Here is a 490314-nt window from a genome sequence, read left to right on the forward strand (position 1 = left end):
AAAGAGTATTTTCTCTAGTCCAATCTCATGCTGACAACCACTGGCTCCAAGAGCCAGACCTCCCGGAAGGCATCAGAGCAGTTCCCTGAGAAGTTCCCCAGTGGAACTACCAGGCAGATTCCCCAGGTATAGCTAGGCGAGATTACATGGTTTCCTGCCTAGTTGAAGGGCTTAAAAAGGCAGCTTACAAAACTGTTAATTATGACAAACTTAAAGAAACTACCCAAGGTAAAGACGAAAACCCAGCCCAGTTCATGGCCCGCTTGGCAGTAACCCTTAGACGCTTTACCACCCTAGACCCAGAGGGGCCAGAGGGACGCCTTATTCTTAATATGCATTGTATCACCCAGTCAGCTCCTGACATTAGAAAAAAGCTTCAAAAATTGGAATCCGGCCCTCAAACCCCACAACAGGAATTAATCAACCTCACCTTCAAGGTGTACAATAATAGAGAGGAGGCAGCCAGACAGCAACGCATTTCTGAGTTACAGCTACTCGCCTCCGATGTAAGACAACCCACAACCACGTCTCCAGCATCCAAGAACTTCAGGACATCCAAGCCACAGCTCCCAGGGGCTCCTTCAAAACATCCTCGTGGATCTTGCTTCAAAGGCCGAAAGCCTGGCCACTGGGCCTCAGAATGCCTGCAGCCCGGGATTCCTCCTAAGCCGTGCCCTGTCTGTGCGGGCCCCCACTGGAGGTTGCATTGTCCCCCAGGATTCCTCCTAAGCCGTGCCCTGTCTGTGCGGGCCCCCACTGGAGGTTGCATTGTCCCCCAGGATTCCTCCTAAGCCGTGCCCTGTCTGTGCGGGCCCCCACTGGAGGTTGCATTGTCCCCCAGGATTCCTCCTAAGCCGTGCCCTGTCTGTGCGGGCCCCCACTGGAGGTTGCATTGTCCCCCAGGATTCCTCCTAAGCCGTGCCCTGTCTGTGCGGGCCCCCACTGGAGGTTGCATTGTCCCCCAGGATTCCTCCTAAGCCGTGCCCTGTCTGTGCGGGCCCCCACTGGAGGTTGCATTGTCCCCCAGGATTCCTCCTAAGCCGTGCCCTGTCTGTGCGCGCCCCCACTGGAGGTTGCATTGTCCCCCAGGATTCCTCCTAAGCCGTGCCCTGTCTGTGCGCGCCCCCACTGGAGGTTGCATTGTCCCCCAGGATTCCTCCTAAGCCGTGCCCTGTCTGTGCGCGCCCCCACTGGAGGTTGCATTGTCCCCCAGGATTCCTCCTAAGCCGTGCCCTGTCTGTGCGCGCCCCCACTGGAGGTTGCATTGTCCCCCAGGATTCCTCCTAAGCCGTGCCCTGTCTGTGCGCGCCCCCACTGGAGGTTGCATTGTCCCCCAGGATTCCTCCTAAGCCGTGCCCTGTCTGTGCGCGCCCCCACTGGAGGTTGCATTGTCCCCCAGGATTCCTCCTAAGCCGTGCCCTGTCTGTGCGCGCCCCCACTGGAGGTTGCATTGTCCCCCAGGATTCCTCCTAAGCCGTGCCCTGTCTGTGCGCGCCCCCACTGGAGGTTGCATTGTCCCCCAGGATTCCTCCTAAGCCGTGCCCTGTCTGTGCGCGCCCCCACTGGAGGTTGCATTGTCCCCCAGGATTCCTCCTAAGCCGTGCCCTGTCTGTGCGCGCCCCCACTGGAGGTTGCATTGTCCCCCAGGATTCCTCCTAAGCCTCCTAAGCCGTGCCCTGTCTGTGCGCGCCCCCACTGGAGGTTGCATTGTCCCCCAGGATTCCTCCTAAGCCGTGCCCTGTCTGTGCGCGCCCCCACTGGAGGTTGCATTGTCCCCCAGGATTCCTCCTAAGCCGTGCCCTGTCTGTGCGCGCCCCCACTGGAGGTTGCATTGTCCCCCAGGATTCCTCCTAAGCCGTGCCCTGTCTGTGCGCGCCCCCACTGGAGGTTGCATTGTCCCCCAGGATTCCTCCTAAGCCGTGCCCTGTCTGTGCGCGCCCCCACTGGAGGTTGCATTGTCCCCCAGGATTCCTCCTAAGCCGTGCCCTGTCTGTGCGCGCACCCACTGGAGGTTGCATTGTCCCCCAGGAATCCTCCTAAGCCGTGCCCTGTCTGTGCGCGCCCCCACTGGAGGTTGCATTGTCCGACTCACATCGTCGCGGCTCCTAAAGCCCCTGGAGCCCAAACCCAACGTTCTTTGGCCGACTCCCTCCCAGATCTCCTCGGCTTAGCAGCTGAAGACTGACGCTGCCTGATCGCATCCCCTAGGAAGCCCCCTGGATCATCACGGACGCCGAGCTTCGGGTAACTCTTATGGTGGAGGGTAAGTCCATCCCCTGTTTAATTGATACGGGGCCTACCCACTCCACATTACCTTCTTCTCAAGGGCCTGTTTCTTTGCCCCATAACTGTTGTGGGTATTGACGGCCAGGCTTCTAAACCCCTTAAAACTCCCCCACTCTGATGCCAACTTGGACAACATTCTTTTATGCACTCTGTTTTAGTTATCCCCACCTGCCCAGTTCACTTATTAGGCTGAGACATTTTAACTAAATTATCCGCTTCCCTGACTATTCCTGGACTACAGCCACATCTCATTGCCACCCGTCTTCTCAACTCAAAGCCTCCTTCATGTCTTCCTCTCGTATCCCCCCAACTTAACCCACAAGTATGGGACATCTCTACTCCCTCCCTGGCAATCGATCACATGCCCATTACTATCCTATTAAAACCTAATCACCCGTACCCTGCTCAACGCCAGTTCCCATCCCACAACAGGCTTTAAGGGGATTTAAGGGGATTATCACTCACCTGCTACAGCATAGGCTTCTAAAACCTATAAACTCTCCTTACAATTCTCCCATTTTACCTGTTCAAAAACCGGGTAAGTCTTACAGGTTAGTTCAGGATCTGCGCCTTATCAACCAAATTGTTTTGCCTAGTCACCACGTGGTGCCCCACCGTACACTCTATTGTCCTCAATACCTTCCTCCACAACTCACTATTCCGTTCTCGATCTTAAAGATGCTTTTTTCACTATTCCGCTGCACCCCTCGTCCCAGCCTCTCTTTGCTTTTACCTGGACTGACCCTGACACCCATCGGTCCCAGCAGCTTACCTGGGCTGTGCTGCCGCAAGGTTTCGGGGACAGCCCTCATTACTTCAGCCAAGCTCTTTCTCATGATTTACTTTCTTTCCACCCCTCTGCTTCTCACCTTATTCAATATATTGATGACCTTCTTCTTTGTAGCCCCTCCTTTGAATCTTCTCAATGAGACACCCTCCTGCTCCTTCAACATTTATTCTCCAAGGGATATCGGGTATCCCCCTCCAAAGCTCAAATTTCTTCTCCATCCATTACCTACCTTGGCATAATTCTTCATAAAAACACACGTGCTCTCCCTGCCGATAGTGTCCGACTGATCTCTCAAACCCCAACCCCTTCTACAAAACAACAACTCCCTTCCTTCCTGGGCATGGTTGGATGCTTTCACCTTTGGAAACCTGGTTTTGCCACCCTAACAAAACCATTATATAAAGTCACAAAAGGAAACCTAGCTGACCCCATAGATCCTAAATCCTTTCCCCACTCCTCTTTCCATTCCTTGAAGACAGCTTTAGAGACTGCCCTCACACTAGCCCTCCCTGACTCATCCCAACCCTTTTCATTACACATGGCTGAAGTGCAGGGCTGTGCAGTCGGAATTCTCACACAAGGACCGGGATGATGCCCTGTAGCCTTTTTGTCCAAACAATTTGACCTCACTGTTTTAGGCTGGCCATCATGTCTCCATGCAGCGGCTGCTGCCGCCCTAATACTTTTAGAGGCCCTCAAAATCACAAACTATGCTCAACTCACTCTCTACGGCTCTCATAACTTCCAAAATCTATTTTCTCCCTCACACCCGTCACATATACTTTCTGCTCCCCGGCTCCTTCACTCTTTGTCGAGTCTCCCACAGTTACCATTGTTCCTGGCCCGCACTTCAATCCGGCCTGCCATGTTATTCCTGATACCACACTTGACCCCCATGACTGTTTCTCTCTGATACACCTGACATTCACTCCATTTCCCCATATTTCCTTCTTTCCTGTTCCTCACCCTGATCACACTTGGTTTACTGATGGCAGTTCCACCAGGCCTAATTGCCACTCACCAGCAAAGGCAGGCTATGCTATAGTATCTTCCACATCTATCATTGAGGCTATCGCTCTACCCCCCAACTACCTCTCAGCAAGCCAAACTCGTTGCCTTAACTCAAGCCCTCACTTTTGCAAAGGAATTATGCGTCAATATTTATACTGACTCTAAATATGCCTTCCATATCCTGCACCACCATGCTGTTACATGGGCTGAAAGAGGTTTCCTCACTATGTAAGGGTCCTCCATCATTAATGCCTCTTAAATAAAAACTCTGCTCAAGGCCGCTTTACTTCCAAAGGAAGCTGGAGTCCTTCACTGCAAGGGCCACCAAAAGGCATCAGATCCCATCGCTCAGGGCAACGCTTACACTGATAAGGTAGCTAAAGAAGCAGCTAGCGTTCCAACTTCTGTCCCTCACATCCAGTTTTTCTCCTTCACATCGGTCACTCCCACCTACTCTCCCACTGAAACTTCCACCTATCAGTCTCTTCCCACACAAGGCCAATGGTTCTTAGACCAAGGAAAATATCTCCTTCCAGCCTCACAGGCCCATTCTATTCTATCGTCATTTTATAACCTCTTCCATGTAGGTTACAAGCCACTAGCCCGTCTCTTAGAACCTCTCATTTCCTTTCCATCATGGAAATCTATCCTCAAGGAAATCACTTCTCAGTGTTGCATCTGCTATTCTACTACTCCTCAGGGATTATTCAGGGCCCCTCCCTTCCCTACACATCAAGCTCAGGGATTTGGCCCTGCCCAGGACTGGCAAATTGACTTTACTCACATGCCTCAACTCAGGAAAATAAAATACCTCTTGGTCTGGGTAGACACTTTCACTGGATAGGTAGAGGCCTTTCCCGCAGGGTCTGAGAAGGCCACCGCGGTCATTTCTTCCCTTCTGTCAGATATAATTCCTCAGTTTGGCCTTCCCACCTCTATACAGTCCAATAACAGACCAGCCTTTATTAGTCGAATCACCCAAGCTGTTTCTCAGGCTCTTGGTCTTCAGTGGAACTTTCATACCCCTTACCGTCCTCAATCTTCAGGAAAGGTAGAATGGATTAATGGTCTTTTAAAAACACACCTCACCAAGCTCAGCCTCCAACTTAAAAAAGAGGACTCTGTCAAGGATAGAGCCCAAAAACTCACCAACCAAGCTGAACCCCCTTGGACACTCTCTAATTAGACGTCCTGGGTTCTCCCAATTCTTAGTCCTTTAACACCTATTTTTCTCCTTTTATTCAGACCTTGTGTCTTTTGTTTAGTTTCTCAATTCATACAAAACCACATCCAGGCCATCACCAATAATTCTATACAGCAAATGCTCCTTCTAACAACCCCACAATATCACCCCTTACCATAAAATCTTTCTTCAGCTTCATCTCTCCCACTCTAGGTTCCCACGCTGCCCCTAATCCCGCTCGAAGCAGCCCTGAGAAACATCGCCCGTTATCTCTCAATACCACTCCCAAAAAATTTCACTGCCCCAACACTTCAATACTATTTTATGTTATTTGTCTTATTAATATAAGAAGGCAGGAATGTCAGGCCTCTGAGCCCAAGCTAAGCCATCGTATCCCCTGTGACCTGCACGTATACATCCAGATGGCCTGAAGCAACTGAAGATCCAATTGAAGAAGTGAAAATAGCCTTAACTGATGACATTCCACCATTGTGATTTGTTTCTGCCCCACCCTAACTGATCAATGTACTTTGTAATCTCCCGCACCCTTAAGAAGGTTCTTTGTAATTCTCCCCACCCTTGAGAATGTACTTTGTGAGATCCACCCACTGCCTGCAAAACATTGCTCCTAACTCCACCGCCTATCCCAAAACCTATGAGAACTAATGATAATCCACCACTCTTTGCTGACACTCTTTTCGGACTCAGCCCACCTGCACCCAGGTGACATAAACAGCCTTGTTGCTCACACAAAGCCTGTTTGGTGGTCTCTGCACACAGACACGTGAGACAAGTTCCCGATGGAGGAGTACTGAAGTCTCCTGGGATAATAGTTGGTGTGTCTGTTTCTCCTTACAGCTCTATCAGCTTCTTCTTCACATATTTCGACATGTTGGTGTTAGGCACACACATGTGCAGGATTGTTATGTCTTCTTTGAGAATTTACCCTGTGATCATTATGTAATGTCCTTCTCTATTCCTGATCACTTTTTCCTTCTGAGGTCTGTCTTCTCTGAAATCAACATATCTCCTCCAACTTTCTTTCGATTAGTGTTAGCATGGTACGTCTTTCTCTATAGGTTTAGTTTTTAAATTACCTGTGTCTTTATATATTTAAAATGGATTTCTTATAGACAACATGTGGTATGCTTTTTTTTTTTTTCGTAGTCTCGCTCTGTCTCCCAGGCTGGAGTACAGTGGTGTGATCTTGGCTCACTGCAACCTCAGCCTCCTGGCTTCAAGCAATTCTCCTGCCTCAGCCTCCTGAGTTGCTGGGATGACAGGCACGAGCCACCACACTTGGCTAATTTTTGTATTTTTAGTAGAGACGGGGTTTCACCCTGTTGGCCAGGCTGGTCTCGAACTCCTGACTTTGTGATCCACCCGCCTTGGCCTCCCAAAGTGCTGGGATTACAGGCGTGAGCTACCATGCCCGGCCAGTATGGTCTTTATTTATTTATTATTATATTTTTTAAGACAGTGTCTCACTCTGTTGCTCAGGATGGAGTGCAGTGGCATGATCTTGGCTCACTGCAACCTCTGCCTCCCAGGCTCAAGCAATCCTCCTGCCTCAACCTCCCCAGTAGCTGGGACTACAGGCACGTGCCACCACACCCACCTAATTTTTTGTATTTTTAGTAGAGACAGGTTTTCACCCTGTTAGCCAGGATGGTCTTGGTCTCCTGACCTTGTGATCCGCCCGCCTCAGCCTCCCAAAGTGCTGGGTATGGTCTTTTTAAAAATCCATTTTGACAATCTCTGTCTTTTGATTGGTCTGTTTAGACTTTTCCCATTTGAAGTGATTATCGATATGATTGGATTGATACCTACTATGTTTCTATGTTTGTAACTCTTTCTATTTATTGTAGTTGTCCTTTGTATTGTCCCCCTTTTTCTGCCTTTCTGGGTGTTGTTGCCGTTGTTTTAGACACAGGCTCTTGCTGTGTTGCTCAGGCTGTTCTCAAACGTCTGGGATCAAGTGATGCTCCCGCCCTGGCTTGCTTTGTCTCCTCTGGCTATGTTTTTCTCTTATCTTTTATCATGCCTTGTATCTTTTTGTTGAAAGCCCCACATGAGGTATTGGGTAATAGGAATTGAGGTCAACTGGCCTTTAGCATGAGATTTTATGTTAATCTGGGTAGTAACTGGGCTGTGTTTAAGGTTGACTGTAGCTATATGTGTCAGGGACTTCAATTTCCTTTAGTATTTTTGTTTTTATCCCCTGTTGTCTCTTGGTTTCCTTAAAATCTTCTTAAATAGAATCTTCACTTTGTAGCTGTTTCAGCTGTAATCCACAGATATCACACTGGAGCCCTGCTGATATAGTGATAACGTATAGGGAAAGGGGAAGCATTATGTAATCCTGTGATTAAATCTCTGTCTTTCTGTGTCTCTGTGTTCCAGGGCTGTGAACTTCAAAGTGTTTGTCAGCTTTTTCTCCCCCTTAGGTGAGACAGGAAGACTAACGGGGAATAGAGTTGTGTAATTCCTTTCTCCCAGATAGATAAGGCTCTGATAAAATCTTTTTCCCTGCTGAATAGGGCTTTGGTATGAAAAACATTCTGGACATATTCCATGTGCTGATGAGAAGAATGTGTATTCTCTCCCTGTTGGATGAGTTCTTCTAGAATTGTCTATTAGGTCCATTTGGTCTGTAGTGCTGTTTACTTATTTATTTATTTTTTTTTTTGAGACAGAGTCTCACTCTGTCACCCAGGCTGGAGTGCAGTGATGTGATCTCGGCTCACTGCAAATTCTACCTCCTGGGTTCAAATGTTTCTCCTGCCTCAGCCTCCTGAATAGCTGGGATTACAGGCGTGCGCCACCACACCCGGCTAGTTTTTGTATTTTTAGTAGAGATGGGGTTTGACCATATGGGTCAGGCTGGTTTCGAACTCCTGCCCTCAACTGATTCACCCACCTCGTCCTCCCAAAGTGCTGGGATTACAGGCATGAGCCACCACGCACCTAGCCTGTAGTGCTGTTTAAATACAATGTTTCTTTGTTGATTTTCTGTCTAATTGATCTGTCCAGAGCTGAGAGTGGGATGTTGAAGTCCTAACTGTTATTGTTGGAGTTTATCTCTCCCTTTATACTATTAATAATAATAATGTTTGCTTTATATACCTGGGTGCTCTGGTGTTGGGTGTGTATATATTTACAATTGTTATATCCTCTCGCTGAACTGATCCCTTATCATCAGCTAATGACCTTCTTTGCCTCTTTCTTCAGTTTTTGACTTAAAGTCTATTTTATCTGATGTAAGTATAGCACTCCCACTCACTTTTGGATTCTATTTGCATGGAAGATCTTTTTCCAATCCTTCACTTCTAGTGTATGTATGTCTTTACAGGTTACTTGAGTTTCTTAAAGGCAGCATATAGTTAAAAAAATTTTTTTTTGGCCAGGCACGGTGGCTCACGCCTGTAATCCCAGCACTTTGGGAGGCTGAGGTGGGTGGATCATGAGGTCAGGAGATCAAGACCATCCTGGCTAACAGGGTGAAACCCCGTCTCTACTAAAAATACAAAAAAATTAGCTGGGCGTGGTGGCGGGCGCCTCTAGTCCCAGCTACTCAGGAGGCTGAGGCATGAGAATGGCGTGAACCCAGGAGGTGGAGCTTGCAGTGAGTCAAGATCGCGCCACTGCACTCCAGCCTGGGTGACAGAGTGAGACTCCGTCTCAAAAAAAAAAAAAATTTAATCCATTCAACCAGTCTATACCATTTAATTGGGGGAACTTAATCTGTTAGCATTCAAGGTTATTATTGACAGGTGAGCACTTACTTCTGTCATTTTGTTAATTGTTTTCTGGTTGTTTTGTATATCCTTTGTTCTTTTCTTATTGTTTTTCTTTGTGGTTTGGTGGTTTTCTGTAGTACTGTTTTGATTCCTTTCTCTTTCTCATTGTGTATCTGCTGTACTGTAGTACTGTTTTGATTCCTTTCTCTTTCTCATTGTGTATCTGCTGTACCAGTAAATTTTATACTTTTACATGTTTTCATGATGGTCATTATTGTCCTAGGACTCCCATAAGCAATTCTTGCAAGGCTGGTGTAGTGGTAACAAATTCCCTCAGTTTTTGCTTATCTAGGAAAGACTATTTCTCCTTCATTTCTGAAGGATAACTTTGCTGAGTATAGAATTCTTGGCTGGCAGGTTTTTTTTTTTTCTTTTAGCCCTTTGATTATGTCATCCCATTCTCTCTTGGCCTATAAATTTCTGCTGAGAAATCCGCTGTTAGTTGAATAGGGATTCTCTTATGTGTGACTTTATACTTTTCCTTTGCTGTTTTTTATAATTCTTTCTCTTCCACTTTTTCTTTTTTTAAACAGGTTCTTTCTCTGTCACCCAGGCTGGAGTGCAGTGGTGTGATCATAGCTCAGTGCAGCCCTGAAATCCTGGGCTCAAGCAACCCTCCCACCTCAGCCTCCCTGGGACTATGGGTATGCACCTGCTAATTATTATTATTATTTTTTAGAGATGAGATCTCACTATGTTGCCCATACTGGTCTTGAACTCCTGGCCTTAAGCAATCCTCCCACCTTGGCTTCCCAAAGCACTGGGATTGTAGGTGTGAGTCACTGTTCCTGGCCTTCTCTTCCACTTTTGACAGTTAGAGTATAATGTGCCACTGGGAGTACCTTCTTGGGTTGACTACATTTGAGAACTCTTGAACTTTCCGGTTCTGGATGTCCATATCCTTCTTTTCAGCTATTATTTCATTAAATAGGTTTTCTATGCCTCTTCCAATCTCTTCTCCTTCTGAAATTTCTATAATGTGAATATTTCTTTGCTTGATGGTATTGCATTGGTCCCACAGACTTTCTTTATGCTTTTTCCATTTTCTTCTTCTTCTTTTTCTTCTTTTTCTTTTTTAATGGAGTTTTGCCCTTGTTGTCCAGGCTGGAGTGCAATGGCATGATCTCAGTTCACTGCAACATCTGCCTCCTGGGTTCAAGTGATTCTCCTGCCTCAGCCTCCCGAGTAGCTGGGATTACAGGCATGCACCAACACGCCTGGCTAATTTTGTATTTTTAGTAGATAACGGGGTTTCTCCATGTTGATTAGGCTGGTCTCGAACTCCTGACCTCAGGTGATCCACCCACCTCAGCCTCCCTAAATGCCGGGATTACTGGCGTGAGCCACCGCGCCCGGCCTGCTTGCTTTCTCGGTTTCACTTTTTCTTTCTCTCTCTTTCTCCCTCTCTCCCTCCCCCCTCCCTCTTTCTTTCTTTCTTTCTTTCTTTCTTTCTTTCTTTCTTTCTTTCTTTCTTTCTTTTCTTTCTTTCTGTCTCTCTCTCTTTCTTTCTTTCTTTCTTTTTCTTTTCTTTCCTTTTTGTCTCACTGGGTAATTTTATAAGATTGAAGATTTTAAAAAATCGAAACAGGTCAGGCGTGGTGGCTCATGCCTCTAATCCCAGCACTTTGGGAGGCCGAGGCAGGAGGATCACAAGGTCAGGAGTTCGAGACCAGCCTGGCCAACATAGAGAAACCCCATCTGTACTAAAAATACAAAAATTAGCCCAGCGTGGTGGCAGGCGCCTATAATCCCAGCTACTTGGGAGGCTGAGGCAGGAGAATCACTTAAACCCAGGAGGCAGAGGTTGCAGTGAGCCAAGATCGTGCCAATGCATTCCAGCCTGGGCAATAAGAGCAAGACTCCATCTGAAAAAAATAAATTAATTAATTAAAACAAAATTTTTTTGAGACAGGGTCTCATTCTGTTGCCCAGGCTGGGGAACAGTGGCATGATCACAGCTCACTGCAGCCTCAACCTCCGCAGGCTTAGATGACCCTCCCACCTCAGCCTCCCGAGTAGCTGAGACCACAGGTGTGCACCATCATGCCTGGCTAATTTTTGTATTTTTTGCAGAGATGGGGTTTTGCCATGTTGCCCAAGCTGGTCTCAAATTCCTGGGCCCAAGTGATTCACCTGCCTTGGCCTCCCAAAGTACTGGGATTACAGGCATGAGCCACCACACCCAGCCCCAAGAAAACTTTTTTGAGATGGAATTTCTCCATGTTGCCTAGGCTGGTCTTGAACTTCTGTGCTCAGCCTCCTAAGCAGCTGGGTTTACAGGAACACAACACTGTGCCTGGCTCACTGGGTTATTTCACAAGGCCTAGCTTCAAGTTCAGAAATTATTTCTTCTGCTTGTCTAATCTGTTGTCAAAGCTCTTGATTATATTTTTTATTTTATACACTGAATTCTTTAGCTTCAAGATTTCTGTTTGGTTCTTTTTTATGATATCTATTTTTTTGTTACATTTCTCATTCAGATTTGATTTTGTTGAATTGTCTATCTGTATTCTCCTGTATCTCACTGAGTTTTCTTAAGATCATTATTTTGGATTCCTTTTCAGGCACTTCATAGATTTCCTTTTCTTTCAGGTCTATTTGTAGAGAACTATTGCGTTCCTTTAGAGGTGTCATGTTTCCTTGCTTTTTCATGTTTCTTGTGTCCCTATATTGACATCTCTATGTCTAGTGGAAGAATTGCCTCTTCCAGTCTTATGGAGTAGCATTCATAGGGAAACTGTTTTCTGTAGATGTGTCCTATAGTGTCAGTTAGGTGGGATGCTTTGGCTTTGGCTCTGGGCAGTAGTGTAGTCTCCATGTGATTTCTTTAACTGTAATCAACACCCATAGTGTCTGCAAATGCCTCAGTGGCATAGACTGCAGCTCTATGTGGAGAGAGGGCATGGCTTTTGTGGAGAGAGGACATGGCTTTTCTAGGGATGGAAGTCACTGGGCAGGCTGGATTTTAGGCCCTAGAGGAGCACATGCAGGGCACAGCAGGCCCATTGGTCATGGAAGTGGGGTTCCTGGTGGTGGTGGCAGGTGCAGGCAGGCTGATCCTCAGACTATGGGGGTGCATGCAACACATGGCAGCTCTGCCATTCAAAGGGGTGGGGTTTCCAGTGGCAGTGGGCACTGATTGGCCAGTCCTCAAACCCTCTGGGGTGTGTGCATCAGTTCTCCCAGTCTTTGGGGCAGCCTTCCTGCTGTGCTGGACTGCTGGTTCCTTGGGGGTGCAGGGTGCTGTGTGGGCTCAGGAGCTGCGTGATGGTTATACCACTGAGTCTAGCTGGGGTCCTGGCATTGCAGCCTTGTATGAGGGTATGATGGGATGGAAGTGGGGCCTCATGGATGTGGAGATGCAGGGGCTATTGGCCCTTAGGGCAGAAGGCACTCCAGCAGTGGCTGTCTTCTCAAAATGGCAATGTGCCATAGCAGCTTGGGTCCCTGGGAGTGCAAGGGGCATTGTGTGTTGGTTCTCCAGAGCAATGCAACTATGTGGACTCCTGGCAGCTCCCTCTACTGGGCTCAGGGCCTGTGAGGACTATGGGGCTCTCCTGTAGCTAGCATTGTAGACATCCACCTTGGTAATGGGGACTGCTGGGGATCTACCACTTACCTTTTCCCCATAATGGGGAGTCTGTTGTGGGTCTAAGCTAATCCTGGACAGATGCTTTGCTTCCCTATGTTGCCATCTGGAATTTACAGGGGGGTTTTGTTTTTTCCTTGCTGTATTTCAGTGTCCTCCCTTAGATATCCCACTCAAAGTGTAGTTATTTATTTGATGTTTTGGCTCTTCTTTGTGGAGGAGATGAGCATTGAGTACCTCTAGTCAGCTATCTTCCAGATCACTCTAGGAGTATCTCAAAATGGTTACTTCTACCCTCCCCCCTCCCCCACCCTTGTTAGAAACATGAGGAGTTTCTCTTGGCTCTTTACTGTCGGAATCTGGTGAGACTCCAGGAGGTAAAAGCCACAGAAGTATAGAGGGGGTGTCCTAAGACTGAAACCCCTAGAAGTTTCTCACTCTTGTGCTAGTCTACATGCTGCAATTTTTCAACATGTAGCAATTTTTCAAAGTTACTATTAAGTGTTCGTACCAGTTTATGGCTCCAGCAGCTTCTGATCCAGGTAAGCTGATCTCAACAGTGATTCTTTGTACTTGCCTGTACTTCCAGATTTCATGGTGGCAGTTTGTCCTGTGACCTTAATTCTCTGATAAGTTCAAGAAAAGTAATTTATTTTAAGTTTGTTCAGCTTTTTAAATTATCGTACTAAAGAGAGAGATGACAGCTGGGCGTGGTGGCTTACGCCTGTAATCCTAGCACTTTGGGAAGCTGAGGCGGGCGGATCATGAGGTCAGGAGATAGAGACCATCCTGGCTAACATGGTGAAACCCCGTCTCTACTAAAAATACAAAAAATTAGCCAGGCCTGGTGGCAGGCGCCTGTAGTCCCAGCTACTTGGGAGGCTGAGGCAGGAGAATGGCATGAACTTGGGAGGCGGAGCTTGCAGTGAGCCGACATTGCGCCACTGCACTCCAGCCTGGGCGACAGAGCGAGACTCCGTCTCAAAAAAAAAAAAAAAGAGAGAGAGAAAGATGACTTCTCAATATCAATAAATTTGAGAATAAGAAAACAGGTATTTTCTATTTATACACAAATTTACAATTTCTGGTGCTCCTTTATTCCTTTTTGTGGATCCATATTTTCAACTTGTGTCATTTTTCTTTAGCTCAAAGAACTTTTGAAAATATCTCTTTTAGCATAGATTTTCTGGCAGTAAATTATCTTACCTTTTGTTTGTTCAAAAGTATCTTTGTTTTGCCTTTGTTTTTAAGGTTACCTCTGTGGGTCTAGAATTCTAAGTTGGCTGATTATTTCCCCTTTTCAGCACTTGAAAGATGTAGTTCCACTGCCTTTTGGATGAGAAATCAATGAATGTTCTGCAGTGTCACATTTTCTTTTTCTTTTTTTTTTTTTTTTTTGAGACTGAGTCTTGCTCTGTCACCCAGGCTGGAGTCCAGTGGCGCAATCTCAGCTCACTTCAAGCTCTGCCTCCCAGGTTCACGCCATTCTCCTGCCTCAGCCTCCCGAGTAGCTGGGACTACAGGCACCTGCCACCACACCCGGCTAATTTTTTGTATTTTTAGTAGAGACGGGGTTTCATTGTGTTAGCCAGGATGGTCTCAATCTCCTGACCTCGTGATCCGCCCACCTTGGCCTCCCAAAGTGCTGGGATTACAGGCGTGAGCCACCGCGCCCGACTTTTTTTTTTTTTTTTTGAGATAGAGTCTTGCTCTGTCGCCCAGGCTGGAGTGCAGTGGTGTGATCTTGGCTCACTGCAACCTCCACCTCCTGGGTTCAAGTGATTCTCTTGCCTCAGCCTCTCAAGTAGCTGGAATTACAGGTGCGCACCACCACGCCTGGCTAATTTTTGTATTTTTAGTAGACACGGGTTTCGCCATGTTGGCCAGGCTGGTCTTGAATTCCTGACCTCAGGTGATCTACCCACGTCGGCCTCCCCAAATCACATTTTCTGTTAAACCTATCCAGTGAAGTTTTTATTTTAGAAATAATAACTTTCAGCTCTAGACATTCCATTTGCTTATATTTTATAGCTTCAACTTCTCTTTTGAGATTCAGTCTCTGTAACCTCTTCATGTTTATGTTTTCCTTTAAAATCTTTTTTTTTTTTTTGAGACGGAGTTTCGCTCTGTCACCCAGGCTGGAGTGCAGTGGCACTATCTTGGCTCACTGCAACCTCCACCTCCTGGGTTCACACCATTCTCCTGCCTCAGCCTCCCGAGTAGCTGGGACTACAGGCGCCCACTACCATGCCTGGCAAATTTTTTTTGTATTTTTAGTAGAGACAGGGTTTCACCGTGTTAGCCAGTATGGTCTGGATCTCCTGACCTCGTGATCTGCCTGCCTCGGCCTCCCAAAGTGCTGGGATTACAGGCGTGAGCCACTGTGCCCAGCCCCTTTTTTTTTTTTTTTTTGAGACGGAGTCTTGCTCTTTCGCCCAGGCCATGGTGCAGTGGCACTATCTCGGCTTACTGCAAGCTCCGCCTCCTGGGTTCACGCCATTCTCCTGCCTCAGCCTCCCGAGTAGCTGGGACTACAGGCACCCGCCACCGCACCTGGCTAATTTTTTGTATTTTTAGTAGCGAAGGGGTTTCACCGTGTTCGCCAGGATGGTCTCGATCTCCTGACCTCGTGGTCTGCCTGCCTCGGCCTCCCAAAGTGCTGGGATTACAGGCGTGAGCCACCGCACCTGGCCCTTTTTTTTTTTTTTTTTTTTTTTTTGACAGAGTCTCACTCTATCCCCCAGGCTGGAATGCAATGGTGGAATCTTGGCTCACTGCAACCTCTGCCTCTTGGGTTCAAGTGATTCTCGTGCCTCAGCCTCCCAAATAGCTGGGATTACAAGTGCATGCCACCATGCCCAGCTAGTTTTTCATATTTTTAATAGAGATGGGGTTTCCCCATGTTGGCCAGGCTGGGCTTGAACTCTTGGCCTCAAGTGATATACCTGCCTCAGCCTCCCAAATTGCTGGGATTACAGGCATGAGTCACTCTGCCTGATCTCTTTTAGAATCTTTAAACATATTTGTAATAGCTCTTTTTATTCTCTCTCCTTTTTTTTTTTCTTTGAGATAGAGCCTCACTCTGTCACCTCGGCTGGAGTACAGCAGTGCAATCATAGCTCACTATAACCTTGAACTCCTGGGCTCAAGTAATCCTCCCACCTCAGCCTCCTGAGTAGCTGGGACTACAGGCATGCATCACTACACCTTGCTCATTTTAACGTTTTTTATAGAGACATGGCCTCACTTTGTTGCCCAGGCTGGTCTCAAACTCCTGCCTCTAATGATCCTCCTGCCTCAGCCTCCCAAAGTTCTGGGATTATAAGCACAAGCCACTATGCCCAACCCCTCCTTTTATTCTCTATATTGTAATTCTGTCATCTCTGTCATACCTGGTTTCATATATGTTTACTAATTTATCTTCATTTATGTCATGTTTCTCCACCTCTTTGCATGTCTAGTAATTTTTGATTGAGTGTTGGACAGTATGAATGCTATGTTACTAAGTGTTTGGATTTGTCATCTTCCTTTTATTGAGTTTTGTTTGTTAAGTAGTTAATTTACTTGTAGATCAACTTGACCCTCAAGTCTTCTCTAAAAGTTTTGTTAGAGAAGGTCTCAAGTAGGCTTTATTCTATGGATAACTTAGGTCTACACTTGAGGCATGGCCTTTCTGAGTTTTCCGCTGAATGGCCAGAGTTTTCAGCAATTTTTCTCCACCCTGACTCGTCCTGCGTGAGCTGAGGTGACTGTTCAGGTCAGAGCTCCTCTGCAGATTTTCTTTGCCCCACTTTGTGGAGTCTCACTCTACACATGCCCAGCTTCATATTCAGCCAAAGACTCAAGGGGACACCTATGCAGATTTCTGAAGCTCTTTTGCTGTGTGGCTCCTTCTTTTTTGGCAGTCTGCCCTTCAAATTCTGCCTCCTTTGTTGCCCCACCTTCCACCCTCTGTCCTGTAATCTCAATAGGAGGATTGGACTTCCTTTGGTATCCTCCTCCTCAGGCTGTGGTTAGAAAATTGTTCCTAGAGAGCCAGGCAAGGCAATTGTGAACAAAAAAATGACATTTTAAGAGAAAAAAAAGGAAAAAACAAAACAAAAAGACTTGTTTTTCTTTCTTCAGGGATCAGTGTCATGTACTTTCTGTTTCCAATATCTGCAAACAGTTTTATATATTTTTATCCAGTTTTATGGTTTATGGCAGGAAGATTATCTAATAGTAGTTACTACATCATGGCCAGAAGCAAATACATATAAAAATTCCCTCCCTCTTCTTTCTCTTTCTTTCTTTTTTCTTTCTTTCTTTCTTTCTTTCTTTCTTTCTTTCTTTCTTTCTTTCTTTCTTTCTTTCTTTCTGTCTTTCTTTCTTTCTTTTCTTTCTTTTCTTTCTTCTTCTTTCTTCTTTCTTTCTCTTTCTTTCTTTATTTTCTTTTTCTTTCTTTCTTTGTTTCTTTACCTTTCTTCCTTTCTCTCATTCTCTCTCTCTCTCTTTTCTTTTTCTTTTTTTTTTTTTTTTTTGAGACAGAGTCTTGCTCTGTCACCCAGGCTGGAGTGCAGTGGCACAATCTCAGCTCACTGCAAGCTCCACCTCCCAGGTTCAAACCATTCTCCTGCCTCTGCCTCCCAAGTAGCTGGGACTACAGGCACCCACCACCACACCCAGCTAATTTTTTGTATTTTTAGTAGAGACAGGTTTCACCATGTTAGCCAGGATGGTCTCAATCTCTTGACCTCATGATCTGCCTGCCTCGACCTCCCAAAGTGCTGGGATTATAGGCATGAGCCACTGTGCCTGGCCTCCTTTTTTCTTTTCTTTTCTTTTCTTTCTTTCTTTCTTTCTTTCTTTCTTTCTTTCTTTCTTTCTTTCTTTCTTTCTTTCTTCCTTTCTTTCTTTCTTCTTTCTTTCTTTCTCTCTCTTTCTTTCTTCTTTCCTTTTTCTTTCTTCTTTCTTCCTTTCTCTCTTTCTCTTTCTCTCTTTCTTTCTTTCTTTTTTGAGACAGGGTCTCTCTCTGTTACCTAGGATGGAGTGCAGTGAAGCAATCACAGCTCACTGCAGCCTCAACCTCCTGGTCTCAAGCAATTCTTCCCATTTTAGCCTCCTGAGTAGCTTGGACTATAGATGCGCACCACCATGACCAGCTAATTTTTGTATTTTTAGTATAGATGGGGTCTTGCCGTGTTGCTCAGGCTGGTCTCGAACTTCTGGGCCCAAGTGATCCACCCACCTCAGCCTCTCAAAGGGTTGGGATTACAGATGTGAGGCACCATATCTGGTCCATTTTCTTTTAAATTGAATGCCAATACTAACTTGTTGAATACCAATTCCAACAACATTTGTTGAATAATCTTTCCTTTCCTCACAAATTTTAAGTCTCATCTACTAAATTTGTGTACACACACACCCGTTTTCTTCTATGGCACTATTCTATTAGTTTTTTCTCTTCATACATGTATCCTAGTTCTTTATGATTTTATGTTTTAAATATTAAATAGAAAAAGTTTATTGTAAATATGATACAGAAAGAAAGAGTTAAAATTCCATTATTTCCAATGTCTTCCTTAGGTTAATCACTGTAACAGTTTCATGAATATGCTCCCAAACATTTTATATAAAAATATATCGACAAAAAGAACAATACCTAACACTTATTAAGCTTTTACTGTTTTTTGGTTTTAGGTTTTTTTTGAGACAGTCTCGCACTGTCACCCGGGCTGGAGTGCAATGGTGCAATCTCGGCTGACTGCAACCTCCGCCTCCTAGGTTCAAGTGATCCTTCTGCCTCAGTCTCCCGAGTTGCTGGATTACAGATGTGTGCCTAGCTTTTTTTTTTTTTTTTTTTTTTTGAGATGGAGTCTCGCTCTGTCGCCCAGGCTGGAGTGCAGTGGTGTGATCTCGGCTCACTGCAACCTCTGCCTCCCGGGTTCAAGTGATTCTCCTGCCTCAGTCTCCTGAGTAGCTGGGATTACAGGTGTGCGCCACCACGCCCAGCTAATTTTTTGTATTTTTAGTAGAGACGGGGTTTCACTATGTTGGCCAGGCTGGTCTCTAACTCCTGACCTCGGCATCTGCCTGCCTTGGCCTCCCAAAGTGCTGGGATTACTGGCGTGAGGCCCCGCGCCTGGCCAAGCTTTTACTGTTTAACATAGTTTCTAGGCACTGTTCTAAGTGCTTTACAAATATGGACTCCTTTACTTCTCATAATAACCCTATATGGTGGGGATTACCCTCTCCTTAACAGATGTGGAAACAGACATCGAGGATCATGCCCCGGGTCATACAGCTAGTCAATGGCAAAGCCATGATGTGACGACGTGGCAACCTGGCTCCAGAGCCCAAACCTCCTGTTGCTTCTTCATTCCCACAGATGGTCTCACTGGGCACCATAAAGCTTCTAAGCCTTTGGCTGCCTAAAACGTCCCATTGCTGTGTCATTGCAAGTTCTTTCATGACTGCGTATGTCTTTCCCAGTGAGGCAATTTGTCACCTTCTTTGCCTGTTTTTGGTTGAATCATCTTTTTATTGTTCATCTTAAGCAGCTCTGTGGATGTCAAGAAAATCCACTCTTAGTCGCATGGATTGCTAATATTTCAAAGGTGTTTATTTACTTTGCTTATGATTTTTTTTTTAATTAGCCTTTGAGTGCTTTTTTTGCTTCTGTCTTACAAGAATTTCAAATTTTTCTAGAATCCAACTTACCAGTGTTTTCCTTTAATGTGGTGGTTCTTAGCCCTGGCTATGCACTATACACAGGCTTTTATGTTTACAAAGCTCCCAAGTGATTCTCCTGTGCCACTGCCCTGAGGCTTCCTCTACTTTAGGATTACAAAATTCTTAGCTCTTTTTGTTCTCCTTGGTAATTTTACTTTGTATTTGCATCAACCTATCTAGAATTTGTGGTCTTTTTTGATTGTTTATTTGTCTGTTTTTAGACAGAGTCTTGCTCTGTCGCCAGGCTGGAGTGCGCTGGCACCATCTCGGCTCACCACAACCTCCAATTCCCTGGTTCAAGTGATTCTCCTGCCTCAGCCTCCCAAGTAGCTGGGATTATAGGCATGCACCACCACGCCCAGCTAATTTTTGCATTTTTAGTAGATACGGGGTTTCACTATGTTGGCCAGGATGGTTTCGATTTCCTGACCTCGTGTTTTTTTGAGATGAAGTTTTGCTCTTGTTGCCCAGGCTGGAGTGCAATGGCACGATCTTGGCTCACTGCAACCTCTGCCTCCTGGGTTCAAGCGATTCTCCTGCCTCAGCCTCCCAAGTAGCTGGGATTATAGGCATGTGCCACCACGCCCAGCTAATTTTGTATTTTTAGTAGAGACAGGATTTCTCCATGTTGGTCAGGCTGGTCTTGAACTCCCGACCTCAGGTGACCAGCCCACCTCGGCCTCCCAAAGTGCTGGGATTACAGGTGTGAGCCACTGTGCCCAGGCTATATACCATATGGTTTAATTATTGTCACTTTATCATACATTTTTATATGGTCGGAAAAGTCCCTCTTGATTTTTTTCTATGCTGTACTCAGCATTTCATTTATCTGTTCTTTCAGATTAGCTTTGTTATGAATATTTCTATTTCCTTGCACCCATCTTTTTACACTCCCATTTCTCCAGGGGAAAACGTCCAGAAACAAATGAATCCTCAGGTCTGGAACTCAGGAGAAGACTCTGGACTGAGCTATGGATCTGGAAACTCCTGAACAGAGCAGTGGTTCCAAGCTGGAGACGATTTTGCACCTGGGGGACGTCTGCAAGGTCTGGAGACAGTTTGGGTTGTCACAACCGAAGGAGTGCTATGGCACTTAGTGGGATCAGGCAGGGATGTTGTTAAACACTGTACAGTGCACAGGACAGCCCTCCCCAACAGAGTTCCTGGACCGTACATGTTAATGGTGCTGGGGCTGAGAGGCCACTGATGGACTCGTGGAGCTGGCGAGGCGGCCCTGGAGTCTGTGGCCTGTGAGGGAAGCGGGAACCTCTGAGGGAGTGCAGCGTTCAGCAGCATCCACCCATCCAGCCACGAGGCCTGGCAGAGGGGTGGGAGAGGAGGTGGACCTGCCGTAGACCCCACAAGCCTGTCAAGGAGCTGGGACTTGGAGTGAAAAGGAGAGCGACGTGGTCAGAACTGTGCCTTAGAAAGACCACTCTGGACACAGAGAGGGGGCTGGGGAGAGGCGAGGGCTGCATGGTGCTGTGGCTGCCTGCTGGAATGGCAGGCTAGGCCATTGTGGGCAGCAGTGAGGGAAGGGGTGATTCGGGAGCTGGAAGAGGCAGGACAGGGCAACGGGCTGGACTTGATGGGTGAGAGAAGCTAGTGACCTTTGGCATGTAGCAAACAGTTCTCATGCCCTGCCACCAGCATCATGCCAGGGCAGGCTGGGCTCTCACCCTCACAGAATGTCCCATGAATAATTATGTAACTAAAAGTGCTGTGTGTTGCAGGTAGCAACTAACCGGGGCTGGTGGCGTGGGCAGTAAAAAGAATTTACCAAGACTGTTGTAGGTAAAGAAAGGCAGATTTATGAGAGAAAGTAGGAAAATACGTTGCAAGAAAGCAATGGGCAATCACCAAGAGAGGCGCTGGCAGCAAGAGCTGAAGGCGTGCTGGGGATTTTATAGGATGGGGCTTGTGCCGGAGAGGGCCATGTGCAGTGCTGATAACGCCCAGGTTGCAGGGAGCTAACGCGTTTTTCTATCAGCCGAGGATCTGGTGATAACTGGGCGTAGGAAGATTGTGATTTGTCTGCACGGGAGGGCCGTGTGTCCTGGACCATGAAGAAAGGCAGACTCACAGCTTCTCCGCTCTCTCTGTTGCTTTCCCCTGGTCCCACCAGTCTGACTCCTTTCCCTCATTAGGACTCCGCAGCATGGACACCATGAAGGGAGGCAGAGCCTGTGACAGGAACGCTCAGCCAGGGAGGCTTCTCTGATGAGGGCCAGAGCTGTCCAGGCCAGGCCTGGGGGGACAGACGCACATTCACGTTCAAGGTTTTATTTGAACATGGTTTCAATGAATCCTCTCAATGTTTTGAAATTGCAACTTAGTTTCAGTCGTCTACAAAACCTTTGCTCCCCCGTAGCAGCACCCCCTTTATGTTGTTATTATCACAAATTACATCTTGACACACTGGGCCACCAGCAGGACTTATAATTATTGTAATAGGCAGTTGTCTCTTTAAATTGCAAGGCACTTACAGCGAAGGTGCCTGCATGCTCCCTCTAGTCCCCCAGGGAAGCAGCCCGAGCCCCTGGGAAGGGCCAGGTATTAACTTGCCAGACATCGCAGCTCATTCCAGGCTCCCAGCCACTCTTCCGTCAGTGGATTCCAATTCTGAAAATCGGCTCATGTCCAGAAACAGCACGGGAGTGTGACTTCCTGCTGGGGCAGCCCCTCAGCCCCTGCCCTCTGTTGACTCTTACATGTGAAGCTTCCCCCTTGTTGGCCACTGGTTTCACCCCTCAGGGCACCGTGCTCTGTTACCACCCCCTGTTACTGCCCCCAAGCCCCTCGGTGGCCGCCTGCCTCATCTTCCCCACGGGGATTAGGGAGCCCGGCTCTGTAGCTGCGTCTCCCATCATCAGCACAGGCTGCAGAGGGGGAACCCCTCGACTCTCCCACCCTCAGCACAGGCTGCAGATGGGGAACCCCTCAACTCTCCCACCCTCAGCACAGGCTGCAGACGGGGAACCCCTCGACTCTCCCACCCTCAGCACAGGCTGCAGAGGGGGAACCCCTCGACTCTCCCACCCTCAGCACAGGCTGCAGACGGGGAACCCCTCGACTCTCCCACCCTCAGCACAGGCTGCAGACGGGGAACCTCTTGACTCTCCCACCCTCAGCACAGGCTGCAGACGGGGAATGCCTCGACTTCCTGGTGATGCTGGTGTTCTCCCTAGGGCTTCCTGCACACCCACCTCCCTCCACCCCATTCCTTCCTCTACCAGCTGTCAGAGAACTTGAGGGTTTCTGCTTCACTGTGAGCTGGCTACCACTTTTTTCAAGGCTTTTAAGAGCCATTCCAAGTTTTCCCCACCTCCTGGGTCCTGAGAAAGTGCCCCACTGCAGCAAATGCTTCCAGACCCTTGGTCAAGCTCCTCACTCTCCCATCCCGGGACTTCTCTTCTGCCCCAGCTGAGGCCATCAACCAGTTCTTGCAATTACTTAGCTGTGCAGCCCCTTTCTCCCTTTTTAGGCTTAGCACCCTGCCCCTTCCCGTTGGTCTGTGCTGGGATTTAGCCCTCGCAATTGGCCTGGCAGGCAGGTGGGACAGCTCCTGAGGCGAGCACTTGCTTCCTGGTGAGACAGGTGATTCCGTAACATCTCCAGCACAGTAGATGTGCTCACCTTTATGGGGCAGGAGGACCTGTGCACTTCCAGAGGTTCCAGAGGACTGGAGGGTCCTCATCGTTACATCTTTGGGACCCAGATTTTCCCCAGGGGACCCTTACTTTCTACCTTTGCAGAGCTGACCCACCGGTGGCCCTTCACTCTGGTTAAGTGCCTGTTTACCTCTGTGGTAGAGGCACTCCAGTCTCACACCGAGCTTGGTAACAGTTCTCAGGATGTCGGTATGGGGAACCAGCCCGCTGTCCTGTCTTTGTTGGTTTGGTTGCTCCCCACTCCCAGTTTTTCAGGGGCCTGCATCATCCCACCAGCCACAGCGCTGTGCTCCACCGAGATATTTTCCCAGGTCATCACTCATGAAGCTCCCACCGTGTGCCAGGGACCACCGGACCTCCCAGCCAACCAGGACAGCAGCCTCTGCACCCTTTGGGTGGTGGGCAGGACAGTCCCAGATCCTCTCCTGATGCCACTTATGTTAGTCCAGGTCTTCCAAGATGCAGATGGGATAAAGGTATAAGGATTTGGTTAGATTTTATTAGATGATGAAGGCTGAGTGTGGTGGCTCGTGCCTGTAATCCCAGCACTTTGAGAGGCCAAGGTGGGCAGATCACTTGAACTCAGGAGTTCGAGGCCAGCCTGGGCAACATGGTGAAACACCGTCTCAACAAAAACAAACAAACAAAAATTAGCCTGGCATGGTGGTGTGTGCCTGTAGTCCTTGCTACCTGGGAGGCTGGAATGGGAGGGTTGCTTGAGTCCAGGAGGTGGAGGTTGCAGTGAGCCGAGATCATGCCCCTGTACTGCAGCCTAGGTGATGGGAATGAAGCCCTTTCAAAAAAAGAGAGAAGATTTTATTAGATGATGAAGATTAGATATTGTTGTTATTATTAGAGATGAAGCATGGAGGTAGCTAAGAAACTTGGAAGAGCTTCAGAATGTGAGTAGCTCTAACTTCCAGAGAGGAAGAGAGGGAACGAAGGTTGACTGGGAGTGACCTAGATCACTAAACAACCTAAGGAAGGTTCAGGAAAGCTGCCAGGGAGTTCTTGAGCCAAAGAAGTGTGGCCTCAGCACAAATGCAGAGACAGATTCTGAGCACAAGAGCTGAGGCCATTGGTCATGACATTCCCATAGTTGGAGGCCTATGAAGCACACTTTCAAGGAAACTGCAACTGTTTAAAATAACAGTAATGTCCTATGTGTGTTTTTTTTAAAAGAAAGGCTGAAAGTTAATTAGCTCATCATCCACCCGAAGAAGCAAAATCAACCTAAAACAAGAGGTATAAAGAGAAGCACTAATTAGATAGAAACTAACATGCACTGGAGACAATCAAACCAAAACTGGTTCTTTGGCAACACTAATCAGAATGGCAACCCTCTGGGCAGGTGGGGAAGGGGGAGCATAAATAAACAATTTAAAGGTAGGCCAGGTGCAGTGGCTGACACCTGTAATCCCAGCACTTTGGGAGGCTGAGGTGGGAGGATCACTTGAGCCCAGGAGTTGGAGACCAGCCTGGGCAACATAGCAAGACCCTGTCTCTGGAAAAAATTTAAAAACTAGCTGGACATGGTGGCATGCACCTGTGATCCCAGCTACTCGGGAGGCTGAGGTGGGAGGCTGGCTTGAGCCTGGGAGGTTGAGGCTGCAGTGAGCTGAGATTCTACCACTGCAGTCCAGTCTGGGTGACAGAGCAAGACCATGTCTCAATAAATAAATAAATAAATAAATAAATAAATAAAGTGGACACAGCCATAGATATAACATAGATTTAAAAGATAATATGAACAATTTTAGGCCAATACATTTCTAGAAAAATATAACTGCACTAACACTGACTCAAGAGGAAATAGAGAACCCGAATAGTCTTATAACTCTTAAAGAGATAGAATCAGTAATTAAAATCACAAACAAAACATCAGGCCCAGTCAGTGAGTTCCACTGAACTTTCAAAATATAAATTCCCTATAGAAATGCTCTCTAACTCATTTACAAGGCTAGCATAACCTGGATATCCAAACCTGATGAGAATAGTGCAGTGCACAGCTGCAAAAAGTCTAGACAAGTTATTGGTAAACCAGATCTGAATTGTACGCAAAGATGATTATGTTTGATTTACCCCAGGAATGACAGGTTGGTTTAACTTTAGGAAATCAGTTTATGTAAGCCATTCCCTTAACACATAGAAGGAGAAAAATTAGGTCATTTCAATGCAGAAAAAGCATTTGACAGAATTTATCACCTATTCGTGAGAAAAACTCCTAGAAATTAAGACTAGAGGGGAACTTTGTGACCTGATGAACGGTATCTTTTGAACAAAAAAAAAAAGAACAGGCCTGGCGCAGTGGCTCATGCCTGTAATCCCAGCACTGTGGGAGGCCAAGGTGGGCAGATCACCCTGAGGTCAGTAGTTCAAGACCAACATGGCAAAACCCCATCTCTACTAAAAATACAAAAATTAGCCAGGTGTGGTGGCACGCGCCTATAATCCCAGCTACTCAGGAGGCTGAGACAGGAGAATTGCTTGAACCTGGGAGGTGGTGGAGGTTGCAGTGAGCTGAGATAGTGCCACTGCACTTCAGCCTGGGCAACAGATCGAGATTTCGTCTAAAAAAAAAAAAAAAAAAAAAGAACATAACAGGCCGAGTGTGGTGGCTCATGCCTGTAATCCCAGCTCTTTGGGAGGTCGAGGCAGGTGGATTACTTGAGGTCAGGAGTTCGAGATCAGCCTGGCCAACATGGTGAAACCCCATCTCTACTAAAAATACAAAAAAAAAAAAAAAAGATAAGCCAGGCATGGTGGCACACACCTATAATCCCAGCTACTTGAGAGGCTGAGGCAGGAGAATTGCTTGAACTCTGGAGGTTGAGGTTGCAGTGAGCCAAGATCATGCCACTGCACTACAGCCCGGGCAACAGAGTGAGACTCTGTCTCAAAACATGAAAATAAAAATAAACAAAAGAATATAATAAACATCATATGTAAGTATGAAAGGTTGAATGTATTTTATTTAAGATGAGGAACAGGACAGGTTCCCACTATCACATTTCAGTACATCTTTGTACTTACTTGCATTGTGAGTCTCAGCTAGCACAGAAAGATAAGAAAAAGAAATAAAAGCTATAAGAATTGAAAAAGAAAAAAAGTATTGTTTTTGTATATCTATATAGAAAACAGAAATCTAACAATAAGTTATTAGACTCAATCAGGAAATTCAGAAATGTTGCTCTACATAAAATCAATTTACAAAATAACTGGGTTTCTCTTTCTTCCTCCCCTCCCCTCCCCTCCCCTCCCTCCCTTCCTTCCTTCTTTTTCTTTTTTGAGATGGAGTTTCGCTCTTGTTGCCCAGGCTGCAGTGCAGTGGCACGATCTCAGCTCACTGCAACCTCTGCCTCCCAGGTTCAAGCGATTCTCCTGCCTCAGACTCTCGAGTAGCTGGGACTACAGGCACATGCCACCATGCCTGGCTAATTTTGTATTTTTTGTAGAGATGGGGCTTCTCCATGTTGGCCAGGCTAGTCTCGAACTCCTGACCTCAGGTGATCCTCCCGCCTTGGCCTCCCAAAGTGCTGGGATTACAGGCGTGAGCCACCGCGCCCGGCCCAAAATAACTGGGTTTCTAAACGAGTGACAGAAAATGCAACTTTAAAAATGGAATCCTTCACAGTAGTGTGAAAAACATGAAACACTTAGAAATAAATAGAGTATAAATGTTCAGGACCTTGTTGGAGAATATTATAAAAGTTTATAGGATAAACTAACGATGACCCTAATAATTAATACATATGTATTGCATAAGGATTGAAAGCCTCAATACCAAAAATGTATATTTCCCCCAAATTTATCTATTGATTCTATATAATTCCTGTCAAAAGTCCACTGTGTGCATGTATATAACCTGACAAGTCGATCCTAAAAATTATAAGGGCAAATAAAGGGTCAAGAATAGCAAAAATTTGTCCAGGCGCAGTCGCTCACACCTATAATCCCAGCACTTTCGGAGGCTGAGGTGGGCGGATCACCTGAGCTCAGGAGTTCCAGACCAGCCTGGGCAACATAGCCAAGCCTTGGCTCTATAAAAAATACAAAAATTAGCTGGGCATGGTGGTGCACACCTGTGGTCCCAGCTACTCGGGAAGCTGAGGTAGGAGGATTGCTTGAGCCCGGGAGGTGGAGGCTGCAGTGAGCTGAGATTGTGCTATTGCACTCCAGCCATTGCACTCCAGCCTGGGCGACAGAGTGAGAGCCTGTCTGAAAAAAAAAAAAAAATTCAAAGAAGAACCCAGGTAGAGGCATTAACCTTTTAATAAGACTTTTGTAATCAGTGCAGGGAGTATTGGCCCAGAGCAGGTGAAGAGTTCGTCTGAGCAGAGCAGAGAGCAGACAGTTGGGGCCCTTCTGTGAATGGTGTCATGACAATTTAATTATATTAAGATGATGAAAATGGCGCCTGCCTCACATCATACAGAAAAATCATTTGCAAGTGGTTTAAAATAGAAAAAGCAAAACTGCACAAATTTTAGAAGAGAATATAGGAGAATCTATTCTCAAATCTCCCAAAGAATCTCTCACAACAATGAACAAAGGAAGAATTTCCTAGGATTCAAAAAGCACAAAACATAGGGAAAAGCTGGATATATTTCGGTTACAGTATAATGAGGAACTTCTACATATCAAAAGAATCATGAAATAAGCAAAAGACAAATCACAGAGTGAGAGAAGATACTGCAACTATACACATCTGATGGAGGATTTGTGCCCAGAACATGTAAGGACTTCGACAAGTCAATCAGAAGGAGAGACAGAATCCAGTTGAAAAGTGGGTGGAAGATTTGAACAGGCGTTTTGGCAAAGGGGAAGACGTGAATGGGCAAGGAATGTGAGAAAATGCCCTACTCCATTAGTGAGCAGGAAAAAGCAGATTAAAACAGAGTGAGGGACCTGAAATGCCTACCAGACTGACAAAAACATGAAGGCTGATAACACTAGAGTGTTGGAGACAATGCCAAGCGAGCTAGGGTCTGTGTGGTGCTGCGGGACGGTCATCGCTGCACTTCGGGCCCTAAGTTAGCAGCATCCAGTGAGGTCGAGAGGCACGTCCCATGGCCCAGCAATTTCTCTCCTCGGGTTAGACCTGCAGGCTCTTGTCCAAGCACCAGGAGAATGACATTAAATGTTCATTGGAGAATTGAAATGGCAGGAATTGGACAGCAGCACAAATCTCCGTCAAAGTAGAATGGATCAATAAATTGTCACACGACAGACTAACATATGTGGTGAAAACAAGTGATTCACAGCTACACCCAACAACACAGTGCGCTGCAGCACCACAGGACGACAGCTTAGCTCTCTTGTGTGAATTTCAAAAGCATGGGACTGGGCGAGGTGGCTCACACCTGTAATCCCCGCACTTTGGGAAGCCCAGGTGGGCGGATTGCCTAAGCTCAGGAGTTCGAGACCAGCCTGGACAACATGGTAAAACCCTGTCTTCTATGAAAATACAAAAAATTAGCCAGTTGTGGTGGCGCACTCCTATAGTCCCAGCTACTCAGAGACTGAGGCACAAGAATTGCTTACACCCAGGAGGTAGAGGTTGTAGCAAGCTGAGATGGCACCACTGCACTCCAGCATGGGCAACAGATCGAGACTTTTTATTTTTTTTAAAAAGAAATGAATTTCAAAAGCATGTACAACTGCACAATAAATTGCACGTAGATGTACAGAGAGAAAGGGAACGGTGAACACAAAATTCTGGACAGTGATGACCTCTGAGATGCGGAAGTCCGGGAGGGGCTGCACCGTGCTTGGATGCTGGGATCCTCTGTGTCTTCCACAGAGCCCTAGTGCCTGTTATTATTTGTAGAATTAAATGTTAATTATATAAAAAGAAAAAAACCCTCCTAGTTCTCCTCCCCGCTTCCCCATAAGGGGACCCAGCACACAGTGACAGAGTTGAGATCTACAGGGGACATCGCAGGAACAACTGAAGAGGTGCTGGGCTTGCAGGTGCTGTGCTGGGAGGGTGGGGTGCAGGAGCCTAGTGTGGAGGGCGGCCGGGGTGTGGCTACAACCACCACCTCCCACCGCAAGGGCTGTGACCAACTTTGGGACCCCTGGAGGAGTTTCTGGGGAACCAGAGTGACACCAGTCTGTCCAATTTGTGACCTTCCCCAGTGGCGGGAGCCTGGGTGGGTGTCTCTGGAGGTTCCAGATGGGAATTCTGCCAGGTGAGAAAGAGGGTGAGGGAGTGAGGGATGGGGGTGGGGGACAGGGGGCAGCAGAAGGACTCTGAGGTTGGAGAGGGATGGGGGAGGGGCTGTGAGCAAGTGTGCTGGAGGGTCCGGAGGAAGATGGGACCCTCGAGGGGTGACAAGCTCGCTGGTCGTTGGCTTAGACACTGCAGCAGTGCCCACCACGCAGCCTGTCCTGGACTTAGTCACCCCCAGCTCCAGACTTGTCAACTCTACACATTTCTCTTGTGGATTCTCTTCCCTATAGCCCTGGATGAGCATTTCAAACCCTCTCCTCCCTCGCCAACCTGCAAATGCCCCCTTCTCACTCTCAGTTGCTTGTTTTGTTTCTTGTTTCACTGAGAAAGTAGAATAATCACAATAAAACCCTCATCCTCCCCCAAATGAATCCTCCAGCCCACCTGTGCCTGCAATCGTGCGACCCGCTTTTCTTTCCCTGCCTCGAGTGAGCTGTCCCAAGTCTGATGCCCTCTTGCCTGGACGAGGCAAGACACTCTTTTTCTTGCATCAGCAATTTTTCTTTCTGTTGAGTCATTGCCATCACATACGAAGTCCAATAATATCCCCTACCTTAAAAAACAAACAAACAAAAAACTCCTTAATGCTGCATCTGTGTTGTTCCCTGTCTCACTGGACAAGCTGTCTACACCTGCTGTAGGGACTTCCTCACCGAACGAGCTGTCTACACCTGCTGTAGGGATTTCCTCACCAACCGAGCTGTCTACACCTCCTGTAGGGACTTCCTCACCGACCGAGCTGTCTACACCTGCTGTAGGGACTTCCTCACCGACCGAGCTGTCTACACCTGCTGTAGGGACTTCCTCACCGACCGAGCTGTCTACACCTGCTGTAGGGACTTCCTCACCGACCGAGCTGTCTACACCTGCTGTAGGGACTTCCTCACCGACCGAGCTGTCTACACCTGCTGTAGGGACTTCCTCACCGACCGAGCTGTCTACACCTGCTGTAGGGACTTCCTCACCGACCGAGCTGTCTACACCTGCTGTAGGGACTTCCTCACCGACCGAGCTGTCTACACCTGCTGTAGGCACTTCCTCACCGACCGAGCTGTCTACACCTGCTGTAGGCACTTCCTCACTGGACGAGCTGTCTACACCTGCTGTAGGCACTTCCTCACTGGACGAGCTGTCTACACCTGCTGTAGGCACTTCCTCACTGAACGAGCTGTCTACACCTGCTGTAGGGACTTCCTCACCGACCGAGCTGTCTACACCTGCTGTAGGGACTTCCTCACCGACCAAGCTGTCTACACCTGCTGTAGGGACTTCCTAACTGAACAAGCTGTCTACACCCGCAGTAGGCACTGCCTCACTGACCGAGCTGTCTACACCCGCTATAGGGACTTCCTAACTGAACAAGCTGTCTACACCCACAGTAGGCACTGCCTCACTGACCGAGCTGTCTACACCCGCTATAGACACTTCCTCACTGACCGAGCTGTCTATACCTGCTGTAGGGACTTCCTCACTGAACGAGCTGTCTACACCTGCTGTAGGCACTTCCTCACTGAATGAGCTGTCTATACCTGCTGTAGGGACTTCCTCACTGAACGAGCTGTCTACACCCGCTGTAGGGACTTCCTCACAACTCATTCTCTTCAATCCGCCCCACTCGGGCTGCTCCTCTGTGGAAACTGCTGTCCGGGTGATGGGCACCTCTGTCTTTCCACTCTGATGGCTGAATGTCGGTCCTCATCTCTATGGACTACACGCACTCCTCCCTCAGCTCCGGGACAGGGCACTCCCCCGACCCCCCACAGCCCTGGCTGCTCCTCCTCACCGGCTTCATTCTTGGGGAGTGGCAGCATCCTCTGTCTCTGACTTCGGTCGCTTCCTCGGTGGTGATGCATCAGGCAGGATGACACTTGCAAGGGACCATCTACCACAATCTGTGCGATCTGTGCAAGGCGCAGGGAAGTCCCAAGGGCCAGGATTCACCATGCCTGCGTGATGCCATCCCCCGCTGGCAGGAACAAGGGGAGGACGCAGGAACTGGAACTGGAGAGAGAGAAAGGAGAGTGGTGGGTGCCTGACAGGGCCGGAGCTTCAATTGAGGTGCACAGCCAACCCTCGGTGACCTGGCAGGAGGAAGTCAGGGGAATAGTAGACACCTTGGCCTTGCTCTTTCCTTCCCTCAAGGGCCTTTGGTGCTCCTGTTGGGCTAGCATAACCAGAAACCACAGGTCAAGGAACAGGCTGATGTGGCTTTCAAAGGCCAGCTCCAGCGTCACGCAGCACGGAGGGAAGGGCAGAGCAGATGTGGCGAGCCCAGCCTCCAGGCGCAGGGCTGCAGCAGTGGCCTCTCGTCTTGGCATCCCTCGAGAAACTCCACCCCTGCATAGCATCTCCACTTCTGTCCCCAGTAGGCAATTCTTAATTTCCACCCTGTGACTAACAAGCTCTTCCCTCTGTCTTCCCCATCTCGGCAAAGGGCATCCCCCTCGACTCAGTCACTCAGACCAAAAATGAAGAGCCTGTGTTTCTATCTCTCCTTCACATTTACACTGGACGCACTCTCTCTAAGAGAAAGAGGCACTGCTCATGGCCCCCATGTTCAAACCACATCATCTCTCTCTGTGCTGCTGTCAAAACCCCTCCCTGGGCTCTGATTTTTCTCTGTGACAGGCCAGTTGGCAGCCTCCCCGACAGCCTTAGCACCTGCTTCCCAGCTAAGCGAACCCTGATTTTGTTTGGGGCAACTATGTGCTCGCCTAGTGGGGGCTGGCCATCCTGGTCCACTTTGACACATGTTCACTTTCCCACCCTGTTAAAGTCAGGGCCGGCCACATGGCCCATGGCCTAACGGGGTTAAAGAGACACTTGCAGGGGGAGCCTCTGAGAAGCTTTTCCTTTGTTAGAAAAGAAAATCGTAACCTGATTCACAAAGTGGTCATCCTTTGTACACCTGCCACTTCCTTCCCGTTTGAGATGCTGGTGTAGCGGTGTGATGCCCTGTGCTATGACAGCCACCCTGGGGCATGAGGCAACAGGCAGGAAGGCAGAAAGTGTATGTGGGGATTTTGGAGGGAGGAGAGATGGTGGCTTCGTATTCAGTGAGATCACAATGGCATCGTGCAAGCTGCTGCTAGCTGGGAAGCGGGTTGTTCGCCTCTGAATGCATCCTAAGTGATTCAGCACCCCAGCCTCCTGCAGTCCACACTCCACACGGCAGCCCGAGGGACCCTTCAGAGGCCTACGCGCCTCTGCTCGGAACTGTGCGGACTGCCTCCCTCTCAGAAGGCGCAGCCCGCACCCGGCCTCACTCTGCACTCAGCGCCTTGCGAGCGAGCTTCAGGTCCGAGAGGGTCCCTTGTTCCCGAAGGTCTCCCCGACCCCGGGGCCGCCTTTTTGGAGGTTGTGAGGACCCACGGGCCTGCACGAAGTGAGCGCTGTGTAAATGGTTGCTGTGCTTTGTACAAAACGGTCAGCTCCGTGAGGGCAGAGCTGGGAGCCCAGGACAGGCCCGGCCCGCGGTGGGCGCTCAAGGAGGCCTGGGGAATGGCAGTGACCGTGACAGGTTCCCTAACGGGGCGTGGCCTGCAAGGCGGTCAGAGGCTTCTCTGAGCTGAGATCCCGGAGCCAGCCCCGTGCGTGGAAACAGCAGGTCCCGCACCCGGGCTGGGGGCCCCCGACAGAAGCGTCCGCGTGGCACCAAGGCCGCGAGCCGAGCGCACCCGGAGGGTTGGGAAGGCCGGGGACCCGGCGGGGACGGGGCGGGCCGGCCCAGGCCTGGCGCCCAGCTCTGGGCTGCAGCCCCAGGGCTGGTGGCGCCTCCGGGCGGAGCGAGGGGTCCGTCTGGGCCGAGTTTGAGGAGCCGAGGGCACCCAGGGGCGGTGCGGCCGGCAGAGTGGGCTCCGGGGACGGCCCGGGCTGGCGCTGAGCGGCCGTCGAGGACCCACAGGCTCGTCCGCTCCTGGGCCCGGCCCAGCCCCGGGGTGGGAGGCGCGGGGCGAGGGAGGCGCAGCCGGAGGGGCCGGGGCGGGGCGGGGGCGGCCGCGGGGCGGGGCCGGCGCGGCAGGGTGGGCGGGGCCGGCGCGGATTGGCCGGGCCCCGCCACGTGACCGGCCCCTTATAGGGCGTGGCGCGGGGCCGCGGAGTCGGGTGAGGCGGCGGCGGCTGCGGCGGTGGGGCCGGGCGAGGTCCGCTGCGGTCCCGGCGGCTCCGTGGCTGCTCCGCTCTGAGCGCCTGGCGCGCCCCGCGCCCTCCCTGCCGGGGCCGCTGGGCCGGGGATGCACGCGGGGCCCGGGAGCCATGGTCCGCTTCGGGGACGAGCTGGGCGGCCGCTATGGGGGCCCCGGCGGCGGAGAGCGGGCCCGGGGCGGCGGGGCCGGCGGGGCGGGGGGCCCGGGTCCCGGGGGGCTGCAGCCCGGCCAGCGGGTCCTCTACAAGCAATCGATCGCGCAGCGCGCGCGGACCATGGCGCTGTACAACCCCATCCCGGTCAAGCAGAACTGCTTCACCGTCAACCGCTCGCTCTTCGTCTTCAGCGAGGACAACGTCGTCCGCAAATACGCGAAGCGCATCACCGAGTGGCCATATCCTGCCGGGCGGGGCCGGGCGGGGCCGGGCGGGGACCGGGGTGGGGGCCGGGGCCGGGGCCATCTTCCCGGTGGCCGGGAGGGCGCGACCTGGGGAGGCGTCGGGAGACGGGCGAGGGGGGTACGGAGCGCCCCAGGGCCCCTCGGAGCGGCGGGTGCGGGAGCATTTCCGTGAGTGCGGCGGGCGCGGGGCGGAGCCCCTCTGCTCCGGACTCGTCCCTCCGCACGCCGGGTCCTGGGGATCCTGGTCGGTGCACAGTGCGCGGCTAGCCTGGAGGGCACCGAGGGCGAAGCCGCGTCCGTGCAGGTGCGAGCGCTGTGGGGACGCGGCCGTGCGCGCGCCTGGCTGCAGGTGCCTGCGTGTGCGGGCTGAGCTGGAGCCTGGCGCTGCGCGTGCGTGCGCTCGCGATGCGGGCTACATGCATGTTCACGTGCCTGTGTAGGTACATGTGGCTGCGTGTCTGGAGGGAGCAGCGTGCGCCTGCGCGGGGTCTCCCTCCAGCCTCGCCTGGGGGCGCTCGGCCCCCTCCCCTCGGGGCCCTGGAGTCGGGCGGAGCCGGGCCGGAGGCGCTGTCCGCGGTGCTGACGGCCGCCCGGGTGTGCCGAGGGGCTGGCGGCCCAGACTGCGGAGGCCCCGCCTCGCGGCCGCCCCTAGGGATGGGGGCAGGGAGTGAGGGAGACCAGGCCGCTTCCGCCAGGAGAGGGGCTCCGGACCCAGTTGTCTCAGCCCCTCCGGAGACGGCCTAGCGGTGGCTGCTGCACTGGGCTCTGCTGGCGTCGGCCTCGTGTTTCCCTCCGTGCGGCGTCTGCCGGCCAGTCCTTAACTCACGCACTCCATTCGAGTATATGATCCTGGCCACCATCATCGCCAACTGCATCGTGCTGGCCCTGGAGCAGCACCTCCCTGATGGGGACAAAACGCCCATGTCCGAGCGGCTGGTGAGTGCCCGGCTGGGCCTGAGGGCAGGGTGGTGGGGAGGCCGCGACTCCACTTTCCTTTATGGTCTGTGCCTGAGAACAGCTTCCTCGGGCAGGGTCGTCTGGGCAGTGCCCCTCGCGTCTGAAGGAAAAGGTAGGCCTGGCAGATAACACCTTCCTCGAGGGCCAGGGCAGCTGGGGTCACCGGCTTAGCCCTGGGCGTGGCCACGTTAGCCCTGGGCCAGTCTGCCCTGTGCCACGAGCTACTCCTGCACCTCAATGGCTGTCCTGGCTTTCGGCGCTAGACTTTGATCCAGAAAACCATGTTCTAAACTTGGGGTGGGGAAGGGGCATTCATGTCTTCGGGAAGGTCAGCTCTGAATGCCATGTGTGCCCTGCTGGGCTGAGATGGGCTTTGGCCTGGATGTGGGAACCCTGAGCCTCATCCTCCAAGTTGTCTTGTGCGGGCCTGCTTGGAACCTCTTCTCCAGTGGGCCTCACCATCCTGTGGGAAGCATTCCTTCTCAAACATTCTGAATCATTTTTACCTGTCCCCAGATTCCAGCCAAGAGGCCCCCGTGGTAGCCCCCATTGGAGCATAGAGTCTGTGTGAGTCAGGGTGCCAGGGCAAGGTCTCCGTGGCTCAACAGGAGGCAAGGTGGAAGGCCAGCCCTGTGGGGTCTCTGGAGGGGCTGGGTCAGAGGAAGGGCAGCATTTTGGAGGTGAGCAGTTTCTGAGGTCAGAGCATGTCCCCCAGCCCCCACTCTTCCCTGATGCCTGGCCCCATGTCTGGGTTCCGAGTGTGCCTAAAGACTGGAGCCTCCAGGTGAGCAGAAGGCAGAGCAAGTGGGGGCCCAGGGGGTGCGGGGCCAGAGGCGTCCAGGAGACGGCCTCTCTGGGGTGTCAGGAGCTGCTCCCTCTTCCCTTAAGCCTGGCTTCCGCCCCCACTAGCATCCTGAGACAAGAGCTATTCAGACTTTAGCCCTGAAACTGAACTCCCTTTGAACCTGGGCCACCGCAGGCCCAGGAGTGCAGAAGGGGAGACAGGGAGCCTGTCCTGGAGGTGAGGCACCAGGAGGTGAGTTATGGGTGGCCGAGGTGAGGAGGTCTTAATGGAGCACAGTCTGGAATGCCCAGTGGTCTGGGTTACGGCCGGGTGAGGAGGAGGAGCATGGACAGCCCAGCCACACCATGAGGCAGGCGTGAGTCATGGTCCCTGTGGGGGACTTGGGCAGGACCCTGGTGGGGCCCATTGCTTTCTGGAGGCTGGAGAAGAGGGTGAGCTTGAGAGGAAACAGGCAGAGAGCCTTGAATGCCAAGTCACAGGAAGGAGGGCAGGGCCAGGGTCAGAGGGACGCAGGCCCAGGAGCCAGGCCGGGGCGGGGGCAGGGAGGATCAAGCTGTCTTGCCCTGCCAGGCAGTGGGTGTCCAGCCTTGCAAGTTCCTGCCTCGCAGGTGTGGGAGGGTTTACTTTGTGGTCATAGGTTGGGGAGGACACTTCTAGGAGTGGCGAGCTAACCTGTTGGGAAAACTGCAGAACATGCCCGCCCTGAGCCAGCCTAGAGGTCTGGGGAGCTCTTGACCAGTCCCAGTCCCATGTGCAGGCCCAGCCATTGATGTCCCCTGGGATGGAGGGGAGGCTGTGCTGCTGCCCACAGAGCAGGCCGAGGCTGGGTGGTGCAGGGGCAGCCCCTCAGTTGTCTCCCAGCCTGGCCCTGGGCGAGGCCTCCCTGGTTCCCTGCCTCTCGGGGCTGTTTCCCACCTCCCCGTCGACTCTGGAGCTACCTCGAGCCAGGCCCCAGCTTGCAGTGCAACACCAAGCTGCCTGCACACCCATCCCTCCCACCTAAGCCAGCCTTCAGCCATGGGCTGGGCAGGGCAGAGCTGTGAGGAGAGGGCTCGGGCTGGGGGCTCCTTCCCAGCTGAGGGTGCTGGCTGGTCCTTCCTAGGCGTCGGGCCTGTTCTCTTTTTCACCAGGAAGTTTCCTGTGAAGATCTCTGTCTGCTGCGGCCCCACTGTTCCCCTGGGGCAGATGGTCAGCAACCCCACCCCTTGGGAAAAGGGGTCCCTCCTAAACAAATCAGACCAGAAGGCTCGAGGCCAGGAAGAGCATGGGCGAGTCAGCACGGGTCATGATGGACCCTTGGGTGCTGGTAGCTTCTACCAGGTACTGCCAGCCAAGCCTTGGGCCAGCTCCACCACAGGACAGGAGGAGCCCAGGCTGAGTAAGGTGGGAGTCAGATGCGGAGAGCCCTCGAGAGCCTGGCTTCCTGGGGAGGAAGGCACAGGCTGTGGAACTGGTGGCACTCACCTCACCTGGCAGCTCTGTGGCAGCCCAGCAGCTGCTTCTTCCTGTGACTTCCACAGTCCTGAAGACGAACCCTCAGGGGAGGCCCTTGAAGCTGGTCTCCTCTCCCCACCCCTTCACCTGCTTCCTAAGGCAGCAGCCCTGGAGTGCAGGTGTCCGACACCCCCATGCCAACCCTGCACATGCAGCTCCCTCAGCCCAGCTTCCCGGGCTTGCCTTGCACAGGGCCTTTCCCTGCCAGCCCCACGCGTGTGCTCACGAGGAGTCTTTGGGGTCTCCCTAAGCTCCACACAGCCCCATCTCCACCCTGTTTGCTGCTTCCAGCTCGGCACTGGTAGGGCCTGGCTCTGCTCTCTCATGTCCAGTAACTGTTGGCTGGAGCTCAGCCTGGGGTGCAGGAAAGGGATCTTTTTAGGATCAGCTGTCTTCATTCCTTTGGCTGCTCTGTTCCCTCCACCTGGATCCCTTTCTCAAAATCGAGCTGTGGAAGCCTTGCCTGCAGGCGCCACGCCCTCTGGGAGGCTCCCTGCGGTCTGAGCCCAGGGTGGCTCCCAGCTTCAGGCTCAGACTGTGGCTGGCTGCCTCCAGGGTCCTCACAGATGTGGCGGTCGTCGCTCAGCACACTCAGGGCTGAGGTTGTGCTTCTCATTTCTGTTGTTTTCTGCCGAGATGTGCATGTTCTGGTTACCCGGGTGCATGTTGAATGCATAAACGGGGCCTGGACTGAGTTCAAGAAAGCCTGAGCTGTATCCAGGCAACCTTGTGCAGGTTCCCACCCAGAGGCTGCTGTGGCCTCTGCCTGGCTCCTGGGCATCTCTGTGCCTCTGTCTCCCACATGTTAGAATGGGGATGACCTCATGGGGTATTAAAGGGCCACCCTAGTTGATAAAGGAAAAACTACCTGATAAGCACCCACAACTAGTACTGTTACATCACTGTCTTCCCCGAAGCAAGGCCCACTGCATGGTGCTAGCAGGGAGATTGGGGCCCCACTGTGACGTGGGCAGAAGCTGAGATGCCAGGGTGGGAGGCACGAGGGGCCTGCAGGCATGACTGGGATGTTGCTGCTGTAAACAGTGGTGTCCCCATTAGGGGACATGTGCAGACAGCAAGCAGGCTCAGTGATGGGAATGGCTCCTTGGAGAATCTGCAGGGTGTTGGGGGCAAGGTGAGGAGGGTCAGACCCTCACGATAGCTGTGGCCTGCACATGGTGGGGTGGGGTCCTCACCAACCGTCTCTGCCCGCTACTACACCGGGTAGGGGCCAGGGGTGACCACTGTTCTGCGCTTCTCCTAGGACGACACGGAGCCCTATTTCATCGGGATCTTTTGCTTCGAGGCAGGGATCAAAATCATCGCTCTGGGCTTTGTCTTCCACAAGGGCTCTTACCTGCGGAACGGCTGGAACGTCATGGACTTCGTGGTCGTCCTCACAGGGTAGGCAAGCTGAGGCCAGGAGGCCCAGCGTGTGAGGCCCGGGCGTGTGCTCTCTGAAGCTCAGTTGCGCCGTGGAGCTGGGGCAGCTGCAGTCCCCTCACTGGGGTCCCCTCACAGCCCTGCTGGAGATGAACGAATGTGAGACAGTCTGTTTGCCACCCTGTGTGCTATGGGGGTGCTTCTCCCAGGGGTGCCAGTGCTGTATTTCTCGCTGACGGATCACAGTGACCTGTCCCCAGGAGGCGCTGGCTTGCAGAGCGCACAGGCCAGGGGCCACCAGCTTCCATGGCTGGCCTGAGCCAGCATGGTGCCTGTTGGAGGTGGCTTTGCTGCCCAGGTGAGGGGCTTCCTAGCGAGGAGGAGGGCTGGACTTCTGGCCTCACCCAAGCCTGTGGTCTGGGAGGGGCACTTGGCGGTTTGAATTCTGTGCCTGCCTGAGACGCTCACCTGTGGTGTCCACCTCGCTCAGAGCCCTTGTGCTGCCTGGGATGAGGCTGTGTGTGTCGAGTGCTTTCACAGTTCCTAGTGCCAGGAAGGTGCTTCGGCAGTTTCTCCTCAACCACTTACCCTAACAACAGCTTGTGATTGCCAAAGTAACCAGCACATCTAGAAGATGGACCCAAGGGGCCTGGATGGGAGCTCAGGTCCAGTGCTCTGCACCCCACCCTCCAGGGTGTTAACTCCCCAACCTGTGCAGTGGGCACTGTGAGGTCCCCTTTCCTGCTTCCCTGACTGGCAGGCGGAAGGCTGGGCTGGGCTGCTGTGGCTCTGGTGTGGAGAGTGGTGGCTGGGGAGTGAGTGCTTGGGGAGTTGCCCCCACAGAGCCTGTTAGCACTTCAGTGTCAGAGGCCCTGTGCTGGGCCAGGGACCACTGTCTGCTCTTTCCTGAGCCTTATGGTTCCGAGGCTCAGAGCCCAGATGGAAGAGGAGGGAGCAGGCCCCACAGCAGGCGAGAGCTCTCCTTCCAGAGCCCCATCCTCACCCAGTGACTGCCCCAAGATGCCTGGTGCACAGGAGGGTATATGGAGGGGTGTTTGGGCTGGTGGCAGAGGAGGAAGGAGATGGCTGTGGAGTCCTCGAGTCTGGGGCTCATGCCTTCAAGGTTCTGTGTGTGTGAGGAAGAAGCAGTCGGCTACATGGCCTCTGGTCTCTTGGGTGAGGCCCTCAGAGGGAGCCTCGCATTGCCTGCCTGGATCCCGGGGTGCTGCCCCCATCTGCTCTGCCTGCTCCTGAGCCTGGGGCTGGCCCCTGCTGGGTGAGAGCAGCATGTACAGAACTGGGCTTGGGGGTGTCGCATGGAAGGCTCAGCCCCCAGAGCTGTCTGGGCTTGGGAGTGTCACACAGAAGGCTCAGCCCCCAGAGCTGTCTGTGATGTGCTGGGCACAGCAGCATTGAGGTGGATTCTGTGCCTTTCTGCAGCACGGCCCTGGGGTAGAATTTATGGAAGGCCCTGTGGGGGTCTGTGGCTCCACGGCCCTGGGGTAGAATTTATGGAAGGCCCTGTGGGGGTCTGTGGTTCCGCTAGCAATGCCCGTTGGGGGCTGGGGTGGGAGGTGGCTGGTGGAGAGTGTGGCCTCTCAGAGGACTGGGCGCTCCCACATCCAGTGGGCACTCCCAGAAGCAGCCCAGGAGTCATGGTAGCTGTTTACCCCTCTCTCTCCCTGTGGACCCAAGTCCCTGAGGACAACGGTGCCTTATTTTTTTCAGGAGGTCCCTAGAGCCTCACTTGGAGTGGGCACCCAGGAGGGGCAGTGTGCCTCTGCTGAAGTAATGAATTGTTGGGGTGTAAGCAGTGCTGGGGGGTGCGGGCCAGCGGGCAGCTGGGTAGAGGTGGCAGCACCCGGCCTCATGGGGCGCTGTCCATGGTGCTGAGTGTGTCGGCCCTTGAGGGCCAGGAGAGGAGGCAGGAGGAGTTGCACCAAGCCATGGGCAGGACCCCTGGATCTCCCAGCACACATAGACTGGGTCCAGGGCTGCTCCTCCTTCCCCTCCCCTTCTTCCCCCTCCCCCTCCTCTTCCCGCCTCCCTCTTCTGTTTCTCTTCATCTCTCTCCCTCTCCCTCCTCTCCCCTCTTCCCCCCCCCCCTCCTCCCACTTTGCCTGTCTAGCCCTTTGTCTCCTCTCCACGCTCTCTGTCTCTGGCCCTCTTGGTGTCTTGGTGTCTCTCTGCCTCTCCCTCTTTTCTTCTGCCCCTCTTTCCCTTGGCTTGGGCACGTCTCTGCTCGCCTGTGTCTGCAGCAGGGCCTGGGCGTTGCTGGGGTGGCTCCCAGGTTCCTCTGCCTCCACACGTCTTCCCTCCAGGCAGCCTGGGTTGTGCAGGGAACCCCGGGTTGGAGGTGATCTGTGTCCCACGGGGCCACATGCTGGCTCCAAGTCACGGGAGGGAGCCGCTTTGCTGCTCTCGTGTGGGGCACCTGGGGACACGTGAACCCCTGTGTGCGTATCTGTGTGTGGAGGGGGCTGGGTCTGCTGTGCGGCGAGTGCTGGTCCATGGGGAGCCCAGGGAGGAACCCTCACCTCACCCCTGTGAGCCAAGGGCCTGTGGGTAGTGGGCGGTATTTCTCATTAGTTTGTTGTTTTTAATTAGAGTTGATTTAATTGGTGCTCAGAGGGTTGGAGGGAGAGGCAGACACCCTGGCCTGTTGCTTGGCAAAGCCTTGAGCACCCTCAGAGGCCAGCTGGGGCCGCTCTGCTCCTGAGGCTGGTGTGGAGCTATGGAGGAGGCCCTGGGTCCATGCCTCCTGCTGCCTGGAGAGGCTCTGAGCCTCCGTGTTCTCACCTGGGAGGGAAGGCGGGCGCTCTGTCCCCTTGTCTCCGCTTTGCTTCTCTCCCAGGACTTTGGGGCACCCTTTGTTAGCCTGCGTGAGTGCGTCTGGGCTGTGGGGGGGCTGTAGTCGGCTGTAATGCTGCCGAGCTCCTGCTGCCCTGGGGAGCAGCTGTGGGGCCTGGGCTGGGGTACTGTGAGGATCATCAGAGTGTGCTTCTGAGAAACCCTAGGCCTGTGAGGGCTGCTGGCAGCTTCCTGCTCTTGTGTGTGCCCAGGGCCTCCAGGCCCTCAGTTCCCAGCCATGCTCTTGACTGGGTCAGCCCATGTGTGGCCACCTGGAACTCCTCTGACTCGCTTGGGCCGGGGTGAGGTCACAGTGGCTGGGTCCCTGCCACAGGACTCTGCCTCCTTTCCAGGAGGGCTCCTGGCGCCTGGCCGTCTCCTGTGGTCGTCTGAGTGGATCATTTGCCAAGAGAGATTCTGGGCCCAGGAGTGAGGCTTCCCTTCCCCGGCTTCCAATAACACCGTGCTACCAGGGTGGGGTCGGGGCTGAGCCGGCTCCCCACACAGAGTGGGCCTGGGGTGAGGACAGGGGTCCGGTTGTGTCTGACATGGGGGCCTCCAGCAGTTCACTCCAGCAAGAGCCCCACTGAGTGCTAGGGCGCAGCTCTTAAGGACCTCAGGCCACGGGGAGGAGGTGGGAGGAGGCGGGAAGGCCACCACTTCCCTGCCTTCGTCTGCCTTCCCGTCCATGCCCCATCCACCATCCTGCCCTCTGCTCAGCTCTCTGGCCCTGTGTCTGTCCAGCCAGGTGGGCAGCCCTGCTGCCAGCCCTCCCTCCACCTGTTCATCATTCATTCATTCAGTGTTCATGGAGCCTCTGCCAGGTGCTGAGGACTCAGGAGTGAAGGAAGACAGCTGAACCTCTGCCCGGTGGCCCATGTTCTGGGGACAAGACACCTCCCGGGCCTGGTCTCTTTGCAGCCTGGTGTGGTGCACAGCGGCATAGGCGTGCCCCAGAGAGCAGTCGGCGGGTGGACGGATGACCAGAGAGCAGTCGGCGGGTGGACGGATGAGTGGATGGTGATGAGTTGCGGCATGGGCGTGCCCCAGAGAGCAGTCGGCAGGTGGACGGATGAGTGGATGGTGATGAGTGGCGGGCTTTTTTTCCCCACATATGAAATGAGATAAAGCATGCAGGGTGCAGGCCTGGAGGTGCCACTTTGCATAGGGTCATCAGAGGAAGGACTGGAGAGCGTGAGGGGTGAGCCATCTAGCAGCCTGGGAAGAGGTATGGCTGGAGGTGGTGATTCGAGGGACATGGGTGTCCCAGTCATCTTCAGAGCTTGAGACCACCCAGGATCCCCAGGGAATGGGAAGTGTGGAGGAAGAGCTGCCCTGTGATGGAGACCAGGGCACCTGGACTTACAAGTGGCAGCTGGCGGTGAGGTTGGCGGAGCAGCGGAGGTGTGCCTGGCGTAGACGGTGTTCTAGGAAGGAAGAGCATGCAGAGGCCTCTGCAGAGGCCACGAGAGGACCCAAGGCTGTGCACTGCGCCCCGTGGGTCTGAGGCAGGAGCTGGTCCAGCCATGTGGTGGGGGTGAGGGCTTGCTGGGAATGGGAGGAGAGGGGTTGTGGTGGGCACCTGTAGGCAATGCTTGTCTTTTAGAGAGTTTTGCAGCAAAGTGAGGCAGAGTGACAGGGGCAGGGGCAGGAGGGAGATGGAGGCCAGGAGAGTTTTATGAAGTTGGGGGTTTGCAGCCCGTCCATGCCACGTGCATAGTCCAGGAGGGAAGGACAAGTGGACAGTGTGGACAGAAAGGGGACAGCCCTGGAGCCGTGAGGGAAGCAGAGTCCAGGACCTCCGGGAGTGCGGGCCTGTGCATCTGCATAGACCAGCAGATGCAGGAAGGGTGGCGTGGAAGTCCTCTAACTGTGTCCAAGTTTCCACTGAATTTGGAAGCACGTCCATCAGCCAAGGTGGGGTGCGAAGTGAGACAGAGGGAGAGGGAGCGAGTGAGTGAGTGCGTGGACTAGAAGCCCCTCCATCCGCTGCCCCAGCCTCTCACTCCCCCTGCCCCACCCTCCATCCACCCCTTCTTTGTCCCCTTGTCATCCATTCACTCATTCCTTAGGAAGGGGCTCGTCGAGCGCAGCTACTACCTCCTCGTCCCTGTTCCAGTTGCTGGGGACACAGTAGTGCACAACACAGGCCGTTCCTGCCCTCTCAGAGGCTGCGTCCTCCTGGGCGAGGCAGGCAGTGAGTGTTGCAGGGCAGTCGGGGTGTAGTGTGTCCTTCCACTGGGGTGGGGTGGCCCCTGGGGAGCAGCTCCAGCAGGGGAGAGGCTGGGAGGGTGGCGGGGGCAGGGGGGCCTTGGCTCGGGCGTTGGAGGGCTCTGAGCACAGGTGTGGCCCAATTGACTCGTGATGGGTGCTGGGGGCACAGTGTAGACGGTAGGGAAGGAGAGTGGGAGCCGGAAGCAGTGATCCAGGTGGGAGTGGTGAGGGTTTGTACCAGGGAGTGGCGCTGGAGAACGGGGCAGGTGGGCTCTGACACCCAGAAAAGGTAGAGCCCACGGGAAGCCCCGTGGTGCCTCCGGAGTCTGTCACCCATCGGCGCAGGTGCCTTTCCCCTTCCGTGCCCCAGCCAGTCTCACGTGCATCCACGCTCCCAGTCCTGTCCCCACGTCACTGCCTCTGCCCTCCCGGGCCCCTCAGGAAGCCCCTGTCAAGCCTCTGGCCCTGTGGGGCTGGTTGCACCTGGGGGTCAGGGACATGGGCAGGGCCCCCAGAACCCCAAAGCCCTGCGCGTCCCCACCCCTGTTGTGGCTCCAGCCTGGTGCTACCCTCCATGGCCCTTGGGGACATCAGAGAAACACATCCTGGCTCAGGCAGGTGGCTCTCCGGGGGAGCTTTCCAACCACGGCTTCTTGTTTTAGTCTAAATTAAACTGGGATTTCTTTCCAGGACATGTAATTAGAGCCCAGCTTTCTCCCTGGACCCGGCCTCCTGTGGGTTGAAGAGAGGGTGTGTGGGTGTGTGGCCGCTGCACCAGGAGGGAGTCTGGTCAGCGGAGCTCAGGGGCCGAGGCACTGCTGACCCTGAGCTTCCTGGGCAACCACTGTGGCCTCCTGTTCTTTTGGGCTTTGTGGACGCAGGCCGATTCAGATGGTGGCAGGCACTTCTCAGGGAGAAGCCAGGCCCAGCTCAGGGCCCCACAGAGGGTCCCCATGGGCAAGGAGGGTCCACCCAGGGGAGCAGCAGCCCATGTGCAAGTGTGCGGCTCAGGGATGACCTGACGCTGTGTCTGAAAACAGGTGACAGCCCAGAGACGCTGCCTTCCCGCAAGGCGACCTGACGCTGTGTCTGAACACAGGTGACAGCCCAGAGACGCTGCCTTCCCGCAAGGCGACCTGACGCTGTGTCTGAACACAGGTGACAGCCCAGAGACGCTGCCTTCCCACAAGGCGACCTGACACTGTGTCTGAACACAGGTGACAAGAGACACTGTGCCCGAGGGGCCAGGACACGTTGGAGCATGGACCGAGCTGGGTGTGTCCGTGCTGTGACGGAACTCTTCTGCCACAGGCTCTGCTTCAGCCTGGGGTCCTTGGACTGCAGCCCTGCGGGAGGTGCAGCACCCCGACCTCCAGTGCCGGGTCGGGCTGGGGTTTGCCAGACATTCTCTCCCTTTCCCTACCAGAGTCTGGAAATGGCCTTTGTAGGCCCTGACCCTCCCTCCCTCACCCCTAGTGTGGCTGGAACCGGTGGAGCGGGGGCTGAGTTCTGACAAGTCCCTGGAAAGCAGGGAGAGCCCCCGTGTTCTGGGGCTGGGGCTGGGATCACTCCAGGCATTGCCTGACTGGGGGCTCCACAGCCCCCCTCGTGTCAGTGAGAACCCACCAACTCCACCCCACAATGCAGGGCCCTGGCCCACGTGCAGTCCATGTGGTGTGGCTGTGAGGACCAGGTGGGGCGGTGGCGGGTGGCTGCTGATCTAGGACCCTGTGACCAAGCTCTGGTGCCCCTTCCTGACAGTGGCCTCCCATCGGGCCTCCATGTCCGTGGGGACAGGCCTGGCAGCCATGCTGGGGATGTAACAGCCTGAGAAGGTGCTGCTCTGATAGGGTGGGATCCTGGCCCCCTCTTCAGCACACGCCCCTGGCTGGGTCCTTATGGAGGGCCTGGCCCATGCCCCCGCTCTCTTTCTCTGTGTCTCCCCCCTCCCTCTCTGCCTCCTTCCTGCATTTCAGGGTTCTTAACACTCTCCTGGACTGGGGGGCAGAACTGGGCCCACTGAGAGCCCCCAGGGTCCCCTGATTCTGTGCGGGGTGAGGGTCCACACTGCCCGGGCATGAGACCTGGGGCTTGGCTGTGCTGTGCTTGGGAGGCTGACCCTGGCCTTGGGCTCCAGTCCTGTGGGGTCTTCTCTGGGGTCTCCGCGTCTCCATGTGTGCTCTGCTGCCTGAGGAGCCCAAATCCAGAGACTCCCTGGATAGAAGCAGCGCGGGGCTGGCTCACTGGATGGGCATCGGGCCAGCGTTGCAGACGTCTGGGGCCTCTCATATGCCCGCCTGGCATAGCCGACCCAAGGGAGGGTTGGCCTCTCTGCGGATCTTTCACCATGGGGACTGGAGAGCTGAAGGAGCCCAGGGCTGCCCTTGGATACCGCAGACTTTCCCAGGGGGACGGGGGACATGGGTGGGAGATAAGGAAGGGAGGTTTCAGCTCAACCCAGAGAAGGACTTTCATCATTCATGGGGGTCTGGGCTGCTGTCCTCAGGCAAGTGGGGACTGGACCAGGTGGTCTGTCCTTTACTCATATGTCCCTGATATGGGCCAGGTACTTGCTGGGCACGATGGAGCCAGGGCCCTTCCCCCCAGGGTGCGTGTTCTGCCAACGGCAAAGTCCCCATGCCACAGGATCCACTCTGTGCTCCAGGCCTCTCCTCTCGACGGTGACTGCAGGCCGGGCTCCAGGGATGGGCGGTTCTGCAGGTGTGCAGAGTCCCCCTTACGCAGGTGTGCACAGAGTCCCCCTTACACGCCTTTCTCTTCAGGGGTCCCACCAGGAGGGTCAGTCGGAGGCTTGATTTCCTGCCCCAGCAGCTGGAGGGGTGGGGGTCCAGGGAGAGTGTGGTGGGGACAGTGAGCGGCAGAGCTGGAGGCCGTGAGGCTGGGGTGAGCTGTGTGAGAAGCCTTGAAGGTCACAGTTTGGGGAGTCTCAGCCCAGGACCCAGCTCTGAGGGGACAGTTCGGGAGGGATGGGGCAGGTGGGCAGGGCGGCCTGGGGGCCTGGGACTGGCCATGCTCGTCTCTCTCCGTGGTGCTGATCTTTCCAGCTCTGCCTGTGGGTGGGGGATGGAAGGGAGGGACACAGCTGTGTGGTGTCGGGGGCACACGCCCACTCCTGGGACCATGGCTGGCCTGTGCGTGGCCAGGCAGGTTGGGCTCTCAGGGCGCATGGCTACTTTAAATTTTGGGTCTGTGGCTGTTGGGCTGATGGAGCACAGCCAGGGATCTGAGATGGGCTCTAAACTTGCTGTCAGTATTTAAGAAGGAACTTTCACGCAAAAACCTGTGTTTTCATCTTGCTTGGGAGAAGTCCCTGGAGCCCCCACTCTCTCTGGAGCAGCTGCCTCTGGATCTGGGAGGCTGGGCGGGCAGTGCCGGGCTGGCTGTAGAAGAGCCGCCCCTCCTGGGGGCTGGCCTGTTCGAAGCCGTCCGTGGCCTCCGGTCCAGGCTCGGGCTCCAGGTGCTCACTGGGGCTGCTGTGTTCCAGTGCCCTGGGGGGTCCCAGGCCTGTGGCGGCTCGCGAGGATGGCTAGGCTGGTGTGGTGCGGTGGCTGGGGGACAGGGGACCTGCATTCTGTGCAGATGCACCCACAGAGGTCACAGGGGTTCAAGTTCATACCCCGGGAGGGTGGGAGCCTTGCTCCTGTGGGCACGTGGTGGTGGACACCCCTTCCTGCTCTCCTTCTCCTCCTTCACACTGGAGCGGCAGAGTTGCAGATTCACACTGAGGTGAGGATGGTTGCTAATGGCTTCTCGGGCCCTGGACTAGAAGAGGTGAGAAGGCAGGTGCTGGCTGTGGGGCTGTAGAGTGGAGGGGCCTCCACCCTGCGTGCCTGTGTGCAGCCCCACACGTGCTGAAGCATCTCTACTCCAGCCAGACGGACGCTAACGCAGATTCATTCCTAGCAGGTCACATGGTAGCACCCCCCACCCAGTCCCTGCCCTCTTCACGACCCTGCTGTGAGCTCCTTTCTCCAGGGCTGGGCAGGCCCTTCTAGCCAATGCCACCCTCCCTGTCTCCCCTGAGAGCACAGGAGCCTGGTGAAAAGGGCCTTGCGCCTTGGTCCTCCTCACTCAGTGTGCGGCCTCTGTGTCTTCTCCACTCCCACCCCTTCTTCCCCACCAGGCTGGCCTCTCTTTGCCCTCCTCCCTCCCCGAGAAGTTTCCCTGCTGGCTCACCACAAAGCCCAGCCTCTACTGACAGGCTCATTCCCTTGAACGACTGGACACTGGTCTGCTGGGGAGGCTGGAGCAAAGCAGCACAGCCGGGCGCTGCAACAGCAGACATTTCCTTCTCAGTCCTGGAGGCTGGAGGTCCAAGATCAGGGTGTTGGCAGGATTGGTTTCTGGCGAGGCCTCTCCTCCTGGCTGGCAGATGACTGCCTTCTTGTGGTGGGCGGTGCTGATCCGATGGACCCCAGACCCTGGGGCAGGCGGGATGCAGGGCCAGGCCTGCGGGGTCCACTGTGGCCATGTGGCTGTTGCTGGTGCATCATTGCATCGTGAAATGGTTAGATGGTTTGATGTCTGCAGAATCCGCCATAGTTCTCCCCCTTTCCTCTGACTGTGGGTCCTTTCTCACGCTTCTCTGTCATCAGCCTCTGGGCCTGACAACACAGCTGCACTGGAGCCACAGGCACCCCGAAGGGGCCAAGGGTGGGACCAGGTGAGGAGGAGGGGCACTGTGAGACTGCAGGCAGGAGGGACGTCCCCCAGCACAGGGCAGCCTCCCGTCCAAGGGTGGGGGCTCCTGAGCACCACCTCCTGCTCTGCCTGCCGGTCCCACCCCAGCACCTGCTGTCTTAAAGCCTTGCTCTGGGAGTACAGCGTGTGGGGAGGGAATGGTGTCCCTGTTCCCATCACGGGCCTACTCAGCACTGGGTGGAATTCGACACTGCAGGCAGACAGGCAGAGACTAGAGACCAGGAGCAGCAGGTGGGGTGGCCGCCGTGTTTCCATTGGCATGCATCAGAGGTGCGTGGGCTCCCAGAGCCCGACAGGCCTGAAACGCCCAGACACACAGATACAGGGACACACGGGAGGGGGGCCGCCATGGCACTCCGTGTCTCGCCTGGTGCTGGGCTCTGTGCCATCTCCAGTGAGGGGCTCTCTCCAGGAGGGCAAAGGCCCCCCACCCTCCCAGGAGGTGCCTTTACTCCACGGACTTGCCAGGATCCACAGCCTGGGACCGTGGGCATGTGGGTGAAGGCCCGGTGCACAGCTGCTAGAAGTGAGCAGCACAGCTCCTGAGACATGAAAAGGTAAAAGAAAAAATAAAAGCTGGCCCTTTTTTTTTTTTTTTTTTAAAGCTGACTCTTTTGTGAGGTTTATTATGTGCTGGCTGCTGTTTTAATAACAATAATTTTATAAATCCAAGAACTAGACGCTGATATTAACAACTCCCCCCTTTAAAAAAAAAAAAAACACTGGGTGCGGTGGCTCATGCCTGTAATCCCAGCACTTTGGGAGGCTGAGGTGGGCAGATCACGAGGTCAGGAGTTCGAGACCAGCCTGACCAACATGGTGAAACCCCATCTCTACTAAAAATACAAAAGAATGAGCCGGGCAAGGTGGCACGCGCCTGTAATCCCACTTACTCAGGGGGCTGAGGCAGGAGGATCGCTTGAACCCAGGAGGCGAAGCTTGCAGTGAGCTGAGATCGCGCCATTGCACTCCAGCCTGGGCGACAGAGTGAGACTCTGTCTCAAAAAAAAAAAAATGAAACAAAATAAAATAAAATAAAATAAAGGTTTTATTTTGAGCTAATTATAGATTCATAATAGGCAGTTGTAATAAATGGTATAGAGAGAGCAGTGTACTCTTTACCCAGTTCCCCCAAAGGAAACCTCTTAGGAAACTGTAATAGCAGGGCCACGGTCTCATGACTAGGTGCTGAGATTGACACAGGGCCCAGAACAGCCCGTCCCGGGAGGGCCCCTCATGCTGCCCTTCTATGGCTGCACCCACCTTCCTCCTACTTACCTCACCCACCTTCCCTTTACTCGCTGGCAACCACTCATCTGTGCATTTGTATAATTTTGTCATTTCGATGATCTTAGATAAATGAAGTCATACCTTTGGATTTGCCTTTTTCACCCATTTGCTTCATGAAATACTATGAACAAAGCTGTATACACATTCATGTACAGGTTTTTGTGTAAATATAAGTTCTCACTTCTCTGGGATAAATGACCAAGAGTACAAAGAGTACAATCATTAGGCCATGCTGTAGTCACATTTTTAGTTTTTTAAGAAACTGCCAAACTCTCAGCCAGAGTGGATGTCCCGTTTCACATTTCCAGCAGCACAGGAGCCGTCCCTTCTCCACAGCCTCGCCGGCACGGGGGTTGTCTCTGTATTTTTTTTTTTTTTTTTTTTTTGATTCTGATAGATATGTCGTGATCGTTGTGGCTTTGATCTGCATTTCCATGATATTGGACGTCTTTTCATGTGGTTCTCTGCCATCTGCATATCCTTTTATTTTTTTTCAGATGGAGTCTCGCTCTGTCATCCAGGCTGGAGTGCAGTGGCTCTATCTCAGGTCACTGCAAGCCCCTGGGTTCACGCCATTCTCCTGCCTCAGCCTCCCGAGTAGCTGGGACTGCAGGCGCCCGCCACCACGCCCGGCTCATTTTTTGTATTTTTAGTAGAGACGGGGTTTCACCGTGTGAGCCAGGATGATCTCGATCTCCTGACCTCGTGATCCGCCCACCTCGGCCTCCCAAAGTGCTGGGATTACAGGCATGAGCCACCGTGCCTGGCCCTACATATCCTTTTAGTTGAAATGTGTCTTCATATATTTTGCTCATATTCCAGTTGGATTGTTTGATATTAGTCTATTGCTTGATATGTGGTTTTTCAGATATTTTTTCCTACTCTGTAGCTTTTTTCTCCCATTTTCGTAACAGAGACTTTGCGCAGCAAAACTTTTAAATTTTGATGAAGTCCAATTTGTCCGTTTTTCCTTTTGTGGATAAGGCTTGTGGTGCGAACTCTTTGCCAGCCCTAGAGCGTGAAGATTTTTCCCGTGATTCTCTTTTTCTAAAAGTTTTGTTATTTTACATTTTACACATATCAGCTGTGAGGTTTAGGTTGAGGAGTTTGTTTTGTTTTTTGCCTGTGGGTGTCCAGTGGCACCAGCACCATTTGTTGAAAGGGCTGCATTTCTTCCATTGAATTGCTTTTGTGCTTTATCAAAAACCAACTGGGCGTGCTTGTCTGGACCTATTTCTGGGTTCTTTATTCCGTTCCATTGATCTGTGTGTGTCCCTCGTACCACACAGTCCTGATCACGGTAGTTATGTAATAAGGCTTGAAACTGGGTAGTACTTACTCCTCCCAATTTATTCTTTTTCTTTCAAATTATTTTAGCTATTCTAGGTACTTTGCCTTTCATATACATTTTAGAATAATCTTGTCAATATATACAAAAAATCTTGATATATAAAAAAAATCAGTTTCAAGCCAGAATTATATAAAACCTGTATGTTAGTTTATGAACATTTTTACTATGTTAAGTCTTCCAATCTAGGAACATGGTATATTTCTCCATTTATGTAGATCTTTGATTGCTTTCATCGGCATTTTGCAGTTTTAGGGATACAAGTCCTGTACATGTTTTGTTACATTTACATCTAAGTATTTCTTTTATTTTGTGTGATTATAGATGGTATTGCATTTTAAATTTTGGTATCTGTATGTCCATTGCTAGTATATAGAAAAACCATAGATTTCTATATGTTTATCATGCTAAACTAACTTAGTAGTAGTTCTAGGACAATTTCTTTGGAGATTCTCTGGAATTTCCTATGTTGACAAACACGTCATCTGCAAAGAGGAACAGCTTTGTTTCTTCTCTTAAAACCTGAATGCCTTTTCTTTTCTTACCTTATTGCATTTACTAGAACTTCTAGTACTGTGTTGAAGAGTGGTGTGGCGAGAGAGGCATTGTTACTTTGTTCCAAATTTCAGGAGGAAAACATTCTGACTTTAACCATTAAGAATAATGTTAGTGGCTGGGCGTAGTGGCTCACGCCTGTAATCCCAGCACTTTGGGAGGCCAAGACAGGCAGATCACGAGGTCAGGAGATCGAGACCATCCTGGCTAACACGGTGAAACCCTGTCTCTACTAAAAATACAAAAAGTTAGCCGGGTGTGGTGGCAGGCGCCTGTAGTCCCACCTACTCGGGAGGCTGAGGCAGGAGAATGGCGTGAACCTGGGTGGCGGAGCTTGCAGTGAGCCGAGATTGCACCACTGCAGTCCAGCCTGGGGGACAGAGCGAGACTCTGTCTCAAAAAAAAAAAAAAAAAAAAAAGTTAGCTGTAGGGTTTTGTAGTTGCTCTTTATTAAGTTGAGGCAGTTTCCCTCTGTTCCAGTTTTCCAGGCACTATTATAGTAAATGACTGTTAGATTTTATCAAATGCTTTTTTTGCATTGGTATGATCATGTGATGTTTCTTCTTTAGGATGTTAATACAGTGGATTACAGTGGTTGATTTTTTGAGTCTTGAACTAGGGATACATCCCTGGAATAGACATGGTTGTGGTATATAATTCTTTTGATATTGCTGAAGTCTATTTGCCAATATCTTGTTAAGGATTTTTACATATGTATTCATGAAGGCTATTGGTCTGTAGTGTTTTTTGGTACCGTCTTTGTCTTGTTTTGATGTCAGTGTGATACAAGCTTCATAAAATGAATTTAGAAATGCTCTCCCTCTTCTATTTTCTAAAAGCCGTTGTGTGAAAACGGAATTAGTTCTTTAATGTTTGTTAGAAAAATCTACAGTGAATCCAACTGGCCCTGGAGATTTCCTTTTTGGGAGCTTTCAAGTTACGCATTCACTTTCCTTACGAGTTATGTGGATGTTCAAATGATCTGTGTCATGTTGGGTCCGTCGTGTGAGTTTGCATTTTCTGAGGAAGTGGTCCATTTAGTCCAACTCGTTGAATTTATGTGTGTAGAGTTGTTCACAGTGTTCCCTCATTGTCCTTTTGATGTCTGTAGGGTTTGTAATAGCTCGTTTCATTTCTTATATTAGTAATTTTTGTCTTCTCTTTTTGTTCCTGTGTGTGTGGGGCTTTTTCTTTCCGGTCAGTCTTGCTGGAAATTTGTCAATTATGTCAGTTTTTTTTCCCAGAGAGCCAGCTCTCTGTTTGTATGGTTGATTTTCTCTTTTTTGCTTACTATTTCATTTATTTCTGCCCTTATTTTATTACTTCCTTCATTCTGTTTGATTTGAGTTTATTTTACTCTTCATTTTCTCTGTTCTTGTGGCAAGAGCTTAGACTAGTGATTGCAGTTTTTGTTTTTTTCTAACATATACATATAATACTATAAATTTGCTTCTTAGGTTGGGTGCGGTGGCTCATGGTTGTAATCCCAGCACTTTGGGAGGCCAAGGCAGGTGGATCACCTGAGGTCAGGAGTTCAAGACCAGCCTGGCTAACATGGTGAAACCCCATCTCTACTAAAAATACAAAAATTAGCCAGGCGTGGTGACGGGCGCCTGTACTCCCAGCTACTCAGGAGGCTGAGGCAGGAGAATCACTTGAACCCGGAAGGTAGAGGTTGCGATGAGCCGAGATCGTGCCACTGCACTTCAACCTGGGCAACAGAGCAAGACTCCGTCTCAAAAAATAAAAGGAAAAACAAAAAGTTTGCTTCTTAGCACTACTTTAACTGTATACTACACATTTTAATATGTTGTATTTTCGATTTAATTCAATTCCGTGTATTTTATTTTGTGTTTTTATCATTTTAATCATTATTATTATTATTATTATATTTTTGCAGCGATCTCAGCTCACTGCAACCTCTGCCTCCTGGGTTCACACCATTCTCCTGCCTCAGCCTCCCGAGTAGCTGGGACTATAGGCACCCACCACCATGGCCAGCTAATTTTTGTATTTTTAGTAGAGATGGGGTTTCAAATGAAATTTTATTTACCCACATTTTTACTCTTTCCATTTTTCTATCTTCCTAATGGCCAACAATTAAAATAAAAATAATATTCTTTCTGTTTAGATAAATTTCTTTAATTATTCTTTCAGGATAGGTCTGCTGGTGACAAATTCTCTTAATATTTATTCACCTGAGAATGACCTGATTTCCCCTCCATTCCCCAAAGATATTTTGCTGGATATAGACATCTGGGTTGACAATTCTTTTCTTTCAGCATGTGAAAATACTGTGCAACTGCCTTCTGACCTTCATGGTTTATGATGAGAAATCTTCTGTCAGCTGAGTTGTTTTTCCAAATAGAAAAGGTATTATGTTTCTCTGATGCTTTCAATAATTTTTGTTTTTAGTTTTTGGAAATTTGACTGTGATGCATCTTGTTTTGATTATCTTTGAGTTGATCCTGTTTGGGGTCCCCTCAGCTTCTTGAATCTGTAGGTTTATTTCTCTTACCAAATTTGGCAAGTTCTCAGCCATTATATCTTTGAGTACTTTTTCAGTCCTGCCTTCATTCTCCTTTTTTTCTGGAACTCTGATGATACTAATATTATGGTTCCATAGTTCCTTGAGGCTCTGTTGTTCTTCTTCTTCTTGTTTTTTCTTTCTTTTTATTTTTTGAGACAGGGTCTTAATCTGTTGCTCAGGCTGGAGTGCAGTAGCATGATCATGGCTTGCTGCAGCCTCCACCTTCCAGGCTAAAGCAATCCTCCCACCTCAGCCTCCCGAGTAGCTGGGACTACAGGCACATGCCACCAAGCCTGAATACTTAAAAAAAATTTTTTTTTTTTTTTTTGAGATGGAGTCTCCCTCTGTCACCCAGGCTGGAGTGCAGTGGCACGATCTCAGCTCACTACAAGCTCCACCTCCTGGGTTCACGCCATTCTCCTGCCTCAGTCTCCCAAGTAGCTGGGACTATAGGCACCCGTCCCCATGCCCACTTAATTTTTTGTATTTTTAGTAGAGACGGGGTTTCACCATGTTAGCCAGGATGTCTCGATCTCCTGACCTCATGATCCGCCTGCCTCAGCCTCCCTAAAAATTTTTTTGTTGAGATGGAGTCTAACTATGTTGCCCAGGCTGGTTTAAAACTCCTGGACTCAAGCAGTCCTCCCGCCTCAGCTTTCCAAAGTGCTGGGATTGTAGGTGTGAGCCACCCTGCCTGGCCTTCTTTTTTCTCTCTTTCTTTCTTTTTTTTTTGTCAGTTGGAGTCTCTCTCTGTTGCCCAGGGTGGAGTGCAGTGCTGCAATCTCAGCTCACTGCAACCTCCGCCTCCTAGGTTCAAGCAATTGTCCTGCCTTAGCTTCTTGGGTAGCGGGATTACAGGCGCGCTCCACCATGCCAGGCTAATTTTTGTATTTTTTTTTTTAGTAGAGGTGGGGTTTCACCATGTTGGCCAGGCTGGTCTCGAACTCCTGATCTCAGATGATCCACCTGTCTTGGCCTCCCAAAGCGCTGGGATTGGGATATGCTTTCTTAACCTCAGTTTCCTTCTCTTACAAAGAACTGTGTAGTCTGCCAACTCCTGAGGGTGTCATGAGAGTCCCTGGCTTGTAGTAATGGCTCACCGCTGTCGTGTGTGTGCTTGGGGTTGGGGTTCCCCGCATGCCATGCCTAGCTCTTCTTCTCCCCTGTCCTTGCTTTGGAGCAGGCTAGGTGGCTCCCACTTCTTGGCCTGTTAGAGCAGGGACTGGGGTGGGGAGGCCGAGGGGATGCTGTGGCGTCTTTGGCCGAGAACTGCCGGCTCTCTCCATGGCAACTGCAAGCAGGCTTCTGGGTGAGAACCAGTGCCTGGAAGGTCAGTGACAAAGCAGATCCTGGAGATGGTGCCTCCCCTGCCAGCTTGGCTCCCATGTAGAACCAGCCTGAGAGTAGTAAGCAGTCTCCCTGGACTGGGCCTGACTGGCACCTGACCCACCTGCCCCGGCCCAGGGACCCCCGCACCTGTGCAGGATTTGTGGTCTCCCCTGGCTCAGCGCAGACCCTCTGAGGGGCTGGTCCAGGTTGATGGGGCGTGGGTAGGGCTCTGTGCCACAGGGACGGGGTACAGGGGCTGGCCAGCGTGGGCCAGATGCATGGGGACAAGGGAGCATCCATAGTTTCTCATAGAACATAACAGCTCTGAGTCCCCAGTCACCTCTGCCAGCTCTTGGCATTTTCAGAACTGGGGGGTCCTGTGGGGTATGGCTGGGCTGTGAAGTGTGGAGGTGGCTAGACCAGGCCTGACTGGGGTGTGCCCCAGAAGCTCCTCACAGACGGCTGTGGAAAGGCAGGGTGCCCCCCTGGCCCACGCGGAGGGTGTGTGAGGTGCCCCCCTGGTCCAGGTGGAGGGCGTGTGGCTGGGACCTAGAGTCTGGGGGATGTGAGGTGAGTTTTGGGTTAGGGTTAGGGGGCCCAGAAGAAGCCTGCAGCAGTGTGGTTCCAGCCTTCCTCCCCTCTGTGGGGCTGGGAGCACTCCCCGACCTTGGGTGCCAGAGTGAGGGCGGGTCTTTACATGTGTGACTGCTGTTGTGTCTCTGCTGTGTGTGTCTGCGCCGTGTGTCTCTGTGTCTGTGTATGTGTGTCTCTGTGTCCGTGTCTGTACTGTGTGTCTCTGTGTCTGTGTCTGTGTGTCTCTGTGTCCGTGTGTCCATGTCTGTGCTGTGTGTCTCTGTGTCTGTCTATGTGTGTCTCTGTGTCCGTGTGTCCATGTCTGTGCCGTGTGTCTCTGTGTCTGTGTATGTGTGTCTCTGTGTCTGTGTGTCTGTGCTGTGTGTCCCTGTGTTTGTGTATGTGTGTCTCTGTGTTCGTGTCTGTGCTGTGTGTCCCTGTGTCTGTGCCGTGTGTCTCTGTGTCTGTGCTGTGTGTCTCTCTGTCCCTGTGTCTGTGTGTCCCTGTGTCCTTGTGTCTGTGTGTGTACCGTGTGTCCCTGTGTCTGTGTGTCCTTGTGTCTGTGCTGTGTGTCCCTGTGTCTGTGTCTGTGTGTCCTTGTGTCCGTGTGTCTGTGTGTGTACCGTGTGTCCGTGTGTCTGTGTCTGTGCCATGGTGTGTCTCTGTCTGTGCCTTGTGTCTGTGTGTCTGTGCTGTGTGTCTCTGTGTCTGTGTCCCTGTGTCCGTGTCTGTGCTGTGTGTCTCTGTGTCCGTGTGTCCGTGTCTGTGCTGTGTGTCCGTGTGTCTGTGCTGTGTGTCTCTCTGTCCCTGTGTCTGTGTCTGTGTGTCCTTGTGTCTGTGTGTCTGTGTCTGTGCTGTGTGTCTCTGTGTCCCTGTGACTGTGTTTGTGTCTGTGTGTCTCTGTGTCCCTGTGTCAGTGTCTGTACTGTGTGTCTCTGTGTCTGTGTCCCTGTGTCTGTGTCTGTTCTGTGTGTCTCTGTGTTCCTGTGTCTGTGTCTCTGTGTCTGTGTGTCCGTGTCTGTGCCATGTGTCCCATCCCTATGTCTGTGCCGTGTGTCTCTGTGTTCCTGTGTCCGTGTGTCTGTGTCTATGCCTGCGTGTCTGTGTGTCCCTGTGTCCATGTCTGCAACCTCCACCGCCCTCCCGGGTTCAAGTGATTTTCCTGCCTCAGCCTCCTAAGTAGCTGGGATTACAGGCGCATACCACCAAGCCCAGCTGATTTTTGTATTTTTAGTAGCGATGGGGTTATTATTATTTTGCATTATTTTGGTGATACAGATTGTCAGAGTGGACTGGGTACAAGTGTTTAAACATTTCATGGCTCCTGAGACATTTTGCCAATTTGTTTTCCAAATGGGATATATAAGTTTGTATTCCACCAGTTCTGTGTACATCATTAGGGTTTTTTTGTGATTTTTTTTTTTTTTTTTTTTTGAGACTGAGTCTAGATCTGTTGCCCAGGCTAGAGTGCAGTGGTGCGATCTCAGCTCACTGCAACCTCAACCTCCAGGGTTCACATGATTCTCCTGCCTCAGCCTCTTGAGTAGCTGGGACTACAGGCACCCACGACTACACCTGGGTGATTTTTTGTATTTTTAATAGAGACGGGGTTTCACCATGTTGGTCAGGCTGGCGTGGAACTCTTGACCTCAAGTGATCCACCCGCCTCGACCTCCCAAAGTGCTGGGATTACAGGCGTGAGCCACTGCATCTGGCCTAAATCATTAGTTTTAATGTCAGCTTTGCCACCACTGGATATATTTTCTTGTTATATCCAGTGTTTTATATCCAGCTCTTGTTAATTTATTCAATATAAATCTGTACCTTGTTGTCCTTTTCCATTACTGATGAGTTTGAGCATGTTCACACATTACTAAATGGTGTTTACTTTTGTGAGTTGTCTCTGGGGTTCTTTGCCATTTCATTTTGGAAATTTCTCCATTAACGTTTATTGAGTGCACACTGCCTACCAGGTACTGTGCCTGGCCTGGAGCTAAGAAGGAAAACACTGCTTCCTCCTGGAGAAGGAGAAACTAGGGGTGGAGTGAGAGGTCCCACTGGCTCCTAGCCCCTCCCCAACACCCCTCCTCTCCAAGGCAGCTGTTGCCTCCTTGCTTTTCAGTAGGATTTTTCTAGAGCCTAAGGCTTCAGGGCGTAGAAAGTACCCAATACTTGTGTTGGTATTTAATACTTGTTAAGTTCGCATGTGTGTGTTGTAATTTCCTTTTTTCTATTGTTGTTAATATAACATCTTTAATTTAAATACCTCAAAGTTGTTTTATTTAGTATTTGTTTACATGTCAGCAGAGGATAAACATTTTTCTTTTCTGTTTACAAAAAGTAACTGATTTTCTTACTTTATGACACACACTGCCACCATCCTGTGATATCCACTGTTAATATTTTGAGCTATTTCCTTCCTTCCAAGCTTTTTCGGTGTGTAGGTTTTTAAATACACAATTGATATCACCCTCCAGGGCTACTGCGGGCACCCCCCTCCTGTCGTGGGCAGGCCACCTGGTGCAGCTGTGCCGGCTGGTACAAGATGCAGGGTGAGGGCCCCACGAGTGCTCACTGCACACAGATGTCTCAGCATCTGATGTCCCGGCAACCCCCACTGCCGAGTGTCCTCTGAGGAGACGATTCTGCCTTGTGGGCAGAACTCTGTCAGATTCCTCTTGTCAAGCATTTGGGTTATTTCCTATTTTGCTTTTGTAGATAAACCAAAACGCATACCTATATCTTTAGACATCTCTGATTATTTCCTTGGGACAAATGCCTAAAAGTTGGATGAGCTTTGTTTTTCCTGTAAATTATACTATTAAAAAACTCTTCACCGGTGGCTCACGCCTGTAATTCCAGCACTTTGGGAGGCTGAGGCGGGCGGATCACGGGGTCAAGAGATCGAGACCATTATGGTCAACACGGTGAAACCCCGTCTCTACTAAAAATACAAAAAAAAATTAGCCAGGCATGGTGGTGCGCGCCTGTAGTCCCAGCTACTCGGGAGCCTGAGGCAGGAGAATCACTTGAACCCAGGAGGTGGAGGTTGCAGTGAGCCGAGATTGAGCCACTGCACTCCAGCCTGGCGAGAGAGCGAGACTCCATCTCAAACAAACAAAAACCCTTCACCTTCTCATCACTTGGTCGTGCTCTGCTTCGACTCATACGCATCAGTGGTCTCTCTCTGTCCGTGCCTGTGGTCTCGTTGTGTAGCTCAGAGGAGGGGTTTAATGTCTCATGAAGCCAGTCCCGTTCTCCTTGCTTTTCTTCTTTGAATCATTTTTTAACGTTTTGCCTACTTAGTTTTCCAGATAGATTTTGAGATCATTTTGTTGTAGTCCCAATAACCCCGCTGGGATTTTGATTTATCAGAATCTATAAATTGATTTCAGGGGAATCAAGTTTAGAAATAAATATATATTCTGTCTGTCCATCCAGGAATGTAGTATGTATGAAAATTTATTCAGCTCTCCTTTTTTTTTTGTAAATAGATTTTGTAGTTTCTTTATAAAAGTCACCTGCACTGTTAAAGCTATTCCTAAGTGGTTTGTATTGATTGGCGGCATTTCGATTGAGGCATTTATTTTGTTGCATTTCCTGGCTGTCCCTGTCTGGTGTCACTGCTGGCTTCTGGTGTTTGTCCATCCATCAGGCTGCTGGTTCTGGGTGCCAGTGCACACCCCTTCTGGGTAGAGCTGGGCAGCGCTTTGTTTGCTGATGGGCTTGGACCGAAGTTTTGGTTGTGATTACGGTACCTGGAGGTTGCTTTTCCTGCCAGTTTTTTCCTTTCTCTCATTGGTTTGATCTCATCATCCTGTGCTTTTGGGTTTTGTGCTGCTTTCTGTCTTTTTTGGAAGTCGGGAGGGGCACACAAACCAGAAGGAAGCTTTTCAAGCTGATGCTCTGGACCACTGGGGCTCACAACTTGGGTGAACATCAGAATCATCCTGTAAGGCATGTAAAACCCAGAGTGCTGGGCCCTGCCCTCTGATTTCTGAGTTCTTTCTGGGAAAGAATTAGCATTTCTTTCTTTCAAAATATGTATATATATTTTACTATTTCTCTCTCTCTCTCTCTTTTTTTTTTTTTTTTTTTTTTGAGAGGCAGGGTCTTGCTCTATCACTCTGTTGCCCAGGCTGGAGTGCAGTGGTGTGATCATGGCTCACTGCAGCCTCAACCTCCTGGGCTCAAGCCATCCTCCCACCTTAGCCTCCTGAGGGTGGAACTACAGGTGTGTGCCACCATGCCTGGCTAATTAAAAAAATTTTTTTTTTGTAGAGATGGGTCTCATATGTTGTCCAGGCTAATCTTTAACTCCTGGGCTCAGGCGATCCTCCCACCTCTGCCTCTCAAAGGGCTACGATTACAGGTGTGAGCCACTGCACTGCCTCCGCCTCCCCCCTCCTCCTGCTGTCCCCTCAAGAATTTGCTAATGGTCTGCCAGGTGATGCTGAGGCTGCTGGGAGATCCTGGGTTGGTTCTTAACCAAGTTCCTGGGAGTTTTATCACTGTCTGCCATCGGTGATCATTTTATCTATTTTTTTCCTTATTTCCTATTCATGTCCTACTATGTTGGTGAGAACTCTTAAAACAACATTAAATGAGAATTATGGTGATACTTCTTATTTTGTTATCTGACTTGAAGAAAATCCTTCATGATAAATGTGGGTTTGTTAGTACTCTTGAGAATGGATTTTGTGCGTAGAAAATATTTTTCAGAAACTAGTTTCTAAATGTCAACATTCAATTTTTAAAGTTAGAAATCCAAAAACGTTGGGTTTTTAAAAGCTTTTAGGGGCCAGGCGTGGTGGCTTATACCTGTAATCCCAGCACTTTGGGAGGCCGAGGCGGGTGGATCACGAGGTCAGGAGTTTGAAACCAGCCTAACCAGCATGGTGAAACCCCGTCTCTACTAAAAATACAAAAATTAGCCAGGTGTGGTGGCACGTGCCTGTAGTCCCAGCTACTTGGGAGGCTGAAGCAGGAGAATCGCTTGAACCCAGGAGGCGGAGCTTGCAGTGAGCCGAGATTGTGCCACTGCACTCCAGCCTGGGTGACAGAGTGAGACTCTGTCTCAAAAAAAAAAAAAAAACTTTTAGATTCAACTTATGAAAAATTATATTTGTAAATTTAGCAATTTTTAACATTCATTTTCAAGAAGATTTTAAGTAATGTTTTATCCTATTTTATAAACTTAAGTTAGACATTTAAAATTTTGTTTATAAATTTACTGTAACTAGACCTTCCTAAGTACTTAAGTATTGTATGTTGAATAAATTAAAGTGTAAATATGGTGAGTCATAAATTTGCTTCAATGGTTCAATACTTTCTATAAATTTATTAGGTTTTCAACTTAAAATTACAAGTCTCAATCAGTTCCATTGTATATTTTAAATTCAAATCACAGGGCCAATGTAATGCTAAATACAGCTTCATATGGTCTGATAAATTCTTCATCATAACTCAAAAAATATTAATTCGGAAAATCTGATTTCCACAAACATTGCTACATTTAATTCTCAGCCTTCCTGGGGTTAAATATGCTGGTTCGCTGAAGACACTGTCACCTCCCGACAAGTGAATGGAGGTGTCCTGCCCTTGTCCTAAGACACTGTCACCTCGGACCTGCCCTTGTGCCCTCTGGGCTGCCTCATCACATTTGCTGGCTGGAATGGCTGGAATGTAGACCAGATTTTTTCCTGAAAAATACTAGTGGACTATGGCAAGGGCCTCTCCACTCAAATGCTGGAGGCCTCAGAGGCCCAGTGGGCTGCAGTTAGGTTGTAATTTATTCCAGAGGCTGCTTACACCACTGGAGCGGATTTTGTGTTTTTATGGCTCTCAAGATTATAGAAATGTCCAGCCTGGGTCTACACAACTTTGAATTCTTCGTCAAAAAAGAAGAGATGTTTTCCGGCCCCAGAGGATTATAGCAACTCCTCCTTGTTAAAATGCGTTTCTGTCTTTCATGTCTTTGGCTTGCCAGGGTGACTCCTAAGGCCGCTTTGCTGACATTTCAGGATTTGTCAGAGAGCGTCCTGGTGCCTGGGAGACAGAAAAGCTATAAGGTGAAGGGAGGGAGAAACTTTTCCTCCTATGTAATTTGTCTTACTTGGGAATGGAATTGGAGCTTTGCAGGAGCTGTTCACTGTCTGGGTCATCTGTGTTTCCAGTCTCGGTCTTGCTGACTCCATGCCCGTGTGTTGTGTTATTGAACATACGTGTTCCCCTGCATGTCCATGTGTTGTCTTATTTAACATACGTCTTTCTCTGCATCCCCGTGTGATGCCTTATTTAACATATGTGTGTCTCTGCATCCCTGTGTGATGTCTTAACATACATGTTCCCCTGTATGCCCATGTGATGTCTTATTTAACATACGTGTTCCCCTGCATGCCCATGTGATGTCTTATTTAACATATGTGTTTCTCTTCATCCCCATGTGATGCATTATTTAACATACATGTTTCTCTGCATCCCTGTGTGATGTCTTTTTTAACATATGTATTCCTCTGCATGCCATGTGATGTATTATTTAACATATGTGTTCCCCTGCATGCCTGTGTCTAGTCTTATTTAACATACGTGTTCCTCTGCACTCTCCCCTGGTCTGCATTTCTCTGTACATTGGGAGTTAGCTTGGGAGATTTTTCTTAGAGAACTAAAATATTACAGATGTGGTTGAAGTCTTCTGAATACAGTCCCCCAGTCAGATTCTCTTCTCTTTCTCTTTTTCTCCCTGTGGGAGCAGGTGTCCTGATTTGTGTTTATCCTGCCAGGGCACGTGGGTGTGTGGGCATTCCACCTTTCGCTGTGTGTGTATCCATAAATGATGTAGCGTGTGAGTGTGTCTGTGTATTCACACACAGATATATGATTATTTCACAGCTCTCCTCTACCCCTTAACATTATTTTAAACATTTTTCCATGTTAACGTGCATAGGCTTATTTAGTTTTACATGCTCATTCATTTTTAACTGTGGAATAATATTCCATTGTGTGCATTTGCCACAGTTAATTTTTCTGTCTTCTTGTGAAAGGCATTTTTATTTTCCTTTCTTACTATTACAAACAGGGCTACCCCAGAATGTGCCTGGGGTGTGGTTAGAAGTGGTTTCCTGAATCCTGGGGATGCTCATTTAAAACTTTCCTAGAAGTGGCCAAATACTCTCCAAAACGATTCTACAGTTCTCTCTTCCAACACATCACCAGGCTTTAACACTGTGTGCTAAATGTAGGATGTCAAGTGGCAGCTCTTCGTTATTTTAATCTGGATTTCCCTGATTGCCAATCGTTTTGAGCATCTTCTTCCCTCTTGTAATTTGTTGATTTTTCTGATTAGTTATTTGTATTTTTCATATGAATTTGTAGAAATTTTTTCTACATTCAGAAAACCAATTCTTTTTCATTTTCTTTATGCTGTCTTTTATGGTGTGGTGTTATTTTATCGTAGTCACATTTATTAATCTATTACTTTAGTCTTAAGTCATCCTTCCTTACCTCACCATCACTGAGCTGTTCTCTTGTATTTTTTTGCAGCTTTAGAGTTTGCTTTCCATGCTTAGGTCTTTGATACACCTGGAATTTATGTGTGAGTGATGCTTCCTCTTTCTGCCGACGGGTGACCTGGTTTTCCAACATCATTTGGCGGCTGCTCCACCCTTTTTCCATGATTTGGAACGGCGCCACCGCCTTTGTCAAACACCCGGTTTCATACGTCAGGCCTGTTTCTGGCTCTCGTTCTGCCCCATGCCTTCCCTGTCCAATCCACAGAGTATTAATTATTTTAGCTTAACAGTAAGTCTTGGGGAGTGAAGCAAGAGCTAATTTCCTGGTTTGTTCTTCAGCATCGCTTGACTGTTCATGGCCCATTGCTTGTCCATGTGGATGTAAAGATGAGCTTGTTAAGTTCTACCAGGGTTCTGCTGAGGTCTTTTATTAAAAACAACTTTACTGAGGCTGGGCGCGGTGGCTCACGCCTGTAATCCCAGTACTTTGGGAGGCTGAGGCGGGCGGATCACCTGAGGTCAGGAGTTCGAGACCAGCCTGGCCAACATGGTGGAACCCCGTCTCTAATAAAAATACAAAAATTAGCCAGGTATGGTGGCGAGTGCCTGTAATCCCAGCTACTCGGGAGGCTGAGGCAGGAGAATCGCTTGAACCCAGGAGGCGGAGGTTACAGTGAGCCAAGATCACGCCATTGCATTCCAGCCTGGGCGACAGAGTGAGACTCCGTCTCAAAAGAAAAACAAACAAACAAACAAAAAAAACCTTTAAGATATAACTTAACACACCATATAATTTTCCCATTTAAAGTGTACAAGTCAGTGGTTTTGGCATATTAAATTTTTAATTATTATTATTATTTTTTTGAGAGGGAGTCTTGCTCTGTCGCCCAGGCTTGACTGCAGTGGTGCGATCTTGGCTCACTGCAAGCTCCGCCTCCTGGGTTCACGCCATTCTCCTGCCTCAGCCTTCCGAGTAGCTGGGACTACAGGCACCTGCCACCATGCCTGGCTAATTTTTTTGTATTTTTAGTACAGTCGGGGTTTCACCATGTTAGCCAGGATGGTCTCGATCTCCTGACCTCGTGATCCGTCCGCCTCGGCCTCCCAAAGTGCTGGGATTATGGGCGTGAGCCACCACACCTGGCTAAATTTTTAATTTTTAAAAATTGTGGTAAAATATGTATAACATGAAGTTTTCTGTTTTAACCTTTTTTTTTTTTTTTGAGACAGAATTTCGCTCTTGTTGCCCAGGCTGGAGTGCAATGGTGCAATCTCGGCTCACTGCAACCTCCGCCTCCTGGGTTCCAGCGATTCTCCCACCTCAGCCTCCCGAGTAGCTGGGATTACACGCATGCACCACCACGCCTGGCTAATTTTGTATTTTTAGTAGAGACGGGGTTTCTCCATGTTGGTCAGGCTTGTCTCAAACTCCTGACCTTAGGTGATCCACCTGCCTCAGCCTCTCAAAGTGCTGGGATGACAGGCGTGAGCCACTGCGCCCGGCTTTGCAATTTCCAATTTTTTTATTGCCCCAAACAGAAACTTAGTGCCTATTAAGCAAGAACTCCCCACTTCCCTTCCTTCAGCCTTGGCTTAGCGCTAATTTACTTACTGTCTCTATGAATTTGCCTCTTCCAGGTACCTCATGTAAGTGGGAGCGTATGTTATTTGCCCTTTTGTGTCTGGATTATTTCACTTAGAATAATGTTACCCAAGTTCATCCATGCTGGAGCAAATGCAGCATTAGAGCGTCGTTCCTTTTGTGGAGGAAGAACAGTTATTCATGTGCATGCCCCACATTGTGCGCACACATTCATCAGGTGATAGACATTTGTGTTCCTCCCCTCTTCCGGTTATTGTGAGTGACGCTGCTATGAGCGTTGCTGTCTAAGTATCTGATTGAGTCCTGCTTTCAATTCTTTTGGATATATAGCTAGAAGGGGAATTGCTGGATCTTATGTTAATTCTATGTTTAACTTTTTTTTTTCATTTTTAGTTTTTTTTGAGATGGAGTCTCACTCTATCACCCAGGCTGGAGTGCAGTGGCATGATCTCAGCTCACTGCAACCTCCACCTCTCGGGTTCAAGTGATTCTTGTGCCTCAGCCTCCCAAGTGGTTGGGATTACAGGCCCCCATCACCATGCCTGGCTAATTTTTGTATTTTTAGTAGAGACAGCATTTCACCATGTTGGCCAGGCTGGTTTTGAACTTCTGACCTCAGGTGATCTGCCTGCTTCGGCCTCCCAAAGTGTTGGGATTACAGGTGTGAGCCACCGCGCCTGGCCAATAATAGCTATCTTAGTGAGTATGAAGTGGTATTTCATTGTGGTTTTGATGTTTACTTCCCTAATGATTAGTGATGTTGAGCATCTTTTCGTGCACCTATCGGCCATTTGTGTATCTTCTTTGGAAGAATGTTCATTCAAGTCCGTTGCCCATTTTAAAATTGAGTTGTTTTTATTGTTGTTGAGTTGTAAGAGTATTTATATTTTCTGGATATTAATCCCTTATTAGAGATATGATTTGCAGATATTTTCTCCCTTTCTGTAGGTTTCTTTTCACTTTTTGATAGTGCCCTCTGGTGCAGCAGCCCCCAACCTTTATGACACCAGGCACTGGGCTCATGGAAGACAATTTTTCCACAGACCAGAGGTCGGGGGATGGTTTTGGGACGATTCAAGTGCGTTATTACATTTATTGTGCACTTTGTTTCTATTATTGTTACATTGTGATATATAATGAAATAATTATACAACTCACCATAATATAGAGTCAGTGGGAGCCCTGAGATTGTTGTCCTGCAACTAGACGGTCCCATCTGGGGGTGATGGGTCAGTGACAGATCATCAGGCATAAGATTCTCATAAGGAGCGTGCAACCTAGATCCCTCACATGTGCAGTTCACAGTAGGATTCATGCTCCTATGAGAATCTAATACCACCGCCGATCTGACAGGAGGCGGAGCTCAGGCAGTAATGCTCGTTCGCCTGCCGCCACCTCCTGCAGAGTGGCCTGATTCCTAACAGGCCACAGAACAGTACTGGTCTGTGGCCTGAGGGTTGGGGACCCTTGCTCTGATGCACGGAACTTTTTACTTTTGATGAAGTTCAATCTAATCTATTTTTTCTTTTATTGCCTGTGCTCTTGGTGTCATATCCGAGAAATTATTGCCAAATCCAATGTTATGAATATTTTCCCCTATGTTTCTTCTAAGAGTTTTCTAGTCTTAGCTCTTATATTTAGATCTTTGATCCATTTTGAGTTACTTTCTGTATTTGGTGTAAGGTAAGGGTCCAACTTTATTCTGCTTGGTTGTTGAAAAGATCATTCTTTCTCCACTTAATGGTCTTGGTACCTTTGTTGAAAACCAGTTGACATATATGTGGGGGTTTATTTCTGGGTTATTATTCTATTCCGTTGATCTAGCTAGTTTTAAATTTTCTACCTTTTCTACCTGTTTTTGTTTAATAGTTTACTGTTTTTATCTGAACAAAATTCCTCTTTCAATAGTTGATCCTGCTGAATGTCTTCCCGTAGCATTGGGCTTCCTCAGGTAACCTGGCATTTTGGTTTGAATAGAAGGGTTTTTATTGTCCTTTTTTTCTTTTTTTATTTTGAGATATTTATCTTTTCTTTATTTATTTATTCGAGTCGGAGTCTCGCTCTGTAGCCCAGACTGGAGTGCAATGGCGCAATCTCGGCTCACTGCAACCTCTGCCTCCTGGGCTCAAGCAGTTCTCCTGCCTCAGCCTCCCGAGTAGCTGGAATTACAGGCATGCGCTACTGCGCCCAGCTAGTTTTTGTATTTTTTTTTGTAGAGACGGGGTTTCACCATGTTGGTCAGGCTGGTCTCGAACTCCTGACCTCAGGGGATCCACCTGCCTTGGCCTCCCAAAGTACTGGGATTACAGGCGTGAACCACTGTGCCCGGCCGATATTTATCCTATTTTTGACCCCCAGTTCTGTCTCAGATTTTGTCTGTTACGGCTATGTGTTTGGAGCGGGTGATCACAAAGCCTTCGCCAAGAACCCTGGATGCGCGTTAGAGGCAGAGCCAGCAGGATTGTTGGTGACCCGGACGTGGCATATGAGAGAAGGACCGGAGTCAGGGATGAAGTTTCAGGTTTGGTTTAAACAATAGGTGACTGGTGCGATCCGCTGAGGGGAACAAAGGGGGAAGGAGCAGGACTGGAAGTAAGAATAGAAAGTTTCTTAGTCACTGTGATGTAACAACTCTGAACTTTAGAAAAAAGGTACATCTTTTATACTTGTGTTAAAGTGAAAAAAATAATTCTTTAGTTGTGTAATGTTTCATATGCTTTTTAAAATACCCATATGGAACTGTTAAAAAGGCAGTTGTATATATGAGCCTAGAGCTCCAGGTCTGGATTAAAGATACACACTTGGGAATAACGGACATGCGTGATACTCAAAGCTATTGGGTAGCTCCTACATGGAATGAGCCTTGGGGCACCCTCGTTTTGAATCTCTGGCAGAGAAGGCAAAGCTGGCAAAAGAAACTAAGAAGGAGCCCCCAGGGAGTGGGAGGAAAACAGGAGAGAGTTGGCCTAAGGCAAGAGACCACACCCTTTAAAGGAGACTTGACCGTTAGAATTGGCAAGAGGAAGGCTTGAGGTAGCATTTCAGTGGAGAGGTGGGTGAGAACCTGGCTGGAGAAAGCTAATGAGAGAGCTCAAGATAAGGAAGTGGTGAGACCGAGGATTGACACCATCCGTGAGTTCTGATGGGAAGGGAACAGAGAAATGCTCTGTGGTAGAAGGCAGATATGGGATCTTTAGTTTTGTTCTTAAGATGGGAGATACTGGGATATGTTTTTTTGCTAATAGAACTGACCACAGTGTCTTCCTCATTCCACCTTTCCAATACCCCACTTCCCTGTCTTCCTGAGATAAGGGAAAGAATGGTGGTATATGGGGGTCGGTTCAGGAGTCCCTCAGGCTCCATCCTGCTCCTGCTCTCAGTCTCCACTCCTCTCAGAAGGCAGCTTGAAGTGCAGCTGGGGTTGGTTAGGGGATATGGGTCAGCCTTAAACTCAATTGGTAGACAGATTTCCTGCCATGCCAGGGGCCAAGTGTCTATTCAGAGATGGTGCCTTTGAACTGGAGGTTTGGTCATGTGGGTGATTGTGAACATTCCTGTGAGCGCTTCTGGATTCAGTTCCTGCCTCCTCTCACCTGGCAAGCCGCTCTGTGCTGGCCCTGTGGTTGGACAGTGGGGGGACACAGGTGCTGGCCCTGTGGTTGGACAGTGGGGACACAGGAATGAAGGTGTCACTGCTCTTGGGAGACATGACCCTGGTGGTGGGAGGAGTGTGTCCTCTTCCAGGCTCAATGTGGAAACCTTTACTTCCCTTCTTCTCCTTGTTTCTGCCAGGATCCTTGCCACGGCTGGAACTGACTTCGACCTGCGAACACTGAGGGCTGTGCGTGTGCTGAGGCCCCTGAAGCTGGTGTCTGGGATTCCAAGTGAGTCCAGCGAAGACAGGCCCAAGCCGGCTTGGAGTAACAACCTCCTCTCCTACCCTCACCACGGACATGGCCATGGCCATGGTTTGGCTTTGGTGACTCTGAGCTTGCCACTTTTGACCCCAGGGAACCAGGCAGGAGGAAGGGAGGAGCAGGCCTTTTTTGGCCTGTCACACCCTCCATGAAAGCCCACAGGGTGATGCTGTTATTTTACCCTGACCTGGCTTCCCTAGATGGAAGCTTTGTTCCTCCTCACATACTCTGTCACATTTCAGCATTTTGCTTCTTTTTCTGAGGGTAAAGAATGGATGAGAGGTTGACCAAGGTGGTGGGGAAGGATGCCTGAGAAAATGTGCAAAAGCTGCAAAGGGCCACTTGTCTCTTGGCTCAGTCTTGTCAGGGCCACTGGGGACTGAGGCCAGCCTTAAGACATGCTCCTGAAGTGGGCTGCCCACAGAGCCTGCCATGAGCAGGAGGATGGCCAGGGTGACCTCATGAGCCAGTGACCACCTGGACCCCTATTCCTTCAGCCCAGTGGAAGTCTGGTTTTAGGTTTACCTAAGGGCCTGAGTGGACATGGAACTAGAGCTGTGTCCTCCTGAGGCCACTGAGGGAAGACCCGTGATTGGCTCCCTGTTCTACCCTGAGACCTTGCCAGGCAATGGTTCTGGCCCATATCCAAGTGCTGGGGCCAGACTCGAAGGGGAGGGGTCAAGGTTTACAGGCTCCTCTGCCCAGTTCCTCACATGCTGTATGGCCAGTGGCAGAACATTCCCAGGGGCAGGTCTTTTTTGCCTCACTTTCTCCCAAGGAGTTGGGTCTGTTAGGAATACCTGTACTTCTCCCCCAGGATCCCCTGCTCTTCCCTCCCAGGGTCCCCTCCTCTTAGCTCCCAGCATTCTCTGCTCCTTCCTCCCAGGATCCCCTGCCCTTAGCTCCCAGCATTCTCTGCTCTTCCCTCCTAGAATTCCCTGTTCTTTCCTCTCAGGATGTCCTCTGACTTGGCTCTTCCTTCTCAGGATTTCATTCTCTTTCCTCTCAGGATTCTCTGTTGCCCCACCCTGAGCCCCACTCCCCACCCCAGACTTCATACCCTGACACCCCCACATCCCACTCCTCTGCCTACTTTGAGACACTTCTCAGTCGACTTCTCTCTAGGACCTTATGCTTTGTCCCTAGGACTCTCAGCTCTGCCCTACACAAGCACTCTCTGCCCCTCTGCGCCTTAAGGGGCTTCAGCTCTATCCTTTGCCCTTGCAAGCACTCACTGCTTAGCACCTTGCTGTCCCTGCTAGGTTCCTGCTGTTCTGTCCCTGCCCCCACCAAATTCCTTGCCCTACCCTGCCCACGTTGCTTCCTGACCTGCCCTGTTCTGGCCCCAGGTTTGCAGGTGGTGCTCAAGTCCATCATGAAGGCCATGGTTCCACTCCTGCAGATTGGGCTGCTTCTCTTCTTTGCCATCCTCATGTTTGCCATCATTGGCCTGGAGTTCTACATGGGCAAGTTCCACAAGGCCTGTTTCCCCAACAGCACAGGTGAGGCCAGGCAGCACCCTCCAGCACAGGCAAGTGCCACGGATGCGTTCATCCAGGAGATGGGCACTGTTCTAGGTGCTAGAGGGGCCTTCTTGGTGCCAGATACATGAGGTGGAGCTGACATTCTAGTGGGGGACATAGACGATAGCCTGATAAACACAAGTAAATAAACACAGAAATATAATAATTATCGATTGTAGTAACTTTTGGGAAGAAAACAAAAAGGTATTTGAAATAGAATAATTTGGGGCCTGCTTTACAGAGGGGCCCAGGAGGCCAACTCTGCCAAGGTGACCGTCGAGCAGCATCTGAATGCAGGGAGATTGGAGCCGTGTGGCCACCTGGGCAGAACTTCAGTTACCAGTAGTAGTAGTAGTAGGTGCAAAGGCCTATGGTGCGGAGCAGCGAGAACAAGAGGAATCATGTGGGCTTCATGGCCCTGTCTTATTCTGAGAGAAACGGGAAGACAGTGGAGCGCTTTGAGTGAGGTGTGGCATCTTCTGATCATTCGGGCTGCTCCTGGGAGTTGAGTAGAAGATCTCAATCCAGCAGAGGTGATGGTGGCTGGGGCCAGGGTGTTGTGATAGAGGTGGTTAAAATGGGTCAAATTATGGGTGTATTTGTAGGTAAAGCCAACAGAATTTTCTGAGAGTCTATATGTGGGGGTAAGAGAAACAGAAGAGTTAAGGATGAAGCTAAGGTTTGTGGCTTGAACTACAAACTTAGTAAAGGAGAAAACCCAGCCGGCGGTGGCTCACCTATAGTCCCAGCACTTTTAGAAAAAGGTTTTACTAGAATTTAGATCGTTCGTGATTTTAAAAAAAAAACAAAAACCTTTAATCCAACTGTAAATAAAAGAGAATTTTCTTAAATCCCTGCAGATTTCCTGCAAATACCATACCTCAACTAAGCCTTGAGAGCTTTCCCTTTACAGTCAAGAACAAAAGCAAGTCACTTCTAGTCCACGTAGCATTTGTAGTCATGGCCAGGTCATGAGACAAGAAAAAGAAAAAGTTAAAAAAAAAAAAAAAGAACTGGAAAGGAGGAGATGAAACTCATTATTCTTAGTCTTCTTTACCAGCATTTATCAAGATATTTGGACAGAGAGGAATAAACTTAGGTAGTCAGTTTTGCCTTCTAAACCTGGGAGTATTTGCTTTCCAGCTGAGCAACTCCACAAAATTTCTCCTATGTTGATAGATATTTTCATGTGTTGTTATACAATTTTTTTTTTTTTTTTTTTTGAGACGGAGTCTCACTCTGTTGCCCAGGCTGGGGGGCAGTGGTGCAATCTCGGCTCGCTGCAACCTCCGCCTCCCAGGTTCTAGCAATTCTCCTGCCTCAGCCTCCCGAGTAGCTGGGATTACATGCCCATGGTGCCACGCCCAGCTAATTTTTTGTATTTTAGTACAGACAGGGTTTCACCATGTTGCCCAGGCTGGTCTCGAACTCCTGAGCTCAGACAATCTGCCCACCTCAGCCTCCCAAAGTGCTAGGATTACAGGCGTGAGCCACCGTGCCTGGCCTGCATTTTTTAAAAATATTTTTTTTCGGCCTTTCATTGAGATTTTTGAGAGTGAAGGGGGTAAACGTGCTGCTTGCTATCTTGTTCCAGAGATTAGCAGTGGTTTTCTGGTCTTTCTTTAACCCCTCTTTCTCTGGTCCCTGGCTGCCTGCTCGGTTTCAGCACAGTAGAAGGATGTCCGCCCTGTAGGGTCAGTGCAGCGAGACCTGGGCCAGGAGGTCTCCAGCCACCCTCCGGGTACATGTTCGGTTGGTTCCAGATCATCCTGCCTGACAGGCACCAGACTGCACAGTGGCTGAGTCCAGCTTGGGACTGGCCAAGGGCCTCAAGTTAGATCTGCGTGTCAGGAGGATATTGCTGGCAGTTTGGCTGTGAGGGAGAGGTACAGTCAGCGTGGCAGTTTGGCTGTGAGGGAGGTAGTTTGGCTGTGAGGGAGAGGAACGGTCCTCGTGGCAGTTTGGCCGTGAGGGAGAGGTACAGTCAGCGTGGTGGTTTGGCTGTGAGGGAGGCAGTTTGGCTGTGAGGGAGAGGAACGATCAGCGTGGCGGTTTGGCTGTGAGGGAGAGGAATGGTCAGGGTGGTGGGAAGAATGGGAGGTTAGGAGTTTGTTGTTTTTAGTTTTAAGATGAATGGGCTGTGAGCCCACCATCAAGTGATGGTGGGCAGGTTCCAGTAGGAGGGAGAGGCCAGCCGTTACTCCCTGAGTTGGTCACTCGTGAGCTCGGGGTCAGCAAGAGGCGATGCCTGATGCAGATTCGAGGAGGGATGGTGGGAAGTTGAGGGAGAGTTTCTGTTGGTGGCTGGTTCCTGCCCACCTGCTGTGAGCTCTCCAGAGCCCAGGAATCCTGGTGGGGATTGGAGAGCTTGGTATTTCTGAGCTCAGGGTCTGCTTCATTCTCCTTCTTGCAGATGCGGAGCCCGTGGGTGACTTCCCCTGTGGCAAGGAGGCCCCAGCCCGGCTGTGCGAGGGCGACACTGAGTGCCGGGAGTACTGGCCAGGACCCAACTTTGGCATCACCAACTTTGACAATATCCTGTTTGCCATCTTGACGGTGTTCCAGTGCATCACCATGGAGGGCTGGACTGACATCCTCTATAATGTGAGTGGCGTCTTGGCCCTGGGCCTGAGGGCAGGCCCTGGACCTCCTGAGCTGGTGCCTCTGGGGGTCCATTTAGGGGGGCCCTTCTGACCTCAGAGCCTCTGCCCAGCCCTAGGCTCCTCCCTGCACCCCTAGGATGAAATGCAGGCTCTTTCCGGCAGACGCCCCACCCAAGGGTCCACCACAGGCAGCCTCAGCTCAGACTCCTGAGGTGGGTCCTCCTGGAGTTGACTCCTTCGTGAAAATGAAGCAGAAGGCTGACTGGTGGAGGTCAGAGAAGAAAACTCCAGAGGAGATGCTGCTGTTTCTGTTGGCAAGGACGATAGTAGCACTGCTAGCTGCTCTGGGTTAGGCCCTCTGGGAAGTGTTTTATTCCTGTTGACTCCTCTCAGGAACCTGTTGCACAGATGATGAGGCTGACTTGTGGAGAAGCTGACTAACTTTCTCCAGCCCGAGGACCATGGGCAGCTGTTGCTGTGCCACCCCTCTAGGGTCTCTGTTGGAGTTGAGGGACAGTAGGGCTGCTGGGCCTCCCGTCCCCAGGCTGCCCGGCGAAGGTGGTGAACCGCGGAGCAGGGCCGAGGCCCCCAAGACCTTCCTCGGTCACGCAGGGATTCTTAGAGTGGAGCCTGTGGCTTGTGCATTTGTTTCCTTCATGCCGAGTCTGTCTGGTCCTGTTTCCTCTTTGGTCTCCTCGCTCTCATCAGGATGCCGGCCTGTCTCTGCAGTTTACGGCAGCCTGGATTTGGTGGCCATGATTGAAGTTGAGTATAAGGCTTGGGGGGGGTGCCTGATGGCCCAGCTCCCTCACGTTGCCTCTGCCTGGGTCCCTTCTTGGTGGAGTCTCCCATCCCCCCACCACCGACTCTTGAGCAGATCTGCCTCTTTATAGGAAGGCCTCTGCTGCTGTCTGTCCCCTCTGTGAGTCCTGTGAGCTACCAGGGCATGAGAATAATTAAGTTAGTACTTGAGGGGCTGTGGAAGGTGGAGAAGGGTCAGGCGCCTGTGGGTCAGGAATCTGGGAGGGGTGCTAGGTTTTGAGTAACTAGAGGATGTGTTCCCCTCAGGTGCTGTCAGGGTGGGGAGGGGGCCGGAGTGCAAGGTGCTTTCACCTAGAGCTTGTTACTTGTGCCCTGGGGTGAAGCTTGGTCCACGTGTGCCTGGGAGCCTGTGCCTCTCTCCCCAGCCTCCAGCAGCTGTGCTCATGAGGGCTGGTGGCATGATGGTGGACAGGTCCTGGGGAGAGACTGGGGCCCTTTGCCCTGTGCCTCATGCGTTCATGGAGATAGGGCTGGGCATTCAGCAGGCATTTGCTAAATGCTTATTGAGCTCGTTTATCAAGCTTCTTGAACAGGCAGATGGCAGATGAGGAGTTAAGGAAAAGCCAGCACAGGGTCCATGTGAACCAGATTCCTCCTCGAGTGGGAGTCGTGTCTGATGACAGGCTTGTGTGATTGAGGGAATGAGGAACAGGACAAAGCCGGTGATGAGGAGCTTGGCTGTTCTCTCTCTGTAGCCAATCAAGGAACAATTCCCACAAAGACAGACCCTAAAAATAGCTCTGAGCTGGCTGCATTCCTGCTGGCCCCACCCAAATGAAGGACTGTGTGACCAGGTCTCCACAGCCCTCAGTGTCCACTGGGGCTTGGCCAGGGGCCGCACATGACTCAGATTCTTCTGCCTGGGTCTCTGCCTCCCGCAGGAGGGGATGGGCAGGAGCCCCATCCTGGGGCAGGCAGCACTGGCCAGGAGGGGCCACAGAGGTTTCAGCCAGCATGTGTTTCAGTAGGACCCAGTGAGTGCTGGCTCCGCTTACACAGTGGTGAGCAGAGGCATTCGACACGTAAGGGCATGGACAGTGGCGAGTGCCGTGAAGAAAACAGAAGAGGTTGAGGAGCAGGCAGTGACGAGGTACAGGGTACTGGGAGGGCAAGGCCTGGTGAGGTCTAGAAACCAGACATGCAGATGCTACAACACCTTGGAAGCTTGGCCGGGGCAGCAAGATGCAGTCATGGCAGTGCCTGGGGCTGGCGCCACACAAGGCCCCAGAGCAGGTAGCCAAGAACCGACCAGTCCGCTCCTCCACACTAAGGGCATACAGGGTCGGTCACTGGAGATTAGACAGGAGTTTTGAAGAGGATCCTTTGGAGAGAGCGAGAGCCCGCCCCTCACCTCCAACCCAGTGAGAGGGACTTTTGTGGCCCCTCGGATATACGCTCCTTCAAGCAATGACATCTGGGTTCTTTGTGGGCGGAAGCCCACGGCCTGCAGTAGGGGTGGAGGCAGAGAGATGGAAAGCTCAGTCCGTGTTGGGAGCAGGAGTGGGGGTGTGAGCAACAGCGGGCAGCCAGGACCGGGTGAGTGATGGGGTCTCAGAGTGGATTGCTGAAAAGCTGGTGGCAGCGGGTGGGGCAGCGTGGGGGCACTCCAGCTTGAGGAGAAATGGCTTTGTCTGTGCCTGGAAAAGCAGGCGGAGTCAAATGGAGCTTTGGGAGAACACACGGATGAGCCTGGGGAGAGACGAGTCGGCAGTAAATTCCTGTTAGGTCCAGAGAGGTGAGATCATCTCAGGACAGCACCGCACGAGGAATAACAGCTGTCCCTTCTCCCTCCCCTGCTGTGATAGTGCTGGGTACAGGGGAGCAAAGAGGGGCCGTGTCTTTCTCTTCCACTGAAAGCAACCAGCTGTGGCAGGCCAGCCAGCGAGAGTGGGTATTGTCATGGTGAAGCATGTCAGTTTGATGGCCAGCTGAGACTGAGACTGGACACTTTCTTTTTTTTTTGAGACAGAGTCTTGCTTTGTCTCCCATGCTGGAATGCGATGGCACGATTTTGGCTCACTGCAACCTCTGCCTCCTTGGTTCAAGTGATTCTCATGCCTCAGCCTCCTAAGTAGCTGGGATTACAGGCACGAGCCACCCCATCCAGCTAATTTTTGTATTTTTAGTGGAGACAGGGTTTCGCCATGTTGGCCAGGCTGGTCTTGAACTCCTGACCTCAAGTGATCTACCTGCCTCAGCCTCCCAAAGTGCTGGGATGACAGGCATGAGCCACCACACCTGGCCTGAACACTTTCAACTGCCGAGTTGAAACTGTATTTTCCACTTGAAAGTGGCTGTAGAACTTCGCCTTACCCAGGAGCTGTCAGAATGGTCATGGGCTTGTCCAAATTATCATCTAGGGGCATGGGAAGGATTTCTCCAATGACCATGTTTGGAGGCGCAGTGGAGGTAAATCATGTTGCTTTATGATTATGCACGTATGCTTTGCTTATGTTCATTGTACTAGTTCCGTGAAGATCCAAGTTTGAAAGTGTTCAGATCCATAGCTGCATTTTGATGCTAGCACAAACAGGCCTTGCTCATAGAGTGGATGTGAGAGAAGGAGAAGTCTCAACGATGATGTGACTTGAGGCACTGAGAAAGGTGATGCCATTTACTAAGAAAGGGAGAATCGGGAGACACGAATTTACTTAGTTTTGTTATAGCAGAGGGTGGTGGCGGAACTCCAGGATTCTGTTTTGGCTCTGCAAAACTTTAGATAACTATTTTCATACAAGTGGAGATCTTGGGTGTGTAGGTGGGTGTTTGAGAGGGAATTCAGAGGGAACAGCAGGCTGATGAGCATTTGAAGTACTTGACTCATGGACAGTGTTTAAAACTATGTGAGAGGATGAGATCACCTGGGTAATAAGTGCAGATGGAGAAAAGAAGGCCCAAGGCTGATACTGGGGAGAATTCCAGCACTCAGAGGTCCAGTAGGAAAGCAGGAGCCACGAAAGAGATGGGGCTGGAGCTTTTAAGGGGGCAGGAAAAACACCACGACCACACAGCATCCCGGGAGCAGAGTAAAGCGTTCGGAGAACATGGTCAGCACCACGGCCGCGCAGCATCCTGGGAGCAGAGTAAAGCGTTCGGAGAACATGGTCAGCACCACGGCCGCGCAGCATCCTGGGAGCAGAGTAAAGCGTTCGGAGAACATGGTCAGCACCACGACCGCACAGCATCCTGGGAGCAGAGTAAAGTGTTCGGAGAACATGATCAGCACTGCAGCCGCGCAGCATCCTGGGAGCAGAGTAAAGCGTTCGGAGAACACCATCAGCACCGTGACCGCACAGCATCCTGGGAGCAGAGTAAAGCGTTCGGAGAACATGATCAACACCACGACCGCACAGCATCCTGGGAGCAGAGTAAAGCGTTCGGAGAACCTGATCAGCACCACGACCGCACAGCATCCTGGGAGCAGAGTAAAGCGTTCGGAGAACACGATCAGCACCACGACCGCACAGCATCCTGGGAGCAGAGTAAAGCGTTCGGAGAACACGATCAGTACCGCGATCACACAGCGTCCTGGGAGCAGAGTAAAGCGTTCGGAGAACACGATCAGCACCACGACCGCACAGCATCCTGGGAGCAGAGTAAAGTGTTTGGAGAACATGATCAGCACTGCAGCCGCGCAGCATCCTGGGAGCAGAGTAAAGCGTTCGGAGAACATGGTCAGCACCACGACCGCACAGCATCCTGGGAGCAGAGTAAAGTGTTCGGAGAACACGATCAGCACCGCGACCGCACAGCATCCTGGGAGCAGAATAAAGCATTCGGAGAACATGATCAGCACCACGACCGCACAGCATCCTGGGAGCAGAGTAAAGCGTTCGGAGAACATGATCAGCACCGCGATCACACAGCATCCTGGGAGCAGAGTAAAGTGCTCGGAGAACATGATCAACACCACACCGCACAGCATCCTGGGAGCAGAGTAAAGCGTTCGGAGAACATGATCAGCACCACGACCGCAAAGCATCCTGGGAGCAGAGTAAAGCGTTCGGAGAACATGATCAGCACCACGACCGCACAGCATCCTGGGAGCAGAATAAAGTGCTCGGAGAACATGATCAGCACCGCGATCACACAGCATCCTGGGAGCAGAGTAAAGCGTTCGGAGAACATGATCAACACCACACCACACAGCATCCTGGGAGCAGAGTAAAGCGTTCGGAGAACATGATCAGCTGGGCCAGATGTTGCTGGAGGTCAAGGAAGATGGGAAGCCCGGACTGTTGCGTTTGATAAGAGGAAGGTTGTTGGTAAACTTGGCAAGGGCGGTCTCAGTGGTGGGACAACGCCCTGGAATGCGTGGGTTACAGGGAGGAGGAGGTGAGGAAATCAGGGTGGCAACCGCAGATGACTCTTGGAGGGAGCAGAGCAGTGGGAAGTAACTGCAGGGAGACAGGGGTTAAGGGAATGGGCTTTTAAAAAATTAAACTTTTAATTTAAGATAATTGTAGATTCACATGCAGTAGTGAGAAATACAGAAATAGCTCATGCATCCTTTACCCTTTTCTCCCAGTGGTGACAACCTGCAAAACTATAGTCAGGGTCACAGTTAGGATATTGATGTTGATACATCAGTATCAATGATGTTGACACAGTGAAGACGTAGAGCATCTCCATCCCTGCAGGGGTCCCTCCTGCTGCCCTTTTGTGGTCACACCCGCATCTCTCCTGCCCTCGCCCCCTCCTTAATCCCCGGCAACCACTAATCTGTTTGCCATATCTATAATTTAGTCATTTTGAGAATGTTACGTGGACAAAACCACACCAAATGTAACCTTTTGGTACTGGCTGCTTTCACTCAAACAAAATTCTCTGGAGGTTCACCCAGGTGTTGGTAGCATGTTTCCTTTTACTGCCAGGTAGTATTGAGTGGTGCCAGGTGTCAATTTGTGGTGCCAGGTAGTATTCCGTGGTGCCAGGTGGTATTCCGTGGTGCCAGGTGGTATTCCGTGGTGCCAGGTGGTATTCCATGGTGCCAGGTGGTATTCCGTGGTGCCAGGTGGTATTCCATGGTGCCAGGTGGTATTCCATGGTGCCAGGTAGTATTCCGTGGCTCCAGGTGGTATTCCGTGGTGCCAGGTAGTATTCCGTGGCTCCAGGTGGTATTCCGTGGCACCAGGTGGTATTCCGTGGTGCCAGGTAGTATTCCATGGCTCCAGGTGGTATTCCGTGGCTCCAGGTGGTATTCCGTGGTGCCAGGTAGTATTCCGTGGTGCCAGGTGGTATTCCCTGGTGCCAGGTGGTATTCCGTGGTGCCAGGTAGTATTCCGTGCTATGGCTGTACCATGGCTTGTTTAACCGTTCACCTGTGGAAGCTTCCAATTTGGGGTTATTATGAATAGAGTTGCTGTACACATTTTTGTGCAAACATAAGTTTTCATTTCTCTGGGATAAATGCCAAAGAGTGCAAATTTCTAGGTATAGTAGTTGCATGCTTAGTTTTTTAAGAAACCAAAGCTTTTCCAGAGGGCTACACTCTTTTACATTTCCACCAGTGGTGTGTGAATAGTTCAGTTTTTGTGCATTCTGGCCAGTGTTTGGTGGTGACACTTTTTTATTTTAGCCATTCTGATAGGGGTATAGTGACACATCACTGGTTTTAATTCGCATGTCCTAACAGTGAGTGGTGTTGAGCATCTTTCTGGACTTATTTGCCATCTGTGTATCTTTGGTGAAACGTCTCTTCACATCTTTTGCCCATGTTCTGTTTGAATTGTTCTTTATATATTCTAGGAACTGGTTCTTTGTCATATATATGGTTTGCAAATATTTTCTCCTAGTCAGTAGCTTATCTTTTCATACTTTTCACCTGGTCTTTCATGGAACAAATGTTTTTAAAATTTGATCGAGTCCAGTTTATCAATTTATCCTTTTGTGGATTGGGCTTTTGGTGTCAACTGTAAGAACTCTGCCTAGTCCTGAATCCTGAAGATTTTCTTTTTTTTTTTCTAAAAGTTGTATTGTTTTATATTTTACATGTAAGTTTACAATCTATTTTAGGTTAATAAAAGTGTGAGGTTTTTGCCTGCCTGCCTTCCTTCCTTCCTTCTTTCCTTCCTCCCTCCCTTCCTTCCTCCTTCCCTCCCTCCTTCCCTCCCTCTTTCCCCTCCTCCTTCCTTCCCTCCCTCCCTTCCTTCCTGTAGCTCCAACACCCCTTGTTGAAAAGGCTGTATTTCCTCCATTGAATTGCCTTTGTACCTTTGCCAGAAATCAGCTGGACATATTTATGTGGGTCTATTTCAGGTCCACGTGTCTTTCTCTCTGCCAATACCACGTAGTCTTGCTTATTGTAGTTACCTATATGTTTTGAAGTCAGGTTAGACTGATTCTTTCCATGTTATTCAGTTTGGGAGAATTGACATCATTACTATGTTGGATGTTCCATGTCCAATCAGAACATGTTATTTCTCTTCATATATTTAGATCATGTTTGATTTCTTTCATTAGCATTTTGTAGTTTTCAGCATACAATATACATTTTGTTAGATTTGTAGCTATTATGTTTTCTTATTTTCTTTGAATGATTCTAATGTGTTTTGAGCACCCCTGGAGAAACTGGTGTTCTAGTACTAGAGTGTCCAGCAACCCTGCCCTCACAGGGGATGAAAGGAAGCGGACCTTGGTGTTGACAGTGTACCCTTCATGGGATACTTGGATTACTTGGCAGGCAGCCAGTGCCTGGTTGTCCCGCCTGTGACCAGGGGGTTCCTGATACAGGAAGCTTGTTTATACTGGCAGACATCCTTGTGGCTCTTGTCCGACCCGTGTCTGGTTTGTGCCTGACCAGCATTGCAGTGTTGGGAGCCCATCCTAGTTCCCCAGGGAAAACCTGGCCAAGGGTAGCCCTGGTTCTTCAGATGGAAGGCACACATTCAGTCACCACCACAACAGGAAATAAGTTCAACGATGTATTACCTACAGATCGGCAGGGAGGGCACCGTGAGTGGGGAGCGCCATCCTCCCTCCCCAGGTTATCTGAGGCAGTAATGAAGAGTCAGAGAGGTATAGGGGGAGGCAACTGGCCATGCTAGGGAATAGGGTGTGGGTCCCTTTAAATTTGTGGGCGAATGCCTGAATGGTCTGTTTAAAGGAGGCAGCAGAAATGTGTAGTCTGCTAGGTGGGAGAGATGCCTCTAAGTTCTTATCTCTGGCCACGTTTTGGGTGTGGTGTTCTAACACCTAGGCAGCAACCTTTGCTATGTTGTTCCCATTAGAAAATGGTATTGTATTTTAAATTTCAGTGTCCATGTGTTCATTGCTAGTATATAGAAATACAATGGACTTTTGTATGTTGATCTTGATCATTCAACCTTACCAACTCCCTTATTAGTTCTGGGAGATTTTTTTGTAGATTCCTTGGGATCTTCTATGTTGATAATCATACAATTTGCAAACAGAAACAGTTTATTTCTTCTTTTGGATCTGCTTTTTTTTTTATTGTGCTAAAATACCGATAACATAAAATTTACCATCGTAACCATTTTTTTTTTTTTGAGATGGAGTCTTGCTCTGTCGCCCAGGCTGGAGTGCAGTGGTGCAATCTCGGCTCACTGCAAGCTCCCCCTCCCAGGTTCATGCCATTCTCCTACCTCAGCCTCCGGAGTAGCTGGGACTACAGGCACGCGCCACCATGCCCAGCTAAGTTTTGCATTTTTTTTTTTTTTTTTTAGTAGAGACGGGATTTCGCCATGTTGGCCAGGATGGTCTTGATCTCCTGACCTCATGATCCGCCCACCTCGGCCTTCCAAATTGCTGGGATTACAGGCGTGAGCCACTGTACCTGGCTTCCTTTTTTCCTTTCTTTTTTTTTTTTTTTTTTGAGACGGAGTCTCACTCTGTCGCCCAGGCTGGAGTATAGTGGCACTATCTTGGCTCACTTGCAAGCTCTGCCCCCTGGATTCAAGCGATTCTCCTGCCTCAGCCTCCCGAGTAGCTGGGATTACAGGCACCTGCCACAGTGCCCAGCTAATTTTTGTATTTTTAGTAGAGATGGGGTTTCACTATCTTGGCCAGGCTGGTCTTGAACTCCTGACCTCGTGATCCACCTGCCTCAGCCTCCCAAAGTGCTGGGATTACAGGTGTAAGCCACTGCGCCCAGCCACCTCCTTCCTTCTTAAGGCTGAGTAATATTCCATTGTATGACATTTTGCTTATCCATTCCTCTGTCAATGGACCATTGGGTTGCTTCCATGTTTTAACTCTTACGAAGAGTGCTGCCATGAACATGGTTGTATAAATATCTCTTTGAGACCTTGCTTTCAATTCTTTTGGGTATATACCCAGAAGTGGAATTGAGGGATCATATGATAATTACATTTTTAAGTTCATGAGGAACTGCTGTATCGTTTTGCACAATAGTTGTACCATTTGACATTCCCACCTTTTGGTGGGAATACACATGCATTTCCATTTCTGCACATCCTCACCAATACTTGTTAATTTCTGTGTTTTTGATAGTAGCCATTTTAATGTATGTGAGGTGGTATCTGCTTGTAGTTTTGATTTGCATTTCTTTAATGATTAGTGATGTTGAGCATTTTTTCTTGCACTTATTGGCCATTTGCATGTCTTCTTTGAAGAAATGTCTGTTGGAGTTCCTTGCCCATTTTTGAATCTGTTGTTTTGGTTGTTGTTGAGTTTTAGGCATTCTCTGTATATTCTGAGTATAATCCTTTTCAGATATATGATTTACGATTTTCTCCCATTCTATGTGTGCCCTTTTTACTGAATTGATGGTGTCATTTGATGCACAACATTTTAAAATTTTCATGCAGTCTAGTTTGTCTGTTTTTTCTTTTGTTGCCTTTACCTTTGATGTCATATCCAAGAAGTCGCTGTCAAATCTAATATTGTGAAGCTTTTGACCTATGTTTTCTTTTAAGAGTTTTACTTTTTTTAGGTCTCACATTCAGGTCTTTGATCCATTTTTTATTTAATTTTTGTATATGGTGTTAGATAAGGATCCAGCTTTCTTCTTCTTTTTTTTTTTTTTTGAGACAGAGTTTTGTTCTTGTTGCCCAGGCTGGAGTGCAATGGAACCCGCCTCCTGGGTTCAAGTGATTCTCCTGCCTCAGCCTCCTGAGTAGCTGGGATTACAGGCATCTGCCATTACGCCTGTCTAATTTTTGTATTTTTAGTAGAGACGGGGTTTCTCCATGTTGGTCAGACTGGTCTTGAACTCCCGACCTCAGGTGATCCGCCCACCTCGGATTTGCTGAAAAGACTGTCCTTTTACCATAAAATGGTCTTGACGCTCTTGTCAAAAATCATTTGGCCATATATGCAAGAGTTTATTTTGGGACTCTGTATTCTATCCCCTTGGTCTGCGTATCTCGATCTATGTGCGTAGCCTTATGGCACTGGCTAGAAACTTCAGCATTATGTTGAGTAAGAATGGCGAGAGCTGACATATTTGCCATGCTCCCAATCTTAGGAAAAAGCATTTGATCTATCACAATTAAGTATAATGTTAGCTGTACGGTTGAGTTGTTGTTTTTTCTTTTGAGGTAGATGCTGTTTATCAAGTTGGGGCAGTTCTACTCTATTCTATTCTTACTTTTCTGAGAGTTTTTGTTTTGAATGGGTGTTGAATTTTGTCACATGTGTTTTCTGCACTGATATGATCATGTGAGTTTTCTTCTTTAGTCTGTTAATATGGTGAATTACATTGATTTTTGAATATTGAACCAGCCTTGCATTCCCAGAATAAATCCCACATGGTCATGGTACCTAATTCTCTTTATGTGTTGCTGAATTGTATTTGTTAGCATTTTTACTAAGGAGTCTTACACTTATATTCATGAGGGATTTTGATCTGTAATTTTCTTGTCTTTTTTTGTTGTTGTTGTTGAGACGGAGTCTTGCTGTGTCACCAGGCTGGTGTGCAGTGTTGTGATCTTGGCTCACTGCAATCTCCGCCTCCAAGGTTCAAGGGATTCCCCTGCCTTAGCCTCCCAAGTAGGTGGGACTACAGGCACCCACCACCACGCCTGGCTAATTTTTTGTATTTTAGTAGAGACAGTGTTTCACCATGTTGGCCTGGATGGTCTCGATCTCTTGACTTTGTGATCTGCCTGCTTCAACCTCCCAAAGTGCTGGGATTACAGGCGTGAGCCCCACCGTGCCTGGCCTATGATTTTCCTTTTTTTGTATTGCCTTTGTCTGGTTTTGGTATCAAGGTAACACAAGCTTCATAAAATAAATCAGGAAGTATTTATTCCTCCTCTGTTTTCTGGAAGAGATTGTATAGAAATGTGTTATGTCTTTTAAAAACGTTTGGTAGGATTCTACTGTGAAACTCTCTGGGCTTAGAAATTTCTTTTTGGAGATCTTTTTTTTAAATAACACTTTTGCTGCAATATAATCTGTGTACCATAAAATTCACCATTTTAAAGTTTACAGTTTACAGTTCAGAGTTTTTTGTATGTTCAAAAAGTTGTGCAGCCATCATTGTTATCTAATTTTAAGCATTTTCATTAACCAAAAAAGAAGCCCTGTATCCATGAGCCATCAGTCCCTATTTCCTTATTCCCACAGCCTCTGGCAAGCACTAACCTTTCTGTCTCTGTAGATTTGTCTATTCCAGACATTTTATATAAATGGAATCATACAATCGGTGGCCTTTTGTGTTTTTACATCCACGATGAAGCAAGTATTGGTATTTTTTTGTCAAGTATGATTTTGTTGTGTATTTATAGCATATTTTATTTATATTTCATGAGTTGATGGACATTTAGATATTTCCACTTTTAAAAATTATGACTAATGCTGCTATGAACATTCTTGCACAAGTTTTTGCAAGGAATATGTTTTCATTTCTCTTGGGTATGGACCTAGGATTGGAATTACTGGATCATAGAACTCTGTGTTTAACCATTTGAGGAACCACCAAACTGTTTTCCATAGTGGCAGTACCATTTTATATTTATACCAGCAGTGCACAAGGGCTCCAGTTTCTCTGCATCCTTACCAGCATTTGTTGTCTGTCTGAAATTTTAACCATCAGGCCAGGAGTGGTGGTTTATGCCTATAATCCCAGCACTTTGGGAGGCTGAGGTGGGAGGATCACTTGAGCCCAAGAATTTGAGACCAGCCTGGGCACCATAGCAAGACCCTGTCTCTACAAAAACATTAAAAAGTTAGCCAGGCATGGTGGTGTGTGCCTGTAGTTCCAGCTACTCGGGAGACTGAGGTGGGAGGATCACTTGAGCCCAGGAGCTGGAGGCTGCAGTGAGCCAGGATAGCGCCACTGCACTCTAGCCTGTGTAACAGAGGGAGACCCTGTCTTTAAAACAGTAATAATAAAACTAAAAAATAAGACAATTTTCACCATCTTAGTGGGCATGAAGTGGTATTTCTGTTCAGTTTTGACTTGCATTTCTAAAGTGACTTATTTTTATTTTTGGGACAGGGTCTTACTGTGTCACTCAGGCTGGAGTACAGGGGCATGGTCATAGCTCACTGTAGCCTCAATTTCCTGGGCTCAAGTAATCCTCCCACCTCAGCTTGGGAGAGTAGCCAAGACCACAGGTGCACACTGCCAAGCCTGGCTAATTTTTAAATTTTTTGTAGAGATGAGGTCTTCCTGTGTTGCCCAGGCTGGTCTCAAGCTCCTGGGCTCAGGCGATTCTCCCTCCTCAGCCTCCGAAGTAGCAAGGACCACACGCGCATGCTACCATGCCTGGCTAAGTTTTTAAAACTGTTTTTTTTTGTAGAGGTGGGGTCTTGCTATGTTACCCAGACTGGTCTTGAACTCCTGGCCTCAAGTGATCCTCCCACCTTGGCCTCTCAAAGCTCTGGGATTACAGGCATGAGCCACCGCATGCAGCCATTGTTGAGCATCTTTTATGAGCCTATTCATCACTTGTATATCTTCTTTGAAGAAATGTCAGCTGGGCGCAGTGGCTCACGCTGGGGGTTTAGATGATTATTTAGACTTCCTTCTTTTGTGAGGTGGACATGTAGGTCTATATGTTTTCCTCTGGCACTGCTTTAGCTGTGTCCTGCAATTTGATGTGTTGTCTCTTCACTTTCATTCAGTTCAATGTATTTTTAAATTCCCTTGAAATTTCCTCTTTGACCTATGAGATTATTATATAGAACTGTCTTGTTTACTTTGTGTTTGGAGAGTTACCTGTTATCTTTCTGTTATTAATTTCTAGTTTGATTCTATTGTGGTGGGAGAATACACTAAACTGAAAGAATTTTAATTTTAAATTTGTTGACGTTTGTTACATGGCTCGGAATATGGTCTATTTTGATATTTATTTTGTGGGCACTTGGAAAGAATGTATATTCTGCTGTTGTGTGCTGCATGTACAGATGTTGATTGATTCTTTTGGTTGATGGTGTTGTTGAGCTCTTTTATATCCTTGCTGGTTTTCTGTCTATTCTACAAATTGTTAAGAGAGAGGTGTAGAAGTCTCCAGCTTTAATTGCAGATTTGTCTGTTTCTCTTTTCAGTTCTGTCAGTTTCTGTATCACTTATTTTGCAGCTCTGTTGTTGAGTATACACATATTTAGACTTGCTATTTTTTTTTGATGGATTGACCTTTTTATCATTATATACATGTTTCCCTGTGTCTCGGGTAATTTTGTTTTACTGGGAGGTTTGCTTTATCTGATATTAATCTAGCCACTCCAATTTAAAAAAATTAATCTTTGTATAAATCTTTTTTTATATTTTTACATTTTTTTGGAGACAGTCTCACTGTCACCCAGGATGGAGTTTAGTGGTGTGATGGTGTGCAATCTCAGCTCATTGCAGCCTCACCCTTCCACACTGAAGGAATCTTCTACATTAGATGGTATTATCTGGGGAGGGTCTTGACTACGAGTTGTCCAGGTTCTTGGCGGTTTGAACAAAGAATTGCACAAGATGCACAAAGCAACAAAGGAATGAAGAAATGAAGAAATGAAAGCACAGATTTATTGAAACAAAAGTACATTCCATAGTGTGGGATCGGGCTCGCGTAAACGGCTCAAGAGCCCTGGTTACAGAATTTTCTGGAGTTTAAATACTCTCTAGAGGTTTCCCATTGGTTAGCTGCTTACACCCTGTGTAAATGAAGACCAGGCCCTCTACCATTCTGATTGGTCATGGGAGGCGACCAATCAGGTACTTTCCATTTTTCGTCTGCGATACAGTGGAATGGGGGGCGTTGCAAAGGGAGTAGCCTCTTCTTTTGTTACTTGGATGTGGAGAGGTGGAGTTTTCCTTTTGATTTAGTTCTAGGAAGTCAGCACAAATCGGCCTTAGGTTCCTTGCCTCCAGACCCTATTCTCCTGCCTCATTTCCCCCGAGATGTGATCCCCATCATCTTTATAGGAGGCCGAGGGACTGATGGTTTTTTCTTCAGTAACTGCTTCATGCTGATTTGGGCACAGTTCCTACCTATTGGGGATCATGGAACTCTCACCCTGCTCTGTCTAGTGGAGACATGGTAGTTGCTGGATGGCCAGGGGTGGTGTCTTTACCTGGAACTGGCTGGAAACCTTGTCTCATGATCATCTGAAGCTTGATGGTCTCTGGGCGAGAGGAAATGAATTTGTTTAAGAGATTTAATGAACATGGTCCAAAAACCAAGGCAAATATAGTCATTAGTGATGGGCCGGCTAGAGGAAGGAGCCATGCACCTCAACTTAGCATTTCTGACCAGGAGCCCCATGACTCAGACAGCTGTTGTCGTATCTTAGGGGCCCAGTCAGCTAATTTCCAGGCGGCATCCCTTACTAATCCTGATTAGTTGACATAAAAACAGCATTTTTCCTCTAGAAAAAGACATAAGCCACCTTTTTAAGCAGTTAGGAGATCCAGTCCCCTTCAATTCTGTAAAGTGACTGCTGCCAAGGAGTCTGTCTGATTTTGTATGGCGACGATACTTTGGGCAGTGTCTTCTGAGCTTTCCATAAAATCTCTGGACAAGTTAGTGATAGGATAGGGAGATTGCAAGCCTGCTAACTCCCGTTTCTACTCTTGCTGTTCTTCCTAACCCAACCAAAAGGGGTGTGAGTTGGATGGCTCATTTGTGTCTGGTGGTTGCAGTTAAAGGTATAGTGAAGAATTGGTTGTTGGGAGCTACATTAATTTTGGGAGCTAAATAACAAGTTACAGGTTCCAGTCCAGTTGGCTGGTAAATCTAAGTAGGAACTGGTCCCGCACGGGAAAAAGGCTCCTTGTTTTTCAAGACAGAACTTGTTTTCTATGGTGAACACATGGGCTAGCTTGTTGTTTTCACTTTCCCATATGGTTGAGGTCTTTGCTAAGGTGGCCCTGGTTAAAGGCTGGAAAGGATCTTGGGAAGTATCTTGAGTTGCCCCAGCAGTTCTCTTTTCCCAGTGGAGGTAGTTAGGCTTAGTGTCCAGTAACAATCACCCAGAGGTATTTTCATACTGGGGAACCAAAAGGCAACTAGACGTCTCAGGATTAGTACATTCTTCACAAGGGAAACCGTGAATGCAGCTAGTGGGCCTGCCTCGACCATACTTAGGCTGTCCATCCTTTAAAGCCCTTAACCAGGGATGGTTTCCATGAAAACCGTACAGGTTATCTAAATGATGCGGTTTGGGTAACTGTATAGCTTACGTAATCGAGTGAAGGATTAACTTCCAGGGTGTAGTTGCATTGATGACTTTATTTTATCTTTACTTTTATTTATTTATTTATTTATTTATTATATTTTTTGAGATGGAGTCTCTCTCTGTCGCCTAGGCTGGAGTGCAATGGTGCGATCTCAGCTCACTGCAACCTCCACCTCCCAGGTTCGAGCGATTCTTCTGCCTCAGCCTCCTGAGTAGCTGGGACTACAGGCGCGTGCCACCACGCCCGGCTAGTTTTTTGTATTTTTAGTAGAAATGGGGTTTCACTGTGTTAGCCAGAATGGTCTCAAATCTTCTGACCTCATGATCTGCCTGCCTCGGCCTCCCAGAGTGCTGGGATTACAGGTGTGAGTTTTTTGTATTTTTAGTAGAAATGGGGTTTCACTGTGTTAGCCAGAGTGGTCTCAAATCTCCTGACCTCATGATCTGCCCGCCTTGGCCTCCCAAAGTGCTGAGATTACAGGTGTGAGTCACCGCGTCCGGCACATTGATGACTTTTCAAGGTTCCAAGGACCGGACCAGAATTTTCGCTTCTGTTAATACAAAGTGGCACCTGCAATTTTAGCTCTGTGTACATTTATATTGGGCCCCAAATTGGTTTCTGAGGGGATGCAACTCCAGAAAGGTTGCTCAGATGGGATTGGAGTAGGTTTACTGCTTATCCTGTCATTGTAACCCTTGTCATTTCCATGATTTTGAATTCATGTATGTCATCCAGGCTCATTAGTTTGAAGAGAGTTCCTCCTTTGTAGTTAGGGTGATAGGTCATTTCCTTAAGGGCCCAAGATTGGGCTGGGATCAGGATGGCAGTATATTTAGATGATGATGGAGATAAACAAAACCAACAGTCCTTTGCCAGGGCTGGGCTGGTGGTATTTAAGTCTTTGTGTTAAATTTAAAGTTCTTAATAAATACCCAGAATCCACTAATTGCTGGAGGGGTAAAGGGAAGCTCTGTTGTGAAATAAAGCTGATTGCTAGTAAGACATGGTTCCTGTATACACAGGCTGTGGGTGACCATTATGGAACAAAAAAAAAATTACTTATTTGTTATTTTGTCCTATAGAATGGGAACTTCAGGGGGTGGATACCTATGCTGTCAGGAATGCTTGTTATAAAAATGAATTGAAACACTTTGGTTAATTATTACAAAGGAAGTGATTCCATCCATTTTGAATAAAACAAATTGTAAAAATATAAAAAATAGCTACCAATATCCAGCTTACGATAAGTATGCAACAAAGACACCAAGGAAAGTTGGTAGGCATTTACTTATTTTTCGGCTGTCTTTTAAACAGGTACTTCACTGTTCCCACAGGTTCACAGGTGTAGTGGCTGATAGGAGCTTCAGGTTCCAGGTCCAGGGCTTCAGTTATTGCAGGCTTGACCCTGGAAAGATGGATCCAACTACCTAATCCTAGTACTTTGACCACAGAAGGCTTGTCCAGCACCACTGAAAATGGTCCCTTCCATTTGGGTTGCAATAGTTGAGCAGGTGATCCCTCTTTCCATGTTTTAACAAGTACCTGATTTCTCATTTTGGAGATCATGGCAGACGGGAGGCAGGACTAGATTGCAGTTCCCACTCGGATGGCCAGAGCAGCCTGTGGAGGATTGTATCGTGAACTTTTGCTCCAGAATGACTGCAGAAATAAATCAGGAAAGCCGAGAGAACCCATAGACCCTCTGAAGGAAGCGGATTGCTCCAGCAGGACCTGGGAGATACCCAAAATACTGTGCTGGTATCCACAGCTGAGAGACCCACAGACAGTTCATATCACAGGACTCTGTGCAGACAACCCCTAGTACCAGCCCAGAACCCGGTAGACTTGCTGGATGGCTAGATCCAGAAGAGAGACAACAATCACTATAGCTCAGCTCTCAGGAAGCCACAGCTCTAGGAAAATGGGGAGAGTACTACCTACATCAAGGGACCACCCCATGGGACAAAAGAATCTGAACAACAGCCTTGAGCCCTAGACCTTCCCTCTGACAGAGCCTACCAAAATGAGAAGGAACCAGAAAACCAACTCTGACAATATGACAAAACAAGGTTCCTTAACACCCCGAAGAAATCACACTAGCTCACTAGCAATGGGTCCAAACCAAGAAGAAATCCCGGATTTACCTGAAAAAGAATTCAGAAGATTAGTTATTAAGCTAATCAGAAGGCACCAGAGAAAGGCAAAGCCCAATTTAAGGAAGTCAAAAAATGATACGAGAAATGAGGGGATAAATTTTCTTTTTTTTCATTATACTTTAAGTTCTAGGGTACATGTGCACAACGTGCAGATTTGTTGCATATGTATACCTGTGGCATGTTGGTTTGCTGCACTCGTTAACTCATCATTTACATTACATATTTCTCCTAATGCTATGCCTCCCCCATACCCCCCACCCCATGACAGGCTCCGGCGTGTGATGTTCCCTGCCCTGTGTCCAAGTGTTCTCATTGTTCAATTCCCACCTGTGAGTGAGAACATGCGGTGTTTGGTTTTCTGTCCTTGCGATAGTTTGCTCAGAATGATGGTTTCCAGCTTCATCCATGTCCCTACAAAGGACATGAAATCATCCTTTTTTATGGCTGCATAGTATTCCATGGTGTATATGTGCCACATTTTTCTAATCCAGTCTATCATTGATGGACATTTGGGTTAGTTCTTAGTCTTTGCTATTGTGAATAGTGCCACAATAAACATATGTGTGCATGTGTCTTTATAGTAGCATGATTTATAATCCTTTGGGTATATACCCAGTAATGGGATCACTGGGTCAAATGGTATTTCTAGTTCTAGATCCTTGAGGAATTGCCCACTGTCTTCCACAATGGTTGAACTAGTTTACACTCCCAACAACAGTGTAAAAGCGTTCCTATTGCTCCACATCCTCTCCAGCACCTGCTGTTTCCTGACTTTTTCTTTTTTTTTTTTGACGGAGTCTCACTCTGTTGCCCAGGCTGGAGTACAGTGGCATGATCTCGGCTCACTGCCGCCCAGGCCGGAGTGCAGTGGCACGATCTTGGCTCACTGTCGCCCAGGCTGGAGTGCAGTGGCACGATCTCGGCTCACTGCAGCCTCTGCCTCCTGGGTTCACGCCATTCTCCTGCCTCAGCCTCCTGAGTAGCTGGGACTACAGGCACCTGCCACCACGCCCGGCTAATTTTTGGTATTTTTTAGTAGAGACGGGGTTTCACCGTGTTAGCCAGGATGGTCTTGATCTCCTGACCTTGTGATCCGCCCGCCTCGGCCTCCCAAAGTGCTGGGATTACAGGCGTGAGCCACTGCGCCCGGCTGTTTCCTGACTTTTTAATGACCGCCATTCTAACTGGTGTGAGATGGTATCTCATTGTGGTTTTGATTTGCATTTCTCTGATGACCAGTGATGATGAGCGTTTTTTCATGTGCCTGTTGGCTGCATAAAGGTCTTCTTTTGAAAAGTATCCTTTGCCCACTTTTTGATGGGGTTGTTTGATTTTTTCCTGTAAATTTGTTTAAGTTCTTTGTGCATTCTGGATATTAGCCCTTTGTCTGATGGGTAGATTGCAAAAATTTTCTCCCATTCTGTAGGTTGCCTGTTCACTCTGATGGTAGTTTATTTTGCTGTGCAGAAGCTCTTTAGTTTAATTAGATCCCATCTATTTCGGCTTTTGTTGCCATTGCTTTTGGTGTTTTAGTCATGAAGTCCTTGCCCATGTCTATGTCCTGAATGGTATTGCCTAGGTTTTCTTCTAGGATTTTTATGGTTTTAAGTCTGACATTTAAGTCTTTAATCCATCTTGAATTAATTTTTGTATAAGGTGTGAGGAAGGGATCCAGTTTCAGCTTTCTATATATGGCTAGCCAGTTTTCCCAGCACCATTTATTAAATAGGGAATCCTTTCCCCATTTCTTGTTTTTATCAGGTTTGTCAAAGATCAGATGGTTGTAGATGTATGGTGTTATTTCTGAGGCCTCTGTTCTGTTCCATTGGTCTGTATCTCTGTTTTGGTACCAGTACCATGCTGTTTTGGTTACTGTAGCCTTGTAGTATAGTTTGAAGTCAGGTAGCGTGACGCTTCCAGCTTTGTTCTTTTTGCTTATGATTGCCTTGGCAATGTGGGCTCTTTTTTTGGTTCCATATGAACTTTAAAGTAGTTTTTTCCAATTCTGTGGAGAAAGTCATTGGTAGCTTGATGGGGATGGCATTGAATCTATAAATTACCTTGGGCAGTATGGCCATTTTCACAATATTGATTCTTCCTATCCACAAGCATGGAATGTTCTTCCATTTATTTGCGTCCTCTTTTATTTCATTGAGCACTGGTTTGTAGTTCTCCTTGAAGAGGTCCTTCACTTGAGGGGGTAAATTTTCAATGAAATAGAGTGCATAAATAAAAAACAATAAAAACTTCAGGAAACAATGGATGCACTTAGAGAAATGTAAAATGCTCTGGAAAGTCTCAGCAATAGAATTGAACAAGCAGAAGAAAGAACTTCAGAGCTCGAAGACAAGGTTTTTGAATTAACCCAATCTAACAAAGGCAAAGAAATAAGAATAAGAAAATATGAACAAAGCCTCCAAGAAGTCTGGGATTATGTTAAACGACCAAACCTAAGAATAATTGGCGTTCCTGAGGAAGAAGAGAAATCTAAAAATTTGGAAAATGTATTTGGGGAAATAATCAAGGAAAACTTCCCTAGCCTTGCTAGAGACTTAGATGTCCAAATACAGGAAGCTCAGAGAACATCTGGGAAATTCATTGCAAAAAGATAATCTCCCAGGCACATTGTCATCATATTATCTAAAGTTAAGATGAAGGAGGCTGGGTGCTGTGGCTCACACCTGTAATCCCAGCACTTTGGGAGGCCAAGGTGGGCGGATCACCTGAGGTTGGGAGTTTGTGACCAGCCTGACCAACATGGAGAAACCCCGTGTCTACTAAAAATAGAAAAAATTAGCTGGGAATGGTGGTGCACGCCTGTAATCCCAGCTACTCGGGAGGCTGAGGTAAGAGAATCGCTTGAATTTGGGAGGCGAAGGTTGTGGTGAGCCAAGATCGCACCATTGCACTCCAGCCGGGGCAACAAGAATGAAACTCTGTCTCAAAAAAAAAAAAAAAAAAAAAAAAAAAAAAAGACAAAGGAAAGACTCTTAAGAGCTATGAGCCAAAAGCACCAGGTAACCTATAAAGGAAAATCTATGAAATTAACAGCAGATTTCCCAACAGAAACACTACAAGCTAGAAGGGATTGGGGCTCTATCTTCAGCCTCCTTAAACAAAACAGTTATCAGCCAAGAATTTTGTATCCAGCAAAACTAAGCATCATAAATGATGGAAAGATAGTTTTTTTCAGACAAACAAATGCTGAGAGAATTCGCTACTACCAAGCAAGCACTACAAGAATTGCTAGAAGGAGCTCTAAATCTTGAAACAAATTTTCAAAATACACCAAAATGGAACCTCCTTAAAGCATAAATCCAACAGGATTTATATAACAATAACAATTTTAAAAACCCAAGGTATTCAGGAAACAAGTAGTATGATGACTAGAATAGTATCTCACATCTCAATATTAATGTTGAATGTAAATGGCCTAAATGCTCCACTTAAAAGATACAGAATGGTGGAATGCATAAGGATTCACCAACCATCTGCTCCCTTTAAGAGACTCACCTAACACATAAGACTCATAAACTTAAGGTAAAGGTGTGGAAAAAGACTTTCCATGCAAATGGACACCAAAAGCAAGCAGGAGTAGCCATTCTTATATCAGACAAAACAAACTTTAAAGCAACAACAGTTAAAAAAGACAAAGAGGGACATTATATAATGATAAAAGGCCTTGTACAACAGGAAAATATCACAATCCTAAATATATATGCACCTAACACTGGAGCTCCCACATTTATAAAACAATTACTAGTAGACCTAAGATATGAGATAGACAGGCCAGGCACAGTGGCTCATGCCTGTAATCCAGCACTTTGGGAGGCCGAGGTGGATGGATCACCTGAGGTCAGGAGCTTGAGACCAGCCTGGCCAACATGGTGAAACCCTGTCTCTACTAAAAATACAAAATAGCCAGGTGTGGTGGCAGGCTCCTGTAATCTCAGCTATTTGGGAGGCTGAGGCAGGAGAATGGCGTGAACCCAGAGGTGGAGGTTGCAGTGAGGCAAGATAGTGCCATTGCACTCCAGCCTGGGTGACAGAGCGAGATTCTGTCCTAAAAGAAAAAAAAAGAGAGAGAAATGAGATACACAGCAACACAATAATAGTGGGGAACTTCAGTACTCCACTGACAGCACTAACAGGTCATCAAGGCAGAAAGTCAACAAAGAAACAGTGAATGTAAACTATACCCTGGAACAAATGGACTTAACAGGTATTTACAGAACATTCTAGCCAACAACTACAGAATATATATTCATCAGTGTATGGAACTCTCTTCAAGATAAACCATATAAATAGGCCACAAAATGAGCCTCAATAAATTTAAGAAAATTGAAATTATATCGGGCACCTTCTGAGACCACAGTGGAATAAAACTGGAAGTCAACTCCAAGAAGAACCCTCAAAACCATGCAAATACATGGAAATTAAATAACCTGCTCCTGAATGATCATTGGGTCAAAAAATGAAATCAAGACGGAAATTTAAAAATTCTTCAAACTGAGGCCGGATGTGGTGGCTCACACCTGTAATCCCAGCACTTTGGGAGGCTGAGGCAGGTGGATCACGAGGTCAGGAGATCGAGACCATCCTGGATAACATGGTGAAACCCCGTCTCTACCAAAAATACAAAAAAAAAATTAGCTGGGCATGGTGGCAGGCACCTGTAGTCCCAGCTACTCAGGAGGCTGAGGAAGGAGAATGGCATGAACCCGGGAGGCGGAGCTTGCAGTGAGCTGAGATCACGCCACTGCACTCTAGCCTGGGCAACTGAGCAAGACTCCGTCTCAAAATAAATAAATAAATAAATAAATAAATAAATAAATAAATAAATAAAAAAAAATAAAATTCTTCGAACTGAATGACAGTAGTGACGCAACCTACCAAAACCTCTGGAATACAGCAAAGGCAGTGCTAAGAGGAAAGTTCATAGCCCTAAATACCTACATCGAAAAGTCTGAACGAGCACAAACAGACAATCTAAGGTCACACCTCAATGAACTAAAGAAACAAGAACAAATCAAACCCAAACCCAGCAGAAGAAAGAGATAACCAAGATCAGAGCAGAACTAAATGAAACTTAAACAAAAAAACACAAAAGATAAATGAAACAAAAAGCTAGTTCTTTGATAAGGTAAATAAAATTGGTAGCCCATTAGCAAGTTTAACCAAGAAAAAAAGAGAGAAAATCCAAAGAAGCTCAATTAGAAATGAAATGGGAGATATTACAACTGACACCACAGAAATACAAAAGATTTTTCAAGGCTACTGTGAACACCTTTACCCATGTAAACTAGAAAACCTAGAGGAGATGGATAAATTCCTGGAATGATACAACCCTTCTAGCTTAAATCAGGGAGAATTAGATACCCTGAACAGACCAATAACAAGCAGTGAGATTGAAATGGTAATAAAAAAATTACCAACCAAAAAACTCCAGGACTAGATGGATTCACAGTAGAGTTCTATCAGACATTCAAAGAGAATTGGTACCAATCCTATCGACACTATTCCATGAGATAGACAAAGAGGGAATCCTCCCTAAATCGTTTTATGAAGCCAGTATCACCCTAATATCAAACCTGGAAAGGACATAACCAAAAAAGAAAACTACAAACCAATATCCCTGATGAACATAGATGTAGAAATCCTCAACAAAATACTAGCTAACTGAATACAACAGTATATCAAGAAGATAATTCACCATGATCACATGGTTTTCATACCAGGGATCAGGGATGGTTTAACATACTCAAGTCAATAAATGTGATACACCACATAAACAATTAAAGACAAAAATCACATGATCATCTCAATAGATGTGGAAAGAACCTTCGACAAAATTCAGCATCCTTTATGATTAAAACCCTCAGCAAAATCGGCATACACAGGACATACCTCAATGTAATAAAAGTCATCTATGACAAACCCACAGTCAACATAATACAGAATGGGGAAAAGTTGAAAGCATTCCCTTTGAGAACTGGAAGAAGACAAGGATGCTCACTCTCACCACTCCTCTTCAACATAGTAATGGAAGTCCTAACCAGAGCAATCAGACAAGAGAAAGAAAGAAAGGTTATCCAAATTGGGAAAGAGGAAGTCAGACTGTCGCTGTTTGTTTGCTGATGATATGATTGTTTACATAGAAAACCCTAAAAACTCCTCCAGAAAGCTCCTAGAACTGATAAAAGAATTCAGCAAAGTTTCCAGATACATAATTAATGTACACAAATCAGTAGCTCTTTTATATACTAACAGTGACCAAGCTGAGAATGAAATCAAGAACTCAACCCCTTTTACAATAGCTGCAAAACAAACAAAAAACAGAAAGCCAAAAAACTTAGGAATATACCTAACCAAGGAGGTGAAAGACCTCTACAAGGAAAACTACAAAACACTGCTGTAAGAAATTATAGGTGACACAAACAAATGGAAACACATCCCATGCTTATGGATGGGTAGAATCAATATTGTGAAAATGACCATACTGCCAAAAGCAGTCTACAAATTCAATGCAGTTCCCATCAAAATACCACCCTCATTCCTCTCAAATTTGGAGGCATCACATTACCCAACCTCAAACTATAGTATAAGGCCATAGTCACCAAAACAGCATGGTACTGGTATAAAAATAGGCACATAGGCCAATGACAGAATAGAGAACCCAGAAATAAACCCAAATACTTACAGCAAGCAAAAAGATAAAAGTGGAGAAAGGACACACTATTCAACAAATGGTGTTGGGATAATTGGCAAGCCACATGTAGGAGAATGAAACTGAATTCTCATCTCTTACCTTATAAAAAATCAACTCAAGATGGATCAAGGACTTATCTAAGACCTGAAACTATAAAAATTCTAGAAGATAACATTGGAAAAACCCTTGTAGACATTGGCTTAGGCAAGGACTTCATGACCAAGAACCCAAAAGAAAATGCAACAACAACAAAAAAGATAAATAGCTGGGACTTAATTAAATCAAAGAACTTTTGCACAGCAAAAGAAACAGTCGGCAGAGTAAACAGACAACCCACAGAGTGGGAGAAAATCTTCACAATCTATACATCTGAGAAAGGACTAATATCCAGAATCCACAATGAACTCAAACAAATTAGCAAGAAAAAAAATCCCATCAAAAAGTGGGCTAAGGACATGAATAGACGATTCTCAAAAGAAGATATACAAATGGCCAACAAACATGGAAAAATGCTCAACATCACTAATGATTAGGGAAATGCAAATCAAAACTACAATGTGATACCAGCTTACTCCTGCAAGAATGGTGGTAATAAAAAAATTTAAAAATAATAGATATTGGCATGGATGCGGTGAACAGGGAACAGTTGTACACTGCTGGTGGGAATGTAAACTAGTACAACCAGTATGGGAAACGATGTGGAGATTCCTTAAAGAACTAAAAGTAAAACTACCATTTGATCCAGTAATTTCACTAGTTGGTGTCTACCAAGAGGAAAATAAGTCATATGAAACAGAGACTTGCTCACGCATGTTTACAGCAGCACAATTTGCAATTGCAAAAATGTGGAACCAACCCAAATGCCCATCAGTCAACCAGTGGATAAAGAAACTGTGATATATATATGATGGACTACTACTCAGCCATAAAATGGAATGAATTAGTGGCATTCACAGTGACCTTGATGAGATTGGGACTATTATTCTAAGTGAAGTAATTCAGGAATGGAAAACCGAACGTCGTATGTTCTCACTCATAAGTGGGAGCTAAGCTGTGAGGATGCAAAGGCATGAGAATGACACAGTGGACTTTGGGGACTCAGGAAGAAAGGGTGGGGTGAGAGATAAAAGACTACAAATTGTGTGCAGCATACACTGCTTGGGTGATAGGTGCACGAAAATCTCATAAATCACCACTAAAGAACTTACGCATGTAACCAAACACCATCTGTTCCCCAATAACCTATGGAAATAAATTTTTTTTTAAGTACCTTATCTCCTGGCCTGATTTTGGGTTGCTGGTTAGTTGCCAGTGTGGGGAGTCTTTGAGTTTCAAACTTTTTTTTTTTTTTTTTGAGTTTCAAACTTTTGTAAAGCCTGCTGAAATGGTCCCAGGTTAACTAGGTATTTCACTAAAGTGGCTGTTTCTGGATCAGTATTTAGATCATTAGTTAAAAATGGCCTCCTATATAACATTTCATATGGGCTCATATTAATTTTTGCTCTGGGGAAATTATGGACTCTTACGAGAGCTGTGGACAGCAAGTTGACCCAAGTTTCTGATGTTTCCTGACATAGCTTAGCTAACACCCATTTTAGAGTTTGATTAGCTCTTTCCACTTTTCTAGAGGATTGAGGCCTCCATGCTGAATGTAAATAGTATTTGATTCTGAGAGCCTTAGCAACCCCTTGAATTATTTGAGAGATAAAGAACGAGTCATTATCACTTTGGAGGCTTTGAGGTAACCCAAACTCGGGAAATAGTTCTTTGAAGAACCTTCACAACTTCATTGGCCTTCTGTGTTTTGGTGTAGGGTAAGCTTCAATCCAGCCAGTAAAGGTATCTGTAACCTGCACGGACCTTGGGGGACTGAACAAAGGATGACGAATGCGGGAATAAAGATAAAGACAAAGAGTATATTTGGAAGAAGGGGTCAGGGGGCTCCTTGCTTCTAGTGAACAAGGGCCCTGAGCTTTACACAGCCCTCCGTATTTATTAGGCAAAAGAGATAGCGAGAAGAGGAGGGGGTGGTTGTCAGCAGGCAGTTTGATTCACAGCAGGCTTGCAAGACCGCATTCTTTGAACAATAGGCTCTAGATGTCCCAGTAGGTAACCGCAATGAGCACGGTGCCAGGGAGTGATTGCCCTCAGCAAACCTCCTGGTTGCAGGCACAGTCATGAGTTTGCCCACATCCTGCTTTCATGATAAACAAGTTTGCTGTTTGATCATATAACCTCCAGTGGAATACTGAGTTGGTCATGTCTCTCTGGCCTTCAGCTCCCTACAGGTGTCTATTAGTACTAACAAATCTTGTATCCTCTACAGGCTGGCATTGTCCTTATGGCCCTTTGGGTTTCCTTTGCGTGCTCTTTGGGCATTCAGGGCATTGCCAGTGATGGCTGTCATAATTTTTGCTTGCCATTTTTCTTTACTCTGTTCCCCTTTTCCTTCCTTCATGATTGTTATACATCATGAAAGCAATATCAAGAAGCTGATTTTGATTAGTTTGTGGGCCCATCTGTAGCTTTTGGAGCTTATATCTAATGTCTGGGGCAGATTGGATTAGTATATTTTTTAAAGGCTTCCTCCAGTCTGCCATGAAACATGGCTGGATTTTCTTTCTTGCCCAGTGTAACTTCCTTTACCTTATCATAATTTACTGCCTTATTCTCTTTCTCTTCCTCCAAGGAGAGCCTCAAGAAACTTAGCCTGGTGGTTCATTCCCTCGGGTGTGTTATAGTCCCAATTAGGATCAGTAATGGAGATTATGTCTGGGCCTAAGTGATTGCCCTGAGAGTTTCAAGGAAATAAGTCATCTGCTTCCTGGCGGGCAGCCTCAAAGATTTGTTTCTTTTCCAAGGGGCTGCAATAGGTTGCTAGAATGAATTGAACATCTCCCCTGAGAGATCAAAGGCTAAGGTCAAAGTTTGGGACCCATCTCCAAATTCCTAGGGTTCTCAGAATAGCTTCCTAGCTTTTCTGTATGTTGTTTTATATCAGTTATAGAAAAGGGGGACTGCACTAGGACTGGCCCCTCAGCTCCTGCTACTTCCCTAAGGGGTAGCAGGGCTGGAGGGGGAGATTGTTTCTCTCCAAATATGAGGAGGACTTAGCTGGAACCCCGAATTTTGCTCTTGGGTTTGAGCCTCAGGAGCACTTGGCAAGGAGTTATACAGGGGTGGTTGCACTTCCCTCTGAGAGACAGGTGGCCTTTGTAAAAGGGGGTCATCTACAATATCTAGTTCTGCCTTAAGACCTTCCTTTTCAGGGCAGGTTCCAGGACTTTTGCAGATTGTTGGGTTTTGGTATAGGGCCATGAAGACCTGTACGTATGGGATTTCTGACAATTTACCCTGCCTTTTGCAAAACAGGTCTAATTGCAGGATGGTGTTGTAATTAAGACTTCCCATGACCACCAATTATTCCTGGCTGTCCAGCTGATATTGGGGCTATACAGTATTATAGTAGAAAATCAGACGTTTTCTCCTTAGATTGTCAGGGTTCAACTGATTCCAGTGGTTGATGATGCAGCCAAGCAGGGAATCAGAGGGAATGGATGGAGAGTTGCCCACAGTGGTCTGGAAGAGAGAAGAGGACTTTCAAAAGTGGAGGTCCTACTAGGTGACCCAGATTTTACCTGGGGTGGCCATCTGGAAAAACTCTGGGTCTTGTCTGCGGTTCCCAAGGGCATCCCCACCTCTGGGGCCCCATCTTAGTTTGTCAGATATGTCTGACCTTAGATGGGTGCCAGCACCACTTTGGAACGGTTCCCTTCACAATCAGTGGCCCACTATGAGTTTCCTCTTGTCCCTGGCTGAAGGCCCCGACTTCTAGCATCCTTATAATTTGATAAGGCCAAGCTTTTAACTTCAGCCAATATGTTCATACACAGAATCTCTTTTACAATTAATTTTCATAAGCCTACAACTTGTTCAAACCTTTGGATTTTTCCTATACCACTTAAAACAATCCTTTAACCCTCTAAACTTAGGCAACATAAATTATACAACATTTCTTGCATAATTTCACTTTCACAAATCTTTTTCACGACTTACCCAGATCATCTACGACATGCTTGGACTTTGTTACTTGTCCTAAACATCCCTATTTTATTTCTTTACTTTTATTATTATTATTATCATATTCCAGGCTGGAGTGCAGTGATGCCATCACAGCTCACTGCAACCTCCGCCTTCCAGGTTCAAGCAATTCTGCTGCCTCAGCCTCCCAAGTAACTGGGACAACAGGCGTGCATCACTGTGCCTGGCTAATTTTTTTTATATTTTTAGTAGAGACAGGGTTTCACCATATTGGCCAGGCTGGTCTCGAACTCCTGACCTCGTGATCCACCTGCCTTGGCCTCCCAGAGTGCTAGCATTACAGGTGTGAGCCACTGCACCCAGTCATATCCCTCTTTTAAAACAACAGTCATTTTACTTTAGGACAAGAATTTACCATACAAGATGCCTTTTTATATAATATAAAATCTCTTTTATGTATAAACTTCTTTGCATAGCTAGGGGGCTAAGTGGGTTTCTTTTGTCCTTAGCCAGTCGAATAGATCAAGTAAGAGAAGGGGTCAAAATGCCTAGGAGACATTATCTTTTGTCTTTACTAGCTAACTCTACAGGAGAATTTAGCATAAGAAAAGAGGGTTTAAGTTCCCTGAAATGTGTGAATTCCTCCTTGACAAGCTGCCACTGCCAATTGTGTCACACGTAGGGATCAGGGAGTATAACCAGGAAAGACAGAAAAGAGTCCTTCCCCCTTCCAGGCAGGGCAGCTATCCCTATCATTCCTCGGCCTTCAGGTAACACTGGAGAGTGGCCCCAGCAAGTTGCCCTCAGTTACTGGGGAGCTACTAGGAAATGACTGCTGAAAAACTGAGAAAAAAAAAAAAAGGGAAAGGACTCAGGTCCCTCATGTGAACCAGGCAGTGGTGGTCAGGTGCTTCCATATGGATACCTTTCAGTCTCTCCGTAGAGTGGCCCCAGCCAGAGACCTGCAGTTGCCTCCATGCTTAGGTGCTCTCTGTCAAGTGTCCTGAGTTGGAAAGAGAGACAGAAAATGCTTCCCCTGTATGGAGCAGAGAGGAAAAGGGAAAATGAGAAGAAAAATAACTCCCAAACTTTGGGCTTGCCTCCTGGCTGGCTTGCCAAAATACGTTACCGGGGGGGTCTTGACTATGAGTCATCCAGGTTCTTGGCATTTTGAACAAAGAATTGGACAAAATGCACAAAACAACAAAAGAATGAAGCAGTGAAAGCACAGACTTATTGAAACTATGCTCCACAGAGTGGGAGTGGGCTCAAACAAGTTGCTCAAGAGTGTTAGTTACAGAATTTTCTGGAATTTAACTACTCTCTAGAGGTTTCCCATTGGTTACTTGGTTACACTCTATGTAAATGAAGACTGGGCCTGCTACCAGTCTGATTGGTTGCAGGAGGCAACCAATCAAAGGCTGAAGTGAAGTTATAAAGTTAAACCCTATGCTAATGAAGACTTGGCCCACGAGCAGCCTGATTGGTTGTGGGAGGTGACCAATCAGAGGTACTTTCCATTTTTTCATCTGTGACACAGTGGAAGGGGGGTGGGCCGCAAAGGGAGTAGCTGCTGTTCTTTTGTTACTTGGATGTGGAGTGGTGTTTTCCTTTTGATTCAGTTCTAGGAAGTCAGCACAAATCGGCCTTAGGGTCCCTGCCTCCAGACCCTATTCTTCTGCCTCAATAGTACTATAATTTTTGCTTCATCTGTCAAACATAATTTAAAAAACTCAAAAGGAGAAACAAATCCAGTTACCTATATTTTTACACTTTCCATTTTTCTTCCTTCCTTCCTAATAGTGATTCAATTTTTACTCATTTCCTTTCTGTTTAGAGACCTTTCATTATTCATTTTTTCTTAGGAGAGTTCTGCTGGTGACAAATTCTCCTGGTTTCCCTAGTTTTTCATTTGAGAATGTCTTGATTTCCCAAAGGATATTCTTGGTGGGTATAGGTGTCTGGGTTGACCGTTCTTTTCTTTCAGCACCTGAAAAATATTATGCCACTTCCTTCTGGCCTCCATGGTTTCTGATGAGAAACCATTTGAATTGTTTTCCCCATATAGGTATGGTATCATTTTTTTCTGCTGCGTTCAAGATTTTTTCTTTGTCTTTAGTTTTCAGAAGTTTGGCTATAATGTGTTTGCCTGGGGTTTGCTGAGCTTCTTAAATCTGTATGTTTGTGTCTCTTGCTAAAGTTGAGAAGTTTTCAGCATTCCTTTTTTTTTTTTTTTTTTTTTTTGAGATGGAGTTTCACTCTGTCACCCAGGCTAGAGTGCAGTGGCACAATCTCGGCTCACTGCAAACTCCGCCTCCCAAGCTCAAGCGATTTTCCTGCCTCAGGCTGTGGAGTAGCTGGGATTACAAGCATGCACCACCATGCCTGGCTAACGTTTGTATTTTTAGTAGAGACAGGGTTTCGCCATGTTGGCCAGGCTGGTCTCGCACTCCTGACCTCAGGTGATCTGCCTGCCTCGGCCTCCCGAAGTGCTGGGATTACAGGTGTGAGCCACCACGCCTGGCCGTATTTCTTTAAATACTGTCAGCTTTGTCCTTTTTCACCTGTCTTTAGTGCTCTGATGACATGAATATCAGATCATTTGTTATAGTCCCATGGGTTTTTGAGGTTCACTTTTCTCTCCTTATCAGAATGGATAATTCTATCGTTCTTTGTTTTCTTACTGTTCACTGATTCCTTCCACATCCCCTTCATTCTCTTGTTATGCATTTTCATTGAGATTTTCGACTTTTTTTTTAGCTCTAAATTTTCCCTTTGGTTCTGTAATCCAAAAAGTTATCAGAGACAAGTCTCAATCAATTCAGAATTTCATTTTGGCAAGGTTAAGGACATGCCCAGAATAAAAAAAAAACACTTTGGAGAAAGGTATTTGGTGTGTTTGTGGTGTGTGTTGTGTCTGGTGTGTGTGGTGTGCATGTGTGTGTGTCTGGTGTGTGTGTGGTGTATGTGGTGTGTGTAGTGTGTGTGGTGTATGTGGTGTGTGCCTGTATCTGGTGCATGTGGTATGTGTGTGGTGTGTGTGTGTGTGGTGTGTGCATGTGTGTGTGGTGTGTGCACTTGTGTCTAGTGTGTGTATGTGGTGTATTTGTGTCTAGTGTGTGTGGTGTGTGTGTCTGATGTGTGTGGTGTGCGTGTGTTTGTGGTGTCTCTGTGGTGTGTTTGTGTATGGTCTGTGTGGCATGCATGTGTATGGTGTGTGTCTGTTGTGTGTCTGGTGTTTGGTGTGTGTATGTGTGTTTTGTGTGTGTGGTGTATACGTGTGTGGTGTGTGTGTGGGTGTGAAGTATGTGTGTAGTGTGTGTGGTGTGTGTGTGGTGTGTGCATGTTTGTGGTGGCTGTGTGTCCAGTGTGTGTGTGTGTGGTGTATCTGTGCATGTGTGTGGTGTGTGCGCTTGTGTGTCCAGTGTGTGTGTATGGTGTATGTGTGTCTGGTATGTGTGGTGTGAGTGTGTGTGTGGTGTATGCATGTGTGTGGTGTGTGGTGCGTGTGTGTGTCTGGTGTGTGTGTTTGCGTGTCCTTTGTGTCTGGTGTGTGTGGTGTACGTATGGTGTGCGTGTAGGTGTGTAGTGTGTGTGTGTTTGGTGTTGGTGTGTGTGGTGTGCATGTGTGTGGTGTGTGCGCTTGTGTGTCCAGTGTGTGTGTATGGTGTATGTGTGTCTGGTTTGTGTGGGGTGTGTGCGTGTGTGTGTGTGGTGTATGCATGTGTGTGTCGTGTGTGGTGCATGTGTGTGATGTGTGTCTGTGTGTGATGTGTGTCTGTGTGTGTGTGTGGAGAGGGAGATTTATCATGAGGAACTGGCTCATGTGATCACAGAGGCTGGCATGTCCACATCTGTGGTTCTGCCTGGCGGGCTTGTGTGCTGTCCACACATGGAGAGCTGATGATGCAGTTCCCGATGGCGGTGGCCGGCAGAGGTGAAATCCAGAGGCACCTGCTGGAGACTTTTCCCTTACCCAGGGGAGGGTTGGTCTTGAATGTGGGTTGAATGAGGTCCACCCCACATTACAGAGAGCAGTGGTCTTCACTCTGTGGATTAAAGTGATAATCTCATCTCAGAGCACCTTTGTAGAAGTATCTGTAAGGTACTGTCAAGTGTACTTGACCAAGTATCTGAGTACCCCGTGGCCCAGCTAAGTTGACACAACATTAACCATCACAGCATCTAAGAAATTGGTGCTCTTCTTGGTTCTTAGTATGACAAGTGAGTTTCAGTTGAAAACTGGCCATTTTTGGCCTTTCAGCATGGGACCTTGGATCTCAGTTAAGCATTCTGCGTTGGCTGTCAGGGAAGGAGGAGGGCTGCTGTCTTGTTGCCGGTGAGTGCAGAAGTCTAGGTTCCCCACTTGGCATCTGTTGACTTATGGTAGCGTGTTCTCCTTACTGCTGGGCGGGGGTGGCCGGTCTGGCTCCCCACCATGCCTCAAGGGAACTTTCCTGGCTGGGAGGGTTAGAGGTGCCTTGTTCTTGTTCTCCACGTGATTTCTGCACACTGTGTGTGGGTGGGCGGCTTTGTGACTGCTGGATGGTGGTAAAAGTCCTGGCTGCACAAGGCCCTTCTGATAGCTCCCTAGCTGCAGGGGGTGCCCCTACTGCCTGTGTAAATGGAAGTCAAGGTGTCCCGTGTGGTCTTCACTAGTACCGCGGAGGTGGGCTTGGGCTGGGGGGCCGTGATAACCCCTGCTGAGGAGGAACGTTCCACTTCCTACTTGGCTTTCTCTGACAGCACCCCATGGAGGGTGAGGGGATTCGGATGCCTCACTGCAGTCTAGGTGCTCCTCTGGGTCTTTGCTGGAAGGGAGGGATGGAGATGGAGCCAGCGTTTTCTGTGAGTTGTCTGAGAGCTCCCTGTCCTGCTAGGCTGCCTTGGTTAGGGAGAGCTGGCTTTTGCTGGTACTTTTTTTGGTCGTCTGTGCCCCTTGGGCATTTCCAAATTTTAGGCTTCAGCAGCTCCAAATGTGGGATATAAGAGGCAAGAAGAAAACCCCAGAAACACACCTTATATCCTGGGGTCCTAGCTAGTCTGCTCTATTTTCTCCATCTTTCAGAGTCATTCTATATTTGCTTTATGAATAATTTTCAGTATGTTAATTCCACCTAGTGGGAACAATATGGCAGAGTATGTCTGCTCCATCTTCCCAGAAGTGGAAGTCCTGTTTTTTAAGATGAGAGGAATTAGAGCCAGTTGGCTACTGATGGGAACACTCCACTGGGGAGGGAAATTGCGGGAGCCAAGTGCTTGAGCAGGTGAGAGGGGCTGAGGCTACAGCAGCGATATCTCCTTTTTCTCAAGAAGGGAGGACAGGTTTGAGGGTGTGCTTGTGGGAAGTTGGTGGCTTTGGTGGCCACTCAGTCCACAGATCTGAGCTGCATGTGAGTCCGGACAGAGGTGTGGTCTAGTGGTTCATATTCTAGGAACATGAACTGCAGCTGGAGCTGAGATTCTGAATGTCACTTCTGGTTTCGGATCCAGGAATCTCAGGGGCCAGCCTGGAATCAGTGTCCAAGGGTCAGGAACCACGAGCTTCAGTCCATGCAGGGGTGGAGGCTGCAAATCCGCCAGGCTGGCAGACACTGGAGGGCAGGAATGCCAACAGCAGCACCTGGAGATCAGCGCCCGCTGCAGGGCAGTGCCCCAACTGTCCTCCTGCCTCTGTCTTGGTGGAGTCCATCCCATGTCTTGTGAACTGCCTCTGAAGAGAGGCGTCCAGGAACGGGACTAGGGGCTGCCTCCCTTGGCACCCACCACCCTCCTGGTTTCTCTCCAGCACCAGACTTGCAGGGAGAAAGAGGTTCTCTACACCCCTTAGCCACATCCCCTGGGAATGCATAAAAATGAAACAACTATGGAATCAAATTGGGTTCAAAGGAGCGCACCCTTTTGTGGGCTGTGCTATAAAAAGCAAAAGATCTGGGAAAGAAGGTCCCTCTTTGCTTTCAGCTATTCAGATCATGCCTGAGTGCTGGGCGCTGTCTCAGGCCAGGCATGTGGTGAAACTGAAAATGCAGATGGGCCCACTGTTGCCTCTCAGCTGTGGGAGCTGCTGCATGTGGACTTGGGTCTGATGTGGACTTGGGCCTGTGGGCCCCCTTCAGGAGGACATGGCTTTGGAGCTGCCCAGGATGTCTGGTAGCCAGGGAGGTGTCTGGCAGAGGTTGGGTGCTCATGCCACCTCGGGGCATCCACACTGCTGTGGCTCCCTGGGCCTACTGCTTGGCTTTTGAGTGTTGCCAGGCAGTGGCTGGCAGCACTGAGTGTCCCTGGTCCTCTGGGAGCTGCAGTCCAGAGAGAACTCTGCCAGCAAGGGCACGTCTGCCTGTGGGTGCTGCCTGGACTCCAGCCCCATGCTTGGACCTCCCTGTGACTGGCCTCCCCACTGCCTGGACCCTACCAGGTGTGTGCTTCTGAGAAGGAGGCCTGTTGGGGGCTGGGGGTGCTCCTGTGGCCGGGACTGTGTTTTGTCCCTGTCCTTCCTCATCTCCCTCTCCTTGCTTCCAGACAAACGATGCGGCCGGCAACACCTGGAACTGGCTCTACTTCATCCCTCTCATCATCATCGGCTCCTTCTTCATGCTCAACCTGGTGCTGGGCGTGCTCTCGGGGTGAGAGACCATGTGGGGGATGTGCAGGTGCCCCTCTGTGTTCTCAGCTGAGGGGTCAACAGGGGCACGTGTGACACTTGGGGTGGGGGCCTGGCCCATGGGTGCCCTCTGTGGTGGTTGCCCCTGGTGTTCTGGGTTCTGGTAGCCCTTCCTTTGTGCCACCATCCTGACCTGTCCTTGATCAGCCTCTCGGCCCCTTATCCCTGTCATACCCCTGGCCTTTCCGTGGTCTCTGCCATGGGAGAGTAGCTGCCACTACTCATCTGGGTAGACAGGAGGTGTGGTCTGTAATGGGAGGTTGGTCTGGGGGGATGGGAGGTGTGGTCTGTAATGGGAGGTTGGTCTGGGGGGATGGGAGGTGTGGTCTGTATTGGGAGGTTGGTCTGGGTGGATGGGAGGTGTGGTCTGTGATGGGAAGTGTGGTCTTGGTAGATGGAGGTGTGGTCTGGGACAGGGTTTCTGAGCAGCCTCTGTGGCCACAGAGAGCCCCTCTGTTACTGTGGTGAGAAATAACTGGGGGCACCCTGATCTCTGTAGCAGTCACCACTGGGCTCGCCACCCTGGCCCTGACTGCTGGTGTCCACTTCCTCTCAGGTCACCTCTTTGTGCCAAGCTACTCCAGGGGATGGTGAGAGAGAGGGCTCAGGGCTGGGGGTCCATGCTGGAGAAGGTGGAGAAAGAGTCCTCTCTGGGAGTGGGATGTGGTAGGCGGGCATGGCCAGGTGGGCCTGTGGGCACACAGCCCCTCCTGTCCCACCCTGGGGCTGAGAGCTGAAGAGATGCCATGTATGGGGCCTGACTGGGTTTGGTATTTGGGGCTCCTGCCCTACCACAGGGCAAGGAGTTGTGCTAGGAAGGAGGTGGAAGGCATCAGGCCTGCCTGGCTTCCTGCTCCCACCTTGGCCTCAGCTCCCCAGTGAGGCTGGAGGAGTACATCTCCCCTCTGTCCTCACTATGATCCCTGCTCAGGCCCACGGCTCCGAGCCAGGCTGGGGATAGAGCCTGGTGAACCTGGGAGTTCTGCCACGCTGAGCAGGACAGGAGCAGCCAGAGTGGGGATGGCTGGAGCCGAAGCCTCTGGGCTCCAGCAGGAGATCGTGCCCTTGGTTTTGGCCCTGTCCTGTAAAGGGTGTGATTGTCATTAGCAGGCCTCTCCAAAAGCCTCCATGGGAACCAGCAAGCGACCGGCTCACGGGATGGAAATAGAACTCCTAGCCTGGCGGGGTAGCTGGCGGAGGCTTGAGGCTTGGAGGAGGCACCGGGGGAGGGACATCTCAGCTGAGACCCCACTGGGGGACTAGGAATGAGCCAGGCTAAGGAAGGAGGAGGGTCTTTCAGGCAGAGAACAGCTGGGGTGGAGGCACAGTGGACAGAAGGTTGTGGCCTGTGTGTTGCAGAGATGCTTGGAGCTGGAGTCAGAGGGTGTTGTGGGGAGAGGGCACAGGGGCTGTCAGGGGGCTGGCAGCCACCAGGCTTGTGAGGTGCCTGGGCTGTGCTGAGGGTGCTGCCTGGTGCCAAAGGTGCTGAGAACGCTGCCTGGTGGGAAGCCTGGCAGGAGCATAGGTGGGTTCAAGGGGAGGCAGGAGAGCAGCCTGCTCAGGGCTTCCTTCTGCATCCCTCTAGGGAATGTGCAGAATAGCCTGAGGGGCTGGAGGGGAGGCCCAAGGCAGGGCCTGCACGGTATTTCCCACTCCTTCCCCACTGTGAGGATCCTGGCCTCTGGGGAGAATGGGATATGTGATGTTCCTCCCATCAGCGCAGCTGAACCCTCCCTCAGGCCCACAGGCCCAGCAGAGGGCCCCCAAGCCAGGGGCTGGCACCCCCCATGTGGGTCCTGCACCCCGGGGTGGCAGTGGTGAGAGGCCGCCTTCCCAGCCTTGCTCTGTGGGAAAAGCCGCGGCTCTGCCATGTCTGGGCGAGAGCTGCAGGAGGGGCCAGCTTGGGGCCAATTCGGCATCTCTCTCTCCATTCCCAGAGCTCCCATCCTCACAGCATCCCAGAGAAGCAGAAGAGGTGGCCCCTGTCCTGCCTCTTCTCACCCAGCGAGGACAGAAGCTCAGGGAGGGCTGGCCCTGCTGCCGGCCACTGCGTGAGAAGCAGCTGCTCTGTGGAGGGGGCCAGACTGCTGGGGGGAGTTGCTGCTGGGAGCTCTCAGATCAGTTCAAGCAGTGATGTCCTTGCCCTTCCCCTGCCCCCCAGGCCCTCTCATTCTCAGGGCATGGCCACAGGGATTGGTCTGGGTGGGGAGGCCACAGTGGACCCTGCCTTCCTGTAGATTTGGGACTTGGGATGCCCAGATGGGAGGGTGCACCTGGGCAGGCCTGGTCACCTTGCACTGCCTGGGCTGTAGCAGCTCAGTGCCTAGCGGACACTGGCCCTGCGCCCAGGGTCAGTCACGGTCAGAGCCGGGGATTGTTGCACCGGGGCTGTGTGTGCTGGGAGTCATACCTGCCACACCCACTCCACCAACTCAGAAGCTTGTGTGTGTGTGTGTGTGTGTGTGAGAGAGAGAGAGAGAGAGAGAGGGGGAGAGAGAGAGAGAGAGAATGGCTTGCTTCTGGCACTGTGAGCCTTAAAGCTTGGCCAGGAGGCTGGGGCTGGGCTGGGGATGCTGAGCTGGAAGGGCAAGTGTTCTCTGCTGGTCACCATGACGGCTGTGAAGGCTCAGGCGGGGCTGGGGTGAGATGTCGGGGGCCAATGACAGAAGGTCTCCTCTCCTGCTCACTGTGAGCCTCAGAGGCTTGGTTGAGGAGGCTACGTGGACTCTGCGGTATTACCCTTCTGCCTCTGGCCTGCCCTGACCCAGTCCCTTCTTCCCTGTCCCTGTCTGTCCCTCCCACTTCCCACAGAGGCTTTGCATCTGAACCAACAGAGGAAGCAAAGTGAACGTTCTCCTCTGGAGAATTCTCGCCAGGAGCTCTCTGGAGGACAGCAGATAACAGAGCCTGGCACAAGGGGAGGGAGGAGGCGCATGCCTAGGTTGCTGTAGGCAGGGGCTGTGAAATTGTCCCTGCTCTCTAGAACTGCCCCTCTGGGGACCAAGGCACCGTCCCTAAGTGCCACGGGAGTCTGAGGATGGAGGGCCACCTGGGCTGCTCATGGAGGCCCTCTGGGTGCCCAGGGAGCTGTCTGGTGCTCTGGAGTGCTCATCTGGAGTGCTCAGGTTAGAAGAGGCCTGGGTGGCAGGGGCCTGCCTGAAGCAGCAGCCTGCAGCCTGCGTCTCCTGTCCCAGGCTTTCCCTGGTCCTTTTTGTCTCTGGGGCTGCACACCTGTGGGGCTTGCACTCACCTGATCTTGCTTTTCCGGCCCCTGCATGGTAGGGAGTTTGCCAAGGAGCGAGAGAGGGTGGAGAACCGCCGCGCCTTCCTGAAGCTGCGCCGGCAGCAGCAGATCGAGCGAGAGCTCAACGGGTACCTGGAGTGGATCTTCAAGGCGGGTGAGGGCCCGTGGGAGCCACTGCACTCCTGGCCGGCCACTGTTAGTTCTCTGTCCCCAATTCTGCTCTGCTGCCAGCTGGGGTGCCCTGGCTGCTGGGTAGAGCCTGAAGGGATTTTGTAGTGAGCAGAGTGAGAAGGGATTTCTCTCTAGCTCACCCAGGGGCCTGGCACCAGGCAGCCATATGGCTCTGAGGACAGTGGCCTTTTAAATGGAGGACTCTGCCATGGCCCAGCCTAAAGCTGGTCTCTCCCCATTAGTGTCAGCCAAGTCCCTTCTGTGCCCTGACTCTGGGTTTTGTCAAGCCTGGACTCCCTCCCCTCGCCCCAGGCCAGCACTCTTTCCTCCACATGGGGCATCCACTCACACCTCCTAAGGTTTCCCAAGTGCCTCTTCAGAGATGAACTCGCCTGTGGCACAGCTGTTCTCAGGGAAGCGACGTGTGGGTAGGGACGGGCAGACACAAGGCGGCTGAGTCCTCTTCACAGGGGACTGTCTGTCCCTGTAGAAAAAGCTCAGCTGTGGGCCCTGCTGGCTTCTGGAAGTCTAAGAGCTGATAAGGCAGCCAGGTGCAGTGGCTCACGCCTACAGTCCCAGCACTTTGGGAGGCCGAGGTGGGCGGATCACCTGAGGTCAGGAGTTCAAGACTATCCTGGCCAACATGGTGAAACCCCATCTCTACTAAAAATACAAAAATTAGCCGGGCATGGTAGCACGTCCCTGTAATCCCAGTGGGGAGGCTGAGGCAGGAGAATCGCTTGAACCCGGAAGGTGGAGGTTGCAGTGAGCCGAGATTGTGCCACTGCACTCCAGCCTGGGTGACAGAGCGAGACTCCATCTCAAAAAAAAAAAAAAAAAGAGCTGAGAAGGCAGGGCCTTCCAGACAGAGATGTGCCTCTGTCCTGGGGCATTCCTGGGGTCAGGAGGGCTCTGACCTGAGGCTGTGTTCCCCTCGCAGAGGAAGTCATGCTGGCCGAGGAGGACAGGAATGCAGAGGAGAAGTCCCCTTTGGACGGTAGGTGGCACTTGCTGGTACTCCTGTGTGGTGGAGTGCTCTGGTGGCCACGTGGGTGGTGACACGTGCCTGCTTGCATGTTTCACGCGAAGTGCTCTTGGCAGTGCCAGGCACCTGCACAGCCATCACATGAACACAGACTAGGGCCATGGTGTCTGACCCTGGCACCTGACACAGGCCCACACTGCAGGTTTAAACCGAGCTGTGTCTATCCCCAGGGCTTGGGGTGCTGCTGCTCCCAGAGACCATGGGAGGGCTCATGGCACAACCTGGGGCCATGAGAGGGAGCCCGGGCCCCACTGCTGTGGTTGCTGGCACTAGTTACCAGCATAGCTGCAGCAGCAGGAAGGCTGCCCTCTCTGCACACCCACCGCTCAGGTCAGGGCCAGACAGCATGGGCACTTCCGTGGCAATCTCAGCCGGCCCCATGCCTGCGGCTCTGAGCAGGTCTATGCTGTCCCTGTTGTAGTCCTGGCCTTGCCCCAGATGGACGTTTCCTGGTCTCCCTGGTGGCCAGGCCTCCCCACTGGCCTCATTTTGGAAGAAAGGGAAAGCGGGGACCCCTCACCCTCAAAATTCCTTGTCCCTTCAGCTCTGGGGACTGGGAGGGACCCAAGGGGGCCCACAATCATCCGGCCTCAGCCCCAGTTCAGGACAGGAGCTCAGGAGAGGTCACTGGTCCCAGGGGGAGGGTGATCCCATGCCCCGCTGAGGCAGGTGGCCTGAGGGCTGCAGCTCAGGCAGTCTCTCCCATCCTTTGTTTAAAGCAGTGCTGAAGAGAGCGGCCACCAAGAAGAGCAGAAATGACCTGATCCACGCAGAGGAGGGAGAGGACCGGTTTGCAGATCTCTGTGCTGTTGGTGAGTCTCAGGGTGTCCCTCCAGCTCTGCCAGGCTTGAGCTGGACATGGAGTGCATGCTCCGCTTCCCCTGCTACCCAGCCACTGTTGGACGCCCCTTCTTGCCCAAACGCCTGCAGGCTCCTTTCAGACAGTTTGCTGCTCCTGGCTTTGTGACCCCCATGTGGACATAGGGCCCTTAGCCATATCCCAAGGCTGGAGGACTCTATAGGGCCACCTCTCTCTTCAGCCCCTGTCTCTTTTTCACTTTCTGGACCTGCTGCCTCTGAGGCTGTTGTGTCATCCCCTACCTCTCAAATAGTACAAGGAACATTCTGGTTAATTTATCCAACAGAGCTGTGTCGGTTCCCTTCCTCTCTATCTGGTACCAGATTCTGGTTCCAGAAGTGCCTGGGCCTTGCTTCATTTTGAGACACCAAGTCAGATCCAATCTGGACTTCCTTGCTGTACAGCAGTCTGTGAGTGGACCAGATTTAGAAGATGTCTACCATTATATTGTTACATGTATGAGACAGAACTCTTTAATAAAACAGGAAACACACACACACTCATGCGTACACACACATACACTTAAACTGGACCTTTTCTGTCCTCACTCAGCACTAGGAAACTCCTGTTAACAACTTCCAATGTACCCTTCCCTATTTCTCCATGCTCACCTCAGATAACACACACAAACACTCATACATCCACACACAAATATGCATGTAGAGTTTTGGAGTCTTCTGTTACAAAAATGATTTCATACAAACTTTTCTCACCAGTCCCTTTCCTAATCTGCTCCTAATCAATTTGTCTGATTCTAGCCCCCCTTGTCGGGTGCAACCTGGCGTTGCTGATGTGGAGTCACTGGAGTTGTTCAGTTGCTCGTCTGCTGATCGTCTGCTGATGGCCATTTATTTCTAGTGCTTTTATCTCACTATGAAAAATACTGCCCCCAAGTCTTTGTGAATGGCTGTCCTTCCTCACTAGTGCTTTTCTCTGTGGGGCAGATTCCCAGGAGCAGGTGCTGAGGGTAAGGGTGTGGTACTGTTCAGAGTTCTGTGCGACCCCACATTCCATCCACAGTACAGGCCAACCTTCGCCCTCATCCAGTGCTATGTGACGGCTCCTTTTGATTTTTCCCAGTTTGAGGCCAATTTGATGAGTGTAGAGTAATATTTCTTTGGCACTACAATTTTCCTTTCTCCTACTGTCCGTGATGCTGGCCCTCTTTCTAAATGTTTGTTCCCTGTCTGGACTTGGCCTTTGGTGACTCTTCCCATATGCTATACAGTTTTCTAGTGAGTTTGTTTGTAAATTATTTTGTATTTATTTTGACAATAATGAGATACCAATGTATATCATAGATCTGAATGTTTTATCATCTTATAATTTTATTTTATTTAATTAATTTTTTTTTGAGACAAAAATTTCGCTCTTGTTGCCCAGGCTGGAGTGCAATGGTGCAATCTCGGCTCACTGCAACCTCTGTCTCCCAGGTTCTAGTGATTCTCCTGCCTCAGCAACCCGAGTAGCTGGGATTATAGGCATGCACCAACTGCCCAGCTAATTTTTTGTATTTTTAGAAGAGACAGGGTTTCACCGTGTTGGCCTGGCTGTTCTCGAACTCCTGACCTCAGGTGATCTACCCACCTTGGCCTCCCAAAGGGCTGGGATTACAGGTGTGAGCCACCACACCTGGTCCATCTTATAATTTTAAACAATTTATTATATGATTGTGGTAGCTAAATAGTTTCCTTCTATTGCTATTTTATCTAGAGTTTTTATTCTGATTTTGTAAAATGAATTGAAGAGTTAAAATGTCTTCATCTATGGTTTGGAATCCTTTAAATAACACTGGAATTATCTTTTTTTATAGATGAGATAAAACTGTGAATCTATATAATCCAAAAAAGAAAAAAAAAAAGGATTTGGACCAGTGTTGTGACTTAGGCTTTGTTAGGAAATCGCCCCGTTCTCAGGGTGTTGGGATCCCTTTCTGTGGCGCTGTGCACCGGCTCTCTGGCGATTCTCTTAACCTCGCCTGTGTCGAGTGCTTGTGCCTCATTCAGCAGATGTCTATCCAGTGCCCGCCACGTGCCAGCAACGGAGGCATGGGGGCCGCGACACTGGAGAAACTCCTAATAAAGGCCCTTCATCATTGGAGTTTCCGTCCAGTGGGGGCATCAAACAACAAATAAGATAGTAAGGAAAATAGGCCGCATGCCAGAGCCCCTGTCCGGAGGAGGAAGAGGTCAGGAAGGCAGGAGTGGAAGCGTGTGGAGGGGGGGCGGTGCCAGAAGTTCATGGCCATAGAAGGCCTGAGGAAAAAGACTGCCTTTGAGTAAAAGAGTTGCAGGAAGTGAGGACGCCTGAGGGACGCCGGGGCGGGGGAGAGGGGAGGTTGGCCTGAGGGAAGCCAGGGGAGGGGAGGTCAGCCTGAGGAACTACTCTCAGGCCGACCTGGAGAGAGAGGGGAGCTTGGCCTGAGGAACGTGTGTGGCGGGGAGGGAAAGTTGGCCTGAGTGAGGGGGAGGGGGAGGGAAGGTCGGCCGGAGGGAAGCCGGGAGAGGGGAGTTAGGCCTGAGGGACACCCGGAGAGAAGGGAGGTCCGGGGAGAGGGGAGGTCGGTCTGAGGGACACGGGGCGTGGGGTGGCGAGGTAGGGGAGCGGGAAGGGGAGGTTGGCCTGAGGGACGCGGCGGTGGGGTGTGGGGGAGGTTGGCCTGACTGGGGGGGAGGGGGAGGGGAGGTCAGCCTGAGAGACGGAGGGGGAGGGGAGGTCGGCCTGAATGAAGGACACCCAGGAGAGGGGAGATGCGAGACGCCGCCAGGGAGGGGAGGTCAGCCTGAGGGATGCCCAGGGGAGAGAGGGGAGGTCAGGGGAGAGGTGAGGTCGGCCTGAGGGACCTCTGGGAAAGGACATTCCAGGCAACGAGTGCCAAGACCCTGAGGCAAGGCTGTGCTTGGCACCCAGGTGTGGAGAACGTCTTGGAGGCCAGCGCGGCTGGAGTGAGGTGCCATGGGCTGTCGGTAGCGGTCGAGGAAACCTGAGAGTCAGACAGGCTCACTTCCAACCGGGACCCCAGGCCGCCCTGGTGGTTTGCAGAGGGGTGACACCCTCTGGCTTCTGTGGTATAAGGGTCTCTCTGGAGACTGTGTAAAGTGTTCCTTTTTCTCCACAACCTCTCCATCATGTTTGTTTTGTTTTGTTTACTTTTTAATAATAGTCATTCTGATTGGGGTGAGATGATATCTCATTTTGGTTTTGATTTGTATTTCTCTAATAATCAGTAACGTTGGTTTTTTTTCATGTTTGTTGGCCACACGTATGTCTTCTTTTGAGAAGTGTCCGTTCATGGCCTTTGCCTACTTTTTAATGGGGTTGTTTGTTCTCTCAGCACCGTTTATTAAGTAGGGTATTCTATTTAATAATAGGGAATACATCCTAGCTTTATTCCTAGGTATTTTATTTTTATTTTTTTGTGGCAATTGCAAATGGGAGTTCATGCATAATTTGGCTCTCAGCTTGCCTGTTGTTGGTATATAAGAATGCTGGCGATTTTTGAACATTGATTTTGTATCCTGAGACTTAGCTGAAGTTGTTTATCAGCTTGAGAATATTTTGGGCTCAGATGATGGCATCTGCAAACAAAGATGGTTTGACTTCCCTTTCTATGTAAATACCCTTTATTTCTTTATCTTGCCAGATTGCTCTGGCCAGAACTTCCAATACTATGTTGGATAGGAGTGGTGAGAGACATCTTGTCTTGTGCAGGTTTTCAAGGGGAATGCTTCCAGCTTTTGCCCATTCATGATGATATTGGCTATGGCTTTGTCATATATGTCTCTTATTATTCTGAGGTATGTCCCTTTAATATCTAGTTTATTAAGAGTTTTTAACATGAAGGGATGTTGAATTTTATTGAAGGTCTTTTCTGCATCTATTGAGATAATCATGTGGTTTTTGCCTTTAGATCTGTTTATGTGATGAATCACATTTATTGATTTGGGTATGTTGAACCAACCTTGCATCCCAGGGATGAAGCCTACTTGATTGTGGTGGATAGATTGTGGTGGATAAGCTTTTTGATGTGCTGCTGGATTTGGTTTGCCAGTATTTTGTTGAGGATTTTTGCATCAATGTTCATCTAGGATATTGGCCTGAAGTTTTCTTTTTTTGTTGTATCTGTCAGGTTTTGGTATGAGGATGATGCTGGTCTCATAGAATGAGTTAGGGAGGAGTCCTTCCTTTACAATTGTTTAGAATAGTTTCAGTAGAATTGATACCAGCTCATCTTTGTACCTCTGGGAGAATTGAGCTGTGAGTCCATCTGGACCTGGGCTTTTTTTGATTGGTAGGCTATTTATTACTGCCTCAATTTTAGACCTCATTATTGGTCTTTTCAGGGATTCAATTTATTCCTGGTTCAATCTTAGGAAGGTGTATGTGTCCAGGAATTTATTCATTTCTTCTAGATTTTCTAGTTTATGTGCATAGAGGTGTTTATAGTATTCTCTGATGGTTGTCTGTATTTCTGTGGGGTCAGTGGTGATATCTCCTTTATCATTTCTGATTGTGTTTATTTGAATCTTCTCTCTTCTCTTTTTTTTTAGTCTAGCTAGTGGTCTATCTATTTTATTAATTTTTTTTTTTTTCAAAAAACTAGCTCCTGTTTTCATTGATTTTTTTGATGGATTTTTCATGTTTTCTATCTCCTTCAGTTCAGCTCTGATCTTAGTTATTTCTTGTTTTCTGCTAGCTTTGGGGTTTGTTTGCTCTTGGTTCTCTAATTCTTTTAGTTGTGATGTTAGGTTGTTAACTTGAGATCTTTCTTTTTGGTATGGGCATTTAGTGCTATAAATTTCCCTCTTAACACTGCTTTAACTGTGTCCCAGAGATTCTGGTATGTTATATCTTTGTTCTCATTAGTTTCAAAGAACTTTTTGATTTCTGCATTAATTTCATTATTTACCCAAAATTCATTCAGGAGCAGGTTGTTCATTTTGCATGTAGTTGTGTGGTTTTGAGTGAATTTCTTAATCTTGAGTTCTAATTTGATTGTACCATGGTCTTAGAGACTGTTATTATTTCAGTTCTTTTGCATTTGCTGAGGAGTGTTTGACTTCCAATTATGTGATCAATTTTAGAGTAAGTGTTGTGTGGCGATGAGAAGAATGTATATTACGTTGTCTTTGGGTGGAGAGTTCTGTATATATCTATCAGGTCCACTTGATCCAGAGGTGAGTTCAACTCCTGAATGTCTTTGTTGATTTTCAGTCTTGATGATCTGCCTAATATTGTTGGTAGGTTGTTAAAGTCTCCCATTGTTATTGTGTGAGAGTCTAAGTCTCTTTGAAGTCTCCAAGAACTTGCTTCATGAATCTGGGTACTCCTGTATTGGGTACATATATATTTAGGACACTTAGCTCTTCTTGTTGAATTGAACCCTTTACCACTATGTAATACCCTTCATCATCTTTTTTGATCTTTGGTGATTTAACGTCTGTTTTGTCAGAAACTAGGATTGCAACCCCTACTCTTTTCTGTTTTCCATTTGCTTCATAAATTTTCCTCCATCCCTTTATTTTGAGCCCATGTGTGTCTTTGCATGTGATGTGGGTCTTTTGAAGACAACATACTGATGGGTATTGGTTCTTTAACCTGCCTGCCATTCTGCGTCTTTTAATTGGTGCATTTAGCCTATTTACATTTAAAGTTAGTATTGTTATTATTATTATTTTTTGAGACAGTCTCACTCTGTCGCCCAGGCTGGAGTGCAGTGGCGTGATCTCAGCTCACTGCAACCTCCGCCTCCCAAGTTCAAGTGATTCTCCTGCCTCAGCCTTCCAAGTATCTCTGGGACTACAGGCATGTGCCACCACACCTGGCTAATTTTTTTGTATTTTTAGTAGAGATGAGGTTTCACCATGTTGGTCAGGCTGGTTGAACTCCAGACCTCAAATGATCTGCCTGCCTCGGCCTCCCAAGGTGCTGGGATTATAGTCGTGAGCCACCATGGCCCGCCTAAAGTTGGTATTGTTACGTGTGGATTTGATCCTGTCATCATGATGCTAGCTGGTTATTTTGCAGAGTTTTTATGTAGTTTCTTCATAGTGTCACTGGTCTGTTTACTTCAGTTTGTTTTTGCAGCGGCTAGTAATGGTTTTTCCTTTCCATATTTAGTGCTTCCATTAGGACCCCTTGTAGGGCAGGTCTGGTAATAACGAATTCCCTCAGCATTTGCTTGCCTGAAAAGGATCTTATTTCTCCTTCACTTATGAAGCTTGATTTGGCCAGATATGAAATTCTGGATTTGGAATTCTTTTAAGAATGTTGAATATTGGCCCCCAATCTCTTCTAGCTTGTAGGGTTTCCACTGAGAGGTCCACTGCTAGTCTGATGGGATTCCCTTTGCAGGTGACCTGGCCTTTCTCTCTGGCTGCCCTTAACATTCTTTCCTTCACTTCAACCTTAGAGAGTCTGATGATTATGTGTCTTGGGGATGATCTTCTCATGGAGTATTTTACTGGGGCTCTCTGCATTTCCTGAATTTGAATGTTGGCCAGTCTTGCTAGGTTGAGGAAGTTCTCCTGGATGATATCCTGAAGTACATTTTCCAACTTGTTCCAATCTCCCTGTCTCTTTAAGTTATCCTAATCAGTCATAGATTCAGTCTCTTTACATAATCCCATATTTCTCAGAGGTTTTGTTCATTTCTTTCCACTCTTTTTTCTCTGTTTTTGTCTGCCTGTCTTATTTCAGAAAAATTGTCTTCCAGCTCTGAGATTCTTTCCTCTGCTTGATCTGTTCTGCTATTAATACTTGTGATTGCATTGTGAAGTTCTTGTAGTGTGTTTTTCAGCTCTAACAGGTTGGTTATGTTCCTTTCTAAACTGGCTGTATTGGCTATCAGTTCCTGTATTGTTTTATCATGATTGTTAGCTTCTTTGCATTGGGTTACCACATGCTCTTATAGCCTCATAAGTGAAGTTCATTATTACCCACCTTCTGAAGCCTACTTCTATCATTTCAACAGTCTCAGTTTCAGCCCAGTTCTGAGCCCTTGCTGGAGAGGTGTTGTGGTCATTTGGAAGAAAAGGGGCACTCTGGCTTTTTGAGTTTTAAGCATTTTTGTGTTGATTATTTCTCATCTTTGTGGGCTTATCCACCTTTGATCTGTGAGGTTGCTGACCTTTGGATGGGGTTTTTGTGTTTTGTTGTTGTTGTTGTTTTCTGTTTGTTTGCTTTCCTTTTAGCAGTCTGGCCTCTCTTCCCTAGGGCTGCTGCAGTTTTCTGTGGGTCCACTCCAGAGCCTAGTTGCCTTGGTTTTCCCTGTACTTGGTGGTATCGCCAGTGAAGGTCGTGAAACAGCAAAGATGGCATCCTGCCGCATCCTCTATAAGCTTTGTCCCAGGGGGTGCTGACCTATTGCTGGCCTGAATGTGCCTGTAGGAGGTGGCTGGAGACCCCAGTTGGGAGGTCTTACCCAGTCAGGAGGAATGGGATCAAGGACCCATTTAAAGAAGCAGCCTGACTGCTTTTTGATAGAGCAGCTGTGCTGTTTTGGAGATGCCTTCGTTCCCTGATCAGTTTGAGCTTTCCAAGTCCCACAGGCTGGAATGGCTGAGAAGCCTGAATGACCAAAGTGGTGGCCTGCCCTGCCCCTCCTGTGTCCTGTGTTTAAAAGATATTGGATTATAGGTATATTTATTAAAATCAAGTCTATTGGCCGGGCGCGGTGGCGCATGCCTGTAATCCCAGCAGTTTGAGAGGCTGAGGCCAGAAGATTGCTTGAGGCCAGGAGTTTGAGACAAGCCTGGACAACATAGTGAGATCCCACCTCTACAAAGAAATTAAAAACTTAGCTGAGCATGGTGGTGCATGCCTGTAGTCCTACTTCATTTTATTTATTTATTTATTTATTTATTTATTTATTTATTTATTTAAGACAGAGTCTAACCCTGTCGCCTAGGCTGGAATGCAATGGCATGATCTCGGCTCATTGCAACCTCTGCCTCCTGGGTTCAAACGATTCTCCTCCCTCAGAGGGATTACAGGCACCCACCACCACGCCCAGCTAATTTTTGTGTTTTTAGTAGAGACAGGGTTTCACCAGGTTGGCCAGGCTGGTCTTGAACTCTGACCTCATGATCCGCCCGCCTTGGCCTCCCAAAGTGTGGGGATTACAGGCGTGAGCCACTGTGCCCAGCTCATTTTATTTTTTATGAAGTTCCTCTTGTATTTCTAGTGACTTTTGTTTATATATTTAGTCACTGTATAGTTTGGGCAATATAAAGTTTATGATTGTTACATCTTCTTCCTAAATTATGCTTTATTTCATCACACAGTACCTTCTTAATCTGTGCAGTTCCTCTGCTGGACAGTTGCACCTTGTCGACATTGAATGTCATTGGTTCTACTTTTTGTTGCTATCACTGGTTTTGGTTTTTAACTTGCATTTGCCTGGTACCTTTCTTTTCCTTTCATTTCCAGCTCTTCTTTATCATTTTAAGTGTTCTTGTAAATTGTATTTACCTGGGTTCTGCCTTTTAAATTTTTTTTTTTTTTTTTGAGACAGAGTCTTGCTCTGTTGCCCAGGCTGGAGTGCAGTGGCGCGATCTTGGCTCACTGCAAGCTCTGCCTCCCGGGTTCATGCCATTCTCCTGCCTCAGCCTCCTGAGTAGCTGGGACTACAGGCACCTACCACCAGGCCTGGCTAATTTTTTGCATTTTGTTTAGCAGAGACTGGGTTTCACCGTGTTAGCCAGGATGGTCTCGATCTCCTGACCTCGTGATCTGCCTGCCTCAGCCTCTGAAAGTGCTGGGGTTACAGGCGTGGGCCACTGTGCCTGGCCAAAATTTTTTTTATTTTTTATTTTTTTAATGAGACGGAGTCTTGCTCTGTCACCCAGGCTGGAGTGCAGTGGTGCGATCTCAGCTCCCTGCAACCTCTGCCTCCTGGGTTCAAGCCATTCTCCTGCCTCAGCCTCCCAAGTAGCTGGGACTACAGGCACGTGCCACCACGCCCAGCTAATTTTTTGTATTTTTAGTAGAGAAGGAGTTTCACCATGTTAGCCAGGACAGTCTCGATCTCCTGACCTCGTGATCCGCCCGCCTTGGCCTCCCAAAGTGCTGGGATTACAGGCGTGAGCCACCGCACCCAGCCAATTTTTTAAAATTTTATTTATGTATTTAAGAGACAGAGTTACGTTGCCCAGGATGATCCTCCTGTCTCAGCCTCCTGAGTAGCTGGGACTATAGGTGTGCACCACCATGCCTGGCTTGGTGGTTTTGCTTTTTTTTTTTTAAAAAAAAAACCCAGTTGTATGGTGTCTGTTTCTAATGGTAACGGGTGAATCCAGTCTCTCCATTTAGTATAATGTTTGACTCTATTCTTCATCCCAAGTTCTGCTGCTTTAATCGAGTTGCTGTTTATTGCTCCTCTCCTCCCTTGCTTATTTTTACTCTCTAATTCTTCTGTTCCACAAAAGGTTGCCTTCCCTTCCCTGCTCTCATAATTGTCAACGTACCTCTTTACTGTTTTTGTTTCTTTAGCATCTTTAGTACCAAGATGTACTAGTTCCATCACTCAATTGGTCTATTTCCCTTTATTCTGCCTCCACCCATACCCAGTAAGTCACAGCCTTTCCAGTACTTGCCCTGCCTCCGCATCCTGGTTTGAGGGTGTTCACTTTTCATTCTTGACTGTCGCCCGTCCCTTCAGACTGCCCCCACAGGCTCCCCTATGCCCAGGGGCCCTCAGCTATCATTCCCGTGGCCCGCTCTCAGAGCCCTAACCTCAGTCACCTAGGTTTACCTTAGCATCTTCTCTTCTCTTCAGTCCTTGCTCACTGCAGGACTGTCTCCTCCGTTTTAACTCTGTCCTGTCACTCGGCTGCTCTCCCCTGAAATGAATGGGGGTGTTGGTGGTGGCTGACTCTTCGAGTTCCTGTGTACTCTCAGGTGCCCTTCCTTGTTCCCCACTGAGGAGCGAGATCCAGGCTGCTGTGCCCACTGCAAGTGTCTCTCTCTCTCATTTCCTGTTGCACATGAGGCATCGGACACTCGGATGCTTTTCCTTTGTCAGTGACTTGCTCTCTGTCTGCCCCTCAAACTGCAGGCTCAGGGCCCCTCTGGCGCGGAGTGCTTCCCTCCGTTTGTCTCATTATTCTGTCTCCTTTTCTTGATCTCCTGCATCTGGAGCCCCTCCTGTTTCACGTGGTGTTGCTTGCTCTGCTCCTGTCAGTCCATGCCCTCTTCCTTGAGCTCGCGTTCACCTCCACGTTGGAGATGCTGCTTGCGCTTGACTGAACTCCCCTTTTTTTCATCTGCTGAGTGGTTTCCGAAGAGAATTTTATTTCTTCTCTAAAAGTTTTTTTCTCTCTCTTTTAGTTTTGTTTTATTTTGAGTTATGTGTTGCTATACTTGGATCTCTGGGCCTTTGTTGACTTTTCCTTCTGGGTACCCAGCAGACACCGAGGATTCACTTACATTCAGGACCCACTGGCCTCCACTGTTGGTTCAGGGTGGGCTTGGGGCCTGGGGCCTGGTGGGGAGGAGACGAAGCCGTGCTTGAATCTCCACATTCTCAGCACTGCTTGGTGCCCTCGACTGCCTTCTGCCTGAGGACTGGCTGTGTCACCACCCCAGGCTTGCCCATAACCCGTGTCACCCTGTCGGCCCTGACGCCTTGTCAGCTGGTTGAGCCCCGCTGAGCTTGGCCCTGTGCTGTCTCACTGAATCCCACACCACCTTGTGAGGTACAGGTGACTGTGCTCTGTTTTCAGTTGAGGAATCTCCAGGCTGCGTGATGTGCACGAGGGCCAGGGGTGACAGCCATTAGGGCCTCCATCAGCTCGTGCTTTAGCCTCACGTCACTTTTGTTGCCCCCAGTGGCAAATACAGCAGCTGCACTGGAAGGAAACACTTTCTTGTCTGTCTCCCCACTGTCCTCTAGAAGGGTTATTGAGAACAGGGATGGATGTTGGTCATTTTGTGTTTTCTGGGCTTTGGTCAGGGCCTGGCACAATTTGTACACATTTTTTGAACAAATGGGGGTTACCCAGGACTAGCAAAGAGTCTGCCTTAGGGCACAAGAGAAAGAAATCTAAGTATTTGCAGCAGTCAGGCCCTATTCTCAGCAGTACTTCACTGTGTCATCATTCATAGGTTAATGTAATATGGAATTTCTCCCTAGCTTGAAGATGTCCTATCATTTTTCTTGAAATAAGCTTTTTCATTATAAAGAATATATGCTAATTAAGTGAACCCTGGAAAATGCAGGAAGCTGAAAAGAAGCCCAGTCTCTCTTGGTTTTCCCAAAGCTGTGATTCCAGAGATGTTTCCGCGTTTCCTGTAGACTCTCTGCTTTTACTGGAGCAGACTGGAGTCCACAGTGGCTGCTTGCTGTCCTTAGGGACCTGTGCCTCATCCCCGGGGAACAAATGCATCTGTCTTGGGTGCTGCTGGGGTTGCTGAGCTGGGATGTGAGGGGCTGCACCCAGCTCTCCCCCAGGGCGTCTGGATCAGGAGTCCCTCTGTTAGGTCTTGCTCAGTCCCCTGGCTCTGGCGCCTCTGGCTTCTCTAAAGTCGATGTTTACAGCAAGGAACTGGTGGACTTTAAGGGCAATGTCTGGGGAGTGTGGTTCTGTGCAAATACGGCTGTTGGCATGACTATGGTTGTGCCTGTGACAGGCGAGGATGTGTGTGGTTGTCTTGTGTTGTGTGCACAGGAAGATGTGTGTGTGTGGGGGGCTGTGGCCCATTGTGAAAGGGCAGCATTTCTATGAGGCCTTTCTCATAGCAGAGGCTGACTGGTTCTTACTGGCTGGTGGGGATGGCCACAGAGTCCCCTTTGGAGAATTTGTTGCTTGTCTTCCTGGCCACGTGTGTGTGCAGACACAGTGGGTTTACATGAGTCACGTGTTCTCTTTCCCTCCTTCCCAGAGTGGCCCTGTTTGTGTCCACAGGTGTGTGCCTCATGTGCACTGAGGAGTGTGTCTGTGTGAGCATCTCATTGGATCTTCAAAAGTGAGCGTGGTCAGGCTGGATGTGTGCTGTGAAGCATGTGCGTGTGTGACTCCTGTGTTCCTGCACAACTGTGTGTGGGTGCATGGGGGGTTCAGAGTGTGTGGGCTTGTTCTGTGCACAGCTCTGCCTGTGTGTGTGCCCCTCCTTATCTGCATTGCACACCTGCCTCCCTCCTGCCCTACTGCTGCCTCTGTGGGGAGTGGTCATCCCTGGCCTTCAGCAGGGCTGGCCACATGCCACTGAGAGCCTGGGTGTGCACATGTACACACATGTGTACAAACACACAGAAAATGCACATAGCACACGAGCTATGAGAGCCACTGAGAGCCTGGGTGTGCACACATATGCATGTGTGTACAAACAGAAAATATGCATAGCACACATGCCCACACTGCCCCTGCTCTTTTGTGCCACTGAGAACCTGGGTGTGCACACATATGCATGTGTGTACAAACACACAGAAAGTACATGTAGCATACACTGCTCCCCACATCCTCACACAGGGACCCCATGCTCAAGCCCAGGTATTCAAAGCCCACTGAGAGACCCATGGCTGGGGCACAGCTGTCTGCTCTCTGAGAACACTGAGAGGCACCCACATGGCCAGGCTTAGTGCACAAACTAAGAAACCCTTACACAGGCAGATGTGCTCTCCTGCAGAGACACAGCCAGCTCCTGTACAGACACACCTGAATCCTCATAGAGACCCTTCCCTCAGTTGTTAAGCATTGATCAAGCCCCTCTCAGTGTGAGGGGCTCAGTGGTGAAGAAGACAATGTGGCCCTGTCCTCATGGAGCCTACAGTCTTGTCTGGGAGTTGGGCATGGAACAGGTCAACAATAAAACACAGTGACAGGTGGTGATGTGGTCAGGGCCACTGTCGGAGGTGAGCCGAGGGCCCTGTTCTAAATGGTGTGCCCAGAGCAGGTGCTCTGTGCAGGTGACGTTAATGCTGAGACTTGAAAGTGTGTGGGAAGGAGTCCAGTGAGGGACGCATTTCACACTTGGGATATTGTGTGAAGGGCCAGGGCACAGCAGGACTGGTGTGCGTGGACATGGGAAAAGGCTGCTGGGTTGGGTGGTGAGCAGGGTAGAGAAGCAGTCAGGCTGGAGCAGGTAGACAAAGTTTCCAACAGTAAGTATTGTGGACATTGAACAGCCATGGACCATGCGTAAACCGATGAGCTTGGCTGTGTTCCAGGAAAACTGCTTAGAAAACAGGCAGCCCATGCGTGCTGACCCCTGAGTCCGGAGGGCGAGAGAGGGAGGGCCAGATGCTGCAGGGCTCTGTGGGCTATGCTGAAGAGATGGGATCTGGGGAGGGACTAACTCAGATTTATGTCTTCAGGGGAAAAAGCTTGGGGTGCTCATGGAGAGTGGCCTGGGGGCATCAGGGCTGTGCTCCTAGAAGGTGGCTGGGGATGCTGGGGACCAGAGAAGTGAGTACAGATCATCCACTTCAATCTGGCTCTCACATCTGGCACCCAGTAACCATGGAGATCATCAGGGCCTTGGTTCCCTCAGCTGTGAAGTGGAGGTCACAGGGGTCACTGGCACAATTGTCTGTGACCGGCTGGGGCTGGGGGCAGGTGTCCTCCAGAGTGCGTCTGTGGGGGTCCACAGGTGGGGTAGGCGGGTGCCCATTGGTCCCCACATCCTCAGTAACTCCCCATCCCCTCAGGATCCCCCTTCGCCCGCGCCAGCCTCAAGAGCGGGAAGACAGAGAGCTCGTCATACTTCCGGAGGAAGGAGAAGATGTTCCGGTTTTTTATCCGGCGCATGGTGAAGGCTCAGAGCTTCTACTGGGTGGTGCTGTGCGTGGTGGCCCTGAACACACTGTGTGTGGCCATGGTGCATTACAACCAGCCGCGGCGGCTTACCACGACCCTGTGTACGTATCCCCGTCCCTCCCTCAGGTGCTTCCTGAGCATCTCTGCTCTCAGTCTGGAAACCCTGGTCCATGCCCTGGGGCTACCCCAGGTGGGACGGGACCCACCCCCATGTTGCTCAAAGTATCCCACAGCCCTAGTCAGCCTCCAGGAGCCTCTGTGGGGGCCTGGGGTGTGTCCAGAGCTGGAGGGTGGCCTCTCCAGCCCCTGGGTTCCAGAAAGCACAGCTGGATCTGCTAGACCCCTGTCCCTCAGCATAGTGTGAGACTGGTTGAGGGGTCCGAGGCACCCAGGGCAGGATATATGTGGGACGACCAGGGGCGAGTCAGGCCAGGCAGATGGGTGTCCTCCCCTGAGAGGGCTTCAGACCCACAGACAGGGGACTTAGCCCCACGCTCCTTTCCACCACGTGGCTGCTGATTCTGCCCCGGGTTCCTGAGGGGGGAGTCCTGGCTTCTTACCCTCCCCAGGTTCCCCTGGTTACCTTCATTTTTCTTTACAATTGGCTAAATCTGGATGCATTCATGCCCTTCCGTGGAGTGAGCTGTTTGCAGTTCTGTTCCACAAGCCTCAGCACAGGGGCCAGGATGGGCCCCTCCAGGCCTGGTCTGTCACAGCCTCGGACTCTCTGTCCCATGTGGAATACAGCATTGCTCTGTGGTCTTACTTCACAAACAGGATCAAAACCAAAGAGTCCACCCATGTTTTATGTCCTTTCAGGTAGTGATTCAGCCCTCCTGACCCCAGGGGTCAGCTGCACTCACCCTGCTGGGTGTCTACAGCGGATCTGGAGACAGGGCCTGTTTGGGGCTCCCTGGAGGGCCTCAGTCTCCCCTTGAGGGCCCTGTTTGCCTGAAGCTGCCGAGGCACCCAGGAAAGCCTTTTCCGACTCCAGAGAAGAGCTATCCCAGCTCCCAGTTCCAGCCTGGCTGTCACTGTGTCCTGCTGTCACGGTGGCCTCACCAGGGCTCTAGCCGGCCGGCTGAGCCCTGCTCTGTAGACCAGAGGGCCTCACCTGCTCTGCCCAGGAGTGTGAGGGTTCCCTGAGCTGCAGGATCTGACAGCTCCACAGTGGGAGAGATGGGGCTGCAGGTCACCTGGAAGCATGGGTGGGAGAGTGGCTGTGTTGGGGTGGAACTCTGGGCTACAGTTTCCCAAACTTGACATTGAAATCTACGACTTCCGAACGGGGAGATGGTGCGGAGGGGCAGAAGCAAAAGGAGCCAAGAGAGCTCCGGCTCAGGCTCCCTGGGCGGCTGCAGGTCGAGAAGCAGCTTGTGTACATGGAACTGCCTGTCCCAGCTCCTGACTGACACGTCCTGGGGCCCACAGGGTGGTACCTCGGGACTTTGCTTGGGCCTGAGTTCAGTGTCTCTCTTGAGTCCTCCGGCTAAGGTTTTCCCACCCTTGGGGGTCAGGTGGGGACCAAGGACTTCCTCCTGACCCAGTGACTAGGCCTGTTCTTCCCCGTGAGAGGCTGTTGGTGTGCAGTGAGTCGGCAGGCAGTGGGGTAGGGGTAGGGCTGCACAGCCCAGTCGCGCATCTGCTGTGTGCGAGCACAGGGCTGGCAGTGTCCAGGCGTTGGTGAGGCCACAGGCATCCCTGACCGTAGACCGCTACTGTGTCTTCTCTGTGGTTTCCTGGAGTTCCTGGCTTCATTGTGTCACTGAGGGAAAAATGGCTGGAGGGAAATGTGGGCAGTGTCCCTGACAGCCGGGCTGGGCCTGAGGGAGGCTTGCTCAGTAGGTAGGACAGGCTTGCCAGAGGCGAGGGGGTGTGGCCGCCCAGCCTAGAGCAGCTTTGCAGGGGCTCATCGTGGGTTCTGTGCACCTCGGCTGTCCATTCTCCAAGGACCTGCCCTCAATGCATTGCCAGAACCTTCAAAATTGAGGCTCGAGTGGTTAAGAGGGGCACTGTCAGGACTTGCCATCCTGTGAGCCCCTGGGGGGCCTTATGCAGCTCACCAGACTTGCTCACCCTCCCTCTGCTCCCATAGCACACCATCCTCTTGGAAGACAAAACCTGGTTTTAGTGATCTGTCTCTGTTTCCCCCTCAGCTTGTGAACTCCTGGGGAGAAGGGTGAACTCTGTCCCCATGCTGGCTCAAAACAGCACCAGTGCCTGCTGGTAGGATGCATGATACAAGAGTGTACGAATGAATGCCCTTTCTGGGCCTCAGAGTGGAGGCTGAGTATGTGAGGCTGAGGGCCTCTGTTCCTAGGGAGAGTGAGAGGGCAGACAGGATGTTGGAGGATTTCAGATCTCTTTCTCTGAAAGTTTTACCGTTTGCATTTCTTGTACTTGTTCCTTGCAAAGTGCTCTCACTTTGGTCTCCTGGGGAGCAAGGTGTGTGCCTGGGTAGCCTCCCCTCCCAGATCTAGGGTGTGGGTGCCAGCAGTCCCATCTCTGGGGCCTCTCCTCCCTGGGTCCGAGCCCCTCGTGTGGGGAGCCCGAGGCCTTTGTGACCCACGCAGAGGGGCTCTGGGACTTTGTGGCCAGGCGTGTTGGGCCTTTCCAAGCTGCTTGTGTATTCCCCTGGGCTTGCTGGGGTGCTCTGCACTGGACTGCAGGGGTCACGGCTTTCCTGCCACATCTCACACCTGGTGGTCTGCACAGCCAGGCCCAGGTCAGAGCTGTAGGGTCCAGTGGTCTCAGTTGAGGGTGGATCCTTCCATTCCCGAGCAGCCCTGCCTGAGGGTCGCTGGGCATCCATGCCTCTCACAGGGGGCTCTCGGCTTCTCCAGGGACACTGCTTGGCCTTGTTATCATCCCATGCTTAGCTTGAGTGCCTGGTGATTTTCTGGCTGGTGTCAGAGGCCAGGCTTGCTACAGGTGACTTGCTCCAAGGAACTGGTTGTCCATGTCCTCAGGCCATACAAAGTGGGGTGTCCGCTCCCTGAGACTCCTGTCTGTTTGTACGGTGCCTGAGTGGTCTGTGAAGTTGTCATCTCTGCTTATCCCAGGTCTGGGCTGCTGCAGACTTGCCCCCGACCGAGGCTGTCTGGACCTGTGCAGCACAGCCCTTGGTGGAGGAGATTTTAGGAGCATAGGGGTGGGAAGAGTGTGTGGCCCCCTCTTCCAGTGTCTGCTTTATCAGAAGTTGTGTCTGCTGAAGGTCCCGTGTCCCAACAGAGACTGTAGAGGGGGATTCAGAAGCCCTGGGAAGGCCGAGCTGGACTCTGCCCAGTTGTGGACTCTCAGGGGCCTGCCCTTCATGCCCTCCCAGGGCCTTGTTCTCCATGTGGGCTCTGCCCTGGGCTCTGTTGCCTCCCTAGCCCCTGCTGACCTGGCAGAGCCATGGTGCCTTTGGCCTGACCAGCACTGTGAGAAGTTTAAGAGCCAATCCCTGCCCAACCCTTTGGGAGGAGAGTCAGAGACAGTGGCCTCACCCTGACGCCTAGGACTCCTGGCTCAGCCAGCGGCTGGGCCTCGCTGGGCCTCCTGCTGCCTGTGGCCTCACCCAGCTCTGGAGCCACGGCGTTCTTCTGTGCTGCTTCCCTCTTTCTGCTTGGGCTGGGTGAGCAAGAGTCTGTGTACCTTGAATTCCCAGCACAGCCCTCTAGCCCCAGCATGGCCTCCCTCAGTACTGAGGCCCGGAAGGGTCAGCAGGACTTCTGAGCCCAAGACAGCCCCCCTCCACTGCTGCTGTGCCCGCAGGAACCTCTGTGTGACTTGGTGACAGTGCAAGGGGACAGTGCCTCTTGGCAGCCTCGTGCTGGAGAGGAGTGCAGTGGTGGAGGAGGTCTACCCTCGGGGCAGCAAACGTGAACAGAATACAAGTCAGCCACAGTGCCGTGGACATTGTGGGGAGAGGCGTCTTTCCACTGGGAAGTCCCAGTGGAAAGGTGGGAGATTCTGACAAGGAGGTTGAGGGACCCCACCTTCGGTCAGAGATTGGGGTGAGGCCAGAGGCGGAAGGACCAGCTGGAAGCTGTAGCTGGGCCTCTCCTTGGGGTAAATGGGGCCCTTTGCCTCATAGCCCCAGGACCTCCTCTGGTGAGGAGGGGGCACCCCCATGACCCCAGAACTCACACCTGGGCTGATCTCGGGAGCTTGCCTCCTGCTGAGCCCGTCCTTCTCTGGGTCTCAGAGGCACTAGGGACTCACCACCTTTCAGACTGGAACAGGTACCTCTCCGTGTCCCTCTGAATCCATCGTTCCTTTCCTAGGCTGAGACTTCAGAGCATAGGACCATAGGCCAGGCCTGGAAGGCTCAGCCCTGGGAAGGCCCAGAGGTCTGGTGTCCTCCAGTCTGGGCTGGAGCCAGAGTGGGAGGAGGCCTCGAGCTAATCCCCCTCTTCTCCGGCTTCTCCTAGATTTTGCAGAGTTTGTTTTCCTGGGTCTCTTCCTCACAGAGATGTCCCTGAAGATGTATGGCCTGGGGCCCAGAAGCTACTTCCGGTCCTCCTTCAACTGCTTCGACTTTGGGGTGAGTGAGAGGCCTGATCAGGGGCCCAGGCTGTATCCTTTCCTGCAGGTGCACACAGCCCCCTCCCATAGGCCATGCCCAGTGTGGGCTGGGGTCTGTGACCCTACATGGGTCAGAAAGGCTGCCTGAAGACAGTGAGGAGCAGGGGGCTGGCAGCGGGAGGCCTGTCCTGGCGGGGCCTGACTGATGGGAGTGTCAGCCTCAGCAGCTCTCTGTCGGCGGGAGGTCACCCTTCCCTCTTCTGATCCTGTCCATAGATTTTCATAATCAGCTGAAGGCTCTGCAGCTACCTCCATGCCTGGGATCTCGCAAACCTGTGGAGGGCTCAGTCTCTCCCCAGTGGAGCTCAGGGGGGCTCTGGCCCTGGGCAGGCTTGGGTACATCCACCAGCACTTCTGGGGTTGGGGCACGATAGGCCATGATGGTCCTGCCCTCTCTGTGAGGCTGGGGGAGGTGGTGGCCCTGGCCTGAGTCTCTTTACCAACTTATGTAGGTAGGGAGGCCTTGGAGGCAGTGTGTTTCCCAGCTTACCATGACAGTTGAACACAGACGGCAGGGCAGGGCAGTCTGAGAATTACCAACTTATGTAGGTGGGGAGGCCTTGGAGGCAGTGTGTTTCCCAGCTTACCATGACAGCTGAGCACAGAGGGCAGGGCAGGGCAGTCTGAGAATTACCAACTTATGTAGGTAGGGGAAGCCTTGGAGGCAGTGTGTTTCCCAGCTTACCATGACAGCTGAGCACAGAGGGCAGGGCAGGGCAGTCTGAGAATTACCAACTTATGTAGGTAGGGAAGCCTTGGAGGCAGTGTGTTTCCCAGCTTACCATGACAGCTGAGCACAGAGGGCAGTGCTGGGCAGTCTGAGAATTACCAACTTATGTAGGTAGGGAGGCCTTGGAGGCAGTGTGTTTCCCAGCTTACCATGACAGCTGAGCACAGAGGGCAGGGCAGGGCAGTCTGAGAATTACCAACTTATGTAGGTAGGGAGGCCTTGGAGGCAGTGTGTTTCCCAGCTTACCATGACAGCTGAGCACAGAGGGCAGTGCTGGGCAGTCTGAGAATTACCAACTTATGTAGGTAGGGAGGCCTTGGAGGCAGTGTGTTTCCCAGCTTACCATGACAGCTGAGCACAGAGGGCAGGGCAGGGCAGTCTGAGAATTACCAACTTATGTAGGTGGGGAGGCCTTGGAGGCAGTGTGTTTCCCAGCTTACCATGACAGCTGAGCACAGAGGGCAGTGCTGGGCAGTCTGAGAATTACCAACTTATGTAGGTAGGGAGGCCTTGGAGGCAGTGTGTTTCCCAGCTTACCATGACAGCTGAGCACAGAGGGCAGGGCAGGGCAGTCTGAGAATTACCAACTTATGTAGGTGGGGAGGCCTTGGAGGCAGTGTGTTTCCCAGCTTACCATGACAGCTGAGCACAGAGGGCAGGGCAGGGCAGTCTGAGAATTACCAACTTATGTAGGTAGGGAGGCCTTGGAGGCAGTGTGTTTCACAGCTTACCATGACAGCTGAGCACAGAGGGCAGGGCAGGGCAGTCTGAGAATCTTCTGGATTCTCAGACCCCGCAGGGAGCACAGGACACTTCCTGGGACCTGAACCCAGAGCCTAGGGATATGGCACTGTCGGCACCTGCCCAGAGGCTGAGTTCTGAGTCTTCCTGCTGGAGGCTGGGAATGATGGGTGGGCACGCCGCCCCCTGAGGGAGGAGGGAGGAGTGGGAGTAAGTACTCCCTCCAAGTCTTTGTACCAGAGCACTTCAAGCCCTCCCGTAAGGAGCAACAAGTGGGAGTGACAAGGAGTGATGAGTGGGAGCATTGCCCCTCTCAGGGTGGAGTGAAGGGTGGGAGCAGAGTCCCCCAGGAAGGAGTAACAGGCGGGTGCACTACCCCCGCAGGAAGGAGTGACAGGTGGGAGCACTACCCCCCCCAGGAAGGAGTGAAGGGTGGGAGTACTACCCTCCCTCCCAGGAAGGAGTGACAGGTGGGAGCACTGCCCCCCCAGGAAGGAGTGAAGGGTGGGAGCACTACCCTCCCCCCCAGGAAGGAGTGACAGGTGGGAGCACTGCCCTCCCCCAGGAAGGAGTGATGGGAGCACTGCCCCCTCCCCAGGAAGGAGTGAAGGGTGGGAGCACTACTTCCCCCCCAGGAAGGAGTGACAGGTGGGAGCATTGCCCCCCCCCAGGAAAGAGCAACGGGATCACTACTCCCCCAGGAAGGAGTGAAGGGTGGGAGCACTACCCTCCCCCCCAGGAAGGAGTGACAGGTGGGAGCACTGCCCCCCCAGGAAGGAGTGATGGGAGCACTTCCCCCCCCAGGAGGGAGTGAAGGGTGGGAGCACCACCCCTCCCATGAAGGAGTGAAGGGTGGGAGTACTACCCTGCCCCCCCCAGGAAGGAGTGACAGGTGGGAGCACTGCCCCCCCGAGAAAGGAGTGAAGGGTGGGAGCACTACCCCTTCCATGAAGGAGTGCCCTCCCATGAAGGAGTGACAGGTGGGAGCACTGCCTCCTCAGGAAGGAGTGGGGAGTAGGAGTGCCGCCCCCCAAGGGAGGGTTTGGAGCTCGGCAGAGTTTACAGGAGCCAGAGAGGGGCCTGGACCGTGGTAGTAAAGCTTCAGTTAGAAAATTCAGCTTAATTGGACTTTTTCTCTCATGAGCATTGTACTTACACAGGTGGTAGACATTTGTGTCTGTGATTTTGTTGAATCCTCACAAGGACTCTCATTTTACTGATGATAACGGCAGACATTGTGTGACTGGCCCCAGGCTGCCCATCAGTTTGAGAGGAGTCAGTGGGTGAGCCTGGCTTTCTGGCCTCGGGGGTAGTGGTTTTGCATCATGCTGTGCTTCTGATCTCTGAGGAAGGGAAGGCAGTGGCCATCCAGGGTGCTCTCTGAGACATGGAGACCTGTGATTTCAGTAGACAGTGGGAAGACAGCAACCCTTCTTACCCTTTGACTTCTTGGTCACAAAGAAGGTCTGAGTGCATCGGCCAAGGGAGCCGAAGAGATGGAGGCGTCAGAGATGCAGGGATCTTTTTCATGTCTTCCAATCTTCTGATCTGAACTGACTGGATCTCAGGACATGGGGATAATTTGCACATAAGCTAACACATTCTTCTAACACTTAGCAGCTTTAAACTACAAAAATCTGTCTCACATTTCTATGGCTTAGGAATTCAGGTGTGGCACTGGGTATCTCTGGCGCAGGGTCCCCCATGAGGCTTCAGCCCAGTTGAAGGCCAAGGATATGGTCATTCCACGGCTTGACTGGCACTGGAGAATCTGGTGTCAAGCTCATGCATTTGGTTGCTGGAACGCCGAGTTCCTGGTCATGTGGCCTCTCCACAGGCTGCCGGAGTGTCCTCAGCTGTGGTCTGAGGGAGAGAACTGAGAGTATGTACATAAGACAGAAGTTATAGAAACCCTGTCTTGAAAGAAAGATCCCATCAGTTTTGCCATAGTCTTTTAGTTAGGAGTGAGTCACTGGGCCCAGTGACTGGGCCGGGGAGAGGAATATATGGGGGCAGGTATTATGCAAGGATGTGAACACCAGACAGTGATGACCACTGGGGCCATCGAAGAGGCTGCTTGCCACAGCCTGCCCTCTGGCTCTCAGTAACTCATATCCTTCCCATTGTAAAACACCTTCACCCTGCCAACTCCCCAAAATCTTATCCATTACAGTATCAGCTCAAAATCCAGAATCTCATCCTCAGTTAGGTCCAGGTGTGGGTGAGACTCCTTCGGTGTAGTTCCCTAAGTGCAGTGGCTGCGGTACCTCTTAATCTGTTGACCTGTGGAACTAGAGAGTTATCTACACTCAACATTCAGTGTGCAGTGGTAGGATGGGCATAGGGTAACTGCAGTAGATATTCCTGCTCAGCAAGGGGACACCAGGAAGCTGAGCCACTGGTCCATAGGGATTCTGAAATCCAGCTGGGCACATGCGGGAAAGTCTGGGATTCATTGTTACAGACAGGAAGCCCTCTGGGCTCTTGGTTCTGCCCTCTCACTCCCTTTGCTTTTCCATGAAAGGTAGTTCAGGTTTTCAGCTGAATGGTTTTCTCAGCCTACTTCCCACTGGCAGAATTTTGGGAATCTAAAGACCTATTTTCGTTTTGTATTGTCTTGATTCTTTCAGTCCAAGTTGGTGATGTCTCTGCATATATGTCCTCTAAGAACTTTATGGATATGTTGTGAAGCTTGGGGTTCACTTTATTATTAGAAAAAAGCTCTACCCACACCTATTAGGCCTTAGACCTTTTCTGTCTGTGTTCCTGTTGAAATGCTAAGGGTCAACACCTCCAGTGTCTTAGAGAAGTTCCTGCTTCATTGACCAGATGTGTGAGGCACCCTCAATCTCTTTGAAGAGCCTGAAAGTGTGGCTGAGTAGTGCTCTGAGGCACCACCTTTGATCGTTTTGGGATCTCAAATAAAAGTCACAGTCTTGCCCTTGGCTTCATCTTTAGACCATGCCACCTTTCTCTCTTTTTAAAATTTCAAGTTTTATTTAGATTCAGGGGTTACACGTGCAGGTTTGTTACATGGGTATATTGTGTGATGCTGAGGTTTGGGATACACACGATCCTATCACCCAAGTAGTGAGCATAGTACCCGGAAGATAGTTTGTCAACCCCTTCCCCCTCCCTCCTCCCTCTAGTACTCCCCACTGTCTATTGTTCCCTTCTTTGTGTCCATGTGTATCCTTGTTTAGCTCCCACTTGTGAGAACGTGTGGTATTTGGTGTTTGTTTCTGCATTAATTCACTTAGGATAATGGCCTCTGGCCACATCCATATTACTGCAAAATACATGTTATTTTTTTTAATAGCTGTGCAGTCTTCCATGGTGTATATATAATGCATTTTCTTGATCCAATCCACTGTTAACTGGCACCTAAGTTGATTTGTGTCCCTGCTGTTGTGAATAGTGCTGTGGTGAACAAATGCATGTGTCTTTTTGGTAGAACGAGTTATAGTCCCTTGGGTATATAGCCAGTAGTGGGATTGCTGGATCAAATGGTAGTTCTATTTTAGTTCTTTGAGAAATCTGCAAACTGTTTTCCACAGTGACTGGACTAATTTACATTCCCACCAACATCCCCTTTTCTCCGTAGCTTCGCCAACATCTGTTATTTTTTGACTTTTTAATAATAGCCATTCTGACTGGCGTGAGATGATATCTCACTGTGGTTTTGATTTGCACGTCTCTGATTAGTGGTGTTGAGCATTTTTTTCCATATCTTTGCTGAGACCTTGCCATTATTTATGTTGAGATCTGGAGAGGCTAAACATATTCAAAACCAGCAAGTCCTGGCTTCCTTTTATTTAATGCAGTTTCCTTGGTTTATCTCTCTCCTCTCATATTTGACTACAAGCAGCAAGAAGACATCAGGTGGCACCTTCAGCACTTGGCTCAGAGATCTCTTGAGGTTGATCCCCTGGTTGATTAAGCATGTTTTCTACCTTTTTTTGTGTGTGTGTGTCTCGCTCTGTTGCCCAGGTTGGGGTGCAGTGGCACGATCTCGGCTCACTGCAACCTCTGCCTCCCGGGTTCAAGCAATTTTCCTGCCTCAGCCTCCTGAGTAGCTGAGATTACAGGCACCCACCAACACGTCCAGCTAATTTTTTTGTATTTTTAGTAGAGATGGGGTTTCACCATGTTGGTCGGGCTGGTCCCGAACTCCTGACCTCAAGTGATCTGCCTGCCTCAGCCTCCCAAAGTGTTGGGATTACAGGCATGAGCCACCACGCCTTGCCTGTTTTCTACTTTTTACATAGCTGCATGCAACAGTGTGGCTAAATTTTCTGCCAGCACACAACAGGACCCCTTCCTCTAGTTTCCTATGAAATTCTCCTCGCTTTCCTGCAGACCCTGATGTGCAGCATGCTTAATGTCCAAAATTCTATGAACTGTGTGTTAAGTGCGCTTTAGCCCTTCATTAATGTGCTGCTCAGTGTCCATCCTCTGGTTCCAAAACCACTCCCACATTTTAGGTTTTTATCACAACATCACCCCACTTCTGATTCCAAAATCTGTATTGACTTTTCCTGCTGGGGAACAAATTATCCAAAAGCTTGGTGGCATAAGAAAAATGTTTATTATTTCACTGTTTCTGTGAGTCAGGAATCAGGGTGGCTTAACTGGGTGCACCTGGCTTGCAGTCTCTAGTGAGGCTGCAGTCTTCTCAGGCTCATTTGGGGCTGGAGAATTCACTTCCAGCCTCATGCTCATTATGGCTGTCAATGGACCTCAAAACATCTGCTTCCAGGCTCACTGGTGTGGCTGCTGGCAGGCCTCTGTTCCTGGTCACATGGGCCTCTCCCAGCTGCCGGAGTGTCCTTATGACATGATATTTGGTGTTCAGAGAAAGAGTTAAGAGTTCCCAAGACAGAAACCAGTCCTTTTGTAATCTGATCTCAGAGGTGACATCCCATCACTTTTGCTGTATTCTGTTTACTAAGAGTGAGTCACTAGGTCCAACCCATCCTTAAGGGGATAGCATTATACAAGGGAGTGAATACTGGGTGGTAGGGATTACTGAGGCCATCTTAGAGGCTGCCTACTACATGAACCAGTGAGGACAAATTTTGATAATTAGTGGAAAACAGGACAGATGCTGGAAGACTGGCAATGAGAAGAAAGTATATTTAGAAAACTACAATCTTCAACCCTAGGCAAACATCTGGATGATTTGCTAGTGCAGAGAAAAGTTGGTGGTGATGATCAAGGGCAACATGTGATCACCAAGAACAGATGGCACTCTTGGCAAGACTGGGGTGGCAAGCTTACCCAATTTGTTGTATTGATAGGGTTATCACAGGTTCTGTGCATATTGGTGTACCTGGTTGTTGACAGAACGTTAGATATTCTCTGAATGGCGATCTGTGGACAACGTAGAGAAATGTGCAGCAGATGACTGTGCATTTGAGTTGATCCATAAATGGTGCACAGCCATTCCCAGACATGCTGGTTAACAGATTAGTGTCAATCTGTAGGGAAGTCTCTAGAGATGTACCACAGGGCTCTGTCTTAGCATATTCATCGTTCTCTCAGTGACTTCGTAAGAGCATTGACGTTAAGCTCATCAGCTTTGCAGTTGATGCGAAATTGGTGGAAATGACTGAAACTTTGGAAAATATATGTCCCAAATACAATGTAATTGAGTTTGAGAGGCTCAACATTTGAATTCTCCACACCAGTTGCAGAAGTGTGGCTTAGAGGAAATGAGAATTACACACATGAAGAAGACATGGGCGCTCCTGCTGACTGTGAGCCCAGATTGTGCCCCTTGAGGTATGGTGGCCTGGGAGAGAATTCAGTTTGGGGCCCCTTGCTTGTCCTGTCCAGAGGGAAGGTGGTAAAGGGTCTGCTGTGTTCCAGCCCCACTGGTCTGTCCTTTCTGAGTCCCTCACACCGGGCCCTGACCAGGACGGCCCTCCTCACAGTCTATCTGAGGAATGGCTGGAAGGAGGGACGTGTACCTTGCTCACAAATTCCAGCTCACCAACATCAACAGTGCATGAAACAAACAGGCAGGCTTGCCATAATCTGTTCTTGGTGGCATGTGCTGTTTCCTGGTCATTGGGAGAAGAAAAGACTCAAGATGCAATTTATGAATCTGAGTATCTTGGAGCAGTGGCAGAACCAGGGAGGGGAAGTTACAGGGAGACAGATTTTGCTAGTCTGTGAGAGAACAGTCTAACAGTCAGGGCTGTCTGAAAGTTTGCCCAGCTCCAGAGGTGTTGAAGAAGACACCAGTGTCACCAGGCTGTGGTCAAGCACAGAGGAGGTATTAGACCAGGTGGTTGTAAGGTCTGCCAGGAAGCCAGCAGGCCTAACCTGGTCCATGTCCTGTGTCCTCCTGGTGTGTCTGGGGTGGGGGGTGGGAGGGAGGGCAGGTACCAGGACTGGTGGGACTCTATAGCCTTTCCCAAAGGTTCCAAGAGCTCAGTGTGAGGTGTGTGCCTTGTGTTACCATATCTGGCTTGATTGTCAGACAAGGAAGCAGGATGGTTCCTTACGGAGAGGTGCAGCCACGCAGGGTGTGCACACACATCCATCTGCATGCACAGGTGCAGATACGGTGCACCCAAGGCTAATGCCATCCCGTTGCAGGTCATCGTGGGGAGCGTCTTTGAAGTGGTCTGGGCGGCCATCAAGCCGGGAAGCTCCTTTGGGATCAGTGTGCTGCGGGCCCTCCGCCTGCTGAGGATCTTCAAAGTCACGAAGTACGTCCCCTGCGCTCCCAGGCGAGGGCAGGTGTAGGGTGGAGAGGGCGTGGGATCAGCCACACAGGGTGCTTGTCCCCAGGAGTTCACAGCACCCAGAAGCTCTCTCTGTGGCTTATAGTTGATTTAAATACAAAAGGTGGTTCCAAAACGGCCTTGTGGGGCCACATCTGCCCTCAGGGCCATCCCTGACTGGCCTCCGTGCTGCCGGCACACCCTTTAGCTTTCTTGTTCACTTGCTTTCCACGATTTCCCATCGTCTCCTGTCTTGAAACCACCACCCCATCTTCCCAGCCTTCAAAGGTGACTTTGCTTTGTAGTTAATGAGGAAGACAGAAGTCATCAGATGGAAGCTTTTCCATCATCCAGCCCCCAAGTCTGCCTACCTCCCCTGCAGCTCCACCCCTGGAGAGCCTGTGTGCACCCTGCCATGGTCCTGAGCTTCTCACTGAGCCAGCCTGGCACCTGCCTGGCCCCTGTGCTCAGGCCTGCTTTCTCCACCCTGCACCTTGCTGACGATGGCAGTGACAAGACCATGTTTACAGTTATGTCCCACTTGACTCTGGAAGTGAGTTGCTGCAGTTTGCCTACAAAGAGACTGAAGCCCAGGAAGTGACAGATGCAGGTAGTGAGAGAAGGACCAGGGTGAAAACCCTTCCCCTCACTGCCAGAGTTGTAGTGGGGAAGAGAGAGAGAGACTCTCCTCACAGCAGTCTCATCGGCAGCAAAGGCTGCACCGCGGAGGCTCCTGAGCATCTGGACCCTACCAGACACACACGTGGGCCAGCATGGACTTTGGTGTGTGTCCTTGGCAGCTGCAGGGCCCAACAAGCAGAACTGCCGACACTGAGCCCGTGCAGTGCCAGGTCATAGGTCACACCTCTAGTGACCAAGATGACCTCTCAGAAGCCCACTGACCTCCCCAGGGCAACTGAAATCCCAGGTCTTTTCCAATCCATTTTAAATCCAAACCTAAGACCATAGGAGGATATGAAGCTATAAAGGCAGAAGAGTTTTGGGCAGAGTTGAGTCCCGCTGGGTCCATGAATCCTCACTGGCGCTCTGTGCTGTGTGTCCTCAGACTTCTGTTGCCTTCCCAGAACTTGCTGGTGTGAGGCTTCAGGAAGTGTCCACAGGGCTGCCTTTACCCCACCTCCAGGTCTGGCATCTTAGGCTCCATTTTCTCCCAGGAAGTAGGTGACCCTGTCCTGAGGCAGGCTGGCCTAGACCCCTGCTAGTCCCAGGAGAAGGTTCAATTCCTTTCCCAGAGTCTTCCATCCCGTCTGCCATTAGCCCTCAGGTACTTTGTAAGAGAATCCATGGAGGATAGCGGGGCCTCTGATGTGGGCGCCAGGGAGAAGGACATGGTTTGGGAGCCCAGGGGTGCCCAGGGATAGAGTGAGCACAGAAGGAGACCAGTGTCTGTCTTGCAGTCCCTCCATTCCAGGGAGATGGGACAGCACGTGCAGAGGCACAGGGACATGAGGGACCGGCCCCTCAGTTGCCATCAGCAGCCTCGGTGGCACCTGTGTGCCATGGGGACCCGTGCATGAGCAGGGCACGGTCACTGCCCTCTGGGATGGGAAGCGTTGAGGGATACCACAGAGAGTCTGCGTGGTGTCACCCTACAAGCTCTCCACGCCGCGTGTCCCTTGTCCCTGGTGAGGGGGCACTGGAGCCAGGGTCTCTGCCACCGGCCACAGCGCTTGCAGATCTGCTGTAGGTTCCGGTGTAGCTCTTCCTGCTGTGGGCTGATGACAACAGTTGTGGGACTTGCTTCACATGGCACTGGTCTGAGACACTTGGTGGCTGACTGGGTGTTGAGGAGTGAGGGGCAGGGAGGGGCCGAGGATGAAGTTTGGGATTGGGCCTGGCCACCTGGATGGTGGCCTCGTCCTCCTGAACCTAGGGACAGGGAGCAGTTTGGGAGGACGAAGTGAGTCCTCCACTGGGTGTGTTTTTCTCTGCCTTCCCATGGGGCCCTCAGGGAGAGAAGTCCAGGGTAGTGGGCCTGAAACTCCAGAGAAAAGCTCTAACTTCACACCTAGGTGTGCAGCCCTCAGGGTTTAGAAAGTCAGTGGAGCCTTAAGTGTGGCTGCAGAGAGCCATGAATGTGAAGTCAGCGTCTGGAGCTGGCTCAGACCCCCTGCCTGGCCCCGCAGGTACTGGAGCTCCCTGCGGAACCTGGTGGTGTCCCTGCTGAACTCCATGAAGTCCATCATCAGCCTGCTCTTCTTGCTCTTCCTGTTCATTGTGGTCTTCGCCCTGCTGGGGATGCAGCTGTTTGGGGGACAGTAAGTGGGCCCGGGAGGGAGAGCTCAAGGCTGGGGGCTTGCAGGGAAGCAGAGCTCAGAGCAGACGGTGCCGCCCAGGCTGCCTCCACCCACCTTCCCACCAGGAAGGTCCTCAGAGGGGCCAGTGTGCAGCCATCTGCAGCCTGAAGCGAGCAGGTTGAGGCCACGCTGGAGCCTGCAGGCGCTGCCTCGCTGCTGACGGGACTGCCACTTCCCAAGCCTTCCTGTTTTCCTCAGGTTCAACTTCCAGGATGAGACTCCCACAACCAACTTCGACACCTTCCCTGCCGCCATCCTCACTGTCTTCCAGGTAAGGCACCTGCTCTGCACATTTGCGGCCTGCCCGGCTCCCGTCTCCCCTGGGTGCTGGGAAGGCGGACTCTCCTGTCATTCCCTCCCTTGTTCCTCCACACGGCCCAGATCACTGACTTTTCAGACACAGTGTTCCTCAAACGAGGGAAGCACAGGCAGTCAGCAACCTGCAGATCTCCAGGTCCGGGGGCCCCAGCCCCTACGGTGAAGGAAGCTGGATTCTGTGGCAGCACTGTAGGGAGCAAGTGTAGTTCCCGGGGGGCCCAGCTGGCCTTCAAGCCACCAGTGTATCTCTTAGCTCCTGAGACTTGCATGCACTTCTGTTTTTTATTCTCCGAGAACAAAAACAAAGCACTTCCTAAACTTCTCCCCCTCCTATCTCAGATCCCAGTGACCCCCTCAGTTCTCATCTGTATCTGGAAAACTACCCCCCTCAGCTCCTCGGGAAGTGGGGGCTGGGGGCCCACTTCTCTACGACGGAGACCTTGTTGGCTCATGCAGACTCTGCCCTCTTGGAGGGTTCCCTTTCGAGGACTTTCTTGGTTGGGTACTCTCCCCTTCCATAGGCTGTGGCCCCACAGTCCTGCCCATGACTGGCCTTACTGATGAGAGCATGCCTTGCATTCCTGTCCCATGAAACATACTTGGATGCCATGTCTGAGACTGAACAGGATGGTGGCTGTTGTCTTGCCTGTGATGCCTCTTACGGAGGCCCAACAGGCTGTGTTTGCTGCAGGCCAGGGGCTTGGCTTGGCTCCCTGGCTCCTGGGGCTGCTGATCCTACCCTTGGTCAGGGCTGGAGCCTACAACTTGTGTGAAGAGAGGGGCCCTTTCGGTCCCACTCTCTCGAAGGGAGGAAGTCTTACCAGCAGACCCTTCAGACCAAATTAGACGATTGGCTCAAAGAGGAGTTCTGTCCTAATTTGCACCACAGTCCTCCATGACTGTCCCCTTTCTCACATCTTCCCACTCACCCCCACCCTGCTGGGCTGGAGCCTATGACCCGTCAGCTCCTAGTCACTGCCAGGCAGAGCCAGCTCTTCTCCCAGAGGTGCATCTGCCCCAGGCCTGTCAGGGCCTTGCTGTTGTCATCCCTTCTTCCTCTCTGGTCTCATGTTTGAGTTGCTGCCTCTTCTCCTCTCCTCTTATTCCTCGAGTGGGAGGCACTTGTCAGCCTCCGACTGTCCTCCCTTTCTCTGACTTGAAAGCCTCGGCTGCTCACAGGCCAGTGACTTCCAGACTTTGGTCTCCCAGATGTTTTTGAGCTCTTAGTGGGTGACAGGACCTATGTCAGCCTCTGGGACAGAGGTGGGTGGTCTCCCAGCCACACGACGGGGAGGTCACAGGCCTGGAGCTGCCCGTAGGGTCCTGAATGTCAGGCAAGGGAAACTGGGAGGAGGCATTCCCAGCAAAGCAGCAAAAACGTGAGGAGTGTCTGGGGTGGCGACAAGGTGGCAGGTGTGGGATGGGAAACTCCAGGTGTGGGCGGGCCAGGCTGAGGCTTTGCCCTGTAGAAGCTGTTGCAGGGAGGGGCTCCATGCCAGGGGGGTGGCATGGTCCATGACCACAGCCACGCTTTGCCATGTGTGTTGCAAGAAAAGACCTGAGTGTGATGAGGGAGAGAAGTTGAAGTTGGGAGGAAAGTGGGCTTTTCTGATCAGATGATGCTCTGATTCAGACATTACATGCCCCCTGCTCTGAACACAGCAATAAGATAAAAAAAATACACTTAGAAAATAAAAGGACCTAGACAAGTAAAAACAAAATCTCTGAGGAATAGAAATGGAACAGAACATACAGTGGTGAGAGACAGCAGAGACCCAGGCACCAGGACATGGCTTGAGATAGGCAGATGGGCTTGGGAGTCTGAGTTCCATGGCAGCAGAAGTGTGCAGGTGTGGCTCAGCCCCCTCTGAGCACTGGGGGAGGTACCTGGGCCCTTTGGAGGAGGCTGAGGAGGGGTGAAGGCTTGTTGAGCTGCAGAGACCAGGAAGGCTGCAGGGCAGGGCTGACTGGTGGCTAGGTCTGTAATTCCCACAGGTGAATCTGGACCAGGGTCCTGAGATCCCAGGGTGGGAGCCCCTGCTTCTGAATGGGGTTGGGAGTGGGGCAGGGAGGGCATGTGAGGAGGAAGAAAGCAGCTTCAGCTGTGCTCATGGTGGAGCTGCAAACTGAGGGCTGGGAACAGCCAGCATCCCAGACAGTGCCAACAGCATCTACAGTCAGAAGGCGTAATCACTCCCAAAGAAAAGGAAATAACAGAACAAACACAGGTGACTTTAAACCGAATATGCCTAACATCCTCCAAGGGGTAAAGGGGGAACCAGTTAAAAACACAAAATTATGAAAAAAGGCACCTAAGAACAAAGAAAAGACCTAAACCAAATCCTAGAAATGAAATATACAGCTATTTACATTTTAGAAGCAGAGTGAACCGTACGCCGGGTGTGATCAGAGAGAGTATGGGTGAGCCGGAGGATGTGGTGGGGCTGAGCCAGCTGGGCATGGAGGCTTCCTGGAGAGAAGGAAGTGAGGGTGGGCTGGAGTGGAGGCTCCCATGTGAGGTGCGAAAGAGAGGGTGGCCAGTGCCCCTTCCGAGTGAGTCCTGGAGAACATGTGCTCAGATGATCAAGCAGGATAAACAAATAATTCCAGACCTAGACAAATTGTGATCTCAAGAAAATCTTATACGCTGCCCTAGAAAAATAGATTTCCTACAAAATAATGACAGATAGTCTGATGGCCAACGTCTTAGGAGCACAGATGCCAGAGGGTCATGGAGAAGTAACGGAAACACTGGGGTACAATCACTATTCGCCAAGAATTCTGAATCCAGACAGCTGTGGTTTAAGCGTGAGGGCAGAGCTAAAGACACTTTCAGACACAAATAGGAGTGAGTTACCACCACCCACCCAGATCATTTGAAAGCACGACAAAAGCTTATACATTTAGTAAAGTGGATGATTTAGAATAAAAAATACTAATGTATTTTTACCCAAGAAGAAATTAACTGAAGAAAAAACAGGAAATGGAACCATTTCAGAAATTGAATAATTAGGTCAGAATCGGATTAAGATGGCAGATAGGAGGAAGGACTAGCTTGCAGCTCCTGCTCGGACAGACAGAACAGCGTCTGGAGACTCACATCATGAACTTTTGCTCCAAGAACTACCACGGGAAGTTCTTGGAACTACCACAGGCAAGTTCTCAGCCCTGGGCACTGGCTGCCTGGAAATAGACTCAGTGCTGTTGGGGGTGGGCACGGTAGGAGTGAGACCAGCCTTTTGGACTGCGGGCTGCGTGGGAGTGGGGTGAGGCCTGTGACTGCTGGCTTTCTCCCACTTTCCTGGAGGACCTGTATGACTAATGGCCTTAATCCTCCTGGGAACATAACTCCATTGGACTGAGAACCACACACCCATCCCCCACAGCAGCCACAGCAAGCCCCGCCCAAGCAGAGTCTGAGCTCAGACACCCTATTCCTGCCCCCACCTGGTGGTCTTTCTCTACCCACCCTGATGGCCGAAGACAAAGGTTATAATCTCCTGGGGGCTCTGTGGTCCTGCCCACCCCCTGAGAAACCTGAATACTTAATTAGGCTACCTTAGGGCAAGTTTGCATCCTCTCTACAGGACCTCAGCTGATGCTCTCTTGAAAGCGCCACCTCCTGGCTGGAGGCCAACCAATATAAAACCAGCACACTTAACAAAAATACAGCCGAGGACCCTCACAGAGTCCACTTCACTCCCCTGCTACCCCCACCAGAGCAGGTGCTGGAGGTCAACCAATATAAAACCAGCACACTCAACAAAAATACAGCCAAGGACCCTCACAGAGTCCATTTCACTCCCCTGCTACCCCCACCAGAGCAGGTGCTGGTATCCGCACCTGAAAGACCTGAAGATGGATCACATCACAGGACTCTTGACAGACACTCCCCAGTACCAGCCTGAAGCCTGGTAGCTCCACTGGGTGGGTAGACCTGCAAGAGCAAAAACAGTCATTGCAGTTTGGCTCTCAGGAAGCCCCATTCCTCAGGGCAGGGGGAGAACACCACATCAAGGGAGCACCCCCAAGATAAGAGAACAGCAGCCCTTGAGTCGCAGATCTTCCCTCTGGTTCCAAATGAGAAGGAACCAGGAAAACAATTCTGGTAATATGACAAAACAAGGTTCTTAAACACCCCCAGAAGATCACATCAGCTTACCAGCAATGGATCCAAACCAAGAGGAAATCTCTGAATTGCCAGAAAAAGAATTCTGAAGGTCAATTATTAAGCTAATCAAGGAGGTACCAGAGAAAGGTGAAATTCAACTTAAAGAAATAAAAAACATGATACAGGTTATGAAAGGAAAATTCTTCAGTGAAATCGCATAAAAAAATCACAGTTTCTGGAAATCAGGGACACACTTAGAGGAATGCAAAATGCACTGGAAAGTCTCAGCAATAGAATCGAACAAGCTGAAGAAAGAACTTCAGAGCTCAAAGAAAAAGCTTTTGAATTAACCCTATCCATCAGAGACAGAAGAATTTCAAAAAATGAAGCCTCCAAGAAGTATGGGACTAAGTTAAGTGTCCAAACCTAAGAATAATTGGTGTTCCTGAGGAAGAAGAGAAATCTAAAAGTTAGGAAAACATATTTGAGGGAATAATTGAGGAAAACTTACCTAGCCTTGCTAGAGATCTAGACATCCAAATACAAGAACTCAAAAAACACACTTGGGAAATTCATTGCAAAATTCATTGCAGAAGAATTCATCACCTAGGCACATAGTCATCAGATTATCTGAAGTCAAGATGAAGGAAAAATCTTAAGAGCTATGAGGCAAAAATATCAGGTAACCTATAAAGGAAAACCTATCAGATTAACAGAAGATTTCTCAACAGAAACCCTACAAGCCAGAAGAGATTGATTAGGGTCCTATCTTTAGTCTCCTTAAACAAAACAATTATCAGCCAAGAATTTTGTGTCCAGTGAAACTAAGCCTCATAAATGAAGGAATGATACAGTCTTTTACAGGCAAACAAATGCTGAGAGAATTCGCCACTACCAAGCCAGCACTATAAGAACTGCTAAAAGGAGCTCTAAGTCTTGAAAAAAATCTTCGAAATACACCAAAATAGAACCTCCTTAAGACACAAATCCAACAGAACCTCTATAACAATAACAATGAAAAAAACAGCATGGTATTCAGGCAACAAATAGCACAATGAATAGGATAGTATCTCACATCTCAATATTAATGTTGAATGTAAATGACCTAAATGCTCCACTTAAAAGATAGAGAATGGCAGAATGGATAAGAATTCACCAACCATGTTTCTGCTGTCTTCGGGAGACTCACCTAACACATAAGGACTTACATAAACTTAAAGGGGTGGAAAAATATTTCATGTGCAAATGGAGACTAAAAGCGAGCAGGAATAGCCATTCTTTTATCAGACAAAACAGACTTTAGAGCAACAGCACTTAAAAAAGACAAAGAGGGACATTATATAATGATAAAAAGCCTTGTCCAACAGGAAAATATCATAATCCTAAATGTATATGCACCTAACACTGAAGCTCTGAAATTTATAAAACAATTACTACTAGACCTAAGAAATGATATAGACGGCAACACAGTAATAGCGGGGGACTTTGATACTCCACTGACAGCACTAGACAGGTCCTCAAGACAGAAAGTCAACAAAGAAGGAATGAACTTAAACTATACCCTACAACAAATGGACTTAACAGGTATTTACAGAGCATTCTACCCAACAACTGCAGAATATACATTCTATTCATCAGCACATGGAACATTCTCTAAGATGGACCATATGATAGGCCACAAAACAAGTCTCGGGAAATTTAAAAAAATCTAAATTTGGAGCTTGCAGTGAGCCGAGATCCGGCCACTGCACTCCAGCCTGGGCGACAGAGCGAGACTCCGTCTCAAAAAAAAAAAAAAAAAATCTATATTATATCAAGTACTCTCTCAGACGATAGTGGAATAAAATTGGAAATCAACTCCAAAGGCACCCACAAAACCAGGCAAATACAGGGAAATTAAGCAACCTGCTCCTGAATGATTTTTGGGTTAACAATGAAATCAAGATGCAAATTTAAAAAAATCTTTGAACTGAACGATAATAGTGACACAACCTATCAAAACCTCTGGGATACAGCAAAGGCAGTGCTAAGAGGAAAGTTCATAGCCTTAAATGCCTACATCAGAAAGACTGAAAGAGCACAAATAGACAATCTAAAGTCCCATCTCACACAACTGAAGAAACAAGAACAATCCAAACCCAAACCCACCAGAAGAAGAGAAGTAATGAAAATCAGAGCGGAACTAAATGAAATTGAAACAAAAAAAATTACAAAAGATAAATTGAACAAAAAGCTGGTTCTTTTTAGATAAATAAAAAGATAAATTTTTTTAGTTAAAATTTTTATTTTATCTATCTAGATAGATAAAATTTAAATTTTTGTCTATCTAGATTAAATTTTTGTCTAGATAGATTAAATTTTTATTTTGTCTGTCTAGATGGATAAAATTTTTATTTTGTCTATCTAGATAGATAAAATTGATAGACCATTGGTGAGATTAACCAATAAAATAAGGGAGAAGATCCAAATATAAGCTCAATTAGAAATGAAATGGGAGATATTACTACTGGTACCACAGAAATACAAAAGATTATTCGAAGCTACTATGAACACCTTTATTTATGCACATAAACTAGAAAACCTAGAGGAGATGGATAAATTCCTGAAAAGGTACAACCATCCTAGCTTAAATCAGGGAGAATTAGATACCCTGAACAGACCAGTAACGAGTAGCGAGATTGAAATGGTAATAAAAAAATTACGAACAAAATAAAGTCCAGGACCAGATGAATTCAGAGCAAAATTCTATCAGACATTCAAAGAAGAATTGGTACCAATCCTATCGACACTATTCCACAAGGTAGAGAAAGAGGGAATTCTCCCTAAATCATTCTATAAGCCAATATCACCCTAATACCAAAACCAGGGAAGGACATAACCAAGAAAGAAAACTACAGACCAATATCCCTGATGAACATAGATGCAGAAATCCTCAACAAAATACTAGCTAACTGAATCCAACAGCAAATTAAAAAGATAATCCACCGTGATCAAGTGGGTTTCATATCAGGGATGCAGGGATGGTTTAACATATGCAAGTCAATAAATGTGATAACACCACATAAACAGAATTAAAAACCAAAATCACACAATCATCTCAATAGATGCAGAAAAAGCATTCAACAGAATCCAGCATCATTTTATGATTAAGTCCTCAGCAAAATCAGCATACACGAGACATACCTTAATGTAATAAAAGCCACCTGTGACAAACCCACAGCCAACATAATACTGAACCAGTAAAAGTTTGAAAGTATTCTCCCAAGAACTGGAATAAGACAAGGATGCCCACTGTCACCACTCTCTTCAGCAAAGTACTGGAAGTCCTAACCAGAGCAATCAGACAAGAGAAAGAAAGAAAGGGCATCCAAATCGGTAAAGAGGAAGTCAAACTGTCACTGTTTGTTTGCCGATGATATGATTATTTATGTTGAAAACCCCAAAGACTTTTCCAAAAAGCTCCTAGAACTGATAAAAGAATTCAGCAAGGTTTCAAGATACAAAATTAATGTACACAAATCAGTAGCTCTTTTGCTCTTTTATACATTAACAGCGATCAAGCTGAGAATCAAATAAAGAACTCAACCCCTTTTACAGTAGCTGCACAAAATAAAATAAATACTTAGGAATATACCTAACCAAGGAGGTGAAAGAGCTCTACAAGGGAAACGACAAAACACTGCTGAAAGAAATCATAGACGACACAAACAAATGGAAACACATCCCATGTTCATGTATGGGTAGAATCAATATTGTGAAAATGACTATACTGCCAAAAGCAATCTACAAATTCAATGCAATTCCCATCAAAATACCACTATCATTCTTCACAGAACTAGAAAAAACAATCCTAAAATTCAGATGGAACCAACAAAGAGCCTGCATAGCCAAAGCAAGACTAAGCAAAAAAGGCCAGGTGCAGTGGCTCTTGCCTGTAATCCCAGCACTTTGGAAGGCCAAGGCGGGCAGATTACCTGAGGTCAGGAGTTTGAGACCAGCCTGACCAACATGATGAAACCCCAACCCTACTTAAAAAAGTACACAAATTAGCCAGGTGCGGTGGCTTGTGCCTGTAATCCCAGCTACTTGGAAGGCTGAGGCAGAAGAATCACTTAAACTCAGGAGGTGAAAGTTGCAGTGAACCAAGATCGCGCCATCCATTGCACTCCAGTCTGGGTGACAAGAGTGAGACTCCGTCTCAAAAAAAAAAAAAAAACAAAATCAGCAAAAAGAACAAAGCTGGAGGCATCACATTACCCAACTTCAAACTACGATATAAGGTCATAGTCACCAAAACACCATGGTACTGGTATAAAAATAGGTACATAGACCAATGGAAAAGAATAGAGAACCCAGAAATCAACCCAAATACTTACAGCCAACTGATCTTTGACAAAATAAACAAAAACATAAAGTGGGGAAAGGACACCCTATTCAACAAATGGTGCTGGGATAATTGGCAAGCCACAGGTAGGAGAATGAAACTGGATCCTCATCTCTCACCTTATACAAAAATCAACTCAAGATGGTCAAAGACTTAACCTAAGAGCTGAAACCATAACAATTATAAAGATAACATCAGAAAAAATCCTTCTAGACATTGGCTAGGCAAAGACTTCTTGACCAAGAACCCAAAAGCAAATGCAACAAAAACAAAGATAAATATATGAGACTTAATTAAACTACAAAGCTTCTGCACAGCAAAAGAAATAATCAATAAACAGACATCCCACAAAGTGGGAGAAAATTTTCACAATCAATACATCTGACAAAGGACTAATATCCAGAATCTGCAAAGAACTCAAATCAGCAAGAAAAAAACAAACAATCTCATTAAAAAGAGGGCTAAGGACATGAATAGACAGTTCTCGAAAGAAGATATACAAAAGCATATGGAAAAATGCTTAACATCACTGTCAGGGGAATGCAAATAAAAACCACAGTGTGATACCACCTCACTCCTGCAAGAATGCCCATAATAAATGAAAAATAATAGATGTTGGTGTGGATGTGGTGAAAAGGGAACACTTTTACACTGTTAGTGAGAATGTGAATTAATACAACCACTATGGAAAACATTGTGGAGTTTCCTTAAAGAACTAAAAGTATATCTACCACCATTTGATCAGCAATCCCACTTCTAGATATCTACTCAGAGGAAAAGAAGTCATTATATGAAAAAGGATACTTGCACATGCATGTTTATAGCAGCACAATTTGGAATTGCAAAAATATGGAACCAACCCAGATGCCTATTGGTCAACGAGTGGATGAAGAAAACGTAGTGTATACCAGTATACTATAGAATACTACTCAGCCCTAAAAAGAGTGAAATAATGGCATTTGCAACAACGTGGATGGAATCGGAGGCTACTATTGTAAGTGAAGTAAGTCAGGAATGGAAACCCAAACATTGTGTGTTCTCACTCATAAGTGGGAGCTGAGTTATGAGGATGCAAAGGCATAAGAATGATACAATGGACTTTAGGGACTCGAGGGAAAGGGTGGGAGGGGGACGAGGAATAAAAAACTACAGCGTATGCTGCTTGGGTGATGGGTGCACCAAAATCTCAGAGATAATCACTAAAGAACTTAGTCATATAAGCAAACACCACCTGTTCTCCCAAAATCTATCGAAATAAAAAATAAATTTTAAAAAATTTAATAATTAAAAATCTCCTGCTCAAGTTACCAAGTTCAGATAGTATGATATGTGAATTCTGCTATTTAAGAAATTATTCCAATTTTATACAGACTCCTCCGCAGAATATAAAAAAGGATAGCTCGCCACTCATTGTATGAAACTAGAGTAGCCTTGATAATGAAAAAAACTAAACAAGGACACTATCAGAAAAGAAAAATACAGATCACTTCTGCAAATACAGATCACTTCTGCAAACACAGAAGCAAAGCATCTGGGGGAAACCATCATTAATCAAATCTAGATATTCTTAAAAATTATTTTTATAATTGACTAGAACTTTTCCTAGAAATGCAAGATAATTCAACATTAGAAAACCTATGAATGTAATTTGTCACACTAACAGATTAAGGTGGATACAAACCCTGTATGATCAGAGAAAGCACTGGAACTGTAGCACAAGCACAGTCAGCCAGAGGTGAGAGGAGCGGAGATAAGATTGCAGAGTTGCCGATGGCTGAAACTGGATGGGCATGTAGGGCTCATTGTACTCCACTCTGTGTATGCTTCAAATGTCCGTGATAATTTTTTTTTAAGTAAGACCTAACACTCCTTCCAAATAAAAATGCTTAGCAGATTACAGTAGTATCAGGGGTCTTAGCACAGTAGAACAAGAAAAAATGAAATAAAAATTGTCGGGATTGACAAGAAAGAAAACTGTCATTATTTACAGATGAAATATTTATACACAGAAAACTCAAGTCCTGTCATGCAGATAGTATTTACATAGAAAAACATGAAATTGGATTCCTACCTTGTACCAAGTGTGAAAATCAATTCTAGATAAATTAAAAGACAAATGATGTAGTATGAAAGGACAAAGGATAAAAACAAGTAACTCACAGGAGAAGAAACTATGATCAATTTTACTGCAGTCAGGGAAATGCAAATTAAACCCTCAATGAAACAACCATTTCCACCTGTCAGTTTAGCCAAAATTAAGAGATCTAACAATATTAAGATTTAGAGAAGAAGTGGAGAAATTAGTGTTTCTTTATGCTGTTGGTGGGTTGGTAGAACCACTCTGAAGGGTAATTCATTATATCCCATCCACTGGAATTGGCACGAGCAGTTCCTGCCAGGTATAGTTTTTTGCCCAAGTGCACAAGGAAACATGTAAAGCCATCCTAGCAGCATTATTTGTAATAACAAAAAACTGAAAATCACCTGCATGTTCACCATCAGGGAAATGGATAAGAGAAGTGTGATCTGTTTGTGCAGAAGGGAAAATGAGTGCCTTAGAACTAAATGTATTTATAGCGTATGATACTATTTAAGGATGAACAATGTGCAAAACAATGTCATATACTGTTTATGATATGGATGTAGTAAACGTATAAAAGCTTGCACAGGAATGATTAGCACCAAATTCAGGACACAGTTTTCCTGGTGGTGGGGTGGGGGTTGCTGGGAGGTGGGGAGAGGGAGAGGAATGAGACTGGGGAGTTCTGGCCACATTCTGATGTTTTATTTCTTAAGCTGGGTAGTGGGTACACAGAGGTTTGTTAAATTATTCATTGCATCTTTCGGAGTGTTTAAAATATTGTGTAATTGAAAAATAAAGGGATACGAAAAGATGAACTAACTAAACATTGACCAAAAGAAAGCCAGTGTAGGCCGGGCACGGTGGCTCATGCCTGTAATCCCAGCACTTTGGGAGGCCGAGGTGGGCAGATCACTTGAGGTCAGGCGTTCGAGACCAGCTGGCCTACATGGTGAAACCCCATCTTTACTAAAAATACGTAAAATTAGCTGGGTGTGCTGGTGCTGAGGTGGGAGAATCGCCTGAACCTGGGAGGCAGAGGTTGCAGTGAGCTGAGATCACGCCACTGCACTCCAGCCTGGGCGACAGAGCGAGACTCCGTCTCAAAAAACAAAACAAAACAAAAGAAAGCTCATGTATTAATATCAGCCAAAATAGAGGTGAAGGTAAAAAGAGGACGGATGAGAATAAAGAGGCATATTACATGATGAAAAGAGGACGCCTCCAGAAGGAAAACACTGCAGGGCATGAACTTGCAGGACCTAACAACCTGGCCTCAGAACATTGACCAAAAACAGGCAGAATTACAAGGAGAAATAAAAACTTTACCATCTTATAAGAGATTTATAACATGTCTCTGTCAAACTGCAGGATGAAACTGACAAAAGATTAGAAAGGATCTAAAAACATGAACCAGTTGTCACATACAGAACTGTACCCAACAGATAGTGAATAGAATATTCATTATTTGGGGCACTTGGAACATTTGCAGACTTTGACCATTTATTAGGTCACTCAGGAAACTTCAACAAGTATTAATTACTGTCCAGCTGGGCACAGTTCCTCACTCCTGTAATCCCAGCGCTTTGGGAGGCCGAAGTGGGCAGATCACCTGAGGTCAGGAATTCAAGACCAGCCTGGCGTGGTGAAACCAAAATGGCGAGACCCCGTATCTACTGAAAATACAAAATTTAGCCAGGTGTGGTGGTGGGTGCTACTGTACTCCAGCTTGGGTGACAGAGTGAGACTCCAACTAAAAAAAATAAAAAATAAAAAATGAATATTGCTGTCCTGCAGAGCACAACTTTGATATCATTTAGATAAGCAGGCACCGTTAATGAAAAGTCATTTAATATCTTTCCCATATTTGTAAGTTGAAGGATTTGGGAGTAAAGAGGAAATCAGAAATCACGATGGCCATTACAGAATATTTAGAACTGAACAGTATCAACACTTGTAAGAGGAATCCGAAACAACACTTAAAGAAAAACTTATAATCTTAATGCAGTTATCAGAAAAAAAAAAGGATAAAAAATAAACAAGTACTCTTAAAAAAAAAAGTGTCTTGCCCTGTCACCCAGGCTGGAGTGCATTAGTGTAATCATAGCTCACTGCAGCCTCGAACTGGGTTCAAGTGGTCCTCCCACCTCAGTCTCCCAAGTAGCTGGGGCCATAGGCACACACCACCATGCCCAGCTAATTTCTATTTTTTGTAGAGACGTGGTCTCACAATGTTGCCCAGGCTGGTCTCAAACTCAGTGGGCTCAAGCGATCCTCCCACCTCAGCCTCCCAAAGTGCTGGTAATGCAGGCATGAGCCACAGAGCCTGGCTTAACAAGTACTTATATGAAAAATCTAGAAGAAGGAATAATAAACCAAAGAAAAATTGAAAGCAGATGATGCTAAGAGTAGACATTTGTTGTACAGATCACTGAAACACCAAGATAACAAGCATGTTCATGAAGTAGATAATTGTACAGCGACTGATCAAGGGAAAAAAGCACAAACAAAAAATGTAACCCAAAAGGGAGTCGTAACTATAGGAAAATGAGATTTTTTTTTAATTCCAAAAGAATACTTTGGCAACTTTATGCCATGAGATTGGAAAGCGTAGATGAAACATGCTTTTTTTTTTTTTTTGAGATGGAGTCTCGCTCTGTCGCCCAGGCTGGAGTGCAGTGGTGCGATCTCGGCTCACTGCAAGCTCCGCCTCCCGGGTTCACGCCATTCTCCTGCCTCAGCCTCCCGAGTGGCTGGGACTACAGGCGCCCGCCACTACGCCCGGCTAATTTTTTGTATTTTTAGTAGAGACAGGGTTTCACCGTGTTAGCCAGGATGGTCTCGATCTCCTGACCTCGTGATCAGCCCGCCTTGGCCTCCCAAAGTGCTGGGATTACAGACATGAGCCACCGTGCCTGGCCAAAACATGCATTTTTATAGGAAGACATTAAGTGGATTAAATTAGCTCAAGAAGAAATTTTGAAAACCTGGACATTTCATAATTATAAAAGAAATTTAACAGACAGTCAAAGTTCTCTTCCTATCTTTCTGCCTCCTGCCTGGGGCCCAGTCATTATAAGGCGAGTTTCACCAAGCCTTTCAAGAAGAAATAATAACTATTTGACTCAAACAATTTCAGAGAAGGGATGAAATCATTTCATGAGGCTAGTACAACCTTGACACCAAAGCCATGCAAGGACAATTTAAGACAAAATGCAGACCAGAACGCAAGCTCCATGGGGCAGGGTCTTTGTTTTATCCACTGACCATCCTAAGCACCTGAATATCGCCCAACACGGCAGGTACGCTAATGTCTCCCCAGTGAAAGTAGATTCATTCAAATCTCATGGCATAAAGCTTCCATAATATTCTTCTGTAATTAAAAAAATCTCTTTTTCCTATGTTATGACCCCCCTTTCGTGTTACAATTTTTATTTGTGCTTTTTTTCCCTTGGTCAGTCTTGCTATACAATTATCTACTTCATGTGTCTCCTTAAAAATATGCTTTTTACAGTCTTGTTATTTTGGTGTTTTTTTATCTGCATCACAAATGTCTGCAAATAATCTAAAATCTATTAAAAAATCAAATCAGCTGCATATATTAAAAAAGAACCTAATAGCTAAACTGTGTTCATTCTAGTAATACAAGAAATACAAATAATACAGGAAATTGTCAGTATAATTCCTAATCTCTACAGGTTAAAAGAGAACATGTGTCATAGATGCAGAAAAGTGAAACATTGATAAAAATAAACTTTAATTCATGATAAAAAAAAGTCATACTAAGAATTGACAGGAGTTTAAAAAAATCTGGTAAAGAGTATCTACAAAAACCCTACAACCAGGATGGGTGATAGCTAATGGGTATGAGTTTCTTTTTTTGAAGGGATGAAAATGTTCTAAAATGGACTGTGATAATGGTGACACATATTTGTGAGTATACTAAAAACTATTGTATACACTTTAAATGGGCGAATTATATCCCAATAATGCTGTTATTTAAAAGAGACCATAGCAAGGATCATAGATAATAGTAAAAGATTAGAAGTATTGTTAAAAGGAAAATAAGGATGCCTACTATTCAAGCAGTCGAAGCTAATGTCGTAAGAAAAAAGAAAGAAGTAAAAAGACTGAAAAGGAATAGAAAAAAACTATTATTATTTGCAAATGTGATTATTTACTATAGAAAATCCTAGATAATATATTAGATATAATAAGAAAATTCATCAGTATTGCTGAACATAGGATAAATGTACAAAAATATAGCTTTTCTATATAATAAATAACATTATTCAATTAGAAAATTCAATTTAAAAGAAAGGTCTCATTCACAGTAGTAACAAAACTTCCAGGTACCCAGAAATAAATCTAACTAAAATTGTGCAAGACTTTTGTTGCAGTAATTATGAAATGTCATTCAAGGCCTTAAGGAGCTGTATGTGTGCAGAGAGATGTTTATAAGTAGGAAGCCTTAAAATGGTGAAGGTGTCAGTTCTCCCCAATTTAATTTATGAATCAACGCAATCCTGATCCAAATTCCAATGGGACTGTTCTTGGAATTCAGCATATTGATTATATGGAAGAGTAAAAGTCCAAGAAAAGACAATTCAGGAAGAAGAAATTTGTCCTACCATATATCATGACTTTTTATAAAGCTATGGTAATGAAAATAGTGTGGTATATGTAAAAATGAAATATCAAAAGAACAGACCAGAGAACCTGGAAACATTCCAAACATATATAGAAAGTTGGTTATATGAGAAAGATGTCATTGGAAATCAATGGAGGAAGGATGGACTATTCAAAAATTTGGGTCTGGGAAAATTGGCTTTCCGTATGAAAAAAATTGGATCATCATCTCCATGCATGCACAAAACTTCAGTTGGATTAGAAACCTAAATGTAAAAAATCAAACTTGAAAATGATTTAAAGATGATTTAAAGAGTAAGAGGCCAGGCATGGTGGCTCATGCCTATAATCCCAGTGCTTTGGGAGGCTGAGGTGGGAGTATCGCTTGAGGCTCTTAAGTTCAAGGTCAGCCTGGGCAACATAATGAAAGCCCATATCCAAAAAAAAAAAAAAAAAAAATAGCTGATGGTGCACCTCTGCAGTCCCAGCTACGTGGGAGACTGAGACAGGAGAATTACTTGAGGCCAGGAGTTTGAGGTTATAATGAGCTAGGATCGTGCCACTGCGGCCTGGGCAACAGAGCAAGACCCAGTCTTTAGAAGAAAAGAAAGAAAAAAATATATATTATGAAAATATCTTTATGATCTTGGATGGAGAGAAATTTCTTCTCTTTTCTTTTCTTTTCTTTTTTCTTTTCTTTTCTTTTCTTTTTTGAAATGGAATCTAGCTCTGTTGCCCAGGCTGGAGTGCAGTGGTGTGATCTTGGTTCACTGTAACCTCCGCCTCCCGGGTTCAAGCGATTTTTCTGCCTCAGCCTCCCGAATAGCTGGGATTACAGGCACCTGCCACCATGCCCAGCTAATTTTTGTATTTTTAGTAGACAGGGTTTCACTGTGTTGGCCAGGCTGGTCTTGAACTCCTGACCTTGTGATCCGTCCACCTTGGCCTCCAAAGTGCTGGGATTACAAACGTGAGCCACTGTGCCTGGCCCAAATTTCTTTTTTTTAATGGAGATGGGGTCTTGCGATTGTGCCACTGCACTCCAGCCTTGGCAATAGAGCAAGACCCCATCTCCAAATTTCTTTTTTTTTTAAATGGAGATGGGGTCTTGCTCTATTGCCAAGGCTGGAGTACAGTGGCATGATCATAGCTCACACAACTGGCTCAAGTGATCCTCCTGCCTCAGCCTTCTGAGTAGCTGGGACTACAGGTGCGCACTACCACACCTAGCTCATTAAAAAAATTTTTTTGTAGACAGGGTCTCACTATGTTGCCCAGGCTGGTCTCTATCTCCAAAGTGTTGGGATTACAGGTGTGAGCCACCACTCCTGGCCGTGTGTGTTTGTAGTGAAAATATCTTTATGACCTTGGATGGAGAGGAATTTCTTAAGATGCAAAAAGCAGAAAACATAAAGGAATAGACTGATAAGACTGATATTTAATTACATTAAACTTTTTTAATACAAAAATAAAAGCAAACAGGAGACTAAAGATATTTACAATAGATAATGCAAATAGAGTATTAGTATATACAAGAATACATAAGCAAGTCTCAAAAGTCAGTAAGAAAAAGATGAGTCATCAGAAATAGGAGCTGGGGGGTTGAAAGGCAGGGCACAGAAGAGATCTAAGGGCCCCTGGGCAGGAGAAATGATCAAACTCACGGGCTTGCCTTTTTTTTTTTTTTTTTTTTTTTTGTAGAAATGGGGTCCCACTATGTCGCCCAGGCTGGTGTCGAACTCCTGGGGTCAAGTGATCCTCCCACCTTGGCCTCCCAAAGCGCTAGGACTACAGACGTGAGCCACCACGCCTGGCCAGTGCTTTTAAGCCCTTTCACGTTTATCAGATTGGGAACTGTCAAAGGGCGTGACAGTGCCATGGGTGGTGTGAGGATGTGATGAAGAACCATCCTCTGCTGCTGGCGGGAATATGATTTGGGATAACCATTTTGGAAACATCTAGTGAAGTCGGCGAAGGTGTGCATAGCCTACATACCTGGCAGCTGCAGTTCTGGAGAAACTTCACATGTGCACAAGGGGACACGGCAGCAAAAACCCGGAAGCCACTAAAAGTACCTGTGAGAAGGAAAATAGGTAAATGGAAGGAAAACTGTGTGATGGTTTACACAAATAAGTAGATTTATATGTATCAACATGGAGAGCCGGGTGCAGTGGCTCACCCTGGTAATCTCAGCACTGCAGGAGGCTGAGGGGGGGCTGATTGCTTGAGCCCAGGGGTTCAAGACCAGCCTGGGCAACATGGCAAAACCCCATCTCTACTAAAAAATACAAAAAATTAGCTGGGCATGGTGGCACCTGCCTGTGGACCCAGTTACTCAGGAGGCTGAGGTGTGAGGATTGATTGGGCCCAGAAAGCAGAAGTTGCAGTGGGCCAAGATCACACCACTGCACTCCGGCCTGGGAAACAGAACAAGACCCTGTCTCAAAAAAAAAAAAAAAAAAAATGGAGAAACCTCAAAGCTGTATTGTTGAATGAAAACAGCAAGTTGAAGAATGATGTGTAGTCTGGTACCTTCCTGTGCATGTTTAGCACGTATGCAGTATTCTGTTTATACATACGTGTATGTGTGTGATGTGTAGTGGAACCCTAAAGACTTGGATCCATTCATCCAACAAGGGACTACTATCCACAATATACAAGGAACTCAAACAACTCAACAGCAAAAAAAACAAATAATCACATTTAAAAGTGGGCAAAGGCTCTGAATAGACATTTCTCAAAAGAAGACATACAAATGGCCAACAGATGTATGAAAAAATACTCAACATCACTAATCATCAGGCGAAGACAAATCCAAACCACAGTGAGGTATCGTCTCACCCATTTGGGATGGCTATTATCAAAGACAAAATTAACAAATGCTGGCAAGGATATAGAGAGAAGGGAACTCTCTCACACTGTTGATGGGAATGTAAATTAGTCCAGCCACTCTGGGAAACAGTATGGAGGCTCCTTAAGAGGAGCCATACCACAAAAATCCCACTGCTGGGTGTTTATCCAAAGGAAAGGAAGTTGGAACATGAAGTGCTGCCTGCCTCCTCATGCTCATGGCAGCACTATTCACAGTAGCAAAGATAAGGGATCAGCCTAAGTGCTTGTCAACGGATGAAAGGATACAGAAAATATGGTGTATATATAACAGAACACTATTCAGCCACAAAAAGAATGAAATCCTGTCATTTGCAGCAACATGGATGGAAGTGGATGTCATTAAGTTAAGTGAAATAAGCCAGGCACAGAAAGAGAAACTTCACATGTTCTCACTCAGATGTGAGAGCAAAAAAGCTGATCTGGAGGTAGAGGTTAGAATGATGGCTACCAGAAGGTGGGAAGGCTGTAGGAAGAGGGGATGAAAAGAGGGTGGTTAAGGGGTACAAACACAGTTAGATAGAAGGAGCGAGTTCCTAGTGTTTGATAGCATGGTAGGGTGACTATAACTAACAACAATATATTGTCTATTTCAAAATAATCAGAAGAAAAGGTTTGAGATGTTCCCAACACAATGCTAAATGTTTGAGGTGATGGATATCCGAATACCCTATTTGATCATTGCGCATTGTATGCATGTATCAAAATACCACAAGTACCCTAAAATATGTACAAATACTATGTATCGATAAAAAGAATTAAAAAACGGCAGGGTGTGGCGGCTCACGCCTGTAATCCCAGCACTTTGGGAGGCCGAGGTGGGCGGATCACGAGGTCAGGAGATGGAGACCATCCTGGCTAATGCGGTGAAACCCCGTCTCTACTAAAAATACAAAAAATTAGCCGGGTGAGGTGGTGGGTGCCTGTAGTCCCAGCTACTTGGGAGGCTGAGGCAGGAGAATGGCGTGAACCTGGGAGACGGAGCTTGCAGTGAGCCGAGATTGCACCACTGCACTCCAGCCTGGATGACAGAGTAAGACTCCATGTCAAAAAAAAAAAAAAAAAAAGAAATTTAAAAACCCCCACAAATAAATAGAAAGTGAAAAAAGAAAAAAGACTTGGATCTGTGTCAGATCCCTGGTTGGAGTTGGTCACGGGGAGGGGGACCATTGCACATGGGGCAAAATTTCCATTTTGGGTGGGGGACACATGAGTGTTTATTATTTTATTTTCTTGTATGTTTCCAAAAATTAAAGTAGAAAAGAGACATGGCTACTAGGACAAGGGTTGCATTTAGCCAGGCTGTGAGGCTAGACCCACCAAGTGGAGTGGCAGGAACTGAGAGCATAAGGCTCTGCTTCTGCTGGGTGGCCGTGTGCAGCCCAGTCCCCTGTGAACCTCGGCTTCCTTGACTGCAGTGACGTGGATGGCGCTGTTTCGTCTCTCCATGCCTGATCTCACTGCTGCCCTCCTCGCCTCTGCCCACCTCCTTCTCCTGTTGGGAGCTCCCTTTTCATTTCTGGCTGAAAACCTAGAGTATGTTAGTCTTTTAAGACCCAGTTCTGCAGCCATGTCCTTCTGGAAGCTTTTCTGGAGGACCCTGGGATGCCCAGACCTTCGGAGACAGCATCATCTAAAGACCTGGATGTGCATGTGTGGACGTGGCAGTGCGCGTGGACGTGGCGGTGCACATGCACTCATGTGGGTGGGGGTGCGTGTGTGTGGGGAAGGCGGCCATGGGGGCTTGCCCTGTGTTCTCTCCATCCTGGCAGATCCTGACGGGAGAGGACTGGAATGCAGTGATGTATCACGGGATCGAATCGCAAGGCGGCGTCAGCAAAGGCATGTTCTCGTCCTTTTACTTCATTGTCCTGACACTGTTCGGAAACTGTATCCTTCTGTGGGGCTGGGGCAGAGGGTGGTCAGTGCTTGGCCCTCCTCTTCTCCATGGCCACCACGCGGATCCCTCCAGGAGGACTAGGGGCCGTGGACGTGAGAGGTGCATTCTCAGAGCTGAGTGCAGATGGAGAACATTCTGCAGGTGGCCGGAGCGCAGGGCTCTGGAGGCTTTGGGACTCAGCTTGAGGGAGCATGAGCTGCTGCGTGTGGGGGTATCCAGAGGTGGGGGTGGGTGCGGCCAGCAGCAGGCCCAGGACAGACTCTGAGCAGCAGTCGGGGAGCCTCACACTCTGGGCAGGTGGGTTTTTGTTTTCACTTTGATTTAATTGTGTACTTAGGTTTTGGCACTGGGCTTTAAAAAGGAGCCCTTCCCCCTGCTGATACCATCCCCTTTGCAGAGAAATGTAAGGAAAGGTTTTCTGTGGAGGATGTCAGTTGGGCTGTTTCAGGACCTTGAGTCAGAGGGTGAGTCTGTGGGGTCAGAGCGAGCCCAGCCGCCGGTGGTGAGCTCTGCCCTAGCAAGGGACCATGATAGGGACAGGGCTGTGGCCAAGGAAGATCTGGAGGGAGAACTACAGCATTCGTGGTATAGGCAAGGGTGAGGGCTATGACAGGCAGTGTGAGTGGGTCCCCCTGTAGCTGGGGTGGGAAGTTCAGGCCTAGAAGTGTCTTTGGTTCTCAAACTCATCTGGGCATCACAGTCCCCTGAGGGATGGTAAGCCTGGATTCCAGCCCTAGCCCAGGGTGTCAGAGGCAGTGGGGCTGGGCTGGGGCCTGAGAATGTGCATTCTCACAGGCTGCAGGGGGAGCCCGTGTTTCTGTTCTGGGGACCCCACTTTGAGAACTGCTGTGACAGAACACCCCACAGGGCCCCGAGGAGCTGGAGACAATGTCTCACAGTCGACCTCCCGGCTCTGCTTCTACCCCGAACTTCTCACACACGATGGCCACTCCACCCCGTCTGTCTGTCCTCGTCTCTGCCTCACTGGTGCCGGTGCCCTCAGTGCCCTTGCAGACTTCACCTTCTTTCCTGTCTCCATCTCCCTGGCTCCTCATTCCTTGCTCCACCTCTCCTAGGCTGGCCCAGCAGGGGCTCCCTCTCTCAGTCTTGTTAGTCACGGGGTGGTCCTTAGGCTGCAGCTCAGGGCCTGGTCCCCAGAGTGGGGGATCCAGCCTTCCTGGGAAGTTGAGTGTGTGTGAGCCTAGGAGGGGCTCCAGAGAGCCTGAGGGGGCAGTGTCTGCTTTGGAGATGGGTGGCCCTGGGGCTGGCACCGGAGGCACCAAAGAAAGGCAGCCCCGGTTGTCAGAGAGGGACGGAAGCCTCAGACAGGACAGCGGTGTCCAGAAGGAGGTGCCTCTGCCTCAAGACAGAGCAGTGGCCAGTGGTTCACCACAGCTGAGTCTGACCCTGACACTGAGGCCAGGCATGCTGGCCACGAGCGTCCCCCTCCCTGTCCACTCAGCGTTAGTCCTGCTGGATCCCAAGGGGCATGGCCCTTGGTCCTGCTTTCTGGGCATGGAAAGGCCTCTGAGGTGTCAGTGGCTGTGGCTGGTGCCTGGAGGTGTCAGCCTGGCCTCAGTGTCCTGCCCTGTGGGCTCTGCTGGAGCTCTGCGTGGACTCACCTGTGAGGCTCTGGCCTGGGGTATGCGCTCCCTTGACCCCCAGGGAGGGGGCACCTGTCCAGCCAGAGAGGGACCTGACCTGCCAGGGTCACTGCTGTTGGCCTCATACAGAGCCAGCTGCTATTCGGCCTGGCAGAGGCCAGTACCACAGGGAGAGTGGCTGTAGCCTGGGCAGGGGTGAGTCGCAGGCCTGTGGTGAAACGGGCTGGATCACGTGGAGTGCAAGGTTCTAACGGGGGCAGCTTCCTCTCCCTACAGATGCTGTGGTGCATTTGGCAGCTTCTGAGTCACTTTTGGTTGTCAGCACTGATGGGGAGGGGCTGATGGCCTCAAGTGGACGGAGACCAAGGGTGCTGCCTGCCGTCCCATAGAGGATTGCCCAGCCCCAAATGCCAGCAGGGCCTGGGCTGAGAAACCTGGAGTGATAAAATGGCCAGGAGGGCACCCCCAATGGCCAGGGTCTGGAGGGGCAGACCCAAGTCACAGTCGGGGTCCTGACTATGTTTGTGGTGGTTCTGGGAAACTGTGCAGGGGCAGGGAGGTGAGAGTTCAGGAAAAGGCTGCTTCCAGTGATGGGTGAAGAGTTCCTTTTGCAAAGAAAAACACCGTGATGGGACAAGGACCTGGTCCCGCGAGCTTTGAGAAGGAGGCCGCACACCCCAGGCGGTGCCTGTGCCGGTACCTGTGGCAGGTGCTTCCCTTTGGGCCTTGGTTTCTTCATTTCTAAAAGGTGGGGCAGCACCTCACACTGGGTCCTGGGAGGTCAGTTGAGGCAAGGTGCAGTCCCAGGAACCAGATCATGCCATCTGCCGTCTCCACGGCCTGACGTGAGTCCTGCAATCTACGGAGCGGATGCCGCAAAGAAGAGGCCCCAGGACACCATGCGGGAAAAGGAAATGGAAAGGAGGGGAAGGTAGCACTAGGTGGCATCTGTGGGCCTAGGACTTGGGGCCCAGCATGTGCTGGCCACAGGTGGGTTTGCAAGCTCGTGGTTTGTCTGAGGTGGTCTCTGCTCACAGGACCCAGAAGGCAGTGGAGCCCCACCTGGAGCCTGTGGAGTAGGAGCTGTTTGTGGGGAGGCTTCTTGTGCTGGCCGGGGCTTGGGGAGTTGGGAGCACAGCAGGCAGACCATGGGCCCTCGTTAGGAGGCAGAGGCAGATGGCTCCAGCACAGCCTCTGAGCTTTGCTCCTGCACAGTCAGCCCGAAAGAGCTGGGTTGGGGGAAGAGGCTCAGGTGGGCATTAGGGGAGGCTGGGTGATGGGAGGCTGAGCAAAGGAGGGATTGGCAGAGAGGCTGGAGGTGAGGATGGAACAGGGGGCTGGAGGGCCTAGTGGCTGGGCTGGAGTGTGTCTGGGGATGGGGCCTTGGGGAGCTGGTAGGTGCCAAGGGAAGGAGGCTGGAGGCTGGTTGGGATCTGGGGAGATGGGGGAAGCTGCAGTGTGACTGGGGCCATGTGGGGCAGAGGTTCCCTTCCTCAGCTGGACCCAACCAGACACTCTGCTGAATGTCTTTCTGGCCATCGCTGTGGACAACCTGGCCAACGCCCAAGAGCTGACCAAGGTAGGTGGCGACAGGGAGGGACCGGTGTCAGCCCATGTCACTTGAATGTGGCCGCAGCCAGGAAGAGTCTGGGTCCTGGGTTAGGGCCTCGTGTCCAGGAGCGTTGCCTTGGGTCCTGGCGGGCAGAGGCTGGTCTGTCACTCAGGGGCTGGAGGCTGGAGCTGAGGATGCAGGGAGAGCCAAAGCCCCGAAGGCAGATGGACAGGCAGGCTCTCAGGGAAGCCAGCACAGGGAAGAATGGCCTGAACGGCAGGGTGTGCTGGGAGCAGGAGGGGCCTGAGCAGGAGGAGCAGCTGGTGGCCCTATCCCAGCACAGCTGTGCCACAGTGGGACAGCTGCTGCTTCAGGCAGTGCTCAGCGGGTGCCATTTTAATATTCATCTCATCCCTGAGCCTGGTGGGGGATGCAATTGTACATGTCTCCCTCTGTGATATCCCTCCGGATGACACAGTCCCCTCCTGGTCATGCTCTCCCCAGCCCTGGACACTTGTAGTGTGGCCACCTGCCATCTCAGTCGCAGGCTTGTGTGTTGACTCAAGCCCTAGCTCCTAGTAGAGGTGGTGCTGCCTTCTGGTTTGGTGTGAACCACGCTGCAAACGTCCCACGTGCATGCTCTGCACATCAGTGTGTACCTGTGTGTCACCATGTATGTGTCACTGTGTGCCCTCTTCTGCCTGTGCACCATCCCTGGACAGGTGTCTGCATGCACCTGTGCATGTCTAGGGGTCTGACACAGTTCTGTCACTCCAGTCCAGTGTCTCTCCATGCCTTCCCTGTTCCGGGGCTGAGAGAGGCAGGTTCAGGATTTCTGTCCATGGGCAGCAGAGATGCAGGTGTGCCACAGAGCTTCTCCAAGAGTGAGTGCTGTGCAGGTGCCCCTGCTCCCCCCAGCCGAGCTCTCCAGGAGGGGGGTGTGGTCCATGCGGTGTGCCAGCTGCAGCCTGAGCCTCCCTTTGCTTCTGCTCAGCCTTCTTACTCCCACGCCTCCAGACCTGGGCCATGGCCATGCCTATGCCTAGGGGCCCGGATTCCTCCCTGGCGCTCTGGTTTCTGGCTTCTCTCTGTTCCTGTCTTCAGCTGGGCCGCTTGGGTTGGGGGAGCCCAAGCCCCCACAGAGCTCTCCTTGGTGCCGGGGTTGCCTTGGAGCCCGGGGCCCTAGCTGTCCTGGGTGGGCTGCACTGGAGCGCTGGGGCCCCACTGTCTCTTTAAGTTCTGTCATGAAGGAAGATGCATGGAGGAAGCCATGTCCTTGGGGCCCTGTGTCCACATACATGTACCCTCATTGGTGGCCCCCCTTTTGTGTAACTGGCCTCATTTAGGAATTTCTTCTCTGAGGATCGGGGCCACTGGGGGCCTGTCTGTGTCTGGCTGTGGGCATTTTTCTGGGCTGACCAAGAGCCGCAAAGTTTATGACTCGACCATCCCCTTCCCTTATATTCCCATAATATTCCCACAAAAGCATTACAGCACTATGTACCTTTTGAAGCGAGGATAAACTTGAATTTGTTTTAGACCTTCCAGGGGACTTTAGAACACTCCCTGGAGTGACTGGCAAAGTCCCTGCCCCAGAGGGTGGGAAGCTGGATGCAGCCGGATCTGCGAGGAGGGACCTGGGTGTGGGTGTTTCACGCTGGGTCTGGCTTTGCCTCCTCTCTGGGCTTGAAGTTCGAAGGTCTCTCCTCTGTGGAGGGAAATTCGCAGGCAGCTAACAAGGGACTTAGTTTCTGCCAGCGTTGCGCCCCGAATGCAGATTCAAGGACATTTTAGGGAACACTGGGAATGCTGGCTCCCAGGGGAGCCAGGTGGGTCTGGGCTTCAGGATTTTGAGGAAACAGTGGTGGCCCCAGCAGTCCAGATGGACAACGTGGAAGTCGTAGCTTCCATTCTGAGGCCTGTGGTCTCAGCCGAGAACTATTGATCCGGAACCCAGGTGCCGAGCATGTTGGTCTTGTTTAGTGACTTAGGGTCAGGGCCAGAGGGGGCAGAGGAAACTGCACCTGCCTGCACATGTGCACATGCCCAGCCCTGAGGGCAGGAGCCATGTGAAGTTCAGGGCCAGGCACTGCAAGTGGTCACCCAGGAGTGGGGGAGACAGGGAGAGGCTTCTGACAGCCACAGCTGGGGAAATGGGGACAGACATGGTCTGCTGGCTCCAGGCAGAAAAGCTCAAAGATGGTGCGTGGCCCCACTGGACACCCTCCTGGTGGCAGTGCTTGTGGGCAGTGCTGGGTCAGGACTTAGCCACAGGTGCAGAGCCTCTTGCCCTTGCTCTTGGCTTTGTTAAAGTGTGACAGATGCTCCTGGGGGGACAGGTGGGACAAAAGGAGGGACAGATTTGCATTTCAGTGGGCAAGTTTGAGGTGCCATGGTACAGACAAGCTGAAGGCCAGGCATGGTAGCTAACACCTGTACTCCCAGCACTTTGGGAGGCCGAGGTGGGAGGATCACTTGAGCCTAGGAATTCAAGAAAAATTAAATTAAAAAAATTTAGCCAGTCGTGATGACACGTGCTTGGAGTCCCAGCTGCATGGGAGGCTGAGGTTAGAGGATCACTTAAGCCTGGGAGGTCGAGGCTGCAGTGAGCTGAGATTGAGCCACTGCCCTCCAGCTTGGGTGACAGAGCGAGACCCTGTCTCTAAAAAAAAAAAAAACAAATAACAAAAAACAAAACAAACAAATGGAAATATCCAGGCAGTGGCTGGGTACCTGGGTTAGAGCTCAGAGTAAGGTCAGGATAGCACAGAGGTGAGGCCGTCGCCTCCAGGGAGACGGCACAAGCAAGAGGGCACTGAGGAAGGAATCCTAGTGACCATTACCTTTGAGTCACAGACACAGAAGGGAAGGCCCTGGAGAGCACCAGAGACAGCTCCTGTGGAACAGGTCGTGGGGGGCCACATTCACTCAGGGGTTGGCTGCCTGTCTCCACTGGATAGAGAGCAGCACTGTGTATTTTTTGAGGCCCCTGGAGGAAGAGCTGATGTTATATATAGCCAGTGTTAGAGTGGCTATAACACTGTGAGGGGAACTGGACATTTCTCTTTGCTCAAACAGGATGAAGAGGAGATGGAAGAAGCAGCCAATCAGAAGCTTGCTCTGCAAAAGGCCAAAGAAGTGGCTGAAGTCAGCCCCATGTCTGCCGCGAACATCTCCATCGCCGCGTAAGGCTCCTAGGAGTGGATTGTGGGGTGGCAGTGGGGCTGCTGCAGGGTCCCATGGCTGGGCCCTCCCCAGGGCACCCCTTCCAGAGGCTTCCTCAGAGGGCCTCTGGCCTTGGCGGGTGAGGACACAGCCCCTCCTCGGAACTGGGATGAGAGCCTGGGGGCTCCAGGGCTTTTTCTCAGTATGAGCAGGGCCAGGGTGTGGCCAGGCACAGCCCTCACATTGTGGCTGGGATTGTCTCTGCTGTGATATTCACTCCCTGGATAGCCTCAGGGTGGCTCCAGGCCCCTCCCCAGGCAACTGTGAATCAGTTGGGGGAGGGAGTCAGTAAGTTGCTTTTATGCACAGCTTTTCAGAAATTTATTTTATGAGCCAAGAGATTCTAGGTGATACCTGAGCAGTCTGAGAGACTTACTGCAGTTTCCAAAAATGTCTCTGCAAGTGTTTGGTACTGGGACAGATGTTAGAGGAAGTTATTCTGGCGAAAACTGCGTATTCCATAGAACCATATTTGGAGGTGTTAGGGGCTTTAGAGTTTGGGCAAAGTGTCCAGCCCAGGGCCAAAGGCTGCACTGAGCCGAGCTGTGGGGAGGTCAGTCCCTGGGAAGGGAGGCAGGAAAGTCTGGCCCATGGCCTGGTCACAGGGTGGGCCACAAGAGTGCAGAGATGCCCTTACTGGGAGCTTGTTCTCTAGGCCCAGCTGAATTTAGCTCTGGAGCCACTAGCTCCGTCTGGCTGCATGCCCACCCCCCACACCTCCCATTCCCCATGCTGATGGGCGGGCCCCAGCTCTTCAGCCGGCCACCCGCCCTGCCGTGAACACGGAACACAGGGCCGGGTGCAGCCACAGGTGCATCTGTAGTGACGTGTGTCTGCACTTCTGTGTAAGCATGTTGGCATGTGGATGAGTGTGCTAGGTATGTGTGTGTGATGTGTGTCTGCACTGCTGGGTAAGCATGCTGGCATGTGGATGAGTGTGCTAGGTGTGTGTGTGTGCACTTGAGAGTTGCACAGTGAGCATGTGTGTGAGTGCATGTGCTGAGTGTGTGCACCCCCATACCAGCCCTGATCCTGCCTGGAGGGCACCAGGAAGATGGTGTTTGCGGAGGGCCTGTCTCTAAGCCTAGCAGAAAGTGCTGGTCTTTGGGGCAGAAGCAGCTAGAAGAGGCTGCAGCCCGCCGGGGACTCAGGCAGGGATGGGAGGGGCCTGCAGGGGAACTTGGCAGCTGTGGACACGGTGGCCATCACGCAGAAGACTGCTGGGGGCTCAGTCCTCAGTTGTTTAATTTCGATCTTTCATTGTCTTGGCCAATTCGGTTATTTGGTTCATTAGTTATTTAGTCCACTTAGTTTGGTTACTTGGTCCAGGGGTTTGCTACCAGGGCTCTGTGAGCTCTGCAGGTGGGTGGTCTGCAGTAGATGGGGCGAGTGGTGTGTTCAGCTCCTGGCCTCGCGCAGGCCTCGTGTTGTTCTCCTGAAGACTTGCCTTCTCTGCTGTTCCTGGAGGCGAGCACTTGTCCCTTGACCCCTGCTGCCTGCCGGCCCTGCCTCCTCCTGGGGGTATGGGAGGGTGTCCACTCCCATCTGGCCTGAGACCTTGCAGAAGAGGCTGCCAGGTCCCTGGCAGTCATGGAGCCTGAGTCAGGCTGCCTGAAAAGGAGGCTGGACACTCTTCCTTATCTGCTGCCCTGTCCTGGTTTGGAGACACTGCTATGCAGGAACAAGGCAGTAGACTGGCATCCTTGGGCACAGTGTACATCGACACCACCTGTTGGCCTGAGCACCATGCTGATTCCTACGCGAGGAAAGAGCTTCTTTTTTCCCGGGGGACCCCTAGGTGTTCTGCCTCACGGTGGGTCTGGAGCCAGGTGTCAGCTCCAGTGCCAGCATCCTCAACTCAAGCAGGCTGCAGCCCTCACACGTGGCAAGGGGCAGCCGGCCCAAGCCAGCCCGAGGCGTCCAGGTGTCAGCCCCCATGGTCCCTGCCTGCGGTGCAGCTGTGGGCCCTCATCCTCTGTGGCATGTCCTCAGCCCACTGGTTTGGACATGACAGCCAGTCTGATTTCCGCCACAAGAGACCCTGCAGGAATCAACCTTGAGGGGTTTCCCTCAAGGAGGGCCCTGCACCTGGCGAGGCCTGGCCCTGCTGCTGCTGTTTGCGTGCCTGTGTTGTGCTGAGACCTCCGAGGGCTGAAAGCTGTCTGTCATCTGTCCTCGTCTGCTTCCTGTTCTCCTGGTGGGACGAGCAGCGCTGCCTCCTGCCCTGCTCTCATTTCCAGCACCTTGAGCTGCTGGGCTGTGCGAGAGCAGTGCCCTTGAGTACCCTTCACCCTTCTGCCCCCAACAGCTGTGCTGCGTGGCCTGCGGAGCGGGGCCAATGCCGGGCTTGGTGCCCTGGGTGCTGGGAGGACTTGGGGTGTCCTTGGTGTTTGAGAGGTTCTCAGTGATGCTCTGTTTGGCTTGACACAGACGGTGCCAGAACATGCCTCAGAAGGGCACCCTAGCGTGTCGCATGCAGTGCTGTGCGTATCCTGGGCCTCAGGTGACAGCTGCTTGAAGGGACACTAAGGTGGGCCTCAGGTGACACTGCTTAAAGGGACATGTCTTCCTGGTTCTCTGCTGGGTCAGCCTCATCCTCACATGAATTTCTGAACACTGGCAGCCTGCAGAGTCACACTGACACTCACACACACACACATACTCACAAATACATATAGGCAAGCACACACACAGGCACACAGACTCACATACACACTTATACACAAGTACACACAGACACACAGTCACAGAAGCACACACAGAATCATACACACAGACTCACACAGACACACACACACAGACCCACCCTCACAACACTCACAATCTCACACATTCAGTTATAATCATCCCACACTGTCAATCACATACACACATAATCTCACACATTCACACACAGTCTCACACACACAGTGTCACACTCACACACCCTCTCACACACATGCCTGTTTGAAGCCAGAGCCTGTGGGCAAGTAAGCTGGTTTGACTGCCCACAAAGGCACAGAGAGCTTGGCCTTGAGAAGGAGGGGCTGCAGCCCACCTGGCCCTCCCCTGGGAAGTTAATTGGAGGGAAATGGCTGTAAAGGGAGCTTTGGTTTCTTTCTGTTGGTTTTAGAAAAGCCTTTGAAAGTCACTTGGAAATGGCTGGAGCTGCATCCAAAAGGAAGGTGGGTTGGCGTGTGGCTTGATTTGCCCTGGAGGTGTCCTGGTGGCCCAGAGGCGCCTGGGTTGCAGCCTGGGGAGCCCTGGGGCTGGAACCAGAGTGGGGTCCAGGTGCTTGCCGGGAAGTCAGGTGGGTTCGGCAGCAGGGACCAGGCGGCATCTCCGGAAAGGGCACCCTCGCCTCCTTTGTTAGCCTACGCTGCCCCATCTCGAGGGCCGGGAGACGGTGCGGTCAGCCTCCCGCCGCAGGGTGCGGGGGCACCCTCGCCTCCTTTGTTAGTCTATGCTGCCCCATCTTGAGGGCCGGGAGACCGTGCAGTCAGCCTCCCGCCGCAGGGTGCAGGGGGCTGTTTGGAACTGCAGGAAAATCGGTGTTGGGTCTTCCCAGCCGCACTGCCTGTCCTGGGCAGTGTGTGCTGAGTGATGGATGGGCCCCCGAGCTAATGGCTTCTGTCTTCCAGGCATTACAGGGTTTGCTGTCTCACTTCAGTCTCACTTTTCTGCATGTGTGGAATTGGTTCTCAACTTCTCTTTCACCCTGAGGTCTCGGCTGGTGCCCGTCTGACGGACGCGTCTGCGGCCTCCTGTCCAGATGCACATGGCAGCCTGCGCCTACACTGGCGTGGCTCTCAGTGTCACTGGTTCTCTCAGAACTCTGTCTCTGGTTTTCTCACTTCTGTCTGTTCTGTTTTTTGCATGTGCAGTTTTGTAAAGCAAGCTCGAGGTACTGTATCTCGCAGCTCATCTGTCTCCAGCGTGAACTCACCGTGAGTCGCTCTGCTACGATATTCCATCCATGGCTTCATGATAACTACATGCAGACACCTTCCTTCCACTCCTAACTCTGCTATCTCACCGCAAGTCATTTGCTTCATGGGGCAGCTCCAGGCCGGGCTTCTGTGGCCTGAGCGGGGAATGGTGGGCTTGCTCCCTGATGTCCCCAAGTCCTGCCACGGGGTCAGACCCTCTGCGCTCAGCGCCTCCTCCTTTCCCTCCTGGTCTCTGTCTTTTTGTCTGCTGCCTGTTGTGTCCGCTCACTCCGGTGTCTCGAGTGTGTCTGCTTCTCCTGAGTGGACTGGGCGTCATGGGTTCAGGTCTCCTTGTGGTTCCCATGAGGTCAGGGCCCTGTGAGCAGGCACAGCAGAGAGTGCTCTTTAGGGGCTCACTGGGGACGTTTATGGGTCCTCCTAGGCCCCTTACTTGGGAGGGACTGTGTCTGTGATTCTCAGGAAGTCCTTGTTCTAGCAAGAGCAGAGAGCTGTTGTCCACTTGGGAAGCTCACAGTAGACCACCCAGGGCCCAAGGCAGAGACACGGAAACTCCAGGGTGGCCCTCCAGGGAGTGACTGGCTGGCATCCCCTCGGGCAGCTTCTCATGGGGAAGTGCTCATGGATGGCTGGTCCGCAGGGGCTTCCCCTGGAGGGCAAGGCCAGGCCCTGCAGGTGAGGGGTCCCTGAAGTGGTCAGGTGCAGTTAGGCCACCTGCCCTGATGGAAGTGGCCAGGTGCAGTTAGGCCACCTGCCCTGATGGAAGTGGCCAGGTGCAGTTAGGCCACCTGCCCTGATGGAAGTGGTCAGGTGCAGTTAGGCCACCTGCCCTGATGGAAGTGGCCAGGTGCAGTTAGGCCACCTGCCCTGATGGAAGTGGCCAGGTGCAGTTAGGCCACCTGCCCTGATGGAAGTGGCCAGGTGCAGTTAGGCCACCTGCCCTGATGGAAGTGGCCAGGTGCAGTTAGGCCACCTGCCCTGATGGAAGTGGCCAGGTGCAGTTAGGCCACCTGCCCTGATGGAAGTGGCCAGGTGCAGTTAGGCCACCTGCCCTGATGGAAGTGGCCAGGTGCAGTTAGGCCACCTGCCCTGATGGAAGTGGCCAGGTGCAGTTAGGCCACCTGCCCTGATGGAAGTGGCCAGGTGCAGTTAGGCCACCTGCCCTGATGGAAGTGGCCAGGTGCAGTTAGGCCACCTGCCCTGATGGAAGTGGCCAGGTGCAGTTAGGCCACCTGCCCTGATGGAAGTGGCCAGGTGCAGTTAGGCCACCTGCCCTGATGGAAGTGGCCAGGTGCAGTTAGGCCACCTGCCCTGATGGAAGTGGCCAGGTGCAGTTAGGCCACCTGCCCTGATGGAAGTGGCCAGGTGCAGTTAGGCCACCTGCCCTGATGGAAGTGGCCAGGTGCAGTTAGGCCACCTGCCCTGATGGAAGTGGCCAGGTGCAGTTAGGCCACCTGCCCTGATGGAAGTGGCCAGGTGCAGTTAGGCCACCTGCCCTGATGGAAGTGGCCAGGTGCAGTTAGGCCACCTGCCCTGATGGAAGTGGCCAGGTGCAGTTAGGCCACCTGCCCTGATGGAAGTGGCCAGGTGCAGTTAGGCCACCTGCCCTGATGGAAGTGGCCAGGTGCAGTTAGGCCACCTGCCCTGATGGAAGTGGCCAGGTGCAGTTAGGCCACCTGCCCTGATGGAAGTGGCCAGGTGCAGTTAGGCCACCTGCCCTGATGGAAGTGGCCAGGTGCAGTTAGGCCACCTGCCCTGATGGAAGTGGCCAGGTGCAGTTAGGCCACCTGCCCTGATGGAAGTGGCCAGGTGCAGTTAGGCCACCTGCCCTGATGGAAGTGGCCAGGTGCAGTTAGGCCACCTGCCCTGATGGAAGTGGCCAGGTGCAGTTAGGCCACCTGCCCTGATGGAAGTGGCCAGGTGCAGTTAGGCCACCTGCCCTGATGGAAGTGGCCAGGTGCAGTTAGGCCACCTGCCCTGATGGAAGTGGCCAGGTGCAGTTAGGCCACCTGCCCTGATGGAAGTGGCCAGGTGCAGTTAGGCCACCTGCCCTGATGGAAGTGGCCAGGTGCAGTTAGGCCACCTGCCCTGATGGAAGTGGCCAGGTGCAGTTAGGCCACCTGCCCTGATGGAAGTGGCCAGGTGCAGTTAGGCCACCTGCCCTGATGGAAGTGGCCAGGTGCAGTTAGGCCACCTGCCCTGATGGAAGTGGCCAGGTGCAGTTAGGCCACCTGCCCTGATGGAAGTGGCCAGGTGCAGTTAGGCCACCTGCCCTGATGGAAGTGGCCAGGTGCAGTTAGGCCACCTGCCCTGATGGAAGTGGCCAGGTGCAGTTAGGCCACCTGCCCTGATGGAAGTGGCCAGGTGCAGTTAGGCCACCTGCCCTGATGGAAGTGGCCAGGTGTCCTGTCCCTGTCCTAGTGGTGGTGAGGCCCCTGCCGCCCCCGCCCTGCCCAGTGCTTCCTTGCTGGCAGCCAGCATGGAGCTGGGCTCAGTCTTTCCACGAGCACTGTTTGCTGCTGGCTGTCAGAGGCACTGATGTCTCCTGGGGCAAGAAAGCATGCTGGATCCTGCATCCATCCGCGGGGTGGAATAAGATGTAAGATGCAGATGGTGGCCGGGCGCGCTGGCTCACACCTGTAATCTAGCACTTTGGGAGGCTGAGGTGGGCGGATTCCCTGAGCTCAGGAGTTCGAGACCAGCCTGGGCAACATGGTGAAACCCTGTCTCTACTAAATACAAAAAATTAGCCGTGAGTGGTGGCGGGCGCCTGTAGTCCCAGCTACTCGGTAGGCTGAGGCAGGAGAATTGCTTGAACCCGGGAGGCAGAGGTTGCAGTGAGCCGTGATCACACCACTGCACTCCAGCCTGGGCGACACAGCGAGACTCTGTCTCCCAAAAAAAAAAAAAAAAAAAAATGCAGATGGCAGGTATCCATGGTGTCACACCAGGGCTGCTTCATATTGTCAGCAGTTCCGGGTTGTCTGAGCCCAGAGACCTCAAAGCAGGGCCACAGAGCGCCTTGAGGCCACTTCCAAGTCCTGTAGTTCCCCACAGCACCCAGCTGAGCATGGCTGAGCCCTCCTCCCTGGAACAGCTGGGTTGTGCCTACCAGCTGAGGCCAGGACACAGGGGTGCCAGTCGTCCATGTGACTTCCTTAAAGAACCCTTTTAAACCAGGACTTTGCCTGGATTAATCACCAGCCACACTTCACTCTAAGTTGGTGTGGATATGTGCCAGATAGAGCAAGGACAGAGACAGGGGCCAGGGGAGGTGCAGGCTGACTTAAGACACCATGCAGAGAGGCCCGGCACGCAGATTCAGAGACCTAGGGGATACCTCCAGAGAGGAACTTGGTGGTGCTGGCCGAGTGAGGGCAGATGCAGACAGTCTCTGGTGACGTTAGGGCTGACAGTGGCAGATAGGCCCGGAAGGAACAGGCCAGGTGGAACCAGTGGGGCTGCGGGGGGCGGGCAGGTGCCCTAGCGTAGGCTGCTCAGCATGTTGCTCTGCCTGGGTGGTCACGGGGGAGCCTGCCAGCCTGACAGCGCCCTCAGCCCAGCAGACAGCCTGGCCTTTCCCTGCTCCAGGTGTTTCCTGGGCGAGAAGGAGCCACACCTGAATGCAAGGGTGAGGGCAGAGCTATATGGTCTGGAGCCCACCCCACCTTCACACAGACCCTGTGCCTCTGCATGTTCCCCATGGTCCTCACTGCCTGTCTTTTTGGAACTGCAATGCTGGTCCCCAAGATTCACGGCTTCATCAGAGCGGGCCACCCTGCTGACCAAGTGGCTCAGAGCCCAGGCCCCTCTCGGGCACTGGAGTGGACTGGGAGGCTTGAGGCAGTGAACAGCCTCCGCCCTCACAGGGCTCCTGTGCCTGGTGCAAGCCCCTGGGGCTGCCTTCTGTTTTACACCACTCAGCACTGTTGGCAGTAGAGCCCTTTTGTCTTGGTCCCAGCTGGGGTTGGTGGGTCTTCTGTGGGTCAGTTGTAGGGCACCCCTGGGAGCAGGGGCAGCACAGTTTAAATGCATCAGGGATACAGGTCAGGGCCTGGGGCTTCAACTGAGGCTGGGGGTCTGCAGACGGCCCCTACAGGTAGCCCTGCCTGCCCCCACCCCACCCAAGCTCCCAGGTGAGACACAGACACCACACTTCCGCTTTCATTCGTGCAAAGTGCTGCCCCTGGACATTGCTCCCACTGCAGCCTGGACTTCTACAAAGGGGCAGGATTTATTGTTCACCTGCCTGGGGTGGGCCGGCTGCAGGGACTGGGCTTTCCCACATCTGGCTGCTCTGTCTTTGCAGGTCAGAGTGGTGCTCAGCGGCTCAGGGCCCCGGAGCTGGTGGCCGCCGGCCTGGGCCTCTGCAGGCCGTGGTTGTAGCCTGTGTTGTTAGTGCAGTTGGGGTCTGGCCAAGGACTCGTGTCTTCTTTAGAAATGTTTTTCCTTTTTGCCCTTGCCTGTGTCTGATCCTGACTCACTGTGGGACCCTGAGCAAGTAACATCCTCTCTCTAGGCTCAGTATCTTCATCTGTGAAATGGGGACAAGAGTAGCACCTGATTCTTGAGGTGGTTGTAAGGACTGGATGAAGTGGGCACTGCGCCCAGAGCACCACGTGGCAGTTGCAGGACACAGATGCCATGGCCCTCATTGTTGGTGTAGTCACTGCTGCCGCCAAGGCCATCCAGCAGCCTTGGAGGCTCCAGGGCGGGCCTCTGGCCTCAGATGAGGTTTCTCCCTGGCGATGGTGGGGCTTAGTTTTGGGATAATAAGACCTTATCCAAAGGTGGTCTTACTCAGCAGAAGGCCCAGAATGCAAAGGGCTTCCTGTGCACTCTGGGCTATGGAGCCCCATGTGTGATGTGTGAATAGAGGAGGTGCTTGGGCCCATGACATTGGAGTAGGGGTCAAGGCCTTCGGTAGCCCATGCAGTGAGGGCCGAGCCTGGACCACTGGCCATCCCTGGTGCTGGAGGGCTCCGAGGACCATGTTCTGGCTCTGCTCCCAGTAGAGGGAGGGGCTCTCCATGGAGTCAAGAGAGAGGAGGGCATTGGTGGCCACGGGAGGTGGCATTTCCAGCTTCAGACCTGACTTCTGGGCTCCTGGTCACTGAGCCAGGGGGCAGCTGCGGGGCTGCGGCTGACCACCTCGGGGACTGGCAGAGGCTCTGCGTTTGCTCCTGAAAGGGCCAGGTGCTCCCTTGGCTGCTGTCTGCTCTGCCACAGCAACTGCCCTCTGGGTTCCCTGGCAAACAGCCTTTTCACCTGGCTGGTGGCCTGCCTCCTGGAGGCAGCGATGGGGAAGTGCCTCTGGAGAAGGGGCCGCGTGTCCCGCCCTTCCTGTAGCAGCTGTGCTGGTGCTGCAGCAGGGGCCAGCTCCCAGGGAGGCTACAGGGCCTCCCTGGCTCCTGCCTCTCCATCCGTCCTGCCCTTTGTAACATGCCCTTCCCTCCCGCGGTGGCCTTCCTGGCCAGCCGCCCACCCACCTGCTTGGCCTGTCTGGTGCATTCCCACTGTCCTGTACCCCTCGGCCTCCTTGAGCCCCCCAGGGTCCTCCTGACAGGCTGGTGCTTTCACCTTGCGGGTCCTGTGGGACACCGTGGGGGGGGGGGGCGGCGGGGCTGAATTCGGTTCCCTTGGGCGTTCCCCACCTGATCCGCGTCCCCCGAGGGGTGTGGGGGCTCCCGCGGCCACGCCTCCCACCTCCCTGCGCCATTACTCCATTGCTGTGTGTGCATTGTGGCCTCCCTGGAGAGCGGCGGGCGGGCGGCAGACGGGGCCGCGCTCACCGCCAGTCTCCCCGCAGCAGGCAGCAGAACTCGGCCAAGGCGCGCTCGGTGTGGGAGCAGCGGGCCAGCCAGCTACGGCTGCAGAACCTGCGGGCCAGCTGCGAGGCGCTGTACAGCGAGATGGACCCCGAGGAGCGGCTGCGCTTCGCCACTACGCGCCACCTGCGGCCCGACATGAAGACGCACCTGGACCGGCCGCTGGTGGTGGAGCTGGGCCGCGACGGCGCGCGGGGGCCCGTGGGAGGCAAAGCCCGACCTGAGGCTGCGGAGGCCCCCGAGGGCGTCGACCCTCCGCGCAGGCACCACCGGCACCGCGACAAGGACAAGACCCCCGCGGCGGGGGACCAGGACCGAGCAGAGGCCCCGAAGGCGGAGAGCGGGGAGCCCGGTGCCCGGGAGGAGCGGCCGCGGCCGCACCGCAGCCACAGCAAGGAGGCCGCGGGGCCCCCGGAGGCGCGGAGCGAGCGCGGCCGAGGCCCAGGCCCCGAGGGCGGCCGGCGGCACCACCGGCGCGGCTCCCCGGAGGAGGCGGCCGAGCGGGAGCCCCGACGCCACCGCGCGCACCGGCACCAGGATCCGAGCAAGGAGTGCGCCGGCGCCAAGGGCGAGCGGCGCGCGCGGCACCGCGGCGGCCCCCGAGCGGGGCCCCGGGAGGCGGAGAGCGGGGAGGAGCCGGCGCGGCGGCACCGGGCCCGGCACAAGGCGCAGCCTGCTCACGAGGCTGTGGAGAAGGAGACCACGGAGAAGGAGGCCACGGAGAAGGAGGCTGAGATAGTGGAAGCCGACAAGGAAAAGGAGCTCCGGAACCACCAGCCCCGGTGAGTCCGCGGCTGGGCGGGGTCAGGGAGGGAAGGGTTGGCCGGGGCGGCGCGGGCCCCAGCGGTGGCTGCGGCCATGGGGTCCACGGCGGAGGCTGCAGCCCCGGCCACGCTGCCATGTCCAGAGCCGTCGGGGCTGGGGTCTCTGCATGCCGTTCACGTGGGGTGGTGACAATCCTGCCTTGCAGGGTTGACCTGTAAAAGGCTTGGCAGGGCGTGTATGCTCCGTAAAAGGCTTGGCAGAGTGTTTGTGCTCCGTGAATGCCAGCCGTTATTTAAGAAGGGAGGGCTTAAGGGGGAATTGTTGCGACTGGCTTGGAAAGAACAAAGTGGCCCTGGGAGAAGAGAAAGTTGGGGATTGCAGTGGAGGAAGGAGAGGCAGAAGGGCCCAAGGGAAGCCTGAGCAGGCCAGTGGGCTGGGCGCAGAGCGGGGTGTGGGGGCCAGGCTGTGTGACCATGACAGAAAGAACCCCAGCTAGCCCAGCTTGCTCCCTGGGGCAGGACTCACCAACCCCGTGAGGGCCTGGGGTAACAGTGGTCCAGTGGCCAAGACCAGCAGTCGCCAGGTACCCACTGGCCACAAACCAACCAGAATACTTGCCGCTGGAGGCCCCAGCCCAGGGTCAACCCAGCCGCCGCCCTGTCTTTGTGTGTGGGTGGGTCAGCCCCATCCCTGCCTTTCGGACTAAAGACACGGAGGTGTATAGAGTAATTTAAAAAACGTACAGAAGGCCAGAGTAGCAGAGCAGGTGGTTATGGATTTAGTTGGTCTGCATGGAGGCTTAAGGGTTTTGGTTGATAGGATTTTGCTGATGTGCATTATTATTATTATTATTGGAGACAGGACCGCACTGTCGCCCAGGGTGGAGTGCAGTGGCGCAATCATGGCTCACTGCAGCCTCAACTTCCCGGGCTGAAGCGATCCTCCCACCTCAGCCTTCCCAGCCTGAATAGCTGGGACTACATGCACGTGTCACCACGCCCAGCTAATTTTTTAATTTTTGTAGAGATGGGGTTTCGCCATATTCCCCAGGCTGGTCTTGAACTCCTGGGCTCAAGTGATCCTCCTGCCTCTGCCTCCCGGTGCCGGGATCACAGGTGTGAGCCACTGCGCCGAGGCCTGATGTACATTCTTGATTGCAGGGAGCCACACTGTGACCTGGAGACCAGTGGGACTGTGACTGTGGGTCCCATGCACACACTGCCCAGCACCTGTCTCCAGAAGGTGGAGGAACAGCCAGAGGATGCAGACAATCAGCGGAACGTCACTCGCATGGGCAGTCAGCCCCCAGACCCGAACACTATTGTACATATCCCAGTGATGCTGACGGGCCCTCTTGGGGAAGCCACGGTCGTTCCCAGTGAGTATCTCCCTGTGCCAGTGGGGCAGGGCCCATCTTGTGCAGGTCCAGCAACCCCCATTCCCTCCTGCTCCACAGCAGCCACTGGGGACCCAGCCTACCTCTGTGAATTGTTCTCCTGGCTGGAGAGAGAGTCCTTTGCTGTCAACATCTGTCCCTTGATGTCCTGTTGATTTCTAGTGCCCCAGAGATAACTGAGGTTGAGCTCCATTCTCCTTCCTTCCCAAAATATTTGCACGTTGCCAACTAAGTGCCAGGTGCTGTGTTAGAGTGCTGAGAGCATAGTAGGAGGGAGACAGTCTTGTCAGGAAGACAGACCACAAAACAGGCACAACTCTTGATGGTTGCACAAAAGCTGCTGGCTGAGGACTCTGTCCACGGCCTTGACTGGGGCTGAGAGCGAGGGGCTGCAGAGGAGGAGGCTCTCCACTGCGTCTGCCCATTTGTTCATGGGCCTGTGCCATCCCTGCTCTGAGGCTGTGCTCCCAGGCCTTTATTTGAGCTGCCTTCTTTCCTCCCCTTGCTCACTCACATGCTCGGAACAGCCTTTCCATGCCTGCCTGTGTGCAGTCCCTGAGGGCACAGGGGACCAAGATGTCATTCCTGTCTTGAAACCTGTCTAATAGGGAGAGATCTGCTGGTTACAAATACAGGCCCCTTACGTGGTGGGGAAGGTGCATGGGCGTTTCATGGGCATCAAGGAGGAGCCCTCCTTTCTTAAGTACAGAGAAAAAAGGGGTAGAAGAGAGGCCATAGAAACAGGACTCACATGAATGCCAGCAGAAGCATTTAGGTCTTAAGCAGACCAGACGGACTCAATCAGGTGCCACCACATGCATGCCCATGTTTGCAGACGGATCTCCACACACAGATGTGTGCATGTCCGTGTTTGCAGATGCATCCGCACACACAGACGTGTGCGTGCCCATGTTTGCAGACAGATCTCCAGACACACACATGTGCATGACATTCTCTCTTGCTCAGGTGCTCTCACCTGGGGCCTGTGGACTGGCGCACAATTCCAGGTATAACCATGGAAGACACAGCCTCTAACTGCTCAGCCTCCCCTTTTCCTTTGCTTCCTTGGAGGAAAGTTGCCCTTGGTTCATTTTCTTGTTCACTTCCCATGGGCACAAGTGAGTCTGCCTGCCCAGCTCCCTCACCTGATTCTCTGTGGATCAGCTTGAGGATGAGCCTAGGTTCCCTACCTGGCTTTTATCTGCAGGAATCCAGATGTGACTCCTCCCCAGGCTCCCTATGCTCTTCCCCACACCCCTGTTGGCAACCACTGATTTTTTCACTGTCCCTATAGTTTTGCCTTTTCTAGACTGTCATAGGGTTGGAATCATACAGTATGCAGCCTTTTCAGATTGGCTTCTTTCCATTAGCAATATGCACTTAAGTTTCCTTTGTGTCTTTTTGTGGCTTGACAGCTCATTTGTTTTAAGCGTTGGATTAATAGTCTGTCTTTTGGGCATACCACAGTTTATTTATTCACCTATTGAAGGACATCTTGTTGCTTCCAATTTTTGGCAATTATGAATAAAACTGCTTTAAACATTCATGTTCAGGTTTTTGTGTGGACATAAGTTTTCAACTCATTTGGGTAAATACTTAATAGCATGCTTATTGGATTATATGGTAAGACTGTTTATCTTTATAAGAAACTGACAAACTATCTTCCAAAGGGACTGTACCATTTTGCATTCCCACCAGCAATGAATGAGAGTTCCTGTTGCTCCACATCCTTGCCAATATTCAGTGTTGTCAGTGTTTTGGATTTGAGTTATTCTAATTAAGCGTGTAATGATATCTTGTTTATTTTGCAATTTCCTAATGACATATGACGTTGAGCATCTTTTAATGTGCTTATTTGCCATGTGTATAATTTTCTTTGATGAGATTCCTATTCAAATCTTTTACCCACTTTTTATTCTGGCTGTTTGTTTTCTAGTTGTTGAGTTTTAGGAGTTCTTTGTATATTTTGGATACAAGTCTTTCATCAGATATGTGTTTTTGCAAGCATTTTCTCCCATTTTGTGGCTTGGTTTTTCATTCTCTTAATGTCTGGTGTTTTCGATTGCTAAAAACAACTGATTGTCTGGTCCCTATTATTACTTCTACTAGAAACAGAAATCTAGGCTATTAGTTTTTATATGTTGATTATGTATCCTGCTACTTTTCTGAATCCTCAAATTGTTTATTAGTTTCACTGATTCCCCCTTTTTTTCCGAGATATATTATCAAAACTTCTGCAAATATACTTCTAACTCTTTCTAAGTCTTACACCACTCATTATTATTTTTTTGTCTGATTTCACTATCAGATAACAATGGAATTACTGGGCATTACCTTGTTTCCGCCTACATTAAATAAAATTTTGGTTTGGGGCCTGAGGGATGTGTGTGTGTGTCTGTTTGTGTGTGTGTAAAATTATGTTGTGGTATCCATTAGTTCCTACTTCAGTAAGTGTTTTTATCTGGAATAGATGTTGAATTTTCTTGAAGACCTTTTCAGCATCCATAGAGATCATATATTTTTTTCTCCTTAGATATGGGGATTTATAGTAATGAATTTTTTGATATGAAATATCTTTGCAATCTTAGAATAAATCCAAGTGGTTATTATATTTATTTTGTAATATGCCATTGGATTCTCTTTAACATTTTTTGTAGGATTTTTGGATTGATATTTTTAAGCGAGATGTGTTCTGTAGCTTTCTTTTGTCACATTTGAGGATCATAAGGTTTAAATATCAATGACATAGAGTTATCTATTGCTTAACTTCACAGCTCCATTCCTGAAAATCAAATGTTCTAAAAGAGGGTCTCATTTCCACTCCCCCCCAACCTTTTTTTTTTTTTTTTTTTTTTTTTTTTGAGACTGAGCCTTGCTCTGTCACCCTGGCTGGAGTGCAGTGGCACGGTCTCGGCTCTGCCTCCCAGGTTCAAGCAATTCTCCTTCCTCAGCCTCTCGAGTAGCTGGGATTACAGGCGCCCACCACCACACCTGGCTAATTTTTGTATTTTTAGTAGAGATAGGGTTTCGCCGTGTTGGCCAGGCTGATCTTAAACTCCTGACCTCAAGTGATCCACCTGTCTTGGCCTCCCGAAGTGCTGGGATTACAGGCGTGAGCCACCGTGCCTGGCCCCATTATTTTAAATGGTAAAACATTATAATGTGTTATGTGTCCGCTAAAAATTCCTAACCGATTTTGTAAAATATAAAGCACAGATAAACAATGAAAACTAATAAACAGTCATAATAGAACATAAAATGCTTCACATATTGTTTCCTGATTACCAGTTAAAATAGCTAGTAATAAGCAATTGCTTTAGATACCTCCTTTATTGAAACTTGTACTTTTCAAAAACATCCATACGATTCCCATAACTTACTGTGAACAAAAGTTCTCTGAAAAGGAGTTTGGAGGAAACAGGCTTTATTCTAGTGAATAGTTTGCAAACCAGGAAGATGCAGCCTTCCTTGTAAAATGAAGGCGCATTCCAGAGGAGAAAGAGAAGTTTTGACATTTCCTGCCCAGGTGCTTAATCAAGTCCCTTTATGCAAATGAAGGATTCAGACTTGCTTGGTCTGATTGGTTGACACAGCTGAGTTCTGATTGGTCCATATAGCTGAGCTCTGATTGGCTGAGGCAAGTGAACTCTGATTGGTTGGTTCAGGTGAGCTCTAAAAGTTCCCAGAGTTAAAAAGGTGTGGGTTTTCTGGGACCTCTATTCAGCATATGGCTGCTTCTCTCTGACTTAAATGTAGGCTCAGTTAGCCACTTGGGATCCATCTTGAAGGATTAGCTCTTTCAGGTTTCTTCACACAACCAACTGAATTTGGAATCCTGCCTGAGAGTTGTTCCCCACATTATTTTGTTAAAAACATTATATTGACTTTTGGGCATGTATACTTTTTTTTAACATAAATGTCAGCCAGAAAAGTCAACAACACTGTAATGAAAGATATATATGTTTTCCAGAAGCATGGGCATTATAAAACTTGGCAGTGCTCTATTGGGAAATACTATCCAAGGATATATTCTGTAGGATATTCCCGTTATTGGTTCATAAAAATAATTAGAATGTCTTCTTGTGCTCAAGGGTAGCTCATGTAGTATAGGAATTATGTGGTCTTTAAATATTTGATAGAATTATCTTGTGAAATTGTTGATGTCTGGTCTCTTTTTGTAGGACAGTTCCTTTGTAATACCCCTTTTTTTGTATGGATGTTGGTCTGCTTAAACATTGTTGCCTCTTGAGATGAGTTTGGTAAATTATATTTTCCTTAGAAATTATCCATTTGATCTAGGTTTTCCCACTTACTTACATAGCCTTAAGAGTGGCTTAAAGTTTTAAAAATTTCCCTCTGTTTCAGTGTTTTTCCTCCTTGTCATTTCTGATCCTGTGTTTTTTTGTGTTTTTCTTTTCCTTTTTTTTTTTTTTTTTTCCAGACAGGGTCTCGCTCTGTCGCCCAGGCTGGAGTGCAGTGGTGCCATCTCGGCTCACTGCAACCACCATCTCCCGGGTTCAAAGTGATTCTCGTTCAAAGTGATTCCTGAGTAGCTGGGATTACAGGCACGCACCACCACACATGGCTAATTTTTTTGTATTTTTAATAGAGATGGGGTTTCACCATGTTGGCCAGGCTGGTTTCGAACTCCTGACCTCAAGTGATCTGCCTTTCTCAGCCTCCCGAAGTGTTGGGATTGCAGGTGTGAGCCACTGTGCCCAGCCCATTTTCATCAAATTTCAAAATTAACTATGTAATTTTGGCTTATATTTGTGCTAGGTGTGTGTTTGTAGATTCTTTGGGATTTTCCAGAGAGTATAAGGCATCTGCAAATGAACAGTTTTAGTTTTTTCCTTTCTGACATACATGCCTTTTATTTCCCTGTCTTCCCTTATTGCACTGTCTGTGACTTCCAGTACTATTTTGAATAGCTGTGGCAAGAACTGACATCTTTCCTGGAGGGAGGATTTTGTCTTTCATCATTTAGTATGATATTAGCTGTAAGGTTTTTGGGTTTGTTTGGTTGTTTTTTGTTTTGTTTTGTTTTTTGGTAGATGTTCTTTATCAAGTTGAGAAAGTTCCCGTTCATTGCTTTTTTTTTTAAAGAATTTTTGTGGTGAGTGGATGAATATTGTCAAATGATTTTCTGCATCAATTGATATTATCGTGTGTGTTTTTTCTGTTATATGGTATTTTATATTGATTTATTTTCAAATATTAAACTGGCCTTTATCATTATGAATAACCCTACTGGTGTATAATTATTTCTCTATGTTGCTGAATTCTATTTGCTAATATTTTGTTAAGGAGTTTTGCGTCTGTATTCATGAGGGATGTTGCTCTGTAGTTTTATTTTTTGTGCTGTCTCTGTCTGGTTTTGGTATCAGAGTAATATTGGATTCATAAAATGTTTTGAATTGAATGGATTGTCCCTCTTCTATTTTCTAGAGGAGATTATGTTGAACTGATATTAATTCTCCTTTAAATGTTTGGGAAATTTTGCCAATGAAGCATTTCTTTTTTGGAATTTTTAAATTACAAATATAATTTCCTTAATAGATACAGTGTTATCTATTTCATATTGGATGAGTTGTAGTAGTTTGTGCTTTATGAGGAATTAGTCCCTTTTATTTAAGTGTATACAGTTGTTTGTGATGTTTCCTTATTATCCCTTTGATGTCTGCATAATCTGTAGTGGTAACTTGTGTCTCATTTCTTATATTGGTAATTTGCTGTCTTCTCTCTTTTTTCTTTGTGAGTCTTACGAGGAGTTTGTATAATTTTATTGATGTTTTCAAAGAACCAAATTATTGTTACATTGATTTTCCCTATTATTTTTCTGTTTTCAATTTCTTTTGATTTCTGCTGTTTATTATTTCCTTCTTTCTGTTTGCTTTGGGCTTCTTTTGCTCTTCTTTTCTAGTTTCTTGGGGTAGGAGCTTAGATTGTTGATTTGAGTCTTTCCTTCTTTTCTGCTGCAAACATTTAGCTCTGTAAGTTTCCCTCTTGGCAGCTGCATTCCACAGGTTTTCATATTGTATATTTTTTCAGTCCCGTTTAAAAAATTTCCTTTGAGAAGACTCATGGACTGTTTAGAAGTGTGTTGTTTAGTTTCCAAACATTTGGAGATTTGCCTATTTCTCTGTTATTAACTTCTAGTTTGATTACTTTATGGTCAGAGAACATGTTCTGTATTATTTCAGTTCTTTTAAGTTTGTTAAGGTTCGTGGCCCAGGATGTGGGATATCTTGATGTATGTTCTGTGAGCCTTTGAAGGGAACATGCATTCTGTGTTGTTGATGTGCATTCCTATAAGCATTGTTTAGATCCTGTTGGTTGATGATGTTATTGAGTATCTTTGTCTACATTCGGATTTTCTGTCTAGATATGTCAATTGTTGAGAAAAGGATATTCAGTCTCCAGCTGTAAATGTGGATTTATCTTTGCTCCTTTCAGTACTGTAAGTTTTTGCGTCATGTGTTTGCAGTTCTGTTTTTGGGCACATACACATTTAGGATTTCTATGTCTTTTTGGTGGACTGGCCCTTTAATTGTTGTGTAACGTCCTTCTCTGTACCTGGTAATCTTCTTTGCTCTGCAGTCTACTTTATCTTATGTAGATATGTTCAGTCCTGCCTTCTTTTGATTAATATGTGCATGGTATATATTTTTTCAACCTTTTGCTTTCAACCTAACTATATAGTTATATTTGAAGTAAATTTCTTGTAGATAGTATTCATGTTTTCAATCCACTCTGTCAATTCTGTCTTTTATTTTGCATATTTAGATTGTTTACACTTAGCATAATTATTGATATATTAGGGCTTAAGTCTGTTATTTTATTTCTTATTTTGTTTTTCTCTTTCTGTTTTTCATTTCTCTGGTTTCCTTTTTCTCCCTTCCTGTGGGTTACTTGAATGTACTTTAGAATTCCTTTTATCTGTAGTATTTTTGAGTATATCTCTTCTATAGGTTTTTTAAGACCTCGTATAGGTTTTTTTAGTGGTTGCCCTGTGTATTACATTATATATACATAACTTACTCCAGTTTCTTCATGTAGTCATTTTACCAGTTCATGTGAAATATAGAAGCTTTACCTCTCTTTATATCGCTTTTTCCTCTTCCATTTGTAATGTAATTGTCTTAAATAGCTCTTCTATGTACTTTTAGAACCACATCAGAGTATGTTATAATTTTTGCTTCAACTGTCACACATAATTTAGAAAACTCGAAAGGAGAGGAAAAGTGTGTTGTATTTACCTGTATTTTTACTCCTGTTATTCTTTCGTCCTTCCTGATATTCCAATATTTCTTCTTTCATAATTTACTTTCTGTTTAGGGGAACTTCCTTAGGCATTCTTTTGTGGTAGGTCTGCGGGTGACAAATTCTCTTAGTTTTCCTTCATCTGAGAATGTCTTGATTTTCCCTTCATTCCTGAAGGGTATTTTCAGTGGGTATAGAATTTTGGGTTGACAGTTCTTTTTTTTTCAGCACTTGAAAAAAACGTGTGCCTCTTCCTTCTGACCTCCATGGTTTCTGATGAGAAATCCACTGTCATTCGAATTGTTTTCTTCCTATAGGTAAGATGTTGTTTATCTCTTGCTGCTTTCAAGATTTTTTTCCTTGTCTTTATATTTCAGAAGTTTGATTACAGTGTGCTTTGATGTGAGTTCCTTTAAGTTTATCTTGTTTGGGGTTTGCTCAATTTCTTGAATTTGTAGGTTTATATCTTTTGCCAAATTTGGAAATTTTTCATCCTTTATGTCTTTAAATACTTCTTTAGTTCTGCCTCTTTCTCTTTTCTTTCCAGGACTCTGATGACATGAATATTAGATCTTTTGTTATAGTCCCAAAGGCCCCTGAGCTCTGTTCACTTTTTTAAGTCTACTTTCTCTCTGTTGCTCAGATTGGATCATTTCTATTATTCTATCTTCCAGTTCACTGACTCTTTCCTCTGTGCCTTCCATTCTGCTGTGGAGCCCATCTATTGATTTTCTAATTTCAGTCACTGTATTTTTCAGTTCTGAAGTTTCCATTTGGTTCGTTATATCTTCTTTTTCTTTCCTGAGACTTTATTTCTTTGCTGATAATTTTATATTTTTCATTTGTTTTAAGTGTGTTTTAAATTATCTGTTGAGCATTTTTATAATGGGTGTTTTTAAAATCTTTGTCAGATAATTCTAACATCTGTATCATCTTGGTGTCTGTTGATTGTGTTTTCTCATTCAAGTTGAGATTTCCTGGTTCTTGGTGTGATAAGTGAATTTTGGTTGAAACCTAGACTCTCAGTGGTATTGTGTTATGAGCCCTAAGTCTTATTTACATCTTCAGTTTTAGCTTGTCTACTGTGATGCCACGCCAGCAAGTAGTGGGGCATATTAGTCCTTTCTCACACTGCTATGAAGAAATACCTGAGACCAGGTAATTTATAAAGGAAAGAGGTTTAATTGACTCATAGTTTCACATTGCTGAGGAGGCCTCAGGAAACTTAAAATCATGGCGGTAGGCAAAGGAGAAGCAGGCACCTTCTTCACAGGGTGGCAGGACAGAGTGAGCGCAAGACACTTAATAAGACCATCCTATCTCGTGAGACTCACTATCACGAGAACAGCATAGGGGAAACCACCCCCATGATCCAATTACCTCCATCTGGTCTCTCCCTTGACACGTGGGGATTATAGGGATTACAATTTGAGGTGAGATTTGGGTGGGGACACACCAAACCATATTACAGGGGTTGTAGAGAGTTGCCCCATTATTGACAGATGGGAATAGAAGTATGGATTCTTCACTTGAGTTCCACTGACATTCTAGGGGAGAAGGATTACTCATTACTGCTAGGCTGGGCTGGGAGTTTTAGCTCCCCACTAGGCTTCCATTCATACCGGCCTGACTGGGAGAGATAGGAGTATCTTGTTACTGTTCCCCAGCTGGCTGGCCTTGACACAGTGGAGATAGACCTTATCACCTCCAGGTAGCAGTAGAAGTCCTGACTTTCCACTAGGGCTTGCTCCATTGAGTAAGAGGAAGAGATTGTCTCATTCCTGCTGGGTGAGACGTGACGTCTAGGCTCCCCGTGTGATCTCTACTGGCATTGTGTGTATTGGGGGTCTTGTTACCACTAGATAGGGATGAAAGTCCCTGCTCCCACTTGGCTCTCTCTCAGACCACCCTAGCAGGGGCTTTGGGATGGTGGTGAGGGTGGAAGTCTAGGCTCCCCACCCAGTTTCTGCTGGTATAAGTGGAAGTAGGGTCATAGTTTTTTTTTTTTTTTTGGCTTGTGTGTGTAGTTTGGCTATTGTTTAGTGATTATTGTCTATAAGTTTTATATCTCGGTAGGCTGCCCCTTTCCTAGTCCTTTCACTAGGGAGAGCTGGGTTTATTGAGCCTTTAAAAAATCTGTGCCTATTGGCATTTCTGGGTTGTTGGGTTCACTAGTACCAAATCTAGGATATATATGAGGCATAAAAGAAAACTCAAATAAGAAACTTATTGTTGTGTCATTCCTCAGGTCCCAAGGTCCCTAGCCAATATTTTCTTTCTTCCTTCTACCTGTTAGAATCTTATATTTGCCTTATATATGATGTGCAAGGATCTTGTAGTCCCCCCTTATCCATGGTTTTACTTTCCCCACTTTCTGTTATCTGAGGTCCACTGTGGTCTGAAAATATTTATTACATAACTACTCTCGCACTTTGGGGCCATTATTAAGTAAAATAAGGGTTACTTGAACATAATTACTGCAATACCATGGCAGCCAACCTCATAACCCAGATGGCTGCTAAGTGACTAATGCAGTCCAGGTGGGACAGAGCAGAACGGTGTGGGGTTTCATCATGGTACTTAGAACAGCTAGCAACTTAAAACTTATGAATTACTTCTGGAATTTTCCACCTGCATCACAATGCCTGTGTCATTCACCTCAGTTCGTCTCATCATGTAGGCATTTCATTATCTTATAGCATCTCAAGAAAAAGATGACCGCTGGCCGGGCACAGTGGCTCATGCCTGTAATCCCAGCACTTTGGGAGGCCAAGGCTGGTGGATCACTTGAGGTCGGAAGTTTGAGACCAGCCTGGCCAACATGGTGAAACCCCATCTCTACTAAAAGTACAAAAATTAGCTGGGTGTGGTGATGGGTGCCTGTAATCCTAGCAACTTGGGAGGCTGAGGCAAGAGAATCTCTTGAACCCAGGAGGTGGAGACTGCAGTGAGCCGTGAGCTGTGATCGTGCCACTGCACTTCAGCCTGGGCAACAGCGAGACTGTCTCAAAAAAAAAGAAAGAAAAGAAAAAGATGACTGCCAGTATCTGTAGAAACTAGTTTCTTATTATTTTTTAAGTTTCTGATGGATTGGTAGTTGTGGCCACTTTTATATTTCTGATAGCCTTCCCTCCCTCCCTCCTTCCCTCCTTCCCTTGATAAGCCCTTTTTTCCCTGAAGTTTTGTCCACTTAAATGGTTTATCAATGCCCCAGTCTTTGTCTTTCTTGATCTTCTCTGTTGTATTTTTGTTTTCTGTTTCACCAGTTTCTGTTCTTATTTATTATTTCCTTTCTTCTACTTTGTGTATGTGTACTGTAATATTCTTTCTCCAATTTATTAGTTGGATACTCAGCTCATGACATTGAGCTTTTCTACTTTGCTAATGTGTTTAAAACTTTAAGTTTCTCTCTGAGAGTTATTTTAGTTATATATTGAAAGTTTAAATTTTTTGTTTCAAATATTTTTTCCAAGTGTGATTAAGAATTCTTGTTTGATTCATGAGTTTTTAAAGTAAGTAGGATTTTAAATTTCTAATTGACAGAGATTTCTCTATCTTGTTCTCTTTTCCTATGTTTTGCAGTTGATTCTGTTATTCCTTTTCATATTTCATCACTCCTTATATTTCGGATCATCCATTGGGTTTCTTTCCCCCCCGCCCCTTCTGCCTGAAGAACAGCTTTCCTAATTTTTTTTTTTGTTTTTGAGACGGAGTCTCGCTCTGTCGCCCAGGCTGGAGTGCAGTGGCGCAATCTTGGCTCACTGCAACCTCCGCCTCCTGAGTTCATGCCATTCTCCTGCCTCAGCCTCCCGAGTAGCTGGGACTACAGGCGCCCGCCACCACGCCTGGCTTATTTTTTATATTTTTAGTAGAGATGGCGTTTCACTGTGTTAGCCAAGATGGTCTCGATCTCCTGACCTCGTGATCTGCCTGCCTCGGCCTCCCAAAGTGCTGGGATTACAGGCGTGAGCCACCGCTCCCGGCCTTCCCCTAATTTCTTTTAGTGAGGTTTGATGGTGGTAAATTCTCTTGGCTTGCCTGAACAGTCTTTATTTTGCCATTGTTTGTGAGACGTGGTTTTACATCGTAGAAAATTCTCATTTGTTATCTTTATTTCAACATATTGAGACTGCTCCACTGTCTTCTGCCTTCTGTTGTTTCTGTTGAGAAGCCAGTCATTCGTCTAAATTTTTTTTCCTATGTATGACTGTCTTCTCTCTGGGGCTGCTTAAATAAAATCAATTTTATTGTGGAAAATTGAAACATACGGGAAAGTGGAGAAAATGCGGTGAACTCCTGTGCTCCGTCTCCACCCACATTTTGCCAATGTTGTTTCACTTACGCTTCTTCTTGCTTTCTTGTGTATCATTTTAGGTGTAATACGCCAATAAGCATGTCTGACAATTAAGGATTTATCATAGCTGTAGAGCATTATTACACTTAGCAATGTTGACAATAATTCCTTAATATTATCTAACACCTATTCCAAGTTCAAATTTTACTAGTTATTTCAAAAATAACTTTTTACGGTTGGTTTGAGTCAGGATTCAAATGAGGTTTACTCATTTGGGTTTGCTTAATCTGTCTAAGTCTCTTTTACTTTAAAAGAGTTTTCCTCTGCTTATTCATGCCATTTATTTGTTGGGGAGAACATATGGTTTGTCCCGTAGAATTTCTCAGTTTGGTTGTTTGCATCATGGTGTTGTTTGGTACAGTCCTCTGTCCTCAGTGTATTCTGTTACCTGGTAATTAGATCCGGAACAGGGCTTCTCAGCCTTGGAGCTGTTGAAGCTCTATTGTGGACCGTGGCCTCTGCATTTTAGGATGCCTAGCAGCATCCCTGGCCTCTGCCTTCTCAATGCCAGGAGCACCCACTAGTTGTGACAACCAAAGGATGTCTAGAGACCGTTGTGAAAGAATCCAGGCCGGGCTCAGTGGCTCACATGTGTAATCCCAGCACTTTGGGAGGCCAAGGTGGGAGGATCACCTGAGGTCAGGCATTCGAGACCAACCTGGCAAACATGGTGAAACCCCATCTGTACTAAAAATACAAAAATTAGCCAGGTGTGGTGGCAAGCGCCTGTAATTCCAGCTATTCAGGAGGCTGAGCCAGGAGAATCGCTTGAACACGAGAGGCGGAGGTTGCAGTGAGCTGAGATCGCGCCATTTCACTCCAGCCTGGGCAACAGAGCGAGACTCTGTCTCAAAAAAAACAAACAAAAAAAAAAAGAGAGAAAAAATCCAGTTCCCTTCTTTTGGAAGGCTTCCAGGTGGTGGTGTACACTTCCTGCCATATGGTATCAGGAGCTCTGTCATGTCTGATGTCTCTTTGGGTGATACTAACATGGAGCAGTGGGTTCAGCCTGATCTGCCATTGTGAAGTTCTCCACTGGTCTTTCCCTAAATGGTTCTAGTGACATTGATGATTGTTACCCAGATCTGTGAGTTCAGTGAGGGTCGCAAAATGGTGAATTTATAATTTCATGATTCTTTCTGTGTTTGTTATTTTGACTTTTTCTGTAAGAAAGATCTTACCTCATTAACTGCTTGGTTACCCTGAAATTCAGTTTGTATGTGTATTAAACAAGGTACTTGGTTCATTCTGTCCCTTTATTTATAAGTTTTCAAAATAATGAATCAATGCCCTATTAACAAATAGGACCAGTGAGAGCTAGAAGAAAATTATTCTTGTAAAATTTTGAATTTTAACGTGTTTGACGTATTTCAGTTCTTTGCAATCACTATTACTTTTGGTGCTTAAATTGTCCTATCTTGGCCAATGTTCACCCTTTCAAGTTGATCGTTCTGCCCTTCTCACAGGCCTGGAGTAGAGTTTGACAGTTATCTGGTTTTCGTCTATGACAGCATGTTCCAGGATCGTTGTGCACACTTCCTGTCCCCGATCTGGAATTGCTCATTTCTCCAAGAAGCAGCACACGCTGGACACTGCCGTGATTCCTGTGGATTCCACCCCCCCACCCCTGTACTCTGGTGGCCTTTGCCTCCAGGGGCTTCCTCTTCAGCTCCTCTTCAGAGACTTCCCTTGGACTACAGGAACCACGGGAAGTGCATGGGAGTTTGCATCCCCCAAGGTGGCACTTAGCCAGTGAAGGGAAAGTGCAGGTGCAGGAGAGCCAGCTCTCTGGCTTCAGTCAGTACAACCTTCTGGTTCAGATGAGAGCCCAGAGTGTCCCTGTGGGAGCCTAAGCCACCTTTGCAGGACCTGGTCTGAAGTGCACCCTTGCTCGGCTTCTTTACCTCCCTGTCTTGCTTTTGTCTTCCCGTCTGGAAGCCCGTCTCACCTCACGGTGTGCTTCTGTAGAACCTGACTGGAGATGCCCTGGCTACTTTGATGAGATAGAGTATTTAGAGACAGTCATCTGTGGTCATTGCTTCTGGGTTTTTATTGCTTTCAGGCTTTTTGGTGGGCTTTTTAAAAAGAGAAAAGTGGCTGGATGCAGTGGCTCACTCCTGTAATCCCAGCACTTTGGGAGGCCAATGTGGGTGGATCACCTGGTGTCAGGAGTTCGAGACCAGCCTGGCCAACATGGCAAAACCCCGTCTCTGCTGGGAAAAAAAAAAGTGTATAAAAATTAGCCGGGTGTAGTGGGGCGTGCCTGTAATCCCAGCTACTCAGGAGGCTGAGACAGGAGAATCGCTTGAACCCAGGAGGCAGAGGTTGTAGTGAGCCAAGATCTCGCCACTGCACTCCAGCCTGGGCGATAGGGCAAGACTCCGTCTCAAAAAAAATAAAAAATAAAAAAAAAAAGAGAAAAATATGTCATTAATTCCGTGGCATTTGTAATTCAAATAGAAGATTGTAGGATTTTAATCTCACTTTTGTATTTATCTCTTTTCTTCTATCCTGAAACTGTCTTTTTGTCTTTTTACCTTGCTTATTCTGTTTTTTAAAATGGTATTGTTTAAAAGTTTTTTCTTTCCTAATTATTTGCTTCTACTGCATAGAAATAATAAGCAGTTTCGTCTGTTGGTTCTGTGTTCAGCCACAGAATTATCAAACAAACTCTCGTTACTCTAAGTAATTTTCTGTAGATTATTTTGTTTTTTTAGGACACAGTTGTACCATCTGTGAATATATCATTTTTGACCCATGAATTCTTTAGTCTTTTTTTCAGTTTCCAAATGTAAAATTTTAATTTTAATTAATCTGTTTGTTTCTGGTTTCTGCCTTAATTTCTAACTTAAGTTAGAACTTAAGTTAGATTAGGAGAACATGATCTGTATGATAGTTTTCTTTGAAATTCATTTGCATTTGCTCTGTGCCTTGGCTTTATGGTCAGCTTTTTTCATGGTCGGCTTTTGTTCTTGTTCTATATGTGCTTCCGAGGGATATGTTTTCTCTAATTTTGTGAGCTCTGAGTTTTTTATATTTGTATGCTAAATCAGGTTTGTTAGTTGTATTACTCAAATATTCTTTATATTCATTAATATTTTGCTTGATTGATCTGTCAATAATTTTGTTTTATTTTTATAGAGTTAGTGGGGACAAATGCAGTTTTGTTACATTAGATCTATTGTGTAGTGGTGACATCTGGGCTTTTCACGTAGCCATCACCTGGGCTCAGGCCATCCTCCCACCTCAGCCTCTGCAGTAGTTGGACCACAGGCGCACACCACCATACCCAGCTAATTTTTTATATTTATTGTAGACATGGAGTTTCTCCATGTTGCCCAGGCTGGTCTTGAACTCCTGGGCTCAAGTGATCCACCTGCCTTGGCCTCCAAAGTGCTGGGATTACGGTTGTGAGCCACTGCGCCTGGCCTATATTTACTTACTTTATGTATCTCATCTAAGAATTCCTGTATCTGAAGTCTTTAGGGGTGTGAGTGCACTCATTGTTTCTGTTGTGTCTTTCAGTAATGGTGACCTTGTTTCATGGTGTGTTTGGTGATATTGCTTGAGTTCATATATGACTGATCTTAATCCTTTGTATTAGTCAGGGTTCTCTTAGAGAGACAGAACTAATAGGATATATATCCTATATATATATGTATCTCCTATATATCATATATATATATATAAATGATATATGTATGGGAGTTTATTAAGTATTAACTTACATGATCACAAGGTCCCACAATAGGCCGTCTGCAAGCTGAGGAGCAAGGAGAGCCAGCCCGAGTCTCAAAGCTGAACTTGGAGTCCGATGTTCGAGGGCAGGAAGCGTCCAGCACGGGAGAAAGATATAGGCTGGGAGGTGAGGCCCGTTGTCTCCTTTTCACATTTGTCTGGTTGACATTCGCTGGCAGCTGATTAGATGGTGCCCACCAGAGGAAGGGTGGGTCTGCCTTCCGCAGCCCACTGACTCAAATGTTAATCTCTTTTGGCAGCATGCTCACAGACACACCCAGCATCAATACTTTGTATCCTTCAATCCAATCAAGTTGACGCTCAGTATTAAACATCACATCCTCCTTTTCTCAACTAAGGTTTTGTGAGCTAATTAAGCCCTACAGAAAATGAATTAACAACGTTTTCAGTTTTCTCAAGGATGGAACATAGCTTGTACCTCTCCAGATATGTAGGAGAGAAATCCTTTCTCTTGGGATATCTTTAGATATCTTGGGAAACAATAGCTTAAATTATCTCCAAATTCCCCCTAACCTGTGGGGACTCTGTAGGCCAACTGAGGAAGGTTTTTGTCAGAGAGGATTTGCATTTGTTGTTTCCAGAAGCCTGAGGTGCTGCCAGTCCAGGCTTACTTTAGCCCCGCTTTGGGGATGATTCCTATTCAGCTTCCCCACCTTGAAGCGAACCCAAGGCTTGGGACTCCTACCTGTGCACTGGAAAGAGCGGTTCCTCAGTTCAGCCTCAGTTTCTTAATCTGGAAAGGGGAACCTGTGCCATCGCATGCTGTTAGGGGGAGTAAAGCACCTGGGCCGTGTCTGGCATGTGGCTGTTTTTAGTGAAAGCTCTCTTCCTTTCTGTATTCCCCTCCAAAGCTCGCTGTTTTGCTTCATTGTCTCCTATTTCAGGGATTTAATTTTTTTAACTATTAAGTCTTTTTAAAAATAGCCTTTCTCCTAGCCTTTCTCCAACAATGACTTTAGTCTGTTGCAGTTTTCATTTTTATCCTTTCCGTTCTTTCTTCTGCTTTGACTCAATTGACATTTTTTTCCTATGATTGATGACTTTCATATGATTTTCCATGTTGTAGTAAATCGATTTCAGAGAAATAGTTCCATCCGAGCCCTGGCATCTTTGTCCTGTTTATTTCGAGCAGCAGAAGTCTTCATTGAAGCCAGACTGATTCTTTTTTCCTTAATTTACTTAAGTTAATTAATTATTTATTTATTTTAGAGACAATCTCATTCTGTCACCCAGACTGGAGTACAGTGGTGCCATTGTAGCTCACTGTAACCTTGAACTCCTGACCTCAAGTGATCCTCCTGCTTCAGCCTCTGGAGTCGCTGGAACTGTATGCACGCGCCAACACACCCTAATTTTTTAATTTTAAATTTTTTTGTAGAAACAGGGTCTGTCACCATCTTGCCCAGGATGGTCTCGTTGCTTGAGACTCCTGGACTCAAGGGATCCCTCCCACCTTGGCCTCCCAACGTGCTGGGATTACAGGCATGAGCCACCACACACAGCTGTGGCATGTTTAATATCCATAGTATGGTGCTTCTTTTAAATATTGCATATTTTACTTAGTCAGTTTATGGTTGTGCATTTTATAATTTTTGTTATTGTAAAAAAACTTACAACACACGCCTGTAAGCCCAGCAGTTTGGGAGGCCAAGAAGGGCGGATCATTTGAGGTCAGAAGTTTGAGACCAGCCTGGCCAACATGGTGAAACCCTGTCTGTACTAAAAATACAAAAATTAGCTGGGTGTGTTGGCGTGCGCCTGTAATCCCAGCTACTCGGGATGCGGAGGCAGGAGAATCACTTGAACTCAGGAGGCAGAGGTTGCAGGATGGTACCACTGTACTTCAGCCTGGGCAACAAGAGCGAAACTGTGTCTCCTGTCTCAAATTAAACAAAAACAAAAAAAAAACTTGCAACAAAACTTTTGGGAATACATATTTTTGTGGGCATGCTTCATTTCCTTAGTAGGTAATGTCTAATAAATTAATAGAATTTTTTGGGGCTTCAAGTAAGTTTTGCCAGATTGCTTTCTCAGATTACATAATTTTTGTTTTCAACAGGGAAGTTTGATGGTGCCCATTTCAAAAGTGGTCGCTTTAAACTGCTTGTGCTCGTGGGCAGGGGCTGGTTATCTTGGCTCTGGAGCCAGCATCCTCGGTGGTATAGACCCCACTGCTGTGGCCTTCGCTGTTTTCATGCTCACCTCGAAGCTTTTTTTCTCTGGCACAGCCCTTCTCTGCAGGACCTCAAAGTGGCCAGCAGTCAAGGCCTCCACAGCGGGCTCTGGGGATTAGCACCTTCACTTTGTTGCTTCTTAAACTCCTATTTGCTTTTATGTTTCTTTAAAGAACTCAAAATGAGTTGCAGCAGTGGGAGGCGGCTCCAAGTCACTGCACGTCTTCCTTGGTGTCCCTGAGGTCTCAAGAGCTCTGTCATCTATAAGAATTGAAATATACAATAGGATAGTTGAAAATGAAGAATTATTGTGAGAAAAACACTGGGCAGGGACAACAAAATTTACCTAAAAAAACAAGGTGGCGGCCATATTAGCCCTGGGGAGTTTGATTTGTGGGAGCACAGCTGGGGTGTGGTGGGGTGCTGAGCGGTAGAGGATGGGCCCTCGGGGAAGGAGGCGACGAGTCGGGGCCTGGCGAGGGAGCAGGGCCTGAGCAGAGGCTGGGTCCCCCTGGGAAGGGCGTCCTTCCAAGCTCCATGGCCTCACAGGACCCTCTCCTGGGATCTCGAGGAAGAAAATCCCAGGTCAAGGGAGACTGGACAACGAGGTACAGGGAGCCTCTGTGGGTTTGTGGATCGGGGGCTGGCCCCTGCTCCTCCCTGTGCTGCGGGTTCGAGGTCCCAGCAGAGGCAGTGGGAAGGTCTCACCAGGCTCTGGGCTTCTCAGCGCATCGAGGCCCCTCAGCGCGGCAGAGGGGTCCACAGCCACGGGTGCTGGGCTCGGTGTTGTTGCCAACGTTGGTGCAGCAAGAGGTGAGGAAGGGTCCGTTAGCGTCTCTGCGGCAGATGGTGGTCCTGGCTGTCGTGCGCCACGGTCATGTACGTGAAGCACTGTTCTTAGCTGCTTGCCCATCCCTGGTGGGCCTGTGAGGACCTGACGCAAGTGCCGGGGGCATGGGAGCTGGGAGGGAGCCACGCAACGTGGGCTTCATGTGCACTACACCCCTTACTCGGGGGCCCTGTGTCCTTGTAGGTGGTAACGTGGACCTGGAAAGCCAAGCAGAGGGGAAGAAGGAGGTGGAAGCGGATGACGTGATGAGGAGCGGCCCCCGGCCTATCGTCCCATACAGCTCCATGTTCTGTTTAAGCCCCACCAACCTGTGAGTCTCCTTGCCTGCTGGTGTGTGTGGCCGCCCACTCACCCATGCATCATGACCCGTGGGATCTCAGTAGCCAGCGTGCACTGATTCTGCGCACTTATGTAGAGAAACGGCTCTAAATCCCATGGCAGACCCCAGAGGCACGTGCCCGTGTGACCTCATTCTGCAGAAGAGGACACGGGCACAGGAGGCAGCCTCAGCGGAGCTGGGGTGAGCTCCAGGCCTGGGCTCCTCACCTCCTCTGTGGTGTGCGTGTGTCTCTGCACACAGGGACGCCGTCTGCCCTGTGTCGCAAACACACTTCCATCCATCTGCCTTCCCATCACACCTGGCACCTGTGTTGCCTGCGTGTGTGCACTGTGTTTATTTGCATGTCTATCCGTGTGTCCACGCCTGTGCTTTTCATGCATTCATCATCCACTCTTCAGTCCAGGGCTTCCATTAGTCCAGCCAGTGTTTCTGTGGCAGACAGCACTCTAGGTCCTGGGAATAGTTAGGAATGAACAAAACAGGTGAGAACCCCTGTCCTTGCTAAGCCTGTGTGCTGGTGGGAGAGGCGGACGACAGACACGACAAATAAGTAAAAGACATAAGATGCAGATAGTGTTAAGTACTAGGAGGAAACACAAAGCAAGGCATGGAGATGCGGACCATTGGGTGCTAAAACTTAGATGAGAAGGTCAGGTGGGGCTTCTGGGGTGAGACTGGAGCAGAGCTTGAGGAGGAGGAGGCAGAGGGAGAGGCAGACAGGGGTGGAACCACACAAGAGCTTGCCCGGCCAGAGCAGGGGCTGGGCAGGTGGACGGGAGGGCAGAGGGCAGCAAGGCTGCATGGACGTACCCCTGTTCGTTACCGATCTGCCCATCCCCTTCTTCTTTCACCACCCAACCGTCTTTCTACCAAGCCCTGCATTACCCCGCTCCCTGCCTCCTCCCCCCAGTCACTCTTTTATCCAACACACATGTCTTGGGAGCTTACCCTGCTACGCTGCGGTTAGGAGTAAAGCGGTAATGGAGACAGACGTGGACCCTGCCATGTCAGGACTGACAGTGCAGTGGCAGGTGAGGGGTGGTAACCCGGTGTGGAAATGGAAACACAGGAAGGCACTGGCATTCTGGGAGCAGGTGATAGAAGGCCAGGGAGGTTTTCTGGTGGAAGTGACATCTTGGTTGAAACCTGAAGGATGAATAAGAGTTAAGGTGAAGAGGGGAGAGGGGAGGAACTAGCGGAGCATTCACAGTAGCCCAGAAGTAGAAGCCAGCAGTTGGCACACAGCCAAGGACAGAACTGGGTCAGAACACAAAAGGGTAGGCAGAGCTGGCTGGTTGTTCTGTTGTGGGGTTGGGGGGTTGCACCATCCCGGAGCACACTGAGAAGCGTGGGACGTGTGCACAGTGGGGGTACTCGGATTGCAGCCCAGCAGGGCCCTTTTATGGGGAGACTACAGATGGAGGCCACTGAGTAGATGGTAAGGGTTTCAGGCAGAGAGAGTGGTGGTTTGACCAGGGTACTCATAGTGTTGAGGTTTGGAAGTCAGGTGCGTATGGAGGAATTTTAGAGGCAGAATCTACAGAATTTGGTGATAAATTAGATGTGGAAGGGGAAGGAGACATCGAGGATGTCTGACTGAAACCCAGTTTCTGCCTGACAGTGGCGGAAGGCACTGCGTTCACTGAGACCAGCAGTGCTGCTGGGGTCCCGCCTGCAGACCCTGCAAAGCCTGGGGTGGCTGGGGATGTCTCATGGCCAGGTGGACTTAGGATCTGAGCTGGGGGCTAGAGCTGAGTGCCAGAAACCCAGACACAAGTTGGAGTGGATGACGGCTGAATTAGAAGGAAAGGCAGGGGAAGTGGCAAGGGTTGAGGCAGCAGCAGGCTGGCGGTGGGCCAGGGATGAACAGCTCTGTGGACACAGGGGCAGGAGCTAGATGGCTGAGTTCCCTTCAAGGAAGAGGGAGATGTGGGCAGCCGCTTAAGATGAATGGCCCTTGGGGGTTCGCAGGTGTGGGTGAGAGGAAGAGCTTAGAGGGGCTGGGGGCGGTGGACACGCCTGCGAGGCAGGGGAGGCATCTCCAGAGCACAGCCCTCGTGATGGGGGCCGTCTGCCCCACCTGCTCCGTCCACGGCTGCCTCTTCTGGTCCCCCACCCGTAGATGGGCTTCCCAGCCTCCTGGTTACTGTGCACTCTCACGTTGTGGCTCTGCCAGTAGCAGGGAGGCCCCTGCTTGTTGATTTCCTCGCTGCTTCCTGGTGTTTTGACTGCTGAATGGAGCTTCATCAGGCCTGTTCTGGTCACCCCTGTGTCCCCCAGTGTCCAGCACATGCCTGGCAGGGTAGGTGCTCAGTAATGTTGAACAAGCGAGTCGGGCAAATGGGACTGGAGCAAAAGGCGAGCACGTGGCAGTGTGTGGAGTGTGTCCCCGTGCAGCGTGTTCACGTGGAGCGTGTTCACATGCACCCTGGGAGCCTGGACAGGGCACACACCCCGCACAGGCCCCAGAGAACTTTCCTAGGGCAAGAGAGGCCTGCTCTCCGTGAGAATGTTGACGCTGAAATTCTTCCTCTCTGAGCAACTCCCTCCCTGCTGCCCACAGCTGACCTCTTCTGTGAAAGGGCTGGGTAGTTGATGCTGTTGGCTTTGGACTGCTGTTGGCTGCATGGACAGTTGGTAGTGAATGGATGTAGCTGTACTCCAGTGAAGTTTTATTCACACAAACAGGTCTCCCTATCTGGCCTGTGAGCTTTGGTTTGTTGACCCCTGCCATGAGGTTCTGCAGCCTTCCCCACCCCCCGTCCCGGGAGGCCCTCTCAGGAATCTCAGCCACTGTCCGTCACCTGGCTGCCACCACCAACCACAGGGACCATTAGCAAAGCGAAGCTCTGGGGCCACAGCTTCCTGAGGCAGCCCAGAGCCCTTTCTGCGGGACGGGCTGAGCCTGCCCTGTGGCAAGGGGTGGCGCGCCCGGCTGGGGGGCCTTGTGGTGATCCGTGCCTTCCCTCACAGGCTCCGCCGCTTCTGCCACTACATCGTGACCATGAGGTACTTCGAGGTGGTCATTCTCGTGGTCATCGCCTTGAGCAGCATCGCCCTGGCTGCTGAGGACCCAGTGCGCACAGACTCGCCCAGGAACAACGTGAGTGGCCCGGATGGCCGGGTCCCCGCCAGGCTGTGGCGGGGGAGCTGGGTGCCTTCCCAGGGGCCCAAGGGGCTGGGGTGGGGCTGAGGTCCTGTCGTCTCACAGGGCACCCCTCCTTCCTCTGTCTGTGTGCCTGGCAGTGCACGACCAAAGGTCTGGAGACAGGAAGACAGGGTGCGGCAGAGGGGGCCTGTTCCCAGACGGTGCTTGTCAGAGACCCCCTTCCCAGAACCGTTTTCCACAGGCTTCCTGGCTCCCTGGCTGACTGCTCAGAGGCCTGGAGGAAAAACTCGGAGCCACCGAGGGCACCCTGGCTCAGATTTCAGCCCAGCCTTTGAGAATAACCTTCCTTTTGGTTTCAGGCTCTGAAATACCTGGATTACATTTTCACTGGTGTCTTTACCTTTGAGATGGTGATAAAGGTGAGATATGTGGCTGCCCTTGTGACCCCAGTGTTTTGCTCTCCCTCCCTCATGATTGAGATGGGACCAGGGCAGTGGTTGAACCACAATTTCTATAAACTCTTAAGACATATGGTAGGTGTGTGCGTACTGGGTGTGTGCTCAGCACATGAACATGTGCACACAAAGAGGCTTTGTCGTTCACTGAGAAAATTACTTCCCGCGCTGGGAGTGCTCCCCAGTGTCGTGCCTGGGCCTCCACCTGCTCTGGTTTCTTGAACACATGAGCTACATACAGTCTGTCTCCAATGTGCACATGTGGGCGGAGGCCCTTCTTCTTAGGACAGCAAAGGAGGAGGGCTGCATGGCATTGGCTGGGGGAGGAGGAGACCTGGGAGAGAGAGGGTGTTAGAAGATTGTTGGAAGTGGGTGCTGAAGACTTGAATTTAGGAGGGCATTTGTCTTATGATAGATTGAGTCCTTCACTGTCTGCCTCTAAGTGTTGACACGAGGTCCCCCATATCACTGACTAGTGTGGCCCTTGTGTGTTTATGCAGGTGTGCCTTCAGTGTGGTTGAGTGTGCACACACCTGCACGTCCATGACTTCCGTGCAGCTTAGGGTATGTGTGAGCCGGCATGCGTGCACACAGGACAGCGTGTGCATATGGAGCACTGACAGCAGATGCATGAACACGTTACCTCTGCTATTTCACTCTTGCAAAATTCTGTGGGGTGTGTGTCATCATCCCCATTTTACAGATGAGGAAGCTGACCCTTAGCGAGGTTATGTTACCGGCCTAGAATCACAGCAGCAGGAGTGACAGAGCCAGGATGTGAGTGAAGGTCTGCGTAACTGCAGTCCTGCTGCTCTGAGCTTGCCTGCAGGGGATCTGGGCGAGCTCTGAGCTCCCTGGGGCCATGTGTACCTACAGCCCAGTGATGGAGGAGCAGATGGAGATGGAGACCTCAGTCTCATTCAGGCTGCAGGGAATTTAGGAGCCCAGGCAGGATCTCAGCCGGTCACAAGCCATGTAGGGATATTTGGGTCCATGGCATTGAGGTCCAAAGGCCCACTGAGGCCCTTCGGGGTGTGACCTGGGCCGTGTCTCCCTACTCTGACAGGGCATGTAAAGGTGTCTCTAAGGTGCACTGATGTCACAGGTGTGCACATAACGTGTGCACTCAGCCACACTGAGCCTTCCATGGGGACCTAGAGCTATATTCCTCCCCCATGACTCTGGAACCAAGCCCTGTAGCTCTGCCTATCTTTCTAGGTTTGTTTTGGTTTGGTTTTTTGAGACAGGGTCTCACTCTTGTCATCCAGGCTGGAGTATGGTGGCGTGATCTCAGCTCACTGCAGTCTCTGTGTCCTGGGTTCAAGCAATTCTCATGCCTCAGCCTCTCAAGTAACTGGGATTACAGGTGTGCAACACCACACCCGGCTAATTTTTGTATGTTTAGTAGAGATGGGGTTTCACCTTGTTGTCCAGGCTGGTCTTGAACTCCAGAGCTCAGGTGATCCACCCGCCTCAGCCTCCCAAAGTGCTGGGATTTCAGGCATAAGCCACCATGTCTGGCCATGTTTTATTTTTTTTCTTAAGAGACAGGATTTCACCATGTTGCCCTGGCTGGTGTCCAACTCCCGGGCTTAAGCAGTCTGCCTGCCTCAGCCTCCCCAAGTGCTGAGATTACAGGCATGAGCCTCTGCACCTGGCCTCTGCCTGTCTTTTCTGGACTATGACGTATCTAACGTGTGTTTCTCCCTCCTAGATGATCGACTTGGGACTGCTGCTTCACCCTGGAGCCTATTTCCGGGACTTGTGGAACATTCTGGACTTCATTGTGGTCAGTGGCGCCCTGGTGGCGTTTGCTTTCTCGTAAGTAACGTTCGCTCTGCTCTGGCTAGGGAGAGCCCCCAGAATCACGATGGGCGTGAGGGTGAGGGAATAAGGAAGAGGCCCTCTTGTGGGCTTCCCTGGGCTGCCTGTGGCTCTGTTGCTGTCCATGTGGGACTGTCCCTGCCTGCTTGGGGCGGGGCTGCGTGGGGTTAGGAGGGCATGAGGTCTGTCTGTGGCTCTCAAACTAGGTAGGGCCCTGGTGTGGCCTGTGGCCCTGGGACCATCCCCGCCTGCCTGGAGGGGTGGGTGCTATGTGGGGCTGGGAGGCCCTGGTGCGGCCGGTGGCTCTGGGACCGGGCGGCACAGCCTCTGGTGTGTCCAGCGTTTGCCTCCCAGGGTCCTTGGAGGCAACTTCACCTTGACCTGCTCTGAGGCAAGTCTGCTCCTGACCCAGGGAGACCTCTGGTGCTTTCGCCCAAGGCAGAACTGGTGGTCGCCTTCCCCTTTTGGGGCATTAGACGTCTCCTCTGACTCCTGAGCCAGTGGCACTTGGCCCTGCTGTGGCTGGAAATGGAGTTGGCTTCCTCAGATAACTGCATGGAGGGCATTGTCGGGGGCTCAGCTACAGCTGGGGATGGGAATACGGCGGGGAGTTGTGGGGTGAGATCCAGAGACAAGGAAGACCCCTAGTGGACGACAGACATGAGGGAGGGTCCACATCTCTCTGAGCGGCTGGGAGGGCTGCTCCTGGTGCCACTGACTCTGTTCTCTTTGTCTTCCTCTTGCTGGACTCGGCAGGAGCTTCGTGGGGTAATGCCTTCTCTCCCCCACACGCTGCCCCTGACATCACAGCATTCCAGCAGCCCCTCTTGGGTCATTTCATCTCCAGCCTCACCCCCCGCCCATCCACTTTCACCCCATCGGGGCTGCATGCTGCCGGGAGCCAAGTCCCCGGCCAGGGGTTCCTGCCATGCCTCTGGGAGCGGGGCGGGGAGCTGGGCTGGAGCTGGGCATGGTCAGCCCTTGGTGAGGAGCTTGCTGGTGAGCAGGCTGTCACCAGCGAGGGCTGGAGGCTGGGGCCATTGGCCTGGAGGGCAGCAAGGGCTCCGGGAGGGAACTGCCACCTGTGGCCACAGCCCGAGGACCGGGGACATCGCGAGGCGCTCCCGGTGCAGCTCCTCTCTGGAAGAGCGGCATTCTTTCCTCTGTTTCCTCTCCACTCCAGCCCCCTGCAGTTCCCACTATTTCCTCTTTCTGTGATAAAGGAATGAGAGCTTTGCCAAAGCATCAGCTTAGGCCTTGGGAGTGGGAACACTGCAGCCAGGGGTCCCCCAGTCAGGAGGAGGGGAAGGGGTTGGGCCCATCCAGGCGGCTTCAGAGCAGGAGAAAAGGAGCAGGCCCCAGATGGACGCTCCCCCAGAAAGCCTCATTTACTGGGTGACAAAACAGTATCCCCTCCCTCCTGCTCCTGTCCCCTCTTCCCTCAGCTGGCGGAGGAGCTGGTTTGAGAGTGGGTGTCGGGAGCACTGGGGTGATGGAGACAGGAGGCTGGGTTCTTCCCACCTGGAAGCGTTTCAGGGGGAGTTTGATCTGATTCTGGAGTGTAGCCTACAGTCAGGGGAGAAGAAGGGGACCAGGGTGCCTGAGACGTGTAGCTCACTCTCCCTGCTCAGCCCCAAGTGTTGCTGGAGCCCCAGGAAGAGCACAGGGGGCAGGGCCACCCCTAGAAGCAGGCCTTCCCCAGGGAGCGTGGTGGGACGTGGCCTCTGAGCAGGGTGGGAAGGGTTCCATGTGTGAGTGAATCCCACTCAGTCCTGAGTCCTCAGCTCCCACCCTCACCTCCCACCAAGTAGAGTGGCTTTGCTTCTGAGAACGGGGGCCGCCTTAGGAGGAAATCTCTCCTAGACACTGCTGGCCCGGCCTCAGTAGGGTCGTGGGAGGTCCAGTCCCCAGAACCTGCTAATTCCTGCGTCCCTGACAGGTAGAGGCAGCTGCCTGGGTCTGTCCTGGCTTTTTCTTGGAGGGGCCCTGATTGAGGCCCTCTGGTTCTGTACTTCTGCTTGCTTCTGTGCCTGGAATTTTCTTTCCCCGACTTCCTGCCTTGCCGTCCCTGCTCTGCATGAGTTTTCCTGTCTGCTGCTTTCTGGGTAGCATTGATATGTCTGTCTCTATGGCTCTCCCTCCCTCCCTCCCTCCCTCCTTCCCTCCCTCTCCCCTTGTTTGTCTTAGTCCACCATGCCTCTTGCATTGCCTCTGTATTCGTCCGACTTTTTCTCTTTCTTACTCTCCTTCCCCTCTTCTGTCTTCCCGCTGTCGGTTTCACGTCAGCGGGAGGAATGTTAGGACGGCTGAGGAGATCTGTAGGGCAGAGGCCAGACAGGTCCCCTTTACCTCCCTCTAGCCAGCCCAAAAAGCAAGGAAAAAAGCCCTTCCAGAAGATTCTCGCCCTAGAAACGTGCTTGTGGGCTCCCACTTCTGGGTCTGCAGTCCTCGTGCGGGTCTCTTCTGTCCTCTTAATCCTGGAATCTGGGGTGGGAGGGGTGTCAGGGGTGATGGTTCTTCTCCTTGTGCACCAGATGCTGCTGCCCTAGCCCCAGCTCCTGTCCTTAGATGAGGCCCGGGCCAGGCAGCCCCTGGGAAGAGTCATGGTGGCCTGTGGCACCTGCAGGGCAAGGCCTCTCTGCTCCTGGGTCCTCCACCCTGGAGTCTGAGACAAAATGCACAGGGGAGCAGGACTCAGACCCTGGGGGGCCACGTGGGAGCTGGGCACACCCATGCCTCCTGCCTGTCTGCATCTGTGGCTTCTCCCTTCTAGAGGATCCAAAGGGAAAGACATCAATACCATCAAGTCTCTGAGAGTCCTTCGTGTCCTGCGGCCCCTCAAGACCATCAAACGGCTGCCCAAGCTCAAGGTTAGAGCCTGGAGTTGGGGCTTGAGGGATGTGCTGTGTGTGTGTGCGTGTGTGTGTGTGCGTGTGTGTGTGTGTATGCATGCAGTGCATGAGTGTGTGTGTGTTCACATCACACCCCTGTGTGAGGGGGTTGGGCTCACTCAGCTGTAAGCCCCCATTACCCAAGTAGACCTTGTTCCCAGCAGCCTCCTGTGAGAATCCTCCTCCTTAGCCCAGCAGGACCAGGCGGCACAGGGTTTTTCTTCAGCAGCTGCAGTGCAGTGCGGGAAAGGCTGCCGGGACAGGTGCAGGGTGGTGGAGGGAGATGCTGGAGGTGAGGGGCTTGGGACATTGGCTGCTGAGAGGGGGACAGGCATGGGCTGAGCTTCTGGATAAAGACAGAGAATAAACTCAAACTCATAGGGCCACGCTGAAACCTAGTAATTGTGAGCTTGTGCTAGGCCCTGTGCGAATTGCTTCATGTGCTTCAGCTCACTTAATCTCCCAAACCTTTATGCAGCAGATTCTTTTACTGGAAATTCAAGCCATTGAGACCTGAGGCAATGGGGACTTAGAGAAGAAAGTTTGTTTAGAACCTGTATGTGAAGGAGTGGGCTGGCAGGCAGCTGGGGAAGGCGTCGGAGGCCCACTGGGTCCAGGGAGGAGTGGCACCTGCCCTGGCACCGAGTGGCGCTGTGCAGTGGTCATCCACAGTGTGCCAGGCTGCTTTGTGGGAGACGGTTGTGGCCCCACCTTCCCGTCACAGCTAGATCAGAGCAGCCTGTGAGGTGTCTTCCCAGCTCTGAGAGCAGCATTGTGTGCACAGGGAATGCTGAGCTTCCAGGTTGGGAGGGACCCAAGAGAAAGCCTCAGGTGGTGATGGCTGATGACAGGGCGGCCTCGGGCCACAGAGCACACGTGTTCCTGTCCTGGAGCCTACTGCTTTATCCTCAGTTTGCCCAAATTGCTTCCCTGATGGGCAGGGTGCAAGTGCAGGGCAGAGCCTGGCTGCATCCTCTCTGCACAAGCCCAGCACCTGCTGGTGCAGCTGGGTCTGGACTCTTGGTCATTCCCGTTTCTGTGGCTGAACTCTGACCTGTAAGGTCGGCCCTCCTAGGCATCCAGCTGCTGCCTCTAGCACCTCCTGCCCCTCCATCCGGGCCAAGATGCCTCCCCTCACAAGAGACACAGCACCAGTCTTGTGTGTCAAGGAAGCTGGCGGTGGAGCCTCTCTGTGGTCAGGGGCCTGAGGGCCTTGCAGGGCCCTGGAATGCCTGGGGGCCACCTGGGCCTCAGTGGTCCTCAGGTTTCCATCCCGTAGGTGCCCTGCCTGGTCCTCTCTCCTGGCTCCCTTCACATCCTTTCCTGCTTCCGGCCCCTCCCTGTGGCTCCACCTCTTGTCATGGCTCCACTCCTCCCCTCATGGCCCCACCCCCCACCATGGCTCCACCCCTCTCATCATGGCACCACCCTTCCCCTCATGGCCCCACCCTCCCACCATGGCTCCACCCCTTTCCTCATGGCCCCACCCATTCCCTTACGGCCATGCCCTCCCACCTTGGCTTCACCCCCTCATCGTGGCTCCACCCCTCCCCGTGACCCTACCCTTCCCCCTCATGGCCCCACTCTCCCACCATGATTCCACCCCCTCATCATGGCTCCACCCCTCCTCCTGCAGGCTGTGTTTGACTGTGTGGTGAACTCCCTGAAGAATGTCCTCAACATCTTGATTGTCTACATGCTCTTCATGTTCATATTTGCCGTCATTGCGGTGCAGCTCTTCAAAGGGAAGTTTTTCTACTGCACAGATGAATCCAAGGAGCTGGAGAGGGACTGCAGGTAAACTGAGGCAGGGTGCAAGGTGGGACACACAGCCCCATGATGCAGACAACACTGGGAGTTCCCTTGGGACCAGGTGGAGCTGGTCACACGGCGTGGGAGACTCCACTGCAGAGCATCACGGACCCTGCCTGAGGGCCGAGGAGGGGCTTGCTTGAGAAGGGCTAGAGTCACCACAGAAGACAGGATGCATCCCCTCCCCAGCACCACACCAGGGACCCCCAGCACTTCCTCCTCAGCAGAGTCAGGAACCAGGCATGTTCTGAGGGACACAGACATCCAGGGAGCTCAAGGTGCCCACTGGGCAAGGCTTTCTCTAAGCCCTAGAGATCTTGGCTGGGCTGTAAGGTCAGAGGGGCTGCCCGATGGCTGGAGCTGCTGTCACTGTCCACATGAGGCCTCAGAGCTTCCTGTGCCCAGCGCTGCCTCCAAAGTAGACAGGAGAGGGGCCCTTGGGGAAGAGCTGGGGGAAAGCTGGTTAGCTGCCTGTGTGGACCCCGGGCAAGGCAGTACCCACAGTGTCTTCCTGCCCACGCGGCAGCGTCCCAGCTGCTTCTGTGTGAATATCATGCAGCTTCCTCCTGTGCCGTGTGACTGATGGGCACTTGGCTGTTTGCAGCTGGGAATGCTGCACGTGCACACGTCCGCCAGGGAGCAGTAGCAGTTTGGGGAGGTGTATCTGTCTGGTAGTGGAATTGCCGGGTCCTGGGTGTGCGTGTACTCAGCCTTAGTAGATGCTGCCAGGCCCTTGTGTAAAATTACACTCTCTCCAGCGTAGATGAGAGCCCCACATCCTAGCTAAATCTTGGTGTTTTCTTTCTCGCCTTTCTGGGTGTAGTGGTCATTCACCGTGGTTTAATTTTGCACTTGTGTGATGACCAATGAGATTGAGCCCCCTTTGCTAGGGGGATTGGCCGCTTAGGTGTTCTTTTCTGGAAGTGTCTGCCTGTGGTCCTGTGTCTGCTGTCTGCCTCTTTCCTGTCGGTTACTAGGAATCATGTAATGTTCTGGACAGGAACCCTTTGTCATATGTATGGATCGCAGACGTCTTCTCCTCCTCTGAATGGTGCTTTCTACTCTTTTAATGGTGTCTTTTAAAAAACAAAGTTCTTTTTTCTTTTTCTTTTTTTTTTTTTTTGAGACAGGATCTCACACTTTTGCCCAGGCTGGAGTGCAGTGCTGCTATTGCAGCTTAATGCAGCCTCGAACTGTCAGGCCCAAGTGATCCTCCCTCCTCAACCTCCTGAGTAGCTTAGACAACTACAGGCACGTGCCACCATGCTTGGCTAATTTTTAAAATTTTTTGTGGAGATGAGGTCTTGCTATGTTGCCAAGCTGGTCTCGAGCTCCTGGGCTCAAGCAGTCCTCTTGCCTCGGCCTCCTAGAGTGCTGGGATTACAGGTGTGAGCCACTGTACCCAACCATAGTTCTTGATTTTAATAGAGTCCAACTGATCTTTTTTATTCTTTTATGCTGAGTACTCTTTATATCCTGTTTAAGAAATCTATCCCAAGGCCAGGGATGTTTTCTTGTGTTTTCTTCTGAAAAGTGTTATTTTTGCCTTTCACATTAAGATCTGCAGTTTACTTGGAAGTTGATTTTTATGTGTTACATAAGGTATGGGTTAAGATACGTTTTCTGACGATAGATATCCAATTCACCCAGCATCGTTTATTTGAAAAGATCATTCTTACCCAGTGTAATGGATTTTTTAAAAAACAAAAACAAAACAGCTTTAGGCCAGGCGCGGTGGCTCACGCCTGTAATCCCAGCACTTTGGGAGGCTGAGGTGGGTGGATCATGAGGTCAGGAGTTGGAGACCAGCCTGGTCAAAATAGTGAAACCCTGTCTCTACTAAAACTACAAAAAATTAGCTGGGTATGGTGGCCAGCACCTGTAATCCCAGCTGCTCAGGAGGCTGAGGCAGGCGAATCGCTTGAACCTGGAAGGCGGAGGTTGCAGTGAGCCAAGATTGTGCCACTGCACTCCAGCCCGGGCGACAGTGTAAGACTCTGTCTCAAAAAAAAAACAAAAACAGAAACAAAAAAACAGCTTTATTGAGATGTAACTAACACATTATACTGCTTGTTCATAACAATCCACTTACAGTGTGCAATTAAGTGGCTTTTAGTCTATTTACAGGTACATGCAAGCATCGCCACAGTCAATTTTAGAACACATTTTCAGCACCTCAAAAAAAAAGAAAAACCCGCACCGTTTAACTATCATCCCCTACATCCCTGTCCCACCCCTAGCCAACTATGAATCTGTTTTTAATCTCTGTAAACCTCTCTGTTCTGGACACTTTTTGTAAATTGAATGATACAATATGTGGTCTTTTGTGAGTAGCTTCTTTCGTGTGATGTTTTCAGGTTTGTCCACGCAGTGGCTTGTGTCAGAGCCTTGTTCCTTGTTACGGCTGAATATGTGTTCTGTGCTGTGCCACATTTTCCTTATTCTTTCATTTGCTGATGAACATTGGGTTGTTTCTACCTTGTGGCTGTTATAAATGATGCTGTTGTATACATTTATGTCCACATTTTTGTGTGGGTCTGTTTTTGCTTCTCATGGGTGTGTACCTAAAAGTGGAATTAATGAGTGATTGGGTAACTCTGTGTTTAACTGTTTGAGGAAATGCCAGACTGTTTCCAAAGTGGCTAAAGCATTGTATATTCCCACCAGCAATGCATGAGGGTTCTGAATTCCCCATATCCTTGCCAACACTTGTGGTTTTCCATCTTTTTAGTTTTGGTATTTTTTAAACTACAGCCATCATCATGGGCATGAAGTGGTGTCTCGTGGTGGTTTTTATTTGCCTTTCCCTGATGATGAGTGGTGTTGAGCAGCGTTTCATGTGCTTAATAGCCATTTGTATATCTTCTTTGGAGGAGTGTCTATTCAGATCCTTTACCCATTTTTTATTTGGGTTTTTTTTTTTTTTTTTTTTGAGACGGAGTCTCGCTCTGTTGCCCAGGCTGGAGTGCAGTGGCGCGATCTCGGCTCACTGCAGGCTCCACCTCCCGGGTTCACGCCATTCTCCTGCCTCAGCCTCCCGAGTAGCTGGGACTATAGGCGCCCGCCACCACGCCCGGCTAATTATTTTTGTATTTTTAGTAGAGACGGGGGTTCACCATGTTAGCCAGGATGGTCTCCATCTCCTGACCTCGTGATCCGCCCGCCTCGGCCTCCCAAAGTGCTGGGATTACAGGCGTGAGCCACCGCGCCCGGCCTTTTTTATTTATTAGAATAGTTATTTACATATTCTAAATACAACTCCCTTATCAGACAGAGGATTAGGAAATAAGTATTTTTCCCATTCTGTGGATTTGTCTCTTTACGTTCTCGGCGTCCTCTGAGCACAGAAGTGTCCGATTTGATGCGGCCTGATTTATCTGTATTTTTTATTCTGTTGCTCATGATTTTGGTGTCACATCTAAGGCTCCATTCCCAGATTCGAGGTCACGAAGTTTTGCCCCCGTTTTCCTCTAAGTGTTTTATAGTTTTAGCTCCTTACACTTAGGTCTGGAATCCATCATGAGTTAATTTTTGTCTATGGAGTAAAGTAGGGTCACATTCATTCTTCTGCATGTGGACATCCAGTTTTCCCAGCACAGTCTGTTGGAGAGGCCATTCTTTCCCCACGGAATGGTTTCAACACTCTTGATAGGTGGGTTTATTTGGATCTTTTGTCTTTGCCCTCTAACCTCCCATGTTCTCATTCCTAGGGGTCAGTATTTGGATTATGAGAAGGAGGAAGTGGAAGCTCAGCCCAGGCAGTGGAAGAAATACGACTTTCACTACGACAATGTGCTCTGGGCTCTGCTGACGCTGTTCACAGTGTCCACGGGAGAAGGCTGGCCCATGTGAGTGCTCATCCTGCTCTCCGTAGCTGGGGCAGGCAGCCCCTGAGCTCGGCCTCCCTTCCTCCCTCTATCCCTGGGCTCAGGCATGGAAGCAGACCCACCCTTGTGGTGCAGGTCTTGAGTTCTTAGGGCTGTCTCCTTTGGGGGTTCCCCTGACACTTGCTCTCCTCTTTGCCCAGGGTGCTGAAACACTCCGTGGATGCCACCTATGAGGAGCAGGGTCCAAGCCCTGGGTACCGCATGGAGCTGTCCATCTTCTACGTGGTCTACTTTGTGGTCTTTCCCTTCTTCTTCGTCAACATCTTTGTGGCTTTGATCATCATCACCTTCCAGGAGCAGGGGGACAAGGTGATGTCTGAATGCAGCCTGGAGAAGAACGAGGTAGGTGGACGCTCTGTGGAGTCTTGCAGTGGACAGCGTGGGCAGCGCCATCAGGCTTCCCTCCTGCACACAAATCACTCACAGCTGGGTCAGCTTTGGCTGCCACCGTCTGCCAACACAGGGGCAGGTCCTCCTTTCTCCTGCAGAGGGACCGGATTTGGCTGGTTGAGGCCTGCTTGGAGAAGGTCTGGGCTGCTTCAATTTGTCTTCTGTTGTCAGGGCTCCCTGTGAGGCCTGGCGAGACAGGGCTGGGTGCAGTAGATGCCGTCGGGTAGGTTTTCTGCTTCTGAGTCTCTGTGCTCCTTTCTCCCCTTACAGAGGGCTTGCATTGACTTCGCCATCAGCGCCAAACCCCTGACACGGTACATGCCCCAAAACCGGCAGTCGTTCCAGTATAAGACGTGGACATTTGTGGTCTCCCCGCCCTTTGAATACTTCATCATGGCCATGATAGCCCTCAACACTGTGGTGCTGATGATGAAGGTGTGTGGGGCTCAGCGCAGAGGGGCAGCTGGCGCTGCTAGGGATTGGGATCTAACCCTGAGGCTGAGTGGAGAGTCAGCCTTCTTCCTCCCTGCATGAGCCAAAGCAGTAGTGGCCTTGCATCCTGGCCAGCATGGGATGCCTGTGGAATCCTGTTTCCCTTTGTTGTCTGTGGGCTGGGACAGTGGGGAGGTTCTGGGAGGACTCGGGGAGAGCAGGAAGGGGTGTCCCAGGCCTAGGCAGGCATCGAGTTCTGTCTGCCCGCTTTGCTTGGTCATAGTGGTCCCAGATGGGGTGTCTTGGGGCTGCCAAACCCATGGCCAACAGTGCCTATTCCCCGGGCAGTTCTATGATGCACCCTATGAGTACGAGCTGATGCTGAAATGCCTGAACATCGTGTTCACATCCATGTTCTCCATGGAATGCGTGCTGAAGATCATCGCCTTTGGGGTGCTGGTACGTGCTTTGGTCCCTGCTTTGCCTTTTGACAACCTATATTCTGGTTCCCCATCTGTAGGGCGACCTTTGGGGGCTCACAATTTGGAGCTGGGAATTCTCCGAGTACCCAGAGTATATGTAATGCTACAGGGGCCCTGGGGAAGGGGCTGTTCTGAGACTCTTGGCTACATAAGCTCTGCCCCCAGCCTAGGTCCTGGGAGGGAGGCAGGGCTGGGTTCTTCCTCTTTGGACACATGGCTCTTAGTCCTGCCTCTGCCCAGGCCCAGAGGTATCTGTGTCCCTGGCTTTGACATCTGCTTACCTCTGGCCTTGTGCTGTGCCCCCTGGGGTGGCCTGTCTGCCCTGTGCTCAGGGTCTATCACCCTCACCGCTTTCTTAATCAGGGCCACCACCTATATATACCTCTTTGCCAACAGAGCCCTCATCAGCCGCTGGCACTAACTGCTCTTCTTTTTCTCTAGAACTATTTCAGAGATGCCTGGAATGTCTTTGACTTTGTCACTGTGTTGGGAAGTATTACTGATATTTTAGTAACAGAGATTGCGGTAAGTAGCATTTCTGTCCCTCCTTCAGGGTCCCCAGGTGGTTTCCTTCTAGAGCCTGCTCCCCTCAGTGCATCTCCAGGCCCTGTGTTAGCCTCTTCCTGGGTTCCGCAGAACCCCCTGGACATGTGGAGGCTTCGCTCCAGGGGTGGAGTTTAGGGATTGGGTGTTACCTCAGCAGATGTTCTTTCTTGAATAAGAAAGTGGTTCTCAAAGATCTTTTGGGCTGCTGGCCTGAGAGTTACCTGGAGCTCCATGGTAACAACTAATCAAGAAGATGTGAATCTTAAATTTGTATCTGTATAATATGTATCTAACAAGGTGGTATCAAAAATATATAAACTGAAACCAGTAAGGATTTATATTTCAAAATATTGCCCCCCACCGTCTCTCTATCTCTCTCTATATATATCTGGAAATACTCATTCTTACCAAACATATGTGGATTATGTCTTAAAATTGACCAGTGCTGGGATATAAACTTGTCTCAACAAATTTCAAAGCATCTGAATCATAAAGCAACATTCTTTGAGTACAACACATTACACTGGAAATCAATGGCAGAAAATCTCATTTGTTTGGTCTTAGGTTGAATTCTCGAGAAGCAGACGCAGACACGAGCACTCATGTGAAATTTATTTCTTAAGTTATGTTCCCAGTAGAAACCAGCAGAGGGGCATGGGGAAATGGGTGGGAAGAGAAGGACCAGAAATCCTGCGTCCCAAGCCAAGTCCTGGTGGGTCAGTGTGGGTCATCTCCCAAGGGACTTCTGGCAGCAGCGTAGGTCGCACCTCAGAGCTATCCCTGCTGGAAAGGGAGCTGCAACGTGTTTGCCTCTGCACCCTCCGCACGGCATTAGGCTGAGGGCTGCACCTGGGGTGTCAATTCTCAGATGCTTCCAGCTCCCTGAGTGTGCCACGAGTGCTGCACCCAAGCTGTTAGGGCTGAAGGGACGTCTGACACCATCAGAGGAGAACCTGCTGGAGCACCAGGCTCCTTCCTGTTCTGCCCACACTTCACATTGGGTTCACTGTGCTCATTCTTTAGGATGGTGCTGGTCATGGTCTCTGGGAGACAGAGCGGAGCTCCGTCTGCTGTGCTGGTCCAAGCAGAGCTGGTGTTCATCATCCCGTTCCCCCCACCCTTTCTAGAGCCCCTGAGCTGATGTTCATCATCCCGTCCCCACCACCCTTTCTAGAGCCCCTGTCCTGTGGCCAGCCTTCTGCTGCACTGGTTGCTGGCCTGGTGGGATGACCCAGACCCTCAGCCCTGCGCATCCCAAGTCCCTACTTGTTGCCGTTCTTTTTCCAACCCTGGCTGCCGTGGTAATCCAGTCGCAGTGAAGACTGCGCACAGGAGCGTGTTCATAGGAGCATGGAGAAAGGCCCAGTGAAGCCCCTGATTCCCAGAATTATGCAGTGGCAGCTCTGCCCTTCACAGTAATGAGGGTCAGATGATCTGGCTGGCATGGAAACTCTTTGTGATGCCTGCTGGCCTTCTGGCACGAGCAGCCCCAAGTGACCAGGTGGCCACCATGGCTTTGGTGTTGTGTGGTAGAAGCCTTCTCCACCTGTTTGAACCAGGGCCTCTAGATTTGCCAGACCTAAAATTGGGGAAGATGAGCGCAGAGTTCATACTGGGTTTCTGGAGCGATGGTGAGACAGGCCCCTTCTTCTTTCACCATTTCCTCCATCCATACATTTTACTGATTGGGCACCCAGTACCATCGATTGGCCGTTGGTTCATCTTGAAATATGGCACCCCAACCCCATGAAGTGTATCACCAAGCCGGCATTTTATCTCTGCCTTTAAGGTCAGGGCAGCGTCTCCTAAGTGGTGTTGCGTTAGATGATCCAGTGGACCCCGCGGTCACCTGGCTCACATGCATCCCCTGCGTGTGCTCCAAGCTGATGTTATATGGAATCCTGTGTTGGTAAATCTCTGAGATGTTAGTGCCGGCACGGTACTGCACAAGGAAAGGCAAACCCACACCTGGGATGTGGGTGGATCCCAGATGAGACAAATCACTGCCCTTTCCAGGAGAGGGTGTTCTGATATAATCAGCTTACCACTAGGTGGCTGGTTGACAGCCCCAAGGCATGGCACCAGATGGAAGCCCAGTGTTGCTGTCTGTTCATTCCCGGTAGATAATCGTCAGTGGTCATGACTGGATCATGCTGCTGAGAGGCTCTTGGCCACGATGGTCACCCTATCCAGAGGTCTGCTGTGTGGACACTGGGGCTGGTGAGGACAGAGGCTAGCCAATATCTGTTGGTCGACTTATCCCAGTGCTTGGTTTTTAGTGCCCCATGGTGAGCATTGGTTTGCAAAACAAAGGCCTGTACCCCATGCCTGTTCCCAAGGCCCATCTGTCTGCCTCTCACCTAGACCTTGTTCCCTCCAGGATCCTGACCAGCCGTTTGTGCCTGCCTAGGACCCTGTTATCCTCAGCACAGGCAACTTGTTTTCCCCCCCACACAGAGCTGACCAGATACCCTGCCCAGGGCTCTGCTCCACCTCTGTCTTTCAGGCTGTTCCTATGTGAGGCTGTAGTGAGGCCTGCACCAGTATACCAAGCAACCCATCCACAAATCAGGTCTGCGTTTCCCCCTAAGTTGTAGTGAATCCCCATGAAGTGATGGCGGGAGTGAGGTGAGGACGTCATTGGTCAACAGAGGTGCGTGTCATGGGGGATTGGGCCACATGTTGTGTGCTGTGTCCTCTAGACATGCTTGGGTTCGGTCGTAGAGGTACCCCTTCCATTGTTCACTGGGCCTGTGGTGGGTCTGACAGCACATCACTATGGGGAGATGCTTTGGTGTCATAGACAGCGATGTCTCTTGGTGACACACACAGCTGCCACCAGGGCCAGGAAGTAGGTTGGCCCCTCTCATTATGCTTCCGTTCTGTAGATGGCATGGCCTGCTCCCAAATGCTGGGTGTCTGCACTGACTTCTCTGTGGAGGCTTTCCCAGGACTTTACCCAGTATCCTTACCTACCACATACACATCAAGGACCCTGGGGGTTGCTGGGTTTTGTGGCCCAAGTGGCAGGGCCACTGCTATCACATCCTGGGTCTGTTGGAGACCTCACTTGTGCTCTGAAACCTCTCAAGCATGGCAGCGTCTTGAGTCACAGCAGTATTTCCTAAGTGGCCTATGCCATCTCCAAAACGCAAAGCAGCCTACCCGCAGTAGAAGTGTGAGGTGCAATCACTAACTTGTCTCTTACCTTGGAGTCCTTGTCCTGGCATAGCCCAGACCACTGGACCCCTAAAAACTTCACTGACGTGGAAGGTCCATGAATCCTTGTAAGATTTATCACCTGTGCTCTGGAGTGCGTCAGGGCATCTGATCTAAGTAACATAACATCATCAGTGTGGTGGACCAGTGTGGTGTTCTGAAGAATGTCTTGGCAGGCACAGTGGCCACACCTGTGATCTCAGGGCTTTGGGAGGCCAAGGCAGGGAACGTCTTGGGCAGGCACAGTGGCCACACCTGTGATCTCAGGGATTTGGGAGGCCAAGGTAGAAAGATCACTTCAGCCTAGGAGTTGGAGACTAGCCTAGGCAAGACGGCGAGACCCTGTCTCTGTAAAAAATTTAAAAATTTAGCCAGGCATAGTGGCACACGCCCGTAGTCCCAGCTACCCAGGAGGCTGAGGCAGGAGAATCACTTGAGCCCAGGAAGTCAAGGCTGCAGTGAGCTATGATCGCACCACTGCACTCCAGCCTGGGCCACAAAGTGAGTCCCTGTCTCTAAAAAATAAAAATAAGAATTCCAAATGATTAAGAGTACCTTTGGACCATGTTGTGACATAGGGTCAGACTGTGAATGTCTGCTGTGGATACAAACTGCTTCTGACCCTGCTTAGCAGTGACTGCTGAAGAGTGTGCTCACCAGGTTGGCACCTGTGTGCCAAGTCCCAGAGGCTGAGTAGATCTGTTCTATTAAAGATACCAAATCTCCCACAGCAGTGGGTACTGAGCCTGGGTTATCTGGGGAGTAGTCCAGTGTCATCCATTGTGATCCAGTTTTCTTGCACAGTCCATACTGGTGAATTAAATGGGAATGAGGTGTAGACCAACCACCCCTTTATCTTTTAATTATTCGAGGTGGCACTAACCTCTCCATTCCATACTGGATGCAGTGTTATAATGTACCGTTTTGGCTGGGGGGTGTCGGTGTTGAGGACTTTCCTATTGTTATGTCTACTTCACATGTCGAGGAGCCAGTGTGGTGGGTTCGGCCAGTTAGTTAGGACTAGCCAAATGAACACCAGCTGTGCCTGGGCACACGAGACCACTGAGAGATGGGCCTGGGCCAGGGATTCATTGGTGTCCTGGCCCCTGCGCACACTCTGAGATGGAGCCGCAATCTCATTTTAGTTCCTTGGTATCAATGTTATCTTGGACCTTGTATCCAACAGCCTTCAAAACCTCCGGGTATTCTTTCTCCAGTGTGCAATTTCTCAAGTAAACGAACCAGATCTCCTTGGGGAGGGGCAGAGAAATGGTTGCTGTCTGGATCCAGTGTGCAATTTCTCAAGTAAACGAGCCCGATCTCCTTGGGGAGGGCAGAGAAATGGCTGCTGTCTGGACTCCTTCTTGTGTTGTAGGATTCTTCTGCAAGGGGGCCCAGTCTCTCCTCTAAGCTGTGGACCCTGGATCTGAAAACTGACTGGTTGAGAGACTCGGGAGGGAGCATGTTTGTCCATGGTGGTGGCTGTTATCAGCCTTCTGCTCACTTACTTTCATTCTTTTGAATTCTATATTTACATATGTTAATCTCAAGCAGCATCCTTGTTGGCGCTGCCCCTCTGTCCTGCCTCTAGGAATGCCATGGCCGATTAGCCGAAGCAGCATCCTTGTTGGCAATGCCCCTTTGTCCTGCCAATGCCATGGCTGATTAGCCACCACTGTGGACCTTTGCAGGTCAGGGCTCTTGGTTGCCATTGAGGCCTCGCTGCCCACTGTGGTGGTTCCAGGCAACCAGCCATGGAAGGGAGCCAGCCTCATGTGATTGTGTGCTGCCATGGAGCCTCTGCAGCTCCAGAGCCTTCTCTTCTTCCCAAAGGAATCCCTGCTCCATGACAGCATCTCCTCCCGTCAACCCTGGCCTGCAGAAGAGAACCACCAGTGGCCTTGTGCGTGATGCCAGTGCCCTCCTCCCAAAACGCTCTGAGAAGCTGGTTGGCTCGTGGGCACTTGGATCGTACATGATAGGTTCTTTCTAGCATGCCTACCTCTCTGAGCCTTTTGGTCCTATGCTCAGCATCTGCCAAGGCAGTTCTGGCACCCTCACCTCATTTAATGTGGGCTATGAGGTTTTCCAAGCTCCTGGGAGTCATCCCAGCAGCCTGTTAGCACCTGCTTCAGGTGCCCTCGCCAGGGTATTGGATCCTGAGTCATGGGAGAAAGCTCCCCTACATTAAAAATAGTTTTTTATCCTGCCTGTCTTCCAGCCATCCTCATCCAGTCCCTCCCACCTTGCTCCTGCCACACATACCCGTTATATCACACAGCCCTTCACTGGGCAGCCTTTTTTTCTCACTCAGCAGGACCACCGCTTCCCAAGTCAGGCTGTATGAAAACTCGAGTTGTGGGTCTAGTGGCCGGCATTGGAAGTGAGGTGGAACTTGGGGAGGGTGAGTACCATCGTGGAAAGCATCCACCTCAGCTGAGACTCCTGCAGGTATTCAGGCAAGACAAAGTGAGGTCCTGCAGCAGGGAGGGGGACGCTCCTGCAGGCCCAGGCAGTCCCGGGGCATCTGAGAGCTCTGTGTTGGGGGCATGCCCACACTGGTGTTCCTCCTCTGCGTGGCAGAGCCTGCCCTTCCTTTCTGGGTGCTGACGTTGGAGCATGAGAGACTTGTGGAGTCCTCTCTAGAGCCCTGGTCCTCCCTTGAGTCCCAGGCTGGTCAGCACAATCCGAAACACAGACCACATTTGGGTTATGCTTGGAGTTGCTAATTGACAACTTGTAATGTTTTCTTCCCCAGAGTAATTGGTGGCACTTAGCCATGGTTCACCAGCTCTACCATCCTTACAGCGCCCATTCCTGACAGCCTGTGGATGCTAATGATATCTTGCGGTATCGTTATTGCACCCCTTTCAACCCTTTACAGATTTGCCCAAGATGAAGGTTTCAGCAGTTTTAATGCTACAGCACACCAGGAGTTACCGTCACCTCACTTACCACCCACCAACAGAGGAGAATCTGTCCAGTGAGCCACTCCCCAAGGTCTCCATCCTTAGAGTCGGCTTCCAAGGAACCACCCCTGGTGTCACCTGTCTTTGGATCAGAACGTGTGATCCAAATGTGATTTACTGGAATCACAGTTTCCAGGAATAGTTGGTGAGGATGGGGGCAGTTGGATAAGGAAGAGATCCAGTTTCAATCAATTCCATGTAATTTGGGCTCCTTCCTGCAGGGGAGCTCTGAGGGTAGTGTGGATGCCACATCAGAGTTGTCCCAGTGAGGGGCAAGAGAGTGCAGCATGGGCTCCACCTGCAAAGCAGGTTCTGGCAGCCTGTGGGAATCCCTGCATCAAGAGACCCAAGAGGGCGGGGCACGCTGGCTCACGCCTGTACTCCCAGAACTTTGGGAGGCTGAGGTGGGAGCATCGCTTGAACCCAGGAGTTCGAGGCTGCAGTGAGTTATGATTGTACCACTGCACTCCAGTCTGGGCAACAGAGCAAAACGCTAAAAAAATAAGAGAGAGAGAGAGAGAGGCAGGGAGGCAGGAGGAGAGAGACAGAGGGGGAAGGAGAGAGACAAGTGCTGCTGTGGGGCGTGAAAGTGCATTGGGAGCCAGTGTGGACAGAAGCAGAGCGATCACAGGGCCTGTGTGGCTGAGACACTAACAGTACCTTCTCCACTTTTAAGGAAATGAACTTCTGAATAAGTCATGGGTAAAAGATGAAATGATGGAAATTAGAAAATATAAATAACAGAAAAACAATGAAAATACTGTATATTAAAGCTCATGAGATAACAGCTGAAGCAGTACTCAGAAAGAAATTTACAGCCTTAATGTTTATATTAGAAAAAGAAAACGGTGTAAAAATTAATGAGTTTAGCATCTAACTTTAAAAGTTAGAAAAAGAACAACAGAATAAGCTCAATAAAGTAGAAGAAAAGTATAAGAATAGAAATTAAGAAAGTGGAAAACAAAGACTAGAGAGAATCAATAAAGTCTAAACTTAGTTCTTTAAAGACTTAAAAATTGACACACTTCTGGCAAGATTAATCAAAGAAAAATAAGAAGGTAAAATACACGATGTAAGGCAGGGGAGAGGGGTCATGATGGTAGGTACAGGAGAGAGTAACGTGAATAACGTGAAGGAGAATATTGTGAATAGTTTATGCCAGTACGTTTGAAAACCTAGGTAAGTGAACACATTACTAGAAAAATATAAATGACTGAATGTGACAAAAGAAGAGAGAAAAACCCTAAATGGTTCTTTATTAAAGCATTAAAGAAGTTGAGTCAATAAACAATCTTCCTATAAAGAAAACACCAGATTCTAGTGGTCTTATACATTAGGTTTCTACTTAAAATATAAGGAAAGATCATTCCACTCTTAAACAGATTTTTCTAGAGAACAGAAAAAGAGTGAACATTCTCTAACTAACTAGACTAGTATAATGTTGACATTAAAATTTTTTTAAAAGAAGAGAAGGCTGGGTGCAATGGCCCAGGCCTATAATCCTAGCACTTTGGGAGGCTGAGGTGGGCAGATCACCTGAGGTCAGAAGTTCGAGACGAGTGGATAACATTGTGAAGCCCCGTCTTTACTAAAAATACAAAAGTTAGCCAGGCATGATGGCGCACGCCTGTAATTCTAGCTACTTGGGAGGCTGAGGCACAAGAATCGCTTGAACCCAGGAGGTGGAGGTCACAGGGAGCCAAGATTGCGCCACTGCATTCTAGCCTGGGCAACAGAGTAAGACTCTTTCAAAACATATAAATAACCAGAACTCTGGCACTGCTGGTGGGCGTGCCAGCCAGCACAGCATCTGGGAGGGCTCAGCAGCCCCTCGAAAGTTGGACATGTGCATACAACTCAGCAACTGTACTCCTAGGCAGGTGTCCCAGAGGGTGCCTGCACAGATAACCCCCAGAGGCATTTTCACACAAGTGTTCCTGGCACCAGCGTTCTGCCGACCAAACAGAGGCATCTGAGTGCCCATCGGTAACAGAATGTGCCAGTTGTTAGGGTCTCTGCTAACGTAGTGAAAATACGCAAATGATGTGAAATTGAAACACAGCTTTGGGGGGTTTCTGTGTGTGCACCCCTTTCCAGTGACATCAGCACAGTGTGGATGCTTCTCAGAAACAGTTTTTGGTCAGAGCATAGGTGTGCGCAAGTCAAAGAAGCCTGCGGGCAGCCTGATCCCACAACAAAGGCCAGGGACAGGCAAACATAGAATGCATTTCCAGAGTTTCTGGTAAAGCTGAAAAGACAAGCCATGATTAACAAGAAGGGAAGGTAGTGGCTGCATCTGCAGAGGAGGAAGGGAGACCCGAGACGGCTTCGGAAGTGATGGTGATGTGCCGTTCGTAAAGCTGGGTGATGAATATATATAGATACTTGGTTTTACTTTTCTTTAAAATATTTATGCGTAATCTTTTATGTGATATGCTTTACGATTTAAAAAAGTTAATGATCTGAGTAATCCAAGCAAAAAAGCTGAAACCTGCCATTTAATCAGAAAAATCAGAAAAGTTGAGTCCCCCTAGCACTGGTGTTGTGTTTCCCAGTGGCTGCCTCCTCCCTGTGCGTCTCGCCCGGAAGCATTTAGTCCCAGTGCGCTTTCCGAGAGGCACAGGTGGGCTGCATTGCTGATTCCTAAGGGCCTCCTCCTTGGAAACAGAAATCTTTATTCATCAAATACAGTGATGGAAACATTGAGCTCCCAGCTGTAAGGACACAGCTTGGTGGGGAGGGGTGGTTTCTGCGTGTGTGTGCCTCCTTTCCAAGAGGGGCGGGAACTGCTGACTGCTGAGAGGGCACAAAGTGGAGGGTGCCTGGCTGACGTCAGAGATGTGCAGAGAGCCCCAGTGCCCAGCCGGGCTCTAGGGAAACCTCCCCACACCCCAAAGAGGCCCTGGTGTAGGGCAGAGGCCTTGATACAAGGCAGATTCCTGCTGCAGTGCAGGCAGCCAGACTGACCCACACTCCGTCCCTCAGCTGCGAGACAGTCGAGGCCGGGCTGTTTGTGGTCGTGTCAGACCCTGGCTCAAGCAAGCCCTCCTTGGCAGCCCCTGCCAACCCTGGACACCCAGCAGGTTGGGGGCCTGAGAGCTGCTGGTTGGAAAGCTCAGCTGTCCCCTGGCCACTCTTGCTCCTGGAGCCCAGGTCATCTCCTGTTCTGCCTGGAGGAGAAAAGATGAAGGGAAAGCCATCGTGTGGACTGGTGGTGCTTTGTTTTGTTTGTGTGTCTGTTTTTCATTTGGAGCCACTTCATATGTTTACTTTGTGAATGCACTTTTTTTTCTTAGGCAAAAATATGAGTGTCAGTTCCCATCCCCAACTTAAAAATCAAAATAGAGTTTTAGCAAGGGCACCCAGAGAGAGGGCTCCAAGCAAGCATGAAACTGACATTGATTTCTTTGCCTGGAAATAAAAATAAATAAATAAGTGTCTGTGAGTCATCTTTGGATTTGCATTACAAACAAGAATGCAAATGAATGCCACCTTGTCTGCATAACCTACAGACTTCAAAAATATGTTTTGATCTGATATATTTTAAGAAAAATAATGCAGTTTACCAAAATCCTAATTTTCTAGTTAAGTAATCAGAGTTTGAGTTTTTGCTTGTGTTGATGACTCATTTTCTCTTTTGTTTTCTGTTTTTGTTCTTGATTTACCTTAACCTACCTGCTGACTCACGCCATCCAACCAACATACAATGCGAAAACCCATGTCTCCGTCTGTATGTTGTGCACCTGCTGCTCAAACCTCCCCAATTTGTAAATAATATGCAAATATCCATCCATGAAAACATCACATGTAGGAAACGGTTGGTTTCACGACTCTGAACGGTTCTTGCAAGTCCTTGCTTTGCTCGCTCTGCTCCTCTCCTGCTCTCTGGTTCCTGGGACTCCAGCCCACTGCCCTCTAGGCGTGTGGTTGGATGCGGCTGCATCCACTCACCTCTGGCCTCCTGGACTTGCTCCCTCGGCTCTGGGCATTCAGCAGGGCTTCTGAGGGCCCTCCTGGCAGCGATTTGATTCTGGGAACTGGCCGTGGGCAGGGCTTCCCTGAGACCTGCCCAAGGAGAGGGAGGTGGGGTTTCTGGAGTGGGTAAGTGTCTAGGGTAGTTTTTCCTGTTGGGACTGGCTCAGATTTGGGGAGGCTTTGCAGGACATGAGTTTGTCCCTGATCCCTGCGAGTCCATGGTTCCTGTTGCGCAGCCATCTCCCACCTGCTGTGTCCCCATCAAGCCAATCAAGAAGGCCCCGCTTTGCCCAGGTGGCCTCTGCAGACTCCCCTGTAGCTTCCGTCCTTCCTGGACTGACCGTGCCTTGGAGTGGGCAGGGTCAGGCCTGGGGTTCAGGGCTCGGGGGCAGGGCTTACAGTCTTTGTCTTCATGATTCAGGAGGGTTCTTGTAGGGCTGAGTAGAAGAAGGGGGCTCTGCCCCTAGAGGCAGTGGAGCCGAAGCTCCCCCATTCGCATGTCACTGAATTGTGTATGTGCTCGGTCAGCAAGCTCATTTGGAGTGCAGGTCCAACCGGAGCTTCCTGCTGGGTCTTCAGGAATTTTAGAGCAAAGATATTTGGTAACTGACCCAACTTTAGCTGTGACTGTGGAAATTAATATAAAGTAGAAGATATTTGAGAGTCGTGTAAAAGTGAATGTTTGTGATACAGCGATTCACAATTGGAGCAGAAGAGCTAGCGTTTTGAGAAAATACCATTTAATGCTGCAGAAACACCCAGGCAATGTCATCTGCACGCATCCAGCTCGTGCCAGTCAGGCCTCTGCTCAGCGTCACCTCCTCAGAGAGCCCTTCCCCACATTGTCTGTCCCCTGTCCTCTTTCTCCACCACACATCCACACCTGACATGTTACTCATGCACATGCATGTCTCTTTCCCGTCTTCAATTGTCAGTCTCATTAGAATGAAAGGGAGCCACAGAGCAGTTTTTCTGCACCTGCTGGGCCTTGTCCTCTGGTGTGGTAGCTGGCCCACATCGGGGCCCACAGATCGGGGTGGGGTGCCCAGCTGACACTCGGGACAAGCCCTCACTTCCCTGTGACTCTGGCCAGAGGCCGTGGTGGTCTTGGATACAGGGGATGCTGGTCTTGGTCCAGAGTCAGTGGGTCACTGTCATGGCACGGTGTCCTGCAGTGCTAAGAGCAATTTTAAATCCCTTTTCTCAAGTACTCCTCACCTCCTGGACTGGGTGTCCCCGTGTTTCTTTGTGGATGAGAAAGCTGAGGATTGAAGGGTTAGGGACCGTTGTCCCATCAAGGTGAGTCAGCCACCATGTTGAGGGCACAATGCTGTGCCTTTGGGGTGCCACAGACCTTTTCCAACTCAGGTAGAAGTAAGGAAGGGCCTGGCCTTGAAGTAGGTGTGGCTGCAACAGAAGCCATGGACTCAGTGAGGTTGGGGCAGGCTGTGTCTGCCTCCGAGGGGCTGGCGGAGGCCAGAGGTGATGGTGCAGGTGCACGGCGTGGCGCTGCGTGTGCTTCTGTCCCTTGCTCTCCTGCATGCAGCTGGCATGGTGCTCGGCCTGCCACGCTGTGCTCGAACATCTGTGGCTGCCGTCACCGTCTGTCTTCACAGCTCTCCAGGGCGCCCGTCTCCTGCCCCCAGCCTCTCCTGAGTACCCACAGGAGCCCCGAGAGAAGCCAGGAGGAAGGGGGGAGTGTGGGTCTCCACAAAAACAGAAAGTGATGGTGGCTGAGGTTGGCATTCATGCATTAAGTAATTTGGACAAACTGTTACTCTCCACGCACCTCTCGCCTGCCCTGTTGTCTTCCAGTCCTTCCTTCTTACCTGGCAGCCTTTATTTTCCCCAGTGTCTTCAGGGAATCTTGTCTGTGCCACTGCCTGACTGTGCTTTGAGCCAGTGGGTGCTGTGTTGCCCCAGTCCCTGCCCCTCCAGACCCCCTGAGCACAAGGTTTCAGAGTGGGAGCCTCCAACCCCCGGCTCTGCTTCATCATCTTACATAAGGGTCTCTTGACACGGGACTGCGGCCCTCCACCCCTGCACCCATGTTTCTAAGATGGCTGGCTTCTCTGTGGGTCCTCGTGGCCCAGAGTTCTTGGCCATCTTGTCTACCGTGGAGATTTTCTTTCCCTGGCACAAGCAGATTACGGAGCTACAGGTACACTTGTGCTGCCCTCTGGGGTCACACCCTGAGGTCTACTGCTGCCGCCTTGCTGATTTGGATCATAGCCCGTCCTTGTGCCCACTGGCCATGGATATCATTCAAAACCAGTCCTGCTCCCACAGTTGCAGCATCCCGCCTGAGAGCCAGTACCTCGAGTTGAATCCTCAGCCACCCTGCCCCTGCCAGTGGAAGTGGCAGACCTAGGCAGAGGTGTCCTCAGTACGGGTTGGGCCACTGTCCCTGGAAGGAAGAGTGAGGCCCACCCCTCCACTGACACCTCATTCCCACCTAACGGTAGCCCTGGAGAGTCGGGATGCTCTGCCAGGCCCTCACCGCCTCTGCGCCTGCACGTGCTCCTGCTGCTGCTGTCTCATTTGACATCTGTGTTCTCTTTATTTGATGACTGAATCTGACAACACGAACGTGTCTCTGAGCCTGAGCTGCTTGCATATTTTAAAATGCTGCAGTGGCAGGAAGCTGCTCTCAGGCTGTGTGTGGGCACCTGACCTCTAGGTAGACAGAGGGCAGAAAGCCTCCTGGGTCCACAAGCACCCCCATCTGTGCACGGACACCTCCCCAGAGCCTGCTTCCCTGAAAGGGATGTGCCAGTACAGTAATTCAAGTGCCCTGGGGCCACGTGGAGGCTTTACTGCCAGGTAATCTGTGGAGTCCCAGGTTTATCCATTTATCATTGTGCTTGATTTTGAGCCCCTTGGATGAGGGAGCTCCACTAGACAGCCTGGGCTCTCTAGAGCAGAGGCCTGTTTGACCGTGAATTGCAGAGGTGGCTTCCGTGGTGTGAGCAGCAGAACACCTGTACCTTCCATAACTTGTCTGCACACGCCTGGAGCAGCCTCAGAGGAAGTGTTTGCCCCTCTGCCAGGTCCCAGCGAGGGTCCCAGGCAAGCGAGGGCTTTGCTGACTGAGCCAGGGAGGAAAGGGCATAGCCGTGAAGCCTGGGCGGGGGTCCCTTCCGGGGTGCTGGGTGGAGAAGCAGTCATGCCCAGCACGTGGCCAGCTTGACCGTGTCCTGCAAGAGGTGGTCACTGCTGGAGGCCCAGCCACAGGTGATCTCCCAGCTCACCTGGCAGCAGAGAGATGCCTGGGAGAACTTTTCTTTCTGTTGCTCACGGTTGGGGGTGGGGAGGGGCCTTAGAGCCAAGGAGGTTTTCTCTGATTTGCTGCATGAGAAGTGATTTGCAAGGACAAGCTTTACTTCTGGAAGATTTTCTGGTGGCCGATTGCTGCTTAGACTGTGAAGCAGAGACCTTTGATTTTAATCTTTTTAACCACTTTTCTTTGGGGCCACAGGGATGTGGGAAGAGGTTGTAGGGTGGCAGCAGCTTGCCTGCGCTTTCGGGGCTTCTGAAGGTCAGAGAACAATTCCTCTTCTCTGCAGAACAATTTCATCAACCTCAGCTTCCTCCGCCTCTTTCGAGCTGCGCGGCTGATCAAGCTGCTCCGCCAGGGCTACACCATCCGCATCCTGCTGTGGACCTTTGTCCAGTCCTTCAAGGTGGGCCAGGCGGGGGGCCTCCATGCTTTCTGTCCCCTTCCTCCGTCTTGCTTCCCCTGCCCCCACCACAGTGGCCCCTCCTTTGGGAGGCTGGGAGAGGGTATGGCATGCAGGTTTCGTGGTTGTATGCATTGTCCTGTTGTCATTTATAAAGACGTTTTAAGTCATCTGTAGGTTCCCTTGGTCATGCTCACAAGAACCCTGAGGTGGGTTTCATGACTCCGAGTTAGAGATAAAGAAACTGGGGCATCACTTGGTGGAGGGGCTTGGTGGCCAGTGGGATGGAGCTTGAGTAGGCTGAGGTCTGTGTGACCTCAAAGGCCCAGCCACCGTAGCAGGAGGCCTGGGCGTGGTGGCTGGGAGGTGCCTGTAGCTGACCGGCCCCTGTCTCCGCAGGCCCTGCCCTACGTGTGTCTGCTCATTGCCATGCTGTTCTTCATCTACGCCATCATCGGCATGCAGGTGGGTGCTCCCCTTTGGGACAGAGCGTGGTTCCGGCCTCCCGTGCCCTGGAGCAGAGGGGCACTGATCATGATTGTCAAATCATCGTCATAATCAGTTGATCCTTAGTGAACATTCTCTGTGAGCCAGATCCTGCTTTGAGCACTTGCTGAACTTACGTAATCCTCTTTTCTTACTCTTTTTTTTTTTTTTGAGACAGAGTCTGGCTTTGTCACCCCGGCTGGAGTGCAATGGTGTGATCTTGGCTCACTGCAACCTCTGCCTGCTAGGTTCAAGCGATTCTCCTGCTTCAGCCTCCCAAGTAGCTGGGATTATAGATGTGTGCCACCACGCCCGGCTAATTTTTGTATTTTTAGTAGAGACAGGGTTTCACCATGTTGGCCAGGCTGGTATTGAACTCCTGACCTCAAGTGATCCACCTGCCTTGGCCTCCCAAAGTGCTGGGATTACAGGTGTGAGCCACCGCGCCTGGCCTAAACTTACGTAACCCTCAGAAAGACTGTTTTGCGGAGGAGGACATGGAGGCACCACAAGATTGGGCTGCTTGCCCAGGGCCATCCTGGTGTGGGGCAGCTCTGGCCCTCGGCCCATTGCCACCTCAACAGGTGGATGCACCGTGGTGTTCTTGAGGGCTGCATGGGCTCCCGCCCAGTGATGGTAGGGTGTCGGGGCACAGGTCAGAATGGGTGCTGGCTGTGTGGTGGAGGCGCGTTGGAGCACAGCTGTGTTTGCCGAGTGGCTTGCACAGTGGCGGTCGGTTATCCTGTTAGTCTGGCAGCCGCGCTGAAGGACAGGCCTGACCCGCGGCGGGGGTTACATGCTACTGGGGAAAACTGCCTGAGAATGTGAGCAGGAGCGCATCGGATCCTTGCGCTGGGCAAACTTGGCTTGCATAATTTAGATTTTCTTTATTTTAGAAAGAACACATTGTCAGCTATTTGGGAAAAAGCATTTAAAAAAACATAAAGCAGTGTCCCAGTTATAAATCTTTGGCATCTGACCACTTTTCCAACAGCAGGGACGGAAGAGGGACCCGAGTGTTAATTTGTTATCGAAGGTGCCGGTGTTTCAAAGGTTCACGGAAAACTGATTTCTAAACTCTATTTCAGGGATTGAAGAGTTCTCTTGCTTTAAAATTTGCAGAGATCTGATGCTGTTTAAATAAATACATCTTTTTTTCCTGCTTTGGTCTGTGGATGTACAAGAGCACATACGTTACTGATCTTTGTGGATGTGTCATAGTTCATAAATTTGCAGCCAGATTCCAGATTTTGGGCTGAGTACAATTACTGACCCATTTGCATTTCTTACTGTGGAAAAGTCAGTTAAAATGGCTAAAAAGCCCGTTGTACTATTGCATATGTTTTAAGAAGACATTTTCCCATGATCTGTCAGACCTGTTACCAACATAATGCCTGCTTTGGAGTCGCTGATGATCCCACTTGAAAACACTTCCTGTGTTACGTGTGGCAGAGGCCTCACAAACTTAGCTCGGGGCCGTTCTTGTGAGTGTTTCGGACTTGCATCTGTGGACAGGTTCAGAGCTGGAGCCGGCACATGTGTAGCTACGGAGAGGGCGTCTATACTGGGAATGCACACTGGCCTCTCCCGGGTGGGAGTTCTCTGGTGTGGGGCAGTCGCCCATCTCACGTGGGGTCCTTGTACGGCTCGCACGCCCTCTCTGGCTCGGTCCACCTGGCGCGGCTCCTGCAGACCCAGCAGGGTCCGTGCCATTGCTCTTCTCCATTGCAGGTGTTTGGGAATATTGCCCTGGATGATGACACCAGCATCAACCGCCACAACAACTTCCGGACGTTTTTGCAAGCCCTGATGCTGCTGTTCAGGTGTGTTGTTCGGTCAGCCCAGGCCAATGTCTGCTCTTCCGTCGGGGGCTGCTTTACTCAGGATGAAGAAGGCTGGGTGTCAACCGTGGAGACCACCCACTTCTAATTCCCCGACCCCACTGGCTTCCCCTCAGCAGGCCTTTCTGGTTCTTCCCCTCTCTCTGCTCCTCTTTTCCAAAGGCTCTTGATATCTGCCCCAGTCTCAGAACAGGCTGAAGGGAAGCCCTGAGGGAGATCATCCTGGGAGCCCTGGGCCAGGCCGGCCTCTGCTGCCTCGTCTGTGCTCCCTGGCGACAGCTTGGGAGCCTCCGGTGAGGCTCCAGGCAGAGGTCTGGGAGGACAGAGGTGCCTAGCAGGGGCTCTCTTGAAGTGCGGGCCTCCAGCTTTCCACCTGCGCCCTTGTTGATTACAGGGATTGGTGGGATCGAGGGCAGTAGGGCAACAGGGGGAACTGACCAGCAGAGTTTGTAGCTACTCAGTGGCCCAAGGAACCCAACTGACCAGAACTGCCGATCTGAACACACCTTTATTTTCCACCATCTCTCATGGGAGCTGCCGTTCCCTGGGCTCCTGGATCCAGCCAAGCCAAGTAACAGGCAGAACCTGGAGGGGCCAAGAGGCCATGGCACAAGCTTCGGGGCCTTCTGAGATCTCCTGGTGGAGATGTGCCAGGAGAGGCCTCAGCATCAGCTGCTGTTCCTGGGCGCGGAACAGGAGCTATGGGCCATCCTGGTTTGAGAGTGAACTTGGGAGCAGAAGGGAGGTGGGTGAACATGTTTTCCTGCCTCCTGAGTCTCCCACAGTTTATCACTCACGAGCCTAGGACAGAAGGAAGGAGCTCTTTTAGGGATTTGCCATTTCAGTCCATGTGTGCAAATGCACTGGGCTGCTGTACAGCCCACCCTGCCTGCAGATGCGCGCTGGGGCGAGCTCAGACCCAGACCTGCTTTGCTGAGCTGCCTGGAGAGACCTCTTAGACTCTTGTTTCTTTGCATAACATAAGCAAGCACCCTTAGGCTGACACTGTCCCCAGATGATGTTGTTTGGCTGGGCTTTAGCTGCTGCGTTAATTTTATCTCATCATTTATTACTATTCTGCCTCATGCCGCGGAAGACTTAAGGCAAACCTATGAAGTCAGCCTTAGTTTTGAGGCCTTTGGTCTCACAGCTTTCTGTTTCTCCCTGAACTTCGTGTTCCCTGGGAACACCCTTATCAGTCAGGCCCAGCACAGGTTGAAGCAGCAGCCCTGCAGGAACCCCCCTGCCTCCGGCTGTCATCAGTGAGGAGTGGGCCCAGCTTACGCCTGGGGCTGCGCACACAGACACACGGAGGTGGGGACCCAGGCCTCTGACCCACTTGTACCCTGCAAGCCCCCGGTGCTGGCTGTGTCCAGGAACAGACTCCGTGCAGGAGCATCCAGGGTGGCTGCTCAGGGCAGGGTGCTCTTGAGGTGTTCAAGGACCAGCAGAGGCCAGGGTGCTTGGAGTGGACTGAGCTGGAACCGAGATGGGGGTGAAGTCAGGGAAAGAGTGGGCAGCAGGTCCCACAGTGCTATGGGCAGTCATGTGGATTTTGGCATTTCTGATGAGCGAGGCAAGTCATCGGAGGGTTTTGAGAGGAGGAAGAATGTGATCTGACCTGTGCTTAGTGGACCTGCTTCCTGCCGTGTAGGGCAGAGTGAGAAGATAGGCTCAGAAGCTTCCATAGCACAGGGCAGGTCATGGTCGCTTGGCCTAGGACAGTGAGGAGTGGTGAGAGCCTGGCTGTGTTTTGAAGGCAGATGATCTGATGAACAGGATATGGAGAGAGAGAGGAGGCAAAGATGACCCCCACAGTTTTGGTTGGAGCAGCTGGAAGGAGAGTCACCATTTCTGGAAATGAAGACCAAGATGGCGTGTGTCTGGGAGGAGGTCAGGAGTACAACTGGGGCCTGTGGTGTCCACAAAGAAGTGCTCGCCCTGGCGCTGGCCCCTGGTGCCGTAGATAATTTTTAGTAAGCAGTGGTTTCCCAATTAATGCTCAGTTTGGAAATCTAGTGCCAGAAGTTTCCTTTGAAGAAACAGCATCTGTGACCCAGGCCTGGCACATGTGTGAGCTGTCTGTGGGAAGGAGCCCAAAGGAGTGGGCACGCTTGGTAGCCCCACAGGGCTCGGGCTCCCTCAAGGGCCTCTGTGGGCCTCACAACTCTGCCCTTCTTCTCAGGAGCGCCACGGGGGAGGCCTGGCACGAGATCATGCTGTCCTGCCTGAGCAACCAGGCCTGTGATGAGCAGGCCAATGCCACCGAGTGTGGAAGTGACTTTGCCTACTTCTACTTCGTCTCCTTCATCTTCCTGTGCTCCTTTCTGGTGAGTCCTGGGCACTGTGCCCCTCCCAGTGCCACGTCTTGTCTCGGTACAGCTCAGGCTTCTCCCACATCTCCTGCTGATCCCTGACTCTGATCCAGGCCATGTCAGAAGCTGAGTCCATGCTGATGGCCCTTGTTTCCCCAGAGATGGCGACTTTGTTAGCCAGAGAAAGGGCCGACATGGTAACGGGCTCCTGTGGGCCCTTCCTTGACATCCGTGGAAAAGGGTTACATTTCCAGGGGCAACTGTTCCTTAACTTCCAGCTTCTAGAAGGTCATCCACTGTGGTGATGGGATGTGAAGGAACAGCATCCCAGCCAGTGTACGGGGAAAGCAGCTGGACTGGGTGGGGAGGTCGGCAGGGCAGGCCCCAGAGGTGTGGATTTTATTTCACATCCATGGAAGCCTCTGGGGGCCTCACAGCATCTGCTTGACGTTTTACAGCTTGGCTCTGGCTTCTGTGTGAGTAGTGAGGACGTGGCTGCAGAGCGAGTGAGGAGACGACTGGGGGCAACAGTGGCCTGGAGAAAGGAGAGGCAAGGGAGTGAGGTGGGATTAGGCTGCATTTTAAAAGTAGAGCTGGCACGATTGATGATGAGAGATGGGCATGCGAAGAGGAAAAAGCAGGCTGCATCCTGGGGTTTTCTGGGGCCACAGGGTGAGCAGTTCTTCTGAGATGGGAGTACTGGGGAGCTGAGATTAGTTTAGGGTTGGAGGCAGCAGAGATGCCCAGCGACCTCTGGGCTGGATGGAAACGAGTTGTCGTTAGTGTTCGGTGTGTTCGTGGGGCTGCATGCTATTTGCTGGATCCCTGTTAATGCGAAGCTTAGTGCAGTGACCTGCGTCCAAAGCAGTGCCTGAGTGCCTGTTAGACATACAGATTCCCAGGCCACTCCCGAGACTGCATCAGGGTGTCTTGGAGATGGATCCAGGAATCTGAGTTTTAACAAGCTCTCAAGGTGACTCTGTGTGTGTTGAACTTTGGTGAGCACTGACGTAGGGGAAGAACAGTGTTCAGAAGAAGGCTGAAGACTCTACCCCAAGGGCATTGAGGAGGCAGAAAGGAGCACTAGATCCAGAAACTGAGGTGGAGCAGTCCAGGAGGCAGGTGGAGAACCAGGAGTGGGCGGAGAGAGGAAGTAACCAGCCATGCACCATATTGACGGAAGGTGATGCAAGATGATGACCAAGAATTGTTAACTGGGCCGGGCGTGGTGGCTCACACCTGTAATCCCAGCACTTTGGGAAGCCCAGGCGGACAGATCACCTAAGGCCAGGAGCTCAAGACCAGCCTGGCCAACGTGGTGAAACCCCATCTCTACTAAAAATACAAAAATTAGCTAGACGTGGTGGCAGGTACCTGTAATCCCAGCCACCTGGGGAGCTGAGGCAAGAGAATCGCTTGAACCTGGGAGGTGGAGGCTGCAGTGAGCCGAGATCGCGCCATTGTACTCCAGCCTGGGCAACAGAGCCAGACTCCATCTCAAAAAAAAAAAAAAAAAAAAAAAGAGGGAGGCTGAGACAGGAGACTCGCTAGAACCCGGGAGGTGGAGGTTGCAGTGAGCCAAAATTGCGCCACTATACTCCAGCCTGGGCAACAGAGCAAGACTCTGTCTCAAAAAAAAAAAAAAAAAATGTTGTTTATTGGATGTGGAAAGGCAGAGGCCGTTAGCACCCTTGGCACATCGTTCCTCCGTCAGCGTAGTGGGAGTGAAGGCCTTGTTGCCACAAGTTTGAGAGCCGGTAAGAGGAGAGGAGCACAGCCGGGACAGAGATGCTCTTGACAGTGAGCAGCACTGAGGAAACACCTCAAGCCTGTGGCCCTGACTCCAAGGAGGAACAGCTGGCATGGCTGTGCTTTTCTCTAGCCACATTCACTCCTCAGTACAAGGGTAGAAAAGTGGATTATCCAGATTCGGGATTTCCCAGACAAGTGCAAGGAGGGAGAGAAGGGTGTGTATAAGAGTGTGGTTATTGTGCTGGACGTGGGATCAAAGCTGGGGACAGAGGAGGGTGAGGGGCAATGCCACTGGATTGGAGGTTCTCGTGAGGACATGTTTTGGGATGCAGGTATTTGAAAAAGGGAGCCGGAAAAGTAGGCGATGTGAGCAGAGTGGGATGTGTGAGGTGGAGACTCGGGAGGCAGTGAGTGATGCCATCGGTAAACATCATTGCCGTCATTACATTATCATTGCAAGATCATTACATTAACATTAGCATGATCACTGTTGATAAGCATGTTTAGTGTGATTTGTGGAACAAGGAGATGAGCTGATGGGTGAGAAGGTTCAGGAAGGGAGAGGGCAGGCAGCGGTCGTCCCATCTCTGTGGATCTTAAAAGCAACAAGAATGATAACAAGAATAGAAGTGGAGACAAAAACAGCAAGCCAGGTGCTAAGTTTTTCATGAAGGAAGGGGAAACTTAATAGATGATGTGAGCCCCAGAGAACAGGTTTTTAAAGAAGAGACCAGAGGGGACATCCATCCTCTTAGATGTTTGAGCCAGAGCAAGAACAAGTGGAGAGCACTCAGGGGAGATGGAGATATAAGGACTTGTGCTGATGGCGGACTGTGAGCTTTGCAGGGTGCAGTAGGAGGTTGAGGTGGTTGGGAATGATGTGCACTTGAGACAGGTGAGCTTACACTTAGATAGAGAAATACAGAAGAACCTACAAAACTGTGTTTCACTACTTGCTAGAAACCAAGGGAAGGATTTCCATGTTTGAGTCATCTCCTGATCCCTCCGAAGACCCCTTGTGGGCAGCAGGGAGGGTGGGCTTTTTGGAGAATCACTTTCCTGAGGCATTGGTCTCTATACTGTTCAAAGACATCTGGTGCTGTAAGAACCAGCACACCTGTGGGCACAAAGCCAAACCTACTAGCCTGACCTTACCATGCACCTGGCCGCAGAGATGGGGTTCCACAGAAAGCCACATTCATGATACCACACCACGTACAGGGCCAGCACTCACTAGACATGTCCAGGATGAGTCGAGGAATCCTTGGGTTTAGCTATCACTCCTGTGCAGAGAAGAGGGTATTTCGTGGCCACTGTCCTTTGTTCTTGTCCCCATGGACCTCAGTCATGGTTCTTGGCTAACCCTGGTGTCTCCTTACTGAAACTGTAATCCTAATCCTTCTGGCACTTCCCTCACAGATTGGACATGCTGGGCAACTCATGCTTTGAAACACTTGGATGTGGTTTGGTCTGATAGAGAAGTGACATGGAAAAAATGGGACTGTGAATTTGGGATGGGTGGCAGGACTTCGTTAGGTTGGGATTTGGTTCCATTAATTGGAATAGAGGGTGCTGATGGAAGAATAGGGAATGAGGTTGTTCATGACAGCCTGCTGATAATCACTGAGTCAGGCACTATGCAGGGTCTTATGAATACATTAAGTATTTTAGTCTCTGTGACAGTCCTGAGATTGGTATTATTATTATTACAATGAAGAAATGGAGGTCTAGAGATGTTAAATATCTTAGCCTGAGTTTAGAACCTAAGCTTTTGAAATGGACAAATTCCTAGAAAGACACAAATTATCATAACTGACTGAATTAAGTAGAAAATATGAATAGACCTGTAACGAGTAAGAAGATTGAATCAGTAATCGAAAACTTCCCAATAAAGAGAAGCCCAAAACCATATAATGGCAAAGGGACACTCTTTGCTGGGAAAACGGGACATCCACATACAAAAGAGTGGAGTTGGACTCCTACCTTATACCATATACAAAGATTAACATAAAATTAAATAACTAAATGTAAGAGCTATAACTATAAAGCTCTTAGAAGAAAACATAGTGGGTAAATCTTTATGACGTTTTACTTAGTAACAGAGTCTTAGATTTGACACCAGAATCACAATAAAAGAAAAAATAAATTTGTCTACTCAAAATTAAAAACTTTTTAGAATCAAAGGACACTATCAACAGAATGAAAAGGCAACTCAAGGAATTGGAGAAAATATTTGTAAATTACATTTCTGATAAAGGGTTAATATCAGAATTGTTGAAAGAAAATCTTTAGCCAAATTAAATTTAACAGAGTTTAATTGAGCAAAGAATGATTCGCAAGTTGTGCAGCCTCCTGAGTCTGAGTAGGCTCAGAGACTCCAACACAGCCACATGGCAGAAGAGGATTTACGGACAGAAAAAGGAATATGATGTACAGAAAATGGAAGTGAGGTACAGAAACAGTTGATTGGTTACAGCTTAGCGTTTGCCTTATTTGAACACAGAACAGTTAGCTCCCTTTGATTGGCCAAAACTTGATGATTGGCGTGATAATAGGTTACAAAGTCTGTTTACACTTCCATTTAGGTTATAGTTCACTAGGTACAGAGAAGCCTCTAGGCTGAACTTAAAATATATAAGGAGGCAGCTTTAGGCTAAACTTGATTTAACAAAATGTATAAAGAACTTCTACAACTCAACAACAAAAATAAAACAACCCAATTAAGAAATGAGAGGTAACGTCAGCAAGATGGCTGACCTTCCACCTAGTGCTTGTCCTTCTCAAAAAGACAGAACAATGAACAAAAAATTACATTTTAATGAAAATAACTGAGGGAGAGTCTCGGAGTACATCAGAGGTGTAACAGAGACACTGGTGAGCACAGAAACTTGGGATGGCCACTTAGAGAATGGAATGAAACACCAAGCAAACACCACCACCCCATCCCACAACTAGGATCAGCTGGGACCTAGGAGAGCTTTTCCCTTTGGTGAGGAGGTAAGCAAGAGGATCCCAGCAGCCCCCATCACCATCTCGGACACCTGCAGACCCTACCACTCGGGTCCCCTGCAGTCCTCAAGGCACTAAGCCTAGCTGAGGGAGCTGCCTGGGGTCCACACACCTGTGCTCCCTCCAGAGACAAAGCCAACACTGCTCAGCCCCTGTGGCCCACGTGGCTACTGTGTTCCACTACCTAGGAGTTGGAACTAGAGCGGGAGTGTGACTTGCTCCTGGAGTAGCCGCAGCTTCCCTTTATCCTTGAGGCAAAACTGCCATCAAACTAACCAAGACTGGTGGCCGACATCCCCAAGCTGAGCTGCAAGCAGCTGTTACACCCTTCCCTGAGGGGCCACGTGGAGGTGGAGCTGCTTCACCTACCCTTCCCCTCCATGCCCATAGGCCAGAGCTGAAGTGGTACCCTGCCTCCTGGGAAAACAGTACCTTGGCCACTCAGAGCGGTCACACCTCCCCAGTGTCTTAAGTTGAAGCAGTTCCCTGCATCCCAGGAAATGGTGCGTTGGCCACCCAGAGCAGTCACATCCCCCAAGCCTGAGCTGAAGTGGCACATTGTCCCCACCCCCCACCCCTGGGAATCAGTGCCCTGGATGAACTGAGGGCTGTGCATCCCAGGGCTGAACTGACATGGTACCCTGCCATCCCAGATAAATAGAGCATTGGCTCAGCTGAGACACCCAGCCCCATAGGCCAAATAGCTCTATTGCCCTGCTTTCCTGGAGCTAGACTTGCCCCCTGGAGTCTGAGCTGCTGAGACAGACCTGGGGAGTGGAGTTCCCTGCCTCCCCAGGGCTCAAATGAGAGCGGTGCTCTGCCATTCTAGGGTACTTGCTGCTGCTACACCTGTTCTCACAGAACCTGGGATACTGCCAAGCCCTACCATCCCAGGGTCTAGAGTAACCACTACATGGTGCCTTTTCCCCTGGGACCCAAGATGCCACTAACCCCTATTGGTTCAGGTTCCTGAATTGCAGCTGTATCCAACTTCTCAGGCCCAAAACTCCAGAGCACCCCTTCTTCCTGAATTGGACCAGTGCTATGCCCTGCCCCCACCCCGCCCAGGAGTAGAATCACAGCTATAATCTCGCCCCCTGGGCCTGAGCTGCTAGGGAATGGCTTAGAATCAGATCCTGGCACTGTGGGCAACGTACACCCAACTCTGCCCCAGGGAGCAAACCTGTACCCCAACACCCAGGTGCCACAATAAGTTCATGAGATTCTAAGTATAGGACACCAGCTCCACAGCCACTCTGAGCACCTGCACCTGGAACCCAGTGGTGCTGCAGCTGATTGCAGGCCATTAGACCTGATACCAAGAGGTGTCCCCTCAGCTAAGTCTTCCCATTGTGGGGAAAACAAAAATAACAGGACCCCAAAAGCCCTTGACACTGAGGACATTTACAGCCTACACTGCCACTTCTGCTGCCACAAACTTCTACACCCTGGACAACTGAAGTGCCCACAATTACTGCTAATGTTGAATGCAGCTAAAGAAGTTGTAGGGAGACTATACCACTGCACCTGGAAACAGAGTAACTATGCCCTTCCCAGCTGGCACACTAAAACCCAACTGTACTGTACAAAGTTTGGAAGAGGTGATTTGTTTTACCAGATGTACAGACATTAAGGGACACAAGACACTTGAAAAAGCAAGGAAATCACCAGGTGTGGTGGCTCACGCCTGTAATCCCAGCACTTTGGGAGGCCGAGGAGGGTGGATCATGAGGTCAGGAGATCAAGACCATCCTGGCTAACACGGTGAAACCCCGTCTCTACTAAAAATACAAAAAAATTAGCCGGGCGCGGTGGTGGGCGCCTGTAGTCCCAGCTACTCGGGAGGCTGAGGCAAGAGAATGGCATGAACCTGGGAGGCGGAGCTTGTAGTGAGCCGAGATCACGCCACTGCACTCCAGCCTGGGTGACAGAGCGAGACTCCATCTCAAAGAAAAAAAAAAAAAAGCAAGGAAATCTGACATCACCCAAGGAACATAACTCTTTAGTAGTAGACCCTAGTAAAAACTAAATTTAAAAACTGACAGAAAAGGGATTCAAAATAATGTTCTTAAAGAAGTGCAACAAGATACAAGAAAATACAGATAGACAATGCAATGAAATCAGAAATGCAATTGACAATATGAATGAAAAATTCAACAAAGAGATAGGAATCATAAAAAAAGAACCAAGCAGATATCCTGCAGCTGACAAATTGAATGAATGAAATTAAAAATAAAAACTAACAATAGAGAGCTTCAGCAGTGAGTCTGATCAAGCAGAAGAAAAAAGAAATCTCTGAACTTGAAGATAGGTCATTTGAAATTAGTAAGAGGGAAAGAAAAGAAATAATTAAAAAGAGTGAAGAAAAGCCTTCAAGAATTATGGAGCATGATTAAGCAAAAAAATATTTTATGGGTGTCTAGAAGGAAAAGAGAAGGGAAAAGGTATAGAAAATCTATTTAATAAAGTAATAGCTGGAAAATTCCCAAGTCTGGGGAGAGATGTGGACATCCAAATCCAAGAAGCTCAACAGTCCCCCAATAGATTCAACCAAAAAGGTTCTCCCCGGGACATGTTATGGTCAAACTGTCAAAAGTCAAAGAGAAGAGAAAATTCTAAAAACAGCAAGAGAAAAGCATCAAGTCACATATAACAGAATCCCCCGTTAGACTGAAAGCAGATTTCTCTGCAGAAATTTTATAGACCAGGAGAGAATGGAATGGAATGGTATATTCAGAGTGGTAAAAGGAAAACAAAAAACAAACTGTCAGTCAAGAATACTATACCCAGCAAAGCTATCCTTCAGAAATGAGGGAGAAATAAAGTCTTTCCCAGACAAGCAAGAAGTGAGGGAATTCATCACCACTAGACCAGCCTTACAAGAAATACACAAGGGAGTCCTACATCTGGAAGCAAAGACATGATAATTACTATCGTGAAAACACACAAAAATATAAAACTCGCTGGTAGAGTGAGTTTCACAAAAGAGAAAGAGAAAATAATCAAACCTTACTATTACAGAAAACCACTAAACCGTAATGATAAATAATGAGAGGAAGAAAGGAAGAAAAGATATACAAAACAACCAGAAAACAATTAACAAAATGACAGAAGTAAGTCCTACCTATAAATGATAACCTTAAATGTAAATGGATTAAATTCCCTCACTTAAAGTATATAAACTGGCTGAATAGATTTTTTAAATGACCCAACTATATACTGCCTACAAGAAGCTCACATCATCTATAAGGACACATATAGAGTGAAAGTAAAGGGATGAAAAACATACTCCACGTAAACAGAAACCAAATTGAGCAGGAGTGCTATACTTACATCAGACAAAGCAGGCTTTAAGTCAAAAACTCTGAAAAGAAGCCCAGTGTGGTGGTGCATACTTGTAGTCCCAGCAACTTGGGAGGCTGAGGTGGAAAGATTGCTTGAGTCCAGGAGTTCAAGGTGGTAGTGTGCTGTGATTACACCTGTGAGTAGCCACTACACTCCAGCCTGGGCAACATACCAAGACCCCATCTCTTTAAGAAAAAAAATTTTAGGGCAAGGAATGTCATTATATAATGATAAAGGAATCAATTCAGCAAGAAAATACAACAATTGTCAATATATATGGACCCAACAGTAGAGCACCCAGACATACAAAACAAATATTATTAGATCCAAAAAGAGAGATAGATTCCAGCACAGTGTCATTTGCGGATTTCCGTACCCTATGCTCCGCATTGAACAGATCATCTAGACAGAAAATCAACAACAAAAAACCCACATTGGCTTTAAAGTGCCTTTTAGTCCAAATGGACCTAACAGACATTTCCAGAACTTTTCATCCAACCATTGCATGGTACACATTAGCTGCTTCATCACATGGAAGATAATCTAGGAGAGATCAGATGTTAGGCCACAAAACAAGTCTCAACAAATGTAAAATAATTGAAATTGTATCAAGTATTTTTTCTAACAATAATAAAATAAAACTAGAAATCAGTAACAAGGGGAGCTTTTGAAATTGTACAAATTCATGAAAATTAACATTCTCCTGAAAGACAAATGGGCCAAGGAAGAAATTAAGAAGGCAGTTTTACAATTTGGCCTGGCACAGTAGCTCACGCCTGTAATCCCAGCACTTTGGGAGGCTGAAGCGGGCAGATCATTTGAGGTCAGGAGTTCGAGACCAGCCTGGCTAACATGGTGAAACCCTGTCTCTACTTAAAACATAAAAATTAGCGGGCATGGTGGTGGGTGCCTGTAATCCCAGGTACTCAGGAGGCTGAGGCAGGAGAATCACTTGAACCTGGGAGGCAGAGTTTGCAGTGAGCCAAGATTGCACCACTGCACTCCAGTCTGGGTGACAGAGTAAGACTCTGTCTCAAAAAAAAAAAAAAAAAAAGAAAAAGAAAAAAAAGAAAAGAGAAAAAGAAGCCTGGGCACAGTGGCTCACGCCTGTAGTCCCAGCACTTTGGGAGGCCGAGGTGGGTGGATCACGAGGTCAAGAGATCGACACCATCCTGGCCAACATGGTGAAACCCCGTCTCTACTAAAAATACAAAAATTAGCCGTGTGTGGTAGCACGCGCCTGTAGTCCCAGCTACTTGGGAGGCGGAGGCAGGAGAATTGCTTGAACCCAGGAGGCGGAGGTTGCAGTGAGCCGAGATCATACCACTGCACTCCAGCCTGGTGACAGAGTGAGACTCCGTCTCAAAAAAAAAAAAAAAAAAAAAAAAAAGACAGAAAAAGAGAAGAAAAAAATATTGAAACAATAAAAATAGAAACACATGTCATGATAACTTGAACCAGGGGCAGGGTAGGTGGAGAAGAAACATAGCATGCCAAAACTTATGGGATACAGTAAAAGCAGTATGAAATGGGAATTTTATAGCAATAAAAGCCTACATCAGAAACACACAAAGATTTCAAATAAATGACTTAATGATGCATCTCAAGGAACTAGGAATAAAACCCAAACCAGGCCGAAAATTAGTAGAGGAACAAAAATAATAAAGATCAGAACAAGAGCAAAAAGAAACAATATTGAGATGAAAACATTACAAAAGATCAACGAAATGAAAATATAGCCAGGTGCGGTGGCTCACACCTGTAATCCCAGCACTTTGGGAGGCCGTGGCAAGTGGATCACTTGAGGTTAGGAGTTCAAGACCAGCCTGGCCAACATGGTGAAACCCCATCTCTACTAAAAGTATAAAAATTAGCCAGTTATGTTGGCGGGCACCTGTAAGCCCATCTACTTGGGAGGCTGAGGCAGGAGAATTGCTTGAACCCAGGAGGCGGAAGTTGCAGTGAGCCGAGATTATGCCACTGCACTCCAGCCTGGGTGACAAAGCCAGACTCTGTCTCAAAAAAAAAAAAATTGTTTTTTTGAAAAGATAATTGACAAACCATTAGCTAGATTAAGCAAGAAAATATGCAAATAAATAATTCAGAAGTAAAAAAGGAGACATTACAACTAATATCATAGAAATACAAAGGATCATTAGTGACTATTATGAACAACTGTACACCAACACATTAGAAAACCTAGCGGAAATGGATAAATTCCTGGATGCATGGAACCCACCAAGATTGAACCAAGGAGAAAAGAAAACCTGAACAGACCAATTACTGTAATGAGATTGAATCTGTAATTTAAAAATCTCCCATCGGCCGGGCATGGTGGCTTACGTTTGTAATCCCAGCGCTTTGTGAGGTCAAGGCAGGCAGATCATGAGGTCAGGAGATCGAGACCATCCTGGCCAACATAGTGAAACCCCGTCTCTACTAAAATACAAAAAAAAAAAATTAGCCAGGCGTGGTGGTGCACGCCTGTGGTCCCAAGTACTCAGGAGGCTGAGGCAGGGGACTTTCTTGAACCTGGGAGGCAGAGGTTGTAGTGACCGGAGATCGCGCCATTGCACTCCAGCCTGGACAACAAGAGCAAAACTCCGTCTCAAAAAAAAAAAAAAAAAAAAAAAAAAAAAAAAAAATCCCATCAAAGAAAAGCCCAGGGTGCTTCACTAGAGAATTCTGCCAAACATTTAAAGAAGAACTAACACCTGTTCTTCTCAAGCTCTTCTAGAAAATTGAAGAGGAGGGAATTCTTCTAAACTCATTCTACAAGACTAGCATTACCCTAATATAAAAACCAGAGAAGGACACAGCAGAAACAGAAACAAAAACAAAAAACACTAGAAAGAAAAAGGAAACTATAGGCCAATATTTCTGATGATCGTAGATGGAAAAATTCTCAAGAAAAATAGTATTTTGTAGTAATTAGTAGTAACTGAATCCAGCAGCACATTTTAATTCACTGTGATCAAATGGGATTTATTCCTGGGATGTAAGGATGGTTCAACATAAGTAAACCAGTAATCAACATAATACATTACATCAACAGAATGAAGGACAAAAACAATATTATCATCTCAATAGACACAGAAAAAAATATTTGATAAAATTCAACATCCCTTCATAGTGAAAACTCAACAAGTTAGGTTGGAAGATACCTCAACACAATAAAGGTTGTATATGACAAACCCACAGCCAACATCATACTGAATGGGGAAAAGATCTACAACAAGAAAGGATACCCACTTTCACAACTTTTATTCAACATAGTACTGGAAGTTCTAGCCAGAGCAGTTATGTAAGAAAAAAAATAAGCCGCATCCAAACTGGAAAGAAGGAAGTCAAATTGTTCCTGTTTGCAGACAACATGTCTTATATATAGAAAACCCTAAAAGCTCCACCAAAAAATCCTTAGAACTCATAAAGTAATTCAGTAAAATCAATGTACAAAAATCAGTAGTGTGTCTGTATACCAACAACAAACTAGCAGAAAAGAAATCAGTCTCATTTACAATAGTTACAAAAGAAATAACTAAGGAAGTGAAAGATCTCTACAAAGAAAACTATAAAACATTGATGAAAGATACTGAAGAGGACACACAAAAAATAGAAAGACATTTGATGCTCATGGATTGGAAGAATTAATATTGTGAAAAGGACCATGCAGATTTAATGCAATCCCTATCAAAATACCAATGACATTCTTCATAGAAATATAAAAAAAATCCTAAAATTAATACAGAACCACAAAAGACCCTGGATAGCTTAAATAATCTTGAGCAACAAGAAGAAAGCTGGAGGCATCACACTACCAAACTTTGAAACAGCATGGTACTGGCATAAAAACAGAAACATAGACCAATGGAATAGAATAGAGAACTCAGAAATAAGTATTTGTATTTACAGCCAACTGATTTTTAACAAAAGCACCAAGAACATTTATTGGAGCAGGACAGTCTCTTCAATAAACGATGGTAGGGAAACTAGATATCCACATGCAGAAAAATGCAGCTCAACCCCTATCTCTCGCTATTTACAAAAGCCAACTCAAAATGGATCAAAGACTTAAATGTAAGACTCAAAACCATGAATCTACTAGAATAAAATACAGGGAAAACACTTCAGGATATTGGTCTGGGCAAAAATTGTATGGAGAAGACCTCAAGAGCACAGGCAACCAAAGCACAAATAGACAAATGGGGTTGCATTTCAGTAAAAAGCTTCTGCACAGCCAATGAAATAATCAACAGAGTGACAACTTGCAGAATCAGAGAAAATATTGCAAACTATTTATCTGACAAGCTATTAATATCCAAAATATACAAGGTGAAACTCAACCCATCAGCAAAAAAAAAAAAAAAAAAAAAAAAAAAAAAAAATCAGATTAATAAATGGGCAAATGAACTGAATAGACATCTCTCAAAAGAAGACATACAAATGGCCAGCTGGTATAAGAAAAAGTGCTCAACATCTCTAATCATCAGGGAAATGCAAATCAAAACCACAGTGAGATACCATCTCACCCCAGTTAGAATGGCTGTTATCAAAAACACACAAAAAAAATAACAAATACTCATGAGAATGGAGAGAAAGGAGAACTCTTATACACTCTTGGTAGGAAGCCTCCTCAAAAAACTGAAAATAGAACTACTGTGTGTGATCTAGCAATTCCACTACTGGGTATATATCCAAACGGAGGGAAATCAATTATGTCAGAGATATCTGGGCTCTCATGTTTATTGCCATACTATTCACAGTAGCCAAGATATGGAATCAACTTAAGTGTCCATCCACACATGAATGGATTTTTAAAATATTTTCCTTATACACAATGGAATACTATTTAGCCATAAAAAGAATGAAATTCTGCCGCTTGTGGCAACATGGATGAGCTTGGAGGTCATTATGTTAAGGTAAATAAGTCAGGCACAGAAAGATAAATATTGCATGTTCTCACTCATATGTGGAAGCTAAAAAAAAATTGCTCTCATAGAAGTGGAGAGTGGAATAGTGGTTACTAGAGGCAGGGAAGGTTAGGAGGATGGGGGATAGCCAAAGGTTGGTGAACGGATACAAAAGTACAGCTAGACAGGTGAAATAAGTTTGAGTCTTCTGTATCACTGTAGGGTGACTATAATTAACAACAGTTTGTTGAATATTTTCAAATATTTCAAATATTTTCAAATAGGAGAGCAAATTTTGAATGCTCCCAACACAGAAATAAGTGTTTGAGGTGATGGATATGCTAATTACTGTGATTTGATCATTACACATTTGTATACATGTATCAAAATATTATACTGTACCCCATAAATATATGCAATTATTACATGTCAATTAAAAAAATAATGAAAGCAAAACAAAAATTTATAAGAAAGAAATGGGCAAAGGGATTGAATTTAAAAAAAGGAACTGAATAAGTAAAAATAAGTAAATAGCTCCTATGGGGGGAACCAGCCCCCAGTATTTCAACATAGGTTCTTTTCTATTTTTCCTAAGTGTCGGCTGGTCTGAGAAATAAAGAGAAAGAGTACAAAAGAGAGAAATTTTACAGCTGGGCCTCCGGGGGTGACATCACCTATTGGTAGGTTCTGTGATGCCCCTTGAACTGCAAAACCAGCAAGTTTTTATTAGGGATTTCAAAAGGGGAGAGGGGTACAAACAGGGAGTAAGACACAAAGAGCACATGCTTCAAAGGGCAATAAAAGATCACAAGGGCAGAGAGGCAGAGCAAGATCACAAGGCCAGGGTGAAATTAGAATTACTGATGAGGTTCCATGTCCCACTAGGCACTCATTGTCTTGATAAACATCTTAACAGGAAACCTGGTTTGAGAGCAGACAACCGGTCTGACTAGAATTTGCCAGGCTGAAGTTTCCTAATCCCAGCAAGCCTGAGGGCACTGCAGGAGACCAGGGCGTATTTCATCCCTGGTCGTCAACCACATAAGGCACACAATCCCAGAGCAGCAGTCTGTAGGCCTACCCCTGGGAATGCATTCCTTTCCCAGGGTTATTCCTTGCTGGGAAAAGAATTCAGCAATATTTCTCCTATTCGCTTTCTGCAAGAAGAGAAATATGGCTCTGTTCTGCCCAGCCCTGCAGGCAGTCGGACCTTATAGTTATCTCCCTTGTTCCCTGAAAATCGCTGTTATCCTGTTCTTTTTTAGGATGACCAGATTTCATATCGTTCAAACACACATGTTTTACTAACAATTTGTACAGATAACGCAATCATCACAGGGTCCTGAGGTGACATACATCCTCAGCTTACGAAGATGACAGGATTAAGAGATTAAAGTAAAGACAGGCATAGGAAATTATAAGAGTATTGATTGGGGAAGTGATAAATGTCCATGAAATCGTCACAATTTATGTTCAGAGATTGCAGTAAAGACAGGCATAAGAAATTATAAAAGTATTAATTTGGGGAACTAACAAATGTCCATGAAATCTTCACAATTTATGTTCTTCTGCCGTGGCTTCAGCCGGTCCCTCCGTTCAGGGTCCCTGACTTCCTGCAACAAGCTCCTGCACAGCCAGTGAAATAATCAACAGAGTGACAAGACAACTTGCAGAATCAGAGAAAATATTGCAAACTATTCATCTGACAAGTGATTAATATCCATTTCTCCAAATACAATGACCAATAAGCACATGAAAAAATATTCAACATCACTAATAATTAGGGAAATGCAAATCAAAACCACAGTGAAATACCACTTCACACCCAGTAGAATTGGTATTACTAAAGAAAAAAAGATAGAAAAAGAAAAGAGAATAGGCCAGGTGCAGTAGCTCACACCTATAATCTCAACACTTTTGGAGGCCGAGGTAGACAGATCACCTAAGTTCAGGAGTTCAAGACCAGCTTGGCCAACATGGCAAAACCCTGTCTCTACTAAAAATACAAAAATTAGCTGGGCCTGGTGGTACATGTCTAATCCCAGCTACTCAGGAGGCTGAGGCATGAGAATCGCTTGAACCCAGGAGATGGAAGTTGCAGTGAGCCGAGATCATGCCTGGGCTACAGAGTGAGACTCTGTCTCAAAAAAAAAAAAAAAAAAAAAAAAAGAAGAAGAAGACAGAAAAGAAAAGAAAATAGACCAGGTGCAGTAGCTCAGGCCTGTAATCCCAGCACTTTGGGAGTCCAAGGCAGGCAGATCAGTTGAGGCCAGGAGTTTGAGACTAGCCTGGCCAACATGGTGAAATTCTGGCTCTACTAAAAATACAAAAATTAGCTGGGTGTGGTCTCATACACTTGTAATCCCAGGTACTCAGGAGGCTAAGGCAGAGAATCACTTGAACCTGGGAGGTGGAGGCTGCAGTGACCTGAGATCACGCCACTGCACTCCAGCCTGGGAGACAGAGCAAGACTCCATCTCAAAAAAAAAACTAATAAATTAATTAAATTAATTAATAAATATTGGCAAAAATGTGGAGAAATTTCAACCCTTGTGCACTGGTGGGTATGACTGTAAAATGGTGGTGTGGAAAATAGTATGATAGTTCCTCAAAATAGTAGTAAAAGTGAATTACAGAATGATCCAGTAATTGTACTCTTGGTATAGACCCAAAAGAAATCAAATCAGGGACTTCAACAGATATATGTCCACACATGCTCATAGCAGTGTTACTCACAATAGCCAAAAGGAGAAAGGAACACCAGTTTCCATCAACAGATGAATGGGTAAACAATGTATGAACATTCAATGGACTATAATTATTCAGCCTTAAAAAGGAAGAGCGTTCTGACACATTCTACAATGTGAATAAACCTTGAAGACGTTATGTTAGGTGAAATAAGCTAGTCACAAAAGGACAGACACTGTATGATTCCACTTATATAAGTTACCTATAGTAGTCAAATTCATCGAGACAGTAAGTAGAATGGTGGTTTCCAGGGGAGGATGGATGAGGAATTATTGTTTCATGGATACAGAGTTTCAGTTTGGGAATACGAAGAAAATTTTGGAGACGGATGGTATTCATGGTTGCACAACAGTGTGAATATACTTAATGCCACTGACCTCTACACTTAAAAATTGTTAAAATGGAAATTTTTTTGTTATGTATCTTTACTACAGTAAAAAAAAAAAAAAAAAGAAGAAGAAGAAGAAAGTGAACACTCAAACTTCTCCCAAATATACAAGAGGAGGAAACACTTCCTAACACATTCTGTGAGGCCAGCATTGCCCTTATATCATGGTCAAATATGCCACAAGAAAAGAAAACTGCAGACTTATATCCCTTATGAATATTGATCCAAAGATCATCAACAAAAATACTAGCAAACTAATTCCAACAACACATTTCCCAATTTCAAAATGTACTAGAAAGCTACAGTTATCAAAACAATGTGGTACTGGCATAAAGATAGATACATAGGCCAATTAAGTAGAATTGAAAGTCCAGCAATAAACTCAAATATCTGTGTTCAATTGACTTTTGACAGTTGTGCTAATGGGGGAAAGAATTGTCTTTCTTTCCATGATAATTCAGTGAGGGAGAGAATAATCTTTTCAACAAATAATATGGAGAAAACTGGATATCCACATGCAAAAGAATGAGGTTGGACCTCTACCTCACTCAATATACAAAATTATCTCAGTCAATCAAAAACCTAATAGAATAGCAAAAATTATGAAACTATTAGAAGAATACATAAAGGATAAATCTTCAGGACCTCAGAATTGGTGATGGATTCTTAGATTTGACACCAAAATCATAAGCAACCAAAGAAAAAATAGATAAATTAGACTACATCAAAATTTAAAATTTTTGTACGTCAAAGGACATTATCAAATATGTGGAAATACAATGTACAGAACAAAATACTTGCAAATCACATATTTAATAAGGGGTTAATATTCAGCATATATAAAGAACTCCTACACCTCAACAACAAAAAACCAAACAGCTCAATTTTTTAAATGGCAGGGGATAAGAGTAGGCATTTCTCTAAAAAAGATATGCAAATGGCAAACAATCACATGAAAAGATATTCAACATCTTTGGTCATCAAGGAAATGCAAATCAAAACTACAATGAGATACCTCTTTACATCCACCATGACAGCTATAACAATAATTTTTCTAAAAATTGAAAATAACAAGTGTCGACAAGGATGTGGAGAAGGAGGAACTGTTGTACATTGCCAGTAGGAATGTAAAATGCACCAGCTGCTATGGAAGAAGTTTGGCAGTTCCTAAAAAAAAATGAAGCATAGAATTACCATATGACCCAGTAATTTCACTCCTAGGTATATACCCAAGAGAAATGAAAAGATGTATCTGCATAGAAACTTGTACATGAATGTTTATGGCAACATGAATCATAATAGTCAAAAGGCAGAAACAACCCAAATGCCTATCAGTGAATGAATGTGGTGTATTACCACTGGAATGTTATTCAGCCATAAAAAGAAGTGAAGTACTAATAGATACTACAATATGGATGAACCTTGAAAACATTAAGCTAAGTGAAAGAAGCCAGACATCAAATCATATTGTGTGATTCCTTTATGTGAAATTCCAGAATAGACAAAGCCATAGAAACAGAAAGGAGATTGGTGGTTGCCAGGGGGTTGGGGGGGCGGGGATTGGGGTGGTGATTACCCAATGTGTATGAGGTATTCTTCGGGAACGACGAAAAAAGTTTTGAAACGAGAGAGATGGTTGCACAATATTGTGAATACACTAAATGCCCCTGAACTGTACATTTTAAAATGGGTAATTGTATGTTGTGGGACTTTAAACTTAATTTTAAAATAAGAACCCAAATTGTTGGCCCGTAGAGTCCAAACTGTTAACTGCACGTCACGGATTTCATGGAAGGCCAGTCTGAGAGGGAAAGACAATGTGATCACAGAGAGGAAGGGAGGGAGGGTCATGGACAGGAAACTCCGGGGCCTGAAATAGGGCAAGACACTAGCATGTGGATTCCAGAACCCCGTGAAGGCAGGAAGTCTTGGAAGTCCCATGGGGAGAGCAGATCGGGCATGTGCTGGTCAAATCAGAGTGACCCCTGCTATCCTGAGAGCTTCACACACACTGGAGAGTGGTGGGGGGCGGCGGGGAGGGCAGGCTGAGGTCTCTCTCCGTCACCTGTTCTCCTTCCTGTCCTGCAGATGTTGAACCTCTTTGTGGCTGTGATCATGGACAATTTTGAGTACCTCACGCGGGACTCTTCCATCCTAGGTCCTCACCACTTGGATGAGTTCATCCGGGTCTGGGCTGAATACGACCCGGCTGCGTGGTAAGTGAGCCGTGGTGCTCTGTGGTCCTTGGGGGTGGTCCATGCCCATAGATCTTGGGATGGGCCTGGTGGCTTCAGACATGTTTCAAGTGAGCACCCCCTCAGGTTTTGGTTTGGGGCCTAGGGATCTGTCCTGTTTCGTGTAGAGCAGCAGTGATGTCCCCTCCGAGCAGCACCTCCCTTTTCCATCTCGTGTGCCTTCGCGCAGTGGCCCGGACTGCATAAAGTGATAAGGGTCTTTTGAGACCTTGAGTTCAGTTCCTTGGGAGGTACCAGGAGTCATGGAAGGTTTTCAAGGGGCTTGTGAGACTCAGGTCTTCTGCTGAAATTTACTGTCTTCTTTCAAGGCCTGTCATGTGAGGGCTCATGGAGGGCTTGTGGGAGGGTGTGTGGAGACAGCACAGCCATAGCGTCCTTGTGAGACTCGATGTAGGGTTTTAGGACATTCTCCCTAAGGGGCTCAGGAGTCTCCCTCTGCTCTTTCTTTTGGGGACAGGGGCCAACATGCACCTCTGTGTCCCCAGCCCAGGCTGCATATAGTGTGGGTGCTTGGTGAACTTTTTTGACAGATGAGCTACCAGGAAGGCTGTAGTGTGTTTAAGACCCTTGTCTATCATCTGTCATCGTGGGAAAGGTTTACTTGTTTCAAAGGCGAGGGGTGGTGCCTTTCCAGACAGAGGAGGAGTCGCATGAAGGGCATGGTTTGGGTCAGAAGGTGAAGCTGTTTGAGATCAGGATCCATGGGGGTCCCGTACAGCATGGCATCTCAGCAGGGCTGAGAGCTCATTCGGGAAGGAAGACAGGTCAGGCAGCATGGCTTCTCCATCTTTCTGTTTGTCCATTCCTTCCATCACTCGTTCCTCATTTACTTGCTCGCTCACTCACTCAAGCAATGTCTACTGTGGGCTGCTCCCTGCAAGGCCACTAGGCCTGCTAGCACCTCACTCACAGCGTGTGCCCGGGAAATGATCGTGGATGAGCAGCTCTCAGTGAGTGCGTAGACATCCACCACTCCCCGTGCCCTAGGGGGATGAGGGAACCGTGGGTGCCACCGAGGCCTGCCTTCTCTCTCTGAGCTCCTCAGCCTGCCCAGGCCCCCTCGCACTCCTCTGCCCCCAGTGCCCTTACTGGGGGAGGGCCGGCAGGACGTGGTCAGACCCCTCATGGTGAGGTCCTACTGCCCACAGAGCTCCTGGGTTCTGCCTGGTTTTGCTTAAACTGCAGCTCAGCAGAGGGAGCCCTCCACAGACACAAAAGGCCTGGGAGCCCGACTAGACTTCCCCACCCTCCTTTCCACTCAGCCTCCCCGGAGCACCCCCACCTTCCTAGTGAGGATCCAGAGGGTGCTGCACGGGCCCTTCCCAGTCTGGACAAGGTCCAGAGCCACTGGCAGCATCGGGGGCCCTGGGATGGGGCCTCTCCTGTCCAGGCTCTTCCAGGCACACAGCATCTCTGTGGGTGTTTTTCATTTGAGTCGGAAATATACAGTTTTTACGCAGTGCAAAACAGACGTAGAGATTGTCTGTGTTTCACAGTGTATATGACAATTTCCGTGGCTTGCGAGAACCCTGTCATGTCCGATGCAGCAATATGTTTGCCCTGTGATACTTACTTCATGCTGGGAGGGACAGGCTCAGGCACATTCACACAGGACCTGTGGTCAAGTAAGCCCAGTCGACCTGGGGGAGACTGACCACATTGAAGACCTAGACCTTGTTAGGCAAAGGGCAGGAGAGACTCCAGCCGAGGCAGGATTTAGGTGAATTCTAGGCAGGTCACCCTGAATGTGTGGTTTAGAGAGTCGCTGCTTTTTCTGGGTGTATTTTTTCTGGAGGAGACTGTGTTGCAGAAAACAGAGATACTTTATAGCATGTAGTTAGTACTGAAGGGCAAAGGCAGATCAACAAAGGCCTGTGAGAGGATGACAACATTCCCCAATCTTTATGAGCTACGCCCGGGCCTTCCACAGTCAGCCGCCGGCAAGAGCAGAGGCAGGAAGAACGGGAAGTGGACTTGGGCCAGATGGCAGCTTGGTTACCATGCACAGTGGTACCATACCAAAGCCAGAGTCTCAGAGCAGGGGTCCTTAGAAGACATAGGCAGTCGGGGATGTGAGAAGTGCTTACTGAAGAGTAAACAACAGAATACAGGCCTCACCCCAGAGATAGCACGCACAAAATAACACACAAAACCTGCGGGCCTTGAGATAGCACAGACGTGACCTGTGAGCAACACATGATTCTGCCCCCACGAGCAGCCTGGGCTCACCCTACGTAGTCCAAGATGGCCAGGACAGGCCGAGGGGCCCAGCAGAGGCAGCTGAGCAGATTGGGCCTGGATCCTGTGTCCTGAGCAGAGCACAGGGCACCTTGAGCCTTTTTGGTAGCCTCTGTGACAAACGCAGTGATGTAGTCATTTCCCAGGGGACCACTCTATGGCTCCTCGTTCTTTGGGAGAAACTTTGAAACAACAACAAAATTTTATGAGATTTCCTGAGTTGTGTGTGCACATGTGTGGTGCACAAACAGGACATGTGTGCATGTACATGGCTGTGTTGTGTGCGTGTTTGCACAGTGTGACCACATGTGCACTCTGTGCATGTGTACATGTGTGTTGTGCACGCATGCACACAGATGTCTACATGTGTGTTTTGTGCACATGTGCATGCACAAGGCGCGCACGTGTGTGCATGTTGACGTTTGTGTGTGCACATATGATTGTATATATGTGTGCCTGTGTGTATATGTGTGCAAGTGAACTGAATGTGCGTGCATGCCTGTGTGGTTGTATGTGGATGTGTGTATGAATGACATGTGCACCTGTGTGTGCATATGCCCATGTGTGCATGTGTGTGCCTGTGGATGTGCACATGCCCGTGTGTGCCTGTGGTGTGCACGTGTCTGTGGTGTGCACGTGCCTGTGTGTGCATGTGCCTTTGTGTGTGTGCCACCGTGGTGCGTATGTGCCTGTGTGTGCCTGTGGGTGTGCACGTGCCTGTGGTGTACTCGTGCCTGTGGTGTGCATGTGCCTGTGGTGTGCATGTGCCTGTGGTGCGCATGTGCCTGTGTGGGTGTGCATGTGTGTGCCTGTGGGTGTGCACATGTCTGTGGTGTACACGTGCCTGTGGTGCGCATGTGCCTGTGTCGGTGGATTCTGAAGGCACGAAACTGTTCACCCTGGTGCTGCTTTTCCCAGCCTTCCTATTGTTGTTGCTTCAACCCTGTGGTGTGAAGCCTGGTGACTTGAGAGGAGAATTGCAGTCACACTTCTTGCAGCAATCTGGCTGCTCATTTCTGTGTCCACCCATCTGTCTAATAACATCTCCTGGGCATCTGCCATGTGCTGGGGCAGGGGCCCAAAGGTGAAACAGGCACATGCTGTCAGAACACTCAGCCAGGCTTGGCAGTGAGACCACATGGTGACTGTAGCTCAAGGCCAGGGCATTTCTGAGGAAGGAGAGGCCATGTCTGGCCTGAAGAATGAGAGGAGGTGCCATTTGAGCTGAACTTAAAGGAATAGGAAGGATTGAGCACTAGAGAAATAGGATGGATTGAGCTGGGGATGGGAGGTGGGGCAGAGGGAAGAGGGAGGCCAGGTGGCTTCTGTCAGGCTGGAGAGGAGAGTGCATTGCAGAGGGGCTGCAAGGAAGGCTGAGACCGTTTGAGAAAGGCATTGAAATTGGTTGAACAAGTCGCTTTGATTTTGCGTTGTAGACAGTGGGCTCAGTCCTTGCATCGAGGAGTGATGGTGTCAGGCCCACACTTTCCACCTGGGCTTGATGGGCAGGGACAGCTGGGGAGGGTGGGGGGTCTCACGTGTGTCCAGCCCCCCGTGGTGGTCCCTTGGCTGCCACAACCTTAGCAAACATCTTTGGTGAGGCCGAGGTGGGGCTTCCTGTTTCTTCCCTTTTACAGAAGGAAATTCAACATGATTTGGAGCTGATTGGACCGAGGGGGCTACACTGTAGGAGAGAGGAGCATTGGTGGTGATCCAAGGATGCCAGCCTACGATGAGAGGAGGTCCTTAGCTGGACCAGGGCTTCCAGGGGAGGACACAGAGTGTTCAGGGAGACAGGGTCAGTCAGGAGGCAAATGGGTATGGGCCTCTGAGGTTGCTGTGATAGAGAAGCAGACCTGCCTTGCTGTGGTGGTGAGAAAGCCAGGCGTCAGAGGGTTTGGCTGACCTGGGAGGCCCAGGGAGCATCGTCACTCAGGGAGTGAGAGGAAGAGCTGACCGAGAGGGAGGGGCAGGGCAGTGTTCTGTGTGGAGCGGCTCCTGCACACATCGGGCTCCGGAAATTTCGCTGGGGTTGCCACACCTCCCGGGGAGCTCCAAGCCCCAGTACCCCGGCGAGGTGCCACCTGTCCAGTGCACCCCTCACCTCCGCCGCCACGCCTGCGCGAGGTCGGTCTTCCCATCACAGGCTGGGCGGGCGGGAGGGTCGGGCTCCATCCTGCCTTTGTTGCCATAACCTGTGACATTTCCTTTCCAGTTGCCGGATTCATTATAAGGATATGTACAGTTTGTTGCGTTGTATTGCGCCACCCGTTGGCTTAGGGAAGAACTGCCCTCGTAGGTTGGCCTACAAGGTTTGCAACTTCAGAGCCTCCATCCAACATACTTCCCTGCCCGAAACGCACACAGCACACACTCCCTGCCTGGTTTGGGAATGACGACGCCTCACCTTTCTTTCCTCCTGTCCTGCCCCGCACTCCAGCCTCCTGGACGCTTTGGTTCCCTGTCTAATCTCCCCTGACCCTTCTAGCTGGCTGGGGACAGGCAGCCTTTTGAGAGTGCACAGAAAGCTTTCTGGTTGGGATCAGCTAGCTGGGTGGGAGATGGGGGCTAGGTCCCTCCTGCATCAAGGAAGCAGCCGACTTGCCCGGTTTTTCCTCCGAGCTCTCGAGAGTGAGCTGATGGTCAGGCCAAAGGCCGAGGGCCCCAGAGGAAGGGAGCACGGGCACAGGCCTCCCAGGAGCAGCCGTCCTCTGGGTTGGAAGAGCCCAGTAACCCAGTGGCTCTCCAGTCCCTGGGGGAGGAAAGGGCAGAGGCAGAGTGGGGGCCAAAGACAAGCCGTCCTGCTTTGCCTCTGGAGTGATGCGCTCAGCTCAGCCAAGGAGCCCCTGGTCTGGAACCGTGGGAGGAGGGCAAGGCCCCAGGGCAGATCCATCTGCCAGGAAGAGGCTGTCCCCTTTCTCTCCTGGGCCACCTGAATCTGGCTGTGTCTCTAGGACCCCAAGCCCACAGGCAGGTGTCCCAGGGTTGGAGGTAGGCCCCAGGCCTCGTGGCCTCTCTACTTGGGAAGACTCTGTCATCGGAGCCTTTAGGTTCCTAGATCCTGCAACCTGCCCCTTTGCTGTCAGAGCTGGTGCAAGGTGGCCCCAGGCCATGTCCTGCCAGCTCCTCCCCCCTCCCGCAGTCTCCCATTTCCCACCCAGCCCTGAGCCCCAGCAGCAGCCCTGCCCTGGGCTGGCCTCGGGCGTCTCTGGGCTTGAAGCAGGACTTGCCCCAAGGTTAGGTTTTGGCTGTACAGCTTCAGGGCTCCCTGTTTAGTTTTCTGGTTTGTTTCAGATCTTCTCCACCTTTTTAGCCTCTAGCCTCACTTGGAAGCAAATCTGACCGTGAGGAAAGCTGATGTCTCTGCCGTGGTTCTCAGCCACTGCCTCATCTGCCACCTGACCCCGCCTGCCAGCTCTTCTGGCAGGGTGGACCAGCTCTTTTCTGATTGGCATTCACTGTGATTTTTAAAAGAGTAAAATCAGAAATTATCAACCCAAAGCCGCCCCGATGCAGCCCTTCCTCACCCCTCCATGTTCATTAGCTCAGACGCCACCCCCGCCCACTGCCCCGCGTGGGGCTGGAGTGAGGAGGTGAGGCTCGGGGGTGGGGGGCCAGGAGGGGGTCAAGCCAAGCAGAGAAATCCCTCATTTTATTTATTTTGATTTTGGGCTTTGAATCCGACACTTTGATTAACTGGCTCTGTTTTCTTGTCTGCTTCCTCCCTGCCCCTACCCCGCTCCCCTCCCCGCTCCCCTCCTGCTGCCGCTCCTCCTGTGGACCACCCCACTGTGCCCTGGCCTCGCTGGGACGGGTTTCCAGTGGGCGCATCAGTTACAATGACATGTTTGAGATGCTGAAACACATGTCCCCGCCTCTGGGGCTGGGGAAGAAATGCCCTGCTCGAGTTGCTTACAAGGTAGACCCTGACCCTGCAACCCGCCCCCCAGGAGGCTGTGTGTGCTTGCTGAGGGGTGCTTGCTGGCTCTCCCAGCTCCTCTCCCTTTCAGGGTGCCCGGCTGTCTGTCTGCCGCTCTGCTGTGCGCCCCCGGCTGCCTCACTGTGTCTTTCTCTTCAGCCCCATCCCAGCTTCCTTCCCAGACAGAGGGATGTGGCCACCATGATGTCTCACTGGCCTCTTGTCCCCACAACCTGAGCTGCCCCCTTTGAGAGCCCCCTGGAGGCTCAGGAAGACAGAACTAGACCCTCCTCCCTGCCTTTTCTCCCTCCCTTCCTTTCCTAGGAATGAGGGGACAGACCACTTGTTTGACAGAGATTGTTTTTGTTCTGGGCTCAGAACAAAGCCCTAAGCCCCTGGTATGGATGGAGCTGTCCAGCCCTCTGGGTCTGGCCCTGGGGGCAGGTGGGGCCTGCAGGGCCTCTGGTGCTTCTGTACAACCCCCTCCCCAGCTCAGCAAGTGCAGAGGCTCTCTGGGCCCAGGCTGCAGTCTCCAGGGACTTTCTAGGCTCCATGGTGGGGAAGAGGCACTGTGGCACTGAGAAGGAAAGGGGTGCTGGGGAGAGGCATCTTGCTATTATTCCTGGGGCCTCAGAGGGCTGCTGGAGGATGGGGATGGCCTCGGGGCCCAGGAGTCATGGGATGCTGAGTTGCCAAGAAGGGGGTAAATCGAGGGATGCCTCCAGGCCTCCCTCCTGGGTGGGCAAGCAGATCACATGGCCCAGCCCTAAAACTGTTCCATCTGCCCAGCTGTCCCCAGTCCCACCTCATACCCTCCATGTGTAAGCACCTTCGTTCCCCCAGCACCCACCCACCTACTCAAGAGCCCTCCTGAGGCCCCCACTGCTCTCCGGCAAACGGCCTGTGGTTCAGCCAACACGTGCCTAGAGCTTTTCTGATCCTCCCTGAGGAAGACTTTCCTGAGTCTGTCTGAGGAAGCTTCCTGCCAGAGCTTTCCTCTCTGGTGCTGTGGACAGCTGTTGTCCACACTGGCTCTGTGCCCTGACTCTAGGTCTTTGTCACCCGACTCAGTGCAGCCTGTGGGAGCCAAGTGGCTCCTCCAAGCCATCCTCAGCCCCTGCCCTGCCCCTGCATTGTGCCTGCCTGGGGGTTCTGCATGCAAGGCTGTAGCTTTGTCCCCAAGAAGGAGAGCTCTGTCCACACTTGGCGCCGGGGCAAGCAGGCAGGGCCATGATGGAGCAGCCTTTGGAGCCCCACCCAGCTGTGCTGGCTGACTCCAAGGTTCTGGGCATGGAGAGACCAAGGGAGGCCTCAGGGTGGGGGCAGAAGGGCCAGATGAGCTGAGGAGGGTCCAGGAGATGCCCAGAGCACTGCACCTTGGAGGGCCCAGGGCAGAGACACCTGTTTGTTTGCCCTGGCCTTGCCTCTTGGCTTCTTCCTGAGATTCTTGGCCCTTTGGGGCCTGGAGTGGGCTGATGGCACCCCTGGGGAGGGCAGCCCTCCAGTGCCCTGGGCGGAGCTCTTCCTTCTTGTAAATCACCTGCCTGCTCTGCCCTCACTGCTATCCCCAACGCCCCCCAACGCCTGCCCTGTGGGAGAGGAATTCCTTGGCCTCTCACACCGCCATTCATGCTGGTCTGCAGGGATGCCATTCTCCGGGAAGCCGTTTACTCCTGTTGTGCTGCACACACATGCTGTGCAAAGCCCTGGGACTAGGACTGGACGTGGCAAGTGGGGCTTTGCCAGCATTCGGGGCCAGAGTCAGGCTCATGTCTCCAGCCCGGCTTGCATCCACACCCCACTAGCTATTAGGCTGAGGACTCTGGATTTGGGGCCATGATGCTAGGGGCAGGGCTGTATGGCCCTCCCTAGAGAAGAGGCTGCCCTGCCACAGGTTGCAGGCTTGGGCAAGGACAGGCAGACCCTGGGGAGGAGCTCCTGTCTCTAGCTGGACAGTGCTCCTGGGGCTCCACTTGGCCAGCTCCTTGCTCCCCACGCTCAAAATATTCCAGGCACACTTGAGATGCATTTCCTCCTTGGGGCCTCTTCAGTTCTTAGAGCCTGGGTCTCTGGGCAGCACTGGCTGGGGCCAGAGGACTGTGGTGCAGACACGAGCTCGTCTCCAGCTGTTCTGTCCCTGAAAACTGGCAACAGGCTGTCCACCTGAGAGGGAGACGGAGCAGAGCTGCAGGACACTGCCCCAGCCCACTCTGAAGTGTAGCAGCCTCAGCCTGCAGCCCTGGGAAGTCCCATCTGTTCCTGTCCTTCCAGCAGCAGGAGCTGCCTTGCGCAGAGATGGGCTCTGCCTTTTAGTGACATCGAGCATCTCTCCCAGGCCTCATGCTGGGTGGTGAGAGGCAGAAGCCTCACTGGACCTGAGCTAAAACCAGGATGTCACCTGTAGGGGCCCCCACTGGGAGCTGGGCCCCAGAGAGGCACCCTGGACCACCTACTCCTTGTCCAGATGATCGAAGTGGTGGGAGGAGAAGATGGGGGTGGGCAGAGCAATGAGCACAGGGACCTCTTCTGTCTGTGGCTGCTGCTCCTCCTCCCCAGCCAAGGCTACACTCCTACATTCAGCCACAGGCAGGGGTCCCTCAGGGTGAGGAGGTGGCTGTGCTTTCAGAGGGATCAAGGCTCCAGTCTTTACCTGGAGTTCTACTTTTCTGCAGCCAGGAGGGTCCTCAGCTAGATTTGTGGGGCGGGGAGTCCAGGGGAGAGTGTGAATGCTGGCAAAACTCCCACCCGCCCCACCTCACTCAGGCCTAGGCACCTGCAGGCACCACCACTGGGATGCCCAGCCCAGCATCCAGGGACCCCATCATTGCGTAGTCTTGGGGTGGGGGGTGACCCCAGCAGGCCTGGCCCTGACCGGCCCTGCTTGTCCCTAGCGCCTGGTTCGCATGAACATGCCCATCTCCAACGAGGACATGACTGTTCACTTCACGTCCACGCTGATGGCCCTCATCCGGACGGCACTGGAGATCAAGCTGGCCCCAGGTGAGCAAGGCAGCCTCGGAAGGAGGGCCCTGGACCCAGGGATGTGCACCTCCGCCCTCAGTGTCAGCCCCAGGAGGACACGCAGGGAGGAGGGTGAGGGGCCAGCTGTGTCTGGAGGGGTCTGAGGACAGCTGCACAGGATACCCACCCTGGGGCACTGGCTTTTTCGCCTGGTAACCGTCTGCACATTAGCACTGCAATGATCCCATTTTCAGGTAAGGAAACTGAGGCATGGTGAGATTTCATAAATTGCCCAGGTAATTCAGAGCCAGCTGGTGGTGGAACCAGGACACAGCCTGGTCAAGCCTCACCACAGCCAGCGCCCTCCCTGGGGACGAGCCTGCATGCCCTTGGCCCCCTCCCATAGTGAGCCCATCCGGTCTTTCCCTGATCTGATGGACAGTACCACAGAGCGATGCCAAAGCAAGGAGAGAAGGAGCCTGTAGTGTGTTCTTCCCCACGTCCACCTTCCCCACCACAGAGGAGATTACAGCCCCAGAGGGCCCTGCCCCAGCCCCACCCCCCTGCGTCTGCCCCATCTCCTGCTTTGTGTGCCAAGCCTCACTTACGTCTCCCCAAGGGTGCCGTAGTGGCAATGCCATACTGTTTCTTGCCCTGTCTACTGGGTTATTTGTGTCAGCATATAAACACCCGATTATTTCCTCCATCTTCAAAAAGTTCGCTGGGCGCGGTGGCTCATGCCTGTAATCCCAGCACTTTGGGAGGCCGAGGTGGGCGGATCACGAGGTCAGGAGATGGACACCATCCTGGCCAACATGGTGAAACCCCATCTCTACTAAAAATACAAAAATTAGGTGGGCGTGGTGGTGGCACGTGCCTGTATTCCTAGCTATTCAGGAGGCTGAGGCAGGCTTGAACCTGGGAGGCGGAGGTTGCAGTGAGCTGAGATTGTACCACGGCACTCCAGCCTGGTGACAGAGCAAGACTCCGTCTCGAAAACAACCAAAAAAGTTATCTTCCCCTCTGTCGACTTCCCTATTCTCTCCTTTCTAATGCCCTGCTCTTGAGAGGTTGTCTCTGATTTCCCTTTCCCACATGCTGGGGGCTCTTCCCAGCTTCACCAGAGCTGCCCTTGGGGTCTCCAGGCCTCCACGTTGCTCGACTCAAAGGCTGAGGCACATCCCCAGCTCATGGGCTGTCCATGGCCGTTTCTCCATTTGCATTTTCTTCTCTTTGAACCTTTTTTATCTGTTTCTCCGATCCCACAAACTTTGGGTGTGCCTTTGTGCCATGGAATGTTCTCTCTACACTCACTCCTTTATCATCTCACCTATTCCCATGGCTTTAAATAACATTAATCTCCTGACTTCTCTCCTGAACTTCAAATTTTCCCCCACAGCCTTCCCTATCTCAGTCAATGCTTAAGCCGAAACCTTAGAAATCATCTTATTTTATTTATTTATTTATTTATTTATTTATTTATTTATTTATTTATTTATATAGGGTCTCACTGTGTCACCCAGGCTGGAGTGCAGTGGTGCAGTCACGGCTCACTGCAGCCTCCACCTCCCAGGCTCAAGTGATCCTCCTGCCTCGGCCTCCCAAAGTGCTGGGATTGCAGGCACCACTCCTCCATACTAGTTTTTGTATATTTTTTAGAGATGGGGGTTCGCTGTGTTGCACAGGCTGAGGATCATCCTTTTCTCCTCCTTCCTTATCCCATTTCTGATTCATGCCTTCTCTTTCATATTTTCTTGACTCTGTCTTTAAAATATATCCAAAATGTGGCCACTCCTCTCCCTTACCCCATTGCCGCCTCCTCTGGCTCTCAGCTGTTGCTGCAGCAGCTTCTAATTCATCCACTTCTGCCCTTGGCCCCTTCTGTCTGCCTTCAACACAACAGCCAGAGTGATCAGGTTAAAAAAAAGACTAATGGCCGGGCGCAGTGGCTCACGTCTGTAGTCCTAGCACTTTGGGAGGCCAAGGCAGGCAGATTGCCTGAGCTCAGAAGTTCAAGTCCAGCCTGGACAACACAGTGAAACCCCGTCTCTACTAAAATACAAAAAATTAGCCGGGCATGGTGGCGGGCGCCTGTAGTCCCAGCTACTCGGGAGGCTGAGGCAGGAGAATGGCGTGAACCCAGGAGGCAGAGCTTGCAGTGAGCCGAGATTGCGCCACTGCACTCCAGTCTGGGTGACAGAGTGAGACTCTGTCTCAAAAAAAAAAGAATAGATAACCTTCAGTTTCAACACCAGAGGACAAAAAAAAAAAAAAAAGAGATAACCAGGCCAGGTGCCCTGGCTTATGCCTGTAATCCCAGCAGTTTTTGAGGTTGAGGGAGGAGGATCACTTGAGCTCAGGAGTTTGAGACCAGTCCGGGCAACACAGGGAGCCCCTGGCTCTACAAAATATTAAAAAATTAGCTGAATGTGGTGGTGAACGCCTGTGCTCCCAGCTGCTTGGGGAGGCTGAGGTAGGAGGAATGAGCTGTGATGGTGCCACTGCACTATAGCCTGGGCAACAGAGTGAAACCCCATCTCAAAAAAAAAAAAAAAAAAAAAAGCAAAAGCTTCATAATACCATATATATTAAATAAATTAAGTTTAGAGTGGAAAAACCTTCCAAGAAAGACAATCCCAGGTCCAAATGGCTTCTTTATTGAAGTCTACCAACTGTTTAGGGAAGAAATAATGCCAATTCTGTATAGACTCTTCCAAAAAGTGGAAAAAGGGAATATTTTCCAACTTATTTTATTTTCAGAGGCCAGCTTTGCTCTGATACCAAAACTAGACAAAGACATGACCAGAAAAGAAAACTACAGACGAATATCCCTTATAAACATAGATTTTTTTAAATCTTCAACATAATCTTTAAGCAAACTGAATTTTTTTTTTTTTTGAGATGGAGTCTCACTCTGTTGCCCAGGCTGGAGTGCAGTGGCACGATCTTGGCTCACTACAAGCTCTGCCTCCTGGGTTCACGCCATTCTCCTGCCTCAGCCTCCCGAGTAGCTGGGACTACAGGTGCACGCCACCACGCCTGGCTAACTTTTTTGTATTTTTAGTAGAGACAGGGTTTCACCGTGTTAGCCAGGATGGTCTCCATCTCCTGACCTCGTGATCCGCCCGTCTCAGCCTCCTCCCAAAGTGCTGGGATTACAGGCGTGAGCCACTGCACCCGGCCAAACTGAATATATTTTAAAAGATAATATATGATGACACAAGTGGGGTTTACCCCAGGATAAGTTAGGTTCAGTGTTTGAAAATCCAGTTTACTGTATCAAAGAAGGAAAAGTATATGATTATCTCAATAGGTATAGAAAAAGCATTTGACAAAATTCAACATCCATTCATGATTTTTAAAATTTTACATAAAGTAGGAATTAAGGAAAGCTTCATCAATCATGTATCATAGACTCACTTATACGGTCAATTGATTTTTAACAAACTTGGAAAGGCAATTAATGGAGAAAAGATCATCTTTTCTACAAATGATGCTGGAGAAATTTAGACAATCCTATACAAAAAGAGACATTCTTGACATGCCGTTTTAGCTTGCTCGGGCTGCCCCAAGAAAATATCACAGCTTAGACAAAAGAAATGTATTTCTCACAGTTCTGGAAGCCAGAAGTCCAAGAGTTTGTGTTTGTGAGGTGGGTGTCACTCTTAGGCCTCTTCTCTTGGCTGGTAAACAGCCATGGTCCTGCTGTGTCCTCAAACAGACTTGCCTCTGTGTGTGCAGGGAGAGAAAAAGAGCAAGTGGATTTCCAGGTGTCTCCTATGAGACCACTGATTCTGTGGATCAGGGCCCCACAGGAACTCCTTGAACTGATCACCTCCTTACAGGCCCCGTCACCAAATACAGTCACATCTGGGGCTTAGGGCTTCTACATGTGGACTGGAGTTGGGGACAGCTTGATCCATAGCACATACCTTTTACCCTGTACAAAAAATAACTTGAAATGGATTGTAGACAGAAACGTAAAATCTAAAATTATGAAACCTGTATAGAAAACACAAGGCCAGGCGTTGGTGGCTCACGCCTGTAATTCCAACACTTTGGGAGGCCAAAGCAGGCGGATTACCTGAGGTCATGAGTTTGAGACCAACTTGGCCAACATGGTGAAACCCGTCCCTACTAAAAAAAGCTGGGCCTGCTGGTGTGCACCTGTAGTCCCTGGGAGGCTGAGGCAGGAAAATTGCTTGAACCTGGGAGTCGGAGGTTGCAGTGAGCCAAGATAGTGCCACTGTACTCCAGCCTTGGTGACAGACCGAGATTCCATCTCAAATGGAAAAAATCGATAAATTGAACTACAGCAAAACTTTTGCTATATGATATATATATATATACATATATATATATATTTGAGACAGTCTTGCTCTGTTGCCCAGGCTGCAGTGCAGTGGTGCAATCTCAGCTCACTGCAGTCTCTGCCTCCTGGGTTCAAACGATTCCTCTGCCTCAGCCTCCCAAGTAGCTGGGATTACAGGCACATTTCAACACACACAACTAATTTTTGTATTTTTAGTAGAGACGGGGTTTCACCATGTTGGCCAGGCTGGTCTTGAACTCCTGACCTCAAATGATCCACTTGCCTTGGCCTCCCATAGTGCTGGAATTACGGGAGTGAGCCACTGTGCCCCACCACAAAAGATATTTTTAAAAATGAGGCCAAGTGCAGTGGCTTGTACCTGCAATCCCAGCTTTGATTAACTTTGAGAGAAGAGGTGGGAAGATTGCTGGAATCCAGGAGTTCAAGACCAGCCTGGACAACAAAGTGAGGCTCTGTCTCTACAAAAAATAATTTTAAAAAATCAGCTGGGCATGGTGGCGCATGCCTGTGGTCCCAGCTACTCAGGAGGCTACGGCGGAAGGATTGCTTGAGCCCAGGTGTTCGAGGTTCCAGTGAGCTGTGATCATACTACTGCACTCCAGCCTGGGCAACAGATTGAGACCCTGTCTCAAAACAAAACAAAAAACCAGAATGAAAAGACAAGCCTAAAATTGGAGAACATATTTGCTAAACACGTATCTGCTATAGGATTAGTATTCCTAATATATGAAGAACTGTCACAACTCCCTAAGAAAATAACCCAACCAAAACAGACAAAAGATTTGAACAGAAGTGTCATCAAAGAAGATATATGGAAGGCAAACAAACACATGCAAAAATGCTTGATGTCATTAATCATTAGACAAATCCAGAATTTAAAAAAAAAAAAACCACAACGAGATTACACTCCAGTCTACTGGAGTTGCCAAAATGCTTTTCAGAATGACAATACTTAGTGCTGAGAGGGCAGAGCAACTGGAATTCTACATGTTCCCAGTCGGAAAAGAAAATGGTGCAGCCCCTTAGACAGTTTGCCGTTACTTCTATGGTCCAGCCATTGCACTTAGGAAATGAAAACATACATCCACACAATCTATGTGCAGATGTTTACAGCTTTATTCAAAATTGCCCCAAACTGTAAACAACTCATATGTCCATCAATTGGCAATGGATAAACAAATGGTGCATTCATACAATTAAAGAATACTCAGGAGTAAAAGGAAACACGCTACAGTTGCGTGTGGCAATGTGTATGACTCTCACATGCACCACACTGTGTGAAAGAAGCCAGATTCAAAGGCCAGTGTGCTGTATGATGCCATTGGCGTGACATTCTGGAGCAAAACTATAGGGACCCAAAACACATCAGTGGTGGCAGAGGCTGCCAGTAGGACGAGGGGTCGACTCAAGGGAGCACAGAGGAATTTGGGAGTGATCAGCTGTTGCACACCTTGACGGTGCTGCTAGGCACATGGGCGTATGAATTCACCAAAGTTCATAGAGAATGAAAAAGGGTGACTCTCACTGCATGTGAATTGTACCTTAATAAACCTGATGTTCAAGAAAGGTGAATCCAATTATTTTATTCCTCTGCTCAAAACCCTCCACTGCCTTCCCTAACCCTCCTGCCCACCCCTCCATCCACCCTGCCCCGAGGCCTCCCTGGCCCTTCGGGTGACACAGCAGGGCCAGTGTACTCGGGGGCTCCTTTTACCTTCAGGGCACACAGGCCTCCTCGGGAGACTGATGGCCGTCCTGTCCACAGCCGCAGCCCTGCTGATATTCCCCTTCCCCGCTCTGCTCTCCTTGCCTTGGCACTTTGCACTCTCCGGTACACTTTTTTTTTTTTTTTACTTATTACTGCTTTATTGGTAGACTAAAGCGTTGTCAACTCCAGAAGGGAAGTTTTTGAGAGTTTTTTGGTAAATATTGTTGAATGAATAGATGAATGCCTGGAGTGCTGCCATCTTCCTCCTAAATCCTCATTGCCCGTCCCATGCACACACGAACGTGCAGTGCACATGCATGCACACACGTCGGACACACACGTGTGCACATGAGGTGGTTGCCCTGCTCACCTGCCTCCTCCTCTGGGCAGACTCGCAGCAGGGAGGGCTGTGAGCAGCTTCTGCATCAGCGTTTGTTCCCACTGCACCCTCCTTCCAGCACCGTCTGTACCCCATCTCCGCCTACACCATTCATCTCCCCACCTGCACCAGCTCTGCCCCATTGGCGGCTGCAGGGCTGCTCCTAACATCTCTGTCTTTTCCCCTTCCCCACCATCATCCTGGTGCAGCTGGGACAAAGCAGCATCAGTGTGACGCGGAGTTGAGGAAGGAGATTTCCGTTGTGTGGGCCAATCTGCCCCAGAAGACTTTGGACTTGCTGGTACCACCCCATAAGCGTAAGTGTGAGGGTGAGAAATGCCCCCAGCCCCCACCTTTACTGTCCCACCCAGAGTGGCTGGAGGGCTGTGGAGGTGAGGGTGAGGGATGAAGGGCAGGCCACCTTGGAGAGGTGGGCTCACCTCCTCATGAATCTGCCCTCAGCTCCAACCAAGAGAGCCCTGGGTGGCAGAGGAGCTGCAGAGATGAGCGTGGGTTTGTTGTGTTGAGCTCCTGGTGTGTGGAATTTATTTTTTTTAAATCCAGAGGAAAGGCAAGAGGGGATCCCACAGGGATGTGAGGGAGTGCGGTGAGATGCCCAACTCCATCTTGTGAGAGACGTGAGGGAGCGCGGGGAGGTGCCCAACTCCATCTTGTGAGAGACGTGAGGGAGCGTGGGGAGGTGCCCAACTTCATCTTGCGGGAGACGTGAGGGAGCACAGGGAAGTGCCCAACTCCATCTTGGAGAGGTGAGGGAGCATGGGGAGGTGCCCAACTGCATCTCGTGGGAGACGTGAGGGAGCGCAGAGAGGTGCCCAACTCCTTCTTGTGAGAGACGTGAGGGAGCACGGGGAGGTGCCCAACTCCATCTTGGAGACGTGAGGGAGCACGGGGAGGTGCCCAACTCCATCTTGTGGGAGACGTGAGGGAGCACGGGGAGGTGCCCAACTCCATCTTATGGGAACGTGAGGGAGCGCGGGGACGTGCACACCTCCTTCTTTTGAGAGGCATGAGGGAGTTCGGGGAGGTGCCCAACTCCACTGGGAGGTGCCCAACTCCATCTTATGGGATACATGAGGGAGCACAATGAGGTGCCCAACTCCATCTTGTGGGAGACGTGAGGGAGCACGAGGAGGTGCCCAACTCCAACTTGTGAGAGACGTGAGGGAGCACGGGGAGGTGCCCAACTCCATCTTATGGGATACGTGAGGGAACACAATGAGGTGCCCAACTCCATCTTGTGGGAGACGTGAGGGAGCGCGAGGAGGTGCCCAACTCCATCTTGTGGGAGACGTGAGGGAGCGCAGGAAGGTGCCCAACTCCTCCTTGTGGGAGACGTGAGGGAGCGCAGGAAGGTGCCCAACTGCATCTTGCGGGAGACGTGAGGGAGTGCCGGGAGGTGCCCAACTCCATCTTGTGGGAGACGTGAGGGAGCGCAGGAAGGTGCCCAACTCCTCCTTGTGGGAGACGTGAGGGAGCGCAGGAAGGTGCCCAACTGCATCTTGCGGGAGACGTGAGGGAGTGCCGGGAGGTGCCCAACTCCTCCTTGTGGGAGACGTGAGGGAGCGCAGGAAGGTGCCCAACTCCATCTTGTGGGAGACGTGAGGGAGCGCCGGGAGGTGCCCAACTCCATCTTGTGGGAGACGTGAGGGAGTGCCGGGAGGTGCCCAACTCCACCTTGTGGGAGACGTGAGGGAGCGCAGGAAGGTGCCCAACTCCATCTTGTGGGAGACGTGAGGGAGCGCCGGGAGGTGCCCAACTCCTCCTTGTGGGAGACGTGAGGGAGCGCAGGAAGGTGCCCAACTCCTCCTTGTGGGAGACGTGAGGGAGCGCAGGAAGGTGCCCAACTCCATCTTGCTTTCTGGGGAGGAGACACAGGAAGGGCCCTGCATTAAGCAGGTGGGGATGGCCTCAGCCCGGTCTTGAGAGGCCTCAGGAGGAGTCAGGGCAGTCAGGAGGGCCAGGTCAGCATCTGGAGGAGCCCTAGGTAGGCCAAACTCCTGGTGGCCGAGCCCCATGTTCTGCCTGAGAGCCCTCTGTCCCAGTGCATTTCCAGGAGTCTTTGTGGGGGGCGAGGGAGGGGCGGCTGTTTCCTCACCTTACTTCCATACCTTGTTTCCGTGGATCCTCTGCCCCCTTCTCCGAATCTCAACTCCTGTGTTCTTTTCCAGCTGATGAGATGACAGTGGGGAAGGTTTATGCAGCTCTGATGATATTCGACTTCTACAAGCAGAACAAAACCACCAGAGACCAGATGCAGCAGGCTCCTGGAGGCCTCTCCCAGGTAGCTGGCGGCCCTCAGTTTTCCAGGAAAACTGTGATGCCTCCGAGGCTCTGGCATCCTTCGGGGGGTTGACGACGGGGGAGATGCACACCATTCTTGGAAAAAGTATCTCAGAAGGAAGATGAAAGATTCTTGCAGCTACCTCTCTGGCCCCCAGAGTCAGAAACTACACACAGCCTTTATGCTTTCCATGAGCTGGCGGTACTGGGCAGCTCCTGACATAGAAAGTCAGCACTCAGGGCCAGAAGTTGAGGGCTGGGCTGGGCAGTGTCATGGTTGTTATGGGGTGGAAGAGAAGAAGATGTGAAGACCATTTGAGGAGGATTGTTTGGAGAGGTGAAAGGAGAACTGTTTTCCCTTCACACAGAGAGCAAAGAAATTCAGATAGGTACAGGATCATTGTCTGTTCTGCTCTTGCCTTTGACTGAGATGATTTGGGGACCCATCTTCCCGATGTCGTCCTTCCCACACAGCCGTGTCTTCGGTGACCATATGTAGTCTGTCTGCTGGAAAATTGTCTAGATGTCCAGGGCTTCTGGGGACATTGACCTAGTCCTCAGATGGAGAATATGTGGTGCTCAGGCCACACCTTCCATTCTCACACCTGGGGTAGACATCACTAATCCATGCAGCAGTCTTCCCCAGCCCTGAAATCTCGGAATTTTGCTCAGCCCAACCCTAACCCTAACTCCTACCAGCCAATTCAAGGTGATGATTAGATGGAATATTGTTGCCACCTGTAATCTGGTCCAATCCCCTAGTTGTGTAGACAGGGAAACTGAGGTTTTGAGAGGTGACATGGCTTTCCTGAAGTCACTGACAGGCAAGGTTTTGAGGAGATGCTGTAAGGGTCCCCTGGCTTGCTTCACTGTTTTGGTCACATGCTCATATTTAGGGACATATCAGGGAAAGTAAGCGGCCCCTTGCTAAGGGGAAAGAGCCCTTAGGCTGGGCTTGAACATGACCTGGCTTTTGCCCCATGCCACATGGTCAGAGCAGGTCACAGAGGCCACATTGCAGGCCCATTGGAGCTCTTTCCCTTCCCTTTGCCTCCTTTGCAGATGGGTCCTGTGTCCCTGTTCCACCCTCTGAAGGCCACCCTGGAGCAGACACAGCCGGCTGTGCTCCGAGGAGCCCGGGTTTTCCTTCGACAGAAGAGTTCCACCTCCCTCAGCAATGGCGGGGCCATGTGAGTATCCAGATGCAGGACATAGCTGGACAGGAGGAGGTCCAAAGACAGTAAAGGGGGAAGCAGACATCCCATTTCCTCAACCTCCCTGGCCCTCACTTCCACTGGCCTCTGGGTTCACCAGCTTGGAGGCACCTGAGGGGCGTGTCTGCCATCCGACCCTGCACTTGGGCCCTTAGCAACCCTCCAAGGACAGAGAGCCCCTAGGCCACATCTCAGTTCTCAGGGGCTGGCTTTGCTACAGATGCTTGTTGTACTTGCTGCCTGAGAGCAGTCAAGGGCTCTTCCTTTGCTGGGTTTCTGTGGCAGACTTTAAAATCGTTTCCTGTGACATTAGACAGGTGCTTCATCGAACCCGCCTTCCTAACAGCACTTAGACCACCACGTCCCATTCCCAACACACGCACCTGCTTCCCTTTCAGACAAGAGGCCCCTGCCCCTGCTCCTCATCGGCCCTCCGTGCCAGCAGACGCTGAGATTCCACCTCCATCTCCCACCCCTTTCTGTCAATGGCCTTCTACTGCTCTGATCTTTCTAACCCCGTAAGGCACTTTTCCTCTCAGATCTCCACTTTGGTACTGATTTCTGAAGCTGTTATATTTTGTAAAGAAATTGGTAAGGTTCTTTTGTATCACTTAACTCTTGCCACAATATTTCCGGGTAACAAATCACCCAGAAGCAGGTGACTTACAAGAACCATCACTTTTTCCCACTGTGGCCCAGAAAAGTGTGCTCCCAAATCTCAGGACCCAGATCCTGGGGGCTGACTCCCGAGCCGCTGGCAGCCCCCCATTCCCACACTGCTTTCAGCATGCTGTTGAAAACCTTCCTTGCATTTAAAGTCCTGATTCTGACTGTATGTGCAGGTGGGAGGAGATAGTGAGGTGTCTGGGGTTTATCTAAGCCAGGCTTTCAGCAGGAAATTGAGCTTCTGTTATTTCTGTGATGGTAGTTTCTACCTAAATCAATTACAACTCCAAGTCAGAGAGCACCCACTCAGACTGGGTCTGGTGAGGGTATTTATTGAGCCATTTAGTGAGCGGGTTGAGCACACCTCTGGCCTTGGACGTGGTGTTATTTCAGGGTTAGCGGTGCATTAGGAGCCAGCTCCGGTTCTCCTAACCACCCCTCCTCTCAGCACCAGCCTGCCACTGCGGCCGCTCTGTGCCTGGTGCCAGCAGGGGCTGCAGTGCCCCAGACAGCATGGAAGGAGAGCTGCTTGCAACTCTCAGAAGACAAAGGATGGGGCTTCTCAGAAGCCCCAGCAACCACCAGTGTGTCCTTCTGCCATCTCTGCGTCCACTGCTGTGGTCAGGGTGTGGTCCATTTAGACTATCAGGCTCCAGTCTGAGCTCAGAGTGATCAGTGCCACTCAACCTGCATGACTAAGAACGTAGTCTTCAGTGTTTCACTGAATGTGAGAATGAGCACTCACCCGAACACATTCCACGCCAGTTGGGAGATAAGTGATGAGAAATACCAGTGCGGAAGTATCTCCGGGTGGGGCTGTTGGGGCAGGCGTATGGGGAGCATGTGTGGGGTGGCCTCCGCCAGAAGGCTGCACCCCAGCAGAGAGCCGAGGGATGGAAGGGCTCATTGTGGCTTGGGGGGGGGGTCAGAGAAGTAAGGAGGAGCCACCAGCAAGGGACCCCTGAGGGAGGAAGCCCCTAGAGGAGGAAGCCCAAAGAGTCCCGGGCGAGGCCCCCTACCCCCCGTCCCAGCCCGTCCCCTCCATGACAGCTTTGCCCTCATCTGTCCCAGCCTGTCCTCTCCATGACAGCTTCTCTTGCTGTCTGCTGGCATAGGCAGGACTTCTTCAGCTACTGTCCTAATGCAGGCTGTACACATGCGGCCCCACTCCTTCCCAGGATAGTCCTGTGTGGCAAGGACAACCCCTGCTCCCACTTCACAGATCAGCCTCTTGTCCAGAGGAGCGGGTGACGGACCCAGGCCCCCCTCAGACTTGAGCACTGTGGGCTGTAAGCTGGTGCTCTGCATCCTCTCTGCCACTCTGAATCCCTTCTTGCTCTGACCCTGTTTTGGATCCATGTCCTTTGATGAGGCTTTGCCTGGGTCCAGCGTGCACAGGCCACGTTGGGGCTCTTGTGCCCAAAGGAGGGCTCAATTCAGTCCAGAACAGGGTGGCCAAACCCCCTGACCTCTGCTGCATGTGTTGGAGACGCCTGGCAGGTTGAAGCACCAGGCTATTGGTAAGGCACCTGCAGTCTCTGACCCTACAGGAATCTGTTTGTCTTCTCTGCCACAGACAAAACCAAGAGAGTGGCATCAAAGAGTCTGTCTCCTGGGGCACTCAAAGGACCCAGGATGCACCCCATGAGGCCAGGCCACCCCTGGAGCGTGGCCACTCCACAGAGATCCCTGTGGGGCGGTCAGGAGCACTGGTGAGCACTCCCGGGGGCTAGTGAGACTGGGTTGGGGGATGTGTGAACAGGGATGGGGGATGTTTGAGACTGGGGTGGGGGACGTGTGAACAGGGATGGGGGATTTTGAGACTGGGGTGGGGAACATGTGAGACTTGGGTGGGGGACGTGTGAGACTGGGGTGGGGGATGTGTGAGACCAGGGTGGGGGACGTGTGAGACTGGGGTGGGGGATGTGTGAACAGGGATGGGGGGTGTGTGAGACTGGGATGGGGGATTTTGAGACTGGGGTGGGGGACGTGTGAGACTGGGGTGGGGAACATGTGAGACTAGGGTGGGGGACATGTGAGACTTGGGTGGGGGATGTGTGAGACCAGGGTGGGGGACGTGTGAGACTGGGGTGGGGGATATGTGAACAGGGATGGGGGGTGTGTGAGACTGGGGTGGGGGACGTGTGAACAGCAGTGGGAGTTAGGTGAGACTGAGATGGATTTGGGTGAGACCCCAGTGCCTCATGGAGTGAGTCCGGGGTGGGATCAGATGAGTCCGCGGTGCCTTGTGTGGTGGGACTAGGTGAGTGCTGTATCCACAGGCTGTGGACGTTCAGATGCAGAGCATAACCCGGAGGGGCCCTGATGGGGAGCCCCAGCCTGGGCTGGAGAGCCAGGGTCGAGCGGCCTCCATGCCCCGCCTTGCGGCCGAGACTCAGGTAGGTGGTCTGGGAGGGTCCAGGCCCTGGGCTGGGCAAGTGGGGGGTGGGGAAGTGGGGCTGTGGCTCTGGGCCTCCTGCAGGTGAGGAGAGCTGGGGTAGAGAGGCTGGGGTCCATGTGTGGAGCTCTTTGCTGAGGCAGGAGCAGGCACCCCGGGCAGTCCTGTCTGGGCGCCGACAGAGGTGCAGCCTGGACGCCTTCAGCCCCTGAGGCTTCTCCAGAGGGTGGGTCAGGTCCGGTAGAGGACAGCTGTGCCTGTTCTCAGCCTCCTATTAGGGGCCATGGGGCATAGGGGCCCCCACTCTGGCTCAGCCACGTTCTGTTCCTCCTTTCCGGGGCTCTACTCCCTGAGACAACCCCCACTCTCATCCAGAAAATTTCACCGACACCTCAGTCCCCTCTCCCGCCCGTGGTTCTGCGGAGGACCCTCCCTGCTCATGGGCAGTCCCTGGACTACTTTTCTACCCAGCTCCTTGCTGGGCTCGCCTCTTTCTGGGACATGCACACTGGATTCAGGAAGAGGAAGCTCTGGCCCCATGTGTTTCCCGGGGGAGGCTCCTTCCACAAGGACACTGGGAGGATCGCCCCTCCGAGGCCAATCTGGGAACACTGTGCCCCGGCCTCCGAGGCCTCGGAGGAGCTGCAGGGCCTCACCTGCAACATGAGCCTGCTTCAGTTGGCCAAAAGTGACCGGAGCCCCCGTGCCAGCCCTGTCCCTCGGCCGACCTGGGCTGTGGAGCTGTGGATCTGAACCTCGTCCGTGGCTCGTCTCCCATCCCACTGCTGTGGCCAGCAAACCCTTTTCCTCTCCTCACTGCCTCTCCTCCCTCTTAGGGTTTTCTCCTCTTCCCACCTGTCCTTCCTCTCTTGTCTCTTTCCCCGCCCAGTGGTACCCTCCTGGGTGCTGCCTGGTGGGTGGGTGCAGGCTGAGCCTCCCTGCAGCCTGTGCTGGGGCCTCCTCCTTCACACACGTGATGCATTGGCGGCTGTGGGTGAGTTTACCTGGGAGGGCCTACCCGTCCCAGGTGTCTTCACGGGTCCTGATTCTGGCCGTGGAAGCAGCTCGGGAGCCAGTCCACCCCAGACGCACCAGGCAGAGTGATCCCATTGCAGCCAGCAGAGGCGTCTCTGGTTTCCACTCAGGGTTCTTCCAACCAAGCCAGCCACCTCTCTCTTCCTGGCACGACACATGGGATGGGGCGGGGACTCAGGCACTGTCTGCCCCCAGCCTGCCCTCCTGGGCTACCATTTCAGGCCTGGGTCCTTCTGACTGTGAGACCAGGATGGGGGGCGTGTGGGCCTGCTGTCTGGCCTGCTCCACCACCCACTTCCATGCCTGCATTCCCGCTGACCCTGGTGCCTCCCCTAGGCCCACTCTCAGTCCTTTGCCCACAGCCCGTCACAGATGCCAGCCCCATGAAGCGCTCCATCTCCACGCTGGCCCAGCGGCCCCGTGGGACTCATCTTTGCAGCACCACCCCGGACCGCCCACCCCCTAGCCAGGCGTCGTCGCACCACCACCACCACCGCTGCCACCGCCGCAGGGACAGGAAGCAGAGGTCCCTGGAGAAGGGGCCCAGCCTGTCTGCCGATATGGATGGCGGTGCGTGCGGAGGGGCCCGGGGAGTCCTTCGGGGAGCTATGGCCCGAGTCAGGGGGTCCAAGCGGCCCATGGGGGACCCTCTTCCTTTGTGGGCCTCGTGACCCCATAACCAGCCAGAGCAGGGTGGGACTGAGGCCCAGGCCCTAACCCTCACCCTAGCCTCCCCTGGCACCACCTGAATTCTGTCCTGCTGGGCCCGGGGGTCAGGGGTCCCTGCCTTGGGCCTGGCCGTGCTAACTTCTTCTCTTCCCTGGCCAGCACCAAGCAGTGCTGTGGGGCCGGGGCTGCCCCCGGGAGAGGGGCCTACAGGCTGCCGGCGGGAACGAGAGCGCCGGCAGGAGCGGGGCCGGTCCCAGGAGCGGAGGCAGCCCTCATCCTCCTCCTCGGAGAAGCAGCGCTTCTACTCCTGCGACCGCTTTGGGGGCCGTGAGCCCCCGAAGCCCAAGCCCTCCCTCAGCAGCCACCCAACGTCGCCAACAGCTGGCCAGGAGCCGGGACCCCACCCACAGGTAAGAGGAATAGGTGGAGAGGTCAGGGCCCAGCTGCCTCTCCTCGGCCCAGCACCCCTGTCCCACAGGCTCCTGCCTCTCCCCAGGGCCTCGCTGCTGCCCTTTGTCATTCCCAGCAACCCAAGGGCCGGGCGCTCCCCTCTGTGCCCTGTCCCGGAGCCCACGTCTGCAGCCTACCCCAGCTGTGTTCTCATCAAGCTCCTGCCTGGGTCACCCTGGGACAGTGGTTCTGCGTCCTATCCACTTTCGGACCTGGGCCCCCAAATACTTACCTCTCTCTCGGTCACTTAACTCTCCTTCCCTGACTGTGGTCGTTGGGCTTTTGTTCTGTCCTTTTCCCTGGCCCCAGCCTGTCCCTTCCCATCACCTGCTCTCCCCAACCCCATTCCTGGGCCTGACCCTGACCATCGCCCTCCCCCGCACACAGGTGCCTGTTGCCTCCCTGGTCACCGCAGCCCGTTGTCCCCCATTGCCTCCCTCTCTCCTCCCATCCCCCCAGGCACCTGTGTGTGATGTGCTCTGTCTGTTGGTTCGGCTTTTTTTTTTTTTTTTTTACCTCTGATTTGTTCTGGTCCATTTTCATGTAGGGCAGTGGTTCCGTGAATGGGAGCCCCTTGCTGTCAACATCTGGTGCTAGCACCCCCGGCCGCGGTGGGCGGAGGCAGCTCCCCCAGACGCCCCTGACTCCCCGCCCCAGCATCACCTACAAGACGGCCAACTCCTCACCCATCCACTTCGCCGGGGCTCAGACCAGCCTCCCTGCCTTCTCCCCAGGCCGGCTCAGCCGTGGGCTTTCCGAACACAACGCCCTGCTGCAGAGAGACCCCCTCAGCCAGCCCCTGGCCCCTGGCTCTCGAATTGGCTCTGACCCTTACCTGGGGCAGCGTCTGGACAGTGAGGCCTCTGTCCACGCCCTGCCTGAGGACACTCTCACTTTCGAGGAGGCTGTGGCCACCAACTCGGGCCGCTCCTCCAGGACTTCCTACGTGTCCTCCCTGACCTCCCAGTCTCACCCTCTCCGCCGCGTGCCCAACGGTTACCACTGCACCCTGGGACTCAGCTCGGGTGGCCGAGCACGGCACAGCTACCACCACCCTGACCAAGACCACTGGTGCTAGCTGCACCGTGACCGCTCAGACGCCTGCATGCAGCAGGCGTGTGTTCCAGTGGATGAGTTTTATCATCCACACGGGGCAGCCGGCCCTCGGGGGAGGCCTTGCCCACCTTGGTGAGGCTCCTGTGGCCCCTCCCTCCCCCTCCTCCCCTCTTTTACTCTAGACGACGAATAAAGCCCTGTTAGAGGATGCGGCTCTCTCTGTCCCCTTCCTGTCCTGCCTTCCTGGGTCTCGTACCACACACCAGACCCTAAACCGCAGGCTGCTGTGTGTGGCTGAGAAGGACCCAGGAGTCCAAATCCCGTGTCCTGGGACTCAGCATCCAGCATGGGTGCTTGGAGCCGTTGTGAGGAGCTCTGCGTCCTGTGGGGAGCACCCTTCACGTGGCCGTGCGGCACAGAGAAGCAGGGCCCACCTGAAAGTGCGCCGAGACCTCGGGACGGAGGGGATGGGGAGGGGGACACAGTCGTGGCTTGTGCAGCCCGCCAGTGTCAGCGAATGCTCACTCAGGCAAGCTCTGTCCTCCCTGGACACCGTCAGCCCCACAGGAACCGAGCTGGGAAGTGTTCTTGCTGTGGTTGTGATTTTTAATTGCAACACCTCTCATTCTTGTCACTTCTATATACGTGATGTAGAAAAAATGGAAAACCAGAAAAATGGGGAAGGAAATGTTCACATAACTTTAAAAAATCAAACCTGTGAAAGAAAGATGTCAGCTTTTTGCCACGTGTCTTTGTGGCTTATGCGAGGAGACTCCCTGTGCAGCCCTGTCCGGTCCAGGTGGACGTAGACGGCCCCTGGCTCTGCTGCTCTTGACCAAGTGCCTGACCGCCAGGCCCTCACACCCAGGCTCCTGGGCACTGTGGTGTGAGGCGAGGCCTCGGGATCCATCACCGCAGGATGCTGTGAAAAGTACTCGCGATGGCAGCCAGGTAGCAAGCCCTTGCCAGTGGAGAGCACTGGATGTCATGGTGGCAAACAAGGCAGCCATTTGCTGTCCTCCTCCCACGAGTGGAAGGGGTTTCCAAGGAAGCCACAGGGCAGCTGACCACGTGCTTGTGTGAGGCATTTTCAGTCTGTTCTGCATATGATTCTCAGGGCACACTCTGTGGTATGTGAAATAGGTTTCCTTCCACATACAGCAGAAGAGAGGCAAAGGCTGGTAGGAAGGAGGAAGACATTGGCTGGGGGCTTGGATGTGGGGCCGTCAGGGCAGGAGGGAGGAAGCCCCAGCTGGAATGAAACTCAGAGCAAGTGACCGAGGGAGGACACGGCTCCTGCCACTGAGGCCGGGCACCTGATGCCCAGCACTGTCCTGGCGCCAGACACAGGGAGCAGGCAGTCAAGTGAGGTCTGACCCCCATGGCCACGCTCAGGAGAGAAAGACCATGCTCAGGACACTGTCCAAGGTGCACAAGATGCTGGGAGGTCCCTTGTTTGGTGAAGAAAGGGAGCATTTAGAGCAGTTGATGGTGGTGTGTCCTCCGTGTTCTGAAATTCCAGATGATCTGTGTTGGATTCTTGGCTTCTACCCCATGATTCTCCTCAAAGAAATTGTGTGTGATGTGTGTGTGTGTGTGTGTGTGTGTGTGTCTGTGTCACAGGAGATGCAGTGCCTGTACAGGTGTGTTCAGTGTGTGGATGTCATTAACCCATAGGGCTATGCAACAAAAGACACATTTAATAGAAGTAAAACACACAAGACCGCTGCCTGGTCTCGGGGTTCAGCATGATTGTGACCAAACCTTTTTATAGAATTTCCTTACCTGAAGGCACAACACTCTGAAACTTTAAAGATAACAGAGTATTTTATTCCAATAGAATAAACCAGGAATCTCGGACTGTGCATGTGATCACTGTGCTCCTGTTGCAAAGTAGAAGGATGTGTATTTTGACACTGACGTTTTGTCTCTTGTTCCCCAGCCCCCAGCCCATGTTATCTTGGGTGTCGAATGTGTCCATTCCATGCAGAACCACAGCCATTTCCCCAGGCAGTGTTGGGTCGAGAATCCACTTTTCTAAACCCACACAGCCTAGCTGGCTTGTCTAGACTCTTCTAGGCATTGGAATTGATGAAAACTACAGGGAGCGGGGAAAGGAGACATTATGTCTTGTTTTCCTGACTTTGGGTTTTGTTTCTCACTGTGTCTTCTCCGGCTATCATATATGTCCCCTGAATCTCATAGTGAGCTGCCAAATTTGAAGTGCATCACCCAGTTGTCTGCATCTGGAACCAGTCAAGCAGTGGCTGTAGTTTGAACAAGTTATGTGTGCATGTAACATATATACATATATACATATATACAAGTATGTGCATGATAATGTATATCTTCGTACTTTTTGATACAATGTATTCATTTGTTAATTTTTAATTATATTTGATATAAATCAAAGGTTTGTTGCAAAACTTTATATTTAAGAAGTGTTAAAAAAAAAAAAAAGTCCCAACCATGCAACACAACTGGGACCTACTTAAAAAGAAATTCTGTGATTGACTAGTTTGCTGCCTGAGTCATATTTATCAGCCAAACTTTGGATTCTGCTGTTGTTTCTACAATGACATTTTGTATGAAGCAAAGTCCTTGAATTAAAATAAAAACTTAGCAAAAAATCAAAAACAAAACCCCACCATGCTGCCATTGGTATATGCAAGGGTGTGGGCCTGGGGTGCACTGCTAGGAGGGGTCAGAAGAAAGTGAGAACTGCAGTTTGTTGTTGTTGTTGTTGTTTTGTTGTTGTTGTTGTTTTTTGACAGAGTCTTGCTCTTGTTGCCCAGGCTGGAGTGCAGTGAGGCAATCTTGGCTCACTGCAACCTCTGCCTCCCGGGTTCAAGGGATTCTCCTGCCTCAGCCTCCAGAGTAGCTGGGATTACAGGCGTACACCACCATGCCCATCTAATTTTTGTATTTTTAGTAGTGACAGGGTTTCACCATGTTGGCCAGGCTGGTCTCAAACTCCTGACCTCAAGTGATCCGCCCACCTCAGCCTCCCAAAGTGCTGGGATTACAGGCGTGAGCCACCATGCCTGGCCTGCAGTTTGTTTTCAATGCAAGTGTGGGATCAGGTTTTGAGAGTGTGGTGAGGATCAAGGGAGGCACTTGGCAGGAGGAGGCAGATTCAACTTCCCTGGGGATCAGGGTTAGGGTTGGTTAAGATTACAGTGGTGGGTTAGGGTTGGGGTTGGGTAGAGGAGGTTCTGGGAGGCTGTGTGAGTTTGGGGCACAGAGCTCCTCTTAAGATGCCCCAATAATCATTCGCTCTGCTGTTAAAATGTTAGGATATTGCTAGCTACATGCTGATAAGGACAAAGGGGACATCCTTAAGAGAAACCTGGCACCATAAGTACAGATTAGGGCAGAGAAGGACATTCGAAAGAGATAGGCAGGCACAGTAGGTACAGACATGACCACTGTAGGACCTTCCTGGAGTGGCAGGAAGGAGCCCAGCCCCAGCAGTGGAATCACACTGATCACTGCACATATGTGTCAGCCAACAGTGAGGGGGTCCCACAAGCCTGGGTGGGGCAAGTCAGGGATCTAAGGAAGGAGCAGGAAAACCAGACAAAGAAAAGAGGTGGAGACTTGAGGAATGTGAAGAAGTCCAACATAAAACTCCCTGCTCAGGACCCTGGGGCTGTGTTCCTGCAGATCAGCCCCACTTCTCCCTTGAGGCATACTTATTTTTTCTACAATAAGCTCTTTACACTATATTTCTTTTCAATGAAGTTATCTGCCATCTTTGTACTGCCTCTTGGTGAGAATCTTTCTTTCAAGTTAGACAAGAACTGGGACATCAGGTCTCCCCAGTATTAGCTCCATTTCAGTTTGAATTTGCAGAATTGATAGTGCTGAACAACCTGCACTCCAACTTTAAGTGGTGTAGGAAGAGGCCAGCAGGGTCAGACCCTGAAAACAGACCAGCCACGTCTCCCAGGTGGACGCAGCGGGTTCTCCACGAGCGTGACTTGGGGATTTACGGCACTGAGACCGTGCTACCCACCCCCCCTTAAAAATCCCTCGTGGCTCCCAGTTGCCCTGAAGGGGAATCCCAAACTCTTCAGAGGCAGCACATGCTGGTGGGTGAGAGTTGGGAGCCTGAGTCCAAGTTCCAGCCTGGCTGCTATCGGCTGTGTGACCACTGGCAACTCGCCTAACCTCTCTGGGCCTCACGGGCTCGTTGGAGGATGTGGTGAGAGAATGACCGAGATGAGCTTAGCACAGTGCTGGCCACACTGTCGCTGTTCAATGCCAGGTGGCTGTGGCAGCAACAGGGCCCTGCAGTGTCTCCAGCCGCCAGCAGGGTGCGTGCCGCCACTACACTGGGAGCAAGAGGGCCCTGCAGTGCCCTGGCCGCCAGCAGGGGGCACGAGGCCATGACACCGTGAGCAAGAGGGCCCTGCAGTGCCCCCGGCCGCCAGCAGGGGGCGCAAGGCCATGACACCGTGAGCAAGAGGGCCCTGCAGTGCCCCCGGCCGCCAGCAGGGGGCGCAAGGCCATGACACCGTGAGCAAGAGGGCCCTGCAGTGCCCCCGGCCGCCAGCAGGGGGCTCAAGGCCATGACACCGTGAGCAAGAGGGCCCTCCAGTGCCCCCGGCCGCCAGCAGGGGGCGCAAGGCCATGACACCGTGAGCAAGAGGGCCCTGCAGTGCCCCCGGCCGCCAGCAGGGGGCGCAAGGCCATGACACCGTGAGCAAGAGGGCCCTGCAGTGCCCCGGCCGCCAGCAGGGGGCGCAAGGCCATGACACCGTGAGCAAGAGGGCCCTGCAGTGCCCCGGCCGCCAGCAGGGGGCGCAAGGCCATGACACCGTGAGCAAGAGGGCACTGCAGTGCCCCGGCCGCCAGCAGGGGGCGCAAGGCCATGACACCGTGAGCAAGAGGGCCCTGCAGTGCCCCCGGCCGCCAGCAGGGGGCGCAAGGCCATGACACCGTGAGCAAGAGGGCCCTGCAGTGCCCCGGCCGCCAGCAGGGGGCGCAAGGCCATGACACCGTGAGCAAGAGGGCCCTGCAGTGCCCCCGGCCGCCAGCAGGGCGTCCACACCGGGCCGAAGCGAGGGTGAAGCCCGCGTCCTCCTCGGCACAGACCCGGGGGGCACCGCCTCGCTTTGGGACAACTCGAGGCCATGGTGAGTAAAATCCTTCCTGTTTGCAGCCCTGACTACTGAGGGTTAGAGACCAGTAAGAGGGGTCGGTGTGGGAAACTGGAAACCAAAAGCCCCTCTGAATCCTGAGCACTGAGGTTCTCCCCACCCAAGGCGAGGCGGGCGCAGTGCGAGGTCTACACCGCGGCCTTGGAACACAAATGGAGCGTTCCTAATGCAGATATGCCTCCCGAAATACGAATGTGACACTCGCAGTGCTCAGGTAACAAACACCTGTAATGCTAATGCGCTGCCTCAATACAAAAATGTTAATATGAAACCCCGTGCTCCCCACACGGCCCCGCAGTCCCCGCTCATAATAATCAACACTGACATAATCAACACAAACGTAGCCTCCAGCTGCTCACAGCTGCTGCTGAGCTGGAGCTGCCTCGGGCTTGGCCTCCACAGTGGAGCTTGTTGTCGTATCTGCTTCACGGACGTGGAATTGACACAGTTGTTTTAAAAAGTAGCTTACTTCCCAATAATTCCATACTTTCAGGAAACTTGCAGCGGTAGTGTGGAGTTTTCTTTCTCTTTTCTCTCAGATTCCTCAGCGGTTGTTGCTGAGCCAGATCTGCATCTCACAGAAAACACCCCAGTGTTTTTCACCCAAAACAGGGACCCCTCCCAGGTAAGCGCCAGGTGACCCCAGCACAGGAGGCCACGTTTCTACCTGAGGGTCGTGTCCGCAGGCCCGTTTCACTTCACAGCCATCACGGCTGGGTGGAAAATGTCTCTTTCCATCTGGGTCCAGTTTTCCTTTTCTGGAGCCTTCGCAGAGTTGAAGAGCAGAGCTGCCCCCAGCCTGGGTCTGCACAGCGGTTCCCCCTGGGCAGATGCAGACGCCGCACTCCAGGTGGGAACTCGCAGCCTCTGGCAGTGCTCTGCACAGCGAGTTCCCCGGAGGAGCACAGACCCACCCACACCCCACAGAGACCTCAGGGTGATTGCGACAAAACTCTCCTTTACAAACAAGTCTCATCCCATCACTCTTCTTATTTAACTTTAACGATGGTTTCCCACTGGCATCAGAACAGGGGTCGCAGAACTGACCTGGCCCCCAGTCCCTGAGCGCTCCCACCTGCTGCCCTCTCCCGCCCAGCCCAGCCCAGCTGCCTGCGTTGCGGCCTCCACCTGCAGGGACACAGCAGGCTCTCGGGAGTCTTGGGAACTCTATGCACATCCAACACCCTCTTATCAAATACTCTTAAGATTCTGTCTACCTAGATCCTTCAAGTCACAGCGGTTATGATGTCTAACAACACAAATGTTCTGACGTGATTTTTTTAGACCAAAAAAAAAATGTTTGGTAGATCATATGTGAGAATCACCCTTAATTTATAAATCAAGGAAATAGATACATAAAAGCAGAGTCCATATTTGGGATAATCAGTAAAGAAAAATAAAATCTCAATGCAGAATGAAAGGCAGAGGGCACCATTGATCATTGAAATTTCATAAGAGTTTACTGGACAGAATATTACCTTACTATATTCTCCAGCCCTGTGTGTGTGTATGTGTGTGTATATCACACATATACCAGTTGCAAAAAATTTCAGGTTTAAACACTCATGTTTGCTTTTTTTTTTTTTTTTTTTTTTTTGAGATGGAGTCTGGCTCTGTCGCCCAGGCTGGAGTGCAGTGGTGTGATCTCAGCTCACTGCCACCTCCACCTCCCGGGTTCAAGTGATTCTCCTGCCTCAGCCTACTGAGTAGTTGGGATTACAGGCGCCTGCCACCATGCCCGGCTAATGTTTGTATTTTTAGTAGAGACTGGGTTTCACCATGTTGGCCAGCTGGTCTTGAACTCCTGACCTCTGGTGATCTGCCTGCCTCAGTTTCCCAAAGTGCTGAGATTAGAGATGTAAGCCATCTCGACTGGCCTACTCATGTTTACTTCATTAGTCAATACGGTTGATTAAGAAGTTAGGGTTAGGGTTGGGGTTAGGGTTAGGGTTAGGGTTAGGGTTAGTTTTAGGGGTTAGGGTTAGGGTTAGCTTTAGGGGTTAGTGTTGGGGTTTAGGGTTAGGGTTCGGGTTTGGGTTTGTGTAGTGTTAGGGCTAGGGTTTGGGTTAGGAGAATTGCTTGAACCTGGGAGGTGGTGGTTGCAGTGAGCTGAGAGTGTGCCACTGCTCTCCAGCCCAGGCGACAATGGGAGATTCCGTCTCAAAAAAAAAAAAAGGATAGTAATACCTACTTTTAACAGTCATGAGCAACATTTTTTTTTAATGTGGGTCACTTCTTTATTTTTCTGATTGCTAGAGCCATGTCTCAAATGCAAACATCCTCGTGCTTACTTCATGCAGCTTCAGACTCGCTCTGCAGACGAGCTGATGACCACCTTCTACAAGTGCTGCAATTCTCAGGGTGGACACTGCTGTAGGGATTAGGACTAGGATGGCCCAGCTGCTTCAGTGTGTGCTTACCTTGTCCCTTGGGGTAGATGCTTAGCTGGCAGTGTGAATCGTGTATCCTGAGGGTCTTTGCTGGTGTGGTGGAAAGACAAACCTTTTGAGGTGAAGAGCCAGGGTGTCAGGAAATGTGGCCTATCTGCTAGTCAGAGTGGATGAAGTCATGAATGTTGGGGAGTTTTTCTGTATGGGTAGGAGACGGAGACCCATAACTAAGTATGTGCTGTTTAAAGTCCTGTTCCTTCATCTTCTACATTTATTGGCAGTTGACATTCCCTTACTCCCAATCAATACTATTTTTTTTTATTTTGAGACAGAGTCTCACTCTGTCGCCCAGGCTGGAGCGCAGTGGTGCGATCTCTGCTCACTGCAAGCTCCACCTCATGGGTTCACGCCATTCTCCTGCCTCAGCCTCCTGAGTAGCTGTGACTACAGGCGCCCGCCACCACTTCTGGCTAATTTTTTTTGTATTTTTAGTAGAGACAGCGTTTCACTGTGTTAGCCAAGATGGTCTCAATCTGACCTCGTGATCCACCCGTCTCAGCCTCCCAAAGTGCTGGGATTACAGGCGTGAGCCACCGCATTCAGCCTCAATCAACACTCTTAAATGTTTGTACTGTTTGCAAAACTGAGTACATTAAATGTCTCTAAATATTTAACTGTTGCTTGTAAACTTAATTTAGTATTTATTTTAATCAAAATTCTGAATATTTCGTTAAAATGAAAGTTCTAATATTGCCTTCTCAGTGTTTTAAATAGCTTATTAAGTAGAAAGCAAACCCCAAATCACAGTGATCCCAAAATTGACTACATACTTAGATTTGAACAGGCTATGAAAATCCTCATCACTGGTATTTCAATTTATTTCTTTACTCCTATTCTTATTCCCTTATTCATTTTTTGAACCTTCCCTGATTGCTTCCTAGGGTTGCATTAAACGTATAAGATTCTATTTTTTTTTTTTTTGAGACACAGTCTCGCTCTGCCGCCCAGGTTGGAGTGCAGTGGCATGATCTCGGCTCACTGCAACCTCTGCCTCCCGGGTTCAAGTGATTCTCTTGCCTCAGCCTCCCAAGCAGCTGGGACTACAGGCGCATGCCACCATGCCCAGCTAATTTTTTGTCTTTTTAGTAGAAACAGGGTTTCACCATGTTAGCCAGGCTGGTCTCAAATCACCTGACTTTAGATGATCCACCTGCCTTGGCCTCCCAAAGTGCTGGGATTACAGGCATGAGCCACCGCGCCCGGCACTATGTTTTTATACTTTATACTTTCTGTGTTAATCATTCAACTCTCAGAAGAGAAAGGACACCTCAGACTAGCTGAGTCTAGGTTCTTGATAATTGATTCTTGGTCAAGGCCCCAGTCTTAATTGCTTTCTAAATCAATCTCTCTCTCTCTCTCTGAAAGAGATGGGGTCTTGTTTATGTTGCCCAGGATGGGCTCAAACACCTGGGCTCAAGTGATCCTACCGCCTTGGCCTCTAAGTAGCTGCCACCACTCCCCACTCCACATCTTTTTTTTTTTTTTTGAGACAGGGCTTTGCTCTGTTGCCCAGGCTGGAGTGCAGTGGCATGATCTTGGCTCACTGCAACCTCTGCCTCCCAGGTTCAAGCGATTCTCCTGCCTCAGCCTCCTGAGTAGCTGTGATTACAGGCATGTGCCACCATGCCAGGCAAATTATTTTATTTTTAGTAAAGACTGGGTTTCACCATGTTGGCCAGGCTGGTCTCAGACTCCTGGCCTCAAGTGATCCTCCTGCCTCAGCCTCCCAAAGTGCTGGGATTACAGGTGTGAGCCACCACGCCCGGACTCCAAATCTTTTAATAGTGTATTCTTGCTTATGAAATTGTGATACTTAAATTTCTGCTTTTGGTGCAGTTTTTACTCTTTTGAGACTTAGTATCTTTCCCAGTAATGGTATAATCTTTACTTTTTCTTTCTTTTTTTGTTTTTTTTTAAATGGAGTTTCGCTCCTGTTGCCCAGGCTGGAGTGCAATGGCACAATCTTGGCTCACCACAACCTCCGCCTCCCAGGTTCAAGCGATTCTCCTGCCTCAGCTGCCCAAGTAGCTGGGATTACAGGCATGTGCCACCACACCTGACTGATTTTGTATTTCCAGTAGAGATGGGGTTTCTCCCTGTTGGTCAGGCTGGTCTCAAACTCCTGACCTCAGGTGATACGTCCACCTTGGCCTCCCAAAGAGCTGGGATTATAGGTGTGAGCCTCTGCCCCCGGCCAATCTTTACATTTAATATGATTGTTTTCGTATTGTTTGAACATGTTAACCAGTTCCTGAGCTTATTATCTCTAATTGGCTCTAGTTCAGAATAGTTTGTTCTGGTTTCCCAAATGTGATTTTATCACGTGGGCATTATCTGTAACGTCTTCTGCTTATGCTGTTAGTTTTACTTCCTCAGGTGACAGTTCTTCTGTTCAGTTTTGTTGTTGGAAGGCAGCATGGACCCACGGTACACATCATGTACTCTGAAGCCAGCGTCCCTGACTGCACCTTAGCTGTGAAACCCTGGTCAAGTTGCAGAACCTCTGCCTTCATTTCCTCATCTATAAAGTGGATATAATAATAACCTGTTTGAGGGGTTTACAAACTGTTTTCTTAAGGGTCAGAGGGTGAATAGTATAATTACTTACTTTTTAATTTTCTTTGAGACAGGGTCTCACTCTGTTGCCCAGGCTGGAATGTAGTGGCATGATGTCAGCTTACTGCAGCCTGGACCTCCTGGGCTCAAGTGATCCTTCCATCTCAGCCTCCCTAGTGGCTGGGACTATAGGTGCGCCCCATGCCCAGCTAATTTTTTTTTTTTTTTTTGGTAGAGACAGGGTTTTGCCATGTTGCCCAGACTGGCAACTTCGATATGTTTTTTATAGGCAATTTTAAAAAAAATTTAATACTTCTTTATTTTTTTTGAATTTAACCTCAGAATGTGATTATAGGCAAAATTCAAAATGTAATAATAATTGAGTTTAATTTTTGTAATGTGGGTCTATTACTGAGAAGAGTGGATGCCATTTTGCTTAATTGGGGTTCACAGTTAATGTTCCCTGTCATCGAAATCAATTGCAAATGTGCATCTGTGAATGCTGGTTACGTGCAGGAGAGCAAATGAAGTACACCATTGACACCACTGAAAGAGTCAATAGATTCACCACTGACAATGGATTCAGATATTTCCCACAGAGTTCTTGCTGATGAATAATACAGAGAAGCAGGTGTGGTGGCTCACACTTGTCATCCTAGCACTTTGGGAGGCCAAGGTGGGTGGATCACCTAAGGTCAGAGGTTCGAGACTAGCCTGGCCAACATGGCAAAACCTCATCTCTACTAAAAATACAAAAATTAGCTGGGCATAGTGGTGCATGCTTGTAATCCCAGCTACTCTGTGGGGGAAAGGAAGAGAGATCAGACTGTTACTGTGTCTATGTAGAAAAAGGAAGACATAAGAAACTCCATTTTGATCTGTACTAAGAAAAATTCTTCTGCTTTGAGATGCTGGTAATCTGTAACCTTAGCCCCATCCCTGTGCCCACAGAAACATGTGCTGTGTTGACTCAAGGTTTAGGGGATTTAGGGCCGTGCAGGATGTGCTTTGTTAACAATGTGTTTGCAGGCAGTATGCTTGGTAAAAGTCATCGCCATTCTCCATTCTCCATTAACCAGGGACACAGTGCACTGCGGAAAGCCGCAGGGACCTCTGCCCAAGAAAGCCTGCGTATTGTCCAGGTTTCCCCCCAGTGAGACGGCCTGAGATATGGCCTCGTGGGAAGAGAAAGACCTGATCGTCCCCCAGCCCGACACCCATAAAGGGTCTGTGCTGAGGAGGATTAGTGAAAGAGGGAGGCCTCTTTGCAGTTGAGATAAGAGGAAGGCTTCTGTCTCCTGCTCGTCCCTGGGAATGGAATGTCTCGGTGTAAAACCCGACTGCACATTCTATTTACTGAGATAGGAGAAAACTGCCCTGTGGCTGGAGGTGAGACATGCTGGCGGCAATACTGCTCTTTACTGCATCGAGAGGTTTGTGTAAAGTCAAACATAAACCTGGCCTACATGCACATCCGGGCACAGCACCTTTCCTTAAACTTATTTATGACACAGATTCCTTTGCTCATGTTTTCCTGCTGACCCTCTGCCCACCATTACCCTATAGTCCTGCCACATCCCCCTTGCCGAGATAGTAGAGATAGTGATCAATAAATACTGAGGAACTCAGAGACCAGCACCGGTGCAGGTCCTCACTTGCTGAGCGCCGGTCCCCTTTTCTTCCTCTATACTTTGTCTTTGTGTCTTATTTCCTTTTCTCAGTCTCTTGTCTCCATCTTGCAAGAAATACCGACAGGTATGGAGGGGCAGGCCCCTTCATTACTTGGGAGACTGAGGCAGGAGGATCACTTGAATCCGGGAGGCGGAGGTTGCAGTGAGCCAAAACCATGCCACTGGACTCCAGCCTGGGTGATAGAGTGAGACTCCGTCTCAAAAATAATAATAATGATGATGAAGCAGTGAAAAACCGTACACTTTAAGCACTTTATGATTTCACAGTCTTCATACATTTGTCCACCTAAGCTTGTTCCTGATCCACACATGCTTTTACCACTGCCAGTTTTAACACATATTAGTAGATTCCTGTTTTGCTGCATTAGTTTTCTCAACTTTGGTAATATTCTTGCTGCAGTTGTTGGTTTTCTTTTTGGAGACAGGGTCTCACTGTCACTCAGGTTGGAGTACACTGGTGTGATAACGGCTCACCACAACCTAAACCTGCCGGGCTCAGGTGATCCTCCCACCTCAGCCTCCCAAGTAGCTGGGACTACAGGCGTGGGCCACCATGCCCGGCTAATGGAGGGGGAAGGGCTGAGCTTGTCTGAAGACCCTCCCGTGGGTGTGGCAGAGCCTGTGGTCTGAGGCAGGGGTCCAGCTGCAGAGCAGCCCACAGCTTCGCAGTGGCCCAGGGAACCAGGGCAGGCAGGCCGTGGGGCCCAGTGCCTTCTGGGCCAGGCCTTGATGCTGAGGCCATGGAATAGGTGCGGCTCTGAGAAGGGACCAGAGTGACCATGGGCTGAAGGCTATGTCCACAGACCCAATGTGGCAGAAGCTGTGCCAGGCAGTGATGTCAGCCAGGCTCCCTAGCAGGTCTAGGGATGTCAGGGGCAGCTCTGTCCCAGGTGGCAGACACTGGTTTCCCCTCCTGCTCTCACAACTGTCCTGTGACCGGGTGTTGTCTGAGCTGTGGTGAGGCCTCCCTGGTGACATCCAGGAGCAGGGAGCATGTGGGTGGGGGGTGTGTGCACCTGCCCTGGCTGCCTGGCCCTGTGGCCAAGGATGGGGGAAGGCACTCCGCCTGCAGCTCCACCCCATTTGTAAAGCACTGTGTGCCTTCTGCTGGGGCATGTGCTGAGGGTGCCTCGCAGGCACTCCCCTCGGGAAGTTCACAGGCTTGTGTAGAAGCTGGTGGAAATGTGCTAAGAAGAGGTGTCAGGAGCCAGATATTGGGCAGGTCCCAGGTCTCTGAGCCTCAGTTTCTTCATCTGTAGGAGGGTGGTAACCCTGCCCTGCTCAGCTTACCAGGTACAGCTGTGAGTTTTCAGTGCAGAGGAAAAGCAGAGCCCTTCCCCTCAGATGGCCATATTGCCTTGTTGCTGTACCCAACTTTCCAGTGCTCCCCCAGGGGGTGTCCTGGCCTCCTCCTTTGTAGCTCTCAGATGTCACATGTGGGTCCTGCCGTACCATCCCCTCTCCCTGTCTTGAAACGAGGCCTGCTGAGCTTGAAGCCACCCCACTCCATGCTCTCAAGCCATCTGCTCCTGGGTTAGCTTGTGGCTGGCCTGGCCTGATTCTACATAGATGTGGGTGTTTCTCCAGTGCTGGGGCAGCGGTTGTCCATTCTGGGGCCTGGGTCAGCTCTCAGCTATGGCTGTTGTGCCTGTGCTTCCCCAGGTCCTTGTGGTCACTCCAACCCTGCCCTCAGATATCCTAAGAGCAGGCTGACTGTCTTCCCCATTCCTACCTTTCCAGTAACTGTTGCACAAAGGGACAGACACTGCTGCAGAGAGCTTGCCACGGTGTTTCATGCTGCGGCTGGTGGTTCCAGGCTGCACGCTCCATTCTAGAAAGGGTGAGGATTACTGATCATCAGTCTTAACAGGGGACTGTCCTATGGGTACCTGGATACGCTACCGGGAGTGGGGCAGAGTGGGGTTAGAGTAGTGCCTGATGCCCGTTGAGGGTGTGCGGGTTCCTTAAGAGTGTGCACCCTGTAGCCAGCACGTATGTCTGTTTTTTTTCTTCTCCTTATCACTAATCAGCCTTTGGTAACCAGGCTGGCCCTGCTTCCTGCCTACGGGCTATGGGTGTACCGTCTGGAGCTGCAAATGGGGTGATGGGGCATCAGTAGCCTTCCCACACCCAAGAACTTCCTGACACTCAGCGCCTCATCTCCAGCCAACCTCTGGCTCCCCCAGAGATCCTGGGACCCAGGCCTCACACTCCAGCAGGGGGGGGTCTTCGTCCTTCTGGTGGTGCTCTCCTTTGGAGGTACCGTCGAACAGGGGTGCAACAGATAGAATTCAGGAAGTGCCATCTGTTGCATGGATACCCTGCTGCCACCCTTGTCCACCTTCCTGGGGCAGATCCTGGGATGGATCTTTATGTAAGAACACAAAAGGGAGAGAGAATGCATAGAGGCCAGGCACGGTGGCTCATGCCTGTAATCCCAGCACTTTGGAAGGCCGAGGTGGGTGGATCACTTGAGGTCAGGAGTTCGAGACCAACCTGGCCAACACGGTGAAACTGCCTCTACTAAAAATACAAAAAAATTAGCTGGGTGTGGCAGCGGGCACCTGTAATCCCAGCTACTTGGGAGGCTGAGGCAGGAGAATCGCTCGAACCCAGGAGTTGGAGGTTGCAGTGAGCCGAGATCACACCACTGCACTCCAGCCTGAGCGACATAGGGAGACTCCGTCTCAAAAATAAATAAATTAATTAATTAATAAATAAATTCATAGAGGTTGTCTATGTGACCCTGGGCAAGTGATTTCTCCTCCTTCCCTTCTTGGGATTCAGCTCCTTGCCTGTGAACAGGGACAGTGCTTCTCCCTTACAGAGCTGTTGTGAGAATTAAAGTAGAAAATGCACCTGTGGTGGTTGTTGGTAGTGAGTGGTTCCCCCGATCCCGACTCCCCTGCAGGATGGGGCCTGGGCCCAGGGACAGGGGATGGGCTGGCAGAGGATGCCTGTCCCAGAGAGGAGCCTTCTTGGCAGACGTGGAGATCTAGCTGAGTCAGAGTCCAGGATCTAAGTTTGAGGGTGCATCTTACAGCCTGCAATCATGAGTCTTTGGCAGGGTCAAGCGGCCTTTCTGAGCTTTAGTTCCTTATCAGTAAACCCTGGGCAGTGGTGCCCAGCATCTTTCACAGGACACCACGTGAGTGCAGATGGAGATCCACTGAGCACTCTGCTAGGGAACAATTCATGGGGAGCACCCCTCCAGAGAGGGATGGCTCGCACAGGCCCTCAGCCCAGCCCCTTGCAGGCTGGACCTTGGAGAGTGAGGCCCTGAGACGAGACATGGGCACCTGGCTTCTGGCCTGCACCTGCGTCTGCACCTGTGTCTGCTCGGGAGTCTCTGTCTCAGGGGATGGACAAGGTGAGGGCTGGGCACTAGTGTCTGTATGAGGTGGGTGGAGAACTAGGGTATGTTTGGGGGACTGGGTTGTCCAATGTCGAGCCCCTAGGGAAAGGTTTGGCCCAAACTGTGCTGGGGCATGTCCTCTAGGGGTCAGCCTGGACCTCTGTCTCTAGTCTCTCTTCCTTTACCTCCCTACCTCCGGTCCCTGGACCGACCCTTCCTTCACCCTCTTGACACCTCTCTGGTTCTGACTTTCCCATGTACCATGGGTCAGAGCCCATCACTTCCCAGGCCTCCCAGTGCTTCCCTGGACAGATTCTGGGGTCATTCACTGGTGACTGCCCTGCTAGGATGTCAGCTGTCGGATCCCCCCCAACCCCCCAACTCAGCTCTCTTCTGAAGCACTCACTGTGGGCTCCCAGCCGTCACTGTCTCCAGGGCCAAGGGCTGGAACCTCCACCTGCCTCACCAACAACATTCTCAGGATTGATTGCCACTGGTCTGCCCCAGAGCTGGGTCAGGGCTCCAGCCCCGGGCTCCCCTTCATCAGGTGAGGGTGGAGGGCCATGCCCACCTGGATAGGGATGAGGGTGAGGATTGCAGCAGCTGCACCAGGATAGTGTAGCAGCCCCGTGGTGCTGACACATGCCCTTTTCAGCAACCAGGCTGCTGGTGGCACACAGAAGTGCATCTGGCAGGGCAGTGAGTGCACTGTAGTGTTGCCGCCCAAGGCAGCACTCCTGCCATCTGACAATTTCATCATCACTTTCTACCACTGCGTGTCCGGGAGGGATCGGGTCAGCCTGGTGGACCTGTAGTACCTGCCCTGGAGACACGGTGAACAGCAGCTATAGGCCTGGGGCAGGGCCCCTTGGCAAGAACATCCTGGCTGCCTGGGGGCTGGGAGAAAGGCCCTGCAGCCTGCGACCCCCGTGGCCCAGTAAGTGTTCTCAGTCCCTGCCAAGTAAGATCCAGGGCTGGGGGCAGGCTTGGCCCCTGGGAAGGGAGGGTCCACGTGGTTACTGCAGGGGCCAAAGGAAGTCACTGCTGTCCTGTCCCGCCTGGGGCTTTTCTGGACCAGTCTCCCAGTGAGGTGTCTGGTCTGAGAGGGTCTTGACCATGCCCCTTGGGAATCTTTCAGATCCCCAGTCTTGGGTGTGCTGACTGACACACCCAGACCCATGGGGCTTCAGCCTTACATGGATTCTCTCTGTTCCTGTGAAGCTGGACCCACTCTGACTTGCAGAGCACGTCATCTCGCCACTGCATCCTGACCTGGAGCCTCAGTCCTGCCTTGGAGTCAGTGACCACACTTCTCAGCTATGAGCTGGCCTTCAAGAGGCAGGAAGAGGCCTGGGAGGTAACACTTTGGCTGGCTTTTCTCCTGGGGGCCTCTCTCCTGGGAGCAGCAGTCCAGGGCAGACTCCCCACTCTAAATAAGGCGAGGTCAACTTGGAGTGATGAGGAGGGGAGGAACTGGAGCCAGGTGTGTGTGTGCACACACAGGCTGACATTTACATGTGTGTGCTTCATGTGTGTGTATGTGAGTAGGGTGAGTGTGCCTGTGTCTCTGTGTGTGCACATAAGTGTGGTAAGTGTGCATGTGTTTATGTGTGCACTTACAAGTGTGCCCATGTTTGTGTTTGTAAGTGTACATATGAGTGTGTCTGCGCCTTGTGTTTGTATGTGTGAGTGTGCACATGGGCATGCCTGTGTGTACGTGTATGTGAGTGTGGTGAGTTGCTTCTGTGCACACACTCGTGTATATGAGTGTGCATGCAAGTGTGCCTGTAGACATGTTTGCCTGTGTGTGCATATTTGTATTTGTGGGCAAACGCTGTATCTGTGTGTGAGTGTGCCTTCTCTGTGTGTGTGTGTGCACGTGAACATGGCGAGTGTGCCTGTGTGAACACAGGTGCATTCATGTATGTGTTATGTGAGCGTGTGCGTGTGTGTATTCTCAAGGGCTGAGGGACCCAGCCCCACCTTCAGCACCTGCCAACTGTCGCCACCCCCACAGCGGGCCCAGCGCAGGGATCACATTGTCGGGGTGACCTGGCTCATACTTGAAGCCTTTGAGCTGGACCCTGGCTTTATCCTTGAGGCCAAGCTGCGTGTCCAGACGGCCATGCTGGAGGATGACGGGGCACAGGCCGGTGGAGCGAGGGGAGCCAGCCCGTGTGCTTCCAGGCTCCCCAGAGACAAGGTGGGCGCTGCTATGGCTGCCGCACTTCCAGAGTCTGGGCTGGGTGTCCCCCACTCCCTTTCAGCCTCCTGGAAGCCCCTCCCTGAGGCAGCCATGTCCCAGTTGACCCCCTTCCTCTGAAGGTCTGAGGTCTGCAGGGAGGACACAAACACCTGCCAACTCTGGGGCTTCCTGGGAACCTGTAGTCAGTGGCTCCTGTTAGGAGTGAGGGTGGCAGGGCTGCACACCAGGGCTGGGCTCCTGCCTGGAGGCTGGACATGACCTCAGTGTCCTTAATGGGGGCTGGACTGACCCTTGCGCACTGCAGTGCTGAGACGGCCCAGGGACTTTATGACCCACCGTGTGGCAGATGGGAAGAGTGAGGCCCAGGAGTGTGGTTCACACAAGGTCCTTCAGCAGGTGACACAAACCTCCAAGGCCCATCACAAGGTCCTTCAGCAGATGACACAAACCTCCAAGGCTCATCACAAACCTTCCACTTTGGCCCAGGGCACTAAAGGGCGCACCTTTGCCAGGTGGGTTTGGGGGGAGCCTCCTGGCACTGACGCTGCTCACAGCCCTGGGCCCTTCCTGCCCACGGACCCTCTGATCCCACCCTGGGGGTGGCCAGGCAACACCCTTGTTGCTGTGTCCATCTTTCTCCTGCTGACTGGCCCGACCTACCTCCTGTTCAAGCTGTCGCCCAGGTAGGTGGCTGATGTGTGCGTGTGTGTACATGTGTGAGCGGGCAAGAGTGTGCATGTTAGTGTATGTGTGCAGATGTGTGACTGTGTGCATGTGTGAGTGTGTGCATGTGTGAGTGTGTGGTGGGTGGGCCGTCAAGGGCCGCCCTTGTCTGGTTCCTCCCCTCCCCTCTCCACTGCCTGGTCCTGGATGGGGTGGGCTTTTCGAGTCTCCACCCTGGTCCAGAAGAGGGTTCTCAACTTGCCAGGGGAGAGCAGGGAAGGGGGGTCTGAGGCAGAGGCTGAAGATAAGGGCAGCTTGGTCCCGACCAGTCCCAGAGTCACCGAGATCAAGAGCCCGGGGTCCTAGTCTCCTGCCTCTGGAGGAGCTTGGTTTGTTCATTTGTTCAATGTTCTACAAAAGGACAGTTGGGGCATCTGGTGTACACAGGACCCTCTTCTCACCCTGGCCGATGCCTTAGAGAACAAGATGGACAAGGACCCTCCTTAAATAAACCATCACGCCTCATGCACCACATGTCAGGTTACAAGAGGGAGTGCAGGGGCCATGTCAGGCGGAGGATGTGAGGAAGAGGGTGTGGGGAGAGGGGTGTTGGGTGGGGCTAAGCGGGAGGGTGCTTGGCTTCTCCTTGGAGCAAAGGAAAGTGTGAAACTGTGTAATACGACCTAGTTTATGTTTTGAGGAATGGATTGCTGGGAAAGGGGACATGGGGGACCTGCTGGAGGCCAGTGGGGGCCAGTGGGGTGCCCACAGGGAGATGATTTGGCGTGAGCCAGTGAAAGAAGTGGAGATAGAGCAAGGTGGAGGGAATTGCAGGGTCTTAGGGGGAGAAATAGAGGGGACGTGTGGCTGGATGAGATACGAGCGGTGACCCCTGAGGTGGGGAAATGGGGCACAGCCTTGCGGGGAGGTTGGCGAGGTCTATTTGCACCTCTTGGGTTGGAGCCCCAGGTGACATCCTTGTGGAAGGGTCACTGGATCCTTGGCAGCAAGTCAGGTGCTCAGGGAGACACTGGGTGGGGTGGGAGCCACAGACGTGCTGATGGCAAAGACAGAGTTCCTGGAGGTGCGGCTCCCTCCGCCGGCTGAGGATCTAGCTGACAACTCCCCGTTCTGAACCCGCCATCGCAGCTCATGCTGTAAAGGACGCGCGCCTCAGTATAAGTCAGTTCTATGCGGCCATTAGGCAAGGAGGCCCAGTTGGGTCCTGCCCTGAGAGTGGGTTGGGATGTGATGAGATGGGAGAGAGGCAGTGGCAGGGACGAGGTGGGCGGACCTCCTGCTGATGGAAGGAAGCTCAGCCTCTGCAGTGACCTCAGGCCACCTGGGTCCCCATAGGCCTCTGACTGGCCTCTCCTGGCCTCAGGATGAAGAGAACCTTCTACTAGAATGTGCCCTCTCTAGCAGTGTTCTTCTAGCCCCTCTACGGTGTGCACAATGGGAACTTCCAGGTGTGTGCAGAGACCACGGCAGGGCGTCGGGGGCAGGTGTTGCCCAGAGCTCTGGCCTGCCAGAGATGTTGGCTTTCATGAGGGTTGGCGGCCAGTATGGGAAACTTGTCAGTGCTTGGAGCCTTTTCTGTATATTCAGTGTATTTCAATTTATACGCTGTGTCTCCAGTGGGGAAAAACTAGCTTTATTCTCCGTTACTGATTTTTCTTTTTGTTCTCATGTCTCCAGTTCCACTGTTGACGGAAAAATGTAAATTTCTCATGACTTATCTCTGTCCCCTCTGGTTTGCGGCTGTCTGCACCCACCATGTGCCTCACCTCCTCCTTCTGCGAAGGTGTCTGTCCCTTGGCTGTGGGGAAGGGTCTGTGGTGTGTGCGCTGCCCTTGGGGCTCTCACTGCCTCTGGGCTCCTGCTCTGCCTGGTCCCCTGGTCCCCTGGTCCCCTGGTCCCCTGGTCCCCACAGATCGCATGCTGGCACCACAGCTGTGGAGTGGGCTCTGCAATTCCCCGTCTGTGGCCCTGTTGGGCCCCCACAGCCCAGGAACCAGTGAGCAACTTGGGGGTTGCATCAGCCCCTCCCCTCCCTGCTGGGCTGGCGGTTCATGCCCCCTGGGTGGGAGGAGGGGGAGAGGGAGGGCTCCATTGAATGGTCTCTGGTTTTTCCCCTCAGACTCCTCACTTTGGGCAAAGGACAAGAAGCAGTGAGGGCCCCTCCCTGGGGTCTGGGCCAAGCTGACCCCTCTTCTCCAGGATCTTCCCTCCCTGTGCCCTAGGGCATCCCTGGGCCCTGTGCAGCAAGGATGTCCCTTCCACACCGCGGCTCCAACTTACTATGCAGAAAAATCCTTTTTTCTCTCAATGAGGAGACTAGTTTTCAAGATTTTTGTCCAAATGTTCAATTTGAACCATAAACCAGGCACCTGGCTCTTCACAGAGTCTCCCCCTTTCCCCAAGGTGGTAGGTGTGACTGTCACGAGCCTGGGCAGCCTAGTACAAGGCTGAGCAGGGCACAGATCGCGACTGTCCCCTGGACTGTCATCCTGTTGCAGGCACCAGCCCTTCCCTAGAGAATCAGGGCACCTGCCAGGGGTTATTTAGACCCGCGGGTGGGGATCTGGTGCCGTAGGTTTGTCTCCAGGGAGCAGTGCAGTGACAGAGGGTGTGTTGTGTGTTTAGGGAGCAGTGCAGTGACGGAGGGTGTGTTGTGTGTTGTGCATGGGATGGAGGTTCCTGGTCTCACCAAGGGAACAGCTTCCTTTTGGAGGCGGGGGCCGCCTGTGGCCCCACAGAAGGATCCAGGTCTGCTCGCCTTAGCCCAGTGCTTTGAAAGTCACCAGTCCTGACAGCGACTTGTGTGTGTGTGTGTGTGTGTTTGTGTGTGTGTCTGTGTGTATGTCTGTGTGTCTGTGTGTGTTTATGTGTGTGTGTTTGTGTGTGTCTGTGTGTGTGTATGTCTGTGTGTCTGTGTGTTTATGTGTGTGTGTCTGTGTGTGTCTGTGTGTCTGTGTGTGTTTGTGTGTGTATGTGTGTGTCTGTGTGTATCTGTGTGTGTTTGTGTCTGTGTGTGTTCGTGTGTGTGTGTTTGTGTGTGTCTGTGTGTGTTTATGTCTGTGTGTGTTTGTGTGTGTGTGTCTGTGTGTGTGTGTGTGTGTGTGTTGGGAATGCCCAGTCTCTGCAGCTGCTGAAAGGCCCTGAGGCACATGCTGTCAGGAGCTGGCTCTGTCCTGGGCAGATATCACCATCTGTACCTCGGTTCAGGCTGCCGTGGGCACCAGGTCCTGTGCTGGGGGAGTGCTGAGAGGCCTGAAGGGACTCAGGGTCCCGTGATGAGGCTGGGCTGGCACATGGAGGAAAGACAGAATGTCCAAGACACAGGCGCTGCTTGGCCTCTGGGTGTGGACCTCAGGAGGGCTTCCTGGAGGAGGAGGGATGCTGGGCTTGCCAGAAAGGAGGCAGCTGCTCCCAGGATGAGTTCTGAACATGCTACCTGAGCCCTTCCCTCCTCCTGCACTCTGTTCCAGACTCGGATGGGGGGCCCACAGGGCCGGTGTGCTGCTGAGCCAGGACTGTGCTGGCACCCGACGAGGAGCCTTGGAGCCCTGCATCCAGGAGGCCACTGCACTGTTCACCTGTGGCCCAGCGGGTCCTTGGAAATCTGTGGGCCTGGAGGAGGAGCAGGAAGGCACTGGGACCTGAGCTCAGAGCATGTGCTGCCAGCAGGGTGTACAGAGTGGAGGGCACAGCCCCTTGCCTATCTGCCACAGGAGGACTTGGCCCCCACGTCCCCCACCAGGGCATGTTACTCCCTTCCGTCCTTAGCAAGGCTTGGTCCTGGATGTCCTGGGTCCCTGACTTGCCAGATGAATCATGTCCATTTTGGGAAAATGGACTTAAGTCTCCGGAGCCCTTGTCTGGGACTGAACCTCCTGAGAATGGGCCCCTAGCAGTGGTTGGAGGTCCTGTCTGGATGGAGGCTCAGGGGCAGCTTCAGGGAGAAAGGATCCCTCCGCTCAGTGCCTGTGGGGAGCAGCCTCTACCCTCAGCATCTGCCCACAGGTTCTTCCTTCCGCTGTCCCTTTTCTTTATCCCCGGCCTCTCTGAGAAGAGGGGTGTGGTCTCTCAGCTGTTCCACCATCATCCCCTTAAAGGGCCAGCCTGGGCCCAGTGTACACAGGTAAGGCACCATGACCACCTGGTGTGACCTCTCTGTGCCTTCCTGAGGCACCTTTCTAGAGATTAAAAGGGGCTTCATGGCTGTTCCAAAGTGCTGATGGCTGGGAAGAGGGGCCAGAGGAGGAGTGAGGGGTGAGGTTTGGCCAGCCCTAGGCTTTCTGGGCTCTAGGGACAGCCCGGTGGATGCTCAATGACAGTTTCGGGGACAGCAGGGTGGAGGCTCAGGGGCAACTCCAGGGACAGCAGGGTGTAGGCTCAGGGGAAGCTCCGGGGACAGCAGGGTGGAGCCTCAGGGGCAGCTCCGGGGACAGCAGGGTGGAGCCTCAGGGGCAGCTCCGGGGACAGCAGGGTGGAGGTTCAGGGACAGCTCTGGGCTAAGGTAAGGGTGGAGACTCAGGGGCAGCTCTGGGGACAGCAGTAGTGGAGGCTCAGGGACAGCTCTGGGCTGAGGTCAGGGTGGAGGTTCAGGGGCAGCTCTGGGGACAGCAGGGTGGAGGCTCAGGGACAGCACTGGGCTGAGGTCAGGGTGGAGGCTCAGGGGCAGCTTCATGGACAGCAGGGTGGAGGTTCAGGGACAGTTCCCGGGAGGCCAGAGCCCTCATTCCTCCTTGTCCTCATCCTCCCACTTGCTCCTAGAAACTGAGAGATGAGGCTGGAGCTCCCAGTCAGTGCTGGAAATGACCATCCAGCAGTGATGGTGGCCTGTGAAGGGTCCTGCTTCTGTCCTCAGCCTCTCATGGGGTGGGTTTGAGGGAGAGCTGTGGTCTGGAGAGAGCGGCAGATGGAGCAGAACGTGCCTGCGTTTGTTTCCTAGGGCTGCCGTAACAAAGTGCCACAAAATGGGTAGCTTAGAACCACAGAGATTTGTCTCAGTTCTGAAGTCCAGAAGTTGGAAATAAAGATGTTGGCAGCATTCCTGACTACATGTTCTTAGGCTCCCATGAAACAGAAGTTGATACAAGGCCAAGCAAGTTTCCCAGACAAGGCTTTATTAAGTCTTATGCCCTAAAGGTTGGCCAGGAGGAAGGATTCTTGGCTGGCTCACCAAGGGGAGTGCATTGTGGTGTCTTAAGGAGGGTGACATGCATAATTTATGAGTTAGGTGAGTGTCGTTACACCTACAGGGTGGAGTGAAGGGTGCTCAGATGCAGTAAAGAATCGTGCTAACACATACGTTGCGTGATCAGAAAATAGCAGATAAGCCTATACCGGGGTGGGGACTTTAGTATTATAATGAGGCCAGGGGTAAGGATCAGTCATTCTCCTGGCCTCGTGCACAAGTGGGTGATAGAGTCAACTCCCTTGAGTAAGACTTACGGCCAGATGCTGCTTATCTTAGTTTATTTCAGACAGTTGGCAAGGTCTGGCCAGCGAGTACAGCACCTGGAGGGTGGTGCGGCAAGGTCTGGTGGTCAGCGGGCATGTATGGAACAACACGTTAGTGGGGGTGGGCCGAGTCCTATTTCTACTCTGTCTCAGCAGGGCCATGCTCCCTCTGAAGGCACTAGGGAAGTATCCGTTTTGGGCCTCTCTTCAGCTTCTGTTAGTTTCTTGGCTTGTGACAGCAAAACTCCATTTTTTTTTTTTAAGATGGTGTCTTGGTCTGTCGCCCAGGCTGAAGTGCAGTGGCGTGATCTCAACTTTCTGCAACCTCTGCCTCCCTGGTTCAAGTGATTCTCCTGCCTCCACCTCCCAAGTAGCTGGGATTACAGGTGTGAGCCACCACTCCCAGCTAATTTTTGTATTTTTAGTAGATACAGGATTTTGCCATGTTGGCCAGGCTGGTCTCAAATTCCTGGCCTCAAGTGATTGCCAGCCTCCTCTTCCCAAAGTGCTGAGATTACAGACATGAGCCACTGCACCCGGGCATGTCATCTGTATATCTTTTTTGGTGAGGTGTCTATCTTTTAATTGGGTTGTTTTTCTTTTTGTTATTAGAATTTGTTTGTATATTTTACACACAAGTCTTTTTCAAGTTTGTTTTTTAAATATTTTCTCTCAGTCTGTGGCTTGTTTTTTGATTCTCTTAACGGGATATTTCATAGAATAGTCATTTTAAATTTTAATAAAGTCCACATTATCTTTTTTTATTTTATGAACTGGCTTTTGATATTGTATCTAAAGACTCATCACCAATCCAAAGTCATATGGATTTTCTTCTATAACTTTTACAATTTTATATTTGAAAATTTAAGTCTACAGACTATCTTGAGTGATTTTTTAGGGGTGAGCTATGAAGTTTGTATCTACGTTCATTTTTTTCCCTATGGTTTCCGATTGTTCTGTCACCATCTGTGGAACAGACTTTTCTTTCTTTCCCCATTGAATATTTTTGCCCCTTTGACAAAAGCAGTTGACTATATTTATTTGGGTCTTTTGGGTTCTGTATTCTATTCCGTTCATCTATTTGTCCATTCCTTCACCAATATCACTCTCTTCATTACTTTAGCTTTGTGGTAAAGCTAACAGTAATGAGTGTACTGCTCCTAAACAAGGAGTATCTGCATTTATTTATATATTTTTTATTCTTCCCAACCATGATCCAAGGTTTTCTGAATGCATATTTACATGTATTGTGTTACATTTATACTTAATAAATTCAATTTTGGGGGTGCTATTGTAAATGGTTTTTTTTTATTTCAAGTTCAAATTATTCCTATACATTATTGCTGATAGAAAGAAGGTCAGGCAGTGCATGGTGGCTCACGCATGTAATCCTAGCACTTTGGGAGGCTGAGTTGGGAGGATCACTTGAGCTTGGGAGTTCTAGACCAGCCTGGGCAATATAATGAGACCCACCCCCCCAATAAAAAATAAAATAAAATAATTAAAATAAATAAATAAAAGAAAATCAGGTGGGGCTGGGCACAGTGGTTCACACCTGTAATCTCAGTGCTTTGGGAGGCTGAGGTTGGACAATCTCTTGAAGCCGGGAGCTGGAAGCTGAACCCAGGAGCTGTGATTATGCCACTGTCCTCAAGCCTGGGTAACAGAACGAGACCCTGTCTCTTAAAAAGAAAAGAAAGAAAATCAATTTAGTTTTGTCTACTGGCCATCTTCTTTTTCTTTCTTTCTTTTTTTTTTTTTTTGAGAAGGAGTCTCGCTCTGTTGCCCAGGCTGGAGTGCAGTGGCACAATCTCAGCTCACTGCAACTTCCGCCTCCCGGGTTCAAGCGATTCTCCTGCCTCAGCCTCCAGAGTAGCTGGGATTACAGGCACGCGCCATCATGCCTGCTAATTTTTGTATTTTTAGTAGAGACGAGGGTTCACCACGTTGGCCAGGCTGGTCTCGAACGCCGGACCTCAAGTGATCCCCCCGCCTCAGCCTCTCAAAGTGCTGGGATTACAGGCGTGAACTGGCCATCTTCTTTGATTACTATCTCAATGAGTTCCCGTCAAGGCAGGGGATGGCGGGCTCCATTTCAGTCGAAATTTCCAAAATATCGGCCTGGAAAAATCCAGACGCTGATTTTGAGAGATTCTCCAGAGCTGCCGCGAGGGGGCGCCCGGCCCTGCCAAACCCGGAGGGCCGCGCGCGCGAACCGTGTCCGAACCGCACGGCGGCGTCGTGGGGCTTCCACTGTGAGGACGGAGCTTCCTCTCCTCAGCACCCACCCCGGAGGGGCCGGAGCTTTGGGACACCCGGGGACACCTGGGGCCGCGTCCACTGTGAGGACAGGGAGACGCTCCGGGACACCTGGGGCCGCCGAGGAGAAAGTGAGAAAAAGGCTTTCTGCCCCCGCTGTGAGTGCCGCGGAGCGAGCGCGGCGCGTTTCCCGTCTGGCCATTTGTACCCGGACTTCACTTTGTACCAGCGTCCCTTCATGGAGGTTTGGGCGGCTCACCCCCAGCACAGGACAAGATGCCGGTTACTGATGCGATTTTGTTTCTGGGGAGAGACCCTGGTCCCGGGAGAAGCGGAGGAACGTGGAGACGCCGTTGTGCCGTCGGGCGGTCTGGAGGTTGGGGACTGGCAGGGGCCACAGGCTGAGGCCGAGGTAACAGACGCCCCCTGATCAGTGCTCGTGTTTTTTTTTTTTTTTTTTTTTGAGACAGTTTCGCTTTGGTTTCCCAGGCTGGAGGGCAATGTCGCGATCTAGGCTCACTGCAACCTCCACCTCCCGGGTTCAAGCGATTCTCCTGCCTCAGCCTCCAGAGTAGCTGGAATTACAGGCGTGAGCCATCTCACCTGGCCAGTGCTTGGTGTTTTAAGGCTTATTTGTTAACGTAGTGGAAACAACACAGGAAAATGGAAAAGTAGCACATTATCATGCTCAGGGCACTGCACTCCATTCTGGGCGACAGAGCGAGACCCTTTTTAAGAGTAAAAAGAAAAGAAAGAAAATAAATAGAGTTTCGTCTACTGGCTATCTTTTTTTCTTTTTTCTTTTTCTTTTTTCTTTTTTTTTTTTTTTTTTTGAGACAGAGTCTTGCTCTGTCGCCCAGGCTGGAGTGCAGTGGTGCGATCTTGGCTCACTGCAACCTCCGCCTCCAGGGTTTAAGCAATTCTCCTGCCTCAGCCTCCTGAGTAGCTAGGATTACAGGTGCCCACCACCACATCTGGCTAATTTTTGTATTTTTAGTAGGGATGGGGTTTCCTCATGTGGGCCAGGCTGGTCTCGAACTCCTGACCTCAGGTGATCCACCCGTCTCTGCCTCCCAAAGTGCTGGGGTTACAGGCGTGAGCCACCACACCCAGCCTTTTTTCAGTTTGTTTTGTTTTAAGAGAGAAGGTCTTGCTCTATCACCCAGGCTGGAGTGCAGTGGTGTGATTACAGCTCACTGCAGCCTCGGTCTCCTGGGCTCCAGCAATCCTCCGGCCTCAGCCTCCCAAGTAGTTAGGAGTATAGGCACCAGCCACCATGCACAGCTAATTAAAAAAAAAAATTGGCCGGGCGCGGTGGTTCACGCCTGTAATCCCAGGCGTGAATGACTTTGGGAGGCCTTGGTGGGGGGATCACCTGAGGTCAGGAGTTTGAGACCAGCTTGGTCAACATGGCAAAACCCGGTCTCTACTAAAAATACCAAAATTAGCCATGCATGGTGGTGCGCGCCTGTAATCCCAGCTAGTCAGGAGGCTGAGGCAGGAGAACTGTTTGAACCCTGGAGGTGGAGGTTGCAGTGAGCCAAGATCGCGCCATTGCACTCCAGCCTGGGCAATAAGAGTGAAACTCCGTCTCAAAAAAAACAAAACAAAACAAAACAAAATGTTGGCACAGACAACAGGATCTTTACGTTGCTCAGATTTGTCTTGAACTCCTGGGCTCGAGTGATCCTTACACCTCAGTCTTCCGCAGTACTGGGATTACAGGCGTGAGCCACTGCACCTAGCCTGGAGTCTCTTCTTAACTTCCTTCTCCCTTCCCCTTCCCCTTCCTTTCTTCCTTCTTATTTCCTTCTTTCTTTTTATTTATTTTTTTCTTTTTCTTTTTCTTTTTTTTTTTTTTTATACTGAGTCTTGCTCTCTCGCCAGGCTGGAGTGCAGTGGCGCGATCTCTGCTCACTGCAACCTCCGCCTCCCGGGTTCAAGGGATTCTCCTGCCTCAGCCTCCAGAGTAGCTGGGACTACGGGCGTGTGCCACCACGCCCAGATAATTTTTGTATTTTTAGTAGAGATGCGGTTTTACCATGTTGGCCAGAATGGTCTCGATTTCCTGACCTCGAGTGATCCGCCCGACTCGGCCTCCCAAAGTGCTGGGATTACAGGCGTGAACTGGCCATCTTCTTCGATTGCTATCTCCATGCGTTCCGGTCAAGGCACGGGATGGTGGTCTCCAGTTCAGTTGAAATTTCCAAAATCACGGCCTGGAAAAAATCAAGGCGCTGATTTCCAGAGATTCCCCAGAGCTGCCGCGAGGGGGCGCCCGGCCCTGCCAAACCCGGAGGGCGGCGCGCGCGAACCGTGTCCGAACCGCACGGCGGCGTCCTGGGGGGTCCACTGTGAGGACGGGGGGTCCACCGTGAGGACGGAGCTCCCTCTCCTCAGCACCCACCCCGGAGGGGCCGGGGCTTGGGACACCTGGGGACACCTGGGGCCGCGTCCGGTGTGAAGACAGGGAGACGCTGCTGCAGCTCCGGGACACCTGGGGCCGCCGAGGCAAAGGTGAGGAAAAGGCTTCCTGTCTCCGCTGCGAGTGCAGCGGAGCGAGCGCGGCCGCGTTTCCCGTCGGGCTGTTTGTACCTGGGCTTCACTTTGTGCAAGCGTCCCTTCATGGCGGCTTGGGCGGGTCGGGCTGTTTGTACCTGGGCTTCACTTTGTGCAAGCGTCCCTTCATGGCGGCTTGGGCGGGTCACCCCCAGCGCAAGGCCAAGATGCCGGTTACGAATGCGAGTTTGTTTCTGGGGAGAGACCCTGGTACCGGGAGAGGAGGAGGAACGCGGAGACGCCGTCGGGCGGTGGGGATGTTGGGGACTGGCAGGCGCCACAGCCTGAGGTCGAGGAAACGGGCGCCCCCGGATCAGTGCTCATTTTGTGTTTTGTTTTGTTTTGGAGACGGACTTTCGCTCTTGTTTCCCAGGTTGGAGTGCAATGGCGCGATCTCGGCTCACTGCAACCTCCGCCTCCCGGGTTCAAGCGATTCTCCTGCCTCAGCCTCTCGAGTAGCTGGGGTTACAGGCATGCGCCAGCACGCCCGGGTAATTTTTTATTTTTAGTAGAGACGGGGTTTCTCCATGTTGGTCAGGCTGGTCTTGAACTCCCAGCCTCATCAGGTGATCCACCCACCTCGGCCTCCCAAAGTGCTGGGATTACAGGCGTGAGCCACCTGGCCTGGTCAGTGCTCCGTGTTTTCAGGCTCATTTGTTAACATAGTAGAAACAACACAGGAAAATGGAAAAGTAGGCACATTATCATGCTCACGCCACTGCACTCAAGCCCTGGGCAGCAGAGCGAGACCTTGTCTCAAAAAACAAAAACAAATGAAAACAAAACCAAAAACACCATTGTGTGCGTCTAATGGAAGTGAACTCGTCAACAACAGTTTTTCTTTTGTTGAGAAAGTCTGTTTAATTTGCAGTGTATTTGTAATGGTACAGAAAATGTCTGTTTTATAAACATTCTCATCCTAAGTTAGTTGAAATGTATTAACTATATCAAGCTTTGACATGATACCATAAAATTAATTGAAGAAAGTCACTAATCTTTTTTTTTCCCTTGGCCTTGAGCATTTTAAATAAAATCAGATTTCGTTAAGGTTACTTAATACTGAGCTGTAAACCCGTATGGCCCTGCGGTGTCTTTTCTTATCTTTTCTTTTTGCTTTTTTTTTTTTTTGAGATGGAGTGTCACTCTGTCTCCCAGGCTGGAGTGCAGTGGCGTGAGCTCAGCTCGCTGTAACCTCCACCTCCCAGGTTGAAGCAATGCTCTGTCTCAGCCTCCCCAAGAGCTGGGATTACAGGTTCCTGCCATAATGCCCTGCTAATTTTTTTGTGTTTTTAGTAGAGATGGGGTTTCACCATCTTGGCCAGGCTGGTCTTGAACTTCTGACCTCGTGGCCACCCACCTTGGCCTCTCAAAGTGTTGGGATTACATGCGTGAGCCACTGAGCCAAGCCTCTTTTCTTTTTTTGACATGGAGTCTCACTTTGTCGCCCAGGATGGACTGCAGTGGCACAATCTCAGCTCACTGCAACCTCCGCCTCCCGGGTTCAAGCACTTCTCCTGCATCAGCCTCCTGAGTAGCTGGGATTCCAGGCCTGCATCACCACGCCGGGCTAATTTTGTATTTTTAATAGAGGTGGGGTTTCACCATGTTGGCCAGGCTGGTCTCGAACTCCTGATCTCAAGTGATCCACCCACCTCGGCCTCCCAAAGTGCTGGGATTGCAGGCAGGCCTGAGCCACCAGGCCTGGCTGCTTTTTTTTTTTTTTTTAATTAAAAAAAATTTTTTTGTTTGTTTTTTGAGACAGAGTTTAGCTCCTGTTGCCCAGGCTAAAGTGCAATGTCCCTATCTTGGCTCACTGCAACCTCTGCCTCCTGGGTTCAAGCAATTCTCCTACCTCAGCCTCCTGAGCAGCTGGGAATACAGGTGTGCACCAGAATGCCTGGCTAATTTTGTATTTTTAATAGAGATGGGGTTTCACCATTTTGGTCAGGCTGATCTCTAACTCCTGACCTCAAGTGATCCACCTGCCTCTGCCTCCCAAATTATTGGGATTATAGGTGTGAGCCACTGTACCCAGCCTTCACATTTTTATTGATTGATTTTTTTTTTTTTTAAGAGAGAAGGTCTTGCTCTATCACCCAGGCTGGAGTGCAGTGGTGTGATCATGGCTTACTGCAGCCTTGACCTCCTGGGCTCCAACAATCCTCCTGCCTCAGCCTCCCAAGTAGCTTAGACTATAGGCACCAGCCACCATGCACTGCTAATTTAAGCAGGATCTTTACGTCCCTCAGGTTTGTCTTTAACTCCTGGGCTCAAGTGATCCTTACACGTCAGCCTCCGAAAGTGCTGGGATTACAGGCGTGAGCCACTGCACCCAGCCTAAGGTCTCCCCACTTTTTTTTTGAGACAGATTTTCACTCTTTTTTCTCAGGCTGGAGTGCAATGGTGAGATCTCGGCTCACTGCAACCTCTGACTCCTGGGTTCAGACGATTCTCCTGCCTCAGCCTCCCAAGTAGCTGGGATTACAGGCATGCGGCTAATTTTGTATTTTTAGTAGAGATGGGGTTTCACCATATTGGTCAGGCTTGTCTCGAACTCCTGACCTCAGGTGATCCCTCGCCTCGGCCTCCCCAAAGTGCTGGGGATTACAGGTGTGAGCTACTGCGCCCGGCCCTGCGGTATTTTTCTTTTTTCTTTTTCTTTTTTTTTTGAGATGCAGTCTCACTCAGTTGCCCAGGCTAGGGTGTAGTGGCGCAATCTCTGCTCGCTGCAACCTCCCTTTCCTGGACTCAAGCGATTCTCCTGCCTCAGCCTCCCAAGTAGCTGGGGCTACAAGTGTGCGCCATGATGCCTGGGTAATTTTTTGTGTGTTTTTAGTAGAGGTGGGGTTTCACCATGTTGGCAAGGCTGGTCTCAAACTCCTTACCTCAAGTGATCTGCCCGCCTTGTCCTCCCAAAGTGTTGGGATTACAGGCATGAGCCACCACGCCCTGCCCCTGGGGTCCTTTTTAAGTGGGGATCTCTAAGGGTCACTCCAAGCTTTTCTATGCTAATCAGTGTATTTAAATTTTCCTTATTTTAGAGTCCATTTTGTTGTGTATTTTTACTAGGAAATCATCCATTTTCTCTCAGTTTCCAGTTTGATTCAATAAGTTTCTCCTTTCTTTTATTTTTTATTTTTTTGAGACCGGGTTTTGCTCTGTCTCCCATGCTGGAGTGCAGTGGCGCAGTGGAGATCTCGGCTGACTGCAGCCTCCGCCTCCTGTGTTCAAGCAATTCGTCCTCAGCCTCTTGAGTAGCTGGGATTACAGGTCTGCGCCACCACGCCCGGCTGATTATTGTATTTTTAGTAGAGACTGGGTTTTGCCATGTTGGCCATGCCGTTCTCAAACTCCTGACCTCAGCTGATCCGCCCGCCCCGGCCTCCCAAAGTACTGTGATTACAGGCATGAGCCACTGTGCCTAGCCAATAAGTTTCTTATTTGACTTCTGATTTATCTCTTTCTAGTTTTTAACAGAATTCTTAATTCTATGTATTTCTGCTGTTTGTTTCCATCAATAATATTTTAAAAAATATCTGGGGACTGTTGTGGGGTGGGGAGAGTGGGGAGGGATAGCCTTAGGAGATATACCTAATGCTCAATGACGAGTTAACGGGTGCAGCACACCAGCATGGCACATGTATACATATGTAACTAACCTGCACATCGTGCACATGCACCCTAAAACTTAAAGTATAATAATAAAAAAAAAAACAAAACAAAACAACAACAACAAAATATACTTATTAGTTTATCTTGTTTTCAATTGAGGGAATTGTTATATTAAACAATTTCTTATGACCCAATGACAAGCTTTAATTATTTTAAAATAATTCCTGCCTAACGCAACACCTTTTGCAGGAATGAGCTGTCAGTGGTATTGTTACTGACCAGGGTTTCTTGGCTCTCCAGTAATAGAAATTGACATGAGGATGAGCAAGTTTCCCAGACAAAGCTTTTATTTAGGTGTTTTGTTTAGCTTGGTTAAATTTATTTCACAAAGCTTTCGTTTTTGTGTTTTATATTCAAACACAAAGGAGGCAGCAGAAGAGAGAGAATTCTGTCTGGCTCCCTGAAGAGTCAGGAGGAGAGTGTTTTTAGGGTCTGGCCCGATTGCCCAGGCTGGAGTCCTCTGGCACCGTCTCGGCTCACTGCATCCTCCTGGGCTCGAGCCATCCTCCCGCTTCAGCCTCCCGAGTAGCTGGGACTACAGGTGTATACAACCGTGCTCAGCTAATTTTTGTATTCTTTTTGTAGAGATGAGGTTTTGCCATGTTGCCCAGGCTGGCCTCAGATCCCCCCAAAGTGCTGGGATTACAAGCATGAGCCACCATGCCCGGCCCAGTGTGTTCTTATTAAATTTCAGTAATTAGTTACGCCATTTGCCTTTCGTTCAACACTGAGATTTCGTTTTTCTTTCCTAATTATCTCATACATGGACTTTGGTTCCATTAAACTATTATTTCCTTGATCTACAAATTGCGGGTGATTCTTGCAGATTATCTAAGAAATAATTACATTTTGTTTTTAGAAAAACCACATTATTAACTTTACAACTGTTAGATACCACACCTGCAGTGACTTTAGGGATTTTGCTGGACAATGTCTTAGACAATTTGCTAAGGGTGGACATTGGGTGAATGGCTTGAGGGAATATGCATTAAATACTCGAGACACCCAGGAGGCTGCTGTGTCCCGTAAGAGAGAGCATACGAGACTGCAGGCCACTGGGGTTGAATGCCTTGGAAAGGGCAGCATGCAGGAGCACACAGTGTGTGGAGGTCATGGTCAGTCCTGTGGTCCTTGTTCTAAGGTCAGTGGGAACCCATTGTAAAAGTTAAATCAGAGAGTGACATGATGAACCTTCGGTTTGAAAATGAGAATTTTGCCATTATAAAGTTGAGATCACCAGTTGTGGGCAGGGGGATTGTGCTCTTTCTGGTGGGTTGCACTGAGGAGAGCAAGCATTGGGCTGAGGTGTTTCTGCTTGGAACGCAGGGTCTGCATCTACTCAGGAGAAAACACGGGGTAGACCCAGCTGGGAGTTATCTGCCAACGTTGTGAAACTGAGGGACAGCTCAGGAACATTCCAGAAAAAGGAAAACCCAATCCAAATGGAAAGAGACCTTTTCTCCCAGTTGGGGCAGGCAGTGAAGTGAAATGGGTCTCTGGATTGGATTGTCAGGTAGAGACCTTGTATTTCCTGATTTGGGAGTTACGTGGTAGTTAGCTGGGAGGCTGTCTTTGTTTTGGTAAAATACACTGGAGTGTTTTGTGTGGAGTTGCTGTAACTGCTGAGGAATCTAAGAGAAGGGATAAGTTACACTTTACACTGCTATTGCAAGATTCCTAGAAGTATGAAATTACTGTAAAGTAAATTATAAACAACCACAGTAATACCATGTCAGTAAAGCAGAAACGACATCAAACTTCACTATAGAGGCCAAACCCAGTCCAAATTCAGGTCAGTGGAAGCTGTGTACCAAGCACCCCGGTGAGAGTCTGGATGCTATATCAGTATTGCAGCTGTCATATCAGTATTGAGGGTGTCACTTGAGTCTTAGGGGTGTCATAGCAGTACTGTGGGTGTCATATCACTATTTCGGATGTCATATCTGTATTGTGTGCATCATATCAGTATTGCAGGTGTCCCATCAGTCTTACGAGTGTCATATGAGCCTTACAGGTGTCATATCAGTATTATGGGTGTCATATGAGTCTTAGGAGTGCCATGAATCTTGTGGGCTTCACATCAGTCTTATGGGTGTCACAGCATCTTGTGGGTGTCATATCAGTATTACGATATGCCGTGATATGTTATACCAGTATGATACCTCTTCTGAAAACACCTTCACAGACATACCCACACATAGTGCTTTAACAGCTCTCCGTGTATTCCTTAATCTGGTAAAGTTGACACCTAAAATTAACCATCGCAGTATTTATGCCTGATTCATGGCTAAAATTTCAGAATTTTTAAAAATTTTAGAATGAAAGCTGGGCACCGTAGCCAGACACTGTCCCTACATAAATATTAAAAAGTTAACTGGTTGTACTTGCACACATATGTAGTTCCAGTTACTCTAGAGGCTGAGGTGGGAGGATCTTTTGAGCCCAAGAGATTCATGCTGAAGAGCTAGGATTGTGGCACTGCATTCCAGGCTGCGTGACAGGGTGAGACTCTCTCAAAAAACAATCAACAGTAATAATATTATTTGGAATAAATTTAACCAAGGTACAAGACTTGTACATGAGGCTGGGCATGGTGGCTCACGCCTGTAATCCCAGCACTTTTGGAGTTCAAGGCAGGTGGATCCACGAGGTCAGGAGATCGATACCATCCTGGCTAACACGGTGAAACCCCATCTGTACTAAAAATACAAAACATTAGCCAGGCATCGTGGCATGCGCATGTAATCCTAGCTACTTGGGAGGCTGAGGCAGGAGAATTGCTTGAACCCGGGAGGCAGGGGTTGCAGTGAGCCAAGATCTCGCCACTGCACTCCACCCTGGGTGACAGAGTGAGACCCCATCTCTGGAAAAAACAAAAAACAACAACAAAATAACTTGTACATGGAAAATTTCAAAACATTGCTGAAGTAAATTCAAGAAAGCTTACATAAATTTAAAGACACCTCATGTTCACGAACTGGAAGACTTAATAATTCTTAAGGTGGCAGTACTACACAAAGCCATCTACAGATTCTGTGTGATTCCTGTTACAATCCCAACGTCCTTTTGGCAGAAATCAACAGGCTGATCCTGTCATTTATACGAAATATCAAGGGATGCAGAATAGCCAAAATAGTGTCAAAAAAAAAAAAAAAAACAACTCAGAGGCTCACATTTCCAAATTTCAAATCCTACTACAAAGCAACAGTAATAAAATCAACATGATTTTGGTATAATCAATTGAATAGATCAATGGAACTGAATTTTGAGTTCAGAAATAAACCCATATTTCTATGAGCAATTGCTTTATTTTTATTTTTTTGAGACAGGATCTCACTCTGTCTCCCAGGCTGGAGTGCTGTGGCACAATCATGGCTCACTGCAACCTCTGTCTCCTGGGCTCAAGTGATCTTCCCGCCTCAGCCTCCCAAGTAGCTGCGACTACAGGTATGCACCACCACATCTGGCTAATTTTTTTATTTTTTTATACAGGTAGGGTCTTGCTGTCCTGCCCAAGTTGGCCTCAAACTCCTGTTCTCAAGTGATACTCCTCTCTTGGCCTCCCAAAGCATTGGGATTACAGGTGTCAGCTACCACGTCCAGCCTGTTGATTTTTAAAAATGTAATTTCTTTTTCTTTCTTTTTCAAGGCATGGTTTTGCCCTGTTGGCCAGGTTGGAGTGCAGTGGTGCGAACGTGGCTTATTGCAGCCTAAACCTCCTGGGCTCAAGCAATCCTCCCTCCTCTGTCACCCGAGTAACTAGGACTACAGATATGCACCGTCACACCTAGCTAATTTTTAAGTTATTTGTAGAGAGAGTGTTTTCCTGTGTTGGCCGGACTGGCCTGAAACTCCTGGGTTCAAAAGATCTTCCCACCTCAGCATCTCAACGTGCTGGTATTACAGGTGTGGGCCACCACCCCCAGCCTGGGATGGTTTTCATAATTACATTCTCATGTTGTTTGTTGCTAGTGTCTGGAAATACAACAGATTACTGTGTATTGACATTTTGTGTTGTAGTTTACTAGTTTTAATAATATTTTGGGGGTTTGTCGTGATATTTCTGTACATAAGATAGCTCCTGTGATCTGTGAGTAGCTGTTTTTACTGCTTCCTAACACATATAAGTTCTCTTTACTTCTTTTTCTCTCCTATTTGTTGTGGGTGGAACTTCCCGTACAGTGTTGAATACAGTGATGAAAATGAGCATTGGTGCCTTGGTCCTGATCTTAGGAGTAAAGCACTGGGCCCTGACAATGGAGATGGTGCTGAAGTCCGATTGTGGTGTTTAGAAAATTCCTATCCCTGGTTTGTTGGGTGTTTTTTATGGTGAAATGGTGTTGACTTTGTTTAAAGTACATGTGGGTTTCTTCTTTATTCTGTTTATTTCATGTTCCTTTGCAGTGATGGCTTTAGTATGCCAAACCAGCTTGATTTTCTGAGAAAAGGATGTAGTGATCATGTTGTGCAATCCTCAAAATACGTGCTAGTATGAAATGACAATTATTTTCTTGGGCATTATTATTATTATTATTTTTAATTTTTTTGAGACAGAGTCTCACTCTTGTCGCCCATGCTGGAGTGCAGTGGCGCGATCTTGGCTCACTGCAACATCTGGCTCCCAGGTTCAAGCAATTCTCCTGCCTTAGCCACCTGAGTAGCTAGGATTACAGGCTCCCGCCACCACGCCTGGCTAATTTTTGTATTTTTAGTAGAGAGAGGGTTTCACCATGTTAGCAAGACTGGTCTCAAACTCCTGACCTCAGGTGATCTGTCTGCCTTGGCCTCCCAAAGTGCTGGGATTTCAGGTGTGAGCCACTGCACCTGGCCTCTTGAGCATTATTAATTGAATAATTATACTAGACATTGATCTGTACCTTTCTGTTCTTGTGATGTGAAGTCCTAGTGTGGTTTAGTGTTAAATTGGGGATGGGATTGGGTATGGGTTGGTTTACTATGTAGCGTATTAAGTGTTAGAAGTTTAGGGGAAAAAAATTAGCAGAAAGAAAACATACCTGAGGAATTGTGGGGAAGAGTATGATGAGGTCTGGGTCAAGGTCAGGGTTTAGGGTTAGCAAGAGAGTGCCTGTAGCCTTTGCCAATAGTAAATATCAGTCCTTTTCTTGAGACAGGTTCTTGCTCTGTTGCCCAGGGTGGAGTGCAGTGGCACAGTCTTGGCTCATAGCAACCTCCGACTCCCGGGTTCAAATGATTTTTAGGCCTCAGCCTTCCAAGTAGCTGGGAACACAGGTGCGTGCCAACGTGCCCAACTATTTTTTTTTTTTTTTTTAGTGGAGATGGGGGTTTCCTCATGTTGACCAGGCTGGTCTCAAGCTTCTGGCCTCAAGGGATCCACTCACTTCTGCCTCCCAAAGTGCTGCGATTATAGGCAGGAGCCACCACGCCCAGCCTGCACACAGGCAGGCAAAGATATTTTAATATTCTTTTAATTGGCACTTCCTTCAGTATTAGTCAGTGTAAGCAACTTTTCATTTATTTCTTAGTTGAGAGTTCTTTGGGTCACAAATCAGATGACATTTCAGTATGTGTAGGGGTATGCATATGTGAGCGTGTTGATGTGTATGTGTGAGAGGAAGTGCAAACATAAGTATGACAGAATGAATATGCACACCTCTGTTCTTGTGTGCCTAGTGTGTTAGGGTTTGCTTAGAGTTTGATTTAGGGTTGGGGTAATGGTTAGGTTTAAGTTACAGAGAAGGGTTAGATGGTTAGTGTTAGGGTTAAGGGTTAGGGTGAGGGTGAGGGTGAGGGTTAGGGTTAGGGGTTAGTGTTGGGGTTGGGGTTAGGGTTTTAGAGTTAGGGTTAGGGTTAGGGTTAGGGTTAGGGCTAGGGTTGGGGTCAGTGGTTAGGGGTCATGGTTAAGGGTTAAGGGTTGGGGTTGGGGGTTAGGGTTAGGGGTTAGGGTAAGGGTTAAGGCTAAGGCTAGGACTAGGGTTAGGGTTTGGGTTAGGGTTTGGGGTTAGGGCTAGGGCTAGGGCTTTGAATAAACTTATATGGTAGCCAAGTTGTGGTTACAGTGGGCCTTGGGTGAGACCAAGTTCTATGCCTACTTCAAGTGTGTACCAGCATAGTCTCAGTGGTCGTGGCCTCAGGGGTGCTTATGTTACCCCAACTCCAGCTCCACATGCCTCAGCAGAGAAAGAGAGACTGCTGGTTTCAGAGAAAGAAAGGGAAGAGAACAAGATCTCTACTTGAAAAATCAAGAGAAGTTTTCTTGATGTTAATCCAAGGCCACCAAAGCAGTACCTCTACGTGTTTGCTACTACGTATTGGGCTTGGGACCTAAGTCTCTTTGAACACCTGGAAAGTGTTCCCAAAAATAATGGGCACCAACAAGCCCAGACTGTGAAGACTACAATAAAGACTGACCTCTTCAATGCCCACATATAGATGAACATCTATAAGTATCAAGGCCATCCAGGAAAACATGACCTCACCAAGCAAGCTAAATAAGGCACCAGGGGCAAATCCTGGAAAAATAGAGATATGTGACCTTTCATACAGGAAATCCAAAATAGCTGGTTGAGGTAATTCAAAGAAATTCAATGTAACACAGAGAAGGAATTCAAAATTCTATCAGATAAATTTAACGATAAGATTTAAATAAAAAGAATAAAGCAGAAATTCTGAAGTTAAAATGCAATTATCATACTGAAGAATGCATCAGAGTTACTTAAAAAAATTGATCAAGGAGAAGATAGATTTAGTGAACTTGAAGTCAGACTATTTAAAAGACAAAGTCAGAGGAGACAAAAAAGAATAAAAAATAAAGCATGCCTACAGAATCTAAAAAATAGCCTCAAAATAGGAATCTAAGAGTTATTGGCCTTAAAGAGGTGGTAGAAAAAGAGATAAGAGTTAAACATTTATTGGCCCGGTGCAGTGGCTCACGCCTGTAATCCCAGCACTTTGGGAGGCCGAGGTGGGCAGATCACAAGGTCAGGAGATCAAGACCATCCTGGCTAACACGGTGAAACCCCGTCTCTACTAAAAATACAAAAAGAAATTAGCTGGGCGTGGTGGTGGGTGCCTGTAGTCCCAGCTCCTTGGGAGGCTGAGGCAGGAGAATGGCATGAACCCAGGAGGCGGAGCTTGCAGTGAGCTGAGATTGCGCCATTGCACTCCAGCCTGGGCTACAGAGTGAGACTCCGTCAAAAAAAAAAAAAAATTAAACATTTATTTAAAGAAATAATATTAAATAATATTAAATAATTCCCCAACATTCGATATCAACATTCAAGTACAAGAAAGTTACAGAACATCAAGCAGATTTAACCCAAAGAAGACCACCTCAAGGCACTTAACTGAACTCCCAAAGGTTAAGGATAAAGAAATGATTCTAAAAGCAGCGAGAGAAGAGACACAAATAACATTCAGTGGAACTCCAATACATCTGACAGCAGACTTTTCAGGGGAAAATTTACAGGCTGAGAGTGGCATGACATATTAAAAAAGCTGAAGAAAAAAAAGACTTTTACCTTAGGATAATGTATTTGGCAAAAAGTCCTTTAAACTTGACAGAGAAATGAGAACTTTTTCCGACAAACAAAAACTGAGGTATTTCATTAACACCAGACCTGTCCTACAAGAAATGCTAAAGGGAGTTCTTAGCCTGAAAGAAAAAAAGTGAGTGAGCAATAAGAAGTCATCTGAAGGTACAGAACTCAACTAGTAATAGCACATGGAAAAACACAGAATATTATAACATGGTAATTATGGTGTGCAAAAATCTCAAATAGAGTAAACAATAAACCAGTAAAAAATAACTACAACATATTTCCAAGACATAGACAGTAAAATAGGGAAGGAAGAGAAACAACAAAAAGTTTAAAAGAATGGCAATGGAGTTAAAGTGTAGAGTTTTTATTAGTTGCTTTGCTTGTTTCTTTGTTTATGCAATCAATGTTAAATTGTCCACAGTCTAAAATGATGTGTTATATTATATTCAAGCCTCATGAAAATTTTAAATCAAAAAGCATACCACAGATGTACAAAAAGTAAAAAGCAATAAATTAGATAATATTAAAGGATAAATCACCTTCACTAAAAGGAAGACAGGAAGAAAGAAAAGAACGATGAGAGGACAAAAGTTAATCAGAAAACAAGTAACAAAATGGCAGGAGTAAGTGCTTATCAATAATAACATTGAATGTACATGAACAAAATACTCTAATCAAAAGACAAATAGTGGATGAATGGATAGAGAAGCAAGACAATAATCTGTGACCTGCAAAAAAAAAATACTTTACCTATAAAGATACATTTAGACTGAAAATAAAACGATGGAAAAAGTTATTCCATGCCAATAGAAACCAAAAAAGAGCAGAAATAGCTTTACTTATACCAGACAAAAATAGATTTCAACAAAAGACTGTAGGAAGATATTAAGAAGGTCATTATATAATAATAAAGAGATCAATTCTTCAAGAGGATATAATTGGAAATATATATGCACCCAACACTAAAGCACCTAGATAAACGGAGCAAATACTATAAGAGCTAAAGAAAGAGACATCAATACAATAATGGCTGAACACTTCGACACCCTACTTTAGTCATTGGATAGACCTTCCAGACAGAAAATCAACAAAGAAACATCAGACTTAATCTGCACTGTGTAACAAATGAACCTAATAGATATTTACAGAAAATTTCATCCAACAGCTGCAGAATACACATTCTTCTCTGCACATGGGTTATTTTCAAGGATAGACCATATGTTAAGTAACAAGTCTAAAAACATTAAAAAAATTTGAAGTAATTTCAAGCATTTTCTCTGACCACAATGGAACAAACTAGAAATCGATTAAAAAATGAATTTCAGAAACTATACAAACACTTGGACATTAAACAATATGCTCTTGAATGATCAGTAGGTCAATAAAAATGTTAAAAAGAAAATGGAAAAACTTCTTGAAACAAATAATAGAAACATAGCATAGCAAAACCTGTGGAATATGGTAAAAGAGGTACTATTATAAAAGGAAAATTTATTTTTTTTCTTTTATTATTATACTTTAAGTTTTAGGGTACATGTGCACATTGTGCAGGTTAGTTACCTATGTATACATGTGCCATGCTGGTGCGCTGCACCCACTAACTCATCATCTAGCATTAGGTATATCTCCCAGTGCTATCCCTCCCCCCTCCCCCCACCCCACAACAGTCCCCAGAGTGTGATGTTCCCCTTCCTGTGTCCATGTGATCTCATTGTTCAATTCCCACCTATGAGTGAGAATATGCGGTGTTTGGTTTTTTGTCCTTGCGATAGTTTACTGAGAATGATGATTTCCAATTTCATCCATGTCCCTACAAAGGACATGAACTCATCATTTTTTATGGCTGCATAGTATTCCATGGTGTATATGTGCCACATTTTCTTAATCCAGTCTATCATTGTTGGACATTTGGGTTGGTTCCAAGTCTTTGCTATTGTGAATAGAGCCGCAATAAACATACGTGTGCATGTGTCTTTATAGCAGCATGATTTATAGTCCTTTGGGTATATACCCAGTAATGGGATGGATGGGTCAAATGGTATTTCTAGTTCTAGATCCCTGAGGAATCGCCCCACTGACTTCCACAATGGTCGAACTAGTTTACAGTCCCACCAACAGTGTAAAAGTGTTCCTATTTCTCCACATCCTCTCCAGCACCTGTTGTTTCCTGACTTTTTAATGATTGCCATTCTAACTGGTGTGAGATGGTATCTCATTGTGGTTTTGATTTGCATTTCTCTGATGGCCAGTGATGATGAGCATTTTTTCATGTGTCTTTTGGCTGCATAAATGTCTTCTTTTGAGAAGTGTCTGTTCATGTCCTTTGCCCACTTTTTGATAGGGTTGTTTGTTTTTTTCTTGTAAATTTGTTTGAGTTCATTGTAGATTCTGGATATTAGCCCTTTGTCAGATGAGTAGGTTGCGAAAATTTTCTCCCATTTTGTAGGTTGCCTGTTCACTCTGATGGTAGTTTCTTTTGCTGTGCAAAATTTATAACTGTAAGTGCCTATATAAAAATCAGAAAAGCTGCAAATAAATAACCTAACAATACATCTTAATTCACTAGAATAAAAAGGCCAAACCAAACTCAAAATTAGAAGAAAAGAAATAATAAAAATTAGAGCAGAAATAAAATGAAGAAAACAATGCAAAAGATCAATGAAACAAAAAGTTGATTTTTTGAACAGTAAAACAATTGACAAATATTTAGACAGGCTAGCTAAAAAACAAAGATACAAATTAATAAAATCAAAGGTGAAAAAGGAGACTTTACAAGTAACGTTTCAGAAAATCAAAAGATCATTAGTGGCTACTATAAGTAATTGTATGCCAACAAATTAGAAAACCTAGAGGAAATTAATTCTTAGACACACACAACTTACCAAGAGTGAACTAGGAAAAAATCTAAAACCTGAACAGACCAATAACAAGTAACAAAATTAAAGCCATAATAAAAAAGTCTATAGGACCAGACTGAAAAATAGAGAAGGAAAGAACATTTCCAAACTCATTCTTTGAGGCTGGTATTACACTGATATGAAAACAAGACAAAGACACATTTAAAAAGCAAACTGCAGGCCCATATTTGAGAATATTGATGCAAAAATTTGCAAAAAACCTAGTAAATGCAATTAAACAATACATAAATAGGTAATTCATAATGACCAAGTGGAATTTATCCCAGAGATACAAGGATGGTTCAACATGCAAATCAGTCAATGTGATATATCATATAAACAGAATGAAGGGGCCAGGGGCAGTGGCTCACGCCTGTAATCCCAGCACTTTTGGAAGCCTAGGTAGGCAGATCACCTGAGTTCAGGAGTTCAAAACCAGCCTGGCCAACATGGCAAAACCCCATCTCTACTAAAAATACAAAAATTAGCCGGGTGCAGTGGTGGGCACCTGTAATCCCAGCTACTTGGAAGGCTGAGGCAGGAGAATCACTTGAACCCGGGAGGCAGAGGTTGCAGTGAGCTGAGATCATGCCATTGCACTCCAGCCTGGGTGACAGAGGAAGACTTCATCTCAAAAAAAAGAAGGACAAAATCCATGTAATCATTTCCATTATGCTAAAAAAGTATTTGATAAAATTTAATATTCTTTAATAATAAACCCTTTGAAAACTGGGTATGGAATGAACATATGTCAACATAATAAAAGTCATATATGACAGACCCACAGCTAGTATCATACTAAGTAGGGAAAAACTAAAAGCCTTTCCTCTAAACTCTGGAAGATGACAAGAATATCCACTTTTACCACTGTTATTCAACATAATTCTGAAAGTCCTATCTGGAGCAATCAGACAAGAGAAAGCAATAAAAGGCATCCCAATTGGAAAAGAAGTCAAATTATTGTTTTTGCCAGTGATGTAATCTTATATTTGGAAAAACATAAAGACTCCTCTGATAGGGTTTGAACGTGTGTCCCCTCCCAAATCTCATATTTAAATGTAATTCTCCATGTTGGAGGTGGGCCAGGTGATTTAACCATTGGGGTGGATTACTCATAAATGGCTTAGCACCATCCCACTTGGTACTATCTTCATGATAGTGAGTGAGTTCCCATAAGACCTGGTTATTTAAAAGTGTGTAACAACTCGCCCCTCTGTTTTTTGCTCCTGCTTTTTGCCCTGTGATGTGCAAGATTCTGCTTCAACTTTTGCCATGACTCTAAACTTCCAGGGGCCTTCCCAGAAGTGCATGCCAGTGCTGTGTCTTCTCTACAGCCTGTAGAATCATGAGCCACTTAAACCTCCTTTTTAAAAAATAAATTGCCCAGTCTCAGGTATTTATAGTGATGGGAAAAAAGCTTAATACAGAAAATTGGCACAAAGGAGTGGAAAATTGTTATAAGAATACCTGAAAATGTGGAATCAGCTTTGTAGTTGGGTAAACAGGCAGAGGTTGGAAGAGTTTGTAGGACTCAGAAGAAGACAGAAAAATGAGGGAAAGTTGAGATTTTCTTAACTTTGAATGGCTGTGACCAAAATGCTGATAGTGACCTGGACAGTGAAGGCTGAGCTGAGGAGGTCTCAGATGAAAATTAGAAAATTAGGACCGAAGCAAAGGTCATTCATGTTGTCTTAGCAAAGTGGTTGGCTGAATTTTTGTCATGCCCTAGGGATATATAAAAGTTTAAATTTGAAAGCGATGATTTAGGGCTTCTGTTGGAAAAATGTCTAAGCACCAAAGCGTTCAAGATGTGGCCTGGCTGCTTCTAACAACCTATGCTCACACGTTGGAGCAAAAAAAAGTAACTTGTAATTTATTTTTACTTGCAAGGGAAGCATAGCGTAAAAGCTTAAAAACTTTGCAGCCTAGTCATGTGGCAGAAAAATAAAAAGCTTTTACAAGAGAGGAACTCGAGCAGGCTGTGGAGCAATCACTTGTTAGAGATATTTGTATAACTTAAAAAAAAAAGCAAGTGTTGATAGCCAAGACAATGAGAAAGAGGAATTGAAGGCATTTTAGAAATCTAAAAGGCAGCCCCCCATCACAAACCCTGAGGCCTAAAAGAAGAGAATAGTTTCTGGGATCAGGCCCAGGAACTGCTGCCTTGGGTAGCCTTAGAACATGGCTCCCTGCATCCTGGCCACTGCTCCAGCTCCAGGTGTAGCACAAATTGGCCCAGTTACAACTCCAGTCACTGCTTCAGAGGGTGCAAGCCATAAGCCTTGGTAGCTTTCATATGGTGTTAGGCCTGTGAGTGTACAAAAATGCAAGAGTTGAGACTTGGGAGTCTCCACCTTTACTTCAAATAATGTATAAAAAAGCCAGGGTGTGCAGGCAGAAGCATGCTGCAGGGGTGGAGCCCTTATGAAGAACCTCTACTAAAACAATGCAGAGAAGAAATGTAGGGTTACAGTCCCCATGTGGGCTGCCTACTGGGGCATGGCCTAGTAGACCTGTGAGGAGAGGATCACTGTCCTCCAGACCCTGGAATGGTAGATCTAGCTACAGCTTGCACTTTGCACCTGGAAAAGCCAGAAGCACACAAAACCAGCCAGAGGCACACAATACCAGCCCATGAGAGCAGCTGTGGGGGCTGAACCATGAAAAGCCACAAGGTCTAAACGTCCCAAGGCATTACTGTGCCCTGGAAATGGGACATAGAGTCAAAAATAATTATTTTAGAGCCTTAAAATTCAATAACTCCCCTTCTGGGTTTCAGACTTGCATGGGTCCTGTGGCCTCTTTCTTTTGGCTGATTTCTTCCTTTTAGAATAGGAGTATTTACCCAATGCCTATGCCCCATTTTTATCTTGGAAGTACTTAATTTGTTTTTTATTTTACAGGCTTATAGGAGGAATAAACTAGCTTTGTCTTAGATGAGACTTTTGACTTTTGAGTTAAGGCTGAAATGAGTTAAGACTTTGGGGATTATTGGGATGTCATGATTGTATTTTGAAATATGAGAAGGATATGAGATTTGGAATGGCCAGGGGCAAAATGATATAGTTTAGGTGTGTGTTCCCACCAAAATCTTACATTGAAATGTAATCCTCAATGTTGGAAGTGGGCCTAGTGGGGAGGTGATTGAATCATGAGGGCAGGATTTCATGAACAGTTTGGCATCATTTCCTTTGGTGCCATTCTCACAATAGTAAGTTTTCATGAGAGCTGGTTATCTACAAGTGCGTAGCATTTCCCCCCTGCCCTTGCACTTACCATGTGATGTGCAAGCACCGGATTTATTTTTCACCTTGATTGTCAGTTGTCAGAGGCTTCACCAGAAGCAGAAGCCAGTGCTATGCTTTCTGTACAGCCTGTAGAACCATGAGCCAATGAAACCTATTTCCTTTATAAATTAACTAGTCACCGATTATTTTTACAGCAATGTGAGAATGGCCTAATATATCCATCAAAAAACTATTAGAAGTAATAACTTGAGTAAATTTGCATAATACAAAATCAACATGTACAAATCAGTAGGATTTCTATATGCCAACAGTCAACAAACTGGAAAAGAATTCAAAAAAGTAATCCTATTTGCAATAGCCACAAATAAAACAAAATGTGTGGGAATTTACCAAAGAAATAAAAGTTCTCAACAATTAAAAATGTAAAACACTGATAAAAGAAAGAGAAGACAAAAAAATGGAAAGTTATATCTATGTTCACAGATTGGAAGAATCAGTATTTTTAAAAATGTCCATGCGATCCAAAGCAGTCTATACTTTTCATGCCATCTCTGTCAAAATAACAATGACATTCCTCATAGAAATAGAAAAAAAATCTGAAATATATATGGAACCACAAAACACTATAATAGTCAAAGCTATTCTGAGTATATAAACCAAAACTGGAGGAATCCCATTACCTGGTTTTAAATTATACTATCAAGTTATAGTAATTAAAACAGCATGACACTAGAATACAAAGACAAAGACAAATGGAATGAAATAGAGAACTTAGAAACAAACTCATACAGCTAAACTAAACTTATTTTGAACAAAAGTGTTGATAACATACAAGAAAAAATAAGACAGTTTCTGTAATAAATAGGGCTGGGAAAACTGGCAAGCCATAGGCAGAAGAGTGAAACTAGAACCCTATTTCTTGCCACATACAAAAATCAAATTAAAATAAATTAAAAACTTAAACCTAACACCTCAAACTATCAAAATTTTACAAGAAAACACTGGGGAAACCCTTTAGGGCATGGTTTGAGCAAAAATTTCTTAAATAATGCCCCATAAGCACAGACAACCAAAGCAAACATGAACAAATGGAATTACAGCAAGTCAGAAAGCTTTTTTAAAGTGAAGGAAACAAAGTGAAGAGAAAACCCACAGAATGGGAGAAAATATTTGTGAATTACCCATCTGAAAAGCAATTAATAGCGATGTGATATGGTTAGGCTTTGTGTCCCCACCCAAATCTCATATTGAATTGTAATCCCCAGGTGTTGAGGGAGAGACCTGGTAGAAGATGATTGGATCATGGGGTTGGTTTCCTCCAGGTTGTTCTTCTGACAATGAGTGAGTTCTCATGAGATCTGATGTTTTTATAAGGGGCTCTTCCCCCTTTGCTTCACATATATGCTCTCTCACCTGCTGTCATGGAAGAGGTGCCTGCTTCCTCGTCTGCCATGACTGTAAGTTTCCTGAGGCCTCCCCAGCCACGTGGAACTGTGACTCAGTTAAACCTGTTTCCTTTATAAATTACCCAGTCTCGCCAGGCGCAGTGGCTTATGCTTGTAATCCCAGCACTTTGGGAGGCAGCGGTGGGTGGATCATGAGGTCAGGAGTTCAAGACCAGCCTGGCCAAGATGGTGAAACCCCATCTCTACTAAAAATACAAAACTTAGCTGGGCATCGTGTCAGGTGCCTGTAATCCCAGCTACTCAAGAGGCTGAGGCAGAGAATTGCTTGAACCCAGGAGGTGGAGGTTACAGTGAACTGAGATCATACCAATGCACTCCAGCCTGGGTGACAGAGCAAGACTTCATCTCAATACATAAATAGATAAATAAATAACCCAGTCTCAGTTTTTTTATAGCAGTGCAGAAACAGACTAATACACTACAATATATTGAGTTCAAAACATTCTATAGAAAAAAATATAATAAAGAGTAGACAAAAATTTAAATGGACATTTATGAAAAGAAGACATACAAATGGCAAACAGGCAAATGAAAAGGTGCTCCATATTACTGATCATCATAGAAATGCAAATCAAACCCAAAATGAGATATCATTTCACCTCAGTTAAGGTGGCTTTTATCCAGAAGTCAGTCAAAAACAAATGTTGCTAATAGCCAAGATTTGGAAGAAACCTAAATGTCCATCAACAGATGACTGGATAGAGAAAATGTGGTACATATACACAATGGAGTACTATTCAGCTATAAGAAAGAATGAGAGTCTGTCATTTGCAGTAACAGAAATGGAACTGAAAGTTTTTATGTTAAGTGAAATAAGTCAGGCACAGAAAGACAAATGTCACATGTTCTCACTCGTTTGTGGGCGCTAAAATTCAAAACAATTGATGTCATAGAGATAGAGAGTATAAGGTTGGTTACCAGAGGCTGGGAAGGGCAGTGGGGGAACGGGGTTAGTGGGGATGCGAAATGGGTACAAAAAATTGTTAGAAAGAATGAATAAGACAGTATTTGGTAGCACAACAGGGTGATTATGGTAAAAAAATAATTTATACATTTTATAAAAACTAAAATAGTATAATTGGATTGTTTATAAAACAAGCTATAAATGCTTGAGGGGATGGATACCCTGTTTTTTATTGTGTATTACTGATTGCATGCCTGTATCAAAGTATGTCATGTACCCCCATAAATATATACACCAACTATGTACCCACAAAAATTAATTAAAAATTACAATTAAAACCAAAAGGAGAGTCTAATGAGGCAGGTGTGACCCATGGCTTGAAGTAGCTTTTCAGGTTAACTTTGGAATGTCCTTATCCAAGAAGAGGGGTCCATTTAGTCAATAGGGGCTTAGAAATTAATTTTTAGTTTATAAGTGGAAAAAAGAAGAATTTTTAATCCTGAGCCATAGCTCTCAGTCAGTCAGTCCCTGCAGGGAACCCTGTTCTTTACTCTGGAGATAAACACTGTTTTTCTTTTCCACTGAATAACACCACATTTCAAAATGAGGGGAAACATCTTGAAACTAAGAGGTATGGCCTTATTAAATTTGATTTGCTTTCCATTGTAATTAATTTAATCACATGTGTTCTAGAGTTTGTCCTCAGTCTTCTCCTACTTTAGGCTCATGATCTGTTGAATTTGCTCGGCTCGCTGCTCAACAGCAGGAAATCAGAATTATTTAAAAACCTCATTGTGGCTGGGAGCAGTGGCTCATGCCTGTAATCCCAGCAATTTGGGAGGCCAAGGTGGGCAGATCACTTGTTGTCAGGGGTTTGAGACCAGCCTGGCCAACAGAGTGAAACCCCATTTCTACTAAAGATACAAAAATTATCTGAGTGTGGTGATTCATATCTGTAATCCCAGCTATTTGGGAGGCTGAGGCAGGAGAATCACTTGAACCCGGGAGGCAGACGTTTCAGTGAGGCAAGATGGTGCACTGCACTCCAGCCTGGGCAACAGACCAAGACTCTGTCTCAAAATGATAATAATAAATAAAAATAAAAATCTCGTGTTTCAAACAAAATTTCTTTTGCATATCAACTGTGTCAACTTGCATATTAACTATAATCATTTTGTTTACTTTATATCCAATCTTGAGAAATCTTTGAGGACTAATTTCACTCTTTTCTGCCATTTTGGTAAACATACCAAATGCCGTCAAACAAAATGCACAAAATTCCTGAGAAATACATTTTCTCCTTGAGGAGTATACTTGTTGTGTTAGAGGAACTCATGGTTATCAAGCTTCTAGTTTAATAAACATGACGAGAATTCTCTATCTTAATATGAGTAGCTAGGTACTCACAAGGCATCTAGAAGGTTAATACCTATAGTCTGGAAATAGCCACATTTTTTTACTGGCCACAAATTACAATTGCAGAATATTTATGGCCATACAAGACACTTCCACCAAGCCTGAAAAATGTATAAATGTCCTAGGAGTGCAGCATTTTTTCTTAAAAGATAATATTAATGAGCTAGCTTAGGTCAACGGGTTAATGGTCATTGTTAAAACGAATAGCCCCGACTTTAATGAGTACATCTGCACCTTCCAAGTTTAATTATAACTCTTTCTCTTTATAGTTAGAGTACAGACACTAACAAAAGACAATGCATTCCTGCTCTTGTTTTCTGAGGATGTCCAACTCTGTAATGGAGTCATTTCTAATAAACTTGCTTCTTTCACTTTGCCCTCTGACTCACCTCAAATTTTTTCCTGCACAAGATCTAAGAATCCTACTTTGTGGTCTGTGTCAGGACCCTCTTTTCCAGCAACATCTTTCAGCAACACCATGAAGGGACACCAAGACAAGACCCCCACTCCAAGGAAAACAATCCACATAGAATCAATCAGCTGGCAAGTGGGCTGTTAGAGTTGCGAAACCATTCAGGTTGGCAAGAATGATTACCCACTATTACTTAAGTGAGAGGCCCTAGGGTATAATATTAGGGTGAGAGACTCAGCCCAAAGTTAGAGACCTGGGGGTGTCATACTCAGATTAGAGGCCCTGGGGAATATTGAGAAGAATGGATTTGGCTAAACAAGATGTTTGCCACTTTCTCTTTTTGGACTGTCCACCTTGTGCTCTGTGTCCCTCACCTGAGTGCTGTGCATATTGTCGCCTTTCTGCCCACCGCCTCCGTTTTGCAGTAGCCTGGAGGCTGCTCCAGGAAAGAGGCCCCAAACCGTTTAGCTTTTACTTTCCTTAGCGATCCTCTGACTTTTAGCCTTGATGTCTTAGAGCTATTGCTGCTACCACTTTTCTAGTTGGCAAAGCTAATAAACTAACATTAGAACAGCACCTACAGGTTTTTGACCCCACACCAAGGGAAGGTGGTCCTAGAAGCTAAAGGGCAGCAGTGGATAATAGGAGAATATTTATGAAAGTGTGAGGCCTTATTGCTAGACCGACCCTCCAGACATAACCCTTAAAGCCTGCCAAACCATCAACCCAGCTACTTATCTGTCAGAGTCCACAGGTGCTCCCAGCCTTTCTGGCATACAGGCTGTATTAGTCTGTTCTCACGCTGCTAATAAAGACATATCTGAGGCTGGGTAATTTATAAAAAAAGAGGTTTAATTGACTCACAGTTCCACATGGTCGGAGAGGCCTCACACTCATGGCAGAAGGCAGGTGAGGAACAAAGTCACATCTCTTACGTGGCAGCAGGCAAAAGAGCTTGTGTAGGGAAACTCCCCTTTATAAAACCATCAGCTGTAATCCCAGCACTTTGGGAGGCCAAGGCAGTGGATGACCTGAGGTGAGGAGATTGAGGCCAGCCTGGCCGACATGGTGAAACCTCGTCTATACTAAAAGTACAAAAATTAGACAGTCATGGTGGTGGGCGCCTGTAATCCCAGCTACTCGGGAGGCTGAGACAGGAGAATCGCTTGAACCCGGGAATCAGAGGTTGCAGTGAGCCAAGATCATGATAATGCACTCCAGCCTGAGCAACAGAGCAAGACTCTGTCTCAAAAATAAATAAATAAATAAACCATCAGATCTCATGAGGCTTATTCACTGTCACGAGAACAGCATGGGAAAGACCCATCCCCCGATTCAATTACCTCCCACTGGGCCCCTCCCACGATATATAGGAATTATGGGAGCTATAATTCAAGATAAGATTTGACTGGGGACACAGCCAAAGCATGTCACAGGTTATGAAACAAATTGATTCTAGCAGGCCAGACTTAAGAGAGATGAGCCCCTTGACCATCCCAAGGCAGAGTGGTTAACAGATGCAAGTTGTTTTATGCATCAGGAAAACAGGAGGGCTAGATATGCTATTATTAGCACAAGAGAATCAAGGCACAAGCCTTGCTGGCCTCGACCTCAGCTCAAAAAGCTGAGTTAATTGAACTTACTAGGTCCCTGCAGTTGGAAAGGATTTAAAAGTTAACATTTACACTGATTCCAAGTATGATTTTTTAGTGCTTCATGCTTATGCTGCAATTTGGAATGGGTGGGGACTCCTGACCCCCAAGGGCTTTTCCATACAACATCATTCAGATTTTGAGCTTGTTAGAGTGCTGCTTTGCTGCCAAAAAGTGACTATAATTAATTGCAGAGGACATCAAAAGAGAGACTGACCATGTAAAAGGAAATGCCCTTGTAGATGCCACAGCCAAGGCCCCTGCACTGAAAGGGCCAATGAAGCTTGTGGGCGTGCTGGTCAGCATACATAGAACTGGGCCGGAATACCCTGAAGAAGAACGAAAATGGGCCAGGGATTGCATTTCAGTCCAGGGCCCCTCGGGCTGAATGATGGTAATAAATTACTAACGCCAAGTACCAATCACAGGAGTATAACTCAGCACTTTCATGATTCTTTTCACCCTAGAAGGGATTCTTTGTTTCTGTTAATGTCTCATTTGTTTATAGGGGTAAATCTTTTCAAGACACTAAAACAGGTGACTCAGCCCTGTGAGCTCTGTGCCTGACATGACCCAAACGGCCAGCAATTTTCTCCTTCTCCAGTTAAACCTGTCCAACATTGAGGAACCAATCTACATGAGAACTGGCAACTCTAATTTACCCCGAAGCCTTTCTGCAGGAGATTCAAATATTTGCTAATGCTTACTGATACCTTCACTGGTTAGATTGAGGCATTCCCCACCCCATCTGAAAAATGTTTACCAGAAGAAATAACTCCTCAGTTTGGGTAATCTAAAAGCCTGCAAAGTGACAATGGCCCATCTTTCACAGCAGGCGTAACCCAACACCTATCTCAGCTTTAAGAATCCAATATTACCTTCACTCTGTGTGGAGACTGCAGTCCTCTGGAAAGGTGAAAGGGCTAATCCTACTCTACAGAAGACTCCAGCTAAATCAGACGCCTGACTATCTCCAACACCCATAGCTTACTGCGGGTTTGAACTGCTCCAAAGTAAAACGTATAATTAAGTCCTGTTGAGTTAACATGTGGAAGGCCTTTCCTAACGACAGATCTCCTAATAGATGAAAAGACTCATCAATTACAAAAATATGTCATCAATCTGGGACAGGTGCAAAGGCACTCCGTGCATATGGAAACAAGAGTCTTCCCCTCCCACATGGGAGGAAAATTCAGTTTCAGCTCAGCTAGGGATTTAGTCTTACTAAAGACGTGGGAGGAAGTTCTCCAGCTGAGCAGCTTTCCCCAACGTGGAAGGGACCACGCAAGGACACCTGAGTTCTCCAACAGACGTTCAACGCCAAGGGATTCACAGGTGGGTGCACCTGTGTGGAAGTAAAGCTGTTGCTTATTCTGGGAGCCCAATCGGAGGCTGAGGGAGGTGGGCGCGGGGCTGTTTAAGCGTTGGCGGAGGCCGGGCTGGGTCGCTGCGCGTCTGCTCCTCCTTCTCGCGCTTCTCCTGCCGCCCTAATCCTGCCTTGGCCACGAGGGAGCTTGTGCTCTCACGCAGATCGGGCAGTGCGGGAACCAGATCGGGGCCAAGGTTGGCAGCCAGGGCTCTGAGGGCCCAGCCCGGGCCTGCCGGGTGGCCGGGGAAGATGTTAGCAGTGGCGGGGCGGTGCCCCTGCATTGCGGCCCCTGGGCTCCCTGCCGGGGACGGTGGAACTGGGTGGCTGGCGAGGCGGCCGGGGTGGACCCCAGGGACAGGGCGGCCTAGGGATGGGGGTGCGGGTGGGGGTGGGAGAGTGGCTGGGGTGCCTCCGTGACTCAGCCCCGGCCTGTCTGGCCCCTCCCGTCTCTTGCAGTTCTGGGAGGTGATCTCTGATGAACATGCTATCGACTCCGCTGGCACCTACCACGGGGACAGCCACCTGCAGCTGGAGCGCATCAACGTGCACCACCACGAGGCCAGCGGTGCGACCCCCGTCCTTCCCCCACCCAATGTGCACCACCACGAGGCCAGCGGTGCGACCCCCGTCCTTCCCCCACCGCCCTCCTGGGAACGCGGCCCTCCCCTCGCTCATGCCCTCCCGCCCCACGCAGGTGGCAGGTACGTGCCCCGCGCTGTGCTCGTGGATCTGGAGCCGGGCACCATGGACTCTGTGCGCTCGGGGCCCTTCGGGCAGGTCCTCAGGCCAGACAACTTCATCTTCGGTGAGCTGCGGGCGAGGACTGGGGTGCGGCTCCTTAGCCAGGGCAGCTCAAAATCCAGGAACGCTCCAAGGTCATCCTGTGGGAACTGTGGCGCCAGGGCCCCTGAACACCCTCCTATCTGCCGAGTCGAGTCGCTCAATCTGCCTCTCTTAAACGGGCTTCGGGAGGAAGTCCCGGGTGTCTCCTCAAGGTGAGGAGCTACTGATGTCCCTGCCGGGAGCTGAGCTGGGGCCGTGGCTACTGCCTTTCCTGAGAATGGGCAGGAGCCACCTGCGGCGAGGTCTGTGAGCCCGTCTCAGGTTTGACTCCTGACTTAATTCCTAACAGGGGAAGCTGCTGTCCTGTTACTCTGGGGGAGCGGGTTTCATTTGCTCCACCTGCAGGGCGAACGGTGCTCTCACCTCACGTGTGACACTTGGCTCTTTCTGCATTATGGTGGTGACCACTGATGACCGTATACCTGGCCATCGAGTGACCGGCTGTGCTGTCTTACAGGTCAGTGTGGGGCCGGAAACAACTGGGCCAAGGGACGCTACACCGAAGGCGCGGAGCTGACGGAGTCAGTGATGGACGTTGTCAGAAAGGAGGCTGAGAGCTGTGACTGCCTGCAGGGTTTCCAGCTGACCCACTCCCTGGGTGGGGGGACTGGGTCTGGGATGGTTACCCTCCTCATCAGCAAGATCCGGGAGGAGTACCCAGACAGGATCATAAACACATTCAGCATCCTGCCCTCGCCCAAGGTGTCAGACACCGTGGTGGAGCCCTACAACGCCACCCTCTCAGTCCACCAGCTCATAGAAAACGCAGATGAGACCTTCTGCATAGATAACGAAGCGCTATATGACATATGTTCCAAGACCCTAAAACTGCCCACACCCACCTATGGTGACCTGAACCACCTGGTGTCTGCTACCATGAGTGGGGTCACCACGTGCCTGCGCTTCCCAGGCCAGCTGAATGCTGACCTGCGGAAGCTGGCCGTGAACATGGTCCCGTTTCCCCGGCTGCATTTCTTCATGCCTGGCTTTGCCCCACTGACCAGCCGGGGCAGCCAGCAGTACCGGGCCTTGACTGTGGCTGAGCTCACCCAGCAGATGTTTGATGCTAAGAACATGAGGGCTGCCCGTGACCCCCGTCACGGCCGCTACCTAACGGCGGCTGCCATTTTCCAGGGTCGCATGCCCATGAGGGAGGTGGATGAACAGATGTTCAACATTCAAGATAAGAACAGCAGCTACTTTGCTGACTGGTTCCCCGACAACGTAAAAACAGCCATCTGTGACATCCCACCCCGGGGGCTAAAAATGTCAGCCAGCTTCATTGGGAATAATGCGGCCATCCAGGAACTCTTCACGTGTGTCTCAGAGCAGTTTACAGCAATGTTCAGGCGCAAGGCCTTCCTCCACTGGTACACGGGCGAGGGCATGGATGAGATGGAATTCACCGAGGCCGAGAGCAACATGAATGACCTGGTGTCTGAATATCAGCAATATCAGGATGCCACGGCCAAGGAGGAGGAGGATGAGGAGTATGCTGAGGAGGAGGTGGCCTAGAACTCTCCTTTTCTAGGTAAAGCGGGGGAGGCAGTGTGTATTCTTCACTGTGTTGTGACAGCTATGTGTCACTACGCACTTGTTCATTTGTGTCTTCACATCTCCTGCTGCTGCATTTTAAAGCACTTTTATAGTGTGCAGTTTTGACTAATAAAGTATTCTCACAGCATCTGGTTTCACCTCCATCTTCTTTCCATGGGCCCTCCGGCTACTGCTGCCAGATGCACACAGTTGTCCTGCAAGGCAGAAGCTGTCTGGGTTCATCACATGCCCAGGAACAAGCATTCCAGTGGCTCCAGGAGGGCTCAGCATGGGCTGTGGACATGGCAGGCAGGCTTCACGTGAACTTGGGGATGCCCTGGGCCTTGGGCAGCGACGTGGTGGAAAACCTGTTCCTGAAGGCAAGCCTTGGCTTATCCCATGTACCAAACTTCTAGGGGACCAGCTGGCCATGTTTCTGGAACGTTAAAAGGGGTCAGCGACCCTGGTGGACAATGTCTCCAAAGTCCCATCTTGGAGTAGGAATGTGGTCAGACAGCTGGCTCTGAACCAGCAATGAAGGGTGGGCAAGTGGGACCCCAGGCACTCCATCACCATGACGGTCTGGGTGTGTTTGTGTGGCCTCATTCTCTTCACGAGGTGGGCATGGGGTATCTGGCAGGGACTAGGCAGGAATCGAGCCCAGTGTCTGCTAACATGCACTGAACCCCAAGTAGAAGGGGATTAGGTCCTGGGGGCCGTAGATGGTGGTTGCTGGACCTGTGACATGCACTGAACCCTATGTAGAAGGGGATTAGGTCCTGGGGGCCGTAGATGGTGGTTACTGGGCCTGTGTGCGCAGGGCAGTCCCTCCAAAGGCACAGATGGGGTTTCTGAACAGGACCTGGGGAGACAGGCAGGTGCTCACAAATGCTGCTTCCCCCAGCTGGCGGCAACCAGTGAGAAAAACGCCTGAGTGGAGGTCTGACCTGCCCCAGTCTGGAGGGCTGATGCTCTCTGGAAAGGTGGCTAATGAGTACTGTCTGCTGTCTCCCTGTCTCCCACTCCAAAACCTCAGGGCAAAAATAATCCAAGATTGCCAGGATGAGCCTGGTGAGGGTGGCACCTTTGGGTACAGGCCCTTCAGCCTGGGAGGGTCTCCTCCCCAGGCTTCTCGGGGAGCCTGGACTGTAAAGCCTGCTTTGGGGAAGCTGTCAAATTAGAGATGTGTGTGTGAGCTGGGTGCTGGGCAACACGCATGGACAGTGCTCTTCTCCCTGGCTCTTGTAGAACTTGTCCATGGCCCCTGTGAAGGTCTCTTGGTAATTCCCACCCTACCCCCATCACACAGATAACATGAAGCCAGCATAGCCCGGGGGTGGGGAGATGTATGGGTTCTACTCCAGGTCCCCTGGGAATGCCCACCTGCCTCTGACGTGTCAGGGAAAACAGGTGAGGCCCCTTCTTGTTCTCTGAATGTTGTCAATGGTCTATTGCAGCCAAATGGGAACAGGCAGGCAGGAGAGTGTCTCATCTCAAAAGAAGTGGCTCCTGGAAGCAGCTGGGAGGTGGGAGAGGTTCCCCATACTCCCCCATACTCCCCCATACTCCCCCATACTCCCCCACACTCGCCCACACTCGCCCACACTCGCCCACACTCGCCCACACTCCCCCAACCTCCCCCATACTCCCCCACACTCCCCCAGCCTGTTCTAGGAGCAGGAAAAGGGGCCTCTGTGACAGCCCTCCTCAGTGGCTCTCACTCTCTAAGGGGTGTCCTTGCCCAACCCAGGTGCACACCCATCTGAGATGGTCTTGCATGGACCTGGTTAGGAAGGTTCAGCTGCAGCAACCACTGGAACCTGCCCACACCTGGTGTCTCCACTCACGCGTGGGGCTAGATGTTCCTCCCTCCTGTAGTGGCACAGCCAGACAGGCAGAGGGGGCAAGCACCGCTGCAGTTCCCACCTGGGTCTGAGGGGGGGTCAGGCTTGGTGACCATGTGTTTCCCAATTACCTGGTTCCATATGGGGGCTTCATGGACAGGAGTGGTGCTTTTCCAGGCCTTTTTTCCACATGCCAGCTACAGGCCCAGGTTTCCCGAGTTTCTGGAGCCCCTCTTCCAGCCTGGCAAGCAAGGTGTGTTGTAGGGGAAGGACATCAAGCCTACAGGCAGCAGAGTATGTTCTCTACCTCTGGAGGCCCCTGGTTGTTTACCTCTTTGGGTGAGAGTCAGCTTAGGATCTCAACATTCTTGCAGGACTTCAGAACTGTACAGACAGGGGCCCAGGAGGGAACAGGGGCTGGGACTGGCAGCTAACCAGAGTGGTGGGGGTTGTAGGGCTCAGTTTGGTCTTGCAGGGAATTCAGGGAGGCTTGGATTTGCTGAAGCTCTAGAAGAGCTTGGGCTTGGATATGGAAACAGCATAGAGCAGGGGCCCTTCTGCATGCTTGACTCTGAGTAGTTGCACCCTGGTGCATCCATAGGTGTTCCCCACCTGGAGCACAGCTGTGGATAGAAGCAGGGAGAGCTGTGGAGGGAAGAGGAGGAGAAGGGAGTCTCAGGGCAGCCCCAGCATCCAGGCAGGGCCTCTGCAAGTGAGATGCAGATCCAGCCTGTTGGCCACTTAGCAGCTGCTCGGTCGGCTGCAGATCACCTGACCTCTGTTCACCAGTAAATGGGGGTTGCAGTAGCACTTACCTTCTGGGACTCCTGCAGCTTGAAGGGGCAGCACACACCACGTGCTGAGAAAACACCTAACTCAGGTAAGCTTCTCCAAGAGCACCACATCAGATTAACACCCAACCTGTACAGGACACCATCAAATCTCCCCACCCTTCATTCCAACGGAAGAAAAGGGAGTCTCTGTCCTAGGGGAGCAAGCACAGGCCTATCTATGCAGTGGGCACATGGCCCAGGTGGGGAAAAGGCCCTTGGATATGTGCTGGTTTCACCAACCATCTGTGGGTTGGGTTTGGCCTGGACACCTGTACCCCAGGAGGCCGGCAGCCCCCTGCATGGGAGAGGACTGGGAGGTGGGTGGGAGGGCTGAGCTTTGAGGGAAGCCATTATTTGGCCTCATGGGAAGTGGTGCAGGTGGTTGTTGGTGGCTCAGTTTTTCAGGACCTCGGTCATCAGCCAAGGAGTGAAAATTGCCTTTTTATGAGAAATTGCTAAAATTGATGCAAGCTCATAGTTGAAAAGGTGAGTAATGCTGACAGTTGGCTTCACCTGCCCCTTCCCCACAAGTAACTGGTGTTCAGAGGTGGATTTGGTTCCTTCCCAGCCTTTCCCGTTTGCATGTAGCTGTGTGCATGTACTTTTGTGTGTGTACACACACATGTTCCCTGGAGGGGTTACTTTTGTTTTTTTTGGGGGGGGGATAACTAGTGAGGCAGCCTGACACTTGCTGATCTTGTCTTTTAATTGTGGAGTCCTCTATGGAGTGGGCATCGGGTACTTCCTAGCTGGCCTCTGCCAGCTGTTTGGCTGCCCCGGTTTCTGCCCTTCACAGACATGCTGGCCACCTGGTGTGACATTCAGTGGCCTTGTTTGCAGCTAGTGTGATGAGACAAGTGGATCAGGTACATTATAAACTGAAAAAGCACACAACATGCAGAGGGAAAGGATAAATGACCATGTGTGTACTGCTCGGCTGAAGTCCACATCACATGACTGAGATGACATTTTTTCACCTAACATTTGGGCCCTGAGAAAAGGCATTTATGTTTTACTTTTTATTTATAACAGAGTTAGGAGAAATACTACCAGGCTTTCTTTTCCATTTTCCCCAACTCCCACTTTACCCCCTCAAGTTTACCTACCTCAGAGAGAAAGCGGAGCTCGCCTGATTAACGAGAGCCTGAAATTATTTGAGCCAGGTCACTGTGTAAAGGTCAGACTGCTTCCATCTCCTTGTGCATCACTTGCGCAGCTCGGATATTTCATGGCTCCCTGTATACAGGTAGCTGTGTTACCCTCCTAGCCGCTTTCTTGGTTTGATACATGCCTGGGAGCATGTGGGAGCAGTTAAGGTCTAGGCTCATGGGAGGACAGTTCTGCCCACCCCAGCTCATCTCTCCAGCTCAGCCTGCATGCGTGCCTTCCTCCAACTGATTCCAGAGTAGGGGATGGGAGGTCTCACACTGACCTCAAGTTTATGTGACTTTTTCCACCTCTGCTTTCCCAGACAGCCCTTGCTGTGGGACTTGTAAGGAGATTTGTGAAGTCAGTATCTACTTTTCTTGTGTGGGTGTTTATAAATTATTCCCCTGGAGGGGAATAAATGTTAGAGGTACTCCAAACCCCTAACATATAAACATCTAAGCCTGGCCCTTTTTTGGTGGTAAAATATATGCAACATAAAACTTACCATTTTAACCATGTTTAAACATACAGTTGAGTGGCATCCACTATAATGTGTTGTACAACCATCTCCTTTATCCATATCTACAACTTCTTTTTCATCCTAAACTGAAACACCAAACCCATAAATAAGTCTTCGAATAGAAGACTGATGCATTTGACTCTATAAAAATTAAAACTTTATAGGCGAGAAAAATGCCTCAAAGTCAAAAGTCAACAGACTGGGGAAACAGATCTGCAACATACATGACAGACAAAAAGCTAATTTGGGTAATATATGTGTATATATATAGCTATATAGCTATCCTAAATTATTAAAAGACCAACAGCCAAATTGAAAAATGGACAAGGGATGTAAAGAAACAGTTCAAGGAAACAAGTAGATTTTTAAATATTTGCTAATTTTTTTACTGTGGTAAAATATGTATAACAGAAAATTTAAGTACATTAAGTATAAATACATTGTTGTGCAACTATCACCACTATCCATTCCAAACCTGTGTTATCATCCCAAAGTGAAACTCTGTATCCACGGAACAATAGCTCCCCTCTCCCTTCCCCCCATCCCCTGGAAACCACATCCTACTTTCTGTGTCTATGAATTTAGCTGCTCTAGGTACACTATAAAAGTGGAAAGCATGGAGTATGCATTTTTTTTGTTTTAATGTTTTCAAGGTTTATGTTGTAGCATGTATTAGAATTTCTTTTCTTTTTAAGGCTGAATAATATATCATTGTGTGTATTGATCATATTTGCTTATCCATTCATCTGTAGATGGACATTTGGGCTTTTTCTACCCTCTGGCTCTTGTGAATGCTGCTATAAACAGGGATGTGCGAATTCCCACTTTCAGTTTTTTGGGATATATACCCAGATGTGGAATTACTAGATCATATGGTGATTACAGTTTTCCACAGTGGCTGTGCCATCTTACTTTCCCACCAGCAGTGTGCAGGAGTCCTGACTTCTCCACATCAGCATTTGCTGTTCTCTGAGGCTTTGTTGTTTTGCTTTGCTGGTGGTGGTGCTTTTGATGGCAGCTATGCTTACATGTGTTAGTTGGTATTGCATTGTGGTTTGGATTTACATTTTTCTCACGATTAGTGATGCTGAGCACCTTATCCTGTGCTTGCTGGTCATTTGCATATCTTCGTTAGAGAAATGTGTATTCTAAAACCTTTGCTCATGTTTAAATTTGATTGTTTTGTTGTTGTTGTTGCTGAGGTCTTTATATAGCCTGGATATTAATTACTTATCAAATACATAATGTGTGAATATTTACTTTCCCTCTGTGAATTGTATTTTCAATCTATTGATCATATCTTCAGATACATAACAGCTTGTCACTTTGATGAAGTTCTTTTTATGTATTTTTGTTGTTGTTGTTGTCTGTGCTTTCACTGTCATATCCAAGAAATTATTGCCAGATTCTATGTTAAGAAACATTTTTCCTATGTTTCTTCTAAGGGTTTTATAGTTTTAGCTCTTACAATTAGATGTTTAGTCCATTTTAAATTAAGTTTTTTATATGGTGTAAAGTAAGGGTCCAACTGTATTGTTTTCCATGTAAATATTCATTCTTAACACCATTTAAAAATATACTGTCCTTTCCCCATAGTTTTGACTCCCTTGTTAAAAATCATGACTGTGTTTTTTGGTTCTTTATTTCTATTGCATTGGTCTTTATGTCTGTCTCTATGGTGGTACAGCATTGTTTTGGGTACTGAAGCATTGCAGTAAGTTTGAAACCAGGAGGTGTTAGTCCTCTAACTTTGTTAGTTTTTAAGATTGATTTGGCTACTTGGGGTTTTTTGAAATTTCATCTGAATTTCAGAATAGGTTTTTCTATTTTTGCAAATATTGGAATTTTTATAGTGATTTTATTGAATCTGTAGATGACTATTGATAACAATGGCATCTTGATGAGGTTTTGTCTTCCAGTCCATAAACACATGATGTCTTTTCATTTATTTGTGTCATCTTTAATGCTTTCCTGCAATGTTTATAGTTCTGCTGTACAGGTTTTTCATTTCCTTGGTTAAGTTGGCTTCTAAGTATTTTATTCTTTTGATGCTGTCATAAATGATACTGTTGTCTTGATTTCTTCTTCAGATAGTTTGTTATTGTAGAAATACAACCGATTTTTGTGTCTTGATTTTGTATCCTGCAGTTTTGCTGAATGTTATTTATTGCATCTGATAGTTTATCTCACAGAAACTAAAAGATTTTTAATATATAAAGTCATGTCATCTGCAAACAGAAAATTTTACTTTTTTAAAAATTGGAATATCTTTTTTTATTTATTTTTTTTTTTATTTATTTTTTTTTATTATACTCTAAGTTTTAGGGTACATGTGCACATTGTGCAGGTTAGTTACATATGTATACATGTGCCATGCTGGTGCGCTGCACCCACTAATGTGTCATCTAGCATTAGGTATATCTCCCAGTGCTATCCCTCCCCCCTCCCCCGACCCCACCGCAGTCCCCAGAGTGTGATATTCCCCTTCCTGTGTCCATGTGATGTCATTGTTCAATTCCCACCTATGAGTGAGAATATGCGGTGTTTGGTTTTTTGTTCTTGCGATAGTTTACTGAGAATGATGGTTTCCAATTTCATCCATGTCCCTACAAAGGATATGAACTCATCATTTTTTATGGCTGCATAGTATTCCATGGTGTATATGTGCCACATTTTCTTAATCCAGTCTATCATTGTTGGACATTTGGGTTGGTTCCAAGTCTTTGCTATTGTGAATAGTGCCGCAATAAACATACGTGTGCATGTGTCTTTATAGCAGCATGATTTATACTCATTTGGGTATATACCCAGTAATGGGATGGCTGGGTCAAATGGTATTTCTAGTTCTAGATCCCTGAGGAATCGCCACACTGACTTCCACAATGGTTGAACTAGTTTACAGTCCCACCAACAGTGTAAAAGTGTTCCTATTTCTCCGCATCCTCTCCAGCACCTGTTGTTTCCTGACTTTTTAATGATTGCCATTCTAACTGGTGTGAGATGATATCTCATAGTGGTTTTGATTTGCATTTCTCTGATGGCCAGTGATGATGAGCATTTCTTCATGTGTTTTTTGGCTGCATAAATGTCTTCTTTTGAGAAGTGTCTGTTCATGTCCTTCGCCCACTTTTTGATGGGGTTGTTTGTTTTTTTCTTGTAAATTTGTTTGAGTTCATTGTAGATTCTGGATATTAGCCCTTTGTCAGATGAGTAGGTTGCGAAAATTTTCTCCCATGTTGTAGGTTGCCTGTTCACTCTGATGGTAGTTTCTTTTGCTGTGCAGAAGCTCTTTAGTTTAATTAGATCCCATTTGTCAATTTTGTCTTTTGTTGCCATTGCTTCTGGTGTTTTGGACATGAAGTCCTTGCCCACGCCTATGTCCTGAATGGTAATGCCTAGGTTTTCTTCTAGGGTTTTTATGGTTTTAGGTTTAACGTTTAAATCTTTAATCCATCTTGAATTGATTTTTGTATAAGGTGTAAGGAAGGGATCCAGTTTCAGCTTTCTACATATGGCTAGCCAGTTTTCCCAGCACCATTTATTAAATAGGGAATCCTTTCCCCATTGCTTGTTTTTCTCAGGTTTGTCAAATATCAGATAGTTGTAGATATGCGGCATTATTTCTGAGGGCTCTGTTCTGTTCCATTGATCTATATCTCTGTTTTGGTACCAGTAGCATGCTTTTTTGGTTACTGTAGCCTTGTAGTATAGTTTGAAGTCAGGTAGTGTGATGCCTCCAGCTTTGTTCTTTTGTCTTAGGATTGACTTGGCAATGCGGGCTCTTTTTTGGTTCCACATGAACTTTAAAGTAGTTTTTTCCAATTCTGTGAAGAAAGTCATTGGTAGCTTGATGGGGATGGCATTGAATCTGTAAATTACCTTGGGCAGTATGGCCATTTTCACGATATTGATTCTTCCTACCCATAAGCATGGAATGTTCTTCCATTTGTTTGTGTCCTCTTTTATTTCCTTGAGCAGTGGTTTGTAGTTCTCCTTGAAGAGGTCCTTCACATCCCTTGTAAGTTGGATTCCTAGGTATTTTATTCTCTTTGAAGCAATTGTGAATGGGAGTTCACCCATGATTTGGCTCTCTGTTTGTCTGTTGTTGGTGTATAAGAATGCTTGTGATTTTTGTACATTGATTTTGTATCCTGAGACTTTGCTGAAGTTGCTTATCAGCTTAAGGAGATTTTGGGCTGAGACGATGGGGTTTTCTAGATAAACAATCATGTTGTCTGCAAACAGGGACAATTTGACTTCCTCTTTTCCTAATTGAATACCCTTTATTTCCTTCTCCTGCCTGATTGCCCTGGCCAGAACTTCCAACACTATGTTGAATAGGAGCGGTGAGAGAGGGCATCCCTGTCTTGTGCCAGTTTTCAAAGGGAATGCTTCCAGTTTTTGCCCATTCAGTATGATATTGGCTGTGGGTTTGTCATAGATAGCTCTTATTATTTTGAAATACGTCCCATCAATACCTAATTTATTGAGAGTTTTTAGCATGAAGGGTTGTTGAATTTTGTCAAAGGCTTTTTCTGCATCTATTGAGATAATCATGTGGTTTTTGTCTTTGGCTCTGTTTATATGCTGGATTACATTTATTGATTTGCGTATATTGAACCAGCCTTGCATCCCAGGGATGAAGCCCACTTGATCATGGTGGATAAGCTTTTTGATGTGCTGCTGGATTCGGTTTGCCAGTATTTTATTGAGGATTTTTGCATCAATGTTCATCAAGGATATTGGTCTAAAATTCTCTTTTTTGGTTGTGTCTCTGCCCGGCTTTGGTATCAGAATGATGCTGGCCTCATAAAATGAGTTAGGGAGGATTCATTATTTTACTTGCCTTATTGTTTTAACTAACTAGAACCTTCAGTACTATATTAAATAGAAGTAGTAAAAGCAGGCATCCTTGATTTTGCTCTTAGGGTAAAAGCTTTCAGTCTTTCATTATAATGTTAGCTGTGTGTTTTTTTAAATATAACCTTATGTTAAGGTGTTTTATTCCTTTTTATAGCTTATTAAGTATATTTTATCATGAACGTGGGTTAAATTTTGACAAATGCTTTTTCTTTGATTAAGGTATCACGAGGTTTTTTCCTTCTTTATGTTAATGTGATATTATGCTGATTTACATGTGTTGGAACATACTTTTATTTCAGGAGTCAATTATACTCATTCATAGTGTATAATCCTTTTAATGTACTGCTAAATTTGAATTGCTGGTATTTTGTTGAGGATTTTTGCATCGGCATTTGTAAGGGATGTTTGTTTGTAGTTTTCTTATGGTGCCTTTGTCTGACTTGGTGTTGGGGTAATACTGTCCTCGTAGAATAAGTTAGAAAATGTTACCTCCTGTTCAACGTTTTGAAAAAGTTTGAGAAAAACTGGTGTTAATTCTGCTTTAAACATTGGGTAGAATTCAACAGTGAAGCCATCTGGTCCAGGCTTTTCTTTGTTGCTGGGTTTTTGATTACTGATGTCATCTTCTTGCTGAGTCTCCTTGCTGAATAGGTTTATTCAACTTTTCTGATTCAGTCTTAGTAGGTTTTTTGTTTCTAGGAATTTGTTCATTTTATTTAGGTTACTCAATTTTTTAGTGTATAGTTCCTTATGGTACTCTCGTGCATCCTTTTTTTACTCCAAAAATTTGTTAGTAATGTACCCATTTTATTTTTGAGTTTAGTAATTTGAGTATTCCCTTTTTTTCTTAGTCAATCTAGATAAAATTTTGTCAATTTTGATCTTTTTCAGAGAACAAACTTGGTTTTGTTGATTTTTGATATTGTTTTTCTGTTCTCTATTTCACTTATTTCCACTGCTATCTTTATCATTTTTAAAATTTTGCTAGCTTTTAGTTGTCCCTCTTTTAGTTGTCCCTCTTTTAGTTGTCCCCCTTTTTCCCTCTGTTTTTAGTTCCTTAGGAGTAAAGTTGTTGATTCGGTATCTTATTTTTTATTATCATTTATAGCTATAAATTTTTCCCTTATGGTACTGTTTTTGATGTATCTCTTAACTTTTGGTATTTCATATTTTTAATTTGTCTCTAGATATTTTCTGTTTTCTCTTGTGATTTCTTTTATCCATCCTTGAGTGTTTAATACCTATATTTTTAGACATAAAATGTGAAACCTACAAAATTTTCTTGATTTGTTACAGTTTTATTTGTTGTAAGTTTTTATTTAAGAATTAAATGTGTGTATCAACATTTGTTATGTTCTCATAAACTTTGTAATACATGGAGATTCCTGGTCCACATATATAAGCCTCTACATGAATATTATTTTGAAGCATTTAATTTTCTGTTTTAAGATTTCAAAGGTCTAAATGAAATTGAGATTTTGGTTTCTGAGATGAAATCATGGTAGGTGACTGATAAATGCTTAAAAATTAGCCAAAACTTAAGTTAAAGTTTACCTTCAAGATTCAACCTGAATGAGTTGCCCTGTATTGCTGGTAATAAAAAATAAGTCTTTAATGGTATAAAAGCAAACTTCAGAGAATGTCTTTTTTTCCCCCATTGACATCTAAATTAAAAGCTGTAAAAAATTTTGATGGCCTTATGCATTTTTTACTTTAGAATTCCAACTTTTTCTGGTTAAAATTTTTCCAAATAGATTCCTGTGTATTTGAAAGACAAATAATTTTTTAGTTGAAATGCTTAAGCAGTTAAATAAGGCCATGAAACTTTCTTGAACCTGTGGGAATCCATGAGAAAATCTGACATTATGTTCTATTCTCTTGGAAGGTAGAAATATCGTTTGACTTCTGTTTTGCTGACAAGAAATGTGGTCCTGAGCAAGGCTGCCTGGGACAATGACCTCACACATGGAAAACGCTGGAGCCCATCTGTCTCCAATCTGCTGTTTTCCAAAAATTAGGGAAGTTCAGTTTTCCCTTTGATACTCTCTGTTTCTACCAACCCCAACGCCAGGGCTGTCCTGCTTCTACAAGTGACAATGACAAATATAGGCCTGAAGGAAGATGAGCTGATGGCATTCCCAGCTTACTACCACTCCTTGGGGGCCTTATCTCACATACGTGGATTCAATTCATAGACTCAGGTGGGTGAGGATCTATTGTTCAGCTACATTAGAAGTGACTGCTTAAGACTCTGGTGTGTGGTGAAATGAGGCAGAATTTTCTCAATGCAGTGTTGGGAGAAGTTTCTCCTCATAATTACCATCTTACTATCACTAAATCATAGCTAAAATAAGGAAATTATTCAAGAAGAAATAGAAATGTAATCTTATGAAGACATAAATTTAGAGATTTGTGGAAAGCCCTTCATAATTTCATGGTGTTCTCTTTGAGCTGGGATTATAGTTGATATTTCATTATAATATATTAGCTGTTCTAGACTTTATGCATTTATGTAAAGTTTTCTTTGTTGTACTTTAAGTTCTGGGATACATGGGCAGAGCATGCAGGTTTGTTACATAGGTATACACGTGCCATGGTGGTGTGCTGCACCCGTCAACCTGTCATCTACATTAGGTATTTCTCCTAATGCTATTCCTCCCCCAGCCTCCCACCCCCCGACAGGCCCCAGTGTGTGATGTTCCCCTCCCTGTGTCCATGTGTTCTCATTGTTCAACTCCCACTTATGAGTGAGACCATGCAGTGTTTGGTTTTCTTTTCTTCTTTTTCTTTTTCTTTCTTTTTTTTTTTGAGACAAAATTTCACTCTTGTTGCCCAGGTTGGAGTGCAATGGCATGATCTTGGGTTACCGCAACCTCTGCCTCCTGGGTTCAAGCGACTCTCCTGCCTCAGCCTCCCAAGTAGCTAGGATTACAGGCATGTGCCAACATGCCTGGCTAATTGTGTCTATTTTTAGTAGAGATGGGGTTTCTCCATGTTGGTCAGGCTGGTCTCAAACTCCTCACCTCAGGTGATCTGCCCACTTCGGCCTCCCAAAGTTCTGAGACTACAGGCATGAGCCACTGCTCCTGGCCTGGTTTTCTTTTCTTGTGTTAGTTTGCTGAGAATGATGGTTTCCAGCTTCATCCATGTCCCTGGAAAGGACATAAATGTATAGTATTCCATGGTGTATATGTGCCACATTTTCTTTATCCACTTTATCATTGATGGGAATTTGGGTTGGTTCCAAGTCTTTGCTATTGTGAACAGTGCTGAAATAAACATACAGTGCATGTGTCTTTATAGTATAATAATTTATAATGCTTTGGGTATATACCCCGTAATGGGATTGCTGAACCTTGAAGAATTGTCACACTGTCTTCCATAATGACTGAACTAATTTACACTCCTACCAACAGTGAAAAAGCATTCCTATTTCTCCACAGCCTCATCAGCATCTGTTGTTTCCTGACTTTTTAATCGCCATTCTAACTGGTGTGAGATGGTATCTCACTGTGGTTTTGATTTGCATTTATCTAATGACCAGTGATGATGAGCTTTTTTTCATATGTTTGTTGGCCGCATAAATGTCTTCTTTTGAGAAGTGTCTGTTCGTTTCCTTTGCCCACTTTTTGATGGGGTTGTTTTTTTTCTTGTAAATTTGTTTAAGTTCTTTGTAGATTCTGGATATTAGCCCTTTGTCAGACATATTGCAAAAATTTTCTCCCAATCTATAGGTTGTCTGTTCACTCTGATGAGTTTATTTTGCTGTGCAGAAGCTCTTTAGTTTAATTAGATCCCATTTGTCAATTTTGGCTTTTGTTCCCATTGCTTTTGGTGTTTTAGTCATAAAGTCTTTGCCCATGCCTATGTCCTGAATGGTATTGCCTAGGTTTCTTCCAGGGTTTTTATGGTTTTAGGTCTTATGTTTAAGTCTTTATTCCATCTTGAGTTATTTTTTTGTATAAGGTATAAGGAAGATGTCCAGTTTCAGTTTTCTGCATATGGCTAGCCAGTTTTCCCAACATGATTTATTAAATAAGGAATCCTTTCCCCATTGCTTGTGTTTGTCAGGTTTGTCAAAGATCAGATGGTTGTATGTGTATGGTCTTATTTCAGAGTTCTCTATTCTGTTTCATTGGTCTATGTGTCTGTTTTTGTACCAGTACCATGCTGTTTTGGTTACTGTAGCCTTATAGTATAGTTCGAAGTTGGGTAGTGTGATGCCTCCAGCTTTGTTCTTTTTGCTTAGAATTGTCTTGGCTATTTGGGCTCTTTTTTGGTTCGTGAGAATTGTAAAATAGTTTCTTCTAATTCTGTGAAGAATGTCATTGGTAGTTTAATGGGAATAGCATTGAATTCTTTTATAAATTACTTTGGGCACTATGGCCATTTTCATGAATTAATTCTTCCGTATCCATGAGCATGGAATGCTTCTCCATTTGTTTGTGTCCTGTCTGATTTCTCTGGGCAGTGGTTTGTAGTCCTCCTTGAAGAGGTTCTTCACTTCGCTTGTTAGCTGTATTCCTATGTATTTTATTCTCTTTGTAGTAATTGTGAATGAAGTTCATTCATGATTTAGCTCTCTACTTGCCTGTTGTTGGTGTATAGGAATACTAGCGATTTTTGCACATTGATTTTGTATCCTGAGATTCTGTTGATGTGGTTCATCAGCTTAAGAAGCTTTTGGGCTGAGATGATGGGGTTTTCTAGATACAGGATCATGTCATCTGCAAACAAAGATAATTTGACTTCCTCTCTTCCTATTTAAATACCTTTATTTCTTTCTCCTGCCTGCTTGCCCTGGCCAGAAACTCCAGTACTATGTTGAATAGGAGTGGTGAGAGAGGCCATCCTTGTCTTGTGCCAGTTCTCAAGGGGAATGCTTCCAGGTTTTGCTCATTCAGTATGATATTGGCTGTGGGTTTGTCATATATGGCTCTTATTATTTTGAGGTGTGATCCTTCAATAGCTAGTTTATTGAGAGTTTTTGACATGAAGGGATGTTGAATTTTATTGAAGGCCTTTTCTGCATCTGTTGAGATAATCGTGTTGTTTTTGTGTTTAATTCTGTTTATGTGAGGAATTACATTTATAGATTTGCCTGTGTTGAACCAACCTTGTATCCCAGGGATGAAGCCATCTTGATCGTGGTGGGTCAAGGTACCCTTATCAGTCTTAGGTTCAGTCTTTTTACATAATCCCATATTTCTTGAAGGTTTTATTCATTCTTTTTTGGTCTTTTTTCTCTATTCTTCTCTGTTCTTTTTTCTCTATTCTTCTCTTCCTGTCTTAGACAGATGGCTTTGAAGCTCTGAGATTCTTTCCTCCACTTGGCCTATTCTGCTAGTGATACTTGTGGTTGCATTGCGAAGTTCTCGTGTTGTGTTTCTCACCTCCATCAGGTCAGTTATGTTCCTCTCTAAACTGAATATTCTGGTTATCACCTTCTGTAATTTCTTTTATGATTTTAGCTTCCTTGCATTAAGTTAGAATGTGCTCCTTTAGCTCAGTGTGGTTTGTTATTACCCACCTCCTAAAGCCTACTTTTGTCAATTCAGCCATCTCAGCCTGGGGTCAGTTCTGTGCCCTTGCTGGGGAGGTGTTGTTGTCATTTAGAGGAGAAGAGGCATTCTGCCTCTTTGAGTTTTCAGCGTTTTTGTGTTATGTTTTGTCATCTTTGTGGGCTTATCTACCTTTGATTTTTGACGTTGCTGACCTTTGAATGGGGTTTTCGTGGGGTCTTTTTTGTTGATGGTGTTGCTTTCTGTTTGTTTTTAACAGTCAGACCACTCTTCCCTAGGGCTGCTGTGGTTTTCTGGGGGTCCACTCTGGACCCTCATCACCTCAGTCTCTCCTGCCCCTGGAGGTATCACCAGTGAAGGCTGCGAAACAGCAAAGATGGCGGCCTGTTCCTTCCTCTGGGAGCACCAGTCCAAGGAGGTACCGACTTGATGCCAGCTGGAACGCTCCTGTAGGAGGTGTCTGGAGACCCCTGTTGGGAGGTCTTGCCCAGTCAGGAGAAACAGAATCAGGGACTGCTTAAAGAAGCAGTCTGGCTGCCCTTTGGCAGAGCAGGTGTGCTGTGGTGACTGCCAGGAGTCTCCAGAGCCAGCAGGCTGGAAAGGCTCAGTTGGCTGAACTGGGGAGACAGCAGCTACCCCTCTCCCTGGGGACTTCATCCCAGGGAGAAATCAGAGTTCTGTCCATAGAACTCTGGCTGGAGTTGCTAAAATTCCGATGGGCAGGCCCTGTTCGGTGAGGAGGGATGGATTTCGGTCTCACTTAAAGAAGCAGCCCGGCCAGGATCAGGCACAGCAGCTGTGCTGTGTTATGGGGGACTCCTCCTGGTCCCTGGTGCCAGCAGGCTAGAGCGGCCAACTCAAACCACAGATAGAGTGGCTGCCCTCCCCCGGGAACTCAGTCCATCTCCGGCTGTCTCCAGCCTGCTGCCACTGGCCAGCTGGAATTCAGTGGTTTGTAGTCCTCCTTGAAGAGGTTCTTCACTTCGCTTGTTAGCTGTATTCCTATGTATTTTATTCTCTTTGTAGTAATTGTGAATGAAGTTCATTCATGATTTGGCTCTCTACTTGCCTGTTGTTGGTGTATAGGAATACTAGCGATTTTTGCACATTGATTTTGTATCCTGAGATTCTGTTGATGTGGTTCATCAGCTTAAGAAGCTTTTGGGCTGAGATGATGGGGTTTTCTAGATACAGGATCATGTCATCTGCAAACAAAGATAATTTGATTTCCTCTCTTCCTATTTAAATACCTTTATTTCTTTCTCCTGCCTGCTTGCCCTGGCCAGAAACTCCAGTACTATGTTGAATAGGAGTGGTGAGAGAGGCCATCCTTGTCTTGTGCCAGTTCTCAAGGGGAATGCTTCCAGGTTTTGCTCATTCAGTATGATATTGGCTGTGGGTTTGTCATATATGGCTCTTATTATTTTGAGGTGTGATCCTTCAATAGCTAGTTTATTGAGAGTTTTTGACATGAAGGGATGTTGAATTTTATTGAAGGCCTTTTCTGCATCTGTTGAGATAATCGTGTTGTTTTTGTGTTTAATTCTGTTTATGTGAGGAATTACATTTATAGATTTGCCTGTGTTGAACCAACCTTGTATCCCAGGGATGAAGCCATCTTGATCGTGGTGGGTCAAGGTACCCTTATCAGTCTTAGGTTCAGTCTTTTTACATAATCCCATATTTCTTGAAGGTTTTATTCATTCTTTTTTGGTCTTTTTTCTCTATTCTTCTCTGTTCTTTTTTCTCTATTCTTCTCTTCCTGTCTTAGACAGATGGCTTTGAAGCTCTGAGATTCTTTCCTCCACTTGGCCTATTCTGCTAGTGATACTTGTGGTTGCATTGCGAAGTTCTCGTGTTGTGTTTCTCACCTCCATCAGGTCAGTTATGTTCCTCTCTAAACTGAATATTCTGGTTATCACCTTCTGTAATTTCTTTTATGATTTTTAGCTTCCTTGCATTAAGTTAGAATGTGCTCCTTTAGCTCAGTGTGGTTTGTTATTACCCACCTCCTAAAGCCTACTTTTGTCAATTCAGCCATCTCAGCCTGGGGTCAGTTCTGTGCCCTTGCTGGGGAGGTGTTGTTGTCATTTAGAGGAGAAGAGGCATTCTGCCTCTTTGAGTTTTCAGCGTTTTTGTGTTATGTTTTGTCATCTTTGTGGGCTTATCTACCTTTGATTTTTGACGTTGCTGACCTTTGAATGGGGTTTTCGTGGGGTCTTTTTTGTTGATGGTGTTGCTTTCTGTTTGTTTTTAACAGTCAGACCACTCTTCCCTAGGGCTGCTGTGGTTTTCTGGGGGTCCACTCTGGACCCTCATCACCTCAGTCTCTCCTGCCCCTGGAGGTATCACCAGTGAAGGCTGCGAAACAGCAAAGATGGCGGCCTGTTCCTTCCTCTGGGAGCACCAGTCCAAGGAGGTACCGACTTGATGCCAGCTGGAACGCTCCTGTAGGAGGTGTCTGGAGACCCCTGTTGGGAGGTCTTGCCCAGTCAGGAGAAACAGAATCAGGGACTGCTTAAAGAAGCAGTCTGGCTGCCCTTTGGCAGAGCAGGTGTGCTGTGGTGACTGCCAGGAGTCTCCAGAGCCAGCAGGCTGGAAAGGCTCAGTTGGCTGAACTGGGGAGACAGCAGCTACCCCTCTCCCTGGGGACTTCATCCCAGGGAGAAATCAGAGTTCTGTCCATAGAACTCTGGCTGGAGTTGCTAAAATTCCGATGGGCAGGCCCTGTTCGGTGAGGAGGGATGGATTTCGGTCTCACTTAAAGAAGCAGCCCGGCCACGATCAGGCACAGCAGCTGTGCTGTGTTATGGGGGACTCCTCCTGGTCCCTGGTGCCAGCAGGCTAGAGCGGCCAACTCAAACCACAGATAGAGTGGCTGCCCTCCCCCAGGAACTCGGTCCATCTCCGGCTGTCTCCAGCCTGCTGCCACTGGCCAGCTGGAATTCCGTGGTTTGTAGTCCTCCTTGAAGAGGTTCTTCACTTCGCTTGTTAGCTGTATTCCTATGTATTTTATTCTCTTTGTAGTAATTGTGAATGAAGTTCATTCATGATTTGGCTCTCTACTTGCCTGTTGTTGGTGTATAGGAATACTAGCGATTTTTGCACATTGATTTTGTATCCTGAGATTCTGTTGATGTGGTTCATCAGCTTAAGAAGCTTTTGGGCTGAGATGATGGGGTTTTCTAGATACAGGATCATGTCATCTGCAAACAAAGATAATTTGATTTCCTCTCTTCCTATTTAAATACCTTTATTTCTTTCTCCTGCCTGCTTGCCCTGGCCAGAAACTCCAGTACTATGTTGAATAGGAGTGGTGAGAGAGGCCATCCTTGTCTTGTGCCAGTTCTCAAGGGGAATGCTTCCAGGTTTTGCTCATTCAGTATGATATTGGCTGTGGGTTTGTCATATATGGCTCTTATTATTTTGAGGTGTGATCCTTCAATAGCTAGTTTATTGAGAGTTTTTGACATGAAGGGATGTTGAATTTTATTGAAGGCCTTTTCTGCATCTGTTGAGATAATCGTGTTGTTTTTGTGTTTAATTCTGTTTATGTGAGGAATTACATTTATAGATTTGCCTGTGTTGAACCAACCTTGTATCCCAGGGATGAAGCCATCTTGATCGTGGTGGGTCAAGGTACCCTTATCAGTCTTAGGTTCAGTCTTTTTACATAATCCCATATTTCTTGAAGGTTTTATTCATTCTTTTTTGGTCTTTTTTCTCTATTCTTCTCTGTTCTTTTTTCTCTATTCTTCTCTTCCTGTCTTAGACAGATGGCTTTGAAGCTCTGAGATTCTTTCCTCCACTTGGCCTATTCTGCTAGTGATACTTGTGGTTGCATTGCGAAGTTCTCGTGTTGTGTTTCTCACCTCCATCAGGTCAGTTATGTTCCTCTCTAAACTGAATATTCTGGTTATCACCTTCTGTAATTTCTTTTATGATTTTTAGCTTCCTTGCATTAAGTTAGAATGTGCTCCTTTAGCTCAGTGTGGTTTGTTATTACCCACCTCCTAAAGCCTACTTTTGTCAATTCAGCCATCTCAGCCTGGGGTCAGTTCTGTGCCCTTGCTGGGGAGGTGTTGTTGTCATTTAGAGGAGAAGAGGCATTCTGCCTCTTTGAGTTTTCAGCGTTTTTGTGTTATGTTTTGTCATCTTTGTGGGCTTATCTACCTTTGATTTTTGACGTTGCTGACCTTTGAATGGGGTTTTCGTGGGGTCTTTTTTGTTGATGGTGTTGCTTTCTGTTTGTTTTTAACAGTCAGACCACTCTTCCCTAGGGCTGCTGTGGTTTTCTGGGGGTCCACTCTGGACCCTCATCACCTCAGTCTCTCCTGCCCCTGGAGGTATCACCAGTGAAGGCTGCGAAACAGCAAAGATGGCGGCCTGTTCCTTCCTCTGGGAGCACCAGTCCAAGGAGGTACCGACTTGATGCCAGCTGGAACGCTCCTGTAGGAGGTGTCTGGAGACCCCTGTTGGGAGGTCTTGCCCAGTCAGGAGAAACAGAATCAGGGACTGCTTAAAGAAGCAGTCTGGCTGCCCTTTGGCAGAGCAGGTGTGCTGTGGTGACTGCCAGGAGTCTCCAGAGCCAGCAGGCTGGAAAGGCTCAGTTGGCTGAACTGGGGAGACAGCAGCTACCCCTCTCCCTGGGGACTTCATCCCAGGGAGAAATCAGAGTTCTGTCCATAGAACTCTGGCTGGAGTTGCTAAAATTCCGATGGGCAGGCCCTGTTCGGTGAGGAGGGATGGATTTCGGTCTCACTTAAAGAAGCAGCCCGGCCACGATCAGGCACAGCAGCTGTGCTGTGTTATGGGGGACTCCTCCTGGTCCCTGGTGCCAGCAGGCTAGAGCGGCCAACTCAAACCACAGATAGAGTGGCTGCCCTCCCCCAGGAACTCGGTCCATCTCCGGCTGTCTCCAGCCTGCTGCCACTGGCCAGCTGGAATTCCAAGCCAATGGGACTTGTGAGGTGCTGTGGGAGTGGGGCCTCAGAATGATGTCACTTGGCTCCCTGGATTCAGCCCCCTTCCTAGGGGAATGCACGGATGTATCTCCCGCTTTGCTGGAATTTTCGGGGCAGAGGATGCAAAACTCCTGGGCTTTCACGCATGCCCCAGTGAGCCAGCGAGCATTCCGCCCAGACTCCACACAGCTCTGTGCTTCAGACCCAAGGCCATGGCTGAGCTCACCAGGGGGCCTCCTGATCTGCAGGTTGCAAAGATCCGTGGGAGAAGCATGGTTTCCCAGGCAGAGTCGCACAATCACTCACCGCCTCCCTTGGCTGTGAGTGGGGTCGCCCCTAGCTCCGTGCCACACCTGGGTGGGCCATCGCCCCACTTGCTTTTCCTTACTCCCTGTGGGTCGAGCTGTCTGGCTAGTCAGTCCCAATGCAAGAACCTGGATACCTCAACTGAAGGTGCAGAATTCACTTGCAGTTTTCACTGCTCTCCGTGAGAGCCGCAGGCCACAGCTGTTTCTAATAGGCCAGCTTGGCCCCATCTAAAGTATGATTTCTTAATACATGAGATGTTTTAAATATGTAACAATATTTATCACAAATAATATTTTGTCTCAATGTGATATAAAAATTGCTAATAAATCAATTCTTTTTTGGTTACCACAAAGCTATCTGGAAATGTAACATCTGCCATTTAGAAAATTTTTGTAGAGTTAATAGAACTTTACCTGAAGGGAGGCTGGCAATATGCATCATGATTTCAAATATTGTATTAATTGTTTTGTAATTTTGTGTTTTTTAAAACTAAACTTATTAAATTGGTTGTATATTACTTTAGGTAGCACTATTTGGTGATGAGAGAATAATAATTTGCAAAATATAAGAGTTCCTTTTTATAAAAATGTCCTCTGTTTTATATTACTACCACTTCCTCTGAAAGTTTAAAATTGTAATTTTGTAATTAAAATATATATTCACAAATGTGATTGTCAATGTGAATATTTATAATTTTAGGGTTTTTTTTTGCATTTGGTAGGGACAGGGTTTTCTGGTGTCTATTCTTCTTCAAAATAAAAGGTAGAGAGAATGGAATCAGGAAAGGTTAAAACACAAAGGAACACAATGATGATGATAGAGATTATTCATTTGCGGCTGGCCAGGGCCTAAAAATATCAAGAAGAAACATGATCAATAGAAAACCTGAATGTCCTTGAACTTTATAGAATTTTTAATTTCTCTTAAAATTATTCATGATAAAAATCTCTGTACTTTGCACATTTAAGAGAGATAAAATCAGAGGGCAGGGTCCTCCCTGATCCTGATAAGAGTGCCCAAAGCACAAAGGATGTGTCTTTATCTCCTCCCAACTCCACGGTGGAAACAGTTGCTCTGGTTATCTTATCGCAGTGATGCACAGAGACATGATGGTCAAAGAGCTTGCACACTTTAAAAAAGAAATGTTGGCTGGGCACGGTGGCTCACATCTGTAATCCCAGCACTTTGGGAGGCCGAGCCAGTGGATCACGAGGTCGGGAGTTTAAGACCAGCCTAGTCAAAATGGTGAAACCCCGTCTCTACTAAAAATACAAAAATTAGCCACGCACGGTGGCAGGAACCTGTAATCCCAGTTACTCGGGAGGCTGAGGCAGAGGAATCGCTTGAACCAGGGTGGTGGAGGTTGCAGTGAGCCAAGATCTAGCCACTGCATTCCAGCCTGGGCGACAGAGTGAGACTGTCTCAAAAAAAAAAGTTATATTATGTTGAGATTAAAAAAATAAATGACATGATTTGTCTACAGATCTTTATTACTCTACCTCATTTACATTAAATTTATGAACAACTTAATAACACACAGGGCTTTTATTATTATTATTGTGATAATTTCTTTGTCAACATCATTTTTACCATATTGTATAAACAGCATTGTAAGACCTGTGACTGGTCATTGACAATATATACAATATGTGTATATTTGTACGCAGGATCTAGCTCTGTCATTCTTGCTGGAGTGCAGTGGCACAATCACAGATGACTCCAGATTCAAACACCTAAGCTCAAGCCAGTCTCCCACCTCATCCTCCCTAGTGGCTGGGACTACAGGCATATGCCGCCACAGCCAGCTGGTTTAAAAAGAAATTGTAGAGACAGGGTCTTGCTATGTTGCCCAGGCTAGTCTTGAGCTCCTGGCCTCAAGCAATCCTCCAACACTGGCCTCCCAAAGTGCTGGGATTACAGGTTTGAGCCACCATGCCCTGCCTGCTCATATATTCTTCAATAATGAGATAAGAAAAACCTATCTCCAGGCAGGATTTTTAGAGGTTTCCAAAACTGGAACATATGACTTGTGATCAAGCCCTTCCACTGTTTTCTGTCTTTTATTTCTGCAATAACAGTTCTACTACTGTTTTCCTCAACCAGCTAAGAATTAACCGTCTTGAGATCATAAATGCCTATGTTTGTAAACATTGTGATTCTGCCTGCACCCCACGTTAAGTTAAATTGTCAGAGAAATCGAGATGCATTTTAGTTATTTGGTTATTATCTTATAATTATTCTTTTGGCATTTCTGCATTTCACAAGGTTCTTTTCATGGAAATATCTAGTTAGAAAGAATAATACTTTTCTAAAATTGTGAGCTCAGTTTCTCAGGTTGCCAACTATTGCCACTGCACTAACCAACCTTCCTTCATCTGTCACATGAAACTCTCATAATCACTTTATGTTGTTGATAACCAGTCACAGGTCTTACAGTGCCGTTTATAGAATATGATCAAAGTAGTGTTGACTAAGAAATTATCAATATAATAATAAAACAGCCCAGTATTTTATTATATAAGTTGTATATATATTTAAGCCAGACAGAGTACAAAGATCTGTAGACAAATCGTGCCATTTAAAAAAAATCTCAACAAATTTGACATTATTATGAAGATGAAGAAACAGATTTATCAAGCTCTATTTTCTTTAAATTATTTTTTTATTATACTCTCTTTTATTATATTATTTATACTCTTTTATTAGACTCATGTCCTCAGGTGCAGGTGCCGGGCCCTCCTCCAACAGTGATCTCCGGCTCCCTCCCCGCTCAGGGGCCACTCTGCTCTGATACGGGCTCTTATGCCGGCCTGCAGCTCCCCTGCTCTTGGTTTCTGCCTGGTGTCACCTTCTTCCACGACACCCAGTCCCAGGATGACTGACGCCCAGGGAGATCTGTCGCCTCTCCGCAGAGACCACGTGTGTTCACCCTCGGCAGCAACATGCTGCTCCTTCCTCAAGGCGTCCTGAGGCATTGTGCATTTTCACCATTTCTGGGATGTAAAGAAGGAGGAATATTTGTCAGATAGAGAGAATACCGGTTCAGATGGTTGGTGGCTCAGATAGAGGTGGGGTTTGTTCCAGCCAGCAGCCTGTCCTGAGAACCAGGCTGGAAGAAACACCCTTCCCTGTGGTACCACAACACCTACACCGAGGTGTCTGTGCTGCCTGGAAAGCACAGCGGGTCTCCCCAGTGCTGGGGTCATCCGGAGAGCCAAGCACCTTCCAGGGGGGCCTCGAAGTGGGGGCGTAGGCCCCCCAGGGTGCCCAGGCCAGACCGCCTCCTCTCAGGTGGTTCAGCAAGAGCTTCCTTCTGCCTCAGATCCTTCCAGGGTGTGGACTTTCTTTTCTTATGATTCTTTTCTGACTTCACCTTACGTTACTCCTCTCCATACCTAGATGGTAAGCCCGGTGAGGGCAGGGACCCAGCCTCCCTCATTTGCAAAGCAACCACAGTCCCTGCCTTTGAGCTGGGCTGTGGGTGCCAAGCTGGAGAGCATTTCACCCTCTCCCACTGCTGCTGAACAGAAACCACAAATTTAGTGGTTTAAAATAGCACAGATTCTTTCTCTTGCAGAGCTGGAGGTCAGAAGTCCGAAATGAGTTTCACTGAGCCAAAGCCAGGGAGTCAGCAGGGCTGGTCCCTCTGGAGGCTGCAGAATACCTGCTCTGCACCTCCTCCGACCTCTGCAGCTACTCGGCACCCAGGACAGCTGTGCGGCCTCTGCTGTGTCTGAGCTGCTGTTGTTCCATGGCCCTCTCTGTGAGCTTGCTGCCTCCCTCTCATAAGGGCCCTCTCATAAGTCATCTGGATGACCCAGAACAACCTCCCAATCTCTAGACACTTATCCCGACTCCATCCATAGAGTGCCTGTTGCATGTAAGGTAACGTGCCCACGGGTTCGTGGGATTAGGATGTGCACACCTTTGGGGGCCTGATGTAGCTGACCATGCCCACATCTGGTGGGAACCCACCTTCAGGGTTTCTTCTCCTTGGACACAGGCTACAGCCCAAGCCAAATGTCCCAGAGCCTGGAGCAGGGCCCCCCTCACCCACTTTCCCCAAAGAGGCTGGCACGGGAACAAAGCCCCTGTGTGGTCAGGAGCTGGGAGGGCAAGACAACAGAACAACAGGACAAGAGGACAACAGAACAACAGGGCAACAGGACAACAGGGCAACAGCCATCCCAGCTGGAGAAGATTCTCAGGGCTGAGGTGGAGGAGGTCGGGCCTCAGCCGGGCTCAGAGTGGAACTGCTGGTCCTCCTGTCACAGGAGGGAGGGGCGGTGGGACGAGAAGAGAGGGCCTTGAGATCAAGCCGTGCCCTGCTGAAGCCTGGCAGAGGGGCTGTGCCTCTGGGCAGCTAGTGTGAGCTGTCGTCTTGTGCAGCTGGTCTAGGATGGGGCAGAGGCTCTGCCTTGACCTCTCCCACCCCTGGTGCCGCCTCTGGGCAGCTGGTGTGAGCTGTCGTCTCGTGCAGCTGGTCTAGGATGGGGCAGAGGCTCTGCCTTGACCTCTCCCACCCCTGGTGCCGTTTGCCCCTCCACTCCAGGTGAGCACAGCTGGAGCAGCAGCTACCTCGAGGACTGGTGGCCTTTGAGGTTTTCCCGATGGACTATTCAGCTTCTACCAGCGGGGCCCCGTGACTGCACTGCCTCCTGGGAGCTGCTACTGGGAGAGGCAGCGGTACAATCTCCCCTGCCTAGAGTCGACAAGGGGCTTCCCCCACTGAGCTGAGACAAGGCCTTCTGTCTGCATCATGAAGCTGCGATCGCAGCTTCCTACAGCTATGAAACTCCCAGCTCAACCCACCCAGACTCAGTTCTGTTCCCTGAGACCTTCGGTCACAATGGCACACCTCGCCTGGTGTGGAACCTCCTGCTGTTTACAGTGATGAGCCCAGGGTGAGCAGAGACAAAGCGCCAAGACACGCTCGTCAGAGAAGGGCTGGGCAGGACAGACACAGGCAGACAGGGTGGCCAGAGAGGCCGTGAGAAACGGACAAAACAGAGGGTGTGCATTTATCATCCCTTCCTCAGCGCCTGACGCCAGGCAGGCCCTGTGCCTCCCCAGTCCAACTCTTCCAGGCATGGCAGATGCTTGATAATTCCTGCGACTGACCCAAAGGCTTCACAGGTCAGATTCCAGCCAGGCCGAGCCTGTGAAAAGACTTTCTTCAGAAAGTCCAGACCATGGCGATCATGGCCATTACGGCTGGAAATGTTGGAAGACCTGCAGGGCACTGGGCTTGTACCTTGGCCTCTTGGACATGCCCCCTCCTCCCTCGTCTCTCCCCAGGGAGAGTCAGTGATGGTTCACCTGGTGCCAGGCTGTTCCCCATCCAGCAGGAGCCATTAGGGAGGAGCAGGTGGGCTGGGCCCCACAGACTGAGAGAGTCAGGTCCCCAGCCCTGGAGAAGGGCACTTTAATGAGTGTATTTGGCCAATGGCCAGTCACTGAGGCCGTGGTCCTCCCCTGTCTCCAAGAAGCCCCAACATGGAAGGCTCAGGATAGAATATCCCCACGACTCTGCTCACCACCCTTCCCATGAGGCTCTGTCATGGGAGGCTGGATGCAGTGTGTCTTTAAAATGGTCTGCCCATCTCAGTCTCAAACTTTGGAAAGGGTTAACATAGCATTCCATGACCAGGATGCTGGGACTTTGAAGTTTCCTCTGCTAAACTGGACAGAGGCTCAAAAGAGCTCTTCCTCAAGCTGATTTAACCAGTCACTGGGTGGCACAGGCCATCAGCACTGAAGGCCGCAGCAGAGAGATAAAGGGATGCAGCATCACTTATGCAAAAGCAGAATAAGGTATTACCCCTTGCAGATGGCTTCTGGCATTTACCTTGTTGGATCTCATGTTAGCAACGACCGCCAACACTTCTGAACGGCAACACTTAACGAGAGTCTTTCCATTCTCCATGAAAAGAGTTGTCACAGAAAAATTTAAAGGGAAAGTGGCTTTAAACTGCCCATATCAAGTAGGAGTCTCCGGGGCTTGGCTGAGCCAGCGTTCCTCCTTTTAACTCTTCCATGTCGTTGGAGAGCCAGAGTTTGAAAGCCCTGGGACAGAAGAGGAGGAAGAAAAGGAAGACGAGGAGGACAAGGGGGAGGGAGAGGACAAGGAGGAGGCAGAGGAGGAGAATTAGGAAGAGGAGGAGGGGGATGAGGAGGCGGAGAGGGAGGAGGACAAGGAGGAGGTGAAGGAGGAGGAGTCGGGGAGAAGGAGGAGGAGTCGGGGAGAAGGAGGAGGAATCGGGGAGAAGGAGGAGAATGAGGAGGACAAGGAAGAGAATGAGGAGGGGGAGAAGGAGGAGGAGAAGGAGGACTAGGAGGAAGAGGAGAATGACAAGGAGGGGGATAAGGAGGACAAGGAGGACAATGGATGAGGAGGAGGAGGGAGAGGAGGAGGAGGGGTGGGAGAAGGAGAAGGGGGACAAGGGGGAGAAGGAGTGGGGGAGATGGAGGGGCCAGAGGAGGAGGCAGCCGTGGTGGCTTGGGCGAGGCGTTGGATCCAGGGCGTGCTTGGCTGTTGCCTCCCTCTAGACCTCAGTCTCCCGTCCTGTGAAATGGGCAGGCACTGAGGACCCTGTAGCATCCCCAGCCCATGAGTGCTCACCCCCTTGATGAGCAGCATCACTAGCATGTAGAAATACGTTGGATTTAAGATATTTCCAAGCCATGGTCCTAAGTGGTGGCCACATTCCAGGCTCTCCCCAGAGGCGATGAGGATCCGGTTGCTTGGCATAAGCCTCACTGTCGTGTTGCCAGCCTTTCCACCTGCACCCTGGCGGGCGTGCAGGGCGTCCCACTGAGATTTTCAGTTGCACTTCCTGATCACTACGAGGCTGAGCAGCTTTTCTCAAACTCATCAGCTATTTGTGTATCTTCCAAAGTGTGTGCTCAAGTCTTTGCCCGTTTTTTAGAATTGGGCAGTAGTCTGTTGATTGCTGGGTCTCCAGAGTTGCTTACACATTCTTCACGGAGGTCTTTCATCAGGTGTCCCTGTTGTGTGTATTTTCACCCAATGACTTCCATTTTCTTGAAGTCCAATTTATCAATCTCCCTCCTTCCCCTGTGGCTGGTTTTTTAAAATGAAGTTTTTTTATTTTAGAGCCATTTCGAGTTTACAGAATTGTTATAAAGATAGTGCCGGGTTCCCATATACTTCACACAGTTTGCTTATTATTAATGCCTTACATTATAATGGTACATTTGTCAGAATTAGCGAACAAACGTTGCTACATAATCATTGACTAAAGCCCACAGCTCATTTGGTTTGTTCTCGGGTGGCCGTTTTGTGGGCCGGGATCCCGTCCGGGATCCCGTGTGACATTTGCTTGTCACATCTCCCTAGGGTCCTCTGGGCCGTGACAGTTTCTCAGACCTTCCTTGTTTTCTGTGATCTTGAAAGTTCTGAGAAGCTGGGCTCAGGCATCTGGGGGAGTGTCTGTCTGCCGGGGTTCGTGTGAAGTCTTTTTTTCATGATCAGATTCCGGCTGTGGGCTCCTTGGAGGAAGAGCAGAGGTGAGGCGCTTCTCATGCCACCACATCAGGGGTCCTGCCTCGGCCCGGCTCACTGCTGATGTTGACCTCGGCTACCTCGCAGAGTGTGCTGGCCAGGTTTCTCCAGCATGAAGTCACTCTCGTTTCCCTCGTAAGTTATACTCTAGTTTTTCAATCTTCTAGTTTATGGCTTGTGTCTTCTCTATGAAACCCTTGCCTAACCTCTCAGTTTCGAAGGTATGAGAAGGAGGAGTCAAGATTCTTTTTTCTTTTCATGTGGATATCCAGTTTTGTTTTATTTATTTATATATTTTATATTTTAGAGACAGGATCTCACTCTATCGCCCAAGCTGCGATCACAGCTTACTGCAGCCTGAAACCCCTGGGCTCAAGGGATCCTCCTGCCTCAGTGTGCAACTCCGTGCCTGGCCTACATCTCTGTGTAGAGACACAGAGTCTTATGACGTTGCCCACGCTGGTCTCAAACTTCTGGGCCCAAGCAATCCTCCCACCTTGGCATCCCAAAGTCCTGGGACTACAGGCATGAGCCCCACTACGCCTGGCCTGATATCCAGTTATTTCAGTACCATGTTTCCCCCTGTGGTTTTGGCCTGCTTGTTGAAAATCATGGGATGGTGCCTGTCAGCCTATTTCTGTAATCTCTGCTCTATGCCAGTGAGCTATTTCTTTATGGCCTTACTGGTGCAAGATTTGACAACTCTTCTGATGGTGCCGTTCCTTTCCAGATGGCTGTGGCTGCCCTTAGACCTTCACTTCTCTATGAACTTCTAAATCATCCTGTTAATTTAGAGGAAAAGTCCACAGGGACTCCAATTGAGATTTCATTGAATGATTAGATCAATTTGTGAAGAATTAGACATGGTATATTTAGAGATATATCTCTCAGATAATTTTTGGTGTAGAGGTTTTCACATATATTGTGAAATTTATCCCTAAGTATTTGATTTTACTATTATAGATAGTATTTTTGACTTCATTTTAAATTAGTCATCAGCAGTATATAGAAATACAGCCTATCTTTATATGTTGACCTGGTGTCCTGTGATGTTTTAAATTAGTCATCAGTAGTATATAGAAATACAACTGATCTTTACACATTGACTTGGTGTCCTGTGATGTTGCAGAATTCACTTATTGGTTCAAGTTGATTTTTTGTGTATCCCTTAGGATTTGCCACCTCATTTCACCTGTAAATGAGGATAGTTTTACTTATTTCTTTCCAATATTTATACTTTTCTTTTCCTCATCTCTTTGCACTGGCTGGAACCTCCCAGCCCAATGCTCACTAGAAGAGATGAAAACAAAAACAGAAACCCTTCCCTTTCTCCCCGTTTTAGGGGGAGTTATTGAGTATTTCATCATTTGTTATGATGTTGGCTATAGAAAAAAAAAAGTCTGTTTTAACAGTGCTAGCCACTGGGAGAGGAGTAAGCACCTGCCCTTATCTGAAGGCAGGGACTTCTGAAGGCCTCTGTGCTGAGTTCCGAATGACTTCCAGGTCACAATTAGCTCCTGGATGTTTACAGACAGAGTTGCAGAGACATTCCTGGGTCCCATGACCCTCGTTGGACCCCAGGCATGCAGAGGAGAAAGCAGCATCCTCAGGCCCAGCCCAGGCGAGTGTCCTGCCTCTCTCACTGTCAGGGACACCAGGAGCTTGCAGCAATGGTCCTAACCTCTCCCTGCTCCTTCTCCACTTTATGGTCCTTACAACTAGGTGATCCCCTGCTCCAGGATCTCAATCATAAAGGGTAGAGAAGCATCTGCATGAGGCAAAGGTGGACCTGAAAGCCAGGCCAGTGTTCGTCCCCACTCGGCCTTTGTTGCTCTGTCTCGTCCAGGCTAGGACCTGCATGTGTCAGGGAAGCAGCTGGCTGAGCTCATGGGGGCAGAGAACCACCAATGAGGTGGGGGAAGAAGGGTCACGCTTCATTTAGAGGGGCACACAGTGCAGAGGAGGCCAAGCCTAGCCAGGCAAGACGTGCATCCTGAGTGAGGCGGGTAAGACCACCTGCATTCAATGTGCCCCCTGTGTCTCCCCACTTCTCAACTCTTGTCACACACTGGACAAGCAGAGACAGGAGAGAATCACTCCATGTCATTGAATAAACTGGTTTAGAGCTCTGTCTGATAAAACCACAGTGAACAGAGAAGAAAAGAGCCATCACGTTTTCACGTGTGGCCGGCCTGGGTGCAGCCTTCTGAGGGATCCCTGGAAGCCTCAAAGCTGTTTCATCTCGGGCGAGGTTTGGGGTCCTCTGATATTTGTGGATTCTCTACCATATGGGAGACCTAAAGGCTCAGAACATGAAAAGTGTTGGGAGCTTTAAACTACTATCTTCTTTTTTCCTTTGGTATAATGCACGAGAGCAAAATGTACAAACGGATCTCCTTATATTCAAGGTACAGACCGAGGAATGAAACCCAGGGAGCAAAAGGCACGGCAGACAGCAGCAGGGCCAGGGCTGTGTCCAGTCCTCTGAAGACTGCGGGGTCTGCATAAAGGAGGCCCTGTCTCTTCCCCCTGGGCTGCTCGAACCACACAAGCTGATGTCAGGAGTGACTAAATCTACCCTAATTAATAGACCATTTGACTCAAGTCTGAGCTAGGAAGCAAACACACAAAAGGGGTTCCTATAAAAACACCAGCAGAGGCGTGGAGCCGTTTCAGCGTGCCGTGGAGAGAGCTGACTCCTGGGTGCTGATCTCTTGAGGCCACGTGAGGGCTCCATCCCTGGCTTGGCCACCCACACCTCCCCTGGGCCGGCACCTTCTTATCTGGATGAAAACAATTCCCACCTCACGGGAAAGTTTTAGGCAACATTGTTTATTGCCTGCAAATCTCCCTGTGTGGTCTTGCTGAGGGACCAGCAAAAGCAAGTTGCTTCTGCTCTCTGTTGACTTTGGCCAGAGCATCTTTTGACCGAGATTTGACCGAGTCACCACCGTCTGACAATTATGAAGGATTTGATTTATTCTGGACACCGGCCTTCTCCAAGCTGGTGGCTAATAAGGTCCTATAAATGTTGTTAGCTGTTGACTGTGGACCACATAATTTCTCAGAGATTCTGCACCTCTTTGGAGCACTAGCTGGGCGCTGCCTGGAGGAACTTTCTGATGGTGGAAATGTCAACAGATGGTTTGATATTCAGGGGCACCCCATCCACCAGGCGAGCTCAAAGCAAATGTCCTTCTGGACTGAGTGCATGGGTCCAGGAAGGCCAGGCGTGTCGTTGTGTAGGGCCATGAGTCCATGAGGAAATGAGGTGCCAGTCCCCCTGCTCCTCACAGGGATAGACCGGGACTCACTTCCGACCAGTTAATTAATGGACTGGAGACTTGTGACCCACCTGAGGACCAAGTCCTCGCAGGACACTGGGTAGAATGGTAAAGACAAGCAGTGGCATGACCTCTAATGCCAGAGTAGGAACGTGTGCCCCATGCCCACCCGGGTCGCTAGGCCTTTACTGTAGCCGAGGCACTGCCTCTGTCTGGTCTTGGGTGCTGAGAGTCCGGGACCTGCTGCAGCCTGTTGGATGCAGCTCATGCTCCCTCCCGAGTCTGTGGCAGAGAGCAGTAGGGGCTCAGGGCAGCAGAAGGCCCAGGGAGAGGAGGGGGTCCTCCCTGTCCAGGTGAGAGCCTTTGACCATCCCAAGAGCCGGGGTGCCCAGTCATCCTTCAGCACTGGGCCTTCCAGCGGGCCAAGGGAGACACTATCAGAACCTCATCATAGGCTGTTTAAGGCTTAAGTGAGGTTGACAGGTGAAATGCTGAGAACAGTGGCCCCTTGCAAGCGTTTTATAGAGGTAGTGTATTCCCTGTGTGGATGCAGGTGGGGAGAAGTGGAAGGAAGGATGCACGAGAGCCAGCCTGCGACACCTAAGGACAGAAACACCTCCCTCAGCCCAGCCGGCTGCTGACTCCATGCGAAGAGGGACACCGACCCTTACAATCTCACAGTGTCCTGCCCCTGCCCCTGCCCCTGTGAGGTGGGAATCATTATGCTTATTTCACAGACGCAGAAACTCAGAGGGCTTAAGGGTGATTGAAGGTTGCTCCAGGCCTGGACTCGAATCTGTGTCTTTGCTTCCTAGGGCGATGCTCCTTCCATCAAAACCAGAGTGTCCCAGCTCTAGATTCCCCACCCAATCCCCATGGCCCCCACTCATCACCTCCTGTGGCTGTCTCAGCACCTCCATCGTGAATCCGTGCATCCCTTCAGACGACTGCCTTCCGATGCGGCCCCTGACCTGCCCCCCCTCCCATCACTGAATAGGACTCCTTTTCTCCTGGATTTCCTGTAGGAAGTTTCAAAATCCTCTCCAGGTTTTCTGTGGGTGGATTCTCTCTCTGGATCTTTCTAAGTGAGTCCTGTGTTTCACCACAGCTCCCCCCACATGGTTGAGCAGCTGTACCGTGGGGAGGCTTGGTCTTCTTGCCCCATTTGTGTGATGTCTATTGTAGTCATGCCAGGGTCCTGACGTCAGAGCTACACCCTGACATGTGCTCATGCCGGTTTACAAACCCTCCCAGGACCAGGTCCCCATCCCTCTTCCAGGACAGGCTCTGGAGCTCCAGCTATTAACAGAAACATTCCAGCCAGCATCCCCAGCGACCCTCAGCCTCCCACGCCGCTGTGTCTTCATGACCACAGCCTGGCCACCACACAGCTCCCCCTCGAGGACTGTGACCACTTCCAGCCATTGTCTCTTTGGGCCATGCGGGATATATTCCCATTTCCCCATTCAGCTGGGAGATTTTACCAAGGGATTTTTCTCTCCTGGCTCCAATGCCAGCAAGACCATGAACAGCTGTGTCATTTTCACTTTCAAGCCTCAGCTTCTGTACATAAAAGAATACAGTTAATAATGATTTCCTCCTCCTGAGTTGCTATCGAATGAAATGAGGTTATGCACACACACGGCAAGGACCTGCGTCTGGCAGGAACAACATCTCGTTCATCGTCACGAGTGCTTCCCCTTGTGTCTTCCCTCCTGTGTGTGAGATGGGGGCTCCCAGGCCTCCCCAACAAAATACACTTTTCCAGCTTTTAGAGGCCAGCATTCCTAAGTCCTTGCAATAAATCCCTATCATAGTACAAATGTAAACACATCACGGTATAACTCAAATCAACTGCCCCTGATTTTGCCATGTTTCAACCTTTTGTTGCCATCGGCCTCCTAAACAATGGCTTTAATGGAAACACAGGTATGTAAGTTTGGAAGCTGCTCAAACATCTCAGTCATTCAGAAATAAAATGCTTGTTGAGCAGCTAGTCTGTGCCAGTTGTATTAGGGTTCTCCATAGAAACAGAACCAATAGGATGTACACAGAGAGAGGGATGAGCAGGGATTTTTCATGTGACTTGGCTCATGTGATTATGGAGGATGAGAAGTCCTGCTGCCGTCTACAAGCTGGAGAACCAGGGAAGTTGCTGGTGTACGTCCCGGAGTCCAAAGGCCTGAGAACCCCGAGTTCTGATGTTTGGGGGCAGGAGAAGATGGATGTCTCAGATCCAGAATAAGGAAAGAATTCACCCTTCCTCTGCCTTTTTGTTCTATCTGGGCCCTCAGCCTTTGGGGAGCATGGATTTTCCCACTCACTCCCCTGATTCAAATGCTGATCTCTTCTGGAAATGCCCTCTCAGGCGCACTTAGCATGTTTTATCAGCTATCTGGGTTTCCCTCAGCCTAGTCAAGTTGACACCTAAAATTAACCAACCACTAGGCAATGCACTACCTAGGAATACAGAGCCAAGGAGGGCGGGATCTTCCCAGGCCTCAAGGTCTCTCATCTGCTGAGCAGACAGGCATGAGGCAGACTCTCACAAGTAATGAGGTTGGTGGCAAGGACTACAAAAGAGAAAGACCTCTGCCAAATGCAAAGTTGCACTAAGTGCTAAGGTAAACCCAAATCTGAACTGCAGAATTGTGCGCTGTGATGTTCACCCCCACCCAAGTGGCTATGTTGCCACATCGGCTGCAAACTCACGTGAATTTGGGCTGGGTGTCAGGAAATGAAGTCATTCTGGGAATGGAAATTTAAGTTTCTTTAGGGAACTGTGAAAATCTGCATTGGAAAACAGATACTGCGAGAGAACAGGTTCTGCAGACCAGCAAACAGTCCAGACACTGGATTTCTTCCCTGCTCCCTGTCTGGCCGCAGCAGGGGACAGACAGGCAGAGCGGGCGTGTGTCAGAAGGTGTTTTCTAGGGGGAAAGAAGGAATAAAAGAAGACCCAGAGGAGATGCAGTGACATTGGGAGGTTCAATAATTTCCCTGCAGTTGAGGGCCCCTGGACCACTGTTTCCCCAGCAGAGACAAGGTGGTGGCTGGCATGGAGGGAGCTTCCTTAGAAGAACCCAGAACCCATGTATTCCCCTGAGAAGCGTCATGAAACCTCTCAGATCTCTAATCCCTGCACTGCCCTGGAGCATCAAGGCCCAGCGCTGCTGTTGAATATTGTGAATGTGGTTTTTCCTGACTCACCATAGAGTCAATAATTTCCAGTTTAAACGAATTTGTTAAATATCCTTCCAGATTATGCCATTATCCAAGAAAGTCTTAGCTGGCTAAACTGGAGCAAGCAATTCTTTTAGGAATTTGGAGAGCAAGTTTATTGTGAGAATCTTGCAGCTGTGACAGACGAATGTCCACAGAGAGAAGAGACACCTTTGAGAGGTAGTGAGCCTGATAACTGAGCACCGGGAGGGCTGCAGAGCCCCTGGGGGTGGCACAGTCCAGGATCTCCCCACCTGGCATCCTCTGAGGTGGATGCTCCTGCCTCTGAGACAGGCAGCCCTCTGCTTGCTGGCTGCTCCCCAGCATCTGTTTCTGACTCTCTGCGCAAAACGGACAGGAAAGTTGGGGGTCCCTGCCCAGTGTCTGTCTCCAGGCACAGAGTCTCAGAACCAGCTCTCAAAACTCTGTCTGCTCACCTGGGCAGCTCCAGGAGGCGGGGGAGGAGTCAGGAGCACAGCAGCCCCTTGAAACTTCCCAGGATGGCTGGTTTGGGGGTTTATCACGTTATTTTTCTCCCTCTGGTTTTAGCCACTGTAGGCCAGTTTGTTCACAGATTTTTACCAACTTTGGCTCATTTCATTACCTTATCAGAGGTGGGAATTCTGAGGTCCCTAAGCCAGAGGCTTTCAGGGATGTGGCTCCCTCTGCCGCCCTGGCAGGGAGGGTGCAGGGGTCCCAGGTGGAGCCTCTGACCTAGAGCCTGTGGGTTTGGCGTCGGGAAACAACCCAGCCTGGAGCCCAGGCTGCTCCAGGAGCAGCCTGTTATCTGGAGACAGCCTCCCTGTAAGATTTCTCTGAGACAAGAAACAATTATGCAAATTATCCTAATTCTGTTTTAAAGAATAGAGAGATTGATTGCAGAGACAAACCATTTAGGCAGGCAATGTAGAAGGTGTTTCCATGGCTAATCTGCCTTCAAAGGAGAGGGATTTTGTTTGTAAACTTCAGACCCAGAAAATTGATTGTTCTGTCAACTTTAGATAATTATCTGTCCTCCCTGAGGCCCTAAGCTTAGCAGAAATGTTCTTTCTCTGAATCCGTACTCAGCTTTGGATCTCTGTTGGGTTCCCTGTGGAGTGCTAAATCAGAGATTCCCCCAAAGCAGTGGATCAGGAGCCTTCCTCCAGCCACAGTGCCCATCCTGCCTGCAGAAGAATGGACAGAGGGATGGGAGGGCTGCAGAGCTGGCACTGTGTCCCTGGAGGGGCTGGTGGGGACTCACTGTTCGGGGGACAGGGGAGGCAGAGTCCACACTCAACTGCTGCGTGGAGATGGGCATGAAGGGCAGGCAGGTCTGGCCTTGGCCTTGCGGTTTGTTTCCATTAAAGACCTTCAAGACCAGAAGGGACCAATAGGGCCGGACTATGCAGGGAGAGAAGAGGTTCTAGGGAACTGAGTTCCGAAGTCTTCGTCTTCTCACTGTGCAATGGGGTTCGCCTATAAAGCAGGCTGCTTGTCCTCGGGAGAGCTCATTGTGGAGAAACATCACTGGACAGAGCCCCTCCTTATCTGCATCAGACTCCTCTGGTCTCCCCGGTTGCCTTTTTCTCTGCCCCTAAGGGCATCTGTCCCTGGAGAGGCTCTCAGGACAGTATCCTGGACACCCCCTGCCTGGACACCCCTTGCCCGGCACCCCTCCTCTCCACAATGTCATCAGAGAGCTCCACCTGCCCTTCTAGCCCCCTGGTCCAGCACTGCTGGTCATGAGGTTTGGGCCCTGTGAGCTGCCCAGATCCAAGCTGTGGGGAAAGTTTGCTGAGACCAGTTTGGGGAACAGAGGGGCCTTGTTGTACCATTTGTTCTGGGCACAGGGGACCTCCTGCATCGTCTATCTCCTCCATGAGATGCTAGTTTCAGGGATTCCTTGGGGACACTGGAGAGCAGGGCTGGCTCAGGCAGGGGCCTGACCATAGTCCAGACAGTGCAGACCCTACCTGAGGTGCCACATGGGCCCTCATCAGTCTTCTCTTCACACAGTGGAGTCACTCCTGTGCCTCCCCTGTCTGCACTCCATTGAGCCGGGAAAGGCCTGCAGTAGCCAATGCCCACATTTGAGTTTCAAATGTGAATATACCCAGGGATTGCAATTTACCAAAAGATGAAGGAAAAGGCCTCTCCCAGTACTTGGTCAACATTATTCTGTGGTATTTTTCAGATGAAATTAGCATTTAAGCCAGTATACTTTTAGTAAAGCAGATTATGCTCCATAATGTGGGTGGGTCTCATCCAATCAGTTGAAGGCCTTAAAGGAAGAAATACTGACCTCCCAGGGGAAGAGGGAATTCTGCCCCTGGACTCAAGCCACTCTTCCTTGGATTCTAGCCTCTGTAATCACACGAGACAATTCTGGACATCTCCTCCTCTCTTTTCTGTTTCTCTGGAAAACCCTGACTAATGCAATTCTTGTTAAGCTGCTTTTAAGAAGTGTGAAGAAAATATTAAAAAGATGTAACTAAGAATTTTGAGTGGACGATCTAATTATTTCACACTGGCTGAGATCTCCCTGATGTTGACATTGCAATGACACCGTGCACTTCTTGGGGTAAGAAAAAGTGCAGTCTCAGTGTCCCTCCCACTAAATAGGAAGGCAAATTGCCATTTCCCGAAAAGTCCAGAATAGTAAGTAGGTTGACGAGTAACTCTTGAAGTTACATAAGACAAATCAGTTGCAACAGAGGATCATAAACCCCTCGTGTACGGAAGGAAAACAAGTTTGTCAATGTGCAAACTGTAAGTCTAAGTTCCTACTTCTGTAAAAAGTAGAGTTTCCTCTTCAAAGACTTTCCTTCCCATCTCATTAGAAATAAATAGTAACTTCTCTTAGAAGCAAAATTTATTCAAAGACCCGTGCTAACATTCTTAAATATCTGCTAGCCCTAATAAAGAAATCAATGTACTTTATGTTCTTAGCTCCCACAATTTAGCCTAAATATTTGCCCTGGCATGCTTATACTAGTCCAAGCAAGCTTTAGGTCATTGCCTGTTCCTCTTCTTTACTCGAAGGTGTTTTTACTTTTTTCAGCATTCCACAAGTTACTTCCTCCTTCCTTTGTTCTCCTCTGCCTTTTCCTCTTTAAAAAAGTTCTAAGTTGCTAGCCAATCGGGACAAATACAGAATGTGAGGTCCCGTTCCAGCCACTGGAAACTGGACACAGCAGTAGGGTGGATGCGTCAGGTTATAAATGACACTGTCTCCTTTGCTCAGTATACTGTTGTGGCAAAACTGCTGGCGAGTGTACATTTTCTGCAGAAATTAAAAAAAAATAAAAATGGCCTTGCTGAGGAAATTAAATTTACATTCAAGTGCTATTTCTTTACCGCACTGGGAACAAGCATTTCAAACAATTTCAACCCTGCTGGACCGCATCAAGTGAGGGCCGGCATGGAAAAGCGGCCATGCTGAGGTGCCCCGGAAGCAGCTTCCGGAGTGTGCGTCAGAGTTTCTGGCCATTTGAGCTAAGACTTTTCTTCTGACAGACTAGAAGTGAAAAAAAGAATTATTTACTTTGCTGGGAAATGTGACAAAAGGTTAAAATTCTACTAGTTCATAAAATATTTGAAGCTAACTTTGTTTTTATAAATAAAATTGTATTTACAATTTAAGTTTTAGTTCTCATCCTTGCTGTTATAAAAGTTATTCTAAGTTATGTCAGTCTTTGAGGGTAAATGTAGAGTATTTAAAATAGCTTATATTTGGAAAACTGAACAGTGTTTGTTGTCATGATTTTACTTTGTTCTTGACCACATTGGTCCCAGAGAAAGTCAAGGTCTTCACCCACGGATTCAAGATTCTTGTGGCAGCTGCTGAATTCTTTTCCAACAATGCTTGGGCCTCATCAGCGTCATGTTTATGCACTACCCCAGCCCCAACCACAGACATGGGCAGGAGGAACAGAGCTCTACCGTGTAGCGTCACTGCCAGTAAGAGTCTGGCTCTCCCATGAAGCATTACTCTTCCTCTGCATGTATTTTAGAATTTCAAAAGCCATTTGGCTTCCATTTCTTTAGATTGTGGATAAGATCCATAAACTTGTACTGGGGTCACTGTTCCTCCAGCCTCTTTAGCACGTATCTGCAGTCTCATTTCCAGGCTGTTTCCTCTATGGGCCACTGCCTGCAGAATTCCCAGATGAATCCACTGCCCATTCCCTGTAGCCACATCTCCAAATCCACAGCCGTTCTCGGCAGCTGCCTGCACACTCACATCCCAGAGGTCAAGTTGCCACAGCTGGTGTGTGTTTCCAGCCACTAGGCAACCCCAGGTCTTCATCTGAGCACCCAGGGCCAGAAGTCTCACCCTGTCCCCCGTACCATCCCTTCCCAGCCAGCCACAGTTTCCTTCCTTCTGTTGCCCACACAGTGCTCTCAGCCCCAGATGCCCTTCCTGACACTTCCTCCCAAGGAAACCCAAGTCCTCCGTCAGGGTCCACCCAAATGTCCACACCCTCTGGTAGCCTGCCCAGCCCCAGAGGCTCCCCTGAGCTCCCTTCCCCCATTAGAGCCTACAGAGGCAGTGCTGCCCAGCAGACATCTCAGCTGGGAGTCAAACAGAGCAAGGCTATTTTGGTCCCTCTCTCCACTCTATGTGACCCTGAAATGTGCCCTGGCCTTAGGAAACATTCAGCTACATCAGACAATGTGAGTATGCATGTGGTTTGTATAACACAGGCAAGACATGGTTTTTAGATACGTTCAGAATAGATAGTTACAGAGAACAGGTATGTTACATGTGGGAAGGAAGAGACACAAGGGCCAAGAGATACTTAATATGCATGAGGCTCCTGGGCACTAAATGTTCAATTCACAATGTGCCTTTATACAAGAGACACCTAAACATGCAGAACCATGGGGCCTTTGTTCACCACCATTCCTGGTGCCCATTCTGGTCCCATGCGTCCTCTGCCCAAGAAACACGTAGAACCCATGGCAGTGCGACAGCTGCTTCTTGGCAACTCCACCATGATCAGGCACACTTGTCCCATGTCTGTCCCGTTGAGCCGGTGTGTGTCATAAGCCCTTCAGCTGTGAGCACTCTTGCCCAGACCTCGGCTCTGGTCCTCGTGGTCACACCTGAGTGGGTGAGGTTGACTAGCAGAGAAAGAAGAGAACCGATGAATGTTGACAGCACAGGAATCAGGTCATACGGCCCTCCCATCTCCTTCCCTCAGCTTCTTGCTGTGTTTTACGAATGGATTTTATAAACCTGTGATTCGAGCATCCTCAGTTGCTTCTCGAGCCTTTCCGCTCCATGAACTCTGGGACAGCTTGCCTGGTACTGCAACTGGAGGACATCATTGCATCCAGAGAGCTTCCCACATGACAGTCTGTGAGCAAGGGACTTCGCCTCCCTGGATGCTGGTTTTCTTTTATGTAAAAGATGTGATCGTAGTCTCTATTTCTCAAGGGTGCTGTGAGAAACACACAGAATAAGGCCACGTGAAAGTGTGTGGCAGGTAGCGGATGCTCAGTAACGTGAAGCCTGCCCTTCCCGTAGCCTTTCTCTTCCTCCACTAGGTCTAGACTTCACATTGTCCCATGGTTCGAGATCCTTGGTTCATCCCAAGTCTTATCATCATCCCAGAAGGTTGGAGGGAGCTCCTGGGGAAATCCAGCTTCACGGTCCCACACTGATCACTTCCCCTGGGCATGGCCTGGTAAATGCAGCTCAGATCCGCTCCCCAGGCAAGTCAAGGAAGTTGCTGCCCAGAAACCAAGTGAGGACATTTACAAGAACCGGCAGCGGCGGCAGCAGCAGCAGCAGCAGCAGCAGCAGCAGCAGCAACTGGATTTGCTTTTTCACCAGAGGATCCAGATTTCCCTGTGGCCTCGCAAACAAAAAAGAAGGAAGACGGAGCAGCACAGTCATCCCTTTGTGAAAAAGGCATTCAGGTAACTGAGTGACTCAGCAAGCCTGGGTCTTGGGGAAATTACGAATACCTGGTTGAAGGGCAGTCCTCAGGCAGAGCCCCTGAGACCCGTTGAACTCTAGAGTGTGGGAGCAGAGGAGATTCAGGGCCTGCCCAGGGGCAGAGTGCCCCCAGGACTCGCCCTGGCTCAGTTAAGGACTCCCCTCAGGATCTGCAGAGGTGCAAGGCAGGGTGCACCTCTGCCTGGACTGAGCTGGAAATGCAGCCGTGTGGCTGAAGTGGCCACTTCCTGCTTTCTGTAAAGCAGCCACGGGGACCTGTGAACAGGTAAGACCATTGCTCTTGATTACTGAAGAACTAGAAGCCAGGACTCCAGCAGCCTTCATTGTGTGAGAGATGCCAGCACTGTGGCCACAGCCTGACAGCTGTGCAGGCCACATAATGTGTGGGGCTGAGTGGAAAATGTGGGGTTTTTTTTGTTGTTGTTGTTCAAAATCATGAGCTTCCAGGGGTGGCAGCAGAGCTTTAAACTACTCTGGGGCCCTTCTGAGCACAGGACTTGGTATGACTGCACAGGGATACCTGGCAGGCCAAGTGCAGGGACAGAGCGGTCTGCCCAGAGGCCAGCAGGTCCCCAGTCAGTGTCTGGCACCAGCTCCTTTCATGACCTGGGCTGGCTCAGTTCCACGGGACTCCCAAGGCTGGAGGCTTCCCTGGAACATCATCCTCAGGGATTTCCCAACAGGAGCAGCCTCTGGCTTCAGATCTGTCCTTGTTTGACTCATAAATTATCACTCAGACTGAGAAAATTAACACTCAGTGATTCCTGAAAGGGTGCCCAGTGCAATAGATAATTTTCAAAGTGAGTTCATCGGGGGATTTAATAGCCAGGCAATGTCCATTAAAACAGTGACAAACATGGGGAGAAAAGGAAAAGTTCCAACTGGAAACTCATGCTGGCTTGACAGTTGTTCTCAGGGAGCAGAACAGAAGTGGGCATTTTCATTCTGGTTACACCATCAGCGATACCTCCACGGAGCCTCTCAGCTGGTTCCTCCTGGGTCTGGGCCACAGGCCTCCCAGTATTGCCGGTCTCGGAAGACATCTGTGGGCAGGTTCTGTAGAGGGAATCTGAGGCTGTGTGGGATGAGCTGCAGGACCCCATGTGGGGAAAGGCAGGAGGCAGCACCAGCTCCTTCACCAGGACCTGAGGGTACTGTGGCTCATCAGGGGCCATCGAGGACATGGAGACCCTGCACAGTGTTTGAGGAGTCCTGCTACATCAGTTTATTCTGGTTTAGGTGGTTGAGGGGAGACTCAGTGAAGTCTTGGGGGTTCCGGGCTACACTGCCAGCCTCTGGGACAGCAGCCCCAGTGTCCCCCGACCCAGGCCTTGCTCCTCCCTGCTGATGAACGCCCACTCTGCTCCCAGATGCACACCTGTCCTGAAGACACCCGGTTCTCATGCTCTTCTCTGCAGCACCTGAATTGGGCATTCCTGGGTAAAGCTGTTTAAGTTACTTTCACTTTTATCCACTTGTTTCCGTTATTTCAACCATGCACGTCCCTTGTGTATGTAGGATAAAGGTGTCTAAGAATAAAGGTCCATGATTTAAAGTTTTTTCCTCTTCTTTCCCTGTCCTGACCACCTGATCATAAACTTGTAGAAATAAAGTGGATCTCATGTTGTGTATCTTTCGATGCATCTAGAGAGATGGTTACATTCATATAAATAAACGGGCACATCCAGCACACTATTTCTAGTTGTCGTCTGCTAATAAGTTTACATCTGGTAAATGCCAGTGTTTCATCAAATGGCTGCATTGCACATGAGTCAATCTGTGTGACAAAGAATATGGCAGGTTTTGTACAGCCTTTGTAAAGACATTCTTCAATGCTGCCTTTTAAAATAGAAATGTTAAATCCTGTAACTAATCAACCTATGCCTTGTTAGAGGGCTGACATTTTCAATAATTCCTTTACAAAGGGTAGTGAGATGCATCAGATCCCCCAGTGGCCCCCAAGTAGGGACAGTGACAGTCAGCAGTTCTTTACGGACACCTGCTCCGTGGCAGGTTCTCCGCCGGCCCTGGCTGCAGGCGGCCCTCATCTAACAAGATGCTTCGGTCCATGGGTGGAGGACAAAGGCCTATGGGCTTGGGGAGCGAGTTCTTTCGTCTCCTACATGACCTTCATCTGCTCGCGTTTGCCACGAAGCGCATCTGGGTTGGAAGGAGATGGTGGTTTCCCACGGAAGTCTGGTCCCTAAGTGACGCCTCTGCTGCCTACATCAGAATCTCCCAGGCTTGCTCCACAGTGGTCCCGTCACGTGGTGCAGACTCATGCGCTGTCTTGTGTGTGCAGAGGCAGGCTTGGTCTTGTGTGCTCTTGATCATGCACCTAGTCACATCTGTTCTACAGTGTTGCATTCTTCTAATTTCCATGCACATCTTTGTATAGGCGTGTTCCCATTGTTCCCATGCCAATAAGTGGTGTGCAAGGTTCCAGAGTGCACCAGTATTTCTTTAGTCGGTGTCATGCTGTTGGATATTCAGGTTTTTTAACCTAGTGTAAATAACATTCACATTTCTAAAAACCAGAAGAGTGTTTGTGATTAAGATATCATCTTAGTGGATATTAAATTGCTGCATCTGATTTCATTTCTCTTTCCCAAATAGTCAGTTGTGTGGGCTAGTCTCATTCTGAAACTGCACACTCCCATCCCAGAGGTAGAAAGCGAGATCTCCTGCCTGCATTTCATGGAGCATGTGATTATGGAGGTGTCCAGTCCCAGCAAACAGACCCCACATTCTTTTCCTTCAGTGACTCAGACGCAATATGTGGAGAGTCCCAGACAGTATCGCTCCCTCACGTTCATTAACCTCCAGAGATTAAACATCACCTGATACACAGAACTGTGGGTTCCCCGTTTGGCTAAGCATCAGGTGCAGCCAGGTTCTTACCTAGGTGCACGTGACAAGGTGCTGCCAGATGCCACCAGCGCAGACAGTCAGTGAGCCCACCTCATCAGAGGGCACATGAGATCCCCAAATGAGAAAGAACTCTAAGGAGCCAAAATCTGCCAAGATGGGTACATTAAAGCTTGCAACTTTGCACGTGAGTGCACCCTCAGACTCAGCCAGTTTATTCTCCTTTGCAGTCCATTCTGAAAAGTCCAGCCAGATGATGGCTAAAGAGTAGAGAATGGAAGGTGGAAGGCGGTTGCTGCTTGCAGAAGAGGCACGCTGGCAGCATTGGCAGGGAGGAGGAGACTGGAAACTGAGTAGCAGATCCGAGAAATCAAAATGCTCAGCAAATGAGGGCAGGTGGCATGGAGCTACTTCCCTGGGTCCAAGAGCCTAATTACCTTATTGTTCCATAAGTTCATGGCCTGCGGTCATAGGGAAAATAAAACACTGACTAGGGGTCGGTCTTTTCTGTTTAGAGGAGGCTCCTTGAAACCTCCCCCTCCCGGGTTCAAGCGATTCTCCTGCCTCAGCCTCCCGAGTAGCTGGAACTATAGGCGCCCGCCACCACTCCCGGCTAATTTTTTTTTGTTTTTTTTTTTTGTAGAGACGGGGTTTCACCGTGTTAGCCAGGATGGTCTCGATCTCCTGACCTCGCGATCCGCCCGCCTCGGCCTCCCAAAGTGCTGGGATTACAGGCGTGAGCCACCGCGCCCGGCCTTAGCTGGTTTTTCAAAAGTCATGGCGTGTAATTGTCCGAACAGTGAACTTCGGAGATCCACCGGAGGGGCGAGGCCACAGCTCGACCGCGAGCACCTGAGCATCCTGCACCGCCTGCGACGGCCGTCAGGGGGCGCGATGCCGCCTCACAGAACCTCAAGCGGCGCCCGGGTTCCGGCACAGACGGCCTGCGGCTCCAGGGGGCGGAGCCGAGCCGTCTCCTCAGGACCTACGCAGGAGGCGCCGTCATCCCTACAGGGACACCTGAGAGGGCCCAGCCTCCTCCTCCTCAGGACCCACTCGGGAGACGCCGCTGGCTCTCTAGGAACACCTGGGGACCGTGGCCAGGGACGACCCAGCCTCCTTCTCCTCAGCTCCTCAGGAACGACTGGGGAAGCTGTGGCTTCATGGTCCCCGAGGCTGCCCGAGGAAAGGTGAGGAAAAAGCTTTCTGTCCCGGCTCAGTGCTGAGGAGGCCGCGCTGCCTCGCGCTCCACTTTCTCAAGTTGTATTTATTTTATTTTACAAAGTGGCCCATCATTAAGTGGCTTTGTTATTCATTATTACAGCATACCTGAGTTGTTTCATTTTTTAATTTTTGACCAATTTGGGTTTGTTTGGGGTGGATCCGGGACAGAGAAGGGAGAAACCCTGAGGGCAACATGGAGAGCCCCAGGGAGACGCGCACCCCACGACTTGCTTTTATTTGCGTTCCAGTGGCTCGTTTTTCTTAGAGTGTTAAAGTACTTGAAAAATATTGAAGAGCAGATGTAGATGTGAGTTTTCACAACCGTATTTTAAGTGTAAATACTGGACTTTGTCTGTTAAAAGGATTTGAGGTAAAATAAATTTAAGCGGAGTTTATTTCAGCAAAGGAATGGTTCATGAATCACGCGGGAAGCACCAGAACGGAAATCGGCTTGGGGCTTCGAGCTCTTAGGGTGGCCCCTAAGTGAGGCTCCTCAGTGGCTCCAGCTAGGCCACCGCCTGTTGTGGGGATGGTTCCCTCAGCGTCCCTAGTCATACAGCCAGCTGGCTGCTGGGCTTTTTGGCATTGACTGTGGTTGGTTTGTTAATTTTTTTAAGTCAGTTCAAATGCCTCCAAGTTCGGTTTCTGTTTGCTTAGGGAAGGCCTCAGGCTAACCCCCGCCGTATTTGCTTTAACATGTCAAAACCATAATTTATTTTTCATTTTACTTTCCTGGCATTAATAGAAGTAAATTCACATTTGTGTGTTATTCAGAAAGTCGGTTTAATTGGCAACCTATTTGTGATGGTGCATAAAGTAATGTCTTTTAATCATTGGCATCTTAGATTAGATGAAATATGTTAACTCTCTTAAGCTTTGTTATTAACCCATAACAAGAGTTAAGTTTCTTTTTTTCTCCTAGGCTTTGACCATTTAAAATACACTCAGGCATCTCGTAACGATGTTATACTTTCTGAGAAATCTGTCCTTAGGTGATTTCATCTTTGTGTGAACACTGTAGAGTGTCCTTATAAAACTTAGATGGTGTAGCCCACTCCACACCTAAGTTACATAGTATAGCCTATTGCTCCCAGGCTACGAACCTGTACAGCATGTCTCTGTACTGAATGCTGTAGTCAACCATAACACCATGGTGATTGTAGATTGTGATCCCAGAATATCTGAGACAGGTCTCAGTCAATTTAGAAAGCTTATTTTGCCAAGATTAAGGACACGCCCATGACACAGCCTCAGGAGGTCCTGACGACGTGTGTCCAAGGTGGCCAGGGTAGAGCTTGCTTTTGTACATTTTAGGGATACATGAGACGTGTAAGATGTACAGTCATTTGGCCCAGTAAGGCGGGACAACTGGAAGCAGGAAGTGGGGGTGCTTCCAGGTCAGAAGTAGGTTAGAGACAAAAGGTTGCATTCTTTTGAATCCTTCATCAGCCTTCCACTGAATACACAATTTAGTCTGGCTCAATGAATCTGCATTTTTACATAAATAATAGGGCAGAGGAAGCAATCAGATATGCATCTGTCTCAGGTGAGGGATGACTTTGAGTGCTGTCTGTCCTTTGTCCAAAAGGAAATTCTTTGTGGGCAAATTGTGAGTGAGGTATGTAGCTTTTTATCTTTGTAGCTATCTTAGGAATAGAATGAGGGCAGGTTTGCCTGACATAGCTCCCAGCTTGACTTTTCCCTTGGCTTAGTGATTTGGGGGTCCTGAGATTTATTTTCCTTTCATGGTATCAGAACAGAGAAAAGGTAATGCGTTGAGCCATGAGCTTATGACAAGATGGCTAGGAAGGAATTTTTCAGCTCCATTTTTATCTCATGGGACCACCATCGTATGTATGCAATGCACGAGTGTAAAATCACATTTAGTTAAGTCAGCTTACACTAAGCTATGGACCCAGATGGTCCTGGGGCCTTTTTCCACTGGGAGATCTTTAAGGACCTTTCTTAGCTTTTCTATGCTAATTGGTATATTCATAGTTGCCTTATTTCAGTGCCCATTTTGTTAATGTGTATTTTTACTAGGAAATCACCCATTTTTTCTAGGTTTCCAGTTTGATGCAATTATTTGACTTTTAATTTCTCCTCTGTTTTTAGTTTTGTACATAATTTTCCTATCTACTTTTGCACTCTTTTTTCCATCAACAATGTTTTTAAAATATACTTTTTAGCTTTTTTTGAAGAATTGTTATGTTTGACAATTTTTTATGACCTAATCATGACCGTAAATGATTTTTAATTAATTTCAGCTTAATGTCTTTTGTAGGGCACAACTGTTAAAATACAAAATTACAACAAATGTGGGTTTGCAGATCTTAATTGGCTTTTTTTGTGGTTCTAGAATCAGGCAGCAGTCCAGACCAAAAATGGTTCAGAATGATCTGCCACACAACATGTGCGGGTTATATTTATAGCCAGAGAAAAAAAGTGACATACAGAAAACAGAAGTGAGGTATAGAGGTGGCTGGATTGGTTACAGACCTGGTTACAGCCCGGATTTGCCTTCTTGGAACTTGTTTTGAACAGCTGGCTGCCGGCCATTGACTGACACTCGGCTGATGTGATTGGCTGAACCGCCGCTATTTGTTACCATGATACATTCCCAAGTCAGATTTACAGTTTGTTTCTATACTAAATTAGGTTGCGATTCTTCTTGTTCTTCTTCTTTTTTCTTTTTTGAGGCGGAGTCTCGCTCTGTCGCCCAGGCTGGAGTGCAGTGGCGCGATCTCAGCTCACAGCAAGCTCCGCCTCCCGGGTTCATGCCATTCTCCTGTCCCGGCCTCCCGAGTAGCTGGGACTGCAGGCTGCCGCCACCAAGTCCGGCTAATTTTTTTGTATTTTTTTTTAGTAGAGACTGGGTTTCACCTTGTAAGCCATGATGGTCTCGATTTCCTGACCTCATGATCCACCCGTCTCGGCCTCCCAAAGTGCCGGGATTACAGGCGTGAGCCACGGCGCCCGGCCGCGACTCTTTACAAGGACTCCTTGGGAGGCTTCTAGAGCCCAAATGTTGTTTGATGTAAGAATTCCTCCCTTTTGGTCAGCCTCTCAATTTTGAGATATTGATCAAAACTTTGGGCATTGGTGTCACTCTTTGTTATCGTTGTAAATTGAGTTATTAGTACTTATTTGCTTTCAGTGTGGCATTTTCAAGTTTTATTTGGTCTCAGTGCCCTCTGGGCAATAGCAGAACACTGTGTTGTGTAAGGCGGAAATAGAGCAATAGAAAATAACAACTGATTTGTTAACATCAGATTACTTCAAGTTACTTGTTTTGGTAAGAATTAAAGCAGAGGGGACTTCTTTATGCTGACTCAGGTAGACTGGAATCTCTTCAGGGAAAAAGGGAGATCTTTTGGGATCTGTCTACTTCCTTAAAGTTTCAGCTTCGTTGTGTGTCATTCAGCGTGAGTGTCTCCATTCTGGTTTTGCCTGCTCAGTGTGGCCTAATGCGGGAGTGGTGACCGAAACAATGACCTCCCGTAGTTTGTTCCACAGTTCTCCCCTTTTGGTTGGGTTCCTGCCTAGGTGAGGGTGTGACTAAAACCTTAGGGCATTAGCAGTATTCTCAGTAACTATCATTTTAGGGTTCCGGTCTTAGGGCATTAGCACTATTCTCAGTAACTATCATTTTAGGTTTCCGGTCTTAGGGCATTAGCACTATTCTCAGTAACTATCATTTTAGGTTTCCGGTCTTAGGGCATTAGCACTATCCTCAGTAACTATCATTTTAGGGTTCCGGTCTCAACACGTCATTTAAGAAGTCAGTAAAGCTTTCTTCTATTGTGACAGCATATTTAATACTGAGAAGGAAAAGAAAATTTTTATCTTGCGAATGTGAGCTTCCTCTAAATTATCAGGTCCAGAGAGGCGTGGGAATGAGGCAGCAGTCACGTCCCATTTCCCGCTTAGCTAAGTAATCATATCTTGAAGCTGCTTGCTATGTAGACTAGACTGACTGTCATCAGCTATAGATTAACCTAAGAGTGTCTTTGAATATTTTTTCCAGTGGCAAATATTTGCTTCTTTTGTATCGTAGCTGAAAGGAATGCTGGGAAACAAAATAAAGGCAAGCATTCATTAGAATAAGTGATCCAGTCACAATGAATCAATTTGAACTTTTTTTTTTTCGCAAAGTCATACTTTGAAAACGTCCAGCCGTAAATTGAAATAGTCTCCAAAATGTGAATTTTTTTCCCTGGTTCTAAGATGACCAGCTTTCTTAGAGAGTGAACTACACCATAAGGAAAATGATATGACCATGTTTACACATATATGTTATCTTAACATAAAACATGTAAAAGGGGCATTTCTTTGAAAGTATATATTAGTCTGTATAATTTACTTTGCAGTATCATGAATGCTCTTATTTTTAAAAGTAGGAGTAGTTACTGTCAATTACTAATTTTTAGTACAAATAATTTAGCAGATATCTGAAAAAATTACAATTTTTAAATAGAGGTTTTATTTTAAATTAGTTTTAGATTCATACAGAAATTGGGAAGAAAATGCAGATTTCCCATGTAGACGCAACCTAGTTTCCCCGCTTTTTAACATACCAACATGTATCAGATAGGTTTAACATCTTTTTTTTTTTTTTTTTTTTTTTTCAGACAGAGTCTCAACCAGGCTGGAGTGCAGTGGCGTGATCTCGGCTCACTGCAACCTCCGCCTCCCAGGTTCAAGCGATTCTCCTGCCTCAGTCTCCTGAGTAGCTGGTATTACAGGTGCCTGCCATCATGCCCGGCTAATTTTTGTATTTTTAGTAGAGATGAGGTTTCACCACGTTGGCCAGGCTGGTCTTGAACTCCTGATCTCAGGTGATCCGCCTGCCTCAGCCTCCCAAAGTGCTGGGATTACAGGCATGAGCCACCACTCCTGACCAACATCTTACATCATTTCTTGTCATACTTAATGACTGGATATTACTATATTATTAAATAAGCTCACATCTTATTTGGTTTCCCTTAGTTCTGCCTTTTTCTCTCCCAGGATCCTATCTAGGATCCCATAGGACATTTAGTCATCATGTCAGGCTCTTCTTGGCTGTGACAATCTCTCAGACTTTACTTCTGAGGACCTGGAACAGTGTTAGGAGGATTGGTCAGGTATTGTGTAGAATGTCCTCCATTGTGGTTCACTTGGGGTTTTTCTCATAATCAGCCTGGGTTTAGGGGTTTGGGGGAAGCAGAGCAGATGTGTAGTGTGTCCACAAAAAGAGTCAAAGACTAAAATATTTTAAGAGATGTATTCTGAGCCAAATATGAGTGACCATGGCCCTTGACACAGCCCTCAGGAGACCCTGAGAACATGTGCCCAAGGTCGTTGGGGTGCAGGTTGGTTCTATACATTTTAGGGAGATAGGAGACATCAATCAAGTGTATTTAAGATATATATTGGTTCGGTCCAGGAAGGTGGGACAACCCAATGGATTAGGGTGGGGGGGGGGCTTCCAGGTTATAGGTACATTTAAAATTTTTCTGATTGGCAGTTTGTTGAAAGACTTACTATCAATAGAAAGGAGTGTCTGGGTTATGATAAGGGGTTATGGAGACCAAGGTTTTATCATGGAAATGAAGCTTCCAGGTAGCAGGCTTCAGAGAGAATAGATTGTAAATGTTTCTTATCAGATTTAAGGTTGTGTTGATGTTAAATGCTGATTGGCTTTTCCTGAATTCCAAAAGGGAGGAGGGCATAATGAGGCATGTCTGACCACCTCTTTCCCATCATAGCCTGAACCAGTCTTCCAGGTTAACTTTGGTGTCCCCTGGTGGAGAGGTGGTTGGGGGAAAGATCTTTGAATTTTATTTTTGGTTTGCAAGTGCTAGTCTAGTCACTTCATGCTCTCAAGATGTGTTATCACCATTAATGTTAACTTTTATCACTTGGTTGAGGCAGTGTTTTCAGGTTTTTCACTGTAAAGTTACTTTTTTCCCATGTCTATATTGTATGTATGCTTTTGGAGGAAGTCATCATGCAGAGCTCATACTTAAAGGAGTGGGGAGTTAGCCCCACCTCCTTGATGGCTGTCTGTATCAGGTATTTGGAATTCTTCTGTATAAGAGATTTCTATTCAGCCCATTTGCATATCTGTTTAATCATTTATTTATACCAGTATGGGTCCACAGATAGTTACTTTAATCTTTTGGTTGTTATCTAATTGTACAGTATTTTGTTGCTCTTTGTTCATACCTGTGGCCATTGGTAGCTCTTTCCACTGGCTCCTTTTACATAATTTCATGTTTTTTTTATAATTTATTTCTGTTACTTCAAAAGTACCCTGGCTCATATATTTTCTGTCCCAGTCCTAGTTTCAGCTATTTCTTCTAATAGCCCTGATTTCTTTTGTTAGAGAATGGTATGAAAAACTTACATCTGACCACTAAATGTGGTCATTGCATCATGACACTTACAGCTGACAGTGCAAAGAAATATATGTGTGTCTTCTAACTTATATGTACCCACTTAATTATAAAGGTTTCTATGTGGAACCATCTATGTATATGTTAAGCTAAATGTGAGTTTATACTTACGTTGTATATATATATTCTGACTCATTATGACAGAGATCATTCTAGGCTTCCCTATTTTTTATCTGTAACTTCTCGCTGTAATAGTGAGGAACCTGGCTCCTACTATCTGCCATTTATTTCATCCCTTGTACCATTGGGAACAAGGAATTCATTCTTGATCAAGATTCCAGGTTGGGACTTAATAAGAAATATATGTTTGGTCTGTGTCTGCAGTTCCTGGTACAGAGCTTCTAAAACTATTATAATTTCCTGAACAGTAGGGGTGCTAGGAGCATCTTGTGTTCTAATATTTGGTCTTTGGCCCTGGTTCCTGACGCAGAGTTCCTAAATCTCTTGGAATCTCCTGGATAATAGGAATGGCTTCTGTTCTAATAAGGACACTCTGTGGGTTCCTGGATGGTTTCAGGATGGGGATGGTCACCAGAAAGACCAAGCCATGATAAGAAGGTTGTAACTTTTAGCTTAACATGCAATCCTTTGAGGGTGTGAAGGGACTGGAAATTGAGTTAATAATCCGTCATGTCTACATGATGAAGCTTCCATAAAAATTCCTAAAATATGGAATTTGGAAAGTTCCAGATCAAGGCTGACAGATTTGATGTCTAGTGAGGGCTCATCTATCATAGATAGTGCCTTCTAGCATGTCGTGACATGGCAGAATGGGGAAACGGGCTCCTAGATGCTTTTATAAGGGCACTGGTTTCATTCATGAGGACAGCACTCTCATGATCCGATCACCTCTCGGTTACCTCTGAATACCATCCCTTTGGGGATTACATTTCAAAATAGGAATTTGGGGTGGGGGTGTACACACATTGAGACCATAATAACTAGTAAACATAAGTAAGTATTTCCTAGTTCCATAAGCCATCATAGCAAATTGTCAAACCTGAAGAGGGGGTGTAGGAATGCCTAGTTTCTAGCCAAGTCATATAGAAGTTTGGGTAAACTGGGGATTCACAACTTGTGATTGGCATCTGAGGTTGTGGACAGTCTGGTGTTACTAAGCCCTTAACCTGTAGGGTGTATACTAACTCCAGGTAATCAGTGTCACAGTTGAATTACAGGATACCCAATTGTTTTCCAGAGAGTTGGAATATTGGTTGGTATGGGAAACACCCCCCACCCCCCACAATTTGCTGTTAAAAGTGGAGTGTTGATAGTATAGAGGAAAATCATGGTTATTTTTCTTTTTACAGATATAGTAGTTTCAAAATTAACTATTATCCCTATGGGAAATAACTTTATAAAATAGAGTCCACTGTTCGTGTATATAGTACGTTTTGTTTTTAGTCTATGGATTCTACTCATTTCCAGCTCAGCACCTTTGGCCCACCACTTGCAACATACATTGGTAATACAGTTAGATTCTTGGTTGCACTCTGTATTTTGTCCTTAGATACTTCCACATCCTAAATAATTTAATTTGTGTAGCTTGTGATTTGTTCTTTGTGCATTAAAATTCTGTGGGTTTTATCAAATGCATAGTGTCAGATATCCACTACTGAAGTAGCATACAGAATACTTCAAATCCCCACCCCAGACAGTCACTGATCTGACTATCATCTCTTTGGTTGTGCTTTTTCCAGAATGTTATATGAATGGAGTCATATAATGTATAGCATCTTCATACTGCCACCCTTTACTTAGCAACATAGATGCAAGATTCATTCATTTGTTTTCATGGATTGACAGTTCATTCCTTTCTGTTGGTGAATGGTATTCCATTGCATGGTTGTACTTCAAATTGATTATGCATTCAGCTATTGAAGAACGTTCTGACTACTTCAAGTTTTGGCCATTATGAGTAGAGTGGCTCGTATATAATTACATGCTAGTTTTTGTTTGAACATAATTTTTCAAAGCAGCTGTCTAAACATACACAATTTAGGGGTGCATTTGTTGGATTGTAAGGTAAGACTTGTTTATCTTTGGGAAAAACTGTCAAACTATTTCCCAAAGTGGCTGTACCCATTCATGCATTCTGCCAGTAATGAATGGCCGTACCTATTGTTCTTCAACCTCCAATTGTTACTGTTGAGCTTTTTTAAGAGTCCCACAGTTGTACTAGGTGTGCAGTGATATCTCAGCATTATTTTAATTTGCAGTCTCCTAATGAGATATATTGAGCATCCTTTTGTGTGATTATGTGCTATCAGTATATTTTCTTTTTTTTTTTATTTTATTGAGATAGAGTCTCGTTCTGTCACTCAGGCTGGAGTGCAGTGGCGTGATCTTGGGTCACTGCAACCTCCACCTCCGATGTTCAAGCAATTCTCTTGCATCAGCCTCCCAAGTAGCTGGGATTACAGGCACCCACCACCATGCCTGGCTAATTTTTTTGTATTTTTAGTAGAGAGGGGGTATCACTATGTTGGCCAGGCTGATCTCAAATTCCTGACCTCAGGTGACTCACCCGCTTCAGCCTCCCAAAGTGCTGGGGTTATAGGCATGAGCCACCACACCTGGCCTGCTATCTATATATTTTCTTTGGCTGGATGTCTGTTCAGATATTTACCCAGTTTTATTTGGGTTTTTAGTTTTCTTAGTGTTCGTTTGAAGAGTTCTTTGTGTATTTTCAATACAGTTTTTAAAATCACGTTTGTATTTTGTAAATATCTTCTGACAGTGTGTCTTGTCTTTTTGTTCTCTGAATAGGGTTTTTCATAGTAGAAAATTTAGTTTTATAAAGTCTGTTCTCAGTATTTTCACGAATTGGCACTTGATGCTGTGTGTTAAAACTCAACACCAGATCCAATGTCTCTTAGGTTTTCTTTTAGATTATTTATAGTTTTGCATTTGAAGTTGTAGTCTCTGGACTATTTTGAGTAGGTTTTTGTGTTTTACTTTGTGTATAGAGTCATTTCATTCTATATGGCTTCCAAATAATTCTTCCATCACCATTTATGGGAAGGGTATGGATATACTGGCCTTTATTTCGGTTTGAATTTCCAAAATTATGACACTGAATAAACTGAATATTGAATTTTATAGGTATTTCAGGACAGCCAGGAGGGGGCGCACATCCGCCGCGAAACTGTGAGCAAGAGCGTCTGTGCTGAACCATGGCGCCACCAGAGGGCGCGCGATCCCGCCCCAACCAACTTCCCGCTGAAGTGCCAGAAGCAGCGAGGAGCTTCAACTTCCTCAGGGCAGCACGGGGGTCGTGTTAATTTGGTGTTCTTCATTGGTGAGTAAAAAGCTCCTGTCCACGGCCCTGAGTGCCAAGGAGTGAGTCTTTAGAGCACTCAGCAGAGGAAGAAATTCATCTAGAAAAATAAAGCCCCCAAATCTCACTATTTGGAGTACACCCTAATATCATTGTCAACGTCCAAGACACAGTGGCTGCTAATATATATTCTTACAGTGGCCTCTAATATAATAATCACACTGTGCTCTACATTACTATGATATCTACACCGTGCCCTAACACCTATATAATATTCACACCATGCGCTAACACTGATGTAATCCACAACATCGCTTCCAATACTAATGTAATAATATCCACACCATGCCCTATCACTGATCTAGTCCACACCATCGCTTCCAATACTAATGTAATAATATCCACACCATGCCCTATCACTGATCTAGTCCACACCATCGCTTCCAATACTAATGTAATAATATCCACACCATGCCCTATCACTGATCTAATCCACACCATCGCTTCCAATACTAATGTAATAATATCCACACCATGCCCTATCACTGATCTAGTAATATATATTCTTACAGTGGCCTCTAATATAATAATCACACTGTGCTCTACATTACTATGATATCTACACCGTGCCCTAACACCTATATAATATTCACACCATGCGCTAACACTGATGTAATCCACAACATCGCTTCCAATACTAATGTAATAATATCCACACCATGCCCTATCACTGATCTAGTCCACACCATCGCTTCCAATACTAATGTAATAATATCCACACCATGCCCTATCACTGATCTAGTCCACACCATCGCTTCCAATACTAATGTAATAATATCCACACCATGCCCTATCACTGATCTAATCCACACCATCGCTTCCAATACTAATGTAATAATATCCACACCATGCCCTATCACTGATCTAGTTGACAACATCGCTTCCAATACTAATGTAATAATATCCACACCATGCCCTATCACTGATCTAGTCCACACCATCGCTTCCAATACTAATGTAATAATATCCACACCATGCCCTATCACTGATCTAATCCACACCATCGCTTCCAATACTAATGTAATAATATCCACACCATGCCCTATCACTGATCTAATACACACCATCACTTCCAATACTAATGTAATAATATCCACACCATGCCCTATCACTGATCTAATCCACACCATCGCTTCCAATACTAATGTAATAATATCCACACCATGCCCTATCACTGATCTAGTCCACACCATCGCTTCCAATACTAATGTAATAATATCCACACCATGCCGTATCACTGATCTAATACACAACATCACTTCCAATACTAATGTAGTAATATCCACACCATGCCCTATCACTGATCTAGTCCACACCATCGCTTCCAATGCTAATGTAATAATATCCACACCATGCCCTATCACTGATGTAATCCACACCATCGCTTCCAATACTAATGTAATAATATGCACACCATGCCCTATCACTGATCTAGTCCACACCATCGCTTCCAATACTAATGTGATAATATCCACAGCATGCCGTATCACTGATCTAGTCCACACCATCGCTTCCAGTACTAATGTAATAATATCCACACCATGCCCTATCACTGATCTAATCCACACCATCGCTTCCAATACTAATGTAATAATATCCACACCATGCCCTATCACTGATCTAGTCCACACCATCGCTTCCAATGCTAATGTAATAATATCCACACCATGCCCTATCACTGATGTAATCCACACCATCGCTTCCAATACTAATGTAATAATATGCACACCATGCCCTATCACTGATCTAGTCCACACCATCGCTTCCAATACTAATGTGATAATATCCACACCATGCCCTATCACTGATCTAGTCCACACCATCGCTTCCAGTACTAATGTAATAATATCCACACCATGCCCTATCACTGATCTAATCCACACCATCGCTTCCAATACTAATGTAATAATATCCACACCATGCCCTATCACTGATCTAATCCACACCATCGCTTCCAGTGCTAATGTAATAATATCCACACCATGCCCTATCACTGATCTAGTCCACACCATCGCTTCCAATACCAATGTAATAATATCCACACCATGCCCTATCACTGATCTAATCCACACCATCGCTTCCAATACTAATGTAATAATATCCACACCATGCCCTATCACTGATCTAGTCCACACCATCGCTTCCAATACTAATGTAATAATATCCACACCATGCCCTATCACTGATCTAATCCACACCATCTCTTCTAATACTAATGCAATAATATCCACACCATGCCCTAACACTGATGTAATATCTGCACCATTCCCCAACACCAATACAATATCCACACCGTTCCCTAACACTAATCTAAATATCCATACCATGCCCTAACACTAATATATTGACACAATGGCCTCTAATACTAATAAATATAATAATATCTACTAAGTGGACTCTGTTGACATTGAGACTTTGTTAAGGGTTTTACAGCTTTGGCTGAACTATAGCCTCTGTAATGGATTTTGATGATGTGTCTGCTTTCCTGGCATGGTATTGACATGGTTGTTTTAAAAAGTAACTTATTTTCCAATAATGTCATATGTCTAGGCAACTTCCAGTAGTAGTACAAAGTACAGCTTGTTTCTTCCCTTAGATTCCCCAACAGTTATTGCTGTACCAGATTTGCAGTGTCCCACAAAATACTCCGGTATATTGTACTGAAAGCATGGACACTCTCCCAGGTAACTACCACATAACCCCTAGATCAGGAAATCAGCGTTGTTCCTACATGATAATTCAGTCCACAAACTCACTTCAGTTTTACCTCATGCCACACTTGGGAGTATAATGTGTTTTGTTTTTTTTTTATTAGGATCCAGTTTTCTTTTCCTGGAACTGTTCCCCAGACTTTCCTGCATATTTATGACCTTGACACATTTAAAGAGCATACAGGTTTTTGTTTGAACAGTTGTTTTCAGGTCTTTGGGGTATATACCTAGGAATGGAATCATTAACTCATATGGTAAATCTATTTGTAACTTTATGAGGAAACATCAAATTATTTTACACGTAGGCTGCACCATTTCATATTGTCACAAGCAGTGTTTAAGAGTTCAAGTTTCTGCACATCTTTGTCAACACTTGTTATTTTTTAGTATAACTATTCTTGTGTGAGTTAAGGGTTATCTCTTTATGGTTTTAATTATGGTAATGATGTTAAGCATCTTTTCATGTGCTTGTTGGTGAAGTGTGTCTTTTGTCAATTTTTAGATTGGGTTGTCTTTGCTATGGAGTTGTAAAAGTTCTTTATACATTCTGGATAACAGACACTGATGAAGTATCTAATGTGCAGACATTTTCTTCCATTTTATAGGTTGTTGGAACGTAATAAGAGTTAATGTGTGGTCTCTGCTGCAGTGTCCTGAAACAGAGCGCTAAGCCTTGGGAATGTACGAAGTAATGTGTCTTTCGTACGCTAATGAAATGATTGATGGCTGGGGGCACCTGGACAGCCTCAGTGGGGCTGGCTGCCAAGGGAAGCAACCTTGTCATGAGAGAATTTGAAATTTCTTCCCCCGTCCCGTCTCTGTGAAGGGGAGAGGTGCTGATGGTTGAGTTGATCACCTATGGCCACAGACGTAACCAATCTGCCTGTGTAATAAAGGACAGGGTTGGGAGAGCATCTGTGTTGCTCTCCCAACACAAGAGATACTGGGAGGATCATATCTGGCGAGGGCATGGGAGGCCTGCATTCCTTCCATATACCTCACCTTGTGCATCTCTTCATCTGGCTTTTCATTTGTAGTGTTTAAAAGATCCTTGGTAATGAGTCAGGAATAGTAAGTACACTGCTTTCATGGGTTGTGTAATGTGATGTAGCAAATTGCTGAACCCAATAAGGGTGTTGTGGGAGTCTCCAATCTGTAGGAAAGTCAGACAGAAGGTAACCTGGGAACCTACTGTTTGTGGTTGGCATCTTAAGTGGTTACAGTCTTGTAACTTAGTACCCATATTTTCTTAAAGAAGAAATGAATTAGTTTTACCATTTTGCTGTTCCTGCACTTAGCTCTTTAGGAATGCAATTATAAGCTTTACTGTCTCTCCACCAGACACTTCCTATACTGCAAACTTTTCCAACTGTGTGATTACTTATAAGTTCCAGGGACCAAACCTTGAAACAAACTGGCACTTCCATATCTCTCCCCCACCAGTAGATTGGCAGCAGACAACAGTCAATTTACAACCTGGCTCTGCCCGTGGTGGTGCTAGCAAGACCACCTAATGGAGAAAACATCAGAGCATGTCCCATAGACCCCGCACCTCCTCACCTCATCCCCTGCATGCCATTCTGGCAAGTCCGAAAGCCCAGCTTTCTGCCCAGAAAGTGGAAGCGCTTCCCTTAAGGCAAGAGCCTGTATGTTCCCTTCAGCTAAGCTCTGGCATAAAGTCACTTTCTTTTTACCATCCTTGTGTTTGTCATTTAAATTTGCAAGCGACAAGGGGCATGACGTGTATTCCTAGGACTGAGCCCTTAGCCTGTGGGGTCTGATGCTTTCTCCATTTACTGTCACAATTGGATTGCACTGTAGGACACGCAGCTGGTACCCAAGATTTGGTCTGTGTGGGGAAAAAAACCCATGTATCTGGTAACAGAAGTGTTCTGTGTTGAGTGTTGAGAGTATACTATAAGACAGTTGTTTTTCCTATTATAACATTTTGTCTTTCAACTTTTTTCTTCATGTCTTCTGAGACGTAAAAGTTGTGAATTTTGAGGAAATAAATTGATTTATTTTTCCTTTTGTGGTCTGTGCTTTTGGTGTCAGATGTAGGAAACTATTGCTACGTGTAAGGTCATGAATGCTTAACTGTACGTTTTCTTCCAGAGTTTTTAGTTTTCACCTGTTTTGGTCTTTGATCCATTGTAAGTTAATTTTTTATGTGGTATGAGGTAAGGATACAATTTCATTTCCCTTTATGTGGATAGCAAGTTGCCTTACATCACTTGTTGAGGACAGGATTCTTTCCCCAATTTACTGGTAATGGACCTTGTCTAAAATCAGTTGAGCATAGAGGTATTGTTTTCTGTCTGGACTCCCAATTCAATTCAGTTGATCTTTCTGTTTATTCCTGTGCAAGGATCCCACTGTTTTTATTACTGTTCCTTTGTAATAAAATTTGAAATTGGGATGTGATCAGGATCAGCTTATCCACTTCTGTCCCAAGGCCTTTGGGATTTTTGTAGGAATAACATCGAATCCATGGATTGCTTTGTGTACTTTGGGAAACTTAACAATGTGGTCTACAAATCCACAAATAAGATACATTTTTACATTTACTGGAAGTTTAATTTCCTTAAGTAATGTCTTATAATTTCCCTCATCTAAGTCTTGTCGTTTCATTCCATTTATTCCTAAGTATAATATTGCTATTGGTATTGTTTAAGGTAGAATTTTCATAATTTGGTGTAGAGATTATTCATTCCTAGCATATACATATAAAATGGAATGTTTGGCCAGGCACCCGGGCTCATACCTATAACCCAAGCAGGTTGAGAGGCTGAGGAAGGGTTAGGGTTAGGGTTAGGGTTGGGGTTGGGGTTGGGGTTAGGCTTAGGGCTTAGGGCTTAGGGCTAGGGCTAGGGCTAGGGCTAGAGTTAGGGTTGGGTTAGGGTTGGGTTAGGGTAGGGTTAGGGTTAGGGGTTAGGGGTTAGGGTTTGGGTTCGGGTTTGGGTTATGGTTAGGGTTCGGGTTCAGGTTTGGATTTAGGGTTCAGGTTTATGGTTCGGGTTAGGGTTCAGGTTAGGGTTTGGGTTGGGTTTAGGGTTAGGGTTTAGGGTTAGGGTTTGGGTTAGGGGTTAGGGGTTAGGGTTAGGGGTGAGGGTGAGGGTGAGGATGAGGGTTAAGGTTTAAGGGTTAAGGGTTAGGGGTTAGGGTTAAGGGTCAGGGTCAGGGGTTAGGGTCAAGGGTTAGGGTCAAGGGTTAGGGTTAGGGGTTAAGAGTTAGGGGTTAGGGATTATGGTTTGGGTGAGGGTGAGGTGTGAGGGTGAGGATGAGGGTTAGCGTTTTAGGGTTATGGTTAGGGTTAAGGGTTAGGGCTAGCGGTTAGGGGTTAAGGGTTAGGGGTAGGATAAGGGTAAGGATTAGGGTTAGGGTCAGGGTAAGGGTAAGGGTAAGGATTAGGGTTAGGATTAGGGTAAGGGTAAGGGTTATGGTTAGGGTTTTAGGGTTAGGGTTTTAGGGTTAGGGTTAGGGGTTAGGGGTTAGGGTTAGGGTTAGGGTTAGGATTAGGGTTAGGATTAGGGGTTAGGGTTAGGGTTAGGGTACTGTAAATAATTTCACATTATTACTAATAATAAATTATTATTTGTATTACACTATTACATAATGTAAAGGCTATTAAGACATGTTTGTCTTCAAAGAATGGCCTTGGTTTCTGTGGGCAGTGCCTCCTCATGGAAGGGTAATGCATTCCTGCTAAATCATGGACAAAACGGGCTTCCAGGAGCTACAGGCTGCAGCAGCAGCTCCTCCTCTAAGTCCTTCACTGCCTCAAACTCTTGTTGACTTTGTAAGCTTCTTTCAGTCTAGTTTTTTCAACAGAGCTAGTATTTCATGAGGTTCTACTACATACCAGGTTCCAGAAATCTAAATGCCTTTTGTTTGTTATTTTTCACTAAATACAAATCACAACTCTCTCCTCATTACTCACACAACAAAATTTAGCTGAGGGAGATTGAGTGACTTTCCTAGGGTCACATAGCTACTAAGAGCAGAGCCGTGTTTAGATTCATGTGGGAATATTGAACACAGAAATGAACCAGTGGAAACATCCTGTGTTCCAAAAGCCTACTCAAGCCATTTGTTCTTATTTTAAGGAAAATCTTTATGCTAATTTTAAACTCCAAATACTTATGAATGGCAGAGATCTACAGATTTGATTCTGATGTAAGAAATGATGGTCACCAGCCGGTTACTGCTACCACCCCACAACCCCGAGCATACTGGACGAATGTCTAAGCCTTGTGGTTAGTGGGGACAATGCTGGTGGAGTCTGAAGTTGTCATGCAGTGACTCATGCAAGCTTAGGCAGATTTGGTGATATATGACACAGAGATGCAAAGAAATGTTGTAGCTGACACACACAGGCTGGCTCTGGGAGATGCAGAAGGAGCACGTCACCCAAAATAGAGCCAGACAGACATCCTTAAGGAAGGAGCAAAGGGGCTGCATCTTAAAGAATGTAGAAAGGATTTGTCATGAGAGATGGGGCAGGAAGTTCTTCAGAGGCAGAGGGAGAGCATGAGAATGTTGGGAAGGGAGGAGAGATTCTTGCACATCTGGGAAGCTGACAATCCATCAGCATGGCCAGAAGGAAAATAAGGAGGAGGAGCAGAAATAGATGAGGCTGGATATAGAAGCAGGGCTGAAGCTGTGTCGATTGTGGTAAAGAGTTGTGATTCTATCCAGAACGCAATAGGTAGCATTCTAAACAGAGATCTTTTAAAACAAGAGTCAGCAAGTATTTTCTGCAGGGGGCTAAATGTTAAATATTTTAAGTTTTCCAAGCCATATGGTCTCTCTCTCAATGACTCAGCTCTTCCATTATACCATGAAAGTAGCCAGAGACATTATGTAACACATGTATTGGCTGTGTCCCATTACAACTTTACTTACAAATGCAGACTGTGTCAGACATGGTCCATGCATGGTAGTTTGCCACACCCTGTTTTAGAAAGCTCAGGTTTATGATGTGATGGAGAATGCCTACAAGAGCTCTTGTTTTAAATGGTAGAGTGAACATACACTGGAATTCTATCCTGCTTGACCCAAGCTCTTGATAGCGAAAGGTAGAAAAGATAGATGGTAAATAGATAGATAGATGATAGATAAAGAAAATACATAGCTGTTCCAGAAAACAGAAATGGATAACTTCATGAACCAAAAGCAGAGTAATATGCTTTAGAAAGGAAGCAGGCCGGAAAACCCACAGTTGCAAAACAAATAGAATTTCCAACTGCCTCTTGTAGCCCCTTCCTGGAAGTAGTCACAGCCCAGGGTGTTCGACTACTTCCTCTGTTTTTTGTTTGTTTGTTGTTTGCTTTTCTGTGGGGTTTCTGTTGTTGTTGTTTGCTTTTAAAAAAAAATTCCCTTTCCCTGCTTTTTTGTCACAGCAGCCTTTGTCACTTCAAACACCGCAAGTGTTCTTTAAAAAAAATTATATCAACCTTTCAATTAAAATGCAACATGTCTGAAAGTTGGTATCTGGAGAGGTGAGTTGGACAAAGGAGCCCTTGTTACTGCACGTTTTCATTCTTCAAATTTCACCTTGCACGCAGTAACAGACAGTGCACAAAGCCACTTCCTTATGGACGGAAATTCTGAAATCCTTTTATGCCTGGCCTTTCCATCCTTCAACTTCCCCTCTCCCACGCTGTGAATGATTGTATTGGACATTTTTGTTTTAATGTCAGTGACAGGGGAACACAGGTAGCTCTAATATAGCTGTGACCCAGATGCTTCTGTTTCTAGCATGTATTTATTTTGTAGCAAACATTTACATCCATGATGTTTCACTGTCTTTTGAAAATAATTAGGCAATATCTCATCTGAGGTAGGATGTTTCTAGGGGTTGTGTTCTGAGGGAGGAAAACTAATCTGTTCTCTTTCCACTGCATTCTAGGAACAGTAAGAGGACCTTGTGCATGAATAATTTGTTTCCACACTACAGAGTGGGTAATAAGCAGACTAGTAAAAACAATTCTGCTTCACTTCAATAACAGCCTCCTCCAACTCATTTTTTCTCAACAAACTTATTTTTCCAGCAGAAGAATCCCAGACTTCTTAGAGAACCCAGTGACTTTTTGCACCTTAAATCTGTGAAATCCTCATGTTTTCTTCTGCCGTATCCATAGTTCAAACAAAGATGAGGCAAAGCTAGACGCATTCCTGAAGGAACCCAAGAAATTCCTCTCTTTCTTTCTCTGGAATGAAATGAATTCTCTAGACCACCAGTTCTAACCTTCAAAAACCAAACCTGTTTGTGAGATCTTCAAATACTACTGTAGACCCCAGTGTTTATTCATTAAATTTTTTAAATATTTGTTTTATTTGGAATCAAAGTATTTGTAATTTTAGTGTTTGTATTAATATCAGGGAGAAATGTTTAAATCTGTCTTATGCCATATGTGCCTCTGGCTTATTGCCCAATTAATTGTAGTCTCAGGCTAAACTTTGGTTTCTGTCTTTAATTTTTGTCAGAAGAAATATAACTGATCTCAAAACATCTGCTTTTATTGTAGGGGCTCGTGCTGCCGTCTCCATTCTTCTCTCTTTTCTTGCAATCTGGGTGGAAGTTCTTTAATATGAACATTTCAACCACCTTCATTCTACCATGTCCACTATCAGCACATTCAAACTGATCCAGCCAAGGCTGTCATCTTAGGCCAGGGATTTTTTAGGAATCTATTTTGCTGTGATGCGGCTGGCACCCCTTTGACTCACTGTATCACCCCAGGGTTCTTTTCATTTCAGAAGCCCAAGAGGGCAGAAAAAGAAGTAGGTGAGCAATTAAACACTCTGAGTCAGGAGCGTCTCCCCTTGCGTTAAGCAATGTTGTAGAACATCGATGTTCTACATCGATGTTGGTGACCTTGGTACCATTTTGTCCACTTGATTGGAAAAGCCAGTCAATAATTTCAGGTCACTGTTGGCCTTAGAAGAAGAGCCCAAAGGCAACAAGCAAAGGCGCTGGTGTCCAGTCGCCTTCTAGAAGCATTTTCACTTTCCCTTAAGGTTTCCCTTGATGAACATAGAAGTACTGTATGTAGAATTGACCCAGTGCTGCCCTGGCAACTTTGTATATTAGGCCAAATTTACATTTCTTACCTTTATGAGAGGCACCCTGGTAGGCTAGTGGAGTTACACACAAAGTCTGATCTCAGCTGCACTGTCCAGAAATGCAACACGGTCCAATCAAATAACATTCTCTGAGCCTGTTTCTTTAGCTGTGAAAGAAGAATAACATACCCATCTAAAAAGGCAGCTTATTGTATTTGATTGGTCTTTTATTTTCTATGAAACTGTGTTTAACACAGTAATTATTTTCATTTGTGTACTACATTTGTGTTGTGTTTTTGGTTTTAGTTTTGTTTTTGAAATGGAGTCTTTTTTTTAGTGGTTTTTTGTTTTGTTTTGTTTTGTTTTGTTTTTGAGATGGAGTCTTTCTATTGTCACCCAGGCTAGAGTGCAGTGGCGTGATCTCCGCTCACTGCAACCACCACCTCCCAGGTTCAAGTGGTTCTCCTGCCTCAGCCTCCTGAGAAGCTGGGATTACAGGTGCCCACCACCATGCCCAGCTAATTTTTAAAATATATTTTTAGTAGAGATGGGGTTACAACATGTTGCCCGGGCTGGTCTCAAACTACTGACGTCAAGTGATCCACCTGCCTTGGCTTCCCAAAGTGCTGGGATTATAGGCATGAGCCACCGCGCCTGGCTTGTTTTAAAATAAGGGTTTCTTGGCTAGGCATGGTGGCTCACACCTGTAATCCCAGCACTTTGGGAGGCCAAGGTCAGTGGATCACCTGAGGTCAGGAGTTCGAGACCAGCCTGACCAATATGGAGAAACCCTGTCTCAACTGAAAATACAAAATTAGCCAGGCGTGGTGGTGCATGCCTGTAATCCCAGCTACTCAGGAGGCTGAGGAAGGAGAATTGCTTGAACCCAGGGGGCAGAGATTGCAGTGAGCTGAGATCGCACCATTGCACTCCAGCCTGGGCAACGAGCAAAACTCTGTCTCAAAATAAAAAAAAGATTTCTTAAAATGATATTTTCAGTATTTTATAGATGATGTGTAAGCAGCAAGCTTAATAGGATGTTACCCGACACTTTGCGAGACTGGCAGCTGATTTGATCCAGATGTCTCTAATTCTTTTTTCTTTTTCTTTTTCTGTTTTTTTTTTTTGACAGAGCCTTGCTCCGTCCCCCATGCTGGAGTGCAGTGGCACGATCTCGGCTCACTGCAACCTCCACCTCCCGGGTTCAAGCGATTCTCCTGCCTCAGGCTCCCGAGTAGCTGGGATTACAGGCGCGCGCCACCATGCCCAGCTAATTTTTTGTATTTTTGGTAGAGACAGCATTTCACCATGTTGGCCAGGCTGGTCTCGAACTCCTGACCTTAGGTGATGTGCCTGCCTCGGCTTCCCAAAGTGTTAGGATTACAGGCGTCAGCCACTGTGCCTGGCCCAGATGTCTCTAATTCTAACATGAGATGTATTGCAGGATCATAGCAGAGTGAGTTGCTGATGTATCCAGAAGGAAACGAGCATGGAACACTCACGACAGCTGTCCTGAGAAGTGTGTGTGTGCTGTGCTTGAATATCTCACTGCTCATTTATACACAGGCTTTCTGGTGACTGAGTTAACAGTATCTGTTTCATAAATAATGTAGCCCTCTTTCTTTCTTTCTCTCTCTCTCTTTTTTTTTTTTTTTTTGAGACAGGGTCTTGCTCTGCTACCCAGGCTGGAGTGCAATGGTGCAGTCTCAGCTCACTGCAACTTCACCATGCCTGGCTAATTTTTTCTTTTTTTTTTTTTTTGAGACGGAGTTTCGCTGTTTTTGCCCAGGCTGGAGTGCAATGGCACAATCTCGGCTCACCACAATCTTTGCCTTTTGGGTTCAAGGGATTCTCCTGCCTCAGCCTCCCGAGTAGCTGGGATTACAGGCATGTGCCACCACACCCGGCTAATGTTGTAGTTTTAGTAGAGACGGGGTTTCCCTATGTTGGTTAGGCTGGTCTCAAACTCCTGACCTCAGGTGATCTACCCGCCTCGGCCTCTCAAAGTGCTGGGATCACAGGCGTGAGCCATCACTCCTGGCCTAATTTTTGTATTTTTAGTAGAGAGAGGGTTTCACTCTGTTGGCCAGGCTGGTCTCGAATTCCTGACCTCAAGTTATCTGCCTGCCTTGGCCTCCCAAACTGTTGGAATTACAGGCGTGAACCACCATGCCTGGCCAGCTCTATTTCTTTAAGCCTACATGTTTTGCACTTGTTAAAAGTATTTGAACATACAATTACTCAGCTTCCCTTGTTTACGCGTGAATTTTGTAGAATCTTAAATATTTTTTCCAATCTAAGCTTTATTTTATCCCGTTTCTTCTATATTTGTATAACTTTAGGCGGCTATCTTCATTGAAAGTTTTTTCTCAAAAGCCTTAAGATAGAACGTAGTTCTTGGCAGCAATTTGAAAGTTATTTGAGGAGAAGGGGAGACTTACAATGATGATTCAAATGAAGGAAACTAAAAAGTAATGAAGCAAGGCAGAGGAAAAAGCAGTACTCACTTGAGCACATCCCAAAAGAATAACATTTCAAATGTAACTAGAAAAAAGTATGCTGAAGTTCGCAATACAGAAATAATTATTAATAAGATAGCTTTAAAGCCCTGCTCAGCTTTTGAATGTTGGGAATTGACCCAGAGGTGGCTGTAACCTAAGATGTTTCCTTCAGTAATGACCATTTTTTCTTTTTCAAGATGATGATTATTCCCCACCTTCTAAGAGACAAAGACCAACGAGCCACCACAGCCACCAGTCCCAGAACCTGCCAATGCTGGGGAACGGAAAATGAGGGAGTTCAACTCTGGTAAGTTCTCAGCGAAATCCATGACCTTTTCCTTTATCTTCTGGACTCTCAGTGTGACTGATGAAAGTTACCACATGCTCTGCAGGGGGAAATGGTTTAGCATGTGTTACTACATCTTAATCACATCTTTGTAAAGCCAGGAGCATTTTACAAGTCACGTTACAGACATTGTTTAAACATAGTCTGTATTTACCAAAGTATAGGACATTGTATCATCTCATATTAATTAGTTAGTTGGCTCAAAATTAGTGCTAATGACTTAGTAATTCAGTGATTTCTGTTAGCTTTAAAACCTTTATTTCAGAACTATTTCACCTCTTGGTTTTCATTTTTGCGGTGTGTCACTGCCTGCTGGCTGCTAATTTATTAACTCCCAGTGAATCATGTCCTGTGAAGGGACTGAATATTAGTGGCAATGTATGTTGATGATTTGTATTTTGAATAAATAGTTTGAATACATAGAACATTAAGCTTGTATACATTTTGAAAATAGTATTTTAATATTCTACTGTGTCATAGTTACAATGATTGGATATATATTGAATTTATATGTACTTTAAGTTGTTATATGTTTATGGTCTTTAGCATTCTAACGTGCAATTGTATATCTGTTAAGTCTTTTTTTTTTTCGAGATTAGACTGATTTATTGAGGCGTCTGTTTGATGCCACATTAAGTGGCCCAGGCTTTGTGTAGGGGTTGAGGTTAAAGCAGGAAGAAGGGTGGTGAGAGGCGGGGCACCAGGGTTAGGTTGGAATACCTGGGGGTGCTCTGAGGCTCCCCAAGTTTCCCTGGTCTTGGCCGGCTGTGCTGCTGGCCTGGGCATCTGATGGGCCTGCAAGGGTGGTCCAGGGGCTAGGGCAGGGACTTTGGAGTCACGCCGTTGGCTTTGAATCCAGACTCCTACACTTGGTAGCTGTGAACTCTCCATGCCTCAGGGACCTGCAGAACTGAGCTCTGTCTGAGCCAGGTTCCATCCAGGCACTGCGCATCCATCCAGAGGGGCACTGCCTCAGGCTGCTCGCTGTTCACTGCCTTCTCAAGCAGACCCTTGTCTCCTTCTAGGCCCTCACAATCCAGTGGAGGAGACGAAACTCATCTGCCTCTGTCCCTCTGGGCACGCCTCATGCCAGGTGCATCTGTGGACAGGGGCCATGCTCCTGGGCTTCCAAAGTTGGAGAAAGCTGCCAGGCTCAGGTGGGTACATCACAGCAGCTGCTGCCCTCTGAACACAGTGACAAAAGAACACTCTGGGCCTGGAGCCCTGGTCTGGGGCATTGGGCAAGGCTGTTGCACTTCTCTGATCCCATTTCCCCATCTGGAAAGTGCGCTGATTGTATCTCCCTGTGGGCACTGAGGGCTCAGTGTTAGTTTGAGAGCCAGCATCTGGGGTTTGGGCTGTAATTCCCCGTCAGCCCCATAGCTGCGGGGAACCAGGGACTTTGTTGGGATTACCCTAGGCATCAGTTTAGCTTCCTGCCCCTGGCTTGGGCTCAGCACCTGAAGTAGTCTAGGGGGTAGGTGGTGCTGGTGGGGGCTGGGGCTTTTACCCAGACTGAGGTCACACCCAGAGCCAGAAGTCTTGGTGCCTGCTCTGGGCAAAGGTGCCAGCCTGTGTGACAAGAGCGAAACTCCGTCTCCAAAACAAAAACAAAAAACCTTGCATCATTTCAAGGGGCTCACACCTCCCTAAGGGCCTGGTAATTGGCTGGCTCTGGCCTGCATCTGGCCCCGAGGGTGTAGGTAACACCCCACCTTACCTGGTTTCTTCCTGCCAGGGCCAATCTTCAGACCTCAGGACTTTACAGCCTATCCCACCTCCCCTCTGGCCAGCCTTGAGCCCTTGTGGGTCCAGCACTTTTTCCAGGCTGTCTCCTGGTTGTCCTTCTGCCTCGAGGCCTGGCTCATGCTGCTCCCCCTCCCACTCTCCAAGACCCACAAGGACCACTCCACACCCAGCTCAGCCCCGTCCCCTCAGATAGTCCTTTCTCTTTCCTCAGGTGGCCAGGTGCATATCTTGGTGTGAGGACCTTCACTGTATCTGGGAATGCCTACTGGTTACCTTGGTAACAGAGAACAAGGCATTTACCTGATATGAGTGTCTTGGTTCACTGTCTACATGGCTAGGGAGGGAATCAATAATAGGCTTTTCACTTGCTGCAAGGGCCGGTTCTCCTGGCCCCATGGCTCTAGGGATGGAGGACGCTGCAGGAGATGCAGCGCTCACTTCCTAGCTGAGGACTGTGGGTCATCTCAGGGCGATTTCACAGTCCCCACATGCCCCACCCCCTCAGCTCTGCAAATACCAAGCAGTGCAGCCTGCCTAGGGGATGATGGGCTCGAGAGTGCCCAGGTAGTGCCCAGAGTGCCCTTGGCAGGCCCCTCACCTGGCTGCTTCCACAGCTCTGTAGCAAGAGTTCTAACCTTTTTTCACCGTGAAGCCTGCTGAGAATAAGAGCTGTGGACTGTTTTCCCAGAAAGGCATGTACATGCTCTCCACACAAAACCTTTCATTGTGGCCAAGCACAGTGGCTGATGTGATCCCAGAACTTTGGGAGGCGGAGCCAGTCGGATCACCTGAGGTCAGGAGTTCAAGACCAGCCTGGCCAACATGGCGAAACCCTGTCTCTACTAAAAATACAAAAAATTAGCCAGGCGTGGTGGCAGCCACCTGTAATCCCAGCTACTCCAGAGGCTGAGGCAGGAGAATCACTTGAACCTGGGAGGCGCAGGTTGTAGTGTGGTGAGATCACGCCACTGCACTCCAGCCTGGGCGACAGGAGCGAAACTCTGTCTCAAAAAACAAAACAAAACAAAACCTTGCATCCTTTCAGGGGGCTCACACCTCCCTAAGGGCCCAGTAATTAAACCCTTTGGGCCTGAGGGTGAGAAACTTTGTCTCAGTTCTTCCCCAAGTGATCAGCCCAGGGGTAAGGAAGGAGAAGCCAGAAAGCAGGACCCATGAGAAGGGCCCCCTCCTGGAGTTTGAGGCCCACTCCCTCCTGCCCCTGCCTCTCCTCTGTCCAGGACTCCTCCCTGCTCTGCCCCACTCCTGGGGCCATAACCATGGGGAGCTGTGGTTTTCTACAGGCCCCTGGGCACAAAGTGGGCAGGCTCACCTGGAGGCGATCAGAGTAACATGGCAGGAAGTGAGGGGGAAAGCCGCCCTGGAACTGCGCCTCTCTGCCCCCTGACGTCACTGGCGTGCACTCCTCCCTCCCCTCAGGCAGTGGCATGAGTTCCATGTGAGCGCTGTCCTGCTCCCTCTGCTGCCTCTTTTTTTTCTTGGGGCTGCCATAACACTTTCCCTTCCCCAGCCCTGCCAACCTGGTGGGACATTGGGCTTCCCTCTCACAGGGTCCTGGGGACAGGCCCATCCTTTATCATACCCACAGAGAGACCGTTTTTTTCTTCAGAACCTGGGGAGCAGCCAGGTTCCATGAGTTAAATGCAGATCTGAACCAAGCTGGGATTGGGGTACACACTCTCCTCTACTGAAAAGTAGCTAGGGATTCCAACTAGGTTAGAAGGAGAGTGGGGCAGAGCCAGACCAGACAAGGACTGATCACCTGGAAAAAGCCTGCCATCAAAGGTCTTGGCAAATGCTGGGTGCAGTGGCTCACTCCTATAATAGCAGCACTTTGCGGGGCTGAGACAGGTGGACTACTTGAGGCAAGGAGTTCGAGTCCAGCCTGGGCAACATGGCAAAACCGCATCTCTACTAGAAATACAAAAATTAGCTAGGCATGCTACACTCCTGTCATCCCAGCTACTCAGGAGACTGAGGCAGGAGAATCACTTGAACTGGGGAGGCAGAGGTCGAAGTGAGCCGAGATTGTGCCCCTGCACTCCAGTCTGGGAGACAGAGTGAAACTGGCCTCAAAAAAAAAAAGAATATGGCCTTGGCAGAGAGGGGCCAGCCCAGTAGTGCCTTCCCTTGGGTTTCTCCTGGGTAGGCCTCTGCCATGAGGAGGTGCTTCCTTCTGCCTGTCCGTGGCCCACAGCAATGGAATGTCTGTTTCTGGGGGTTGGGTGGGAGAGTGCTGGCAGAACTGGAAACCTTCAGGTGGGGTTTTTTTGTTTTGTTTTGTTTTCGAGATGGAGCGTCGCTCTGTCACCCAGGCTGGAGTGCAGTGGTGGAATCTCAGTTCACTGCAACCTCTGCCCCCCTGGGTTCAAACAATTCTCCTGTCTCAGCCTCCTGAGTAGCTGAGATTACAGGCATGTGCCACCATGCCCGGCTAGTTTTTGTATTTTTTGTATAGATGGCATTTCACCATGTTGGCTGGGCTGGTCTCGAACTCCTGACCTCAAGTGATCCACCCATCTCGGCCTCCCAAAGTGCTGGGATTACAGGCATGAGCCACTGAGCCCAGCCCCTTCAGGGGGGTTTTGAGGCTTCACTACAATACTAGTTTCCTGTGGCTGCTGCAACAAATTACCACAAACTTAGTGACTTAAAACAACCAAAATGTATTCCCTTACAGGTCTGAAGGCCAGAATTCTACAGTAAGTCCTACTGAGTCAAGGTGGGAGCAGGGTCGGTAGCTTCCGAGGCTCTGCGGGAGAATCCGTTTCCTGGCCGTAGAGGTGGCCTGCACTCCGCAGCTTGTGCTGCCCGTCTCGAATGACTGGAGTTTCCTGCTTCTGTCACTACACCTCCCACCCTCTCCATCACCTGCTCTGCTCTTACAAGGATCCGAGTGAGTACATCAACCCCAAAAGCCAAAGACCCTTAACTTCATTATATCTGCAAAGTTCCTTTTGCCATATAAGGTCATGTTCACCAGTTCCCGGGATTAGGATATGGGCATCTTGGGGGCATCAGCCTGCTACAGCTAGGCTGCAAAACTGTTACACCCTCCTGGTGTTTCAATGATTGGGAGAAAAAGGGTTGGCATTTTTTGCTTAGGGGTCCCTCTTAAACTTGTATCTGTAAGGTCGGGGGTCCCTCTTAACCTTGTGTTTTTGTTTTTGTTTTTTTTGAGGTGGAGTCTTGCTCTGTCATCCAGGCTGGCAGTGGCGTGATCTTGGCTCACTGCAATGTCTGCCTCCTGGGTTCAGGTGATTCTCCTGCCTCAGCCTCCTGAGTAGCTGGGACTACAGGCGCCCGCCACCATGCCCTGCTGTTTTGTATTTTTGGTAGGGACGGGGTGGGGGTGGGGCTAGGGAGGGGGGTTTTGGCTATGTTGCCCTGAGCTCAAAGTGATCCGCCTGCCTCTGCTGCCAAAGTGCTGGGATTACAGGCCTGCACCACTGCACCCGGCTGCTGTAAAGTCTTATTTCACACAGCTGAGACATGTTTTAGGAAGTTTGCTAAAAGACCCCTGGAGACCGCCTCATTGTGACCTCCCTGTTATTGTGTTTAATTTGATTGAACTTTTCTGCCCTCCTGCTTTTCAGCTTCTCTAATAGTCTCCCATTAAACCAATTCTAAGAACCACCAAGAAGGGGAAATTTTTTCTTGAAAGCAGTAAAATGATATGGACTGTTAGAATGTAAAATATATGAAATCAGTCATTATATGTTAGTGCTGCTCTGACATAGGGACGTGTTATTGAGAAGCAACTTTTGCTTGGTTTTCAGAGAAATGGAATCATCGTATCGCTGATCTACGTAAACAAACTGAAGAATTGTCTGAAAGAAAATATGGTATGTCTAAACTGGAAAAGTCTTGTAATCTTAGGTTCATGGGCGTTTACACAGTGGAGTTACTGTTCATCATGGGGGTACCGTGGACAATCCCAGGGCTGCCGGCGAGTCATGCCATCCTTATATGTTTCTCCTTGTAAGGTGCTTTGTAGTGTCTACACACTTTGTTTCTAGATTGCTGCAAAGCTGAGGAAAAGTTGTATTTCTTTAGTTATTAGTTAGCATTTCTTTTAAACTTTCAGTATGGAGATTGGAAATTTATTTACATATTTATTGCAAAGCCCTGGATCTTAGGAATTTCATTGAATTATTTATTTATTTTTTTTGAGACGGAGCCTCACTCTGTCGCCCAGGCTGGAGTGCAGTGGCACGATCTCGGCTCACTGCAACCTCCGCCTCCCGGGTTCAAGCAGTTCTCTGCCTCAGCCTCCCGAGCAGCTAGGATTACAGGCACCAGCCACCACGCCTGGCTGATTTTTGTATTTTTAGTAGAGACAGGGTTTCATGATCTTGGCTAGGCTGGTCTTGAACTGCTGACCTCCTGATCCACTCACCTCAGCCTCCCAAAGTGCTGGGATTATAGGTGTGAGCCACCATGCCTGGCCAAATATTATTTTTTTAAATGAATTGTTTCTCTTAGTCTGCTTTGTTAAATTTGGAATTCATCTGGGCGTGGTGGCTCACACCTGTAATCCCAGCACTTTGGGAGGCCAAGGCAGGCAGATATCTAGGTCGGGAGTTCGAGACCAGCCTAACCAACATGGAGAAACCCCGTCTCTACTAAAAATACAAAATTAGACGGGTGTGGTGGCGCATGTCTGTAATCCCAGCTATTCGGGAGGCCAAGGCAGGAGAATCGCTTGAACCCAGGAGGCAGAGGTTGCAGTGAGGCGAGGTTGGCACCATTGCACTGTAGCCTGGGCAAAAAGAGCAAAACTCCATCTCAAAATAAATAAATAAATAAAATGTTCAGTACTCACCAAGGTGCCCCTGTTGTCTCTACTTTTATCTTGATGCATCACTGAATTGATGTTAGATTTCAAATTCATCATTACACTGATACTATTCTATCCTGAAGCCACCTTTATATAGTGATGAAAGAAATTAGCGATTTGTTATTATCCTCTCTCTGTTGGTATATATCAAATACTCACCTAAAAAAGAGCAACAACCAGTGGAAAACATGATGTTTTTATTTGGGTGACTATTTACTTGTAACCTACTAGCAAACTATAAAATTGTATGATATGCAGAATTTTAACTGAATTGCTTTAAGTGAACATTTAAACATGATAAACAATATTGATGGTATTTATGTTAATATACTTAAAATGAACATTTTTCTTCATCATGAGTAATATAACCTACTCCTCAATGAAAACCTAGCACTAAATTTGCTAATGTATTCAATAACATTTCCATAATATTTTTAGTTACATGCTTAAGGTTCTCTTAGTGTTTCTCCCACTTTTTAATAGCTTATGCCTTTTTCACCTTTGGTTTTTTTTTGGTTCATTTTAAAGCAAAAATCTCACAACATGTGATATCTGGAAACACTGTAACCTAGTGGTAAGACCATAGGCCCTGGGGACACAGGCTGGCCACGTCTCTTCTCCTGTCTGAGCTTTAGTATCCTCTTTTGTGGTCATGAGAACTGAAGATCTGTCCCGAAGATTTGATAAGATAGTAAAGTGCTTCACATAATACCAGACATATAAATACACAGTAAATGCTTCCTTCTTATATTTTTATTGATTGATTGATGGAGACAGAATCTTGCTCTCTTGCCCAGGCTGGAATGCAGTGGCGTGATAATGGTTTCTGCAACCTCCACCTCCTGGGTTCAGGCAATTCTCCTGCCTCAGCCTCCCGAGTAGCTGGGATTACAGGTGCCTGCCACCATGCCCAGCTAATTATTGTACTTTTAGTACAGACGGGGTTTTACCATGTTGGCCAGGCTGGTCTCGAACTCCTGACCTCATGATCTGCCTGCCTCGGCCTCCCAAACTGCTGGGATTACAGGTGTGAGCCACTGTGCCCAGCCTGTCTTTTCTCTTCACACCCGCAGTTCATGATGAAATATTAAATATGTACTAGTGGATATTACTTTGCTGAATATTGCCTAATGAATATTAAGTATTTATTCTCACCTTTCAGACATGAACTTATGAATTCAACAGGTGAAGATTTACAACTTGATAAATCAACTTTGTCAGGTACGTCTTCAGTCAAGTCAGATTAGAAGATTATGTGAGGTAATTAACACTTAACATTGATTTAATGGTAGCTTCCACATGAAATAGTATGCCTCTAAGTATTAATTATGTCCTAGGACAGGAGAATTCATGTTGTCAAAATTCTCATACTCTCTAGAACAATAAACTCATTTTCTTTTTATTAGTAAATATTGCATTTATGGGTAGACAAAACTGAAAGAACAATATTTGTTCTACTTTTGAGATGCAAGATTCATCTGGCATAATGCATTGAACAGGTTATTATTGAAGTCTACACCAGTCAACTGAATAAGCATTCATCAAATGTCCATGATATGCAGGACATAAGTTTTCTTTTAGAGTATGGAACCATGCATATTATCTTTTAATTAGATGATTTAGTTAGATATGTTTTTAAAGAACTAGAAATATAATTGTTTTTCTTGTTTTGGCTCTGGAGTGGAGTGGGGATGAAACAGAATGGATTCACACTTGTTTAGATTTACTAAAATGGAAAGATTGCAGCAAGATCATATCCCTAGTCTCCCTATAGCAAATGTCACCTGCTAGCTGTTTTTTTTTTTTTTTTTTTTTTTGGAGGTTGAAGTTTTGTTCTGTCACGCACGCTGGAGTGCAGTGGTATGATCTCAGCTCATGGCAAGCTCACCTCCTGTGTTCAAGCAATTCTCCCTGCCTCAGCCTCCTAAGTAGCTGGGATTAAAGGCCTCTGCCACCACGCCTGCCTAATTTTTGTATTTGTAGTAGAGTTGGGGTTTCACCATGTTGGCCAGGCTGGCCTTGAACTCCTGACTTCAGGAGATTCACCCGCCTCAGCCTCCCAAAGTGCTTGGGATTATGGGTGTGTCACTGCACTTGGATTTAATGGGATATTTCACTACAGACTTCGGTAAACAGAATATTAGCATTTTTGGTGTTCTTTTTATTTTACTCATACTGTTTTTCTTTGGACTCAATCACAATAACAGAATTAAAGATCAAAGTGTAAAAGTTAAAGACCAGTACAGATTCAATAATTATTCTTTTCTACATACTGTGTTTAAATGATATCCCTTTTTCTTTTTTTTCTTATAGCTCGAGCTGTAAAAGCCAAAGGTCCGGTGATGATCCCATACCCTTTTTTCCAGTCTCATGTTGAAGATTTTTATGTAGAAGGCCTTCCCAAAGGAATTTTTTTTTTTTTTTTTTTTTTGAGATGGAGTTTTCACTCTTATCGCCCAGGCTGGGGTGCAATGGCGCAACCTTGCTGGTCACTGCAACCTCTGCCTCCTGGGTTCAAGAAATTCTCCTGCCTTAGCCTCCCAAGTCACTGGGATTACAGGTGCCCACCACCATACCAGGCTAATTTTTGTATTTTTAGTGGAGATGCGGTTTCACCATGTTGGCCGGGCCAGTCTCGAACTCCTGACGTCAAGTGATCTTCCCGCCTCGACTCCTGATATCAAGTGATCTTCCCGCCTCGGCCTCCCAGAGTGCTGAGATTACAGACGTGAACCCATGCCTGGCCAGGAATTTTGTTTTTTAGGAAGGCTTTCTACTAATGGAATTCCTGGCCTTGAGAGGATGTTACTTTAGAAGGAAAGGATTTTTTTGTTATTAAAAGGTAAGATTCCTGGATTCTTATTGGACTGTTGTCTCTGTTATGAGTAATCCATCTTTAGTCATTCACCACTAGGGTTGTATTTAATTAAGTCTGAGTTATTTTATGGTGGTTTTGTTTTGTTTTGCTTTGTTTTTACCGAATTTTGTTCTCATTGCCGTGGCTTGAGGGCAATGACGTGATCTCAGGTCACCACATTCTCTGCCTTCCAGGTTCAAGCAATTCTCCTGCCTCAGCCTCCTTAGTAGCTGGATTTACAGGCATGCGCCACCATGCCTGGCTAATTTTTTGTATTTTTAGTAGAGATGGTGTTTCACCATGTTGACCAGGCTGGTCTAGAACTCCTGACCTTGGGTGATCCACCCGCCTCGGCCTCCTAAAGTGCTGGGATTACAGGCATGAGCCACTGCGCCCAGCCTGGGCCTGCTTCTTTCTCTTTTTCTTTTTTTTTCATTAGCAGCTTAAAATTGGTGCCTTATTCAGACACAAGCAAAAGGACATTAGCCCAGCTTTGGAAATAGGTGAGAGCCCATATATGATTTTCCTAGTTTCTCCTCCCCCTTTGCTTTTTGCTCTCTTGTTAGTATATTAATTGTTTTCACTCTCTGAATCTTTTTTCCCCATTTCTTTGGCAGACATTTTTACTTGTCTTGGAAGAGTAGGTGAAGAGCTGTTTTTAGGACTCTTTGAAAGGGTACAGTATGGGTGACAGTCTTGGCTAATGGTAACATCCAGGGAGCTGGGTTCAGCGTGAGCTGGAATCAGTTCAAATTAGCAAAGCACTGGCACTCAGTAGCAGGAATACAAGTGACTGCAAAGTGTTAAACACATCTGGAAAGGGATACTGACATCATCCTCAGAATCTGTGGGGAGTTCACATAGCCAGTTAAGACCCATTCTTCTTTGACCCTGTAAAGATTCTTTAAAGAATAAATACCCTTAGTGGTTTTCTAGCCAGCTTGCCTGCTCATTTATCTTTGAGGACGACATGCCTTGTGGAGCTCCACAGGCCCCAGAGGGGTATGGATTCTGCATTTAAAAGTGCTGAAGCTGAGAGACTGGGTCTTGGTGGACCCCGAGAGGTCTGTTTCTCCTCTACTCATTGTTCCTTTTTTTCCCAACAGCTGGCAATGCTGTTTAAATGGGTTGTTCTTTGCTGTTTTAAGTTGTTTCATAGTGGTGTGTCAGGATTTGGGTTTTCTTAATACTTTCCAAGCTGGTGACTTGAGTGGTGGTTAGGGAGGAAATGTTTTAGGGCTGTTCTGGAGCTATTGAGGTCAGGTGTCTAGATACTCCCAGCTTGTCTGTTGAGGAGAATGCTGTTCTCATTGTGCTGCCTTTGGTGGTGCTGTGTGTGGCTCTTTAGATGTGCGTGGAGGTGAGCTGGGGGAGTTAATGAGATCTTTTTTAGGTGCTTTTCATAAAGTAGCCTGCACTACAGGATTCACTGTGACTTTTTTCCTTAACCTATGCATTTCTCTCTGCTAGCTTTTGCTGTCTTTCTCATGCCTTTGATTTTCCCAGCTCCTCTTAGTTGAATTAACCTAAGTGCTCTGCTATGGTTTAAATGTGTCCCCCAAAGTTTATGTGCTGGAAACTCAATCCTCAATGCAACAGTTGGGATGTGGGGCCTAATAAAATAGCCTTCATGAATGAGTTAATGTTGTTATTGTGGTAATAGATTAGTAATCACAGAGTGGGCTTATTATAAAACAGAGTTCAGCCCCTTTTGCCCTCTTGCTTTCTTGCACTCTCTTTTCCTTCTGCCTTCTGTAGTGGGATGATGCAGCAAGAAGACCCTTACCAGATGCAGGCCCCTCAACCTTGGACTTCCTAACATCCAGAACTGTTAAGAAATAAAATTTATTCCTTTCCTTTCCTTTTCTTCCTCCTTTCCCTTCTCTTCCCTTTTCTTCCCTTCCCCTCCCTCCCTCTCTCTCTCCCTCCCTCCCTCCTTCCCTCCCTTCCTCCTTCCCTCTTTCTCTCTTTCCCTTCCTTCCTTTCCTTCTTTCCCTTCCTTCCTTTCCTTCCCTCCTTCCCTTTTTCCCTCCTTCCCTCCTCCCTTCCTTTTTTCTTTCCTTCCTTTTTTCCTTTTTATAAATTATGCAGTCTGTGGTATTCTTTTATAGAAGCATGAAATGGACAAAGACTCCATTTTCAAGAGCAAGCACTTTTGTAGTTTCTGAGCGAACTATGACTGCAAAGGAAGTTCTATAGGTAGCCTCAGATCCACTACCTAGGAAGCATGCTACCAAGCAGACCTAGGATCTAGGATTTGATCAAGTGCTGGGCAACATGATACCTCTGCAATTTAGCACTTCCCTATATACCTCCAGTTGGCTCAGCCCATTAGGGCTAAAACTACCCCTCATATCCTAGTGTCTCTTGTAGGCAGAAGCCTTGCCTAAACCCTAAGCTGCTTGGCTCACATTCTCTCTTGTGCTTTTTTTGTAGGGGGTTCAAATATACACAAAAGAAATATGTTGAACCTCCATGCACCCAACCCGCAGATTAAGCAGTTACCTCCATTTTTCCAGATTTGTTTCATCTGCTTCAATCTCCCTAAAAATTTATGTTTGTACAGGAAAGACTGAATAAATAGCTAATTTTCCACCCTACCTCTCATCTTAAGTCACTTTTCAGAGTAGTAAGTTAGTGACCTAGTAACCTTCCCTCTAATGACCAGTAGTTTTTTTTTCTGAATACCATTATGAACTCATAGATTATTGTTTGCATTTGATGTATTTCAGGCCATTGCAGTCTTTATTGTTTTGGATACTTACATTGTCTCATCTAGGTTAATAATTATCTCTTCAAGTTGACTTTCACGTCTTTTTGAAGTGATCCTGTTGGACTTTGATGGCTTCCTTGCTTTCTGGCAAAACAGATGTTCCAGGATCAATATACTGCACCATACATGGAGTCAGCCATTTCTCTAGGGAACCTTGATTCCTTTTAGTAGAGAACACAGTTTGAGGTCTTGGACTGAATGACTTTTGTGAACCTCCTCTCCTGAGACTACAGCCTGCATCCCTGCATATAGCCCGTTTGGAGCTCTTGCTGGGCACCAACAGATCTCCTAAAACTGCTATATAGTTCTGCCTCACTCTTACAAAGATTCATCTCTTGAGAGTTTTGTGCTCTACCCCCAGATGTGGTCTTTCTGGTTATGAAGCTTTTGCTTCAGTCACCCTGAATTTTGCCAGCCCTATGCATGCTATACCTTGGATTGCCAACTTGCCCTCACTGAAGCCAGTTTCTCTGGTTAGAATAGTTGCCCAAACCCATGCCTAATACTCTAGTAAACAAGGTTCTACCTGGGCTTAGGTTAACTTTTGCTCCTTTGGGCCCTGTGTTCTACCAGCATTCCATTTATCTGAAACTCTCCCTCACCTTAAGAACTTATCTGTTCTTTAATGATTTACTGCTGCTTCCTGGGCTCGAAAGAACCCAGTTCAGGAGTTTCTGTTTTAGTTTGAGATCTTATAGGCCTGTCTCATCAGGTTGGTGTCAGCCCAGCTAGGATTAGGCAGAATTGGGTGGGGGCTGTAGTGCATTTTTGGCACAGCATGTACCTGTCTGACTAATTCTCTGTCTTTTCTTTCCTGTTGCAATTCATGGGTCTTAGCATCTTCTGAATGGTGTTTAGTAGGTCATCCTGTTGATTTCCTGCTAGGGAGTAGCATACTCTGGCTCTGTACCACTGGCCAAGGGACTTAAGGATAGATGAAGGGCTGCAGTTTTGTTAAATGGAACAATATGAAGAGATGGCATTGTTTAAAAAAAAAAAAAAAGGCTTGGCAGCAGGGCCCATTTGAATGGTTGGTCCTTGGCTCCTTTGTTGATATAGGCAGATCCTTGATGGGAATTTGGAATGATCCCAAATATTGTAGATCACTGGTACATCAAGTCATCCTCAAGGTTGTCTGTGTAACAGTCTTGAATGATATTTTGTCAGTCTTTGGAGATTCTCTGTATAGGGTTTAATCATTTAGTTATTTCAGTTGAGCCTGTTTAGTTTCTTTGCAAGGAGATAAGAAATGTGAAAGAGATGCAGACATTAGGGAAAAAAAGTCAGGAGCCTTGTTTCCCCATCCTCTACTTGGGTTCTGGAACTAGACTCATAGGTGAGTAGTGAGGAGCTGGGCCCAAGCACATTAATCCTAGATCTAGCTCTGCTTTGCCCTCGCTCCAGTTCTTGTATCAAATTCACTTCAAGCCACCCAGAGTAGTATGTAGAGGAGTCATTCAGGACCATGCTCATACTTCATTGTATCAAATGGGAGATCCAGTAATTTATAGCCTATTGTTTCTGGAGCCTGGAGATGGCTCTGCATAAGATTTGCCGAAGCAAATTTTATTACATTAGAAGAGAACCTAGCTGGCTGCATCCTACACTGGAAGCTTTTAGATGCTAATAAGGAGGTCATGTAAAGGTCACAGAATGACTCTGGAATCCATTCCCCACCAAGAAAGAATAATGACATTCTATGTTGGCCTCTTTTCATTTCCCTTTGGTTTTGAGTAATAAATTCTCTCCTCACTTCCCAGTCGAACTGTTTGGGAGTCTCTATTCCCTAGAAAGACTCTGGTCACATACCCATCAGATTAAATTAGGTGAAAACTCTTTGGCCTTCATGAATGTTGAAGGATTTCAAAGGGCTAATGGAAATTCTTCTAGAAGTAACTGCAACCTCCGCCTTCCGGGTTCAAGCGATTTTCCTGCCTCAGCCTCCCAAGTAGCTGGGATTACAGGTGTCCACCACCATGCCCAACTAATTTTTGTATTTTTAGTAGAGACGGGGTTTCACCATGTTGGCCAGGCTGATCTAGAACTTTTGACCTCAGGTGATCCGCCCGCCTCAGCCTCCCAAAGTGCTGGGATTACAGGCGTGATCCACCGCGCCCAGTTAAACTTCAGTTTTTCATGTTCCATGCATTGGTCAGGGTCTTAGGGAGTGATTCATTCTAGCAGAACTCCCTGGATTTTAAGGCAGATGTTCCATTTATTAATTGACAAAGGAGGCATATTTCTCCCCTGGTAACCCAAAGATTTAGGTCATTTTCCCAGAGACTCCATTTCCACTGTGAGGGTTCTTGGAAAACTAAGCAGAGGATGAGGAAAAGTCTGTGAACAAGCTTGCTGGTCTCTCCCTGTCCTACAAAAGAGCATACCTCTTCTGTAACCAGAAGGCCCTTTTGATTAGTCAAGGCTGGACAGAGTGAGATTGGGTGTGTGTGTGTGTGTGTGTGTGTGTGTTTGTGTGTGTCTTAAGACAGGGTCTCACTCTGTCACCAAGGCTAGAGTGCAGTGGTGAGATCAGAGCTCACTGCAGCTTCCACTTCCTGGGCTCAAGCGATCCTCCTATTTCAGCCTCCAGAGTAGCTGGGACTATACGAATGTTTTACCGCACCCAGTTCATTTTCTAATTTTTTGTAGAGATGAGGTTTCACTGTGTTGCTCAGGCTGGTCTTGAACTCCTGGCCTCACGGAATCCTCCTGCCTTAGTCTCCCAGTGGGCTGGGATTATAGGTATGAGCCACCTCACCTGACCTGCGACGATTTTTCAATGATGTAATTTCTCTTTTACAGAGCCACCTAAGCTGAAGATTCCCTTGAGAACAAGTACTGTCCCTAGTTTCCCAGTGCTGGAATATAGAAAATGGATGGACAAGTAAATCCCACTCAGCACCCATAGTCCAGGCATGGGGACCTCAACACACCTGAGCCCCAGACATCACCTTTCATTGCGAGTAGCTCTGAGATGACACTTCTGCTGTTCCCAATTCCAGCATTAATTGGATTAGATAGTTATTTTATGAAGAATTTTCATATGCCACAATCCTGACCATATCTTCAAGTGAACAGAAAAATTCTATTAAAAAGTCAACCTTCTGTCTCACTCTGTTGCCCAGACTGGAGTGTAGTGGTGCAATTATGGCTCACTGCAGCCTCAACCTCCTGGGCTCAAGCAATCCTCCTGCCTCAGCCTCACAAGTAGCTGGGACTACAGGTGCTTGTCACCACACCTCACTAATTTTCCCATTTGTGTTATATGTGGATTCCACAGGACTGACTTCGAAAACTTGAGTATGCGTGGATTTTGGTATACACAGAAATGGGAGAGCTGGAACTAATCCCCCCATATACCAAGGGACAAATTGTATCTGTTTCTACAATTATACAGTAGGAGACATTATGTTCCATGACAATGGTAATTTTTAACGACAGTTTTTAATTGAGTGAAATTACCATAAAAATAATAATAGTAGCAGCTAATATTTACTGAGCTGTTACTAGGTGCCTATAAATAGCATAGATTTTTAAATTCTCCATAATTCTTCCTTATTTCACTTAACCACCCTATCTTAAATTACTCATGCTTGCCTCAGTAGCACACATACTTAAGTTGGAACAATAGAGAGATTGGCACGGCCTCTGTGAAAGAATGACATGCAAATTTGTGAAGCATTCCATATTTTTTTAAAAAAAGAGAAAAAAATTACTCCCAGATTTTCACTGTGTTTGTGCATATGACCTTTTGTTTAGGTTGAATTATATCCAAAGGTGAAATTTCCAGAAGTGAGATTACTGTGAGTCACAGGGCATGAGCATTCTTATTACCCTCGATGTAAATTGCAAAGCTTTCAGGCATGGTGGCTGTCAGCCTGTAATTCCAGCACTTTGGGAGGCTGAGGTGGGAGGATTGCTTGAGGCCAGGAGTTGGAGGAGGCAGTATAATGAGTCACTGTCTGTATGATTTAAAAAAAATTTCCAAGCTTTATGCTGGAAGGCTTATATACATTTTAAACACCACTAATACTACAAGAAAATGGCCATTTCACTGCACCTTCGCCCACACAGGTATTATAATTTAACAAGTTATTTTCTGTGTGATAAATGAAAGACCTCCTATTAGCTGGGATTACAGGCATATGCCACCATGCCTGGTTAATTTTTGTATTTTTAGTAGAAACGTGGTTTCACCATGTTGATCAGGCTGGTCTCGAACTCCTGATCTCATGATCTACCCGCCTTGGCCTCCCAAAGTGCTTGATTACAGCTGTGAGCCATGTGCCCAGCCTATTTGTCACATATTTTATCTTTCCTTATGTTAGCTTATTAGCTTTATTTCTTTATTGTCCTTTTTTTTTTTTTTGAGATGAAGTCTCGCTCTGTCTCCTAGGCTTCAGTGTAGTGGCACAGTCTCAACTCACTGCAGCCTTGACCTCCTAGGCTCAGGTGATCCTTCCACCTCAGTAGTTGGGACTATAGGCACATGCCACTATGCCTGGCCAATTATTTTTATTTTTTTATTTTTACTAGAGAGGAGGTCTTGCTTTGTTTCTTAGGCTGGTCTGGAACTCCTGGCCTCAAGCAATCCCCCCACCACCCCCTCCCAAAGTACTGGTATTATAAGCATGAGCCACCATGCCTGGGGTATCTGTGTCTTTTCCATTTATTTATAGAGTTACTTTGTCTTTTACTAATTCAATGATCTGTTTAATCTTTTATTAAATTATAAAAATGATAAATACTTTTAAATAAGTGAAAAATGTCCTTCACTCTTTAGACCCATAATCTTATCTCAGGAAATAATTGCAGTTGAGAAAATGGGCCATATCCTTCAAGATACGTACATGGTGATTGAACATCACTTCATATTTTCATATTTCGTGGACATTTGTGCCAATACCTATTGATCTATCTTAATCCTTTTCATGGTTGCATAATATTTTATTATATGGATGTATCACAATTTACCAGTACCAGTCAACTGCTGGAGGCATTTAGGCTCCTTCTAATATTTGCTTTGAGCTCTTTATATAATTAAAAATTAACCCCCTCAGCCAGGTGTGGCAGCTCACACCTGTAATCCCAGCATTTTGGAAGGCTGAGGTGAGAGAACTGCCTGAGTGTAGGAGATCACCACCAACCTGGTCAACATAGTGACACTTTGTCTCTACTAAAAATTAAAAAAAAAAAATGAGCTACACGTTGCAGTGCACACCTGTAGTCCGAGCTACTGGGGAGGCTAAGACTGGAGGATCACTTGAGTCTAGAAGGTTGAGGCTGCAGTAAGCTATGATCACACCATTGCACTTTAGCTTTGCTAAGAGCAAGACTGCATTTCTTAAACAAAATAAAAATTAGATGGGAATATTGCTCAAGCCCTGGAGGTTGAGGCTGCAGTTAACTGTGATTGCACCACTGCAGTCCAGCCTAGGTGATAGAGCAAGACCCTTTCTCTAAAAATAAAATAAAATAAAAATTAACCTTCTATCATATTTCCCAGTAACACCTTCCCTCCTACATTTCTCCTAGAAGCCCTTAAATTTTGTTTTTCACATATCGTTTAAAACTTTTAAGTGCTGATGTCTGTCTGTGTCATCCCTCTTTTTTTTTTTTTTTAAATGTCTTTTTGTCACTTCTAGCTGGACCTACCATGAAAGACTTCTGAATCCAGGAAGAGAAACTGACTGGGCAACATGTTATTCAGGTACAAAAAGACTTGGACTGTAACTCAAAAATGATCAAATAATAGTGCATGCATCAAGTGCAATCGGAAGCTCTTCTGGAGAGGGAGAGAAGCTTCCAGTTAAGGTGACATTGAAGCCAAGTCCTGTAAGATAAGGAAGAGTTGTATGAGAGTGGGGAGGGAAGGGGGAGGTGGAGGGATGGGGATTGGGCTGGGATGGGATGGAGTGAGCTGCCCAGGCAGGGAAACCAGCACTATACAGACCTGAACAATGAAGATGGCACATTTTGTTCAGGGTATGGTGAATTAAGTGTGGCAGAAATGCTTTGTAGAGACAGTAATTTGCCTGTATGGAATTTTGCCCAAGAGACCTCATTACAGTTTCTAATTTTTTGATGTTATCATGCATCACTGCCCTTGTCAGATAGTATCATGATCACAATAACATCAAGCATAATATTTCATTGATTCTCACAAAAACAGGTGGGTGCCACAGTTATCCCCATTATATGCACAAAATGATGAAGACTTGGGGTTAATGAGCGATTTGCCCAAGCTCACCTGAATATTAGGACTGAGTCAAATGTTAGTCTGGTCTGACTTTAATGCTTGCCTTGTTCATGAGCACCATGCATTGCCTCTCCTATTAAGTTAAGCAGGTAGACAGGTGAGAGAAGAGCCAGTGTGATATCGGGGGAAATTCACCCCTGATATTTCATGTAGGTTCTTTTCTATTTTCCCTGAGTGTCAGCCAGTCTGAGAAATAAAGGGAAAGAGTACAAAAGAGAGAAATTTTAAAGCTGGATGTCCAGGGGAGACATCACACGTCGGCAGGTTCCGTGATGCCCCCCAAGCCGCAAAACCAACAAGTTTTTATTAGTGATTTTCAAAAGGTGAGGGAGTGTACGAATAGGGTGTGGGTCACAGAGATCACATGCTTCACAAGGTAATAAAATATCACAAGGCAAATGGAGGCAGGGCAAGATCACAGGACCACAGGACTGGGGCGAAATTAAAATTGCTAATGAAGTTTCGGGCGCGCATTGTCATTGATAACATCTTATCAGGAGAAAGGGTTTGAGAGCAGACAACCCATCTGACCAACATTTATTAGGCGGGAATTTCCTTGTCCTGATAAGCCTGGGAGCGCCACGCGAACCCAGGGCTTATTTCATCCCTTATCTATGACTGTAAAAGACAGCCGTCCCCAAAGCGGCCATTTCAGAGGCCTCCCCTTAGGGATGCATTCTCTTTCTCAGGGATGTTCTTTGCTGAGAAAAAGAATTCAGCAATACTTCTCCTATTTGCTTTTGAAAGAAGAGAAATATGGCTCTGTTCAACCCGGCCCACAGGCAGCCAGAGTTTAAGGTTATCTCCCTTGTTCCCTGAAATTGCTGTTATCCTGTTCTTTTTTCAAGGTGCCCAGGTTTCATATTGTTTAAACAACTTGTGCAGTTAACGCAATTATCACAGGGTCCTGCGGGGACATTCATCCTCAGCTTACGAAGATGAGCGGATTAAGAGATTAAAGACAGGCATAGAAAATCACAAGGGTATTGATTGGGGAAGTGATAAGTGTCCATGAAATCTTCACAATTTATGTTCAGAGATTGCAGTAATGACAGGCCTAAGAAATTATAGAAGTATTAATTTGGGGAACTAATAAATGTCCATGAAATCTTCACAATTTATATTCTTCTGCTGTGGCTTCAGCCAGTCCCTCCGTTTGGGGTCCCTGACTTCCTGCAACACGTTTCTCTCTACTCACAGACTTCTGACCAAATGTGTGTGCAGAGTTTCTACACCAGTTCTCCAACTCTCTGGATGCCAACCGCGTATCCCACAATTCCATTCTGACACTACCTAGAGTTAGCACAGAACCCACAGGTTAGGGGCTCAGTCCCACAAGACCACCCTCACTTCAGATGCCAGTTGCAAGTCCTAGGTTGTCACCTGTATTTTGACCAACCAGTTAGAAATCAGGGTTTCCCATGACCCTCTTGTTGAGTTTAATTATTTACTAGAACAACTCACAGAACTTAGAAAAACAAGTTTTTTTTCTTTTCTTTTTAAGAGACAGGGCCTCGCTCTGTTGTCCAAGCTGGTGTGCAGTGGTGCAATCATAGCTTATTGAAGCCTCAACATCCAGGGCTCAAGTGATTCTCCTGCTTCAGCCTCTCAAGTAGCTGGAATTACAGGGTTCCCACCACCACATTTGGCTAATTTCTTTTATTTTTTGTATAGATGGGGTCTTCTTATGTTGCCCAGGTTGGTCTCAAATTCCTAGGCTCAAGTGATTCCGCCCACCTCTGCCTCCCAAAGTGCTGGGATTACGGGCATGAGCCAGTGCATCTGGCCACCTTATTTTCTATTACTGGCTCAATGTAATGGCTCCATCTCAGGAACAGCCAATGAAAGAGATGCACAGGACAAGGTAAGTGGGGAGGGGCACAGAGCTTCCATGCCCTCTGTTGGGCACACTACCCTCCCAGGACCTCCTTGTGTTTAGCAACACAGAAGCTCTCCAAACCCTGCTGTTTGGGTGTTTATGGAGGCATGATTGATAAAATCACTGGCCATTGGTAGTTAAGTCAATCTCCAGTTCCTTTTGCCTCCTGGAGTTCAGCAGGTGAGGCTGAAAGTTCCAAGCCTCAAAAAATGTGGTTGGGGCCAGGTGCGGTGGCTCACTCCTGTAATCCTAGCAGTTTGGAAGGCTGAGGCACATGGACCACTTGAGGTCAAGAGTTTGAGACCAGCCTGACCAACATGGTGAAACCCCGTTTCTACTAAAAATAACAACAGTTAGCTAGGCATTGTGGCACACCCCTATAATTCCAGCTACTCGGGAGGCCGAGGCAGGAGAATTGCTTGAACCCGGGAGGTGGAGGTTGTAGCGAGCTGAGATTGTGCCATTGCACTCCAGCCTGGGCTACAAGAGCCAAACTCTGTTTTAAAAAAAAAATGTGGTTGCTTTCTCTGGCAGCTAGCCCTCCTCCTGAAGCAGTCTCGGAGCTTGCAGCCACCCCGTTAGCTCAACAGCATCCCACATGCATTCTTACCATGCTGCAGATCTGAAAGACCTTAGAGGCCCTTGTGTCAGGAACCTGGGACTAAGACTAAATATCAAAACAGAAAATGCTCCTATTACCTCTGTCACGAAGGGCTTTATAAGAGCTTTGGAAGCTCTATGCCAGGAACCAGGGGCAGAGACCAAATGTATATTTCTTTTCTTATATCGGAGACAGAGTCTCACTCTGCCACTGAGGCTGGAGTGCAGTGATGTGATCATAGCTCACTGCAGCCTTGACCTCCTAGGCTAAAGCAATCCTCCCACCTTAGCCTCTCCAGTAGCTGGAACTACAGGCATGCATCACCATGTCCAGCTGATTTTAATTTTGTAAAGGCAGGATCTTCCTATTTTCCCCAGGCTGATCTCTAACTCTTGGCCTCAAGCAATCCTTCCTCTTTGGCCTCCCAAAATGTTGGGATTACAGATGGGAGCCCCCATACCCACCAATCACAAGGATCTTTATAAGAGAATGAGGTAGGAGAGTCAGAATTAGAGAAAGTGATGTGGTAATGGAAGAAGAGGTCAGAGAGGGAGATTTGAAGATGCTGCACTTCTGGCCTTGAATATGGAGTCACGAGGTAAGTCAAGGAATGGGGGTGGCTTCTAGAAGCTGGAAAAGGCAAAGGAGCACATTCTGTCTAGAGCCTCCCCCAGAAGGAATGCAGCCTCTCTGACACCTTGACTTTAGCCTTAATAGACCTAGTTGGGCTTCTGGCCCCCAGAACTGTAAGATGGTAGATTTGTGGTGTTTGATGCCACTAAATGTAGGGTACTTTGTTGTAGCAACAACAAAAAATGAACACGAAGCTGGGACCTCATGTTACAGTTGCTCACGCCTGTAATCCCAGAACTTTAGGAGGCTGAGGTGGGAGGATCGCTTAAGCCCAGGAGCTTAAGACCAGCCTGGGCAACATAATGAGACCTCATGTCTAAAAAAAATATTTTTTTAAAGGCCAGGCGCAGTGGCTCACGCCTGTAATCCCAGCACTTTGGGAGGCCGAGGAGGGTGGATCACGAGGTCAGAAGTTCAAGACCAGCCTAGCCAAGATGGTGAAACCCCATCTCTACTAAAAATACAAACATTAGCCAGGTGTGGTGGTGGGTGCCTGTAATCCCAGCTACTTGGGAGGCAGAGAATCACTTGAACCCAAAAGGCAGACATTGCAGTGAGCCAAGATCGCACCCTTACACTTCAGCCTGGGCGACCGAGACTCCGTCTCAAAAAAAAAAAAATAAAAGCCATGTGTTGTGGCATGCAGCTGTAGTCTCAGTTCCTAGGGTGGCTGAGGCGGGAGGATTGTTTAAGCCTGGGAGGTTGAAGTTGCTGTGAGCTGTGATTGCACCAGTGTACTCCAGCCTGGGCAATAAAGCAAGATCTTGTTTCAAAAAGAAAGAAAGAAATGAGCATGGTGGGAATGGGGACAGATGGCAGTGTTAAGTAGAGTGGTCAGGGTTGGCCTCATAAGTGAATATTGAGCAAAAGTTTGAAGCAGGTGATGGAGCTGGCCAAGGTGCTGAGGGAAGAGCATTGTAGGCTGAGTCAACAGGATAAAGGCATTAGGAGGAAACTCTCTGGTGTGTCTGAGGCTCTGGAAGGAGGCCAGTGGAGCAAAGAGATGGAGCGAAGTCAGCGAGGAGGCCAGGGAGTTGCTGGGCTGGGATCGGTACAGATCGTGTAAGCCCTGGGACGCTATTGCTGGGGCTTTGGCTTTTGCTCTGACTAAAATGGGAACCACCGAGGGCTTCTGAGCAGAGAGGCGACATGATCCGTCTCCTGATTTAAAAGCACGACCTGGCTGCCGAGTTGAGAAAGACTATGGGAAGATTTGGGTAGAAGCATGGGAGCCAAGCTGTGGCAACATCCCGGTGGGAGATGATAGTGATCCTGACGGGGTTCATGGTGGTGGTGAGAGATGGTTAGAGCCTGGATACATGTTGAAGTCAGTCAGTAGGATTTCCTGACAGACTGGATGTGAGCTGTGAGAGAAGGCAGTGGTCAAGGTTGAGTTTGATTCTGATTGAATTATTAAGTAATTTTAAAAAACACTACTGCTTTTCCCAATCCTACCAAGTAAAGGATGCTAGATAAAAGAAATCCCAAGTCAGGCCAGGTACAGTGGCTCACACCTATAGTTCCAACAGTTTGAGAGGCAGAGATGGGAGTATGTTTTAAGGCCATGAGTTTGAGAGCAGCCTGGGCAACACAGCAAGACCTCCTCTCTACAAAAATAAAAAAAATAAATTTAATAAAAGAAAATAAATATAGCCAGGCATGATGGTATGTACCTATGGCCCCAGTTACTCATGTGGCTGAGATGGGCAGATCTCTTGATTCTAGGAGTTTGAGGCCAGCTTGGGCAACATAGCAAGTCTTCTCTCTCTACAAAAATGAAAAAAATGCCTGACATGGTGATACTTGCCTGTATTCCCAGGTATGGGGGCAGCTGAGGCAGGAGCATCTCTTGAGCCCAGTTGGTCAAGGTTGCAGTGAGCTATGATTATACCACTGCACTCCATCCTGGGTGACAGAGTGGGACCCTGTCTCAAAATACAAATACAAATGAAATCTCAAGTCAGACCAGTCCCTTCTAGGCTATGTAGGCCTTGTAACCATACAGCTGCATGATCGGGTTTGTGTGGCTGTGGATGAGGAGACCCCTGTCCAATTGTTGGCTATGTAATCAGTTTATTTTTCAATATAGTAATCAAATATATTTCATCATACTTGATGGTCTCAGATATGTGTGGATTTTGGAATTCCCCTTGGAACAGGTTGTAACATCTTATTGGCTCCATAATTCCATAATTTTTTAAATCGGATCAGTTTTTAATAAGATCGCAATTTATATTAGACTACTTAATCGGTTTTGTTAATGAGAAAATGAAATTGTGTTGTTTGCATTTTATCCAAGATGGGTGTCATATTGGGTAAATCTCATCAATACTTGAACAAATGCAAAATTAGAGCTTCTTTATCATGAAACACGATGTAATTCTTGAAGAAGATGCCATTTCTTTTTTTTCTTTTTTTTTTTAAGATAAGAGTCTTTCTCTTGTCACCCAGGCTGGAGTGCAATGGTGCGATTTTGGCTCACTGCAACCTTCACCTTCTGGGTTCAAGCAATTCTCCTGCCTCAGCCTCCCGAGTAGCTGGGATTACAGGTGCCCGCCACCATACCCAGCTAATTTTTGTATTTTTAGTAGAGATGGGATTTCACCATGTTGGCCAGGCTCCTCTGGAGCTCCTGACCTCAGGCAATCTGCCTGCCTCAGCCTCCCAAAATTCAAGGAGTACAGATGTGAACAACCACGCCCGGCCTCCATTTCTTTTTTGTAGTCTTTAATAAACAGCTGCTATCATTGCAGACTTGCTGTTTAGGCACTTAGGAATTTTTCACTAGAAGGCATGTAAATAAAGACCATGGGCAATTGTAATGAATTTCGCCTTCATTCTTTGACTACATGACTGTCCCCAGAGCTGTAACTTTATTGAATTTTTTAGAAGCCATTTAGCTAGCAACTGAGCCTAACCAGCCACTCACTGTCATTATTCAGTGCTCTTTTATTATTGTCTATTTCTCCTCCAACTTGGCTACACTCACAAAGTGATAAAAACTTGCATTTGTTTTCTTTCCTTTTCAGAGACAGCGTCTTGCTCTGTTGCTTAGGCTACAGTACAGTGACATGATCATGGTTCACTGTAGCCTCAAACTCCTGGGCTCAAGTGGTTCTCTCACTTCAGTCTCCCAAGTAGCTGGGACTACAGACATGTGCCACCATGTCCAGGTAATTTTTTATCATAGAGACGGGATCTTGCCATGTTGCTCCGACTGGGCTCAAAACTCCTGACCTCAAGTGATCCTCCTGCCTCAGCCTCCCAAAGTGCTGGGATTACAGGCAGGCATGACCACCTGTGCCCAGCCCCCTATTATTATTATTTTAAATAATAGCTTTATTAAAATATTCACATACCATTCACTTTATTTATTGAAATCTGCAATTCAGTAGGTTTTAGAATATTCACAGAGCTGTGCATCGATCACCACAGTCACTTTTAGAACCTTTCATTACCCTATAGAGAAATCCATACCCCTTAGCCACTACCTCCTACTCTCCCCACCTACCTTTGCCCCCAGCCTTAGGCAACCATTGATTAATTTTTTTGTCACTATAGATTTGCCTAATCTGGACAAATAGAATTGTACAATATGTGATCTTTTGTGGCTTTTTTTCCCTCTTAGCACAGTGTTTTCAAAGTTCCTTTATGTCATAGTGTGTATCAATATTTCATTCCTTCTATGGCAGTATTCCATGGTAGAGACACACTGCATTTTGTTTATCTGTTCATCAGTTGGTGGATATTTGGGTTGTTTCCATGTATTCCATGTATTGGTCATTATGAATAATGCTGCTATGAAGATTGTTGTACAAGTTTTTGTGTGGACATATATTTTTATTTTTCTGGGATATATGCCTAGGAGTGAAATTGTTGCATTATAGGATGACTGTACATTTAGCCTTTTGAGAAACTGCCAGAATGTTTTCTAACGTGGCTATACCAGTTGGGTGCAATGGCTCACACCTGTAATCCCAGCTACTCAGGAGGCTCAGCTAGGAGGATGGCTTGAGCCCGTGAATTCAAGACCAGCCTGGGCAAGATAGTGAAACCCCGTCTTGATTTTTTAAAAATCCAATTAAAATGACAAGAAAAGAAATACCCAAACAAAATGGTTACACAATTTTATGTTCCCACCAGTAATGTATGTGGGTTCCAATTCCTCCACATCTTCACTGACATTTTTTTTTTCTAGATAGGGGCTTGCTCTGTCTCTCAGGCCGCAGTGCAATGATGCCATCACAGTTCACTGCAGCCGTGACCTCCCAGGCACAAGTGATTCTCTCATCTCAGCCTCCTGGGTAGCTGAAAATTACAGGTGTACGCCACCATGCCTGGCTAATTTTTATATTTTTCTGTAGTGGTGGGATTTTACCATGTTGCCCAGGCTGGTCTCATACTCCTGGCCTCAAGTGATCTGCCCACCTCAGCCTCCCTAAGTTCTGGAATTACAGGCTGCCACCATGCCCGGCCTTCACCAACATTTGCCATTATCTGTTTTTTTTTTCTTCCTTTATACCTTAAAGCAGTATAAGAACAAGTGTCTTCAATTATAGGAAACAGTATAATCCCAGGGCTTTGGGAGGCTAAGACAGGAAGATGTCTTGATGCCAGGAGTTTTTTTTGTTGTTGTTGTTTTTGTTTTTGTTGTTGTTGTTGTTGTTGACAGTCTCGCTCTGTCACCCAGGGTGGAGTGCAGTGATGGGGTCCACTGCAACCTCCACCTCCCAGGTTCAAGTGATTCTCCTGCCTCAGCCTCCCGAGTAGGTGAGACTACAGGCACACGCCACTACTGCCCAGCTGATTTTTGTATTTTTGATAGAGTCAGAGTTTCACCGTGTTGGCCAGGCTGGTCTCGAACTCCAGACTTCAGGTGATTTGCCTGCCTTAGCTTCCCAAAGTGCTGCGATTACAAGCATGAGCCACCATGCCCAGCCTGATGCCAGGAGTTTTAGACTAGCCTGGGCAACCTAGCAAGACCTTGTCTCTACAGAATATTTAAAAATTAGCCAAATGTGGTGGTGCCTGTGTATAGTCTCTCTCCCTCTCTCTTTTTTTTTTCTAACTTTTTGTGACATGGTCTGGCTCTGTCACCCAGGCTGAAGTGCAGTGGTGTGATCATGGCTCACTGCAGCCTGAAACTCCTGGGATCAAGTGATCAATCCTCCCACCTCATCCTACCAAGTAGTAGGGACCACAGGTGTGTGCCACCCAGGTCTTGCTATGTTGTCCAGGCTGGTCTTGAGCTCCTGGCCTCAAGCAATCCTCTCACCTTGGCCCCCCACAGTGCAAGGATTACAGGTATGAGCCACCATGCCTGGCCCCTACCCTGCCTACTGAGAACCAAAGGAAGGATCCAAATTCTCCTTAGCTCAACTCGAGCCATTTCCTGATTGCTTCATCAGCGAGGAGCTGGTTATTGGGCTGTCCAGGCCTCCCAAGCAGCACAGAAATGAGGTGAAGGAGTTTTCCTGTTGCTCCACTCTGTAAGGAGTTGGAGGGTGATGTTTACTCGTTTGCAGAGAGAGATGCCTTGTAGGCACCTCAGGATGGAGAGGGCCCTGATTCCAATGTCCTTTTTTTCTTCAGAAACAGGACCTTGCCCTGTCACTCAGGATGGAGTTCAGTGGTCCTATCATGGCTCATTATAGCCTCAAACTCCCAGGCTCAAGCAATCCTACCATGTCAGCCTTCCCAGTAGCTGGGACTACAGGTAAGCATCGTGACACTCAGTGAATTTTGTTTTTATTTTGTTGTAGAGATGGGACCTCAGTATGTTGCCATGGCTGACCTTGAACTCCTGCACTCAAGGGATTTTCCTACCCTGGCCTCCCAAAGTATTGGTATTACAGGCATGAGCCATTGTGCCCACCGTCTCTGGTTCTTAACCTTCTGCCTCCCTCTTCCAGTTTTAAAGAATGCTTGTAATTACATGGGCTCTCCTAGATACTCCAGGATAATCTTGTTTTAAGGTCAGCTGATGAGCAACATTAATTTTATCTGCACTCTTAATTCCCCCTTCCTCTGTAACTGTGCTGTGTAACATAGGACATGAGCAATTGGTGGCGGTGGGGGTTATTACTTTGGCCACCACAGTAACTATTTTATGCCAGGTACTCAGCTAAGCACTGGTGAATTAAGCATGAATAACACACACTCCCTAATCTCCATCCATTCATGGGAGGAGCACTTCACCTGCCATGCTCCTGAGAATCTCGGGAGTCATAGAAGTCTTCTATGAGGAGGTGATGCCAAAGCGGACAAGTGACAGAGGAGTCAAAGCTAGCTAGGAAGAGAGTAGAGGTTTAAGGGGAAGCATATTATAAGCAGAGGATATTACCCACTTCAGAGACTCCCAGAGGAGAAAGAGTGTGCGTTCAAGGGGCAGATGAGGCTCAGTTGGACTCCATAGCAGATGAAATGGAGAGGGGCAAGCAGTGAGGCTGCCTTGCAAGGCAGGGCAGAGCAGGGGCTGTTAAGGAGTTTGGACTTAATCCCTGAGGCAAGGAGAAGTGATGTAAATGGGGGAGTAACATGATGAGATTCATAGATTAGAGACATGGCTCAGGCTGCTGTAGAGAAGGCACCGGGAAGAGCAGATGGCTCAATGTGTGTGCAGAAGACCTCTCCCTGAGTTTAGGGAGAGGTTTTTAAAACAGAAGAAGTTTGAGTAATTTAAATGATGATGGGAAGGAGCTAAAAGTGGGGGATAGGTTAAAGATACAGGAAAGTGGGAGGAAGAACTGACAAGTGAGGTTCCAGAGAGGGCAGGAGAAGAGGAGATTCCCATAGGGGGATTAACACTTTCTTTTCTTTTTTCTTTCTAAGACAGGGTCTCACTCTGTCGCCCAGGCTGGAGTGCAGTGGCACAATCTTGGCTCACTGTAGTGTAGACTTCCCAGGCTCAAGGGATTTCTCCCACCCCAGACTCCCAAGTAGCTGGAACTACGGGTGTGCACCACCACCACACCTGGCTAATGTCTCTTTTTTTTGGTAGACACAGAGTCTCACTATTTAGCACTGATTGGTCTCCAACTCCTGGCCTCAAGCGATCCTCCTGCCTAGGCTTCCCAAATTGCTGGGATTACAGGCATGAGCCACAATGCCTGGCCTCTGCTAGTTCCGTATTCTCTAGAGTTGTCTTTACTTTGTGCTAGTGTGTCCCTCATTGTGCTGATCCTCTGTAAAAATTAATACCTTTTTTTTTTTTTGAGATGGAGTTTCACTCTTGTTGCCCAGGCTGGAGTGCAATGGCGCTATCTCGGCTCAGCGCAACCTCCACCTTCTGGGTTCAAGCAATTCTCCTGCCTCAGCCTCCCGAGTAGTTGGGATTACAGGCATGTGCCACCATGCCCAGCTAATTTTGTATTTTTAGTAGAGATGGGGTTTCTCTGTGCTGGTCAGGCTGGTCTCGAACTCCTGACCTCAGGTGATCTGTCTGCCTTGGCCTCCCAAAGTGCTGGGATTACAGGCATGAGCCATTTTGCCTGGCCAAAATTAATACTTTTTATATTAAATTTACATATATATATACGTTTTTTCTTTTTGATACCGGGTCTCACACTGTCACCCAGGCTGGAGTACAGTGGCACAACCTCTGCTCACTGCAGCCTCCACCTGCCAGGCTCAAGCAATTCTCCTGCCTCAGCCTCCCGAGTAGCTGGGATTACAGGTAAGTGCCACCACACCCAGCTGATTTTTGTGTTTTTTGTAGAGACGAGGTTTCGCCATGTTTCCCAGACTGTTCTCAAACTCCTGAGCTCAAAGCAGTCCACCCACCTTGGCCTCCCAGAGTTCTGGGATTACAGGTGTGAGCCATCTTGCTCATTCTAGTTTAAACTTTTGAGTGGTTTGTGTCTCCTGATTGGACTCCTACAAATACAGAATTGATGCTAGGAAGGGTACCAGGAGATAGACGCACACAGATGGGATTTGGGAATAGGTTTGGTTATCCAAGGAGCAGTGCTGAGCTCCTTGCAATGGGATATGGGATGCTGGTGATTTCCAGGATGTGAGCTCACAATGACTCAAGCTGCCACATACTGTTGATTGTGAAATGCCAGTTGAAGCATATGTCCTGCGAGCTTAGGGGTGCTACAAGTTGACCACTGCAGCAGTAAAGATGACTCTGAAGAATGGCGTGGGTTGGTTCCTTTCAAATGCACTTGAGCAGCGGTCTCCAACCACAGGGCCACAGAGCTGGAGGTGAGCAGCAGGCGAGTGAAGGGAAACTTCATCTGTATTTCTAGCCCCTCCCATCGCTTGCATGACCACCTGAGCTCCATGTCCTGTCAGATCAGCAGCAGCATTAGATTCTCACAGGAGCACAAACTCTGTTGTGAAGTGTGCATGCGAGGGATCTAGGTTGTGTACTCCTTATGAGAATCTAATGCCTGATATTCTGTTACTGTCTCCCATCACCCCAGATGGACAGTCTAGTTGCAGGAAAACAAGCTCAGAGATCCCACTGAGTCTACGTTATAGTGAGTTGTAGAATCATTTCATTATATATTACTATGTAGTAATAATAGAAATAAAGTGCACAATATATGTAATGCACTTGAATCATCCTGAAATTATTCCCTCATTCCCAGTCTGTGGAAAAATTGTCTTCCACACATTCACTCTGTTTTTTGGTAGAGGCAGGGTCTTAATATATTGCCCAGTCTGATCTCAAACTCCTGGCCTCAAGTAATATACCTCTCTCAGCCTCCCAAAGTGCTGAGATTACAGGCATAAGCCACCACCCTCAACCAAGACTTTCTTAAACCAAATAAAAATTAAGTGAGATTACTTGAGCCCAGGTGGTCAAGGCTGCAGTGAGCCTGATTGCACCACTGCACTCCAGCCTAGGTGACAGAATGAGACTGTCTCAAAAAATAAAATAAAATACAAATTAACCCTTCATGACATTCCCAGTAACTTCCTAAGTGCTCCCCACAAGTCTTTGAATTCTGTTTAATTCTCACATAACATTTAAGACATTTAAGAACTTATGTCTGTCTGTGTCATCCCTTTATGTCAAAAGATGTCTTTTTGTCACTTCCAGCTGGATCTACCATGAAAGACTTGTGAATCCAGGAAGAGAGACTGACTGGGCAACATGTTATTCAGGTACAAAAAGATTTGGACTGTAACTTAAAAATGATCAAATTATGTTTCCCATGCATCAGGTGCAATGGGAAGCTCTTCTGGAGAGTGAGAGAAGCTTCCAGTTAAGGTGACATTGAAGCCAAGTCCTGAAAGATGAGGAAGAGTTGTATGAGAGTGGGGAGGGAAGGGGGAGGTGGAGGGATGGGGAATGGGCCGGGATGGGATAGCGCAAACTGTCCGGGAAGGGAAACCAGCACTGTACAGACCTGAACAACGAAGATGGCATATTCTGTTCAGGGAATGGTGAATTAAGTGTGGCAGGAATGCTTTGTAGACACAGTAATTTGCTTGTATGGAATTTTGCCTGAGAGACCTCATTGCAGTTTCTGATTTTTTGATGTCTTCATCCATCACTGTCCTTGTCAAATAGTTTGGAACAGGTATAATGATCACAATAACCCCAAGCATAATATTTCGTTAATTCTCACAGAATCACATGTAGGTGCCACAGTTATCCCCATTTTATGAATGGAGTGATGAAAACCTTAGGAATAATGAATGATTTGCGCAGGCTCACCTGGATATTAAGACTGAGTCAAATGTTGGGTCTGGTCTGACTTTAATGTTTGCTTTGTTCATGAGCACCACATATTGCCTCTCCTATGCAGTTAAGCAGGTAGGTGACAGAAAAGCCCATGTTTGTCTCTACTCACACACTTCCGACTGAATGTACGTATGGAGTTTCTACACCAGATTCTTCAGTGCTCTGGATATTAACTGGGTATCCCATGACTTTATTCTGACACTACCTGGAGTTAGCACAGACCCCACAAGTTAGGGGCTCAGTCCCACGAGGCCATCCTCACTTCAGATGACAATGGCAAGTCCTAAGTTGTCACCATACTTTTGACCAACCTGTTACCAATCGGGGGTTCCCGTAACTGTCTTCTTGGGTTTAATAATTTGCTAGAACAGTTTACGGAACTCAGAAAAACAGTTTATTTTCTTTTTTTCTGAGAGAGAGGGTCTTATTTTGTTGCCCAGGCTGGTGTGCAATGGTGCAGTCATAGCTCATTGCAGCCTTGATTGTCTGGGTTCCAGTGGTTCTCCCACCTCAGCCTCCCTAGTAGCTGAGACTACATGCCTGCACCACCACATCTGGCTAGTTTCTTTTATTTTTTGTATAGATGGGGTCTTGTTGTGTTGGCCAGGCTGGCCACAAATTCCTGGTCTCAAGTGATCCTCCCACCTCAGCCTCTGAAAGTGCTGGGATTACAGATGTGAGCCACCACATCTGGCCAGTTCATTTCCTATTACTGGTTCATTGTGAAGGATACATCTCAGAAACAGTCAATGAAAGAGACGTGCATGCTGGATGCAGTGGCTCATGCCTGTAATCTCAGCACTTTGGGAGGCCAAGGTGGGAGGATCGCTTAAACTCAGGAGTTTGAGACCAGCCTGGGCAACATGGTGAAAACCTGTCTCTATAAAAAATTAAAAAATAATAATAATAACTGGTGTGGTGTTGTGCACCTAGAGTTCCAACTACTAGGGAAGCTGAGATGAGAGGATACCTTGAGCTGGGGACTGGGGAGGCTTAGGTTACAGTAAGCTGAGATTGTGCCACTGCACTCCAGCTTGGACAAAAGAGCCTGATCCTGTCTCAAAAAAAAGAAAGATACCCAGGGCAAGTTAAGTTCGGAGAGGCACAGAGCTCCCATGCCCTCTGTTGAACATGCGACCCTCCCAGCATCTCCTGTGTCCAGCAACCCTGAAAGCTCTGCAAACCCCTTTCAGGGTGTTTATGGAGGCTTTATTATGCAAGCATGATTGATAAAACCTTTGGCTGTTGGTGATTAAGTCAGTCTCCAGCCCCTCTTCCCCCTGGAGTTCAGTGCATGAGGCTGAAAGTTCCAAGCCTCTTACCATGTGGTTGCATGGTAATCAGCCCTCCTCTTGAAGAAATTTAGGAGCTTGCAGTCACCCAGTCATCTCAACAACATCCCCAAATGCATTCTTACCATGCTGGAGATCCCAAAGTTCTTAGAGGCTCTTGTGTTAGAAACCTGGGACCAAGACCAAATATTAAAACAAAAGATGCTCCTGTCACATCTATCACTGAGGTCTTTGTAAGAGCTTTAGAAGCTCTGTGCCAGGAACCAGGGACAGAGATTAAATATATATTTCTTTTCTTTTTTTTGAGACAGAATCTTCCTGTGCCATCCAGGCTGGAGTGCAGTGATGTGATCATAGCTCACTATAGCTTTGGCCTTCTGAGATCAAGCAATCCTCCCATCTCAACCTCCCAAGTAGCTAGGACTACACACGCATGTCACCCATGCCCAGATCATTTTTGTAGAGTCAGAGTTTCACCGTGGTGGCCAGGTTGGCCATGTTGGCCAGATGGGGTCTTCTTTTGTTGCCCAGGCTGGCCACAAATTCCTGGGCTCAAGTGATCCTCCCACCTCGTCCTTGTAGAGATGAGATTTAGTTATGTCGTCCAGGCTGATCTCAAACTCCTGGGCTAAATCGATTGTCTCACCTCAGCCTCTCAAGTATGTTATGAAGGTTATATGTTAGGAAGGGTCCCAGGAGGTAAACCCACACAGATGGGATTTGGGCATAGGTTTGGTTTCCCAGGGGGCAGTGCTGAGCTCTTTGCCAGTGGGAAATGGGATGCTGGTGATTTCCAGTAGGTGACCTCACAGTGACTCAAGCTACCACTTACTGTTGATTGTGACGAAATGCCAGCTGAGGCACATGCCTTGGGAGCTAAGTGGTTGCTGCCCTTGACCACTGTGAAGACTGGTGTGGGAAGGGTCGTTTTGGATGCACTTGAGCAGGGGTCCCCAACCCCTGAGCCATGGAGCCGCAAGGAGCCACACAGCAGGAGGTGAGCGGTGTCGAGTGAGGGAGTGAGGGAAGCTTCGTCTGTATTTACAGCCACTCCCCTTTGCTCACATTCCCGCCTGAGCTCCACCTTCTCAGATGAGCAGCAGCATTAGATGCTCATAGGAGAACGCACCCTGTTGTGAACCGTGCATGTGAGGGATCGAGGTTGCGCTGTCCTTATGAGAGTCTAATACCTATTGATCTGTCACTTTCTCCCATCACGCTCAGGTGGGACCATCCAGTTGCAGGAAAACAAGCTTGACACGCCCACTGATTCTACATTATGGTGAGTTCTATAATTATTTTATTATATATTACAGTGTAATAATGGAAATAAAGTGCCTAATAAATGCAAATGTGCTTACATCTTTTGGCCCAGCTCCTACCTCCCGGCAGCCTCTCCAGGCCCAGAACTTTCTCCAGTCAGCCTCTACAGACCAAGCTCATGACTCACAATGGCCTATTTAGGCCCATACCCTACGTCACGGCAGCCTCCGCAGATGAGGCTACTGCCTCACAACAGCCTCCACAGGCACAGCTCCATCGTTACAATGGCCTCTTTAGACCCAGCTCCTGCCTCCCAGCCTTCTCTCCAGGCCCTGAACTTTCTCAAGTCGACCTCACCAGGCCCAGCTCATGCTTCTTTGCAGCCTCTCCAGGCCCAGCTCCTGCATCTTGGTGGCCCCTCCAGGCCCAGCCTCTGCCTCCCGTCAGCCTCTACAGTCCCAACGTCTGCCTCACAGCAGATTCTTCACGCCCAGCATCTACCTCACTGTGGACCCCCCAAGCCAAGCTCCCAACCTTTCAGCAGCTTCTACACACCCAGCTCCCGCCTGCCAGTGGCCTCTTCAGGCCCATGGGGCTCATTCCTGACAACGGCCTTTCCAGGCCCAGTTTTTCCCTTCCGGCGGCCTCTCCGGGCCCAGAACCTCCTCAAGTCAGCCTCTCCAGACCCACTTGCACCCTCCGGGCGTTCTCTCCGGGCCCAGCTCTTCTTCCTGGTTGGGTCTCCAGGCCCGATTCCTGCCTCTCAACAACCTCTTTGGACTCAGTGCCTACCCATCTCCTGGCGGCCTTGGTCGGCCCACAGCTTCCTCAAGCCAAGCTCCCCAGGCCCAGGTCAGGCCTCACGGTGGCCTCTCCAGGATGAGCTCCTGCCCTCCGATGGCATCTCCAGGCCCCAAATGGTCTCCGGTCGGTGGGCTCCTCCACGCCAAGGTTGGGCCTCCCGGCGACTGCCGCAGGCCCAAGTTGTCCTGAAGTCGGGCTCTCCCAGCCCTGCCTCCCAGCAAGTAAGCAAGCTCTTTTGGCTCAACTCCTGCCCAGCTCCCAACCGCCTTTGTAGGCCCCGAACTTTCTCCAGCCAAGCTCTGAGGGCCCACCTCCTGCCTCCTGGTGGCCTGTACAGTTCTAGCACTGGTTGGAGAACAGCCTCTGCAGGCCCCGCCCTTGCCTCCCAGGGGCCTCTCCAGGCCCAGCTCTTGCCCCCACGGCGGCCTCCCGGGGCCAAGTCCCTGCCTGCCTCCCAGCAGCCCGCGTGCGGCCCAGCTCCTCCCTCACGGTGGCCTGTTGATGCCCAACTCATGCCTCTGGCACCCTGCCCAGAGGCGTGAGCCCCTGCCTCACACTGGCCCCTCCCACGCGGACAGAGGTCAGCGTGAGCCCCTTGCCTCACACCGGCCCCTCCCACGCTGAGAGAGGTCAGTGTGAGCCCCTTGCCTCACACCGGCCCCTCCCACGCGGACAGAGGTCAGCGTGAGCCCCTTGCCTCACACCGGCCCCTCCCACGCTGAGAGAGGTCAGCGTGAGCCCCTTGCCTCACACCGGCCCCTCCCACGCTGAGAGAGGTCAGTGTGAGCCCTTGCCTCACACCGGCCCCTCCCACGCGGACAGAGGTCAGCGTGACCCCCTGCCTCAACAGGCCACCGTGAGGGAGGAACAGGATCGCACTCGGGCTGCTGGGAGGTAGGCAGGGACTTGGGCCTGGGAGGTCGCGGTGGGGCGAGAGCTGGGCCTGGAGACTCCCCTGGGAGGCAACAGCGGGGTCTGCAGACGCCCTTCTCCAGCCGGAGCTGGGACTGTTCAGTCACTGGGAGAAGGGATGTGGGTCTGAAGAGCTTGGTTGCAGAAACTTCGGGGTCTACAAACGCAGGCGGGAGCTGAGCCAAAAGAGCTTGTTTGCTGGGAGGTGGGAGATGCAGCCAGGAGGAACAGCTGGGCAATGCGGGAGGCAGAGGCCAGGCCTCCTCAAGTTGGCCTCTCAGACCCACTTGCAGCCTCCCGGCGCCCCCTCCGGGCCCAGCTCTTCCTCCCGGCTGCATCTCCAGGCCGGACTCTGGCCCGACTCCAGGTCCCAACAACGTCTTTGGACTCAGCTCCTGCCCAGCTCCCAGCGGCCCTGGTAGGCCCACAACTTCCCTAAGCCAAGCTCCCCAGGCCCAGCTCAGGCCTCGCGGTGGCCTCTCCAGGCTCAGCTCCTGGCCCTCCGATGACATCTGCAGGCCCCAAATGGCCTCCGGTCGGTGGGCTCCTCTAGGCCCAGCTTGGGCCTCCCGGCGGCCTCCGCAGGCCCAAATCGTCCCGAAGTCAGTCTCTCCAGGCTTAGCTCCAGCCTCCCGGCGGCCTCTGCAGGCCCAAGTCGTCCTCAAGTCGGCCTGGAAGTGGGCCTGGAAGAGCAGCAAGTCGGCCTCCCTGGGCCCAGCTCCGTCCTCTCGACGGCCTCTCCAGGTGCAAAACTTCCTCGAGTCAGCCTCTCCAGGCCCAGCTCCTCCTGCCTCCCAGTGGCCTCTTTCAGCCCAGCCCAGCTCATGGCTCTCGGCGGCCTTCGCAGGCCCTGCTTTTGACTTTTGGCAGCCTCTTCAGGCGCAGAACTTGATCTCCAGTCGGCCTTTGCAGGCCCGGCCTCCTGCCTCTCGAAGGCCTGCACGGGCCCGGCCTCGGCCTCGGCCTCACAGCGGACTCTCCACGCCCAGCTAGCTCTCGCCTCACTGCGGCCTCCCCAGTCCAAAGCTCCTGCCTTTCGGCCACTTCGGCAGGTCCAGCTCCTGCCTGCCAGTGGCCTCTTTAGGCCCAGCTCATTCCTCACGTCGGCCATTCCAGGCCCCGTTTTTCCCTTCCGGCAGCCTCTTGGCCTCTAATTTGTTTATCTTTTGTGTATAAATCCCAAAATATTGAATTTTGGAATATTTCCACCATTATGTAAATGTTTTGGTAGGTAATTTATTTGGAGTGAGTTTCTGCGTCAAGCCCGAGTTTTTTATTTTATTTTCCTTATTATTTGGTGTTAAACAGGTTTAATGACGGTCATGGCAACTTTTTGGCACAATGAAAAATGTCGCCCACGATCAACGTGTTCTGTTCTGGGGAAGGGGGCAAAGGCAGGGTGAATCACTTTCTTAAAAAGTATAGCTCAAGTTGGGAGTGCAGAGGGAATGGGGAGAAAACCCTCCCGCTGCCTGTGTCGAAGTGCAGGAGCCCCCACCCCCATACTCACCTGAGTCCAGCCCCTCTGGGGAAAGAAGGGGTGCATGAACTCCCCCTAGTCCACAGGCGCCTCCCTGTGGCCCAAGGCCCTCTTCACACTCCATCTTGTAGCCCCAGCAGGAGCTATTTTCCGAAAAGTGAAAAGCTCTGAAGGTCCCACAATTCATGGTATGTACAGGGGCTCGGAGGAGGGAAACTGCCCAGCTTTCCCCCGGCACAGCTGCAGGGGTAGGGGGTATAGATAAGAGGAGCAGGCCTTGGCCAGGCGTGGTGGCTCACGCCTGTAATCCCAGCACTTTGGGAGGGGGAGGCAGGCAGATCACAATGTCAGGAGATCGAAATCAGCCTGGCCAAGATGATGAAGCCCCGTCTGTACTAAAAATACAAAAATTAGCCGGACGTGGTAGCGTCTACCTGTAATCCTAGCTACCCGGAAGGCTGAGGCAGGAGAATGGCGTGAACCCGGCGGGAAGAGGTTGCAGTGAGCCAAGATCGCACCACTGCACTCCAGCCTGGGCGACAGAGCAAGACTCGGTCTCAAAAAAAAAAAAAAAAAAAGAGGAAGGCCTTACTCCGTCCCAAACTGAAAGGATTAAATGGCTTCACCTGGGAGAAGATAACCATCCTGCCCTCCATTGCTACCCCCACATACTGTCCATGTTCTCAGGGGGTACTGTGAGTCCTGGGATCTTTGGGGTTGCCCACCTGCCTGTGCTAGTTATGGAGACCCCCAGGTGTTGAGGCAGGGCTGGGGTGTCCCCTTCCAACCAGGCTGTCAAGGCCCCAACTCTGGGGCAGAGGCAGTGGCAGGGCAGCCAGGGTTGTGCCAGAGCCTGAGCAGGTTGAGGTGGGGTCAGGCAGGGCTGGGAGTCAGGGCAGGGGCAGCAGCAGTGGACCTGCTATGCACACATCTTCTTCTCCAAGGTTTGTGTGCAGAACATCCTGCCCATGCTGCCCCAGCAGCTTCAGTTGGCACCTGCCTCAGTCCAGCCTCTGGGAACCATGCAGCAGCTCCCAGCGGCCCTGCACCCACCACCAGCATCCGTTTCACCTGCAGTTGAAGATCCGTGAGGTGCCCAGAAGATCATGCAGTCATCAGTCCCACGGAGCAGCCTGCGAGGCTGAGGCTCCTCCCACTGGACCGCCCCCCAACTGGCACCACTGCTGCCCCTGCCCCTACTCTCAGCCTCACGTGACTCTCGGGCAGAAGCAGTGGTGGGGCAGCCAGGGCAGCGTCAAGAGTCTGAGCCAGGTGAGGTGCGGTCAGGACCCCCACAGGGCTGGGAGTCAGGGCAGGGGCAGAACAAACCTTGGAGGGGAAGATGTGTGCATAGTGGGCCTGGAGGGCGGCTGTGGCCTAGTGGACAGGAAGAAGCAGTGGGCCTGGAAGAGCTGCATGATCAGGGCCGGCACTGGTCCAGGGTACGTGCAGTGAAGAGGACAGCGCCTTCTCGGTCTCCGGTTCCCTGAGCCTGTCCTCGGCTTCTCCACCTGTACAGGCAAAGGGGAAGCTGTCCCCATCACACGTGGCACACTTGGGAGTGTTGGGCTTTGGACTGCAGCTGGAGCATCTTCTCATCTTGCATTTGGGCGCGGTGGGGTCCTCCAGTGTGGGATCCATGTCCGTGGGGTTCCCTCTGCCCCGACCCCGAAAGCCCAGTCAGTTTCTCTTCAGGCTCTGCCCCCCGGGTGGCTCAGCCCAGCTCCTGCCTAGGAAAGCCTTAGTATTGGGAGGGACCCTGATGACTGAGGAGCCTGGTAGCTCCAGGTCGCCCACACTTTCAGGTCTCTTGCACCAGAAGGTGGCAGGATCCATTGGGAGGAAACAGGCCACCTTGGAAGGCGTCCCTGGGCCCCCATCCCCAGGGGTTGGGGCCGTAGGGGGCCCGCTCTGCTGCGTTGACCAGACTCCTGGGCTTTGAAGGCTCCTGGGCCCAGTAAGAAGGAGGTGGGTGCCAAGGTTGAGGAGGAAGCATCCGAGTATGTGTAGGAGGAGGACAGGGTGTGACCATAGACTGCCAAAAGCTGCAGGTGGATCGGGGGACCCTGGGGGCTCAGGATCCAGCAAGGGGCGGCAGGAGTAAAGGAGGAAGGAATGACAGGTGCAAATACCTTCCCACCAAAGCCCTTGTTGCCCTCTGGCTCCTCCCCAGAGTTGTCCCCACTCTCAGTCGGTCACCCACTCCTTGAACTTGAGATCGGTGTCGGTGGTGCTAAAGCCATCATCAGCAATGACATCATCACCCCCTCCTCATGGATGACCGTGTGCTCTTCGTCACTCGCTATGACCTCGCTGGCCATGTGCTGGGAATGAGCAGCTCACGTGGGCGGCAGCAGGGCTGCCCACGGGTCACCTCCCTCACCAGGGGCTGCAAAGTGGCCTGGAGCTCCATGCTGAGTAGAAGGCTTTGGGCCAGAGTATGATGCAGTGCCAGACACCACCTGTGTCAGTTCCCGTAGTGCCTGACGGTCTATTTCCCTGCCGTCCAGGCTGTGTACCCCGCTGTGGGAGAAGGCTTGGGCCAGGCTGAGCCAGGTTCCCTGACTGTGTGCAGCCGTTCTGCCCCACAGAAGCTGCTCCTTGGTATCCGAGCTCTGGAGTGTTTGGGCTGCAACTGACAGGAGTTCAGAGGACACCCCAGGGGCAGTGGCAGTGCCCATCTCTGATATGCTCCGCTCCCACGAGCCCTTGTTACACTCCTGCTAGCCCCTGGCTTGTGGGCTTGGCCTCTGAGCTGGACTTCTTTCGGTCCTTGTTGCAAGTGGGCCACCTTCACCTGGAAGGCCAGGTTGTATTTCTGCATCTCATTGGGCCCCAGGGTGTACCACCGCTCGCTCAGCATCTGGCTGACGGTCCGGTTATCCTGGTTGGGATGACCCTGGTGCGCCCCGCCAGGGCCTGGTGCCGCCTGCTGAAGATCATGAGCGCCACTCATGGGCCACCGGATGTGGTCCTTGTCTGATTTGTTGGGGCTGCGTCCATCCTTCTCAGAAGATGAGTCCTGTTCCTTGCGCAGGGCACTGAGGGACTGGGCCTGACATCATCTGAGTGGTAGAGGCAACTGGGTGTCAGGAGACATGATGGAGAGGAAAGCATCATCATGGTCATTCTCTGTCTCACTGTCCAGCAGGGACTCCCCTGAGGGGCCCAGGGCTCCTCCTCCATGGTGGGAGGTGAGCTTTTACCAGGTTCCACCACCCCCAAAGTGTGTGGGGTTGCGGGCCCTGGGCTTTCAGGGCAGGTGGCTCCAGGGGGCTGCCCAGGGTCAACACTCCCTGTCCCACCTGGTGGACGCTCATGAGCAACGGCTGCCAACTTGGCAGGTTGTTTTCTCTGGTTGGAGGCCACTGAGTGACTGGCAGGTTGCTGGGCCTCGTGTGGCTGCAGGGAGGGGTCAGGAAGGGGATGGAGTACCAGGAGAACACGGCCGCAGAGTGACCTTCCACATTCCTCCACACGAACATGCTGACGCCACGGGAGGCCTCACTGAACGCAGGCCTGGGGGCCGAGCACTTGGTCCGGGCAGGGGGTTCCTGGCAGGGGCTCACACCTCCTCGCCCCCTCCTCAGCCAAGGTGGCTTGGGCCCAGAGAAGGGGAGGTTGGAGAGGAGCAGAAGGCCAGGCCTCAAGTTTTGTTTTTTTTGTTTGTTTTGTTTTTTGTTTTTGAAATGTAGTTTGACTCTTGTCACCCAGGCTGGAGTGCAGTGGCACGATCTCAGTGGCCTTCATACCTGGCTAATTTTTTGTATTTTTACTGGAGGTGGGGTTTTGCCATGTTGGCCAGGCTGGTCTTGACCTCCCGACCTCAGGTGATCCACCCACCTCAGCCTCCCAAAATGGGATTACAGGCATGAGCCACCGCTCCCAACTTCATTCATTTTTACTTGAAAAACTCCGTTAAGCATTTTTTTAAGGTAGACCTAGTGGTCCTGAATGCCCTCAGCTTTGTTTGTCGAGGAAACACATTATTTCTTTTTCCTTTCTGAAGGACAGCTTTGTCAGACATAGTATTAGTTGCTGGCAGTTTTTTTCTTTCAGCACTTTGAATGTATTATTCGATTCTGTCCTGACCTGCAAAGTTTCTTTAACTTTTGACTATTTGATTATATTGTGACTTGGTGAGTATCTATTTGGTTTGAACCTCTTTAGGAATCTTTAAGCTTCATGGATTTAGATGTCTAAATCTTTCCCATGATTTAGGCAGTTGTCAGCCATTCTTTAAATAAGCTTTATTCTCCTTTCTCTACTTTCCTTCTCAAACTCCCATAACCTGACAATGGTTTGCTTAATGGTGTCTTGTTGGCTTTCTTTTCTCTGTCTCTTTTTTTTTTCTTTTTGAGACAGAGTCATGCTCTGTCACCCAGGCTGGAGTGTAATGTGTGGTCTCGGCTCACATTGCACTCCAACCTCCGCCTCCTGGGTTCAAGCGATTCTCCTGCCTCAGCCTCCCAAGTAGCTGGGACTACAGGTGTGTGCCACCACACCCGGCTAATTTTTGTATTTTTAGTAGAGATGGGGCTTTGTCATGTTGGACAGGCTGGTCTTGAACTCCTGACCTCTTAATCTGCCTGCCTCGGCCTCCCAAAGTGTTGGGATTACAGGCTTGAGCCACCACACCCAGCCTTCTTTTCTCTCTTTTATTCTTTTTTTCTCTGTCCTCTGACTGGATAATTTCGGAAGATCTATATTCAAGTTTACAGATTCTCTCTCCTGTTGAAGTTGACTATTGTGTTATATCACCCAGTCTGGTCTTGAACTCCTGGGCTCAAGCGATCCTCCCACCTTGGCCTCCCAAAGTGCTGAGTTTACAAGCATGAGCCACTGCATCCAGTCAGTCCCAGCACTTTGGGAAGCTGAGGTGGGAGGATCACTTGAGCTCAGGAGTTTGAGACCAGCCTGGGCAACGTACTGAGAACTTGTCTCTATATTAAAAAAAAAAAAAAAGTCTTTGGGAGGCCAAAGCGGGAGGATCACCTGAGGTCAGGAGTTCGAGACCAGCCTGGCCATCATGGCAAAACCCCATCTCTACTAAAAACACAAAAATTAGCCAGGTGTGGTGGCACACGCCTGTAGTGGTGATGCATGCCTATAGTCCCAGCTACTCAAGAGGCTGAGGCAGGAGAATCACTTGAACTGGGAGATGGAGGTTGCAGTGAGCTGAGATCGCACCAGTGCACTCCAGCCTGGGCAACAGAGTGAGACTCCATCTTATAAAAGGAAAAAAGAAAGAAAAGAAAAATTCCATATCTGAGTGTTTACTCCTGAGTTTTTGAGATTGTTATTAAGATTGTGCTCTACTGTGATGATTTGGGTTTGTTTGATAATCAGAAAAAAAGCGTATTCTTTTAGGTGTTCAGCCACACTGCTTTGGTGTCACAACTGCACATTGGTTTCACAGCTGCAGGACAAGTTCGAGCATCTTAAAATGATTCAACAGGAGGAGATAAGGAAGCTCGAGGAAGAGAAAAAACAACTGGAAGGAGAAATCATAGATTTTTATAAAATGAAAGCTGCCTCTGAAGCACTGCAGACTCAGCTGAGCACCGATACAAAGAAAGACAAACATCGTAAGAAGCAATAGTTTCTCTTACTATTCTGAGAGCCTTATCATTCTACATCCCATCTTCCTGTGAGTTTGTCTTTGTAGCATTTAACTCTAATTGCAGTTCTCATTTTAAAAACTGGCTTGCTTATTGTATATTTTCCCCAACTAAAGCGTGAACTCCTAGCAGGGCGTGGTGGCTCATGCCTGTAATCTCAGCACTGTGGGAGGCCGAGGTGGGTCGACTACCTGAGGTTAGGAGTTCGAGACCAGCCTGACCAACATGATGAAACGCTGTCTCTACTAAAAATACAAAAATTAGCTAGGCGTGGTGGCTGGGACCTGTAATCCCAGCTACTTGGGAGGCTGAGGCAGGAGAATCACTTGAACCCTGGAGGTGGAGGTTGCAGTGAGCAGAGATCTCACCATTACACTCCAGCCTGGGTGACAAGAGCAAAACTGCATCTCAAAAAAAAAAAAAAAAGGGGGTGAACTTGAAGGCAGGTCCTGTGTCCATCTTTTCAGATTCTGTATCCCAGCACTTAGGACATAGACAAACACGAAGATGACAATCAATATTTGCCAAAATGAAAAAACAAAAGAAACATGTAACATCATGTAAAAGAAGCTGGTTAGGTGGAGAAATTTATTTACCATAGTCTTGCTTGTGGATCCAGTAGTGACTTTTACAGTTTATATCTAAATAGAAGCTGGAGGCTTTGTTGGGGACTCATAGGCATAAAATATTATTTATTATAGAGTTAAATGCTACAAAGACAAATCTAATTAATAGGCCTATTTTCCTTTTTAAATTCTACTCATAATTTCTTCATAGTTTTTATGATAAAAGGTTGGATTTTGATTAGAACTCCCATGATTTTGTGTCAGAATTAAAACTGGTATTAGAATAAATAATTCAAAAGCTAGAGAAAGAGTACAAAGAGAAGCCATGCATTGCATTTGAATTATAATATTATGTCTTACAGATTTGGGGTATATGCTAAAGTTACCAAAGTTGTAGAAAATAAGGCCGGGCATTGTGGCTCACATCTGTAATTCCAGCACTTTGGGAGGCCGAGGTGGGCAGATCATTTGAGGTCAGGAGTTTGAGACCAGCCTGGCCAACATGGTGAAACTCCGTCTGTACTAATAGTACAAAAATTAGCCAGGCGTGATGGTGTGCACCTGTAGTCCTTGCTACTCAGAAAGCTGAGGCAGGAGAATCGCTTGTACCCAGGAGGCAGAGGTTGCAGTGAGCAGAGATTGTGCCACTGCACTCCAGCCTGGGTGACAGAGTGCTATGAGTCACCACACCTGGTATGAGCCACCGTGCCTGGCCCACAATGACTTTTACACATGTTGTTAAACCATCTTACAGATTTTATAATTTGGGGGAAGAAAAGTTTTACTAAATTGTCTTTTAATGGAACCTCTACAAGAACCAGAATCTTTGCTTTGTTCACTTATGTATCCATTCCTAGGCCTAGAAAAATGTCTGACACATAGCGGCAATTATTCATTGAATAAATGGACCCAGCGATAGTACATTAGCTATGCTATATGCATACATTAAAGATGTAGATTATCGACTTTCAAAAGATAATTAATGTAACTTCTTACTGCTTCTGAACATGTTTGTGAGTTATATTGCTGAGGGACCTTTATCTTCTCATTCTTTCATCTTAACCCAGTGTTATAAAATTGAAATCACCAATATTATTCCATATCTAAAATTAATATCTACCTTGTAAAAAATATCACTCTGCTGCATTTGAGAATAGACTTTTTAGGTAATAATGATGCAATCCATAGGGTTTTTTGGGGGCACAGAGGGATTCATGCTAACAGAACATTTTATTTTCTATTTTCCCAGAGCTGTAAAACATGAAATTACGGTAGTATAAGGCATATTTTTACTCTTTTTATAATTTTTTCTAAAAAAAAATTAGTGTTTGTTCCCTATATAACTTTTAACTTTATAGGTAAATATTTGTTTCTTTCAGCTCCAGTTTTATGTGAAATAGAGTTTTCAGATTTATGTAGCATGGAAAGTTTTAATACGTCAGAGTTACTGATTTTTGCCAATCATTTTCTCAATTATTTCTTTTTTATCTTTAGTTGATTTTTTTGTAGTGACACATTTTGTTTCTAGTCTCATTTCCTTTTGTTTATATTCTATATATATTTCATTTTTGGTTACTATGAGAATTACATATAACATCCTAGAGTTATAACATTTTAATTTGAATTTATTTCAACTTAAGTTCAATCACATACCAAAATTCTACTGCTATATATATAGCTCTACTCTTTTTATGTTATTGATGTGACAAATTATATCTTTATTCATTGTATACCAGCTAACAGATTTACAATTACATTTTATGCATTTGCCTTTTAAATTATGTAGAAAATAAAAAGCAGAGTTACAAACCAAAATTACAATAGGACTGTTTTTATGTTTGTTTATGTATTTACCTTTACCAGAGAGCTTTGTATATTCATACAGCTTGCTTATTTACTTACATAGTTATTGCCTAGAGTTCATTTATTTCAACCTGAAGGACTTAACACTTCCTGAATGTCAAATTCAGGGATAAATGGATTTTTTTCAGTTTTAAAAAAAAATCCGGAAATGTCTTAATTTCTCCTTCATTTTTGAAGGATAAGTTTTCCAGCTATATATTTCTCAATTGACAGGTTTCTTCATTATTTTAAATATATAATCCACTGCCTACTGGCCTTCAAGGTTTCTGCCGAGAAATCAGCTGCTAATGTTATCTGGATCCCTATCTGTGAGAGTTGCTCTTCTCTCTGAGTTTTCAACATTCTCCCATTATCTTTTTTTTGTTTGTTTTTGAGACAAATAATTGTACATATTCATGGGATACAGAGTGATATTTTGATACATGTATACAATGCCCAATGATCAAATAAGGATAATTAGCATATCCATCACCTCAAATATTTGTCATTTATTTGTATTGTGAACAGTCAACATTCTTTCTTCTAGTTTTTTAAATTTATAAACATTTAAATTTTATTACAGAAATTTAAATTTTTTGATTCTGAAAAAGTCATATATGTATGCAACATTTTTTATCATTTATTTATATATTTATGCATCTTTCCTTTTAGTTTTGACAGAGATTTTCTATTTTATCATTATTTCAAAAGAACTCTTACCTGTATTTATTTATCAAGTATATTTCCCTTGTTTTTTCCTAGTATATTAATTTATTTACTTATCTTCTAAAAATCCTCCATATAATCTGTTTATTTTGTTTCCTTTCTATAATTTCTTCAATAATTAGTTCTGTTCTATTTTCCATTAAAATATTTAAATCTTGTATGAATTTTTGTCAGATTAGAAATTTAGGGCGTTTCTTAATTTCTCTATACTCTAGCTTTTGACTTTTTTTTTCTGACCTAAGAGGTATTTAGAGCACATTTTAGATTTTTTATTTTGACTAATCATTTAAAATGTATACTAATCTTCAATTTAAATAAAAAACTGGTCTATAGTGACAAAAATTACAAATGAGCCTAACTAATAAATTATCAGCTGTGTTTATATGTATAAGCATGCACAGATTTTGGTAAATATGTACATAGTATATTGGTGAGCTTATTTTTATCATTCTTAACTCATTGTGTAGTCTAAACGTTGGGGAAAAAATAAAATACAATAATCAGATGGTGTGAATAAGAAAATTGTTCTAATGTTTGTAAACCAAGCAACTGTTTTAACTGCTCCCCTCTTCCTGATTGACTTCTAAAAGGGATTGATCCATATTGGGTCCTATCATATACGTCACGGTATAACATCTCCAGCTATAAAATGGAAATTTGAGAATAACTTTGCTGCTACTCAGATACATTTTATTTCAAAAACATACACTAAGGTGTTGCTGTTGGATCTTTCCAAAAACATATTCACACAGAACTTTCAATCACACTGAGCCATATTTGAACAATCTTTCAAGGTCAGCTCTGGCATAAGCTAACATTATACCATTTAACTCAGAAATTTCTTTAGTATTTGATTAATGGGTTTATGTTTGATATGTAATGTAATTTTCTAATGCTAAATCAAGTGGTAATTTTGTTAGTCAAGTTGATTTAGTGGCTTGGGAAGAAAGCTTTTAATGTTCCCCTAATTTTTCTTACCTTTGACATGATCCTTCACATGTCTTATTTTGCTTAGTGATTTTTCTTTTTTTTTTTTTTTTTTGAGACAGGGTCTTACTCTACCACCCAGGCTTGAGTGCAGTGGTGCAATCACAGCTCATTGCAGCCTTGACCTCCCAGACTCAAGCTATTCTTCCACCTCAGCCTCCCAAGTAGCTGGTACTACAGGCACATGCCACCAAACTTGGCTAATTTTTGTAATTTTTGTAGAGACAGAGTTTTGCCAAATTCTCAGGCTGGTCTGGAATTTCTGGGCTCAAGTAATCCTGCCTTGGCCTCCCAACATGCTGATATTACAGACATAAGCCACAGTACCTGGCCAGTTTTCTTTTTAAAAAAATCTATTGGTTATTAATTTGAAGCCTTCCTTTTCATAGCTGTGCTCCTTAATTGGGAGCAAACATGAATGGACCACAACTTAGCCAATTTTCTATATACGATCTTTGCCATCCTAATTTAAAGGAATATTAATTCTTTCTTTTCCTCTTTCATTCCACAAACCTCTATTGACTACATCTAAGTTCTAAATGGTGCACTGGATGTTGAAAAAGTTGATGATGAGCAAGAACAAAATTCCTGCTTTCAGGAGACTTACAGTTCAATATGGGAAATATAATTTGTTAAAATATAAAAGTGCAATTGTGTTACATGCTGTACGAAGTACATGTTGACATGTGAGCATATAATAAATGGGCTGGAGGCCAGAGGATTGCCAAAGAGAATGGGCCTCCTGCTGAGATGAAAAGTTGAGCAGGGATTAGTTGGCGAAAGTGGAGGGACGATCCTTTCTAGGCAGGAGGAAGAACATGTACAGAATCTCTGAGGTGTGATGCGACAAAGTCTATATAAAAAACTGAAGAAAGGTCTAATGTGGCTTAAATACAGAAGCTAGTAGGAGAGGAGTTGAAAAGAGGCTGGAGAAGTAGAAAGTGTCTGCATTCTGCAGGAACTTATATTGTATAAAAAGAATTTCTCTTTATTCTAAGTGCAATGTGAAGCCAATGAAGTGCTTTAAACAGGTGATGTGATTTGATTGAATTTATTACTTCACTTAACAAATATTCATTACATGCCCACTGTTTGTCAGATATTGCTGTAGCCCCTGGTGATACAGTAGGGAATAAAACAGGCAAAAATCCCTGTCCTCTTGCAGCTTATAATGGACTGCAATGTTTAATATGTCAGAGGAGGTCCACGGAGGAGTGACTTCTAAGCAAGAATCTGAAAAAAATGAGGATATCTAAGGAGGGAACAAATGGTTCAAAAGCCCTATAATTGCAAGCAGGCATGATGAAGCAATTGCAGTTGTCCTGACTCTCAACACCGTGGAACTCAAAGGAGATGGAAAGATTCCTTCTCTCCCTCATATATTTTCTCTCTTTCTGTCTATATATATAGAATATGAGACATTTCCCTAATCATTATGTGTAATTACAATTACATATATATATGTAATTGTAATTACACATAATGATTAGGGAAATGTCTCATATTCTTCTACTCAGAAATAAGCAATATAGCAATTACTGTTTTTTACATTTTACAGTTACAGTTTCAGAGAAAGTTTGATATTTATCTAAAATTTTTCAATGTATGAACTTTTTCATTTGACAAACCATAATTGTACATATTCTTGGGATACAGAGTGATATTTTCTTTACATGTATAGAATGTGTAGTGATCAAATCAGGGTAATTTCCACTAATTTAAAATGCCACCTTTATGTTATTGTAATTTATATATATACTATATATATACACACACACATATATATATATACATGTCCACATACAGTGTGTGTGTGCACATGTACACACATGCATATGTGTATATAATGCCCAGTATAAGCAATGTGCACAAATAAAATTAGCTAACAGAGATAGTATAGAGTGAGAGGAGAGGCAGATTAATCTTTGAGGAAAAGCACAATTTTATAGCTGAATGGAGAAAGCTGAGGTGGTTTCTAAGATGGAGAATAAGACAAAAAATGTAAGTACGTTGTTTGACTGAATTCAAGAAAGAAGGGTAAAAGAGAAGAAAGTAGTGGTCTTATCATTAAATGCCACAGAGAGGTAAAGATAAAGACAACATATTGTTTTGGGTTTAGTAATTTAAGGGTGACCAAATTCCGTTTTGGAGGAGGAACAGATTCCATGTCCACTAGAATGGAATGAACAAGAAATGGAGGAGGAAAATAGGTAGTTTTTCAAAAGTTTTCAAAAATATGAAAAGAAGAAATGAAGTGGTACTTGGAAGAGATTGTTGAAATGGGAGAGACTATGGTGGCTTGTTTAGAAGCAGTTGAGATAGATCCAATTGAGATAGAGATATTGACTATATAAACAAAAGAATGACAAATTAATAGTGTAATGGATAACTTGACTTTGGCAAATATTGTGAATTTTTGTGAAAGTACAACTAAAAGGCAATGTCACTCCAATAATCACCAGAGTAATCAATTTGCTTATTGCTGTCCCTTTAAATATAGTTCTCTGGTATCAACTAACATGTTTTTAACTAATGATGCTTCTTAAAGAAAAGGGAAAAGACCTTTTTCTTTCTTTCAGTCTTCAATGATTCACTGCTTCATCTCGCTCCACCAAAGATAAATGAAATCTACATCTCTTATACATTAACAATGCATGACAATTTACAAATAGCTAAATTTTTGGAGCTAACTTTAAGTACCTGAATGGAATTTAATCAACCCACTAATCTCCTTCTCACTTCTCAGTTATTTATCAAGTTTATGTCAAGGGACAAGGAAAAATTATCCAAACATTGTTTAAAACAATCATCATTAATTAGTAACACTTATCCAGGGGGGTTTTTAACCTTTCCCCCACTCAAGGATTATTCTAATGTCAGAGTAGAATAAAAAATAAGTGCAGCGATGCTGACTCTTCCAAGCTTAACATTTCTCACAAGTCAATTAGCTTTGTACTGGGAGGAGGGCGTGAAGGGCTGCTTGCGGTAGTTGTGTAGCAGCAGCACAATGGCCGCAGACAAGGAAAACAGTTTCTAGGAATTCCTCGTATATAATTTTATATTTTTGACAAGATTAATGACCCATGCTCCCTTCCTCTCCATTTCTTTTTTTGGAATTCTGTTGGTATGTAGTTACTATATTTTATTAAAGGAAATTAGCCTTATCTCTTATTATATTTTATTAAAGAAAATTATTATATTATTCCTTTATATTTTTATTAAAGGATTTTATTATTATTAAAGGAAATTAGCCTTATCTCTTATTATATTTTTTATGACCTTCAAAGTAGTGTCTCTGCTTAAAAGTGTACCCTGGCTGGGCGTGGTGACTCACACCTGTAATTCCAGCACTTTGGGAGGCCGAGGCGGGTGGATCACGAGGTCAGGAGATGGAGACCATCCTGGCTAACACGGTGAAACCCCGTCTGTACTAAAAATACAAAAAATTAGCAGGGCATAGTGGCGGGCGCCTGTAGTCCCAGCTACTCAGGAGGCTCAGGCAGGAGAATGGCGTGAACCCGGGAGACGGAGCTTGCGGTGAGCTGAGATCGCACCGCTGCACTCCAGCCTGGGCGACAGAGCAAGACTCCGTCTCAAAAAAAAAAAAAAAGTGTACCCTGAAGCACACATCAAGCGACATGTAGAGTTCATAAATTCTGGCCAAATGGTCATACCTCAAACCTCATCAGCAGTAAGGCTCTTTACTTGCACTGACAAATATGAACGCTGGGGAATTTGGAAATGATATATAATATATAATATTTTTTTCTAGCTGATCCATATGAATTCCTCTTATTAAGAAAAATAAAACATCCAGGATTCAATGAAGAACTGACTATCACCTTGTTAATCATTCAGAAACATGTTGCAGGCTTAAGCCATTTTTGATATAGATACTGAAACAATTACTTGCTAAGAGCAAACTTCAAGGTATGGATAAGGCCCTGAGTCATCTTCCTGAGCTGAATGATAGTTAAGCTGAATGTACGTATAAAATATGATTTTCTAACCACTTGCTCGCCAACAAGGAAAACTTTTAAGTAGAGCAGAACCTGAATAGACAAGACATTTCTTTCTTTTGGTAGAAAATGATTTACCATCACTGTGTAGTTAATTGTAGACTAGGTAATTTTAACTTTGTGATTTATTGCCGGAGACATTTTCTTCTGTACTGTAAAGTGTGTGTCAAAAAAAAAATAGCGATTTTGGAGGATTAGGGGACTTTGATAAATTGCCTGCAATTCTGGCAGTATGAACTGCATATTAATTTCTCTCTTTCAAGAACATTTTTATTTATTAATTCCTTACAAAAACTCCCTAAACTTTGGAACAGCTCTCAATTGCCTGTATTCTTTTTTTTCTTATTATGGTACTCTTCTAGAGATTTGGCTTGCATCTGTGAATAAGCCAGGACATCTTCAGAAATTGTCTGATTAAAAACACCACCAATGGAGTTTCATTAAATTTGTATTGCTCTGACTAGTGAAACACACACATCTATGTTGCTGAGGATATTTTACTGCAGTTCGAGTTGTAATAATAGCTCTGTTTAAGATCCGTCAGTCACTTGAATCTTCTCTAAGGCTTTGTATGTTAGAAGTTAATTTGCTTTCTTACAAGGCCACATTCTATCTTGTAACTAAACAACTGAATTTTATGTCTTAGCGTAGATGGTTTATTACTTTCTGGTTTTTCTTTAGTAAGAATCCTATAAAAACACTAGTATTTTTCTCTGAGTTTAAAATTCAATACATGCCTACTGATATGGTTAGGCTTTGTATCCCCACCTGAATCTCGTCTTGAATTGTAATCCCCATAGCCCCCATAATCCCCACAGGTCAAGGGAGAGACCAGGTGGAGGTAATTGAATCATGGGGGCAGTTTCCCCTGTGCTGTTCTTGCGATAGTGAGTTCTCACGAGATTTGATGGTTTTATAAGGGATTCTTTCCCCTTTGCTCGGCACTTCTTCATGCTGCCTTGCGAAGAAGCTGGCTTGCTTCCTCTTTGTCTTCCGCCATGATTGTAGATTTCCTGAGGCCTCCCAAGCTGTGCTGAACTGTGAGCCAATTAAACTTCTTTCCTTTATAAATTACCCAGTCTTGGGCAGTTCTTTATAGCAGTATGAAAACAGAAAAATACACCTACTATGTAAAACTTAAAATACAAAAAAACAAAACATTATCTCACTAACATAGGAGCTAATATTTTGGTGTACTTTGTTTAGTATTTTATATTAAAAATATGTACATATATATTTATATATAATTAAGAACATGTATGTACAATCGTGCATACATCATGTACATACATCTACTTAAGAAAATAGCTGTGTAATATACCATTACTCAACTAGATTATAATTTTTTCTCCATTTCTTTATTGTAATTTATCATTTTCTACTTTTTTGTTTTCTCATTTTTATTGCATAATATTTAATTATGCAAAAAATACATTAAATACATTGAAAATATATAGTGTAGCTATAAGAATAAAGAACGATGGTAAAACAAATGCTAATACCCACTACCTGACTTAAAGAATATGATATTATTTTTTTCCAATTGAAATTCCCTCAACTACTCAGAATTACTGCTATCCCTCTTATCCTTTCATTAATTTTCTTCTAGTTTTCTCACATGTGAATCTATTTCTAAATACATTTCTTTATTTTGCAAGTTTTTGGACTTCATATAAATGTAACCATATTGTATATATTCTTCTTCAGCTTCTTAGTTTTTCACTAAACAATATGTTTTGCTGATACTTACATTCATATGTACAGTAATAGTTGATTTATTTTAATGGCTATATATTATTCCATTGTTAGAATACACCAGGATTTATTTTTACTTATTTTTTTTGCTGGAAAATTGGGTGTCTTTTTTATTTTTTGATATAACAAACAATGTTGTAATCATTTTGTATTTACTTCCTAGTCCACTCCTGTAAGTTTCTCTTGAGTACATACTAGCAATGAATATGCTGAGTCACTGCATATACATACTCACAACTTTATTCTATAATGTAATATTCTATAAAGTAGCTGTATCAGTTTATACTTTAACCAGTAATGGACAAGATTTTCTGTTACTTCCCATCTTTGTTAATTATTACTTTTAGACTCTAACTTTTATCAGGCTCATGGATGTAAAAAGCATCTCAGGGTGGTTTTAATTTGCATTTATCTGCTCATCTATGAAGATGAGCTTCTTTTCATATAATTATGAGTCATTATTTTTGTTTTGCCTTCTTTTGTTTATGCATTTTGCTTGTTCTATGTCTTATTTTTCCTGTTGATTTTTGGGAGTTCATATATATTCTAAATGTATATTTATTCACTTATATATATGTTGTAAATATTACAGTTTATGATTTGTCACCTTATGATATCATCCAAATAGAGAAGCTTTATATTTTGATGTAGTCATATGTTCATTTTTCCTCCTTAATGTTTGTTTTTCTTGGTTCTATGACCTACAAAAAGTAACAAAAATTCTCATTTATTTTTAATCTAAATGTTTTAAGTATTTTCCTGGAATTCACCTTGAATTGATTTCTATTGGAGATAGGTATCCAATCTAATTTGCCTCATATGGATAACCACTTGTTCTATTACTGCTGTAACAAATTTCTACAAACTAAGTGACCTAAAATAACACAAACTTGTCATCTTACAGTGTACACAAGTCAGAAATCAGGCATGAATTTTAGTGAACTAAAATCAAGTTGTCGACAGGCATGTTTCTTTATGGCGGCTAGGGTAGAATCCATATCCTGGCCTTTTCTATCTTCTAGAGAACATCAGCATTCCTTTTCTCATTGCCTCTCCTCTCTCTTTTTAAAGCTGGCAATGTCACATTTCTCTGACCATTCTTTCATTGTCACATCTCTCTCTGGACTCAGCTAAGAAAGGTTCTCCATTTTTAAGAACTCATGTGATTAGACTGGGCCCATCTGGGTAACCCAGGAAGATCTCTCCATCTCGGTTTGCATCCTTAATCACATCTGATAAGCCTTTATTGCATTCAGTGTAACATATTCACAGGTTCCAGGGTTAGGCATGGGCATCTTTGAGGGCCATTATTCTCCCTACCACATTATTTGCCTAGCATCTTTCATTACATTGTCCATCTATTTACTTACTGATTTCTAATGACATCCAAATCAGTTACAACATTTTATGTAAGCATTGTTTTTATTTTTATGTTATTCCACTAGTCTATTTTTCTACTCATCAATTATGGTACATGAGTTTATTTTTGCAACTTTAAGCTCAATAACATGTTTTAAGATTTCCTCAACTTTCTTTTTGCGCTTCTTCAGAAGTTGACTCTTTTGGCCCTTTGGTCTTCTATACACATTTTAGAAATGCTTTGTTGAGGACTAAGAGGAATGCTAAAATTTTGATAGGAATTTCATTGAATTTTGAGTATATTGGCATGCTACAATGGTTAGTGCTTTATACATGAAAATAATATATCCCTTCCTCTTTTCCTAGTATCATGAGATGTTTGTTAGGCAGACATGAATATTGAGTTGTATCAAATGTGGTTTTCTGCATTATTGTGGTGGTGATGTGATTTAGCTCCTTTAATTAGTTAATGTAATGAATTACATTTGTAGATTGCTCTAACTATTGAAACAAGCTTGAATTTCTGGAATAAGCCCAATGTGATATTTATTCAACAAATATTCATTGAGTATACCTAGTATGTAACATGCTTTAAGAATACACCAGTGAACCAAACAGAAATATCTGACATTACAGAACTTAACATTCCAGTATTTGGAGACAGACGATAAAAAAGTGAACATGTATATTTACAGTTTGTCAAGGAATGATAAATGAAGACTCTTAAAGTAGATGGGGAATTGGGAGTGAAGTCTGTAATTTAAATAGGGTGGGCAGGAAAGCTTCACAGAGAATGGGACATTTAAGAATAGACTTGAAGGACAGGCAAGAGCAATCTCTATGTTTATATGGGAGAAAAGGTTCCAGGCAGATGCAGTAACAATGGCAAATATCCTGAAGTAGGATCATGCTGGAGTTTTTGTGGAGCAGCAAGGAGGCTAGTGTGACTGCCACAGAATCACCCAAGGGAAGATGAGAAGATCAGACCAGACCAGCACTTGGGCATCTAATGGGAAAAGTTTCTCAAGCCATCATAAAAATTTCACTTTTACTATAAATACTATGAGAAACCATGGGATGTTTTACGGTAAGAAAGGTGGCATAATATGTTACATGTTTTAAACTCTATAGCTTCTGAGTTGATTGTAGGGGCTCCTGGCAGAAGCAGAGGGAACATTTAGGAGACTACTGTAAAGAATATCATGAAAAGAACAAACAACGCTATGTAACATGCTTAAATGGACTGAAGAAGATGTATAAAATCAAAATGATGTTACCTTCACACCTTGAATCAGTACGATAAACCCCCCTCCCCAATCACAAAAGAAAAACTAAACACAAAAACCAGGCTTTGGTTGCTCAGACAATTTTACAGGTGAGTTCTAGCAAACATGCAAAGAACGTTTAATTGCACTGTTACAGAAATTCTTCTGGAGACAAGAAAATAAGACACATCACCCAACCAATTTCATGATAACAATGTCAATGTATAATAACAGAAAAAGTGGATCTCCAAAGAAATAAATTTATTTGGAAATAAACAAGGATTATAATCTGAGATATTTGTGCTATGATCAATCATAGGTGCATCCCAAGAGGTTGAGGTAAGGAAAATATATAAAGACAAAAAGAAGTCCATGCAAGCTGTTTTGAAACAAACATCATTGGTCACAGGGTCTGATGCAGGAGCTGGTGTTAACTTACTGGCAGAAACAGCCATTGCTAGGCAAGTGTTCTTGTGAGGGTGGCTTATCTGAAATGCTGCAGTCTTGAGGAATTTTTTATGATAGGTCCTATTATAGAGACACCTACAGGATGAGCTGGACAAACAGAGTGTGCTGGGTGGGCAGAAATTTCTTGTGAGTTTATAGAAAGTCCTTGTGATAGTGCTTATCGTGGACACACACACAAGATCCCCTTTTTCATGACCCGGCTCCACTTTGCTTTGGGTCTGATGTAAGTGACTTTGCCTTGTCATTGGCAACTTTCACTGTAGTATAATCTGCACATTAAAGTTACCTAACAATAGTACAAAGAAAGAAAATTAAAGGTATATCTCTTTCAAAAATATAAACCCCAAAATTGTTAGGAAATTGTAGTGAGTATAAAAGATAATTCATTATAATAAACATCTCAAGCTTCACAGAATTCTGACCTTTGCTACACTCTCATCCACAATCTTTTCTCCTAGTAAATGGCAGCTCCTTCTGTTAAGTTGCTGAGGCTTCTTATTGCTTTTTTCTTCAAATAACAGTCAGAACTGAACAACTGTAATCATCCTAGTCCATACAATTGTTATATTTTCATTTAAAGAAGATCAATGTGTGATTCTTTTTTTATATATTTCTGGACAATTCTTTATATTTTAATAGTAGTCAGAATTTGATCAGGAAAACAGAAGACATCCTATGTATTATAATGATAAAAGTTTAATATTAATTAGGGCCTTATGCTATTATTGGAAGAGCTTGGTGAATAGATATTAGAAAAGCAGCTAGACAAAATCAGAAGAGGTCTGTTTTATATCAGAGATCTTAGCCTGACAGTCTAGAGAGTGGGCACAGAACCCAAGCTTATAGGAATTTCTGAAAGGTCTGTAAATCTTATCCAGATGGACAGTGGGAGCTCATAAAGGATTCTGCAAGCCATCACATCTGTCAAACCTGCTATGTCTAATCCTTAAGCCTGCTTTATGTGAAGACCTCCTCTTCACTCCTCATTTCCAGCTCTCATGAGTTTCTTTCATAGGCAAACCCAAACCTGGAACAATGTGCCTGAAGACTTCGGGTGACACAGTACCCAGACTTAAATAGGAGGGGAGCCATGGTGGAAGTGGCCATCCAGCACAATTTTCTTGGTCTTTACTCATAGTTTTGATTCCTTAAAAAAATTAACCACATTAAAATATGTGTTTCATAATCTACATCTAATAATACAAATATTTAAAGTCTTTTCAAGTTTGAATACGCTACCCATGTTGCTGCTACCCCCATTTTGTGTGTGTGATTTTTGTGTGTGTGTTAGAAGCTCATGACCTTTGAAACCTGCTCTTATGAGCTTGCTTTGATGATTTATTTGTCCAGAGAGGATTTTTTTTCCTACCTAGCATTTTGGACTGCTATCAACCTGAGACCACTTTGAATTAAATTCTCAGCTTGCAAATTTGGAAGCCACACAGATTGTGTGAGTTCAGGCTGAAACCTGTTTGAGAGCTGGATTCTGGCTATAAACTCCACAGGGAACATTTTCTCTCTCCACTCAGAGCTGAGACCATAGGGAAATTTATTTGCTAGCTCACTTTGAAGGTTTATTTTATTTATTTTTTAAATTTCTAGTACACGTGCTCACTGAAGGTGTAATACTTATGTGAGAATCTCAAAATCAGTTGTGTTCTTTGTATGACCCTGGTTTTGTTTCCTCCTGCTCTCTTACTTTCAGTGTGTCTCAGTATGTCTGCTCAATATGTCATCTTAAATTTCAACTGAGGGTGGATCTTCTTCCCAGCTCACTCACATGGTTCTTAGCTAGATTCAGTTTCTCTCCATTTGTAGGACTGAGGACCTCAGTTCTTCACTTAGGGTTGGCTACAGGTAATCATCAATTTCTTGTAACAGGACTTACACTGGGCCACTGACAGCATGCCGGTTGGCTTCATTCAAATGAGAGGGCAAGAGAAAGAGAGAGAGGGAGAGGGCACAAGATGAAATTCACAGTATCTTATAATCTAATCTCAGAAGTGGCATCTCATTTCTTTTGTTCTATTCTATTCAATAGAAACAAGTACCTGGGACCAGCTTACACTATAGGAAAGAGATTATATAAGGGTATAAATACCAAGAGGTAGAGATCATCAAGAGCCATTCTGGTAGCAGCCACAATATCTTATCCAGAATATTTCTTATTCAGGCCTTCAAATGTGCTGTCTTTTCTGGTCTAATGGAAATGAACCTTCCTTCCATACAATTTCTTCTCCTAAATTGTACTCTGGCTCTCTTATCATATACAAACTTCTATGTTAGGTATTTGTGTCTGTCTTGATTCTTGGTAGGCTTTTAAACTCTGTGAATGTTGGACTGTGATGTAGACATCATTTCACCGCACACTCTGTAACCACCAAACCTTAGCAGCTTATTCAGTAAGCACATACTTGGCTCTTAATGAGTATTGCTTAAATTGATGAATTGAATTAGTATTTTACCTTCTCTGTTGCTTAGCTAAGCAGAAGAATTTGTCATTTTTTTAATTTAGTGACTGGTTCTATTAAAAGTTACCTTTGTCTATATCATTTTGTTATACTAAAGCACAAATGTATAAGGTCAAAAAACATTCTCAAGATTTTGTTTAAACCACAGCCCTCAGTTGTGTATATTTATCTCTTGTTTTCATATGCAAGATTTCTCCTGAAATGGGCAACAATTACAAGAGTTTTTTTCCTCTTCTGAACTAAGAAAATAAATATTTAATTCACAAGTTTAGAAAAGTGAACCTGAAAAATCACAGGGCTAGGTGGGTTATGAGGCCCACTGGTACATGATAGTGTTGAATGTGGATTAGAATGAACTCCGTGGATTAGAATCTCAGACCATAGGCAAACATTTACTTGTTTTAGAATAAGCACATTTGAGTCTGCAATAAGTATTACTGTTTTTAAGTTGAAAATGTAATTGGTTTCTAATAATAACCATATTGGCTAGCATTATTTCAATCGTGTTTAATGTTTTCCAATGTCATTTCATGTCAGATATCTCTCTTGATTCTTAGTAACAATTTGGACAAGACAGCAAATGCTATTGTCCAAGTTTTCTAAAGAAGAATCTGAAGTGAAATGACATCAAGAGACCTATCAAGACCTGTATCCAGGAAAAGGTAAATCTGAGCTGAAATTGTAGCCCTTGTAAATTACCTACGTGACATACCAGATAGTGTTCATGATCCATTCAGTACTCTGTTCTAAAAATGAGACAATATCCATTTATTCACTTGTTCATTTATTTAGTGTTTGTTCAGCCCTTACTGCATATTCCAGGCACTATTCTGACTGTGGCAGGAGTGAACAAACAGGCATGGTTCTTACTTGCATGTAATTACAGTCTTATAGTGAAAACAAGTGTTAAACAACAAAATCTCCCAATTATTTTAAAATTATAAACTTGATTCGATACTATGTGGCCATATAATTGTTCCTAATTTGGTTGGAGAAGGGAGGCAGTTAGGGAAGCCTTCCCTGAGTTAGTGCCATTTAACCTGAATTATGATAGATGATAAGTAATTTGTCAGGGGAAAAATACTCCAGGAATAAAGAACAGGTACAAAGGTCAGGTTCTGGGAAGAGCTTGTCTTGGTCCAGGAGCTAAAAAATGTTAGAGTGGCTGGATCTGGGAAAGAGACAAAGAGTTATTAAATGAGGCAGCAGGCTTCAGCAGGTGCCACATTGCTCAGGGCCTTGTAGGCCATGCTAAGGATTTGGGATGTTAATGTCAGTACAAACAATTGAGTCATAAGCAGAAAGTAAAAGCATGATTCCATCAAATGTTATTCTCTAAACAGTAATTTTATAAATACAGGTTAAATGTGTGTGGTCCCAGCTACTCAGGAGGTCCCAGCTACTCAGTATTCCTTTTCAACAAATATTAGGTGCCTACTATTGGCCAGGTACAGCCCTTAGCTACTTTGAATGAAGCATATATTACAAACTGGCAGAATTTCTTAAACAAAGAATCTAAAGTTGTTTATACACCATAATCTCGGTATTTTATAAATTTCTTGAAATTATTTTTATGTACACTGCTTTGCAGAATTTTAACTGGCTTTGAAATAAACAATGACAATAGTCCTCCATGTTACTAGTTTCAAATTTTCCCAATACCTACTAAGACATTACTTAATCCACAGATTTACTGTCAATAGTTTGTATCAAATTGTGATAACATATTTGAAATTAATATTTCAAATTAAAGCAAAATCACAAATTTATACTTTATATTATGAATGAGATTCACAAAAGGAGCATGATAATATATTCTGTTGTCATCACATACAAAATAATAACATAGAGTATGAATCAATAATTTTTCAAATACAAAGCTATTACAATTAGGAATACAAAGAAATCATAATTAGGAATACTTCTACAATATTAACACACAATAGTGGTAACACTTGCAAAATGATGGTGGTGGTTTTTTTTTTTTTTTTTTCCCCGACAGAGTCTTGCTCTTGTTGCCCAGGCTGGAGTGCAATGGCGTGATTTTGGCTCACTGTAAACTCCACCTCCTGGGTTCAAGCGATTCTCCTGCCTCAGCCTCCCTAGTAGCTGGTATTACAGGTGCCTGCCACCACACCCAGCTAATTTTTGTATTTTTAGTAGAGATGGGGGTTTCACCATGTTGGCCAGCCTGGTCCCGAACTCCTGACCTTAGGTGTTCCACCAGCATCGGCCTCCCAAAGTGCTGGGATTACAGGTGTGAGCCACTGCGTCCAGCCAGTCGTGGGTCTCATATCTCAATGTGGACTTTTACTAACTCCCGATGCCTCATTTTCCTCATCAGTTGAAAGGAATGAATGAAAGATTTGTGTTTTTCATATTACCAGGTAGATGATAAGGAGATTTTAATTTTCTTTTTTTTTAACTTTTATTTTAAGTTTAGGGGCATTTGTTACATAGGTAAACTGGTGTCACAGGGGGTTATTGTACAGATTATTTCATCACCCAGGTATTAAACCTAGTACCCAATAGTTATCTTTTCTGCTTCTCTTCCTTTTCTCACCCTCCACCCTCAAGTAGACCCCAGGGTCTGTTTTATTCTTTGTGTTCATTAGTTCTCATCATTTAGCTCCCACTTATAACTGAGAGTATGCTGTATTTGGTTTTCTGTTCCTGCATTAGTTTGCTAAGGATAATAGAAGGTCCATCCACATTCCAGCAAAAGACATGATATCATTTTTTAATGGCGGCATAGTATTCCATGGTGTATATGTACAGCCTGCATATAAACTGTGGGCTAAAGACCTTCACCAGAGCAGTCTGACAGAACCTCTCTGAAAGACTTCTCCTAGGCTGTAATCCTCAGTCTCTTGTTCTCAGACCCCTAAATAAATCTAACTTTAATTTCTTAAAAGCTTAATTTTTTTCTTTAGTTGACACCAAAAATCTCCCCAGCCAGATCCACAAACTTTTTCGGTATTTTTCCTATATTTTATATCATTCCAGGCAAGCGTTTTCTAACTCTCCCATCAGAATACGACTTTGGTGCGTTTTCCTCAGCCTCCACTGATGATTTTTTCTCATTATCCTTAAAGCCCTTTCCAGTAGACTTCTTAAGCTCTTTCAAGTTTTCAGTCTCCTTAAGGACCATTCAGTGTTTACTGTCAGTTCCCAGAATGCTTTTACAGGTTTTGCTATCATTTTCCTTGAAGTCTGTTCACTTTTCACTAACAGTCTTTGTGAAATCCTTCTGGCTTCTATCCATTGTCTGATTCCAAAGCCAATGCCACATAGTTTAAGTTTATATTATATTAGAGTGACATCTTATTCCACGTACCACAAACCACCTCAAAACTTCGCAGCTTAAAACAACAAACTTAAAAAAAATTGTGGACTTGTATTAGTGCAAGCAGGGCTTAGCTACATGATTCTGCTCCATGTGGTATTAACTGTAGCCATCTGTGGTATTCAGCTGGCAGCTGGGTAGTCTGGAGAGTTGAAGGTGGCTTCAGTGATGTGCCTGTTTTATTAGTGGATTGGATGAAATGTTGTGGTAAGGTGGGCCTCTCTTGCTCTCCGTGTAGTTTGAGAGCCTGTCTACATGATCTATTCAGCAGCAATATGGTTTGGCTGTGTCCCCACCCAAATCTCATCTTGAATTGTAGCTCCCATAATTTCCGTGTCTTGTGGGAGGGATCCAACGGGAGATAACTGAATCACAGGAGTATTTCCCCCACACTGTTCTCGTGGTCTTGAATAAGTCTCACAAGAGCTGATGATTTTATAAGGGGGTTCCCCTTTCACTTAGCTCTCATTCTGTCTTGTCTGCCATCATGTAGAGACGTGCCTTTTGCCTTCCACCATGGTTGTGAGGCCTCCCCATCCACCTGGAAATGTGAGTCCATTAAGTGTCTTTTTCTTTATAAATCACTCAGTCTCAGGTATGTCTTTATCAGCAGCATGAAAACAGACTAATACAGTACATTGGTACTGGTAGAGTGGGGTGCTGTTGTAAAGATAACCCAAAAATGTGGAAGCGACTTTGGAACTGGGTAACAGGCAGGGGTTGAAACAGTTTGGAGGGCTCAGAAAACGACAGGAAAATGTGGGAAAGTTTGGAACTTCCTAGAGACTTGTTGAATGGCTTTGACTAAAATGTCAAATAATGATATAGACAATGAAATCCAGGCTGAGATGGTCTCAGATGGAGATGAGGAACTCACTGGGAACTGCAGTAAAGGTGTCTCTTGCTATCGAGAGAGACTGGCAGCATTTTGTCCCTGCCCTAGAGATTTGTGGAACTTTGAACTTGAGGGAGATGAGTTAGGGTATCTGGCAGAAGAAATTTCTAAGCAGCAAAGCATTCAAGAGTGACTTGGGTGTGTTAAAAGCACTCAGTTTTAACAGGAAAACAGAGCATAAACGTTCAGAAAATTTGTAGCATGACACTGTGATAGAAAAGAAAAATCCATTTTCTGAGGAGAAATTCAAGCTGGCTGCAGAAATTTGCATAAGTAACAAGGAGCCAAATGTTAATCGCTAAGTCTTCAGGCCATGTCAGAGATCTTTGTGGCAGCCCCTTCCATCACACACCCAGAGGCCTAGGAGGAAAAAATGGTTTCATAGGCTGGGCCCAGGGCCCCTCTGCTGTTTGCCTGTGTACAGCCTAGGGACTTGGTGCTCTGTGTCCCAGCTGCTCCAGCCACAGCTAAAAGGGGTCAAGGTACAGCTCAGGCCATGGCTTCAGAGGGTGCAAGCCTCAAGCTTTGGCAGCTTCCATGTGGTGTTGAGCCTGTGGATTCACGGAAGTCCAGAATCGAGGTATGGGAACCTCCACCTAGATTTCAGAGAATGTATGGAAATGCCTGGATCTCCAGACAGAAGTTTGCTGCAGGGGTGAGGTCTTCATGGAGAACCTCTGCTAAGGCAGTGGGGAATGGAAATGTGGGGTTGAAGCCCCCAACACAGAGTCCCCACTAGGGTACTGCCTAGTGGAGCTATGAGAAGAGGGCTGCTGTCCTCCAGACCCCGGAATGGTAGATCCACTGACAGCTTGCACTGTGTGCCTGGAAAAGCTGCATACAATGCCAGCCTGTGAAAGCAACCGGGAGGAAGGCTCTCCCCTGCAAAACCACAGGGGTGGAGCTGCCTGAGACCATGGGAACCCACCACTTGCATGAGTATGACCTGGATGTGAGACATAGAGTCAAAGGAGATCATTTTGGAGCTTTAAGATTTGACTGTCCCACTGGATTTCGGACTTGCTTGGAGCCTTTAGTCCCTTTGTTTTGGGTAAATTTTACCATTTGGAACGGCTGCATTTACCCAATGCCTGTACTCCTATCTTATCTAGAAAATAACTAAATTGCTTTTGATTTTACAGGTTTATATGTGGAAGAGACTTGCCCTGTCTCAGGTGAGACTTTGGACTGCCAACTTTTGAGTTAATGCTGAAGTGAGTTAAGACTTTTGGGGACTATTGGGAAGGCATGATTGGTTTTGAAATGTGAGGACATGAGATTTGGGAGGTGCCAGAGGCAGAATGAGGTGGTTTGGCTGTGTCCTTTCCCAAATCTCATCTTGAATTGTAGCTCCCATAATTCCCATGTGTTGTGGAGGGACCTGGTGAGAGATAATTGAATGATGGGGTGGCTCCCCCATACTGTTCTTATGGTCGTGAATAAGTCTCATGAGAGCTGATGACTTTACAAGGGGCTTCCCCTTTCACTCAGCTCTCATTGTCTCTTGTCTGCTCCCATGTAATGCATACTTTTCACCTTCTGCCATGATTGTGAGGCCTCCCCATCCACATGGAACTGTGATTCCATGAAACTCTTTTTATTCATAAATTACCCGGTCTTGGATATGTCTTTATCAGCAGCATGAAAATGGACTAATGCAAGCAGAATAAGCAGAATTCTTCGATACTGACTCAGCACCCCACACACGTTGGTTCCAAGATGTAGAAACGGAAGCTTCAAGGCTTTTAACATCTGGACATCAAAACTGGAAGTTTTACTTTCACTGTATTTTATTGGTCAAAGCAGTCAAAGAGCCCACCCAGGTTCAAGGAGAAAGAATATGTCCCCACGTTTTCAACAGGATGGTGCCACAAAATTTCTAGTCATCTTAATTCACCACAGATAGAAATATGAAGAGCTCATTTGTTATGTTATTTGTGAATGCAGACTAAAGATATTTGTTGGTTTATATAGTAGTGGGAAAATGAGAACTTTTAAAATATTCAACTTTTAGCCCTTGACATGCAAAATGAGTTCATTACATGGTAAGGATGAGGGAGAAAGAAAAGATCTGAAAAAGTAGAAGAGTGATGGATTCAGAAAGCATAGGATGATTGTCAGTGTGATTGTTTTATCTAGCCACATATAGCTGTGTGGTATCAAGATGTAGAAGGCAGAGAGTAGGATTTATCAGGATTGTTGTTTGGAAGAGTGAGTACAATCATTACGAGGGAGCAAGGTATTGATCATGGAATATAAAGTGGGAAAAGAGGTAAGGTAAGAAGGATATCAGTAAAGTGAATGACAGCATAAATATGGTAGAACCATTGGATTGGTGGCTCTGGAGGAATTGAATAATTATTAGACTTGAAGCATTAGATGGTGCACTAGTGAGGGCATCTCCAACTAAGTCTACCATCAAGTCATGGTGATTTATTATCTCAAATATATGACAAATTTATCTACTTATTTCCAAAACTCCCATATCTAGTTTAAGTAATCAAATTTCTTGCCTTGGCAAGCATGTTGCTTTGTAATTGACTCACCTGTATCCAATTTGAATTCCTTAAAATCCATTCTATACATTGTAACCATAGTGATATTTACAAATGTGAAATCTGGTCAAATCATTCTTCTGCTTAGTAGTCTTGGATTTCTCATTCTCTTAGGAAGCATCTTCCACTACTTATTTCAGCATTATCTGCACAATGCTTCCCCTCACTTCCTCACAATGTGGTTTCAGGCACAACTCCCAAGGCCCCACTCTGGCCTCGGGGAGCAGATTGTTCCCCCTGCAGGAAAACCTTTGTTCTCCACTCAGTTAACTGCTGTTTACCCTTTAGATCTCAGCTTCAGTGTTGCTTTCTTAGGGGAAACTTCTCTGACTCACATCAAATCCCTCTCTTATAGTAATTTTCATTGTATTTCAGAGTAATTTTTATGGTTGCAATTTTACATTTGTGTGATTGTTTGATTAATCTCTGTCTCCTCCACGAAAACTCCAAGATGCAGGAACTATATCTTACTGGCATTCAGCACAATACCTGGCACATAGGTGTTCAAAAAATACTAATAGGGTAAATAAATGAATTAATTTTATGCTTTTATTTTAATATTTTCATGGTATTAATATCTCTCTATGTGATATTTTGTATGTACCTATTTTCTTTTAATTTGAAGATTTATAGTTTAGTTATGTGCTGTATAAATTATATTTAGTTCTTTAATTTTTGTGTTATTTCCAAGGGTGCTCTCCATTGACTCTTTTAATATAGTTCCACTTTACCCCTTAAACCCACTTTCCTCTCCCACCTTCGTCATTCAACTTTATTTGATTTTGTTATTTTTAATTTTTCTAATAATGACCTTTATCTTTTAAAATAATATTTAATCACCCATAACATAATTTGTTGATTCTCTCCCACTGTGAAAGTTGAATGGACCAGAATATATTTCTACTATCTTTCTCTTCTTATTTTTGTTATGAATATAATTAGTCTTTATACAGTTATGGTTTGTAACATTTGCATTCTGTTCTTTAACCGCAAACCCCAGAACATTTTGATATTAGGCTTCAGAATGCTCACTTGTATCATGTTATCTCTATTCATTTTTAGTGGATAGTTTTCTTTTTTAAGTTTTTCTGATAGAGATGGGGTCTTGCTATGTTGCCCAGGCTGGTCTTATCTTGAACTCCTGGGCTCAAGTGATTCTCCTGCCTTGGCCTTTCAAAGTGTTGGGACTGTAGGTGTTAGCCCCTGCGCCTGGCCTCTAATAGTTGTCTTCATTAAAGCCTCATGGGGACTCTATTTTTTTTTTTTTTTTGTGGGTTGTTTATTTTGTGTTTGTGAAGTCCGGTAAATTCAGTTGCATCTGCCTTGATGTGGTCATACTATAACACATTTTTTCTGGATAAAGATAAGCCCTTTAACCATTAGATTCAATGTTTTCTTCATTTCAGAAAAGTTTTCTTTTATCTTTGAATTTTTTAACCAGATATTGTGAGCTCTTTCACACTAATTTCTCATTTGTTGGACCTGACTTTAATGTTACATTTCACCTTCTTGTGTTTTCTATTTCGTTTTGCTCAGGATATATTTAAGCCTGTCATTTATATTCTTATCTGTGTTTTTAGCAGCATTATTCTCTCCACTTCCCACTTTTTTTCCTGCTTTTATTGATCTTCATTTCTTTCATGGTTGTCTTTACTCATTACATCCTGAATTTTGCCAGATTATTTTTTATCACTTTATTTTGTATTTATTTTCAATTATGTCTTCTAAATATCATTTCAGAGAGAAAACATTTTAGAGAAGGCATATTTTTAAAAAACATAGAAAATTTGATCCTGTTTTTTACTGCTTCATGGTATAATTTGTATGTTCTGTACCTTATGTAATTTTCCCTTTTTCTTCTAGTATTTTTATAAAGGTCATCAAGTTTTATTTTTGTAATACAATTATTATAAATAATTATATAATATTATTAGTCTTTGAATATTCTAGATACTTGTGAAAGGATATTGTGGAGGAGGAGCTGGGGGTAGTAAGTATGATGGAAGGCAGACGAGTTTTGGAATCTTGTCTCCAAAACACTCTCATCTGTTAGAATGACTCCTAGGCTATAGGATTGACTATGGCTTAGAGTGGATTCATAGTTGTTAATTTCGTCATGTGACTTGTGACTTATCCTTTTCTTTTCATAATAGAATGAAAATTGCCATCTGTCTGGCTTCTTCCCCATCTTTTTGCCTTCTTTCATTACACCACACACGTGTCCTAATTATTCCAAAGGTGATACATTTGCATGTTTCCCTTTAAACTCCTTTCCCTCTGTCACTCTGTGGAGGGTTCACATGCTGCAATATTTCTGTTCCAAGTAAAGATCACAGGTTTTGATCCTCAGTCCTCAGTATACACACCTCTTTTAGGGATTTCTGGGCTTCTTGACTAGCTCAAGCTCTTCAGAGGCATGCACTTTATCTTGGTGTTCAGTCTTGACTGGTTTAAACTTTTGATGTCCAGAAGGTTTTCTTCATGTGTTGTTGTGTGGAATTGTAAATATTTTCTAGCTTTTGTAAGGTTGTGGCTCATATTTATATTTCTCCTGGTTTGAAAGAAGAGAGAGAAAGAAGTATGTCAAATTGAGACTCTTAGATTGGAAATCTGAATTTATTTACACGATTGAGATTGATCTAGAGTTTTATTTTTTCTGCTGTAACTGAAATTTGGATTCAAGATTATATGTGTTTTGTGAATTTGTTTGGTAACATTGTGACTTTTCTATAATTTAGGGAAGTTTGATGTAGGAGAAAGAGAAAAAATTTTTGAGAGAATCCTAAATTCATATATGGCCTAACCTTTTAATATCTATGTAATTTTAGATAATAAATAATTTGTTTGAGATTATGTGGCTCTAACAACACCTGCTTCACAGTGTAATTATGAGGATTTCATAGAATTTGTATAGTGAGCGTTAGTTTTGATGTTACTTTAAACCTCTTTGCCTTATACATTCTATTTTTTCCATGGAACATTATATGATTTCATGTCCACATATTAATCTCATACTTTCAATTACATTTTATGTTTAAATTGAATATTATGGTAATCGTTATGCAAATGATTAAAAATTTAAAGGGACAACATTTAATGTTGCTCTGGAATTCACCTTTAGTCATAAAATAAAGATTTAAAGTATCATCTGTAGACAATGGCAAAAGCCCTTTTTTGTCATAAGAAAATCAAATATGCTTTATTTCACCCAATTAACATGGCTATCCCGGGAAAACCAAAATGACCATAGGCGGTAATTCCCCAGGCCGTGTGATCTCAGTCTGGCATTCTCGGATCTCCAAGGCATCACTTTGGCCACTACCCTCTGGGGCTGTGATTAGCAGCTCTCTTCCTGTTTTATGCAGCTCTGTGTGTATGTCTGCAGTGATGCCGTACTGGATCTGGTTCATCTTGTGAGAACTATACCTATCTGAATTTTTGATGATGCTCTTTTCTTAGTTCCCTTGGCAAAACAGGTAGGTGAGGGATAGAAATAAAATCTATACTTAGTAAATCGGTGAGCCAAGGTCTGTGACTGGCAATGAGTGAATTACATTCTCCTCAGTTGGGTGCAATGTCTGCCTTCTGTGTGGCCATTTGCTGTTGCCACTAGAGAAGGAGGATGCAGCAGGGATCAGGCGCCGTGGAGAAAAGTCGCCGTGTGTAGGCAGCTAAGAATGTAGGAAAATGAACATCTCGGCTCCCAAAGGACGAGAATAAAGCTGTAGAAGAATGTCAGGGAGGAATCTGAGTTGATCGTATGACTATTCATCCTTCTTCCCACATTTTCCCGACTGTTTAGCCCTACTTTTCTTCGCGTTGGGTCTCATTTTCCTTCCTGTGTGGCCTGTGCCTTATGGTCAGCGCGGACGTCCATCAGTCTATCAAATGCCTAGAAACCTTTCGCCCTTTGTCACCTTCTGTGTCACCCAGCATTCCCCTTCTCAGCCCTTTTCATTCTCATGGTGGAATCCTTTTGGTTTGATTTCAAGGGTCCAGCACTGTTGATGTCACAACAGAGTGGCATGGAAAGTTTCTGAAAATTTTGTCATCTAACCTCTCGTGGGGACTTTTAATTAATTCAGCTTTTGACAACTCCATCACATTCATTATATTATCCATTCATTCATTCATTAATACATTTGACATTTATAATGTGTGCCAACAATGTGCCAGGTCAAAACTGCCCACTTACAATGTAGAACATTTCTGTAAATTTTATTTCAATTTTCTTGTATTTCTTCTCCTTTATTCTACCATCCCACTTGATCTTCTGCCACAGAAGTTCTCTTCTCTCTCTCTTTGTTCTCTCTTCTCCTCCTTTATTCTTGATACCTGCTTCTGTGTTGGCTCCTTGAGGCCAGCACTTGTCCTCCTACCTCTGTGATGTTCTGTCTAGTTTATTGATTCCTTTTCCTACTTTACATAATCAATGTGGATAGTTTCTATAGTTGGGTCTTTGCTTTTTAATCTTTTTTTCCTGTGTATTATTTCCTTCAGGGACCTTATGCACTCTTACACATCCGTCTATTATTTTTATATGGATTACTATACAATTACATGTTGAATTTGTACTTTTCCCCCATATATCCTGTCATATGTTTTCACCTGAGCATCTCAATATCTAATACTCTTATTTGCTTAAAATACACGTGATTATTTTCTCCACCCTGACATATTTTATGTTCAACTTTCTAATTTCTAAAAATGGACCTACCATTGTCCTATTTATTCTTGCTTAAATCTTGATATTTTCTTTGAGTTCATGCTCCTTCGTATTCACTCCAGCTGTGATAAGTCACCAATCCTTTGGGTTTTTACTTACCAGTATTTCTATTTCTGTTTCTATAGCCTTAAAGCTGGAACTGTGGGCCGGGCGCGGTGGCTCACGCCTGTAATCCCAGCACTTTGGGAGGCCGAGGCAGGTGGATCATGAGGTCAGGAGATCGAGACCATCCTGGCTAACAAGGTGAAACCCCGTCTCTACTAAAAATACAAAAAATTAGCCGGGCGCAGTGGCGGGCGCCTGTAGTCCCAGCTACTCGGGAGGCTGAGGCAGGAGAATGGCGTGAACCCGGGAGGCAGAGCTTGCAGTGAGCTGAGATTGCGCCACTGCACTCCAGCCTGGGCGACAGAGCGAGACTCCGTCTCAAAAAAAAAAAAAAGCTGGAACTGTGTAGTCCCAGTTCCTCTGTGTAGCCCCCCAAGTCTGCTCTATTTCAATCTTCTCTTAAGGGAACTCCTTCCCTCCGTTTTTCTTTTCCTCCATTTGATACATCACACTTATAGATAGGGCATCTTCCCTAATTATTGGCTTCATCCTCAATTCCCGGGACCCATACCTTCACTGGCTTCCTAAATTTATTTAATAATTCTCATATACCTTTGAGAAGTTTCTAATGATAGGCAACAAATGAATATTGACTACCTTTCTTATTTTCCTTTATTCACCAAAATGATTTTTAGGATGTAGACAATCTGTATGCTTCAACATACACCAAACTTACCATTTTTGAAATATTTTACAATCTACTTGAAAAGACTTCTTTAGACCCTATATTCATGTATTGTAATATTTATCCTCTTTTATGGCTATACTCAAATGCCACATCACTATAGTGCCTTCCCTCATCACTGTAGCTATCTCTTTTCACTCTACTTATATTGTAGAGGATTTGTTACACTTCTTGAACTGCTGATCTCAAGCGATTTGCTTGCTTTGGCCTCCCAAAGTGCTGGGCTGACAGGCGTGAGCCACTGCACCTGGCCTGATTTGTTCCACTTCTACTATATGCATCACACATGCCTGATGCATATTTTAATGCACGTTGGATAAGGATCGGCTTTGTACAACTTCAGTCTTTCTTGATGTGTGACACCCACTTCTATTTTGGCTCCACTTTAACAAAATGAATAAGTGAGAAGGTAATACTGGAAACAGAACATAACTGTGACTAGGAATTTGGTCTTGACTCGCCATTTAATTTTCTGATGTGCATGACTGTTTTCTTCACATGTGAAATTTAACATGAGGTTGAAACTGGAGAATTTTATATTTTTCATGAAAAAGGCAATTTGGGAGAAAAGTCCATTTTCCTGAGGATAAGGTATTGTATGGTTTGACTGCTTTGCCTTGGCTGGTCAACACATTTGTACACCTGGATAGGCACAGTTTTCAGAAATCCTTTCAAGCATCTACCAATTCTCCTGTCTACAAGTTTACCTTCCTCCCATTTCTCATTCCTAATGACAAGGGAAATATCCAGTGTTATCTGAAGTGGTCATAAAAGACATTTTTTTTCTTTTTATGTGAGGAATTGAAACTTATGGCTTTAGATTATGGGGCTTACCATCAAGGAAAGGGTGTAGCGTGGTCAGAGGACAAAACTTCTTCCTGCATTTCTCAGGAAGTCTTTGATTAGTGTGTCCACCTAGGAGCAATTTTTTTTGGGGGGGGCACTGGGAAATATACTTAAGTGATTAAATCCAAGTGTAGACATGAGAGCTTTACCTAAAGCCAGGTCTAATTACCATACCTGAGAATCAGGGAGTATTTAAAATTTGAGAAATAATTTTCTATACTTGAAAGTCACTTATGTAGGTAGGCCTCAGATTATAATAAATAACGTTTATTGTGCTATACTGTGTGGTAGGTATGAGGTTAAGTATTTTTACCTATATTATATCACTTATTTCTTACAAATGGAGCAAGGGAGCAAGCAAGCAAGGGAGGTATTATTATCCCTATTTTATGTATTTATGTATTTATTTTTGATTTCTATTCTTTTGGTTTTTTTGTTGTTTTTTATTGATGTATCATAGTTGTACATGTTTTGGGGTACATGTGATATTTTTGATACATGTATACAATGTGTAATGATCAAATCAGAGTAATTTGGATATTCATCACCTCGAATATTTATCTTTTCTTTGTGTTGGGAACATTATAATTTTTCTCTGCTAGCTATTTTAGAATATATAATAAATTATTGTTCCCTATGATTTCTCCATTGTATAATTGAATACTAAAATTTATTATGTCTATCTACATATCCCCAGTTCAATAACTATAATTTCTCTGCTGTGCAATCAAATACTAGAACTTCTTCCTTCGAACGCTATATCCCTAATTCAATAACAAGTAAACTGAAGCTCAGCATGGTCTAGGAACTTTGTTACATTAACACAGCAAGTGAGTGTTGCAGCCTGGATCCAAAAATCAGGCCTGGTCGACCTCAAAGTCCAGATTATTGACCTTTCTACCATAATGTATGGAGGTAAGTTTGTGAATTTATTCAAAAATCAGGCCTGGTCAAACTCAAAGTCCAAATTATTAACCTTTCTACCATAATGTATGGAGCTAAGTTTGTGAATTTTCATAGTTTTAGGATTTGAAGATAAAAGAGGTGAAAATTTGGAAATGGTTTCTGGACTTTTGAATTTTGGCAAACAGCTATGTGATAAGTCCACCCTGCAGACCCACAACTTTTGGAAATAACTCTACTGTGATCTTCAGTAGCAGAAGCTGCTCCTGGGGTGGTAGAACACAAGGAAAACACACACTAGTAAAAATTTCATGTGCCTTCTTTGTTCTGTACATGTGTTTCTCTTGATTAGTATATGGTAGTATCCTCAAATCATAGTAACAAGTATACTTTTTCCAGTGAATTGCATGTGTATATTATTGTATAGTATAAAAGGCAATATTTCCATTTATTATCATCTGTGCTTTTCAAAGAAACTCTGTGAGTCCAACAGGGCGATAATAGAAGCAACTGCCCTTTCTCTCCCCCTTTAAATGCAACCCAATGTCAAAGTCCGTAGCATCCCCAAATGAGTGTATTAAAGGTGAGAAATTCCCAAAGTCAAACTCAGTAGCATCCTTGAATGAGTGTATTAAAGGTGATAAATTTATTTTATTTATGTTCTTTTTAACCTGTGTTCTCAGAAACAGAGACTACTGTATTTCATCCTACCTTAGTCTTGCTTAGCAGTTTCTCTTCTCCTTTGAGGCTCTTTTATTTTTAAATCATTGTTCATATCTTCTAATCTCCCCTTTCTCCCATTCTTCCCATATTTTTAATCTTTTTTTAACTTTATCTCTGTTCTACTTTTTCTGTATTTCAAATTGATCCATAGACTTTAGAAAAATGAGTTGAATGCTGGCTGTAGGCTGTCTTATCCCCAGCAAGAAACATGTTGTAAAGTCTTAGTACCTTCCCACTGGAAGATCATTAGTCATGGCTACTATGTTTTTAAATGAGAATTGTTTTAATTATGCATTTTAAAATTATTGGAAAACATGAGGGAGAGGAATGAACCATAAGTAATAAAGATTATTGACTTGAAGTTAAGACCTTACTATGATCTGGGATTATTAGTCTTACTTGTCAATCAAGAACTATCCACTTTCTATTCGTTTGTGGGTATCTAATATGGTTATATACACAGAAGTAATGATAATTGATATGAAAAGGTCTCCTCCTGTTATATCAATTTAGGTATTTTTCACACATTGTATACCTCATTCTTCTCCTATTCAATTTTCACTAATTCCTAAAGGGTCAGGTCAATGTCCTTGGCATAACCTCCTCCACCTGTTCTTAATGGCAATCGTCTCTTCTGCCCTCCAATATCTATAACACTTTTTTCTTTAAAACTCTTTGAATGTTTATCTTAATACTCATTTGATATATATTGTATACCACATATGATTGTTTGTTATATGTACAATACATGTTTTTTCAACTTTTTTTGGTTCTTTCTATTTACAGGAATTAGAGAAAGAACAAATCAGTGTGAAGGAGAATTGTCAGTAAAATTACAAGAAAAGATTGAGATCATAATTGACCTTTGAGGATAATAAAATTTAAAGACCAAAAGGATGGACTTCACAGAAACATGACCTTAGGTTGTTTTTGCAGTTGTAGTAACTGGTTATATGACCAACAAAATATGAAGAATGGGTACAAATTCTGATAGTAATGATCAGTCACTTTGCAAATATAAAGTTACTATTTACTACTGTATTGTACAGGTTCAATAATCTTTGTGTACACATTTTATGTATTTATTGTCAGGCTGCTATATAATTCAGTATTTATAATAGATACTATGTATAGCAATCTATGGTTAGTTTTGGTCTTAACCAGGAAAAATCACTCTTTTGAGTTTTGCTGTTTTTACTAGATTATTTTTACTGGATGATTGCTCATATTATTTGATTATTATTGCAATTTGTCTTTCTGGAATAGGAAGCAAGAGGCCTGAATTCTGGTTCCTATTCTATCAATTGTGTGAATTCTGGAAACTCAGTTTACTTTTCTGGGCCTCATGGTTTTCATCTGAATGATGACCAACTTGGATAAAATGGTCTTTATATAATTTCGTAGGCATTTCCCTTCCCAAGGGCTTGAGTCTTTTTCAACAATTATAGAGTTTTCCGGTCCCTCTTCCCAGTGCCTCAGCACCTTGCTATTCATGTTCATCTGATCAGTTGTTTGCATGCTGACTTACATTACCCTGATGGGCAGTACCTGTGGCTGTTTCTGCTCCCTCACCCAGTCCATAGGCTTCTGGTTGTAAAAGTGTGCATCTTGAGACTGTGGACAGTTAGCTCCAGAGGTGACAGTATAATCACTTCACGTAGAAGAGGATAGAGAGAGACTCATGCCAGTGGTGGTGAGCAAGTATTAGAGATATGATGTGTGCCTCTGTGAGTTTTGGGGTCTAAGATAAATTATGGCACTAGGAAGATGGTCCTTTGTGTCAGAAGAACTGGAGTTGTTGGTGCAAAAAAGTATGATGTCAGCATAGCAGTTTTATTTGTACCTCAGCAACTTCTAAAATAATCTCTATTAAGTGTTTTCAGGAACTACTTTCTACTATAGGAAAATGATTGAGGTGAGTATCCATCTGGACACAGAGAAATATAACACTGTTTTCTGCTCACCCTCCACTTCACATATAAATACAACATGTGTTAAAGGACTAAATTTCTAGTGTCACAGTTTGTACTTTATAGTTTGAAGTCAATAAGAAAGCTCATATACCTTCCTAAAAGTCACTTGTTAATGTTTGATATTAATCTAATTTTATCATAAATTAAAAGTATAAAACTACAAATTTCTTAAAGATAAAATATCCAAATGGATTCAGTCAAATTAAGCATGATAATATCAAATATCAGAATAGGTTACCATGCAGGAGGTACTGAGTACTTAAAAGGATGGGGAATGCAATGAACATAAAAGCTGGTACCAAGGGGAGGAGGAGACAGTGATGAATTAAAACATTATCTTAACTAATCCAAGTGCTGGTCTTCAATACTTTCATGTGTATAGACAAAGAGAAACTGCAGAGATTTCTCACAACCTCTGTGGCCATTTTATGCATCTTAGCAAAAACTCTGGTGAAATCCCTCCAAAACATATTTATTAGGCATGGAAAAAGCCTTACATGACAGGTGGCATAGGCTCCTTATGAAATCACTGCAGGATGGGAAGCCATTTAGGGCTTCGTAATTGTGAAAGATTGTATAGAAACTGAGGCACTTAAATAGCAGTGAGCAGGAGAAAATGTGGTAGATAATGGTGGTGATTCTATTTCTTGTGAAAGTCCACTTACTCTGTTCTGCTACAGTTGTGGGCTTTCCGATTTCACATACCCCAGTCTCTATATTCTGTCTCAATCCACAGCCTACCTCAACTAAGTCCGTCCCAGGCACCTCTTACTGCAGGTGATAATCCATCTGTTAATCATGTTTTCCTCTTATGTCTACTTTCTGTCAGAGAATTGTGGCTGCAAACTGGGAAGGGAAGGAAATTATAAGAATATGTATAAGTACAAATGGAATATGTTGGAAATGAGGAATAGTTAATATCGCAGGTCATTTAAACACCTGATGAATTTCATGGATAGTCAGGAATCTTGTTCTTACCTAATCTGTTAATTTTAGATCAGACATTACACTGAAAGTATTGATGATGGGTTTAAATCAGGTTGCAGCTCACATGTTGTGATAATATTATGTTGATTTTTTGTTTTTAATATGTGAGGAACAGAATAACTGTATACTATTTATTCATAGTGACATTGCAATATTGATTTTAGTACATATTATCTTCATAATCACAATTTCCTCCCCATTTTCTTAGTTCTCATAATTTTAGCCACAGCCCAGTTGGCTGGACCAATGGATGGAGAGAATCACTCAGTGGTATCTGAGTTTTTGTTTCTGGGACTCACTCATTCATGGGAGATCCAGCTCCTCCTCCTAGTGTTTTCCTCTGTGCTCTATGTGGCAAGCATTACTGGAAACATCCTCATTGTGTTTTCTGTGACCACTGACCCTCACTTACACTCCCCCATGTACTTTCTACTGGTCAGTCTCTCCTTCATTGACTTAGGAGCCTGCTCTGTCACTTCTCCCAAGATGATTTATGACCTGTTCAGAAAGCGCAAAGTCATCTCCTTTGGAGGCTGCATCGCTCAAATCTTCTTCATCCACGTCATTGGTGGTGTGGAGATGGTGCTGCTCATAGCCATGGCCTTTGACAGTTATGTGGCCCTATTAAGCCCCTCCACTATCTGACCATTATGAGCCCAAGAATGTGCCTTTCATTTCTGGCTGTTGCCTGGACCCTTGTTGTCAGTCACTCCCTGTTCCAACTGGCATTTCTTGTTAATTTACCCTTCTGTGGCCCTAATGTGTTGGACAGCTTCTACTGTGACCTTCCTCAGCTTCTCAGACTAGCCTGTACCGACACCTACAGATTGCAGTTCATGGTCACTGTTAACAGTGGGTTTATCTGTGTGGGTACTTTCTTCATACTTCTAATCTCCTACGTCTTCATCCTGTTTACTGTTTGGAAACATTCCTCAGGTGGTTCATCCAAGGCCCTTTCCACTCTTTCAGCTCACAGCACAGCGGTCCTTTTGTTCTTTGGTCCACCCATGTTTGTGTATACATGGCCACACCCTAATTCACAGATGGACAAGTTTCTGGCTATTTTTGATGCAGTTCTCACTCCTTTTCTGAATCCAGTTGTCTATACATTCAGGAATAAGGAGATGAAGGCAGCAATAAAGAGAGTATGCAAACAGCTAGTGATTTACAAGAAGATCTCATAAATGATACAATAAGCCCTTCTCGTTAAACATGATATGGCTTTATGTTTCTTTCTTTGATATTTTAGATTCAGGAACTATGAGACATTATGTATTGATTTGAATGTTATTAGACCTGTAACATAATTCTTATCTGATGAATATATGATGAATATATTCCTTGTTCAAAATGAGTCATAAATTCAACACATCTCTACATCTATATTATGCCCATTTAATTTCTTTCAGCAATGTTTTGTAGTTTTTGGTGAACAGGTACTTTATGCATATGTACTTTATATTTATCTCTAAGTTTTATATTTCTGATGCCCTTTTAAGTGACATTTTTATTTCAATTTACAATTGTTTATTCTTAGCTTATGGGCACATAATAGATCTTTGTTTGACATTATATCCTGTAAACTTGCAAAACTTATTAGTTCCATCAGTTTTTTATAGGTTATGTAGGATTTTCTTTATAGATGATTATGTTGTCAGTGAATAAAGACATTTGCTTTTAAAATTCTAGTATGAATTCACTATATTCATTTTGTTGAATGCTGAGTAGAATTAGTTAGAGCAGACATCTTTGACTTGTTCCTGTTATGAAATATATTAAATATTTCATCATTAAGTATAATGTTAGCTATAATTTTTTTCATAGGTACTCTTTAACAGGCTGAGAAAGTTTTCTGTATTCACAGTTTGCTGAAAATTTCTTTTATCTTTAGTCAGGAATGGATCTTGGATTTTGTAAAGCTTTTTCATTTCAGAATCAGGGTAATGCTGGCCCTTTAGAATGAGTTGGGAAGCATCTGCTCTTCTTAAATTTTCTGCCATAATTTTGTAGAATTCATATAATTTTTTTCTTTAAAAAGGGAAGTACTTAAGTATTTTTTCCCATAAGTTACCCATAAGTAAATCTAAAGGAAAGTGGGAAACTTTGATACGCATTGGTTGCCCCCTGGTGGAGATTTCTGGGTTCTTGATTATTTTAACACTGGAGATAGAATCTGGTGGAATGATGTCAATGCTACCGTGATTAAGAGGTGTGTAGGAAATGCTTCATGTAAGAGAGAAAATAGTCTTTATGAGAATCTGCCTGGTGGAAAGGAGTTGGTGCAACAATAACAATATAAATTAGTGAAAAATTTTAAATTGACAAATAATAATTGTATCTATGGGGTACAATGTAATGTTTTGATACATGTTTAAATTGTGGAAAGATTAGGTCTATCTTATTGACATACATATCTTTTTTGTGGTGAAAACATTTAAAATCTACTCTGTTAGTCATTTTGAAACATACAATACCTTGTTATTTATTACAGTCACCATTCTGTGCAATAGTTCACTGAAACTTTGTCTAACTGAAACTTTGAACCCTTTTATCAACATCTACCTTTTCCATGTCTACCCCCAACTCCTAGCCTCTGATAATCACCATTCCATTCTCTACTTCTATGAATTCAACTTTTTCAGATTCCACATATCAGTGAGATCATGTGATATTTGTCTTTTCGTGCCTGGCTTATTTCACTTAGCGTGATATCTTCTGGGTTAATTCATGTTGTCACATATATCAGGTTTTCCTTCCTATTAAGGCTGAGTAGTATTCCATTGTATATATACACTACATTTTCTTCATCCATTTGTCAGTTGATAGACACCTGTGTTGATTTCATATTTGGGTATTGTGAATAATGCTGCAATGAACATGAGCCTGGAGATATCTCTTCAGCATATTGACTTAAATTCCTTTGGATATATACAAGGAAGTGGGATTGCTGGATCATATAGTAATTCTAGTTTTAGTTTTTTGAGTAACTTTTATCTATTTTTCATAATAGTATTAATTTACATTTCCACCAACAGTGTACGAGGGTTCCCTTTTCTCTGTATCCTCTTCAACACTTGTTATCTTTTATCATTTTGATAGTAGCCATTCTAACAGGTATGAAGTGGCATCTCACTGTCATTTTAATTTGCATTTCCCTGATAATTAGGATGACAAACTTTTTTTATGTTAGTCATTTGTATTTTTTTTGAGAAATGTCTATTTAGGACCTTGCCCATTTTTTGACTTGGTTATTTGTTTTCTTGATATTGAGTTGAGTCCCTTATATATTTGGAGATTAGCCTTTCATCAGATGTATGCTCTGCAAATATTTTCTCACAACTTGTAGGTTGTCTCTTCACCATATTGTTTCCTTTGCTGTGCAGAAGCTTTTTAGTTTGATGCAATCCCATATATTTTTGCTTTTGTTGCCTGTGCTTTGGGGGTTATATCCAAGAAATCTTTGACCAAACCAACATTGTGGAACTTTTCCCCTATGTTTTCATCTAGTAGTTTTACAGTTTTATGTTTAAACCTTTAATCCATTTTGAATTGATTTTTGTGTATGGTGTGAGATAAGGATACACACCATACACATTCGTGTTCTTCTGCATGTGGATATCTAGTTTTCTTAACACCATTTATTGAAACAAATGTCTATTCTTCATTACGTTTTCTGGGCACCTTTGTCAAAAATTTATTGGTCATAAATGCATGAGTTTATTTCTGGGCTCCTTATTCTGTTCCCCTGGTCAATGTGTCTGTTTTTGTGCAAGTGTCATGTTGTTTTGATTACTATGGTTTTGTGATACGTATTTGTTTTGGGGGGGGATCGATTTTTATTTGGGTTTCTCACAGTGGTTAGAGAACAACCACAGCACAGGAAATGCATCGCCAAGATTGCCCAGAAAACTGACCAGCTGCATCTTATTGCTTAAAAATACACATATTCACAATAACTGACAAATGTTGATGTGCCTCACACAGGAATGTGTTCACATTTGCAATGCTGTGTACAGACTTCACTTCGTTCAACATAGATTTTGGTTTAATGGAATTCAAATGCGGATGCTTGTTCACAGCCTTGGATTTGTCTGTTTTTGGAGAGATACAACCTCCATGAGTATATCTGCATGAAAACCACAGACAATGAAGGTATTTCTTCATTGATTTATTTATTCTTTTGACTGTAGCAACAAACCCTGGATGACACCCTTCCTTTTAATTCACCTGGAAACCAGACTCAATCAAATCTCCCTGGTCCCCTCACTATTCCTTCAAATTCCCTATTTCTATCTCTTCCTGAGGAGGGTAACCTCCTGTAGCAGGGGTCAGACTGTGACTTGGGAATCAAGCCTAGGTCTGCAGGTTGCCTTTTCATCTTCTTGTAAAATATTGTAGGACACTGCAGTGAATCCAACAGTTAACACTCAGAGCAGTTCCCTGCTCTAACTCAGGAAAGAGACTTCAGAGGGTCAGGATTCATCCATTTGATCAGTTAACTGAGAAGGATTCATTTTGGTAAAACTTGTTCAGCTTTGAGACACTTCAGTGAGTTGTTTGAGATTTTTTTTTAAATTATATTTTAAGTTCTGGGGTACATGTGCAGAACATGCAGGATTGTTACATAGGTATACACGTGCCATGGTGGTTTGCTGCACCCATCAACCCATCATCTACATTAGGTATTTAACCCAATGCTAACCTTCCCCTAGCCCCTACCCCCAGACAGGCCCCGGTGTGTTGTGTTCCCCTCCCTCTGTCCATGTGTTCTCATTGTTCAACTCCCATTTATGAGTGAGAACATCGGGTGTTTGGTTTTCTGTTCTTGGATTAGTTTGCTGAGAATGATGGTTTCCAGCTTCATCCATGTCCCTGAAAAGGATATGAACTCATCCTTCTTTATGGCTGCATAGTATTCCATGGTGTATATGTGCCACATTTTCTTTATGCAGTCTATCATTGAATGGGCATTTTGGTTGGTTCCAAGTCTTTGCTATTGTGAACAGTGCCACAATAAACATATGTATGCATGTGTCTTTATGGTAGAATGATTTATAATCCTTTGGATATATACCCAGTAATGCGATTGCTGGGTCAAATCATATTTCTAGTTCTAGAACCTTGAGGAATCACCACACTGTCTTCCACAATGGTTGAACTAATTTACACTCCCACCAACAGTGTAAAAGCATTCTTATTTCTCCACATCCTTTCCAGCATCTGTTGTTTCCTGACTTTTTAATGATCGCCATTCTATCTGGCGTGAGATGGTATCTCATTGTGGTATTGATATGCATTTCTCTGATGACCAGTGATGATGAGCTTTTTTTCATATGTTTGTTGGCTGCATAAATGTCTTCTTTAGAGAAATGTCAGTTCATATCCTTCACCCATTGATGGGTTTGTTTGTTATTTTCTTGTAAATTGTTTAAGTTCTTTGTAGATTCTGGATATTAGCCCTTTGTCAGATGGATAGATTGCAAAAATTTTCACCCATTCTGTAGGTTGCCTGTTCACTCTGATGACAGTTTCTTTTGCTGTGCAGAAGCTCTTTAGTTTAATTAGATCCCATTTGTCTATTTTGGTTTTTGTTGCAATTGCTTTTGGTGTTTTAGTCATGAAGTTTTTGTCCATGCCTATGTACTGAATGGTATTGCCTAGGTTTTCTTCTAGGGTTTTTTATGGTTTTAGATCTTATGTTTAAGTCTTTAATACATCGTGAGCTAATTTTTGTGTAAGGTGTAAGGAAGGGATCCAGTTTCAGTTTTCTGCATATGGCTAGCCAGTTTTCCCAACACCATTTATTAAAAAGGGAATCGTTTCCCCATTGCTTGTTTTTGTCAGGTTTGTCAAAGATCAGATAGTTGTAGATGTGTGGCGTTATTTCTGAGGCCTCTGTTCTGTTCCATTGGTCTACATATCTGTTTTGGTACCAGTACCATGCTGTTTTGGTTACTGAAGGCTTGTAGTATAGTTTGAAGTCAGACAGCGTGATGCCTCCAGATTTGTTCTACTTGCTTAGGACTGTCCTAGCTCTGCGGGCTCATTTTTGGTTCCATATGAAATTTAAAGTAGTTTTTTCCAATTCTGTGAACAAAGTCAGTGGTAGCTTGATGGGGATAGCATTGAGTCTATAAAAACTTTGGGCAGTATGTCCATTTTCATGATATTGATTCTTCCTATCCATGAGCATGGAATGTTTTTCCATTTGTTTGTGTCCTCTCTTATTTCCTTGAGCAGTGGTTTGTAGTTCTCCTTGAAGAGGTCCTTCACATCCCTTGTAAGTTGGATTCCTAGGTATTTTATTCTCATAGTAGCAATTGTGAATGGGAGAGTTCACTCATGATTTGGCTCTCTGTTTGTCTGTTTTTTGCATATAGGAATGCTTGATTTTTGCACATTGATTTTGTATCCTGAGACTTTTCTGAAGTTGCTTATTAGCTTAAGAAGATTTTGGGCTGAGACCATGGGGTTTTCTAAATACACAATCATGTCATCTGCAAACAGAGACAATTTCTTTCTCTTGCCTGATTGCCCTGGCCAGAACTTCCAATACTACGTTGAATAGGAGTGGTGAGATAGGGCATCCTTGTCTTGTGCTGGTTTTCAAAGGGAATGCTTCCAGTTTTTCACCATTCAGTATTGGCTGTGGGTTTTTCATAAATAGGTATTATTATTTTGAGATATGTTCCATCAGTACCTAGTTTATTGAGAGTTTTTAGCATGAAGGGCTGCTGAATTTTGTCGAAGGCCTTTTCTGCATCTATTGAGAGAAGCATGTGGTTTTTGCCATTGGTTCTATTTATATGATGAATTATGTTTATTGATTTGCGTATGTTGAACTAGCCTTGTATCCCAGGGATGAAGCCGACTTGATTGTGGTGGACAAGCTTTTGATGTGCTGCTGGATTTGGTTTGCCAGTATTTTATTGAGGATTTTTGCATCGATGTTCATCAGGGATATTGGCTTGAAATTTTCTTTTTTTTGTGTGTGTCTCTGCCAAATTTTGGTACCAGAATTATTCTGGCCTCATAAAATGAGTTAGGGAGGATTCTCTCTTTTTCTGTTGTTTGGAATAGTTTCAGAAGGAATGGTACCAACTCCTCTTTGTACCTCTGGTAGAATTCGGCTGTGAATCCATCTGGTCCTGGACTGTTTTTTGGTTGGTAGGCTATTAATTACTGCCACAATTTCAGACCTTGTTATTGGTCTATTCAGGGATTCAACTTCTTCCTGGTTTAGTCTTGGGAGGGCGTATGTGTCCAGGAATTTGTCCATTTCTTCTAGATTTTCTAGTTTGTGTAGAGGTGTTTATAGTATTCTCTGATAGTAGTTTGTATTTCTGTGGGATCAGTGGTGGTATCTCCTTTATCATTTTTTATTGCATCTGTTTGATTCTTCTCTGTTTTCTTCTTTATGAGTCTGGCTAGTGGTCTATCTATTTTATTGATATTTTCAAAAAACCAGCTCCTGGATTCATTGATTTTTTTTTGAAGGTTTTTTTGTGTCTCTATCTCCTTCAGTTCTGCTCTGATCTTAGTTATTTATTGTCCTCTGCTAGCTTTTTGTATGCTCCTGCCTCTTGAGTTCTTTTAATTGAGATGTTAGGGTGTCAATTTTAGATCTTTCCTGCTTTCTCTTGTGGGCATTTAGTGCTATAAATTTCCCTCTACACACTACTATAATTGTGTACCAGAGATTCTGGTATGTTATGTCTTTGTTCTCATTGGTTTCAAATAACTTATTTATTTCTGCCTTAATATCTTTATTTACCCAGTAGTTGTTCAGGAGCAGGTTGTTCAGTTTACATGTAGTTGTGTGGGTTTGAGTCAGTTTCTTAATCCTGAGTTCTAATTTAATTGCACTGCGATCTGAGAGACTGTTATGATTCCCATTTTTTTTTGCATTTGCTGAGGAGTGTTTTACTTCCAAATATGTGGTCAATTTTAGAATAAGTGCAATGTGGTGCTGAGAAGAATGTATATTCCGTTGATTTGGGGTGGAGAGTTCTGTAGCTGCCTATTGGATCCACTTGGTCCAGAGCTGAGTTCAAGTCCTGGATATCCTTGTTAACTTTCTGTTTCGTTGATCTGTCTAGTATTGACAGTGGGGTGTTAAAGTCTCCCACTATTATTGTGTGAGGGTCTAAGTCTCTTTTTAAGTCTCTAAGAGCTTACTTTATGCATCTGGGTGCTCCTGTGTTGGGTGCATATATATTTAGGATAATTAGCTCTTCTTGTTGCATTGATCCTTTTACCATTATGCAATGCCCTTATTTGTCTCTTTTGATCTTTGTTGGTTTAAAGTCTGTTTTATCAGAGACTAGGATTGCAACCCCTGCTTTTTTTTGCCTTCCATTTGCTTGGTAAGTATTCCTCCATCCCTTTATTTTGAGCCTATTTGTGTCTTTGCACGTGAGATGGGTCTCCTGAATACAGAACACTGATGGGTCTTGACTCTTTAGCCAATTTGCCAGTCTGTGTTTTTTAATTGGAGCATTTAGCCCATTTACATTTAAGGTTGATATTGTTATGTGTGAATTTGATCCTGTCATTACGATGCTAGCTGGTTATTTTGCTGTTAGTTAATGCAGTTTCTTCATAGTGTCAACGGTCTTTACAATTTGGTATGTTTTTGCAGTGGCTGATACCAGTTGTTCCTTTCCATGTTTAGTGCTTCCTTCAGGAGCTCCTTTAAGGCAGGCCTGGTGGTGACAAAATCTCTCAGCATTTGCTTGTCTGTAAAGGATTTTATTTCTCCTTCACTTATGAAGCTTAGTTTGGCTGGATATGAAATCCTGGGTGGAAAATTCTTTTCTTTAAGAATGTTGAATATTGGCCCCCATTCTCTTCTGGCTTGTAGAGTTTCTGCTGATAGATCTGCTGTTAGTCTGATGGGCTTCCCTTTGTGGGTAACCTGACCTTTCTCTCTGGCTGCCCTTAACATTTTTTCCTTCATTTCAACCTTGCTCAATCTGATGACTATGTGTCTTGGGGTTGCTTTTCTTGAGGAGTGTCTTTGTGATGTTCTCCATATTTCTGAATTTGAATATTGGCCTGCCTTGCTAGGTTAGGGAAGTTCTCCTGGATAATATCCCGAAGAGTGTTTTCTAACTTGGTTCCATTCTCCCCATCACTTTCAGGTACAGCAATCAAACGTAGATTTGGTCGTTTCACATAGTCCCATATTTCTTGGAGGCTTTGTTCATTTCTTTTCATTCTTTTTTCTCTAATCTTGTCTTCTTGATTTATTTCATTAAGTTGATATTCAGTCTCTGATATCTTTCTTCCGCTTGACCGAATCAGTGCTTGATCCTTGTGCATGCTGCATGAAGTTCTCATGGCGTGTTTTTCAGCTCCATCAGGTCATTTATGTTCTTCTCTAAACTGGTTATTCTAGTTAGCAAGTGGTCTAGCCTTTTTTCCAGGTCCTTAGCTTCCTTACATTGGGTTAGGACATGCTCCTTTAGCTTGGAGGAGTTTGTTATTACCTACCTTCTGAAACCTACTTCTCTCAATTCGTCAAACTCATTCTCTGTCCAGTTTTCTTTTGTTCCCTTGCTGGTGAGGAGTTGTGATCCTTTGGAGGAGAAGAGGCGTTCTGGTTTTTGGAATTTTCAGCCTTTTTGCTCTGGTTTCTCTCCATCTTCATGGATTTATCTACCTGTGGTTTCTGATGTTGGTGACCTTCTGATGGGGTCACTGAGTGGCTGTCCTTTTTGTTGATGTTGATGCTATTCCTTTTTGTTTGTTAGTTTTCCTTCTAACAGTCAGGCCCCTCTGCTGCAGGTCTGTTGGGGTTTGCCCTAGGTCTACTCTAGACCCTGTTTGCCTGGGTATCACCAGCAGAGGCTGGAGAACAGCCAAGATTGCTGCCTGTTTCTTCCTCTGGAAGTTTTGTCCCAGAGGGGCACCCACCAGATGCCAGCCAGAGCTCTCCTGTATGAGGTGCCTGTTGGCACCTACTGGGAGGTGTCTCCCAGTCAGGATACACGGGGGTCAGGGACCCACTTGAGGAGGCAGTCTGACCCTTATCAGAGCTCGAATACTGTGCAGGGAGATCTGCTGCTCTCTTCAGAGCCATCAGGCTTTTCAAAGATGCTTTAAGTCTGCTGAAGCTGTGCCCACAGCCGCCCTTTCCCCTAGGTGCTCTGTTCCAGGGAGATGGGGGTTTTATCTATAGGTCTCTGACTGGGGCTGCTGCCCTTTTTTCAGAGATGCCTTGCCCAGAGAGGAGAAATCTAGAGAGGCAGTCTGGCTGCTGTGGCCTTGCTGAGTTGTGGTGGGCTCCACCCAGTTCAAACTTTCTGGTGGCTTTGTTTACACAGTGGGGGTAAAACTGCCTACTCAAGCCTTGGCAATGTGGAAGCCCCTCCCCCCACCAAGCTCTAGTGTCCTAGGTCAACCTCAGACTGCTGTGCAAGAATTTCAAGCCAGTGGATCTTAGCTTGCTGGGCTCTGTAGGGGTGGGACCCGCCGAGCCAGACCACTTGGCTCCCTGGCTTCAGCCCCCTTTCCAGGAGAGAGAATGGTTCTGTCTTGTTGGCATTCCAGTTGCCACTGTGGCATGAAAAAAAAAAAACCTCCTGCAGCTAGCTCGGTGTCTGCCCAAACAGCTGCCTAGTTTTGTGCTTGAAACCTAGGGCCTTGGTGGCAGAGGCACTGGAGGGAATCTCCTGGTCTGTGGATTGTGAAGACCATGAGAAAAGCATAGTTTCTGGGTGGAGTGCACCGTTCCTCATGGTACAGTCCCTCGGGGCTTCCCTTGGCTAGGGGAGGGAATTCCCCCAACCCCTTGCACTTCCTGGGTGAGGCAACACCCCATTCTGCTTTGGCTCACCCTCCGTGGGCTGCACCCACTGTCCAACCAGTCCCAGTGAGATGAACCAGGTACCTCAGTTGGAAATGCAGAAATCACCTGCATTCTGCATTGATCTCACTGGGAGCTGCAGACTGGAGCTGTTCCTATTTGGCCATGTTGCCAGCAAATTCTGAGATTTTTTTCAAAAGTGCAAAGAAAGACATCTGAGGGGTGCTGACATATTCGGGTCACCTCAAGCCACATGCCAGCTTGCTTGCCCCTGTTGGATTCAGCAGAGGGAGATAGGCCTTGCCATACCTGTGGTGTCTGCCAAAGCTTCCTCCTGGCAATTCTTGGGAGTGCTGATACCTGGGCCACAGTTAGTCCAAGTTTATCACTGAAGATCCTATCAAAGTTTTGTCTGAAATTCCACTTTTGCCTTTTGTCCTAAGTGGTTGTGGACATCTCCAGGGGCTGATACCAAGGACTAGGAACAGCTGAGGGAGGCAGAAAGGTTCAGAGTACATCTCTATTTACAGGGAACAGAACACCGGCCTCCGAGAGTCCATGGAGCAATGGGAAAATTGCAGTGATTACTCATCACTGTGAAACTTCTACTTTGAATACAGTATCTTCTGGCAAGCATAGGGGACTGCAGTCGACAATGCTGCTGAATATACCTGAGTACATAGTAAGACATTTGTTTGGTAAACAGTCAATGCATACAATAAATTACCTTGAGAGGGCCATCTGTGCTCCAGATGTGAGAGTTCATGTGAATAGAATGGCTGCAATTCAAAGAATCTTCACAGGAAAACAGGGCTCAGAGCTCATCCACAATGGACAGACAGGGAGGGAAACAGGTGGAGGTTAGTTCACCACTTCCTCATAAGAAGGTAATAAATAGTTTGGTGAAATAAAATGGTAGCACTGAGTAATTGCGGGCTTCTGGATAGGCAGTCAGGTTGATTTCATGTTGCTACTGCTGGACTTGAGGGCTGGCTTGGCTGTGGTGGCAGACACAGCAGCAGCTCAGGATGATGGTGATGGTCCACGCCAGCCAGAACCACCAATGTTCATAGTAGTAGTTACAACACTGAGACTGCCCATAGCAGTGTCCTGTTGTGTCACAGATGTAGCTTTGATTGTTGGTACACACACAGGCTTCCTTATCCTGTGGGGGTTCAGCCCTGGCTGACACAGGGCTGGGCAGTGCCTAGAGGTGCAAGAGCTCCATGCCACCCAGGAGTCTTCCCTCCATACTCCTCCTGCTCCTCCGACCCAGCGTGGGCACCTCCCTCCACCCTTGCTGCACTTCTCCTCTACCCTCTTCTTCCTTCTTTTGTTCTTTTCCTGTAATATGTTTTGAAGTCAGATTGTGAGGCCTTCAGCTTTGTTCTTATTGCTCAAGAGTCCTTTAGTTATTCAGGATCCTTTGTGGTTCCATATAAATTTTCAAATTGTTTTTTCTATTTCTGTGAAGAATGACATTGAAATTTTGATAAATATTGCATTAAACCTATAAATCGCTTTGGGCAGTAAGGACATTTTAAGAATATTAATTCTTCCTACCCATGAACATAAAATATCTTTCCATGTATTTGTGTCATCTACAATTTTTCATCAATGTTTTATAGTGTTCAGAATACAGATCTTTCACCTCCTTGGTTAAATGTACTCCTAAGTACAATCCTAAATGTGCTCCTAAACAAAAAAAATACGTTTTTTTTGATGCTACTGTGAATGAGATTGATTTCTTTATTTTTGTCATATAGTTTGTTGTGAGTGTAAAGAAACTACTGAGTTTTGTACATTGATTTTGAATTCTGAAATTTTATTGAATTCATTTATCATTTCTAATAGCTTTTTGGTGGAGTTTTTAGGGTTTCCTATATATAATATGTCATCAAACAGAGACAATTTTACTTCTTCCTTTTCAATTTGAATCTTTTATTTCTTTATTTGGCTTAATTGCTCTGGCTAGGACTTCCAGAAATAAGTTGAATAGAAGTAGTGAGAATAAATATCCTTGTCTTGTTTTTGATCTTAGCAGAAAAGATTTCACTTTTTCATTGTTGGGTATGATGTGAGCTGTGAGCTTGTTATATATGTCCTGTTTTGTGTTAAGGTACATGCCTTCTATGCCCAATTTGTTGAGAGGTTTAGTCATGAGAGGATTTTGAATTTAGTCAAATGCTTTTTCTGCATATATAGAGATAGCTATTTTTTTATCCTTCATTCTGTTAATGTGGTTTATCACATTTGATTTGTGTTTGCTGAAACATCTGGAGGATAAATCCACTTTATCATGGTAAATGTTCTCCTAATATGTTGTTAAATTCTGCTTGCTAGTACTTTTTTTTGAGGACTTTTGTATCTGTGTTCATCAGGGATATTGGTTGGCCCATACTTTTCTTATAGTGTCCTTGTTTGCCTTTTTATTTTTATTTTTATTTATTTATTTTTTAAATTATACTTTAAGTTTTAGGATACATGTGCACAACGTACAGGTTAGTTACATATGTATACATGTGCCATACTGGTGTGCTGCACCCATTAACTCATCATTTAACATTAGGTATATCTCCTAATGCTATCCCTCCCCCCTCCCCCCACCCCACAACAGGCCCCAGTGCTAATATCCGGAATCTACAATGAACCCAAACAAATTTACAAGAAAAAAACAAACAACCCCATCAAAAAGTGGGCAAAGGATATGAACAGACACTTCTCAAAAGAAGACATTTATGCAGCCAAAAAACACATGAAAAAATGCTCACTATCACTGGCCATCAGAGAAATGCAAATCAAAACCACAATGAGATACCATCTTACACCAGTTAGAATGGCCATCATTAAAAAGTCAGGAAACAACAGGTGCTGGAGAGGATGTGGAGAAATAGGAACATTTTTACACTGTTGGTGGGACTGTAAACTAGTTCAACCATTGTGGAAGACAGTGTGGCGATTCCGCAGGGATCTAGAACTAGAAATACCATTTGACCCAGCCATCCCATTACTGGGTATATACCCAAAGGACTATAAATCATGCTGCTATAAAGACACATGCACACGTATGTTTACTGTGGCACTATTCACAATAGCAAAGACTTGGAACCAATCCAAATGTCCAACAATGATAGACTGGATTAAGAAAATGTGGCACATATACACCATGGAATACTATGCAGCCATAAAAAATGATGAGTTCATGTCCTTTGTAGGGACATGGGTGAAGCTGGAAACCATCATTCTCAGCAAACAATCACAAGGACAAAAAACCAAACACCGCATGTTCTCACTCATAGGTGGGAATTGGACAATGAGAACACATGGACACAGGAAGGGGAACATCACTTTAAAAAAAAACAATAATGCTGATCTTTTAAAATGAGTTTGGAAATACTCTTTCTCCTTCAAGTTTTTGGAAGAATTTCAGAAGGATTGTATTATTATTTTTTAAAATGTTAGAATTCAGCAATGAAGTTTTCTGGTCCTGGGATGTTCTTTGATGGGAGATGTTTTATTATTGATATACTCTCCATACTCAGTATTGTTCTGTTCAGATTTTATCTTTCTTCTTGACTTTCTCTAGGTAAGTTGCATTTTTCTAGAAATTTATCTGCTTTTTCTAGGTTATCCAATTTGTTGGCTTGTAATTGTTTATAGTGGCCTCTTATGATCCTCTGTATTTCTGTGGTATTAGTTGCAATATTTCCTCTTTCATTTCTGATTTTATTGCTTTGAGTATTCTCTCATTTTTCTAGTCTAGCTAATGGTTTGTCAGTTTTATCTTTTCAAAGAACAAATTCTTAGTCTCATTGATCTGTTCTATTTTCTTTCACAGTCTTTTTTGTATTTGAAGGACTTGTATTTGTTAACTGGCTCAAGCCTGGACATTTGTTGAGGTGCTATGAGTCTCTATTGCTCTCATTTCTCTTCACTAGACATAGAAATTTTCTGATTACACGAATCAAATAAGACTAATAAGCTTCCCAGGGATGAATCCCACTTAAGCATGGTGAATTTTTTTGCTGTTTTTTTTTAAAAATAATATTTGCTAATATTTGGCTGAAGGTTTTTCCATCCAAGTTCATCAGGAGTATTGGTCTGCAATTTATTTTTATTATAGTGTCCTTCTCTGGTTTTGGTATCAGGGTAATGCTGGTTTTGAAAAATGAATTTGAAAGTATTCCTCTTCTTCATTTTTTTTGGAAGAGTTTGGGAAGGATTGGTGTTAGTCATCTAAGTGTTTGTTGGAATTC

The 490314-nt window shown here is 47.4% G+C and overlaps 1 protein-coding gene, 8 long non-coding RNA genes and 7 pseudogenes across 15 annotated transcripts, besides 20 other annotated features; 11 read left to right on the top strand and 5 right to left on the bottom strand.

Annotated features, from left to right (window-relative positions):
• Nucleotides 1-23521: 23521 nt before the first annotated feature.
• Nucleotides 23522-48167, bottom strand: CACNA1B-AS2 (CACNA1B antisense RNA 2). Its single transcript, NR_121583.1, has 4 exons — nucleotides 45643-48167; nucleotides 38434-38599; nucleotides 31060-31277; nucleotides 23522-23834 (listed from the first exon to the last, which is right to left on the bottom strand). It is a non-coding gene; the product is annotated as a CACNA1B antisense RNA 2 (long non-coding RNA).
• Nucleotides 29138-30337: an enhancer, noted in NCBI's record as "MED14-independent group 3 enhancer chr9:140767993-140769192 (GRCh37/hg19 assembly coordinates)". NCBI's record gives its function as "activates an origin of replication core promoter dependent on BRD2, BRD4, P300/CBP and CDK7 cofactors, and independent of MED14, by STARR-seq in HCT116 cells {active_cell/tissue: HCT116}" and the evidence as "EXISTENCE:reporter gene assay evidence [ECO:0000049][PMID:35650434]".
• Nucleotides 33379-280216, top strand: CACNA1B (calcium voltage-gated channel subunit alpha1 B). Of its 2 annotated transcripts, none has more exons than NM_000718.4 (47): nucleotides 33379-33814; nucleotides 34651-34756; nucleotides 38341-38480; nucleotides 68777-68868; nucleotides 70251-70403; nucleotides 72838-73028; nucleotides 107871-107974; nucleotides 111295-111410; nucleotides 112368-112424; nucleotides 113195-113284; nucleotides 126980-127189; nucleotides 131504-131616; nucleotides 139735-139847; nucleotides 142010-142141; nucleotides 142379-142451; nucleotides 162364-162481; nucleotides 165607-165674; nucleotides 168726-168832; nucleotides 178608-179408; nucleotides 180552-180769; nucleotides 199371-199497; nucleotides 202501-202630; nucleotides 202996-203055; nucleotides 204806-204912; nucleotides 207689-207785; nucleotides 209443-209603; nucleotides 213329-213466; nucleotides 213646-213847; nucleotides 214166-214330; nucleotides 214676-214786; nucleotides 215251-215334; nucleotides 225355-225360; nucleotides 229085-229201; nucleotides 229598-229663; nucleotides 231416-231507; nucleotides 233711-233855; nucleotides 252081-252208; nucleotides 258308-258404; nucleotides 261296-261404; nucleotides 267995-268102; nucleotides 269975-270087; nucleotides 271149-271276; nucleotides 273543-273678; nucleotides 274249-274365; nucleotides 275762-275969; nucleotides 276228-276478; nucleotides 277066-280216. In NM_000718.4, exons 1-47 carry the CDS (start codon nucleotides 33531-33533, stop codon nucleotides 277594-277596), a joined length of 7020 nt encoding a protein of 2339 aa, NP_000709.1. In that variant the 5' UTR covers nucleotides 33379-33530; the 3' UTR covers nucleotides 277597-280216. The 2 variants fall into 2 exon arrangements, with proteins under 2 accessions (NP_000709.1, NP_001230741.1); NM_001243812.2 differs by having other exon boundaries at nucleotides 277253-280216.
• Nucleotides 33572-34487: an enhancer, noted in NCBI's record as "H3K27ac-H3K4me1 hESC enhancer chr9:140772427-140773342 (GRCh37/hg19 assembly coordinates)". NCBI's record gives its function as "activates a minimal SCP1, AML or CMV promoter by ChIP-STARR-seq in naive H9 embryonic stem cells {active_cell/tissue: H9 hESC(naive)}" and the evidence as "EXISTENCE:reporter gene assay evidence [ECO:0000049][PMID:30033119]".
• Nucleotides 36756-37257: an enhancer, noted in NCBI's record as "H3K4me1 hESC enhancer chr9:140775611-140776112 (GRCh37/hg19 assembly coordinates)". NCBI's record gives its function as "activates a minimal SCP1, AML or CMV promoter by ChIP-STARR-seq in primed H9 embryonic stem cells {active_cell/tissue: H9 hESC(primed)}" and the evidence as "EXISTENCE:reporter gene assay evidence [ECO:0000049][PMID:30033119]".
• Nucleotides 41212-41802: an enhancer, noted in NCBI's record as "H3K4me1 hESC enhancer chr9:140780067-140780657 (GRCh37/hg19 assembly coordinates)". NCBI's record gives its function as "activates a minimal SCP1, AML or CMV promoter by ChIP-STARR-seq in primed H9 embryonic stem cells {active_cell/tissue: H9 hESC(primed)}" and the evidence as "EXISTENCE:reporter gene assay evidence [ECO:0000049][PMID:30033119]".
• LOC124902320 (uncharacterized) lies at nucleotides 43638-46823 on the top strand. Its single transcript, XR_007061887.1, has 2 exons — nucleotides 43638-44563; nucleotides 44623-46823. It is a non-coding gene; the product is annotated as an uncharacterized LOC124902320 (long non-coding RNA).
• Nucleotides 47659-48159: an enhancer, noted in NCBI's record as "H3K4me1 hESC enhancer chr9:140786514-140787014 (GRCh37/hg19 assembly coordinates)". NCBI's record gives its function as "activates a minimal SCP1, AML or CMV promoter by ChIP-STARR-seq in naive H9 embryonic stem cells {active_cell/tissue: H9 hESC(naive)}" and the evidence as "EXISTENCE:reporter gene assay evidence [ECO:0000049][PMID:30033119]".
• Nucleotides 99227-102657, bottom strand: CACNA1B-AS1 (CACNA1B antisense RNA 1). Of its 2 annotated transcripts, none has more exons than NR_132978.1 (3): nucleotides 102481-102657; nucleotides 102277-102354; nucleotides 99227-100889 (listed from the first exon to the last, which is right to left on the bottom strand). It is a non-coding gene; the product is annotated as a CACNA1B antisense RNA 1 (long non-coding RNA). The 2 variants fall into 2 exon arrangements; NR_132977.1 differs by having other exon boundaries at nucleotides 102277-102387.
• Nucleotides 145568-146767: an enhancer, noted in NCBI's record as "CDK7 strongly-dependent group 2 enhancer chr9:140884423-140885622 (GRCh37/hg19 assembly coordinates)". NCBI's record gives its function as "activates an origin of replication core promoter dependent on BRD2, BRD4, P300/CBP, MED14 and CDK7 cofactors, with strong dependence on CDK7, by STARR-seq in HCT116 cells {active_cell/tissue: HCT116}" and the evidence as "EXISTENCE:reporter gene assay evidence [ECO:0000049][PMID:35650434]".
• Nucleotides 162148-162784: an enhancer, noted in NCBI's record as "H3K4me1 hESC enhancer chr9:140901003-140901639 (GRCh37/hg19 assembly coordinates)". NCBI's record gives its function as "activates a minimal SCP1, AML or CMV promoter by ChIP-STARR-seq in naive H9 embryonic stem cells {active_cell/tissue: H9 hESC(naive)}" and the evidence as "EXISTENCE:reporter gene assay evidence [ECO:0000049][PMID:30033119]".
• Nucleotides 168810-169054: a recombination feature, noted in NCBI's record as "recombination_hotspot; EGL096 recombination distal breakpoint sub-region, recombines with the EGL096 recombination proximal breakpoint sub-region within the 9q34.3 QSOX2 distal recombination region, resulting in an interstitial deletion". NCBI's record gives the evidence for it as "EXISTENCE:DNA microarray evidence [ECO:0005524][PMID:21729882]".
• LOC101928786 (uncharacterized) lies at nucleotides 196100-200668 on the bottom strand. The gene is made up of 3 exons (NR_121582.1): nucleotides 200476-200668; nucleotides 199046-199384; nucleotides 196100-198598 (listed from the first exon to the last, which is right to left on the bottom strand). It is a non-coding gene; the product is annotated as an uncharacterized LOC101928786 (long non-coding RNA).
• Nucleotides 229279-230176: an enhancer, noted in NCBI's record as "H3K27ac-H3K4me1 hESC enhancer chr9:140968134-140969031 (GRCh37/hg19 assembly coordinates)". NCBI's record gives its function as "activates a minimal SCP1, AML or CMV promoter by ChIP-STARR-seq in naive H9 embryonic stem cells {active_cell/tissue: H9 hESC(naive)}" and the evidence as "EXISTENCE:reporter gene assay evidence [ECO:0000049][PMID:30033119]".
• Nucleotides 252856-253357: an enhancer, noted in NCBI's record as "H3K27ac hESC enhancer chr9:140991711-140992212 (GRCh37/hg19 assembly coordinates)". NCBI's record gives its function as "activates a minimal SCP1, AML or CMV promoter by ChIP-STARR-seq in primed H9 embryonic stem cells {active_cell/tissue: H9 hESC(primed)}" and the evidence as "EXISTENCE:reporter gene assay evidence [ECO:0000049][PMID:30033119]".
• Nucleotides 256907-257407: an enhancer, noted in NCBI's record as "H3K4me1 hESC enhancer chr9:140995762-140996262 (GRCh37/hg19 assembly coordinates)". NCBI's record gives its function as "activates a minimal SCP1, AML or CMV promoter by ChIP-STARR-seq in primed H9 embryonic stem cells {active_cell/tissue: H9 hESC(primed)}" and the evidence as "EXISTENCE:reporter gene assay evidence [ECO:0000049][PMID:30033119]".
• Nucleotides 260218-260975: an enhancer, noted in NCBI's record as "H3K4me1 hESC enhancer chr9:140999073-140999830 (GRCh37/hg19 assembly coordinates)". NCBI's record gives its function as "activates a minimal SCP1, AML or CMV promoter by ChIP-STARR-seq in naive H9 embryonic stem cells {active_cell/tissue: H9 hESC(naive)}" and the evidence as "EXISTENCE:reporter gene assay evidence [ECO:0000049][PMID:30033119]".
• On the top strand, nucleotides 291175-299889 carry IL9RP1 (IL9R pseudogene 1; annotated as a pseudogene).
• Nucleotides 299957-300143: a silencer, noted in NCBI's record as "fragment chr9:141038812-141038998 (GRCh37/hg19 assembly coordinates)". NCBI's record gives its function as "represses an EF-1alpha promoter that drives an FKBP-Casp9 reporter gene in an ReSE screen in phorbol 12-myristate 13-acetate-treated (for megakaryocytic differentiation) K562 erythroleukemia cells {active_cell/tissue: K562(+PMA)}" and the evidence as "EXISTENCE:reporter gene assay evidence [ECO:0000049][PMID:32094911]".
• TUBBP5 (tubulin beta pseudogene 5) lies at nucleotides 305710-333030 on the top strand (annotated as a pseudogene). The gene is made up of 5 exons (NR_027156.1): nucleotides 305710-305905; nucleotides 329643-330469; nucleotides 330960-331068; nucleotides 331198-331498; nucleotides 331804-333030. The product of NR_027156.1 is annotated as a tubulin beta pseudogene 5 (transcript).
• A 22499-nt stretch (nucleotides 333031-355529) lies between these two features.
• Nucleotides 355530-359050, bottom strand: LOC101928932 (uncharacterized). The gene is made up of 2 exons (NR_135133.1): nucleotides 358735-359050; nucleotides 355530-355879 (listed from the first exon to the last, which is right to left on the bottom strand). It is a non-coding gene; the product is annotated as an uncharacterized LOC101928932 (long non-coding RNA).
• Nucleotides 356866-357470: an enhancer, noted in NCBI's record as "H3K4me1 hESC enhancer chr9:141091719-141092323 (GRCh37/hg19 assembly coordinates)". NCBI's record gives its function as "activates a minimal SCP1, AML or CMV promoter by ChIP-STARR-seq in naive H9 embryonic stem cells {active_cell/tissue: H9 hESC(naive)}" and the evidence as "EXISTENCE:reporter gene assay evidence [ECO:0000049][PMID:30033119]".
• Nucleotides 359051-372452: 13402 nt separating the features above from the next.
• Nucleotides 372453-427670, top strand: FAM157B (family with sequence similarity 157 member B). The gene is made up of 15 exons (NR_146178.1): nucleotides 372453-372827; nucleotides 373014-373132; nucleotides 374238-374307; nucleotides 376379-376925; nucleotides 386505-386700; nucleotides 399217-399326; nucleotides 400391-400522; nucleotides 403813-404028; nucleotides 404912-404977; nucleotides 407135-407193; nucleotides 408286-408814; nucleotides 414405-414486; nucleotides 417248-417312; nucleotides 419536-419725; nucleotides 426737-427670. It is a non-coding gene; the product is annotated as a family with sequence similarity 157 member B (long non-coding RNA).
• Nucleotides 376490-377103: an enhancer, noted in NCBI's record as "H3K27ac hESC enhancer chr9:141111343-141111956 (GRCh37/hg19 assembly coordinates)". NCBI's record gives its function as "activates a minimal SCP1, AML or CMV promoter by ChIP-STARR-seq in naive H9 embryonic stem cells {active_cell/tissue: H9 hESC(naive)}" and the evidence as "EXISTENCE:reporter gene assay evidence [ECO:0000049][PMID:30033119]".
• Nucleotides 378330-378941: an enhancer, noted in NCBI's record as "H3K27ac hESC enhancer chr9:141113183-141113794 (GRCh37/hg19 assembly coordinates)". NCBI's record gives its function as "activates a minimal SCP1, AML or CMV promoter by ChIP-STARR-seq in naive H9 embryonic stem cells {active_cell/tissue: H9 hESC(naive)}" and the evidence as "EXISTENCE:reporter gene assay evidence [ECO:0000049][PMID:30033119]".
• Nucleotides 386949-387515: an enhancer, noted in NCBI's record as "OCT4-NANOG-H3K27ac-H3K4me1 hESC enhancer chr9:141121802-141122368 (GRCh37/hg19 assembly coordinates)". NCBI's record gives its function as "activates a minimal SCP1, AML or CMV promoter by ChIP-STARR-seq in primed H9 embryonic stem cells {active_cell/tissue: H9 hESC(primed)}" and the evidence as "EXISTENCE:reporter gene assay evidence [ECO:0000049][PMID:30033119]".
• Nucleotides 387516-388081: an enhancer, noted in NCBI's record as "OCT4-NANOG-H3K27ac-H3K4me1 hESC enhancer chr9:141122369-141122934 (GRCh37/hg19 assembly coordinates)". NCBI's record gives its function as "activates a minimal SCP1, AML or CMV promoter by ChIP-STARR-seq in primed H9 embryonic stem cells {active_cell/tissue: H9 hESC(primed)}" and the evidence as "EXISTENCE:reporter gene assay evidence [ECO:0000049][PMID:30033119]".
• Nucleotides 388082-388647: an enhancer, noted in NCBI's record as "OCT4-NANOG-H3K27ac-H3K4me1 hESC enhancer chr9:141122935-141123500 (GRCh37/hg19 assembly coordinates)". NCBI's record gives its function as "activates a minimal SCP1, AML or CMV promoter by ChIP-STARR-seq in primed H9 embryonic stem cells {active_cell/tissue: H9 hESC(primed)}" and the evidence as "EXISTENCE:reporter gene assay evidence [ECO:0000049][PMID:30033119]".
• Nucleotides 388648-389213: an enhancer, noted in NCBI's record as "OCT4-NANOG-H3K27ac-H3K4me1 hESC enhancer chr9:141123501-141124066 (GRCh37/hg19 assembly coordinates)". NCBI's record gives its function as "activates a minimal SCP1, AML or CMV promoter by ChIP-STARR-seq in primed H9 embryonic stem cells {active_cell/tissue: H9 hESC(primed)}" and the evidence as "EXISTENCE:reporter gene assay evidence [ECO:0000049][PMID:30033119]".
• LOC124902321 (uncharacterized) lies at nucleotides 392987-396547 on the top strand. Of its 3 annotated transcripts, none has more exons than XR_007061890.1 (2): nucleotides 392987-395414; nucleotides 395504-396547. It is a non-coding gene; the product is annotated as an uncharacterized LOC124902321 (long non-coding RNA). The 3 variants fall into 3 exon arrangements; XR_007061889.1 differs by having other exon boundaries at nucleotides 392987-395410; XR_007061888.1 differs by having other exon boundaries at nucleotides 392987-395410; nucleotides 395507-396547.
• RNU6-785P (RNA, U6 small nuclear 785, pseudogene) lies at nucleotides 415192-415295 on the top strand (annotated as a pseudogene).
• A 4625-nt stretch (nucleotides 427671-432295) lies between the features above and the next one.
• LOC105376333 (uncharacterized) lies at nucleotides 432296-435132 on the top strand (annotated as a pseudogene). The gene is made up of 3 exons (XR_930463.2): nucleotides 432296-432963; nucleotides 433342-434418; nucleotides 434976-435132. The product of XR_930463.2 is annotated as an uncharacterized LOC105376333 (transcript).
• A 1133-nt stretch (nucleotides 435133-436265) lies between these two features.
• Nucleotides 436266-439929, bottom strand: LOC102724447 (protein capicua homolog; annotated as a pseudogene).
• A 31291-nt stretch (nucleotides 439930-471220) lies between these two features.
• Nucleotides 471221-473329, top strand: LOC105376332 (uncharacterized). Its single transcript, XR_001746986.1, has 2 exons — nucleotides 471221-471577; nucleotides 473075-473329. It is a non-coding gene; the product is annotated as an uncharacterized LOC105376332 (long non-coding RNA).
• A 1593-nt stretch (nucleotides 473330-474922) lies between these two features.
• OR4F8BP (olfactory receptor family 4 subfamily F member 8B pseudogene) lies at nucleotides 474923-476931 on the top strand (annotated as a pseudogene).
• WBP1LP9 (WBP1L pseudogene 9) lies at nucleotides 486900-487406 on the top strand (annotated as a pseudogene).

The sequence above is a fragment of the Homo sapiens genome, chromosome 9 (genome assembly GCF_000001405.40).
Source record: "Homo sapiens chromosome 9, GRCh38.p14 Primary Assembly".
In the NCBI taxonomy this organism is placed as follows: domain Eukaryota; kingdom Metazoa; phylum Chordata; class Mammalia; order Primates; family Hominidae; genus Homo; species Homo sapiens.

Bases quoted from the DNA above. Each gene is read 5' to 3' on its own strand.
- CACNA1B (NM_000718.4), top strand. From the start codon at position 33,531: ATGGTCCGCTTCGGGGACGAGCTGGGCGGCCGCTATGGGGGCCCCGGC. The intron at 231,508-233,710 runs GTGTGTTGTTCG...CCTTCTTCTCAG, and splicing joins GCCCTGATGCTGCTGTTCAG to GAGCGCCACGGGGGAGGCCT. The intron at 274,366-275,761 runs GTAGGTGGTCTG...CTTTGCCCACAG, and splicing joins GCCTTGCGGCCGAGACTCAG to CCCGTCACAGATGCCAGCCC.